Below are 576,716 nucleotides of genomic sequence, written 5' to 3'. Positions count from 1 at the left end.
TACATTGCATCTAACATGAAGACTAAGCATCGGACACAAGAATTCTTCTGCTGTGACGCTCTACATCTTGTAACAGTGAAAAAACATTTTTGTTCGGCTCATTAACACCATCTACCTTTTTTGCCCCCACCTCCTGCCCTTAGTACTAGTTTTATCATTCACTACATGCCCTTTTCACCCACTGTTCTGAGCACAAAAGAATCAAATAGCACACAAGCCTGCAGCCGAAATAGCAGTGCAGTCTTCCAAAAGGTGAATGTGGAATTACAATCCGCGTTCCCAATTCCTGAACTTGAAAGCAAACACTAATTGCCTTGTGGACAATGCAGCAGGGTTAACGCATTGTATAGGTCCCGGTCTTGAACCTTTCAGGGCAGAATAAGACCCCCAAATAGGCAAACCTTCCTCAGCAAAGGATGGAGACAGCAAACGAGCCCCAGAGGCTGTGAAGAAGGACATGCTTGCTTTACCTACCGGCATTGTCCATGTCTCAGGCGGGACGAGCTCTGGAGCCTGGCAGCTAGGAAGCCCGGCTCCGCTCCTGGCTAACGAAGCACCCTGCCCTTCTGCTGCTGATCAGTCCTTGCTGGCACACAGACCACACTTCATGCACTGTCTGCTGGAGACACCGCCAGGAAATTTATATCTCCAAGGATGACAAACAGCCATTAGCTCCATTACGGGCTGATTAAGAGCGACCCAGCCTATCAAGTAGGGACTTGAATCCACTGGGGTTTTCACCTCTGTTCCAAGCAAGGGAGGGAAAAAAAAAAAAATCACTGCAATGTGGAGTGTATTGCACATTTCTGAAAAGCAGTGTACATGCTACGCAGAGCACAGTGCTTTTCCAAAAGATGCTAAAGCAAACGTGAATAGGAAGGGGCACAGATAATTAAAAGGTAAAAAGAAATCTTTAAAAAAAATGCAATAAATTATCCTTCGTGGGGGACTACTCTAAACATGGTCCAGCCTTTATCACTGACATCACTGGATGACTGGGCAACTTTTCCATTTAGAATTTTAAAGTTTATTTTCGGTTATTGTTGCTGTTGGGGGTGGGCAAGGAACAGCAGATCCAGCATTCTAAAATAAAGGCTATCTGTAATACTTCTGCTCTGCATACGTGCTAATAAGGTAAGTATTTTCATTTCATCTTGGTTATGTTTTCGTGTTCCTATTTCCGGTCAGAATTTCTGCCCACCTGTGTTAACAGAGAAATTCAAAGGGATCTCCCTAAATGTCACTAACAACAGAAGAAATAATTGTCAAAAGATGCCAGGGGAATCCTACAGTCTGTTACAATCTGTAGCCATCAAAGTAATAGAAATTTGATGATCAAGAAAAATGCAGTTACTAACACAAGAAAGTCCATCTCATTCCTTTTCTTTAATTTGGCTACATAAAGATGACCCTCAAAGCCACCAGGCACGGCACTGCTTCCTCCAGGGTCAAGGCCTAAAACGGACGGAGTGTTGAAGCAATCACGGCCATGCCCTGCGGCTGTTATATTAGAATCTGGGGAGAGCACAATTCTGTTTACTGTATTTTCTCAGCTATAGGAAAAAACTAGAATGGCCTCATTTAACCTATGAAACAATGACTCCATAGTATAGTAAGGCTCTACAGGTTTTTTATTTTCACAAGTCTTCAAAAAGCAGTTGGAGTGTTATCAAACCCCCGGTATTGTTAAATTTTAAAAAGCAATTCATTTATTTAGTATTTCTTGATGCCACTAGAATTCCTAGCAACAAACAAGCTGCAAATTATTTACAATCTGGGCTTCTATTTCCACAGTTTCTAAGTATTTTTGTTTTTAATGTCACCAAACTTACTTATAGATTTGAGGTTTCTGTACTGTTTAGGCGATATACTTCATTTGTGATAGAACATATATTTGCCTCAAAGAAAAGCTGCATTTCTCAGTGATTTTGCCCTGAGATTTTTATCCCCTTTATTTTAATTCTGTCACACTAATTGGAGGATATATCACTAGATTAATTTCAGAAAACCATTCTTCATATGTTTTTGAAAATTGCTTTGATCCCAGAAGACTCAAATCACTGTGGCTTCCATAACTCATCTACCTGCCCTGATTAAGACTGTCAACTATCCAGAATGAGTGTTGTCTGTAGAAAATCTAGGGCAAACTAACCATTAAAAAAAGAAGAAGAGTTAGGGAAATACAAAAGCTAAATGAGAGAGAAGGTATATTACGAAGTTTGAGATTTTGGTAAGGAATAGCTCAGAAGTGTCATCTATTCGTCATGTATGCTAACTGATAGGAATATATTCATATTAACTCTCAGGCTTCCCTGGTGGCCCAGTGGTAAAGAAGCTGCCTGCAATGCAAAAGATGTGGGTTCAATCCCTTGATCGGGAATATCCCCTGGGGCAGGAAATGGCAACCCACTCCTGTATTCTTGCCTGGGCATTCTTGCATGGACAGAGAAACCTGGAGGGCTGCAGTCCATGGGGTCACAAAGGAGTGGGAGACAACTTAGGAACCAAACAACAACAATGTATAAACATATAAGTATGTACAACCTAATCACTTTGCTATATACCCAACACTAGCACAACACGATAACTCAACTGTACTTCATCGAAAAATAAATTTTTTTTAAAGTTTGTTTTGTTGGTTATTTGAAAAACACTTTTTCTTGTAAACACTGATTAGGTTCCAAGAACAGACTATTAAACTCTGTTTAGCTTATAATGTGGTTTACATAAGATCCCACAATCTCTTATACACAATGATAAAGTCCAGAAAGCTCTGAAAATCTTAATTTTTTTTAAAGTTTGGCTCCAAAATGCATTTGGGGTCACAACTGACTGGTCTATTTAAAAACTTCACAAACCCCACTTAGAGTGAATAACATATTTTGCTTCAGAAAATTTAATGTTACAGGTATGGCAATCTGTCCAGACTCTGCTGGGGATGATATATAATATATAACATACGTTATATTCATTCTCCTACCTTTTTAAAATGTAAAAATTTTGAATTCAGAAACACACCTGATTCCAAGGGTTTCAGATGAGGAACTATGGTCCTTCACTACATTTTTGCAATTTAAAATAGTAGAAAATAACCTTTTCTACTATTTTACTCCAGGATCATCTTCCTTATTTAGGAGCTCACAATCTCCCTCCCTCACCTGCTAAGTGCTTGATCCTCTCTAACTACTGATGTCATAAGAGATAAACAAGGGACAAGCAACATAGAAAGATGTCAAGAAATAATGAAACTAACATTGCGTGACTATTAAGAATCAGGCCAATAGGGAAGTCTGGGGGAATACATGTGTACATATGGCTGAGTCTCTTTGCTATCCACCTGAAACTATCATGATATTGTTAACCAGCTATACGCCAATATAAAATAAAAAATTAAAACCGAAAACAAACAAAACAAAAAAACCAATCAGGCCATTTAAAAACTGCACCAATTGCTAACGACTCATCAGCTTCAGGTATCCCTGCTCTTGCCATCAGTACACAACTTCCCTGACCCAGAATCAGAAGATGCCAGCATAACAATGGAAAAGCACGGTGAATGGAACGTTTTCCTCAAGCTCCAGAGAGAACCCAGTCACTCCACTCATTTAATTCAGACCCACAAATAATATGCTCTAGTTGGGAAACGCCCGAATACAAAGCAGGCCCTTTCTAATGGTCCTGAAGATACTGTATGGCATAGTAGCAGCATCAAAAGGAGTAACGCTATACATCAGGTTTTAAGATAGATTTAGTTCCTGTTTTTATTAACTGTCCCATTGTCTCTATTCCTCAGCTTTCTTAGCATCAGACTCATTTGTTTGAGGCCAATGGTAATCTGGAGTACCTGCATCCAAAAAAAAAAAAACCAACAACAAACCCCACCGTCCTTGCTCTCCCACTTGCAGAAAGAAGGTTATAGCCTACCCGCAGGGTTTTCTAAGAACTGTTTGCCTGAGATGGGTTGGGAGGTGTTTGTGACCCAGGCCTGGACAGCCGAGGTAGCAGGAGCAAGGCCACCAATGGTGTCCAGCACCTTCAAATGTATTGCCAAGCACCTGGTGATCACCTGGCTAGTATCACATCTTTGGCAAGAAAACAGAACAAGCTTCCCTGGTGGCTCAGTGGTAAAGAATCCACCTGCCGATGCTGGAGACATGAGTTCAGTCCCTGGCCTGGGAAGATCCCACAAGCCATGGAACAATGAAGTCCATGTGCCACCGCTCTGAGCTGGTGCAGAGTCAGAGCTCCATAGCAGGAAAAGCCGCCACAAAGAGAAGCCTGCATACCACAACTAGAGAAAAGCCTGTCCAGCAACAGAGGCCCAGCACAGCCAAAAATAAATAAATACAATTGTTTTAAAACCAGACAAAACTCTATTAGCATCTCTCTGTTTCCATTTCAAAGCTGTCTTGGCTTGCCAGAGAAGTTCTCTTTATTTGAAATTATTTCTTCACCTGTCACCCAGTTTTATTGAGATATCATTGATAAAGCACTTAGTTTACGATGTACAGCATAATGCTACACTGTGCTTATTCGCTCAGTCATGTCCAACTCTTTGCAACACCCCATGAACTGTAGCCCACCAGGCTCCTCTGTCCATGTGGATTCTCCAGGCAAGAATACTGGAGTGCGTTGCCTTGCCCTCCTCCAGGGGATCTTCCTAACTCAGAGATCGGACCCAGGTCTCCCGCATTGCAGGCAGGTTCTTTACCATCTGAGCCCCCAGGGAAGCCCACAGAATAATGACCTACACATATTGCAAAAGGATTATCACAATAAGTTTAACACCCATAATCTCATATAGATACAAAAGAAAAAAAATGGTTTTTTTCCTGTGATAAGAACTTGTGATCCACTCTCTTACAACTTTCAAATACACCACACAGCCAGGTTAATTATAGTCAAAGATTGTACTTTACCTCCCAGGACTTACTTATCTTATAACTGAAAGTTTGTACCTTTCATATTGTTTCATATTATTTCTCAACTTTCCCAGCAGGTGCTTTCATGTGTTGGGGACATAGGGAAGAAATGGTGTCAACCACACTCTACTTCTTCTGACTGGAATGTGAGCCCAGGTGTACCAAGAGCTGTTCAAATAAAGACAGTGCAGAACTAGAAGCAGAAAGTCTTTTCCAGGAGGTGTAATAACTCCAGAACTATAGGCTTCAAATATGCTTTGGCTTTCAGGACTAATTGGGATCCTTCTCTAAAATGTTAAACTTTGTTCCTTAGAACAGAAGAATTAGAGAAGAAATTTCCCAGGTCGTAATGCTGCTTGGCTCAGCAGATCTCTGGGACACCGTGGTCAGTCTGTCATCTCTTGATTCATCCAAAGAAAGAAGTACTGAAATATCAACTACCAATTAGGAAACAGTCAAGCTTGCTTCCAGTCCCTACTGGAAATCTGTTCTGAAAAGATTCTTGCCACTGCTCTGACAAGAACAGCTGTGGGACACAGATAGTTTTGATGAATAAAGTGCTTGGAATTATAACTCTCCTAAGTACTAAACCCAATCCCTGAACTATTAAAAAAAAAAAAGTTCATAGGATGAAGTTCTGTAACAGATATTATTTCCAGGAAGATTTGGGCAGAAAAACACTAGACATTTATCTAATGTTACATTATCTGGATTTTAGGACAATATTTACTTGACACACGTATGTTTTTTATTATTCCTAACCATCCTCCTTTAGAGATTTCTCCTCTATTGTAAGGTGAGGGTGTGGGGAGGGGTCTTCTGAATGACTTGTTACCTTTCGCTTTTCCTTCATTATACACGATCCTTAGATTATGACTTCCATTCACACAAACTTTAATAACATCTAAATGCAGAGGACAGGGAACTTTTCAACAAACTTAGAACTTCAGCTGGCATCTAGACCTTGATGAGCAATAGCTGTTGTTATTCAGTTGCTAAGTCATGTCTGACTCTGCAACCCCATGGACTGCAGCACGCCAGTCTTCCTATCCTTCACTGCCCCCTGGAGTTTGCTCAAACTCATGTCCATTGAGTCGGTGATGCCATTCAGTCATCTCATTCTCTGTTGCCCCCTTCTCCTGCTGCCATCAATCTTTCCCAGCATTGAGTCTTTTCCAACGAGTCAGCTCTTCACATCAGGTAGCCAAAGGATTGGAGCTTCGGCTTCAGCATTAGTCCATCCAATGAATATTCAAGGCTGATGAGCTATAACCACCAGATAGTCTTCTGACAGGTTTGGACTTTTAGTCCAGAACACCAAAGACATAGTAATGTGACAAACATTAAATAGGTAAGTCACAGCTGGGCTGGAGAAGCTACATAACCACTTCCATGAATTAGAAAGGAGTGGAAAGCTCAAAGCACTGACTGAGCTTCCGCTGAGCCGTGCTGTGCTCAAGAGGCAAAAGCAGGGGCCGGAGGCCAGGCGCTTGGCTCCTTTGTGGTGATGGATCAAAAAGAGCTCCACTTAAGAAAGGAGGGGTCAGAGTCAGGCTCTGCTTGAAAGGGGCTCCTTGACTCAAGAAAGAAAGTTTAAAAATGGCTGTTGACTTATTTCCAGAAGCCAAGACTTTATAAAGCTTGGGTGGGTGGAGAGAGGATAAACCCTCACAAGCAAGAACAAAATAAGCTTCATGCTGTCTCCCACAATATGAGATCTGCAATATCCCCTCTAAATAGAGCAGGAGCCCCCAGTCATTAGGAAGTGCTGACTCTAGACTGGAGGACCAGAGGAACAAGGTGGAGGCAACTTCACATCATAACACTATTAGAGAGGGAAAGAGTTGAAACCAAAACCAATGAGGCAAATAATTTTTAAAAAAGACCTTCCACTCGAATGCACAAGCTGAATTCCAAATATTTGGAATTCCAAAAATCCAAAATTTGACAAAGCAAGTAAATAAAATAACCAATAAAATATGATTTCAATATTAATAATATCAATGCCATGGAAGTCTCATAAAGATTTTTTTAATGACCCTGTTTATCAAAGTGACAGTGAAGGGATGACCTCTATCAAAAACAAATAGGAAAAGAAAACAGGTGGCTATGGGACAATAATAGATGGATATGGAAAATAACTTACAGGAAATCTTGGAAATGAAAGAGAGTCATGACACTCAGACCAACAGAGACTTCTTATCATCAATGGCAGATGCCAGAAGACAAGAGGCTGAAAGAAAATAAATGTCAACGTTGAATTGTACACCCAGCTTTACTACTGCTCATGACTAAAACATTGATACATTCCTAGATACAGACACAGAAACTAAAAATTACTAAAAGGATGCAATTTAGTGAGATGAAAAGTCAACCCAGAGAGAAGGAACAGGATAAAAAAAATAACGAGTAATAAACCAATAACATGTATTTCCATTTTTAATAACTATTGATTATGAAACAGTAATTTTATAATTCACAAAACATCTGCAAAACAGAAGTCAAACAGGATGAACGTAACAAAATAAGGGGAGATGTTCCATGAGACCTTAAAGTGTGAAAAGAAAAGAGAAACAGTGAATAACTTTAGATTTAAATTTTAAATTGGTAGATAAATTTGTAGTTATATATGTTTTGTAAAAATTAGGAAAAACCACTAAAAGAACAGAAATAGTTTGGTTACTTAGCTCAAATCTCTAAAATCAACTGAATTGCACACTGGGGAGGTACAAAGTGGTCCCACTGTTTTGAAGGAAGAAAATACTAAAATGTCTATTAACATTGTTTTTTGTATAAAAGATAAACTATAAAGCTATAATGATATTTAATATACAGATTTTCTTGGCACTTTCACTTTTCTGTATGTCAGACTTGAAACATACTATAAGTAGTTCTATATAAAGTTGATGCAAATTTAGGAAATCAAATCCATAATTTGGTTTTAAAAGCCTTCAAATGAAGAATTTTAGTGGATTTTTAACTCATTTGCTAACATATAATTGTGCAACACATACTGATTAGCTTTCAAGAATAACCAATGACAACAGGGGAGAAAGTCATTTACTAGCTGAATTTCAACCAAGATCTCCGCATGAAAAGTTGATGGGACTGAATCATGATTTAACAAGCTCAGTCAATGATGCACGTTTTCAACTCAGATATCTTTTCAACTCTGATTGCTGTTAAAGCCAGGAATCACAACAAACTCATTGAGAATCAAATAATGGACTTGCTAATTTCTTGAAGTATTAAACCAAGATTTTTAAAAAAATGATCCACACTCAATCATTGCCTTCATTGAAAATAAATAATTTTGTCCATAAGACTTTTGCTTTATTAATAAATTTTTATTATTTCTGAAATATCGGTGATTTCACCTTGATTCTGGCCTTTAAAATGCTGTGTTTTTATGCTACATAAGATACATGATATATCAGGATTAGTATAGAAGGCAAAAAAAAAGGTGTGTGTTAGTCACTCGGTCTTGTTCAGCTCTTTGCGACCTCATGGACTGTAGCCCATCTACGGAGTTCACCAGGCAAGAATACTGGGGAGTGGGCTGCCATTTCCTCCTCCAGGGAATTTTCCTGACCCAGGCAGTGATCGAATCTGGGTCGTCTGCACTTCAGGCATATTCTTTACCATCTGAGCCACCGGGCAACGAACGTAACTTCTCAATTACCAAGCACACATACATTGAGAAAACATGCTAATTTTGTTCTGACTTAGATTACTATCGCACCCTGCTTGTCAGGCATCTGCAGCACGGACTCCGCCCATGCAAATTCTGTGTGCTATTCCTAATTCTTCTCTTTGTTCGTTTTTTGACTTCATTGTTGTTTGTTGTTGTTGTGTTTGATATCCTGCTGCTGTTACCATGCAAGAAATCTATATATCCTTTTCTCTCTGCTGGTCACTGATCTCCCAGATGTCTTTACTTTCCTTTCACTCACTGGATCACTTTTCTTTCTTCATTCAAGGAATTATATCCTTCTCACCTTGTCTATATAAAACTTTCCCCAACAACCTAGGAGCACATGAAACTTGTGGCACTCTACTTTTGCAGATTACCATACAAAATATAATACTATTTGGCTTGCTTAGACTAATATTTTACTTAATTCATTTTTAATTCATTGTAAGTAAAGATACTGGATATAGTTCCACGTGCTATGCAATAGGTCCTTGTTGGTTACCTATTTTATATATAGTGGTATATATCAGTTAATCTCATACTCCTAATTTATCCCTCCCTTTCCCATTTCACGTTTGGTAACCATAAGTGTGTTGTCTATGAAAAATTTCTTTTAAGGCTGCCGGTTTATGTCTCAATTTGACTAATAAAATGTTTAAAGCTAATCTTTCATGCCTCACAAAAAAAAGAAATCTCTTAGTCTTCAATAATACTCAACAGTGTTGATATGAAAATAAGCATGGTAGAATTTCTGCCTGAAAAGAGACATATGAGCCCTCCTTCTAAATTCCAGGAGAGAGCTGCATTTAAAAATTATTTCTGAAGGGAGACTATCTTATAAATCTATTAAGTTATAGCAGAATGATATATGCTTACCATTATCCAGATCGATGTATTTATCACTTTAAGGATTTTTAAAAATAGTTTTCAGGAACTTTCCACCTACTTTATTATGGCCAATTCTCAAAAAAAATCACTGAATCGGCTGCAAAACAACCAGGTCATTGGAATGTAGAGGAAGGCAACTGTCTGATCGGTACTGAGCAGTTGGCAAAAGGCAGCTCCTGACTCCATCCATCAGCCAAAAGTGTGGCTTAAAGGGCAGTTACCAATGCTTGTGGATGAGTTGACTGTTACAAAAACAAGCAAACAAGAGGAAGAACTGACTCAGAATCTGCTCCAGCAGTATACAGCCTCAAGTTCTGCCCACAATTCACCACTTAGCTGAAAGCATGATGAGTGCCCCCTTCAACTAGAGAGCAAGTTCCCTTCAACTAACAGATGGCTGGCAGGTGCTGGCAGGTGGCTGACTGGAGGCAGCCTGCCACCCAAACTGACAGAGATGATTGTCTTTGTCAGGCTTGCAGAAAGGGTCAGACTACTGTTTTCCTGGATGAGCAACCAAGGGCTATCAAGTCTAATCAAATCTGGCCCGCTAACATGATGCTTTGGCCAGATCAAACCCCAGAATCTAAGATAAGTCACATGGTCTCAGTTTGCCAAAGTCCCCACCACTCCCTATTGTCTTACACTGACCTGCACACACCTTTGTGACCTGCCTCTTGAAAGCATCTGTGTCTAAGCCAGCAGAATGGATTCATGACCTCTCAAATCCTTTCCTGAACCATAGTTTTGTAAAGAAAAGGTGGGATATTTCAGCTACTTGTACAGCTTGGAGACGTGGATATGTTTTAGGCTGGATATAAATGAGCTATTCCTACAGGCTGGCACAAGAAACATCACTTTGCAACCAAAAAGTGTTCCTTCATGGGATACCTCTCTGGGATTCATGCAACAAAGTGCTTTGGGCTCTACATGACTTAAATTAAATGGCTAACATTTCTTGAGTGATAAGGTGCTTCTTAACTTGCATAATTCCTTATTAAACATGTTCTGATTACATCTACTGCAAGACACAGTCCACGAAAGGATGGATCTGGTCATTCTTCCTCATAGCTCTGAAAAAACAGTACTAATGCGCAATTATCTTTAGAATGAATACGTGACTAGATAAGTGATGGGTAGAAATAAATACTGTGGTCCAGGCACATTCATTTCACTAACAGGCGAATCCCACCATGCCTCAAAAGCACTGGTCACTTTTTTTCACTCAGTCATCAAATTCTGCCTGATCTCTTTAAAGAGCCCAACAAAAATGAGGTCACCTCCTTCAAAAGTACACTTTGGCATCTATTAGTAAAGAGTTGGTAAGTACTGATACATACTTAGTCTTCAGATCAATTGGGGCAATGATTCTTTTTCTCTATGCTCCTTCTATCTTCTCATCCAGGCCCTCATTAAGGAGAGCAGCAGATGACCTGAGTTTTTCATATCAACCCAGGACACCTAGAGCAAAGTGCTGAATATACAAGGCGGTAACAATAAATGCCTGGCTGATTGATCTGGGGACTAAGTTCTCTGACTCTCCCCACTAACATGATTCTTCTAAGGGAGTGAGGGATAAGATCCCATCTAAGTTTAATTACTAGGGACTAGTCTCATGTGCTTACTACTTAACCCACTAAACTTGACGCAGAGAATAGTGAGAAACACCAGCCATCTAAACAGTTCTAGAAGGACTCATTAGGACCCCAGGAAACATCTAGCTGCAATCTTTGAGGTCTGGAAGGCCGAGTGATTCCTTCAAGTTACTTAGCAAAGTTTCTGGGAGCCATCAGATTAAAAAAAAGCAAGACAAGGAAAGGCACTGGATAACAATCAGGGTTTAACCAGGTTCTGAAAGAGCAGCAGGGAAATGGGCCAAGACGAGGAGCCCATGCGGTTGTTCTTAGAAAAGAAATTAGCCATCCTATGACTGCCTGCTCTACCTGATTCATGGTGCTGTTTCCAACTTGCTCTCTCCATTGTCTTTTTGTCTGTATTAGCTTCCTGTTGCCACTGTAATAAATCACCACAAATTTAGTGGCTTATAACAACCTAAATTTATACATACATTTCCAGGGGTCAGAAGGGTGAAACGAGGTTTTATGTGGCTGAAATTAAAGTGATGACTTGACTGGCCTTCTGGAGGCTCCAGGGGAGAAAGCACTCCTTGCCTCTTCCTTGGCTTGTGGCTGTTATCACTCTAATCTTTATTTCTGCTGTCCCGTTGCCTTCTCCACGCCTGATCTTTTTGCCTCCCTATTATGAGGATCCTTGTGATTACACTGAGCTCAACTGAATAAACCAGGATAATTTCCTCAACTCAAGATCCTTAACTTAATCATGACTGCAAAGTCCCCATTGCGACTCAGGAGACCTGGGTTCAAAGTAAATTAGTTAAGTTTGATGATGAGTAGACTCTCTTACTACTTCTGCTTTATTGAATATGCCAAAACCTTTGACTGTGTGGATCACAACAAACTGTGGGAAATTCTGAAAGAGATGGGAATACCAGATCACCTTACCTGCCTCCTGAGAAACCTGTATGCAGGTCAAGAACCAACAGTTAGAACCAGACATGGAACAACAGACTGGTTCCAAATCAGGAAAGGGGTACATCAAGGCTGTATATTGTCACCCTGCTTATTTAACTTATATGCAGAGTACGTCATGCAAAATGCAGTGCTGGATGAAGCACAAGCTGGAATCAAGATTGCTGGGAGAAATATTAATAACCTCAGATATGCAGATGACACCACCCTTATGGCAGAAAGCAAAGAAGAGCTAAAGAGCCTCTTAATGAAAGTGAAAGAGGAGAGTGAAAAAGTTGGTTTAAAACTCAACATGCAAAAAACAAAGATCATGGTATCCGATCCCATCACTTCATGGCAAATAGATGGGGAAACAATGGAAACAGTGAGAGACTTTATTTCTCTGGGCTCCAAAATCACTGAAGATGGTGGCTGCAGCCACAAAATTAAAAGACCCTTGCTCCCTGGAAGAAAAGCTATGACCAACCTAGACAGCATTTTAAAAAGCAGAGACATTACTTTGTCAACAAAAGTTCATCTAGTCAAAGCTGTAGTTTTTCCAGTAGTCATGTATGGATGTGAGAGTTGGACTATAAAGAAAGCTGAACACCAAAGAATTGATGCTTTTAAACTGTGGTGTTGGAGAAGTCTCTTGAGAGTCCCTTGGACTGCAAGGAGATCAAACCAGTCAACCCTAAAGGAAATCAGTCCTGAATGTTCATTGGAAGGTCTGATGCTGAAGTTGAAACTCCAATACACCACCATCAAGTTCTTGATGTGAAGAACTGACTCATTGGAAAAGACTGACGCTGGGAAAGATTGAAGATAGGAGGAAAAGGGGACAACAGAGGATGAGATGGTTGGATGGCATCACCGACTCAATGGACATGAATTTGAGCAAGTTCTGGGAGTTGGTGATGGACAGGGAAGCCTAGCGTGCTGCAGTCCATGGCGTTGCAAAGAGCGGGACATGACTGAGTGACTGAACTGACTGAGACTCTCTTAACTTTATAGAATCTCTGCAAACTGGATAATTCTCAAACACACTCTTAAATTCTTTAAAGTAGTATTTTGAGCACCCCCAGGAGCCATCACTTGTATCATAAATAGTTGGAACATGGGAAACTTCCAAGGAATTTGAAAGGAACAAACTTCTAAGTGAGACTACCTACAACCCACCTATTCAGAAACAGGGTGGCGGGGGAGGGGGGGTGGGAGATACAGAATTAATGTTAAAATAGTAACATCAGCCTGCAATGATTCACCAGTGTGTTTATCTTTGGAGGGCTAAATTAAGTAGAACATTCTGGCGACATTCTTTTTCTTTATTCTAACAGCATTCTTTCTCCCTTTTAAAAACAAGAACAACAAAACAAGCCCTGATCCTCTTCATGAAAGCCTTATGCAGGACTCTGTTCCCTTGAACTCTGGATAAAGTTTGAAACTTGTAATTTAAAATGTGAATGCCAAAATAACATACATGTGGAACTTCACAGTTAGCATTGCTTGTCAAGGTCCCCTGCGATGTCTGCTTTGGGCACACCTTACAGCTTGCTCTGTGAAACTGTGAACTAAAAATATGTTGGCTCATCAGTCATTTGAGTCTGGAAACATTTAAATAATTAAGCTCAAAAGCCAGTCAGTACCACAGAATGCTATGACCCCAGAGATGTCCTGGGCCCTGAGGGTTCCACATCAAAAGATTAAAAAAATATCCCCCAGCCCCAAGTAAACGTGGCATAAAACCCCTCTATCTAGTAAATGTAGCACAAAACCATTTTCGTTTCAAGCCAAACAAAGTTAGAATATCAGAAGCCCATCACCGACTCTCCTTTTTTTTTTCCGCCTAATTAGTCTTTCCTGTGTCACTTGACATCCTTACCCTTGTTCATGTATATTTCAGTGTCCATCATCTGATTGGACTTCTTACTGAGCGACATCATTCTTTGTCCGTCTATATTTTGCATCAAATGCGTCACACCTTATACAGGCTTCTAAATGTGTTCTTACTATAGGATTCTAAAATTGGCTTGCTTCTGAAAACCTGAATTGAAAATGTAACAGAAAAAAAAGACCAGTTTTAGGAAGCTGTATGTTATTCTTAAAATCATTATGTAATAGTCTTCCTTTCAGAACTTCTTCCCCTCAATCCCTAAATGATGTCTTTGCAAAGAAAGTCCGCTAAAACCAGCGGACTGGAAGAAGAGAGCCCCAAGTCAAATGTCCCTCCAGACAGAGTTCTCGCTACTGACGGCCTGGGGGATGGGAGACCCAGGGACCCGTGTTCTACTGTAGCGGGCCCAGCACAGGGTCCCTGCACCGGAGCAGGGGCCAAGCCTTACCTGCCCAGGAGTGCAGGCTGTCGGCACTAGATGGGTTGGCAGCTGGCTCCGGAGAAAGCCTGCATGCTGGTCTGCTGGATCTGCCAAGGCCAGTGCCGAGGCGGAAGCCCAGGCCTGCTCCCCCGCCATCATCATCAAGTCAAGGGCTTTTCCTACTTTCCTTCCCCCGAGACAGCACCCAGATCCACTTAGAAGAAAATTCGGGGGGTTCCCCCTGATATTCATGGTGGCCCTGTTCACAATAGCCAGGACATGGAAGCAATCTAGAAGTCCATCAACAGAGGAATGGATAAAGAAGATGTGAGATATATATATATATATATATATATATATATATATATATATATATATATAGTAGAATATTACTCAGCCATAAAAAGGAGCGAAATAATGCCATTTGCAGCAACATGGATGGACGTAGAGACTGTCATACAGAGTGAAAGAGGTCAGATAGAGAAATATTATATAATATTGATTATATGTGGAATCCAGGAAAATGGTACAGATGAACTTATTTGCAAAGCAGAAATAGTCACAGATGTAGAAAACAAACTTAACAGCTATCAAGTGGGGACGGAGAAGAGGGCTGAATTGGGAGATTGGGATCGACATATAAACGTTACTGTATATAAAATAGATAACTAATGAGACGCTACTGTATAGCACAGGGAACCCTACTCAGCGAGACCTAAGTGGGAAGGAAATCTAAAACAGTAGATACATGCATATGCATAACTGATTCACTTTGCTGCACAAGCATGCATGTTAACTCGCATAAGTCGTGTCCGACTCTGTGTGACCCCAGAGACGGCAGCCCACCAGGCTCCGCCATCCCTGGGATTCTTCAGGCAAGAACACTGGCGTGGGTTGCCATTTCCTTCTCCAATGCGTGAAAGTGAAAAGTGAAAGGGAAGTCGCTCAGTCGTGTCCGACTCTTAGCGACCCCATGGACTGCAGCCTACCAGGCTTCTCCATCCATGGGATTTTCCAGGCAAGAGTACTGGAGTGGGGTGCCATTGCCTTCTCCGTAAAGCATTTACACTCCAATCTAAAAATAGAAGAGAATTAGGGGTGTTCCCTAATGCCAATCCCTGTGTGTTGTTTCTGTATCCCAGTGAATATTTTCATCAGTTCTAAACACAAGCATTTGTGTTTGAATGGGATTTTCAGGAGGCACTGCCCTAGAAAGAGGGCAGCATTTCCCTGCCTTGTGACAGAGGGGTAAGTGGAGAGCCAAGGGGATCTGGGGCAGGGCTCCTCATGCCTGGGTCTGAGCGCGGCACTGGGGTTGCATCTGCCCTCCTCCTGGCCTCCCCTGGGAAAGCCTTCACCCCATCTGGCCCTCACTGGTCCTGCACCAGAGGCCCTCGGAGGTCACCGCTGAGTCCTTCCTGAACATACAGCCGTCTTGAGTCTGTGTCTTCTCTGTGGCCCGTACATGCTGCTCTGGGTGCCTGGAAAGTTTCTGCTTTCCTCACATGATTCTGGGCCAGGGAGAGGCTGCCCCGGGCCCTGCTGGCCTCACCCGCTCATTCTCTGCTCTCGTGGGGCAGGAAGCTTGGTGACACACTCCAGCAAGTGGCCCAGGACACCAAGCAGATGTTTTGTTTTCTTTATCAGCAGGCTTTATGCAAGGTCCCTCCAGAGTGTTCCAAATGTGTCTCCATCTGTCGGCCTCAGTGATTATCCTCAAGGAATTCTTTCCAGGCTTTTATCTGATGCCAGGCCCAGGCTTTGGAAACTCAGAAGTCAAGAATTGACCTCACTGGCCTCTGCCTTCGGCTGTCACCCTTTCCTAAGGAAGTGATGGCAGAATGCCCCAGCTGCCTGCACCAAAGGCGATGTTGCAAGGCACAAAGAGTTACAGGAAAAAAGAAAAAAAAAATCTGCTACTATTTCAAAATACTATCTCCAAAACACACACAAAATTAATATAAGAAATGCTGTCCTTGGTCTACAAATATGATGACATTGGCCAATCAGCCATAGGATATGGATGAGTTTTTCTGGGAGCAGGTATGGATTTGTTCCACTTTGTCCATGGCCTCAGCTCACCCACCTGGTGACCAGCACATGCCCTGGCAAGATGCCCCCCTGGGTCCTGGGGACAGGATGAGGCCAATGGAACAAATGTATCCACCCACACCAAGACATCATAACAGACTGTTCTCATGACCAGTCTCTCCCACAGTAACCTCAGCAAATAAGACACAAGGCTTTTTCTCTCTTAGATCTTCAGAAATAGCCTATAAGACAGCTTGTTCCTATAACTGACAAAATAAGCAAACACACAAATAAGTACATAAACAGAAAGTCGTTGAGCTCCCAGAGTGCATGCACACCTAAAAGGCTTACTGAATGGTCTTTGCTTGGGGGTATTTCCTTCCTTTCTGTCTTCAACAGCACCCACTTGTGATCATAGATGCCTACTGACTGTGCACTCCGGAATACTGTAATTAGCTAACACCGATTTTCTATTAAGGCACATAAATAACATGAGGGAGGCGAAATGCTAGGCCCCGCTTGAATAGTGTCTTAAAATAACAGAAGGAAGCAACCACACGCTGATAGATGCTGGCTCCCAAAGTACATTTAAAGTCAGAGACTGGCATTTGCTGCCGAACAGTTCAACCAGCTCATCAGGACTCGCGTGAAAACAACGATCCTATGAATGTGAATCCTTCACCCTCAAAGTCGTGAGTTCCTGAGAGGCATCAGCAGCACGTGAAAAGTTTTTATGACTATAAGATCAAATACAGGAAAGATGCCGCAGTAAAAATCAGGTTTGTAAAAGGCCTGTAGATTTCAATGAACATCAGCCCACCCCAAATTCCAATTCTTATGTAAATCTTATTTACTTTCAAGTAAGTACATTTTCTTTAATCACTTAAATACCGGTAACTAATTTTAAACACTGTCACCTTGAGTTTTAATTGTTGAGCACAGAGTTTTAGTAACTATAATATTCTGAAATAACCTGGGCATGGTTATTATATTTTTAAATAGATCGTTGGATTAGGTTACAAACACTTTGCTTAGGAATTTCCCATCTACTTTGATGAGTGAGAGTCATTTGGATTTTCCCTTCTGGCTTCAGAATGAGCTGAGCTGTGTTTCACTGTTTTCTGTAATATGAAATAGCTTGTGTGAGATTAGTATTAAGAGTTGAATTGTGTTCCCCAAATGCATATATTGAAGTTCTAACCCCTAGTACCTCAGAATATAACTGATTTGGCGATAGGACCTCTAAAGAGGTGATTAGGTTAAAATGAGGCCTTGAGGTCTTAATCCAATCTGACTAAAGTCCTTATAAGAAGAGGGGATTTGGACATAAAGAGACACCAGGAATGTTCACACATAGAGAGAAAAGGTCTTGTAAGGACACAGCAAGAAGGTAGCCATCTGCAAGCCGAGGTTGAGAGGCCTTAGTATTAGTCACTCAGTCGTGTCCGACTTTTTGCAACCCCATGGACTGTAGCCCGCCAGGCTCCTCTGTCCATGGGATTCTCTAGGCAAAAATACTGGAGTGGGTTGCCATTTCCTCCTCCAGGGGACCTTCCCAACTGTACATAAAGGAGACTTCATTAATGTGCCTTAGAGGATACCCCAGGTTAACCTGTTATAGAAAACTGCCTTTTGAGTCTTTGAATTCTATACCAATTCTACACCTCTGGTTGGCCGATTGCTTGTTTCTTTATTTAGGTTTTGAGGTGAATGACCTGGAGCTATTTGTTTCCATCAACCTGACTGCAAATCTAAAGGCACAGTTGAAATGTCTATTTTTCTTGCTATTCTCAGAAGAGACTGCTGCACATTTATTTACTCTATGATTCTCATTCTTTTCAGCCTTAGAAGACATCAATTCTGCTCACACCTTTATCTTGGTCTTTTAGCTTCCAGACTTGTGAGAAGATAAATTTCTGTTTAAGACACCAGGTCTACGGTGTTTTGTTACAGCAGCCTTAGCAGACATACAATTAGAACGACTTGTTCCTTGAAAGTTGAGTTGAAGTCACTAGGTAAAAGCTTTTGGGTCCAGGGAGACATTTTGATCACTGATTTGAATTAGTTAATAGTTTCAGGACTTTTCAATTTTGTAGTTTTTCTTGAGCCAGTTTTGGCAAGTTAAATTTTTTAGGAACATGTATGTTTCACCTGTTTTCAAGGATGTGTGTTCATTTGCTTAGTCATGTCTAACTCTTTGGGATTTCCAGGTGGCGCTAGTGGCAAAGAAACTGCCTGCCAATGCTGGAGATGTAAGAGACATGGGTTTGATCCCTGGGTCGGTCAGGAAGATCCCCTGAAGGAGAAAATGGCAGCCCACTCCAGTATTCTTGCCTGGAAAAATTCCATAGACAGAGCAGCCTGGTGGGCCATGGTCCATAGAGCTGCAAAGAGTGGGACATGACTGAAGCAACTTGGCTCTACGACCCCATGGACTGTAGTCTGCCAGGCTCCCCTGTCCATGGAATTTTCCAGGCAAGAATACTGGAGTGGGTTGCCATTTTCTACTCCAAGGGATCTTCGTGACCCAGGGATTGAACCCATTTCTCTTGTATCTCCTGCATTGGCAGGCAGATTCTTTACCACTCTACCACCTGGAAAGCCCATTTTCAAGGTTATAGAAATCAAACTGTTTATTCCACCCTCTTGCTACTTTTTAATCTGTGCAACCTCCATAGATACACCCCTTTTCATTTTTATGACTGTTTATTGGGTATTTCTTCTCTCCCTCATGGACATTCCCAGGTATGTCATTTCTATTAGTCTCTTCATAGAGTGAACCTTTGGTTTTATTGATCCTTGTATATTTGTTTCTGTTTCATGAATTCTCATATTTATCTTTATTATTTCCTTCCTTCTGCTTTCTTTGGGTTGATTCTGAGCAAGTCTTACTCTGAGAACTGACATTTGGGATATGTAGTATAAGTCAGTGGTTTTCAAACTCTGCTGTGCAAGACCCTGGGATATTCTTGGGAGGTGGGTGTCTCAGAGGCTACCATCCAGGGTCCCTCTCTCCTATCCACTTCAGTTGCCACCAAGAAAGCTCAGCTGTTTTCATCAAAGTAACCCTGGGAACTCCCTGGAGGTCAAGTGGGTGGACTCCACACCCACAGCAGAAAGTACAGGTTTGACTCCTGGTCAGGAAGCTAAGATCCCTCAAGCTACATGGTAAGGCCCCCCCCCCAAAAAATCAGCTTTTCTCTACTCTTATCACTCTTACATGTAGAATTTCCATAAAATTGGGGGGGGGGGGAACGGTTGCATCTTCTAAAAAAGAAGATCGTTTTTAAAAGTTTGAAGGCTTCAGAAGAATTGAGACAAGGAAGTGTATTTCTAGTACTTATAGATACACATATTCCTATTGACAATGTAGTGAGTTAATATTAAAGTACCAATTTATAACTAGGGAAATCGCCCCACGTTTGTCAATGCCAGAACCCTTCTAAATTGAGATCCTGTAATTCTATCTGTACTTGCAAGATCAATGACCTTAAGTATAAAAGGCTTTGGAAGATCCTTCACAGGCCAGCAGTGTTTAGAATTTGTGCTGAGTATTAGCTAATCTTTTACTCTAAATATCCCTTGAGGTAAAGTTCTATGAGATGGATGAAAGAACAGTATTTCTCAATTTGAAAAGAGACAATTTTCTTGCTTTCAAATATTTCATTAGTTTGCTGAATATGTCTATGAAAAACTCTCCCAGCTTTTTCCTCGACTCCAGACTTAATCTTTTAATCTTGCATAAGTTGTTAACAAGCTTTTGGTAAATTATCCTATTGTAGATCAGTGCCATAAACAATGAGAGATGAGTTAATAACATCAGATTGTATTTCTTAGTGTAAAAATTTGGATAACATTAAGTCATTTAATATATGCCTTTGATTCCACAAGCAGAAATAATTTATGGGCTTATCTATATGATTTGGCATAAATAGTCTATAAATGTTTCTCTTATGTTTGTATCTCATCTTATTGTCAAAAATTAACGTGATGGGTTCTTAGAAAAACAAGTTAAAAATTAAAATACTGTAGAACAGTACTGAGTCTTAGCTACAGCTCTTTTTTTACACTTGCAGATAAGTAATTTGATTTAAAATTAATAATAATTATCATGTCTTTCCACCATGGCAAATAGATGATTACCTGCCTTCATGCAATTGATATGAATTTCACAAACCAGGAACAGTAATTAGCTGAACCTGCTAGCTAATTACCATCAGGAGAAAAAAAGACTCAACAATAACAAAAATCTCAACTGCTGGTTTAGACAATCTTTAATATTGTAGTAATGGTGCTAAACACCATTAAATATGGGCATTCTTTCAGAGCTTGGGAGGAAGATATGTTTCAGCTAAAGACTTCCCTGGTGGCTCAGATGGTAAAGAAGCTGCCTGCAATGCAGGAGACCTGGGTTCGATCCCTAGGTTGGGAAGATCCCCTGGAGGAAGGCATGACAACCCACTCCAGTATTCTTGCCTGGGAAATCCCATGGACAGAGGATCCTGGCAGAGTACAGTCCATGGGGGTCGCAAACAGTCGGACACAACTGAGCAACTAAACCACCACCACCACCATGTTTCAGCTAAAGAAGTACAATGGGCCCATGGCAGGTCTCACAATTAGACAAACCACGGTTCCTCTGAGCTCTTTTATGCCCTTAAAATTACCCAAAATAAGAACTTCTTTTCCATTCTGTATAATGCAGAAGGCCCAGTTCTCATCCAAGCATATGATAAATGGGTTTCCAAGGTTTATGTTCTGTTTTAACAACAACAACAACAAATAATCTGTCCTTTCCATGAAGTGCTAGCAGTCCCAGCTTAATGCCCTGCTGTTGGGCTCATCAAATATTCTGTACATTGGTTCCCTGGCCATAGCTACCTTGCATCAGATTACATAAGAAGCCTCATTCTTCCGAATTACTTTGGGGGCAGAGTCACTCACATGGCTCATTCACTCACAATCATTTGTTGAGCACCTATGAGGTGTTAAGCCCGGTGACAATCAGGAAAGACTGTCCTCACGAAGCTTGCTTTCTAGTCCTGGCTGGTCTTCAGAGTCCAGCATCCCCAAGACGATGCCTTCAGCCTCTGCACTGCCCCTGAGCTGCAGGGCGCCCCTGGAGTATCCTGCTTGGTACGGGCTCTAAGGACTCTGATTCTGAATCCAATCCCTGCTCCCTAAGCCGGAGGTCAGCAGTGAACCTAGTTCCCTCTTCCCCATGCATTGTCTTTGTCCTATCTGGTATCTCAGTTTCTACTTTAAACAGAGGTTTTTGCCTGGGCTAAATCATTCTCACCCTGACTTGAAAGTCAGCTTCTGATCCCTTCCTACTGGCTGGAATCCAGCTCCAGCAGACAGACCAGCTTCCTGACAAGGACCGCTTAGCAGCGCTTCCAAAGTCCCCCCCGCCCCCAACCCCTGTCCATTTCCCGTCACAAGGCTTTGCCTGTATCTGAGTGCAGATGAAGTTCTACCCAGCTGAGCCCCAGTCTCAGTCCCTGCAGCCCATTAAGATTCTTCCACTGGTTTCCCTCTGTGCCCGGGTCAAACACGGGAGTCTGGTTCTGCCCATCCACCCTGCCTTAATTGCTGATTAGACACTCACATGTTTCCCCTACTAGAGTTATGACAGCCAAGCCTAGAGAGCTGAGCTTCCTTCATGTGGACCAGACAAATCAGGCTTTTGATGTTTGGAGGAGAAAGCCAACGTCTTCCTTTCCACAGCTCCCAGTTGTACATTCTTCTCTCCCTTGGGGCTGGGGTCCTAGTCTTTATCACCTGTCCATTACTCTGGTCCCAAAGAAAGAAACCCCTCCCCCCAGCTCAGCCGCTCCCTCTCACCCTGGACTCACCTCTCCCAGGGAGCCGTGGTGGATATGATCATCTAGAGTCTGACAATCTCTGGGCCAGCAGTGCACATTTGCTCATTTCTTATGTTGAGAGGTAAAGATTGGCCAAGGTTTGTTGAATAATTGTATCAAACCCTATACATCGTTTGAACCTCTTAGGCCTTCCAGGATGGACAAAACGCTGCCTTAGTGTCTCCGGGGAATATCATCAAGTAAAGCCAGCAGGTTCTGGTGCCATAACTAGAGGTCACATGATGCTTCACTTGTGTCAGAATGAAATGCTTATTCCATTCTTTACCCTTCTCCCTCCAAAACTCAGGACTTGATCTTTCCTTTAAGTCGTAGCTAGGACCAACTTGTGTTGTACAAGATGGGGATCCGGATGCCAAGTCCAGCACCCTGAGATTCAACATTAAGTCACTTTTCCATTCATCTCTCTTCATATCTTGAATTTTCTGGTCCCAGCTATCATCACTTAACTGCTGTGATCCCAAAAGCTGATCCATCTGAACCCAAGTTCTAATAGTTGGCCCTGAGGCCAAACCCCTTTCTTAATTATGTCCTTATTACTGTAATTTCCAGAGCTGATAATTCCATTTTGCTAATTCTCCACCCAATGGTTTTGAATCTGAATCCAGAAGCGTGTGTACTTAGCACATGTTAAATGCAAAATAATCATCAATTGGTCAGTTGATTTAAAAAAACCTGGGCTACTATAATAGATGGTAGGCATCAAACCCAGCGAAAGAGTAGCCAGAATTCACTCAAATAAGGACTTCTGGGATTCACTCAAGTGAGAAATAAAGGGCAAGGAATGTGTCTTTTTAAAAATTTATTTTATTGAAGTATAGTTGGTTTACAATGTTGCATTAATTTCTACTGTACAGTGAAGTGATTCAGCACTTATATATTATTTTTCATATTCTTCTCCATCATGGTTTATCACAGGATTTTTTTTTTTACTTTTTATTTTATGTCTGAGTATAGTTGATTTAAAATGTTGGGTTAGTTTCAGGTGTACAACAAAGTGATTCAGCTATACATATACATGTATCTATTCTTTTTCAGGGTTTTCCCAATTAGATTGTTACAGAATATTGAGAAGAGTTCCCTGTGCTATTCAGTAGGTCCTTACTGGTTATCCATTTTAATATAGCAGTGTGTACATGTTATTACCAAACCCCTTAACTACTGAGTGAAGCTATATGCGGAATTCAAAAAAAAAAGATACAAATGAACTTATTTACAAAACAGAAAGAGACTCACAAACTTAGAGAACCTATGGTTACCAGGATGGAAGGGAATGGGGGAGGGACGGTTAGGGATTGTGTGCTACTGATTCACTGCGGCCTCTCTACCTTGGCACCGTGCCTGGCACCCAGGATACTCTTTACAATGTGAGAAAGGAATGGATTTACAGATGGCAGACACTGTCAGACGACTCCCTGAAGCTGCCTGTCTGTCTCCCTGCTGGCCCATTAGCTCTCCTCCTCCAGGATTTCCCACTGCCACGCGATGCCAAACTGCTCTGACCCACAGCCACCTCCTCTGACCTTCCGTCCTTCCGAGGATGTTAACTGTGAGCCAGAACCACTGTCTGCGGTTGGGGTCATAACCTCTGGAAGCTGTGTGCTGTCAGCCCCCTGAACTGACCGAAGCGTCATTGTAATGTGCATGCCTCCCACCTCACCTCCAGCCCCTCATTCCCACCCCGTTGCCGCAGCACAGACACCTGGGCTGAGTCAAACTGTGCAGACCCGGTTGGCACCAGGAGCAATCCAACAGTCTCCCCCAGAGGGTCTTCTCTAGCCTCCATGGCTTCTATTTCTTCAATTGATCCTCATGGAACACAATTTCAGAAGATTTCAGGATTCTAATTTGCATCTTCTAAATGAATTTTCTTCTACATGACATTCCTATGGTGTCATATGCCAGACTGAACACTACAGATACGATTTTTTTGTAACAACCATCGATCTCCATCCACAAACACTGACTGAGAGCCAGCTAGGTTCCAGGTGCTTGTGATAGGCCAGCAGATAATAAACTTCTTAAAAAAAAAAAAAAGAAAAGAAAAAAAAAATAAACTTCTTGCTAGCAAGGGCAGGGTTTACTACTTTCCTCTCTGCATGCGTGCTAAGTCTCTTCAGTCACGTCTGACTCTTTGCCACGCTATGGACTGCAGCCCGCCAGGCTCCTCTGTCCATGGGATTCTCCAGGCAAGAATACTGGAGTGGGTTGCACGCCCACGTCTCTTATGTCTCCTGCATTGGCAGGCAGGTTCTTCACCACGAGTGCCACCTGGGAAGCCCACTTTACTTTCTATCTCACAGCTACTACAGTGCTGGCCACAATCACTGTTACACGGAAAGGAAGACAGAAGACAACAGTCTGTTTCCCAAACAAAGTAGGAGCTGCAAGTAGGTGTGATGGCGCTGCCTCCATATCACTGTTGCAAAGCTGGCACTGAGGGGAATGGGACATCAGGTTACGGAATAATAAGAGCCGGAGCCCCATCAAGCTGTTTGAGGAAGCCTGCTTCCCTGGTGGCTCAGAGGTTAAAGCGTCTGCCTGCAATGCAGGAGACGCAGGTTCGATCCCTGGGTCGGGAAGATCCCCTGGAGAAGGAAATGGCAACCCACTCCAGTATTCTTGCCTGGGAAATCCCATGGATGGAGGAGCCTGGTGGCCTACAGTCCACGGGGTCACAAAGAGTCGGACACGACTGAGCCATTTCACTTTCCTATCCCTCCTATAAATTCTTACATAAGCTGGGTCTAGGGAAATTTCTGCAACTCAAAAAAAATCAAGCCTTCTCAGCGAAATTCCTTTTTCAAATAAACAAGTTGAGGATGATAATAACAAGTTGAGGATGAATGATAGACTTCAACTCTCATCCTGAACCAACCCTAGAGCATTCATAGGCTCCAGAAAGCCCAGCTCTGCCAACAGTTGTTCCCTTAGGATGGTCCTGGCTGTCAGAAGCCACTGACAGACCTACAGGCTGGATGCTGCTATGGAACATTGAATCTACAAAATGATCCATGATCGAAATCAAAACTTGCATGAGAAAAACATCCAAAAAGATCCATAACCATGTCTGATTATAGCTGATGGTACAGAGTGGCTCTCAGAAAGAAAAGACAACCCACCCTTCTCCAAGGAGCCCATTAATACCAAAGCATGGGGCTGTTTTGCTTGGAATGAGGTGCTTAGATTTTCATGACTGCTATCTTTTTTCTGTGCAGGAGAAACTGCTTACAAAATATCCTCAACCCCTCATCCCAGGTTCTGAGTAAACTATCAAAAATAGTAGCTAACATTAGGATAGTTCCTAAGTGCCCGGTAGTGAGCTAAACTTATAACCCTCACAACAACTCTACAATGAAGGTACTATTATTAGACCCATTCTACAGATGAGAAAATTGAGTCAGAAAGATGTACCAGCTTACCTAGGATTCCATAACTAGTATGGAGTACAGTACAGTCAGTATTTGAATAGAGGCAACTGGATGACAAAGCTCACACTTAACTATGATGCTCACTGTGCTCCACTAAGCTCCATAGTAAAAATGTCTTTTATATCCTGCCAGTCTCTTTGGCTTCATTTGATCCACACTATAATCTCCTTGAGGTCAGGAATCATGTCTTTTAAAAATCTGTATCCACAACCTTTAGCAGTGTTTGAAATGTATTAAGTTTCCAATTCAATCATCACTTGAACCAGCAATCCTAGTCCTGGACATGTATCTGGAGAAAATCATAATCTGAAAAGATATATGTACCCCAACGTTCACTACAGCACTACTTACAACAGCCAGGACACGGAGGCAACCCAAGTTGCCAAGAGGAATGGATATAGATGTCATTTGATGGAATATTACTCAGCCACAACAAAAAGGGAGATAATGCCATTTGCAGCACCATGGATGGACCTGGAGACTGTCATTCTGAGCGAAGACATACAAAGACAAACATCACATGATATTGCTTATATGTGGAATCTTAAAAAAAATGGTGCATACGAACTTACAAAACAGAAATAGAGTCATGGATATATAAAACAAACTTATGGTTACCACGGAAAGGGGGATGAATAAATTGGGAGATTGGAATTGACATATACACACCACTATATATAACATAGATAACGAACAAGAACGTACTTCTAACAGCTACTCCATACTCTGTAATGATCTATATGGGGAAAGAATCTAAAAAAGAGTGGGTTATCTACATACGTGTACGCGATCCACTTTGCTTCACAGCACAAAACATTGTAAATCAACTCTACTCCAATAAAAATTAATTAAAAAATAAAACTCTGCCATATGACCCAGCAATCCCACTCCTGGGCATACACACCGAGGAAACTAGGTCTGAAAGAGACACGTGCACCCCAGTGTTTATTGCAGCACTGTTTATAATAGCCAGGCATGGAAGCAACCTAGATGCCCATCAGCAGATGAATGGATAAGGAAGCTGTGGTACATATACACAATGGAATATTACTCAGCCATTAAAAAGAATTCATTTGAATCAGTTCTAATGAGATGGATGAAACTGGAGCCCATTATACAGGGTGAAGTAAGCCAGAAAGATAAAGACCAATACAGTATACTAACGCATATATATGGAATTTAAAAAGATGGTAACGATAACCCTACACGCAAAACAGAAAAAGAGACACAGATGTACAGAACAGACTTTTGGACTCTGTGGGAGAAGGTGAGGGTGGGATGTTTCGAGAGAACAGCATTGAAACAAGTATACTATCAAGGGTGAAACAGATCACCAGCCCAGGTTGGATGCATGAGACAAGTGCTCAGGGCTGGTGCCCTGGGAAGACCCAGAGGGATGAGATGGAGAGGGAGGTGGGAGGGGGGATCAGGATGGGGAACACATGTAAATCCATGGCTGATTCATGTCAATGTATGGCAAAAACCACTACAATATTGTAAAGTAATTAGCCTCCAACTAATAAAAATAAATGAAAAAAAAATTTTTAAATCAACATTTGTTGAGTGAATGAGTCAAATTGTGTCACCACACAGATTTGAACCCACTGCTTTCTACCTTAGGCAGGACTCACTGCCTTCCAGTCAGGAGGTGCCTCACAGCTGTGTTATCGCCAGTTCCACAGTACTTGTATTCTATAGACCTCTTTTCATAAGTTCTTGCAAAATTCCCTCCTTCTGTGATTAAGCAAAGTGCAAACATATCATTTCATCACTTGGCAACTTTAGGATAAATCTCTGAGAGTGTAAACCAATGTTCTACCAATCTTAAAAGTGAGAAAGGATTGTGTTTTCTTTATAGATCGTTCTGTGCAGATGTAATCTGAAGATAGCTGCTAGCATGCATTTCTGTAATCCACCTTTATATGATATGACAAGTGCTTTCATTAGCTCAATCACTGTTTAGTAAAAAAAATATATATATATATATATTCAATCTTCTCGACTCCTAGAGACAGAAGGATTGCAAAGGAATGTTCTCCATTGCTACTGTAAGTCATGGTTAAATCATTGGTAACTAAGTGGCCCATATTTTGGCTCTTATGGAGTAAATAGATGATATAAAATTACATTCAAAGACAGGAACAGAAATTTACTAACTCCTAAGTTCTCTGAGTTTCATACTCAAAATAGAAAGATTCAGTACAGTGTTTCTAATTTAAGTGTGTGAATTCTGACTGCATGTTTTAAGTGCATCAGGGTTAGAAATTACAGTCTATGTATGTGAATAAACTATTATTTTTATACTTAAATTCTTTGTAGACTTTTCTCTTTTAATGCAGCCGAACCTTCAACAAATTTTGGCAAGGCTAATCATTTTCCTATGCCGTTTCTGCCACTGCTAAATACATCAAATACCTATGTAAACAGTGCAAAATATTTTTATTTAGCTAAATAATTTAGAGAGCTGAACCCTGCCATATTTGGCAGGCATTTTTTGATTTTGCTTTTATTCCTAAATGTTATACTGTAAGCACATACTCATGTCACTAAAACTGTTGATGAATATGAATAATACCCTATAATTTCTATCATTTACTTACTTGTTATCCTATTCTTGAATATGAAGGATATCCAAGTTTTTTTTTTTTTTTACTATTATAAGTAACACTATGATGAATATCATCATACATCCGTATCTGATCCTTCTTTGGTAAAAACTTGCAAGTAATCAAGTTGTTAAATAGAAGATAATGAATGTTCTTGAGGTTTTTCAGTAAACAGCCAAATTGTGTTCCAGTTACCTGCCATGGCATCAAATTACCTGCTTTCTCTGCCCCTGCTGGTATCTACTGTCTGTATCTGATAATTAGAAATCTAATTTTATGTCATATTATGTTCTTTCTGTTTCCCTCTCTTTGTGGCTTATTTCTTGGTGCGTCGTTACTGTGGTTTGTGAGTGCATGGTCGGCGAAGAATCATGGGGATGGCATAAGCTTGGGCTGAGGTTCCACTTCCAGAAAGAGTTTGCTCTGGATTGTGCCAGTACCCCAGTGGAGTTCCAATCTGGAACAAATTTAAGTTATTTGTTTGGCTAAATAAGTGGCATAAATTCTAGGCCCAACTTACATGAGGATGGGACTATGGTTATAGTTAAACTATGGTTATACTATAGTTATGGTTATACTATAATTATACTATGGTTATAAAATTTTATAGATGGCCTTTTTCTATCCACAGTCTAAGAGGAAACAGGTAAATTTCCTTGTGGGCTCAGTCACTCAGACATGTCCAGCACTTTGTAGCCCCATGGACTGCAGCCCACCAGGCTCCTCTGTCCAGGAGATTTTCCAGGCAAGAGTACTGCAGTGGGTTGCCATTTCCTCCTCTAGGGGATTTCCTGACCCAGGGATCAAAGTCGTGTCTCCTGCATTGGCAGATGGATTCTTTACCACTGAGCCACCTGGGAAGCCACTGTTAAGTTTCTTTATCTACTTTTAAATATATATATATATATACTTTTAAAAAATTTATTTTGGCCACACTGTATGGGCATGCGGGATCTTCCCCAAACAGGGATTGAACCCCTGCCTCCTGCAGTGGAAGTTCAGAGTCTTAATCACCAGGAAGCTCTCCTTATTCCTTTTAATGACAGTTTTTTCCCTCTAACTTTCCCTCCTACTAAGGGTAAAACTCTTTGTTTAGGATCTATGTGACACACCTAGGCATTAAAACCCAAGGCTCAGGTGCCAGTTCCTAGGAGACTGCCTTGCCACCCCCGTGTCTAATTGCCTAGGTAAACTGCATTCATTTAAAGGGGTCTCGGTGGTCCAACAGACGAGGGGAGAAAGGCTTGTTACATTCATCTTCACACCCCACCCTTACTTTCCAGGTCAATGAGAAACATCAACTCAGTCAGTAGCAGGACACCAGATGACCTCACCCCTGTCCACCTGGAGACCAGAGAGATTCCCCCAAAGCCTTCAGATGCTGACAAAAGCCCTGAGGTCAGCAGTGGCTTGAGTGCCTCTTTATCATGGTGTTGTCCAACTCCCTCTGGCTTTGGCTCCATGGCTTTGAAATGTCACCTTGACATTTAGAGGGATGTATCTCATTCTGGGCTTCCCTGGTGGCTCAGACAGTAAAGAATCCGCCTGCAATACAGGAGACCTGAGTTTGATCTCTGGGTCAGGAAGATCCCCTGGAGAAGGGAACGGCAACCCACTCCAGTATTCTTGCCTGGGAAATCCCATGGACAGAGGTGCCTGGTGGGTTACAGTCCATGGGGTCTCGAGAGTTGGACATGACTTAGTGACTAAAATCAACCAACCAACCATCTCATTCTGACTCCCTGATTTGTAGGTGTTCTGCAATGGACGGGTATTCAGGGTTATCTCTGCCATGTTGCCAGAAGTGGCCCCATCCATCACCTCTAGACCTCCTCTCATCACCCTCCTCCCACGCTCCAGAGTTGCTGGCATCCTGCTCACGGTTCTGTCTCTACTCCAAGCCGTCTCATCATCCTGGGCCCTGTCAGCATGGCTGTGGGTGATCCATCCAACATCTCAGCCTCTCAATTCCTTGAATTTCTCACTTTTAATGATCTTTATTTTCACCTTCCTTCAGTCACCTACTATGGGCCTTTTCCACCCCACCAGTGACACCACCTTTACAAATGTGAATTCCATCATGTTCCTCTTGACCCACGATCTCTTATATTTCCAATTCTCTCATCCAGTTACTTCCTTGACATCTCCTCCAGTCTTCCCTCTCCTTCCAGTCCAGCTTACATCCCAGAGTCCATACTTTACACTCTCCACCCACTTTGCCCAAACACGTTTCAGTGGCACCTGCCTGAACAACAACAAACTCAGCGGGATGCAACAGGCTGCCTTTTTCACACTTTCCCCTTTATTATTGGAAAACCCACATAAACTATGTAGATGGTGCCTCTTATATTCCAGTTCTGTATCTGTATCTAAACTGCTCAGCAAGGCTTTTAGGTCTCCATAGTTCATTCTGCCTGCCATCATACACAAACCATCATTGCAAAACTTCACCAGGAAACCGTGACTCCCTCCACAGCCCTTGACAAAAGAACTGTCCTGCTTCATAGGAGAAACGGATGCCATCAGAGAACTCCTCAGCCTCCCTGCCACCAAATTTCTACCTTACCCCACCGTGGCAGGCAGGCAGCCTTGAAATGGTCCCACTTCCCAGGATTCACATCCTGTACAATCACCTTCCTTTGAGTGAGGGCTGGGCCAAATGACTCCATTGTAAGGAACAGAGTTCAGCAGAAGTGACTGGATACATCACTTCTGAGGGTGATAACAAGGAGTGACCATCACCTTGCTGGCCCTCTTGCTTTCTCTTGGGCTCACTCGGCCATGTTTCAAGCTGCCCTGGGCAGAGGCCGATGGGGCAGGAAATGGAGGGGCAGAGTGCCAGACAACGACCAGCCAGGAACTGGGATCCTCAGTCCAAGGGCTCACCAAAGACAAAACCCTGCCAACAGCCTCGAGAGCGAGCTTGAAAGCGGATCCTTCGTGAGTTGAGGGTGGAGATGCTACAGTCCTGGTACCTACCTGGATTGCAATTTCAGAGACTCTCTGAGTCAGAGGACTCAGCTAAGATGCCTGGATTCCTGACCACAGACATAATCACCACATTGTTTGAGGGAGCTACATCTTGGTGTAATTTGTTGTCACACAGCAACAGACAAGGAATACACACACCCACTCTGCCTTCCTGCCCTTGCGGCAGTGGGAAAGGAGCATCTCCCAGCCTGGGAACATTCCACCACCTGTGGGAGAGGCCCTTTTCCTCTCCCAGGTCCCAGTCTGTCCCCCACAAACCAGCTCCTCCTCCAAGATCACGCCTGACTTGTGGGCTCCTCCCGCCGTCTCATCACATGTGTCCGCACGCCTCCTTTAAGAGTAGAAACCAAGCGAAGACAGGAGGGTTCACTGATGCACACTCAGTTCCCACCATCATGCTTTGAAGAGGAAGGCTCTTCATAATAATCTGGTGAATGAAAGTACCAGGAATGGATATTCACAGAGTTTTTGGAGATAGTCTGTTTCTTTTTTTTTTTTAGTCCTCAATCTTTATTTTTTTTCCCAATTATTTTTATTAGTTGGAGGCTAATTACTTTACAACATTGTAGTGGTTTTTGCCATACATTGACATGAATTTACACGTGTTCCCCATCCTGAACCCCCCTCCCACCTCCCTCCCCCTCCCATCCCTCTGGGTCATCCCAGTGCACCAGCCCTGAGCACTTGTCTCATGCATCCAACCTGGACTGACGATCTGTTTCACACTTGATAATATACATGTTTCGATGCTGTTCTCTCAGATCATCCCACCCTCGCCTCCTCTGATAGTCTGTTTCTTTGGTGTGGGTTGGCACTGCCGTATCACTTGTTTTAAAGCTTAAAGATGAAAATCTAGTTTGAAACTATACCCACGACGGTCATCTGCTGAAATGGGTGCTCTGGCTGCGCTGTTGGTTTTGGAGTTTTGTTTTGGTTGTGCCATGAGTCAGGCAGCATCTCGGTTCCCCACCAGGGATGGAACCCTGAGCCCCCTGCAGTGGAAGCGTGGAATCTTAACCACCGGACCACCAGGGAATTCCCACACATCTATGTTTTCAATGAAAAGAATTCTCTCAGCTTTATCATTAAATGAAGAGGCCCATATCAGCCTCTTAAGCACAGTTCCTAAGTCCACACGACTACTTCTCAGAGAGTTATAAGAATTTGCTTTAAAAACACTTTAGGAGACAAGAGGGCTGCAGCACGCAGTTCCCTGGGGGGCGCCCTGCAGAATCAGGGCCCAGGGGCTCCCACAGACACTCTGTCAGCCTCAGAGCAAAGACAAGAGAGGAACATGTCTTAGTATTGGAATATTGTTTTTTTTCTTTCTGGCCGTGCCACATGGCATGAGAGATCTTAGTGCCCCGACCAGGGATGGAACCCACGCTCCCTGGAGTCTTAACCACGGGACTGCTGGGGAGGGAATTCCCTGAGTTGTTGTTGATGTTGCTTTCTACTAAAGACAGCCTCCCGCCAAAAGGAAATATTTTCCTTCCTTCAACCAGGTCATCTGTTAGCCAATAACGCCCCCTCATGCAAAACTTTTAAAGCGGGTCTCTTTTCTTCTTGGCAGCTTCCCAGGTGGCACAGTGGTAGAGAACTCGCCTGGCAGTGCAGGAGATCCAAGAGACTCAGGTTCGATCCCTGGGTCAGGAAGATCCCCTAGAGAAGGAAATGAGAACCCTCTCCAGTATTCTGACCTGGAAAGTTCCATGGACAGAGGAGCCTGGCAGGCTATAGTCCATGGAGTCACAAAGAGTCGGACATGACTGAGATCCTATGCACACACAACTGTGAGAATGCGAAAAAAACTTTCCTTCTTGGCAGCTTCCGAGCGTGGCAAGCAGTGTACAGGCTGGATTTCAGGCCACGCTCTCCCCAAGGGCCAATGCTCCTCTGCAGTGAACCACCTACACATCCTTACATTGCTACCCTGCTCAACCCTTCATCCAGGGAAAAGCCGACTTGTTCTCTTGAGTCCTGGGCTCCCTTGCTTCCCCTAAGAAAGTCAAGGGCCAATAAGAGTTGAATTACATTAGATGATCCAAGAAGTGGGGGGATAGAGAATGCTGCTTCGCATTGAAGAGGGGAAGGGGTAAAGCTGGCTAGGATTTCCCTCCCCTGGGGAAGGCAAGTCTGGGGATGCATCTCCAGCAGCCACAGGGCCCCCCCATCCCACATGCAATGGTCGGTGAAGAAGCAACAGTGATTGTGAGCAGAAAGAGCAGAGAATAAGGCTTCTCCCTCGGCTGACCCACAGGAGTGGGAGTTGGGGCTAGGCAAGCAGTTGACCAGGGCAATCTCCCCGGTGTTGGCAAACCAATGAGGGATGGGGTGTCTTGGACCAGACTTAAATTAATGTAAAAAGATAAATAATCAGACTTTACCTGTACAGTATAACATTATATCTGTACCCAGATTCCCCACTAACCTCCCATGTATCCCTTATTGCTATCTGTACTCCTTAAGCCTTTGCTGAGGTTCTATTTCTGGCTCAGATGGTAAAGAATTCGCCTGCAATGTGGGAGACCCAGGTTTGATCCCTGGGTCAGGAAGATACCCTGGAGAAGGGAATGGCTACCCACTCTGGTGTTCTTGTCTGTAGAATCCCCATGGACAGAAGCACCTGGCGGGCTACAGTCCATGGAGTCACAAAGAGTCAGACACGACTGAGACTTTCATTCATTCACTCACTCATTCATTTCATATTTAAGCTACTTAAATAGGTATTTCAGGGCTTTCCCTGCATCTCTCTTCTCTCACTTCCCCTCCACCTATTATATGATTACCAGATTCATCTCTTTACATGAATATTTTCATGAAGACTTTCAGGATATCACTGTGGTACCCAAACATTTTCAACTGCTCCCCACTTATTAGAGGCTGTAACTCCAAGTTATTGCCTGGGTTCAAAGCCTTGCCCAGTAGGATTTCAATGTATACATTCTGTTTCATCTCCCATTTTCCTAACCTGTGATTCCAGCCAAACTGAAAATTCACCTGGAGCTCTCTCCTCTTAATGCTTCTGCCCATCCCATTTCTTCTGGTTGGGATTTTTGACACTTTTTTTTTTTAAACAAAATCTTATATAACCTTTAACATATTAATGGTTAAATATTAACATGAAAATTTTCCCTTCTCCCAAATCCTTTCCTAACTCCTTCATCTCCTAAAGTCTCTTCCCATCTTTTATATTATTTGTGATCACAATTAAATTTTCCTACATTATGCAATAATTTATCTTAAAATTCTGAGGCCCTTGACTATGAGTTCATAGGGGCAGGAATGAGAGCAATTGTTTACCATTTTACATCTTAGATCCCCTGGAGTAAGAAATGGCAACCCACTCCAATATTCCTGCCTGGAAAACACGATGGACAGAGAAGCCTGACAGGCTACAGTCCATGGGATTGCAAAGAATCAGACATGACTGAGCATGCATGCACTCTTTATGCTGCCTAGTATACAGTTTTGCACATAAGCAAAGTAAAATGATTCATGGATTGAATCTTCCTTTTACCAGAAGATCCACTATTAACAAAATTCTTTATGGACTTAAAGTATGACTTTGAAAATAAAAATTTGTTTTTGTTACATGCCACTCAACTTCTCACAAAAAAGTTCACCTAAATCGCAAACTCTGAAAAGTGTATCTTAACAAAATTAAAGGATATAAACACATAATCTGATATCAAAGCTTTTTGTTTTGTGTGTTTCTATATGTGTGCATGTGTGTTACTGAGTTTGAAGTATAGTTTCTCTACAACATAAGCTGTGGTGGAAAATCTGGCCCTCTGTGAAGAATGTTAGGCTGCTAACTTTAAAAAGAATTAATATTACCTGTTTCAACTTATGTTTTAAAACCAAAAGGCTGAATAGTAGAAATAAACTTCTCACTGGCAGTGCTTTAGGTAGCAACGAATACTCTTCTGAAAGTTCATAGACGTAAAGTCTGTTAAACATTTTTGCTTTCAAAACAGCTCCTTTTTGAATGAACGCAACTCGGCAAGCGTTCGTTTACAGGAATAGAAAATTACCCTGTGGCTTGTAAAATATGTAATCCAGGAAACGCGGGAGAAGGGGCACCCTTCGAGAGCCAGATCAGGAGATTCCAGTGTCATTCACACAGCAGCCTTCCTCACTAGTCACACCCTGGCTGTAATTAAGAGAATCAGGCTCGGGTGCAAATCCTATCACACAAAGAGCAATCTACTGGGAAGACACCAAGTTTGGAGACGCTCCAAATGTCTGGCCAATGTAAAGAAAAGCCCTATGGATGGACAGGTCTTATCATCTACGTCAACTGTGTTGGACACTGTTAGAAAAGAGATCCAATTCTGCCAAGGGCATTGGCTTCGTCGGACATATCTCATTCCAGAAACATGATTATGCCCTATTAACTGAAAACAGGGACCCTTTAAAAGTTCCTACAAACTTTTTAAACAATTGTTCACAGCCTGGACACAGACTCCTTTTTCTAAATTGAAAACAAATGTCCACTTAGAAAGACTCAATGTACTTAAAAATCAATTGTATTCTGAAAACAATTTACCCCAAGAGGGACTGGCTTTTTATTTTAACAAAACAGTCCAATAATGGTTTTAATGGTTGGAAGATAAATAAACATTAAGTCGTTAAAAACAAAAAGTCACTCATCTAAAATTGGTTCTCAAGGATGATAGTATTTTGCAAGAGGAGAAAATTCAAAGAACAGCATTTACAGGTACATCTGTCTTTTCAATAGAAGCTATTAAGTGCAAATAACAAGTCTCCTTTGTGGCTAACATTTGCTGATCTGTATAACCACTGTGCCATCTAGTGGCTAAACTTCAAACAGCAACTAAGGAGAGATTTTTCTGCAAGCCCATCTATCTGAATGCCATCTTTTAAGATGGTGTTTTGAAAGTAGTTTGTTACTAAGAATATAAAGGACAGATTGTTTATATATGAACTATTCTGCACCATAAAATGTCCACGTGTCTTAGGAAATTACGATTGGGTTCCTATAAAATGTCACATGAAATATGAAAAGACAATTTTCTAAAAAATCACAGGTAAAGATAGGAGTAAGTTAACCAACTTATATTTTAAGACTTTTTGTAAATGACAAAGCTAAGACATCTTATTGAACTGTGGCTAGGAATTATGACATTCATAGACTCTATAATTAAAATGGGGGAAATACTGGAAGATATAAAGTCAAACATAAAAATAAGAAAATATATGCAAGAAAATAATTTATTGGTTGGAAATGTTTTCAGAGTTGTCAACGATTATTTATATATTCACCTAATTATAGCTCTAAACTATGTTACAAAAGGATATTTTGTTGGAATTAACTAGCCAAGTAAATATTGAGAAATCGAATCTGACCTTTATATCTAGTGATTCTGTAGAGATAAAAGAAAAATCTGGCCAAATTTCACAGGTCCCTATTAAAAGCATTATTTTTTGCATTTGGGAAAGGAGTTTGCCTTTTTGTTAACAGCATTCTATTACTGAAAAACAAATGGCAGAAGGCCAGCTGCTAGATTTAGAACTGAAATGAAATATCTGTAGGAGACAGTGCCTCATCATTCGTAGCTCTTCTCAATATTGCTATTGAAGAGGTCCCGGTTTGTTTGAAAAATATTTACATCAAATTTCCAATGCAACCAACTCTATGAACTGTTACTTTTTTAAATGTCATTAAAAGAACATAACAATAATTTGAAATTTTAAACATGTCCTCAAGAACCATTTTATTATGAACACTTATAAAATGATTCAACCAAAAGAAAATGCATATGATCATAAAAAGGAATTTCAAGTAAACTCATGTCTTTCCTAAGGTGAAAAAATATATCTATAATTTTTAAAAACGAAATTTTATAGGAGTTTGTATGTTGAGAGATATAAAAGCCACTTATGGAGCTGAAAGAAGACACAGGCAGATCTCACTGTGTAGCAATTTATTGTGCTTCATAGACACTGTGTTGTTTTTTTCTTTGTTTTGTTTTATAAAATTGAATTGTTGCAACTCTGAGTCCAGCAAGTGTATCGATGCCATTTTTCCAAAAGAATTTGCTCACTTCATGTCTCTAGGTCACATTTTGGTAATTCTTGCAAGATTTCAAGTGTTTCACTATTCCTACATTTGTAATGATGATCTATGATCAGTGATCTTTCATATCACTACAACACTCATTGAAGGCTCAGATGATGGTTAGCATTTTATAAGCAATAAAGTGTTTTAAAATTAAGGCATGTAAACTGGTTTGTGTATATATATAATAATACTATTGAACACTTAATAGTGTGATGCATGCGTGCTCAGAAGCTCACTTGTATCTGACTCTTTGCGACTCCATGGACTGTAGGCCACCAGGCTCCCTTGTCCATGGAATTTTCCCGGCAAAAATACTGGAGAGGGTTGCCATTTCCTCCGCGAGGGGCAATTCCTGACCCAGGAATCTCACACTTAATACACTGTATTGTAAACATAAAGTGAAAGTGTTGGCTGCTTAGTCGAGCCTGACTCTTTGTGACCCCATGGACTGTAGCCCGCCAGGCTCCGCGGTCCATGGCATTTCTCCAGGCAAGAATACTGGAGTAGGTAACCATTCCCTTCTCCAAGGGATCTTCCCAACCCAGGGATTTATTTTTATTTTTGGCTGTGCTGGGTCTTCGTTGTTCTGCGAGCTTTTCTCTAGCTGTGGCGAGCAGGGGCTACTCTTTGTTGCAGCGTGCAGGCTTCTCATTGCTGGGGCTTCTCGTGTTGCAGGACTCAGCTCTAGGGAGCATGAGCTCAATAGTTAATGGCGCATGAGCTTTAGTTGCTCCACAGCATGTAGGATCTTTTCAGATTAGGAATTGTACCTGTGTCTCCGGCACTGGCAGGCAGATTCTTTATCACTGAGCCACCAGAGAAGTCCTGTAAACACAGCTTTTATATGCAATGGGAAACTGAAAAACTCCTGTGACTCACTTTATCACAATATAAGTTTATTGTGGTGGGTTCTGAGGCTGAACCCACAAGATCTCCTGAACTTTAAACATGAACATTGAAAGTCAGGTGGAGGGCGGACCCTGAGGTGACCCATGGTGATTTCCCATCTCCTGATGTCCACGCCTTTGCGTCACCCCCCAGTGCTTGGGCGAGAATCAGACCTGTGATTTGTTAGCCAGTAGAATGTGGCAAAGTGGGTGGGGTGTTATATGTGGTTATATGGTGTTATATAAGACTGCTTCAGCAGACCCGAGCAAGAGAGCCTCCTCTCTGGGTTAAGGAAGTGAGCAGCCAGGTTGAGGAAACCCACTGAGCAGCCTTTGATCAACAGTCAGCAAAAACCTGGGGTCCTCAGTCATACAACCCCAGGAAAGGAATTCTGTCAACAAGGTGGATGAGCTTAGAAGGAGACTCTGCCCCAGTCAAGCCTCCAGGTAAGAACACAGCCCACTGACACCCTGATTGCAGTCTGGCAAGACCTTAAACAGAGAACCCAGTTGAGCTGCCTCATGATTCTGGTTCAGAGAAGTTGTGACTTGTTTTAGCTGCAAATTTTGTGATAATTTGTGATGCAGTGATATATAAGTGGCATGGTAAACAAAATTCACAATTCTACAAACACATATGGAGAACTAGATCCAGATCTGAGCCTGGCATAGAATAGACCTTGACGGCATAGCTAAACAGAGGTGCTATGCCTATATAAAGATCAGAAAGGAAGGCAAGAGTTTAATGCCTAGTTCCGAGAATATCATAATCTATTTGAAGGAAAATGGACATGTGAATAACTCTGATGAATAACTAAAATAAACTGTAACACAGGTACAAGCAACATGACAGGATGCACCGAAAAGGGTCTATATCAAAAGAAATCTGTGCAAGTTACAGAAAACTCAAATTAAAAAAAAAAAAAGCAAAGCAAGAAAAAAAAAAAAAAAACTGGGAAGGAATTCACAAAACTGAAGTCTGGAGGTAGGGCTAGCCTCAAGCATAATTGCATCCACCCTCAGAAATTTTCTAGGCTCTTCCCTTCTAAGTGTATCACTTTTACACTTGGGCAGGCTGCCCTCATGTTGACAAATAACAACCACAGGGGTCACACGGTACCATGAAATACAGAAGTTTCTCTTTCATAAGCCCTAGTGAAAGTCTCCATGCATCTCATTGGCCGGATTGAATCATAAACACATGCACCCTTCAGCCAAGCTCCAGGCCATAGCCAATCAGAGTTCAGCCCTGGAGCAAACAATGAGTCATTCCCTTTAAACCACATAGATGATAATGCTGCGTAGAGATGCTTCCTCCACAGGAAAATCTGAAGGTGGGAGTCAAAGGAAATCAGTGTCAAGGCAGTCACCAATCAACAGGGATCACAGGACCCCACTAATTCTGATTGGGAGATCATGGATGTAACATATAATGAAATACAACTGTATACGGCATGAAGGGTATAGAACACTGCATATACTAGGTTCCTAACAGTTCAATAAGTGTAAAATTATTTCAAATTAAAATGTGAAAAACATTTTATTTTGTACTCTGGATTAGACAGATAAGACCAACCATCCATAGTTTAAAAACAAATAGGGTTTGTATAATGTGACAATAAAAAATAGACTCATAGGAGTAAGATTTGTGAATTTTGAAAGGAACCGCTTTTAGAAATCAATTTCTATAAGAAACATACTCTTTTCAGAAGAAAAAAAAAATAAGGTAAGGTTTACATTTGATGGAGGCATTTAGACCTTCTAGTTTCGGCCAAGAAACTTTCCAGTCCACTTCAGTGTTGAGCTGTATATATTGATTGAATTGACTAGAAAATTGGCGCAAGGGTCAGAGAAACAGAGATGCTATACAAGGAATTCAGCAAAGGGTGGAGGTGTCAGGATAAAATATGAGGTGAGAGGAATTTATGCCAGTGAAGAGCTAAATTGCAGAAGAGGAATGCCAGAGAAAATTTATATGACAGAGAAAAGAATTTTTTAGCAAGAACAACGTTTAAAAGCAAGGAAAAATCTAAAAGATATTGACTCTGTGGTTAGGTGCAAAAACGAAATGGAGAAATAAGAAAGCATAGTAGATCTTTTGGTGAAAACCTTTAATTGTGTGGCTTCCATTCTTTTCAACCATATAGAACAACACAGAATATGCTTTTCTGTAATCAGACATGTTGGCAGGTTAGTTAGTGTTTCATGAATAATTGAGTACTAAATATGGTAAGAAAATATCCAATATCTCCTACATAAACATTTCACAAGGTAAATACCATTTTTCAAAGAATATGAATAGAATGTTATAAACATAACATTAAAATAATACTGAAAAAATAAGGCCCCTGGTAGAAGTGGCTGATTTCAGGATGGGGACAGAGAACACAAGATGAAATTGGAACATTATATGGTGCCAGAAAATAAGGAGGTGCTTTATAAACAAATGATGGGGACAGGTCAAAAGGACGTAGGAGCCAACTGGAATAAGCTCTCAATAGCCAAATATGCTACAATTTGGGCAACAAAATAACAATAGCAATGGACTATAATACAGAATAAAATAAATATTCATGAGTCTGTGCTTAAGTCACTTCAGCTGTGTCCGACTTTTTGTGACCCTATGAACTGTAGCCCGCGAGGCTCCTCTATCCATGGGATTTTCCAGGCAAGAATACTGGAGTGGGTAGCCATCCCCTCCTCCAGGGGATCTTCTTGACCCAGGGATCGAAAGTCAAGTCTCCTGTGTCTCCTGCATTGCAGGCAGATTCTTTACCGCTGTACCATCGGGGAAGTCCATCTGATGCTAATCACTGGGTGTCAGAAATGAAAGTCTCTCTGTCCGGTGGGAATCTTCTTTAACAGACGTGCCATCAAGTAATTTATCTATACAGTTTCCAACCCTTCAGTCATTTGAATACCACCTCTCTGATTTTTGCCATATCTGCATGCCGATTATACTTTTATCTACTGGATTTTCCTTTTTAAATCTCTCCATGTTCTCCAAGGTTATTTTAAAAGAAATATTTATATAACTACTATGAATGGAAAATGGGAATCACTTGCTATAAATAGAAGCAAATTATAAATGTAAATAAATATCTAAAATACTTAAAAGTCTATCTATATCCCACATAAAATTATCTCACATACCACTAGTGGTATGCATGCCACAGTTTGGAAAATACTTTGGTACAATCTAAAAAATGTAGATACATCAAAAGTTTAAGGATTTACTATCCACGCAGAGGAAAGACTTAACAATCAAAGAATTGGTTAAGGCCATTTTAGAGACAGAATGTGCAGCAGTCAGGAGAGACTAGATTGTGCCACAATAACAAAAAGTCCCCAGGTCTCCTTGGCTCGATGCCGCCTAAATTTATATCTCAATCACAGAGTCCACTGTGGGGGCCTGATAACTCTCTAAGGAAAGTGTCCTCACGTGGTAACTCAAGGTCAAAGCCGCTGGAGGCATTACCATCATGTAGCTGCAATTTCCTGAACTTGTGATTCTCTCAGTTTATGAGGTGAGGTAGGGAAGCCCGGAGAATTATGTACATCTGAGCACCTCACTGCCTCAGCCCATAAGCGACACATTTTTCAGGATTAATCACAGTCCTGCCCAGATGCCAGAGAGGATGGAAAGTGCACTCCTTTCTCATGGATGGGAGTGAGCACCACGAGTCTCTACCAAATATGGGTTGGGGAGATTAAGCAACTGGTCCAGAAGAAAACAATCTCCAGGGAGAAATATATCTGGGAATAGGAAGAGAGAGACCAGCCAAGGGAATAGAACCAAACGGATAAGAGGTATTGTCAGATCATATGTGCGGCTCTGATGAATAAAGCCTAAAATGTGCCTGGGGATCTACTGTTCTGTAGAAATAAGAGATGGTATTATTCACCTCTTCAATGATAAGAGAAATAGAAATAATCACCATACTTACAGGTACAATTTTCCTCTGCTTATGCATTTTAATATAAAATATATGTATTTTATTTTTTAAAGACAATTTTTTATTAAATGATAGTTGCTGCATATATAACATTATATAAGTTACAGGTGTACAATAGTGATTCACAATTTTTAAAAGTTATACTTCATTATAATCATTATAAAATGCTGGCTGTATTCCCTGAGTTGTACAATTCATCTTTGTAGCTTACTTTATACCTAGTAGTTTGTACTTCTCACCCCTCAACCCCTGCACCCCTTCCCTCTCCACACTGGTAACCACTAATTTACTCTCTATATCTGTGAGTCTACTTTTTTGTTGTTATATTCACTAGTTTGCCATTTATTTTTTAGATTCCACATGTAAGTGAGATCATCCAGTATTTGTCTTTCTCTGACTCATTTCACTTAGCATAATGTCCTCCAAGGTCACCCAGGTTGCTGCTAAATCCTCTGCTTATACCTCAATTCAGGTCAACACAGATCTGTTGGGCTCTTACAATGTGTAAGAAAAATTTCCACACTCTAAGCACATTCATTCTAAAATATAAAAATAATTTTATTTTTTTTTTGTCCATGGGAAGTCCATGGGAAGACTCCATATGTCTTCATCAGAAACATGTGAGAGTCTCAGCTCCATTTATAAAGAAACCAGAGGAACAGTGTTTCCAGGATGTACCACATTTTGGATTTAACGCTTCTCCTATGCTTTAGGAATTTCCCGCTGCTTCTACATGGGAGGGAGGGAATGAGCACTACCAGGAACATCTTCCAGATGCAGCCGCGGGAGCCCAGACAGAACAAGGACCTTCTCTCTCCTCAACTGTCAGGCACTGGCTTCAAGGAGTGAGTCTCTTTGAGGATTAGGAAGAATGAGAACTTCTACATCATTTACTGAACCTACATAACCCAGACGCAGACACTAGCACACTATTTCTGAACATCAATTTAGAGTGTACAAAGGCCCTAGAAGGGGCTTCCCTGGTGGCTCAGATGGTAAAGATTCTGCCTGCAATGCAGGAGACACAGGTTCGATCCCTGGGTGGGGAAGATCCCCTGGAGACGGGAATGGCTACCCACTCCAGTATTCTTATCTGGAGAACCCCACGGACAGAGGAGTCTGGCAGGCTACATGTAGCCCATGGGGGTGCAAAGAGTCAGACATGACTGAACAACTAACACTTAAGCCCTATAACATCATTCTTTCATTTCACCTCTGTAACAGTCCTGTGAAATAAGAACTACTGTCTCCGTGTAATGGAGGATAAAACCCAGAGACGTTTGGGGCTAGGCCTCCGGTCGCATTTCTAGTTCGGGGCGAAGCCAGGCCTGCCATAGAGCCCTCTTTACTCCAGGTGTTCCTCCGGCAGATTTATCTCTCTGCCAAAAAAGAATTTCTTGGCTATTATGAATGTTTAAAAAAACTAAAGGAAAATATGTCATAACAGTAAAGAAGTGTTTATGATGTCAGGGTGAAGGACAGAGTAGGCCTGTCTATGTGATTCCAGTTCTGTGAAAAGATGCACAGCAACTATGCCAAAATCCTCTCCAGGGCACTGCGGGCACAGTGGGACATGCTGAACCCATTCGAAAGGGCAGGTAGACACTTGGGGCTTCTTGGTTCATATTTTCAAGGGCCCCTTCCTTTCTCTCCATCCCTCTCCCCTAGAACAAACCTTAAACCTCAACGGCTCAGAGAGATCCACCGTCAGGTCAAAAACACACAAACCACAAGGTCACAAACCACAGGAGGGAAGTTCAGTCCTCAGCTTGAGTCTGTCTGTGCTCAGAGGCCCAGGTGGACCCACTCAGGCGAGGACTCTCCCTGGAGCAAAGTGGCATTTGGAACCCTGGCACAGAAGCCTCTATGGAGAGACTGATGCAGAGGAAAGGTCTCTGTTCTCATCTCCAGGTGGGAGCTCATGGGAGGGGAAGGGAAGCATCACAGCTGGGTTGCCTATCTAGATCTTTGGGGCTTTTCAAAAGCCAGATTCACCCAAACCACATCTGCCGCTTTCAAAATGACTCCAGAATACTTTCTGCACAAAAGCCACTTTGGTGCTTGGAGGCAGTGAATTTAAAGAAGTGAAAGTGTTACAGTGACAAGAAAGAGCCAACTGACCTGGCAGAGACAGAGTCACGTCCACGGTGTGCAGACTAGAGGAACATCAAACCAAGTGTGTGTCTACGAACAGCTTTACAATTAACCTCAGGGTGTATCTCGCAAGGAAATTCTGAACCAGATGGAATGGATCAACCTCATCTGGATCCTGATTCAAACCCTCATTTATGAGACAACTGGGGAAATCTGAACACTGACTGAACAGTTAGTGATATTAATGGTAAAAATTTTTAGGGCCATAATGGTATTGTGGCCCTGTTTTTTTTTAAGAGTCCTTATTCTTTAGAGTTACCAGATATGACACATGGCACTATTTACAGGGAAAATGAAATGATGTCTGGAATTTACTTTAATATAGTCCTGAGGTGGGGGCGGAGTAGGAGTTAGGCACATAGAAGTAAGTTGGCTAAGAGTTCGCAATTGGGAATTCCCCTGTTGGGAATTCCCTGGCAGTTCAGTGGTTAGGATTTCACACTCTCACTGCTAAGGGCCCAGGTTCAATCCCTTGTTGGGGAACTAAGATTCCAAAGCCTAAGATCATGTAAAGCTGAGTGGCATGGCCAAAAAAAAGAAAAAAAAGGAAAAAAAAAGTGTAATTGTTGAAGCACAGGTGATGGGTACATGAGGAATCTACTTTGGGCTACGTTTAAATTTTTCTAAAAGATAATCTCAAAAATAAAAGTCTACAGGGTTTTCAGGGTAGCTATAGCTTCTGTTTCACTAGCCTCTCTTCCTCTTTTCTAGAAACAGCCCCTCCGCCTTTGCTGTGAGAAACTGCCCCTCTTCTGGGTCTCTGGTTCCCTGGGGGACCAACAGCTACCAGCTACCTAGACACCAAAGGCCCCATCCAACTTGGCCCTATCAGAGCCCTGGGGGGCCTCCTGTGTGGATCCCATGAGACAGAAGTTCTGTCTTTTCTCTGGGTTTTCTCACTAAGATCATTTAAATCTGGAGTTCCTGGCAACCACACGTAATCCTGAGGTGGCAGAGAACGAATTTGTCTGAGACACCCAGGGCCAAGAGAGTGGGGCTGAGGCAGGTTGGAGGGGGGAGGAGGGGAAAGAGAGAATAAGAGATATGCAGACAGCTTTTCAATCCAAGGATCCAGTGTCCATTTCCACCTGATGTCCACTTAGGGCATTCCAATGTCCTAAGGCGTGGCTGAGCGCCAAAGAATTGATGCTTTCAAACTGTGGTGCTGGAGAAGACTCTTGAGAGTCCCTGGGTCTGCAAGCAGATCAAATCAGTCAATCCTAAAGGAAATCAACCCTGAATATTCATTGGAAGGACTAATGCTGAAGCTGAAACTCCAATACTTTGGCCACCTGATGTGAACAGCCAACTCAGTGGGGAAAGACCCTGATGCTGGGAAAGACTGAAAGCAAAAGGAGAAGGGGGTGGCAGGGGATGAGAGGATGGTTAGATAGCATCACCGACTCAGTGGACATAAGTTTGAACAAACTCTGGGAGACAGTGAGCGACTGGGAAGCCTGTGTGCTGCAGTCCGTGGGGTCACAAAGAGCTGGACATGACTTAGTGACTGAACCAAAAAGTTGCGGGAGTCACTGAATTCTCCCATAAGGGCTTTAAATGCCAGAGGTTTACTCTAGCCTGGGTCTCTTACCAGAACTCCAGACTCAAATAACCTTGCAGATGTAACTAACTTCAGGATCTTGAGAAGGGAAGATTATCCTGAATAACCTGGGGGAGTCCAGTATAATCATAAATCTCCTTATAAGAAGGAAGGCATGAGGATCCGAGAAAGGACAACGAAACAAAGGTTGAAGTGGTGCACTCAGCAGATGGAGGAAGGGGCCACAAGTCAAGGAATGCAGGCAGCCTCTGGAGTTGCCAGGAAGCAAAGTCTCCCCTAGACTCTCCACAAGGAACAGATCTTAATTTTAGGACTTCTGATCTTCAAAACTATGCAATAATAAATACGTGTTGTTTTGCTACTGAGTCGCTCAATCATGTCTGACTCTCTGCCACCCTAAGGACTGTAGCCCATTAGGCTCCTCTGTCCGTGGGATTTTTCAGGCAAGAATACTGGAGTGGGTTGCCATTTCCTTCTCCAGGGGATCGTCCTGCCCCAGGGATTGAGCCCACATCTCCTGTGTCTCCTGCATTGCAAGCAGATTCTTTACCCACTGAGCCATCGGGGAAGCCACACATGTGTTGTTTTAGCCTACTAAATTTGTGGTAATTCATGACAGCAAGAATAGGAAATGAATATACCAATATCTGCTCACTATCTCCCCCTGGAAGTCTAATAGGCATGTCAAGCTTGATGTATCCTAACTGAACACTGATCTTCACCCCAAGCCTGCTACCATGGTAGCTTCCATGCTTTCCACCTAAACCAACTCCATCCTTCCATTCACTGCTTAGGACAAACACCTTGAGCCAGCCTAGACCCTCCCGCCCGCCATATCCTCTCCATGGGAAGTCACATTAACTCACTGCTCCAAGGCTTTGTCCACACATCTCTGTCTCCATAATGCTCGCCCTGACCACCCTACTGCAGCCACCTGCTCCCGCGTCCACCACCCTTGGGCATTCTCAAGTTTCCTGCTCTACTTTTCCCCTTTTCTAACACATTATAAAATGTACTTACCTATAAAGTTTATTCCTTATTTTCTGCATTTTCCTGCTACAACATAAGCTTCATGGGGGCTGAGAACTTGATCTTGATTTGATCCCATGATATATTCCAAGTACCTAGAATAATGCTTGGCATCTAGTAGGTGCTTACTAAATATGAGCAGAATGAGAGAATGAATACATGAAAGCTGATTTTTGTTCTATTCCAGCCACTTGCCGTCAGAAAACTTATATGCCTCTATTGACTTGAGTTACCATTCTCACTAGAAGACTTTGCTAATGGTGACGGGTGTTTTATACCACCCACCTTTGGAGGAAGGGTGAGCATCTCTGCTTGTCATCACTGTTCATGCATCTGGACAAAAATACCAATCGATACATTTCCCATTATACTTCCCACATATAAGGACTTGCATTTTGCTGGGGTTGCAGTTGTTATTTTTAGAGCCTGTTACTGTTTGTGACTTTGCCATTTAGGTTCTGCCAAAGCCTCTGCTTCTGCTTAGCAACCTTTCCGAGAACTGCCATTTGATCATATACCAGGCACCTTCTTGGGGCATCTCGCCCCTATGTGATCCAAAACACCACCACAGTTCTCATCATCAGCTCTGATGTGCCTCCTTGCGTCCAGCACAATTCACCTCTTGTTCTCTAACTCTGTCATGAAGGGGAATTCTACACTCCCCGCTCTAATGAGATCCCATAAATGTGTGTGAGTTAAAAATACAAAATCCAAGCAAAAGATTTATCTGGCGTAACAGAGGGTTCTAATCCCAGGAAAATAAAAATATAGCCACTAATCATGTTATAACTGCTTATTTAGTTTTCACTCTTGAAGATTATTTGGATATATATAATATTAAAACATAGATTTAAAAACTAAAGTTAACCAAGGAAATTAATTTTCTAAGGCATTTCAATGCCCCAGGTTTGAGTGATCTCAACTTACTTGCAATAGCAGCTCAGAGAAGTAGTTCAATTTAATGTTGGGAAAATGTACTTGCTGCCGATATGAAGAAGAATAAGAGAATACGATGTGGACTTTGATGGAATCCTACTAACTTCCCTAAAAATAGTGTCAAGAGAAAGAACACAGGTTTTCTTTTCTTGATAAAAAGTCTGTAGTGAGTCATATCACATTTAACTGGTCTACATAAATTTGAACTATTTTGCATTTGTGTCTTTGGAGAATTTTACCGCAAATTCTCCCATTTATTTCTTCCCTATTCATTACCTTTGCTTTAATTGTGGTAAAATATACATAACATAAAATTTACCACGTTCATATATATAATTCAGTGGCTTTAAGTACATTGTTGCTATTGCTTAGTTACTAAATCATGTCTGACTCTTTTCAGACTCCAGGGGCTGCAGCCCTCCAGGATCCTCTGCCTCTGTGCATGGGATTTCCCAAACAAGAATAGGAGAGCGGATTGACATTTCCTTCTCCAGGGGATCTTCCCAATCCAGAGGTTGAATCCATGTCTCCTGCATTGGCAGATGGGTTCTTTACCACTGAGCTACCAGAGAAGCTCGCCATTAAGTATATCCCCCACTATTTCCAGAACTTTTCATCATCTCAAACAGAAACTCCATATCTGTTTTCTCCAACCCCAACAACATAAAATCTACTTTCTGTCACTGAACGTGCCTGTTCTAGACATCTCATGTAAATGGAATCACATATTTATTCTTCTGTGTCTGGTTTATTTCACTTACTATAATGATTTTTTTTATACTGCTTATAATCTGCTTATTTTATTTTAAAATATTTTAGAACATTTTCATATTTAAATGACCTTATATAATTTGATGTTTTTATCATATTTTGTTTTTAAATTTTGATTTGAGACTGTTTCTAGGTTCATTCATGTTGTAGTTATGTATCAGAATTTTATTACTTTCCATGGATGAATAATATTCCATTACATGTATCTACATTTTGTGTATCCAGGTACTCACTGCCTTTTAAAAAAGATTGTGGGTGATCTGTTTTTAACATTTTGAATGCTTTTAATTTTTTTCTTTCAAAACCAGATACTGTGACATGAAGATGGGATAAGCAAATTTCAAGAGAGGACCATTATCCTTGAAAACTCAATCACACTGAAGAGACAGCTGAATAAACAGATTAACGCTGCATAGTGCAGAAGCATCGTGATGAGGCTATGAGACCACAGGTGGGGGAGGAAGCAACTCTGGTCAGAGATGCTAAGTAAGTGTCCAGTGAGGCAACAGAGTCTGACCAGGGTTTTGAACGATGCGTGGAAGCTCTCCCTCAGAAGAAGAGGAAACAGGAGGCCCTCAAAGCCCAGAGAACCACACACGTCAACACGGGGTGAAAAGAGAGGGCACGTTTGGAGAACAGGACATAACAGAGACCTGGCTCCATACGTCAGAGAAACAGCAAAGGAAGAGAAAACTGCTTCCGAACCTCAAGCAGTGGTGGTCCTGAGGGGCCAGTCCTGGGAACACCAGGAGCAACGTGTCTCCTCAAACGTCATGAGCCAGGGGAGTCCAGCCCATCTTAGCCTCACAGTTCCTTTCTCCAGAAAGCTGAGACCTAAACCTTGGGGCCTGATGCGTGCCCGCCACAAAATGACTTCCTGAAAGTTCTTCTCCCTCAGCCTCCCTCATTGAGTTATTCATTCAACTCATACGGTGAAAGGGGAGGACAGCGCAGCGCGGAGAAGCATGGGGCTGGGTGTAAGTGTCTGGCTGGGGAGGCTGGGGTGGAACCAGCCCCAGGCCCTCAGGTGAAATGCGGCCAGGCCCTCCTGGGAAGGCACGCTGAGAACACAACCCTACATTCTTACCACCCGCCCCACCGAACTGACAAAACACAGCCTTGTTTCAGGTGCATGATTCTGTCTTTGCCTGGAACCTCCACAAAAACCATGAGTGGGTTGAGAGCAACTCCTCCCTCTGTTTACGTGAGTAGTCTATAAATGTCACTTTCTCAGAATTACAGAATGAATCTCAGAAGAGTTATGAAACTCCTTTTAAACAGTATCCAGTCATAAAAAAAGACATGCTACAAACTAATAAGGTTTCATCTTCAAATTAGATAAAAATATTTTACATTCATTTTTACTTCCATATGTAATCAAAGCAAGAGTTTGTAAATAACAGAAGGACAACTTCTGGTGAGTCATTTTCCTTAAGGATACCTCCTTCCTTCCTATCTGGTCTGTGTCTGATTTGAGGTCGCCCAGGCCTTGTCAGCGGAGAAGGCAATGGCACCCCACTCCAGTACTCTTGCCTGGAAAACCCCATGGACAGAGGAGCTGGTAGGCTGTGGTCCATGGGGTCACTAAGAGTCAGACACGACTGAGTGACATCACTTTCACTTTTCACTTTCATGCATTGGAGAAGGAAATGGCAGCCCACTCCAGTGTTCTTGCCTGGAGAATCCCAGGGAAGGAGGAGCCTGGTGGGCTGCCATCCATGGGGTCGCACAGAGTTGGACACGACTGAAGCGACTTAGCAGCAGCAGCAGGCAATGTCAGTGAGGCCCCCTTGTGGAGAAGTGGGCATGAAGGAGCAGGGGTTACAGCTCTGTAGCATTCCTGGACATCCGAGAACACGTCGCAGTGCTGGAGAGCCTGAGGGTCTTCACACCCACTGAGCTCAGAGGAATTTGCAAGCACTGTGTGGATGCCCTGGCTGAACAGCCCTGAAACAGGCCCCCATGACTGATGAGCCACAGTGTCCCTAAGCGCTAAGACTGCTATCACATAGATGGGGAAACTTGCTGGAGGATGGAAACCTCCTGAGAGGCACACGCACCATGCCAAGGTCAGAAGGAGGTTAGTCCTGCTGCAGCTCCCGCCTCCCTCCAGCCCTGGCCTGTGTCTGGGGTGTGCTGGGCTTGGGCCAGGCCGGCTGCCAGCTGAGCCCAACTGGTCCAAGACTGAGAAACCCATGCCGGCGGCCAGGTTCAGGAATCTGGCCAGATCATCACTTAAAACTCCCCAGAGTTCTGACTGTCCGAAGCTTGGAATTCCTATCAAATCTTGACATCCCTCTCCTCCCCACTCATCTCACACACACACACACACACACACACACATGCACACACACACACGCACACACCCCTGTGCTCACTCGTGTCCCCTACCTCGCATTTTATATTTCTCATGGTCCTTCGCCTCCATCTCATCTGTGTACCCACACTGCTCCCCTTGCCTGGAACAACCTCTTCTCCCTCACCTGGTAAGCACCCACTTAATCCTTTAGGACTTAGTTCAGGACCCATCACCTCCTCCGGGGAGGGGGGGTGTCTCTCCAGACAACCCCAGTCCCCATCGGCCTCCCCATGGCAGCCCATACTGCAGCACGGGGCGAGGTAATGGAAGTGGACTCATCAGAGGCCTGTTTATGCCACAGAAATAAGCTCCGAGACACACAGACTCAGGACATCCTATTCATACTTGTGACTCTAGCACCTTCCCCACAGTAGAGGGTCAGTCAGAGCTGATCAAATAAATAAATGGATAACTGGCAGAATCAAAGACAGAGCTCAAGACAGGTGGCCTAAATTAATCAGATTAATCATTTTTAATTGGCTACTAGTCACATGATTTAGCCCAATTTAAGATGCAAAAATTTGCACTTCAGTTTCCTTTTTCTTTTTTTGTTTTAAGATATGGGATCTTAATTCCCCCACCAGGGATTGAACTGGTGTCCCCTGCAGTGGAAACACTGGAAGTGCAAAGCCTTAACTACTGGACCACCAGGGAAGTCCCTTGCTTCACTTTCTAATCAGCTAATTGACTGATTAGATCAATCAGAACTGCAGGGCTCTTTTAATAGATAAAAATTCTGCAACATACTTTCCTCCCAAATCTCCCTCCATAAGTAGAATTATTTAAGGGGTTAATTTTAATTTTTAAAACCCAATGAATTCTATTTTAATAAATAATATGATATAATATTTACTAAAAATATTTTTAAAATCAAACATTTTCTTTACATAATTCCTATACACATAAGAACTCTATGTTTGTAATATTTTCATAACAATTCTCATAATCCCTGTTGTATTTTTTCTAAGTACTGGAAAGTAACTGGTAACATTTGTTATATAGCAAACAGGGGGGGGAGGAGGAGTTATCTTACATACTCATGAATGAATTATATTCAATTCCTTCCTCCATTGTCTCTTTCTACTTCAGACCCAGGAAGAGTGAGGGGTGGGGGTGGGCGAGAGAGATGTCAGGATAGAGTTACCACCGATATACATAGTATTGCAAACTAATAAATTACCCATGAATCTTCCCCCTTCTCCCTTTCTTCTGACATTTCCTATGTAGGATCAGTGATGATTTTCAAACGGGCTGGTCTCGCATTAGATCCAGGGGATGCGGACTCTGAATTCATAAGGGTCCAAGAGATGTGGGTGGAGCTGACCCAGTAGATCAGACACAAATAAAAAGCAGATGCCTGCAAGGAGGATGTTTCAGCAGCCAAGACCCAAAGCGACCCCAAAGGAACAGAGTACAAGGACGCTTGCTCTCTCAGCTACATATTACAGTGGGGAGGGTCTTCACACCATTTCAGGAAACCTTCACAGACCATTAAAGTTTAGGTCATTCCTTTTTTGGGGGGGCCCAGCAACCCTCCAGTCCACCCCAAATGTGAGAGAAAGCCAAAGATGGGCTGAGAGGGGCTGCAGGATACTATCATCTGCCAAGCAACCCTTTCTTTCATTGGCCTTTGTTTCAGATCTCCCCGCCCCCAAATGAGGGGAGAGACACCTAACCCACACCCAGGCATTCTGGTTGCTCAGTCATCGGAGAGATGTTTACACACCCTTCAGCCACCTAGTCACCACTACTGGGTCTACAGTTTGCAATGAGGTCCTGGAATTTTCTTCAAAGGGCTAAAAAAAAAAAAACAAAAAAAAAAACCCTGTCCACTCAAAGACCAGCTAGGAAACAAATAGCCTACCCTAGATTTTGTAAGAAGATTTCTACTTCTGTGCAATATAAAAGTAGCCTCAATCTACCTTGGAAATACACAATTCGCCTACACATCCTCTTAAACCTTCCTCTGCCCAGAATATTACTAAGAAAAAGATGAGAAGAATAAGTAAAACAGTGAGCTTCCTGGTCTCTCCACCACGTGGCCCCCAAAGTGAAAACGAACATGAAAACATTTAACGTGGTCCTTAAAATAGATCTGACAGTCAAGACTTCTGTTTTTAAAACCTTACCATTATTACACGTGAACCTGGAAACTGAACATTTCTAATACTGATAGAACATCATTTATACCATATAAGGAAGAAGGAGGTGAACAGGAGATTTGAACATGTTGGAGAAAAACACGGTGGATAGCTTTTATTCTCCCTATAATATTGTTATATGTAAATAGAGTCTTTCACATTTTGATTGTACAATGTTTCTCTTCATTCCCTTTCAGTCTGTGGGCACAAATAAAGACTTTGGACATGAGGTCACAAAGAAGATGCCCCTGGGGCAGGAGAGTAGATGGACCTACAGGAGGTTTGGAGGGAGACAATTCCCACTCAGGGTGGGGGGTCTCCTGAAGCTGGAGAGGCTGGACTGGACATGAAGGACCTTCTCCATCCTTTAAGTGTATTTCTAGGAAGGAATGAGAAAAATTAAAGCAGTACCCAGGAAGGGTGCCTCTGGTAGCAATCTACAGACTATGCTCATGGATGGAAGATGGTTTCAGCTCGTTCCATGGATCCTTGGCCTGAACCTTACCTGTTTAAGAACATGGTTGCCTTATATTTCTACTTACAAGGTATCCCCTTTCTGATTCCTTCAGAGTCCAGGCAAAAGAAATGACACGTTTCCAAGGCCAACACAGGGGAGGGGAGGGGAGGAAGGGCAAGGCATTGGTGCCTGCAGCCCTGAGACAAGAGTATCAGGTGGAAGAGGTGGCCAAGATAAAGCAACTAGAATTTCTGAAGGTGATAGGGACAGAGTAAAGGAACAAAGCAGGTGATTGAATAATTAGTCCCACAAGGAGATTGTAAGTAAAGAAAAATGTATGGGAGACCCCTGTAAGTTACAAATCAATCAAGAAAGCAGGTTTGCTTAACCACTAAGCCAAGCAGGCTTTCTCAGCAACAAAACCATGCAACAGAAGCCTGAGACATGCCTCCAAATAATAAAATAATGGTAGCAGGAGACCTATTTCCTGTTCTGTGAGTCCAGTAAGTTAATGATTCCTAGGACACGCTCCTCTGCACACACTAAAAACAAAAATATAAGGAAAAGTTGACATTATACTAAAACCTGAAATGATTTATCATTTTTAGCATATGTTACCACTTTTTCGCTCATTTTTATCGTGCCATGACAGTCCTGACTTGACCATATAGGGACAAGAAAACTCCCTGGCCTGACATGCAGAAGGAACTGACGATGCAAGCATGATGTCTACACAAGGAGGAGGAAGAAGGTGGTCTTCTCCCCCACCCCACTTTCCCTTTGATTATAAAACTGTAGCTCACCACGTGCTCGGAACATGGCATTCTCTTGCCCAGCTGCTTGTAAGTCTCACAAGCATCCTAGTCTAATAAATTGCTTCTAATCTATCACTTTGGAGTAGGAAGTGGCAACCCACTCCAGTATTCTTGTCTGGAGAATCCCATGGATGGGGGAGCCTGGCGGGCTGCAGTCCATGGGGTCACAGGGAGTCGGACACGACTGAGTGACTCACAGACACACACACATACACACACACAGGCAGTTGTATGGAGAAGGAAATGGCAACCCACCCCAGTACTCTTGCCTGGAGAATCCCATGGACTATGGAGCCTGACGGGCTACAGTCTATGGGGTCGCAAAGAGTCAGACACGACTGAGCAACTCACACACACACACACACACACACAATCTATCACTTTGCATCTTTCTGAATTCTTTCTACACTGAGACATGAAGAACTGGAGTTCCTCAAAGCATCCTCCCCAGATGCATTTTTTCCAGTTTCAGAGGAGCTGGAGCAGGCCCTGATAGCCAGGCCAGTTACTGAACATCCAGACCCTGTGCAGTCAGCAGGAACTATCTCACTATCAGGTTGTATCTCCCACTGCCCACCTGCCTCTGACACTTCCATACCCTTCTCTTTCCTCCTCCTCCAATCGCCAACCAAGATGCCCACTCCCACAGACGTGGGAGTGTAAATTATCTGATTACCTGGTGTGATGGCAGCAGTCTAGACTTGGAATCAGAAGACCTGGGTTTGAAGCCACTTGGCATTCACTGGCTGTATGACCCAAGGCTATCTCGCACTTCTCTCATCTGTCAAATGGGTTAAATGAGAGTCAAAGAGAGACTGAAATTATGAGAATCAAATATGTTAACAGTGAACTTCTCTATAATACTGCAGTTATGATGATGATCAAAGTAATTTACACACTGACCAATGTGAATGACCATTAGATGGCCCTGCTCCTTCAGTTCAGGCAGATGTGTCCAACTCTTTGCAGCTCCATGGACTGCAGCACGCCAGGCCCCCCTGTCCATCACCAACTCCCAGAGTTTACTCAAACTCATGTCCATTGAGTCGGTGATGCCATCCAACCAGCTCATCCTTTGTCATTGGCTTCTCCTCCCACCTTCAGTCTTTCCCAGCATCAGGGGCTTTTTCAATGAGTTAGTTCTTTGCATCAGGTGGCCAAAGTACTGGAGTTTCAGCTTCAGCATCAGTGCTTCTAATGAATATTTAGGACTGATTTCCTTTAGGATGGACTGGTTGGATCTCCTTGCAGTCCAAGGGACTCTCAAGAGTCTTCTCCAACACCACAGTTCAAAAGCATCATTTCTTCAGCACTCAGCTTTCCTTATAGTCCAACTCTCACATACATACATGACTACTAGAAAAACCAGCAGCACTGTTTATAATAGCCAGGACATGGAAGCAACCTAGATGCCCATCAGCAGATGAATGGATAAGGAAGCTGTGGTACATATACACCATGGAATATTACTCAGCCATTAAAAAGAATTCATTTGAACCAGTCCTAATGAGATGGATGAAGCTGGAGCCCATTATACAGAGTGAAGTAAGCCAGAAAGATAAAGAACATTACAGCATACTAACACATATATATGGAATTTAGAAAGGTGATAACGATAACCCTATATGCAAAACAGAAAAAGAGACACAGAAATACAGAACAGACTTTTGAACTTTGTGGGAGAATGTGAGGGTGGGATATTTCAAAAGAACAGCATGTATACTATCTATGGTGAAACAGATCACCAGCCCAGGTGGGATGCATGAGACAAGTGCTCCGGCCTGGTGCACTGGGAAGACCCAGAGGAATCGGGTGGAGAGGGAGGTGGGAGGGGGGATCGGGATTGGGAATACATGTAAATCCATGGCTGATTCATATCAATGTATGACAAAACCCACTGGAAAAAAAAAATTATAAAAATAAAAAATAAAAAAAAAAAAAAGAAAAACCAGAGCTTTGACTAGATGGACCTTTGTTGGCAAAGTAATGTCATGTTTATCTTTAAAATGGAAAGTTTGTCAAATCAAATGAATCTCTTATTGGTGCACTCCGCTCAACCAATTCTTCTGGCCCCTTTAAGGGAGTCTGGGGCGAGTCAGCCCTTTCATTCCCACCTTTTTTTAATTTCAAAGACAAACATGGCTTCCAGGATGGAGGAAGACAAGCAAGCATCATTTCCATTAGTTCTTGGCCCACTTTTTTACCTGGCACCTGGGTGCGTTGAAGCTGCCCAGACCAAAAGTCCATACTTAACATTTTGAAATAAATAACTCTAAGGACTAAAGTCTGGGATGACCTGGGATTGGCAGATTGAGTACCTGGTGTCATAAAATTCTGTGTTGAACAATCACAAATCAAAGCTGGGGAATTGGTAATTATCTACAGAGAACAGAAACCTGCCTGAAGTCCTTGAAATCTGTTTCTTCGTTCATTTGTTTCTTACACATCTTGACTTTTCACTGTCACTTCTACTACTAACTTCCATGTAACACTACAAATGGGTCTTCCCAGGTGTCTCAGGGGTAAGGAATTCACCCGCCAAGGAGACACAGGAGATATGCGTTTGATCCCTGGGTCAGGAAGATCCCCTGGAGGAAGAAATGGCAACCCACTTCAGTATTCTTGCCTGGGAAATCCCATGGACAGGAGCCTGGTTGGCTGCAGTCTGTGGGGTTGAAAAGGGTCAGACATGAATAAGCACGCATGTGTGCAACACTACAAACAGGTTAATTAGTAAAATATGTGGTTCCCTTCCTTCCTCCTCCTCTCCTTCCTTTTTTACCCTTTTTCCATGTTTTAGTAATTGTGAAATATCAGCTAAAACATCAGTTTAAAAAAACAATTAAAAAAACCCTCACTAAATGTCAAGTTTTCTAAATTCTTTTGTGCCTGTGATTATATTATGTGACAAGAAACCATCTCGAGGTGATAATTAGATTTTATCTGTGAGTAATGGTGGCAAAATGGGAGTAAGTGGGAGTGTCAACATGTGACAAAAAAAAAAGACAATCCACATGATTAGCTTGGAAAAAAATTACTCAGACAGGTGGCTGGGGTTACTATCTAATCGAGGAAAATTCTGACCCTTCGATGAAGTGGTCAGACATTTTATTTGTCCCTCTATGGCCAGAAATTTAGGAATGTAGATTATAGCAACAGAAAAAGCAGAAAGTAAACTGATAAATGAAATGTACAGTATTTCTGTTGGTGATCATCATGGTAGAGAACAAGACAGACCAGAAAGATACCTCCCACTTCTTTTTTCCCACAAGTTTTCACAGATGGTTATATTAGCTGTTTCCAAACTTACACAGGATCTGGGGCTGGAGGCAATGAAATTTAGCAGCAGTGCTGGTGTTAAAAGTGATAAGGCTTTGGCTCCAAGTAACACCTCTCAATCTGTCCAACAACGACAATAGAAAACTTGCTTCAGGCAGGGTGGTGTCCCACATTTTTATTTGCCCCCAGACAATGTCCTGAATTTCACAGCTGTTCACGGTAACCTGACCTGATTGTACATACCTTCTCTCTGTTTTCCCTCTGGTTAAATGAAGTTATGCAAAGGTGCAGACAAAAGCAAAGCAGGAAGCCTCCCACACTAGAAGTGGAAGATAAGAATCACAGAAGCCGGAATGGCTTTTACTGAAGGGCATTTCAAAGCCAGTGGAGGCATATATGGCATATTTGTAAATCTTCCCAATGTGTGTATAAACATGTACCTTCACACATCAAGACTAGATCTGTTCCTGACCCAGAGATCTGTTCCTGATCCAAACTAAATCTGTTCCTGACATCTGAGAACAAAGTGAAAGCAACCAAATCATAGAAAATACGTATGTCCAATGTATGCAACAGATGAAGGAGTATTACCTGTAATTAGCAAGAGCTAAGAGCTGAGACATAACGTACTAGAAAAACAGGAGGAGGAAACATATAGGAAGATCACAAAGGGGAAAAAAGTACAAATGGCTAGTGATATAAAATATCTGCTAAGTACAGCAGTGATCAGAGTCAGAGGAAAAAAATACAAATGGCTGAAGATATAAAACACCTGCTAAGTATAGCAGTGATCATAGAAATGTAAAACTAAAGACCATCTATCCATCTTTCTGAACCAGGAAGAAGTAGAAAATATGAACAGGCCAATCACAAGCACTGAAATTGAAACTGTGATTTTAAAACTCCCAATAAACAAAAGTCCAGCACCTGATAGCTTCACAGTCTAATTCTATCAGACATTTAGAGAAGAGCTAACACCTATCCTTTCGAAATTGTTCCTAAAAACTGCAGAGGATGGAAAATTTCCAAACTCATTCTATGAGGCCACCATCACCCTGATACTAAAACCAGACAAAGATACCACAAAAAAAGGAAACTACAGACAATCTATCAGTCTTAACACTAGCAAAAGCTAAAAAATGTTGATCGTTTTCAATCCTGGGGAGGGTGTGGGGAAATGGGTGCTCCCACATTCTCCTGGGTGTGTACATTTGTACAAACTTCAGAAGAAAATATAGTAGCAGCTATTAGATTTTAAAGACTGATCACTGTTGATTTGGGCATATTCTCATGGAAATACACCCACATGTTCAGAAAGACATACATGTCCAAGGTTCACTGAACATTGTTTGTAAAATCAAAAACACAGCAGAAAATGCAATGTTTATCAACAGGGAAGTTCTTATCCAAAATATGATAGCGCTAGACTGAAATTTTCTACAAACTTTAAAATGAGAGAAAATCGTATACATTGACACAAAAGAATGTTCAAGAAACTTTTGACTACAAGATACAGTTTGCATAGATTATGCATACATAATCCCAAATTTGTGAAGAAGAAAAAAAATGATTTCTATATATTTGCGTGTATTTCTACAGTAGTAGTCTAAAAGGATACCAGCTAAAAACAGATGAAGTTGAGGGTATGTGAGAGAAAACTACACTTCTTTCATTCATATCTGCATCAAGAATGTATTATGTATTTTAATGATGGAAAACATATAAACTGATTTTACTGAGGCTGGAAAAGTGGAAAACTGTTATTTTGGTACTTCTTCAATCTCAATGTGAATTGCTGGGGTTAGATGAGGACATTCTAAAGGTCATTGATTAGTTCAGCTGCTTTCACATAATGTTAACTTTAGAAGGACTTCCCCAGTGGTTCAGTGGCTAAGACTCCAAGCTCCCAATACAGGGGGCCTGAGTTCAATCCCCAGTCAGGGAACTAGATCCTATGTCCCACATGCCACAAGTTCGTGCTGGAACTAAAGGATCCTGAGTGCCACAACCAATACCCAGTGCAGCCAAATAAATAAACAAATATCCTTTAAAAACACTGACTTTAGAGGGCCCACTAATTTGCTAATTATTCTGTCAACTTAAAAATATTCACAACCTAAAAACTGAGTTATGTTTTATTCGGCAGGAATTTTTAGGACTTCAAGCCTGGGAGGCAGCATTTCAAGTGACCCTGTTCTGAGGAGGTTGTGGGTGGGAAGCGGGGCAGAGGAAGGGGAAGCCGGGTTACACAGATATCTTGCAACAAAGGGCAGATATTCTGAACTCAAAAGATTATTGTCGATTAAAGGAAAACCATGTATCCCAAGTTAAGGCATTTAGTGCTTTTCTACATATGGGCTTCCCTCATAGCTCAGTCAGGAACAAAACCTCCTTCAATGCAGGAGACCCGGGTTTGATTATTGGGTTGTGAAGATCCCCTGGAGAAGGAAATGGCAACCCACTCCAGTATTCTTGCCCGGGAAATCCCATGGACAGAAGGAGCCTGGCAGGCTACAGTCCATGGAGTCAGAGTCGGACACAACTTAGCAACTAAATCATGTATGGGAAGATGCAACAGTCTGGGCTCACTGAAATCGTTCCTTTGATATGTACCCCAGCTCTCTGGGGCCGGTATCCTGATGTCCTCATGTCATTAGTTTCCTCAGGGCTCACCTAGGGAGTGGCCACAGTCTGATGGCTGCTAGATGGCAGATATTTGCTTTCAGAGTTCCCTCCGGGTTTACCAACTCACCATCCAGTGCTGACTGCAATCACTGATGACTGTGGCATTCTTTGTTTACTAATATGGCAGGAAATATTCCATTTATCACCACCCATTAACTAAGGGAGTGGAAAGGAAGAGGCAGACACCCCAGCCCTGTCAGACCTGTGGCCTCACTCTTCATCGGATATTGGTACAAAGCGGCTGTCTCCCCAAGTCCGCTTTCCACATTTACTTCATCAGAGAATATGGAACCCCTCTGCCCAAGTCACCCACTAACTTACCATCTCACTCAGAGAAAAACTGACATCAGTGAAACATTCTATAGAGGCCCATGGCCTGCTATTGCTCTTCCCAACTCACTCTATCCTTCAGGTCTCTTTTCTGTTCCACAGACGCAGAAAATATCCTTACCTCTGAGCCTTCACCCTGTCCATTCCCTCTGCCCCTCAGGTATCTCGCCATCACTTCTCAGAGCTTTCCCCGATGGTGCCTTCTCAGTGAGGCTCATCTTGACTATCATATCTAAGGTTGCAATCTCCACACCTCTATCCTAGTATTCCCTGTCTGTCCCTCTTGCACTTTATTATCACCACCTTTTTTATTTTCCCAAGAGAGTAGATTTTAAAAAAATCTCTTTGGCTACACTGGCCAAATAGTTGCAGCATGTGGGCTTAATTCAAAACACGCAGCAGGCAGGTTCTAGTTCCCTGACCAGGGATCAAACCTACGCTCCCTACATTGAGAGCTTGGAGTCTTAACCACTGGACCACCAGGGAATCCCTATTATCACCTCTATTATTTTTAAATTTATTTCATTTACTGTCTTTCTCTAGTGACAAAGATTTGCTCCATGATCAAACTTTAGCCAGGCCCCTCTGAGCCCTCTTCCTGACTTGGTCTCAACCTTAGCCTACAGATATTTGAAAAAACGCTCACCTAGTTTCTAACAGCTCAAGGATGTCCCTGCTTCCCTAGGATGACCCTAGTCCCCCTTAAAGTGCCTGCCTAAGAAAACTCAAGGCTGCCAAAGAATTTACTATTTGTTCCAACCAATCTGAACATACGGCCCCCTGACATCCAGCCTCTGGTTGGGGGAAGATTCTGAGCAGTAATATTCTAGGTAGTTGGGAAAAGAGTCCAGGATGGTCAGAACTCAACTTCACTTTGTACAGAGGTGACTGGGTATTTTAAAGCAGGGTTCCCTAACCTCCCAGATCTAATGCCTGATGATTTGAGGTGGAGCTGATGTAATAAAAATAGAGATAAAGTGGAACTTCCATAGTGGTAAGTAAGCAATAAGCACCAGCAAACAAGGCTAAATGGGTTTCACGTGCACCAACCCCCCTTTTTCATACTTTTTGTGATTTTTTAAAATTTCCCAACTCTACTAAGCCCCTGCCTACCTCCCGCCTTGCTCCCTCCTCTTCCTTTAAAACTGCAGTCCCTAACCATCTTGGTACCAGAGACTGATTTCATGGAAAACAGATTTTCTATGGACTGAGGTGGGGGTGATGGTTTGGGGATGATTCAAGTGCATTACATTTATTGTTACTTTATTTCTATTATTATTACATCAGCTCCACCTCAGATCATCAGGCCTTAGATCTGGGAGGCTGGGGACCCCTACTTTAAAACACCCAGCCACCTCTGTACAAAGTAAAGTTGAGTTCGGTCCATCCTGAACTCTTTTCCCCACTGCCTAGAATGTCACTGCTCAGAATCTGTATTGGAGAAGGAAATGGAAACCCACTCCAGTGTTCTTGCCTGGAGAATCCCAGGGATGGGGGAGCCTGGTGGGCTGCCATCTACGGGGTCGCACAGAGTCAGACATGACTGAAGCGACTTAGCAGCAGCAGCAGAATCTGTCCTTTCAACTTTAACTAGCACCAGGCTTTGTTTATCTTTAACATTCCCTGCTGCAATATAGCTCCAAGGGCTGGATTTTGTTTTCTGACTGGCACATGGTAAAGACTCAGTAAATACCTGCTGAACATCATTGACGGATCAATAAATGTGCATGGGCTTGAGTCCTGAGGGCACATTTCCAGGTTGGGATAAGCATGTTTAAGCATTTAGATTAAATACAGTGCTCACTTCACTCCTTAAATACCTGGCAAGTGACAGGTGCCTGACTCTCACAGATCATTCCAGTCTTCCTATGCTCCCTACACTTGTCTTGATTTATTGTATTTAATCCTGATAAAGCACCATCTTCTACATGCTTTATATCCTCCATAAATGAACACAACTGAGCACTGAATACCATGCTAATGAGTGATTACTGAAAGGGACCATGTGAAAAGTATTGCTTCATAGGAAGACTTTTACTTTGGGTGGTTATTTCCTCCACGCCCCACCCTTTATTTCCATCTGTGGCCCTGGTTTTGAAACTACCCTTCAACCTAATTCCTCCTGTGCCTCTCTGGGTTTCCATTCCCCCAACTTCAGTGAAAGATGCTTTCACTGTGAATTCCAGTAATTTCCTTCCAATCCAATGAGGTCTTTAAAGTGTTGATTCTTTAGGTTCTCATAGGTCATCTGAATACTCCTAACCTCCCTCACCATACCTTTCTCCCTTATCCTACTCACTGGCTTCTCACCATTTCTAGGTGCCTACAAGTTGTCCCAACTATAATCTATCACTTCCAAAACGTGCTTTATAAGCAATAACTGTAAGTGAGACAGTATGGAGATTACAAGAGTCTAGAACGCAAATGCTGCACTCAAAGAGAAGGGAGACAGTCTATAACTCATGAGAAGTTCGAGTTTATTGCATGCTACTGCTAAGTGCATACTTGTTGCTTTAATTATTTGCTGGGACTTACCTGGTGGTCCAGTGGCTAAGCCTTCGTGCTCCCAATGTAGATGGCCCGGGTTTGATCCCTGATCGGGGAAGCTGATCCTACATGCCGCAACTAAGAATTCTCATGACGCAACTAGAGATCCCATGTACTACAATGAAGGTCGAAGATCTTGTGTGCCACAATTAAGACCCAGCACAGCCAAATAAATAAATAAATGTATCTTGTTAAATATTTGTTGAAAGAAGTGGTTACATAGGAAAATTCAGGCATTATCCAAGGCAATAATAAACTGTCACATGATGGACACCATAAATCAGAGTTCTCTATTATAGCTGTAGCTTCTCCCCACTGTTGCACTTCTTATTTCTAAAGGGTATTTTCTGCGGGATTGTAATATCAACCACTGTTGACAAGCCCAATGTATCTTCTTATCACATCCTCGAATCTGCCTGTTATCCAGCATCCTCATGATTCTCAGAGGCACCACCAACATTCTGATTCTCAGGTGCATCTTAGTACCTGCAGTCTCCTTAGAAGGAGGTTCATTCCCAGCCCATCAGGGCAGAAGTTCCTGAGGCCTCCCTTTCTTCTCAGGTCCATGAGAAGCCTGGTCTAGGAGTCAATAACCTCAGCTCCAGTCCCCTTCAGCCCCTCCCTCTTCTCTAGAAAAGGCATCACAGAGACTGAGAAATGAGGAATGAAAAATACTCCACAGAAGTAAAGCTTTTCAAAAGTATGACCTAAGTGGATGCAGGGATGGGGGTGGGGGGACGGGAGGGCCAATAGGGAGGGGATATGTGTATATATAGAGCTAATTCACTTTGTTTACAGCATTGTATGTAATATACCTCAATTTAAAAAAGAAAGAAAAAAGTATAAAAGAAAAGAAAATATAAAAGCTGAATAGCTTTTACTCTTGTCTTTTCATGTTTGCGGTAATGCCATCTCAAAAACTGGATTTGGGTCTTGAGTATCCAGTGAATAAAGTGTTCTAATGTTAAGTTAAAAAAAAATTCTGGATTAAAGTTTAAAATTCTAGGTCAAAGGGTACACATTTCTAATAATCATTTCACAACACAAACCTCAAACATTATGTTGTACACCTAAAACTAATACAGTGTTATATGAAAATTACATCTCAAAACAGATTCTATCTCCATCTCTTCATCCTACTATCTGAAAACCTGCTAGACACTAGACACAAAAAGCCTTTACAGATAAAATTCCAGGAGCCAATTCACATGGGCAGTCTTCAAGCAAAATATCCTGCATGGGTGGAAGTTCTAAAGGCTCCCTCTCACTAAATCTTTCAGCGTTTCCACCGACTATAAATAATGTATAGTCAGGCTTACCAAACAGGAAAGCCAGACCAGACTTTCAAGCAGCACAGAAGTTTCCATGGATAGAACTGTAAGCTACATTAGTGCTAGAAGGAATCCATCCTTAAAATAGTTGACAAGCTGAATGAAAGCTATCCACAGAGGCTTGCTCCTCAAAGTGAGGTTCATGGACCACCAGCGTCAGCCAAACTTAGAAGTTTATTTTAAAAAACGCAGAAGGTTCATCTCCACCCCGACTGAATTTCAACGAGATCCTCGGTGATTCATAAGGGCAGTAACGTTTGAGAAATTGAATACTGTAACCTTGTCACCTAAGTCAAATGTGGACGCCGGTGATAGCTCTGATGCACTGTAACATCACCCCTTCTAGAAGAAAATGCTTCCCGGCGGGGCTGACTGGGACTCTAACTTGTCATCGTTTGGGGCCTGTCTTTGTTACCTATTGCCTATGGACAGGGCAGCAAGGTGAGGACGGCTGAAAAACCACAGCCTGGGATTAAGAGCTTCCTTGCTGATGCCCAGGGACCAGCTGAAACATATCAAGACACCTCCACCCGCGTCCTCACTAAGAGTTCAATGCAGGTGAGCGCCTGCAAACGTGATCAAGGCACGACCTGGAGCAAAAAGAGTAGCAGGTGAAGGATGTGCGCGTGCGCAGAAGAGAAGGCAGGCGCGGCAGCCACGCCCACAGCGGGAAGCGGGATGGGGGGACTTTCACACACGGGCTGTGATGGACAAGGTAGGTTTTTCAGCTTCGGAAAGTTCAACACACGTTCCTTCTCCTTCTGCAGCTGTCTGGCAGCTGCTGGTGCCTCCAGTGTATTCCCATCTTGCCATCGCCTGAGGCCACCGACATTTTCCAGATCCCAGCCCTCTGGGAATTTGTCAGCTGCCTAAAGAACATCATCCCAGTGAAAAATTACCCACTTTGAGGATCTTAGTTCACTAACCAGGGATTGAATCAGCATCCCCTGCATGGGAAGCATGGATTACCTCTTTACCTCTAGTGCCACCTGGGAAGCCGATATTCCATGATAGGTTATTACAAAATGTTGAGTATATTTTCTTGTACTACACAGTGAATCCTTGTTGCTTATCTATTTTATATATAGTACTTACATCTGTTAATCCCTTATTCCTAATCTGGAAGATTCCAAGTGGTCTCCATCCACCGCACTCTTTCTTCTTTCTGATCTTAACTGGCATTAGCTTTTCTCTGTCGCTTCTCAGAAGCCCAGGAGTTCCTCACCTTGATAGTCTTCTGATACACTGAGGCAACTGTTGGTGGGTTTCCACATTCTAAGCATCTCTAATCTAAGAACCACCCTCTCTATACCTATAAGAGTGCATCCCACATGATGGATACAGCTAGTGATGCAAATGACTACCTGGCCCAGGCTGGGCATTTGAAATTGGGGTCCAGGGACATCAAGGAGTCTCTGCTCTACCTGAAGACAAGTGAACGTAGACACTCTGAGGAGACCTGTGCTCCTAACAGCAGAGGAATCTGGTATGAGAGGATGCATGGATGGATGGAGGCATGAATGGACAGAAAGATTATAGATAGACTGATTGATAGATATGGCCCTAGAAAGAAAAAGTGATGGAAAGATAGAGAAACAGTGCCCTTCTTGGCCACAGGCAACTTATCAGCTGCTGGTTCTAGGTCTTCACAACACACAGCTCTGTTTATTGGTTTTGAACAGCTCCGGCATCCTTATACAAACAGAAACTCTCTTCCTTCAAACAAGGGAGTCTCTATTACTGGCTATGGAAAATTGTTCATTTTGAGCAAATCCTTGCTGTCACTTAATAACCCTCTCATTCATGTCTTACTGAATCTCTCCCACAAATGTCACATTGTCTTCTTTACTTCCTCAGCCTCAGAGTCACTACATCAATGGTCCAAACTGACCTACTTGGTCAGCACATATGACCTCGCAGGAAGTATTACTATAAAGTCATACAAATGACTTAGATATCCATATGATTGTTATTCCCACCAAAATAATCATACTGGGAAACTATAAATGTATTCCCACAATGTGGTCAATACCCCAGCCATTTCTGGAATGTCTCTTCAAATCTTCCTTACTGACAGTAAATCTATGTCTCATGATTTTTAGAAACAGCTACAATTGTGCTATAATCGGGGCAAGTGGATAAAATGAAGGATCGAACATTTTAATCACAAAGTTTGTTTTCCCCAATAGAATCCTAATTGAAATAAGCATATCTTCCATAATCGGAATAAGCAGATGACAATTCTAAAAGACAATACACATGTGAAGACACACATGCTATGTGCTATTACATTTATTAAATATAAATCACATTCTTTGTCATCATCACATCTTTCTGTACCCTTCATCCAGAGGAGAGAAATCTAAGATTTATAAAGCCCAGTAGGTTGGAGAAGAGGGGTTTAATGAATGTTTGTTACTGATGTTTAGGTTTCTTAATTATTATCTAATTTAAATGAGACCTGTAAAAAAAATAGATGCCATTCAGGTAGGTAAAAATATACATGAAGGCAAATGATTACAGACCAACCCTAACTGCCTGAATCATGGCCATAAATTATATGTCACATACTTAAAATATGTGAGCTGCCAATCAAAACTGAAGCATCGTACCAATGATATTCCTGCCCTGGTCATAGCCCTGAGCTCTGGAGATAGATAATGCATTTTTCTTCAAGTCACAAGTTTCTTCCTGTTGTGAGGGATAAGCCATAGCTACTTTTTCTCAAGCTTTCACAGAGGCATCGAGAAACTGCTAAGTAAGGGATATAAATGTCAAGTTTTAGCCAATAGGTCACACAGTGAGCTAGATCTCAGAAACCCTTCTAAGGGCAAGCCATGCAACCCACTTCTCTGTGCAAATTTCAGCTAGTGTGATCAAAGATAATGAGTCACCGGTAGAGGATTTCAAAAACACTAAAACTGCTTCAGGGTTTTCTTCTTGAGCTTTGCTGTAACTGAAACTACACTTGTACTTTGAGACAAGACAGGGGTATGGGGCATGAATTCAACACATGACTCCAAGATTGAGTAGTTTTAGGCTAAAAGATCGCGCCTCGGTAATGAAAACTGAAGCGCGCTTGTCTGAAAATACTGGATCCAAGAATCCCATTAGAGTGAATTCAAATGTGTTGTTTATACTAGAAACATGAAGTGTTGGGTAGACCTTAAAATAGACAACTGCTTGAGGCTTGAAAATGATCTTTTGATAGAAATAGATGGGTATTCTGATGATCTTGCTCAGAATAGTATTTTATAGAGTAAATCGTGACTGGATTTCTTCCCTGGTGGTAGAGGGTACATATGAGTCATTTTCTTTGAGGGGCGATGGCTGTGCCGCTAGGTCTGATGCGGTAAGGACAAGCGTGTGAGCTTTGAAGTCATCAAAATGTATCAGTTCTACCTGCCGGACTTGGGTGGATTGCTCCATTTTTCTGAAACCAGTTTCGTTATTTAAAACGTGGCGCTGAGGGACTTCCCCGGTGGTCCAGCGGTTAGGACTCCTCGCTGCACTGCATGGGGCACAGGTTCAATCCCTGGTTGGGGAGCTAGGATCCTGCATATCATGTGGGGCAGCAAAAAAAAAAAAAAAATGGAGCTGATACATAGCGATGTCACAGGGTGGCTATAAAGACGAAACGTGATAGCGTGTGTAAATAATGCAGGACTGGTTTTGCCTGAGCGTTCACTTCCTTCTCAGCCCTCCTGCCCACACTTTTGCATGCAACCCCCTGCAGGGAGGCTGCAGAATCTGGCTTACTTGGGCTCCATCAGCACCAGCCCACGGCGGGACTGACATTCACCATCTCCCTCTCACAAGCTACTTCTATGAAGATGTTGTGAAGCGAGGTTTGCACAATACTCCCAAGGAAATGCTCCATGTCTCACTAACTGCTCTTCGAAAACACTCTGGTTGCAGAAAGCAACACAATACTGTAAAGCAATTATCCTCCAATTAAAAATAAATAAAAAGAACACTCCAGTTAGAGTTTTTGTGTGCGTGTTCTAAACCTTAGAGAATCATTACTTCTATCCAACTTTCCATTCATTTTTTTTAAAATCAGTTTGCCTAGTTTTTTGATTTACAACTTCATGTTAAAAGGACTGACTTTTACGGACTTCTCTGGCAGTGCAGTGGTTAAGACTCTGCACTTCCAATGCAAGGGGTTCAGGTTCGATCCCTGCTTGGGGAACTAAGATCCCACATGATGCGTGACTTTTAGGGACTACATGCATTAAGTCTATAAATATTTAGTAAGCACCTACTGTATACCAGGCCCCATACCTGGCACTGACAATGAAAAAAATCAATAAAACATAGTTTGTTTTCAGCGCTGTTACAGCACGAGGAAGGATGCGCCGTTAACGCACCACAGTAAGTCCTGTGATGGACGCGGGCCCGAGGTGCCACCATTACACGGCACTTAAAGTTCAAAAGCACCTTCACAGTGTCAGCCTCCCATGAACCCTATGAGCTGGGTGTCACCATTACTAATCGTTTCCAGGTCAGATATAAGGAAGCCCAGGGGAAGCAGGGGAAGTAAGCTGACCAAGATCACACAGATAATAACCGTGATTCTGGGTCTCAAATCTCAGCTAGCTGTGTTTTCCCCACCACTGTCCCTCAGAGTCCATGTCAGCATATACTCCAAACACGCCCCCTACTGAGCCCGCAAATGCCTTACAAATGTCACCAGAACTGTGTTCCCCAGGAAGCATTCAGACACAGGAAGCTCTTGTGCTCTAGACTTGGCCCAGACCCTAATCTCCCTTCTCTCCCCCAGGACCCTACTGAGAGCCGAAGGAACTGCTGTTTTCTGATGATGCCGGCTTCTCTCAGGCGTTGGGGCTTTTTCTCTACTCTTTCCTCTCCCCAAATACTCCTCCTCTAGTCCACCCAGCTCCACCTTCCTGTTCCTTCTCTTGCCTGGAGACAGTACAAGTTTCACCTCCTTCAGGAAGCCCTTCCTGATTACCCTCCTTCAAGCCATTTCAAATAGCTGAGTCTTCTACGTTCTCCCCAAGGCCCACAAGAGGCACAAGTCATAGCTCAGACTATTTGGCACTGTAGTCAGCAGTTCATTTGACTGTCTTCCCCTTCACTTTTCCTCAGGGATGTCTTTGCAGCCTCTGTGTTTAGCCCACTAGCTGTTTGTTGACTAAATGAATGAAGGAAAAAAAATCAAGCTATGCCCCCTCACCTAGCGTCCTCCCTGCAGTGGCTGGGCTCAAAACAAATCCACAGCTTTGCCAGCAGTCTCAGAGCTACCACTGAACTACTGATGCCCACCAGAGCTTCCCCAGGTTAGGGATAATTCACTCTGTGTGCCTCCTCTGAAAACAAGAACAACAGACATGAAATCACCAGTCATGCTTTGAGCACAGACATGGCTGGTAACAATGCCTTAGACCACTGGACCTGCTGCTGTCTCTAGCTGGCCACAACCTTTCTGCTTTCGATTTTATTCCTCAAATTGCAGAGCCCATATCTGCTCACCTGTGTGAACCCAGAGCCTAGAACAGTGATGGCACACAGCAGCCTTTGCCTCAGGAAATATTTGAATGAATGAATGAATGAAATATTGAATGAAGCAAGGAAACTGCCCTGGCTTGGTTCTTCCTAAGCGACCTTGATGGCACTATGTCATCACTTCACCCTTCAGGCCACCACTGGCTCGAGGTTGCGTGGATGTTGGATCAAGACAGACAATGGCTCCATGAGCTCTGTGTGACCTATGACCTATGACTTCAGACAGTGGATCTTTTCTAGAGAATCTGAACTAAAAAATATGAAGAAAATTTTCCAGGTAAACATACAGATGAGAGCTAAGAGGAAGCAAAGTTTAAGTTGCGGGAGGGGAGGTAGAAGCCACGACATGAGGTTTGTGGAACTGGACGGATGAGGAAGCACCCGTGAGGAGAACCTGTTCAGATTAGGAAGCAGAGAGGCTGAGAGAAGCTGAGTGTCAGGGAGACCCTGCCATCCTGAGGAGGCGCTAGAAGAGAAAGAGGAACTGGTCACAGGGCCGTTCCTGACAGCTCTTCTCTGGTCTCAGCTTCAGGTCTAGTGCAACCAGACTTAACAGGCATGTTCTTACCTAACAGGTGAGAATGAGTTTTAGTGTTTCAGCCACTGCTACAGGCTAACAGGTGATGCTGAGTTCTAAAATGTGCTAGCCTTGGGTACAGGCCCATCTCAGCTTAGAGGGTGTCTTTGTGAGCACTGGATAAAGGCGCCCATTTGGGGATAACCAGTAGTCAGCTCCTGGTGAGATGAGAAGCCTGTCGTCCTTGCACAAAGAAAAAGGTTCCCTTCCTGGGGGCAGTGGGGGCACGCAGGTCTGCCCCGGGACCACACAGCTTGGCGAGGCCAGGCCACAGGCTGGGTCTTGTCTGCCCCGCCCTTCCCGGAAGGATGACTTTACTCTCCAGGGAGAAGGCAAGGACAGAAATTGTACCCAGAGCCAAATGGTCTCTGTTTGGTAAAAGAAACCACTTTGAGTTATGTGAATGGCAAGTGAGCCGGCATCCACTGTCCACTGTGATGGGGCCGAAGAGTCCCCTTGGGATACCGCCCCCTCCCCCCGCCCCTCGAGCATGGCATTATGCTTTGGAAAACAATGGCTGAGCATGCAAACACCAACTGGAAGAGTTAGAACCTCAGAGGGCAGTGGGAGGCACTCTGGGGGCACCGGCCAGGTGTGAATAACAAGGACTTCTCCCCCAGTGGGACAGCTGACCATCGACTGCAGAACCCATCTTGGATAGCAGCAGCCCATGGCAGTGGCCGTAGGTACGGGTGCAGGGAACATCCAGGTTGGCTAGATTTCTCGCTCCACTCCTCACTGAACATGCCAGGGATAAAAGACTTAAGAGAAAAGACACTGGATCTGCCATCTTCCCAGGCGGTGCTAGTGGTAAAGAAGTCACCTGCCAATGCAGGAGACGTGAGAGACGCGGCTTCGATCCCTGGGTCGGGAAGATCCCCTGGAGGAGTGCATGGCAACCCACTCCAGTACTCTTGCCTGGAAAATTCCATGGACAGAGGTGTCTGGGGAGCTACGGCCCATTAGGGTCACAAAGAGTCGGACACAATTGAAACGACTTAGCACACATGCACATACACCTGTATACACCAGGACGTAGGGATGCCAGAGGAATGAATCAGGTACTGCAAGAGATGAGACTGTGTCTGGACACCAAGCTGATAAAGTGGTCCATCTGCTCATCTCTCCCTTTTTGAAGTGGCTCAAATGTTCTTTGTTCTGTGTAGCCCTACATGCAAGACTAAAAGTCATCACTTGCAGACCAAACACCAAGACCAAGTACCAAATACCTCTTGGTACTCCTACAGCCTGATGGGCACAGTGCCTGGCACACAGTAGGTCCACAGTCAGCACTGGCTAAGAGCTTACAATAGGAATAAGCCCTGGGCTGTGTTCTAAGGTTCTTTACTTACTAATTATTGGGCTTATCAGAAAAGAACATCAGAACCCACTGAATATATTAAAAGTTTCCAATGCAGAAGAAGATTGACCTAAAAATTAAAAGAACATCTGTCCATATACCATGAAACCCTTGTTTGGGCATTTTTAAAAATGGATAAAACACCACTTTATTTACAAATTATAATTTACAATTATACTAGATTTTTAAAATGCAAAACTTTTGTTGAATTCCAGAACTGTGAGTTCAAAACCATAAAGCAAAAACAATCTGTTTTCTTAACCTCAATAAAAGGACTGATGTATCAATTCCAGTGTTACTTCAGTTATATTCTTTAAGTGTACTTATTTGAAAATATATGGCTTTCTTCACACATTTTGTGTGGATTTTAAAATTGAAAACTAGAGTTTTTGCTGACAAAGCACATGCATCTTTATCATGTGAAAAATCAACTGTTCCAATCACAAGTTAAGTAAAAGCCACTGAAGCTTGGACAGAAATCCAGTAATAAAGCACAAACAAACAAAGTGGATTCTCTTGTGATATCTCCACGGAGTCAACAGAGGGAAAGCGCAGAGCTGGTCTTTTTAAAATGTTGTTTGTATTGGACTGTCTCTTATCGGCATGGTAGGAAAATTTTCGAGTTTCAAGTTTTTATTGTTGTTTCGTGGAGAGAAAAGCAGGAGAAAGCAGGGCTGGGAGGTGGGGTGACAGACAGGGTAGGCAGGATGGCTGGTAATGACAGAGTGAGGTTCTTCTCTGACAGCCCTTGAAGGACACTTTGCAGTCTTCCCCTCCCTGCCCTCCTCGGCCCCTCCCAGCCACACACCGCTGCAAAGTCCCCACCCGCTCAACACTCTACCAAGGACTCACCCCGGCAGTTCCCTCGTTATGAGAAATGAACCCTTAGGAATAACTTACTGACAATTAGCAGGAGGAGAAAGGGACAACAGAGGATGAGATGGCTGGATGGCATCACCAACACGATGGACATGAGTTTGAGTAGGCTCCGGGAGTTGGTGATGGACAGGGAGGCCTGGCGTGCTGCAGTCCATGGGGTCACAAAGAGTCAGACAAGACTGAGCGACTGAACTGAACTGAGCTGAGATCAAGACAGGGACTTCCCTGGTGGTCCAGGGGTTAAATGCAGGGGTCACAGGTTTGATCCCTGGTTGCAGAACTGAGATCCCATATGCCACACGGTGTGGCCAAAAAAAAAAGAAAGGTAGTAAGAAAAGCCCCCTGGAAGGGGGCAGCAGCAAAGGAGAATACTGGTAAGATATTAAACCAAATTCTTCCACCTTACGCTCGCCCTGGCCAAGCCCTTGTCACAGTATCACATGGCAGCAAGCCATACTGATATACAGGCCATAGGTTCTTCTCAGACCCTGCCACACACTAGAATCGCCTGATGCCAATTAAATCAGAATCCCCAGAGCTGGGACACAGCCATAAATTGTTCTGTTGTGATTTTGCTCGTGGTTCTGCTTTCTTAACTTTCCAAGGGACTCCTAGGTGTAACCAACTTTGTGGCAGAGAGAAATGCTTCTCAAATATTAGGTCTCCTCTAACAACCTGGGGACCTTATGAAATGCAGATTGAGGTTAAGGATATCTGGGGTGGGGTCCAAGATCCTGAGATGAGGCCCATGCTGCTGGTCTGGGGCTGGCTCCTTTCAGGCCACATGTGATCTCACATGGGACACTGACCACTTGTGCGCCTACGACTTCTGGGGGAGGGCCTCGAATTTGGGCTGCCCTCCCTCGGGTCAAGGGGTGTTATCACAAGGGGTTGTAACCTTCCTATTGCGCCTCTAAGACAAGTCAGTTATCAGCTCTGTCATCTAACTGATTCTCCATCCATCTAGCCTGGCTGTATGTGTCAGTGAGGGACCAACTCATTCATTTTGTCTCTGACTCTTAAGAAATGCAGGGAACTCCTCATTGTGTTTAGCCTATTCTTAAAGAAATTCAAGGCTCAGTGCTGAAGATGAAATTCACACAGAAGCTCACTCTTTCACACCATGGGTCAGCTTCCTGGGGACCTGGGGATGAAGCAGCTGAAATCTGTCACTTCCTAATATCCTTTAAAAGCATATAGAATGTGTAGAGCTCTTGGAGACAAGATAATTTTATAACTTGAAGTCCACAGTTCACACGATGGGCACTTTGCACGCTCATATTTAAAAGGTTCTTGTTTTGTTGTTTTTAGTTGCTAAGTCATGTCCAACTCTTTTGGGATCCCATGGACTGTAGCCTGCTAGGCTCCTCTGTTCATGGGATTTTCCAGGCAAGAAAACTGGAGTGAGTTGCCATTTCCTTCTCCAGGGGATCTTCCTGACCCAGGAATTGAACCTGAGTCTCCTGCATTGCAGGCGGATTCGTTACCACTGAGCCACCTGGCAAGCCCCAAAAGGTTTTTACTGCCTCTTTGCTGCATAGGCCTTGATTTCCATCTATGAAAATGAAAAATGGTGATACACACGATGCTTATTTTATCTGCAGTCACCAACTGGACGCATTTTCAGTTTCCTCTTTACAGTCATCTGAACAGTTAATCTTTGTTCAAAAGAAAAAATCAATCAAGATTATCCAGGAGTCAAGTTCAGTCTGGCCAAGACATAAAAACCAGGAGGAAAAACACATTCAGCTCAATACTTTCCACAACATGAATTTGGCAGAAGACCCTTTACAACACATCCCATAACCTACATCCCACCAGTTGAATTTAAGAATTCTGACTGGCTTTATCCAAGGTGATCTGCAAAGTCAGATCAACAACACTTTTCATGTTTTCTACCTATACACATGGTAGGGCAAAAACGATAATACAAGAATAAAAAGGAGCGGTGGAATGGAAAACAGAGGTAGGTGGCCCATGGCATGGAGTCAGGAACATGAAAATGTGCCTTTGCTGAAGGGGAAACTAGGTTTCAGCTAGGAGTCAGGTTGCCTTAGCCCTTCAAGGCCTACCTACCCATCCCGGCCAACCCCCACCCCCTCCGCCCCCACTCAAGCACCGAGCCTGTGGGGGAACCTTGGGGAAGGTAGTGTATAAGATCTGTCTGTCGCTGCACCATTGGTAGTTTTAGCATCAGTCCTCCCAAGATTGCAAACCAGAAAACAATCTGTAGAAACTTAACAAGTCTGGTGGACTTTCAGAAACCGTTCTGCAGTTCTTAGGATAATGCTTTGTTGCAAAGCATTTTAAAAATTATTAATTATTTAATCCCCCTAACCTCCGCATGTGGCAGTTCCACACTCTGATGCCCACTTTAAATACCGAGATATGAGAGATGAGGTTAAGTCATCTGCCCCACGTTACACACAGCTCGGCCCTCAGCCGGGTTCTGCCCGGCCGGTGCCCGGAGATGCCCCCCAAGCCGGCGGGCCGGGCTTACCGCAGAGATGCCCACTCCAGGCTTGGTCAAACGGTGAAGGATCAATGACCCAACAGCACGACCAAACTCTGACCACACCTGCGGGGGCGTTTATACCCCGGGTCCTCTGACCAGCAACTCCCCAAAGAAGGCTTTATTTCAGAAGCATGAGCAGTTGGAAGGGTTTTCAAGACTTGCATGTTAACCGTAACATGTTAGCCGTCCCCCACCCCCCAAGTGAGAGGACCGCACCCTTCCGAGGGACCAAAGTCGCCCTGAAGACCGAGAGAAGGTTCCTCTTCCTGATGGACAAGCCTAAGAACCAGAGTCGCCGGTGCTCCCGGGCGCCGCACCGCAGCCGAGCCCGCGGGAGGGAGCGCTCCGCATCGCGGCGGGTGCACCTCGCCCCGGAGAAACACGCGACCACCCCGCGCACCGGCCGAAGCCGGGTTGGAGCATCTCTCTCCGAGGGTACCGGAGAGGGGCAGCGACAGAAGGTGGGGAGGGGGTTGGGGACGGGACCGCTGGGAGGGTGAGGGGTTCAGCTTCGCCCAGCCCCGACCCCCCAGTCCCCTCCTCCCCTCCAGCCGCCAGTGCCCGCGGACGCCCCGGGCTGGCCGTGTCCCCATCGCAGCCACCTGCCCGCGCCGGCCCTCCGCCGGCCCCCGGCGCCCGAGCGGCCCTCACCTGATCCGGAGATGTGGACGCGGAGCGGGCGGCCCCGACTCGAGCACGACGACAGGTCGCTCTGCGAGCGGCCGCGCGGGCTCGGGTCCCCCGGCAGCCTGCGCAGGGCGGGCGCCGGCGGCCCGGCGGGCGTCTCGGGCTCGGGCACCTCGGCCGCCGCCTGCCCGGCCGACTCTCCCGGGGGCTCCGCGGGGCTCCTGCCCGCCTCGGCCATCGGCTCCCGGCGGCCCGGAGCGCGGGGTGGGGCCGGCGCCGCGGACCGCGCTGCCCGGCGTGCGGCGACCCCGAGGCAGCGACAAGGGCGGGGAAGGCTGGACGCCGGGCGCGGAGAAGCTGGTGGGGAGGGCGGGAGGAGGAAGAGGACAGAAAAGTTTGCACAGGAAGGAGCCGCCTACAGCCGGCTCTCGCTCCCGCGGGCGAAAGCCGCAGGGCTCGGAGCTGGGCCGCTCTCAGTGCCCGCGAACCTGCCCGCTGCTCCACCCCCTGGGCCGGGGCACGGCCCTTTGCAGATTGGCGGCAGGAGGGTCCCCTCCGGTCATACCCAGCTCGCAGGCCTGAGATGAGTGGAGCCAGGGCGTCAGGAGCTGGGGATGCAAGGTCAAGGTTAACAAGACTATTTTCATGGGGAGGGACCGGGGCGGTGGGCCGGGGTTGCAAGGAATGCCAAGCACACACACTTGAGCGCCCTGTGATGGAATCGAAAGGCTCATACCCAGTTGAAGGATGCCAAACTGCCAAACTGCAGCACCAAAAGGCACTGGACTTGTTGGTGGGCTCGTGACCCATCCTGGAGACCCTTAAGTCAAGGCCACAGACCTCCCCTCTCACCCCTTGCCCTCGAAGCCCTCTCTGCCTCCCACCTTTGCCCACATTCCTGGGTTTCTGTCTCCTGGGTAGACCCGTAGGTCATGTTTGAAAGGCCAGGCTTCCAAACAACCGAGTGAATGAATGAATGCCTACTGGAAGTCTGCCTCAAAGCTTTGCAGTGGAAAGACGGGTCTCCCAGCTGCTGTCGACTGGAAATCAGAGTTACCTCCGTGCCTTGTAGGATTGTGCGAGACGGGCAATGGAGATCTTGCTGATTCAGCTGGTGACTTCACAACCTAAGCTTTATCAGTTTTATGATTATGCTCCCACGTTGTGACTTGCCCAGAGCCAGACCCAGCTGTCGCCATTCTTGAAAGCTCATGGCAAGGGGCGAAGTTCCCTGGGTTCACTTATGGGCCAGAGTGAGGCAGCAGGCAGAGAAGGAGACGGGGGAGGGGAGGAAGAGTTAACACAGTTAACATTTATTGGCACCCACACCCATATGCCAAGTGCCTTGTCAGACACTTTGCACATATGATACCTTTTAGTTAAAAAAAAACAACTCAGGCACAGGTGGTGAGAGAAAGGGGGGGTCCAAAGTGAGGGGTGCAAGCTAGAGAGGTACATTAATACCCACAAAGGGCTTTGTAGTGACTCGGTCATAATAATAACAGCAGCTTGCCCTTAATAATTTGAAAGGGTTTTCACCTATAATTCTCAGAGCAACTCGGGGAAGGGCATGATTATCCCAGTGTTGCTGTGAGAACTCTCCAAAAACAGGTCCATTTCCACAAAGTCAGCCATGCTTGTCTGTCCTGCTCTAAATATCTCCTATTTCCCCACCTCCTTAAATTTACACAGCTTCAAGTGTTATTGCCTCGATGGATACCTTGTGTAGTTTAGAACAGAAAAAAAGATGCCTGTGCTTTAGTGCACCAACATGCGGTGTTTCAGCAGATAGGTCTTTTGGTGGGATTGAAAGGGCCGTGGGAAGGATTTGCCACTTTCCCCTGTAAATGACATTAGATTACGAAGCTATTCCTTATCATCGTTTGCTGTCCTACATATGGTCTTACCAGTGATGCTGTCTGTATCCCGCTGGTCCACTTTCTCTGGTTAGCTCCCCTTGCCAGCTGCTTTTCTTCTGGGGCACATCAGCCTCTTTCCTTGTACTTGGGTCTCACCCCACTGGATTCTCCCCTTCGCTCACAGTATGGGCGCCCTCACCGTCCTTCCAGGCCTCCTGCTTCTCCCTTTCAGGTTTATCCTGTGTGTCATCCCTTTTGATGCTAAATAAATGAATTACTGAATATCCCAGAGGGCTTCCCTAGTGGCACATTAGCACTTCCCTAGTGGCACAAAGAATCTGCCTGCCAATGCAGGAGATGCGTGTTTGATCCCTGGATTGGGAAGATCCCCTGGAGAAGAAAATGACAACTCACTTCAGCATTCTTGCCTGGGAAATCCCATGGACAGGAGCCTGGAGGGCTACAGTCCATGGGGTCGCAAGAGAGTCAGACGCAACTTAGCGACCAAACAGCAACAACAGAATATTCCAGAACACATGAAGTCTTCCCTTGTTCATTAGTCAGCAGTTAATCATTTCAACTTTCACTTAGTCAGTATGTGTTGAAGTGTTTCTCGAGGGCCAGACACTGGGCCAGGCACCACTATGCTTCTAGAAATAGTAGCATCTACTTGCTAGTCCCTGTTCTTCCAGTCCCCCTTCCCCATCCTCATTCCATCACCATCTACAGTGTGACTTCTGCCCACGCTGTTTGCATGAGCTTCTTTGGGCACCATAGCTTTTGAGCACTTAGTTACTGAATGGACTGGGGACCTCTCAGGTCTGACCCCTGCTGCAACTCTTGACACTCTGGACCACTTGTTCCTGATTCTGTGTCCCTAGGTTCTGGGACACTTATCTCGCCTTTCTGTCTCCCTGCTGCCCTCCTCTCAGGATCTCTTTTTTCTGTCTGTTCTTACCCAGTGCTCCCCAGGGGTCCAGCATCAGCTCTTTTCTTTTCACACCTGACATATTTTTTCCTGGGAAACCTTACCTTTAGCTTTAACTGCCAAGAGACACCTTGCAAGTCTCTTCCTCAGTCTAGACTGGTTTCCTGATCTCTAGATCCCAGTACCCAAGAGGGCTTGTCTTCTTGGAGTTTCCTTGACACTGAGCAATCTTTGTGCCCAGAGCTGAATTCTCCCTCCTCCATGAATGTGTCTGCTCTGTCCCTTCTCCATCTAAAGTAAATCTCTCTAGGGTTTCCAGCCTGCTTTCACTGCCATGTCTTCAGCTTGAAACTTCATCTTCTCCTTCCCTTTAATGGAAGAGACTCTGCCTCTAGGCTCACTTTCTTCCACTCTGCTCTCTTTCTCATTTCTAGAATGATCTTTCCAACATGCTCACAAGACTTTGCTGCTGCCCCATTTACATCCCTTCAACGCAAGTATCCATGCCACGTGTTCAAGCGTCTGCTCCTCCAAGTGGTGTATCAGGGCTTCTACATTCTGCCATTGCGCCTCGCATCCTGCTCTCTAGTGTCCAGACCTAATGAAGCTCCCTGTTCCTCTTCTAACAGTAACTCTGCACCCCCGTTTCCTCTGCCTGTAGCATCATCCCCCACCTGCCCTAACTTTGTCCCACTCACGTACCATCACTCATCTTTGGAGCCTCAGGTCAAGTGTCTCTCCATCCACGAAGCTTTCCTGATACCGCCCTGAACTCAGAGCCAGGCAAGGGCCCTTCCTGAACAGTGCCGTAATGTTCCATGTGTATCTCTGTTAACTTCCTTTTCACACAGGACTGTAGTTGTTGGGGTGCTAACCTATCTCCCCAACTCTCTGTGAGCTGCCTCAGGGCAGGAAGTACTTTAGACTGGGTTTTGTTCTCCTGGCACCCGCTGTGTGTCGGATGAATGAATCAGCTAATTGAGTCTATTTGAGGAAACAAACATTAACAAGTAATTCCCTGGCAATTCATGGAAGATGCTATGGAGACCCACAAGAGTAGGTACCTAGCCTGTCTGAGGGGGAGGATCAGGGAAGGCTTCCTGAAGGAAGAGGCGCCTGAGATGCCCAGGCACCCAGGATGTGGGCAGGCCTTCGAAAGACACAGAAGCTTGAGACACTGGGGCTCCTCAGGATGCTGTAATGCTCCTCAGGAGAACAGGAAGGGGAAGTAGCTAATTTCTGAGCCTGAAAAGTAGACAAGAAGAGGATTAGGACTCACTTTTCAAATGCCATTATGTCTGTGCAATCCTAAAATAATGAGACCTCATATTTATTAAGGGCGTTGTTTATTTCCAGTTTTGTTGATCTTATCTCACTCCTCGTATAAGATTTCAATTTCCTTAGCAATGTCCCTTGGCACCTAGGACAATATTCTGACCAGAACTTAATGTAAGCTATTTGACAGACTGATAAAAAGAGGGGAAGAACATTCCATTTTTCAAAGCAAAAAGTTGCTTGGTGTTATTACTTTATTTGTTCTCCTCTTTTCATTAAATATCATTTCTGAAGGCTGAAAATAAAAATTGAAGATGAAAAAGGAATTACTTTTAATTACATATTGTAACAGCGGTTTAACACACCAAAATATTTGTTTTACCCTTATTAAAATTATGATTTATGTAAGATTATAAATGAAATGTATAATGAATGAAATGTATTATAAATGAAAGACATAAACGAAAATGTATCAACTAGTTTGGTCTGCCTATCTCTGCTTAATACACCCTGCTGTCAGCAAGAGCACACGGATTATTATTATAATTGTTATTTTGTTGTCTTCTCTTCCCCCAACATATATACAAAGCTCCACTGATTGGACAGACTTAATATATTAAACACAGACACAAATACAGTATATATGTTTCCTTAGGAAATACCATTCCAAAATACATGGCATTAGAAATAGTGTCTTTCATGGACATTATTGCTTTCTTATTACAGGTAGATAAAATCTCCATGAGTGGAAAAAAAGGTAACCAGGGTAATATCAGAAAAGAAGTGGCAAAGATCAGAATGGATGATACAAAGTCAAAATGAAATAACAGAAAGGCAAGGAATCCAGATAATAAAGACTTGGTGACAAAGGAAATGAGGGGAAAAGACCATAATATAATGAGATTAGGTCTGCATTGTCTTGTGAAAGTCGCTCAGTCGTGTCCATCTCTTTGCAACCCCATGGACTGGAGCCTTCCAGGCTCTTCTATCCGTGGGATTCTCCAGGCAAGAATACTGAAGTGGGTTGCCATGCCCTTCTCCAGAGGATCTTCCCAACCTAGGGATTGAACTCAGGTCTCCCGCATTGCAAGCAGATTCTTTACTGTCTGAGCCACCAGCTCTGCATTAAGATCACATTAAAATAAAAAAAAAAAAATCAAGAAATAGGAAATCAGTTTTGATGACCTCTAAGGTTTCTTCTGGTATAGGGTTTGATGGTTCTACAAAAATTTTTTATTTAGATTTATTTTATTTCATTATTTTCTTAATGTAGGTGTCTTATTTATTTATTTTGGCCATGCTTCGAGGCATGTGGAATATTAGTTCCTGACTAGGCATCCTGCCCCATGCAGGGAAAGTGGGGAATCTTAACCACTGGCCTGCCAGGGACATCCCTGGATTCATTGTAAAATTGAAGGTGGAGATGAAATTGTTTTATGAGAGAGGCCAAAGTTGGTCCATAGCTTTGAATCCCAATTACCGTTTCTCCTTAGGATACTAGGTTGCTTGCTTTAAGGACTGGAAAATGTATATGAAGTGCTGAGTGCAATGACTGGAACTCAGTGAACTAAGACATTGGGATACGCATTATATCTCTTTATTTTCATAAGTCATATCCGGCTCAGCTCCATCCACAAAGGTTACCTGAAAGACATTTTCCAAAATTCCTTCCTACTCCTTGGATCAAGCAAGAACTTTAGTGCTTTTGGATTTACGAAGATAGGGGTGGGGGCTATCCCGATTCTTAGTCCAGTGGCTGCCAAGGTCAACCATGGCTTCTTTGACCTAGACTCCAAGGTTTCAGCGTGTTGTGTCCAGGACACCTAGTATCTACAGAAGCCACCCCTTCCGTGTCCTGACTCCTTAGAGACTGTCAGAGACAGTCACTCAGATGTCAAATGTCTCAACCCCGTTTTCAGTGGGAGTGGAAGGGTCCAGCGCACCTGAGGATTAGGTCCTTGTCAATTCAACTGTCAACTCAAACCAGTTGTTGGTGGGAATGCAAGAGGGCTCAGCCACTTTGTAAACTAGTTCGGCAGTTTTCATAAAGTGAAATATACATTTACTCTGTGCCTCAGCTCATTCATAGGCATTTGTCCAAGGAAATGAAAACTCATGTTCGTGCAAAAACCTGAGAGCAAGTGTTTCCAGTAGCTTTTCTCACAATCTCCAAAACCTGAAAACAACCCAAAGAAATACATCCACCCAATGGATTAGTACTCAGCAATATAAATGCATGAACTACTGGTACATGCAACATGGAAGAACCTCAGAGTCGTTCTGCTAAGTAAAATAAGCCAGGCTTACAGGGCCCTGCTTATTATTGTCCCACTTCAGTGACATTCTGGAAAAGGCAAAACTATGGGGACCGAAAACAGCAATAGTTGCCAGTTGCTGGGAGCAGAGAGAAGGGAAGACATTTTTTGTCTGAGGGAACTGTTCTATGTCTTGATTGTAATGGTGAGTAAATAGCTGTCTTTGTCGGAAAGTCATAGAATTATATGCTAAGAAGACGGAAATTTATTGTGTATAAATTATTCCTCAAGAAAGAAAAAAAGGGAAAAACCCACCAAGTTTCCTTTCCTTTTGGGACAATTCAGCCTAACTCTCTTGAATGGTCAAGGCTTCCAGCAGAGACTGGGTTGTTCTGTGCTTAGAAATGTCTCTGGTCTGGAAGCCTTGTCATCACATACAAAAAAGTTTTTTAAAATATTAAAATGTTATCCTATGGCTCCCAGGAAGCAAAGGTCTACCCTTCTGGAAGGGAGACATAATTCTTTTTTGTACCTTCTTGCATGGAGATGCACCATGCATCTCCAACTGCATGGTGGTGGGAGTGAGAGGTAGAAAAACCAAAACAATTCAAACAAACAAGGGTAACAACAAAAACCAGAGGTCGGTATGGGGTTGTCTTTGGGACTCCATGATGTTTGGTTTGTTTGCTTTTAAGCTTGGACTTCCAGAAGGGGGAGGAATAGATAAAAATTACCTTTATCTTGGATGTGATTGCCCTGCAGAGAAACAAGACAATGTAACTTTTCAACCGGTTTTCTGTTACATTCAATCTCTGAAGAGCAAGGCCTCCCAGGTTTGTTCTGAAGGCTGAGTCTGTTGGAATGAGGGGTCAGGCTTCTGGGAGCTCACCCAGGACCAGGGAGTGCAGCAGGGGAGGCTGCAAAAGGAGACTGACAAACAACGTCCTTTCTCACAGATGTAATACTTTGAAGGAGATTAATCAGGGGATCTGGTAGGAAGCAGCTGGAAGAAGGGCTCCTTTATCTAAGATAGTCAAGGAAGGCCTTTCTGAAGATGTGACCTTTGTACAGACTGAATGATGAGGCATCCAAGGGACCAAGAAGGGCACACGCATGCTTGCATGCTCAGTCGTGTTTGACTCTTTGCGACCCTGGAAACTGTAGCCAGGTTCCTCCTCTGTCCATGGGATTCTCCAGGCAAGAATACTGGAGTGGGTTGCCATTTCGTACTTCAGGGGATCTTCTCCCCCCAGGGATCGAACCCATCTCTTCTGCGTCTCCTGCATTGACGGGTGGATTCTTTACCACTGTGCACCCAGGGACCCCACCAAGAGCACAAAGGATGTCATTACAGCTGAGTGAGCGAGTGAGTGAGTGAAGTCGCTCAGTTGTGTCCGACTCTTTGCAACCCCATGGACTTTAGCCTGCCAGGTTCCTCTGTCCATAGGATTTTCCAGGCAAGAATACTGGAGTGGGTTGCCATTTCCTTCTCCAGGAGATCTTCCTGACCCCGGGGTTGAACCCAGGTCTCCTGCATTGTGGGCAGTTTCTTTACTATCTGAGCCAACAGGAAAGTCCATTACAGGCTGAGGGACCAGCAAATGTAAAAACTCTTCTGGAAGAATGAGCCACAGGAATGTGGCCAGGAATGCAGGGATGAAATGAGCAAGTTGTCCAGGATGCGGGCGGGGGATGGAGGGTGGGGTAAAGGTGACCTAGAGAGGGAAGAGGGGTTCAGACCCTCCACTAATTCAAGTGGAATGAAGTTAATGATAAGTTTTTCAGCAGAGGAATGACATTCTCTGAATTACATTAAAAAGAAATTCTGGATTTTTTTTTAATGGAAGTATTAATGAGTTGAGGGCTTCCCAGGTGGCCCTAGTGGTAAAGCACCCACCTGCCAATGCAGGAGACATAAAAGATGTGGGTTCAATCCCTGGGTCGGGAAGATCCCCTGGAGGAGGGCATGGCAACCCACTCCAGTATTCTTGCCTGGAGAATCCCATGGACAGAGGGGCCTGATGGGTTATAGTCCATAGGGTCGAAAAGAGTCAGACACGACTGTAGCTACTTAGCATGCACACGCTGATGAGTTGAGGATTGAGGGGGAGGGGCGGTGGTGAGGGAAAAGTAGTGATCCAGGGCTCACTGCAAGATTTTGGGCTTGAAAATAAGTAGTAAAATTAGCTGTTTTTTTAAGGAAGAGAAATGAGGAGGCCTTGTTTTATTCAATATTTTTAAAATGAGATAAAGCTATAATAATTAAAATAATTTGGTGCTCAGTTATCAAGAGTTGTTAAGACTTATTGAACATGCAGAATGCACCAGGCATCCCTCTGAGTGCTTTGGATGTATAACATACTTAATTCTCACAAAAAAACCTACAAGACAGGGACCTACTAGCACTATTTTAAGGATGAAAAAGGCACAGAAAGGGTAAGTAAAATGTCCCAAATCCAAAGCTGACAGGTAGTCTGGCTTCCAAACCCATGCTCCAACCACACATTCCAAACCCTGGCCAGGCCAATGGAACAGAATGTGGAATCCTAAAAAGTCTCAAATGCGCCTACACCTTAGTCTATCATACACGTCCCATTACAAATCAATGGGAATTACCCCAGGAGCAGTGTTTGAAATTTTTTCCTAAGTATATGGAAACTACTACTTAAATTTTCCTGTGGCGCATTCACTAATACACTAAATAAAGACAGGTTAAAGAGTTAAATGTTCAAACACACGCATGCACACAAAGCATAAAAAGTTAGAAGAGACTCTGAGACAGAAAAGCACTGTTTAGAAATGAAAGTAATGGAAGAAATCATAAGGAAAAAATCAATAAGTTTGACTTCATAAAAATTAAAAACTATAATGCAAAACAATTAAGAAAGTAAAAAGTAAATTGCCTTCCAGAAGTACTGCATCCAATTTACGTTATGGTTCACAAGATATTGCGTGAGAGGACCCATCATACTTTGCCAGCATTGGCCATAAAATTTTAAAAAAAATTTCTTTTGTCTAAATTGACAAGAAAGAAAATGGTAAGCACCTGTTGTTACAATTAGCATTTTAAAAGTCTGGTGTCTTCAATCACCTGTTTGATATCTTTATTGCACTTCTTGTTTGTGAAATGGTTGTGCATGCACTTTCTCTGTTTATCTGCAGGAATTTTAGCCTTATTGATTTGTATGAGCACTTTATCGACTTTTTTTTTCATATTTGTAGAAAATGCATCTACCCACTTCATTGTTTATCTTTCAGTTTCTATTTTATATTTTTTGTGTGAGGTTGCTTTTGTTAATGGAATAATCTTTTCCTTTTTTTTAAGACAGTTTTTATGTGTACAGGAAAGCTATTGATTTTTATATCTTTGTAACCTAGCACCTTATTGAACTCTTTTTAGCTTTAGGAGACTTTAGCTGATTCTCTCTTGGGTTTTGGGGGTCTATAATGATAACATCTGGGCTTCCCAAGTGGCGCTAGTGGTAAAGAACCTGCCTGCCAATTCAGGAGACATAAGAGACTCGGGTTTGATCCCTGAATCAGGAAGATGCCCTGGAGGAAGAAATGGCTACCCACTCTAATATTCTCACCTGGAGAATCCCATGGACACAGGAGCCCAGCAGACTACAGTGCATAGGGTAACAAAGAGTCAGACACAACTGAAGTGACTTAGCATACACACAATGATATCTACAAAAAGAAGGGAGGGATGGATTGAGGAAAGGAAGAAAGAGGAGGGTATGGGGATGTTTTGTCCTCCTTGCTAGTAATAAAACTCTTATTTAGGCTTGATACGTTATTTTTTAGCCAGAATTTCCAGTAAATTTGGTAATAACAAATATCAGGTTGTTTTTTTTTTCCTTAATCCAATGAGAATGTCTCTGGAATTTCACTCTTAAGTGTGAAGTTGGCTTTTCATTTGATACATAGTATTAATAATTAGTATATGAATATATAATCACCCTTCTAAGTTTTTTTCAATGATATCCTTTATTTAATTTATTCAGTATTTATTTCATTAACAATGTGTACCAAGCAGTAAGCATTCTTGGTTTCTTATTTAACTCAGAACAAGATACAAATTAAATACTATTTACCAGCCTGGATGGGAGGGAATCCCAAGGGAGAAGGGGTACATGAGCCTTCTAAGTTTTTTTAAAGCATTCATTGTGGCAGGATATTATTCCTATCTACCAAAGCAAAATTTTTAACTTCATGCAGAAAGCACACTAATTTCAGGGCAAAAAAGTAAAAAGTCTTCCTCAACTTTAGTCTCTGTGTTGTGGACAATTTTTTTTGAGTCCCTTGATTTTTCTTTGGGCAGTATTCCTTCTCCCTTAAAATATCAACTTCACTTAAGTTTAATTTACATACAATACAATGTGTCTATTTCAATGTATAATTTGATGAATTCTGACAGGGGGACACCCAGTGCAATGGCCACAGTCAAGATACTGACAATTTCTATCACGGCCAGAAGGTTCCTCCTGCTTCTCTGCAGTCCATTTCTCCCTTTGTCCACAGCCCTGGGCCACCACTGATCTCCTTTTTTGTCATTATGAATTAGTTGGCATTTTCTAGAATTACCCCCACGTCTAGAAAGGTACATATGGCCCCTTGAATGGTAAAGAAGCTTGGCTGTATTGAAGGTAGCCTCCTCTATGGAGCCGTGGGATCTCCTAGAAGCACTGAAGATAATCCTCCTTCAGAAAATAATGAGTAGCTCTGAGTCGATGGTCAGAGATGGTTAATTAGACCCTTTGTGTCTTGAGGGTTTACAAGGAAAAGTGTTCCTATTCCACAGAACAGATGTTCCTAATCCGTAAGTGCCCGGCCTCCAGAACTAGCCATGACCCAGTACATCCAGAATTCTGGAGCAGGCTATGTGTTTGAACCGAAGGGACTGAACTCAGAGAGGAGGGCCTCTAGGCGCTGAGAGCTGACAGTGCTAACTACAGAGACCTAGCATTTTGAAAATCCAGACACAGACCCCTAGGCCCTCTGGGTGATAGCTACACATGCAAGTCAAAAGAAGGGATCATGTGTGAAAGAGACACGTGCACCCCAATGTTCATCGCAGCACTGTTTATAATAGCCAGGACATAGAAGCAACCTAGATGCCCATCGGCAGATGAATGGATAAGGAAGCTGTGGTACATATACACCACGGAATATTACTCAACCGTTAAAAAGAATTCATTTGAACCAGTTCTAATGAGATGGATGAAACTGGAGCCCATTATACAGAGTGAAGTAAGCCAGAAAGATAAAGAACATTACAGCATACTAACACACATATATGGAATTTAGAAAGATGGTAATGATAACCCTATATGCAAAACAGAAAAAGAGACACAGAATTACAGAACAGACTTTTGAACTCTGTGGGAGAAGGTGAGGGTGGGATGTTTCAAAAGAACAGCATCTATACTATCTATGGTGAAACAGATCACCAGCCCAGGTGGGATGCATGAGACAAGTGCTCGGGCCTGGTGCACTGGGAAGACCCAGAGGAATCGGGTGGAGAGGGAGGTGGGAGGGGGGATCGGGATGGGGAATACGTGTAAATCTATGGCTGATTCATATCAATGTATGACAAAACCCACTGAAAAAATAAATAAATAAATAAAGGAAAAAAAAAAAGAAAGGATCATGGAGAGCTACCACTTTGAAAGCCCACGAACAAGGACCCTGAGAATTTAGAGCGGTCCCACGGGCTTTGCTGATGGGTCAGTGAGTTAATAATCTACCTGCAATGCAGAAGAGACCGGAGATGTGGGTTTGATCCCTGGGTTGGGAAAATCCCCTAGAGGAGGGCATGGCAGCCCACTCCAGTATTCTTGCCTGGGAAATCCCATGGACAGAGGAGCCTGGTGGGCTACAGTCTGTGGGGTTGCAAAGAGTTGGACACAACTGAGAGGCTAAGCATACATGTGTGATTAATTTCCAATTGCTGCTGGAACAAATTAGCACAAATTTAGTGGCTGAAAACAGCACAAGTCTATTATCTTATAGTTCTGGAGGTCAGAGTCCAAAACAGGTGTCGGTGAGCTAAAATCAAGGGGTTAGCAGAGCTGTGTTCCTCCTGGAAGCTCTAGGGAAGGATTCATGTCCTTTCATATTTCAGTTTCTAGAGGCTGTGAGCCTTCTCTGACCTTTGACTCTTGTTCATCTTCAAAGGTAGCGATGACCAGTCATATGATGCCATCCCTCTGGCTCTGACTCTTCTGCATCCCTCTTCCCCATTTAAGGACTTTGTGATTACACTGGGCTCATCCAGATAATCCTAACCAATTTCCTTCTTTCTTTTGTTTTTGGCCCTGCCTTGAGACAAGGCATGGCCATAAGTTTTCCACCAAGAAGATAAGTAGCTATTGAGGCAGAATTGATACAAACAAGCAAAATACTGTGAATGAAATATCAAAATTTTAAATAAAGACAGGACCCAACCCTATACTCAAGGAAGAAGAAAGAGTAAATGAAAAAAATTCTGTTGTTCTGAAGATGAATCCATACATATAAGAACAAGTTTCAACATTTTACACAAAAGTAAGGCAACCCTGGGAGTTCCTCATTTATTATGTTGCTCAGTAGCTGATATAAAAGGATTTAGCTATGGATCTTGCCTTCAAAAACAAGCAAGAAAATTTCATAGTAGTTTTTGGAACACTGTACTGAATGTTCCATTTTCATAATTCCATTTTCCTTGCTAATGAATAGCTACATGGTTTAAATTGTAAATTTCCTGTGGAAAAAAATGAGAAAATACATAAAATATAGAGAATAAATCTCATATGGATATTCGAGGGAGACTTGTACTTTTTGGAGTGAACATTTGAGCAGTTCTGTGATCAGATAATGTGGGCTTAACTGATCTTTACAGAATGACTGATGTTCTCAAGGTATCAATACTGAAGGATGACAAGACTGTGCTGTGAAGAGAGCTGGGATGTGGCCCCATCTAGAGGCTTCCAGAGATCGCAGTCACGTGTGTGACACCTGCCACCATCTTTATTCCTTGATAAGAGATTCTACAGGTAACAGTATGAGGAAGGGGTCTCTGCTTGCTGCGTCTGTCGGGCACCTCATCTCTTCCGATGACCTCACCACTGCATACACTGGCTTCTCTATTTTGACCAGGGTGTCATGCTAGAATCTTCCATAGCAATACAGGTTTCACCTATGCAACCTCACATGCAGCTCTGGTCAGCTTTGTGACCCCATGGATGGTGGCCCGCCAGGCTCCTCTCTCCATGGGATTCCCCAGGCAAGAATACTGGAGTGGGTTGCCATGCCCTCCTCCAGGGGATCTTTCCGACTCCAGTGATCAAACCCAAGACTCTTATGTCTCCTGTGTTTGCAGGCAGGTTCTTTACCACTAGCGCCACGTGGGAAGCCCCATCTTATCAGAAGATCAGAACAGTTCTTTCTTAGACTCTGCAGGACTGACTCTTGGTCTCCTGAGTGTCTTCAGTTACTCAAGTGAATAGTCCTCAGGGCTTTAAAATGGGTAAGATCCTCTGCCTGTCTCTGTGAAAATTACTGGAGGCCTCTAGAGTCTTCCTTACCCGTCTCCAGTTCAGTTCAGTTCAGTCACTCAGTCGTGTCTGACTCTTTGTGACCCCATGAACCGCGGCACGCCAGGCCTCCCTGTCCATCACCAACTCCTGGAGTTTACTCGTCTTACCCTTAGGTTACTACTTAGAATACCTCCACCCCAGTACTTTCCCTCCACCACTCACATGCTCCACACACTTCTCCTAACAGCACCTCTGTGCTTCTATCGTGGCTCACCTCTGTGGTTTCCTTCTCTCTTCACACCGGACCCTGCTTCTGGAGGGCAAGGGAGTTTTCTGAAGCTTCTTCAGGGCTGGCTTTGCATGCTGGGCCCCTGACGTAAAGGTGCCTAACAGCAACACCCGTGCTGTTGGCCTCTGTCTGAAACACATGTGCTCCCGCTGCGTGTCTACCTAATTAACTTACTCATGTTTGAGAGACCTCAGTTCTTAATTTTAATTCCCCAGGGAAGCCAGACTAGATTGGGGTTCCATGCCATATGCTGGCATAGTATTCTTTACTTCATGCTATGTACCACAATTTGCAATATTATATCTGGGTCATTTGTTCAATGTGCCTATTTCCCACTAGAGACAAAGTCATATGAGGGAAAGAACTGTCCGTTTCCTTGTGGCATCTGCTGGGCCCTGCTCAGTGCCTGCCACAGAATTGGGGCTAATGAAATATACATTCACCTAGTGAAATAAAGGTGTCATGACTAAATGAATGAAAGACTGAATAGAGTAATTCATTAATATAATAACCAGAGTCCAAGTAGCTCTCCTCAGTTTAGCATGATGGTCAAAAACACAGGCCCTAATCAATTTAGGCAAGTTCTTTAGCCTCTCTGTGCCTCTTGTCCTCATTTGCATAATGGGTATAATAAAAATACCTTATGAGGATTTAGGACTTCCCCCGTGGCTCAGCAGTAAAGAATCTGCCTGCTATGCAGGAGCCGCAGAAGACAAGGGTTCAACCCCTAGGTCGGGAAAATCCCCTAGAGGAGGGCATGGTAATCCAGTCTAGTATTCTTGCCTGGACTATTCCATGGACAGAGGAGCCTGATGGGTTACAGTCCATAGGGTTGCAAAGAGTCAGACACGACTGAAGCAACTCAGCATGCGTGCACCCATGAGGATTTAATGAAACTATATATATGTATATATAGATGGGTCGATCAACTGATAAATAGATAGAGATATAGGTAGATAGAGAAATATCTGTGTATGTATCTTTAAATACTTAGAAGAATGCCCAGCATATAGTTCTCACTAAACAGCATTTTCCAACACCTTAAAACCCCCCTCCCTGTGATCATGGAATTCTCACAGTCACCACATTCAGCCATTGCTATTCTAGAACACTTACCCTGCCTCACATTAGTATTGATGTTTTATCTAATCTCTTTGTATATTTTTAGTGCTCATTACTCTGTGTCTCTATGTTCTCCAGGCTGACTTGTCTATCAGAGCAGTAGGCACAGTGCCCAGGACCATCATACTCATAGAGACCCACAAAAATGTTTTAGCTTCTTCTAAAATCTGAAGGAAAAAAAAAAGAGATTTTAGACTAAAGAAAAATGTTTTAACATATAATATTAACATGTTTGCCTTTATCCCAGCACAGTCATAACACATATGCTTTATTTATCTATTTTATGGAGGAGGAAGGGGCCCATGAAGGCAACAGTGCCCAGGGCCCAGGAAAGTCAGAGTTCAGCATGACACCATGCACCAGAACCTTCGCTCTTCAGTGAAAAGAAATTAGAATAAAAATGCTTGTGTGACACTGCTGTATGTAAAATAGATAACTAGTGAGGACCTACTGTACCGCATAGGGAACCCTGCTCAGGGCTCCGTGGTGACCCAAGTGGGAAGGAAATCCAAGGAAGAGGGGATATATGTGCACGTAGAGCCGGTTCACTTTTTGGTGCAGCAGAAACTAACACGACATTGTAAAGCAACTATACAGCCGTTCTTAAAAATGCCTGACAGCTTTCGTGGGCCATCTGAATCGTTCCTGGAAGGGCAGGCGGCTCCTGGAGAAAGCACAGCCTGGCAGGAGGTGATCCTGCTATTCTGGGTCTACCCTCCGAAAGCAAACACGCTCAGCGCTCAGCGAGAGCCCAGCTGCAGAGGAGACTCCCCTCGCCGCTCTCCTCTCTCTTCCTCAGCCCTCCCACGCCGCCCCATCCACAGGTTTCCTGCCCCCACTCACCTCTTTTCCCATCACCCCCTCATTCACTCTCCTCTAACCTGCCTAGCAGGCTTGCTCTAACATACTCTCAGCCTCCTCTTGGCTTTCAGCATTCTTCACCTCTCAGATGCGCCCCTGCGCTCCTCACATTGCTTTGTGTCTTGAGCACTGCCTCTAGGCCCCTCTTCCCCATCCCCCTCGTCCTTCTTGCCACTGGTTGTTCTTACATGTTGTCGGCTTTTCTTCACTTTGTTGTTCCTTTTGACTCTAATTTCAGGCACTCTTCATTTCCTCTGCTACCTTTTAAATTTACTATTTTTAAAGACCTCCATGCTAAGTTTTTCTTTTTTAATGCCTCCTTTCTCCCTTTTGCCCACTCCTTTTTCAGTTTTCTGTTATTTTCTTGCCTTTTTTTTTTCTGCTTCCTCTTCCTCTGAAGATGTGGTCCATTCCCTCCCACCTCACCAGGGGTGTGGAAACTCCACCCTCTGCTCTGACCCACGGAAGACCACAGGAATGGAGACCTGATGTATGGTAGAGACTTCTTCCTGAACTGGTCCTCCATGCACAGATGCTAGTCAGATCATTCATTTTTTCAATGAAGACAAGCGGACTGCATATTCTGATGCTTGACCACATTTCATAAAATTACAGGGGCCACCCAAAGCCATCCAGAGGAAATGTGGCTTCTTTGTTTTGTTAATAGTCAACCTGTTTGCCTTGCAGACCAGCCTATCCCTACCCCCATGCCCCCATTACACACAGTAGTTGGTTTATGAGCAAAATTACTTGTTCATTCTGGATTACAGGGAGACAAATCCTGTAAATTAGCCTACTTAGGAAATATTTAGACTTCCTTTTGGGTGAAAAGGGCTTCCGTGGTGGCTCAGACGGTAAAGAATCTGCCTGTAATGCAGGAGACCCGGGTTCAGCTGCCAGGACTAAGCGCCATTTCAGAGAAGACCAGAGCAAGGCAGCCTTTTCAGATCCAGTCGCCTCTCATCCTGTCTGTTCACCCAGAAGCCAGGTCCAAAATACAGGTTCCCAGGGGCTTCCAGCCATGTCCACAGTGAATGGCTGTGCATCCCACTGTCCCACTGAGGAATGTTACCCCAACACTTTCGAACCGTGGTGCTGGAGAAGACTCTTGAGAGTCCCTTGGACTGCACGGAGATCCAACCAGTCCATCCTAAAGGAAATCAGTCCTGAATATTCATTGGAAGGATTCATGCTGAAGCTGAAACTCCAATACTTTGGCCACCTGGTGCAAAGAGCTGACTCATTGGGTCGCAGTGGACATGACTTAGTGACTGAATAACAACGACAAACCCCAACACTAAGCTCAGTATCTCAGATGCTTCTCCACCCCTTGCTCCTCCCTCAGCTGGCAGGCTTAGGCGCTCTCCGGGCACTAGGAAGAACTTGGAGCCCCTCCTCTTCTGGTCCCCAAGTGCCAATATTTGTCCTGTTGATGTTCCTACATGAAGCCTGAAGCTGCCATAATTCATGATCTGGTCTCTGTCGGGACTGCCTCAGCTCTCAGTGATATGCTGGAGTCCTCTAAGATACGGCTGTGAACCCCAAATCCTTGGCACAGAGGCCCCAGAGGATGACAGGAGTCAGATTTCCTGTTAGGTTCTCTGCTACTTCTGGGTCCTGTTTACATCAGGACTGGAGTATCAGGGTCCCCCAGGAAATCTGAAAACAGCACCTCCCTCCATCTAACAAGGCTCCATCTAGTTCAACCTGCCTGTCAGGCTAGAGGCTTCCTCTCAAGTCCTAAGTGGGAATTAGGACAGAAATGTCCCTCTTAGTCACCCCTTATTTATCTGACCCATATAATGATACTAGGCTACCCTTCAGTTCAGTTCAGTTGCTCAGTCGTGTCCGACTCTTTGGTTAGATGAGGCTTAATGTGTGCTTTGCGTGGCTTAATTCTCAGAACAACCCTATGAGGAAGAAGTACTATTATCGTTCACATCTAGCAGGTGTGGAAACTGAGGCACAGAAAGGCTGGATGACCCCGCAGGACCACAGAGCCCTGGAGAAGGGAGCCTGCACGAGCCTCCTGTGGCTGACTGTGGAATCCATGCTCTCAGACTCTGTGCTATGCTGGTCCTCGCCCGGCTCTGAGACCCCTGGCCTCTTCCCTTCATTCCTCCTTCTACTCCCTGCCCTCAGGCCAGGAAAAGTCCGGATTTTATTTCCCCAGGTCACAGCTGCCTCTACCACGAGGCCGGTTCATTTACCATATAAAGAATGGCGTGGGTTTTCAGTTTGTTTTGAACGCTTTACTTCTGCGTTTCCAAGAGAGAGGCTCCATGCAGATGTCAGCGTGGGGCAAATGTTTCACTTCTTCCATTGTCCACTTCAGAGGAATTCTGGGAACTGCCAAGACTGGTTTCTGGCAGCCACCCAACTCCCATATGGAGATCCAGAATGGATCCTCGAGAGCCTCACTCAGGCATCAGCTCCAGCCTCGGCAGTCCCTGAGGCTGTCAACAGCATGACTGCTTCCTCTGGCAGCAAGAGACGCTGGCCACGGCTGGCTGAGCTGCCTCTCCCCACTGGGAGATCAGGAGCGGTGACCATGGTAAGCACCCCGAATACCAGCAGCTCCCCAACACGTGGCTGCGGGCGCTGGTGGCCCCACCTGTTGCTACAAGGGACAGATACTTGACCCTTCTACTGTCTCCACCTGCTGCCTCCAGGTGACCTTAGACAAATGGGATGGGACTGGGGCCCCTTAACTGTGTTGCCCATTCAGGCCCAAGACTTTCCAAGATGAGCCAAACACACTTAAGACATCTGTTGTTTCTCAGATACATGGATTCTCTATCAAAACCTTTAAATACAAAGCTTAAACCCTAGGTGGTGGTGTTCTATTGCTCAATTAGCCGTAGCTTTAAGTGCTAAGGCTGTAGCTTTGTAAAGCATTATCTTATAAAATGTGACATACAATCTTGCCAATAGTGACCATGTTCTAAAATGTTTCATCCTCTCAGTCATTTAAAAAGTATATTTTGAGTAGCATCTCTTCATTTCCCAATAAATCTATTTCCTATTCATTCCAAATCCTTCATCAACGGTTCCCATCTGGCATTCTAGGATTCTTATGTTTCCTTAGGATGCTAGGGAAAGTTTCATCTATTTTCAGTATTTCCTACAGAAATTGTACTTTTATGATAAGGTTGTATTTATTAACTTAAAAAAAAATGTTCTTTGCTTTCTAGTGAAATGATAAATGACCCAGTGGCATTTATGCAGATCAGAAGGTCCGATTTGCAGTCTTTAACTGAAATATGTGCTGTGTGCTAATAAGTTGCTTCAATTATATCCGACTCTTTGTGACCCTATGGACCATAACCCACCAGGTTCCTCTGTTCATGGGATTCTCCAGGCAAGAATAGTGGAGTGAGTTGCCATTTCCTTCTCCAGGGGATCTTCCCGACCCAGGGATCAAACCTGCGTCTCTTCGTCTCCTTCATTGTCAAGCGAGTTCTTTACCACTAGTGCCAAAATACATGGAAATGTAAATAATGTATTACATGAGAAAATACATTTGTCTGGAAGATGGAAACTTTCGAAAGGTGAGGTTCACACGGGCAAAGGATGAATGATGAGAAGACTGGGCCACATGTCTCGTCACCATGGTTATGTCTACTGTCCCTCTAAGAGTTCACAATCTCCTTGTCACTGTGAAAAATACCTTTTACATTTATTATGCAAGTGTCTGTTTCAAGGGATGTCAAAGCACAGTGACTAAAGGTCCATTTTTTTGTTGTTCAAATGTGCCCTGGAGCTTCAAGGGGCCACTGAGGTACTACATCATTCTAGGATCAAAGACTAGAAAATAAAAATGATCACCCCACTTTTTCACTAGCTGGGGCTACTGCACTTGGTAATGATGTCCAGTGGATTCTCAGATTATCTTTTCCAGGATAAGAACACTGAAAAGTGTGGGAGGCCTTCGGTCAGACCGTGGTGCTGGGAAACCATCAACACTGCCTCAAGAGGGTAAATGCCTTTATACCTGAGGTGACAGGTGGCTGCTGCTGCTCCCATATCTTTGCAGAGAAAGGAGAATGGAGGCAACAGCTGCTTCGTGTCATTTTCTTCTTTGTTCTTTCATAATACTTGTTAAAAGGAAACAAGCAGCCCCAAATGGAGTCACCTGTGCTAAACCCAACCAAGACTTAATGTCAGCTAATAGCAGTTTCAGCCTCTCTCAGGAGTAGAATTTTAAATAACTCAGTCTGAAATTTCCTGGTCTGCACGAGGTAATCTGCTCCAGACCCCCTGCATTCCCATAAGGCAGGGTTCCCCAACCCCCAGACCATGGTCTGTTTTTGGTCCATGGCCTGTCAGGAACCAGGCTGTATAGCAGGAGGTGAGCAGTGGGCTAGCTAGTGAAGCTTCATCTGTATTTACAGCCACTCCTCATCACTTGCATTCCTGCCTGAGCTCTGCCTCCTGTCAGATCAGCATTGGCATTGATAAATTAAATGTAATGTGCTTGAATTGGGCTTCCCAGGTGGTGCTAGTGGTAAAGAACCCGTCTGCCAATGCAGAGGATGTAAAAGATGTGGGTTTAATCCCTTGGTTGGGAAGTCTCCAAATCACGTCTGACTCTTAGAGACCCCATGGACTGCAGCACAAGAGGCTTCCCTGTCCCTCACCAATTCCCGGAGTTTGCCCAAGTTCATATCCATTGAATCAGTGATGCCATCCAACTATTTCTAGATAGTTAGATATTCTCAGGAACTGATTTTATGATCCCAATCCTTGCATCTCTTCATAGCTAGAAAATCATTAAATCCCTCCATGGTGACATCAGCTCCTCCTGACGAGCAGAAAACCTTTTGTAAAGTAAGGGCTTGATTACACTGAACTCCCCCTTCACCAAAATCTTATATATTGACCCACTGCCTCTTCTCCCACTTCCACCAGGGGTTCCCTGGTGGCTCAGACGGTAAAACATCTGCCTGCAATGTGGGAGACGTGGGTTCGATCCCTGGGTTGGGAGGATCCCCTGGAGAAGGAAATGGCAACTCACTCCAGTCCTCCTGCGTGGAAAATCCCATGGATGCAGGAGCCTGGTAGGCTACAGTTCATGTGGTCACAAAGAGTCAGACACAACTGAGTGACTTCACTTTCACTTTCACTGCCTCTTTGGAGCAGTCTTTCAGAGCTATTTGAGGTGTGTCTCCAGGGCTGCAGTCATTTCTCTCCCAAATAAAGCTTAACTCTACACATGGACATCACCAGATACTCTATATTGATATCAGATTGATTATATTCTTTGTAGCCAAAGATGGAGAAGCTCTACACAGTCAGCAAAAACAAGACCAGGAGCTGATTTTGGCTCAGATCATGAACACCTTATTGCAAAATTCAGACTTAAATTTAACAACATAGGGAAAGCCTCTGACTATGCTAAATCCTTTGAGGGTGTGAATCACAACAAACTGTGGAAAATTCTTAAAATTCTTAAAGGGATACCATACCACCTTACCTGACTTCTGCAAAACCTGTATGCAGGTCAAGAAGCAACAGTTAGAACAGGACATGGAAACAATGGACTGGTTCAAAATTGGGAAAGGAGCATGTTCCCTGATAGCTCAGTTGGTAAAGAATCTGCCTGCAATGCGGGAGACCTGGGTTCGATCCCTGGGTTGGGACGATCCCCTGGAGAAGGAAAAGATTACCCACTCCAGTGTTCTGACTTGGAGAATTCCATGGACTGTATAGTCCGTGGGGTTGCAAGAAGTCGGACACTACTGAGCAACTTTCACTTTCATGTCAAGGCTGTATACTGTCACCCTGATTATTTAACTTATATGCAGAGTACATCATGAGAAATGCCGGGCTGGATGAACCAAAGCAGCAATTAAGACTGCTGGGAGAAATATCAATAATCTCAGATATGTAGATGACACCACCCTTATGGCAGAAAGCAAAGAGGAACTAAAGAGCCTCCTGATGAAAGTGAAAGAGGAGAGTGAAAAAACTGGCTTAAACCTCAACATTGAAAAAACAAAGATCATGACATCCAGTCCCACCACTTCATGCAAATAGCTGGGGAAACAATGGAAATAGGGACAGACATTATTTTCTTGGGCTCTAAAATCACTGTGGACAGTGACTACAGCCATGAAATTAAAAGACGCTTGCTCTTTGGAAGAAAAGTAATGACAAACCTAGACAGCGTATTAAAAAGAAGAGACATTACTTTGCCAATAAAGTTCCATCTAGTCAAAGCTATGGTTTTCCCAGTAGTCATGTACAGATTTGAGAGTTGGAGAATAAAAAAGGCTGAGCGTCGAAGAATTGATGCTTTTGAACTGTGGTGTTGGAGAAGACTCTTGAGAGTCCCTTGGACTGCATGGAGATCCAACCAGTCCATCCTAAAGGAGATCAGCCCTGAATGTTCATTGGAAGGACTGATGTTGAAGCTGAAACTCCAATACTTTGGCCACCTGATGCGAAGAGCTGACTCATTTGAAAAGACCCTGATGCTGGGAAAGATTGAAGGCAGGAGGAGAAGGGGATGACAGAGGATGAGATGGTTGGATGGCATCACCGACTCAATGAAGATGAGTTTGAGTAAACTCTGGGAGCTGGTGATGGACAGGGAGGCCTGGTGTGCTGTGGTCCATGGGGTCAGGAAGAGTGGGCCACAGCTGAGCAACTGAACTGAACTGAACACTGAACAATAACAAAACTTAACTCGCAACTCTCGACTTGTGTATCTTTTTTAGTTGACAGAGCTTTGGCTGGGATTGAAGCCCATCTGAATTGCGGTTTCAACCTTGGTTAATCATTCCAAGTTTCTGACTTCAGATTTCTTAAGCATTCATTTCACTGGTTTCACCTGTCTTAGGTCAGTGTTTTCAATTGCAGTGGTTCTCCAAGTTTGGTGTTCAGACCAGCAAAACCAGCATCACATAGAACTTGGTTAGAAATGCAAATTCTGGAGCTCCAACCTGAATTGAGAACTTGTGGAATTTCACCTGATACAGACTCCAAGGTTGACAACCACAGTTCCAAACACACTCTGGACCTTGGCGGGTGGGAGCTGGGTGTACAAAGCAGAGGCTGAGAAAGATCTGGGTTTTTCGGTGCCACCCGCTGGATGGTCCGCCGGCGGTGTCCGCATTGGGCTCCAGGTCCACGATTCCACCCAGGCTGCTCAGTCTGGTGCTGTCTGTGGGCGGTTTCTGGAAGCGTCCTGCTGCTTAATGGGAGAGGCGCTCCCACGGGTCCCCGTTTCTTCTCCCTCTAGAGGATAATCTAGGAGGCCGAGAGGAGCAGGCTCAGGGCAGGCTCTGGGGTAATCCTGGCCTCCTTAGTTATGCAAGAGAGCGCTGCAGGCCTCCTGGGGCAATTCTGCTCCTGGGCCCGAACCGCGGCCACTCCCATCCCAGCGGGGAGGGTGCTTTTTTCCGAAGGCAGCTTGGTCAGGTGACCGTGGCGGCTCTTATTTAGCCGGGGACGCGGAAGGACGAGCGCTCGGAGGCCGCGGGAGAACGCTCAGGACCGGGGACTGCGAGGCCATGCGACCCCCGAAGCTGCCCGGGCCGGCGCTCGCGCCGCTGCTCCTGCTGCTTCTGCGGCCGCCGCCGGGTTCCGCGGGCGGCCCCGCGCCCTTCGACCCGACCTGGGAGTCCCTGGACGCCCGCCAGCTGCCCGCCTGGTTCGACAAGGCCAAGTTCGGCGTCTTTATCCACTGGGGCGTGTTCTCCGTGCCCAGTTTCGGGAGCGAATGGTTCTGGTGAGCACGCCTCCCCAAGTCTCCTCTGATCCCACCCTTGCACCCCCTGGCCTGCAGCCGGGACCCAGACCTCCAGCCTTTGCCGGTTTCTTTCGTCTCTTAGTCAGTTTCACCTCCTGCAGTTTGAGCCGCGCTTTGCATTTCCGGGTGTTACGTTCATGGTTTTACTGGGTAGGTGGTTGGTGCTGGGTGAACGCTGAATTTTTCTTCCGTAGGACTGCAAGAGTCAGACACTTGATGTGGCTCTGGCTTCTCAGCTTCTTGGTAGTTGTACGTATCAGTTGTTCTTATCACTCTGTAGCCACCGACGGAATAAAATAGCAGAAAAGTAATGGGCTTGTGTGGGGGTCTAGGAGGAAGCTCTGGGCCTAAACTGTCCTTGTCCTTTGAACTTCAGACTTGCTCCATGGCTGTTCTGCTGCTGCTTGTCAATTGTCAAGTTGTTCTGCCACGAAGCAGGGTTTAAACATAAATTCATGGGTATGTGAGACTTCTGTTCATTTGGGCATTCACTGGCTCTTTAACCTTAAAATGTTACCACATGTAGCCCAAGGAAAAATTTTAAAAAAAGATTCTAGAATATTAACCCTAAGAAACTCCAATTATTAACAGATCGCTATGTGAAAAGTTATGAACAAAGCTAGTGGAGGTGGCGGAATTCCAGCTGAGCTAGTCCTAAAAGATGGTGCTGTTAAAGTGCTGCACTCAGTAAATCAGCAAATTTGAAAAACTCAGCAGTGGCCACAGAACTGGAAAGTGTCAGTTTTCATTCCAATCCCAAAGAAGGGCAATGCCAAAGAATGTTCAAACTACCGCACAATTGTGCTCATTTCACATGCTAGCAAGATTATGCTCAAAATCCTTCTAGCTAGATTTCAGCAGTATATGAACCGAGAACTTGCAAATGTATGGGTTGGATTTAGAAAAGGCAGAGGAACCAGAGATCAAATTGCCAACATCCATTGGATTTCAGAGAAAGCAAGGAAATTCCAGAAAAACATCTACTTCTGCTGCATTGACTACGCTAAAGCCTTTGATTGGGTGCATCACAGCAAACTGTGGAAAATTTTTAAAGAGATGGGAATACCAGACCACCTTACCTGCTTCCTGAGAAATCTGTATGCAGGTCAAGAAGGAACAGTTAGAACCAGACATGGAACAATGGACTGGTTTAAAATTGGGAAAGGAATATGACAAGGTTGTATGTTGTCACCCTGCTTTTTAACTTATATGCAGAGTACATCATGAGAAATGCTGGACTGGATGAATCACAAGCTGGAATTAAGATTTCTGGGAGAAATATCAACCTCAGATACGCAGATGATACCACTCTAATGGCCGAAAGTGAAGAGGAACTAAAGTGCCTCTTGATGAGGGTGAAAGAGGAGAGTGAAAAAGGTGTTGAAATTCAACATTAAAAAAACTGAGATCATAGCATCTGGTCCCTTTATGGCAAAGAGATGGGAGGAAATGGAAACAGTGACAGATTTTATTTTCTTGGGCTCCAAAATCACTGTGGACAGTGACTGCTGCCTTGAAATTAAAAGATGCTTGCTCCTTGGAAGGAAAGCTATGATAAACCTAGACAGCATATTAAAAAGCAAGAGATATCAGTTCATCAACAAAGGTCCGTCTAGTCAAAACTATGGTTTTCCCAGTAGTCATGTATGGATGTGAGAGTTGGACCATAAAGAAGGCTGAGTGCTGAAGAATTGATGCTTTTGAATTGTGGTGTTGGAGAAGATTCTTGAGAGTCCCTTGGATGCAAGAGATCAAACCAGTCAATCCTAAAGGAAATCAGTTGCAAATATTCATTGGAAGGACTGTGGCTGAAGCTCCAATACTTTGGCCACCTGATGTGAAGAGCTGACTCATTGGAAAAGACCCTGATGCTGGGAAAGAGTGAAGGCAAAAGGAGAAGGGGGCAGCAAAGGATGAGATTGTTAGATACCATCACTGACTCAATGGACATGGATTTGAACAAACTCGAGATAGTGGAGGTCAGAGGAGCCTGGCATGCCGCAGTCCATGGGGTTGGAAAGAGCTGGACACAACTTAGCGACTGAGCAAAATGTGAAAAGTGGGCTTGCCTGGTGGCTCAGTGGTAAAGAATCCCCCTGCCAATGCAGGAGACACTGGCTTGATCCCTGGGTCAGAAAGACCCCCTGGAGAAGGAAATGGCAACCCACTCCAGTATTCTTGCCTGGAAAATCCCATGGACAGAGGAGCTTGGCGGGCTACAGTCCATGGGGTCTCAGAAAGATTTGGACATGATTTAGCAACTGAACAACAGCAACAACCTGTGAAAAGTGGTGCACAAAAAATTGCTCTTTAGATTTTACCTTGAGAGCCATACCTTTACAGCTTTAAGTGTCTCCCATCTTTCTTGATTAAATACTTCAGGTATGTTAAGTTCTTCAAGATAGAAATGTTACTACATATATATGTATGCATAATACACATACACATAAATAATATATTCCTAAGTAAGATAAGAAAATAAACAATGAATACTTAAACCTACATTATACTATATACATAATGTACAACTAATTTAACTCATACAATATATATTCCATATGACAACTATAAAAAACACCCAGTGTGAGAGTTGTGAATTAAGTTTTATTTGGAGCAAAATGAGGACTGTAACCCAGGAGACTGCCTGTTAGAAAGCTCTGTGGAACTGCTCTGAAGAGGTAAGGGTGGAGGTCAGTATGTTGTTGAGTTGCTAAGTTGTGTCCTACTCTTTGCAACCCCTTGGACTGTAGCCTACATTTGTGACCCCAAATCCTCTGTCCATGGGATTTCCCAGGCAAGAATACTACAATGGGTTGCCATTTCCTTCTCTAGGGGATCTTCCCGACGCAGGGATCAAACCCACATCTCCTGCATTGCAGGAAGATTCCTTACTGCTGAGCTACCAGGGACGCCGGAGGTCAGTATATATGTCGTTTTTTGGTGAAAGGGGATATATGCAATCAGGACACATTTTGACAGAAGGTTACTGCTTGTTACCAGGAACGGACGTCTCCCTTAATGATTTTAGTACTTTTCTAGCTATGAGAAACATGCAAGAAATTGGGCTCATAAAATCTTCTCCTGAAAATATCTGACTATCTGAAAGGCTGTTCTGGCAGTTTTTCCTAATCTCCACCCTTTCCTTTCAGGGTGTGTTGAAAGTCAGCAACTACAGTGGCTAACGACTTCATTCTTATAGAACCAGATGGCAAGTGACAATTTTTAGTTGGCTGATACATTGAAGAGTATAAATTATATATTGTATTAGACTGTAAACATTGTACCACTTTCTTTAAAGACATTGACTTTCTGCAACCAGTAACTTTTCTTATTCAGTTAGGCCAATTGGTGTAAAAGAACTGCATAAGCTATGAAGTACTATTCATATACTCTTGAAATCAGCTTGTAAAATATGGGACTCTTTCTTTCCATAACCTGTATTACCAAATATATTTGCTTCAGGATATTGTACATCTTTCTTTGCAAGTTTTGTGCTGTGAGGCATTTTGAATTTACTTTTGAAATGTTTCAATTAGCAAGGTGTTGCGGTCCTTTAATGGACCGGAACCTGGTGGTCTGGAGTCGACAATAAGAAAGTGAAAGAAGGAAAGAGGCTAATATTCCCTGGGTTACGCAGAGAACCAATAAAGCCCTAGGACAGGGCTCACATAGGCACAGGGTGTCCTCTCGAAGAGGTCTTGAAAGCCTGGGCAGGAAAGTGAGCGTGGCAGGCTTCCACACTCCAGAGAATCAGCCAGAAAGAGAGAGAGAGAGAGAGAGAGAGAGAGAGAAGGACACGGGGACCCAAGTCTCTAGTGGGAAAAGAGTGCTTTATTGAAGTCTGTGTGAGTATATATACTGTTTTACAAGGTAGCTTCTTCAGGTAAAGATCAAAAGACCAGACTTTACAAGTTACCAAGGAAACAAGGATTAATGGAGGTCATAAAACCAGAAGACAATCCATATCAAAGAAAGAGGGTCGTAAATAATCACTTTTACCATATGGAAAAGCTAATGAAGGAAATCCTATGCTTGCATTCCATCTCATGACCTCAGTCCTGGGAGCAGCGTGCTGCTCTGCTCCTTCCTGTTAGCAGGAGCTGATAATAGCAGGGGGCTCATGAGCGCCAGGAAGCAGCACACAGCAGTCCTACTGTTAAACATTCCCTGACAGCAAGGTACATAAATTAGCAGATTTCTTCTTTTTATATTGTGTGTGTTCAGTTGCTCAGTCATGTCCGACTCTTTGTGACCCCATGGACTGTAACCCACCAGGCTCCTCTGTTTTCATGGGATTCTCCAGGCAAGAATACTGGAGTGGGTTGCCATGCCCTCCTCTAGGGGATCTTCCCAACCCAGGGATTGAACCCGCGTCTCTTATGCCTCCTGCATTGGCAAGCAGGTTGTGTTCACCACTAGCACCTTTGTTCAACTGGGAAGATTAGGTAAATATACATTTGATGCTAGGAGAGGATTTCATGTTTGTTAGTTGAAACTAGTGCTCTGCACAAAACAACTAGTTTTGAGTCATCTTATTCTTTGTAATGGTTAACTTCTTATTTTCTACAAATGAACACAAAGTTGTTTGTTTTGGCCTGGAACAATAAAGATAATTCTCATACAAAACAGAGTATATTTTTGATAGTCTGGAAGTGCAATAACCCTGTAGAAGATTCTTAATTATCTATAGTTTCCCTTTTTACCTCCTCTAAATCTCTGATCTCACTTGATTTGACCTGGGGCAGGCAACAGCAGAGATGAGTATATTTGACTATCCTTAATGGCAGCTCAAAAACAAATATAAATGGTGGGCTGTTTACTGTAAGTGCTTCTTCTCATCTCTGTTACTATGAAATTTGAGAAGTGACTCTAGACTGTAACAGAGAATGCAGGTTCAAATTAGATGTGCCAGGAAAAAAATAGAAATCTCTTATCTTTTAACTTTCTGACTCTTCCAGTTTCTCTTTTCCAGTTCCATTTAAAAGATAAAAATGCCTCATGGATCCATTAGGATACTTTCACTTCAAGGTATAGAAAACTCAAATAAAAGGTATAATAATAGGAGCGTATTACTATACATAATAAGAAATTTAGAAGTACTTGGCTCAGTGATGAAATCAAAGTCCTGGGCTCTTTGTCATCCTCAGCCTGTTGACTTGTCCTATCACTGTCACATGATGGTGGCCAGGCATCACATCACACAGCCTCGTCCAAAGGCAGATTGTATCTCTTTCTACTAGAGAGGAGACCATTCCCAGAATCTCCCAAGTTGGCTTCCCCTCCAGTTCCATTGACTAGCACGGGTCAGGTGTCCATGTGGTAGCTGTGATAGAGGCTGGGAAAGTATGTATCTGACTCTTGGGCAGGTAAAGAATTGTGCCTGTGACACAGTATGTCCTTCAGCAAAGCCTTCCCAGCAGAAAGAACCTCCTGGTCATCTTTGAGCATCTAGTGCTGATTATGAGTTTGTTCATCCAGTAAAAGCACTCTTATGAAAAGAGTAGTGAAAGGAAGAATAGATGGGTCCGAGGGGGCACTTGCATCTGTTTCTTGACCATGGGCTTACTGCCATGTTTATGTAAAATGTTTATCTAAAAATTATGCTTTGAGGATTTCCCTGATGGTCCAATGGTGAAGACTCCGCACTCCTGGTGCAGGGGGCCTGGGTTCCATCGCTGGTCAGGGAACTAGATCCCATATGCTGCAACTAAGAGTTTGCATGCCACAACTAAAGATCCTGCATGCTGTGACTAACACCCAGGGCAGCCAAATAAATAAATAAGTAGTTTTCTTTTTTTAAGTTATGTTTTCAATGTTGTTTTCCTTCTGAAGCGCTGCTTAGACAGTTGAGGGCCCACTGCTCAGAATAAATGCATATAACCAATAATCCTTGAAGAGTGAGTCAGTATATTAGAACAACAGCATTTTCTTAATTTTACTGCCATTTCCTCCCCCACTTGTTCCCTGCTAGTGAATATAATACATTTGTGTTATAGTTTATGCACTTTGTTTTCTTTTGAAGACTTCATCATTTATGTTACAAAGGACTAATTATGTATACTCCATGTTGCAATCTAAAAGTGAAGAATTAACAGCAAATGGGTGACTGGTTTGTCTAGAATGTTCTGGTTGATAAGCTGAGTAGAGTCACAGAGGGATAGATGGAAGACCATGGAAGTTCATGTAAGCTTTCCTTAAGTGAAGTCAGACTAAATGGGGAAGTTAGGAAGGGAATCTTAGTGACATCTGAATAAGGGAGAATTTTAGTAAAGGGAGTTATAGTTGACCCTTGAATAGCACAAGTTTGGTCTACTTTTATGTGTATTTTTATCAATAAATACATAACTGGCCCTCTATATTCAAGGGATTTGCATCTCTGGATTTAACCAACCTCAGACAGAAATTTTCATCTATGTTTGCTTGAATCTGCAGATGCCAAAATTGTCGATATGGAGGGCAGACTGTAGTATGCCATTTTATGTAAGGGACTTGAGTACTCACAGATTTTGGTATCTGCTGAGAAACGTGGGACTCATTCTCTATGAATACCGAGGGATACCTATATTTCAAGTGTTTATGTGTATGCCACTTTAATGCTGTTTCCTTCATCCCCTTAGGTGGTACTGGCAAAAGGAAAAGATACCAGCTTATGTGGACTTTATGAAAAATAATTACCCTCCTGATTTCACATATGAAGATTTTGGACCACTATTTACAGCAAAATTTTTTGATGCGAACCAGTGGGCAGATATTTTACAGGCTTCTGGTGCCAAATACGTTGTCTTAACTTCCAAACATCATGAAGGTAAGTAAGAATAACATCTGCAAACACTGACAGTGGTTATAAATGTGAAGTAGTTCTTTTGGAAGAAGAAACTAAAGCAAGGTCATCCACATGAAAACAGAGTTTTTTCTCTTAGGAGCAATCCGAAGTGGCTACTGACATTTGCTTGTAATTTAAGAGATCACATATTTCACCCAATTAAGAAGCATTAAGAAAAAGAAAGGAGCATTAAGGATGCAGAAAGATCATACCCTCAACGTTTAGAAAAAAATGGAAACTGACTGCATTTTGTTATATGCATAGTTAACAATTTCCAAGTAACGCAAGATTTGAGTAAAGCCCTTTGAAGGGGGATGTGGTTTGCAGGTCAAAGTTTACAACTGAACTGTATTCTTTCCGTTTTCTTCTCACCTCTGTAATGCATTCTTGGAAGGTACCCTGGGGATTATTTGCTATTGTCTTACATTATGACCAGCATACAGGGTGGTGCTTTTGGCCAACTGTTGTATGACCCAGTTGAGGAAAGTTTGCTACTGATGAAAATGACGCGGGCCACCTGAAAGGAACAGGATTGCAAGGCTGTAATGGTGCCCAGAAATATTAGAGACGGTGGAAGAATGTCTAACAAAAAACAGGGTGGTTGAATTAGCGTTCTCCAGAGAAATAGAGCTAACAGGAAGTGTAATACGTATAGATTTATCATATGTAAATGGCTCATATGAAACTGGCTCATGCAACTATGGAGGCTGAGAAGTCCAGACCCAAGACAGCCAGTTATATAGTTCCAGTCTGAGCCCAAAGGCATCAGGAACAGGAGAGCAGATAATATAAGTACCTGTCCAAATCTGAGTTAAAAGGCAGGAGAAGACTAATGTCTCAGCTCAAAGACATACAGAGAAAACATTTTTCCTTTTTTTTTTTTTAAATTAAAAAACAAAAAACACCACTCCTTAAACTTTCCTGCTTTTGTTTTTCTTTTTGGCTTCAATGCACGGCATACAGGATCTTAGTTCCCTGACCAGGGATTGAACCCCTGCCCCCTGCAGTGGAAGTGAGGAGTCTTAACCAGTGATCACCAGGAAAGTCTGAAGAATTCTTTCTTAATCAGCCTTTTATTCTATTTAGGCCTTCAATGGATTGGATGAGGCCCAACTCTTTGGGTGGGCAGTCTGCTTTCCTCAGTCTACCTATTCACATGTTAATTTCCTTTACAAACACCTTCAGGAACATATCCTGAATGATGTTTAAGCAAATATCTGGGCACCCTGTGGCCCAGGCAAGTTGACACATATGTGTCAAAAAAAATGAACCATTAAAGTGATCTTACATTAATAGAATAGAATCTACCCATTACCATTCCCATACCTACAAGATCAAGGAAACATCAGCACATTATTATTATTCCAACAGCATGTTAATAATTAGATAGTCTGGACCTCTGTGATGGTCCAGTGGTTAAGAATCTGTCTGCCAGTGCAGGGGATGAAGGTTCAATCCTTGGTCCGGGAAGGTCCCACATGCCTCGGGGCAACTAAGCCAGAGTTTAGAGCCCTCAAGATGGAACTCCTGAAGCCCATGTGCCTTAGAGCCCAAGCTCCAAAACAAGAGAAGTCACCTCAGTGAGAAGCCTGTGCACCACGATTAGAGAGCAGCCCCCACCAGCCGCAACTAGAGAAAGGCCCGTACATAGCAACAAAGACCCAGTGCAATCAAAGATAAATAAATAATTAGATGATTTATTTGCATTGGAATAAAAAATTTTGTCTCATTCTTTTCTGCAGCGGTGGGTGGGGGATTACAAGGGAAGAATGAAAACCCAAAATAAGGAATCATCTTAGGATATTTTTCCTTTTGGTCACAGTCCAGTGGCTTAATGATTTTTTTCCTGCAGATGTTTCTCAGGCTGAGATGGATACTTAGGACATGTTGATTTCCTGATGCCTAGAACTTCTCCAGGCTATATGGCACAGAGTGTTACTTAGCTTATTTAAAAACACAGCAAAACAACGCTTAATCACGCTGTGAGGACAAATGATGTAGCCCACATTTATATACTTTCTAGGACCATATTGTTGCAAGTTTTCATGTCTATGGGAGAGACCCTGCTGAGTCCAGTTAGGCTGGAAGACCACTGTGTGAGCTTCTGGTGGTGCTACTGAACCGAAGACCCAAAGTGGTTTTAGCACTGCCAGACATTAGGGCCTGCCAAGTTGAGACATATGGAATAAGACTTTAAATATCACTGACCGTGCTTTGAAGCTTACCTCAAACATCTTTAGAACCAGTGTGAGCTCTTTTAAAAGTTTCTTCAAAATGAATCCAAAGAGTGTGTCCATAATTAGACTTGTCCTAATTTATAATAGTAAAGTATTAACCAAACACCTTAGGTATGTCGGTTCACAAACATTGCTTTAGATTTTAGTAGGACAGTAACAATGTATTTATGTTCCTAGGTCCTGACTATAAAGATTTTGAGGCTTTTATATTATTCCTTAAGTAGTTTAGTTTACATAGTGCTTCTATGGTTTTTATGTAGAAAAGCCAGCAATCTAAACACAAATTCCTTTTAAAATATGAATTATTTCAAAGTGCTTATGTAATGGCATTCTTCTTATCCATTTAGTTGGTAGATAATTCACTTTTAGGTAATTTAAAGCACAATATCCAAGCTTATGATTTTAGAGTAGGATGAGATTACAGATGGGTACATTTCAAGTATAGAACTACTGGGGAAGAGTCTCTTACCCCCACCTGGGTTAAATGAATAATGAGGGTAAAGGAGATTTAGTACTGAACATGAACCATCAGTGTTCTATGAATCATACTATAATAAAATAATTCTAAAACCAGGGAATATAATCTTTGATTTAGAAGACAGGAATCATGCAGGAGTGCATCTGTGGTTCTTCCCTATAAGTAGTCACAGTCATTGTTTAGAATGGTAGATGTGGAAGATGTTCCCATCTCAGCCATGATCTGCTAATGTTGATTGTGATTTTGTACTAGACCTTGTGCTAGCCATTGACTGAGGATATAGCAGGGAACACTGCAGACATGACACTGTCCCTCAAGGAGCTTATCATCTGAGAGGGAGAATACCGGAGATAGATCAGACTATACGGACCTTATTTTCTTGGGCTCCAGAATCACTGGCACCCCACTCCAAAAGCTGTGGTTTTTCCAGTAGTTGTGTATGGATGTGAGACTTGGACCATAAAGAAGACTGAGCACCGAAGAATTGATGCTTTCAAATTGTTCTGCTGGAGAAGACTCTTGAGAGTCCCTAGAACTACACAGAGATCAAATAGTCCATCCTAAAGGAAATCAGTCCTGAATATTCATTGGAAGGACTGATGCTGAAGCTGCAGTATTCTGACCACCTGATGTGAAGAGCTGACTCATTGGAAAAGACTGCGATGCTGGAAAAGATTGAAAGCAAAAGGAGAAGGGGATGACAGAGGATGAGATGGCTAGATAACATCACTGATTTAATGGACACGAATTTGAGCAAACTTCGGGAGATAATGGAGCTTCTTGTCCGGTAGTCCATGGGGGTCACAAAGAGTTGGACATGACTTAGCCACTTGAACAACAACAACAGTGGGGTACCCCGAGAAGTACTTTAAAAAATCTTGCTTCTACTTTGTTTAAATTCTCATTTGTTAGGGACCTCTCTGGTGGCTAACACTCAGTGCTCCCAATGCAGGGGGACCAGGTTTGATCCCTGGTCAGGGAACTAGAGCCCACATGCCATAATAAGAGTTTGCATGCCGCAACTAAGGATTCCTGCATGCCACGACTAAGGCCCTGTGCAGCCAAATAAATAAATAAAAATATTTTAAAAATTCTCGTTTGTTTCTTGCATGAAAGCAAAATATATACTAAGGAAAAAAATGGTCATAAAACAGAAGTTTGTAGAAACAGTGATTTATATGTCACGCGTACTGCCTTTATAACTTGGTGTTGGTATAGGTGCACATTGACTAGAACAGAGTTGATATGCTTACAGAGGCTTTTGATATAATGTTTCAGGCTTCACCTTGTGGGGCTCAGAGTACTCATGGAACTGGAACGCAGTAGACGAGGGGCCGAAGAGGGACATCGTCAAGGAACTTGCGGTCGCTGTTAGGAACAGGACTGACCTGCGCTTCGGGCTTTACTACTCCCTTTTTGAGTGGTTTCATCCGCTCTTCCTTGAGGATGAATCCAGCTCGTTCCAGAAACGACAATATCCAGTGTCTAAGATGCTGCCCGAGCTCTACGAGTTAGTGAACAAGTATCAGCCAGAGGTGCTGTGGGCAGATGGCGATGGAGGGGCCCCAGATACCTACTGGAAAAGCTTAGACTTCCTAGCCTGGTTGTACAATGAGAGGTGTGTGTGCTACTAGACTGCTGTCGTGACATTCCTAGTACCTGTATAACATTAGTTCTTGCTTCTTGAAATGTTCCCCTTCAGGCTTGTTTGTGACATGGGGAGAAAATCATTATAAATAATGCATATTAGATCTATCAGTATTTACTCAAAATATCAAGAGTTACAAGAACACTGGAAAATTCTTAACAAGAATTAGTTAGCAAGAATACTGGAGTGGGTTGCCATTTCTTTCTCCAGGGCATCTTCCGGATCCAGGAATCGAATCCGTGTCGCCTGCATTGGGAAGTGGATTCTTTACAATTGAGCCACCTGGGAAGCCCTAAGAGTTACAGATCAGGAGTCAAATATAGCTCAACAGTCTGATTTTGAATTGAGACTAAACAAAAATTACAGCATTAAGAACTCTGAAGCCTAATTTTGTAGGTCCCCATTTTCCTCACCTCTCTGGGGCATTGCTGTTTATCCATCACTGTTTGTCATGATGCACTTTTCAGTTCCTCTAATTGCTTCTTCACATCCTCTTACCTTTGATAATCTTTGCTGAGTGGACATCACCCTTGTCTGTCTCCTCTTTTCCTTCATCGTCAGCATTTCACCTCTTCCTGTTCTTTCCTTTTGTTTTCTAGCACGTTCCAGGCTGCCCCATTAGAACAGGGAGTTCTGACTAAGCCCCTCTATAAGGCTCACACTATATGGACCAAATTGCTATCTGTATCTCGACAGTACTTGGTGTTGTGCTGTGAAGTTAGGGAGAGTCCTGCTTGTGTTTTCTGGGCCCACAGAGGATGCACAGACAAATACTCTGGGGAGCTCTTGGTACATAACCGCAGTTTCTCTAGGTACTCCTTTCCACAAGGAAATCCTGGGAGTCCTCCACTTCAGTTTGTGAACCAAAACGATCCCCTCTAAATGGAGCAGTGCAGGAGGTACCACCTGCTATGATGAATAATGTGGGAATATTTTATGCCACAGTGAATTCCATCCATAACCGTCAACTTTGCTGAGATCTTTCAATATTAGGCACAACTATAAGAGAAGGAGACTAGGGGAGAACTTTTAAATAATAGTAAAACTCTTTTCAGTGCTGTGTGTGCTGGGCACACATAGGTGTTTTACATAGATTGTGTCAGTCGCTTAGTCGTGTCGGACTCCTTGTGACCCCTTGGACTGTAGCCCGCCAGGCTCCTCTGTCCATGGGATTCTCCAGGCAAGAATACTGGAGTGGGTAGCCATGCCCTCTTCCAGGGGATCTTCCCGACCCAGGGATCGAACCTGTGTCTCCTGCGGTGGCAGGAGGATTCCTTACTCTCTGAACCACCAGGGAAGCCCAAGTTCTGTTCTATATATAACAGATGAAGAAATTGATTATTCAGAGGAATTAGGTAATTTGCTCTAGGACAAGGAGCTTAGCAAGTAACAGGCCAGGACTACAACCTCCTCAGGTCTAGTTTACTTCAAAATCATGGGGTTTGTATTATATTCGACTATGGTTATTTTCTAAGCGTGGATTTCAGTCAGACCTCTTTTCAGTGACATTGCTTTTGTGTAAATTTTTTTAAACTTTTTGTTTAAAAAAAAAAATCCTCCTTTTCATTTCAGCCCGGTTCGGGACACAGTGGTCACCAATGACCGTTGGGGAGCTGGTAGCATTTGTAAGCACGGTGGCTACTATACATGTAGTGATCGTTATAACCCAGGACATCTTTTGCCACATAAATGGGAAAACTGCATGACAATAGACAAGTTTTCCTGGGGCTACAGGAGGAATGCTGGAATCTCTGACTATCTCACAATTGAAGAATTGGTGAAGGTACAGTAAAATGTCTGGTGACCATTATGGTAATATTCATAATCGTGTACACGTGTGAGAATTATGTTTTCTGAACTGTATAGCTCATCGGCCTGTAAACACAGGGCATGACTCCTTTTTTTTCTATGTGTGTTCTCTTAGATAGTGATTATTGATGGAATTGTTTTCTTCCTCTAAGAACTATATTTATTCTTAATTTTTAAGCAACTTGTCCAAACAGTTTCATGTGGAGGAAACCTGTTGATGAATATTGGGCCCACACGAGATGGCACCATTTCTGCAATTTTTGAGGAGCGATTGAGGCAAATGGGAATCTGGCTAAAAGTCAATGGAGAAGCCATCTATGAAACCTACGCTTGGAGATCCCAGAATGACACTGTGACCCCAGATGTATGGTAAGTACTATTTGATAGAAGAAGGCATTTAACATTTCTCAGAAATAAAGAGAACAGTATAATAAAGAGGAAAATGGATGAATGCCCACCTATACAAAATATTTTATTTACTTAAAATCAGCATATTTTAAACACTTATTATTTATCAAGTTGAGCTTAAATAATCTCTAGATTCCTCCTAACAGTGGAGAAATTTTAGGGAGAAATAAAATTTCTTACAAAAATTGTAGGTCATTCAGAAAAAAAAAAAAAAAGTACTGGGTGGTTAATCCAAAAGAGACTTTTGGTTTAGTCAGGTAAATTCTAACTTGGCAGGTGCTATATCTCATCAAGTTAGCAGGAGGTGCCAGAGGGCAGGAAAAATATATTCTAATAAATCTAAACCTGGACTCTCTTTAAAATTAGTTATCTCAACTGGCTAACTTTTAACTAGTATCTCCTATAAAAACATACGGTGGTTTCTGATGTAGGATCTTAACATACGCAAATAAGAGCAGTCCTCCCTGGTGTCTCAGACTAAAGAATTCCCCTGCAGTGCGGGAGACCTGAGTTTGATCCCTGGGTTGGGAAGATCCCCTGGAGGAGGGCTTGGCCACCCACTCCAGTGGAGAATCCCCATGGACAGAGGAGCCGGGGGGCTGCAGTCCATGGGGTCACAAAGAGCCAGATGGGACTGAATGACTAAGCACAGCACAGTATTAGTGACGCTCTAAAAGTTCACCTTGTGTTACCACCAAAGCGGGTATAGCCAGATCATGCATACACCCAAAGATTAGACTAAACAATCTTCTTTGAACTTATGACTTAAATTGTCAGTTCACTGAAGAAAATAAAGTAAGGCAGCCTACACAGAAGCAGCTAACTGTAGAATTTTAGAATACTGGATCTGGGAGAAGCCATAATGAGAACTCAAAACCAATCTTTCATTTTACAGAGGCTAGTTTTAAATTTGGTTTTAGAATTTGCTTCTGTGTTTATATTTGACTATGAGTATGTCTGGTCTGGGACTTGCCAATTATTAAGCATTATTCTATTAAGTTTTCTTTCAATAAGTAAAGATAAAAGTCAAACTCCTTAACAATACCTGGGCCGTTGCCTGGCTCCACTGCACTGAGCCCAGGTCACCACTCTCCCTGGCTCATCAGAGGAGCTCTCTCCCCCAGGTTCGTGTGTGTTTCCCCTCCTTGCTGCATCTTTAGATGGCTATCTAGGCTCCCAGAGCCATCTTTGAAATCCTTTGAGAGTTGAAGCCCTGGCTCACTGTTGCTGTCCCCGGAACTTAGTTAATGTTAGTCGCTCAGTTGTGTCTGACTTTTTGCAACCCCATGGACTTAGCCCACCAGGCTCCTCTGTCCATGGTATCCTCCAGACAAGAATACTGGAATGGGTTGCCAGAACTACTCTTCGTATAGTTCTGATTGTCTATATTCACAGCTCTTCTAATTTGCTGGCCCCTCAGTTCTTGGGCTTCCCGAGTGAAGGCTAGTGGTAAAGAACCCACCTGCCATGCAGGAGACTTAAGAGATGCAGGTTCGATCCCTGGGTTGGGAAGATCCCCTGGGGGAAGGCATGGCAACCCACTGCATCCCATGGACAGAGGGACCTGGCAAGCTACAGTCCATAGGGTTGCACAGAGTTGGACACGACTGAAGCGACTTAGCAGGCATGCAGTTCTTGTACTTCCTTCTTTCTAAGGATCCTGTCCCCTTCTTTTGGTCGTACCTTAGACCTTGCATTTCCAACATTTGTACTCCTTTCATGATCTCAGTCTGAATCATCCCACTATCTAACTCCCTCCTCTTGTATTTCAGTTCACTTCAGCTTCCAAACGGCTCTTTAGAGAGAGTGGAGGTTGAACAAATCATTCATGGCCAGTGATTTAACCAATAGTGACTAATGAGGCCACCATAAAAAACCGAAAGAATGGGGTTCAGAGAGCTTCTGGATTGGTGGTGGTGCCGAGAGAGCGGGGCACCTCGGGAGGGTGTGGAAGCCCCTGGCCCCTCCCCACACACCTTGTCCTATGCATCTTTTCCATCTGGCTGTTCCTGAGATACATCCTTTTATAATAGACCTGTAATCCAGGAAGTAGAAGGAGGGGGTTGTAGGAACCTCCAATCTCTAGCCTGTGGGTCAGAAGCCCACATGACGATCCGGACACATGACTGGTAACTAAATTTGGGGAGGGGGCAGTCTGGTAGGAATAAACCCTGACCCTTTGGAATCTGATGCTGCCTCTGGGTGGATGGTGTCAGAATGGGGTTGAACTGTAGGACGCCCAGCTGGTGCCTGAGAACTGCCTGGTGCTGTGGGAACTTCTCCCCCACACCACACACTACACTGGGATTGGGGTCAGAATCCTTTTGGGTGCTTTTTACTGCTACCATGGGGCTATTTTTCCTTCCCTCTATTCAAGAAAACATTGGTAAACATTTACTAAATGGAGGTATCTCTGGAAGATAATTCTGAACCTGACCCATAAATAATGAGAAATATTGCTATGCATTTTTTTTTTAACCAGGTACACATCCAAACCTAAAGATAAGTTGGTCTATGCCTTATTTCTCAAATGGCCCATATCAGGACAGCTCCTTCTTGGCCAGCCCAAAGCTACTCTGGGGGCAACAGAGGTAAGAGGGAATTTTGTCTTTTATTGTTCCTTTAAATTGCTGACTAGAACACCCTGAGGAAGACATTAACTTTTAACTTCAAGGTGAGCCTTATACGTATTCCATTTACATCTCACGACAGTAATTTTCAAACGAGTTTTATCAATGGCAATGTTTGGCAAAAACTGTTGAAAATTTTGTTTCATTCCCCAGAAACCAAGCCTATAAAACAGTTACATCATCTCCATGCTTATCAATTAAAATATCTTCTCCATAGTCATGCTGTGTTGTTCAGGTTCACTGCTTGCATCCAAAAATGACTCTTTTCATGAAACTGGAGTTCAGATTCCTCCCCTGACATCTCACCCCAGAACACATCTGAATAAATGTAAGATGTCATGGCCCTACTATTTTAAGTTCTTAAAAAATTTGGAGAAGGTTAAAGGTTAACCTTCCCTGCTGGCTCAGCAGTAAAGAATCTGCCTGCCATGCAAGAGATGCGGGTTCAACTGAGGGTTTGACTCCTGGGTTGGGAATATCCTTTGGAGAAGGAAATGGCAACACACTCCAGTATTTTTGCCTAGGACATTCCATGACAGAGGAGCCTGGTGGGCTACAATCCATGAGGCTGCAAAGAGTCAGACAGGACTGAGCGACCAAACAACAATAACAAAAGGTTAATCTAACAGTTGTGGCCATCAGCTCTAGCAATGAGTTCATTTTAATATATTTTGTAACTTATTTTTAAGAAAATAAAAATTTTCTGGGAGATGAATTGTCCAAATTCTTCTCCTTAAACCATTTTTCCATGTTTCATTTCTAACACTTGTGGCTAATCTGGCAGAAAAGGAGATAAAGAGTTCAAATCTGATGTTTGTTTATTTTTTTTCAAATCTTATGTTTAACTGCAGCTTAGAGGCCTGGGCATAACATTATCCTTTTATTTTATCTACATTCTCTTTGCTGTTGTTTAGTCGCTTGGTCATGTCCGTCTCTTTTGCAACCCCACAGACTGTAGCCCACTAGGCTCCTCTGTCCATGGGATTTTCCAGGCAAAATACTGGAGTGGGTTGCCATTTCCTTCTCCAGGGGATCTTTCCAGCCCAGAGATCAAACCAGCTTCTCCTGCATTGCAGGCACCTTCTTTACTGCTGAGCCACCAGGGAAGCTTTGGCCGCCATTAATACTGTTATTTGAAAGTCCATGGGTTTTGTTTTTGTATTATTCTACATAAGCAAAGTTTTCTGGTTCAGAACAACCACAAATATATAGATAACTACTTATTGAAATTCATTTTGTGTAAGACTAAAGATATAGAACAGTTACAGTAATAATTGATCGCATGTACATACTGTTGATTAGTGGGGGTTATTGGACCATCTGGGGAGGAAGGGTGGCTGGATAAGGAAGGTGAGCCTTTCCCCGAACATCCTGTGCCAGAGCCAGGCAGGCCTTAGTTGTGCAGATTGGTTCAAGAGTAATTTTCTCTACTCTGACACTATTCAGTCTATACGATTCTTCCTCAAATCCTGCACACTTTCGAGAGTATTAAAGGAGCAAGAGATCCAAACATACGTTTGGATCATAAATTAAAGCAGCTTGTGATCCACTAAATTAAAGTAAAAACAGTGACTCTCCTGTCTACATTGCTCTTTAAGAAATATCAACTGCTTCCTCCCAATACAATGAGGAAGTCAGAGACACATATGGAGACTTTTATATGTATGTTTTAAATTTCAGGTTAAACTCCTGGGACATGGACAGCCCCTTCACTGGACAGCTTTGAAGCAAAATGGCATTAAGGTAGACCTGCCTCAGCTAACCATCCATCAGATGCCCTGCCAGTGGGGCTGGGCTCTAGCACTAACTAATGTGACCTGATCTGCAGTAGAGTGCTTCCTGACGCAGTTACAGCTAAGACTAGAATGTATATCAGGTTTCTGTAACTACAGCACATGGACAAAACAAATGTAAAATTGGCCAAGAATTTCCTAAATTACCCACGTAACTGTTTTAACTCTCCAATGCACTTTGCTATTTCTCTTCACACTGAATTTATTTCCATGTGTGAATCAGAGGTGGGGATCTTTGTTGTAGTGAGAAATTGGTGGTGGTAAGGACCGAATCATGTCTAATGCCAAATTCACAATTTGAAACTCTAAGCCTCAATGGGGCTTCCCTGGTAAAGAATCCACCTGCAATGCATGGGACATGAGTTTGATCCCCGGGTTGGGAAGATCCCCTGGAGAAGGATTGGATTTGGAGATTTTAAAGAAGTAACTAAGGTTAAATGAAGTCATCAGGGTGGGACCTTAATCCAATATGACTGGAGTCCTTATAAGAAGAGGAAGGGCCCCCTCGCCTGGGTCTGGGGCCCCGCGAGACGGCGGACGGGTGGGGGCGCCGAGAGCGGGGGCGGGGCGCAGTGGTCGAGTGACGGCCGGCCTCACCTATTCGGGCTCGGGCGGCGGGAGGAGCGGCAGCGGTCAGGCTACTCAGCTTCGCGAAGGCTCTCGGCGCGCCGCGGCCCTCAGGCACCCGGCTCTCGCCCGCCCCGCCGCCACGATGCCCAAGAGGAAGGTCAGCTCCGCCGAGGGGGCGGCGAAGGAGGAGCCCAAGAGGAGATCGGCGAGGTTGTCAGCAAAACCGGCTCCTGCAAAAGTGGAAACGAAGCCAAAAAAGGCGGCGGGAAAGGATAAATCTTCAGACAAAAAAGTGCAAACAAAAGGGAAAAGAGGAGCAAAGGGAAAACAGGCGGAAGTGGCCAACCAAGAGACTAAAGAAGACTTGCCTGCAGAAAATGGAGAGACTAAAAACGAGGAGAGCCCAGCCTCTGATGAAGCAGAAGAGAAAGAAGCCAAGTCTGATTAATAACCACACACTCAGTCCTGTCAGTGGTCCCTGTTTCCCTTCTTGTACAATCCAGAGGAATATTTTTATCAACTATTTTGTAAATGCAAGTTTTTTAGTAGCTCTAGAAACATTTTTAAAAAGGAGGGAATCCCACCTCATCCCATTTTTTAAGTGTAAATGCTTTTTTTTAAGAGGTGAAATCATTTGCTGGTTGTTTATTTTTTGGTACAACCAGAAAATAGTGGGATATTGGATATGGGAGGCTTTGATTGTCTTGGGTGTCAGCTTAACATTCCATAGATGGGGGGTAGCTTTTATATCCTATAATACAAAAGCATACTAAATGGCAGTTTGGAGTCAGTTGTGCATTTAATGTCTTGAACACTTTAAATTACTTCTCTTCCCATTTTGTTTTGGTAGAATTATTTCCTACAGCAAACCACTTTTTGATCTTGGCTCTCCTGGTCAGAATTTTGTGCACTATACTATAACATCTTTGGTCGTGGTAGTCCAGTTTTCCTAGTAACTTGGTTAATGTGCTGTGAACGATTGACAGTTTGGGTATGTAGTGTATATGATATTAAATTGTGAATCAGTGGGACTTATGATGTAACAACATATCAATATTTGAAGATATTGGTACTTGATATCCTGTTAAGGAAAGTTGCTCCAAATTTTAAGCTGGAAAGTCACTGGAATAACTGTTAAGAATCACAACTACATGATATTTTAGATTTCTGGTACGTATGTGAAGAATTGTGTACAAATTGAAATGTCTGTGTAGTGATCCTCAAAACAACCAATAAAATCTCAGTTATAAAAGAAAAAAAAAAAAAAAAAAAGAAGAGGAAGAACATGGATGGAAGCACATGGAGGAAAGACCATTTAAGGACACCGTGAGAAGGTGGCCAACTGCAAGCCAAGGAGGCCTCAAGAGAAACCAAACCTGCTGAAGCCTTGGGCTTTCAGCCTCCAGAACTGTGAGAAAATAAATGACTGTGGTTTAAGCATCCTATCTGTGGTATTTGTGACAACTCTCGCAGACTAATAAGGGCCTCCCAGGGGGCTCAGTGGTGAAGAATCCACCTGCCAGTGTGGGAGATGCTGGTTCAATACCCAGGTTGAGAAGATCCCCTGGGGAAGGGAATGGCTACCCCCTCCAGTATTCTTGCCTGGAAAATTTCATGGACAGAGGAGCCTGGCGGGCTATGGTCCATGGGGTTGCAAAGAGTCAGACACAACTTAGTGACTAAACAACAGCAACAAAGACGAATAGCGGGTGACAGGTATATAATAAATTGGACTTCATGTTTATGCTTACAGTAACTGTCTTTTTATAAAAAATTTTTGTTTTTTTCCTTCATGGTAATAAAACTGATATATTTACTATAGATATTTAAACATATCCAGAAATGCCTAAAGACAAAATCACTAAGGTCACCATTACTAATATTTTAGTATTTATTCTTCCAGGGTATTTTTGGGCGGAGGCAGGTGAGGGTGTAGGATTGGAGGTGTGGGCTTATTTTTGTAGGTGGGCTAATTTGAGGTCCAATTTAAATGAATAATTTTTTTTTCCTGTTTTTATTTGCCTTTAAGCAAATTTAAGTTGAAAACCTATCTGAAAATTATTGTCTATTCAGATCTTCCCTAAGAATGACGCAAAAATACTGATATTGATGTAAATTTAAAGACACACTGATTAAAGAACTCACTTCTCTTAACAGAAGATGTTCCACAAGTTTAGATCTTTAGTTGAAGTGCTACAGGCTCCATTTTGTTACGTTAATCAAATGCAGATATCTCATTGTTCCCTGTAGACACTTCCAAGTACAGAGGGAAGTAAAACACTATTCACATTTATTTTCGAAAATCATCTTGAAGTTGAAAATATTTTTAAAAAATTATTCATTGCTGAAGTTTCTACAACTACCAAAATTTTAAAACCATTCTAAAGTATTGACATGAATAAGTACGTTTAAGAGTTCTAAATCCCAATTACCACTTTATTAGAGGTCCAATAAGGAAAGATTTACATGATCCCCGACACTAGACTAAGAAAAAACAAAAAAATGTAAAAAACTCTGAGTTAGAAGAATCTTAACATAAAAGTGAGGTCATCTGAAGCAAATAGTTTTGAGACTAAAATCTTTCAGTCATTTACATTCCTACCTTGTCCATAATGACCTTTACCAATAAAGAATTTAGAGAGGAAATGGAGCTATTTAAGTAAATTATAATTAGATATCGGGTTTAGTTAATGGGTAGCTATGAGGAAGCTAAATGATAAAATACAGATCAGCATTCAGAGGTGCTGATAAAATGCTTTGCTAATAACCATATATGCAACAGAATGAGACATCAAATTTAAGTTTAACGTATATCTTGCGTATATGTGAAATATACTTTAAGTGGGACTTGTAACAAGGATTTTAAAATAGTCCATCAAATTCTTAGAATTATCATTGGTATGAAGGGCAAGAATTATACTAAGGCTAATTAAAAATCAGATCTCTCATTACTTATTTTAAGCCAATTGTTCTGTTAGGTAGTTAGAATAGGAAACAGGAGTCCAGAATGGTGGTGGCTGAAAGACAGGAAAGAGAAAAGCCTGCGAAAATAGAACAAAGCAAAGTCCGAGGACCAGAGTGAGGACCTCAGGTAGAACAAGCAGCACTCCTGGCTAGCCCGCTTTACATAGGGCAGGCCCGGGGGAGGAAAAACACATATAAAAAGAGGAGCCAAAGGGCTGGGGGTTCCTCTTTCTGCCCCCCACGCGCTGGGGTGCTCTTCTCTTCGCGTCTTTGGGTCAACATACCCTCACGCCTCGAAGATGGATTTTCCTGCAATTATCTAAATAAAATAGAGCTGTAACACAGAGCTGTAACAATGATTTGCCTAAGAGCTATAACACCGTCCGTTCGAGACCTGAGAGCTATAACACGGTCTGCCCAAGACCCGAGAGCTGTGACACGCCGAGGGCTTTAATGTCCGTCACTCCAAATCTTTGTTGTGACGTGACAGAACCAAGGAGCATGCACTCTCCTGACAGTTCTTATCCCCCACAACTGATTCTTTCACCAGAGTCATTATACAGGCACAAAATTAACGTGTTTTAAATTTCAGTAACATTGGATTTTTCTTTAATAATGAGAGAAATATTGAAGGCGAGCAAAACTAGATTGTTAGACTGGATATCACTTTAATAAGATTTTATCTCATTTTCTTATGAGTGCCATATTGAAACAACACAGTTACTTTAAAAGTTCAGACTAATCAAATAAATATGAATTAGGGCCACAGAAAACAAGACAGATATTTTGCTTGCTGTTCATTTTTTATTTTGTAGGTAAAAGACCAGGTTAGATAAAAACCTTCCTGTTTAACTTGCAAACAAATAATTGTTCATATTGAATTTTTAGATATACACAGTAACAAACATATTTATACAAGTTTGAAGGAGAAAGTATAATTGTTTTAAGTAATCTCCATTTAACCAACTCACTAGAGTAACAGATGCTCTCCATTTTCTTGGAAAAGAATACTAATTGACGCCTGGGCAAGATGCAGGCTTTCAGTTAGCAGGCTTATGTCTGGCACATGCTTCACCCCTGTTTCCACTTGCTGCAATCAATTTGAAAGTGAAAAGTGAAAGTCGCTTGGTTGTGTCTGACTCTTTGCGATCCCGTTAACTGTAACCCACCAGGCTCCTCTATCCATGGAATTCTCCAGGTAAGAATACTGGACTGAGTTGCCAATTCCTTCTCCAGGGGATCTCCCCGACCCAGGGGTTGAACCTGGGTCTCCTGCATTGAAGGCAGATTCTTTACCATTTGAGCACCAGTAAAGCCCATGTGACAGGATATGTTTACCACCAGTTAGCTGAGGTTGTTACTGCAGTGGGTTGAATAGTACTCCCCAATAAATCATACCTACTCAAAAGCTCTCAAAAACTACTCAAAAGGCTTCTCCGATAGCTCAGTTGGTAAAGAATCCGCCTGCAATGCAGGAGACCCTGGTTCGATTCCTGGGTTGGGAAGATCTGGTGGAAAAGGAAAATGCTACCCACTCCAGTTTTCTTGGGCTTCCCTTGTGGCTCATCTGGTAAAGAATCTGCCTGCAATGTGGGAGACCTGGGTTCAGTCCCTGGGTTGGGAAGATCCCCTGGAGAAGTGAAAGGCTACCCACTCCTGTATTCTGGCCTGGAGAATTCCATGGACTGTATAGTCCATGGGGTCACAAAGAGTTGGATACGACTGAGCGACCTTCACTTTCACTCAAAAGCTCAGAATGTGATCTTACTTAGAATCAGTGTCTTTGCACATGCAATTAAGAATTAAGGTAAGTTCTGAGGTAAGATCATAGTGGATGTGGGGTCGCAAACATGTAGATGACCACATGAAGACAGGCAGAGACTGGAGTTATGCTGCTTTCAAGGAATATGTGGGGCCACCAGAAGCAGAAAGAGTCAAGGAAGCTTGGAAGGATTCTTCCTTGGAGTCTGCAGAGGATACATGGCCCTGCTGACACCTTAATTTTGGGTTTCCAAGCACCAGAATGATGAGAGAATAAGTTTCTGTAGTTTAAAGCCACACAGTTGGTGGTAATTTATTACAGAAATTCTAGGAAACTAACACAATTACCAAACTGATTATGTTTGATAATTTATGATAAATTTATGTTTTTATCATGTTACATAAGCAGATGAAATGAGTGTGAAGAGTTGTAGTTTCTGTGAAAACCAAGTTGAATACTTTGGAAAAGCTAGATGAAAATCTGTTGCTTTCTCCATGCTCAATTTGAATGTATTGGTTAATTATTGGTAAAACAGTTCTAAAAGACTGAACAGAAATGTACTAACAATCCACAAGTATTCTGTACCCATATACAACTATATAATGTAACACATATGATTTGTATAAGACAGTCAGAGAACGCTTATAAGCATACCTACATTGTAAATAACTGGCAAATAAAGATGACTGGTACTTTAAGTTAAAATATCTAAGAATATATGTGTTATTTTAAAAATGATATACTGTTTTAAAAGACTTTTTGCATTAACCAAACAACTAAGGGGTCCAGATAAAAGGGCTCCGACTGTTCAATTAGAACACAAATTTGTAATATCTAAGGCCACTTAGCTTCAAATACATGTGATTTTTTTACCTTGTCATCTCTACGACTGCCACAACTCTACAGATGCAGATGATTCCAGGTGATAACTTTCTGATGATCAGCAGTCTATCCTTACAAAGTCACTTCTGTTCAGTCTCAAAATTTCCTTGTATGAAATCCTAGGTTAATTTTGCTGGAAGAGATGCATGCTCTATTACACACACATTCACTCATTTTCCAAAATACAGTTTTCCACCATCCTATTAGAAATTACATCATTATATTCTGACAAATTTTGAAAAGAAGTATGTGTTCTCCTCTCTACTTTCACTTCACTTCAGTTCAGTTCAGTCGCTCAGTCATGTCCAACTCTTTGCAACCCCATGAACCACAGCACTCCAGGCCTCCCTGTCCATCACCAACTCCAGGAGTCCACCCAAACCCATGTCCATTGAGACAGTGATGCCATCCAACCATCTCATCCTCTGTCATCCCCTTCTCCTCCTGCCCCCAATCTTGCCCAGCATCAGGGTCTTTTCAAATGAGTCAGCTCTCCGCATAGGTGGCCAAAGTACTGGAGTTTCAGCTTCAGCATCAGTCCTTCCTTCCAGTGAACGCCCAGGACTGATCGGATCTCTTTGCAGTCCAAGGGACTCTCGAGAGTCTTCTCCAACACCACAGTTCAAAGCATCAATTCTTTGGTGCTCAGCTTTCTTCACAGTCCAACTCTCACATCCATACATGACTACTGGAAAAACCATAGCCTTGACTAGACAGGCCTTTGTTGGCAAAGTAATGGCTTTGCTTTTTAATATGCTCTCTAGATTGGTCATAATTTTCCTTCCAAGGAGCAAACGTCTTTTAATTTCATGGCTGCAATCACCATTTGCAGTGATTTTGGAGCCCAGAAAAATAAAGTCAGCCACTGTTTCCCCATTTATTTGCCATGGAGTGATGGGACCAGATGCCATGATCTTAGTTTTCTGAATGTTGAGCTTTAAGTCAACTTTTTCAGTCTCCTCTTTCAGTTTCATCAAGGGGCTCTTTAGTTCTTCTTCATCTGCATATCTGAGGTTATTGATATTTCTCCTGGCAATCTTCATTCCAGCTTCTGCTTCCTCCAGCCCAGCATTTCTCATGATGTACTCTGCATATAAGTTAAATAAGTAGGGTGACAATATACAGCCTTGACGTACTCCTTTTCCTATTTGGAACCAGTCTGTTGTTCCATGTCCAATTCTAACTGTTGCTTCCTGACCTGTATACAGGTTTCTCAAGAGGATGGTCAGGTGGTCTGATATTCCTATCTCTTTCAGAATTTTCCACAGTTTATTGTGATCCACACAGTCCAAGGCTTTGGCATAGTCAATAAAGCAGAAATCGATGTTTTTCTGGAACTCTCTTGCTTTTTTGGTGATCTAGCGGATGTTGACAATTTGATCTCTGGTTCCTCTGCCTTTCCTAAAACCAGCTTGAACATCTGGAATTTCACAGTTCACATTATTTCTGAAGCTGGGCTTGGAGAATTTTGAGCATTACTTTACTAGCGTGTGAGATGAATGCAATTGTGTGGTAGCTTAAGCATTCTTTGGCATTACCTTTCTTTGGGATTGGGATGAAAACTGACCTTTTCCAGTCCTGTGGCCACTGCAGAGTTTTCCAAATGTGCTGGCATACAGAGTGCAGCACTTTCACAGCATCAACTTTCAGGATTTGAAATTACATCATTATATTCTGACAAATTTTGAAAAGAAGTATGTGTTCTCCTCTCTACTTTGACATCTGCTTTTGTCTGTTTTTTTTTTTTTTTAATATATTCTAGGCATAGATTCCCTAGCAGTTGGCCTCAGCCCTAACCTGGCCTTAGAAGAGACATTACAATTCATTTTCTACCTTCTCCTATTTAGCTATATGTTATATATTGAGGGAACATAAAAGAACATAAATGATGCTACTGAAAATATATTTAATATAATGATGATACAATTAATTTCTTTCTGTCCTAGTTACCCATATAAAAAACTACATACATACTAGAACAATGAATTATTTCTTTTTAGAAGGAAATGATATTTTTCTAAAGCAGTAAGTTAATGCATCAATTGCTTGTTAAAAAAATGAAACTTGAAAACCAGTGTAATCTCCAAAAATAACAACAAAAATGCTATGGGACAAATAACTTAATAGCTGTAAAGTATTAACTCGATAAAACCATATTTTACTAAAATATTTTATTGTAATAAGATTCACTGTGCTCAAAATCAATACAAAGTAAGTTATAGTTATTTACATACAAATAAATGAACCTATGTACAGTAGTTAATAATAGCTGAGTAAACAGCATCAACACAACGTTGGTCTCTAAATCAGTATGTAGTTTCCTAATGATTGTTAACAACAGTAAAGAAAAAAATTGCTGATCATAGTTGTTCCTTCTTCTTTTTGGCCGTGTTATGGCATGCAGGATTGTAGATTCCCTGACCAGGGAACAGGGATTGAACCCATGCCCCCTGCAGGGGAGCATGGAGCCTTAACCACTAGACCACCAGGGAAGTCCTAATCCTAGTTGTTAAATTAACTGATTTCTATTGAAAAAGAAAGTTCTCAACCAGGTATATTTAAGACAAAGTCTTTATCCCTTTGAAGATTAACTGGAGAAAAGTCCGATTCTCTCCTGTATACTGCAGTCCAGTGAACTTTTAAGTCTGGTGAACTTTAAATAGCATTTTTTCCAAACTTTATATCTACTTCCCAAACAGATTTTACCTCAGTATTAATGTCAAAGAATAAAGTATTTACATTATTTGACTTGGAACTAATATCCATGATGTAACAAATTATTAACAATTCTGATATTTGCACTGTATACACTCAGATATGCCCACAAAAACCAATCTGTTGATGGCTTTAAAAAAATATATTAAGATGCCAAATAAATCTATTTTATTATGAAGACTTTGATTAAGAATATATTTTTATTAGACATTATGGTAACAAATCATTACCCTATATATAGTTGATTTATTCAGTGCATTTTTTTAAAAAAGTAACTGAATCCCATTGTAGCTGTTCTTGAAGGAAAAAACCAATCATTTCTCCAGTTGTTGAGGAGTACTAAAAGCCTCGTACACATTAGCAGCAAAGTCTTTCACTTGCTCCATCATTAACAGATCCTAGCAAAGACGAGAATAAAACATTAGTTTGTAAAAAGAACAGATAATCTGAATTCATTTCTGCAATCAAGCAACAAATTTAGCTCAAAGTTTTGTGGCATTAAGGCCAAAAAGAAAACCATTTAATGAAAGAAGTTTCTTTTATAATAAATTCCTGGAGATATTTATTAAGTTTTTGTATAAGAGACAGTGGGTATGATAAGTATTCAAGCGTGGCTTGTCAAGATGAACCGCTTACTGACGAAGGCAGAGACTTTTATGAAAATGGACAAAGATAAAGTTAAGGTATAAATGCCAGAACTCACAACTTTCCCCCCCCACACTAAGAAGATCCAAAATAGTCTTCAAATGGATCTGCGTGTGAGTATCAAATGCTGGATGAGAATCTGTTGAATAAATGATTACAACAATATATACACACATACATAACCAACCACACAAATATACCTGAGAACAGGGGTTCTTAACGGATTTGCTAATGTAGATAAAGAAACAATTACATCTTTTTTTCATTAGCCTTTAACTGAAATCTAGCTTTTCTTTCAGTTGTGTATGTAAGCAACAGACAGCAGAACCTGTGAGCTGGCCTTTAGCAGAATTCAGACATTTTTATGTCATAGATAGGTAAGTTGCAGAAGTTCCATGAACTGTCATTTTAAGAAGTATTTTGAAACTGTATGCAGTTGGTTTTCATTAAAACCTACATATTTTACAGTATACACTTACAGGCGTTATTCTGAGGTGTCCACAGGCTTCCCCAGAGAGTGAGGACCCATGGCAACAGAAACCATTATGTGGTTCACGCTGCCCGGTGAGCGGCAGAGAAACAGGAAGTGAACCTATCCTTGATGTTCTTTCTTAAGCATCTGAAAATCCAGGTGAGCTTAGCAAGTTTTCATCTCACAAATTCATAGCTACATTCTCTGAATACTGCATGGTACTCTAACCCACAGAAATCATAATTAAAAAATTTGGTGGAAGGCTTGTCAATTAATGGTCTAGTATATAAACAATCTACATGCAATGATACCAAGAAAATGTATTAATACTAAGCACTAGTATTAATGATGTTTGTACCTTTTATTTTCATCCTCAATTATAGACTTTAATATAGTATGTAAATTATTTAAGCACCAAAGCTGGTGTTGTATTAAGTGTGTGTTAGTCACTCAGTCACGTCCAACTCTGCGATCCCATGGACTGTGGCCCACCAGGCTTCTCTGTCTGTGGAATTCTCCAGGCAAGAATACTGGAGTGGGTAGCCATTCCCTTCTCCAGGTGATCTTCCCGACCCAGGGACTGAACTTGGGTCTCTTGCACTGCAGGCAGATTCTTTACCATCTGAGGCACCAGGAAAGCCCTGGTGTATATATTATGCTACTCATCAAGATGAACAGCTTACTGATGAAGCCAGAGATTTTTATGAAAATGGAGAAAGGTAAAGTTAAGGTTTAAATGCCAGAAGTTACAACTATTTTTTTTCTTACACTAATATGCACGTGAAAATTAAAAGAAAAAATATTTAAAACTTAAGTGTTCAAAAAATTTTGAGCTAAAATTAAACTTAAAATTAAATTAAGTCACATGTGAAGGATAAGCCAATGACTCTATACAAGAGAAAGGAAGAATTACAACCCATAGCCTCATGGCTCTTCACGTTCCCAAGCAGAAAACCATAGAGATACTCTAATTTGAGATAAATATTACTGAGAAGATACTATCTTTACACTTAGGCCTAGAGTCTCTCTCTTCTCACTGCACATTATGGCAGTAGTTTGGAACTGAGGTGTATTGCGAGTAATTTATTGCAATTACTGTTATACAGTTTACAAGTTTGCAAATAACTTGGAAAAAAAGTTTGGATTCAAAGCTGTTCTTTTAGTAAAATCAGTCTTATTCAATGTATTCTATTATAAAATGCTTTCCTAAGAAAGGAGATGGAGTTATAGGGAGACCAGTGAAAAATTTAAATAACCTACTGAGTATGCAGCTTTTAATGAACAGATTATTGGTGCACTATTAACAGTTATACTTATTAACTATTTAAATGCTTTACTTTCCTACAAAAATGTTTCATTTTTCCTCAAAATCTGAGGGACTGGTTCACTGATTTGCCTCAAGGCACAGCTTAATGCAAAACATTAACACTGTAAATTCAACTGACCACTAGAATATATCTGGACTAAAATGCAGTCTGTCTAACATGTGTTGTACTGTAACATGGAGAAAGGTATTCCCAACCTCATAAAAGTGTCATGATATTATACTCTCATGGGGCACTTGACTGTATTCTACATGTGGCTTCAAGTTTTTGGTTTCTTTGAACAAATATCATAGAAGAGAAATGTAATTTTATGTTAGACAAACAGGACCACAACCAAAAGTACAGTCTGTTTTTAATAACCCAAGCTCTCCTCTTACCTGAACAAAATGACTAGGCGTTTCACTGCAAACTGAGTGGATCTGTCCATTTATTATGGGAATTATCTTAGCTAAAGGCAGGCTGACACTGGAAAGACTGAAAAATCATCACAGTAATAATTACTTTCTGAAATTATCTTATAGGAATTTAATGTTTAATTATAAAAGAAATAGTCATTGAAAAATACTTAAAAAGAAAATAAAGACCAAACATAATTTTACCATCTAGAAATAACAATTATAATTGACATCATAGTTAATTTCTTCCAGTAATTTTTTTATACATATCTATACTTTTTGGGTGTTTTTAACACCCAGCTATAACCTCCCAAGCAACACTGTTTTGAATTTTTATTCACATGCTATAATCATTCTTTCCATCTCATTAAAAGTTCTTCCAAAGTATTTGTCTGTTTTTTAATTACTATATAGTAATCCATCCTCTAGCTGTGAGAACTTATATCATCAGCTCCCTATGGTTGGGCATTGAGTTTTTGCCTAATTTTCCTTAATATAAATAACTCTGTATTTACAGTGAATTAATGAGTCGAAGGGTATGAATGCTTTTAAGCTTTAAAATGTATATTGCCAAATTCCCTCTGCTTCTCTAACAGTATGAGAGGATACCTGCTCTATCATGACTCCTTTCTACATCAAGCATTTCTTTACTCTTCATGTGTCTGATAGCTAAAGATGACTATCTCACAGTTTTTGGTATGTATTTCTCTTAATTACTAGCAATGTCAAATAGTTAAGTATAATAAACACTTGAGTCCTACAGGAGTGATCATGAGTACCACAGGAATTAAGAAAAGATTAAAATGGCTGATACAACTGCAACATAATTTTTCTAATTCTCTAGTGTACAAGATCAAGCATTTATTTTATATAAAAATTCTTATCACCATTCAGTAAATAACTAATACTTTTGCTAGATAGAGATTATAGTGAAATTTTGTTGACTGGAGCACCTTAACTTAGAGAACTTACTGAGGCTGAATTTTTTTTGAGAATTTAAAGAATTGCTACAAAAGATTTTAGGATGACATTTAAACTGCTTCTGAAAATAAACTTTATGACCCTAAGCATTCCAAATCCTCAATGTTAACTGTAAATTATTCCTTTTTGTATAATAAAGAGTGGTCCCAGAGAACTGGGCAAATAACCTCTTGCTCTATGTATCTGAGAATTAAAACAGGCATTGCACATACATACTGCATATCAGTTACTGTTATCCCTAATTTTAACAGATAAGTTTATAGTCGGTTAACATTGATTTAGTACCTATTATTTTCTGAATTTAATACAAAAAAACTGTAAAAGAGTGTAAATCCTAATAGATTCAAGGTGCTCATGCTGAGATAATAAGAATAAAATAAAGCCATACGCTATCTTTTGGCAGAGTGAATCCATGACTTAGTAATTATGATTAAAATCACTATCATCTGTACTATCTAAACATTCCTAATCCTACAAAATGGGCTACAGAACTAGGAGATTATTCATCAAATGGGAATCTAGAACAAGAATGTCTGGTTGAATTATGAAGGCCAATTATAGCTTATAGTACTGGAATAATGTAAGAGAAAACGTTAAAACTTAAATAACGTTTTCACGAAGTTTTGTATTCTACAGTGTTAAATTAAAAAAGCCTCAATAAGTGAAACTGGCCTATGGAAAAGTAGTTTCACAAGGTAAGTACTTGTGTACAGCGGCAAAATTTTAGGAGAAATAAACATTTTAATACTGAATACTGAAAGAGCTCCTCCTAATGAAGGAGTCATTGGTTTAACAGAGTTTAATTTGTTGAAAAAATTAACATTCACATTTGTTGTCTGAGATTTTTTTTTTTCTGTTACCTGGAACAAAAAATAAACATATCCAAAAGCACTGTTTTATCAGAAGTCCTTAGACTGGTGACATTCTTACATGTCTTCTCACCTGTTCATGGAGCTACCATGCTGCAGGTCTTGTTCAGTAGGTCGAAAGAACTCCGCCATGTTGTCTAGCAGTCTACTGAACCCTCGGTTCAGACAGGTATTCAAAACTGTACTAAAATCTGGACTACATAAAACAAGATGATAAATTACCTTTTAGATTTTCAATGGAAAAGGACAAAACTTTAATAACCATGTGGCCACCTTTGACAGCCGTACCACCATTTCTAGTCACAATTTTATAAACTAAAACATTATAAAAATATATCAAGGAGTCCATCTTAAAAGTTAAGCATAAAAAGAGGGCTAATTATGTAACACAACAGTGAGGATATTTGCCCATTTTGCTAGATTTTCTTACATTATTGGCACTTCATAAACGTACTTTTATAAACATCAGTAATCATTACTTCTCTTGAGGAAACTCTTAAAAAGGAATCTTCTTCTAATCACTTTTATACTCTATCATATCATCCTAGTGAGAGAGAATATTTTGTTAATGTGTACAGATGAGGAACTGGACACTTGATGCACGAAGAAATTTGTCCTAAGATATGTAACTAGTAAATATAGAAGCCAGAATTTGAACCCAGGGCTTTCTGACCTTAAAGGTCAAGCTCTTTTTGCTATATTATTACCTCACAGAAACTCTTTGATACGAAGAGTAATTTATATGCTATCAGAGTTAGAAACTGCCTAGTTGAACAGCTTAGTTCTGTCTCTGACGTGTAGAAATCTCAACTCAATGCATGGCAGTGTGGCTGGGGGGGGCTAGGGCTATAAATTTGGGAATTATTAACATACAAACAGTAAAGTAATGGGAGTAAATAAAATTGCTTGGGGCAGTTGAGGATGAAAAAAGAGCAAATACCTGAGAAACATTAGTATTTAAAGGAAAGACAGGAGTAGAGGAACCTAAGAAGGAATGATCTGAGAACTGGGGAGAAAATTGGGAGTCTGTCAAGGCAGCCATAAGAGAAAGAATTTCAAGAAAGCCTTGATTAATAGCGTTATCAGAGAAAGGTCAAGAAAGATGAACGCTACAGGTTGACTGGATTTGACAAAAGGACACTGATGACTTTCTTCTAGGGTTTCATGAAGTGATCTGAATAAGAAAAGAAGTGGAGATCGATATTGTAGAAAGTCAAAGGACTAGAACTTGATGAATTCAGATAATAGCTGAATTAACCTAAAAATTTGCTGGTTTTCTTCAAGATCATGAAAAAAATATTAACAGAGGATATGACCTGCCCAGAAAACAAAACTAGAGAAAACGATCTTAAATTATCTTTAATTAAAAAAAAATACTGATACTTTAATCACTTAAGATAAAAGAAGATGAACACTAAGATTTCACAATGATAAAACTGCCTCAAAGAGTGTAAGTGGCTCAACCAAGGCTGACCAGCTGATAAACAGCAGGGCCAACCCTGAATCTAGGTCCTCTTATCTTCTAATGGGAGAAGGCAATGGCACCCCACTCCAGTACTCTTGTCTGGAAAATCCCAAGGATGGAGGACCCTGGTGGGCTGCAGTCCATGGGGTCACTAAGGGTCGGACACGACTGAGCGACTTCACTTTCACTTTTCACTTTCATGCATTGGAGAAGGAAATGGCAACCCACTCCAGTGTTCTTGCCTGGAGAATCCCAGGGACGGGGGAGCCTGGTGGGCTGCCGTCTATGGTATCGCACAGAGTCAGACACGACTGAAGCGACTTAGCAGCAGCAGCAGCAGCAGCATCTTCTAAGACATAATCTGGGGCTTTTCCCATTTGTAACATTCTGGCTGTCTTCTGGGTAAGTTTTAAAAGTTGATACTCTATTGAAGGCAGATGTGAGTTTTTATGGAAGATTTAGTAACATTAGAGGTGAACCTGAAAGGGTTAGGGGAAGTAGTTCTCATAACTGAGTATGTGTGTGTGCATACACATTAGCACATGTGCACATGTGTGTATACCTGAAGACTAGCTCTGGCTGGCAAAAGCACCTCTTCCCAAGTCAGCACTGAGTGACATCAGGTTGGGAGTCAGAGAGTCAGCGCTGCTGTGGCTGCAATTTTAGTTTTCGGTTTTTTTTCTTTACAGGGCTGGTTGTTAAACATATACCAGAATACACTGGGCATATAAGAATCACCGTTTAAAGCTTTCCTCAAAATATAAATGCTAACTATCTTCCAGTCCCTTAACTAGTATATCAGAATCTCTAGGCTAGGAAAACAGGTAGGGGCAATCCTGAGTATCTTGGAAAAAAAATCTCTGCTTACCTCCCTACCCTAATAAGACAAGCACGAGTGTAGGCAGGAAATCCTACTAAAAGCAGGGGAATATATTTAAAATTTAATTTTAACAAAATACTATGTTCACTATTTGGTCAAGAAGAACTATAAAATGGTCATGAATACATTTAAAACGGAAGCACATGTTCCTGTTACATGCAGTGTACATACCTTTCCAACATGTCTCTAGTTTCATTGAGTAATTTAATAGTGGTAACATCTCTAGGAGAAAGTCCGCAGGCCTGTGAAATTAAAATGCCACACTTCAGGGTTTCAAATATTAGCACAGGGTTATGATGAAACAAACTCAAGAGTTCAGGAAATCTCAAAGTCTATGGTCTATCAACAATAAAAAAATGTTCAACTCAAAAAAACTATACAGGTTGATGTGCACAGCGAGTAGCATTTAAAACATGAGTCACAACAGGATCTTTATAAGATCTTTATTTACCTGAAGGACATATTAACAAAGAAAAATTAGTCTTCCAGGTTGCAGAGGCCAGAGATATTTTTTTCTATTATTGTTAAGGCATTTTATTAGGATATGTATGTGTCTTTTCTCATCACTCTAGTTTAGTCTAAGGTTCCAGAGGCTTAAATTCAATCCAGGTAAGATTTGGTCCATCATCCCTCTCATTACCTGTTCTGTTGAATTATTTTCAAGTCCACTGTTGAATTTTAAAATTTGGAAATTGCTTTATCATTCCAGAAAGCTTTAAAAATACTATCACTGCATCTCCTTGAGATTCTAATTTTTAAGTAAGTTTTCTCCTGTTTCTCTTGGTAATTCTGACAGGTCTGTTCTGTTCATTCAGTTCAGCTTCCATCCTGCAGGGGTCCATGGGGTTCTCTTAAATGGGTTACAATCTATCTCTGGAGCCTCCGGGGGAGCGGGAGGCAGGCAATGAAACACATGGTCATCTTTGTTCTAACAGGGCCTTTAGGCTGAGGTGTGGCACAAGGGCCTCTTTGGTCCAAGACTTCTCCAGTTGTGAAGTGAGAAAGATCCTTCTCTCAACTGCAAACAATGGATGCAATCTGCTTACATGTTAATAAACAGCAATTATTTTAAGAGGCCCATAACCTGTAATCCTTGGTATTTTTATTATTCTTAATCAGTGAGTAACATAGATCACAACTGTCTGGGACACACCAGGGTATAGCAACACCACGGTTGATAACTGTTAGAATTGGCCTTTGTTTCTCAACTGGATGACTACAACCTCCTTGAGTGCACTCTGATACTGTCATCACTGATTTATCTTCAAAAGCAAACATGATCGTGGTACTGACCTGATCAAAATTCACCTTTGTCTAGAACTGGAAGTTTAGACTCTTTATCTAGGCATACAAAGCTCTTTATGATACTGTCCCCAACTACCAGCTTTATCTTCTGTTACTTGATCTCATACAAATATGCTTTAGCCACTGGAACTGAATTTGTCTTCCGAATTCCCCAGGTTTACTGAGCATGCTTATTCATTTTATATCCCAATCATACATTATAGTGTCTGTCTTATAACTAATATTCAATAAAATCTTGCTGAATATCTAAAATGCTTTCTAACTAGAAATCAATCACATTTATAGTTTGTTTTCTAAATTAATGAGGTTTTATTTAAGTTACTGAAATATATGTCTTTCAATCACTTACCTTTCAAGAGACTCAGAAATCTAAATTTTAAGACATAATGAAAAAAACATTAAAAACAAAGAGCAACTGGTTTGGTTAAATAGCTTTGAATTAAGCACCTGAACTGCTAACGGAGTTTCTTCATCTGGCATCATATAATGGCATAATAAAGATTTGGATCCATCGTTATTAATCCAAGAAGAAGATTTATGCTGCTCAACGAGATCTCTGATTTCTTTTAGTTTTTGCTCCAAGTCCAAAAGGGACAAAGAATGTTTAAGAGAAACACTAGAAACAGAGAAAAGAAAACTGGGATAAAGTGAAACTATACAACACGTCCTATTAATACTCTTTTCCTAACAGGTTACTACTGGAGATCCTGTTTCATCCAGTCAAACCTGAAACTACTGACTATGAAATCATTAGAGGAGATTAAGAAATCAGCCACTGGTTTGTGGCCAAGAAAAATTTTGTTGCAGATTTCACAAGAAAATTCCCACTGTAATTAAAGATACTGCCTGTATGAACAGGAGTTAAAAGCCTCAGAGGCAGATTTTTAAAAGCAGGTCTTCTGTCTCATGACCCAATTATTTTTGGTTTGTTTTGAAATCAATCAATAAACAATGAAACATTAAAGCTTTCCCTTTAGTATCAAAAGGTTGATACTGATGAAGAAAACGGATTCCACAATGTAATACCCCAGGGCTGGGTCTGTATTAGGTTAAAAGAGTTGTGCAGACCACCATTTGTCAAGTCACTAGCTTCATCAGAACTATGCTAATTTTTCTTTTATTCATCAGAATCAGGAAGTTAAGAAAAGGCAAAGCAAAATGCCTTACCTTCCTAAAATCTTTTGCACAGCCTGTTTAATGACAGTGATCAATTCTGTCAGGCCTATAAAAACAAAAATAAATGTAAAAGCCTTATTTACATTTTCAATTCCTCAATAATACAAATGAATGAATTAGAATTAGTTTACAGGTCATAAATAAGAATCTTACCATCTCCAAGGAGGTGCTGAATACTTGATAAATATTGCTGTTGGACATCTGGGGGGGCAAGAACTGTCTGTACAAAATAGATAGAAGGTACTCAATATTATTAATAAATAATAATGTTTTCATTATAACTTAAGCTGAGATTCTAGGACCTAGAACAATAGGAAACACTACTCTTCAACATAACAAAAAGTCTAGTTTCAAAATATGAAGAAAAATAATGGTTAAAGTTTACAATCACATGAAATATAAAGATATTTATTCTATATAAATTATCATGATAAATAATATTTGGTTACATTTTGAATCTCTTGAAAGATAAGGCAGTATCAATTTAAGTCTATTAAACTTACGGTGCCATTTTTGCCAACTGCTGCATTATCCAAATAAATATATCCACCGATTATGTTTAACTGGACTCGCAAAAGAACCACCAGCATGCAAGTACTGTATACAGCTACGATACTTCTTGTGAAACCTTTGCAGAGAAAAGAAAACCTCTTGGTACTAATTATTAAAACACAAACAAATGTGTAAAATCACAAACCATCCCTATGTTATTTTTTCATAAGACAACTTAAAATATACATTTATAATTATTTCAAGTACAAAAATGTATCAATTCAAAATATTTCATAGTTTATCTGCTTACAAAATATTTATTGTCAATTAGGAATGATCTCTTAATTGAAACAATAACCAATACAGATAATAATAAATATATTCAGTGAAGAGTTAAAGGACTGGGAAGCATTCAGTTGTAGCCTCAGAACTCTGAGCTGTCCAGGGAGCTCGTTCAGAATCAGAGAAGAGGGCTGAGCATGAAGAGCTCCAGCCGTCATTGGCAGGTAAAAGAAGATAAAGGATAAGCTCATACAGGGATGGAGGAAGGTAGGCTTCACAGGTGCTTAGGACAGTGTTCAAAACAGAGGTAAGAGAAAGGTGTTGACTCTTGCTGAGAGGTCCAATAGGAGGAAAATGTCCAGTGGATTTAGCAACACTACTGATCTTGCGATACCCGCCTGGAGATACAGGAGTGGAAAGCAGGCTCCAGGTGTGGCAGAGAGTGAGGGGGAGTGCAGGAGAAAAGAGGATGTAGAAACCTTTAGTGTTGCACAAGGGGGATGAGAGAGGGCAATAGCTGGAAGGAGATACAGGGCCCTACACACGTTTATTTCATTTTCAAACAGGTGAAGCTTGAGCATGATTTGTGCTTCCCTGGTGGCTCAGTGGTGAAGAATCCACCTGCTAAGCAGCAGACATGGGTTCAATCCCTGGGTCGGGAAGATCCCCTGGAGAAGGAAATGGCAACCCACTCCAGCATTCTTGCCTGGGAAATTCCATGGACAGAGGAGCCTGGGAAGGTATAGTCCATGGGGTCACAAAGAGTCAGACATGACCAAACAACAACAAGCATGATTCAGTGGATAAGGATTAGCTGAATGGATAGGAAAACACAAGAAAGAGTATGAAGTTTTGAGACATGGAGATATATATATCTATCTGTCCTAGGGAAGCTTTTTGTTTGAAATTTTTATCACTAATCACAGTTTGCATACAATATCAAAGTAAAATTACTATTTAGGTTGGAGTAAAAACTTCCTTTATTGTAGCTATCAGTACCTAATATACACATATGTAGTCTAGGATAGGTTTGCGTATTATTATAACAATAATACCACCACCACCACCACTAACATTACTCAGTAGCTTCTATAACCAGACATCAATCTACTTGCTTCATGAGAATTATTTAATCCTGATGACAACTCCATGTGGTAGGTAAAGAAGAGTCACCCACATAACAGAATACAACAATTTCCCATTAAAAATATTTTAAGGCTATGACTTGAAATATGTAGGCTTACTTATTATCTTCAGATCCTCCCATATTTCTAGCTTGTTTGAAGGCCTAAAGAAAAATATCAGAAAATATGAAAATAATAATCTAGATAATTTAATAGAAAACTTTGAACTTTGCAGTTCAATATTTAATTATATTTTATCACAAGATAACTATAACTGTAGAGACAAAGCCCATAAGCTATACTAAAAACTGACTATAATTTCAGTAACTGATGACAACACCCATTTTCATGAGTCAGAGACACGACTTAGCAACTAAACGACCACCATCACCATTACCTGTGAATGTCCTTCCAGTCTTTCTCCTCCTTCTGAGCATATGCATATGTGTACTATAAAATCATATAGGAAAAGCAGGAATAATATTTATCTTTCCCATATTTACTATTTTACAAATAATGAAGTAGGTCTATAATCCTTCAATGGTAAGTATTTTTTTTTTAATATTATTACAAACACAGGCATTTAAATGTGTATTTGATGTGTTTCTACCCACTGTAGTTGTTACCCTTATTAATGTTCAAACTGCCCGTCTTTGACTATTGTGGGGCTATCCAGGTTACTCCCTAAGTTCTTCTGACATGAACCCTTTAGGCTTTGATAGCTTCTTTGCTTTCGGACACAAAAGGTGTCTGGGTTCATTCTGTTCAATTTTTGCTGCAAGCCTGAAATCATCCATTTCTCTGAGAGTCCTGGTTTCCAGTAGCACAAAATGCTAGTCTGAAACTGCAAACTTTGATTAAGGACTTTGATTAAGGATTCACTACCTATGGGGCAGGTCATTATTTCTAAGCCTTTTCAGAAGACTCAGCTAGTATACTATATGTGTGTATTTATATGCACATATATTAAAGGATAAAGCACATCATGAATTCATATTTATACTTCAAATTCAAAATTAGGATCACTTTTTTTTTTTAATAATCTCATTAATCTTATATCTGTATTTCTTTCTGCCTGCACTAGAAATCAGTGAAACCAATATAATTACAATTTGCCTCATCCCTCACTCTATGGACAACAGTCTCAGAATAGCAATACTGAAAAGAGTTTAAGGTTTTTGTTTTTTCAATTTTGTATGCTCTAAGAGTATATATCCCACTAAAAATACACAATCAAATTTCCATTTTAAAGTCACTTGGCATAGTTTCTGTTGGGCTTCCCTGATGACTCAGTGGGTGAAGAATCTGCCTGTAATACAGGAGACACAGGAGACATGGGTTTGACCCCTGGGTCGGGAGGGTCCCCTGGTGAAGGAAATGGCGACCCGCTCCAGTATTCTTGCCTGGAAAACCCCATGGTCAGAGGAGCCTGGCAGGATCACAAAGAGTTGGACCTGACTAAGCACGCAGGTACAGCACAACTTCTGTTTTTGTGATTACGACACCAGCTAGATACACATTTAGGTTATTTCATTTATTTTACTATCACTTTAGACATTGCTTTTCAAACACTAAACATAGTTTATGTTTAGACAACTGGTGAAAAGTGAAAGTGAAGTCGCTCAGTCGTGTCCAACTCTTTGTGACCCCATGGGCTGTAACCTGCTAGGCTCCTCCAACCATGGGATTTTCCAGGTAAGAATACTGGAGTGGGTTGCCATTTCCTTCTCCAGAGGATCTTCCCCACCCAGGGATCGAACCCTGGTCCCCCGCACCGCAGGCAGACTCTTTACTGTCTGAGCCACCATGGCATACTATATACACCTTTCCTTTAACTTTTTAAAACTTACAACAGTATATCCTGGAGATTATTCCATAATAGTATATAGATAACAGCCATCATTTTTTTTTTTAAAACCACAGCATAGGACTCCACTGTACTATGTGGATGGAGTTCACTGCTGTTCAAATCACCTTCGTGGTAGAACCAGTATTTTGTTCTCATATTTCCAATCTGTCACAGATGAACACTTTTGTAAAATACAATACAAATAAATTGCAAGAAAAATGAAATTTAAAAAATGACAAAAATACAATCCCATATTCTTTATTATTATTATCAGACATAAATTTACATTTCAATAAGAAGTTGAACTACCATTACAACTGTGGGGTATTACTAGTTTCTTATCTTTCTTTGCCACTGGAGGGACTGCAGAGCTTCAGGTAACCTTTTACTAGACAGCACAAGTTTGACAGCTACATGGAGAAAATCCTACCGGGGCCCTACTGCAGCCTTAGCTACCGTTCAAGGCTTGTTGTGGAATACCATGTTTTAGTCCTAAATTAAACTGGGAATCAACCATAATTCAAGGATTAGGTATTTTAATGCAGTTAAATCACATCTCTTGAATGTTGCCTAAGATAAATCTCAAAGTGATTCTTACCGAAATTCTAAATGAAATAAGGAAATAGCAGTTCCAAAATTTTAATACAGGAAGTACTCAATAGCAGCTGGCTATGGAAAGGCAAATTAAGGTTTTCTGTCTTGAAACTGTACTTAGCTGGCATGATTTTGGTGGGACAGGACAGAATTATAGCCGCACAGGACATTTCTTCATTTAGACATTCACTGCTAAGAGACTTAAAAGTAGATTTAGGTGAAAGTGAAATTGGTAGTCACTCAGTCGTGTCCGACTCTGTGCGACCACATGGACTGTAGCCCACCAGGCTCCTCTGTCCATGGGATTCTCTAGGCAAGGATACTGGAGTGGGTTGCCATGCCCTCCTCCAGGGGATCTTCCTGACCCAGGGATTGCACTCAGGTCTCCCACACTGAGGGCAGATTCTTTACCATTTGAGCTACCCAGGAAGATTTAATTGAGATGAGACCTAAAGTACAGCATGGTAAATACAGTTAACAATGCTTTTGTATACTTGGAATTTCCTGAGAAGAGTTCTTAGGTGTTCTCACCACATGTTAAAAAAATGGTAACTACGTGAAGTGACGGATATATCAACTAGCTTGATGGTGGTGATCATTTTTAATGTATGCGTTTACAAAAAATGAAAAAAAAATTCACCTTATCTTTTTAAAAGATTTTAATTCTGAACCTATGTAAAGGGTACTTTCTATGCCAAGATTCCTATCAAATAATTTGTCTAATGGCAATCAACTCCAAGTTAATATGACCAGGCTCTTTAATGTTACCAAAATATATTACCAAATTAAGAAACTAATCCTTTCTAATTGTTCTGCCTCTCTTGTGATGAAGGATGTTTAAGATTCTTTGCCACTGAAACTTCATTGCCACCAAATGAATATAATAATTTCAAATCAAAAGAAAGGTTAAGAAAAAATAACATGAAAATATTTAAAGAGGAAATAGGCAATGATGAGAACTGTTGTCCATCTTATCCTTCCAAGAATTCTCCTCTCTGTGTGTAAAGAAAAGAGGGCTCATGCCTTTTCTTTAAAGCTGCCCAGGTTTACCCATCAAAATTAATCGCTTTGTTCTCTAGCCTCTCACATTTTCTTCCCACATTTTGCTTTTACGTTTTAACACAGATTAACCACAATAATAGAGTTTTGCCAAGAAAACGCACTGGTCATAGCAAACACCTTCTTCCAACAACAGCACAAGAGAAGACTCTACACATGGACATCACCAGGTGGTTAACAATGAAATCAGACTGATTATATTCTTTGCAGCCAAAGATGGAGAAGCTCTATACAGTCAGCAAAAACAAGACCGGGAGCTGACTGTGGCTCAGATCATGAACTCCTTATTGCCAAATTCAGACTTAAATTGGAGAAAGTAGGGAAAACCACTAGACCATTCAGGTATGACCTAAATCAAATCCCTTATGACTATACAGTGGAAGTGAGAAATAGATTTAAGGGACTAGATCTGATAGACAGAGAGCGTGATAAACTATGGACAGAGGTTCATAACATTGTACAGGAGACAGGGATCAAGACCATCCCCAAGGAAAAGGAATGCAAAAAGGCAAAATGGTTATCTGAGGAGGCCTTACAAATAGCTGTGAAAAGAAGAGAAGTGAAAAGCAAAGGAGAAAAGGAAAGATATACCCATTTGAATGCAGAGTTCCAAAGAATAGCAAGGAGAGATAAGAAAGCCTTCCTCAGAGATCAATGCAAAGAAATAGAGGAAAACAAAAGAATGTGAAAGACTAGAGATCTCTTCAAGAAAATTAGAGATATCAAGGGAACATTTCACGCAAAGATGGGCTCAATAAAGGACAGAAATGGTATGGACCTAACAGAAGCAGAAGATATTAAGAAGAGGTGGCAAGAAAACACAGAAGAAATGTACAAAAAAGATCTTCATGACCCAGATAATCACGACGGTGTGATCACTCACCTAGAGCCAGACATCCTGGAATGTGAAGTCAAGTGGGCCTTAGAAAGCATCACTACGAACAAAGCTAGTGGAGGTGATGGAATTCCAGTTGAGCTGTTTCAAATCCTGGAAGATGATGCTGTGAAAGTGCTGCACTCAATATGCTAGCAAATTTGGAAAACTCAGCAGTGGCCACAGGACTGGAAAAGGTCCGTTTTCATTCCAATCCCAAAGAAAGGCAATGCCAAAGAATGCTCAAACTACCGCACAATTGCACTCATCTCACACACTAGTAAAGTAATGCTCAAAATTCTCCAAGCTGGGCTTCAGCAATACGTGAACCGTGAAATTCCAGGTGTTCAAGCTGGTTTTAGGAAAGGCAGAGGGACCAGAGATCAAATTGCCAAAATCCGCTGGATCATCGAAAAAGCAAGAGAGTTCCAAAAAAACATCGATTTCTGCTTTATTAACTACGCCAAAGCCTTTGACTGTGTGGATCACAATAAACTGTGGAAAATTCTGAAAGAGATGGAAGTACCAGACCACCTGACCTGCCTGTTGAGAAACCTATATGCAGGTCAGGAAGCAACAGCTAGAAGTGGACATGGAACAACAGACTGGTTCCAAATAGGAAAAGGAGTACGTCAAGGCTGTATATTGTAACCCTGCTTATTTAACTTATATGCAGAGTACATCATGAGAAATGCTGGGCTGGAAGAAACACAAGCTGGAATCAAGATTGCCAGGAGAAATGTCAATAACCTCAGATATGCAGATGACACCACCCTTATGGCAGAAAGTGAAGAGGAACTAAAAAGCCTCTTGATGCAAGTGAAAGAGGAGAGTGAAAAAGTTGACTTAAAGCTCAACATTCAGAAAACTAAGATCATGGCATCTGGTCCCATCACTTTATGGGAAATAGACGGGGAAACAGTGGAAACAGCGTCAGACTTTATTTTTCTGGGCTCCAAAATCACTGCAGATGGTGACTGCAGCCATGAAACTAAAAGATGCTCACTCCTTGGAAGGAAAGTTATGACCAACCTAGATAGCATATTAAAAAGCAGAGACATTACTCTGCCAACAAAGGTCCGTCTGGTCAAGGCTATGGTTTTTCCAGTGACCATGTATGGATGTGAGAGTTGGACTGAGAAGAAAGCTGAGTGCCGAAAAAGTGATGCTTTTGAACTGTGGTGTTGGAGAAGACTCTTGAGAGTCCCTTGGACTGCAAGGAGATCCAACCAGTCCATCCTAAAGGAGATCAGTCCTGGGTGTTCATTGGAAGGACTGGTGCTGAAGCTGAAACTCCAGTACTTTGGCCACCTCATGCGAAGAGTTGACTCATTGGAAAAGACCCTGATGCTGGGAGGGATTGGGGGCAGGAGGAGAAGGGGACGACAGAGGATGAGATGGCTGGCTGGCATCACTGACTCAATGGGCATGAGTTTGAGTAAACTCCGGGAGTTGGTGATGGACAGGGAGGCCTGGCGTGCTGCGATTCATGGGGTCGCAAAGAGTCGGACATGACTGAGCGACTGAACTGAACTGAACTGAACCACAATAAGTCTTGAATTAAGACAATTTATTTTATCTACTTCCACCTTTGGATGACAAGGTCTTAAAGGGACAGAGACCTTCTCTTAATTACCTTGAATCCTGTGTTTAATCACCAAGAAAGAATGCCACTGTGTTTGTTACTACACTTACTGGGTTTGTTGCTACTGATATGCTGCTTTTAATAAAGTGTATTCACTTATTTCATTTGTCTTGTCTTCCCAATAAGACTAAAATTTAAGGCAATTAAAGCCTATTTTTGTATCTCTTCCTTATGTGCATACAGGTAATTAAGTATTTATTTTACTGGGAGCAATCTGCTTGTATGCTTCTTCTTTATATGATTATGTGAACTAATTTATAAATTAAACCCTACATCCATAAGTAGTAAAGTGTGTCAATCTCTAAGAATCACGAAGTTAGGGAAAAAATTCTGATTGTTAGCATTATACTTTAATCAGATGAAACAATCTGATCAATTGGTTGAAGGATAGAAGATCCAGGTTCTACCTTTTCTAAAATAGTTAACTCTAGGAACTGTTGGCATGATGCTGATGAGCAGAGTTGTAACTCTGCATGGACTATGGATAGTTAATAATATGTACTTAGTTGCACTATTGCAAAATGGGTGTATTATCCAGGTACTCACACTTTTTTGAGGGGATATATTTTCTTTTATTGTTACTTGATTTTTAAACTTTGTTTAAAAAAAATAAAATAAAATAAACTTTTTTTAACCCTTTAAAAACTGCTTATGGCATAATTTGCCTTAAATCCATTCTAAGCTGTGTATGTTTTCCAATTAAAAAATTACAATTTACACTCTCCAAAAACACTATACAAATCTATTGTATACAAATCCATTTGTGTACCCGAGTACACAAATCCATTGTTATTTTGGAAAGTATGACTTGATTATAGAAAATGTTTTCAAAGGACCTTTCCAGCTTGCTGTATCATCTGCCTGAACACTAAATTCCTATTTGCAAAGTGCAGATGATAGATACTATCTGCCTCACAAGGATATTGCAGAAATTAACTGGGAGTAATGTATCCAGCACCGGGCCCGGCACAGAGAGACACCCCAGAAAGAGCACTTTCTATCCCCTGCCTACTGAAGGATGGTTACAAGGCAGGTGAATATTTTTTGCTAAGGCCCCAATGATTAAAATACCTTCAGTGAAACCTTTCTCCACTCCTCGCCCCTACCCTCTTCTTGTCCATTAAAAGAAGAAGCATTTCCTTCTGGAAATCTTTTTAAATTAACACAGCATCACACTAAATTACAGTATTCCAATACACACTACGGGCTTCCCAGGTGGCTCAGTGGTAATGTCTGCCAATGCAGGAGACGTGGCTGTGACCCCTGGATCGGGAAGATTCATGGAGAAGGAAATGGCAACCTGCTCCAGGATTCTTGCCCGGGAAGTCCCATAGACCGGAGCCTGGTGGACTGCCGTCATGTGGTTGCAAAAGAGCCAGATACAAGTTAGCAACTAAACAAAAATAATACACATTATGCTCCATATATAAGGGCCTCTGTGTGAAAGTGTACACAGTACACTGTCACGGTATGATAAATCATTATCATATGTTCATGTTTTATTTGTACTTCATCTTACTAATCATATAAGATGTAAGCTCATATGCCTAATTTATTTAAAATGCATGTTCACATGCTGTATCTATTACACCATAAACTCTTTAAGAGACACAATATTTAATGTAATTGGCAGCTTCACAATATCTGGTTCAGCAACACATTCAATAAGTACTCAAAATTATATTTCTGAATAAGTATCAAAGTGACAGAAGACCTCTTCACGTGAAAACTAGATACATACAAATATCGTCACCCTGGATACTTTGCACATCAAGGCAGAGCATAAACAAATAGACAAAATATGAATTCAATGATATTGTTAGTAAATATTTTTTCTAAATGTGCCTATTTATCCTAAGCTTTAATTAGACAGAAAAATAAGGAAATTAAAGACTTTTGAAAAGTATTTCAGGTACAGTCTATAAACTCTCAGCATGCTGCATAAATGAGAATTGCTGTAACTTGCGTTTACCTGGTTTTCAGCAGAGCTGTAAGGCTCTCAGAGTTGAGCTGCTGCATCAAGGCCTCTCTCAGTGTTGGGAGCATGGACAGCACTGTAATACAAACAGAAAATGAGAAAGTTCATGAGTGACAGGACTGCCTTCCCCGAGAAATGCACATTGTTTTGGGCTCCATGACAGAGCTAGCAAATAATGAGTGTCAGGAGGGAAGGTGAAGTCTGGAGCTTTCAAATAAATTTTTAATAATAAAAACTAGTTACACACTAATAAATCACCTACCTGCTCACATGAAGCAAAATTATACATATACCTATTATGATCACAAGTACATACAGAAAAAAAAATGGAAAGAATTAATTCCCAAATCTTAACAGTGTTGGTCTTTGACCTATGGACTATGGATAATTCTTTATTTTTGCAGATCTTTTAAAAAAAATGTTTATTTCTGGTTTAATAAAATGATATTTTATCTTTAGCTAATCCTTTTGCTTCACATTTTATTTATAATTTTAGAAAACATTTAGTTATTAAAGTTACTACACAGCAATGGGCTTCCCTGGTGGCTCAGTTGGTAAAGAATCTGCCTGCAGTGCAGGAGAGAGCTTGCAATGCAGGATACCTGAGTTCGATCCCTGGGTCAGGAAGATCCCCTGGAGAAGGCAATGGCAACCCACTCCAGCATTCTTGCCTGGAAAATCCCATGGACAGAGGAGACTGGCGGGCTACAGTCCATGGGGTCACAAGAGTTGGACATGACTTAGCGACTAAACCACCAACCACCACCACAAAGCACAGGCATTTGTTATAACCTAGACAAAAGTGCATCAGGCTATCAACAGAAACTAAGAACTGCTGAGCTGTAGTTTTGGTTGACAATGGCTACTGCCTATAACTCTGAATACCAACATGAAGATAAAATAAGATGTAATACTCAATGAAAAGAGACTGCATGTAATTTGTGAAAGTTACTTTATGGCTCTATGCATGGTATAAGAAATGTTGTAGAAGTGTAAACACATACATTTAAAGTGAATGTCTAACACTAAAGAAGCAATGATAACAATATGAAAAAATATCAGAGATTACAAGTGCCGTATTCTAAAAGGGAAAACTGTAGGGTATGATTTTTACTTCTTGACTAGGCAGGACATTAACTATAAAATCCATGTTAATTTTTTTTTTCTATAGAAGTTCAGCTTCTGACCTACTCTAATCCTTTACCTCAGCACTGCACTGTGTTGCTTCAGCATATGTCCTCAAGGCACATGATTAAATCACCTAAGTTGCTGAGACCACTAGCGATAGCAGGAGCTCAGAGTCAATGTAAAATGTGGATTCTTAGTGTCCATGGTATATATATATCTAGCCTAAACATGATATTTTATCCTACCAACAAAGAGCAGTGCTAGAGTCTTACATTTAGGAAATGTGGTTAGTAAGGAACTTTAAAGATTATGTGGTATGATGACATGATTTAAGAGAAATCTCTTTAGTAATTCTCTTATCTCAGGAGAGATAAGAGCTCCTGACTTTCCACTTGAGCATATTCAACTGAAGACAAGGCTATTCTTCTCTTTCAGCCATCTGTACTAACACTGAACAAATATGTTTCTGTATTGAGTTGAATACAGCTTTCATGTCTTGTTCTAGGCATCTGCCTCCATGATAAACACCCCTAGTGCAACCACAAGTCACAGGACAAGCCTTCACCCACCTTGAATCTGTGTGACCTTGAGCAAATCATTTAACCCCATGCCTCAGTTTCCTCATCTGTAAACTGAGGGAGACCGTGGATCTACCTTACAGGACTGTATAAGGGTTAAGGACAAAAGGCATTTAGAACACTGCTTCTTTACACGTGGAAGTGCTCAGTAACTGTTAGCCCTTTTTAATATTAAACTTATTTGGCTTCTTCTGACACATTCCAGTTTGTATCTTCTTAACATGTGAGAGGCAGAAATGGACTTGTGCTCTGACTACCACAGAGCATGTTGTAACTACCTTTTAGTTGAACCACAGACTTTACTACTGCAGTCTAAGATTAAATTAATATTTCCAGAAGTCATATCCTACTCTGTTCATAATAAGCGTATGCTCACCTAGAATTCCCAGTCTCTTCTCATACATCCTGCTTCTAAGCAAGTTTGGATAATCCTGACTCAGTACAATTCACTTTTAATGCAGAACAATTCTTTTATCCCAGTCTATCACTTAAATGGGACTAGACTATTCTGTATTCCAAAACTTCATTTGTAGTGTCAGTTACACATCCAAGCATTGTGTCATGTGTAAATTTAATGGGCACTCTTTCCAAATCTTTAATAAAGATCATGAACATGATAAAGTCAATGGGCAGGGCACAGAGGCATTCCACTAGATGCTATCTTTCAAACTAGGACCAACTTCTTATGTTAAAAAACTAATTATATTTACCTAAAAGCACTAACTTTTTCTAGTATGGTCATTACCTCTTACTCAAAAGAATAGAAATTTAATTATACGATTTGTAATCCCATTATCAATATATACCAGAAAGCTAATTTGGAAATTTTTTCAGTGAAGCTCTATTTTGGCTTTTAGCACCATATTTTAGCTTTAGCTGCCTTGTATCAGCTATTTATTCATCTGAGGGGTGTGATGGTCACGGAAATGTGCTATCCACACACTTTCTGCTGGGAGGAGCCATAAGTGACTGACAGCTCTAGCTGCCACGTCTCGGGGTCTCCACTGCTCCCAGGGGACAGTTGCTTAGTGAGGACACAAAAGCAGGCCCACTTCTGAGGGACTCCTCTACCAGAGCTCTTAGGATCCAGGACTCCTGATTGGCCTGCCAAGATTTCCGAGAACCGGGCTGTAGTCAGAGTCTCTCTCACCCGACCCTCCTTCCTTTGCCCCTTCTAGTCACAGCGTCACAGCTGCACTGCGGGCTGAAGGCGCTCCTGGGGAGCTCTGCTCCCTGCCTTATTCTGCGGGGTGTCCTCCCGGTCAGTCTTCTGTACAGCTAACTGCATCTGAGCTGTGCTTCTCAGAGCACTTAAACTGACACAAGGGTCCGTGTCAAACTGAGGTGAATTTTCAGACCCCAGAAGTTAGCTTTTTCCAGTTTTTAAAAATTGGAGTAATAACTAGAAATGAACTATTCTTAAATTAGTCATTACCAGGGGAGAGAGGGAAGAGCAGGAGGGATATTATAACAGTGGAGGGGGGTGGAAAGGGGAGGGTTATTATGGGATTATATGAAATTACGTGTGTGACCCAGGAAACCAGGTCTGAAAGAGACGCGTGTACCCCAATGTTCATCGCAGCACTGTTTATAATAGCCAGGACATGGAAGCAACCTAGATGCCCATCAGCAGACGAATGGATAAGGAAGCTGTGGTACATATACACCACGGAATATTACTCAGCCATTAAAAAGAATACATTTGAATCAGTTCTAATGAGATGTATGAAACTGGAGCCCATTATACAGAGTGAAGTAAGCCAGAAAGATAAACACCAATACAGTATACTAACACATATATATGGAATTTAGAAAGATGGTAACGATAACCCTATATGCAAGACAGAAAAAGAGACACAGATGTACAGAACAGACTTTTGGACTCTATGGGAGAAGGTGAGGGTGGGATGATCTGAGAGAATAGCATTGAAACATGTATATTATCAAGTGTGAAACAGATCACCAGCCCAGGTTGGATGCATAAGACAAGTGCTCAGGGCTGGTGCACTGGGAAGACCCAGAGGGATGGGAGGGGGAGGGAGGTGGGAGGGGGGATCGGGATGGGGAACACATGTAAATCCATGGCTGATTCATGTCAATGTATGGCAAAAACCACTACAATATTGTAAAGTAATTAGCCTCCAACTAATAAAAATAAACGGAAAAAAAAAGAAATTATGTGTGTGAAACTTCTGAAAATTGTAAAACACTACAGAATTTAAAGAATCTCTCAGGGACATCCCTGGTGGTCCAGTGGTTAAGACTTCGCCTTCCATTGCAGGGGGTATGGGTTTGATCCCTGGTCAGGGAGCTAGGATCCCACATGCCACGGGGCAACTAAGCCCGCAGGCCATAACAAAGACCCAGTACAGCCGAAAATAAAATAAAAATTTAAAAAAAAAAATAAAGAATCTCTCATTCAAGAGATGAGATGCTTTTTCCTTAAAAAAAGGAAAGGAAAAACGGACCATTCTTATTCTCTAAAAATTCATTAAAATGCCCTTGGGAGCACCACTATGTTGAAAGCTAAATACTGATTCAAAGAAACATGTAATTTTAAAAAAGTTGTTCGTTACTGAGCATTTATTACATATCAAGCACTTTATATAAATTATCTCATCCTTCCTTATAAAATATTTATGAAGTGGGTTTTATGACGATCATTTTATAGAGAAAGAACTACAGTTAGATTTGCCTAAAGACACACAGACATCACAAGCAAACCCAGGGATGGAACCAGAACTGCCTCCACCTCGAACCTGTGCTCTCACTTACTTCTTATCTGAGTTGCCATTTTATATAGCATTTATGATTAATTTCTTCTCTACAGACTGAAGCATTATTATTTCAAACATTAAAAACCATTCTATGGCCACAACTAAATGTGTCTCTTAACCTTCTTCATTCCAATCTCTTTATCTGTCAAGTGAGACTAAACTAAAAATAAAGTTCTTCCAACCTTGAAAAAAAAAATTCTACTTTTAAATTTTACTTTTGTTAGAACAAAAAGAACCTACCTTTATAAATTTTTTCTTAATTAGTTGTTCTTGAAAGAAAAGGAAGAAAAGGATTAAACTTCAAACAGCAGAAAAAGAAAATCAAGTTTGACAAGAATTTGAGGACTAATTCTTCAAGGAGTTAAGAAAAATTTATCACAACACCTTGCCTTCCTCAAATAGGGGCAGCTGATTTTGTTACAGCATCCTTCCAGAAGGTTTCTAGCTCTGGAGATTAAATTATTACCACTGATCCACACTGGTTGAATGTATACTACTGTGCTAGACGGACAGTTCTGCAGATGCCTCTGTAAGTGTAAGAAACTTAGGACTCTTTACCATGGCCCACATGGCCAGAGGGCATCAGGGCACTCCTGCAACCTTATCTCCTATCACACTTCTTCCATTGCTCATGCTCCTCCAGCCACATAGCCTTTCTGCTGTTTCTCAAATATGGGAACAGCCAGGCGTGTTTCCCCCTCAGGCATTCTGCAGGGCTCTCTCCATTGTCCCACTGAATTTCTCCTCAGAGGCAGAGGCCTGATTCTATTGGTTGCCTGACCTTAAACAGCATCCCCACCTCTCACAGCCTCATTCTCCTTATCAACAGTTATCACTGCTTAAAGCTATTTACCTGGTGTTTATCTTTATTTTCTCCCACTAGCACATAAACTCTGAATGTCAGGTCTTTTTTTTTTCTTCAACTGCTTACCTTATGCTTCTCCAGTCCTGAGTATTTGCTGGATGAATAAAGAAAATGAATAAACTAGCAGTTATGTTGCCTTATTAATTTACATTGATTTTAAAATCCACATTAAATGATGTGTTTCAGTTAAATCATGTAATCACTTGCTAGATTTGTCATTTTTGCCTCTTCCTCTAACTTTGCTCCTGGAGATATGTATATTAATATAAATCATCAAGCAACTTCATACGTGTATAAATATTTCTCTGTCTCACCTGTCATGTTGCAAGTCCTCTGGTTACTTTCAAAGTGATACTGTCGTCGCGCTTGGGCAATGTATTCTGCAGCCTCCCTTTCTTGTATTTCTCTGATTTTCTTCTGTCCATATTTCCCCAGGATATATACTCCTAAAATTATTTTCAAAAACAAGTTAGTATACTAATCCAGTTTATTAGAGTATTAAAAATTCCAAACAGTATTTTTAACCCAAGTTTTCCAAATACAGGGCTTATATTAGTGAAAAGCTAAAAACCACAACTTTTAAAAACCTAAATTAAAGAATTATATAAGAATTGCAACCTAAAGAAAAGGAGATTGGCATTTTAAAAGTCAATGGCAGATGGGTACATAAGGATGAAGTCTGAATAAACAGAAAGGAATTAAGCCTACAAAGTCAGGCGATCCCTTTAACAGTGAACTGGAGATATTCTAAGTGTCCCACAAAAGGGAACTGTTTAAATACATTATGGCCTAGCCATACAATGAAATCGTATAGCTATTAAAAACCACATTGCTAAATAGTTCATGACTCAAGGAAATATCCATGTTATATTGTTAGATAATAAAATAAGATCCTGAAAGTTTTGCTTTTTAATGTAAGTAGACATATATGTAACAGATAGATTTTAATTTCTAACATATATTAAACAATGATCACTGCTGATGAGTGGGATAGTGGGTGATTTTTTTCCTTCTGCTTGCTTCTCTATGGTTTCCATATTTTCTTCAATCAAAATACAGTATTTTTAAAAATATAATAAAAAATGTAAAAGGAAGACTAAAAGAAAGGTAGGTAGTCAGGCAGACATGGAAAACTAAACTTATGTAGAAAAGGGAGGGGGAAGAGGGTACAGAAATTCCTAACTTATAATAGTATAAAAATATAGGTGGGGTCATGTGCCTGTAATTTAACACATTTTAGTATAGACAGTGAGACATAAATGGGCACATTTTAGTCATACCCTGTGGGCAATCAATTGTCCTGGCTGGTAAAGTGAACACTGGCATGGTTAGTTAGCATTTGGTCAAAAGCCACATTTCAAGGTGTAAGTACTTTAACTTTTATCAAGCAGAATAAATATCAGAAATGGCTTTTTACAGATTAAATGTTTAAGATACTGGGTTAGCTAAAACATTTTAGTAATATTCATTTGAACAAGAACACGCTAACCTAGCAAGTCCTTCACCTTTTAGGGATAGTTCAAAGGATTCTTAGACAAGAGAGTTAACCAAAAGGCCAACAGAATCCTACATCGAGAATATTGTTGCATTTGCTTCCAGTAAATCTTTTACCTGTGGTTCTGCTGCTGCACCAAGAAAGGACACTGGAATTTCAATGAACTTACAGAACAAGTAATGATACTGTTTTAATCTATGCTTGCTAACAGATGTTTTAACATGTGCCAAGTTTGTTTCATAATAACTTGGCAACAAGGTTGCAGGAAGTAACTAATCCTCACCTACCTCCAATTGTCTGTAGCCTTCACTAGGACAAGAAGAACATGAGGATTGTATGTGAGCTCAATAAATGGATTTGATCTGTTTGTCATCAGTGGGGAAGAGATAGTCCTCTAGGAACATCAAAGTGAATACATATCCTGAATTCTTTTCACTAACGTAAGCAATACAGATGAACTGATATGTTATATGTCTTAGAAGTCATAGGTCAGTGAAAGAGTATGTGCTACAAATAATTAGAAACAAAGTGTGATTGCTTTTGTTTGTATGCAAATAAATGTATTATACTCATCTGTAAAGAATAAATAAAAATTCACATAAATGGCTCCAGAGCTACCCTTCTCATAATCCAGCCTCAATAAACTGAGGACAGTGCCCTAGTACTAACAGAATGAAAAAACTGATTTATGTTTCACAAAGTAACTCTTTGACAGGCAACTCTTACATAACAACTTCTCAGTGAATTGCTTTTATTTGCCTGATGGCTAAAAATTTTGTGCAAAATGATTATTATTCCTCAAACAATAATAGTGTAAAATGAAATGTTGCAATGACACAACTTGAATAGTTAAGAATTTTCTGGAGTAACAATAAATTTGATTGGTCTATGTGCTTTCCTGAGGAGAAGGTCCACTGCTTTCATTAAAATTTCAAGAGTGTCTGTTAAAAGTCCTTTAGGTACTACAGTTGACCTTTCAACATCTCCAGCATTAGGAGTGCAGAACACTCCCTCCAGAAGTAGAAAATCTGCATGCAACTTTACAGTGGGCCCACTGCAGTTCTGCGCCCTTGGATTCAACCAGCTGAGGATCTGCAGTGCTGCACTTCAGCCCAGATCAGCTGCTCACTCGTGTCCGACTCTTTGCGACCCCGTGAACCGCAGCACGGCAGGCCTCCCTGTCCGTGACCAACTCCCGGAGTCCACCCAAAACCATGTCCATGGCGTCAGTGATGCCATCCAACCATCTCATCCTCTGTCGTCCCCTTCTCCTCCTGCCCTCAATCCCTCCCAGCATCAGGGTCTTTTCCAATGAGTCAGTTCTTCACATCAGGTGGCCAAAGTATTGGAGTTTCAGCGTCAGCATCAGTCCTTCCAATGAACACCCAGGACTGATCTCCTTTAGGATGGACTGGTTGGATCTCCTTGCAGTCCAAGGGACTCTCAAGAGTCTTCTCCAACACCACAGTTCAAAAGCATCAATTCTTCTGCACTCAGCTTTCTTTATAGTCCAACTCTCATATCCATATGTGACCACTGAAAAAACCACAGCCTTGACTAGATGGACCTTTGTTGACAAAGTAATGTCTCTGCTTTTTAATATGCTGTCTAGGTTGGTCATAATCTTTCTTCCAAGGAGTAAGCGTCTTTTAATTTCATGGCTGCAGTCACCATCTGCAGTGATTTTGGAGCCCAGAAAAATAAAGTCAGCCACCGTTTCCACTGTTTCCCCATCTATTTGCCATGAAGGGATGGGACCTGGATGTTAGTATTTACTGAAAAAAGTCTGCATGTAAGTGTCCTGCCTGCGTGCATGCATGTTCACTCACTTCATCTGTTTGACACTTTGCGACCCCACGGACCGTAGCCCACCAGGCTCCTCTGTCCATGGTATTTTTCCAGCAAGAATACCACAGTGGGTTGCCATTTCCTTCTCCAGGGGACCTTCCCGACCCAAGGACTGAACCTGCGTCTCCTGCATTGCAGGAGGATTCTTTCCTGCTGAGTCACCAGGGAAGCTCCCTATAAAAAGTCTAGCACAGTTCAAACCTGTATTGTTCAAGTTCAGCTAACTGTACTGTCTATTTGGTAACTGTAGTATATGATTACTAAAGATAAAAGAATGAGTTATTATGGATTGAAGAGTGTCCTACCCCAAATTAACACGTTGAAGCCCCAGTATTTCAGGAAATGACACTATTTGGAGATAGGGTCTTTGTAGCGATAATCAAGTGAGAAGGTCATTAGATGGGCCTGATCCAGCATGACTGGTGTTCTTATAAAAGGGGGAAGTCTGGACAGACGTGTGTAGAGGGGCAATGGCATGAAGGCACAGCAGGGAGAGAGTTATCTATGAGCCAAGGAGACGGGCCTGAGACAGAGCCTTCTCTCACAGCCCTTAGATGGACTAAACTCTGGCCTCCAGAGCTGTGAGGCAGTAAGTTTCTCTTGCTTAAGCCACTCAGTATGTGGTACACTCTGTTATGGCAGCCCTGGCAAACTAGCACACGGTGTTAGGGTAAAATTCCATAATCCATTCTTTTCCTTGAATTAGCATTAAAGTAAGTTTCTACACAAGGACTAGTTTATCCAGCTTCTCATTCTCAAAATCCATAAATTCTGGGGTTTTTTGGTCAGATTTGTCTCCCTAGGGAAATAAGAATGAAGGCAGAGAATTCATTGCCTAAAATATGCAGCTCAGGATCTATATACCTGACTTGCTGCTCGAATTCTGGTCTGAAAGAGAACAGACACTGATAGCTGAGGCATCAACTAGGTAGGAAACTTTTAAGCATGTGCCATCTTTCTGGGTTTAAATTTCTTCATAAAAATGAAAGGTTGGGATTATAGGAGCTTTAAAATTTCTTCTTTAGTTATGACTTAGTTATAAATAATGAGAAGTCATTAAATATCTCAAAAAATAAATGTAAAATGTTTGGAGGTTTCCTTTCAGAACATGGATGGCAAAGCAAAATGTCTTCTAGTCTTTCTATATCATGAAGTGAAGTGAAAGTCTCTCAGTTGTGTCTGACTCTTTGTGATCCTGTGGACTATACAGTCCATGGAATTCTCCAGACAAGAATACTGGAGTGGGTAGCCTTTCCCTTCTCCAGGGGATCTTCCTAACCCAGGGATTGAACCCAGGTCTCCCGCATTGCAGGCAGATTCTTTACCAGCTGAGTCACAAGGGAAGCCCTTCTATATCATAAACTTGGTTTTCTAAAATCATTGCTTAGTGTCTTCATGGATGAAAATTCTGCAATATAACTATTTTATTAGGTTAATAATTTCTGTAAGAGTTTGCAAATAATCTTTTAACTTTACTCCCATCCAAAAGACCACCAAATCCTGCTATTGATTCTTCTCAGAAATAGTTTCTAAATTTTGCCACTTTAGTCCACCCTTGTACCATTATTTTCATTCAGACCCAATCATTAATGCTCTTGAACTGGTTTAACAGTTTCCTAATTCTACTCTTTTGTTTCTGGTCTCTCACCTTTTCAACCCAGGTTTTATAGGCAAAGTGATTTGCTAAAAGTTAAATCTGACTATTCAATTCCCATGTTTAGAATTCTTCAACACCCTGCCATCATTTCTTAATGTGGTTCCCTGTTCCACTTACATCAGAATTACTTATAAGGAAGTTCCTTGAAAACATCCCCAAATGTTTTGTCTTATATAACAACACCCCAATATATAACATTGGTACACAATTGATGCTCAATACATATTTGCTGCTGAACATCCCCTTTCCCGTGTTCCCTTCTCCTTTGTAGCTGTGACTCCAGCTGATTCTTCAGTGGGGCTTGCTGAACATGACTCTCTCTCTATGCTCCCAGACACTCCTCTACCATGGAACTCTGATACTATGACTGCACTACTTTTGTTTATTTCCACTTCTGCTTTCTGGACGCACCATGAGTTCCTCAAAGTCAAAAATTGAGTCTTATTTCTCTGTCACCTGAGTTGAAAACAGGGAGACTAGTCACTCTCATTCAAATGTTTGTTGAATGAATGGATGAATAAATGAAAAACTAAAGAGACCAAGAGATTACAGGGATTAAGATATAAATTACAAATCAACGCTTTGATATTTTTATAAATCAGCAAGTGAATACATATGAATTTGGTTGTTCTCTGCAACACTTTCGCTAGCCTTAAAGAGAAAAAAGAGAAAGTGTTATTCGCTCAGGCGTGTCTGACTCTTTGGGTTCCCATGGACTGTAGCCCACCAAGCTCCTCTATCTATGGGATTTCCAGGCAAGAATACTGGGGTGGGTTGCCATTTCCTTCTCCAGGGCATCTTCCCAATCCAGAAATCAAATCTGTGTCTCCTGCACTGCAGGTGAATTCTTTATTGTCTGAGTCCCCTAGCACAGAGGTTTTCAAAGTGTGGCTTGGGCACTGCTGCAGATGTACAATAACCTTTTAGGGCATCTGTGAGTAAAAATTATTTCTGTAATAACACAAATGCTCTTTGCCTTTTTCACTCTCCTTCTCATATGAGTGAGTGTACAGTGGTGTTTTCTGAAGACTACAGGACAAGTGCGTATTGCAGCTGACTAAATGTGGACAGAGCTATAAACCAGACAGTAAAGAGAACTGTAAAAATGCAAAACAATGCAACTTTTCTCACTTGTTTTCTGAAAATAATATTTATGTTAATATGTGACAGATTTACTATTGTCATTTTAAAATAATTACTATTTCAAAAATACTCTGGTTTTAAATTTTTAATATGGAAACAATTATTATTAGACATACATTTTATACAGCTCTTTAGAGTCCTTAATTTTTAAAAGTGTAAAGGAGACCTCAGGCCAAAAAGTTTGAGAAGCACTGCTCTAGTCTTAAAACTGATCAAATTGTACGACTTTCTCTAAAGCAGTTAGTCATCCAAATTCCTACTTAAGAAGGCCCATAACTCAGTTTTTATTGAGTTTGTTTTCTCCCACCATTGGATGGACAAGCTTCTTGTGCAGGAATGTTGATATCTTACCTAATTTGCAAGTCTATCAAAATGTGCCACTTCTTCCATGAAGCCTTTTCCTAATTTTTTTTCCCCAACTGCACATGCTATTTGCCAGTTTGATATAATTTTTTCAGCTCTTACTGTTTTGCATACTTGTTGCTATGGCTTGAATGTTTCTATCTCCTCTACATTCATCTGTGGAAATTCTAAGGCCCTATTCCCTAGTGTTGAGAGGATGGAGTCTTTGGGAAGTGCTTAGGGCTTGGGTGTGTAGCCCTCAAGAATGAGATTAATGTTCTTATTAAAGGGACTTCACTGAGATCCCTAGGCCCTTCTGCCATGTGAGGATCTAACTCAGGAGCAGGCCCTCACCAAGCCACGTTTGCTCCCTGGTCTTAGACTTCCAGGCTCCAGAACTGTCAGAAATAAATTTCTGTTATTTATAAGCCAACCAGGCTGTGATATCTTGTTATACCAGCTGGGACAAACTAAATCATTTGTTTTCATTCCTCTCAGACCATAAAGTTCATGAAGACAGAATGACACAGTGTAGAAAGAGAATGTGCTCTGGATCTAACACATTGGGGTTTGAGTTCTAGCTTCCCTGTTACTAACTCTGGGATCCTTGGCAAGTTTCTTAAATTCTTAGCAGTCTGGTTCCCATGTTTTTGAATGCAGATAACAATAGCTATCCTGCCATCATCCCCACTCAACAGAACTTCATATAGGGCCCTCTGGGCACCCCCAAAATGGTAGCTATTACTATTAAAAAATCTCTGTGAATCTTGTCTTTCCAATCATATTACTTTCAACACTATGGTAGTGGTTTAGTCAGCAAGTCATGTCCAACTCTTGCAACCCCATGGACTGCAGTCCGCCAGGTTCCTCAGCCCATGGGATTCTCCAGGGAAGAACACTGGAGTGGGTTGCCATTTCCTTCTCCAGGGTATCTTTCTAACCCAGGGATCAAACCCGGAGGTAGATCTTTACCGACTGAGCTACCAGGGAAGCCCTTCAACACTAAAGGCAAGGGATAAATGTTTCTTAAATTAGATTAATTGATATGTACCATGTTATAAAACCAGCCCTTGAAGCAGAAAAACTATGAGGCTCAAAGAAATGCCAGTCACGGTCATCTACTCTTTTTTCCTTTTAAACTGACATCCCTTTTTGCTATAAAATACTAGGATTACTTTCTTTTCCTGTTCCTCTGAACTTTCCCCCCCGCCCCCCACCCTCACTCGCCTTTCTCTTTCCTCTTAATCTGTACCTGTAAAGCTCTTGACAGATTAAAAAAAAAAAAAAGTATCTTAAATGCACTCTTTTGCTTCCCTTCTGATTATTTCTAATACACCATTAGGTTGTTCCACAAATCTGAAGGAGTATGCTATTTTTTCTTAGGTTCTAAAGATACCTTCAGTCATGGCAAAAATATTCTATTTCTACTTCTTCCATCACACACAAATCATTAGCTTCTACAAATAAGTGGACTCAGTAGTTTTAGCACAGTTTAAATATACATTAGATATCAGTGGATAAAAACACTGAAAAATACATTTTTATCTGTAAAGAATTTTTCAAATGCCATAAAATTTATACTTGATCATTATTGATTTGTGATAGACCTCAGGCAAAAGGAAAACACTCTCCTTGCCTCATTAACAAGAAGCCTGTTTCAAATTTTCAAGAATCAATAGAGCTGAATCACTGATGCTACTAGTACTGTCAATTTCAAATTGTTTGGGAGCCATAAAATAGAATCAATAGTAAGAGAAAAACAGCCGAATTCTTTGGGAAACTTTTGCTTTTGCTTCTTACTACTTCTGTAACCAAAGTATGTAGTTAGTGACAATATTTCTCAAAACACCCAAATGCTAAAAATCCCTTCTTAACATTCCTGCATTTCTTTCTCCTGTATCACCCAAGACATTTTGTTCTTTCCTTTAGATCTCCACTCATTAGGACATGACTGTCTTGTGAGGAAAAGGCTCTCAAGATTGTTATCTGATCTGTTTCTAAATCTCCTCTCAGCCTGGGTAACTTAATTATGTGAATTAGGTGGGAATTCATCCCAGTCTTGAAGATCCTGCTTGCCCAGCATCCTGCAACTACTTTCTTACTACCTAGTTTACTACATAGTTTGTGTTCTAAAAGAGCAGGAACAGAGCTAAAATATTGATCTGTGTTTCTTTGTCTAGCATATACCTTCTAGCACAGTCCTTCAATACAACTGTGCTGTTTTAAAATAAATTCGAATTCACTTTAAACAAGACTCGAAGTGCAAGCTTTAGTTTACTCTCCTCGAATGTTGTGAAACTTCTGCGAAGGATGAACGCCAAATCAAGCACTGGGAGTGGCAAATCTCACGGGAAAACAAGAGAAGACAATAAGAAAAAAAAATGTGTAAGAGAACGGTGTCTTGAAACAGAAGAGGAAAAAAAAGAAAGAGAGAAAAGAACCCAAGGAGCAAACAACCCCCCACCCCCCACCAAACACTGAGGTGGGTTATCCCAAAGGCAGTGAGTAAAAGGCGAAAAACACAGAGTAAGGGGCAGTGCCAGGGCAAAGGGCACACATTTCACAACTGCAGAGATGTAAAGAGCCTTGGAGAAGGAAATGGCAACCCACTCCAGTACTCTTGCCTGCAAAACCCCATGGATGGAGGAGCCTGGTAGGGAACAGTCCATGGGGTCGCAAAGGATCGGACACGACTGAGCGACTTCACTTTCTTTCTTTAAAGAGCCTTGGAAGTTTGTCACCCCATACCCCGTCTCATGGTTGATCGAATCCTGGGCTGTGGTTTCTCCGCCTCTATTTTAGAAGACAGACATCCCTCTCCCACCCCCTTCTTCCAATGCGCCTTGCCAAGAACGCTGTCACCCACCTCCGAGGACCGTGCCCAGGAAGATGCATTTCTTTTTGTGACGTTTCAGAAAATTCCACGTAGATCTAAGCATTTTCAGGCCCCCGGGGTGCGGGCTGTCTAGAGGGAAGGGATGATGGTCCACCAGGAAAACCCTTTTTTTGTCGCCTGGCACGGACGACCGGGCTGGACGGCCGAGTCCTGCTCGGTGCTCTCCAGAAATCACAAAGGCGACTTTCCGCAGACACTGTTACCGGAGCGGGAAGGGGGCGTGGACTAGAGCAGAGCAGTTGCCCTTTTCTGTTGCTGCCGCAGCTCACTGGTCCGGGGCGCCCAGGTCCGTCCAGAATTCACTCCCGAGTGCCTCACCATTCGATTCCCCCGGAAACGACAGCCCGCATCCGCCGCGTTCCGTGGCCTGTGCTCCTATTTCCCCGCGGCCTCTGTAGCTGAGCGAGGCGGACCGGGTGCAGTATGGAGGTGAAGGCGGGGTCCACGGCGGCTACCGATGGCGCGTACTCGGTGTCTGCGGAGGAGACCGAAAAGTGGATGGAGCAGGCGATGCAAATGGTGAGGGGGCCGGGGCGTGGACGCATGGGGTCGGAACTTTCCCCGGCTTATCCTGACCGAACATTTGAGTAAACGTCCCCGGGGTGCTTTCTGGGTCTCAGTAATCTCGATGGTGCTCACAATCTCTGGGTAAACAGCTGGTTTTTACTGTCCTGAAATGTTCTTTAGTCCATTCTCACAGTGGCTGTGAGGGAAGGAAGAGAGGAAATACAGAAATTGTTTCTTTTTCACTGGTTTGAAGTAAGCGTCAACATCCCTATTCGGGGCTGCTGGCACGTGCGTGCTGCGTCCCTTTCTTTCCTGCGGACACTGGCAGATCCGCGAATTTCCATTATTTTGTCTGTATGACCCCTTGAACCTATCTAGGAGAAGGAAGGAGGCTGAGGATGTTTCTGGTAGAGAGCAGGATAAAAACAGCCCCCTGAGCAGATTCCACCATTCATTCATTCATTCGTCCATCCGTACGCTTGACCTTTGCCCTTTAACTTTCTTCGCTCACTCCCTTCAGGACTCTGATTAAAGAGGGCTCTGATAAGCTTTGTGTACAACCCAAACTTTACCCGTACTTATGTGTGCCAGCGAACTCTTTAATAGGGATAAAAGTGTATTTGGCGTATATGTATAGGTATATAAATCATACACGCACATTTATGCATATTTTAAAAAACTTGTTTCTCATACTTTTTTGAAAGTGGTGGTGGTGGTTTAGTCGCTAAGTCGGGTCCGACTCTAGCGATCCCTTAAACTGTAAGTGACTCACAGTTTAAAAAAAAAAAAAATTTATTTTGTGTTACATTCCAGTAAACGCCCAGTATACACATAGGTATAATTGAGACAAAAGTTTTACAAAATGATGCTTAACCTTCCTAAGCACAGTTTTCCTGGTATTTCTCTTTCATTCCATTTTGGAAAAACAAATGCTGGTCATCATACCTGATTTGATTTCATGATGCAGTCTTTCAGCCCACTTCAAAATTTATTCTCCCTATTAAACTTATAGGACACATAACTTTTTGTTTGATACTTTAATGTTGAAATATGCTTTAAATAATTAATTCCTGAACTCGTTTTATGTTACTAAATTCTTCCAGCTGGAAAAAAGGAGTTTTCTTGTGATACCAAAATTTCTCTCCTTCCCCCAAATCATTTCAATAATATATGCTGGGTGGCATAAGTCGTGAGGATGATAGTAAATGCACGTGAAGGTTGAAATGTCTCAAATTAAGCTACATTTACATCTTTCTATGGATAAGAGACCTGGAGGTCAGGGGATGTGGGAATGCTGAAAAGTTTTGGTCTCTTCCATTTATTTTCATTTGCTCCAGGAACTCTCCTCAGAATATTTATGGGGAGCTTGCATAGATGGAATTTTGAGAGATCCTACCATAGAGGACTCAATAGTGGTTTTAGAAATAGCTAAGTTTATTCAGCCATTGAACTTTTCCCCTTTGTGTATCAGACATGTCTTTTCTTTCTCTCCTTTCGTATCCTCTACACTATTCTCTAGACTTCTGGACTGAACATTTGAGTCTTTTTACTACCTTTTTAAAAAAATTAAACTTTTAATTTTGTATTGGAATATAACCGATTAAGAATGTCATTATTTAAAAAAAAAAGAATGTCCTGGTAGTTTAGGTGGACAGCAAAGAAACTTAGCCAAAAAAATATATGTATCCTTTCTCCCCCAAACTCCCTCTTATCCAGGCTTCCACATAACATTGAACAGAGTTCGCTGTGCTATACAATAGATCCTTGTTGGTTAACCATTTTAAATGTAGCAGTGTGTACCTATTTGATATGACCTTGGGCAAGTCACTTTATCCCCCTAGAGTATTGCCTCTTACTCTATTAAATGGGATGGTTGAACTCCTAGTAGTCTCTAGGATCTCTCTGGCCTTGACATTTTTGTCTCTTAAAGTATAGTGAAGTCACTCAGTCGTGTCCAACTCTTTGCCATCCCATGGACTGTAGCCTACTAGGCTCCTCCATCCATAGGATTTTCCAGGCAAGAGTCCTGGAGTGGGTTGCCATTTCCTTGTCCAGGGGATCATCCCTACTCAGGGATTGAACCCAGGTCTTCTGCATTGCAGGCAGACGCTTTACCATCTGAGCCACAATTGGACTATAAACTCCTAAGGGTGTGATTACCTAGTTTATCTACACAGGGTCAAGGAGGTCCTTAGTTTGCACTTTTTTCTTTTTGGCCAGTAGTATATGTTTCTTTCCACTCCAGAATTCTTGCCTGGAGAATCCCACGGACAGAGGAGCCTGGCGGGCTACAGTCCACAGGGTCGCAGAGTTGGATACGACTGAGCGACTCACACACACACACACACACATGTTTCTTCCAGGTCTTAAACAAAGGGAAAAGAATGCTTGTGATAAATCTTGGACTTTGTCCAACCATCCCCCCCCCGCCCCCCACCTCCACTAAAGGAACTTCAAATCTTAAACTACTTTGAAGGCTTGCTGAAGTAATAGAAAGTGTCCTGTGTACTTCTGAGAAGAGTTTACGATCAGACCAGAAGCATAGCTAGTACCAGATTTTAGAGGTAGCTAATGTGTTCTGAGGAATTTGAAAGTGAGGTGTCCGGTATACATATAATAATAGGGAGGATACTAGCATTCTTTTTTTTTTTTTAGTGTTTTTTTTTTTATTTTTTTTTTTCCAGTGGGTTTTGTCATACATTGATATGAATTAGCCATGGATTTACATGTATTCCCAATCCCGATCCCCCCTCCCACCTCCCTCTCCACCCGATTCCTCTGGGTCTTCCCAGTGCACCAGGCCGGAGCACTTGTCTCATGCATCCCACCTGGGCTGGTGATCTGTTTCACCATAGATAGTATAGATGCTGTTCTTTTGAAATATCCCACCCTCACATTCTCCCACAAAGTTCAAAAGTCTGTTCTGTATTTCTGTGTCTCTTTTTCTGTTTTGCATATAGGGTTATCGTTATCACCTTTCTAAATTCCATATATATGTGTTAGTATGCTGTAATGTTCTTTATCTTTCTGGCTTACTTCACTCTGTATAATGGGCTCCAGCTTCATCCATCTCATTAGGACTGGTTCAAATGAATTCTTTTTTAATGGCTGAGTAATATTCCATGGTGTATATGTACCACAGCTTCCTTATCCATTTGTCTGCTGATGGGCATCTAGGTTGCTTCCATGTCCTGGCTATTATAAACAGTGCTGCGATGAACATTGGGGTGCATGTGTCTCTTTCAGATCTGGTTTCCTCAGTGTGTATGCCCAGAAGTGGGATTGCTGGGTCATATGGCAGTTCTATTTCCAGTTTTTTAAGAAATCTCCACACTGTTTTCCATAGCGGCTGTACTAGTTTGCATTCCCACCAACAGTGTAAGAGGGTTCCCTTTTCTCCACACCCTCTCCAGCATTTATTGCTTGTAGACTTTTGGATAGCAGCCATCCTGACTGGCGTGTAATGGTACCTCATTGTGGTTTTGATTTGCATTTCTCTAATAATGAGTGATGTTGAGCATCTTTTCATGTGTTTGTTAGCCATCTGTATGTCTTCTTTGGGATAATAGCAAATGAAGAAACGGACAAAGGATTAATCTCAAAAATATACAAGCAACTCCTGCAGCTCAATTCCAGAAAAATAAATGACCCAATCAAAAAATGGGCCAAAGAACTAAACAGACATTTCTCCAAAGAAGACATACAGATGGATACTGGCATTCTTGCAGCACCCGGACAGAGTAGACTTATTTATGTGACCGATTCAAGGGGCTAAATGTTTGTTGGGCGAAGGCCTGGAGGAATTGGAATGGAGATGGATTCTTTAAAGTATATGATGAAAGGCAGAAAACATAAAAGAAGAATGAATCGGTTTTAGTTATATAAATGTTGAAGATTTCTACATAGTAAAAAAGTAAGATACAAAGTAACAAAGCAAAGGACAGAGGGAAAATATTTGCAACATAAATAAAAGGACAGGTTTGATATAACCTTGATATATAAAGAAGCTTGGCAAAGAGATATACACCCTAATGTTGAAAAAGTCAAAGGATATGAATAAAGATGCTATTTTTAAAAGAAACACAGATAATGAACAAGTTAACATATGTGTGGTTTCACTAGTAATAGATTACATTCAAATTAAAAAAGAGATATAATTTTTCAGTATTCTTGCCTGGAGCATCACGTGGACAGAGGATCCTGGCAAGCTATGGTCCATAGGGTTACACAGTCAGGCCTGACTGAAGCGACTTAGCATAATTTTTCAGCTGTTAAATTAGTAAAGGTCAAAAACTTGTAATGCTTGTTGTAGATAAGGATGTGTGTGTGAGGAGTTGGTTAGTTGGTTGCTGAAATTGGGGCATCTTTTCTAGAAGGCAACTTTGTTATATACGTATAAAAAAGCCTTAAAACTGAGCTTTTCCTTTGACCCACTAATATCTTTATGTTATTTTTTTTCCCAAATGAAAATATTTTAATGTTTTCTTTTTCTGATTATATAGATAATTCATGGTCATAAGAAATTTATTTTTGTAAATTTATTGACATATGTACTTTTATATAAATGTAATTACATATTCTCTTCATGATTTTAAGTATCCTTTTTTCCTAGGTATAATTATTTCTTATTTTGGTTTATTTTCCTCTCACCCCCATCCCATAGTTCTTTTATTGCTCTGGAATGAATTACCAAACATGGGACATAGGATGTATGTATTTTAAAGCCATTTATCTAGATGTTTTTAGATTGCCTTCTAGAACTATACTGCCTCGTGTAGTAGCCACTAGCATTTGTGGCTAGTTATTTCATGAATAAGATGAAATTAAATATTCAGTTCCTCAGTTATGTTAGCCGCTTTTCAAGTGCTCAGTAGCCACACATGGCGAGTGGCAACCATATTGGACAGCACAGATCAAAGGATGTTTCCATTACCATCGACAGTTCTGTTGGATAGCACTGGTCTGAAATGGTCCCAGATCCATCCCCAGTGTATGAGAATGTTCTGTCCTACCCCTGTTCCCACCATCCCTGGAATTATCATGACTGAACATTTGGCAGTGTTTTAGGTGAGAAGTAATATCAGTGTTACATTTCTTGTTGTTCTTTGGTGAAGTTATCAAACTTTTTAAAAAGTTCTCTATATTTTATTATTGTTTTATAAAATTGCTCTTTTTCATGACAGTTTTCTTTTGGAGAGATAGCATATAATAAAGGTCATTGTTTTAATCATCACAGCATATAATTCTAAGGGTGTAGGCTTAGAATCAAATAAAAAAATAACAGCATCGCACTCTTACATCCCAGACACATTGCCATGGGCTGTGTTTCATACTGGCCATAAGTATAAGGTCCACAGTCATCCTGCTCTATGGTGGTTATTATTCAGTCACCACTAGGTCATGTCCAATTCTTTGTGACCCCATGGACTGCAGCATGCCAGGCTCCTCTGCCCTCCACTATCTCTTGGAGTTTGCTCGAATTCATGTCCATTGAGTCAGTGATGCTATCTAACCATCTCATCCTCTATCATCCCCTTCTCCTGCCCTCAATCTTTTCCAGCATCAGGGTCTTTTCCAGTGAGTCGACTCTGCATCAGATGGCCAAAGGATTGGAGCTTCAGCTTCACAACAGTCCTTTCAATGAATATTGAGAGTTGATTTCCTTTAGAAATGAGTGGTTTGATCTCCTTGCTGAACAAGGGACTGCTGAACAAGAGTTTTTTCTACCACCACCATTTGAAAGCATATCAGGTGTGTATCATTACTGTCCTCATTTTCAGATGTGGACATTGAGGTTTAGAGTTAGGTAAGCGTCCCGCAGTTAGGGAGCTGGTAAGGACAGAGATGTGATTTGAGCCCAAACACCTGGCATCACCCCCAGTTCATCCTGATCTGTGTCTGGTTGCCCACTGCTCCCCATTGTACTCTGTCGGACCCCTCTGCCTATTCACTTCATTCCCCCTGACGACCATGCATTGGGAATCCTAATTAGACATTTGGACCTTTTTTCCTCTGTGAACTGCCTAGATATATTCTCTTTTGCCCAATTTTATTATTAGTTTTACTTTTAAAAAACCACATTGTAGGGACTTCCCTGGTGGTTCAGTGGCTAGGACATCTGGCTCCCAGTGCCGGGGGGCTGGATTTGATCCCTGGTCAGGGAACTAGTAAGTAGGTCAAGAAGCAACAGTTAGAACTGGACATGGAACAACTGAGTGGTTCAAAATTGGGAAAGGAGGTATGACAAGGCTGTATATTATCACTCTGCTTATTTAACTTATGCAGAGTTAGTGACATGGCTCAGTCATGTCCGACTCTTTGCGACCCCATGGACTGTAGCCTACCATACTCCTCCGTCCATAGGATTTTCCAGGCAAGAATACTGGAGTGGGTTGCCATTTCCTTCTTCAGGAGATCTTCCCAACCCAGGAATTGAACCCAGGTCTGGGCAGACGCTTTACTGTCTGAGCCACCATGGAAGTCCTATATGCAGAGTACACCATGTAAAATGCTGGACTGGATGAAGCGCAAGCTGAAATCAAGATTGCCCGGAGAAATTTCAACGACCTCAGATGTGCAGATGATACCAGCCTAATGGTAGAAAGTGAAGAGGAATTAAAGAACCTCATGATGAGGGTGAAAGTTGAGAGTGAAAAAGCTAGCTTAAAACTCAACATTCAAAAAACTGAGACCGTGTCATCCAGTCCCATCACTTCATGATAAATAGAAGGGGAAAAAGTGAAAGCACTGACCGATTTTATATTCCTGGGCTCCAAAATCACTGTGGACAGTGACTGCAACTATGAAATTAAAAGACCCTTACTCCTTGGAAGAAAAGCTATGACAAACCTAGACAGTGTATTCAAAAGCAGAGACATCACTTTGACGACAACCGTCCCTATAGTCAAAGCTATGGTTTTTCCAGTAGTCCTATATGGATGTGAGAGTTGGATCATAAAGAAGTCTGAGCACCGAGGAGTTGATGCTTTCAAACTGTGGTGCTGGAGGAGACTCTTGAGAGTCGCTTGGACAGCAAGGAGATCCAGCCAGTCAATCCTAGAGGAAATCAACTCCGAATATTCATTGGAAGGACTGATGCTGAAGCTGAAGCTCCAATACTTTGGCCACCTGATGCAAAGGGCCGACTCATTGGAAAAGACCCTAATGCTGGGAAAAATTGAAGGCAAAAGGAGAAGGGATCGGTAGAGCATGAGATGGTTAGATGGCATCACCGACTCAGTGGACATGAATTTGAGCAAACTCCAGGAGGTAGTGGAGGACAGGGGAGCCTGGCGTGCTGCAGTCCACGGGGTTGGGAAGAGTCAGACACGACTTAGCAACTCAACAGCAGCAACAACATGGAAGTAGATCCCACGTGCTATAGCTAAACATCCTGTGTGCTGCAGATAAGACCTGGCACAGCCAAATAAATACATATTAAAAAAAAAATTCTGGTGTGCCTTAAAAAAAAAAAGAATGGTTGAGAACGCTTCATTCTAAAAAAAAAAAAAAATTACTTTGTAGGAACCCCTTGTATTTTATAGCTATTTCTAGGAATCAGTGGAGATATACAGGGAAGTTCTCCATTTGTTTAGAATAGTGAGGAATTTGAAAAATAGCCACATGTGCTAGTCAAACAATAGGGGACCAATTAAGAGAATCATAAATATTCATGCAGAGAAGCACCATGTAGCCTTAAAAGAATCATGTGCTGCGAAAATATTACTCAACATAGGGAAATGTTTATAATATGTTTCTAGATGAAAAAAGGCAGACTGCTAACGGTATATATAGTGTAAATCTATTTGGCTTTTCAGAAAGCTACAAATATGTATATACAGGCATAGGAAAAAACCGGAAAAATTTCCGTTACAGAATAATACCAGTGGTCATATTTTGTAGTGTTGGGATTATGAGTGGTTTTTATTTTTTGATGTGTGAATTTTTTTTACCCCCAAGTTTTCTGCCTTGAACATACTTACTTTACACTTATGAAAAAAAGAAAGATTGAGTATATAAATATATCATCAGAGAGTCAGAGGGAGAAAATTTGCAAGGTTTCTGGAATAAATCATGTATTATAGTTGCTTTTTCCAGGCACCTAGTATTAGTATAAGATTATTGCATGTCTGAGGAAAATTCATAAAGAAATCTAGTACAGAAACATCCATTGTATCAAATGTAGTGTGATTAAATGTGTCTTTGTGTTAGGCCTTGTGCTATGTACTTGGCCTGCAAAGGTGAGCAGAACAGGTTTGCTAGTGCCTGGATCTAGTGCCTCCCCCCGGGAGCATGCTGTTTAATTGATGAAATTAAGCCACGCACAAATGAAAAAGTTAATAGTAACAAGTCCAGGGTCCAAAATAAGAGGCAGACATAAAATGCTATCAGATAATAGGTGACAAAGTCCTGAGCGAGTTAGTTGAGTGAAATTACAGGATGCTTTGTTAACCTGAAAAAGGGAAATAGGATATAGGTGAGTGGAAAAGAAGAGACAGGTTCTCAAGGGGAGGAATCATCAAGATGAACCCAAGGAATCATCCTTGGGTTGGAGGAATCACCAACCCAAGACTTGGTCTTGGGTTAGGAGGGGATCCACTTATCTGTCTGGAACAGGACTTCCTAACCAGGGGTCAGGTTTTAGGAGGAATCTATAAACCCTGATGCTGTGTGTAAAAATGTCACATGCTTGTGCCTTTTTCATGGGAGTGTCCATAACTTTCACTGGATTCTCAGAGGGGCTCCAAGAAGTTTAAGGACAAAGGACCTGGAAAGATAATGAAAGGTTCGGCTGACTCAGTTGGCTGGCAGAGAGCATGGGTGATGGCTGGGAAGCTCTTGGTGCCAGGTGAAGTTTAGTGTGTTACAGGAGAACAGAGCTTCTCAGAGTCATGAGCAGTAACAGCTCTAGTGTACTTTGACCTTTTGAACATTATCATTTTCTACCTAAGAGTTGTCCTGGCTGAATTGTCTTTTCCTCCAATTTTCTTTTTTCTTTTGTAGGAGATATACTTGGGTACTCTTCAAGAGTCTATGCCCTCTGACCCCCTCTCCCCTCCTGTTACCACCGCATCACTAGAAAGTAGTTTGTAGGAAGGATGGCTTTAGAGAAACTGCAGAGTCTCTTCCGTCCTAGAGTTGTCTTTATCTGTAGCAGGTGGACCCTGCCTAGAGTGCAGGAGATGACATATGAAGAGCAAAAGAAATGACATCAAAGACACTTGGAGTAGGGACCAGTGTTTGAGCCAGTGAGAAGAGAGATTTCATTCTTCAGTTTTGAACCTTGGTAACTTATTAATTTATGAAAGACAAAATCACCATTTTAAATAGTAACTGAGCCTCTCAAAAAAGATGAGGTGGTTGAAAACCTACATAGGTACAATTCAGAGCCGTTTTGCCTAATCTTTTGTGCATTTATAATGAAACGATCAGACTTGGCAGAAGAGGTGGTGGGAATGTTGGAACATACAAGATGGGAGGGATTAAAAAGTCTTTTCAGTGTAATTAAATCTATTTTGAACTTGGCAGCAAAGCAAATATATGTATTTGATATATGCGTATATACACGTGGCTCGGTTCCGTGGGGTTTTGAGGTTGCTCTCACCACCTCCTCGCTCACTCACCATTCCACCTGCTCACCCCTCACCTTCAGCTTAGGCCGTTCCTCATCAACAGCATTATTTGCCCTCTTCAAGTCCTTCTGTCACTCATGCTTTCTCTCTAATTGGGACAGCAGTGGAAGGCATTTTCACTAAAACGAAATAGGAAGATAGTATAGAGTGGGAAATAGAGTTAAAAGCAGATCATTTTCTTGGAGGAAATGAGAAAATCCGAAGGAAAGAATGAAAGGCCCAAGTCTCACCCCCTCTCTGGGGGCCTGAGTGTGGCCCTGGCTGTTTTCCAGGTGAATAAGTCAGGATGTGGCAGGAACGCCACCGGGCAGCTTGGGTTTGCCTCTGCCTGCCACCTCCTCCCCCCTTCCCTTGGCTCTTGGATCCTCTCCTGCACGTTTGAAATGAACAAGTAGCCTCACGTAGAGCTCTTCTGCAGATAGGTTTACAGATAATCCTTGTCACGTGGCCCCCGTGTTTGTTTACTTTGTTTTTCTTTGAACTTTCTATGTCTCACTCTCCTGCTAAACGTCCCCTTTCCTTTAGTCCCTTGAACTAGTGCTGCTAAGAACCCAAGCACCAGTAGAGTAGCTGGTCAGTGGTGACTGGAGTAGACATTAGAGGCAAAGCTGCGGCTAAGAACCCAGGAACCAGGCAGGTGCTCCAGAGAGATTTGTTGAACAAGTGAGTGGATGGATCCAGATGGCCTGGGCTCTAGGCCCAGCCTCGCACAGGGACTGATCCCATAACCTTCCCATGGCTCAGTCTCCTCATCTGTAAAATGGGGAAATCATGAAACAGTCGCACAGGGTTGTAAAGTACATGAATGAATAAGGTGCCTGAACTAGTCCTGCATCAGGGGGAGCTTTTCAACCAGCTCTCAGCTCTTTATTATTTGCAAGCTCAGAATCAGAACACTTGACATACAGACACAATAGTCTGTTGTAATAGAAACTAGAAATGTCACTTACACATAAGCCCCTCTTCAGGCCACTGGTTTTCATTTTCTCCACCCCACCCAAACTGACCCTTCCTTCTTGGCCCAGTATTTTCCTTGGATCTCCTATAACCCCAGACACTCTGGTTTTCCTCCTGCCTCAGTAGGCATCTCTCCTTAATTGCCCTTGTAAGAGCCTTCTGGTTTATTCCACCTTTTCTTTTTTTTTAATGTTTCATTTTGAAATAATTACAAATTCACAGGAAGTTGCAACACAGTATACAGAGAAGGCCCCAATTCCCTTCCCCTAGTTTCCTCTAGTGGTAACATATTGCATAACTGGAGTGAAATATCACAGCCAGGAATATAACATTAACCCAGTCTGCAGCGCTTGTTCACATTTCGTCAGCTTTATGTATGTACACCTGTGTGTGCATCTGTGGATGCATAGTTGAGTGCAGTTTTGTTACCTGTTTTGTTTGATCACCACTAGAACTTCTCCATCACCACAAGGCTCCCTTATGCTACCCCTTTATGGTCACCATCCTTTCCACACCCTAAACCCCAGCAATCACTAATCTATTCCCCATACCTATACTTTGGTCATTTGGGAATAAGGTATAATTGAATATGTCGCCTTTTGGGATTTTTTTTCCCCCACTCAACATAATTTCCTTGAGTCAATTAATAGCTGATTTCTTTTCATTGCTGTGTAGTTTTCCATGGGTGAATGTAATGCACTTTGTTTAACCACACCACCCTTGAAGGGCATTTGGGTCATTTCCAGTTTTGGGCTAAGAGTAAAATTTCATTGAACATTCATGTATGTATATGAAATTGTGTTATTGTATGAACATAAGATTTCATTTCCCTGGGTAAACAAATGCCCAGAGTACAATCATTGGGTCATATGTTAAGTGCATGTTTATCTCTTTAAGGAACTGCCAAACCATCTCCCAGGGTGGCTCTAACAATTTTACATTCCTGCCAGCAATATATGAGATCCTGTTTCTCTGCTTCACTGGCATCTGTTGTTAATACTTTTTCTTTTAGCCATTCTGGTAAGTGTGTAGTGATATCTCATTGTGGTTTTAATTTGCATTCCCTAATGGTTAATGATGTATCCATCTTTTCATATACTTATTTGCCATCTGTATGCCATCTTTGATAAAATGCTTTTTAATATCTTTTACCCATTTTCTAACAATTTTTTTAAACTGTTGAATTTTGAGCATTTTTTTTCATAATCCAGATCTAGACTGTTATTGAATATGTTGTTATTCAGTCACTAAATTGTGTCCGACTCTTTGTGACCCAGCCATGAAATTAAAAGACGCTTGCTCCTTGGAAGAAAAGCTATGACCAGCCTAGAGAGCATATTAAAAAGTAGAGACATTACTTTGCCAACAAAAGTCTGTCTAGTTAAAGCTATAGTTTTTCCAGTACTCACGTATGGATGTGAGAGCTGGACTATAAAGAAAGCTGAGTGCTGAAGAATTGATGCTTTTGAACTGTGGTGTTGGAGAAGATTCTTGAGAGTCCTTTGGACTGCAAGGAGATCCAACCATTCAGTCCTAAAGAAAATCAGTCCTGAATATTCATTGGAAGGACTGATGGTGAAGCTGAAACTCCAATACTTTGGCCACCTGATGCGAAGAACTGACTCATTTGAAAAGACACTGATGCTGGGAAAGACTGAAGGCAGGAGGATAAGGGGATGACAGAGGATGAGATGGTTGGATGGCATCACTGACTCAGTGGACATGAGTTTGAGTAAACTCCTGGAGTTGGTGATGGACAGGGAAGCCTGGCGTGCTGCAGTCAATGGGGTCGCAAAGAGTCAGACATGACTGAGCGACTGAACTGAACTTTGTGACTCTGTGGGCTGCCGCACACCAGCCTCCTCTGTCCTTCACTATCTCCTGAAGTTTGCTCAAATTCATATTACTTGAGTCAATGATACTATCTAACCAGCTCATCCTCTGTCACTCCCCTTTCCCTTTTGCCTTCAGTCTTTCCCAGCATGCGGGTCTTTTCCGACGAGTGGGCTCTTTGCTTCAGGGGCCAAAGTGTTGGAGCTTCAGCTTCAGCATCAGTCCTTCCAGTGAATATTAGGGTTGATTTCCTTTAGGGTTGACTGGTTTGTTCTTGCTGTCCAAGGGACTCTCAAGAGTCCCCTTAAATATGTGGTTTATAAATACTTTCTTCCTGTTTTAGCTTATCTTTTCTTCCTCTTAACAGGATGTATTAGTTTTCTCTGGCTTCGGTAACAAATGCCCGCACACTTGGTGGCTTAGAGCAGCATGGGTTTATTCTCTTATGGTTCTAGAGGCCAGAAGCCCACTCTGTTTCACTGCCCCCCAAACCAATGTGTCAGCAGGGCTGTGCGCCCTCTGGAGGCCCTAAAAGAGAATATATTTCCTTGCTTTTTCCAGCTTCTAATGTGACAGTCCTTGCTTGGTTCATGGCTCCTTCCCCCATCTTCAAAGCCAATATTGTAGCATCTTCAAATCTCTCTGCTTCCATTGTCCCATTGCTTTCTACTTTATGTGTCAAATCTCTCTCCACGTCTCTCATAAGGACAGTTATGATTGCACTTGGGGCCACCTAATAATCCAGGATAACTTTCCTATCTCAAGACCCTCGAGAGATATTTGATGGATGAGCACATGATTTGTCTCTCTTGTGCACCCCAGCTTATGTGTCATCCTGAACTTATTTTAACTTTCATTCTCTGTGTGACGATTGCCTTAACTGTGCTGGTTCTTGCTGTCTCCTCCCTCCCCACATGTCAGTCCTCCTCCCAGCTTTTCTTCCTGTAGTAACCTATGGTGCATTCGTATATTTATTTGTATATATGCACCAAACCTTGGAACTCTGCAGTCTTTCAAACTTTGCGCAAACTGGGTATGCTTTAACTGTTTTTACAGAACTGGGACAGAACTAGCCCGTGGGTAGTACATGACCCAGTTCTGAAGAACGTGTTCTTCCGGCTTCAGATACCGTCTCCTTCCATCTCTCCTGGCCCCAGCTTTATCCCACTACTCCGGATGCAAGAGAAGTATCACATGGTCCCACAACGTGCCTCTCCTTTCACCACTGTTGGCCAAGTGAAAAGTGTCAGTTGAGCATGTTTGAAGCAGCTAAGGAACCCACGCTAGCCCCATGATAGGGTTATTGCTGGGAGCAGGAGGCTAGTGCAGGAGACAGAACACACTGTTTTCAGCAAAGCCTTCAGCTTGGCACTTTATATGCCCTGTGGTAAATGCCTCTGCTTCAATAGGAATGTAGGCTTCTAAGGTGTCTTCCAGGCTGCCCAAACAGGAAATGCTATGCCTTTCTAGAAACAGCTATACTTGGGCTCTTTAAACCATAGTGAGCTGGAAATGACTGCACACTAGTCCACGTTTCAGTTTCTCTCTCACCTGTGGTGTCAGGGCATCCCGAAAGTAACCTGTCTGTTTTTGCTCTCTGCCTGAAGAAGTATTCCTTAGCGGTCCTGGGCCCCAGAACTGCTGGAGCTCCTTCAGCCACCAGTGGTGGTTTAATCGCTAAGTCATGTCTGACTCTTTGTGACTCCATGGACTGTAGCCCACTAGGCTCCTCTGTCCATGGGATTCTCCAGGCAGGAATACCAGAGTGGGTTGCCATTTTCATCTCCAGGGGATCTTCCCGACCCAGGAATCAAACCCGCATCTCCTGCATTGCAGGCAGATTCTTTTACTGCTGAGCCGGCAGGGAAGCCCATTCCGTCAACCACAGGGCTGGAAGAAAAATGGACAGCTGGTGATGGAGGGGTGAATCTGCAACTATAATGATTGGTTTACCATCCCTGGGATGGTGGCGGAACTGTGCCTAAACTTACTTTTCTCATTAGTATTTTTCAGTTGAGCTATATTTCACATGGGTTTCCCTGGTGGCTCAGCAGTAAAGAATCCACTTGCAGTGCGGGAGCCGCGGGTTTGATCCCTGGGTCAGGAAGATCCCCTGGAGGACAGCATGGCAACCCACTCCAGTGTTCTTGCCTGGAGAATTCCATGAACAGAGGAGCCTGGCGGGCTACAGTCCATGGGGTCACACAGAGTCAAACATGACTGAAGTGACTTAGCATGCATGCACGCATATTTCACATACAGTGAGACGCACAGGTCTTAAATGTATTGTTCATTCAGTTCTGAATGATGCAGACATCTATGTAAGCCACACCCTTATCACGATAAAGTTTTCACCTCCCCAGATTTCCCTGTGTCCCTTTCCAATCAAGCTACACATCCCTGTTCATGATGGAACCACTGTTGCAATTACTTTCATCATAGTTTAGTCTGTTCTAGTCCTTCACCTGAAGGGAATCATACACTGTGTGTGCTTTTGTGTTTGATTTCTTTTACCTTAGCATGTCTGAGATTCATCCACATTGTTGTCTGTATCAGTAGTTTGTTTCTTTTTCGTTGCTGAGTAGTATTCCATGGTTTGTTTACAGTTCTTTTGTTGATGGACACCTCTGCTATTTCCTATGTTTGGATATTATGAATCAAGCTGTTATGAACATTCTTTTACAAGGTTTGTTTGTCTCTTTGCTGGACACATATTCTCTTAAGTAAGTACTTAGGAGTGGAATAAGCTAGATGTTCATAGGCTCTATGTAGGTTTACTTCTTGGGGTTTCCTAGGTGGTAAACAACCTGCCTGCTAGTGCAGGAGATATAAGAGATGCATGTTTGGTCCCTGGGTCGGAAAGATCCCATGGAGAAGGAAATAGCAACCCACTCCACTATTCTTGCCCGGAGAATCCCGTGGACTGAGGAGCCTGGAAGGCCATGGTCCATAGGGTCGCAAAGGGTCAGACACGACTGAAGCACACATGTGTGTTTACTTCTTAAAGAAACTTCTAAAATGTTTTCCAAAATGGTTGTGCCAGTTTTGTATAGAGTGCTCCAAAGCCATTATTATCTCACTTAGAACAGAGACTGTGGGCACAGGGAGATATGCGGTCTGGTCACCCTGATGCTGTTGGAACTCCAGAGGATGTTTTCTGTGATTTTTAAAGCATCAAAAAGATTAAGCAAGTGGAATTTCAACAAAGAAAGAATTTTGATAAAAGACTTATAAATGTTACTTCTTCTTCCTGTTTACAAATACATATGTGCTGAGCTGTGCTGATTCACTTCAGTCATGTCCGACTCTTTGTGACCCTATAGCCCATTAGGCTCCTCTGTCCATGGGATCCTCCAGGCAAGAATACTGGAGTGAATTGCCATGCCCTCCTCCAGGGGATCTTTCCAGCCGAGGGATTGAACCCGCATCTCCTGCATTGGTTGGCAGGCAGCTTCTTTACCACTGTGTCACCTGAGAAGCCTGTACTCTTCAGAAAAAAGTGCATAGTTCAGGTCAGTTCAATAGCTCAGTCGTGTCTGACTCTTTGCGACCCCATGGACTGCAGCACGCCGGGCTTCCCTGTCCATCACCAACTCCCAGAGCTTGCTCAAACTCATGTCCATTGAGTCGGTGATGCCATCCAACCATCTCATCCTCTGTTGTCCCCTTCTCCTCCTGCCTTCAGTCTTTCCCAGCATCAGGGTCTTTTCCAATGAGCCAGCTCTTCACATCAGGTGGCCAAAGTATTGGAGTTTCAGCTTCAGCATCAGTCCTTCCAATGAATATCCAGAACTGATTTCCTTTAGGATTGACTGGTTTGATCTCCTTGCTGTTCAAGGGACTCTCAAGAGTCTTCTCCAACACCCCTGGCAATATAAGAACAAGGGTCAAAAGTAGTCTTTGATCAGTTCTGCTTCCAATAAAAGAAAAATCCAGGGAGCTCAGGACCTATGATGGGGGTTTGTTCTTGAGTCTCTCTCAGTACAGACACAACAGAGAAGAAAGGCACTGAATACTGAAGTATGTTTTAGAAAAGGGAAAACTGAGCTGCGTTTCCTTGCTCTGATGTTTGTTCATGTGTGTACTCCTCAGGCTGCCTGTTTCTCTCGTCTTTTCGAGTATTGAACATCACCTGTCAGATTTTCCACTTTGTCTTTCAGGCCAAAGATGCCCTAGACAATACTGAAGTTCCTGTTGGCTGCCTTATGGTCTACAACAATGAAGTTGTGGGGAAGGGGAGAAATGAAGTTAATCAAACCAAAAATGTATGTGAGTTGAATAGTATAATTGCAAACATATGACAGTGATGGTAGACGTGGAATGGATTTCTCATGGTTAGTGGCAAGATGAATCTGTGTAGAGTTTGGTGACCATCAGTGGAAGGACAGTTTCCTGAAATCTTTTAAAATGCCTTTTTTTCTGATTATAAAAAGTGATCCATACTGATTTTCAAATTTTTGGATAATTCAGAAAAATTTAATGAAGCAGTAAATTCTTTGGGTCTGATTTTCCATTTCATAGAGCTTTACTTTAACATGAGTAAAACCCAAGAGGGGTTTTATTGCATCAGAGTGTCCATACAGAAGAAATGAGTCCATCTCCATTTTAAGAAAATGTAATATCTGGAAATTCTACTTTATAAGACATATCAATTTAGCTCATATTGTATCCTTCAGTGAGGCTTCCCTGGTAGCTTAGTTGGTAAAGAATCTGCCTGCAATGCAGGAGACCCCGGTTTGATTCCTGGGTTGGGGTGATCTGCTGGAGAAGGGATAGGCTACCCACTCCAGTATTCTTGGGTGTGTAGTACCTTTAATTATTGTGTTCCTCCTAGTCAATTAAAAAGTCACCCTCAATTGATAGCTGTGGAGATATAAAAGGATTGTATAAAGAAAGCTATTCCTATATCAGGTAATTTGGTGGAGTACAGTCTCCACCACCTGCTGTCTCTGAACCTACAGGTACACGTTAAAAGCTTTCGTGACTTTATTGTGGCTAGGTTGAGAAGTTATGAATTAAGAAAACACTTGTTGAATGTGGTATCACCACAGCGTGTTACAGTGAGTAGAAATGAAATCTTAAGTTTTAGGATTATAAGAAGTGCCCGGGGGACTCAAGGATAGCTTATAATCTTAACACCTCTCACGTTGACTTTGATCTTACTTGGGAGCCAGAGAACAAGCTGGGGGTGCTATGAGGACTCTCAAGTTCATTCATCACACCTATCAACAAGAAAACTCAGATTGGGTGAAACACAAGCAAAATAGGAACCCAAATTCACAAAACAATTGTTAGGTGGACATCAAGATGCCCGTAAGATATGTAATAAGCCATGTGTGTGTATGTGTGTTAGTCACTCAGTCGTTTCCAACTCTTTACAACTGCATGGAATGTAGCCCGCCAGGCTCCTCTATCCATGGAATTCTCCAGGCAAGAATACTGGAGTGAATTGCCATTTACTTCTCCAGGGGATCTTCCTGACCCATGGGTCAAACCTGGGTCTCCTGCATTGCCGGCAGATTCTTTACCATCTGAGCCACCTGGAAAGCCCAATAAGCCATAGTACACCAATTAGTGAATCTACAGATACTTATTCGGGAGTAGAATTTTGTGCTTTAAATAATTATCATATCTCCCTGTTTTTTCAGTACAGTGTCTTTAACATGAGAAAGTCGGATGTCCTAGCAACATCTGTCTAAACCCCCAGTGACCTGAGTTTCTTCCACACCTTGAAATTAACCTGGATTTATTTTTTGTATTCTGTGCTCTTTAGAAGGTTACCCTACAATCAGAGTATAGAAAGACTCTTGACCCCAAAAGAGAAGACCTAAGTCCTGCTTTTGGCTCTGCTATCATTAACCTGCCGTCACCACCGCCATCACCTCACCCAGCTGTGTGTCTTTAGTAGCCTCCTAACATACCTTACTTAGCTTCTGGTTCTTCAGCAGTAAAAGAGTTGATTGAGATGATTTAGGTCAGTGATTATTTCTTGAGAACTATGAGGACAGTTGATTCAGTAATTCTGAACCTGATTTCTAAAAAGCACCCGAGTTGGAGGAACTTTGCTTTATTTTTAAGCTCCCCAGTTCGTTCTCGTATGCAGTCAGGTGGGGGAACCTCTTTGGCAAAGAACCTTCCAGCTCTGAGTTTATCATTCTGGGCCAGCAGGGCTCCCATCTGCCTCTGGCTTCCATGGCCCCTTGGCCACTGTGCCAGCACTTCCCACAGGTAAATGAACACCTTTCTGTTTGCCCCACTGAATTTTATGCTTCTGGAGGACAGAGACTTTTTTCCCCACAGAGTTTAGTTCAGTGGCTTGTACATAGTCGCCACTAAGTGTAAGTTTATTGATAAACATGATTATCATGAATACTATAAATAGTTGCCACATAGCAGAGTACATTTATAGTGTTATGTGTGACTGTGCTGCATATAATTCATATCACTTTATGAGATGTAGATATCGGAATTACATTTGGGGAAACTAAGGCTTGGAAAAGCTATGTAACTTGCCCAAAGCTATACAATTAGTAATGTCACAGTCGGGATTCAGACTGAAGTATGGTTGATTTCAAATTTTATGCATTTCTCCAATACTCTACTGCTCCCATAAGGTATCTGAAACTGATACCAAACCTCTGCTTCTCTCTAGAGTCTGCCAGTATATAAGATCTTATCCCAGAGAAAATGTTAAGTGATGATATCCCAGTGATGACATTCTAAATATAGATTTGTTTAGAGTAAGGTTAGTGACAGTCTTGAAAACATATTTGAACCTAAAGCATGTGCTTATGAAATTTCAGATTCCTTGGAAATATTCAGGAACCACAGACATCTTTTTTTATTTGAGACTTATCTCTCTGGTATTTTAATTGAAAGAGTGTCCCCTAAAGTACTTAGCTACTTAACTAAAAATAGAGCACTAATTCCTGTGACATCTCAGATTAGGTATCTTTTATCGGCAAGGCTATGGTACTTGAAGTAGGAAATACACTGTCAGCTGCTAAGGGTGTCCTGAAACCTTTATTTGCTGAAATGTTTGCAGAAACCATAGGCTGGTCTCTCATATTTACTTTGGAATATTTGTCAAATACTGTTACATGTAGTCAACGAGGTCAGTGCAGGCAGCTCTCTTTCCAGGCGACTCGACACGCCGAAATGGTGGCCATTGATCAGGCCCTAGACTGGTGCCGTCGACGCAGCAAGAGTCCTTCCGAAGTGTTTGAACACACGGTGCTGTACGTCACCGTGGAGCCGTGTATCATGTGCGCGGCTGCTCTCCGCCTGATGAGTATCCTTTGACTTCGTACTCGTCTCGGGGGTGGGAGGGAGGCCCCTCCCACCAGGGGGCGTAGCTTATATGTATACATCTGAGGGGCCGGAGGGAGGCTCCTCCCACAAGGGGCGGAGCTTATATGCATACATGTGGCTGATTCACGGTGTTGTACGGCAGAAACCACCACAGCCTTATAAAGCAATTATACTTCAATTAAAAAAAAAAGTCAAAGGCATCAGTGTAAGACAAAAAAAGTCCAGACAATGTCAAAAAACAAAAAAGATTCTACTATGTGAACACAGAATTAGGAAACAACTTTTGGAATTTGTACTGTACACAATACAGTGTTCCTTGGCCAAAACATTTTTTAAGAAAGGTTTTTGAATAATGAAGTTTTTTTTTTTTTTAATATCAATAAACTATAACAAGTGAGAGCAAGAAACGCTTCAAGCTAACTTAAACTGTCAGGTAAAGACAGAACATAAATCAGACTATTTAACAGTGTACATAAGAAAAGACCTGAAGAACACGCACCTATTTTGCCTTTGGTGAACAGATTACAGGTGACTTAAAAATTTCTCTTTCTCTGTTTATAAGTTTTTATTGTTTATTTTTGCCATGAATACCTATTACGTAGAAGGCTTGAAAAATTGTAAGTCAGAAGTAAATACAAAGTGAAAGTACTTATGATACTATGTTGCTGTTCAGTGGTTCAGTCTTGTCTGACTCTTTGAGGCCCCATGGACTGCAGCACGCCAGGCTTCCCTGTCCTTCACTGTCTCCAGGAGTTTGCTCAGACTCTTGTCTGTTGAGTCATTGGTGCCATCCAACCATCTCACCCTCTGTGGTCCCCTTCTCCTCCTGCCCTCAATCTTTCCCAGCATCAAGGTCTTTTCTAGTGAGTTGGCTATTCACATCAGGTGGCCAAAGTACTGGAGTTTCAGCTTCACCATCAATTCTTCCAATGAATATTCAGGGTTGGTTTCCTTTAGGATTGACAGATTTGATCGCCTTGCAGTCCAAGGGACTCTCAAAAGGCTCCTCCAGCACCACGTTTTGAAAGCATCAATTCTTTGGTGCTCAACCTTCCTTATGGTCCAACTCTCACCTCCATACATGACTATTGGAAAAAACCATAGCTTTGAGTATATGGACCTTTGACAGCAAAGTGATGTCTCTGCTTTTTCATATGTTGTCTAGGTTCGTCATAGCTTTTCTTCCAAGTAGCAAGTGTCCTTTAATTTCATGACTGCAGTCACCATCCATAGTGATTTTGGACCCCAAGAACTGTAAACTGTAAATAAATGGGAAGTTGATACAGTTATAGCTCTTTGAATTGTGTCTTTCACAGAGTAAGTGACACAAATACTGAATACAGCAAGTTAGCCTCTAAAGATATTTTTAAAACTTGTTTGATAATTCAGCAATTAGTTGTTGACTCACGCTAGCATATTCTTATGTATTTATTTTGGTTGTTGCTGTTCAGTCGCTCAGTTGTGTCCAACTCTTTACGACCCCATGGACTGCAGCACGCCAGGCTTCCCTGTCCTTCACCATCTCCTGGAGCTTGCTCAAACTCATGTCCGTTATTTTGGTATATGGGTGTAAATCATTTAATCACTAAAAATAATAGAAAGGGCTTTGAGTGTGATAAGACATAGAGTTTCCACTTTGTAAACTCTCTGTCCATCGTGCCGTCCAGAGTGGCTCCGTTTTAGTCTGGTTTATTCTGGGCCACAGTTATATTTGCTTGAGGAAAGAACAGAGGAAAAATCTGTTATTTTGAAGAGGTGAAAATCTCTGGATTAAATTCCTGCCTCCCTTCTGGCTCCAATTCTCTAGTGATTCCAAAATACCTCCTTTAGGAGAGGCCAGAGAGAGCACCAAGCTGCGAGCATTTAGCAAATACACATTCAGTCTCCACTCCATTTGCAGTTGTGAGATGTTAATTTTTAAATCCTTTAAACCTCTTTCTTTTGTGTAACTAGATTGTGAAGTGAAGTGAAAGTTGCTCAGTTGTGTCCAACTCTGTGACCCCATGGACTATCCAGTCCATGGAATTCTCCAGGACAGAATTCTGGAGTGGGTAGTCTTTCCCTTCTCCAGGGGATCTTCCCAACCCAGGGATTGAACCCAGGTCTCCCACATTGCAGGTGGATTCTTTACCAGATGAGCCACAGGGGAAGTCCAGAATACTGGAGTGGGTAGCCTATCCATTCTCCAGCAGATCTTCCCAACCCAGGAGTCAAAGCAGGGTCTCCTGCATTGCAGGCAGATTCTTTACCAACTGAGCTATCGGGGAAGCCTAAAACTAAGTTATATTCTAGAAGGAACTTCCTGAATTAAAGGGTGCTTAGACCTAGAGAAAAACCTCTGGTCTGGCATTGGTGAAATTTGAACCCATGACTCTGAAGAGACTGGAGCCTAAATCCAGCACCTTAGACTGCTCGGCCACGCTACTTGATTGCAAAACTGAATTTTTAAGACTAAGCCCAAGTTTAATTATTTTTAAGGGTAGCGTGGGTTTCCTCTCTAGGATAGCTGTTATAACCCACCCTGGTTTCGCCACAATACGCACTTGAACTGCCTGTTCTCTGTAGAACCTTAATTCTTTCTCAGGAATCCCGCTGGTTGTCTATGGCTGCCAGAATGAAAGATTTGGTGGTTGTGGCTCTGTTCTGGATATTGCCTCTGCTGATCTACCGAGTACTGGGAAACCATTTCAGGTAACATGAACTGTTATACTTTCTCTTTCTTTCTAATTACTCGTATCTCACCTACGGGCTTGTGGGTAATTAGCGTGTTGTCATTATACGAAGGACCCATGACTAAACCAGGTGTGTGCTGGGAGCCTCTGGTCAAGGTCATGGATGCCTCAGTGTAAGATGCAGGTAATCATTTCCAGGTGGGTACTTAGATGTGTTAATGAACAGAATCCCTCCAGAAGGAGAGTTCCAGCCTTCCAAGCTCTCCTCTGACAGTCTTCACCAGCATCATCAGCTGTGTGTGAGGACCCTACCACTATGGGCCTCTCCCCTCCACAGGTGTGCCTGGCTCCATGCTGTACCAAATTTGCATTATACTTCGGCTGTGCTGCTGACTATAGCAGCCATTTACAGTGAATGCACAATATTTTTCACAAAGTCAGTTGTTTTGCTTGATTGCCCTGTACTAATTTTGGCATCTAACAATCAATACCTGATTTCATTTTTTTTCCCCCCTGCCTTTTTGATGTTGAAATTTCCCCCAGGCCCAAGAATCCACTTAGAAATTCTACTTTCTCTTTAACTTTGACGCTTCTCCCAGAGTTTTCATGTTTAAGGCTATGAGCAGAAGGAATTTGAAATGAGTTTGGTCTCTAGACAAATACCAGTTCTCATAAATTGGTTTGATTTTTTTTCTATCTAAGATATAAGGTTAATCCTAAAAGTATTATGCTTTAAAAAGAAAAGGACTTAACAAATGCTGGACATGGTGGGTAGTTAACAAAGACCTTAGATATTCTTGGGAGAATATTAAGTACCTATGAAGGGCTAAATTTGGTTGAATCCCAATGAGAACAAGTTTTGGAAAACATTCTATTTTGAGTTTTCCCAGCTGAACATTGGCTTTCTCAACAAGCCCTGCACTTTTGAGAACAGATGACTTTAACATCACATCAGAAAAGAAATCGTCACAGGATGGAGAGTAAGCAGTACAGTTAGCTTGATCATTAAAACAGTCTGCAAAGTGATTTGCCTTCTTCCAGTTGCTTCTATCAGTAACTCAGATTTTGCTTACATAACTCTTTGCAAGTGAATTGCTGACTCTGTACTTCGTTTATGAGAAAGATCTGAAGAATTCCTCAAAACTTCTGCGCTGAACAAAGATGAGCCGTTAGATATCAGACATGGGTGGAACATTTCTGTCCAATGTGCCAGTGATGTTGCCAGTGACATTACCAGTGACTGCATCACGTTGTGCACCTTTGAAGGGTCCGCATCAAGTCCAGACTCCTTCAAAGGCCTGTGTATTTTGACTTCATTTTATTGCTTTAATTTCTTCCCTTGTACTCCCTTAATAATCACCCCACCGCTATCAGCTGGTTGTCTTACGACCTAAGCTTATTCCTGCTCTTTTCCTGAGATGATCTGCTCAGTCTCTCTAAATATTCTCTAACATTAAGTTTCATCCTCCTACTGTTATCCCAATTTCTTATTCTTTCACATGTTGATCTTTTCTCTGAAAGAATCAAAGGTAGAAGAAACTGAACACTTAAAAAAAATCCTCTGTAGTAAGGTTCGACTAGTTTTTTCTGTAAAAAGCCTGAGAGGAAATATTTTAGCTTTTGTGAGCCACTAATATCCTTGTCACATTTTTGTTTTAAACCCTTTAAAATATGAAAACCATTCTTAGCTGACCATTTCTAGCTGTGGACTGCCAACCCTAACCCTATAGAATCAAACACTAAATGGGCCCCCTGGTAAAGAACAGCAGATAAAAATAGTGCCCAGTGAGCCCTCACAATATGCCCGGTGTTTTAATTAACAGGGGTTATGTTATCTAATCTCATTTTGTTGTTGTCATTGTTCATTTGCAAAGTCATGTCCAGCTCTTTGTGATCCCATGGACTGCAGCATGCCAGACTTCCCTGTCCTTCACTATCTCCCAGAGCTTGTTCAAACTCATGTCCACTGAATCAGTGATGCCATCCAAGCATCTCATCCTCTGTTGCCCCTTTCTCCTGCCTTTGGTCTTTCCCAGCATCAGGGTCTTTTCCAGTGAGTCATCAGGTAGTGAAAATATTGGAGCTTCAGCTTCAGCATCTGTTCTTCCAATGAATATATTCAGGGTTGGTTTCCTTTAGGGTTGACTGGTTTGATCTCCTTGCTGTCCAAGGGACTCTCAAGAGTCTTCTCCAGCACCACAGTTCCATAAGATCAGTTCTTCAGTGCTCAGCCTTCTTTATGGTCCAACTCTCACATCTGTACATGACTACTGGAAAAACCATACCTTTGACTATCTAATCTCATTTAATTTTCACAAAATCCTTTTGGGTTAATTGCTATATTTACCTGTATTTTACATATGAGGGAACTGAGGCATAGAAAGTTGAAGTATCTTACCCAAGATCCCATAACTAGTAGGTGTACTGGGATCACACAGTTAGTTGATTGAAAAATAATAATGAGTTGGTTAGAGTGATGTTTAATTGAGGTCTTTTTTTTGGAAATATACTTCCTTACTGATTTTCCTAATATCCAGGAGGTGCATTAACGTTATCTGAACTATGTTTACATAATGATGTATGTGTTGCCGTTTTTATGGAATACAGCACACATTTTCCTTGGCCTTTGTTCATTCTTAGCTTTCTTATTTCATCAGTGCACCCCTGGATATCGGGCTGAGGAGGCGGTGGAGATGTTAAAGACCTTCTACAAACAAGAAAATCCAAATGGTCAGTTTTCCCCTGCTGTGTGCACATACTTAATCGGTATGAAGCATGTCTGCGTGGGCCTACCTCTTCATTTTCTCTTTCTTTTCTATTCTTTTCACAGCACCAAAATCAAAGGTTCGAAAAAAGGAATGTCACAAATCCTGAACTTGTTCTAATGAAAGACTCATGCCCCTGGGACGACATTCTTGGACAGAAAGCTGTTGACATCATTGAAGCATATGTTTATATATTGTCCATAATTCACGGGAAAATGTTTTCTCATCATTTGCTCTGTTAAGGGAACAAATGAGCACTTTTTAAAAGTCTGACAGTTGCAAACAACTCCCAGATTTTCTACAAGCTGAAAGACCATTTTTAAGAAGGGGAAAAGTTAAAGATTGAGGTTTTAGAAATTAGTAAGCAGTGCCTGTTCTTCATGCCTGGTCCAGGAATGCACTGACTTTCAGAGGATGTGTATCCAGACTCAGTTACTTGCTATGTCTGCCTGGAGAGCATCACCCTACACACACCTGCTCCAGGCCTTTCAGACTTGGGCCCTTTGTTCTTGGCAGCCTCCATGTTCTCCCAGGTTGTGTGTGTGTGGGGGAGGGAGACTTCCTTGGAAGTTGTATTAATATATGAATCATATACATATTGGACCATGATTTTGTGGTCCTTAGAAGAGATTTTTGCTTTTATAAAGCATTTAGAGAAAATGCATACTTTTAAAACACATGTTCGTCATTTAACAGCATACTGCTATCATAAAACCTTATTCATGCCTTCTGTGAGGATGAATAGTCTTAAAAATAAAAGAAATGCCTAAGTGGATGACTCTTTCTTTGTTATTGAGCAACTCTACTGTGCCAGGCTCTGTTTGTTCACTGAAGTGAAAGTTACTTGGTCGTGTTCGACTTTGCAACCCCATGGACTGTAGCCCTCCAGGCTTCTCTTTCCATGGAATTCTCCAGGCAAGAATACTGGAGTGGGTTGCCATTAGCAAAATGAAGTATCCTGCCCTCATGGGGCTCCTAGTCTAACAGGAGGAGACAGACAATGATCATAATAGATTATACAGTATGTTCAGTTCAGTTCAGTCGCTCAGTCGTGTCTGACTCTTTGCGACCCCATGAATTGCAGCACGCCAGGCCTCCCTGTCCAGCACCAACTCCCTGAGTTTACTCAAACTCATGTCCATCGAGTCGGTGATGCCATCCAGCCATCTCATCCTCTGTTGTCCCCTTCTCCTCATGCCCCCAATCCCTCCCAGCATCAGGGTCTTTTCCAGTGAGTCAGATCTTTGCATGAGGTGGCCAAAGTACTGGAGTTTCAGCTTCAGCATCAGTCCTTCCTTCCAGTGAACGCCCAGGACTGATCTCCTTTAGGATGGACTGGTTGGATCTCCTTGCAGTCCAAGGGACTCTCAAGAGTCTTCTCCAACACCACAGTTTAAAAGCATCAATTTTTCGGCGCTCAGCTTTCTTTATAGTCCAACTCTCATATCCATACATGACCACTGGAAAAAGCATAGCCTTGACCAGACGGACCTTTGTTGGCAAAGTAATGTCTCTGCTTTTTAATATGCTATCTAGACTGGTCATAACTTTCCTTCCAAGGAGTAAGTGTCTTTTAGTTTCATGGCTGCAATCACCATCTGCAGTGATTTTGGAGCCCCCCAAAATAAAGTCTGACACTGTTTCCACTGTTTCCCCATCTATTTCCCATGAAGTGATGGGACCAGATGCCATGATCTTAGTTTTCTGAATGTTGAGCTTTAAGCCAACTTTTTCACTCTCCTCCTTCACTTTCATCAAGAGGCTTTTTAGTTCCTCTTCACTTTCTGCCATAAGAGTGGTGTCATCTGCATATCTGAGGTTGTTGATATTTCTCCTGGCAATTTTGATTCCAGCTTGTGCTTCTTCCAGCCCAGCGTTTCTCATGATGTACTCTGCATATAAGTTAAATAAGCAGGGTGACAATATACAGCCTTGATGTACTCCTTTTCCTATTTGGAACTAGTCTGTTGTTCCATGTCCAGTTCTAACTGTTGCTTCCTGACCTGCATACAGGTTTCTCACGAGGCAGGAGGGTGATAAGAATTATGGCAAAAAGAAAAAGAACAAGGCAGAGGGGGTGGGCATGCCACTCAGTAGGAGGAATGGTTGCAGAATTAAATAGAATGATTCATTATATCTGAAATCAAGCACAGCTATTTCTCTATGAAAATCCAGATTTAGAATTTAAAATCTAGAATGTAAAAGTGACTTCCCTGGCAATCCAGTGGTTAAGATTCTGAGTTTCCACTGCAGGTAGCAAGGGTCCATCCCTGGTTGGGAAACTAAGATCCCACATGCCATGCAGCATGGCCAAAAAAAAAAAAAATCTAAAATGTCGAAGTGTGAGCACAGCCCTAGAAAGGGTATCCACAGCAGGAAGTTCGGATACTCACCTTCCTGACTGTAGCAGGGGTTGCCACTATGAACCTCAGCTTTGCAGAGCCTCTTGGGGATGCTCTGCGTCTGCCCAGAAGGGGGCCTCGCTGTTCCATTAGAAACCCAGCTCCGAGCCTTGGAGGGCAGCTCCTTCTCGGTTGCATTTCTTCAGTGGATTCATTTCCTTGATGCAAAGCATCTGTATTTGTTGGTTCTGCCATTTGAGTGATGCCTCTGACTTGTTTGTTTTGAATTACATTACAGGCTGGAATGTAATTGTGGTGAAAGGATTTTTATATTGCCGAGAGTAGCAGCTAATCACAGTTACATGCTACAGAGGGTTTGTAATGGCATGGTTTTGTACGTGTGTGTTTTTAACTGCATTTGAGAAGTTTTATGGAGAAGAATATGCATGACTTTTAAAATCTGTAATAATTTTGCATGTACCTTCCATTCAATTTCAGCTACTTTAAAAATGATCTTCTCATTAAATTTTAGTGCTTTGACTAGTTTATACATTTTTGTCGTTGGTCATGATTCATTTCTGCTTCTTAGGCTTTTCTGCAAGTGGATTTCATTGTACTTGTTGTCTTCGTGTCATTTTCTTGGGGATTATTTGCAGACAAAAAACCTGAGAGCTTTTTTTCTGGGAGTAGCACCCCGTAAGTTCAGCCACACTTATGTCTTATGTCAAATAAGTTCATGGTGTTAGTCCCTCAATCGTGGCTGACTCTTTGTGACCCCATGGACTGTAGCCCACTAGGCTCCTCTGTCTGTGGAATTCTCCAGGCAAGGTTGCCATTTCCTTCTCCAGGGCATCTTCCCTACCCAGAGAGTGAACCTGGGTCTCCAGCGTTGCAGGCAGACTCTTTACCGACTGAGCCACCAGGGAAGCTTGAAACCTCTTAAGTTATTGGTAAACATTATTAGATAAAATTACTGACTGAAATTTGGGGGAAAATGAATAGTGAGAGTATCTGGGATACAAAGCCAAAGCCGAAAATAGTATCTGGATATTTTAACCCAGAGATAGTCACTACTAAAAGGATCAAGAAAATAATAAAACTATAAATAGGGAAGGATACAAAAGCCTTACCAATATACGTACGTTCTTTGCTGTTTTGAAGAATGTATACATATTCCAAATTCCTAAGCATTGCTGAAAATTTTAATTTTGGTTATTATCTTTTTGATTCTTTCTCCACCAGCTGAGTTATAGAGTAGTCTCTTCTAAATGTTTGGTCTTAGGCATTGCTTTGGCGAACAATCAGTTTGAATAACCTACTGAAGATTGGACGTGGGCACCTCCAGCTACCCCAGCACCACTGTGGGCTCACAGACATGAAGGTTGTGGGATTTTGGTCCTGCTTCCTCAGTCGCCACACATTCTCTAGCTACATAGACATGGCTTAAAGTATTATTCCATTTCAAAAGATTGAATCCAACTGATTGATACTGATGGAGCATGTCTAAGGGGCCAGCGGAGAGGTTTGCTTTGTGTATGAGATAATTCTGCAAGTTGTGGGATGCAGAAAGGTTTTAGAATCACAGCCTTGTTTAGAGAAATTAGTGGGAAATGTTTGCATCTGAGTTGCTAGAGTATCCAATGGTTACTGCTCCGTACACTGGACTCTGTTCACTGGGTGGTGTGTAATGCTTTGGCAGGCTTCAATCACTGATAAAAGATCATGTTAAAATATCTTTGTGCTTTCTTGTGACTTGGCACAAGCCTCCCTTCCTGTGTTGTATTTGGAACATCATGGAGAGAAAACAGATAGCCAAGAACTCCAGTGTAGGCTAGAACCGTTAATTTTTCTTTAAATGCTATTTGGAAATAATTTCAAACTTAGAGGAAAGTTGTAAAAATAGCTATATGTCCCTTATTCTTTAAACCTATTAACATTTTGTACTTTTAGCTTTATCATTTGATTTCTATTTTTCTCTTTCTAAATATATATATATACAATATATAAAACATATATATATAAAACAATATATATATATTTTTTGAACCATTTAGTAGAAAGTTACATATATCATATTGATAGACTCCTCTATTGCTTAGTGCTTATTTGCTCTGCTCGGTCATGTCTGACTCTTAGTGACCCCATGGACTGTAGCCTGTCAGGCTTCTGTGTCCATGAAATTTTCCAGGCAAGAATATTGGAGTGGGTTGCCATCTCCTCCTCCAGGGGATCTTCCCCATCCAGGGACTGCACCCGCGCCTCTCACGTCTCCTGCATTGGCAGGTGGATTCTTTACCATTGGTACCACCTGGGAAGCTATATAAGAACTTCTTTTATATATACACTCATATAGTTCTTATATAATCATGGTATAGTCATTGACTTCTGTAAGTTTAACATTGATATAATATTTTTATCTAATATACTATTTGTATTCCAGATTTGGCAGTTGACACCTTAACATTCTTTAGAGACTCTTCCCCACTCCCCTGCAATATCAGATCCATTCTAAGGTCAGATGTTGCATTTGATTGTCAAGTATCTTTAGCTTCTTTTATTCTAGAACATTCCCACAGCCTTCATCTCTCGTGACATTAAAAAAAATAATACAGCCCTTCTGCCCCCTACTTCCTTTTTAGTTTTTAATATTGGTGTTTCCTCATGATTAGATACAGGTTATGCGTTCTAGGTGATAAGATGTTCTTCTCAGAGTGTCACATCTGGAGGTCCCCAAAGGCCATCTGTCCCTCACTGGTGATGTTAATTTTAGCCACTGGGTGAAAGTGTTATCTGATTTCTTTGCTATATAATTACTCCTCCCCCCAACACACTCCCTTGCAAGGAATATGCAGTCTGGGGAGAGGAACTATTACATTTTTTAAAAGAAAATGTATTTGACATTGATGGAAAGAAAATTAATAATATATATTTCAAAGCAACTGTTAAAATTATTTGATTGTGTTCTTCCTCTTTTAGTATGTCTGCCAAAATTTATAAAATTCTTCACAAAATTCTTTTCCTAATAATATATAAATAGGGATGTCTTAAAAATCAAAAGGCAACCTCAGAAATAAGTTCTTTCCTAATCTTTTCCTCAGCAGAACAAATAGTTCTGTCAATTTAATTCTATATCTGATAAGACCAGACTCTTGGAAAAATAGGTCTAAGATGTTACTGGCTTCACAGATGGCCTACAATGGTCCAAGAGGATCTAGGTAGGTAGCTGTTTGGTCATAAAATGTGAGTTCTCTTGGGTTTCCATAGAGATATCTAGACTTAAAATGTTTTAAGCATTGCTACTTTCAAAATGACTATCAGTAAAAATAGCAAAAGCCAAGGCTCTTTTTGAAAAAAAAAAAAAAAATTAAACATTTTTTAAAGTAGTGAGTTTCCTGTTTAAAAATCCGTGTTGAAGCCAAAGCTTGTCCTTCCCAGTCGTTCTGCCTCAACTGGTCTTGAACAGCCCTGGGGAGACGAGGCATCGGGAATTGCTCTCCCTGCCTTTTGGCAAGGAAATGAGACTACACTGACCTCATCTATGAAGAAAACTGCCAACTATTTTCTTCCTCCGAAAATCGTTAATTGTGTGGTGAGGAAAGGGGTGGTGGGTGACGTTGTTATTTTTGTGGTAAGACTGGCGTATGTTCCGGTGAAAGTTTGACATCTTTAGGATCTTTGTTTTTTCAAGTCGAGTTAATAAAAGCAGGCTCATGGGATTATTTCTCACCTTATTTTTAAGTGATCTTTGGGCTCCATACCACGTATCCATGGCTACTACTGAGACCTCGTGATGTGGTTGAGGAAGCATGAACTTGGGAGTCTGGAGCAGGAGCCGGAAAACTCAGCCTGCTGTCTGTTTGGGTACCACTCACAAGTCAGAAACGGTTTTAAGTTTTTAAATGGTTGAAATAAAATCAAAAGGAGATTTTAGTGACCCATCAACATATGAAATTCAAATGTCAGTGACCGTGAATTCGGTTTTGTTGGGACAGAGTCACACCCATTTGTTTCTGTATTGTCTGGGGCTGCCTCTGTGCGATAGTGGCAGAGCCGACGAGCTGTGATGGAGACCTGTGGCTCCCACGTCTAAAATATTGTTTCTGGCCCTTTAAGAAAATGTATCCTACCCCCCCTGGTCTAGAGAATATAAAATGTTGAGATTGGATTTCTAAGGTGCTTATTCAAGTTCTGTGACTTTGGAACTGAATCACATGGTTCCTTGCACAGCTGTGGTGAATTGCTTCAGTACTGTGATTCATTCTTTAAGTCGGTTTATAAATATGAAAGAGAGATCCAAGACACTAAAGTATAAAATATTTATCTGGGCTTAGAATATTTTGTTTCCTTACATACACTTTAAGAGAGTGTCAAGGAGAAAAGATACTTTATCGTTTTATTTGGGTTTAGAATAAAAAATACATTTTATTCATCATTGTCTTATTAAAAATGTTAGCAAATATTTGTCACGTTTAAGAACTGTGACTATAATTTCAGAAATCTCTTGGACCCTTTTAAAAAGCAAGATTTAAACAAAACCTATCTCCATACCATTCCCATCACTGCGCTTTCCCTAATTTTCTTGGGGAACAAGCTTGATAGCCCTTTGCTGCTAGAATCTCATATATAGTTTGAGGAAAAGACAAAGTACAAATATTTATTAGGTATTGTGTGTGCATGTTTTGTTTTTACCTGGCTTTGAGTTCAGGACAAAGTCTTATGCATAATAGATGTGTGTATGTGCTCAGTTGCTCAGTTGCTCATTTGTCTCAGACACTTTGTGACCCCATGGACTAAAGCCCACCAGGATCCTCTGTCCATGGGATTCTCCCAGCAAGAATACTGGAGTGGGTTGCCATTTCCTCCTCTAGCGGATCTTCCTGACCCAGGGATTGACCCCGCGTCTCCTGTTTTGCAGGCAAATCCTTTAACACTGCGCCCCCTGAGACTCCCAATAGACAGAGACGATGTCAATTCTAAATTGCACAGTGAAGAAGTATTTGAGGCAGACTTCATGGAGAAGGAGGGACTGTACCCTGAAAGGCAAGTAGGATTTGAGAACGCAGGGGAGAGGGCGAAGGGCAGCATGTGCAGTATCAGAGTAAGGAAGAGACGGTGGTGTGACGACCCAGGCGAGGGCTGTTTGGACCAAGTTACAAAGGCCCCTACTTGTGAGAAGGAGTTGTTTTTCATTCTGTCTCTGATGCGAGTGATTCCGTGCTCCTTCCTGAGTACGTGTGGTTGGGGGAGGTTCTGACCCTCCTGTCCCTGAGGTAAAGCCACTGGACTCTCACATCACGAGGCAAGATCTGAACTGTGGGGATGCAATGTGTCAGAAACAGCTGCTGACGTTTACCTCAAGTATGTGCCAGGCTCTTTTCACATGTTACCTCAGTAAACCTCACATCAACCCTAAGCATTGGTACGGTGATCATCTGCATTTACACCCAGAAACCCGAGGCTCCGGGAGGCTCAGTAACCTGTCCAGACACAGAGCTCTGAGTATTTGTATTGGTCAGAATAGGCTAGTTTATGCCACGGGAACAGCCCTCACATTTCAGTGGCTTAAAGCAAATATTTAACTCTCTCCTGCTTTTCTTCAGGTCAGGCCAAGGCCTTGGGCCACCATCTAGGACATGGTCAGTCGTGGTGGCAGGGAGATGAGAGGCTGGCAAGCAGTGAAGCAGGGCTTCCCCCTTGACTGTGCGTGCGCACGGCCTGGGGAGCTCGTTAAGGGCTCACGGTGAATCTGCACTCCTTCCGGGTGATCCTCTGCTGCTGGACCGTGGGCCACTCTTGAGTGAGGAGGGCTTACTGGCTTTTGCCCAGAAGAGTCTCATCTCTTCTCACATAGGAGTTAAAGTCACACAGACACGCCCAACTTCAGGGTGGCAGTAAATGTAATCCATCTATCTCAGGAGGAGGAGAATGGTAATATTTGTGAACAGCCCTCATGAAGAATGGGAAGACGTGAAGCTAGGATTTGAATTCCTGCAGGCTGTCTCCAGAGTGCATGCTTTTTCTTTTCTTTTTTAAAAAAGGCTTCTGTTTTCATGTTTACTTTCCCTGATTTTATCTTACATTTTTTAACCATTTAAAAAAATTGAAGAGTAGTAAATTTACAAGGTTGTGTTAGTTTCAGGTGTATAGCAAAGCAATTCAGATGTATCTATATCTTTATTCTTTCCAGATTCTTTATCATTATAGGTTATTACCAGGTATTGAATATAGTTCCCTTTACTGTACAGGAGGTCCTCGTTGTTTACCTATTTTATATACAGTAGTACGTGCTCTTGGTCATCACTCCGTATAATCACAGGTGTCGATCCATTCGCTATGGAGAAAGCGCAGAACGGTGGCGGGCGGCCAGGTGGGGCAGCCCTCAAGACCGATCAGTTGCCGTCTACTTGTGTGACAAGTGTCGGGTGTCCCAGGCAGCCTCGTGTCAAAGGCAGCGGTTCTCAAGGTGGTGTCGCAACTCTGTGAAATGTTTCAATCCATTTTTCTTTTCCTTAATAGTGTGCTGACATCTCTGAATTATTTTTGTTCAAAGCATACCTTAGAATGGATGCAAGCCTTTCTTGATGACACTGTCTCTCATCTAATATTCTGCTGTGCTTTCTTGTTTTGGAGAAGGGGTGGGGTTAAAGCCAGCATTCAGGGAATTGTACACGAGCCTGGGAATGCCCACGGGGGTGTGTTCACACACCATTCATCATGTGTGTTTGTGCAAAGTGCTCTGGAGTTGCCGGTCTGGAGGAGTCCTGGGCTTGGGGTCAGCACAACAAACTCAGTTCCCATCTGATTGTGGCTGAAAAGCAGCCTGTCTGAGCCTGCAACCTACCCCCATGCCTAAAAACTTCTGAGATGGTCCTTAAAAATTGGAAATTGTGGGAGTGAGTGGTGGATACCAGCCCACGTTACAGTCTTTATTATTTTTCTTGGTAATCTTCCCATCATTTTTTTAAAAAATTATTTATTTTTAATTGGAGTATAATTGCTTTACAATGGTGTGTTGGTTTCTGCCATACATCAACATGAATCAGCCATAGGGATACATATGTCCCCTCCCTCTTGAACCTCCTCCCTCTCACCTCCCACCCTCTAGGCTGTACCAGAGCACCAGTTTGAGCTGCCTGCATCACACAGCAAATTCCCACTGACTGTCTGCTTTATGTATGGTGATATATATGTTTCAGTGCTTTTCTCTCAGTGTCCCACTCGCTCCATCCCCTACTGTGTCCACAAGTCTGTCTCTATTGCTGCCTTGCAAATAGGTTAATCAGTACCATTTTTCTGGACTCCACATACATGCATTAATACATATTTGTTTTTCTAACTTACTTCACTTCACTCTGTGTAATAGGCTCTAGGCTCATCCACCTCATTATAACTCTCTTTGAATGGGGCAAACAGACCTGGGTTCCTTACGGCACAGAACTGAGTGGACATCACCCCTCCTTTGACCTTCCAGAAAGATCACAGAAAGCCCAGCTCTCATTCCCACTGCAGCCCAGTTTGCAATCATCTCCCAGGCTGAAGCAGAGATGAACTCTTCAGAAACATTGGTTTCTGCAAGGCCCTGACCACCTTATGGAAAACCTGACCTGCAAATGACACTTGTTTCTTCCATCCTCTAATATTGCGTGTGCTGCCCTTCACCCGCTTCCCTGCTGTCCCAGATCCTACTTGCCTTTCAGAGTACAGCCAGTGTCCCTCCTTTTCCATGAAGTCTGCCTCAAATAAAATTTGAACCACCCCCCCCAACAAAGGAGATAGAGGTACATATCAGTTTTATATAATAATTAGAGATGAGATTTCAGAATTAACCCATTACGCTAGTTGATTTCAATCAGCCATCTGAGAAAATGGGCCTTGACAGTCTTTCTTTTGGAAAATCAAAATTGCCATGTTGAAAAATGCTTTCACCTCTGCCCACTTTATCTGTCGTTAATCATGGGAAGAGCTGAAGGAAGCAGATTGCTTCTCCAGAGGCACCTTTTTCATGTAATGCATGTAGTTCAATTAAAATATGCAGATGAATGCAAAGTTAATAATTAAGGGAATGGAAGAAACAAAGTCTTGCTATTTTTATTAATTACTTAGGCTGAAACCTACAGTATGACTTTTTAAAATTAATGGAACAGAATTCTACTGCTCGATCATTCTAATCCTAGTCCTAAAATGTACTATCAATCATCTTTCTCAGCTGTTAGTACCCTTTGGCAAAAGGCGTATCCCTCCATCAGCTGGAGCTTTCCAGATGGCTCAAGGGTAAAGAATTCACCTGCTGATGAAGGAGATGCAGGAGATAAGGTTTGATCCCTGGATCAAGAAGACCCCCTGGAGGAGGAAATGGCAGCCTACTCTAGTATCCTTGCCAAGAAAATCCCATGGACAGAGGAGCCTGGCAGGCTACAGTCCATAGGGGCGCAAAGAGTTGGACAGGCCTGAGTGGCAGAGTGCACACACACTCCTTCAGTGAGGCTGACTTCCCAGGGAAGTCCTTTCAACTTTCAATCTAGTCTCAGCTGACATTGCTAGAAAGCCATTTCTTTCAATGACATTTCGATATTGGAGGCCTCAGTAAGTTAAGGATGTCAGCTTGATTTTTATATTGGCAATGTCCACCATTCTGATTCAACGGCTAAACCATTTCAGGAAAGATGGAACTTCTTCCTGACCTGAGAGGAATTCCATTTTCTTGGTGATGAGCTCTGTGGCCAGAATGGCCCAGGGAACCTTGCAGGCCTGCCACCTTCGCGGTGGGATTTCCTCCTCAGTTGAGCCTGAGACTCCACACAGAGGCTTTTTTTTTTTTTCCCCCAACCCTAAGCACATTTTATCAACTTCATAATCCTCAAGCATGACTGTACTCTTCCCTTCAAGGTCTTGCAGGCTCCGTGAACGCTTTTCCAACGACTCCAGCCCACAATCACCGTTTTGTTCAAACTCCTATTTAGTGTCACATAGTTTAATAGTCAATTGACCTCTAATTACAGTAATTAGATTGTAAGCTCCTCAAAAGCAAGGATTTAGCCCGATGCTAGGCCCAGAGGCGGTTTTGGTCAGTGCTGACTGACTGATGGATTTGCAGTTCTGGATGGTTTCCAGCCAGCAGGAAAAACGGGTGAATTAGCACAGCCGAGAGCACCCTGTCGGCTGGCTGAGCGCACCCTCCATCTTTTTGTGCTTTGCCAGAGGCCACTGGTCACTGCCAGGCAGCCCAGAGAGCATCACCTAGAGCCCTGGTGATTTCTTCCAGATCCTTTCTTCTCATTTAGAAACCTACATTTTGAGCTGGGGCTTGCCATTTCCCATTCCCTGTTCTGAGAAATCAGGAAGAAGCAGCGGGAGAGAGGGGCAGAGAGGTAAACATTTTAGATCTGTTTTGCTAGAACCTTACTTTCCTGTGCAGGCATCACAAATAAAATGAGGACACGTTGCACATTTCAGAGTGAGGAAAATGCTGTGCAGAGATTGATTTATACAATTTTTTTTTTTTGCAAGATTAGTCCAGAAGTTGGATTAATATTTTAATCATATTCTCTTGAGAGGAAAAGGCAGCTGGTGAAATTGTTGGAGGTGACATGCCAATCTACATAGAAACCAAGTGTGGTTTGGAGACCACCATGGAAATAATAACTTCAGTCATTAAGTGGAGAATGAAAGGAAGAAAGAAACCAGATAAGTTTTCCAGGATCAAGAAGTTATTTTTATTATAAACTAACCTTAAGGAGACCATAGGCTTTATTATTATTTTAACATTTAAATTCAAATACTGATGGCTTTATCTTTTCACTGCTGATTACTCTTTGGCAGAGTAAGCCATGAGGGCTATAGAAAATCTTTCATCTTTTTCTTTTTAAGTTGCCATTTTCATTGTGTATATAAGCTCAGTTGTGCAGGCAAAGCCTGGCAGGGAGCACAGAGTGTCACAATTTGTGTCTTGATATAGAATTTCTCTCCTCCTGTGAACTTGGCTTCCCAAGGCCTGAATTCTAACAGTTGGTACAACTGCACTGGCATCCTGAAATCTGAAGGAAGAGGCCTTTCTCTCTGTCTTTTTGTTTGTCTGTTTGTTTTCTCACAGGCTTGGGTAACACAAAATTTTTACAATTGTCTGTAGCTGGCATTAGAACTAAGTGTCTGGAATGTAACGTGTTGGGCTCTGGGAAATGCAGTCTTTTGCTTGGGAACTGCTCTCAGTTGGAAATTGATGTTTAGATTAATACTGGGAATTTGTTTGTTCTTTTGAAATTTGTGAAATTAAGGCTGGTACTGTGGTACTGTGATGTTCGGGTGTGTTTTGTTGACCCTTAGATATTTCAGAAAAGAAGAAAATGAGAGCCTTAGGGTTGAAATGATCAAACTTTGAAGGTGTTAAGGCTCTCCTCCAATTACCCTGGCAGATGGCCCAGGGGGCAGCTGCTAACAAAGGATCGCAGATTCCACCCAAAGGCCTGAATACCATCTCTGCTGCCTGGAACTGAGTCAGTAAAAGGAAATAGGGTTGGGCAGAATTTTGGACTGAGATTTCTCTGTAGCAGCAACAGATTGAACTGATAATAGGAGAAAGTTTGTATTGTTAACTTTTACAAGGTGGCAGTCAATTTCGGGAATTTTACAGTGCTGGCGTATTGTTTGGGCCATATTTTCATCTGGTGCTTATTGTCCACCCTGCTTGGTTAGATAGCATAGCTGAGCAGGACCCAAGAGGAGAGAGAATTGAGGCTAACTGTGGCATTGGGGCTAATGCAGTTAATGCCCTGATTGTTTCAGCAGCTTTTGGGGCCACAATAGAGAGGCATTCATAAAATCCCCGAAGAAATAACGTGGCCTACTCTTTGACTCCTGGAGGACACAGAGGAAGAGAATTTAGGAGCCGACATGGAGGAAGTAGCTCCATGAAGGAGAAGGTAAGCCTTTTTTCGGTTTCCGTCATGATCTCTACTTTCCTGTGGAGGTCAGTAACTCTCAGAGTAGACTGTGGCTCCCACGGTTAATTTCACTGGATTAGTAAAAGAAATAGCAAAAAAAAAAAAAAAGGGAAGAATGTTGATGTCTAAAAGAAGGCGAGTCACTTGTCTATTCATGTTACTGATTGGTTAGGTGAAGGGCATTTGATTTGTCTTTGCGCTAATGGACATAGTTATAGGGCAAAGTTAGAAGTCACTTTGGACTTTTTCTCAAAACTCTGAAGGGAGCTAGGTGAGATGGAATGGGACCCGCTGAGAAGCATCAGTGGCTTCAGCCACACTCATGGAAGAGGAGAAGATACAAGTTCTGGAGGTGTGCTCAGTTGTGTTAGACTCTTTGTGACCCAAGGACTGTAGCCCGCCCTCTGTCCCCAGAATTCTTCAGGCAAGAATACTAGAGTGGGTGCTGTGTCCTACTCCAGGGGATCTTCCTGACCCAGGGAGATTGAACCCAAGTTGCTTGCATCTCCTGCATTGGCAGGCATATTCTTTGTCACGAGCGCCACCTGAGAAGCCAATGTTTACACAGAGTTCAATACTATTATTTTGTATCCAGGCCTATTAGGCTCACCTGACTCAGATAGTAGTATTCTCTGCGATCCAGCCTAGTTAGAAATGGAGCTGACAGAACACAGACTCATCTGTTAGAATAACTAGTAATTGCTGATGTTTATTGTCTTTATCATGTGCCGGGCACGGCTGTGAGAGGCTTTGCAGCTATTTTGTGATTCTTGCAGCAACCTTGAAGGTTATTGTTCTTTTTCCCACTTAAGGAGTGAGTGAATTTAATGTGCTCAAGATCACAGAGCTAGCAAGGGGCAGAACCAGAATTTAAACTCGAGAGCTCCATTTCCTCACCATCACATTGAACTATTTCAAGATTACCCGAATAGGAAAAGAACCAAAAGGATGAGGATTGTTCATCCTTGCCCAGCCCTCTGCTGGAACAAAAATCTCATAACTCGAGTTTATTCATGAGCCTAGACTTTGGCTTCTGTCAGTAGGTTGTGAATATGAATGTCTTTCCCTACTCTGTGTGTGGGGTTTTTTTTTTGTTTGTTTTGTTTTATGTTTTTTAAAAATTTAACAAAGTAAATCTTGTAGAAGGAAAAGAACTGTTTTACTTATAAGAACAGATTTCAGGATACTTACAAGCTTAAAAAATAAAACTGCCTGGTTCTTTGGAAGAAACAACTGGAAGTAAAAACTGGAAGTAAAATTGCATGATTTTATAAAAAAACTTTTCAATGAGACAGGTTGTGTTCAGGGGGGCTTCCCTGGTAGCTCAGCTGGTAAAGAATCCGCCTGCAATGCAGGAAACCCCGGTTCCATTCCTGGGTCAGGAAGGTCCCCTGGAGAAGGGATAGGCTACCCACTACAGTATTCTTGGACTTCCCTGGTAAAGCTAGTAAAGAATCCGCCTTCAATGTGGGAGACCTGGGTTTAATCCCTGGGTTGGGAAGATCCCCTGCAGAAGGAAATGGCTACCCACTCCAGTATTCTGGCCTGGAGGATACTTACAAGCTTAAAAAATAAAATTGCCTCGCTCTTTGGAAACTGGAAATAAAATTGCATGATTTTATAAAAAAAACTTTTCAACGCAATAGGTTGTGTTCAGGATCCACAGATGAACTGCCCATACCTTTGCATATTCTGTAACTGTTTCTCCAAAGTAACAATACACATTATTATTTTTATTGTTAGAATCATCATTAGGTTCTGTACTAAGTGATTTACATGTATGTTCTCACATTGACATGTATGTGATAGGTACCACCATTATGTGTCAGTTGTCTATTGTCACAGCAATGTTATGTAACAAAACCCCACAAAACCTCAGTGGCATATGTAAATAGTTATTTATTGCTTATACTTGCAGGGTGGCAGGGTGACTGGTTAAATCGATCTGCCAACCTTGACTGGACTGGCTCATGACCTGTACCATTTGATTCAGTGAAGACAGATCTAGCCTGACGTTGGCTGGGATAAGTGGGGGCAATTCAGTTCCTCCATTCGCATCCCTTCTTCAGAAGTCTTGGACTGGGCGTGTACTGTTGTTAACTGCAGAGTGCCAGCTCTGAAAAGGCCTAATTGCATAAGTCCCTTTCAATCTTCTTGCAACATGTCTGTTAATATCTCATTGGTCAAAACAAGTCACATAGCGTAAGGATGTGGAATAATGCCCTCCATCCCTTTAAAGAGCATTGGAAAACAGCATGGCAAAGTGTACAGACACAGGAAATGCTGAACAACTGGGCCCATTTTTGCAGTCTATTACATATTCTCTTTTTACAAATGGAGAACCTGACAGATAGTAAGTGTCTTGCTTAGGGTCACATAGACATATTAAGTGACAGAGCTTGAATTTAAACCTAGGTTTGTCTTTTCACAAAGCTGGAGCTCTTAATGATGTCAGTTCAGTTCAGTCACTTAGTCGTGTCCAGCTCTCTGACCCCATGGACAGCAGCATGCCAGGCTTCCCTGTCCATCACTAACTCCCAGAGCTTGCTCAAACTCATGTCCATCAAGTTGGTGATGCCATCCAATCATTTCATCTGTTGTACCCTTCTCCTCCTGCCTTCAATCTTTCCCAGCATCAGGGTCTTTTCCAATTAGTCAGTTCTTCTCATCAGGGGGCCAAAGTATTGGAGTTTCAGCTTTAGCATCAGTCCTTCCAATGAACATTCGGGACTGATTTCTTTTAGGATGGACTGGTTTGATCTCCTTACAGTCCAAGAGACTCTCAAGAGTCTTCTCCAACACCACAGTTCAAAATGATGTATTATACTATACTTAATGATGTATTATACTATAAATGCAAGATTTAGAATCTATCCCTGCCTCCAACTCCTTTACAGATCTTTTAACTCCATTATTACACATCTTAATCAATGAAGACAAAATGCAGCTGTTGATAATATATCATGAGAATGCTGTGAGGAGTAATAAATGTTAGCAGATTCAATGAAAAAGTACTGGGTATTATGATCAAAGAAATATGCAGACTTTTAAATCACTGCCTGACCTCATTTTACATTTTGTAGTCTTTCAGATCTCTCTCACCAGCCACAGTTGAGAAACACAGTGAGTATAAACTTTCTTAATATTCTCACTCCGACCTCTGTCAAATCATCCTACCAATGCCTCATTCTGCCTATATTAGCAGTAATTATACATGGAAATTATACCCTATACAAATTTATTTTTCAAAGTAATTTGATCATAATACCTTTAAGATGGTCCAGAAAGTTGTATGTTTTAACAGTTGATGAATGTGGACTGTTAACTGATAGAAAATTTAGTTTTTCCATCAACTGCCCTTTTAACAGACATCTCCTAGCCTAGTTTTGCTTTGTAACTTGCGGCTACTGCTGTTATTCTTTTTATTAAGTCAATTTTACGGCAAATGTTTTGAAGAAAGTTGAAAATTTTTATCTACTCCTGTTGACCCTAAAAGCAAACCAGCAGAAGGGCACATTCAGGTGCACTGCTTGCTAACAATGCATTCCTGAAAGAGAAATTTCATGGCATGCCCTTTGTCTCTTGGTCTTCTGGTCCTATCCTGGACCACTGACAATATAACAGAGACAACTTTCGGCTGCTCAGAAAAGAATTTTTTTTTTTTTTTTTTTAACAAAGTTCTGAGGACCACTGAGGATCTGTCAGGGTCTTTGTGAGTGCCCTGTGGATCAGAAAAATTTTGAGGATCACCATGGAAATAAAGAATTAGGAGGAGAGACTAGAAAGAAAAGGGAAGTTTTGAAGAGAGGTGATCCCCTCTAAAGATGAGGGGATGCTGGTTCTGGAGTGAGGGGAATAAGCAAAGCTGATGGGTTGCAATCAATATACAGATGATTGGGGGAGACTGAGAAGTTCAATTCAGATTCTTTGTGAACATAAAGACTTGAGGAACTTGTGTATGGGCTGTATCTCCTCCTTTTAGAACTTACAATATATATGACACTCCCCTGCTCTCCCACAAGACCATAGACTTAGTGAAGGCAGGAACTGTATATGTCCTGAGTGGTGTAATCACGGGATAGCCCAATGCATCGCAATGAGCTTACACTCCACAAATATTTGTTAGTCAGATGTCCCAGAGTCAGCTAGTACTTCTGTTGTTTTCCTCTAGCAAAACATCAAAAACTGCCTTTATCTTGTGTAACAGAAGAATAACCCATGAGTTGGATGTAATATGGGAATTAAAGAAAACATAATACCAGTCTTTGTGTCCTGAAGGAAATGTCTCTCACTGTGGAAGAGAGAGAAGGAAGGAACATATTGTAAATCCAGAGACCTGTGTTCTCCTGGTAGCTCTGGTCTTGATCTTGGTCACATGACACATCGGCAGCTTTACCATTTATAAAATAGAAATAACAAATGATGTGTTATGCTTGGAAACATTTCAGAACTGAAAGTACCAAATCGATACGAGGTACTATCATTGGGTAACACACAGTTTAAACTGGAAAGAAGAACTCCAGATGCAGAAGCCGTGTCTTTTGTCTTTTTCATCTTGCACACAACTGCAGGGCCTAATGTGGTTCATGGTCGATAATTGGCACTTGGGCTGTGTTTATGGAATTAACGAATGATCCTAAACTGCAACAAAGAATCATAAAGATGATTTCAGATAGTTATTTCTTTGTTCATAGATAGAGATTTTTCACATATGAGTAGTATCATGCAGTTGAATTATTAAAAACTTATGTAAGACATATAGAGTTGTAAGGTGGAGTTTCTGCCCTCAGGAAACTTCCTATCTCATTGGTACACAAGATTTAATTAGTTACTCTTTACTCAAATTAAACAGTAATAAAAGACAATGGGAGGGACTTCTGGTGGTCCAGTGGTTAAGAATCTGCCTTGCGGTACAGGGGACGGGGATTCCATTCCTGGTTGGGGAACTGCGATCTCACATCCTGTAGAGCAACTACAGCTCAGGTTCTGGAGCCCGCCTGCCGCAACTAGAGTCCACGTGCTACAGTGAAAACTCTCGCATGATGCAGTGAAGATCACAAGTGCTGCAACTAAGACCCATCACAGCCAAATAAATAAGTATTTTTTTAAAAAGGCAGTGGGAGAATCCTAGTTAAGTGTGTTTGGATGTAGGGAGCAACATTTACTCTGGTCAAGTGAAGAGAAAAAAAGAGCCTGGCTCACAGAAATGAAGAAAATGTGTAAGAACCACATTCAGGAAGACCACATCCTGTACCTCCCAGGATCTAAGGGGTGGGGTTAGGACACAGGTTCAGCAGGATCCTGCAGTCAGGATGGTTTACTTCTATCCACTTTCTCCTTTGGTCACTCCATTCAGGATTCCTATTCCTGGGAGAGAGAATCCAGTTGGCATGATTAGGGAAAGACGCTCACTCCCTGGCCAAGAAAGAGCTGCTGGGCAAGACTGCATGAAGTATGCACTGGGTAGTCCCCCAAACCATCATCTGGGGGCACCTCCGAGATGGAGTGGATCCTGATGGCAGTATTGCAAGAGTTCAGAGAAGGGGGATTCTGGCGAGACTTCGCAGATGAAGAGGGGTTCAAGTGGGACTTTTAAGGATAGGTAGGAATGACAGAAATGAAGAGGAGGGAAGGTTTCAGGTGGGGCTGCCATAGGGCAAAGGTTTAGAGTTAGGACTGAGCCTGTGTGTTCACCAAAGTCAGACATGGCAAGGACAGAGAAGACACATGTTACTAAAAAGTTCTTGGCTTTGTCTCAGTAGAAAAGTGAGGATAGATGCCAGGTGTAAAGTATAAATCAATGATTTGTGCAGGGAAACATAAGTGTAGCCCTTCTGGGAAAGCATAAGGGAAGACTTTTTTTCTTTTAAGTTCTCTTGAGGTCCATTTTTAAAGTCTTTATTGAATTTGTTACAATATTGCTTCTGTTTTATGTTTTGATTATTTTGGCCCCCGAGGTATGTGGGATCTTAACTCCCCAACCAGGGATCAAACCCTCGACCCCTCCATTGGAAGGTGATGTCTTAACCAATGGACTGCCAGGGAAGTCCCAAAGACTATGGATTTTTGACAGAAAATCAGAAAAATAAATGATACGTTGGAAAGAGCTTTTGGGTATGAGATTAAGAATCCAAATCAAGGGGCGAGTCCTGGAGAAGGAAATTTACTGAGCAGAGGCTGGAGGATAGGAAAGGGCTGGATAAGAATGGAAGTAACAGCACAACGATTTAGATGACACTTGCTCTAAACAGACCAGATCTTAGCACCGTAAGGTAGACGTCACTGCTGAGTGAAGGGAGCAGTGTTGGATGAGGAGTCAAAGACAAAGATGCTTTGGAATATCCAATATGGTCAGAGTTCTCAGGAATCAACAAGAAGTCAGGGAAAGATTACAGACAGTTAAGCCTCAGTTAGGGTTTTTAAAGTGTCTCCACCTGCCAAAGCAGGAGACCCAGGTTCGATCCCTGGGTCAGGAAGATCCGCTGGAGTAGGAAATGGAATATTCCATGGACAGGGGAGCCTGGTGGGCTACAGTCCATGGGGTGGCAAAGTCAGACATGACTGAACACACACACACACACACACAAGCCTTAGTTAAGGTTAGCATGAATCTGAGTTGTGTTTCCAAATGACTGGATGGAAATTCTTTGGGGTTAATATTCAAAAGTCAGGGTTTCCAAAACTTTGGGGTTGATTTTAAAGATAAGAAACTTCATTCAGGAATGTTACCTTTGTTCTTAACCTTAAAGGGTTGTTGGAAATATTTGTAAGATAGCAGATTGACATATTTTGTTTGTGGTGGTTTCCCTTGTTTATATAGGGAATAGTTGCCACAGAAGTCTCTTGGTCTTCTATCCTTTTCATAAAATAAATGTATCACTAGCAACACCAGACATTTTCATGTTTGACTTAGCACTGAAACAGCACCAAATAGAATCTGTTTAGCCATTTTCAACCTTCTTCTGTGCTTGCCCACTATTTATGCTGGAGTTATCTCAAAAAAAAATGGATTAAAGGAGACAGCATGAACCTACAAGCAATCTTGAACCTCAAATATTTTATCTATGTCATCACATTTAAGTAGTTCAGAATCTGCTTAGAAAAGACAAACCGGGGGTCTGGCTTCTCTTCACCTCTTTGAAAGAGCCAACATTTAGGACTTATTAGTGAGCTAGGTTCTCCCCATGCCCAAGTCACCCTGTGGTGGCCTTTTCCCCGTCTGCTTAAGGCAATGTGCCAATAATTGCTTTGTGTCATACATTTAGTTTTACAGAATTAAAAGTAAACTAAAAGCTATTTGCTCCAAAAGAGGCCTAAGAATCATGTTTTGATAAAAAAAAAAAAAAACCACCACTTTTTATTTATCTATTTTGTCAGTTAAAAAATGTATCTGTGTGTGCTAAGTCACTTCATTGTGTCCGACTCTTTGCCGCCCTACTCTTTGTGACCCTAAGGACTGGAGCCCATCAGGCTCCTTTTTCCATGGGATTCTCCAGACAAGAATACTGGAGTGGGTTGCCATGCCCTCCTCCAAGGAATCTTCCCAACCCAAGAATTGAACCTGTGTCTCCTCCATTGGCAGATGGATTCTTTACCACTAGTGCCACCTGGGAAGCCCCCCCAAAATGTATCTACTTGGTCTTAAAGGGGCCCTTTTAGTATACTCAGTGTAATTCTTCACAAGGAATAACCTACTCATTAATATGGTTAACGCTGGGACTTCTCTGGTGGTCCAGTGGTTGAGAATCAGGGGACACAGGTTCAACCCCTCATTGGGAAACTAAAGTCCCACATGCCGAGGGCCTGCTGAGCCTGCCCCCCCTACAATGAAAGATCTTGCATGGCACAGCGAAGACCTGATGCAGCCAAGTAAATAAATAACTAAAAATATATGGCTAATCCTAACAACCATAGTCGCAACTACTGGGACTCCTATTGATTGAGTTTGTACTAAAATTGTTTACAAATACAGTCTATTGAATATCAATAATCATAATGTAGATTGGTATACAGATAATTGCAGCTATGAAATCAGAAGAGATTGTTTCCTAGCAGGAAAGCTATGACAAACCTAGTGTGTTGAAAAACAGAGACATTACTCTGCCGACAAAGGTCCATATAGTCAAGGCTATGGTCTTCCCAGTGGTCACGTACAGTTGTGAGAGATGGACCATAAAGAAGGTCCATCTTTGGCACCTTTGATGCCAAACAATTGATCCCTTTGAACTGTGGTGCTGGAGAAGACTCCTGAAAGTCCTTTGGACAGCAAGGAGATCAAACCAGTCAATCTTAAGGGAAATCAACCCTGAATACTCATTGGAAGGACTGATGCTGAAGCTGAAGCTCCAATATTTTGGTAATCTGATGCGAACAACTGATTCTTTGGAAAAGTCCCTGATGCTGGGAAAGATTGAGGGCAGAAGGAGAAGAGGGCATTAGAGGATGAGATGGCTGGATGTCATTACCAATGCAATCGACATGAACTTGGGCAAACTTCGGGACATGGTGAGAGACAGGGAAGTCTAGCGTAATGCAGTCCATAGCGTCACAAAGAGTCTGACATGACTTAGTGACTGTACAACAACAACAACACAGATCATCATATGAAGTTGGTATTTTTATGATGACTCATTAATGTAAATGTCTAATGAGGAAACTGAGGCTTAGGAAGATCAGGTAACTAGGCTAGCATCACACAGTAACTAACAAGGCCAGACTTGAGCACACATCTGGATGGTTCCGAAGCCTACCCTTTCACTATGCATCATAGTTTCTTTACTTAACAAATGTCCCCCTGCGTGACATTATGCTTGGTTCTTGACCAGAAACCTGTGCCCTTACTTGTTTGGCTTTAATATATTTTTAATTAAAAAACTTCAAACTTTTCCTTTTAAGTTAATTTTAGACTTATAAAAAGTTGTACAAATGGTATAAAAATTCCTGCATATCCAGATTCCTCAAAAGTTAATCTTGCCTAATACAGTACAATGATCAAAATCAGGAAATTAACATTGATACCATTCTGTTATATAATCTACAGACCTTATTCAAATTTCACCAGCTTTCCCACAACTGTCTAGGATCTAAACCAGGATGACATGTTGTATTTAGTTGTCACATTTCCTTGGTTTCCTTCAAGGCCAACCCTGCACTCACACGACCCTGGGAGTGAGTGTCTATGGATTTTGTACTCTAGTTGCATTGCTCGCTTCATCCCAATCCCTTGAATCTAGAATAGTTCTTCATCTTTCTTTGTTTTTCATACCCTTAACCCTTTAAAAAGTCACTGGACAGTTATTTCTGTTTCAACGTTCTTTGGCATTGCCTTTCTTTGGGATTGGAATGCAGACTGACCTTTTCCAAGCCTGTGACCACTGCTGAGATCAAATTGCCAACATCTGTTGGATCATCAAAAAAGCAAGAGAGTTCCAGAAAAACATCTACTTCTGCTTTATTGACTACACCAAAGCCTTTGACTGTGTGGATCACAACAAACTGTGGAAAATTCTTTAAGAGGTGGGAATACCAGACCACCTTATCTGCCTCCTGAGAAATATGTACGCAGGTCAAGAAGCAACTGGATATGGAAAAACAGACTGGTTCCAAATTGGGAAAGGAGTACATTAAGGCTGTATATTGTCACCCTGCTTATTTAACTTATATGCAGAGTATATCATGAGAAATGCTGGGCTGGATGAAGCACAAGCTGGAATCAAGATTGCCGGGAGAAATATCAATAACCTCAGATATGCAGATAACACCACCCTTATGGCAGGAAGAGAAGAGGAACTAAAGAGCATCTTGAAAGTGAAAGAGGAGAGTGAAAAATGTGGCTTAAAACTCAACATGCGAAAAACAAAGATCATGGCCTCTGGTCTCATCACTTCATGGTAAATAGATGGGGAAACAATGAGAGACTTTATTTTTTTTGGCTCCACTGCAGGTGGTGACTGCAGCCATGAAATTAAAAGACACTTGCTCCTTGGAAGAAAAACTATGACCAACTTAGACAGCATATTAAAAAGCAGAGACATTACTTTGCTAACAAAGTCCTGTCTAGTCAAAGCTATGGTTTTTCCAGTGGTCATGAATGGATGTGAGTGTTGGATCATAAAGAAAGCTGAGTGCCGAAGAATTGATGCTTTTGAACTGTGGTGTTGGAGAAGACTCTTGAGAGTCCCTTGGACTGCAAGGAGACCCAACCAGTCCATCCTGAGGGAGATCAGTCCTGGGTGTTCATTGGAAGGACTGATGCTGAAGCTGAAACTCCAATCCTTTGGCCACCTGATGCGAAGAACTGACTCATTGGAAAAGACCCTGATGCTGGGAGGGATTGGAGGCAGGAGGAGAAGGGAACAACAGAGGATGAGATAGTTCGATGGCATCACTGACTCAATGGACATGAGTTTGAGCAAGCTCTGGGAGTTGGTGATGGACAGGGAAGCCTGGCCTGCTGCAGTCCATGGAGCTGTAAAGAGTTGGACATGACTGAGCTACTGAACTGAACTGAACTGAACTATTTCTGTAGGTTCCTTAGTTTGGGTTTGTCTGCTGTTTCTTCATGAATAAATTGGTATTGTGCACTAACTGCTATAGAAGTTATGTTTTATCCCTCTTGATGCATCCTACCAAGAGTCATGTTATGTTAATTTGTCACATTGCTTGTGATACTAACTTTGATCATTTGGTTAAGGTAGTATCTGCTAGATTTCTCCACTGTAAACTTACTGTTTTTCCTTTGCTATCAGTAAGTATTTTGCAGGGGAGCTACTTTAAGACTATATAAATGTCCTGTTTCTCACAGTACTTTTGCCACTAATTTTTATCTTTTATTGATCATTGTCTAAGTCAAAGATTATGATGGTGTTTGAAAGTGGTGACATCCTGTTTCCATCACTCTTCTTGTTGTTCAGTCAATAAGTTTTGTCCGACTCACTGCGACCTCATGGACTGCAGCACACCAGGCTTCCCTGTCCTTCACTATCTCCCGGAGTTTGCTCAAACTCATGTCCATTAAGTCGGTGGTGATATCCAACAGTCTCACCCTCTGCTGCCCGCTTCTTCTCTTGCCTTCAGTCTTACCCAGCATCAGGATCTTTTCCAGTGTTAGCTCTTCACATCAGGTGGCCAAAGTATTGGAGCTTCAGCTTTGGTATCAGTCCTTCCAATGAATCTTCAGGATTGGTTTCCTTTAGGATTGAGTGGTTTCATTGCCTTCCATAATTATGTCTACATTTTAAACTGGAATTTTATTGTAAGGAAGAGCTTTCTCTGTTTTCTTTTTTTTCAATTATTTACTTATATTAGTATGGATTGATGGATTCTTATTATGTTCTGTGGTTTATAGTCTATTACTTTCATCATTTATTTTGTTTGTTCAAATTTGGCCCCCAAGTCCCCTTCATTTTGGCTTCTATATCCTTTTGATGTGTTCCCATCATTTGTTTGAAGTACTTAACTTCTGGACCCCAGGTTGTTTGTTCCAGGCCCCTCTTGTGCTTTTGCTGCCCAGCCATATGGCCTGAGCCATTATTCTAAGGAGGCCTGGTTCCTTCAGTTGGAGATTGGTATTCAGAAACCAAGATCTGGGCAGTATGTGTACCTACTGCTGCTGGAGTATCATTGCTTCTAGTTGCCCTCAGTGGAGAGAGCTAGAAATATATGAGCATACACACACATCTGTATCTATTTGTATATTTGTCTTTCTACATATATATATAATAAAATATATATATATATAATAATATCATCACTTCATAGTGATACCTCCAATTACATTTGATCCCCACAAAGTTTATCCTAAACACTCTATTTATAACCCCTGTCTCTTATTTGCTCTATATTAGAATTCACAGAAAGTAATTTCCCACACCCCGTGAGTACATCTGTGCATGTACTCACAGGGGTGAGTTTTAGTTTTTTATCTTTAGTTGTAGTGAGCATAGTAAAAGCACTTTTTCAAAGTAATGATGTTGGTTGTTTTTTCTCCTTCACTTTTTGTGTGGCTATGTTTTTCATTTGTTATTACTCAGTTAGGTTTATTTCTTGGTTTGTTTTCTCTACCAGTTATCAATTTATTGCTCTTCAGCTTCAAAGTCTCCCTTCATTACTTACTCGACTGTGATGGAGATGGATCCATTAAGCATTTCTGCTTTGCGGTGAGTGCCGTGTTCTGAGTTGCCAGTCAAGGGCACCGGGGGGACACTGTAGAGAAAGGGGCTTCTCCTCCTGGCTTCAGGGTGCTGCTCCTTTGTCACCTTCCCACTCCCATCACACGGCCGCGAGGGGCGGGTGGGAGACTCCAGCGCTGCCCGTCCAGACCGCATGGTCCCCGTGAGCTCATCGCCCTGGCACTGGTCCAGTGCCCACCTCACTGTAGCCCTTCCAGCATGGACATCACACTGGGCCTCCTGCTGCTCTGCTGGTGAGAAGGCTTCCGATGACCCAACTCCTTCTGTGTGCCTGTCTGCTAGTCTTGGCCACTTGGACTCCAGAAGACAGCTTTTGGTTTGCTGGCTCTGGCTGCATTTTCCTTCTGCCAGTTTGGCTTGCCTGCACCCCAGAGGGTTATTTCCTGTTTGCCTGGTGACTGTGGAGCAGCTCTGGTCCAAGCAATTCACTAATTTTTAGCATTCACTGACTGTCTCCATCTATCACACCCGCTCTGATAGGTTCTGAATCTCTTCTTTGGGAAGGAGCCCCTTCCAAGTGTATTCATTCCTTATACTCTCTCTCAGAGTATTTTTGTTGTTGTTAGAGTACTGTTTACACTTTTATGGGGTTACCCTGTGGCTCAGACAGTAAAGAATCTGCCTGCAATGTGGAAGACCTGAGTTTGATCCCTGAGTTGGGAAGCTCCCCTGAAGTAGGAAATAGCAACCCACTCCAGTATTCCTGTGGAAAATTCCATGGACAGAGGAGCCTGACAGGCTATAGTCCATGGGATTTCAAAGAGTCAGACATGACTGGGCGTGCACGCAAGCATACTCTCCCAGCTCACAGAAATCATTATCCCTCTTTTACAGTTGCGTAGTTCTCCATTGTCGGTACTACAGTTTGTTCAGCCGCTCTTTTCTGCATGGTTATTTCAATATGGCTGTTTAACATGCTTATTTTTTTAAGAGCATGGTTGTTTTCAAATAATATTATAATAAATCATCTGCATAAATATATTTTTTTGTATTTTTGAAGATGTATCTTCAGAATCGGTTCCTAGAAGTGGGATTGCTCGGTTGAGAAGTACCTGAGTCTTTTAGCTAGTCAAGGCCAAGATCCCCTCTTACAGGTCTGTGCCACTTTGTGTTCCCACCAACAGTGACTGAGAGCGCCTGTTTTCCTCTTACCTTGCCAACAGGATGTGTTGTGATGCTTTCACATTTTTGCTTATCTGATAACTGAGAGATGGTAGAGTTTTAACTTGCATTTCTTTAATGATAAGTTGTTTGAATATCTTTTCATGTGTTTAAATGACATATGTTTTAAAATAAATTTTATGTTCCTACCTTCTTTCTGTTTTTCCTATTGACTTTAGTCATTTCTGCCTCTTAAAGAATTCTTTAAATATTGAGTGTGTTAGCCCCTTGTCTCTGGTACACGTTACAAATATTTTCCCCAGCATGTCAACAGCCTTTTGACTTTGCATGAGGTACTTTTGCCATACAAGTCGATCTATTATTTTCTTTCCTGGATAATGAGTCATGGTTAGAAAGACTTTCTCTGTACCAAAGTTACAGAAGAATGTACCCATGTTTTTTCTTATTCTTGTATAGTTTCAATGTCTATATTCAGATTCATGATTCATTTAGAGTTTATTCTTGTGTTTAGTGTAGATACAGATGATCTTTTTCCAGTTTCCCCTACCCAATTTCCCCTACCATTGCCCCAGCAATTTGAGATGGCCTTTGTCACACACCAAATTTCCATATGTACTTAAGTCTCTTCAGGGACTTTTTATTCTATTCTACTGATCTGTTTACCTAATCATATGCCAGTACCCAACTGTTTCAGAGATAAAGGCTTCATAGCAGATTTAGAGTTCAGTAAAGCCAATTTCCTTTACTGCTGGTTTTTAAAAATTGATCTCCTGACTCTTCTTGTGAATTGATTTTTCCATACTAACATTAATATCAACTTGTCCTTGACATTAATATGATTCAATTATGTGATGCTAAACAGAGGAAGCAGTTCAGGAACTCAGAGGTACATCTGCAACAGCAGTGAATAATTCAGCCAGTGGGAATCAATGACAGAGAGTTTGGCCCTGGAAGAAGATTGAGGACTATCAGTAGCCTAGATGGAGTGAGAAAAGTCATAAAGGGAGGAGTCAGACCCCAGGTAAGATCCATATCCTGGAAGTCATGGTTGGCTAGAGCATCCAATCAGAAGTTCAGAAGCAGTGGCCAAGCCCAGAAGAAGTTGGGGAATTACAGCCTTACCCAACTGTGGTAAAGAGCCAGCAGACTCAATGTGGGGGCCTCGAATTCTGAGTTCACGGGTGAAGTGAATTTAAATGACCCATTGGGTAGGAAAATTCTCAATTCTCTATTCAAATGGCCAACAATGTGGCTTTAGAGTTTTGTTTAAACGTATTTATGCCTGACATATTTCTGGAGTAAGCTTTATTTCATTTTGTTCCTGGGAAATCTAAGTTCCTTCTTGCAGAGCTCGATAATTTGAAACTGAAAGTTTTTAAATGCGTCTTAAACAGCCACTTTCCCTCCCCTACCCACACATTTACCAAAATAAACAAGGCCACTGTCTGATTTGCATAGCAGTGAGAGCTGATGCAAATTCTCACATTTGGGGCTATTTCAGTTTCTGGAGATGGAAAGGGTTCCTTTCCTTAAATAATCTTGAGCATGGTATCCTTTCTAAAGCATGGTTACTGTAAAGCGAAAGCATTTGAGGAAATAAAGTGTTCATGGTAAAAGAAAAACTTTGGATGGTGTCAGGTTTGATTTTTGCAGTAAGAACACACCACATGGCCGAGTGGAGAGTTAGAATTTGGAGACTGCAGTTAGGCTGTGTCTGTGTCTTCCCTCTCACCTGCTCCTTGCCACAGCGGGCTACCCCAGTCCTGTCCCACACACACACACGTCACTTCTTCCCTCCCAGAAAAAATCAGGAACTGAAGCCCTTTTGCAGCCTCTTCTATGTCTTCTTTAAAGCATACAAATGCTACTTGCTGTGTTTCCCTTTTTCCTAAAGTAAATTCAAGAATTGTGTATTTTTAGCTTAATGCTTGTCAAGAGTCCAGCAGGTTGTAGGCTCATAAACAGGTGAACAGCAAGCCCTGATTTATCCCCCCTGGTGATGAGACTGTGCAGTGAGCTCAGCTTGTCACATCCTCACCCCTTTTTCACACGGCACCGTTTCATCCTGCCCTACTGCCTGGGGCAGCCCACTGTCCCCGGTTCTGTGTTCCCGTTTGTGAGTATCATTTTCACACGGGTGGATAATGGCAAATTAACTGTTAAAGTGAATTGGAGGAAAAGGGGAGGGAATTAATATCTATAGAGCCTCTATTTTGGCCAAGGCAAAGTGCTCCAAGTAGCTTGTTTCATCTAATTATTACAGTTCCCTGTGAAGTGGGCATTTCTAGCCTCATTTTTCACTGTCATTCATGAGCCAGATTTTGTCTCACCTCTGCCTGACCCAGAGCCCATGCTGAGTTACAGTGCCTCCTTTTTTTTTCCAAACTTATATATTTATAATTTATGTGGCTCTGCCCGGTCTTGGTATCAGCATGTGGGCTCTCTTAGTTGTGGCATACAGGATCTAGTTCCCTGACCAGGGATTGAACCTAGATCCCCTGCATTGGAAGCACAGTCTTAGACACTGGACCACCGTTTATGATGCTTTCTGATATACTCAGTGCCTGGGACAGTGTCTGCTGCATTGCAGATACTCTAGAATCTTGAGCTTATTTGTAGCTTAATCGTGGACTTTCAAAGGTTCAAAGCCTGACCCCCTCCCCCCAGTCATTACTTTCAAAGTCATAGGTGCTAGGGAGGCTGCTTTGGAAAATGAAGGTCTTTCCAGTATTATTCTTTCATCTCAGCCACGCTGCTTAGCACACACTGCCTTGTTTGACTCTGAATACAGTTTCTCTAACTCCGATTCTGTTTTTTCTTTGTTGTGCCTTTGGCTGACCCCAAATTTAGAAAACCTCATAACATAATTTGGCCCTCTGGATTTTCTGAAAAGTTAAATCTGTACCTAATGACTGATCTTACTCTATTCTGCTAAACTGCCAGCAGGGTCTGACCTCAAAAGTGCTGAGTCTGCTTCTTCCCAACGGAGAATGTCATTTACATGTCTTTTCAAGATTCTTCCCAGCACAGGAAGATACTTCTACTTGCAGCCAAATACATATAACCAGTAAACAAATGTAAACATGCTTGACTCCACTAACCATTGGGGAAATGCTAATTAAGAGAAGGCATTTTTTTTTTTTTCCAGCCAGCAGATTATCATGAATTTAAAAGATTGAAAATATCCAAAGTCAGCATAGATGTGGGAAAACTTTCATATATTTTGATGGGAGTGAATATTGAATGGGGCTTCCCAGGTGGCTCAGTGGTAAAGAATCCGCCTGCCAACGCGGGAAGCATGGGAGACCTGGGTTTGATCCCTGGGTTGGGAAGGTCCCCTGGAATAGGAAATGGCAACCCACTCCAGTATTCTTGCCTGGATAATCCTGTGGACAGAGAAGCCTGGCGGGCTACAATCCATGGGGTCGCAAAGAATCAGACACGACTGAAGTGACTGAGCTTGCATGCATGCATGATTATTAGATATCTTTTGATGTCCAATCAACAGTGTTGATTAGATTTTAAAATGTGCATATTTGCCACTCAGTGTATTTGATTATTTTCTGTTATTTGCCAATTGTTTTTTGAAAATTTTTCTCTCTCTTTTTTTTTCCTGTGTTAGTCAGGGTTTTCCAGGGAAATAGGTAGGTAGGTAAGTAGGTAGGTAGGTAGATAGAAGGAAAAAAGAACCGGTGAGTTACAGCTATAAATAAGGGAGAAGGTTTATTATAGAAATTTGCTCACACGATTTTGGAGGCCAAGAAATCCCACTATTTGCCATCTGCAAGCTGGAGGACCAGCCCTGCCAGTGTAGTTCACATTATGCCTGAAGGCCTGAGAAGCAGGGGTGACAATGATGTAGAATCCATTCCAGGTCTGAAGACCAGAAAACTGGGTACCCTGAGGGCAGGAGAAGACGACTGTCCCATCTCAAGCAAGAAGGGCAAATTGCTTTTTTCTCTGTCTTTTTGTTCTGCAAAAAGAACAAAAATCTGTTGAAGGCCTTCAACAGATTGAGTGAAGCCCATCCACACTGATGAAGGCAATCTTCTTTACCCAGTCTACAGTCTCAAATACCAATTTCTTCCAGAAACACTCTCACAAAACACTCAGAAAGAATGTTTTACTGGCTATCCGTGCATCCCTTAGCTCGATCATATTGACACTAAAATTAACACATACAGTTTCTTCTTCCTTCCTTCCTTTCTTTTTTTAAAGAAATCTTGCCGAATGATATTTGCTTCCTTAGAAGAGTTTTCTTGTGATGTGTGTCCTTCACTTGATTTCCCCTATGTTCCTTTTATCCTTGCTTGTTCGGAGAGAGGAAAGCAGCTGTAACTGGGCTGCTTTTTCCTTAAAGGACTTGGCTGAGAGTCACCCTCATTCTTAGAGGTCAGAAGTAAACGTGAGCTGTATCTTCAAGGAAAGGAATGAGCAGATATAGGGAGATACCTCAAGCACGGGCCAACTCCTAACCATTCTAGGGGGCGGACCTGGGTTCTACTGGGATTTTCTCCTCATCATCTGTAGTCTGTCTAGCTTCCAGATTTCTTTTCTCTAACTGAAGACCCACGACTGTCACCAGCCCACATGGGGCCCAGTGTGAATTACAAGGAGGCATCATTCTTAGGTCGATGCCTGCCAGCCAATGCTTGGTGAATAGACGCTGTCTTTGGGTGATTTGGGGAAAGGATTTAGCTCTGCTTGCAGGATAGAGCAGGTAAGCAATTGCAGTCCCCTCCCCTCATCCTCTGGACCAGGCATCCTTTTTCAGGGCCCTGTCTGCACAACCTTACCTGAGGCCTTGTGAAGGATGCTGGCTTTGTCTTTCAGATCAAAAGAACATATAGGAAAGTACAAGAACCCAAGATAACTGGGAAAGATTTTGCTGGCACAAAAGACAAAGGGAAAAAAAGTGTTTTGAACAGTACCATATAAGTTTAGCAATCTAAATACCTCAGATGTGACATTTGTATGTCACAAGTATGACACGTACTTCAGATCTGACATTTAGGAAACAGGCATTTTACCTGAGCTCTAGAGACACAGACCCCAGCCTCCTTCCCACCTCAGTTCAGGCTTTAGAGTTTGGGGCAGTATGTTTGGCAGTTTTGTTTGGGGCAAGGTCATTTCTTTGTTTCCACAAAGGCAGAGTTTTCTTCTGTGAGTTTTAAGAAAAGAGAGTAAAATAAAATCCCTGCTTCTTCTACCATGTCAACCAAAAGTTTAATTTCAGAAGTTTCACAGTATAACTTATTTGAAATTGTCTTTCATTTTATACTTCTTTTCAGCACTCATTCATAATTTGCTTGTGTTAGTCATGTATACGCTTTGCAGAGAGAATAAGTACTTAGATGGCTAAACTTATACAGTACTGTTCAAAAACTCTTTTTTTCCCTCTACTTTTGTGCCGGCAAAATCTTTCCCAGCCATCCTGGGTTCTTGCACTCTCCTGGGTTCTTTTGCAGTTTTCCGAAGAACACAGCTGTCTGGGAAGGCACACCAAAGGGGTCAGCACTTAGATCATGGAATAATTCACCCATATCCAATGATCAGCACCAAACCGCGCATTAACTGGTTTCAGAATTCCAGTTCACTATGATGGTCATTTTAGCTAAACTCTCAGCTGCTGGCAGGATTGGTGGAATGGTCTGAGTGAGGCTGTGGCTGTAAGTCCACATCAGGCACAGGGAGGAAGGGGAAAAAACAGCTATTTGATTTAGAAAAGCTAGTCTTGGTGAGGATTTTTTTTTTTTTTTCTTGTTTAAAATTTTTATTTTCCTGGGTTATTCAGTCCAACTGGAAAAAGACCAGTTTACAGTTGTCCAGATGGGGAAAAAGTTGGGTGTGGAAATCCAAATTACTTGGGGCCATAGTTTTTCCTAACTGATTCTGATATCTTAGGGACTGCCACCTTGGGCCACTGTTTTTTTTTTTTTTTTTTTTTTTGTGGGCAGCCACTTATGAGGAGAGCTCTTGGGCATCTCTTTTTCTCTCCTAAACGCTGTATTTTTAGCTTTAGAATAATTACTGGGGTGTACACGATCCTCCTGTGAGTCTACGCCAGTAGGCAGCACCGCGGCTCCTTCTCTTATCCATGGAAGTGTCTCCTACATACTTCCATGCTGTGACCCAGACTCCAGGGTTTGAACAGAATCCCTGTTTGTAAATAGCTTCAAGAGAACAATTCAGTGTCCCCAAGGTTATATTGAGCCATTTCCCCCGTGCCCCCTCCCATTTTGTAACTTTGGTAAGAGGTAGGTTCAGTTCAGTTCAGTTCAATCGCTGAGTCGTGTCCGACTCTTTGCGACCCTATGAATTGCAGCACGCCAGGCCTCCCTGTCCATCACCAGCTCCCGGAGTTTACTCAAACTCATGCCCATCAAGTCGGTGATGCCACGCAGCCATCTCATCCTCTGTCCTCCCCTTCTCCTCCTGCCCCCAATCCCTCCCAGCATCAGGGTCTTTTCCAATGAGTCAACTCTTCGCATGAGGTGGCCAAAGTATTGGAGTTTCAGCTTCAGCATCAGTCCTTCCAATGAACACCCAGGACTGATCTCCTTTAGGATGGACTGGTTGGATGTCCTTGCAGGTTAGGGGTAGGGTAATATTTTCCTTGGAAGAGAGTCTTTTCTTATGAAGATTCTTTGTTTTAAAAATAGTATTCTTTAAAAAAAAAAAAAAATAGTATTCTTTGGTTTCCAGTTTGCTTTTTATGAGGAGAAACCATAAAAACATATCCATTTAATTTTCTTTTTTGGGGGGCTGCACTGGGTCTTCATTGCTGGGTGTGGTCTTTCTCTAGTTGCCGAGAGCAGGGGCTACTCTCTAGTTGCGATGCATGGGCTTCTCACTGTGGCGGTTTCTCTTGTTGTGAAGCACAGGGTCTAGACACATGGGCTCACCAGTTGTGGCTCAAGGACTTAGTTGCTCTGTGGCATGAGGCATCTTCCCAAATCAGAGATCAAACCCGGGTCCCCTGCATTGGCAGGTGAATTCTTTACCGCTAGACCACCTGGGAAGTTCAACATACTCACTTCTAAGGAAGCATGGCATAAAAGAAATGCATACTTTAACAAAACAGCTGTGACAATGCCTTCTTAGAATCTGCATTGTTCAGCACATTATTTAAAAAAAACAAAAAATCCAGATAGCAGACAAACTACCCTTCAAGGGGGGATGTTGAGAGCAGTGTGTTCAGAAGGTGTCTGGTTTAGGTAGTTAATGTAGAAAAACCAACCTCCCAGTCAGGATTAGTTAATTATTGTGGATAAACCCAGCACTGAGATGGACATCACCTCAAAATGATGTCCTCCCAGGTTGTCTGTAATTTGCACTGAGGTGTAATTGAAGCTATTTTCCAAGATGATCAACGTCTCCTTAGTGTAAAAATCAGGAATACCAGGTGAACTCCTTGGCTGGCTGGGGCTGGATGTTCAGGGCAGGCTGAAGAGAAGAGAATCGAGCTTTGGGGGCATCTGGACTCCTGGGGATCATACACAGCGGAAGAGTTTTGTGTCTTTATATCTTTCAAACAATGCAATCTTAACAGTTACTGCATGTTACATCGTAGTCTCTATAGTCTTGCTAAAATTATCGCATTCTTCCTTTTCTTTTTCAAAGCATGATGAATAAGACTTTTTTTTTTTAAGCTGTTGGCAGAATTGGTTCCAGGGCCCATAGGGGCTTGTGAGATCATCCTTTTGAATACTGTGTCTGCTTTTGGTGGGTGTTGGTGCTGTTTACTGTTTTACGGTCTGGGACACCTTCTCAGCGCCATCAGGGTCTGGCCTGCCACTGCTGACCCATAGGAGCATCTCTTTTCTTTCCTTCCTTGCTGCTCCCAGGCTTCTGGGCACTGACAAACCCCTCAAACAAGCTTGTCAAAATTGTTAAACCGGACTCTGAGACACCAGCCAAAGCCTGAGAGGACTCAGCCAGCACTACCCTTAGTGTGGACAGAAGAGAGCTGTTTTTGCCTAAAGGTGCCTTTCTTGATTACTTCTAATGTCTGGCTGTTTTGTGTGGATCAGGGTTTGGGGTGGTGGTATAATTCAAGATAGGTTAGGAATCTCTGTGATTCGAAGGAAAAGGGTGAATAAAAGTAGGGTAAAGGTCATATTGTATTTGGAGATTTTGTTCTGCCCTCAGCACGTTAAGATAGAATCCCCTACAACTGCTTTGACACCCTGTGGCTGAGCCCTAGATGGGTTGTCAGCGAGCCTAGACGATTGAAGAGATTGTAAAACAGAAAAGTGGCTCTGGGTGAATTTTGCAGAAGGAAATGTGACTTCCTGACCTGGTTCTGTTGCTGCTTTGGAAAATTAACTGGCTCTATTTAGGGCTTCCCTGGTGGCGCAGACCCTAACATGCATTGGAAGGACTGATGCTGAAGCTCCAATGCTTTGGCTACCAGATGTGAAGAGCCGACTCACTGGAAGAGACCTTGAAGCTGGGAAGGATTGAAGGCGGAAGGAGAAGGGGATGACAGGATGAGATGGTTGGATGGCATCACCGATTCAACGGACACGAGTTTGAGCAAACTCCAGGAGATGGTGAAGGACAGGGAACCTGGCATGCTGCAGTTCATGGAATCACGAAAAGTCAGACAAGACTCAGTGTCTGAACAACAAATAGATCTTTTTCCTTAATTGTAAGTTGAAAGATTTAAAACTGAAAATAAGAGTCTTCTAGCTTAACATTCTGAGTTACATGTGTATTTCTATTTAAAGTCCTTTAAAATACAGGACCCATGGCAGATGGCCAAATAGTAAGTATCAATCTAGTGCCATTCTGAGATTAGCTATCAGGACAAGAGCAACAGAACACATTACCTGGGTCTCTCTTATCAACCTTGACTTGACAGAACAAGGCAGGCAAGATTGGAGACAGCAACCACTTTTCTGCACGATAACCTTTTAACCAGCATCCATCAGACAATGGAGAACAGGGTGGCTTTTCTGCTGGGGCCCCGGAGGCATCCAATTGATAAATAAGAATAATTCTGACAAACTCTTGGTTGGTGTTTGTTGAGCTGTCTGAATTTTAAAATCCTCTTCCTTTCTCTAAAAATGTTAAATCTTATTCTGTATATTCCAAGATGATCTTCTTGAATGTTTTTCTACCCCTTTAAAACTTGCTATGTAAAAAAAAAAAAAAAACAAAAAAAAACTTGCTATGTATATGCTGATGGGTGAAGAGATATCTCATTTTGAAAGTCTCAAGCAACTTTTGATTTTAACATAACTGCAAAATTCATACATTTTATAAGGAAGGAAAGAGGGGTGGGGAGGCATGTTTTCCTCTCAACGTGTTGTCAGAAATGAGTGAGCTGCAATCTGGAGACAAAATCTTGGCTATGAACTGATGACAAGACACCCATGACTGTAATCTGTCCCAGTGATGAGAACAGACAGATTGGTTCTTCCTGAGGGTCCTGGGGGCTTCCTGAGAATGGCAGCGGGTCTGGAATAAGAGCTGAGATTTCCCCCTCTTGTTTTCAGATTGTATTTGCAGCATGCTCACAAGACATGGAATCTGGGAAGAGCCGCTGTGAATACTGGACCCAGCCTGTAGAATTCACTGTCTTTTAAATGTGGATATCACTGGGCTTCCCTGGTGGCTCAGCTGGTAAAGAACCTGCCTGCCAGCGCAGGAGGCAGAAGAGATTTGGGTTCGATTCCTGGGTGGGAAAGATCCCCTGGAGGAGGAAATGGCAATCTGCTCCAATTTTCTTGCCTGGAGAATTCCATGGACAGAGGAGCCTGGTGGGCTACCATCCACAGGCTTGGGTCGAAAAGAGTCTGACATGACTGAGCACACATGCACATGTACACACACACACACATGCTTAGGAAATGGAGTATTCATATGTTATTCAGAAGCCCATGGTCCAGTATGAATAGCTGTGAAAAGGTACCTGTGTAAGGTATTAGAGTCTCTTATAAGGTCCAAAAGATCTTGTGTGGATCTGTCGACTTTATAGACCCCATGGACACCTCTGATCTCTGGTAAGTCATCCATTCACCCACATCCTCAGTGCTCTGAGAGGTTCTGGGGTTGCCTCAGTCCAGTTCAGTGGCTCAGTTGTGTCCGACTCTTTGCAACCCCATGGACTGCATAATGCCAGGCCTCCCTGTCCATCACCAGCTCCTGAAGCCTGCTCAAACTCATGTCCATCGAGTCAGTGATGCCATCCAACCCATCGCATCCTCTGTTGTCCCCTTCTCCTCCTACCTTCAATCTTTCCCAACATCAGGGACTTTTCCAGTGAGTCAGCTCTTCGCATCAGGTGGCCAAAGTATTGGAGTTTCAGCTTCAGCATCAGTCCTTCCAATGAATATTCAGGACTGGTTTCCTTTAGGATTGACTGGTATGATCTCCTTGCCATCCAAGGAACTCTCAAGAGTCTTTTCCAACACCACAGTTCAAAGGCATCAATTCTTTGGTGCTCAGCTTTCTTTCTTTACCTAATTGCCTGCTAGGGTCTAATTCACATACTGCATTTACATGTTGAATTATAAGCCTACTGTACCTAAATTCCTGCCTCATTTCCCTACTTGCTATAACAGGAAAGTCAAATTCTTGCTTGAGTTCCAAGGCCCTTCTGATGTGGCCCACACCCGCTACCTCTGCTCCTGTCACTGTCCTGCCCAGTCCCTCTCCTTCTCAGCTGCCCTGGCCTTCTTCCTGTTCTGAGAGCCCCAGTCTCATTTCCTCAGGGCCGTCACGCTTGCTGCTCTCTCTGCCTGGAATGCACGTCTCACTCTACAAGGCTGGCTCCTGCTTCTTGACATTTATTTAGCTCCCTGACCAAATGCTCAACCTCCTGCATCAAAGGCTCCTCCCTCTCCATCACTTCATCACGTGAGGGTTTTGTTTTTCTTGTCACTCTGAGAATTGATCTGTTTATCCACTTGCTATCTGCCTGTCTCCCAGGCGAGAGGGTGAGCTCCATGGTAGCAGAGACATTGCCAGTGTGGTTTGAGGCCCCCGGGCAGCCCCGAGAAGCAGGCTTGGCCCAGAGGGGAGGCTGGCTCCGTACGTGGGCACTCCACTGGGGGCAGAGTGCCTGCTGTGTCGCTTCAGTCATGTCCACTCTTTCAGACCCCATGAACTGTAGCCCACCGGGCTCCTCTGTCCATGGGATTCTCCAGGCAAGAATACTGGAGTGGGTAGCTGTTCCCGTTTCCAGGGGATCTTCCTGATCCAGGTGTCGAACCCATGGCTCTTAAATCTCCTGAACTGGCAGGTAGGTTCTTTACCACTGAGCCCCCGGGGCTAAGCCCTGCAGAGTGAGGCTCAATGTTCTGAGAGTCAGAACAACAACAACAAACTAAACTAAGAAAATATAAGTTCTTCACAACAGTTGTCCTGACTACGTCATAAATCTGCATTTCCTGTTGGATTGACATCGCTTGCCTTTTTGGACAAATGAAGAAGTACAGTTCTATTATCCCAGAGACTTTTCTGCATCCACCCCTGGCTCCGTGGAACTCACTTGCGCTGCCGGCCATGCTCCCCTGTCTCCTCGAAGGCTGGATTCGCAGCTCCTACCCTAAGGACACCCCTCTCTCCCTCCGCCTGCCGTCTCCCTCCCCGGCACACCTCAGGCGCGCTTACGTTCACAGGTGTTCTGTGTAAATTCACATTCACGATATTCTTTTCTAGAAACAGTACTTTATCCTTTGATGTAGAGGTAACAGGGAGAGAACAGGCAAGGATCCTCTGTAATTCTAATTTCAGTTACTTGAAAGTAAAAATTTTTTATTTTTTTTTCCCCCCTTTTCAAAATTTTTTCCTATGCTATCAACTCATACCAGAAGCGGCCTGGGTCTTCTGGGTTATCATTACCATCTTTCTAAATTCCATATATATGTGTTAGTATGCTGTAATGTTCTGGGTCTTCTGTTAAATGGACCTGCTGTCCTCTTCAGAAAGGGAGTTCGTTGCCTGAGAGAAACAACAAAGGCGTGGTTGTCTACTGACTAAAATTTACAACACCCAACCTGAGTGTATCCAGTCAGAACGGTCTCCTCCTGTCCGCTGATGACCACGTGTCCATGGTCCCTGACAGCAGGACGGGATGAAGAGCACTCGGTCCTGTGAATCATGGATGGCAGGATTTTGGAGTGTCTGCTCCCCGCCCGGGACAGACTCTGTGAAGCCATCCAGAGCTGTCGGAAAGCCAAGAAGTAACGAGGTTACTCATCTCGTCCTCTCTCCTGCCTCGGGGCAGCAACAAAGTGAAGCCACCCTAGTCAAACAGAGGGCTTTCACAGGATTTGCGTACATATTTCTCTTCAGTGTTTCCAAAGACAAAGCCTCAGTGTGGGGTGTGAAGTGACAACGCAGGAAGTCGGTGGTGGGACCAGAGCAACAGATGGCTCAGTTCTCTCTCCCGGACTCAGAGACCGGCCGGCCTTCCCGCAGTTTCCATGGAGCCGAAACGTTGGTGTGGGTTTTGTCACCTCCAGGAGGAGCTGCTCATGAGGGGACGGCCCTGTCCTTCACGGGTGCCCGGGGGTAAATCCAGTGACTTCACAGCGCAGGGCTGTCCCCCCTCCGCCAGTCTTGACCTGATTTTCTGAACCTTCAAGTTTCATAACTCAACCTGACTCGGAGTGAGGTGTTATTTAATGATGTGATAAAAGAAAGATATATATTTTACCATGTAGTTATATTGTGAACGACAAAAAAAAAAAAAAAAAAGCAGGAAAAGAGAAAGGGCCACAGAAATCCTATACATCATTTTCATTTCTCACCACCCCTTTTCCTAAGATTAATTAATTAATGAATATGGGGCTGGGCTGGGTCTTTGCTCCTACACGGGTCTTTCTCTAGTTGCTGTGTGGGGGCTTCTCACTGTGTTGGCTTCTCCTGTTGTGGAGCCTGGGCTCTAGGGCACGGGGCTCAGTAGGTGCAGTTCCTGGGTTCTAGGGCACAAGCTCAATAGTGATGGAGCACGGGCTCATTTACTCCGAGGCATATGGATCCTCCCGGATCAGGGATCGAACCCATGTCTCTTGCACTGGCAGGCAGATTCTTCACCACCAAGCCACCAAGGGATCCTACCACCCCTGTTTCTGATACCCAAGCCTTTGTTTCTTCTACCATTTTCTTCTCACTGAGTCCTTACAGCTCAAGTAGAAAACATGGATAAGAACCCACGGGCAAAATTAAGGAAGAGCATTTCCTGGGCGGTAGGGAGCAAGAACGGCTCAGACCTCCTGTGTTGGTCCCATGGGGGCCTCGTGGCTTCGGTCTGGTGGGAATACACCCAGTGCTGGTCTGTAGCTCACATCCGGGAGGATTCACATCCCGAGTCCTCTCCCGGGATTGGTGGGTCTGTGCGCACATTGAGTATGTGTGCATGTGTGCTCATTCAAGGAGCAGCCTGGTGGGATGGGGAAGGTGTGAAAAAGCCTCGAAACTTCAGCCCCCAAAGAGGAGTTTTAAGAGAGTCCCTGCTAAAGAAATCTAGTACAAAGCTAGAGACAAAGGCATCCTTTATCAGAACATATTACCAAGAAACATGTCAAATGCTTATACTTTTCATTCGAACTTAAAGTTAAGTCACACTTAACAGGCCCTTCTAGACTGTTAACAAAAGATCCCAGCCAGGACAATGGGAGGGGAGTTTGGGGGAGAATAGCTACGTGTATATGTATGGCTGAGTCCTTTCGCTATTCACCTAAAACTATCACAACACAGTTAATCGGCTATACCCCGATACAAAATAAAAAGTTTTTTTTTTTTTTGGAAAAAGATCCCAGCCAGGACAGAATTATCTTGAGCTCCACAAAATTCTTCCATGTGCTGCCTGTCACTGGCTTTAACAAGCCTGGTTCTGCTGATGGTACCATGTCCTGCCTGTCTTTCTGAACTTGTTACAGCCCACGTTTATATTGTCTCTCCATCCCTGTCCCCAAGCAGTTATTGAATCTGAACAGTCCCTCCTGTCTCTTTCTTACAGACAGAAAAGAAGGAGGTATCACCAGTATCCCTTGATGGAGTGTCACAGAATCGTGCCTGGGACATCTTATTAGCTGCACTCCATGACAGGGACAAAGTGGTCCCTGCCTTGCTAAATGACAGGTCAGGATGGGGCACAAGAATGGCTTTCTCTCACCCTCCAGCTGGTCTGTACTTTAGTGCATTCTCATTCAGATTACTCAGAATTATTAACATTTTATAGCAGACTAGAGAAGTGATGCCAGGTCATTTTCTGAAGTCTGAGTCTTCCTGCATTTTTCTCAGCTCAGGTTTTGAGCTGGTAGCATAAATCCCTCTCAGTTTTTCCCATTTGAGAAGAGGGGTGAATGAACTGGACCTTCAATGTGCTTTCAAGAAGACATGATTTTTAAAAATATTTTAAAACATTTTTTTTAAATTTGGAGGATAATTGCTTTGCAATATTGTGCTGGCTTCTGCCATACAGCAGTGTGAATCAGCCACAAGTACAGATATATCCCTTCCCTCTTGAGCCTCCCTGCCTACTCGTCACCTCATCCCACCCCTCTCTGTTGTCGCAGAGTACTATGTTGAGTTCCCTGTGTGATGCAGCAACTTCCCCCTAGTTATCTACTTTACAAATGGTAACATGTTTCAATACTACTGTCAGTTTGCCCCACCCTCTCTTTCCCCCAAGGGGTCCAAAGTCTGTTTTCTATGCCTGAGTCTCTATTGCTGCTCTGCAAATAGGTATTCATCAGTATTTCTTTCTGGAGTCCATATACATGTGTTAATATATGATATTTATTTTTCTTTTTCTGACTTACTTCACTCAGTATAACAGGCTCTGCAGAACAGATTCATCCACCTCACTACAACTGATTTCAAGTACATCCCTTTTTATGGTCAATATTCCATTATATATACATACCACAGTTTCTCTACCTATTCATCTGTTGATGGATATACAGGTTGCTTCCATGTCCTAGCTACTGTAAATTGTGCTGCTATGAACATTGGGGTGCATGTCTCTTTTTCAATTATGGTTTTCTCAGGGGATATGCCCAGGAGTGGGATTGCTGGGTCATAAGGTAGCTTCATTCCTAGCTTTTAAAAGGATTCTCCATACTGTCTTCCATGATGGCTATATTGACTTACATTCCCACCAACAGTGCAAGAGGGTTCCCTTTTCCCCACACCCTCTCCAGCATTTGTTTATAGATTTTTTTGATGAAAGCCATTCTGACCGGTGTGAGGTGATACCTCACTATAGTTTTCATTTTCATTTCTCTAATAATGAGCTATGTTAAGCATCTTTTCATGTGTTTGTTGGCCATCTGTATAGAAGACATGTTTTTTAAAGTCACTTTGAACAGTTTAGAAATGCCCATGATTGTTTCCTTCTATCTCTTGGTTGGTTAGTAGAGAAAAGGATTTCTCCAACCGAGAACTTCTAGAACAGTCATGAGCTCTCTGACTGGAGGATGTCTCTCAGTTGTTATTTTTTAAATAAATATTTTAAAATATTTATTTTTATTTATTTGACTGTGTCAGATCTCAGTTGCAGCACATGGGATCTTTACTGTCACATGTGGGATCTGGTTTACCGAACAAGGGTAGAACCTGGGCCCCTTGCTTTGGGAGAATGGAGTCTTAACTACCCGACCACCAGGGAAGTCCCTCAAGGCTAGCTTTAACAGGCAACTCAGGTCTGGGTTGGGATGGATGGCTAAGCCCCACCTTAATTTGCACATGGAACATCATCAAGTCAACAGACATGAATTTGAGCAAACTCTGGAAGATAGTGGAGAACAGAGGGGCCTGGTGTGCTGCTTTCCATGCGGCCGCCAAGAGGCAGACACAACTTAGTGACTGAACCACAGCAACCATTGTAACATGGAGTTCAGATTACAGCTCCATCACATAGATGTGACCTTGGTCAGTATCTTAACACCATTACAGAGCACAGTGATAAATAACATCGTTACATTATCAGTGGGGCTAACAAAAGTAGCTACTTCATAGGATTATTGTAAGGGTTAAATGAGCCCAACCATTTAGTTATTATTCTGGTGAATAGCAATTGTAGGGTAGAGAGAACAGATTTATTAATCACTGAGAAATTGGGAGCATGAACAGTTTAATGAAATTCAAAAGCTATTGGAAGAAGGCAATTACTTGGTGGAATTAGCATCACATTTGATTTTACAAAATCCCTTTGTGGTTCTTGTAAATGGAGGCAAGTCTCACTATCCTGCCACCTCTGTCACCCCTTGGCTAGACCAAAGGAACATCTCCAAGGACTATAATTTTGTTATTTTAAAATTAAAATGGGGGTCACTTTCACCATATTTAGAACCAACTTAACCCATCTTTGATCTCTTGGATTAAACGTTCATGCATACTAAGTCACTTCAGTTGTTTTCATCTCTTTGCAATATCATGGACTATAGCCCACCAGTCCAATCGGGACTGAATTGCTGAAGTGAATTGCTATGCCCTCCACCAGAAGATCTTCCTGGCCCTGAGACTGAACTTGCATTTCTTACATCTCTTGAATTGGTAGGCAAGTTTTTTACCACTAGCACCCCCTGGGAAGCCCTGGATAACACTTAACTATTTTCAAAAGCTTAGGGGAAGTTCTTACCCAAAAGGCCTGGCGAATTCTAGAATTACAGAGATTTCTTCCCAAAGTACATCCAAAGAACCCATCATACAGACTGTCAGTTACAAGATGAATAAAATCTGAAGGTCTAATGTGTAACATGATGACTATAATTGATAACACTGTTATATAATTGAAATTTGCCAAAAGAATAGAATCAAGATATTCTCACACACACACAAAAGATAAATATGTGAGGTGATGAATGTGGTAATTAACTTCATAGGGGGAATCTTCTCCCAATGAATGTATGTGTGTGTGGGTTGCTCAGTCCTGTCTGATTCTTTGCAACCCCATGGACTGTAGCCTGCCAGGCTCCTCTGTCCATAGAATTCTCCAGGCAAGAATACTGGAGTGGGTTGCCATTCCCTTCTCCAGGGGATCTTCCCAACCCAGAGATAGAACCTGGGTCTCTCACATTGTAGACATATTCTTTACTGTCTGATCCACCAGAGAGTAGACCCTCACAATAGATATGTATGTAAAATCATCAAGTTGTACACTTTAGATTATTCTATAGTTTTATTTGTCAATTATGCTTCCCTGATAGCTCAGTTGGTAAAGAATCCACCTTCAAAGCAGGAGACTCCGGTTCAATTCCTGAGTTGGGAAGATCCGCTGGAGAAGGGATAGGCTACCCACTCCAGTATTCTGGCCTAGAGAATTCCATGGGGTCACAAGGAGTCGGACACAACTGAGCAACTTTCACTTTCATACCTCAATAAACCTGGGTAGGTAGATAGGTAACAAATGGTTCCACCTTACCTCAATAAGACAAAGATTTTTTCTGGCCAAGAGGAGGGAACTACTCTTTTAGCCTCTCTTCCCAACTCTCAGTTCAGTTCAGTTCAGTTGCTTAGTCCTGTCCGACTCTTTGTGACCACATGGACTGCAGCACACCAGGTTTCCCTGTCCATCACCAGCTCCCAGAGTTTACTCAAACTCATGTCCATTGAGTCGGTGATACCATCCAACTATCTCATCCTCTGTCATCCCCTTCTCCTGTCCTCAATCTTTCCCAGCATCAGGGTCTTTTCAAATGAGTCAGTTCTTCATATCAGGTGGCCAAAGTATTAGAGTTTCAGCTTCAACATCAGTCTTTCCAATGAATATTCAAGACTGATTTCCTTTAGGATGGACTGGTTGAATCTCCTTGCAGTCCAAGGGACTCTCAAGAGTCTTCTCCAACACCACAGTTCAAAAGCATCAATTCTTTGGCACTCAGCTTTCTTTAAAGTCCAACTCTCACATCCATACATGACTACTGGAAAAACCATAGCTTTGACTTGATGGACCTTTGTTGGCAAAGTAATGTCTCTGCTTTTCATTATGCTGTCTAGGTTGGTCATAACTTTCCTTAAAAGCGTCTTTTAATTTCATGGCTGCAGTCACCATCTGCAGAGATTTTGGAGCCCCCAAAAATAAAGTCTGTCACTATTTCTACTGTTTCCCCATCTATTTGCCATAAAGTGATGGGACCAGATGCCATGATCTTAGTTTTCTGAATGTTGAGCTTCAAGCCAACCTTTTCACTCTCCTCTTTCACTTTCATCAAGAGGCTCTTTAGTTCTTCTTTACTTTCTGCCATAAGGGTGGTGTCATCTGCATATATGAGGTTATTGATATTTCTCCCGGCAATCTTGATTCCAGCTTGTGCTTCTTCCAGCCCAGCGTTTCTCATGATGTACTCTGCACAAAAGTTAAATAAGCAGGGTGACAATATACAGCCTTGATGTACTCCTTTTCCTATTTAGAACAAGTCTGTTGTTCCATGTCCAGTTCTAACTATTGCTTCCTGACCTTCATACAGATTTCTAAAGAGGCAGGCCAGGTGGTCTGGTATTCGCATCTCTTTAAGAATTTTCCACAGTTTGTGGTGGTGCACACAGCTAAAGGCTTTGGCATAGTCAATAAAGCAGAAATAGATGTTTTTCTCAAACTCTCTTGCTTTTTCAATAATCCAACAGATGTTGGCAATTTGATCTCTGCCTTTTCTAAAGTCAGCTTGAACATCATTCATGGTTCACATACTGTTGAAGCCTGGTGTGGAGAATTTTGGGCATTACTTTACTAGCGTGTGAGATAAATGCAATTGTGCAGTAGTTTGAGCATTCTTTGGCATTGCCTTTCTTTGGGATTGGAATGAAAACTGACCTTTTCCATTCCTGTGGCCAATGCTGAGTTTTCCAAATTTGCTGGTATATTGAGTGCAGCACTTTCACAGCATCATCTTTTAGGATTTGAAAGAGCTCAGCTGGAATTCCATCACCTGCACTAGCTTTGTTTGTAGGCTGCTTCCTAAGGCCCACTTGACTTTGCATTCCAGGATGTCTGGCTCTAGGAGAGTGATCACACCATCATGATTATCTGGGTAGTGAAGATCTTTTTTATATAGTTCCGTGTATTCTTGCCACCTCTTCTTCATATCTTCTGCTTCTGTTAGATCCATGCCATTTCTGTCCTTTATTGAGCCCATTTTTGCATGAAATGTTCCTTTGGTATCTCTAATTTTCTTGAAGAGATCTCTAGTCTTTCCCATTCTATTGTTTTCCTCTATTTCTTTGCATTGATCACTGAGGAAAGCTTTCTTATCTCTCCTTGCTATTTTTTGGAACTCTGCATTCAAATGGGCATATCTTTCCTTTTCTCCTTTGCTTTTCACTTCTCTTCTTTCCACAGCTATTTGTAAGGCCTCCTCAGACAGCCATTTTGCTTTTTTGCATTTCTTTTTCTTGGAGATGGTATTGATCCCTATCTCCTATACAACATCAGGAACCTCCCTCCATAGTTTTTCAGGCACTCTGTATATCAGCTCTAATCCCTTGAATCTATTTCTCACTTCCACAGTATAATCATAAGAGATTTGATTTAGGTCATACCTGAGTGGTCTAGTGGTTTTCCCTATGTTCTTCAATTTAAGTCTGAATTTGGCAATAGGGAATTCATGATCTGAGCCACAGTCAGCTCCCAGTCTTGTTTTTGCTGACTGTATAGAGCTTCTCCATCTTTGGCTGCAAAGAATATAATCAGTCTGATTTCAGTATTGACCATCTGGTGATGTCCATGTTTAGAGTCTTCTCTTGTGTTGTTGGAAGAGGGTGTTTGCTATGACCAGTGTTCTCTTGACAAAACTCTATTAGCTTTTGCCCTGCTTCATTCTGTACTCCAAGGCCAAATTTGCCTGTTACTCCAGGTATCTCTTGACTTCCTACTTTTGCATTCCAGTCCCCTATAATGAAAAGGACATCTTTTTGGGGTGTTACTTCTAGACGGTCTTGTAGGTCTTCTTAGAACCGTTCAACTTCAGCTTCTTCAGCATTAGTGGTCGGGGCATAGACTTGAAGTACCATGATATTGAATGGTTTGCCTTGGAAATGAACAGAGATCATTCTATCATTTTTGAGATTGCATCCAAGTACTGCATTTCAGACTCTTTTGTTGACTGTGATGGCTACTCCATTTCATCTAAGGAATTCTTGCCCACAGTAGTACATATAATGGTCATCTGAGTTAAATTCACCCATTCCAGTCCATTTTAGTTCGCTGATTCCTGAAATGTCGATGTTCACTCTTGCCATCTCCTATTTGACCACTTCCAATTTGCCTTCTCTTCTCCAGTGGACCACATTTTGTCAGAACTCAATGCAACCCCAAATCAAGATTATTTAAATTCTCAAATTTACTTAACAGAATAGTCTTCCAAAGTTATAACCAGTCATGCTTCTGGGTTGAAATACAGCCATCACTTTTTGTTTGCCCATTATTGAGCTTCTTTCTCCTCAATCCCTTCAAAAGATGAGAATGAAGTGGGGAACAATGTACCTGCCTGTGAGTTCCCCCATGTCCAAGTTCAGTAGAGGGATGGAAATCTGAGACTTGTCCTGGGGGGCAAAGATGTGAATGTCTCACCTTGTAGGAAGGTGGTCTGCAGCCCAGAGGAGACAGAGGGTGGTATACTGGCGTTTTCCTGGCCCTGGGATGGGGGCCAGTGCTTCTTGCTTGCATCATCATGCAGGCTCCAGGAGTGGGCCTGGCCCTGGTATGCTTGCCCTTGCTGTAACTGCCCTTCCTGCACCGCCTTCTCCTCCAGCATCCCCCTAACCTGGGCTGCCTTCTCTTTCTCCAGTGTGCCCCCTTCTGCCCAGCGGCGACCTTTCTCTCTGCCCTCAATGCAGAAGGGGTAGCACCAGCCTGGTGGTGGGGGTGAACTCAGGACAGGCTTCTCCCCATAATTCTGAATTTCCCAGGTTTTGTCGGTGTAAGCCAGACTCTTAATGCTATTTTAATGCAGTTGTTTTGTGTGTGAATAATATGCTCTTTTTGCCAAACCTCAAGCCTTGGAACTAAGAGCTCATAAAAATGCCTAGAGTCCAAAGCTAATAGCTGTTAGTCAGCTGTTATGGGGTAAGGCAGAAAAAGTTTCAGATGAGTGTTATCCTCACCAGTGCAGTGAGTGATACAAAACTATTGTCGGGGCGGGGGCGGGGGGCAGCCAGGGTGAGGCTCCAGATGTCGGGGGTGTTAGAAGTGATGTGTCCCACTGGGATGTCCCTGTTCTTCCCCTCTGCAGCCCTCGTAAGAGCTTCTGCCATTGTGATCCTCAACTCAGTGAATAGCCTCACCTCCCACCCAAGCTGAAAGTTCTGGAAATCACCTTACACCTGTCCCCAACCTCTGTTACATACCGTGCACATCTGATCATCACCAACATTCACTCACCAGGTACTTATTGGGGGTCTGCTGCATACCTGGTGCTCTGCCAGGTGGGATGAAGAATTGATATCTTGCTTGTAGAGGAGAGGGTGGGTGGGTGCTTAGCCTCTCAGTCATGTCCAACTCTTTGCAATCCCATGGACTGTAGCCCACCAGGCTCCTCTGTCCATGGCATTCTCCAGGCAAGAATACTGGAGTGGGTTGCCATGCTCTCCTCCAGGGGAATCTCCCTGACCCAGTGATTGAACCCAGGTCTCCTGTATTGCAGGCACATTCTTTATCATCTGAGCCACCAGAGGAGAGTGTAGGGTCATGTTTAAGAATGTGAACTCTATTGGGAGATATGGGAGACATATATACACTATTGATACTATGTACAAATGGATAACTGATGAGAACCTACTGTATAGCAGAGAACTCTACTCAAAGCTCTGCGGTGACCTAGTGAGTGAGTGATTGTTTCTTAGTGGTGTCTGAGTCTTAGCGACCCCATGGACTGTAGCCTGCCAGGCTCCTCTGTCCATAGAATTCTCCAGGCAAGAATACTGGAGTGGGTTGCCATTTCCTTCTCCGGGGTGGTGACCTAATTGGAAAGGAAATCCAAAAAAGAGAGGCTATATGTATATGTAGAGCTGATTCACTTCCCTGCGCAGCAGAAACTAACAAAGCGTTGCAAAACAACTATACTTCAATACAATTTTTTTTTTAAAAGAGTATAGACTCTGAAGCCAGAGGTCATGGGCTGGCTCTGCCACCATTAGCTCTGTGACCTTGGGCAAGGTCCTTCTGTTTCCCTGTGTAAAATGGGGACCATAATAGCATCTTCATGGTTATTTTTTGACACCTAAATGAATGATAATTTCTAATGCATGCAGTGCCTGGTACATGGTCAAGACCACATAAGCGTTTGCAAAATAAAATAACGGGGGAGAGATTGCTATCAAGCCTTCACACAAACAAGTGAAGTGGCAGGTAGGGGAGGGTGGTGGTTCTGTGAGATTCGAAGAGCCCAGGCTGGGATGCGAAGGATGGGTGAGCATCAAAATCCCGTGGGCTCCATCTCCTGCCACTATCCTCGTTCGAGCTACAGTCACCTGTCTCCTGGACCGCAGAAACGTCCCTGTTAAATGGCTTTCTTTCCTGCTCCTCTCCTCCCCAGACCATGGCTAGTGGGTTTTTAAAAAAATCTTAAGTCTGATAGTCTGGTTTCCTAAATGGCTTCAGAGACTCCCAACCCCTCTCAGGTCTATATCCAAGTATCCTCTGTGGGCCTACAAAGCTCCACATCATTTCCCTTCCAGCATCATCTCGGTCCCCTTTTCCTCATCCCTTTAGCCCCTAAGATGCACCCTCACATGCTATACTTCAATCCTGCCGAGTTTCTTTTAGATCTCTCTGCCGGCCACAGTCCTTCTCCCCTTTGGGCTTTGGCTCTTTTAAAAAAAAATTTTTTTTTATTTATTCATTTGGCTGTACTGGGTCTTCAGTTGCAGCATGTGAGATCTAGTTCCTTGACCAGGGATTGAATCCCTGCATTGGGAGCACGGAGTCTTAGCCACTGGACCACCAGGGGAGTTTCCCTGGGCCTTGGCTCTTTAAGCACCGCCCCCTGGCACACCTCTCTGCTCAGCCCCGCCTTCCCCTGGAAACTGCGATCATCCTCCAGACTCAGCCTCAGCTTCCCCTCCGGGAGCAGGCTTCCCCAGTCTTCAGAGCCAGCCGGGGGCTCCTCCTGTGATTTCCCATGGCCTCTCCTAGGGCCCTGTTGCAATGCTGATCACTTTGTCTACTGTGTAACTTTTTCCCTTTAATCTCTGTTTTCCCACCAAGCTCTGGGAGGGTAGAAATTGCCCTTCTTGTTCAAATGTGTCCCCTGAATTCACAGTGCAGGGACATGGTAGGCTCATGATACAGGTTATGAGTTGAATTGTGTCCTCCCCCAAATTCACATTTAAAAAAAAATTTTTTTTTTTTGATGTGGACCATTTTTAAAGTCTTTATTGAATTTGTTACAGTATTATCTTTTGGGTTTTTGGCTGTGAGGCATGTAGGATCTTAGCTCCCTGACCAGAGATCAAACCCACACCCTTTGCGTTAGAAGGTGAAGTCTTAACCACTGGGCCACCAGGGAAATCCCCCCAATTCAACACCAGGTGCTGGTGTTCTAACCTCCAGCCCCTCAGAATGTGACCTTACTTGGAAATAGTGTTGCAGATATAACTAACTAAAACGAGGTCATACTGGTGAAGGGTGGGACTTCCCAAGAACATGCTTACCAATGCAGGAAGCGCAAGAGACTTGGGTTTGATCCCTGGGTCCCAGAGGAGGAAATGGTGGCCCACTCTAGTATTCTTGCCTAAAAAAATCCCATGGACAGAGGAGCCTTGGGGGTTACAGTCCACATGGTTGTAAGAGTCAGACACAACTGATAGACTGAACATGTCGGTGAAGAGTGAGCCCCTGACCCCATCTGGCTGGTGTCCTTAAAAACAAAACCACATGAAGAGAAGGACACGTATGTAGAGGGAAAATAATGTGAAGATAGATAATCCAGGGAGAGGACATTCACCTGCAAGCCAAGAAAAGCGGCCTGGAGCTGATCCCTCCCTCACAGCCATGAGACGAAACCGCTCCTGCAGAAACCTCGGTCTCGGGCTCTTAGCCTCTGGAACTGAGAGACAAGAAACTGAGTGTGGAAAACACTCAGTGTGTGGCATTTTCATGGCAGCCCTAGAAAACGAAGACAACGTGTTTCTTCACAGACTGGATTCCCAACACTTGTCAGCATGCTCCTATAAGTAAAGCCTTCGCGTGTGCACAAATATCTCCTAAACAGCTCCGTGTTCCGCAAATAGACGGGTCCACGAGAATGGCAGGCCCAGGTGGCTGTTAGTCATCACAGCAAACAGCCAATTTTAGCGTCCAACGACCCCCTCTCCCTGGGTATTCCAAGATTTTCACTCTGCTGGGCAGGGGAGGCGCCCCCTCTCGGCAAGTCCCCCACAGCAGGGGACATGGGTGCTGACGGGCAGGCAGGTGCTTGTTTTGCTCACCCGCCAGCAGCAGCTGAGAAAGAAGCAGGCTGAGCAAAGCGCAGGGGAGCCGAGAAATGAGAGTAGGCTTGTGGAGCCAGAGCTGGCTCATTCTGGGCTCCAGAACCACACCACCGCCAGGGCAGTGCTGTGTGTAGGCCAGAATGTCAGGGAGGAATTTCCCCCCTTTATAAAGTTCTCCTTCTCCAATTTGATTGCAGCCTCTAATAAGCAATTCTTTCAAATTTCTTCTGACTTAAGAAGTTCAGAGTACGTGGAACTAAAGAAACACCAGGATCCTAATTATGGTTATTATAGGGAGTTGTTGTATGCCCATCACCACAGCATCTGGCTGTAATCACATGCTTAATGGAATGCAAGATGATCCGCTGCTCATAATGGGCACTTTCGGAGCCAGGCAGCCACTCGCGCCCACCCTCCCACTTGGAGGCCCCACAGAACAGATGTTTGTGGAAAGAGAGGAGGCTTGTGCTTGTCTGGAGGGACAGTGAACTCGGGGCCGGGCTCAGGGAGAGACATTCCATAACCAGGTCTTGGTTCCGATCAGCCATCAGAGCAATAAGCGGGTTCTCCCCTAACTCTGGGTAGTGGGGAGCTGTTGGGGTCCTGATGCTCAGCTTCGATCGAATCTCAGAGATGGTGGAGGGCTAAGACTATGGGAGGTAGACTCATAGTTGCTCCTGGCAACCCCAAGTTCCTGTCCCCATTCTTTAGCAACCAGGATGCCCCAACACACTGAAAAGGCAGAATAACAATCTCTCGAGGCAAATAATTCCTGAGGCATAATCATCTTAGTCGGCCCTGGCTGCCATAATAAAATACCATCGAGTGGGTGGCTTAGATAACAGCATTTGTTTCTCAGGATTCTGGAGATTGGGAAGTCCAAGGTTGAGGTGCTGGCGGATACATGAGGCTTTGTTTCTGGCTTGTAATTGGCCATCTTTGCCTTTTCTCTGGGGCTTTGTTAGTGGTGAAGAACCCGCCTACCAATGCGGGAGACATAAGAGATGCTGCATCGATCCCTGGGTCAGGAAGATCCCCTGGAGAAGGGCATGGTAACCCACTCCAGTATCACTGCCTGGAAAGTCGCATGGACAGAAGAGCCTGGCAGCCTACAGTCCATACGGTCGCAAAGAGGAAAATGCAACTGAAGTGATGTAGCATGCACCTGCCTTCTCCTTATACCCTCTCATGGCAGAGAGAGAGGCTCTGGTGAGTCCTCTTATAAGAATACCCATCCCATCATAGGGGCTCCACCCTCATGAACTCATTTAAACCTCATCACCTTCCCAATACCCCACTTCCTAATGCCATCGCCTTAGGAGTTAGGGCTTCAACATATGAATTTTGGGAGGACAGTCATGTTTTGTCTGTGACAATAGTTAAACTTGCTCTCTCTCTTTCATTTGTATGTGTGTTTGCCTCTCCTTTCTTTCTTCACACCTCAGTTTTGAGAGCCAAGAAACTCAGAGGCATATGTCTCTGAGTCAGCCTCAACCCTACATCTTGGCCTCTGACGCCTTTTGGCCTCACCCGGCCCCAGCCTACCAGTTCCCCATCCTGGTTGTACCAGGTTTGACTACAGTGTAGTCTCAACTCTTGTCTTCAGGAGGCCTACAGATTGTAGCCTGCCAGGCTCCTCTGTCCATGGGATTCTCCAGTCAAGAATACTAGAGTAGGTTACCATGCCCTCCTCCAGGGGATCTTTCCAACCCAGGCATCAAACCTGCATATCTGATGTCTCCCGCATTGGCAGGCGGGTTCTTTACTACTAGCGCCACCTGGAAAGTCCAGGAGTCCCTTTAGATGGGTGCTATTAGAAATCCCAAGGCCACTTGATTGTACTGTGCCACACATTCTGGGTCTATTTCATTAACTTCTGCAAACATAAAATTCTATGGTCATTTAGCCTCTCCAATATCTACATGCATCCTACCCCTGTAAGCATATGTCTCTGCAATAGATGAGTTCAGTTGGTGATATCACCTCCTACCCTACTGACTACCCTTCTCCTTCACCCAGCATCCTACCTATCAAATCCTATAGGTTTACTTTCAAAATACTGCATGTGTCAGAATAGGAGGCACCATCGTTTCAAATAGAGCCCCCTGGCTTTTTCAGTTGGAAGATAATCTTATCTCAATCATTTTTTTTGAGGGGGAAAATGGAATCAATAGTCAAATGTCTATATTTGAATTATTAATTTAACTACATATACATATTTAAAATAGTACTCAAGATATTAGATATTAATTTAGAAATTAACATCCTTACTCATATTTCCTGAAGGAGTTTTATTCAAGCTTCTCATGTGCAATTTTGACATCAGGGTTTCTTTCATGACTGGAACCACCTGTAGAAATAATATAGTTTTCTAGAGCAAATCATGGTCAATTCTGTGGTGTCTGAGATACAGCACTTTCAGAATCCAAATGTCTCTGGAAACATTTCCTAAAGTCTCAAGAACCCATCAAACAGCAGGGTTTTTTTCCAACTGTGCATTGTAATCTACAGTATGTAATCACTTAATATATTCATTTAGAAGTAATCTTTCAAACCCTTGTTTATAACACCATGTAACACGTGATTGTGAGGTCATAATCCCAGGAAAAATTACTATTACTGCAGTTTAATTAATTGCCTTCACTTTTTTCTGACTGAATAAGTCAGGAGACCTCTCTAACACCCTGGACCAGCACTGATTCAAACCATTTCCCAGGCCAGTGTGGCTTCTCCAAACATGGGGCTACCATATGTCCAGTTTGGCTGGGAACAGGCCTGTTATCCCTGTGTAACTTTCAATGGGGCCATCTCAGAAGTGTCCCAGTTTGATCATTAATCATATCATCAAGTACTGGTTTGTTGTTCCAACTAAAGTAATTGAAAGAACTCCCTAATAAGGATTTATGAAAATTCAAACATAAAGTTCATTTATCTTTTTTTTTTTTCCATAGGATTATGTGGGAATGGGAAGCATTTTGTCTAGTGTTCAGGCATAAGTGATGTTTCTCATTAACTCTCACTGTAGCTTCCCTGGTAGTTTTTCCACTTTCAGTGAGTCCCCCACAGTCCAGCTTCTACACTGTGTAATGTCTGCCCAGCTTATGACTCCTCACCAACTACGGGATTAGAGTCAAGCTTCTCATGTGGCTTACGACATCCTCTTTCTCTAGATTCCCTTTTGCTTCCTAGATCTCATTTCCTACTTTTCCCTGTGGGATAGACTGAATCATAGCCTCCCAAGTATGTTCACATCCTAATCTGGAAACTGTCAGCAGTACCTTACAAAGAGGGACTTTGCAGCTGTGATTACATTGCATCTTGAAATGGGGAGGTTGTCCTAAAATTATCTGGGTGGACCTAATCTACTTACAATGCTCCTCACACGGGGAGGTGAGAAGGTCAATGAGGAAGCCGTGATTGGGAGAGAAGAATCACAGGAAAAGGTAACATGATGACAAAAGCAGAGACTGGAATCATTCACTCTGAGGTGGATGAAGGTGGAGCCACAAGCCAAGGAATGCAGACCAACAGCAGAAGATGAAAAAGACAAAGAAGCAGGTTTTCTCCTAGAGCTTCCGGGAGGAATCAGCCCTGCCAACATCTAGACATTAGCCCTGTGATACTGAGTGTGGACTTCTGACCTCCAAAGTTGTAAAGAGAACACGTCTATGTGGTTTTAAGCCCCTGTGTTTGCGGCGATGTGTCACAGCAGCCACAGGAAAGACTCCATCCTACGATGTTCTAGCAACTCCAGTCTGATGCTCACCACCCACATCCTGCTCTTTATAGCCTCTGCTATTCTGCTGCCATCCCTCCTTCCTGGAATACCCTCCCCTGTGTTTCTTTCTCACTCCAGCCCCCATTTTCTTGGTCAAATACTATTTCCCATATGATTCAGTGTGGGCATTCTATCACTGACTTGCATCCACCTAGGTGGGGGTCACTACTCTTCCTCTGGCTCCCATGATTCATTCACATTCCCCTAGCATTTATATTCCCATAGATCCTTAAAATTGCATATCTGATTGTCATCTCCAGCACTTCCAAGAAGAGGACATTGGAAGGGAGTGTATCTTATTTGTTTTTCTATCTCCATGCTTAGTAGGTACTCAATAATTGTTTGGTGAATAATTGGGAAAAAAAGAATTTTATGAATGTAATAACAAGTATTTCTTATAAGAAATATTGGATTATCCTTTGCTAGTTTATAAGTAATGTGAGGAAGAGTCACCTATGTTCAATATTCCATTAGGTATCATCTTAGAAGAAACTGTGATTGCTCCCAATTGGGGAGATCCAAGGATTCAAAATGGAAGAGTTCTAGGTCTCTTTAATCCCTCACAGAGATGGCTTTCTGGAATCCTGACTCAAGGTTAGATGTTTAGGGTATCAGAGAAAGTTTCTCCTCAGATGAACCCCTTATCAGGGTTCAGGGGTCCAGGCTCTAAGCTTCACTGGGTAACGAGTGCTTCAGTTCAAGGGGCTGTGTGCTGAAATAATCTCCTCCCACACTTTAGCCCAAAGAGACTGTGCTTCTCCTCAGACAAATCTTTCTTTGCTAAAAAAATTTTTGATTGGAGTATGATTGCTTTACAATGATGTGTTAGTCTCTGCTGTAGACAAAGTGAGCAAGCTATAAGCATACACCTCCTCCCTCGGGGACTTCCCTCCCGTCCCCTCCACCCCCGTCCCACCCTTGTAGGTCATCACCGGGCACCAAGCTGAGCTCCTGGTGCTGTATAGCAGGTTCCCGCTAGCTGTCTATTTTACACATGGGTGTGTATATCTATCAATCCTAACCTCCCAGTTCATGCCCCCTCTCCTTCCCCTGCTGTGTCCACAGGCCCGTTCTCTATGCCTGCGTCTCTATTCCTGCTCTGCAGATAGGGTCATCAGTATCATCTGTCTAGATTCCACACATATGCATTAATATAAAATATTTGTTTTTCTCTTTCTGACTTACTGCACTCTGTATGGCAGATTCAAGGCTCATCCACATCACTACAAATGACTCAATTTCATGCCTTTTTATGGCTAAGTTACATTCTACTGTATGTATGTCCCACATCTTATTGATTCATTCACCCAGACAGGTCTTTCTGTCTCTACAGGTTTGCCCATCCTTTTTCCTCCTCTTATTAATAGAATGCTCTTCTCTCTCACATTCCATGTTTCCATATTTCAGCCTACTCATCCATTGAAATTTAGCTTCTAAAATGATTTCCACTCCTACTTGGCCATTTCACAGTTCAGATGAGAGAACATGAATAATTCAGCCCAATCCATCACCACCAAAAAAAGTTGAAGATCAAGTTTCTCCAAGATAGAGTCAACAGCATCTTTCTCTACCAAGGAGAACACATTTTCAGAGGAAAGCAAGCATATCTTTTGAATGGTGGTGAGATCTGCCATCTAGGCCTCTGAGCATCATCATGTGTAGATTTTGTGGCCCATTATGGTAATTTCCTCTCCTCTTTACCTTCCTTGTAACTGAGTGATTATACTGCAGATCCCTGGGTACTATAATTTGCATTGCAATATGAGGCTTCATTTGATGCTTGCAAATTATGGGCCTAGGACTGAAGCTCTGATGTGGGAGTCGCTTCCACATAAGTCAGAAGAAGTTATGTATACATGAGTGCAGCTCTGGGAATAAAGAACCTTTTTTCATAATCACAATTTCATATTTAAAAATAAAATCTCAGTTACAGAAAAATAATAGGAACAGGCCCACCATAAAAGGAAAAGGAGAACTGAAAAGAAGTGCGCTCATAAAAATTTCATAAAATACAACCACACACATACTACACACTTGGGAGAAATGCCATAAAATTTCTCCACACGAAGAGGCAATGTTCCCTCGATCTCCTTTCCTGTTCAACAAGGATTTTGTTCTGAATTCTGAAGTCCCTGCAGGTGAGTGTTCACAGGCATCACAGCATTTCAGAGGAAAAAAGTTATAATCACTGGGTTGGGAAGATGGGAAAAGTGAAACGAGCTCTATCCAGGGAAATCACAGCGTACTGGTATCAGAGGACAAGAATTTTCATATAGATGTGTTCTTCCTAATTCAGCTTTCTCAATAAAACATAGTTCCTGTTTTCATTGAATTCAGGAGAAAGACAGCATGGGGCATTGAGGAAGAGCAGTGTCCCTCATGGTAAGAAGACCTAAGTTCTAGTCTCATTTCATCTCCTAACCCTTTGCAAGACCTTAGTTTCTTCTTCACTTCATCATGGTGACTGAATAAGGATATCTTCAAGGTTCCTTCGACTGTAATATTTTAGTTCTTCTCTTTGAATATTCTATTTCTGTCACTTAGTGCTCACTGGTGTGTGAGGGTCACAGTTTATAGCCACCAAGGCAAAATCTTTATCTGGAGAATATTTTTCTAGCATTAATCTACATGAAGGACTTAGTGAGACAGCAGATCCAGAGTCTGTTAATTGACCCTTGTTGGTTTTGTTGGTCTGAGCAAAATGCATTCTCTTCTGCCCCGAAAATCTTCCATGGAGAGTTAATTTCTCTGTAGAAGATGTGTGTGTGTGTGTCTGGGAGAGAGATAGAGACAGAGAGAAACAGAGCAAAGAGAGATAGAGTTATGTTCTGGGAAGCACAGTGTTAAAAAAAAAAAAAACATGCACACCAGTGTTCACTGCAGCCCTATTTACAATAGCCAAGACATGGGAAAAAACTAAATGGTCATCAACAGATGAATGGATAAAGAAGATAAGATATATATATATATATATATATATATATATATATATATAATGGAATCTAACCCAGCCATTAAAAATAGTGAAATAACGCTATTTGAAGCAACACAGATGGACCTGGAGATTATCATACTAAGGGAAGTAAATCAGACAGAGAAAGAGAAATACCATATGATGTCGCTTATATGCAAAATCTTAAAAAAATAATGCAAATGAACTTATTTACAAAACAGACTCAGACTTTTAGAGAATGAACTAACAATTCTTTTCCAAAACAGAACTTTCCAAGTCAATATTTACTTATTTAACAACACTTTCAGTCTCTCCTCTCCTTAAAGGAGTAACAAGCCAAAGTAAATTTTGCTTTATTGCCATTTGCTTTCTGTATCATGAACACTCTGGAACTCAACGAGGTATCTTGAGTTTTACTTTGGTCAATGTTTTCATTATTTATAATAAGAGTTCAAAGACTTCCTGAATGACATTTCACAATAGCGTTACTCCTGAATTTACCTGCTTCCCTGAGGGTCGGAATTGCCATCAATGCTTCAAAAAGTCAATCTCAGCTAAGGACATCTCTCTATCCACCAGCAGACATCCATTCATCAGCAGAAGATGCAAATATTTTATAGAACATGAGCTTTATTTTTTATTATGTAGGACCAAATAGAAAATTTTATTATTAACATTTAAGCTATTTTTTTCCAGCCCAAGATAATGAACTTTATGGGAAGAAAAAAAAGCATGTGGGCTCTAAAATGTTTTAATAGGAAATTATTTGTTTACTGAGTGCCTACTGTGTCCCAGAGTGTTAGTATTGTTGGTGCAAAGACAATTAGCTATATTCTATGCCCTTAAGGAGTGCAGAGTCTAGTGGAATAGACAAGGCTAACTGTGTTAGGGCTAAAGGAATAATTTCCTTCTGAGTATAGTGGACTTTTTTGGACCTCCTTGGAGGAAGGAAGGCCCTCCTTGCTTGTTCTGGTCGGATGGGCACTGTGGGAGGGACCAGACATCCATCCTTGAGGGAGATGGACCAGACATTGAGACTCAGGAGACGTATTTCCTTACCCACCCTACCTCCCTCTTTCCCTTCCTTCTCTCCTTCCTTTCTCACAAAATTTCTCCTCTGCCCACTGCCAAGACTTTCTCCCCATCCGCCCACAACTGTCTACTCTTTATTTCCTTTCACAAGGGAGGAAAGACTTTTTGTTGGATATTTCGCCCCAAAGGGAAAGAAAAAGATACCCAAGTCTCTCTGCTTCTTTAAGGCATTTGGTCTCAAAAGCATTTTTACAACAGCCCTTCCAAGGGCCACTCCTCTGTCTGCTGAAGTTAGGTGATGCTCTGGAGTCAAGATCCCTTTCTTTGCTACAAAAGGGAAGGGGATTGATTGGGCTGAAGGCAGCCCTTCATGCACTTGGAAGGCTGCCATTACGTTTGTTGAGTTTATTGCAAGCCTGCTTCAGGGTGCTGTTGGCTCATTAAACTCAGTTTCTTAATGTACAAGAAACTTGATAAGACCTGAAAAGACCATCTGGACTATACTAGGGGCAATGCTAGCTCTTTATACCTCCAAATTACCTACACTTTAAAATAAAATGTTCAGTTTCACTCTGACAAATTAAATCTTATCTCCACCAGGAAACAGGCAGAAGGATTTCTTAGTAGTTTCCTGATCTCCTTTTGTATTGTTTGACTTGAAACATGATAGTATAGATTTTTACATCATATTTTTATACAAAGTAAATTAAATTATGGGCTTCCCTGGTGTCTCACATGGTAAAGAATCTGCCTGCAATGAGAGAGACCGAGGTTCGATCCCTGGGTCGGGAAGATCCCCTGAAGAAGGGATTGACCAGCCACATGCCAGGAGAATGGCTATTTTTGCCTGGAGAATTCCATGGACAGAGGAGCCTGGCGAGCTACAGTCTATGGGGTTGCAAAGAGTCGGACATAACTGTTAATAAAATCAACCATATACTGATTATCTGGTTTGAGCCATTAGTACATTCTTAACACACTATTGTCATTTTAAACACATCATTTTCATTTCAAACTACAATCATGCAAGACAGCTAGTATTGTTCAGTTCAGTTCAGTTCAGTCACTCAGTCGTGTCCGACTCTTTGCGACCCCATGAATCACAGCACGCCAGGCCTCCCTGTCCAGCACCAACTCCTGGAGTTTACTCAAACCCATGTCCATTGAGTCAGTGATGCCATCCAACTATCTCATCCTCTGTCATCCCCTTCTCCTCCAGCCTTCAATCCCTCCCAGCATCAGGGTCTTTTCAAATGAGTCAACTCTTCTCATGAGGTGGCCAAAATACTGGAGTTTCAGCTTCTGCATCAGTCCTTCCAATGAACACCCAGGACTGATCTGCTTTAGGATGGACTGGTTGGATCTCCTTGCAGTCCAAGGGACTCTCAAGAGTCTTCTCCAACACCACAGTTCAAAAGCATCACTTTTTCGGCACTCAGCTTTCTTCACAGTCCAACTCTCACATCCATACATGACCACTGGAAAAAGCATAGCCTTGACCAGATGGACCTTTGTTGGCAAAGTAATGTCTCTGCTTTTTAACATGCTATCTAGGTTGGTCATAACTTTCCTTCCAAGGAGTAAGTGTCTTTTAATTTCATGGCTGCAGTCACCATCTGCAGTGATTTTGGAGCCCCCAAAAATAAAGTCTGACACTGTTTCCACTGTCTCCCCATCTATTTCCCATGAAGTTTTGGGACCAGATGCCATGATCTTAGTTTTCTTACTATTTATCAAATGAAAACAAAACAAAACAAAACAAAACCGAGCATCAGAAAGGTTAAGTATCTTTTCCAAAGTCACTCAGCTAGTAAATGACAAAGCCAAGATTTAAGCATGGATGTGTATAGTCACACTACAAAATGTATATATTTACATGTCAGTAAATTATATGCTAAATTACCCTCAAGCTTATTTTTTTCAAGAATAGTTGTAATTCAGATACAAGCTTTTCCTTTTCCACCTTAAAAGCTGGTTTTGGGAAAGGTGATGACAGTTGATAATAGATGTCAACAATTTTTAGAACTGAGAAAGGAGGTTAGTTTTATTGGTCATAAAATGTGAATCCTTGATTTTTAATTAATAATAATGTAATAAAACTAGACTAGGATTATAGGAGATAGGCAATATTTGGAGAATTAGAAGTTGTAAGTGTAAGAGGCCTAATTCCTCATTGCCCCTAGTAGGAAATCAATAGAAACAAAAATGGGGATATCAAGAGAAAAAAGTTTAAACCTGTGTTAGAAACATGGAGATAAATATCAGAAGACACAGGCAAAAGAGTTGAAAGTAGTCCCTCATGTAGCAGGAGCTGAGAATGTGGAGGACTGGAGCCTTATAGTATACTTGACTTTTAAAATTAAAGTCAAGTCTTATCCTGTTGCAAAATAAAATTAAACAAATGCATTCACACTGTAGCCCTGGAGGAAGGTATGGCAACCCACTCCTGTGTTCCTGCCTGGAGAATCTCACGGACAGAGGAGCTTGGCAGGCTACAGTCCATGGGGTCACAAAGAGTGGGACAGAACTGAAGCCACTTAGCATGCATGCATGCACATTGTAGTTGACTTAGAAAATATACATTAATATAAGAAGAACAAAGATTGTCTCTGAATAATTTCACCACCCAAAGTTAGCCATTAACAGCATGTTGTCCTTCAGCAAAATTTTTTTTGTTATAAACTAAATATATTTAAGTATGTTCACACACATATTAAGGAGAATTGTGTTTTTTAATTGTTTTTTGGTTGCACTTGGTCTTCGTGGCTGCAAGTGTGCAGTCTCTGGTTGTGGTGAGTGAGGGCTACTCTTTGTTGCCTAATAAGGTGATAAGGCTTCTTATTACCGTGACCTCTTTTGTTGCAGTGCACTGGTTCTAGACACACAGACCTCAGTAGTTGTGGCCGGCAGGCTCCATGGTTGTGGCTCCTGGGCTTTTGAGTGCAGGCTCAGAAGTGGTGGCACATAAGCTTAGTTGCTTTGTAGCATGTAGAATCTTCCTGGACCAGGGATCAAACTCATGACCCCTGTACTGGCAGGTGGATTCTTATGCACTGCACCACCAGGGAAATCCAAGAATTGTGCTTTTTAAAGTACTTAATATGAGAGGTAGTCTCATTTAATTAAAATTTTTTTGAATTTTTTACATAATATTCAATTATTTGAACTTTATGTAATTAGCCATTTTCTTGCTGTTGAACATTTGGCTTTTAAAATATATTATTTCATTTAGTCATTACTATAGCATTTTGAGTTACTTCTTATTATGTATGCTAAGTGGCTTCAGTCACCCTGACTCTGCGACCCTATGGACTGCCACCTGCCAGCCTCCTCTGTCCAGGGGATTCTCCAGGCAAGAATACTGGAGTGCGTTGCTGTGCCCTCCTCCAGGGGATCTTCCCGCCCCAGGGATGGAACCCCCATCTCTTATGTGAGGCAGGTTCTTCGCCACTAGTGCCACCTGGGAAGCCCTCTTCTTATTATAATCCTTTTAATTTATAAAAAAAAAAACAACCTTGAAAAGGTTACATAATGTTAGATAGACATCTTAACCCTCAGTACCTCAGAATGTGACTGTATTTGGAGATATGGCCTTTAATGAGGTAATCAAATTAAGATGAAGTCACTAGGGTAGGCTCTAGTCCAATATGACTAGTGTCTTTATAAAAGGAAATTAGGACACGAACAGGTGCAGAGGGAAGATGCAGGGAGACACAGGGAGAAGAAGAATCATCATGTGAATACCTCACTCAGAAGAAACCAACTCTGATGACACTTTTTGGGAAATTGATTTTTATTGGGGTTTAGTTGCTTTACAATGCAGTTTTAGTTTCTGCCCTGAGGCAAAGTCAATTAGCTTTATGCACACATATATCCTCTCTTTTTTGGATTTTCTTTCCAGTTAGGTCACACAGAGTATTGAGTAGAGTTCCTGTGCTATCCAGTAGGTTCTCATTAGTTACCTATTTTATACATGGTAGTGTATATAGAGGGCTTTCCCTGGTAGCTCAGCTGGTAAAAAAATCAGCCTGCAATGCAGGAGACCCCAGTTCAATTCCTGGGTCAGGGAGATCCCCTGGAGAAGGGATAGGCTACCCACTCCAGTATTCTTGGGTTTCGCTGGTGGCTCAGACAGTAAAGAATCCACCTGCCACGAGGGAGACCTGGGTTTGATCCCTGGGTTGGGAAGATCCCCTGGAGGAGGGCATGGCAACCCACTCCAGTATTCTTGCCTGGAGAATCCGCATGGACAGAAGAGCCTGGTGGGCTGCGGTCCCTGGGGTCACAAAGAGTCGGACACGACTGAGCCAGCGAGCACAGCACAGCGGCAGTCTATCTATGTCAATCCCGACCTCCCAGTTCACCCCACCCCCTTTCCCCACTTGGTGTCCATGGTTTGTTCTCTACATCGGTGTCTCTATTTCCTCTTTGCAAATAAGTTCATCTGTACCGTTTTTCTAGGTTGCACCTATAAGTGTTAAAATACGATATTTGTTTTTCTCTTTCTGACTTACTTTACCCTGTATGATAATCTCTAGGTCCATCCACATCTCTGCAAATGCCACAATTTTGCTCCTTTTTAAGCTGAGTAATATTCCATTGTGTATATGTACCATATCTGATGACACTTTCATCTTGGACTTCTAGCCTTTCAGAGCTGTAAGAAAATGCACAGACCTGGTTGGTTTGGCCGCCCAGTCTGTGGTGCTTCATTTTGGCAGCCCTAACAAACACAGATACCTGGGGTACCTATGGTGCCTATGGCCATGTCATCAGAGAAGGCTAAATCTGGGTTCAAAATACAGGTGTTTTGAATCCAAATTTCAGATCACAAGCTTTCTCTTTCATACTCTGCGCGCGCGCGCACACACACACACACACACACACACACACACACACACACGCACAACTCGTGAACACACGTGCATTTGGCTTCCCTGAAAGGCAGGATGTATCTCTTTGCACACAAGTTGACGCTGCCATCTCCTCCCTTTGCTATTATTTCCATTCTTCTCTTTGTCTCTTCTTATAACATGTCTATTTCATTCTTCTACCTCTTTCCCCTTCTGCTACTCTTTCCATGGAAGTGCATGGGCCATTTTTCTCGCCATAAACATCTGTTTTGGAATAGTTACAGATCTATTTTTTATATCCTGACTTGTAGGTCTGCAATCATCTTACATTCTGTTTCCTTAAATTATTCTTCAAGGCACATCTGGTTGAGAACATGATGTCACCAAAGGCTCTCAGGTGTGGATTGGGATTGATAGAGAAACAAACTCCATGGCATGATGTAATTTGTAACATGAATTGAGATTTGATGTGATCAAAGAAAAAGAATATAGTCATTGGCTTGGGATATTTTTGATTTGCAACTGCCAGGGTTTTTCATAGTTTATCCTTGTCATACTCTCAGGAAATTATTCCCCCCTCCCCCGCCTCTAAAATCTCACCTTCTCCAGGATCCTAAGATCAATGAAAATAAGCAACACTTTTTGTTTGGAGCTATTCTTGTCTTTATTTGAGCAGGTGCTAAATAATTATAAACACGCTTAACATTTAAAGGGTGTGCTTCCTTTTAAGTCCTTAAAGCACATGTTCACATTCATGTTTCCAATCTAGAAAGAAATTTCAAAGAGAAGAAACAAAGAGAACAATAAGATTTGAAACTCTCGAATCTTGACTAGTTCTGGTAAATAGAAATGGGACAAGTAGTTCTACTGTCCAAATCAGTATTTCATTTTTGAGAGAATGGAAGTCATTCTGGCTTAGAACCCCTTCAGAAATGATGAGGGCTTTGAGCTCTTCTTTTTTTCACTGTGCAGATATGAGTTATGTGTATTTTCTGAGGAGTCACAATTGGTAAATGTGTTGACATCCAGAGATTAGTTGTGTCATGCCTCTATTTTCCAAGGCTCACAGATTTAAAATATCTTGACAGTGACAATGAGAGTTGATGATGTAGGTTGCCAGACACTGACTTTTTTGGGAGTTATTGTTTTTATGTCCTAGAATCTACTTTCTTGAGAGTCTTCAAAAATTTGATAACATCTCATATTTCTCCTCTTCTGCCTAAAGGCAGAGAAATGAATTAAGGTGGCCTCTCAAGTCTCCTTTGAGCCCTAACCAGTCGGCATTTGCCACCTGTCCTGCAGGCTGCCAGATGGTGTTAACCATTAACCACAGGAAGCTCTATGGCCCCATGAAAATAGTAACTAATGAGAGGCATACTTAAAGTTGTTACGGGATCTGTTCACCTTTTTTTCCTCAGATGCCTTAAATGTGTTAGAATCAAGTTGAAGGATGTCTATAATATACAGAGAATGGATCTAGCAAAGCTCTAATTAAAGAGGATGTCATTGTTTCTTCATCTCTTCAGTTGTACAATTTCTAGCGAGGGTAAGTCTGTGAAAACTCATTGATGTGGTCTAGAGAGCTATAATTGCAAGAACTTAAACTTCTTTAATGTCGAATTTGAGTGAAAAGCCATCACCAATTTAGAAGAGTGCAATTCTCCTTTTATCTGTGTAGACGAAATGTAACCCAGTAGAATTTCCCTTGGAACACATGTGGATGCCCAGGAAAACATGAAACATCCAAAATGTGCATGGATATATAAAATAATGAGCAAGTTTTGACGTATTTCAATTAAATTTTTTCACTCCATGTGTGTGAAAGTAAGATCTGACATAGAAAATATCCCTGGATTGTATTTTCTTTTTTCTGGACTGTTTTTTTTTTTTTTTCTGTTAAAGCTCTATCTTTTAAAAAATATGCAACTGTATAAAGACACAGAGAACTGAAATTTGCATTGCAGTAAAATCTGAGCAATTGTATGATTAAACAGTTTCCTCCTTCCCTAAAGACATGTGGATAATAAAAATAGCCCCTGGAATCATCTAATGGAATTTTTTTCCATTCAAGCATTCAGTTGTGGATGAGTTTGCCTTGTTAAAATATTAGTTATGTTATCCTAATTTTACTGTCACTTTTAACTTCTGAGTATTATATAAAGAATTAAAAGTGTATGGAAGTACTATTAATGAAGTTTGAGGCAAACATCTCTCTTCTAACATTTTTTTTTTTCTTCAATAAAACACTAAGTTGTGTTTCCCAGGTGGTGCTAGTGGTGAAGAACCCACCTGCCAATTTTCAGGAGATGTAAGAGACTCAGGTTCAATCCCTGGGTTGGGAAAATCCCCTGGAGGAGGAAATGGTAACCCACTCCAGTATTCTTGCATTGAGAATCTCATAGGCGGAGGAGCCTGGTGGGCTATGGTCCACAGGGTCGCAAAGAGTGGGATGTGACTGAAGTGACTTACACACACACAAAGTTGTAATAGTTTAATATTTATTCTCTTATTGCTCTGTTTGCTTTTATTTTTATCCACATGACTTCAAGTCCATGCTGTGTGGGTAAAAGGTAATTCAACATCCTAGGACATTCTCTGTTTTTTATTTCATATCAGAATGCCAAGGGGGGATATGACGATGTTTAAAGTCCTCTGAAAGTGAAGGTGAAGTCGTGTCTGACTCTTTGTGACCCCATGGACTGTAGCCTACCAGGCTCCTCCATCCATGGGATTTTCCAGGCAAGAATACTGGAGTGGGTTGCCATTTCCTTCTCCCGGAGATCTTCCAGGCCCAGGGATTGAACCTGTGTCTCTCCTGCATTGTAGGCAGACGCTTTACCACCTGAGCCACCAGGGAAGTCATTTTAGAGCCCTCTAGTGCTTATCAACTGGCCAAAATTAATTTTATTCTGAATGTTGCTGGTTTGGATATATTGAGTTTTCAGTGGGCAAAAAAGTGTTGGTAATACTGAAGGTTTTACATTTTTCCATCTCGTCTGATCCAGTTTAGGAAACGGAAGCCTCATAAGTGGAGATGCAGAAGCCTTCAGTTGCTTCTATGTTACTGACACTTTGAGGTAAAACAGCATATATTCTGCCTTTGGTTATGTCCTTTTAAACCCTTGTGTTTCATGTCTGTCAAGCCTTGTCCTCTCCATTGCACTGGAGCATTTGAGGTCAGAGCTCTGCCTCCTATTTCTTTTGTGTTCTCTCTGAGTCCGTAAAGTGAAAGTAAAGTCACTCAGTCATGTCTGACTCCTTGCAATCCCATAGACTGTAGCCTACAGCCTTCTCCATCCATGGGATTTTCCAGGCAAGAGTACCGGAGTGGGTTGCCATTTCCTTCTCCAGGGGATCTTCCAGACCCAGGGATTGAACCCAGGTCTCCCGCATTGTGGGCAGACGCTTTACCCTCTGAGTCCCTAATTAGTGTCCAAAAATACTTAAGTGGAATGAACTGTTAATGTTTGATGGTAATTACCATTGCCAAACAGTTTGGTATTATAGTTTATGCCATTTCTTTCTTTTTTTTTTTTCTTAATTCTTAGAATTAGGATCTACATAAGGTTTATTGCAACTCGTTGATATTTACCTTTTTAAAAATAATTATCTATTTGGCTGCCTTAGGTCTTAGCTGCAGCATGTGGGATCCAGCTCCGTGACCAAGGATTGAACCCGGGTTCCCTGGCACTGGGAGCACAGTCTCAGCCACTGCACCACCAGAGAAGTTCTGTCACTAAGTCATCTCAACCATCTGTATTTCTCCAAAGCAGTTTCTAAAGCCCCAGTGAATTATTCCATGTGGTAAGGCAATTCATTCAGTTGTCCTCAACCACTCACGTTTAGTTTTCTTAATTCAAGTAGAACCTACATTGGTCGTATTTTCTCCTTGCTCACAATTCTTCCCAAACATCTGTCTGTATCTTTGTATACTTCTGTATCTTCCCAAACTTCTCTATCTCAATCTTCTCTGTCTTCCCAAACACCTGAATCTTTGACCTTCAGAAGGTGTTGCCTTCATTCCTCCAAAACAGTACTGTGTGGGTACTGTCTGGCTCATTTGTCTGGGGCTCTTGACCACGGTGAAGCCATTTGTATTTGTTTTGATTGCCCAGCTGCCCAGATATCCATGATTATTACATCTATTCCCACGTGAGTATGGCTTGCTGGGGTGGTGGGAATTGGGAGACCATACAAGTCCTTATGTGTATTCAGTTAAGTCAGAGAAATCACTCCTGAACTTAGCCTAACCAAAAAGGAGAAATTATTGACAAGACTCAAGGTGGTTCTCAGAGGAAGAGCTGTGTAAACCAGGAGTCAGGTTAGCTCCTTGAACATGAGTGCTAAGTAACATCAGGTACCCTTTCTTTCCTACATTCCCCCCCTTTTCCCTTCTACATCAGTTTAAGTCTTTCCTCCAACATATAGGCTTTCGAGATGTAGTAAAAACACGTGTTAAAAATATGACTGTTCCAGGTTCATATCCTTCCAGTTGTATAAAATAAAAGCCAAGATCTGTTTTTTTTTTTTTTTTTTTCCTCTTTAAAGTCAAAACCCAGAGAGGGGAACTCTAATGACTGAACCTGACCTAGTTGTTCATCTCTGTTCTAATTAGTAGAGTCAGAGGGATGGGTTCTCTCCTAGGCCCTGCCTGGGTCATGTGTTTGTGGTGGGGGAGATTAGTGAGGGAGTGGGAGTTGGTGACGTAGAGGGAGATAAAATTAGAGAGAAGAAGTATAAAATGAAATTAGAGGCTGAAATGAGCTCTTTGAATACTGCGCTAGCCTTCGGTGCCTGCGGGTACACATGGGGGCTGGTTTGCCGGAGCTGTGGCCCAGGGGTTGCAGAACAGCCACCCGCTTCCCCTACCCCTTCACTCACCACTACTTTATTCAAAAGGAAATTCGGGTTAAACAAAATCATCTTCTACACATGTCCATGTGAAATTTCTCTTATCACCCGGTGTTTCTGTTCTGTTAAACTTGTCATCTTTAAAAGATGCCTACAGTTGTTACACGTATTTAAAAATATCTGCTTCTTAACTCTCTGCAGCATAGCTTCTCCCTTCATCACACCTCTGAAACCATCTTGCCAGTCTTTACGATGGCCTCCTAATTATGACTTAGTATGGTTCCTTCTCTAGCTGATCTTCCTTTCATCATCCTTTCTAAGATTTCACATACTGACTCTTTCCACATTTTTGAAACTCACTCTTCCTCTGGATTCTGATTAATCACTTTTTTTTTGTGGTCCTCTCTCTCTGTGCCTTTGCTGACTCCTTCCTTTTTCCTCTGTTTCCTACAAATATGGACATTGCCAAAGGTCTTCTTGACCTTTCTCCTCTGACATTCTTTAGACTCTATTTGAATAAACTCACCTTCACTCTTTTTAAAAAAATTATTTATTTATTTATTTATTTTTTAAAAATTATTTATTTTTAATTGGAGGATACTTGCTGTACACTATCGTGTTGGTTTCTGCTGTACGTCAACGTGAATTAGCCATAGGTATATGTATGTCCCCTCCCTCACACCTCTCGGTCATCTTTACTCTTAAATCACAGTGGTTTCCAAGTATTCACCTCTAGCATATTTCTTGCTTCTGCTCTTCAGACCCATTGTCTTCAACAACCATTACACAGCTCCAATTTTATAGTCTCAAAATGCCTGAAACGCAACATAAGCCAAGCCAAGTGCTTTCTCTTGGTCCCCATTTCTTCCTTCTTTACTCTCTGGCTCAGTGATAGCATCATCAGAGATCAGCTGGAGCAAATCTGCTGTTGTGGCCCGTTGTCTGCTCTGCCCTCCTTCCATAGAAATACAATCTATATTTCTAGCTGACTAGTGGCCACTCAGAATAAAGGCTACTTTCCCAATCTCTCTGTAGCTAAGTTTTGGCCAAAGGAAAATGCACACTGGTGTGCCATGGGGCAGCTTTTGAAAATATCACTAGCATCCTTCCTTTGCCTTTATTTTCTTTATTCCTTCCTCCATCCTGCTGCTGGGAATGTGAGTGTGATGACTGGAGCTTGAGCTGCCATCCTGGACCACAAGGCTGAGGTCACGCCCCGGAAATACTGCATTTTGTGCCGGAAGGAACCTGAGTCTCTGAGGGCTTCAGGGAGCACAGCTGTTCTAATCCTACTTTGCAAACTTCTGGACTTATGCACAAGAAATAAAGCATCAATTTTCTCTAGACTTTGCTATTTTTGTCTTTATTACTCACAGCCAAACCTAGTCCTAACTGATATATCAGCCAAACCAAAACCCTAGAGTAACGTTAGACTATCCCCTTTTCTCCAAGACCCACATCCAATCAGTCATCAAGTCCTATTGAATCTACCACTCTGGGATCTTTCTTCTTTTAAGCCTTTATTTTTCCAATCCTGTCCTTCATCCTTATCCAATATATGCTCCACATTGCCCTTGGAATGATCTTAGCATTAATCTTTCCTGATTAATTTCCTGCAATTATTGCAGTTATCCCACTGTATACGATTCTCAGTATGCAAAATTCTTCATGATCTGTATGTCTCACAATTCATTTCCCACTGCCCCACCATATTTATCACCTCCAAACTACTTACAGGGCTGGACTATTCCACCCCATTTCATACCTCTGTGATTTTACATGTGCTTGTTCTATCATTGGGTATGTCTAGATCTTTTTCTTCTCAACATTCATCTAGAACTTTTATTAAAATTAAAAAAAAAAACACACCACCATTCCTAATTTTCAAAGAGAAGAGGCCTGAGTGCTTCTCTCTGTGTCAGGGCTGAGGCTTTCACGTACATCTGTATGCAGTATTTACTCTCTTCTGTAATTACTTGTTTATGTGTCTCTTTTAGTCTATGTGCTTTTTGATGATAGGAACTATATGTTTTATCTTTTTATCATCAGTACTTAACCCAGTGTCTGGCACATGGTAAGTGCCCAGTGATTAAACTGTCTTTGCTTCCACCTTCACACCCCATCTTTATTAGTTTCTGACTGCCACTCTAACAAATTAGCACAAGTTTAGTGGCTTCGCACAATACAAATTTAATGATCTCATGTTTCTGGAGATGAGAAGTCTAAAATGTGTTGGAAGGCTCCTTGCCCTCTCCAGCTTCTGAGCTGCCGAAATTTCTTGACTCATGAGCCCCTTCCATTTTCAAAGCCAGCAATGACGGTTGCATCTTTGACGTTGCCTCAGTCTTGACTCTGACTATCCTGCCTCCCTCTTCCACTTAAAAGAACAGCCCTGTGGTTACACGGGGGCACACCCAGATAATCCAGGATAATCTCCCTATTTCTCCCCAGCTGACTAGCAGCCTTAGTTCCATTTGCAACCTGAATTCTCTATTGCCATGTAATATAGCATATTCGAAGTTTCCAAGGATAAGGACATGGACATTACTGGACTTCCCACACCATGTCAAGTCTAGTCTTATGACAGCAACCTCAGAGTGGTCAATTAAAAACACATGTTAGATAACATCACAGCTCTGCCTGCAATCAGCCAAAAACTTCTGATCTCATCTGGGTTCCAGGTCTCTGTGATAATACCTCTTGTGTCTTACATCATCTGGCCTTCTTCTTTCTCCCCGATCTCTGGCTTGCTCTGCGCCAGCCAAACCCAGACACACCAAAGAAAAGCTTACCCTGGAGCCTTTTCCTCAGATATCCACATGGCTAATACCCCAACTAAGTGCAGAAATCTGATCAGATCTGTTCAGTGAATTTCTTGACAAAATTATATATGATGGCAACTCCCCCTGCTCTGACAATCCCATCACCTGTTCTATTTGATTTTTCCTACAGTCCTTATCTTTACCTACTGTATATTTACTGCTGTTCTTTTTAATTTTCTGTCTTACCCATGTCAGCTAGGGTGAGAGTAGGATTTGTTGTTGTTGCTCAATGTTACATCTCCAGTTCCTAGAAAAGTACCTGGCACAGAGAGAACTATCATTAATATTTTGTGAATGAAATCAATGGGCGCATGCATGAAGCACTCTTACTCTATCCAGGGCTGGAGGGGGTTTATGAGGTGAAGGAAAACGGAAGATCAATGTTAAGTAGGATGCCTGGATTTATCACACATCAATTTATTTATTTATTTGTGTGCCGTGTGACTTGCAGGATCTTAGTTCCCTAACCAAGAATTGAACCCTGGCACTGCAGTAAAAGCTCCAAGTCTAAACCAATGGACTGCCAGGAAATTCCCACAAATTTATTTTATAATGAAAGGAATTCTCTTATTTTTATCTTTAAACAAAGACACCCATATCAACCTCTAAGGACAGTCCCTAAATCAACATGGCTAATTTTTGGGGGAGTAGTAAGAATTTGCTCCAAAAATACTTCAGAAGACGAGAGTGTTCTGCAGCACGCAGTATCCTCACGGATGCTCTGCAGAGTTGGGGCCTCAGGGGCCCCACAGACACACTCTGGGAGCCTCAGAGCAAAGACAAGAGAGAACCGTGTCTTAATACTGATAGGTAGGTGTTGTTTCTTTTTTTTTTTTTTGCCCCACTAGATGGCATGCAGGACCTTGGTTCCCCAACTATGGCTCGAACCCAGGCCCCCTGCACTGGCAGCTCAGTCTTAACACTGGACTGCCAGGGAAATCCCAAATTGATACATTTTAAATGCTCCCCCAATAACTTTTTTTGAACCATTTTCCTTCTTTTTCCTTGAAATCTTGAAAATGGCTTACCTCCCTGGATTAGCACAATAATGTTCCTGACAGAAATCCTATGGAATGCAAGCATTTAAGCGGTAAAATCTATACAATGAAAAAAACACAAGAAAGTTTATTGAGAAAATCTTAATCTCAAGTGAAATTCCCAGGGACAATAGGATTTTCCAAGTGGAAGCCTGAGTGAGTGAGTGTTAGTAGCTCAGTCAGGTCTGACTCTTTGCAGCCCCATGAACTGTAACCCACCAGGCTCCTCTATCCATGGGATTTCCCCGGTAAGAATACTGGACTGGCTTGCCATTCTGTTTTCCAGGGGATCTTCCTGACACAAGGATCGAACCCAGGTCTTCTACATTGAAGGTAGATTCTTTACCATCTGAGCCGTCATTTTTTTAAAGTAGTCTAAATTTCATACACGACATGTCTCGAGTTGGTTGACAGCTCTTTCTGGAGGCACAGCGAAGACCCCGGTGCAAGGACTTCCTCTGACTTTTCTGGGCCCCAAGTCATTTCTATATCTGAATCTATTCTTATTTCCATCCCTTCTAGAACTTTTACCTCAGCTGTAAGAATCTTTATATAATGTTGAAATTGGAAAGGAAAAAACCCCCAAACACCAAAAAGACGAAAAAGGTGTAAAGTTTTGTTTTTCTGCATTTTTATCCTTGAAGCAGAAAAAGAAACAGCTGATGCAATCTAGTGTCCTTTCATGTTTATGCAGCATCTGTTTTTCAGGTGTGCTAATTTTATGTATAATTTTCAGAGGGTGGATGTGCACACTTTCTTATTATGGTCATGGTTTCAAGGTAGATGCAAATGTCAAAACATCAAAATGTACACTTTAGGCATATGCAATTTATTTATTTTTACCAATTATACCTCAATAATGGTATTTAAAAATGTTTTTAAATGCACACACAGTCATGCATGCATGCACATACAGTTCTACTTCTAAAGCTACACTTCCAAGAAACTCCTGTGACTATTTCAGTTAAGGAAATTGGAAAAATTTGCAATGCAGGAGACCAGGGTTCGATTCTTGGGTCAGGATGATCCCCTGGAGAAGGAAATGGCAACCCACTCCAGTATTCTTGCCTGGAGAATTCCATGGACAGAAGCGCCTGATGGGCTACAATCCATGGGGTTGCAAAGAGCCAGACATGACTGAGCAACTAATACACAAATTGGAAAAAAATTAGAAATTCAATTCCTTAGTTGTGCTAGCCATATTTCAAGTGCTCAAAAGCCACATATAGCGAGTAGCTCCCACACAAGACAGTGTCAATGTAAAATACTGCCATCATGGCAGAAAGTTCTACTGGACAGCATTATTTTAAAGCATTTTCCCAGTCACCCCTCATTCTCATGCCCATGCCCCACATTACCAGAGCAGAGGTCTTCTGCTTCTCAGTCTCCACATTGAAACAAGGGCCATCTTTCAGAAATGCAAGTCTGCTTGCTACTCTCCTGCTCAAACTTTCTAGACAAAGGGAGTGAGTGAATCAATGTTTTTTGAGGCCTGGCACATAAAAAGGGAGAAGGAGAGGGCAGGAAATGAAGACGGAGGGTCTTTCCGGGGCTGGATCTGCTAGCACCTTGATCTTAGACTACCCAGCTTCCAGAATTATGAGAAATAAATGTTTGCAGATTAAGCCATCCTATCTCTGGTATTTGCTAAAGCAGCCTGAATAAGGTAATTGTGGAGAGGTACATGGGGTTGACTAAGACAGTTTATCTATGTACAATGCACTTGCAAGCATGCACACATATGCACACACACACAACTATTGATCCCAAATCTTGAGACACTCCTCTTCCACCATTCATCTTCCTATTTGACTCCCAGAGCACTGGCAGTTAGGCCTTCAGGCAGGAGTTTGAAAGACTCTTCTCAGGGCATCTAATCAGTCAGTGAAGAAAGATCTACAGATGGTGAAACTGGATAGCATCAGGCTATCCAGATAAAACCTCTAATGGGAAGTGTTGGCTTGATAACCCCTCCCACCTTCTTAGAGACCCAAATTGATTTTTTAGCATCTCTCTTTTAAACATGAATGAACAACCCCAAACTCTCTTGCTTCTGGGGAAAGCTCTAAAGTGGCAGAGAGACACCCAAATAAAAAAAATCAGCAACATGAATCCTCAACATGAGGATTCATGTGGAGGTTTGATAGAAAACAACAAAATTCTGTAAAGCAATTATCCTTCAATTAAAAAATAAATTAAAAAAATCAACAAATACAGTGTGTAGTCAACAAAAGCTAGGTAGAAAAGGGATAATATATTTAAAACATTAAGAGGCTCAAGAAATGAGAGGAGATTGCATCTAGAAAATAAAAAATAGGATGCTATAAAATAGAAACATACAGCGAGCATAAAAGAGCTTTTGGAAATTAAAAACATGTTCACGTTTGAAAAGGCTAGAAGACAAAATGAGGAAATTCCCAAGAAAGCAGAACAAATAAAAATGCAAAGAGATAAATGATTAGAGAAAAGATTGATGAATTGTAGGACCAGTCCAGGCTGTCTAACATCTGAATAACAGGATTTCCAGACACAAAGAACAGAGAAAAATGAAGGGAATAAATTACTGATAAATAATTCACAATATTTTCTAGGCCTGAAAAACATTAATCTTTTGATTAAAAGCAACTATCCGTGAGAGTTGTCTAAGATAAGGGGGCTGAAGAGCATCGTCATGGCCCTCTTCATAGTGATCTTACTCAGAGCTTCTTCCAAGTTTCCCTTTGATAGGATTCCCAAAGCCATTAGGGCAGAAGGCTAAGATTCAGGCCAAGTTCAATTGTAGTCACAGACGTTGTCCTGCAAAACCATCTGTAGTTTTCCACTATCTCAGAACTTTAAGGTTAGTAAAGACAGGATGGGAATGGATGTACATAGGCAGTTTTGATTTCTTAAAGTTAAGCAAATGTTGTGTCCTTTATAGCATCTCTAATATCTCAGGGTTTACAAATTTCTCTTGTCTCTTATAATGGCCATTGTCTATAACATCAATCTTTTCCTCAATTATATTTTTACTTATTTTTTCCTTTGTATTTTTGTTTCTTTGATTAGATTGTGAGTTCCTGAAGGGCAGCAAATACCTGCCACTTCTAATGAGTTCTTTAGTTTCTACATTGCATTGGAAGAGCAGGACTGTCTTCCCTTCTTGAGTCCTTATTATAAGCTAGGTTGAGCCCATTAAAACTGTCTGACTGCTCATGTATAGCAGCTCAGTGAGGAAGGGTAGATTATTATCTCCACTCTCCAGATGAGAACACTGAGGCTTAGAGAGCTGAATAAAGAGGCCCCCCAGGGGCTTCCCTGGAGGCTCAGATGGGAAGGAATCTGCCTGCAATGCTGGAGACCCAGGTTCGATCCCTGGGGGAAGATCCCCTGGAGGAGGAAATGGCAACCCACTCCAGTGTTCTTGCCTGGAGAATCCCATGGACAGAGGAGCCTGGTGGGCTACAGTCCATGAGTCGCAAAGAGTCGGACACTGAGCAACTAACATTTTCACTTGTCAGTGGGGCAATGGCCCAGCTGGGAACTAAAGCCACGCCTGTCCGATTCTGCAGCTGGAGAGCCCAGGCTTTGCGCGACTGGAGCTCACCATTTATTTCCTTTTTGTTTCAAACAGAGTAGTTTCCTTTCAGCCTCAGGAAGGTAAACTCGGGAATTTGTCACAAAAGACCATGAATGCTTTTCTGCCCTTTCTTGTCTGTTACAAGTGTTCCTTTTCACTCACTGAAGGGGCTGTGGAGGGGGCAGTAACAGAATGAGGGGCCGCTGAAGGATCTTGGGGAGATCCAGAGTTTGGGGTCTGTGGTAACAATCAATATGCTAATCGCCTGAAAATCCCCAAACAATTTAACAGGAGTACTTCCAGTGTCCTGGGACCCACACTTTCCACTTCTATTCCTACATGGTGGGGGACACAAAGGCACTCTGTTTAGGTTAGCAGGGGGCCTGGCAGAGTTCCAGCCCAGTTCTCCCCACGTCCACACCCTTGTCTCAGGCCCCCCTGCCTGTCATTTCTCTGGATAAAAGGGACCAAGCCCTCCAGCGGTGGGGAATGCCCACCACTCCCAGCGGAGGTTATGAAATCTGCTGCCCCAAGCAAGGAGACAGAATGAAAGTTGTTGGAGAGAGGGGCAGGAATGAAGAGAAGGGACTGAAGGCTGATAAATGGGCAGAAATAATGAGATAAGAAACTGCCTGGCTAGCAAATGGTCAGAAATCTGGGAGAAGGAGGAGGAGGGGTCCCTGTGCAGAATGGGGGCGGTCAGGGGGAGGAAAGGGAGAGGGAATCCATCACAACCATTTCCAAATTATTCTTCCTGTGTCATCATTTTAAATGTCTATATAGTTGATGCCTACCAAAGAGTATGTATGTATCCAAGGTTATTTTAAAGCCATTAGAATGTTTAAATAAAGAGTGAGAAAGCACACAGTAAGTAAAACAGTTTCCCTTTCTGGAAGGCAATGCAAGAAAGGGAGATAATGTCTTTATCGCCACTTACTAGAGTGGAGCATTTAAAAACTGCCCCTTGACTGCTAGAAATAATATACTGCAGGTGAAAAAAAATTATTTTTAGGGAAGTGAACCGCTTTGCCCTGTTTCAGAGCTGTCATTCATATCCCCAACACAGCTGGACTGGAAGAGGATTTACACTGAAACTCTCCTGCAGGGAAACAGTCTTTTCTCTTAGTCGTAGTCTTAACTGATGTTAAAATAAGAGAGCACTCTATGCCCTAAGTAACTCTTCTGAAAGTTAGATGATGTAGCAAGAGGTTAACTCTGGGATATTATTTGCAAAAATCCAGTAACCCCAAAGCTTCAAAGGGCATCTGTCAAGAGTGATCTGCCTGAAAAAGAGCCTGACTAGGATTTGGTCCCACCAGTGGAACCTCATGGATGACAACTCAAGAGTTTTCTGCTTCTGTTTATTGGATTTCTTCTCCTGATTAAGGGACTCCTTGCTCCAGCCCAGATAATGAGGATGGAAGTACGCAGGAAACAGAATAAGAATGTCAAGATCTGGGACTTGCCTGGTGGCTCAGTGGAAAAGAATCCTCCCGCCAGTGCAGGAGACACGGGTTCAATCCCTGATCAGGGAAGATCCCACGTGCCACAGAGCAGCTAAGCCCATGGGTCACAGCTACTGAACCTGTGTTCTACAGCCTGGGAGCCACAACTCCCAAGCCCACGTCCTACAACTACTGAAGCCTGTGCGCCCTAATGCCCATGCTCCAAAACAAGAGAAGGCCACCTCAATGAGAAACCTGTGGACTGCAACTAGAGAATAGCTCCCACTTATCAAAACTGGAGAAAAGCCTATGTAGCAACAAAGACCCAGGACATGCATGTATGCTCAGTTGCCTTAGGGTGGGTCCTCGAGAATGTTCCTGGTCTTCTCTGAGCCTCAGTTCTGGAAGGAGGCGTAGTAAGTACATGGTCATAACTCAGTCTATCTCCAGGACCAGGGCTTTTTCTATTTCAGGAAGTTCTGTCACCCAGACCCTGTGCCTGACACAGAATACTTTCATGAATGGACATTTACTTTTGCTCAAATTCTTTTTCTGCCTCTATTGAGATTATCATGCCATTTTCTCTTCTATTCAGCTAATACACTGAATTGATGGCTTTTCATAATGCTAAACAAACCTTGTATTATTGAGATAAACTCCAGTTAATTGTGATGGATTATCTTTTTTACAATTGCTGGATTCAATTTGCTAATGTTCTGTTAAGAATTCTGAGATCTTTAAGATCTTGAGGGATATCATCTGTAGGCTTCTTTTCTGTATGATGCACTTGGTTTGGTATTCGCTAGACTGTGTGAGGCTCCAGGCAATTTTTTTTTGCCAGGTCTTTGTCTATATAATTTGATTAAAAATGTATTACAAAATCCACGAGTCTATGTGATGCATAGGTAGAAAAGAGATGTTCATGTATTTGTTTATTGTCTTATGGGTGCACAGAAAGTGTCCTTTCTATTATCCAGCTCTTTGAATTTAAGTCCAGGAACCGTTTCTTCCAGTAATTTATTATCAGACGAGATCGGGTGCATTCAGGGTGGTATGGCCGTAGACTGGTTCTTTATTATCAAATGCATCATTTCTGGTTTATGTCTTGCCTCACTACCAGAAATGAAATAGCAATGCTAGTATTACTCATAAAGCTGGAACCTGTTCGCACTGTTTGCAGAATTACCCCTGCAATTCTATACTACTACCTTTTATTTAATGCTGATCACACCATTAACTCACAATGTCACATGACCCATCTACCACCCATGAATACCGGCTTCCAGTGAGACACGATAACAGTTGTTACTATACTTTGTGGATGATGACCACAAACGCAAGTCTCACCCCAAGTATGCAGGGAAATGTGAATGATCTTTCTTTTCTCGGTCGTGCTCTATGTAGGGTTCGGAATTTCAGAGCCTAGATGTAGACGTCTTTAGACTGTAATCAGTGCATTTTTAGAATGTAATCTTTCCCAGTGTTGACCACACTGCTGTTTTCCAGACATTGCCACTAGCCGGGAAGAGACGTGGGGGCCTGCGGGCAAAGCAAGAAAGGCCATCCCTTGTTGTACAAGGAATGTTCCCTGATTATCTGGCAGGACTAAACCCAGGGGCAGCAGGGCCACACCAGTCAGAGGTGAGAGGGAGAAATCAATCAGAAAGGCAATGGGTGTGCTGAGCGATGATTTTCAAGCCCCCAGAGGAGACAGGGGACAGGCACAACCACTTCCAGAGGACTGCCTGTCACATGAAGCCTGCAGAAAGGAGTGGGTGACCAACCCCGAGGCTCGAGAGGGGAGTGCGAGGGGTAGAGCATTCTGACACCACAGGGAGAGGACACCTGCTTCCTTCAGGGGCTGGACTCGTGAACGACTCAGTTGTCAGAATGTAGGTGGGTGAAAGTCGAGGCATTGGTCCAAATATGCGGCACAAACCCAAGGGTTGGCAGTGAACTCTTAGTAGCCCAGAGACCTAAACTTGCTATGTGTCTGACATGTGTGCATGCTAAGTCACTTTAGTCGTGACCGACTCTTTGTGACCGTATGGACTGTGGCCCACCAGGCTCCTCTGTCCATGGGCTTCTCCAGGCAAGAATGCTGGAGAGGGTTGCCCTCCTCTAAGGGGATCTTCCCGACCCAGGGATCCAATGGGAGTCTCTTGGTTCTTTATCACTAGCGCCACCTGGGAAGCCCGATGTGTCTGACATAAGTCACTCAAAATCAGCATATCAAGGAGTTTCCTGGCGGTCCAGTGGGTAAGACTCCATGCTTCTAATGCACGGGGCATGGGTTCAATCCCTGATTGGGGGAACAAGATGTCACAAGCACAGCCAGAAAAAAATTAGCATATCAGGTCCATTCTGGAGGCCCAATATTTCACGACCCCTCAAAAGCAATATTGTATTAGACAAGAAGAGCAATCTGCTTGCCAGTCCTCCTTCCTGGAATTGGAACCTTGCCACGGGCTCTTGGAACCTTGCCACGGGCTCTTGGGTTGACCCTATAGGTATGAATCCCATATGCAAATTTGGCATGTGATTGAGCCCAGGTGAATGGTAGAGAGTCAGGTAAGAAAAAACATTGGACCAGGACTTACGAGGGTCCAGGCTCAAGACACTCTGCCTAGGTGGCACTGCTGGCCTCAACTGATCCCAGACACCAGGGGACTTAGAAAATCTTGAGGAGTGTCCTCCCCTCCCAAAGTGTGGGGCTTCCTGAAGCTTCAGAGCCTAGAGCAAAGACCTGCTTGCTGGCATCTAAGGGCAGTACTGGATGTCAGGGTGATGCTTGCCTACAAGAACGAGATGGTTCCTCCTTCCTCTGTGATCTATAAGTGTTTATACAGGATTGCTATTCTTCTTTAAATGTTTCCTCCCAGTTTTATTGATATATATGTAATTTTTATATAACATTGTATTAGTTCAAGGTGTATAGTATAATGATGTATGTATATACTGCAGAATAATTAGCATAATAAGTTAATATCCATCATCTCACAGAGTTACAATTTATTTTCTTGTGATAACAATTTTTAAGATTTACTTTCTCTCAAGCACACAATAGAGCATTGTTAACTACAGTTACAATGTGGTACATTACATTGCCCAGTCTGATTTATCTGATAATTGGAAGTTGGCAACTTTTGACCACTTTCACTCATTTCCTCCATCTTCCACTCCCCACTTCTGGCAATCCCCATTCTGTGAGATCTTGATAGCGGAGATTGTATTATTTCTTAAATGTTTCACATTATTTTCTAGTAAAGAATTAAAGCCTCCTGGGCCTGGAATTATCTTGGTGAGAATTGAATCAGGAATTAAATTTATTCAATTTTTATAGGATATTCAGGTTTTCCATTTCTTCTTGAGTCCATTTGGTAATTTTTGCTTTTCAAGAAATTTGTCTATTTTACCTCAATTTAAATTATTGGCATAAATTTGCTCATAATATTCTCTAATTACCTTTTTAATGTCTGTATGTTTCCAGTGTAGTGCAAGATTTCCCCCTTTTCACTCCTAATACTGGTAAATGTTTGTCTTATTTTATTGATCAGTTTATCTAGAAGGTTATCAATTTTACTGATATTTTCAAAGAATCATTTTCTAGTTTCTTTGAATTTCTCTATGCTTGTTCATTTCCTGTTTTGTTCATTTTTTTTCTTCATAGTTCCTTCTGTCTTAGACTTTAGGCTTGTTTTGATTTCTTCTTTTACCTCTTAAGGCAGAATATTAGAGCATTGACTTTAGAACTTTTTTTCCTAAAATAATTATCTGTAGATATGCATTTTCTTCTAAGCACTATTTTACCTGTAGCACACCTGGGAAGCTTCTATATCCTTACTGATACCTTATTTAACTGTCCTATCAATTACTGAGAGTATTGACATATCCAACTATAATTATGAATTTGCTGATTTATTTTTCAAAACTATGAGGCTTTACCTTACATTTTAAAACAATTGTTAGTTGCACACACATTTAGGATTGTTATGTCTTTTTGACGAATTAGCTCTTTTATCATTACATGTTCTGCTTTATTCTTGTTAGTGTTCTTTGTTATGAAGTTTATTTTGTTAGTTATTAATTAAGCTACTTCAGCTTTCTTAGGACTAGTGGTTATTAATTAAGCTACTTCAGCTTTCTTAGGACTAGTGGTGCATGGTGTATCTTTTTAATCCTTTTATTTTTAACCTGTAACTTTATTTTAAAAATTAATTTCTTGTAGGCAGAATATAGTTTGGTCTTACCATGTCTCTCAGTCAGAAGATTCCTATCTCTTATAGAAATACTTAGATTCATGAAATTATTGAAAGGTTGGGTTTAAACCTATAATCTTATTATTTATTTTCTATTTGTCCCATCTGTTTTATGCTTCTCCCATTTTCTTGTTTTCCATTAGGTTATTTTTATTAACTTTACTGAGAAATGATTTATGTATGATAAACTACATTCTCTGAAAATGTGAATTTGAGCTTTAATACTTGCATACACATAATGATTCATCCCTACAATCAAGATAAAGAACAGTTTGATAACTGGGCTTTTTAGTATTCCATTTTATCCTTAGGGGCTTCCCTGGTGGCTCAGATGGTAAAGAATCTGCCTGCAATGCAGGAGACCCGGGTTCAATTACCAGGGGGGAAGATCCCCTGGAGAAGGGAATGGCAACCCACTCTAGTATTCTTGCCTGGAGAATTCCATGGACAGAGGAGCCTGGCTGGCTTTAGTCCATGAGGTCGCAAAGAGTCAGACACAGTTGAACAACTAACATTTATCCCCACAATTGGTTTATTAGCCATATCTCCCTTTTTTTTTTTAGCAGTTACCTTCAAATTGCATTTTTAATTGAGAGAGTTTGTCTTCAAAAACACTATACTGATTTCTGAATAATGGAAGCATCTTACAAAGCTTCCTTGTCCCATCCCTTGTGCTACAAGTTTTCATACATTTTACTACTACATGTGCTTTAAACACCACAACGTACTGATTAAGAATGGACTATCTTTTAAAGAGATAATAATATGAGAAAATGATATTTAACCACAAATTTGTGGCATTTAACCGCAAATTTGCCATTTTTAATGTTTTTCATCCAGTGTGGACACCCAAATTCTCATCTGGTATCACTTGCCTTCTGCCTACACTGCCAGTGTAGTGTTGATGACAGATTTTTTTCAATTTTTGTCTCAAAAATTTTTTTATTTTGCCATAACTTTGGAAATGTATCTGTCTGGATATGTAACTCTAGGCTGACAATTATTTTCTCTCAGCACTTTAATGATGTCCTTCCATTTCTTTGCACTTGCATAATTTGTGAGAAGAAATCTGTGATTCTTAGATGTAATCTTTCTATGTAATTTGACTTTTTTCTATGGATGGTTTTAAGATTTTCTGTTTATGATATGCTTTCAGTAACATGATTATTATTTCTCTTGATGTGATTTTTTTTTTTAATCCAGCAAGGGATTTGTTGAGCTCAGATTTGTGACTTTATAGTTTTCAACAAAACTGGAAAATTTTCTGTTATTATTTACTCAAGTATTATTTTCTGCTTCCTCCCCATCTCTTCTTTTCTTCTTTTTTAAAATAAGATTTCAATTATATATTGTTCCACAAGTCACTGAGACTGTGTTCACCAGCCTCCCCCCCTGCCTTCCTGTTCTCTGCGCTTCAGGATGTAGCATTTCTACTGCGATGCCTTCACATTCACAGATCCTTTTCCTCATACATTCTCTAATCTTCTGTTAATCCCATTCAGTATATTTTTCATACATAAAAGCTTTGCTTTTTTTTTTTTTGCATCTTCCCTTTGTCTCCCAGTTATGTCAAATTTCTATGTGACTTCTTGATAGATAGAGTATATTTATAATTATGATAAATTTTGTTTGGATTTTTGTTTGTTTCACTCTTGGTTAAAGAGTATTGTGCTTTTTCTCTCAGGCAGTAAAGTTTCTGAGTTTAATAATTTTGAAGTTACTTTTAACACTTTTAAAGAGTGGGACTTGAATAAAATTTATTCAAGGTCTGTGACTCAACCTGGCCCCTCAAGCCCCTTCTGTTCAATGAGGTCTATTTGCTCTGGCTAGTGTGAGTATGAATTAGTCCTGGCCTTACACGAGCTCTTGGATTTATTCAGGTTATGTGTGTGTGTGCTCAGTCGCTTCAGTCAAGTCCAACTCTTTGTGACTCTACGGACTATAGCTGCCAGGATCCTCTGTCCATGGGATTCTCCGGGCAAGAATACTAGAGTGGGTTGCCATGGCCTCCTTCAGAGAATCTTCCTGACCCAGGGATTGAACTCACGTCTCTTGCATCTCCTGCATTGGCAGGTGGGTTCTTTACCACTAGCAGCACCTGGGAAGCCCCTATTCAGCTTACAGATCCTCATTAATTGTTCTTTTTCTCAAACTGTAGAACTTCATTGTGTTCATGTGAAGATTGATGCTCAGTCAAAGACCAGAGGAAACTCTACGCAGATTCCTTGAGCCCCTTCTTTTCAGAGCTCTCTTACGTTCAATACTCTTTCCACAAATTCGAGCCACCTCAGTCTCCTTGAACCCTGGACTCTGAGCTTAGTGAGACAGTTGGACTTTGGTTGAGATTCCCCCTCCCAGTGCTATAATCTGGGAATTGCCTCCAGGCAGAAAGCCAAGGCTGTCATAGGGCACATATAGTTAATTTCCCTTTCTTTAGGGATCATAGCCTTCAGCAGCTCTGTTCACCAATGTCCGAAAATCAGTACTTTTATTATATTTTAACAATCTTTTCTGGTTTATAGTTGTGGGGGAGATAATTCCAGATGCTATCACTTCCTCATGGCAGGAAGTGCAAATTCCCCAGACACAGCACATTTTCTTTCAACTTTGCCTTAATTTCCTACTTTAAGTGCAGAATATATGCTGCAGATTGCCAGTTTCTCTCACAAGTGCAAACTCTGTTTTTGGACTTCCTCCCTTTATCCCTACCATGCTCAATTCTCAGAAACTTTTATCCTGGACTGTCAACTAGATTCTCAAAATCAATATAGGACCTCCTAAATTATAATTTAACTACTGCCAAGATTAGAGTCTCAAGTTGAGTGAGTTTAAATGGAAAACTCACTTACAGCCACAATGTTATAGGGGATCTGTCTGTGGAAAACCATTTTGTAATATAAAAATTCCAAAATGACGGTGACCATAATACAAAATTTATATATATAAAGAGAGTGGTAAAATGGTGATGAAGGACATTTGTGCTTCCCTGGAAATGCCAACCAGAATCCATGGTTCAGGATAAAACCTGCCAAATGTCTCACCTTTTGAGAACTGCCTTCTTGATGCCAGTCCCACATTTCGAGCTTTGCTGACAGAAGGCCTCCAACAGAATCAAGTTTCTTAGACTCCACTTCTTTGGTCTTTATAGAATAAAGGACACAGGGTGGTCAGGGGTATTAGGTCATCTGAAGGAAGGTTCCTGAAGTATCAACAATGTCTTTTCCTTCTTTCCCTTACTGGAGAAGCTGGGAGACAGGAAGCAGGGAAATTTCTATTTATTCCTCCCTCTTCTGATGAAATCTGTGTTTCCCAAGTTCCCTTCACCCTCAGCATGAGCTGTGGGGTTGGAGGTAGGGTGGAGTGTCAGAGCATTTGGTGCTTCTGGAGCAGGACAACCTGGGCTCCCCACCTTGGCTTGGCCGGTATTGAGGAATGCCTGCCATGGGAGGCAGCTGGGGCGGGACAGAAGCAGAACTTCTGGGTGGGTTGCTTGTCGCCTTGGGACTAGGGGAGCAGAGGACAGAGAACTGGGCGAGGGTGGGCCCTTGCAGAGCCCCCTAAAGGGCTAAGAGTTTCATCCCCACTCAAAGCCGGAGCCAACTCTTAAGCCCCTTGGTGTTAGACTAAGAGGCTCAGCAGAGACTTGCCAGCTCTGCTGTCATTTGCTACGTAAGCAGAGCCCCTTTCACTCTCCCCCAGCCACAGGGAAAGGCAGGGAGAGAAGTTTTGACTGGATTTCAAAAAGCACAGGATTAAATGTTAAACCTCAATAGGACGAAGAAATAAGGTGTCTGGTTCAGGCAGGATAGAGGGTTGAGGGCCCAGGACATTTAGTGCTGCTTGAAAATGAATGAATTTCCTTCTTGCAAATGTCTATGTTGAGACAATTCTATCAAACTTATTAATATGCTTGTGCATGTATATAAAACCAGAGATAGCATTTTAAAAGCTTTTACATTGGGTTTGATTGCACATGCTTACAAAATTCCCTTGAAAGAATATTACTGCATGGATTGATTTGACTGAGGCTTTAAAAAAGGTGTATTTTCTTTTCTTTCTTTTTTTCTATTGGCCACGCCATGCAGCCTGTGGGATCTTAATGTCCCAACCAGGGATAGAACCCGCACCCCCTGCATTGGAAGCATGGAGTCTTAACCACTGGACCACCAGGGAAGTCCTTCAAAATGTACATTTTCAGTGAAGCTTGGACATAAGATGGCTACCTCTCTTCCTGGCAAAACTCCCTGTTGCAAACATAGACATGTGTTACTACTCCAAAATCCTTTGAATTGTACTGGAAATCAGGGTCATCTGTCTCAAAAAATTTGCATTGTTTAGTTGATGGGGAGGCAAAGTGTCCAAATGTCTTTGGATGTTTCCATGGGGACGTCTTCAATGTTCCTCAGCATTTCCATTTCAATAAATCAGAGTCTGCATGACTCTGATGGGCTTGTCAGCACTGGGAAATTGGCTTGGCTTAGTGAAGGACAACAGTGTTGGCCATTCAATGATTAGAAAGTCACAAATATGAGTTCTAGCTATTACCATGTGGCTATGACTCTGTGTGTGTGTTTAGCATTGCAGGACTGGCCCACAAAAACATACGAAAGTGCTTAATGATAACATATGATTCTTATAGCTGTTATAAAAAATTATCACAACTTAGTGGCTTAAATTTACTACCTCACAGTTCTGGAGGTCAGAAGTCCAAAAGTAAAGGTGCTAATAAGGTGGTAGGGAGCGTCTGGGGAAGAGTTTGTTTCCTTGCCTTTAAAGCTCCAGAGGCGACCTGTAATCCCCGGCTTGTGGCCCCTTCCTCTCATTACCCCAACTTCTGACACCATCCATGGTCAGATGTCTTGCAGTCACTGTGAGCCTCCTTCTCTCTTACAAGGACTTTTGTAATTACACAAGATACACTGGATAATGGGCTTCCCAGGTGGTGCGAGTGGTAAAGAACCCACCTGCCTATGCAGGAATGCAGAAGACCTGGGTTTGATCCCTGGGTTGGGAAGATCCCCTGGAGGAGGGCATGGCAATCCACTCCAGCATTCTTGCCTGGAGAATTCCATGGACAGAGGAGCCCTGAGGGCTACAGTCTATAGGGTCGCAAAGGGTTGGACACCACTGAAGCGACTTCGATTGCACACACACTAGATAACCCAGGGTATCCCCCGCATCTCAAAATCCTTACCTTGATTTTATGTCAAAGTCCCTTTTGCCGTGAAAGGTAAGATATTGAAAGACTCTGGTGATTAGAGGATGTAGATATCTTTGGAGAATGTTATTACCATGTCATATTAACTAAAAAAGCAAAAAAATCATATGATCTCATGCACCGGAAAAATGTTAAATTCAAAGTTAATTTATGATCATGACTTCCTATCTATTGCCCTCATTTCCCTGCCTTCCAACCTTATTGAGACTGCCAATTTCTGGGCCACTTTCTGTGTCCCAAAGTTGGTTCTTGCTCTTTCTTTCCTCCTCAGTTCCTTCTAGACTCCATGGGTCATCCTTCCAACCATCCTTGCCAATGTTCTTAGCTCTTACCTGCTTGTTTTTTTTGTGATACCTCCAATGGCAACCCAGTCCAGTATTCTTGCCTGGAGAACCCCATGGACAGAGGAGCCTAGTAGGCTACAGTCCATGGGGTTGCAAAGAGTCGGACACGACTGAGCGATTTCACTTCACTTTCCTCTTCTAAACCAAACTTTTAACTTCTTTATGATGCCTGGCCTGTTGAGGTCTCTTGGAGGAAATTCCCAAACTGTCCTTGTTATCACTAAGGTAAATTCATGATCTTCGGGGGCCCTCAGCGTGGGCTCAAAAGCTTTCTATGTTTTCATAGTCTAGGCCACTCTTTTAGGGTATGTTACAAACTCCAACCCCATTCTCTGTTCTCTTCCTCTCTTCAGACAATTCTTCGAGGAAAAAAATTGCAGCCATTAAAGCCACTAAAAAGAAGTCCGTGCATTTTGCCCTTGTCCTACAAACTCACTTCCAAGGCCTTTTGTCTCTTATTTTCTCCTAAGGCAATCCTGAATATTCACAAACCAGGAATATCCACAATTGATCTGTATCCCCCTTGTAGACTGTGTTCTATTCAAAATGGCATTCTGGGGAACTCCCTAGTGGTCCAGTAGTTAGGGCTCCATACTTTCACTGCAGAAGGTACAGGTTCAGTCCCTAGTCATAAGGGCCCCCAGGGTGGCCCCCCAGGCTTCAGGGTGTAGCAAAAACAAACAAACAAACAAAAAACGGGGGAGGGGGTCATTCTGTAATTGCTAGCTCTACTTCTTTACCATCCACTAACGTCAATGATTCCTCAAATCTCTGGAATCTAGATTCTGTCCCTACAATTTCACTAAACGAGCACCTGACTTACAAACAGAAAAATCCAAAGTCAAGTTCATCACCAAACCCATTCCAGCCTAGCTCACCTCCATGCTTCTTATTTAAGGAAATGGTGCTCTTATCATCCTGATCTCATCTTGGTATTCTCTCAATTGCCCCACAGTATATCAGCTATGAGACCTGAAGATTCAATTTCTTAATGTATATGTTATATTCAATTTCCTCATATATATGTAATAATCAATTTCCTAAATACATAAATACATTATTATACATATAATATACATATAATATATACATACTTTCCCCCATCTCTATTATAGGATCAACTGTTCATATATATTTTCTTATATTTTTATACTTTTTACACTTCATTACTTTATCTGAAATTGTATGTGTTTATGTTTTGTGTGTGTTTTTTAAGAGAGAAATCTAGCTTTTTCTTCCTTTTTTTTTTTACCAAATAGTTATTCATTTGTTGCAGCACCTTTCAACCATTTACTATGCCCTTCCTGCTTTGAAATGCTACCTTTATTATTTATTAAATGTGTATATATATATACTAGGACCTGTTTCGGGGTTTGCTTTCTGTTTTATTTTTCTCTCTATTCTTGAGCCATACCATGCTGTTTTACTTACTGCATTTTTATAATATGTTTTAATAGCACACATATGCTTTAACTATCCTCTTAAAGGTTTTTCAGTGTTTAGCAGTATTCTTCTGCTAAATGAAAAAAAAAAAAACAACTTTGTCAAATTTAGAACGGAGTTACATTGAACTTGAGCTTCCCGGTGACTCAGTGAACTTATGAATTATTCAGACAAAAAATAATCTTTTTTAAGAATGCAGTCTTCTTTTCCAGAATTTAGTGTATCTTTCCATTTTTACTTGTGTTTTTAAAAAGCCCCTCAGGAGAAAAATATACATTATTTTGTCATGAAAAATTATTACTTTACTATAGTAATTATTAGATTTAGGCTGCTAGTATTTTATCTATGATAAGCCAAATTTTGCACTCTTTTGGTTTATTTTGAGGGGTATATTAAGTCTGAAAAATAATTTGAGAAGCTTTTCATTGTGGTGCATCTTTGGCACAATTTCTTGTTAAGTGTTTACCTATTGATTTGCATTAATTAATTATTATTTCTTGTTTCAGAAGTGGAGCTAAAAGCACATCACTCCTCCCTGCTCCCTCAAGAACATGGATGGCAGATTTGTCTTTAAAAGGCATGCAGGGAAGAAGGTGAAGGATGAAAATCCTTTTGAGCACTGGTGGGGTTAATTAAGCCATGGATCCAAGCCAAAGAGAGAAATCACAGGTAATAATTTTTTTCTTCCACTTGGTGATTAGTAGAGCAACTAGTCGAGTCATCCTGATGGATTCTGCTCCAGGGCAAGCCTGAGGTTTCTGTGGAGGGTCAGTGGGTGCACTGGCAGCAACTGGGCTGGGTGGGAGGGTTTTAGCGAATCCCCTGTCTTGGTACAGACAGCCCTGGGCATCCTGCCAGAAGTGTGGCCAGAGTTCACGGCCTGGGGTTCCCAAAGCAAAAATGATCCACCATGGGAAAACCAAACTTCACCGCAAATCTGATCACAGAATCACATTTCAAACCTGAAAGCGGTGTGTGAATTTAGCGTGCTGCAGAGAAATGAGTTGTATCAGCTTTAGGTCTAAAGCCCCGCAGGTGTCAATTTCTTTAGGTGTGGTTTTGGTGGCAATAGTAGGAAAGTGCTATTTGTTAGAGAAGAGGCATAGTAACAGGGTCCCAGAGGAATTGCCCCAGAAAGCCCTGAGAAGTTTTCCGTTCCTTGAGGTTTCTTCATTCTAAGAGTCAACTGGAGAAATAATTTCTTCTGGTGGTTTTGCTCCTTTCCTGCCTCTTGTTGAACGATATTTAATTTTCCTTTCTGTTAATAATATCAATTCTATAGTTATATAAGCCGTTTTTTAAAAACAAAACTTTTTCACTTTAGGTCAAAATATAACTTTTTTGATGCTGGATGTAGCTCACACAAACATCTCAGAAAAATAACAGTAACACTGTCATGGATATCTTTATCTGGTTTCTGACCTTAAAAGGGAATTTGAGATGACTATTGCTTCTCATAATATGAAATATTTTTATATTACTAATGGTATTATCAGAAAAGGTAAAATTTCTCAACTGCCTCAGAGCAACTATAGAGAGAATCATATGAGTTTTTCCTTTGTGTACTATTGAGACAATTTTTTTTTAAACAAAAATCATAGTATTAAGCCATCCTTGAATTTTTAGAATAAACCTCAGTATTGAAAAATGATTTCTATAAGTGTTGGGTTTATGTTGCTGATATTTTTGTTAAAGCAAGGAAAAAAAATTTCCTTTTGCTATGTTGGCTTTGAGGCTTTTATTAATTTTGAAAAATAATTTGGGAAGTGTTTCATCATTTTGTAACCTTGGAACAATTTAATAAACATGAGAATTGTTACTTGAAAGTTCTTAAGAACTTGCTCATAAAATACTCTGGACCTAATTCCTTTTTTGGAGATAGTTAACTGAACATTAAAAAGAGATCCTTCATGAATTTCAATCCATTACAGCTTTCTAATTCTTATTGAATCCATTTTCCTTGAAAACTGTACATTTCATGGGTTCTAAGAATTTGTTGCCATAGAACTTTAAAACATATTTTTATAATTAAAAATTTGTTCACATCTGTGCTTGTTTTGCCAAGTATTTTGTGTTTCTTTCTTTTCAGTTAGCGTATAAGTAGTTTGCATATTTTAATCGTATTTGTATAGATGAGATACTGCATTTATTAATATATTTATCAGTTCCACTTTGTTTCCTGCTGCCTTACTTAATTTTTGCTTTTATTTTTATTCATTCCTTGCTTATGTTTCTCTAAGATTTAATGTGTTTTCTGCTACCTATTTGGCGTATTATTTAAAAATCATTATGGTCAAAGATTTCTTAAGTTAGCTTTCTTTTTCATGAGTTAGCTTTTTTCTTTTTTGGGTTTATCAGAAAGATCCACATTTTTAAAACAAACGAACAAAAATTATAGGAACTTGAGCTTTCCCGATGGCTCAGTGGATAAAGAATCCAAGTCTCCTGCAATGCAGGAGACACAAGAAATGCAGGTTTGTTCCTGGGTTGGGAAGATGCCCTGAAGAAGGAAAGGGTAAGCCACTCCAGTATTCTTGCCTGGAAAATCCCATGGACAGAGGAGCCTGGTGGGTTAGAGTCCAAAGGGTCACAAAGGGTCAGACACGACTGATGACTCAGCACAGCAGATGCTCAGTAAACCCATTTTTCGTGAAGTATTAATAATAGAAACAAAATAGGAAAAGAAACACCAGTGTTGCTAGGGGTTTTGAGATGCACTGTGTAGACACTGGGCTAAGGGTTACTTGCTGTTTATTCAAGTTATAGCTTGCATCTAGGAAATGTTCACAAGGTTAAATCATGAGATCCAAGTACACTCAGGGTTTTGACTAAATCAATGCAATTATTACTAACATTGCCTGTTTAAGGCAATCGTGACATTATTGCAATAGGGAACATCCGCCCCATTTCCTCCAGGCTTATGCTTACGTTACTCAGTATAGGAAAAAAATAAATACACAAATGTTTTGCTTCACATCAGCCCCTTTGATTTTCACATATTTTTCAACAAGAAACACAATAGGATTCTTTTCTTCCTTGATTAAATGGAATTACAATTGCAAAAATTAAAATCCAATGACCAATTTTAGTTGTAAAAACTAGAAGAGTCAGAAAAAAAAAGATGCTTATCATCAATAATGATTTTGGAAAGAATTCTTTAAAACACAATTGAGGGGAAGTTATTTTGGAAATATCCATATTCTATTCTTACACATATGTCTCCATGAAAGGTGTTCCCTTCCTTTGGGGCAGGGAGGCAGAGGCTGGTTCCACCATTTTCTCTGAAGCTTCCTCTCCTCCATCAGCGATGCCCAGGGGGTAGTGAGTCTTCAGTCGTAGCTCCATTCTGCTCTTCTGTTTAGACTTAGATCTCATTGCAGTTTAGGTTTCTCCTTCTCCTCTTCCATGCCTGGAAATACAGGCAAAGTACTTTATGTGGACATCAGATTCAGCAGGAGTAGGTTTAAAAGAACTCTCATCTCACCACGCTTCTTCCCACCCACCCTTCATGTCCATCCCTTTTCTCCTAGCCAAGAAGGAAAGTCGCTCACAACTTTCTCCAGAAATTTCCTCAGTGACCTCCCTCTCCTTCCTTCTCCCCAAATTGGGACATAACATCTTTGTGGCACACCCAGCTCTGACGGCCTCTGGGAGTGAGGAACACAAGTTCTTGACTCGTTGAGTTTGCACAGAAATCCCAATCGGACTGCCTTGTAACCAGCTTCTAGTAACAGGAGGTGTGGCGCTGATGAGTTTCAGAGACCTCATTTATTTTTATTTTATTTTTATTTTACTCATGACTCTTACCAAAGCAAGGACTCTGGATTTTCAAAAGTCAAATAATTTTTTTTGTTTGTTTTGTTTTATTTTTATAAGCTCTCATAGAGAGCTTATTAGCCACAAGAACGATTTATTTCCAGACCCACATGTCCTTAAACTCGAGTTCTCCCTTTATTCAACCCAAGCCTGGTAGAACTATGTTTTTCTTCCTGAGAGACTCATACGTACCGGACTGGTCAGACCTCGCCAGTGGTCTGTAATGAATAGTTAGTGATATTTTATTTTCCTGGAGATGAACATGTTTAGGTCATTCTCATAAATTAAAGTTAAATCTGGCAAATGCTCCCCACGTTTTTTCTCTTGCTTCTACTTAAACACTTTTCTCCTAACATCAAATTCTCGGAGCCTTTTTACTGGAACAAAAGAACCCCATCTATTGCAGGTTCTGTTGGTATTCTTTTTTTTTTAAAAAAAATCGATTTATTTGGCTGCACTGGGTCTTAGTTGTGGCACGTAGGATCTTTTAGGTATGGCCTGTGGGATCCAGTTCCCTGACCAGGGATAGAACCCAGGACCCCCCGCGTTGGGAGCATGGAGTCTTACCCGCTGAACCACCAGGCAAGTTCCTGGTATTCTTTTAAGAGTTGCCAAGTTCTCTGAGGGCAGAGCCCATTGTTTTGTTCCTGATTATATCCTGAGCACCTAACACAGTGTCTGTCTCATGGTAGGAGCTTAAGTAGCCTTTATGAGGTAAGTTAGTACACAATGACTATAGAGACGGTCGAACTAGGGGAAAAGCAGTAGGAGGGAACCTGGCGGGTGATCACGATGGGGCTTGGACAGGAGAGACACCCCACCCCTTCTCCCAGCCCCCAGCTGCTCGCGCCACCTGCTTGGGGTCAGGGCGGTAGCGGTGGAATGCGGGTAACATGCTCAGAACAGGTGTCCCGAGACAGTCTTTAAGGTTTGGTTTTCATGACTAAGGAACTGGCAGAGATCTGTAGCACTGTTTCCAAAGTACTTCTCAGAAATCATATTAAGGAAAACTTCAAGCTGAAGAGTAAGGACGTGTGAAGGGAGGAGGAGTCGGGCTGAGGGAGGGAAGGCAGGAGATGGCTTGGTTGTTGTTGGGTAACCAAGGCAGAGGCAGGAAAACACAGCACAGATTCTGTTCAAAGAGCGCACATGATTTGGGTCCCGACTCTGTCCCATGCTCCCGCTCCTGTGGAGAAGCTAATCACTGCTTGCTTTTCTTTTCAAAGTCTCTTTCCTCCTAAGTGTTCTCCTGCAGATGGGTTGAGTTGGCAGCAACAGTGGAATCTTCAAAAGCGGGGGTGGAGAACAGGGGCTGTTCATTGACCCAGACGGGGAAAATGGCTCCCCACCTACTTTAGTTTGGCAGCTTTGAGGTGAAGGGAAAAAATTAGACAGCTGTAAATAATATTTGGAAGAAGCAGAGGTATAATTTCCACACAACCAGCAGAAAGAAACCTGTCACGAAGCTGAGGCAGGATGTTCTGTCAGAAACGGAGCGGAAGAGCTGATTGACCTTGAGAGAGTCAGTCACATGTGGTTCCCCCAGGCTGGGAGAGGGGCCCGGAGGGCAGCGGGACCGACCTGGAGGTCTGTGTGGGCCTGTGGGGACATGAGTAGGGTGGAAAACCGGTGGGGGGCGAGGCGGACAAGGTGGCGGTTTCTGTCCCATGGGCCTGGCTCTGACCTCCTCTCCTTTCTCCTCCTTCACCCCAAACTTTCACTTTTGGACATTTTCATTTCTGGCCGTAAAAATTTGACTTTAATAAGACTGGTCACTCCAGTCAGATGCACTGAAATTAAAAGAAAGTTTTAGCTTAAGCACAGAATATTTCAGCTGTCGCAGGCTGTAGTGTGTCCCCCCTCAGATTCCTATGTGGAAGTCCTAAAGCCCAGGACCTCAGAATGTGAGAGAAGGCCAAGCTTGTGTCTGGACAACCATCTGCTAAAGAGATGAGGCATGTGAGTCATGGATCCAATTTACCATTTCAGCAGAAGCCAGGAAAGACCTGTGGGGGACCCTTCTGTCTGATGATTTGGACCCTCATGAAATTACATGGGAGAATTTTGTGTCAGCCGAAACACAGCGAGTCTGGACTGAAAGGGACAGAGACAAGATGAAATGAAGGATGAATGACTCTGAAGGTGGTTCAGGGGTTCACTCCTCCTTGGCCCAAGAGGGCTGCCTGAGAGGGTAGGGCCACACTCCCCTTCTGATGAGTCCTGAGGATACAGCTTTCAGCCAAAGATTATTCTCAGGCCTTAAACTCGAATGGAATTTGTCCTGCTACTTTCAAACCTGGTTGAGAACTGCGACCCCCTTTTTCCTTATGATCTTCTTTTTGGAAAGGGGATACATGTTTGATGCCTGTTCCACCACTATATTTTGAAAGTAGATAAATTTCTGTCTGGATTCACAGGTTCACAGCTGGATAGCAATTTTGCTTCAGGATGAACCATAACCCAGGTCTTACCCATACCTGACATAGATGATATTTAAGATGAGATTTTGGACTTTTAAGAGTTGATGCTGGAAATACTTTGGAGGCTACTAGGAATGCATTTTGCATGAATAAAGGACATGAATTTTGGGGGGCCAGAAAGTAGAATGTTATGGGCTGAATTGTGTCTCCCCAAACTTAAACCTTCATATCTCAGGATGTGATTCTATCTGTCGATAGAGATTTTTCTAACATAAAATGAAGTTGTCAGGGTGGCCCTAATCAAACATGGCCAATGTTTTTGTAAAAAGGGAAAATCTGGAGACAGCGCATATAAGGGAAAATGCCGTGTGAACATGAAGACAGCCATCTGCAAGTCAAGGAGAGGGGCCTGGGACAGATCCCTCCCTCAGACGCCTTAGAAGCAACCAACCCTGCCAATACCTTGATTCTGGACTTCTGGCTTCCAGAACTGTGGGATATTACATTTCTACTGTTTAAGCTGACCAGTCAGTGGTCCTTTGTTGCAGCTGCCCTAGCAAACCAATATAACATCCACGAAGCCACTTTGAGTTATTAATATTTTCTTTTGAAAAGAGCAAAATGTTTCATTGTTAATTTAGCCTGTTTTAAGGGATTTTTTTTCACAGTTCATATCAGTTTTGATCTATTTGTTATTCTGTAAGCTAGGTCCATGATTCTGAGTGAAGTTTCTGAGCTCTCCTGTGTCTGGGTCTCCAGTGGTGACATTCTGATGGTTCTCTAGACAGGAGCACTTGGATTGAATGATGTTGACTCTGCTACCATCTATTGTGGTGGGTCACTTATTTCTGGGCTCAGCTGCCTCTTAGTTAAAAATAAGATTGGTTTAGATGATTTCTAATCTGATTTTAATTCTAAGACTCTGTAATAATGCAATTTTTATTTTGAAGTTGAAGCCAACATAACCAAGTGGAGGAAGCTGACCCATTAAAAATCCCTAATGATGGATCCAAGGAAGGGGGTTCAAATTTGGCATTCTTGCTCCTTGGGGGATTTTGTCTGGGGTGGAGTAAATGCAATCAGGATTGCAACACTGTACTTGATTGTACTCAATTCCTTCTAACACACGCACACAGACACACACATGCGTGACTGCTTTTAATCAGCAATTTCAAATTCAACTACCTACAGAACCAGGCAGCTACCGTGAAGGAGCAAAACGGCCAGGTGAGAACTAAGGAAAACTTAACAGCCATCGGAAAGGGGGCAACTGATACCCAATTCTAATCCATTGCTGCCAGCAGAGAACAGTGGCCTTGGAGTTGCCAGATCTTAAAATACTTGATTAGCTGAGAAATCTGGACTTTATGTGAAATCTCCCAACTTTTAAATACTGCTTCAAAAACAAAAATTCTGTGTAGGCCTAACAAAACTTTTTGGCAGGTAAAATTTGGAGGAGGCCATCAGTTTGCAATTGCTTGCATAAACAAAAAAAGATGCCCACTTGACTCAAAACATCTGCCTTTGGGGAATTAACTGGATGGTTCCACGTAGGTAAAATTAATCTCTACATCTGAAATGAGTTACAAAATGTTAGTTGACCTTAACTTGTATCGCTTAAGAGAACAGCACAAATTAAACTGGACAGATCATTAAAAAACAACAACAACAAAAAAAACCCCTTAGCTTCACTATTTATTTTTCATGTCTAACTCAAAGCTGCTAAAGTGCAATATTCTATTAATCTAGGCTGGCTTCTTTCTCTCCTGGTTTTCAGACCATCCTCTTTTAGAAGTAGTAGAACAATGACCAAATGAAGATGGGACTCGAGCTAACAGAGGAGAAGCTGGAACAGAAAGAAGTACTTTCTGAATAACACAGATTGGACACGTTAGCTTAAATTTAAATGTAGCCTTTCTCTCAAGAAGCTGAGAAAAGTTTATATTTTATTCTCAAAATATTTTTGTAAGTTAACTAAATACTTTTATAAGTTATCTAATAGAGAAAGATTACAATTCCCATTGAACAGAGAAGAAAATTATTAAAAGATTAATTTCTGGTCCACCAAGCTGTAGCCTGAACTGAATCCAAATATTTGGCACTTTTCCTAATAGAACACTGCCTAAAATCAAGCCAGCTGCTGAGAAAGGAAACCCTCAAATTCCTCTGGGCCATTTAACACTGGCCAACACCTCGACACATGCAATCTTAGAAGATCCACACACAAAAGAAATCCAATTCAATGACATGCAATGAATGGGTTTTATTTGTCTAATTAGATCAACCTCCTGGCATAGTATTTGGCACAAAGCAGGAGGCCCGATGTTTGTGGAACAGGGATCATTTACAGGTGACATCTACAATGTTGTGACTGTGTCGGAGGAGCTGCCCAGAGCTCTCTAAGGTCCTCAAACCATCTTCCCTTTGGATGTATTTTCATGCAGGACTCAAATCACTACATCCTGTGCTGTGACTTTTTCCACCTTCCCATTTTTATGTTATCTGACATAGACTTAGGACCAGTTTTGCACAGCTGGGGTAAGGTTACGTGTCTTGCCAAGATGGAGGCTCTGCCATAAACAGAAACAAAAGAGAAATCAAGTCATAGGTTAAGAAGGTTTCTGCAGCCATGAAGTATTACCCTTTACTGCCCATTCTTCTTTGCCACCTTCAAGTCTTGAATATGACAGTCACTGGTGAATCATTCTTGCCAGAGGCATTCCGGTGCTGCCCAGAGTTTTAGCAGAACGGTGGCAAGACCTCTCGGCAGCCACTGCACCCACGCAGACAATGACGCAAAAAGTGGAGATCTGGGTGATTTCTAATGAGACTGTTTGGTTACATTTAATAATTTATCTATTTCATCGGGGTAGTGGGGAGTCCTTTTAGCTAAGGTAGTATTTTGTTAATCAGAATGAATTTCCTAATTTTCTTTTTCGGCAAACACTACATTTCTCCCTATAAAATTTTATAGACGTGCTTCTTTTCTTTTAGATCTGGATGTTTTACTAGCGAAAATGACACAGTGAGTAATAAACCTTTCAGGTAACTGCCAGCAGCTCTTAAATTAATATTGAAGTTATAAAAATGAAACTCTTCATAAGGGATCCTGTGCTACAGTGGAATTTTCCATCTGTCTCGGCAGCAGTTCTTTTGTTTTATGCCCCCCTGAATAATACTTACTTCTCTGTGTATCCCAGATATAGCTGTTCAGAACTTCTCCCAGCAGGTACAAGAAGTTCATTAAGATGGTTGTAGACCCAAAGAAGAGGATTCTGGCTCCTGGGCCAATGTGTTCCAGGAAAGGGTACACCCACATCCCGGTTACATGATGCACCCAACATACCCTGTAGTGGAGTCGGAAAGAAGACAGAGACAGAAGTTACTCTGATGTCAGATTTCAGAGCTGCCGCTATGACAAACACAGACCCCCAACTCCAAACAGTGGTTGGCAATATCAGTTGCACCTGACTCTCAGCAGCTACCAGAAACTTTGTTGTTGTTATTTGTTTTCTTTTACTTTTTATTCTAAAATACTGGGTTGGCCAAAAAGTTCACTCTGATTTTTCTATAAGATGTAATGGAAAAAACTGAATGAACGTTTTGGCCAACCCAAGAATTTTAGACTCATGGGAAGAGTTGTAAATATGGTACCCAGAGTTCCAGTATGCCCTTCCCTCAGCTTCCCTGCATCTTAGCATCTTATCTAACCATAGGCTTCCCTGGTGGTTCATAGTAAAGAACCCACCTGCCAATGCAGGAGACACTGTGTTGCTAAGATCCCCTGGAGAAGGAAATGGCAACCCACTCCAGTATTCTTGTCTGGGAAATCTCATGGACAGAGGAGCCTGGTGGGGTACAGTCCATCGGGTCGCAGAAGAGTCAGACATGACTTAGTGACTAAACAACAGGTAACTATGGTACAGTTGCTAAAATGAAGTACTTAACCTGTAGACTTCACTTGAAACTCCCCAGTCTTCCCACCAATGTCCCTTATTGGTCCAGGATCCCACGTTGTTTTTAGCAGTCGTCTCTTTAGTTGCCTCCAATCTTGCACTTTCCCATTCTCTCCTTGCCTCTCCTGACACTTGAAGGGTCTGGTCAAGTGTCTGAAACTGTTATTTTTTCTAAACACAGTTACATAATCGCCTTAATCTCTTCTTTATGCCATGAAACAATACAGCATTAGGCAACCACACTATGGTAACACCCAGGCGAGAATGTTCCAGGAACTCTGCCATGCTGCCTTCCAACTAGGTACCAACAGGCATCCCGTGTGCTGACGGGCCATCCAGTAACCTCGCTGACATCTGGCTTCCCAGCACCTGACCTCTGGAGCACTTTTTGTTTATCTCTTTTTTCACCCTGTTTTACATAATCCTTGCTTGTAATTATTCTATTTGTGCTCTGGAGATATTTTAGGCTCACTGGGAATATATCATTAATCTCCCTTGTTTTTAAAAGTTTAGTAAGAATATCTGCTTCGTTGGTTTAGTCCTGACACAACTGCTGAGAGCTATTTTCCAAAACAGTCTTGGGTTCATTACTTTATCAACCGTTGTTAATTCTGAAGACTAAATAGGATACAGATTACTTTATTGCATGGGTAATAAAAATTACTTGAAACATTTATGTGTTTGGGGGTCATCTTCCATATCATCCATGGCTTCACTCCTCTTTGAGCAGTTGATCGATGTGTATATTGCCTATCTATAAACCTCATCTGAGACAAGAAACTTGCCTTTACCTTAGAGCTTGCAATCTCAATGAGGGTGATATTACTCCCACCTCAAGGAAGTAAAAATTGGTTCTAGGAAGGTAGCAAAGAAATATTACTCTTTAATGCACAAAATAGAGATACATACATATATATATATATATATACACTGAACATCAACAGATATAGTTTATCTGTGGTATTAAAGTTTCATAGGCTCAGAAATTCCACTCTGAGGTATATATCTAAAGGAACTGAAGCAGGATACAAAAAGATATTTGGACACCAATGTTTACAGCAGCATTATTCAAAATAGTCAAAAGGTGGAAACATCCCAAGTGTCCATCAGCAGATTAATGGGTGAATAAAACGTACACACACACAATGGAATATTACTCAGCTACAAAGGGGGATAAAATTTTGATGCATGCTACAACATGGATGAACCTTGAAAACAGAATGCTAAGTGAAATAAGCCAGATACAGAAGGGCACATATTGTATGATTTCATGTATATAAGATACTAGAATAAGCAAATTTGTAGAGACGGAATGTATGATAGAGGTTACCAGGGACTGGGGGGGTGTGGGATGGGGAGGATCATATATGGTACAGAGTTTAAGCTGGGAATAATGAAAATATTTTGGGTGTGGCTAGTGGTGATGATTATGTAACATCATGAATGAATTCAATGACACCCAACTGTACACCTACAGATGGTTAGAATGATAAATATTACGTTGTGCATGCTTGCTCAGCCATGTCTGACTCTGTGACCCCATGGACTGCTGCTCAAGCTCCTCTGTCCATGGAATTCTCTAGGCAAGCACACTGGAGTGGATTGCCATTCCCTTCTGCAGGGGGTCTTCCCAACCCAGGGATTGAAACCATGTCTCCTGCACTGCAGGCAGATTCTTCACTGTCTGGGCCACCAGTGAAGCCCTTCATCCTCATCTACCGACGTAAAAATCAGAGTTTTTGGAGTAAAATGAGGATATGTCAGAACTGACAATGGAAATGTAAAGTTCTCCAGTTAGGGAAGTGGAGAGCTATTCTGAGAATGGTGCTCTGATATGTAAGCCACTTTACTTTATTTAACCATCCCATGAGGTAGAATCATCCCCTTTTTACAAAGAAACAGAGACTGGATTAAACAACTTGTCTTTAAAAATGGCAAAGCCAGGAAAGGAATGTACATCTGATTTCTTTTCTCCTGTGTGGACTTGCTTCCCTGTATGAGATATTCAAAACTGTCTCCAAAGGAAGAGAAGGTTTTCTTTTTTTTTTCCCTGGGCATTCAACTTTATTTATTTATTTATTTTTTTAATTTTTTTATTAGTTGGAGGCTAATTGCTTCACAACATTTCAGTGGGTTTTGTCATACATTGATATGAATCAGCCATAGATTTACACTTATTCCCCATCCCGATCCCCCCTCCCGGTTTTCTTTTTTTTTAAACTGGTTTTGACTTAGTAGGTCATCATACTATCTCAGATATAAACGTCCTGTTGTGTGGGGCTTCACCTGAGTTGGTGTGAATGATGCAGACACTTGTCTTAACAGGTTGTGTGCTTTCACCATTTGTTCCCTTGATATAATCAGGGCTCATTTTTTCTGCACAAAAACGACTCACGACCTTGCTCATCCATTGGTGGAGAGTTCTCAGTTCTTGGTTGACTTTCCCTTTCTATCTCACTTTAAGGCCTTCCTGAACTAGTGCTCAAACAGCTTCTGCTTAAAGTAATGATGCCAATTTGAATTTTAATCTAAACAAATTGATGACAACAGTTTGTGTGTGTGTGTGTGAGCGAGTGTGTGCCTGTGCATACATATATATGCATATGCTGTAGTATCACAAGACTTCTGGGATTGACTATTAAATGTCCTTCCAATTTCATTCACTTGAATGTGCAATTAAGAATGACAATTTATTAATGCCTCCTATTTGAGCTGTGTTGCACACCAGGAATACAGAGGCAAAACGAGGCAAAGGTGAGTCTTGTCCCCATGCAATGCAGTCTAACGAGGAATAGAGATACTCATGGAAAAATGACAAGTGTAGTCAGAATTAGGGTAAGTGGAGGTGTGTCACGGGTGCCCATTCTCTGCTGTTTTGGGAACCTTACAGTTACCATCAGGCTTTTTTTCTCTTATGTATTCACCTTTCTTTCAAACTAATTTTTTCATAGCTGATGAATACGCTCAAATGCTTCCCATTCAAACACAGTCAAAAAGTTTCCATCAGCTTCATAAATACTGCTCTGTATCTTTCCTTCTCATCAAAGACAATCTGCTCCGCTGAGTTTACATTCACTGACTCCAGCTCCGTACATTGCGCTCTTCTTCCACCAGCAGTCTGGCTTCTTTCCTTGATACTCCACTAAAACACACTGGCTCTTTGACCTCAATGTCTCCTGTTTGCTCTCTCTGTTTCTGACTGCTCTTTTTGGTTTTCTTTCTAAGTTCACCCTTTACTCCAGCCATTCAATGTTGAATTTCCTTAGGGATTGATTTTTAAACCTTCCTCTCATATCATGTCTTCTTGGCTGATGAGTTTTTTCATGTTCAATGCTGCATGTCTACTACCTACACAGACACTCCACAAATCTATGGAGTCTAGAACAGGTTTCTCCTCTGTTCTGGAACAGTTTATCAAACAGTCCTCAAAACATCTCATTTTACATATCTTAAAGCTACCTCGAAGTCGATTTAGCTACACCCAGAGTCATGCTTTTTCTCCCAGCAAACCTGGTCCTTCTCTGGTATTCCCTTCTGCGAATGGCACTCTCCCTCATTCAGTTTTGTAACTCAAGCCTGGGGGTCATCTGTGCTGTGTCCATCTCTTTCACCACATGTAGTCAGTCCATTACCTTGTCCTGTCAAGGTTATCTCACACATCTCTCTACTATTATCTCCATGATCAGCATCTGAATTTGTGTTATGCTCATCTCTGCCTGGAGTGGTGTAATGGTTTCTAATTTGTTTCCACATCTACTTCTGCCTCCTTCCAATTTATCCTCACAATTGCCATAGTGAGTGTTTCAAACCAGAAATCTGAACACATTGCATTCCTGCTTCAAACACATCAGTGGCCTTCCAATGTGTTATTTTAAAAAGACTTTGGTTTTTAACGAAGTCTAGAGTGCCCTTCATAGAGTTGGCTTCTACCTGTCTCATACCCCCACCGCCTACCCTGCTTCTCTTACGCTGGCTTTCATTTGGTTCCTTGGTTTTACCACATTCCCTCATGCCACGTGGATTTACACGTGCTTCTGTTTCTGTCTACTGTGTTAGTTATCTGCCCTTTAGACTCATTGTTATATTTCTCCTCTATATCTTATCTCAACTATTATAACTAACTAGCCATGATGCAGGAAAGTTTTCCTTGATCTACTAGAATAGGTCAGATTTTATTCATTCTTAGAGAACCACGAATCTCTTTTATTTTTAAGCTTTTCTTTTATTAGTATTTAAATATGAATATCTTTATTTGTATAACATTTCTTCCCCTCTAGCACATCTGAGTTCTGTGAGGTGAGGGACTGTTTCTATTGCTTCATATCATCGCATCCTCAGCACTTACCATAATGCCTGACACATGGTTGGAGAAGGAATAACTGAATAATGTAGCACTGAAGCTGTGATGGGAAGGATGAGTAAGAGTTAGCTGAACAAAGATGGGAGACAAGAACTTTCTAGCCAAATGGAACAGTATGTTCAAAGTCATGAAAACAACAGAGAATTCCCAGATGTTCAAGAAGAAACCATTCTTATTGAAATCAAAGGAGGGGGCATGAGGGGCAGGCAGTTGCCAAACTGTGGGTGGTTTTTTAAGCCAAGGTAAGAATTGTAGACTCTGTCCTAGTGTGGACAACAGGAAGTCTTTGAAAGGTATTAAATAAATGTGAAACAAATCAGATTAACCTGGAAACCAATTGTATCAGAAATGGTGGTAGCCAGAACTGGAGTGGTCGCATTGGGAATGAAAATTAGTTAGTAGATTTAAGAGCTATTTAGACCAGTATCCATCGAAAATGGTAGGTCATAAGCAATTGCATGCTGTATATGGTCAGGAGAGCAGATACTTAAGGATGTTTGCAAGTTTGTCAGTTGGTGGCTTAAATTCAACCATGGTGGGAGTAGTTATATTGAAAACTGCCAAGTGCTACACATAAGGGTCCCCTTTGCTTGCCTCCAGAAGAGCTGGTTGTTAAACACTTGCCCGTAACCCACTAGTTACCAGCATTTTAAAAAGCAACAACAGAAGAAAACATAACAGAAAACATTATAAAGTTGGGCATATAATGACAATGAAAATTGTTTTGTGAAACTTCTGTTCCACTTGTGTGTGTATGTGTGTGTGTGTCTATGGTGAGTGTGTGATTCTGCGTGCTGGTTGGGTCATGATACAGAAGATGTTTCATTTATTTACAGTAAGATTAGTTTGAAAGGCACTGATGTAGGAAATAGAATTAAGAGAACTTGGTGATGGATTGGATTTAGACAATGAGGGAACTGAGATGAGTTAAGGATTAATCATAGATTCCTGGCTTGATTAACTGGGTGGAGAGTACTGCCATTCCCGGAGATAGGGAACGCTGTCAGGGAGCTGGTTTGAGGGGATAGTGAGTTCAGTTTGGATACGCTGAGTCTGAGGCGTCTGTAAGACATCCAAGTGGAGATATCCTGAAGGCAGTTACAGGGGTTTGGACTGCAGAGAAAGGACTGATGTGGCAATACAGATATTGGGTTCATTGGCAAAAAGATGGTGGTTGAGGCCATCAGAACAGATTAAGGCAAAATACACAGATGATGGAAGTAAGTCCATACGAGAGTTCTCAAAAGGATCAGGATTTAAGGGGTAGTTTGAGGAGGATGCAGCTTTTTAAAAAGGATACCAAAAACAGGTAAGCTAGAGACATGGAAGAAAGACAGGAGTGTAGTGTCTTGAAGTCAATGGACAAGTGGTTCTAGAGTTTTTATTGTTTAGTTGCTAAGTTGTGTCCAATTCTTTGTGACCCCATGGACTGCAGCATGCCAGGCTTCCCTGTCCTTCAGTATCTCCCAGAGCTTTCTCAAACTCATGTCCATTGAGTAGGTGATGCCATCCAACTATCTTAGTCTCTGTCGCCCCCTTCTCCTCCTGCCCTCAACCTTGCTCAGCAATAGGATCTTTCTAATTGGTTTTTCTCTTTCCATCAGGTGGCCAAAGTATTGGAACTTCAGCTTCAGCATCAGTCTTTCCAATGAATATTCAGGGTTGATTTCCTTTAAGATTGACTGGGTTGATCTCCTTGCTGTCCAAGGGACTCTCAAGAGTCTTTTCCAATGCCACAGTTTGAAAGCATCAATGTTTCAGCACTCAGCCTTCTTTGGAGAAGGAAATGGCAACCCACTCCAGTATTCTTGCCTGAAAAACCTTGAGAGGGTCAAGAAGCAGAGAAGCAGAGATCCCCACCTGAGCAGTTTAGCTCCTAGCCTGTATGCCAGCACTCTTTGAGTGTTCTGAAGGCTAGGATGCAATGGATGGGAACAGCTGGTAATGTGCTCAGAACCAAAAAAATGACCCCACTTAGAAATTTCTGCATAAATCTTTTTTCTTTTTTTCCCCCCATTGACTATAAAAGCAACTCAAGTTCAGTGTAGAAAATATGTGAGACACAGACATTTTACAAGAAGTAAGATAAATCAGTTTTGGTGAAGCTTTATCCCCTGGAGATGGAAATGCAACCCATTCCAGTATTCTTGCCTGGGAAATCCCATGGACAGAGGAGCCTGGCAGGCTACAGTCCATGGCGTCACAAAGAGCTGGACATGACTTAAGAGACTGAACAACAACAACAATAACAAGACTGAGTCTCTTAAAAAACTCAGAAATTGAATTTTACAACTTCTCCCAAGGAGAGAAAAGCCACTGTAGGGATAAAGTGATAAACACTTCCTTCAGAGAAGGTTTTGACTTACCCCTTAAGAAAGAGTCACATCACACGTGTAGTTAGCCTACTGGAATTTATGGCTGCTCTGCAGGCAATGAGCATGCGCCCCAAGGTGGGGTGAGACAAAGGATGTGCATCAGCTTTTTGCCTAGTGGGTTTCTGTGCCTCTCATGTGGTACCTCCAACCTCATGCTTCTGAAGGACTTTTCAAGGGCAGTTTTGACCTTTGGCTCAAATGCTGACTTTAGAGCTAGCCCTCTCTTTAGACCTAACTTTCTCATATAGGGTCATTCTAAAGGCCCTTTGGATATCTCCTGAGTATTGGCTGCATGGAGACTGGTTCCTGCTACATTTCTGAGAATCTAGATTTCTGAAGGGTTCTGGAGTTTGTGTACTCATTTATCCAACAATTCTTGAGTCTCTACTGTGTGCCAGGTGGGGTGAGCAGTCATGAGGGTGCAAAGGTGTGCCCTTGAGGAGATCAGGGCGGAATGGGTGCCGAATTTCCCACTGAAAAGGCTGTACGTTCCAGGGGACATGACAAAGGTCATATGTTTAGGCGAGAACAGGGCTCGGAAAATGGGGCTCAAAAAACTCTCCTTGGTGATGTGTGTGGTAGTGCTAGAGAATTCATGTATCAATTCACAGGCAAATGCCAAATGAAGGCATCTCATTCCAGCAGCATGGAAACATCCTCTCACTCAGTTAACAGAATTTTAGACGCTAGAGATATAATTAGATAATTCTTCATTTACTGTGGGTTTAAAAGAGCATTCTTAAGACAGTCTTTTAAGGTAAAATAAAAATTTAAGACTCATCAAAGTCTTTTCAATTTTCTCATCAGGGCTAGCCTAAATTTATAGGATGTATCTACATGGGGCTTCCCTGGCGGCTCAGTGGTAAAGAATCTGCCTGACAATGCAGAAGATGTGGGTTCGATCCCTGGGCGGGGAAGATCCCCTGGAAAAGGGAATGGCAACCCACTCCAGTATTCTTGCCTGGAGAATCCCAAGGATAAAGGAGCCTGATGGGCTATAGTCCATGGGCAAGACAGTCAGACACAACTGAGTGACTGAGCAACAACAACAGTCTCGACATGGGGCAAATTCATGGGTGCAGTCAGATGGGGACCTGTGCTCAGAAGGGCCTCACGGTGGGCTTAAGGCTCTGCTGTCACCATCTTGAAATTCATAATAATTTTTGAACAAGGAGCTCCACGTTTTTATTTTGACCTGGGCCCCACAAATTATATAGCAGGTCCTGTCTATGCAGGTGCGTCATCGAGGTGCATGCGTGCTAAGTTGCCTTAGTTGTGTCCAACTCTTCGCCACCCTATGGACGGTAGCCTGCCAGACTCCGCTGTCCATGGGATTCTCCAGTCAAGAATACTGGAGTGGGTTGTCATGCCCTCCTCCAGGACACCTTCCTGACCCAGGGATTAACTCCGCATCTCGTGTCTCCTGCACTGGAAGGCTGGTTCTTTACCACTAGCACCACCTGGGAAGCCCTGCGTCATCTATTCTGCAGATCAACATCCAGTTCATCCAGATGGTAGTTAGGTCACCTTGGATATTATTGACAGTATTGCTTCCTTTAGCGATGTAGTCATCAGGTAACATAAAGTTCTCAGAACAGTCAACTTAGGTTAGACAAAAAAATAAGCAAACAAAACAAACAAGAAAGCTTTCCACTGTTTCTCTTTAGGCAGAGCTGTATAATATTTTCCTGTACTTCTCATACACAAAGATGTTTTCAAGGTTACTTAGTCCCTCCACCCATCTCTAGGGAAAGAGGCAAACTGTGCATGCCTCCCAAAATGAATTCCTGTAATGAGGTAATGAGAGGGTGTGCTTTCTTCCTGATTCTAAATGACAAATATCAGTGTAGTTTATCCACAAAAGCAGGCCAATAATCGACTTCAGAATATTCCTCCCACACACAGGTCCTGGCACACGTGTAAACTGGTTTCAAATAACTGGCTTCCTCTGGGTCCCACACTCGACAGCCTACCTGGTCTTATGGTGATGTTTCCCTGAAGAGAATTCAATGTGACTTTCTCTTAATGAAATTCATGAGTGGTTTTGCTTAAGTTTAATCATTTGGACCTTCTCAAAGCTTCAAGGTGCCAAACATCAAGTTGACATGTTTCTGAACACTGTAGGGAATGTGTGTTTTTTTCTGGAGGGAGGCGGGGAGTGTGGTCAGCAAGGGATTGTTGTGGCCCAAGCAATCATCAGAATTGGCTGCGGGAGTGAGAAACTTGTGCATTTAAACTGCTGCCTCTGGAAAAGGAGGAGGAAGAACATCCTAAATCCCATAACCAAAAAGCACAGGTTTCCAGGTTTTGCAGACGTGATCTCTAGTGTCTCTGTAGCACATTTCATGCATCTCCCTTTACTAGATTCTTGTTTTTAGGATTACAGACAATGTTCGGGTTATCCCTGCCATGATTACGTCTTCTTTAATCCCATGACCTCCTTGGACCGCCAGTCTCTCTAATTGCCAACTTTCTTTAATAAACAGTAACACTTCCAGACATTTCTTTTTCCCTAAAGAATATCTTTTTACATTTCTTCTAGGTCAGGTTTGCAGACAATGAATTCCCTTAGTTTTTTTTTTTTTTTGGTCTGAGAAAATTTTTATTCTCCCTTTATGTTTGAAGGATAATTTTGCTGGATAAAGAATTCTAGGTTGATGGTTTTTCCTTTCAACAGTTTGTAAACTAAATTAACTCTAAATGAAGCAATAGAAACTATAGATAGGACTTCCCTGGTGGTCCAGTGGTTAAGAATCCACCTGCCAATGCAGGGGACACGGGTTCGATCCTTGGTCTGGGAAGATGCCACGTGCCTTGGAGCAACTAAATCTGTGCACCACAACTACGGAACCTGCGCACTGGAGTCCCAGAGCCACAACTACTGAGCCCATGTGACTAGAACCAGCGAGCTGCGAGCTGCAGCAAGAGAGGCCACTGCCTGGAGAAGCCCAAGCACCACAACAAGAGTCGCCCCTGCTCGTTGCAGCCAGAGAAAGTCTATGCGCAGCAATGAAGACCCAGTACAGTCAAAAATAAAGAAATACATTTGAAAAAGAAACTATAGAAAATGAACACTGACCTCAAAATTTCTTCCATTACAAGACCTTAACTGCCTGCCCCAGCTGCTTCTCCTTCTGGTATTCAGTGAGTTCCCCAGTTTCCAGTCCTGCTGACTCTGACTCTCTCCCTTGAACTCACTCTGGTCTGACCATTGGGAAAGCCCACCTCTCTTCTATCATCCATCCAACTTGTCAAAAGGTCAAAGGATGCCTCCCAACAACTTCAAGCTGGAAACCTTCAGTCCTTGATTGAGCTTAAATTTCTTCTATCTTGATCCTGGGTCCTTTCCATTTCTGTCTTACCAGCTACACTCTTATTTCCTAGTAATTCCTGCTCTCCATCTATCTCATGGAAGTTTTCTTTTTAAAGTATTTTAAAATATATTTAATATCCAACATAATTTTAATGCCTCCATGTATGTTACACTTAACATGAGCCATTTATGATGAAGACGAGAACTACAAGGGAAAGTCTTACAATGCACTGTGGAGATTTCATGGATTAAAGCAGATAAAATTGAAGCACTGAAGTCTTACCAGTTCATAAACATTTTTGGATCTCCTAGCCTCTGGGAAGGAGAAAAGTGAATTAAATTAAAAGTTACAGTTTTTACTCTCTCCTGAGTAAGTGGCAGAAATGATGTTTGAGGAGGACTGAATAGAAAAATAATGGTAAGGCATAGTAAATTCTGCTGGATGACTGAGGACCAGTTGACTTCTCTGGGGGTCTCTGTTAGAACAAGCCAGACTGCATCACAGAGCGCTCTTGCTGCTGTGAGCTCCAATAACTGATTCACAACCAATGGGAATGACACTTCCCAGGAACATCTATTTTTCAACAACAGAGACAATGGGAAAATCCAGGTGTTGAGTCCCTACGAAGATGAATACCTACACAAACGCAGCAAAAATCTGAAAGGATTTTCTTTCCTCAATGTTATGCTTTATATGTTAAAAGTTAATTTTTTCATGTTTATTCCAATTTCCAACACAACATTTTCATGGTGGAGGATTCAACTTAATAGTGAGGATATCAGTACAGATATATGTCAGTGAAGTATACTTTTTAATGAAAAATTTGGGGGAATTAAAAGATAATTGCTTTTAAAAAAACATTTATTTTTTTCTTTCCTAGTTTCACATTGCACTCTTTTTAGGCACAATCACAAACTTGTCTTTTTAAGATTCAGTGATGACTATCCTAGTCATCACTTAAGCTCTATTTGTCTCTAGAGCAATGATATGTGGCCACTGAAGGTCATTAATAGGACAAAGTCCCACTTCTTGGACAGCTGCTTAAAAGAAACCCTGAGTGGACGGCAAGTCCTCCTTGGGTATCACACCCAAAGCCCAGCTTCCTGCTCTGCCAGCATTATCAATATTCTATTTCTTTTCATTAAGCAGTGACACGGTGAGTATCTGGTTACTGTCTATATTACAAATGGGAATAACAAAAGAAGGACTGCTACCATGGAAACCCACCTGATGGCCTTTGTGGTGAGCTCCTTGCTACTTGAATACAAGCAAACGCCACACAATAAAGGGCTGATCAACATTAGGCATACAGCTTCTATGCAAGAGCACTGATTATTAACTTTAATGAATGCCTTGAACATTGCAATCCAAGGCAGCATTATTCTTGTCCAACCTCATTATTAGAAAAGCACAGGGGAACTTGCATCAAGATATACTTTGGATTGCAAAGCAAGAGTCAATTTAAGGCCATCTCCTACTATTTGTCTCTTGGAAAAACAAGCTACATAGTTTAAAGATGCACGCACTCAGGAATAAACTATTAAAAGCAAACTAAGAAGGGGGATTGTTGCCAGCTATATCTCAATAGATCAATCTCACTTAATTTCTATGTGTCAGATATTGCTTCTTTTACGCAGTGCCTTCCTCAAAGGAAATTAATTCAAAGGCTCTGAGCATACAGTGTTTTAAATGTAGCTATAATTTATATGGGTAGATAAATTTTTTCAAAAGTTCAGGATTTCTTTCTAGTTCATATTTACTATTTTTGGCTGTCCTGGGTCTTTTTTTTTTTTGCTTCATGAAGGCTTTCTTTAGTTGCAGCAAGTGGGGGCTACTCTCTAGTTGTGATGTATGGAAGTCTCATTGTTGTGGCTTCTCTTGTTGTGGAGCACAGGTTTTAGGTGAGAAGGTTTTAGCAACTACAGCATGCAGGCCCAAGAGCTTGGGCTCAGTAGTTGTCACACATGCCCGGCCACCCTGAGGCCTGTGGAATTCTCCCAGAACAGGGATTGAACCCGTGTGACCCACACTGGCAGATGGACGTCCAACCACTGGACAACCAGGGAAGTCCTTGGGTAGATATTTTAAAGATGGGTTTCTTTGGCTAACTTCAGGGAACCCCTATTAACTCAATATGTTAGTAAAATGTTTTATTTTCCATTACTAAAAAAAAATTAATATCTTGGGGGGAGTATACGTAGTGAAGGGCTTTCCAGGTGGCACAGTGCTAAAGAATCTGCCTGCCAATGCAGAAGATGCAAGAGACACAGGTTTGATCCCTGGGTTGGGAAGATCTCCTGGAGTAGGAGATGGCAACCCACTTCAGTATTCTTGCCTGGAGAATTCCATGGACAAAGAAGCCTGGTGGGCTACAGCCCAGGGGTCACAAAGAGTTGGACATGACTAGGCGACCGTGTGTGAGCATAATAGTGAAAGTTTAACTGAGTTAACCAGAAGAATACAAAATTTGAGTTAACAGAATTGATGGCAGTTGTGGGGGAGCATATCACTAGCAGTTTTCTTTTTCTAGTTTTTATTTGGCCGCACTGCATAGCTTGCCCGATCTTAGGTCCTCTACCAGGGACTTTCCTGGCCCCAGCACTGAAAGCATTGAGTCCTAACCACTAGATCGCCAGGGAATTCCCAGTTTTCTTTCTTTTCGAAAAAGCACTTTCACTCTCTCCAATGTCAATTAAGAGTATAGTACTCTAATGCCAGATTACATTTGAAACCCCAGCTAGTTTCCTATTCTTTTTACCTGTTTCCACCAGAGAGAATAGCTTCTTGCCACTTTTGATTTATATTCTAGAAACCTTCATTCAAGAATGGAATACCAAAGGTGGACAGAAAGAAAATGGGAGAATCGAGGGGCTAATATTGCTAGAGAATTTATTTTCAGCTTTGATGGAAGGCTCGTTCAGAGACACAAAGAAATATTCATCACTCTAGTTCTCACTTATTAAGAGTGCGAAAATTTATCTCTGAGGAATTGCAACCACCAATGTGTTGGAAAGACAGGCACATTACTATCCTGCTCAGATTCTCAGCCTCTTTGACCCTCATGAATTGATGGTTTTGCACATATGCATCACTCATTCATTCATTTATTCCTTCAAAATGTGTTGAGCCCTGATTAGACACATGTATTGTCTCAGGCACTGGGGGATCACACAGAGAATGTCCTAGTAATTACTGCCCATCAGCCTGGCAGGGATGGAGGGAAGGGACTGCAGGGCAGCACAATATGTGCTTCAATGGGTGACTGGGGGATGCTATGGGAGAACTGGAAAGGGCTGGAAAGTGGCACCATCAGCAACCTAGAGGGTCAGGGATGGCTTCCTGGAGGAAGTGACGTCTGATCTGAGACTCAAAGATATAGTTCTGTATCAGTCTTGTATCTTATGAATTTTATAACATTGTAAAAAGATAGAATGGATGAGCGAATGAAGCCTGGAAGAAAATGGTCCCCAGGGAGAGAATGCTGTGAATGCCAGAGGTGAGAGAGACCAAGGGAGGTTCATGGAGCTACAAAAGGTTAGTAGAGCTGGTGTGTGCAGTTCCAGAGAAGAGGCAGAACTCATGTTCAAAGGGTTTTGTAGGCCATAAGATTACATGCCCACACAGAATTATTTTTGGTCTCAATTCAAATGGGCCTTCTCTGTGGCCTGATATCTTTCAGCTCCTTTGTCACCTCTTTTCCCTTTAACTATGTGGATACATTATACCTTTAAACTTCCATCTTCAGCCCAAAAAGTGGAAACAATCCAAAGACGTCCATCAATTGATGCGCGGATAAATGATGCGTGGATAAATGAACTACGGTATACCCAGGCAATGACATGTTATTTGACAATAGAAATGGTTGACGTATCAATTCATATTACACTATGGATGAACCTTGAAATCATGATGATAAGTGAAAGAAGCCAGAATAAAAAGCCATACATTGTATGATTCCATTTACATGAAATATCCAGAATAGGCAATGCATATAGATGGAAAGTGGATGAGCCACTTCCAGGGGCTGGGGGAAGACTGACCGCTTAAAGGTGCAGGGATTCTTCTGGGGGTGATAAAAAATGTTCTGGAATTAGACAGGATAATGCTTGAGCAACTTTGTGTATATGTTAAAAACCACTGAATTCTACACTTTAAAAGGGTGAATGCTATGATATACAAGTTATATCTCTCTAAAAAAAACCAAGGTAGAGGTATAGATGAAACAAGTTTGGCAATATATTGATAACTGTTGGTGCTAAGTGAGGGATGAGGGGGTGTATTTGCTGTTGTTTAGTCGCTAAGTTGTGTCTTACTCTTTTTTTTGACCCCACGGACTGTAGCCCGCCCCACACCCCGTCCCCTCAGGCTCCTCTGTCCATGGGATTTCCCAGGCAAGAATACTTGAATGCGTTGCCATTTCCTTCTCCAGGGGAATCATCCTGACCCAGGGATTGAACCCAATTTCCTGCAGTGCAGGCGGATTCTTTACCGCTGCGCCATGAAGGAAGCCCCCACATGTCACATTATTCTTTCTTAAAAAAACCCAAAAACAAAAAACCCTTTCCACATCACCCATCTTCCTCCTTGCAGTCAGGCAATTTTCTGTCACAAAGAAGATAGAAACCAAGGGCTAACTTAGCTTGTGGTCACCAAACCTTAACATTTGCTCACAGCCGTTCCTCATTCATTCATTTCTGAGTCTGACAAATGCTTTGCACAAACATCCTGCTAGGAGGTGGGGATACAACAATTAACAGAAGAGGAGTAGCTTTCACCCTCTGGATATCCCCGTTAGGAAGGAAAGCCAGACATGTAAGGAGGTATACCAAATAAGCAAGAAGCAGGAAGAAGAACCAGGGCAGACCTAAACTAGATGGGAATCAGGGAAGATTTATTGGATGAAGTAATGTTTAACACAAAAAATTGAGGGCAGAAGTTCAGTAGGTACCTATGTTTGGTTTAAGCTTTAGTATATTTGGTTGGAGATATTGTGCAACCAAGGGAGGCAAGAGGTAATGTGTCTATGGAAGGGAGTTGGCCTGATCTGATGGTTCTTCAGCCAACTGACAATTTCTCTTGAGCTGTTCATCCCTCTGGGGCCTGATGAGATCTAAACAGAGCCTTAACAATGATTTCTGGATTTCTCTAGAGGCTGGCAAGAATTTATGAATGAACTGTGACTTCTTTCTCGCAGTCTCCCATTACAGCTAAGAACCAGAGCTAATTCCAGCCTTCAGACTCCATTTTCTTTCGTATCCAATGTTTTTCCAGCAGAATATCACGGGGCTAAATTACTCACTCTAGTCACAAAACGATTTGTATTTGTACCTGCAAATTTATGCGTTGTTTTAATTTACGTAAGATTTCTGTACGTAATTCTCAGCTTTTAAGGATGACTTAGACATCCTGTTTTTCTACTCTCAGGTGAGAATATCATGGCCCAAGGATACGTCATGGTTGAAGGAAAAATAAAAGTGCTACCAAAAGAGAAAAAAAAAAATCCCCCCCCAAATTGGAAACAAAAACAAACTACTGAAGAGTTTTAAACAGGAGGATTGGCAGGATCAGATTTGCATTTTAAAATAATCTCTGGCCAGGAAGCAGAAAGTGGACAAGGAGGCAGCTGAAGAAAGCTTGTTCAGAGGGCTTGAGAGTTAGGGAGCGAGGGGCTGAACGGGGCTGCCAAGGAGGCTGAGAAGGAGAAGCCAAAGAGAGCCTGGCATCTTAGGAAACTGACTGATCGATCGATCAGACAACCAACCAAACAGACAAAAATCCAACTCAGAGAAGAATGCTGTGGAGAGGCAAAATAAAAGCAGTTTTGGTAGGGAGAGGAGAGGTAGTGATTGGAGCTGGGAAAATGTCAATGGTTCCAGGTACACTGACCTATCACTGCTTGACTGTGATTTGCTCTTTCTTGCCTCTAGAGTGTCTCCTTGCTCTTCAGGGGACCCCCTTACTTGGGACCTTCTTATGGCTAATTTTTATTCATCCTTCTCAAGGGCCAGCTTACCTGTCACTTCCTCGGGGAAGCCTTCCATGAACCTGTAAGTTTGGGGTAGGGTATGTTCCTGTGGGGGCTTCCCAGGTGGTCCAAGTGGTAAAGAACACTCCCGCCAATGCAGGAGACACAAGAAACCTGGTTTTGATCCCTGGGTCAGGAAGATCCCCTGGAGGAGGAAAGGGCAACCCACTGCAGTATTCTTGCCTGAAGAATCCCATGGACAGATGAGCCTGGTCTCTGGTGGGCTACGGTCCATAGGATCACACAGAGTCAGACACGACTGAAGTGCCTTAGCATACATGAATGCAGGCGTGTTCCTCTGGACTCTGAGAGCTGCTGTATTTCTTCTATTAGGGCCCTTTTAAACTGTAGGGCAACTGCTTTTTTTTAAGATTTTTTTTTTTAACCTGAACCATTTCTTAGAAATCTTTATTGAATTTGTTACAATATTGCTTCTGTTGTTTATGTTCTGGTTTTCTGGCTGAGAGGTATGTGGGATTTTTAACTCCCCAACTAGGGAGTGAACCTGAACTCCCTGCATTGGAAGGCAAAGTCTGAACCACTGGACCACCAGGGAAGTCCCAGGTAATTGCTTTTTAATTTTCCTCTATCCTCTAACAAACCATATGCTCCTGAGAGCAGAGCTGAGATTTATACACTGCTCACCTCCTACGCTTAACATGGTGCCTGACACATGGGAGGGACTCAAGAAATACTTGTCTGCGAGAGCTAAGGAGCTTCCTCCCGAATCAACACGGACCTGATGCTTTCAGAACAGAGGAGAAGTAAAGTATGATAATAATAACCAAGATAGTTCCTTCTCTTACTTTGAAAATTATTAAGGAAATAGGTCTACCTTAATGTATAAAGACAGAGTTCTAAACTTTTTTCAGCAAAAAAAAGTTTTTCGGCTCTTTTTAGCAAATTTGGAAAACACAGCAGTGGCCACGGGACTAGAAAAGGACAGTTTTCACTGTCCCAAAGAAGGGCAATGCCAAAGAATGTTCAAACCATCACACAAATGCACTCATTTCACACGCTAGCAAGGTGATGCTCAGTCCTTCAAGCTAGGCTTCAATAGTATGTGAACCAAGAACTTCCAGACATACAAGCTGGATTCAGGAAAGGCAGAGGAACCACAGATCAAATTGTCAACATCCGTTGGATCAAAGAAAAGCAAGGGAATTCTAGAAAAACATCTACTTCTGCTTCATTGACTATGTTAAAGCCTTTGACTGTGTGGTTCATAACAAACTGCTAAAGAAAACTCTTATAGAGATGGAAATACCAGACCACCTTACCCGCCTCCTGATAACTCTGTATGCAGGTAAGGAAGCAAAAGTTAGAACTGGACATGGAACAACAAACTGGCTCCAAATTGGGAAAGGAGTACATCAAGGCTGTATACTGTCACCCTGCTTATTTAACTTATATGCAGAATATATCATGTGAAATGCTGGGCTGGATGAAGCTCAAGTTGGAATTAAGGTTGCCAGGAGAAATATCAATAACCTCAGATACATAGATGACACCACCCTTATGGCAGAAAGCAAAGAAGAACTAAAGAGATTCTTGATGAAGGTAAAAGAGGACAGTGAAAAAGCTGACTTAAAACTCAACATTCAAAAAATGAATATCATGGCATCCAGTCTCATCACTCCATGACAAATAGATGGGGAAAATATGGAAACAGTGACGGGCTTTATTTTCTTGCGCTCCAAAACATTGCGGATGGTGACTGCAGTCATGAAATTAAAAGACGCTTGCTCCTTGGAAGAAAAGCTATGACCAACCTAGAGTCATTACTTTGCCAACAAAGATCCACAGAGTCAAAGCTATGATTTTTCCAGTATGGATATGAGAGTTGGACCATAAAGAAAGCTGAGCACCAAAGAATTGATGCTTTTGAACTGTGGTGTTGGAGAACACTCTTGAGAGTCCATTGGACTGCAAGGTGATCAAATCAATCAATCCTAAAGAAAATCAGTCCTGAATATTCACTGGAAGGACTGATACTAAAGTTGAAGCTCCAATCCTTTGAAAATCTGATGCGAACAGCCTACTCCCTTGAAAAGACCCTGATGCTGGGAAAGACTGAGGGCAAGAGAAGGGACAGAGGCTGAGATGGTTGGATGGCATCATCGACTCAATGGAGTTTGAGCAAAGTCTGGGAGATAGTGAAGGACAGGGAAGCCTGGCGAGCTGCAGTCCAAGGGGTCACAAAGAGTCGGACACGACTGAGCAACTGAACAACAACAATTTTAGACCAAGTTTTTCTTGATATTTTCATTCTATCTCAAACAAAAGGTCTTTGGGGTTGTAAACTTCTTTGGACTCTTGGGGTATAAGCTCAACTCTGGTGCACATATCTCTTTATCTAATTCATTTATTTTTCAGTTGGTTTTACTTTGTGTTTCCTGGGAGCCCAGTACTGCTGGGTGCTGTGGGAGACCCAGTGTCTGTTTGTTGAGAGCTCGGGAAACTGTCTGCTGAAGACGGGACTGGGCAGGACTGGAATCACCGTAAAGAGATTCACATAATCCCACCCTCGCAGAATATATTCTGAGCCTTCAAAATATTCTCACATTCTCAAAGACATCGAGAAGGCCCTCCTCAGGAAAAGGAGAGGCTATACTTTGGCTTAAAAATGGATCTTTCCTCTTCCTGAAAGTTTTGTATTGCCTGAACTGGGTCATTTCCCTTATAGGATGTCACTCTGGCAAGAAGCACAGTCTGTGAGCTTCTTCCTACAAGTCTATCAGCTTCAGGTTGCAATTTTTTGGTTTATTCATTTTTGCCACACCTCACAGTTTGGGGGTTCCCTGACCAGGGACTGAACCTCCCCTACCTGCAGAGGAAGCACCAGAGTCCTAACCACTGAACCACCAAGGATGTCCTTACAGGTGGCAATTTAAATGAGCCAGGCAGGTGGGAGAAGAGGCAATAAAGCTGAAACTCAACATCAGAGGAAAAGATGGAAAGAGTATTGTAAACACTTTATATGGTTTTTATTGATCTAAGTGTATGATATTGAGCTTACCCTACACTTAGCTCAATAATACTTAGAGTGTAGCTCAGTTGGTAAAGAATCCAGCTGCAATGCAGGAGACTGGAGACTGCCTGCAATGCAGGAGATCTAGGTTCGATCCCTGGGTTGGGAAGATCCCCTGGAGAAGGAAATAGCAACCAACTTCAATATTCTTGCCTGGAAAATTCCATGGACGGAGGAGTCTAGTGGGCTACAGTCCATGGAGTTGCAAAAGTTGGACATGAATTAGCAAATATAATTTAAAATATTTTCTTACTTTATCTGCTTGTATTTAAAACTCACACACTATCCCAATTTTTCTTATTAAGCAATCGATCTTAAGAATGGCTTCTCTGACACTTTGATTGGCATAATATCTAAAGAGAACGGGTCTGCATAAACCCTTAGAAAACTGTAGATGAGGAAGCACTTTATATTTTCTTTAAGACCATTTCAACTGCTTCTTTCTCTTGCTCTTGATAGTGAGAGGAGATCTGGGTAACAGACTTTGAAAAAAAATTAACCAAACAACCACATATCTACAACTGTTTTCCCCTTCCTGGGTGGAAATGAACAGGTGTCTACAGTAGAGTACCACAGAGGGGCTGACCCAAGCCTTGGCAATCAGAGAAGGCCTCCCTGAAAAAGAGTTTCACACTGCTGCAAAATTTCCAGGGCCCATAACTGATTTCCCAACCTTGGGGTCTGGCGGAGTGTCAGAGAATCCCCAGGGAATCTGACTTTGAAGGCCAGTGGGACTTGATTACAGAACTTGCACAGAACTGGGGAAACAGACTCTTGGAGGGCACAAACAAAACTTTGCGTGCACCTGGACCCAGGAGAAAGGAGCAGTGACCTCACAAGAGACTGAGCCAGACGTGCCTGTGAGTGACCAGGAGTCCCCAGCAAAGGCAGGGGTTGACAGTGGTCTACCATGGGGCCAGGGACACTGAATACAACAGCCCTGGGACAAGTCCTTTTGAAGAAGGTGGCCATTACCGCCATTACTCCAGGCCACATGACAGGGAGTGAACACAGCCCCACCCATCAACAGAAAATTGGATTAAAGATTCACTGAGCACGGCTCTACCTATCGGAGGAACACCCAGATTCCCCCATAGCCAGTCCCTCCCATCAGGAAGCTGCCACAAGCCTCTTATCCTTATCCATCAGAGGGCAGACAGAATGGAAACCACAATTACAGAAAACTAACCAAACTGATCAACTGGATCACAGCCTTGTCTTACTCAGTGCAACTATGAGCCATGCCGAGTAGGGCCATCCAAGACAGACAGGTCATGGTGGACAGTTCTGACAACACATGGTCCACTGGAGAAGGGAATGGCAAACCACATCAGTACTCTTGCCTTGAGAATCCCATGAACAGTATGAAAAGCAAAAAGATAGGACACTGAAAGATGAACTCTCCAGGTCGGTAGGTGCCCAATATGCTACTGGAGAAGTGTGTGGAGAAACAGTGCCAGGAAGAATGAAGAGGCTGAGCCAAAGCGAAAACAAAGTCCAGTTGTGGATGTGACTGGTGATGGAAGTAAGTCTGATGCTGTAAAGAACAATATTTGATAGAAACCTGGAATGTTAGGTCCATGAATCAAGGTAAATTAGAAGTGGTCAAACAGGAGACGGCAAGAGTGAACATTGACATTTTAGGAATCAGGGAACTAAAATGGACCGGAATGGGCGAATTTAATTTAGATAACCATTATATCTACTACTGTGGGCAAGAATCCCTTAGAAGAAATGAAGTAGCCCTCACAGTCAATAAAAGAGTCAGAAATGCAGTACTTGAGTGCACTCTCAAAAACGACAGAATGATCTCTGTTCATTTCCAAGGCAAACTATTCAATATCACAGTAATCCAAGTCTATGCTCCCTCCACTATAGCTGAAGAAGCTGAAGTTGAATGGCTCTATGAAGATCTATAGACCTTCTAGAACTAACACACCAAAATAATATCCTTTTCATCATAGGGGACTGGAATGCAAAAGTAGGAAGTCAAGAGATACCTGGAGTAACAAGTAAGTTTGGCCTTGGAGTACAAAATGAAGCAGGGAAAAGACTAACAGAACTTTGCCAAGAGAACACACTGGTCATAGCAAACACCCTCTTCCAACAACACAAGAGAAAACTCTAAACATGGACATCACCAGATAGTCAACACCGAAATCAGATTGATTATATTCTTTGCAGCCTAAGATGGAGAAGCTCTATACAGTCAAAAAAAACAAGACCAGGAGCTGACTGTGGCTCAGATCATGAACTCCTTATTGCCAAATTCAGACTTAAATTGAAGAACGTAGGGAAAACCACTAGACCACTCAAGTATGACTGAAATACAATCCCTTAAGATTCTGCAGTGGAAGTGACAAATAGATTAAAGGGATCAGATCTGATACACAGACTGCCTGAAGAACTATGTATGGCAGTTTGTAACATTGTATAGAAGGTGGTGGTCAAAACCATCCCCAAGAAAAAGAAATGCAAAAGGCAAAGTGGTTGTCTGAGGAGGCCTTACAAATAGCTGAGAAAACAAGAGAAGTGAAAGGCAAAGGAGAAAAGGAAAGATAAATCCAACTGAATGCAGAGTACCAAAGAACAGCAAGGAGAGATAAGAAAGCCTTCCTCAGTGATCAATGCAAAGAAATAGAGGAAAACAACAGAATGGGAAAGACTAGAGATCTCTTCAAGAAAATTAGGATACCAAGGGAATATTTCATGCAAAGATGGGCACAATAAAGGATGAAAATGGTATGGAACTAACAGAAGCAGAAGATATTAAGAAGAGGTGGTAAGAATACACAGAAGAGCTATAAGAACTAAATAAAAAAGATCTTCATGACCCAGATAACCCACCCAGATAGTGTGATCACTCACCTAGAGCCAGACATCCTGAAGTGCAAAGTCAAATGGGCCTTAGGAAGCATCACTACGAGCAAAGCTAGAGGAGGTGATGGAATTCCAGCTGAGCTCTTTCAAATCCAAAAAGATGATGCTGTGGAAGTGCTGCACTCAATATGCCAGCACATTTGGAAAACTCAGCAGTGGCCACAGGACTGGAAAAGGCCAATTTTCATTCTAATCCCAAAGAAAGGCAATGGCAAAGAATGTTCAAACTACTGCACAATTGCACTCATCTCACATGCCAGCAAAGTAATGCTCAAAATTCTCCAAGCTAGGCTTCAATAGTACATGAACTGAGAACTTCCAGATGTTCACGCTGCATTAAGAAAAGCCAGAGGAACCAGAGATCAAATTGCCAACATCTTTTGGATCATAGAAAAAGCAAGAGAATTCCAGAAAAACATCTGCTTCATTGACTACGTTAAAGCCTTTGACTGTGTGGATCACAACAAACTGGAAAATTCTGAAAGAGGTGGGAATACCAGACCACCTTACCTGCCTCCTGAGAAATCTGTATGCAGGTCAAGAAGGAATAGTTAGAACTGGACATGGAACAATGGAGTGATTCCAAATTGGGAAAGGAAAACATCAAGGCTGTATATATCACCTTGCTTATTTAATGTATATGCAGAGTAATGCATGCAAAATGCTGGGCTGGATGAAGCACAAGGTGGAATCAAGATTGCAGGGAGAAATATCAATAACCTCATATATGCAGATGACACCACCCTTATGGCAGAAAGTGAAGAGGAACTAAAGAGCCTCTTGATGAAGGTAAAAGAGGAGAGTGAAAAAGTTGGCTTAAAGCTCAACATTCAAAGAACTAAGATCATGGCATTCAGTCCCATCACTTCATGGCAAATAGATGGGGAAACAATGGGAATAGTGAGAGACTTTATTTTCTTGGGCTCCAAAATCACTGTGATGGTGACCCCAGCCATGAAATTAAAAGACACTTGCTCCTTGGAAGAAAAATATGACAAACCTAGATAGCATATTAAAAAGCAGAGACATTACTTTGTCAACAAAGGTCTGTCTAGTCAAGGCTATGGTTTTTCCAGTAGTCATGTATGGATGTGAGAGTTAGACTATAAAGAAGTCTGAGTGTTGAAGAATTGATGCTTTTGAACTGTGGTGCTGGAGAGGACTCTTGAGAGTCCCTTGGACAGCAAGGAGATCAAACCAGTCCATCCTAAAGGAGATCAGTCCTGAATATTCATTGGAAGAACTGAGGCTGACGCTGAAACTCCAATACTTTGGCCACCTGATGTGAAGAACTGACTCATTGGAAAAGACCCTGATGCTGGGCAAGATTGAGGGCAGGAGGAGAATGGGATGACAGAGGATGAGATGGTTGGATGGCATCACTGACTCGATGGACATGGGTTTGAGCAAGCTCTGGAAGTTGGTGATGGACAGGGGGTCTGGCATGCTCCAGTCCATGCGGTTGCAAAGTGTTGGACGTGACTGAGCGACTCACCTGAGCTGAACTGAGACAGAGAGATCCATGACAGATAAGTAAGATCTGGAACTAATATTTATGGGAGACATAACTGAGGGGAGGGTGGGGTTGGATGGGGGTATGGAGAGATGAAAGCTTTGGAGCTGATAGGAGCATACTGCCCTCGACAATTGGTGTGAAGATCACCATGGCTGGAGCTAAGCAAAGTGAAAGAGAAGGAGGATGAAGATACAGAGGTCGGTGGAATCAAACAATGCAGGTCCCCTAGGCCATGTAAAGGAATTTTGGAATTTATCCCTAGACACAGTGGGAAGTCATCCACATTCTCTGAGCAATTGAGTGGCATGATCATATGTGTTTTAACAAAAGAATTGAGGGATCCTATATACAGATGAGTAGAGGTGAGGAAATGCCAGCTCTTTGCAGTAGCTCAGGAGATAATTGCAGCTTGGACCATGATGTTGGCAATGGAGAGGGATCAAAGTGTAAGGATTCTAAAAGGACTTTGGAGGCACAGAAGACAAAAACTGGTGGATGATTCTTTGTAGTGGGTCCAAGAGAGATGGGCAGAGGAGGTTTCATAGTTTTGGGGCATGAAAAACTGAGGGGGTGGCAACGCTCAGGGGATAGAGACTTGGGGGTGTGATTGGGAAAGCACATGAATTAGGTGTGCAGCTGCTAAAGGGGAGAGGCTTGTGAGCAAACATCAAGAAAGAGCTCTGAGCTGGAGATCTGAGACAGTGGCTGCAAAAATGGTGTGTGAGGTAGGTTGTTTCAGTCGTGTCGGGCTTCCCTGGAAGCTGAGACTGTGAAGATCTGCCTGTAGTGCAGGAGACCCGGGTTCAATCTGGGGTCAGGAAGATCCCCTGAGAAAGGAATGGCAACCCAGTCCATTATTCTTGTCTGGAGAATCCCATGCACAGAGGTCCTGGCGAACTATGGTCCATGGGGTCGCAAAGAGCCGGACATGACCAAGTGACTAGCACTAACTATGTACACTAAAGATGGGTTTACTTACTGATAAGAGGTGGTTTTAAAAAAAGAGAGGGAGACCAGGACTTCTCTAGGGGTCCAGTGGTTAAGAATTTGCCTTGCAATGCAGGGGACACAGGTTCAATTCCTGGTTGGAGAGCTAGATCCCACATGCCTCAGAGCAAGTAAGCCTGCATGTTGCAACTACAGAGCCAGGGCACCCTGGAGCCTGCACGCTGCAACTAGAGAGTCCTTGTGCCTCAACGAAAGATCCTGTGTCCCACAACGAAGACCCGAGGCAGCCAAATAAATAAAAAAATATTTTAAAAAAGGAGGACCTACATTACAAGAGTAGATCTCAAGTTAGGTATTGCCATGAAAAAAAAAAATTTAAATAATAAATAAAAAGAGAAGAATACTTGAGTTTCAAAGGACTCCAGCACTGGGTAGAGTGGGAAGAGCCAGTCAGTGATGCTGAGAGAGCAGGGAGGAAATTAGGGTGGTTGTTACATCATCTAAGTCAGGGAGGAGAGTGATTCAGGAAGTGGGGGGATATTTTAGTATCAGAACTGCTGACATGTCAGTTGAGAAGAGGTCTATAAAGCATCCAGTGGATTTATCAAAATAGAAGTTCTTGGTGACATTAGCAAAGGTTTAACCAAAGTAATGAAGCTTAAGCCACACTGGAGTGGCTTATAATCCCAGTCACATAGTACACTCTGTGTTAGATACTGGCCTATAGGTGTCACACGTACTAAAAATTAATCTTCCTTTAGTTATCACAGCAACCTAAGGAGGTAGGTACTCTTCTTATACCATTCTACAGATGAGGACATGAAGACACAGGGACGCCATGTGATTTGCCCAAGGTCATATGACAGAAGTGGAATCTAGGCTCAGGCAGCCTGCCTCAAAAAATCCATTCTCCAGCGGCTTCCCTGTCCTGTCTCCTAAGTGTGTAAATGGGCCTAGAGACAGTGTAGACAATTCTTTGATGGGATAGCATGACCGACTCAATGGACATGAACTGGGGCAAACTCCAGGAGATGGTGAGGGCCGGGGGGCCGGGCATGCTGCAGTCCATGGGGTCGCCAAGAACTGGGCACAGCTTGGTAACTAAACAACAACAACAGACAACTCTTTGGGGAAACTGGGCTGCAAGTAGGGAGGTAGTACAGTTCAGTCCAGTCCAGTTCAGTTCAGTCACTCAGTCGTGTCCGACTCTTTGTGACCCCATGGACTGCAACACACCAGGCTTCCCTGTCCATCACCAACTCCCGGAGTTTACCCAAACTCATGTCCATTGAGTCGATGATGCCATCCAACCATCTAATCCTCTGTCATCCCCTTCTCCTCCTGCCTTCAATCTTTCCCAGCATCAGGGTCTTTTCAAATAAGTCAGTTCTTCGCATCAGGTGGCCAAAGTATTGGAGTTTCAGCGTCAACATCAGTCCTTCCAATGATAGTGCGGTGAAAGTGAAAGTGAAGTCGCTCAGTGGTGTACGGCTCTTTGCGACCCCATGGACTGTAGCCCACCAGGCTCCTCCGTCCATGGGATTCTCCAGGCAAGAATACTGGAGTGGGCTGCCATTTCCTTCTCCAGGGGATCTTCCCAACCCAGGGATCAAACCCGGATTTCCCCCACTGCAGGCAGACACTTTAACCTCTGAGCCACCGATAGTGCGGTAGCTAGGTATAAAAGGGGTTGGGCCAAGAATAATAATTATTTCTTTTTTAGGGTGGAGACAAGGACAGGAATCTGTTCAAGCACTGATGGGAAGGCTCTGGTAGTGAGGCTGGAGTTATAGGAGAAAGAAGTGATGGAGGAAGGGTAGAGAGCTGGGAGGGGAGGCAGCCAGAGTACAGAGGGAGGAGCTACCGGTTAGAAGCTGTGGAAACGCTTCCCCCACGGGCACAGGAGACACAGGAAAGGGAGGGTACAGAAAGGATGTTTGCAGGAAGAACTCAAGAGTTCCTGTTCAAAGTTTTTTACTTTCCGTGTGAAATTAAAGACCGGGCCATCTGCCTAGAGAGGAAAGGGCAGAGTGAGAGGGAGGTGGAGGGGGATGGGCAGAGCAGGCTGGAGAAATACAAAGGAAACTTGCCAACAGCATCAAAGGCATGAGCAGCGTCCAAATGGTGATTCTGGAAGACGGCAGGGAAAAGAAGTCGTGTTGGTTTGGATGGAGGGTAGGGATGTTGAGGAGTGTGGGAAGGGTCATGACCACATATAAAATGGTCTTGATGAGGCGCCTGCTTAATACATATGGAGAATTCTGGCTCTTCATGTGTATGTCTGAGAACCAGCTGTTGGGGGTAAGAAAAGATGAAACTCAGAATAACAAACACTAAACACTGGGAACTGAGATGGATAATACACAGAAGCCTGTTCTGTCCAGGTGCTGATCTAAAACTCTGATGCTACCAGGACCCACATGGACATTGGAGGAGCCCTGTGCAAGCCACACTCTCACATAGCAAATCCTCAACGGTCTACAAAGACTTCTCCTTAGAGGATAAGAAAACAGTAACTACCACTACACGAGGTGTTCATAAAAAACAAATAGATGAGGATAATGGGAAAGCAATGACGCTTTCAATTCTCAGGGGAAAAGCAGAGCTTGGGAAATAACTTAGTATATGAAACATAAGAAATTTTCAGAACACTCTTTGGCCTTCTTAATAGAAGGAGACATAAAACCCATGAGGTGGGCCCAAAATTCTTAACAAGAGCAGAGAATAAAATGAAAATAAGGATGGTGGGGAAAAGAGGAAGAGAGAGAAATGAGAACTTTCCACTGAGACTCAGACACTCAGGACTTTAGTCAACTGGGAGGAAGGAAAGATACTATCATTTCTTGAATGACCAGTGTGCTCATTCATTTCTAACGAGAGAGAACATGCAGGCAATGTCTCCTATTTTAAATGTGATAAAAATGAAGCTATGAGATGGTAAGTAATTTGCTCAAAGCTCCTAAGAAGAGGGGATCTGAACAAGGACTGTCTGATTTCAAGGATGCGGACCTCCACCTCGCAGAGTAGCATGACAGGTTAATGAGGGAAAATACATGCAGAAAGGGGCTGAGGGGCTCCCTAAGGACTGAGTGTCCTCGGTGTAAACACAGAACAACAACAATGGGGGCCAGACGGACTGCCAGTCGCGTGGCAGGCACTTCGTACCCAGTGGCCTTAATGACTAGACACGGCTGCTTCTGATGCACTGCTGCAGAACGGAAGGAAAACTGAAAATCCACTTAGTTCGTTCACCCATAGAGTCACTCTTCACACAGTAACGGAGAGTGGAGAGTAAGGTTCAAGCAGAGACTCTGCAGCCACACCCCAGTGCCTGTACTGGACAGTTGACCCCTCAACAACATGGGTTTGAACTTCGATGGTTCCTTTGTTTATTTAGACACGGATTTTTTTTTTTTTTTTTTTTTTCTGGCTGTGCTGGGTATCTGCTGCGGTTCTTGGGCGTCCCCAGTTGCCGGGTGCAGACTTTGTTGCCTCGGGGCACGTGGCATCTTAGTGCCCCAGCTGGGAACATGCACCCCCTATACTGGAAGGCAGATTCTTAGCCACTGGACAATCAGAAAAACCCCCAGGTTTTCTTTTCACTGCTCACAACGGTACCTGAGATTGGTATATGATCTGAAATTGGGTGAATCTACAGATGTGGAATCTCAGGTACAAAGGAATTGCAGGTAGAGGAGAACCACGTATATGGAGCTGACTGTACAATTACTCTCAGATCTACCATTGCAGAGAGGGTTGGCACCCCTCATCCACCCTGTTCAAGGGTCAACAGCAGGTCTGGCAACAACAAAAAACAGTCTCTTTTCCTTGGGTAAGCCATATCGTCTCTCTCAAGGGTTTCCTAATCTGTAAAACGAGCCAGATAGTGCTTATCTCAAAGGGTTATTTGGGGAAATAATATGATAATACTTTAAATTGCTTGGCACAGCAATCAAAATAATGGCATTCATTACATTTCCTGATAATTACAGCTGCATTAGAAACCAAAGGGACTTTTGGTGCTGTGTCCTGCATAAGGGGAAAGGCATGATCTTATTTATTAGGGGGAATTCTCAGTGAGGTGCAGAGAAATGCATGGAGGAGTGATGGTGGAGGTGAGGTGTGAAGAGAGGGAGTTAAGAGGCCACCATCAATGGTCAGGGGATGTCTCTGTCCCAGACTCCTGGGTAAGTGGAAAGACAGGTGGAGATGGGCATGGGAAGGGTCTGGGATGACTTCAGATGCTAAGCCTGGGTTAGACTGAGATGGGGGCTGGGAAATGGAGTCACTGAGTGTGGCTCACTCCATGAGGGAAAGCTCCAATACCCTCTCACTTTCTCAACTCTCAGGATCCAAATCTAGAATTCATCTGCAGATTCAGATGGGGAGGGAGGCTTGTGAGAACGAGCAGCAAGCTAGAATCAGAGCTGAGCAGACAGGGAGGCTGGCCAGGAGCCTCGGACGTATAGCTTCAGCTCAACCACACAAAGGACTGTCAGGGAGATCTGCTTTATAAGCAGCGCATGACAAGAAGAATGGTTTCTTATATTTTGGCACGAGGCTCTGGAATGTCCAGTTCTAACCCTGGTATGCTTCAAAAGATTTCATATCCTGAGCCTTTTGCTGCTGTGTCACTGGTATGTCGTATCTGAGATAGTCTGGGAAGGAGCAAAAGCCAGTACCTTCTGCGACAACAATTAAAATTCTTGGATTTATATAATGTGATATGATGTGAGGGGCATTGTTGAGCTCTTGGCACAGCTATGAATGCCTAAGGCAGAACACCAGAGGAAAAAGTCGACTCTGAGAGCGTTCTCAGAACATATCTGGAAGAGTCTGCTGGTTAATGCAGATACGTGTCCAAACAAGCACTGGTTTGCTCAGGAAAGATGCATAGCTGGCAAGTCTCCCTTGGCATGCAGAGCGTGAGTAATGCTTCATTTTAATGAGGGATCTTGGGGGTCTATAATAAAGACTATGTGGTATTTCCCACGTGTCTCTTTGGAACGTGGACTGATTGTACCCGCGGTGGAAGAAAAACCATCAGAAAGTATGCAGTTCCTAAAACCTCTGGGGTGCTACAAGATTCACATAATTTAATGGCATCTAAATGAATTCACAGAAATACACTCAGCATTCCCCAGAGTAAAAATCTTCTCTTACCATAGGTAAGTAAATATGAGCACAAAGTAATGAGACTGTTGGTGGGGGATGGGAGATGGGAAGGGTATTTGATTTTTAAACTAAAGCTATAGGCAGTTCCAGATGAACTGTAAACACTGTAACATCTCTGGAATAACTCTTAGCTTTCCTATCATGACTCTTCTGAAAGATAAGATGACCTGGATGGGTGGGATCGGGGCGGGTGGGAGGGAGGTCAAAGCAGGAGGGGAATGTATGTATTACATACAGCTGATTCACTTCATTATACAGCAGAGACTAATACAACATTGTAAAGTAATTATACTCCAATTAAAAAAAAGTCATCTGAACATCAAGTTCCTATGTATAAAGCACATAATCTTCATTTTTAAGACATTATTTCAGAGTCACACTTTAACCTGCGAGTCCGGATCATTTGAACTTTTTCTTTCAGAGAAAGCCAATACTTAATGTTTTGGTTGGAAACAAAACCAACCAACAAAGTGACTAGGAAAACAAACGCTCCCCAGTCCTGAACAGTGAGTGGTCAATGAAGGGGTCCATGGAGCATGACCACATGTTTGTTCTAGGGTCTACTGTCTGGACGTCCCCTTAGATCCAGTCATAGGGTGCGCATGACTTCCCAACAGCAAAGCCCCTTTTGGTTCAGATTTGGAGCCTTATTCAGGCAAAGTATGTGAAGTACTGTACTGACCTTTATTTAATATTTCTGGACTGGCTGGAGCAAAATGCTTCACTAGGACTGGACCTCCCAAAGTGCTCCAGGATTCTGGTGGGATTAAGTACAGTTCTGGGGTGTTTGAAAGGACATGACTCAGTCCCAAAAGTTTACAGGAGGGGATAGTGACCCAGAACTCAGGACAACAGAGTCCCAAGAGACGGAAGTGCTAGGGGCAGAGACCTCTTTGGCATAGGCTAATATATTAACGAGGACTTGGAATTATACAGAGAAATAAGAAATTCTCTATGTTAAATAATTTTGAAATGTTAACACATGGTTAGAACTGAAATTAAAGTGAAATAAACTCATCAGGCAAAAAGTCTTATATCAGATAAATGTTGCCACCTCCCACGTGGGATTTATTCACGCCCAGTAGACCAAGTGGAGATTTCCTGTCATTTATTTACCCCAGTTTTTCAAAGCAAAGCTATTAAATGCATGCTCAAGGTGACAGTCAGGCTTTAAACTGAATCAGGAAAATGTACATTTTCACTTGTTTCACTTAGAGGGTGGAAGTCACTCCTGGAAGAGGTCATTCCTTCTGTCCTCATTTGCATTTGCTGCAACTCCGTCACTCCCAACAAAAGCATCAACAACAACAACAACAACAAATCAAGTAAAAAAAGCAATAAAACTGATGTCCAAGAAAAACATTTAGTTTGAAAAAGAGTTGAAAAATGCAGCCTTGGAAGAAGCGCTGCTTACATGGGATTGTTCAACAAATTCCTGTTGTGTGAGGTTTGGCATATACTTTCTAAAAATATAAGCATCTGGGGAAATGAGACAAAGCCCAGGTCCTGGACCAAATGAGGCACACAGTGTGAATCTGTTAGTGATTATATCCATAATGAAATATGTGCCCAAATTTAGCAGCACAAAATCTAATACAATACGAAAGCCCAGCAGGCACCATCCTTACCATAATATATAGCCAACAGAGAAGGTACATATGGCGGCCAGTCCGCTGCTCCTGCTGGGATACGCATGGTGTGATGTCCTCATCTCGATTAATATAAAGGGCAACACCGTTGTGTGCTGAAAAAGAACAGAGAGCAGGTGACACAGGTTCTTATCATCACCCCTCAGCAGCTGTTTTGCCATCACTAGGAGAAAGGGTAGTGTCATTTCCAAGCAAAAGTGCCTCAGCAGAGACCAGTATATGGTCTAAGTGGTAGAATGGACATGAACACATGTAGTCCATCAATTGCTCCCCTGTTTTTTCTTCTGTATCATAGTTTTTAAAACTGTATTTTCTTTATTCTCATTACAGAAAATTATAGAAAGATGTAAAGGGAACAAATTAGAATATAATAAAGGAATAAAAACAACCACTGTTAATATTTTACTATACATCCTCCTGCCTCTCAACTTTTTGTTCATATTATTTATACACAGTTAAGCTCATATTGTGCCGGCCATTTTATTTGGAATGACAGCATGAGAATTTTTGATTTTCAATTTTAGAAATTCTTTTAGAATATAAACCCTGACCAGAGCTGCTGAAAACTCCGTTTTACGGATGTATCAACATTTATCTATCTATCCATCTATTTATTTTTGACCTTATAACATGGCTTGCAGGATCTTAGCTTTCTGACAAGGGATGGAACCCAGGCCCCAGGAGTGAAAGCGGTGAGTCCTAACCATTGGATCACCAGGGAATTCCCTATACCAACACTTATTTAACTGATTTTTATTCTTGGTCATTAAGGAGTATAAGGTTTTTCAATTTTTACTTGAATAATTTCAATTTAAATAATTTTAAAGATATTCATTTAAAATTAATATCTTCTGTAGAAATCCTTGTTAAATTACTTTTTAACTGATGTATTGATGATTTACAATATGTTATATTGGTGTCAGGTGTACAACACAGTGATTTAAATTATTTTCTTACAGTCAAAGGTTATGATTTTAAGGCTGTTGATACATAATGCCAAATTATGTGTGAACCAGCAGCAGGTTAGAAAAGGAGGCCAAATTAGCTTGCAGAAAGGATGCTCTGGCTTGTACCAGCAGTGCATGGATTTAGATACGACGTTGGACTAGACACTCCAAAGAAGTTGCGTGGAATATTTCCACTTGTTTTTTGAAGCCAGCAGCCACTCTTGATTCTCAGTACAGTGGGCCAGGATAGGGATAAAACTTATCCCCTCCGTGTGGTAAGAAGAAAGGAAGGTCAAGTACTCCTGACATTGAAATTTGGTGGAAAGATACAAGGGAAAAAGAGCTTCTTAGGTAAAACTGACTCAGGATATAAATTTACCTTCCATCACTGGAGAGTTTTCCAAGAGTAAGAAGATGGTGGAACCGAGAACTGAACCACCAGCAACTGTGAATTCTATTAAGGATACTCCTTAATGGTCATGAGAGAGTACTTGTTCTGCTCTTGCTGTATAGTTTGCATGTTCCAGGAAAAGGCAGGAAACTGTATGTTATGATTTTCAAACTCTAATAAGTACTGTCACAAAATGGAATCAGGTGACAGGTAGACGGGCAGGAAAAAGACACGGTAGGGATAGTGAAGGGAACATCTTTGGAGTAACTTACTGTTTATATTCATAGAAAAAACAGGATATTGTAAGAAATGATAAGACACTGGCAATTCTTTGCTTTAAACTTTCTCTTCTACATAATTATTTCGACTGCCAATACATGGCAATTAGACTATGGTATGTCTATAATGTCAGGGGGGTGACTCCATAGTTGGGTAGCTTTATATTTCCTTATCCTTTGCTTCTCTGTTATTGTTTTAAATAATTAGTATGATTAGCTCTAAAGGGAACCACACAAAATGTACACATGTGTTAATACAGAGATGGTATGTATTTTAAAGACCTATTTCATCGTTGTTGTTTTTTTTCCCTACTATAATTTAGTCACCTCAGATAATGTTGGCCTGGAATTTCACCAACAATTTGAGACGCCAAAAATAGTTCTGCAATAGTGACTTCATGTAAAAAGTCATATATATAGTTAGCAATAAGGCTAAGACTTCTCAGATCCCACATAGAAGAAAAATCCCTGCAAATCAAATATTTGTGCATCAAATATTTGTGATGCACAAGTATCTGTGAATCAAATATTCAGTGCAAATCACCACTGAAGATAGTGGTGACTCTAATAGCCTGTGTTGGTTATAAAATGATATTATTTTTGACTTTTTAATATTAAGATATATCTAAGCTCTACTTCTTACTCCATTGTACCACACCGAGTAAAAATTCACTCATTTTTCTATAAATTTGTATAAGTTCCAACAATTAATCTGAATATCTTTACCCAGTTAACATTATTTTACCAACCCTATTTGCTGATCATCAGATGTCAAACCTGGAAAGGTTAGGATGTCCTTTGGTGATGCCAGGCAATAAAAAAAAAATCTCTTTGAAAAACGAAAATCTCTCCAGGTCACTTCATTTCTGGCATCATCACCACTAAAAAGGAGCTATCTGTTCCATCAGCGAGGACAAAAGATCTTTCTGTGGTTAGCTGGGCCCATGCCAGCTTTGACCAGGGGCAAATTCTATATGAGAGTAGGAACAGCTTATTATGTAGAATTTTCAGGCACTAAAGAATGTATGTCCTCTTTTCTAAAATTTTATAATGCAAATTATGTTTACTGATAAACATTACATATTAACAAAAGTAAAAATAGTGCAAAATATTTACAGCAAATATAAATGTTTCTCTGCATGTAGCTAAAGTCTTATGACTAAAAAAAAGATTTAAAAAAATCTATGAAAGGCCTTGTTGAATCTCTAAGTTACCTTTGGCAGCTAATTGTGACTCAAAATCTGTAGCAGCAAGAGGGGCAATGACTTCAGAACTAGGGGTACAAGAAATTCAGTTCTAATCCACTCCCAGGCAATACTGTTTCAATGACTTAAGAACCGGGAAAGAAATATTCAGCTCCATTTAAGACCAAAGCTGCGCAAGAGTGGTAAGCTTACATTTTGTTCACTGTGGTATTTGGAGCACTTAAAAAAGAGCCTAGCGCACAGGAGGGGCTCAATAAATATTTGTGGAGATCATTTAATCTTTGAAACAACATCCTAAGTGGGAGTTACTAACTTTTTTCTGTAGATGGGATTAACAAAGACTCGGAAAAAGTAACTGTCTTGTTAAAAATTATTTATTTATTTGTTGCTTTTGGTTGTGCTGGGTCTTCCTTGCTGTGTGCAGGCTTTATTGAGTTGCAGCGAGCAGGAGCTACGCTCTAGTTATGGTGCGTGGGCTTCTTAACTGCAGTAGCTTCTCCTGTCGCAGAGTACCGACTCTAGAGTGTGTGGGCTTCAGTAGTGGTGGGCCACCAGTTCACTGGCCATCCCCAATCCCCCACCTCCCGGCATATGGAATCTTCCTGAACCAGGATCAAACCTGTGTCCCCTGCATTGGCAGGTGAATTCTTAAGTGCTAGACCACCAGAGGAATCCAAAGGCAATAACTGTCGGGCCCTACTAAGTAAGTCTACCGAGTGTTCAAGACTAGTTCTGTCTCCAAATTTCATGCTGTTTCATATATTAGAATTATGTCTTTAAAAGATATCAGAGATAAATCATGTTTGACTCAATAAGCTTCTGGCAGTACATGATTTAAGTTTACTTATGTTGTCTCTCAACAAACCAGAACTATTTTTTTGGTTAAGCTTCAAAATAAACAAAAAGATTTTCACTGTGAAAAAACACATTTTACTAAATGAGTTCTTTCCTGTGACATTTAGGCACCAGAACAGTATCATGGAGGAAGGACACAAATACAAAGTGCCTACAAAAGTCAAAAGTCCTAATTCAGAGCTGTCGCAGGCTATGTGAGTTTTTAAATAACTTTTTTAGTCAATTCACTGTTTTTTTCTTAAATAAATACATTTAAAGGAAAACTTATGAGGCTTATAAACTCTCCTAAATGGAATATGTTAATAGAAGATAACCACAAAAACAAATACAATGGAAACTAATTGATCTTGATAAATATTCAACAGATGGTTTGCTAGTTTGATTCGGAAGCCTGCTCTATGTGTGTTAAGTAGGGGTGTTAGAATTAGAGGGGCCTTAAAGACACGCACATAGAGCTAGACACAACTGAGTGACTTAGTATGCATGTACAAAGACAGGCTAGAATGAAATAGAGACCCTTCTAAATGAAATCAGAAGGATTGAAAGATAATTGAGAGAGAACTACCTTTCCACCAGGTAATTCTATACTATTTAATGCCAGGGCCCTGTGCCCCTAAGTTATCTCAAATACCATCTGAGCCACACACCTATGCTCTGGAACAGATTATCTATAAATTGTACCTGTACCTTCTAAGTGCTGAATTATTTGATTTATGAACAGGTGTGCTTTTGCCAGAAAGAATGGAGAGACAGATGAGTAGGAAGTTTAGGTATGGATGGAGGAACTTAATGGTATTTAACAAATTTAAAAAATGGATTTATACTACACAAGAAGGGTCTGGACTTGCTATGGGAAAAATACATTCATTATTTGTGATGGCATTTGGTAATCTATAAACTAAAGGGAAGTTTTATAATAAACTTTCTTGCAGAATAAATAGAAGGATTAAAATATATGCTGTGTGATGGTACAAAAGTAGAGCATATGAATTAGGAGACTGCTCAAGATTAAAGTTCTAGCATCTGTGGTTATAGTCAGGATGTGTAATACATAAAATATTAAATGAAATTTGAAGACTTTCACCTTCCATTTCTTTGGTCTTTCTCTTGCTTTCCAAAATATATACATATTTAAAGTGAACAATTAAAAATATTTATTTATTTGGCTGCTCTGGGTCTTAGCTGCAGCATACGGGATCCAGTTCCCTGATCAGGGTTCCAATCCAGTGCCCCCCTGCATGGGGACCACAGAGTCTTAGCCCACTAGACTACCAAGGAAGTCTCCAAAATATTTTTTTAAATAGAAAGGTACTGCTTCCATACCATATAACATGGATTAAAAATCATTTCAATGGACACTGGGAGTACATTTATCTTTTCAAATAACTAGGACATAGAAACAACTTAAATGTCCATTGATGGAGGAATGGATAAAGAAAATGTGGTACGTATATATTATATATACTATGGAATATTGTGCTATGCTTTGCTTAGTCACTCAGTCGTGTCCAACTCTTTCTGACCCCATGGACTTAGCCTGCCAGGCTCCTCTGTCCCTGGGGATTCTCCAGGCAAGACTACTGGAGTGGGGAGCCATTCCCTTCTCCAGGGGATCTTCCAACCCAGGGATTGAACCCAGTTCTCCTGCACTGCAGGTGGATTCCTTACCAGCTAAGCCACCAGGGAAGCCCAAGAATACTGGAGTGGATAACCTATCCCTTCTTCAGGGGAACTTCCTGACCCAGAAATTGAACTGGGGTGTTCTGCATTGCAGGCGGATTCTTTACCAGCTGAGCTACCAGGAAAGTCCATCGCTTAAATATTAGGTCTTAAAAAAAAATGGTACAAATGAACCTATTTACAAAACAGAAATAGAATCACAGATATAGAAAAAAAAAAACAAACTTATGGTTACCAAAGGGGAAGGGTGAACAGGGATAAACTGGGAGATTGGGATTGACATATACACACTGCTGTGTATAAGACAATTGAGCGACGTGTATAAAACAAATAACTAATAAGACCCTACTGTGTGGCACAGGGAACTCTACACAATACTCTGTAATGACCTACATGGGAACAGAATCTAAAAAACCGTGGATATATGTATATGTATTGACATAACTGACTCACTTTGTTGTATACTGGCACAGGTCTGGAAAAGGTCTGTTTTCATTCCAACCCCAAAGAAAGGCAGTGCCAAAGAATGCTCAAACTACCACACAGCTGCACTCATCTCACAAGCTAGCAAAGTAATGCTCAAAATTCTCCAAGCCAGGGTTCAACAGTACGTGAACCGTGAACTTCCAGATGTTCAAGCTGGATTGAGAAAAGGCAGAGGAACCAGAGATCAAATTGCCAACATTTGCTGGATCATCGAAAAAGCAAGAGAGTTCCAGGAAAACATCTAATTCTGCTTTATTGACTATGCCAAAGCCTTTGACTGTGCGGATCACAATAAACTGTGGAAAATTCTGAAAGAGATGGGAATACCAGACCACCTTACCTGCCTCTTGAGAAATCTGAATGCAGGTCAAGAAGGAACAGTTAGAACTGGACATGGAAAAAACAGACTGGTTCCAAATCGGGAAAGGAGTATATCACCTTGCTTATTTAACTTATATGCAGAGTACATCATGGGAAATGCTGGGCTGCATGAAGCACAAGTTGGAATCAAGATTGATGGGAGATATATCAATAACCTCAGATAGGCAGATGACACTACCCTTATGGCAGAAAGCAAAGAAGAACTAAACAGCCTCTTGATGAAAGTGAAAGAGGAGAGTGAAAAAGTTGGCTTGAAGCTCAACATTCAGAAAACTAAGATCATGGCATCTGGTCCCATCACTTCATGGCAACAGATGAGGAAACAATGAAAACAGTGAGAGACTTTCTTATTTGGGACTTCAAAATCACTGCAGTTGGTGACTGCAGCCATGAAATTAAAAGATACTTGCTTCTTGGAAGAAAAGCTATGACCAACCTAGACAGCATATTAAAAAGCAGAGACATTACTTTGTCAACAAAGGTCCGTCTAGTTAAGGCTATGGTTTGTCCAGTAGTCATATATGGATGTGAGAATTGGACTACAAAGAAAGCTGAGCACCCAAGAATTGATGCTTTTGAACTGTGGTGTTGGTGAAGACTCTTGAGAGTCCCTTGGACTGCAAGGAGATCCAACCAGTACATCCGAAAGGAAGTCAGTCCTGAATATTCATTGGAAGGACTGATGCTGAAGCTGAAACTCCAATCCTTTGGCCACCTGATGGGAAGAACTGACTCACTGGAAAAGACCGTGATGCTGGAAAAGATTGATGGCAGGAGGGAAAGGGGATGACAGAGGATGAGATGGTTGGATGGCATCACTGACTCTATGGACATGAGTTTGAGTAAGCTCCGGGAGTTGGTGATGGACAAGGAAGCCTGGTGTGCTGCAGTCCATGGGGTTGCAAAGAGTTGGACATGACTGAATGACTGAACTGATGATGATGCAGAAACCAACACAACATTGTAAATCAACTACATGTCAATATAAGTTTTAAAAAAGACAAAAAAAATAAAAAGGTTTTCTTTCTTGGAAGCCAAAACAGCTTTTGAACACGAGGTGTGCCAGACTATCCCCTGCCTACCTGGATAATGAGAGAGCTGGCCATCCTCTGTCCACTGATTTGCATCAGTAGGGCACAGGCAGACCTCTGGGGATGTTCTCAAGGTAATGGATACATTAAATTGCCATCTGAGCTAGCTAAAAATGAGACTGCTGGGCATAGCTCCTGGGGATGTGTGGCTTGCTGGATTCCAGTGGAGTAGTGCTCACGGTGGTCCCTCCTTAAGTAGACCACATTTCTTGCCTTCATCACTGTCAGGATAGGTTTTCTTATATTCTATGATAAATTTTGATCATAAAAAAATTTGAAGGATGGTGCGTGCACATGCGAGTGTATGTGTATGTGTGTGGGTGTATTTGGAGCACCTGCATTCTCGTGGGTACTTGGCTGCAGGCAGGGTGAGAGATGTGACCAGACTTGCCTGGGACCATGGGGTGAGGGACAGTCCTTATGATATCCTAGCAATTGGTTGCTTTGGCTATTCAGTCACTCTCTCATGTCTGACTCTGTGACTCCATGGACTGTACCCTGCCCGGCTCTTCTGTCTATGGAATATTCCAAGGCAAGAATACTGGAGTGGGTTGCTATTTCCTACTCCAGGGGATCTTCCCCATCCAGTAATTGAACCTGCATCTCTTGTGTCTCCTGTATTGGCAGACGGATTGTTTACCACTGAACCATCAGGGAAGTCCTCATAAATTATAAATAAAAACAATATAGAAAACAGCTCTAGGATACAGAAAGGCATACACTCCATATTTTAACATGAATATTTTGTTCCTTTGCTCTGCCATCCCTGAACCAGAGCTGGGATTAAAAGTAGAAATTTCTGTGCTGTCATAAAGCAACAAGGAATTTCCAAGTTTGAAGTTAAAGCCCATTGTGTTAGTAAAACATGATCTAAAACGATAGGAAGGGTGATATGAGAAAGACTGGCCAAAAAAAAAAAAAAAAAATCAGAAAACACTGACAGATTCTAACCTTTGCAAAGCTTCTGGGCTCTCCAAATAAGGCAAACGTTTGATGAATGCAGAGAAAAGCAGCGCTGGGTGGGGCATGCGCAGAACTGGGGTGGGGCTGCCCCTGGAGCAACCATAAATTCAGAGTCAGTGGATGTCACACCGGGCCGCTTGGAAACAAAGCTGAGGCAGGCTCTAAAAAACCTGAATTTTAAACTCTGAAAACCCAACCAAATGCTTTCTCCTGCCACCAAAACCTGTCATTATTAACTTTATTAATTGGTCAGCTCAAAATGTGCCACCTTCCCTCACTCTCTTCACAATGGGGATATTTTGGTGTTTTTTTTTAATCCTCAGTAGTTTCCAGTCTCTAGGAGTCAAATGGAACTTCCTTGTGCCAGGGGCCTCCCTCTCCTGAGAGCTGAGGTGCTGGCTTTAATGTGGTCACGCCAGTACAATATGACACAGAATCTCCCCAGAAACACCAGAGCCTTTGAAATTGTGCCTTTTCTGTGTGGAGCTAGATACCTGTCACCACTGGCTCTCAAACTGTCCGAGATACGCTTACACAGGCTTCTCAGAATGAGGTTAGACATGTGACCCAGGGTCAGAAACGTAGATTCAGATGGAACCAATATTTAAGTGTCAGTATGTTCCAGGCACTTCTAAAATGCTTTATGGACTCAATACTAAATTTGGGACTCATCCAGTTCTAACATTAGCCCCAGCAGCTCTTAGGATATGGTTTTAATAATTAGGGCAAATAAACAAAACAGAGTCATGCACTGAACCAAGACATGCGTATCTTTGCAATTAAGAGCAAATGATGCATCACAGAAACAATTAACACGGGGACAGTGGTACCATTTTACCAGGCCATGATTTCTGCATTTAAAAAGCACTTTTAATATGACTCGAGGGAAGTTAGTATCTCCTGCTGAGTCTTGCTAGTGAAGGTATCCACAAGGAGCCGAGGCTCTGTGGCATTATTGGGAAGCTCCAGAGTGGTGCCTTCTGTTCAGCCCAGCAGCCTGTGGGCCACTAAAAGGAATTTTGTGAATGTGGTTCCAGAAATAACCCACGTTGTATCTTAAAAGGTAAGAGTGACTTGAAAGTGACCCCAGAGTCACTCGTTCCATGAACATTTCACAATTAGTACCTGTGGTTCGGACAGAAGAGCACAGTGAGGATGACTGGTCTGAGACGATCAAGTGATTACAACATCATGCACTACACGCAGATGTGCACACTCAGGACGGTGCAATGATTGGGGTGACCTGGTCTGCTGGGGTGGGTCGAGGGAAAGCTTCACACACCAGGAGACATTTCAATTGGGTGACACTCCAATACTTTGGCCACCTCATGCGAAGAGTTGACTCATTGGAAAAGACCCTGATGCTGGGAGGGATTGGGGGCAGGAGGAGAAGGGGACAACAGAGGATGAGATGGCTGGATGGCATCACTGACTCGATGGACATGAGTTTGAGTAAACTCCGGGAGTTGGTGATGGACAGGGAGGCCTGGCGTGCTGCGATTCATGGGGTTGCAAAGAGTCCCACGGACACGACTGAGCAACTGAACTGAACTGAGGGCTTCACAAGTAGAAGAAAGGGCACAGGTAGAAGTTCATTTACTAACCCAAGAAGAAGAAATGATGTAAAGGCACTGTACAGACCACTAAGGAACCATCACCGTGTCACAGGACACAAAAGAGCATGAAGAATGACGTCTGGACAGCTGAGGTGGGCAGAAGCCAAATCATGCAGTATTTTTATATGGACTCTGTTTTGTAAGAAGCAGAGGAAGCTCTGCTTAAACTCCTCAATACAGTTGAAAGTACACAGACGTAGGAGAAGCATATTTGGGTATTGATAGTAGAGAGGGCAATATACTTTGGCCACCTGATCCAAAAAGCTGACTCATTGGAAAAGACCCTGATGCTGGGAAAGATTTGAAGGCAAAAGAAGAAGGGGGTGGCAGTGAATGAGATGGTCAGATGGCATCACCAACTCAATGGACATGCATTTGAGCAAACTCTGGGAGATATTGAAGGACAGGGGAGCCTGGCAGGGTCTCAAAGAGTTGGACATGACTCAGCGACTGAACAGTAATAAAGTAGAAAGGGTGAGCTGGAGGCAGGATGGAGGACAGACTGGACAGAGGAGAGATTTGTCTACAGACACAGTCCTTTCTCCTGCCTTCCCTTTGTCCTGCCCGCTCTTTCCTCAAGGCAGGAACCTGACTCTCTCCATGACTTTCTTCTAGGTCTTCCTCAGCCTCCTCTCTCCTCTACCTCTCTAGAGCCTCCTCACCTACAATTTCCCCCTCTTTACTTCTCTTTTCTCTTTTACTTTAATAATTACTGTACTACTGGAAAACAGTACAGGGGAAAGACTAAAAAAGAAATCTGGTCTTAATTTTATTATTATTTTATTGGAGTGAAATTGTTTTATAAAGTTGTGTTAGTTTCTAACGTGCGTTGAAAAATTCTGGCAAACATATATGATAGGTTAAACAAGCCAATGACTTCATTCATCTGTCTTACGTTGCTTCCCCATCATTCATTATGTGCAGAAACACTGCATATACAGTAATAAGAATGTTTACCATTTCCTAAGCTTCTAATATAAACTCAATTTTATACACTAAACATTTCCAGTCAGCATTATATTTAATTCTTAGAGCAACTCTAATGAAACAGATATTTTCATGTCCATTTTATAAATGAAGAAGTGGAGGAACAGAGGGATGAACTTGTCAGAGGTTACGCAGAAGTAGGCAATGGTGTAGCCAGCCTTAGACCTCGGATCTGTGAGTGTGAAAGTCTCTCAGTCATGTCTGACTCTTCGTGACCTCTTGGACTGTAGCCTGCCAGGCTCCTCTGTCCATGGAATTCTCCAGGCAAGAATACTGGCATGGGTAGCCGTTCCCTTCTCCAGGGTATCTTCCCAACTCAGGGATTGAACCCACGTCTCTTGCATTGCAGGTGGATTCTTTACCAGCTGAGATACCAGGGAAGGTAGTAGACCTCAGATCTACTAGACTCCAAACCTGTGTTTTCTTCCTGAGTGACAAACACTGCTCCCCAAACTAGCCTGTTTGTTCATTCACTCAATAAAAGCTTATTGTACTCCCCCCACGTGCAACTCACGATTTCATGTATTTAAATATATTCCAGGATAGAGCAGACAAAGATCATTGCCCCAGTGGATGGCTGTTCTCGGGAATGCATTTCAATTTTGTTGTTGTTCAGTTGCTAAGCTGTGTCTGATTTTTGTGATCTCATGGACCGTATCACACCAGGCATTTCAATTAGGCAAATACAAATGTGGAGTCTCTCAGCTCAGAAAAGACCAAAGTCATTAGGACTGCATAAGTATTATATGAGATTCTGTAGTAAAAGTGACTTATACAGTACATGCAAAAATAACTGAGAGGGATTTGGGGAGATATCTCACTTAAGACAAATTGCTAAATGATATTGTCTAATACCTACTGCATGCCAGTCCTCTACCTGGATTCAGTACAGTTGCTCAGTCGTGTCCAACTCTTTGCAACCCCATGGACTGCAGCACATTAGGCTTCCCTGTCCATCACCAACTCCCAGAGTTTGCTCAAACTCATGTCCGAAGTCATTTATATCTTACAGTGATCCTCTCGGGCATATGTTTACATCAATTCTGTTTTACAAAAATCAAGGCACAGGGAAGTTGATGAAGTTGCTCTGGGTTTACCAACTGGAAGGTGGTGGGTTTGGGCTTAGACTTGGGCAGTTTGGCTTTCAGACTTATTCTTGAACTGTGATGCTCTACTGCCTGTGAAGCCCTTGGGAAAACCTGAGAATTGAGGATGGTCAGTGGAAAAATGGAGACAAGGAAGTGATGCTCTTGGTCTCATGACTGTGCCTGGGAGGAGAAGCCTGGCCCTTCCCTCACCCACCCATTCACCTCAAGGGGCTTCAAGGGCTAAAGGATGAGGGGCCTCTACACCAAGGTTAAAAGGGAGACTATCATAACAGACTTCCCATTCATGTTTGGGGGTAAATCTCAAGGGTACCAAGAGCCTCAGGTAGGCAGAGAGACAGGAATAAGAATAACTGCAGTCCACTGACATAGGCAGGCACTGAGATGCTACCGGTGGCTGTTTTTGGTCTTTTCTTTGGCCTCAGTTCAGTTCAGTTCAGTTGCTCAGTTGTGTCCGACTCTTTGTGACCCCATGAACCGCAGCATGCCAGGCCTCCCTGTCCATCACCAACTCCTGGAGCTTACCCAAACTCATGCCCATCGAGTCGGTGATGCCAACCAACCATCTCATCCTCTGTCATCCCCTTCTCTTCCTGCCCTCAATCTTTCCCAGCATCAGGGTCTTTTCAAATGAGTCAGCTCTTTGCATCAGGTAGCCAAGGTAGTGGAGTTTCAGCTTCAATATCAGTCTTTCCAATGAACACCCAGGACTGATCTCCTTTAGGATGGACTGGTTGGATAAATGTATTTGGAAAGCATTTTAGTGGCTGGGTTGAAGAGGAATGGAAGGAAGAGTAATGGGAGACATATTAGAGGTAGAAGGAAAGGGAAAGGAGATTTAATCAGGTGTTCCCGTCATCAGGAAAATTTCCAGCACTCTTAAAGCTCATGACACATTGTCAAGTTCAGGGAGCAGGTAGAGAAAAATGAAACTCATTGTGAGGAGCACTCTGAAATTAAAAAGAAGGGGCAAAATAGGAAAGTAGGACTTTAATGTCATTCACATGCTTCTCTAAAATTATTTTGAGCTCCAGAGAAATATGCATCCAAGTCCATCAGCATCCTCTACTATTAGGGTTTTATTCTACTATTAGGGTTTGATTCCCTTCTCTGAAACCTTCACACTCTCTTCAGAACAAAGTCCAAGTTTCTTACCACTGCCTTCAGAGACACATCCCATCTACTGGACTCAGCGGCCTTTTCTAGACTAGTCTCACACATTTTGTACTGGCAACTTTACTGTCCCACCAAAAGACCTTCCATGGCCAGGCCTTTGCTCATGTTCTCTTCTCTGATTATAATCCTCTGATATTTGGGAGCTTCTCCTTAGTCCACACTGAAGGCATGGTCATTTTCTGCTTATCAGAGAATCAGCCCTCACAGATCTCTGCTGCTTCACAGTTAGGTCGGGCAGTGGCACTAGTTCTGGTCAATAGGCTATTATTAACGAGAGTGATGTGGACACTTCTAGGTTGATGCTGGTGTGAAGATTCTGAGTATCAATAGGCCACAGGATGCTACAGTCAACACGAAGGAAAGGGAGCACCGTGAGGCATGGGGAGCTTCTTTAGGGAGAAGGGACAAGCTTTACTGACCACTGTAGACTTAGCCCCCTCCTCCGTACAGGCAATTTAACAGTGTCTCAACAAACCTTTGTTCGAGGACCATGAAAATATGACTTTCCCCTAGGAATGCCCTGTTTTCCATTAGTTTTAATATTAAAAAGACCTGGCAATTTAAGATGAATAAAAAATAAATTCCTAGATGCCGTACATAAGTGAATTAAAAATACCTTCATCTTGAAGGGACAAAAAATAAAGTTTTCTATTACAGAGAAGAATGGGACTACTTTGCCCCAAATCATATTCATCTGGGACTAAATCGCCCAACTAAAGCTAAAGCTGAATAGTCACAAAATACAGAGAGGCATTAATTTTTTGAAGTGAGAAAATAGTAACACATTTCCATCAACTTTGGTAATTTCCCCGCTTTCCTCCATTGCAATGCATAAGCAGATTTCAACCATCCCAAAGAAGCTTCTTCACCAAGTCTTCATATACAATGATTTCAAATGGTTTTCATTTAGCCTTGTTTATGATAAAATAAATGTTATTCTGATTGATTGGCAAATGTCTACCAGCAGCAATAGGAGCAATTATGTTTGACATGAAGACGTTATAAAATCTATAACCCAAACCTTTAAAGCCTGATTTGAAATGTCAAATTTGACTTATGAGAACCAGTTATAATCCAGCTTCACGCAAAAAGCATTAAGTTAATGCTGGAGCAAAGTACTGTGGCCAAGTGTGCGCTGGCATAATTAATCAGGGATGTTTCAGAAGAGAATCATCTCCAAGAGGTTATTGATTTACTGTCATGACACGTTTTTCTTACGGCTGCGCTGGTGCTCTGGAGCCGGGATGCACTGGCATGCATTTTTCAGTGACTAAGCCTTGATCTGTCCTCCTGGAATCCTGCCATCCTCACTGACATCTGCAAACACTCACATTTGACAGCCTCATGCCTGAGCCTGGTGGCTTCCAAGTTGATTAGGATTAGTTCAGAGGGGTTTTGGACTAGACTGAGTGTAATCGAAAGCAGAGAGCCGTGATTCTCCAGAGGGTGACGTGCACCCTGCCAATGGCATCATGTTAATAGAGACTCTGCATATGCATGCACACACACACGCAAACACACACATATGCACACACCATAAGGCATATGCAAACCCATCCATGAATACACACATGCATATACCCACACATACCTGCACGCACGCACATACACACACACCCCCATATGAATACACGTGCAAATGCACAGACACAACAACATACTTAAGGAATGGGGAAGATTTCAGTTTTAATCTTTAAATTTATCTCTATTTAAAATATATATATATTTATTTATTTGGTTGCACCAGGCCTCAGTTGCAGCATGTGGGATCTAGTTTCCTGACCAAGGATCAAACCTGAGCCCCCTGCATTGGGAGCATGGAGTCTTAGCCACTGGACCACCAGGGAAGTCTGGAAATTTGTTTCTATGACCTATTAAACTAAATTCAAGCTTTTGCAGAAGCACTATTTAACAAGTAGCTGTGACTTAGCTCTTTTTCACAATCATTCCATGACATAAGGTAATACTGTCAGAGGAGACTTTACAGCATCAAGTATTTAAACATTCTCCCAAAGATTACAAGGGAAAGTCAAGGGAGAAAGAGGCAATTTAGCTCAGAGCACAAAACGTTTTCTCTGTAGCCTCCTAATTTGACTTTGCAACAGAAAAGGACACACTTTCTACTCAAAGCAATGCTGGTTGTTACAGACTTGTGGGTGGTCAGACAGTAGGTACTAGCAGGGAGGGAGGCCTCTAGGAAATGGATAACATCTCTGTTACCCTGGGCGCACAGTACATCAAGTTCACTGCTCCTTCTAGGCCTTTGTTCAAGCAGTCATGCCCGGCACATTCTCGTCTTGCTCAGGCTGTACTGATGATTAAGTAGCCAGCACGGAATCCAGACTCGAGTGGATGCACAGGCCCTGCTTGCTGTGGAGAGATGGAGAGAAGGCAGGACCAGGAAGCCAATCACCAGTACAGGGCTACATAACTTTGAGCCGACTGGGGTCCCTCTGGACCCCAGGCTCTTCATCTGTAAGAGCCTGCGGCAGTTGAGAGCAGGGATCCTGCGCAGGTCAGGTTCCCTGTGGAGCAGACTCTTGAGATGGGAACTGGTGTGCAGAGGTTTATTTGGGAGTTTCCGAGGGTCAGTGCCTATAGGCGGAAAAGAAGGGCAATAGGCAGAGGGTGAAGTATGCTCGTGACGCTCAATGAGGGTCTTGACTGACTCCACCAGGAGATCTGAAGCTGGGTTGGCCTTCAGTGCTGTCCCAAACTGGGGTAAACAGGCCAGGTCTTTACCCCAAGCATGGACTAGTGATGGGATGTGGCTGTCTGGGGAAGGGGGCCTGACCATTAGCAAGACGGCTCAGTTCAGGTGGGAGTGGCTCCCTGAGAGAACCTCCAGTGAGGGGCTGAAGGGACAGGACCTCCAGCTGCTGGGGAAGTAAGTCCTTTGGTTCCCCCAAAGCGACACACCCAGGACATCACAGCACCAGGAGAGCACACCCATAGTCATCACGCAGCCAGGTCCAATCTCTGCGTGTGATACTCATCAAGGGAACACAGCAATATATCAATACACTGATGGGTGGTTTTCTGTGCTCTGCTGGGTCTGGCTCTTTGTGACCCCATGGGCTGCAGTCTGCCAGGTTTCTCTGTCCATGGGATTTTCCAAGCAAGAATACTGGAGTGGGTTGCCACTTCTTTCTCCAAGGAAGAGTCCCGTCCCAGGGATCGAACCCACGTCTCTTGCATTTCCTGCATTGACAGGTGGATTCTTCACTACTGCACCACCTGTTTGACGGCTCACAATTCACTCCAAGACTATGACTCCCCTGACATCATATGACTGACTGATTTAGGAGACAAGAAACTGGTCCGTCTACAGTAAATTCCTCACTATTGCCTAGCTTGGGATCTATAAAGGCAGCTACCATAATTTTACACATGGTCATGCATGAGTAACAAGCCTCCTTGACATATATCTGGGTTTCTTATTAACCGAGGCATGGCTGGCACTTAATGCTCTTTAAAACTTGCCATCCATCTGTAGCTATACAACAACTTATTCCGCTGAGTAAGGCTGAATCAGGCACATGCTAGACCATGTAGCTTTGGTCCCTGTGAATCTGAGGCTCCAGGAACAATGCCAGTCATACAGATGTTGTAAAGCTCTAATTCCCCTGTGAGACAGTGTGTTTGGGAAGGGCTGCTGGAGGAAGAAGAATCTTCATGCTCCGTATCTAGATCACACAAAAGATCTTCAGTTTTATTTTTCCTTGTGGCCTTAGGTCCTGTTAGTTGCACCCACCGACCAATATTTTAAATGATTTTATCTGCCAAGATACATATATTCAAGTCCTAATCCTCTCCCATTTTTATATAATTAATCAAAGATGTATTTTTTGGCCAGCTTCAGATCAGTATGAGATCAATGGTATTGCCTACTCAGTGCTCACAGTTCAGCCAAATCAAAGAAACCTGAAGTGTTCATTAGCCTCTCCAGACTAATTAAGGGGAGAGGAACATTTTTGCAAGCTTACACACAGCTTGCGGACTCTTCCCCACGCCTACTTTTGTGGACCCTGTTAAGAGTCAGGTCCCCATTCTGCAAATATCTTAGGTAAATAGAAAAATCCCCAGTGTCTGCAGTGGTGAGTGGAATTTACAACTCTTCACCCAGAGCCTTCCTCATTAGTGGGGAGTGGACTTTTAAGAGCTATTCATCACTTTTTGTCCACAGGTCAATTCCTTGTTCCAGCCAACGTATCTTCCTGACCCAATATTCCTCTCACTTTGATAGCCATAAATCTCAGCTTTATGGGAGCTACTAAAGAAGGAAGCTGGATGAGGTCAGAGCTCACTCGGAGCCTTGAGAATCTTTTCAGTCTCAAGAACTGAAGAGGATGAAGGGAGAACGGATGAGAGAAAGACTGTTCAAAAGGTATCAAATGAGGACCGTTATGCGTTGTGTGAACTGGATATGACAGCCAGTTCCCAGAATACTGGGGCTAGGAATAAAGCGGAGTGAGGAATATAAAAAGCTGTGTGCTGAACTGTATGAGGAGAAGCAGCTTCTGGGTTATGAAAGTGGAGCGGACTGAAAGTATAAATCGATTCAGTACATGCTCTGGTAAATTTATGAGTATGATCAATGAAAAATGGATTACTAGGAAAGGCTAGGGTGCGTTAAGAATATCAAGTGTCTTTACAGTTGAAGACAAATAAGTCCTTCTCCAATATGGCCTCAGGGGACCCTGTCCTCTGGCCTTAACTGACCTGGGGTCTGACCCTTGATGCGGATTGCTTCCATCCAGGGAAACAAGATGGCCCCCAGTGTTTGAGCAAAGATGTTGGAATCCATTAGAATCTTGAGCAAGAAATGTTTTACAAACGTAGGTGAGGGACAGGGAAGGGAAGGGTCGGGGCTACGTTTATGAGTCATGTGCATATTCTTTTCCTTTTAATTTTTATTTATTTTATTTTTGGCTGCGTTGGGTCTTTGTTGCTGCACAGGGGCTTTCTTTAGTTGAGGTGAGCAGGGGCCACTCTCCAGCTGTGGTGTGTGGGCTTCTCACTGTGGGGGCTTCTTTTGCTGGGGAGCATGGGCTCCAGGATGTGGGCTCAGAAGCTGTGGTACATGGGCTTAGCTGCTCTGCTGCTTGTGGGATCTTCCCAACCCAGGGATCGAACCTGTGTCCCTGAACTGGCAGGTGGATTCTTAAACACTGGACCGCCAGGGCAGTCCATGCCCGTGGTCTGTGAGATCAACTCCTTTGGTTCTAATTGCGCTGGCTCTTGATCATATTATTGTCTTTGATCAGTTCTTGTGATCATCTCTGGTGATTTCCCTTTTAACGCCTGCCATGAATGGGCCAGGGCTTCCCTGACAGCTCAGTTGGTAAAGAATCCACCTGCCATGCAAGTGAACCCAGTTCCATTCTGGGGTCAGGAAGATCTGCTGTAGAAGGGATAGGCTAGTCACTCCAGTATTCTTGGGCTTCCCTTGTGATTCAGCTGGGAAAGAATCCACCTGCAATGTGGGAGACCTGGGCTTGATCCCTGGGTTGGGAAGATACCCTGGAGACAGGAAAGGCTACCCACTCCAGTATTCTGGCCTGGAGAATTCCATGGACTGTATAGCTCATGGGGTTGCAAAGAGTCGGACACGACTGAGTGACTTAGGATAGGATGAATGGACCATGTCTTATCTTTAATTCCCTTGAATTTCTCAACCATGGAGCATTACAGATAAACAGGATTCTGAATCAGAGCAATGAAATGTCACTGGATGATATCTGGATGCCCCTGGTGCAGCTTTAAGGGCTAGAAATGAAGCCAACGAAGTACAGACCGTAAGAAGCTCTGACTTAACAGAAGCCTTGTGGGGACAGCCGGAAAGGAACATGCACACAGGGTTTTCGCATAGTAGGTGCCGAAGCCATTTTTGTGGAATGAGGGAATGGGTAAAGGATTCTGCAGAAATCCTGTGGATGCTGAAGGCATGACCTGGTTACTTTCTGTCATTGAAAGTTTACAGGGAGGATGCAGGGGTCTTTCCGTAAGGGTCTCTCTCATAAAAGCGGTCTCCTCTGAGGTATCCTGTGTCCAGCACTTGCCAAACTTAAATTGCATCCATGTTAAAGAGGAAAAAAGGCTTTAGCACATTCCTTTGGGGGAATGGAAACAATTTATTTTGTTTGTTTCTAATGGAGAGGGTTTGCTCCAGAATCTTACTGTGAGGTCTGAGAATCTGGGTTGAGGACCGCCAGGCAGCCAGAGGCGGGGGGTAGAGAGAGAGAAAGAGTCCCCCAGACCTTATCAGGTGATTGAAACAGCTGGGCTAGCCAATTATAAAGGCAACCCATAAAATAGAGCTCCTGGATCTAGGTTAGGAATACACCTTTAGCTAAGTATTAGATAAACTGGTGTTCTTTCACAATTCTTTATTTTAGTTTTCCTTAAAAATACTTGTTGTGTTTTAAAATTAAAACCTTCCTCTGTTGCTTAGCACAAGCAACTACAGTATCTTTTTGGGGGAGGGGGTGGTGGTGAGGATGGTTTCTGTTTGCTTTCCCCCCTTGATATTCAGAAAATGAAATTGTCAGGCTTCCAGTTCACCCTCCTCGGGAGCAAGAAAGTGGACGGCATGAAAGTGACCTGGATGATAACAAGTCAGGAGCTTTTGGAGAGATTCTCAGATTTCCCAACATCAACTGGATGATGAGAAACATAAACACAATTTCTCATCTGCTGGTGTTCCCTGAAAGCTTATTTTATAATAGAATTTATTTCCAAAGGGTGGACTTAGTCTCCTAACAAGAGTAGAGCATTGTCATTGCCAAGCTGCAAGTGTCAGAACACAGCCTCAAGGTTAACATGGGTGGCATAAATAACAAGGACAACACATCCTCCTCAGAGTTCCCAAGCCTGTAATAAGACCGCTGGCGTGTTCAGTGATATATGGGCTCTTTTTATTTTCAGCAGAGAGCAGTACGCTTTGGGTCTTCGAGATGCTGTTTGATTGCTTTGCAGAAACCAATCAATAACACACAGGTAAAGTTTTCTGCAAGGCACATAAATCCTAGCATGGGGAGACCAGCTGTTGTGAGGGTCTGGATTGGTGCCAGTTTCCAACTGGGGAGTCTCAAGGAAATGATCCTGAATCTGGGGCTTTGTTTGGATTTCAATGGAACATAATCGGGCGACATCTGGTCCCCCACCTTGTGCTGGCTTGGCCACACTCCCTCCACTGTGGCTCTGGGCACCTCCTGCAGGGCTTCCTGTGAGTGCCAAGCACCAGTGCCCTGCCCGTCACCAGCTGCCAATCAGTTTTTCACAGCGGGGGAGAGAAAAAGAACCTGGGGCCTCGAAAACGCCTGCTGAGAACGACTCATAAAAATGATCTTAAAATGCAATTTGGGTCCCACTGCCCCACAAGTTACTGGACATGAGACAAAAGAGAATTACAGAATTAACTTTGGGGTTGGAAAAGCGAGCAGAAGGGACTGAGGATAAGCATAAGAAATTAGCATGTGGCTACAAGGTGATGGAAAGAGAAAGAAGGGGTGAAAGACCTAATGCATAAGGGTTAATAATAAGCAAATTCATGGAAATGCATGTACCCTTACTAATAAGCAGTTTCATTCAAAAGAAAACCATTTTCACATATTAAATTAGCAAATCTTTCTTTTAAAATAAGAATACCTAATGTTGCAAGAAGGAGGTGAATAACACACACTCATGAACTCTGGACAAAGAACACATTGCAAATACTGTTTTGAAAGCAAACTGACCTTGTTATCAAGGGCTCCAAAACCTTTCCCAAAGACCGTAATTGAGCTTCTAAGATCTATGCCAAAGAAATAATAATTACCCTGAATAAAACAAATAAACACACCCTTCCGTGGCTTAGTAAAAAAAGATATTTTCCCAAACACTACTTACAATAGTAAAATAATTAAAATATATTTTAATGATCTAAAATGAGGGAACGGTTTTTAAACTAAGCTATAGCCACTCAATGGAATATTATGTAGCCATTAAAACACATTAAGAAAAACACTTAAGGTATCATATTTAGACATCAAAGAAAATCAAAGACTACCTATACTATCAAACATAGTTTTAGAAAATCTTGTTTGTAAAACAGTCTAAAAAGAACACATTGCAATGTTAATGGGGACTTCCTTTGAAGAACCAAGAGTCATCTTCTTTCTTGTTTCTACATTTTTCCATTTTTTCAAATGTTCTAATTTTTCAAATGTTCTTTCAAATGTTCTTTCTTGTTTCTACATTTTTCTATTTTTTCAAATGTTCTTTAATTTATATATTTTACTTTACTATTAAAGATAACTTCATTTAAATGTTGAAAAGGATACATTAAAGAGAATGTGACATATGTACAGGAAAATATTAGAATATAGCATTAAAAAAAAGAATTACAAGGAAACAAGGCATGGTTTATAGTATAAGCTGCGAAGATGAACAGGAGAAAGGACAAATGGGCAAGTTCCAGATACCAGATATAAAACACAGTGAGGAGGAAGGAGAAACTTAAGTGAGTGATAAGAAAGGAAGAAAACCTGGCAAAAGACCAGGTCACAGAAAAGGCGAAGGAAAAGGTATCAGATGAAAGCTGTAGAGGTGAATGGTAGAACCCTTTTGCTTGACTAGAGGACCATTTAAAAATGCTTGCTCACCATAAGTAACACTGACTTTACAAACAGAAAAGTCAAAGATGGTTGGGCCAAGTGAAGGAGAGGTACTAAGCTGATTTTCCTTGTACACAGTCATGGCCAAGAGTCATGGTGTCTTAGGTTTTCAAGTTTTCAAGTAAGTCTGCTGGGGTCGAAGTATCCTAACAAATATTCCTGGGGATTAATATCCCCCTGTTTATCTCTGGTGTTAATTTTATGTATAATATTTCAGGATGGCTAAGCAGATTTGTTTGAGGAGGAATGTAAAGGGGACAATAGTAGAAAGGATTGCAGTAACAATGCACATTGGAAACTTCTGAAAAACAGACCACGATGTTTAGGCAGAAAAGTGTAAATTGCATGACTCTCATTTGTGGTCCCCCTAATGATTTTCTGTCCCTGGACTGGCCCCCTGGGACATTGGACAGGACAGCATAATTCTACGATCTTCCACTTGCTAGACTGTAAACCTTAAAAAAAAATTAGTCCTCAGTTTTTAGTTTGTTTGATGTATATTGGCTGCCTCTATCTTTTTCTAATTCTGCATAAAATCCCTTCCTTCATTCTAGAAATCCTTAAGAATCCTATTTCTTAAAACCCACATATGATCAAGTAGTACATTAATGTGATTCTTGGCAACAGTTTCCTCCATTTGAAAGCCATGGATTCCCAGAATTTCCTTATTTTCTCTACCCCTGCTCCCCTTTTTATGTTGTAGCTTGGAAATATGGTGAGATAAGACAGCACAGTTCTTGTTTTCCAGTGCTACCATAAACTTTAGGCAGGGCTGTTGAGTATGTTAGACTTTCTGCCACAGTGAGTAATTCTTCCAACCTGTTACTGGTGGATGGAGCCTTCCATTTCCTAGAGAAAAAAGTGCCTTGCCAATGATGTCACCCTGTTTTAACAACATAAAGTATTTAATATTTCCTATGCTACTTGGATTATATAAACCCATTTCCCTTCCCCTGGTACAGTTTAAATTTGCAAGTAGATTTAACATAGAGATGTTTTTGCTAAGCCATAGTATAAAAACACTTCCTTCTGCAAATTCTTAGACTGCCTTTGGTTATTTATTTCACTGACAAATCCATGGCTGAGCACAGCAACTGCTGAAAGCCTTTTAGCAGCAGCATCTAGAACCTGTCATCCAATTCTCTTTTCAACAGCAGGGTGAATTAGGTACTCTTACTCTCTCTCATAACTCACATGTTTTCTGAAAGATAATCATTGAGAGCAATTTACCATAAACTAACCATTTGCTTTTCCCAGAGCCCAAGGATTACCAGACAACTTAAATTTGCGCACTAACATCAAGGAGAGAAAATAACTTCAAGAAGTTCCTCAAATTATTGTGAGATTACAGACTTAGAGAGTGAATTTATGGTTCCTGGGGGCAAGGATGGGGGCAGGTGATAGTAAGGGAGTTTGGGATGGACACATACACACTGCTATATTTAAAACGGATAACCAACAAGGATCTACTGTATAGCACATGGAACTCTGCTCAATGTTATTTGGCAGCCTGGGTGCGAGGGGAGTTTGAGGGGAAAAAGGATACATGTATATGTACGGCTGCTCACTGGAAACTATCACATCGTTAATCGGCTATACCCCAATACAAAATAAAAAGTAAAAAAAAAAATCATTGTGAGGTTAGAGCTGTTTGCTTAGCTCATTGCTCTCTTGGAGATCTTCTGAATTAGATTTCTTTTCTTTTCAGAAGGTTATGATGATTCTAAGTTAATGGAGTTTTCTTTAACTTCCCATTTTTGTGAACTCAACCCACTGTGGGATTAGTTTGGTGGTGATTCTATTTCTCCAGCTGTGTTGAAAAACCTGAGACTCAAGCATTAAAAAAATTTTTTTATATGAAGCAAAGTTAAGGGTTACAATTTGCCTATGTTATTTCATTAGCTTTATTCCCTGCCTCCCACCCCCATTAATTCCGACATTTAACCAAAACTGCTTTTCAGGGGGAAACTTGTCTGCTTAGGTCAAGGCCGCCAGGAGTCACAGTAGACACCCTAGAATCCAGCCTTGCATGAGCTGCAAGATGCCAACTTGAAGAGTAACCCATGCTTTCCTTCATCTTTCTCTGTTTCTCTGCACATGATCCTCCCGGTCTGGATATAGTTAAGATTCTCAGGTCATCTCCAGGGGACTCTCATTTTTAATTTTTCTTCCCTGCCCCTTCAACTAAAGAGAAGTTAAAGAGAAAGGCATGCTTTTTGTTTGTGTGTTAACTTTAATGAGCAAAAGGAAGAATGAGGCCAATGGTGGACTTCCTTATGCAAAGTATACCAGTTAGTGAATTAGACGCTTTTGCAAGTGTGGGATGAAAAGTGTAGTGGTTAAGGGAAGTGCTCTCAAGTGAGACCAGGGTGAAATTCTAGCTTTTCACTCACTAGCTTTGTGACCTTGGGGCAGACAGTTAACTTATTTAAACCTCAGTTCACACATCTCTAAAATGGGGTTAAAGAGAATAACTAAATGGTGTTGTGCAGGAGTAAATCTGACAATGTATATATAAGGTACTGTACCTGGCATATTATAAGCACTCAATTAATGTTTGTGTTCAGTTCAGTCGCTCAGTCGTGTCCGACTCTTTGCGACCCCATGAACCACAGCATGCCAGGCCTCCCTGTCCATCATCAACTCCCGGAATTTACCCAAACTCACGTCCACTGAGTCAGTGATGCCATCCAACCATCTCATCCTCTGTCATCCCCTTCTCCTCCTGACCTCAATCGTTCCCAGCATCACAGTCTTTTCAAATGAGTCAGCTCTTTACATCAGGTGGCCAAAGTATTGGAGTTTCAGCTTCAACATCAGTCCTTCCAATGAACACCCAGGACTGATCTCCTTTAGGATGGACTGGTTGGATCTCCTTGCAGTCCAAGGGACTCTCAAGAGTCTTCTCCAACACCACAGCTCAAAAGCATCAATTCTTCTGCATTCAGCTTTCTTCGTGTTATTGTTATTTAATTGTTCTTGCTATAGTCCTTCCTTGACTATATTCTCCCTTGTGATCACAGTATCCCAAAGGTTTCAGAGTGAACTTGGAATAAAGTTAACTTGCCCATCCAGATAATCTGTGGCCCTGGATGAATGAATGAACAAATGAATGGTTAAGTTTACTGGTCCCCAAAGATAAGCAGAGGACAGAAGTAAATTCCAACTATTTAATAAACACTGAGTACAATTAAGTATATTGAACTGAAGTATCAGGTGGGGAGAGCTGTCTTTAAGAAGTAGAAGACTCTGTCTCCATTTATTCCCTTCTTCAATATAATTTTGGCCCATATTTATTCTACAGAAATTGTTCAGTTGGCCTCCAGGGCACTATATCCAAACTTTACAGAAGTGAAACTTGCTGAAAAGCAGCCAATCCAAAATTAAATTCATCACCAGTCATTTTGCCATGTCATTGCTCTTCTAGAGTTCCCTGTCCATTATACAAACAACAGTGCAAAAAAGACACTGTGTTCGTTCCCAACTTTGGCCATGAGCATGTTAGACAAGAGGAATCTTTACGATGTTCAGGTTCACATGGGTTTAGAGCTTGGAAAAGAATCCTTATTAGCTAGGTGGCAGGTGAAGTTACTGTGTAGACAAGCTCACTTAAGAGAAAGGTATGTATTAAGACCAGAAGAGGGCCTGAGAACAAGTCTGGAAGAACTCCATGCTTAAAGCTGGATGGCACAAGATGAGTCTGCAATGCCTAGTAGAGGAAGGAGCCAGAGAGAGAAAAGGAAAGCCAGAAAAGGTATCATGGAAGCCAAGGGAAGGAAAATAAGAGGATGGAACAGTCAGTTCCATTCAATTCCTCTGAGAAGGCAAAATAGGACCAAAAATGTCCACCAATGTCCTGGAAAATGGATCAGCAGAGACATTAGTAAAGCCGGTGTCAGCAGTTGGTGGGGACAGAAGACAAAAGTGCAGTAGATCCTGAAAACTCATATCATCCAATCTAAGCTCTTGGTTCTAGAATTTAAGATCCTTTCCTTCATTGCTCCTCAAATTGTTTTCTTTTCAACTAAACTTTATATTGATTTATTTTTTAAAGTAAGAAACTCACTTTATTTTAAAAAATTTTTAATTTGAGGATAATTGCTTTACAACATTCTGTTGGTTTTCGCCCTACAACAACACAAATCAGCCATAATTATATATATATATTATACATAACCTCCCTCTTGAGTCTCCCTCCCATCCCCCCATTCTACTCCTTTAGGTCATTACAGGGCGCTAGACTGGGCTCCCTAAGAAAACTATTAACTGGAAAAGACACTTGTAACCCAATGTTCACTTTATTTTTTTTAAAAAATTTATTTATTTTTCTGACTGAGCTGTGGGGCAAGCAGGATCTTATTTCCCCGACCAGGGATCAAACCTGTGCCCCCTGCAGTGGAAGCACAGAGTCTTAACCACTGGACCACTAGGGAAGTTCCAAGTTATTTTCAATTTAACCTTTCATTTATAATTTCCAAAGTGTTTCTTTGCCTCAGCTATGCCATTCCCTCTGCAGGTTTCCTTTTTCATTCTGTTTACACGTCCATCTTTGATTCTCTCTGCCAATTACGTCTATGAAATACCTTCATTAGCTAAGAGAGGCTGCAGGGTAAGAAGCATTTGAGAGAAGCAAAAGTCTTTAAACAAAAGTTTAATGAGTTTTGCAAAAGGGTGTGTGTGAAAATGGAATGTTTGATGTTAACAATGTCAAAGAAGAAAACTTTGATGGGGTGACAGGTAATTCAGCATTGCTGAGTCAGCACGAACATTAAGGCTATTGATGACTTGAGTTATAATTTGCCGGTGGTTGTTCATGATTCATGAAGAGGCTGCATGAACACAAACTCATCTGAATTTATTCAGTGTGTTCAATACGCTCCCATTTTGTGACAGATTAAACAAAGGGGAAGACTTTTGTCCTTATTTTCCTGGTGAGGAAACTGAGGGATTCTCTAGTAATTATATAGAAATGGTTCAGTCTAGTGGGAAACATCTGCCCTTTGACCTTGGAGAAACATAGATTCAAATATTGTTGATATCAGGGATTAAGCTGGAGGACCTTGGACATCTACCTGGCTTTTCTGATTTGTTGAATGGGAACAGCACAACACTGTCATGAAGATTAGATTATAATAAACCCATAGCTGGCCATAAACAGGCATTCAACAGTTACTCGTTTTCTTTTCCTTCCCTCCTTAATTTTCAATAGAAAAACCACCACCAGTAGCACACGGTTATGCTTAATCTTGAGGGCTGGCAGAAAGTGATGATAGGTAAGAGGAACTCAGCCTCTCACCAAAATGTATGCTTTCGGAACTAAGTCTCCATCTTTCAGAAACATCACTGGACACAAGTGAAAATTAGAAGTCATGAAGAGGTCATCCTGGCCTATTGGACTGTCTGAGTTTGTGGAGTCAAGGCAGAGGGTGCAGATGTGAGGAGAAGGCCTGAGGCGTATTTCTGTGTCCTCCTGGCCCCTAGCACAGTTCAGAACCTACCAGATACACTAAAAAACAGAGGGTGGTGTGTTCGCTAGTTAAACCAGCAGATTAAAAAAACATCCTGGCTGAAAAAAGATCTCAATTTAGTTTTGACACAAACTCTGCATGACTTAGGGGCAAATTACATAAAACACTGCAAACTTTTATTTCTTTGCTGAGCCATTTAGAGCCAAAATGTTGTGAGAACCAAAACAAAACAAAAAACCCAACCCGAAAGAAACCAAAGCAAACCAAACTAAACCAAATACAAACAAACAAACAAAAACCAAAAAAGCAAGCATAAAACTTTCTGTCAAAATATAAATGCGTAACTATAACATTTCAATACACACACACATGCACGGATTCAGTATGCATTTCCACCAAAAACTCCAAAGATTCACAAGTGTTGCATCTGTACTAATTTCAGAAGTTAATTTGCTTTTTAAGAAACATTTCCTTAAATCTTTGTGAAGGTCAGTGAATGAAGCTTATTAAAAATATTTCTAATTTAAAAATTGGAAATATTCAAACTCTAATAGTAAACAGCCCATTTCAAAGTTCATTTTATTTTAGCAATTCAGGTGTTACTGACTCCAGGAAAGGATGGATGGGACCCCAGGAGCTTGGAGCGCTCCCTAAAAGCCATCAGGCATGGATCAAGGCAGTGAGTTACCAGATGTCTTTGATACTGACACAGTGACTTCAGCAAAAATGACCTGGGGGCTGTGAAAAGATTCTTTCCAAAATAGCCATTCACCAGAAAGTCATAGGACATCTTATATATTTAGTTTTTATGACTCCAGATGCATGCTTTAGAAGCAAATGAGACCAAAGGTTGAAGATGTTTCCAAAGCCAGTTATATGATGTAGGATTTCCAATCTCCTCCCACCATCACTGTCCTAAATGAGGAAAGGGAAGTGGGCATCATCTTAATTTTCCCATCCACACTGATGTTTTTACAAGAGGTTGCTGTCATAGGAAGATAACTATGTCCCAGCTGATTAAAAAAAAAAAAAAAAAGACAACTGGGAACATAATTTTCTTTGTTTCTTATGATATTTTAATATATAGAGAGAATTAAGAAAAGAAAGAAATAATCTGCTCTGGACAGTTGATGAACTGGGAATTCCAAATAGAGCAGACCTGGGATTAGGGAAATATCATATTGATAATACATTTCTTATTTCAGCAGGCCCCCCCTCCCTTTTTATTTTCTCTCTCAGCTATAAGCTCCATTTTTGTCCATTTGGCATCCATGGAAGATTTTGTCTGGATTTAAAGTAAATCCACAAGTAAAAAAAAATTTGAATACCACTGGGCAAGAAAAATGTCTAAACCTATTAAAATTAAACTAACTGATGGCAAATGAAAATCCAAAGTTCAAGTTTAAAAAGTCGGTGGCACGTATATTCAATAAAAATAGCCCCAGACATCAACATATGATGGGACCCACATAAAGGTGAAGGCCTATGGGAGAGGGAGAGAAGGCACTGGCTAGGGATAACTATTGGAGTATCAGTCATACCCATTTTCTATTTAAAAAATTCTAATTTCGTAGGTTTTTATCATAGGGCCTATATCCCTACTACTGGTTTTCATGGCTTTCCTCTGCACATTACACAGGCATAAACAACACTGGGGCTTCTCAGGTGCTGCTAGTGGTAAAGAACCCACTTGCCAACGCAGGTAGATGTAAGAGACGCAGGTTTGATCCCTGGGTCAGAAAGATCCCCTGGAGGAGAGCATGGCAACCCACTCCAGTACTCTTGCCTGGAGAATCCCACAGACAGAGGAGCCTGGTGGGCTACAGTCCATGGGGTCGCAAAGAATCAGACATGACTGAAGCAACTTAGCACACACAAACAATACTGCCTACAACTGGGAAGTTCAGCTCTATTTATTTTTGCAGTACTATTCCTACGTCCTAAATTCATAATTGCTTTTTAATTGCTATTTTCTTTAACTTTCTCAGTTGTTTATTTGATTTATAAAACTACATATTTTTCTTAAGCACCTAAGCCATCATTTACAAAAAAAGACACTCTAAGCTGGTCGGTACTGAAAAAATGCAACATCATCATTTTAGTCATCTCAGCAGAATAAGAAAACATGTTCTCCCTAACCTTTCAACAGAGTTAACGATTCATAGCCAAATAAGAGTATCTCAAAATCTAGGAAGAATGAAACAACAGGGCTAACAGAATCACAGAATCTTTGTGAAGGATTAGCATATATCATCCCAACTAGAAAAATAATTAGGGAAGTTGATGAAAAGCCGTGTGTCCTATTAGCATTCTTTGAAATTCCCAAGAAAAGCGTGAACTTTCTCCCCAGAAAAAAGCCACAAACACACACACACAGTTTTCACAAGCTATTTATGACTTCCAATCCACCTATGGACATTACTGGTAACCACATGCTATGGACTGAATTAAGTTCTCCCAAAATTCCCATGTTGAAACCCCAACCCCCACTGTGACTACTTGAAGACAGGATCTTTAAAAGAAGTAACTGAGGTTAAATGAGATCATAAGGGTGGAGCCCTAAACCAATAGGACTAGTGTCCTTGTAAGCAGAAGAGACACCAGGGGTGTGATCACAAAAGAGAAAAAGCTACGTGAGGTCACAGTGAGAAGGCAGCCATGAAGAGGCCTCAGGAGAAACCAACCCTGTCAACACCTTGATTGGACTTCCAGCCTCTAGGACTGTGAGTAATAAGTTTCTGGTGTTTTAAACTATCCAGTCCATGGTATTTTGTTATGGCAGCCCTAGCACATTAATAAACCCCATGACCAGATATGAAGGAAAATGTGGTTTGATCAGTGTTCTAACTACAGGCCACTGCGGTTTAATGCTGGGACTGTTCTGTATCAGGCAGCAATTTAAGGAGGTATTCTACGTCACAGTGGCTGATGCTCCTACTGATAGTTCACCTAAGATCACATAATCAGAGACTTCTAGAATGGGAAGGACCTACTTTTTAAGTGTCTTACAAGCTATCACAACTCTAGTAGCACCTTCCTGAGAAAACAAAACAGAAACTACTTCATCAGGGTTAAAATTGTACATATGCAAGTCAGCGACTTAAATTGGACAAAATAAAAAAAAGCACAAGCAGAATCAACCCATAACTAGTCCATGAACTCCTGAGTCAATATCTCAGAAAAAGAATAATTCTCAAGAATTTTCAGCTTCAGTGTGTGTTTCCAGATGGAACAAGATGTCCAGGTCATTGTCTCCTGACAGGGTCTAACTGGTAAATGTGTCTCGGGAAGATTCTCATTGAGATAAGTGAAGGTGCTTTAAATTTGGATTTTCCTATGTATGACATCTCTGGAAAGTCCACCTGGGCCAAAATCCCCACCAAAGGATGGGCCACTTTAAACGCCCATCCCCTGCTTCATGCAAACTACAGAAGCTGCAGGACAGCAGAGAATAAGGCATGTTAAATACTTCCTCCTCCAAGTAATACTGCAGAGTGGCTTTCCTTCCACTTCCCCATTTTCTCCTGCTGCTTATTATTATTTTTGTTTATTGCCACTTACACCAACTCACTCACATAAGGCAGGAACCCACTATTTTCAAAGGGCATTTTCTCCCTGCATGGAAGGGAAGAAGCCTTTGAAGAGGAAACAGGGTCAGTGGGAGCTGAGTTCAAAGCACCCCCAATGGCTAAGAAGCAAGAGAAGACTTCAATCAGGGAGAAGGCCAGTCTTTGATGAAGTTGAAAATTCAAAAGAAATTCTTCTGCTGATCTAATGGGGAGAGTCTTCCAACTTGAGCTGCAGGCCGAGGAGGTGGCATCGTTACTAACCCATGAGATTCAGTGTAAACAAACCATGACCAGGAACTTCAGCCTAGGGGCTTCAGTATTGCTTCGGTGGAAGTTTTTGTTTAGTCTAAAGAATATAAAAATGATTTGAAATGCTTTCTTGAATGATACTTTTTGAAAGTCTTTGAAAATGATTTGCTCTCCCTGTTGGAAATGTTCAGATTTTCCATACAAATATTGAGGATGTCAGAGAATGAGTACACTGTAAATGATATATTTATGGTGTACACACATTTACACTGTAAATGTGTCATTGATTATCAGCTTATGGATAAATATTTTGCTTGGGGATCATCTGTTCATATACATAGTGTGAAATACTTGATGAGTTCCTGATGGCAGACGTATAGAACTTCTAACCTCCCTACACGGCTATGCTAAAGATCTGCTAATTGGAGAATTTGTCCCAACACCCCAACCCGACATTTGGAAAGCATATTCTCATGGAATAACAATGGCACAAATAAAATGTAGGTTATTGTAGTTTGGTTAGTGTGCTACTTGGCCCACTCTGAGTAAAATGGCCCTTACCTGGAGGTAAGCCCAGGAATCTAACTCCCTTGTTTCTGTAAGGAAATCCTACTGAATTCTTAGTTCCAGCCAAAAGAAACCAATTTTTGGAACATGACCTTTTCAGAATACTTAAGGAATGTCTATGGTACTTATCAGAAGTGGCAGACAGATTCAAAGATGTCTTTTCATGTCTACGCCCTTGTTGGAAGGTAGGCACTGATTTGCCTTAACCTACAGTATCTGGTACAGGTGATGATTGATCACTTCTATGATTTGTTTACATAAGACTGTGAGTTCTGTTTTGCTAGCAGGCTACTTCTCTTGCTGGCTTTGATGAGCCACAGAGCTATGCTGGGGAGGCCCACATGACAAGACCTAAGGGAGCATCCTCGGGCCAACAGCCAGCTAGAAACTGAGGCTCTGAGTCTAGCAGCCCGTGAATAACTGAATCCTGCCAAGAGCCATGCTCTTTGTAAGAGCTTGTTCCCCACTAAGTCCCCACTAAGCCCCCAGCCCTGGCTGATGATCTGCATCTTGTGAGAAGCCTTTCAGCAAAACACCCAGCTAAACCATGTGTGGACTGCTGACCTTCAAAAACTGTGAGATGATAACCGAGTGCCCTTTTAGGTTGCTAAGTTTGTAGTACTTTGCTATTGAGCAATAGAAAAAAAAACTAAGAAACCAAGTGTAGATTCATCTAACTATTCTGACCTTCCCATCCAAGTTCAGACTAGCCCACCACCATTTCAACTGGACCTTCAATGTTGTTTTAAAATAATTTTATTTACCTTCTTAACTTCCTAGCATATTAAGGGTTTTATTACAAAATTTCTCTATGTTTGTTGAAACTCCCAAATTTCTGTTTATTCAATTATCCAACATTTCTTGGGTTCCCGTCCTGTAAGTTGTCCCTAAAAGATGCAGTAAGAGAAAGATGAAGTGAATGGTCTGGCAGAAGAGATGGTATTCTCATAAAAAATATGGTTTCCAAACAGAAATAAGTGATATAGAAAAGGGATAAATAAGGTGGCATGAAAGTTCCAAAGAGGAGAAAGTTCTGTCAGGGGGAGGGGGTGGGGAAACAGAGTTTGATTAACCTTGAGAGATGGACAGCAGAAATGGAAAGAAGATACATAGGCATGACTCAGATATACTGGCTGTTTGATTCTAGATAACAGTGCAAATACCACAGTAAACTGAGTCACGTGCAGTTTTTGGTTTCCCAGTGCAAATTAAAGCTATGTTTACACTGTACTGTAGCCTATTAAGGGTGCAACAGCATTATGTCTAAAAATGTACACACCTTAATTAAAAAATACTTCACTGCTAAAAATGCTATCACCTCAGCCTTCAATGAGTCATAAAAGTAACATCAAAGATCACTGATGGCAGATTACCAAAAAAATACAATAATAATGAAAAAGTCTGAAATATTGTGCAAGTTACAAACACAGTAATAAAGAAAAAGCCTGAAATATGACACAGAGACATGAAGTGAGCAAGTGTTGTTAGGAAAATGGAGCCAACAGACTTGTTCAATTTTTCACAAACCTTCAATTTGCAAAAAAAAAAAAAAAAAAAAAAAGCATAGTATCTGCACAGGGCAATAAAGCAAAATGCAATAAAACAAGGTCTGTTTGTAATGAGGTTTATTTCAGAAACAATAGTTTGCTTGATTTAAAGGAAACAAAAAGAAGGGCAAGATGTCTTTCTTATCCAGAGTGTCTATGTGGTGCTGAAAGGAAGAACAGTGGAAAGAACTGCAAAAGGCCAGGGGCCAGATTGGGATGAAACAAATGGCTAGAAAAGTCCCATCTTTAAATTGCAGGGCCATCTGAGGTCAGAGGAGTCATCTGGATGCACAGAACCAGTAAAAACTGGATTAGAAGGAAGCCAGAGAACGCGTTCGTTTATTCAACAAATATCGCACCTCGAATGTGCACCCTAGTCCTACTCTCACAAAACTTGCAGACCAGCTGCCTCAGCAGACCTAGCTGAGGACCTATCCTGAACCTACCTCAGGTCACAATCCACTCTAGTTTGCGAACCAATAACATAAGACAGGTCAGCTCTCAAGAAATTCTGGAGGCTTCCATGGAACATTTAAGACAGTATATGTATTAGATTCCTAGGGCTTCTACAAAGAGTACCATAAACTGGATAATTTAAAACAACCGAAGTTTATTTCCTCATAGTCCTAGAGGCTAGAAATCTGAAATGAAAGTGTCCGCAGGGATGCAGTGCTACTAAAGGCTCTGGGGGGATCTTCCCTTGCTTCTTCCACATCTTAAAGTTGCTGGTATTCCTTGGCTTGTGGCCACATCACTCCAATCTCCACCTCCAAGGGCCTGCGGCCACCTCCTCTTCTGTGTTCGGTCTAACTTCCCACTGCCTTTCTCACACAAGGACTCTCATGATCCAGCATAAGCTTCTCCCTTCAGATCCTTACCTAATCACATCACTTTGCCATAAAAGTTAACAATCATTCTTTTGCCATAATAGGTGGTATTCACAGGTTCTGGAGATTAAGATGTAGACATGTTATTATTATTATTATTTGGTCAAAAATGTTTGCATTTCAACCTAAACTACTCATGGAACTCTTCTGAGATGTACAACTTCCCTAATGTTTGCTGTTCTAGTTAGCCCACACTCAAATCAGAGTAATTAGCAGGAAAGCACTGAAAACAAACAAACCACGTGGTTCTTTCAGGGACACAGAGGAAGGGAGGAAGACTATAAAGAGCTGCTTCCTATTGGAGAGCTAGCCTGGATGGGAAAGAAGACACAGAGAATCACATTCATGCAGAAGAGCAACTGAACCCCCGGGCTTGAGCTCAGGGCACACACAGAGCTGGGCCCAAAAGAGGACTGGCCGGGGGCTCAACCAGAGGGATGCTGATGTGACGTGCCTTGTCCTGGATGTCACAGGGCTTTCGGAGAAGCCCCACCATGCCTGCCATGCTCACAGTTTCCTTTTCCTAAGGGATTTATTATGCAGAGCTTGCCACGCTGTATATCCCATGACTCTCCCTTCCTGGTCAAAAGCAGCTAGATGAAGAACCAGTGGTTGATCCCAAGCCAGCCTTCTGCAGAGAGTCCATTGACCCTTATGGTGACTCGCTTGCTGTGATGTATACCCAATGGAGGTGCATCACATGGGATCATGACTGCTGACCCATTTGTCTTTTAGAGGCTTTAAATGGGAGACACTGAGAGCATCAAGAAACAGTAGGATGGGCTGAAGCCAGAGACACAGGAGGAAGGCAAGAAGCAGAAGCCATAAGAGAGTAGAAGCTCTGTGTAAACAGAAGTGATGGAATGGGAAGGTCACTGGTAGGAGCAGCAGAAACCACAGCTGGTCAGGGAATAGGAAGTCCAACCCGGCAGAGACAGGAGCAGAGATGGAAGAGCTGAGTATTGAACTTGGGAAGCTATCAGAGTTGCTGTCGAGTTTCTAGAACCACCTGCAGATGAAGGAGCTACTGTCCAATCCTGGCCTTAACAGTGACCCATATTTGCTTCTCTGGGAGGCTGCCCACCTGGTTTTATGTCTTCCCTCACTTCTCCATGTAGCCTCCTACTACATCTCTGTGAACTTCAGCAAAAGAACTTGAAACCCAGCCTGCATGTCCCACTGGCGTCAACAAATACTTAATAACTAATTATTTCGTCAGGGTGATACTGACAGTGCACTGAGGAAATAGCTTCAAACCAACCCTTGTCCCCAAGAAGAGACGTGAGTCAAAGGACATTTTCATGCCTAGCAGTGGCTTTAGGCTTTCATTCAGTTGTAGGCATTAACATCCAGTGTGAAAACACTTATAAAAATGGCAATGTATTTGTAAATGACAATTAAATTACTTTGTGGTACACTTGCCCTAATTTTAAAAATATGCATTACTATATAATTAAGGGCTTAACTTTCAATTAACACTAACAGCCCCTCTTACAAACCAAAATTAAATTAAGTGGGGATTGGTCATTTCCCTTCCCTGTAAAGAATGAACCTGCTTTAAATGCTGAAAATGAATATTAGATGATAGATTGCCCTGTTTCATATATTTTGCAAATTTAAGTTTTTCAATGGTGGCATCCTTTTAGCTCTATTACGCTCTTGACATTTGTTGAGCTGAAGAATCTCTGTGGAACTCTAAATTTTTTTAAATTAATTTATTTAGTTTTGGCTGTGCGGGGTCTTCACTGCTTTCATTGCTGTGTGGGCTCTTCTTTAGTTGTGGCGAGCAGGGGCTACTCTCTAGTTGCGGTGCGAGGGCTTCTCCCTGCAGGGGCTTCTCTTGTTGCATGGGCTCAGTAGTTGTGGCTCCTGGGCTCTAGGGCACAGGGATCAAACCCATGTCCCCTCCATGGGCAGGTGGGTTCTTTACTACTGGGCCACCAGGGAAGTCCTGGAACTTTAAATACATATTGTTGTTGATGTCTTACCCTGGGAGATTCTGATTAATGAGGAATCCAACTAACTGATGGGAATTGTAGGAAGTGGGGGTGGGTTACACGTACTTTTTGCCTTGATTCAAGTTCAATCGACTGAACCCACGTAGCTTGACCCCTAGCCTGGTGACGAGCGGGCCATATACATCAGCAAGGTTGACATCACTGGGTGGGAGAGGCCCGCCCCTTTGGTTTTCATCAGGGATCCCTTTGTTTGCGGTGGTTACTCAGAAAAGCCTTCTCTGAGGGTGATGGGAGTATGGCTGTCCTCCCACTGCTCCCCTCAAAACCCTTCAGGCCTGACAAGCAACTGAGATAGGGTTTGAGAGGAATATGCTTTAGCCTGGGATGTGTAACTACATCCTAAATTCCAGAGTGCTGGAGACATCAAACCGTGACTTGAAGAATACGTGAGGAAGCATGCTCTTACATGTGCCACTGTGATGCACTATATGCAAACAGGTGGCCCTAGCCCAACTTTCATGAAGACACTCATAGCATATGACTAAAACACCTTCCCTTGGCTTTTCTTACATGTGTATATGGGTCAGTTGGTAAAGAATCTCCTGCCATGCAGGAGACCCAGGTTTGATCCCTGGGTAGGGAAGATCCCCTGAAGAAGGAAGTGGCTACCCATTCCAATACTCTTGCCTCGGAAATCCTATGGACAGAGGAGCCTGGTGAGCTACTGTCCATGGGGTCACAAAGAATTAGACACGACTAAGTGACTAAACCACCACCACTGGCAGCATATTTTTTCCCCTGTAGAAATAACACAATTATTAGCTCCATAGATTATATTATTTTTAGGGCTCATAAAAACTCCATTGACTCTTAATAGTTATAAGAGAGTCCCAGGAAACCATGAAGGTGCACTGTCCTCTGAGCCAAGCACTGGTGTTCATCACAGCTTTATGTGCCAGAGAAAGAACCCAGAGAAGGGTGCTAGCAACTTCACCTGCTTTCAGGGGTATAAGAAGCCAAAGAAGAGTCTTTTAGACGGTGGTCAGTGGGGTTCTCATGTTTTTGCAAGGAAAAGTCAGAGGGACATAGACCAAGAACTTTTGAATCAGACCCACCTAAGTTCAAATTTAAATCCTACCATCTATTAGCAGTCTGATCTCAGTAGTCAATGAACACAGCAGCAGGCAGTGATGGGTAATGTTTACAGATTCCAGGGAGAGACTGCCTAGATTTGAATCCTGGCTCAAGTTTCTTAACCTCCCTCCACTTCAGTTTCTTCATCTATGAGATGGAAATACTCACAACGAAGAATAAATCTACCCAAAGAGAGGTCTGGTCTTTGCTCTCAGCTACTAAGAGGTGCTCTCTAGACCCCTGGGGTATCCTACCTCTCGGGGAGTGTCTTTGCCTGGGAGCTTTGGCCACCAGCCAATCTAAGAATGTGATTTTATGATGATGGCTTTGGCTCAGTTCAGTTCAGTTCAGTCGCTCAGTCGTGTCCGACTCTTTGCGACCCCATGAATCGCAGCATGCCAGGCCTCCCTGTTCATCACCAACTCCCGGAGTTTACTCAAACTCATGCCCATCGAGTCGGTGATGCCATCCAGCCATCTCATCCTCTGTCGTCCCCTTCTTCTCCTTCCCCCAAGCCCTCCCAGAATCAGGGTCTTTTCCAATGAATCAACTCTTCACATGAGGTGGCCAAAGTACTGGAGTTTCAGCTTCAGCATCAGTCCTTCCAATGAACACCCAGGACTGATCTCCTTTAGGCTTTGGCTCACATGGTAGCAATTCTGTCCCGGGGAAGGACTGGAGACTGAAGGTCAGCCGTGCAGGCAGCGTGTGATTTAAGCCCCAGTAAAACTCTGGACACCGAAGGCTCCGGGGAGCTTCCCTGGTTGGCTGTCCATTGTGCACAGGGTCACACACCCTCACCAGGAGGAATGAATGCTGTTCAACTGGAAACCACTTGTGGATCTGTCCTGGTCTCTGTTCCCGTGGTCTACCTATTCCCATGGCTGATTTTTATCCCTATCTTATTCCTGTGATAATCATAAGGATGAGCACAGCATCATTCAGTGAGTTCTGTGAGTCCTTCTAGTGGATTTTTGAATGTGAGAATGATTTTGAGGACCCCTGAACTTGCAACTTATGCCAGGAGTGAGGCTAGTCTGGTGTAATCTTGTAGTTGGCTAACTCTCACATGGGCTGACACTTCTGCATTCCCTCCTTTGCATGAGTTTTGACATGCAAAACACGTAGGACAATACATGAAAGTGTAAGTAAGTGAAAGTATTAGTCACTAAGTTGTGTTCGACTCTTGCAACCCTATGGACTGTAGCCTGCCAAGCTCCTCTGTCCATGGGAATTCTCCAGGCAAGAATACTGGAGTGGGTTGCCATTTCCTCCTCCAGGGGATCTTCCAGACCCAGGGATTTAACCCACGTCTCCTGTATCTCCTGCACTGGCAGGCAGAATCTTTACCACTGATAAGTTGCTCTGTAAATGCTAGCTATTATTTTATAAACTTTACACACATTTACAAATCATTTTTAAAATGAACACATGCTATAAGCCTGTTTCTGTGTTGAATGGCTCAAATGGATCATCTCATTTATTACCCAACTAACTCTATGAGGAAACTGAATGACACTTACCTAAGTTAATTCAGTGAGCAGAAGCCAGGACTTAAACCCAGACCTTTGTGCCTTGAGCACAGACCCAGATTTCATGAAAGTCTACCCTACTGGCTGATAGGCTAAACTGCCCCATAAGATACCTCTGTTGAGGGTATTCACGGACTGCATTGCTAGGATTACAGATGATGTTTGCAAGTCCCCAAGCAGACTGATCGAGTGGGACCCATAGCCATCAAGTTCCCACAGTTTGTCCTTCCTGCATAGAAACACACAAATAGTTCTGCAGGAAAAATCTGGAAGAAGAGCCACACTTTTGAAATTGTTTCATTGGCCAACAGCAGAGAATAGCACCCTCATCCCAAACTTGTTATTTCTTTTCCAAGCAATTATCACTTTGTTACAGTGTATCAAATTCCATTATAGTATCAATAAAATGAAAGAAGCAATAAATTTAGTGTAGAAGCCTCGGGGGAAAATCTAATCACTATGAAATTCTACACACTTAAAATCTCTGGAAGCCGTGTTCTCTTTCCCACTCCTTTTTTTTTTTAAAACTACTTTTGTATAACTAGATGCCATTTCAGTACACTTTGCTGCTGCATATATCCAAATGTTGTCTAGAAAAAGAACTGACAACAAACACTGCAGCTTCTCTCCTTTCATGGGTCATACAGATGATACATTCACTATTTCACCTCTTCTTGGCAACTAGAACCCTGCCTCTTTCGCCTTTCCAGTCTTGTCCATTTCAACTTCCTTTTTCTTCAGTTTCTTAAAAATTTGACTTTGTTTTTCTTGCTTTCCAAGGTACACTCTGTGCTTATGAAAATGTACTATTAATAGCAATGTTTCAAATTGGGATAATTCCTCAAATTGCATGTTGCCAGGTTGCTGTGGGACCCAGTTTTTTTTATTAGGTTCACTTGGTTCATCTTTTGGGTGCCTACTCACCTTGAAAAGTTTTAAAGTGCTCTTAAAAACCCAGGGTAATCCTCCTACGATTTAACTGGTATGGGGTGGGAAAGGACCAATATACCTAACTGTCCCCAAGTTCTCACTGAAGATAATTATTCAATCCTCTGTTTCATTCTGTTTATATAGCTATTTGGTAAAAAAAAAATTCAGACCTAGGATAATGGCAATACTTATACTAAAATAAGCTTAATACCTTTCCATCCACCTTAAATGCCATTCAAGGCTGTGTGATAAATGCCATTGTGAGCTTCGAATGATATAACGTGTATCAGAGAAAAGTCCTTTGCCAACTGTCCTTTATAAATGTAGGAGATTATTATAACATTAACTTGGGTAATGAGGCCCGGCTATTCAATATTTTGACAAATAAACTGAAAGCTTTGTTCATTAACTGGATTTTGAGAGGTGTGAACCTCAACTAAATTGATAATGCTTGCTGATCCTTAATGCTGCTAATTTAGTCATAACAATGTTACAGACTGTGTCTTCTTTCAAGGTTGAACTATTTGGCAGATTAATGGCTGAGCATATTTCCTCTATAGTATTTATTTAAATATAATTACTTCTCGGAGAATGAACCTAAGTTTAAGAAAAGGCTTTAGTGGGAACACATGCTATGAGCTTGTGAACCCAAAGCAAATTTATGTATTTGTCAAAAAAAAAGAATTAATCTGATCATGTAAAATATCATAAAAGTACTTGAGGAGATGTCCAGGACACCCAAGCTGTTCACATTTCCCAGCCTGCACAGGAAGTACATTTTCACAATTAAACCGACTCTCCAAGTCAGGACCCCTTGGTGCACAGCGTTTGGTTTGCGGACTTCAGACTGAACTGTTGAGGGTGAAAGCCTTCCTTCCCTTGTGTCTTCTGCCCCTAGAGCATGGTGCTTTCTTAGCAGTAATGTTGTGAGTACATACTCACGTGACATGAGCCTGCAAATGCAAGCTACTCAGTCTGCTGTGAATTCATGGAGCCCTTGTAATAATTCTATGGTCCCCAAGGGGGCCACATGCTGCAAACTGGGAAATTTTCTGCAAGAAAAGTCCTCGACATCTTACTTGGCAATTGGGGAGGAATGGCTCCTGACCTGTGGCTGCCCCCACCCCCAGAGCCTTGCCATTCCCCCCACTCGGACCCGAGTGTCACAGATGAAGCTATTCAGAGACCCCCCCATGCCTATCCCATCTCCTGGGAACTGAACTCTCCTCCTTTCTGTCTGACTCATGTTCCTTTCCTCAGGGAAACACCCCGTTAGTTATAGACAGTTACTCTTCCTTCTGTGTTGCCACAACATTGAAATATAATTCTATCATTTCATCTCAAAACACTATAGGTCCCTGCTGCCAGACCTGTTTCCCGTAACAGCCCGTGAGCTGTCTGAGGTCAGGTGCCATGTTTTATTCATGTCTGCATCACCACTGTGTGTATGCTCAGTTGCTCAGTCTTGTCCAACTCTTTGTGACCTTATGGACTGTAGCCTGCCAGGCTTCTCTGTCCATGGGATTTTCCTGATGAGAGTACTGGAGTGGGTTGCCATCTCTCCAGGAGATCTTCCCGACCTAGGGACAGAACCCATGCGCCTTGCGTCTCTTGCGTTGCAGGCAGAGTCTTTACTGCTGAGCTACTGGGGAAGCTGACCGAGAAAGTAAACAGCCTTCAAGTGCCAGCTGTCACGGCACGAGAGGATCTGCCTGGAGCACTGGGGTGTGGAGGATTGTGATGCCAAATCCTGGCTCGGCAGGAGGAGTGCTATGATTGATTAGCTATGTCTGCGCTGAGAGCAGGAGGGGAGAGCTAAGAGCTTTCCCATAGAGGCGCGACCGCGATAATGTCTGTGGCACGCATGGAGACTGCTTTCCGGTTCAAACTCAGTAGATATCTAGTCACAGATAAACCTGGCAAGAACAGATGACAACTACTTGTTTATCCCTCTCTTAACCTCAACTCTCTGCAGGAAATCTCCATTTATTGACTCTTCCCCGCCCCCACACCTTCCACCAGCAATTTCTCTTCCTACTTCACCTTCAGTGATAGTATGGCACTGAAAGTGAAAGTCGCTCAGTCGTGTCCAACTCTTTGCGACCCCATAGACTATGCAGTCCATGGAATTCTCCAGGCCAGAACACTGGAGTGGGTAGCCTTTCCCTTCTCCAGGGGATTTTCCCAACCCAGGGATCGAACCCGGGTCTCCCACATTGCAGGCGGATTCTTACCAGCTGAGCCACAAGGGAAGCCCAAGAATACTAGAGTGGGTAGCCTATCCCTTCTGCAGTGGATCTTCCCAACCCAGGAATCGATCCAGGGTGTCCTGCATTGCAGGCGGATTCTTTACCAACTAAGCTAATACTTCTGAACCATAGCCAGGTGGAAATAAGAAAATTACTTCCCTTCTTCAACAAGCTATAGGAAGTCTCCGTCCTTCACTGTCCTGCATCAATACTTTAATAATACCTATGTCATCAAGTAAAATGTACAGGTTGATCTGGGGTGACTTAACATCAGACACCTTGAAAGATGAGACTTCACCTGGTCAAAAGATTCCTGGCATTTTGGAATCTAGGATACTTTATCTGGTTATTTATAACCAGTAGGTTATAAATAGGTAGGTCATTCAAAGAGAGAGAAGACTAAGGCACCAAGCAAGTATATAATTATTGGGATGTACCCTGTCAATTCCAAAAGTGCATGAGCTTTCTTTCTTTCTTTTTGAAATGCCTATCAGTGCTGTTTGCACAATTTCACTTGGCATTCCGAGAACATCACTCCTGATGACCCATTCTGGAATGATTTGGCTTTTATTACCTTCTTGAATTGCTTTAGATAAACCATGAGTGTCCAAGCTAGAATTCCAGTTCTGCAGTCAGTAAGGCTTTAGCATCTACGTATGTGACTGTGAATGTTCCCACACAATCAACTGATTGTTTATCACAAAGACTGAGAAGAAGCTGGAATGAAGATTTCTGTAAACGGAAGGGAATAAATTTATACAAGCCCCACGGGGTAATGAAAACACCAACTAGTCTGGTCTCAGGGACCAACTCTATCTGCCAACAAACTCTATGTAGATCTAGGATGGAAATAACCTTGGCAGAACCCCAGACCTCCAGTGGGTCACCCATCCAGGGCATCAGATTGGAGTCAGGCTCAGTAACGCTTCACCTTCCACAGACCACACACAACCCTGTGGAGGGATGGGAGACAGATTCCCCTCGGAGTTTCCATGAGGTTGTTGGGGGCACAAATTTGCAGCCATCGTGTGGGATATTCCTCTTGCTAGGGGCCTAAGATGTTCCACTTCTAGGAAACAGAAGTGTTCTGTCTCCAGTTAATGGGGGGCTATGCTTATCTTTCACGGATTTTTCCAACTGAAAACAAGCAAGCAACTGGTTTAGATTTATCTTCTGAGACGTGGACACACAATGACTGCGCAGACAGTGCTGGGAGTCCTCTGCTCCATCCGTCCATGGCATGGGGGGGGTGGGTCACGAAATCTGGCGGTGTGGCTGAGCAACAGCGACCTATGATTTGGAGTCAATATAAAACCAGATAGAAATTCTGACCCTACCAGTCAGTAGCTGTGAGAATAACAGCACGTGATTGTATCTCTTTTTCCCTTTATCAACTTTTGCATCTGAAAAATGGGCATAATGCTGTTTTTCTCATAGGACTGCAAAATTAAACAAAGTTACCTATGTAACTTGCTACATAGTGGAGATTCAAAATAGCTAATGCATATGTGGAATCTAGAAAATATATGATCTTATTTGCAAAGCAGAAAACAGAGACACAGACATAGAGAACAAATATATGGATAACAGAGGGGAAAGGGGGAGTGGGAGGAATTGGGTTATTGGAATTGGAATATCAGTGACACATATACACTATTGATACTATGTATAATATAGATAATAATGAGAATATAATGTAGAGCACAGAAAACCCTACTTAATGCACCGTGGTGACATAAGCAGGAAGGAAGTCCAAAAGGAAGGGATATATGTATCTGTACAGCTGATTCATTTTGTTGTATAGTTGAGACTAACACAGCACTGCAAAGCAACTATACTCCAATAATAATAATAATAATTTAAAAACAAAAAGAAAAACCAAAACAGCATAGCCATTGTCTTATTACCGTTATTGCTACAGATGTATCACCATGTCTTTGATGTGAGCTTGGTTATGATATACATGTGATTTTGGTGCTACTTTCTCATGTTACATCCCAACCCTGCCACTCAGACAAAAGTTTGTTTTCCCTTACAGTGACTAGAATCCCTTTTTGTTATTTCTGAGACATGGCTGCTTTCTCATGCCAGAAGCCTTGTTTCTCCTGGATGGGGCTCACTTCTTCTCACGCTGCTATTACACCTACTTGTTCTAAACTCTCCCCTCTACTTTCCTTCTTGGGCTTCCCTGGTGCCTCAGTGATAAAGAACCTGTCTGCCAAGGCAGGAAACTCAGGCTTGAGCCCTGGGTTGGGAAGATGCCCTGGAGAAGGAAATGGCAACTCACTTTAGTACTCTTGCCTGGGAAATACCATGGATAGAGGAACCTGGCGGGCTATAGTCCCTGCGGTCACAAAGAGTCGGACATGACTAGTGACTAATGACACTTTCCTTTTTACCCTTGATGAGGAGATTCACTGATGTGAATAAAAACCTGACTGTGTGACTTTGAGATATTGCTTAAATGATCTGTGCTTTAATTCTCTCATTTATAAGATAGGGAGGAGAGCAGAACCTACCTCGTAAGATTGTTTTGAGGAATTTGTTTGCAAATTCCTTAGAATAGGGCCTGAAACACAGTAAGCGCACTGAAAATATTTGTTACACAAAAACACAAGGAAACGAAATAGAAAGTGGAAATCCTGATAGGAGGTGTAACTGCAGGGCTGCATGGGAATAAGCTCTCTCTACCTGGCTCCTCTCTTTCTGTTTGTCTTTTAACACCCCCATCCCAGAAGTGGGAAGATGGGGACAGCCAAATTTGAGTTTGGACTTGAAGCAAGTTTGACTTGAGTCAGGGGGTACAGGCTGCGAGGTAAACGGTGCCACATAGCCCTCATCTGGCTCAGTCTCACTCGTGAGGACTGGGCTTCATGGGGGATTTGCATTAATTCACAGTTGAGACAGTCAAGAATCTGCCTGCAGTGCAGGAGACCCAGGTTTGATCCCTGGATCGGAAGGACCCCCTGGAGAAGGGAATGGCAATCCACTCCAGTATCCTTGCCTGGAGAATCTCACAGACAGAGGAGCCTGGTGGGCGATAGTCCATGAGGTCACAAAAGAGTTGGACATGACTGAGCAACTAAGCAGGAAGGAAAAATAAAGGACCTAAAGCAGGGTTTCTGAGGACGCCTGTCTCTTTCAGCAGCTCTCTTGAACCTGCTCAACATGACTTTACCTTGTGCCTAGCACAGGCAACTGCAGAGTTTGTGGGGTTCTTGTCTTTGCTTTCTTTCAGATCATTTTTCTCATGGCCTGTGAGGATGGACAGAAGTTCTCCGGGTGGCCTTGCCAACATCAGGTCAATCAATGTATGTATAGGGAAATCTAGAGATCTAAGGGATGTTGCCATGAAGAGCAAACAGAACATAAAACATTTCCACCCAAAGAATGACTAGATCCTCACGGAAGTTCTTTCAATCAGACACTCAGAATGTGGTCTCTGGACCAATGTGGCTGTTGGTATGGATCCACAGAGATGTAAGCACCAACAAAAACAAGCGCCACGCTAGGGAGAAAGGCATGTTCTCCTATGGTTTCCTTTCTGCTCGAGACACAATTATAAGAAAATAATTCTAGAAACAACAGGAACTATCCTGTAACTACAAGGCACCAACTTTAAAGGCCAACATAGCAAGGGCGGCAGTTCAGAAACTTAGAAGGAAACGAGGTCCTTGATGACATCATTGAGCAACTGAAATAACCTCAGAAACACTCCTTCTTTGACCTCTTTATGTGAAAAAATAAATTCCTAATTTTTCAAGTCATTGGTCATGTTTTCCGTTACTTGAGGTGAAAAGTTTTCTGATTAATTTAGTTCTTGACATTTTTTTCCTGCTTTTCTCACGAATCTAGACTTACCCCTTTTTTCTTTCCTCACAATTCTAAACCCTAGCTTTCCTGCTAGGGAAAAGGAGTTCAGTCAGAGGAGAGATTCTTTTTCCAGAGCTAAAGGTAACCTTACCTTGTCTCTCGTTATAGATGAAGGAATCAAGGGAGGGAGAAGTTCAAAGGTTTTGCCAGAACATATAGCGACTGGGTGTCGATACCTAGTTCTTCTGATTCCTAATCCTGGAGTTGTAACTCCCTGAGAATTCTGATATATGGGAAATAACTCTGAGTGAAATACATTGAGGGATCATATAATTTTTTATTTTATAGGCCCAGTCACTAGCACAGCGACTAAACACCAGTTCTTACAAAGGTTTTTTAAATAAATAAACGGCAGCCCCAACTATATCGTAAGCTCCATGAGATGACTTCTCCATAATTGGCTCCTCAGGAACCAGGATGGTGCATGGCACACAGCAGATGCTCAATAAAATATTTGAGGAGATGAATGAAATTGCTAATAAATGTGATGCCGTCTTTAAGGAGTGAGGCAGGACTTCCCTGGTGGTTCAGTAGTAAAGAATCCGCCTGCCAAACAGGGGACATGAGTTTGATCCCTGGTCTGGGAAGATCCCACATGCCCTGGAGCGACTAAGCCCATGCACCACAACGACTCAGCCTGGGAACTGCAATTGCGGAGCCCACGTGCCGCAACTACTGAAGCTGTATGCTCTAGAGCCTGTACTCCGCAACAAGAGAAACCACTGCAATGAGAAGGTCATGCACGGCAATGAAGCCCCAGCACAGCCAGAAATAAATAACGTAAAATAAAAACAGAGTGAGGGGGTAACTGGTCAAAGGCACTGAAATTCAAAGCATTAGATACTTAATACCAGGAACGGGGCAGTACACACAGAAAGTTAAACTCTTGCACTCAGGAGCTAGTGGGCGGGGTTTAGATTTCAGCATGGTCATTAACTAGCAGAAGAACAGTCATGGACAAGTTACTTCACCTGTCTGAGCCCCAATTTCCTTACAGGCAGACGCAGAAATAGGAACAGTACCTCTTTCATGTTATTTATTTATTTTTTCCTGAGGATAAAATGGAATCATGTAGACTTGAAAGATGTAGCACGGTGCCTGGTATGTAGAAAAACATTATACATTCACTATTATTATTGTCTATGCTTTTGGTGCAAATAACATTTCTTAAAGAGGTTTGAGAAAGGAATACAGTTTAGTACAGACAAAACAGCACCATCCCTTGACTTGATGCAAATAGGTTATAATGACGGGGTGCTATTTTGGTGTAGGTAGCTCATTTTATTTACAGTTTGAAGAGGGAGAAAGCTAAGCAGATGGCCTGGTGACACAAAGGGCTGCAGCCGACTGTTGCTGGAGCTTGTAGAAATGGAACCCCATGGCTGCCAGCTTGGACGAACTTCAAACAAGTCCCACAAAAAGCGTAACTCACCCACGAGGGGGTAGGAACTTGGTGTGAGGCTCTCGAAAGTGCAAAGAACACGATCATTACGCTCGTGGCAGCTTGACTCAGCGCTGGGGTCTGGCCCGAGACCGGATGGGAAGCTGGTGTCAGAAAACCACAGTCAGACAGCCAGTGCACCCCGTGGAGGGACTCCAGGGATGGAAGTCTTTGAAAACCCCTGACTCCAGAATAACGACAAATTACCAACAGATGGCGTGAGTCACGGAAGCGGAGTCCTAGTGGAGCATCTGCAAGCTCACGGCCAAGGTCCTGCCCTCCTGGGCTGAACGGGCAGACGCGGGTCCCGGCCCAGATGGCCACGAAGGTCACCGGGAGGGACACCAGCCGTCGGGAGGGAGCTGGTTCAGCCTGCAAGGCCCACAGAAGCTTACCAGGGTCAAACACACCCAAATATCCTGGCCAGGTAAACCTGACAGTTTGGGGGGGACTTACTGGTTCAAGAAAAGAAAAATGTATCAGGGGAGGAAGGAAGGAAGATGGAGAGTCTGGGGAGGCATTTAGCAGGAAAAAAAAGCTCCTGGTCATCATTCTGGGAGCTTATGGGAGACACTTTGTTTCTCATACACAGGTTTAGCTTCCAATCAGAATCGTCCTATGGATATGTCTATTTCCTGCTTATTTTCCCTGCCATTATTTTATAAAATAAAACCAAGTGCAAAACCCTATGCAAAAGTATCCAAGTAAATCAGGAGTATTTTTCTCTTTCCAACAACATAGAAACACATAACGTGTGCCCAGACACAGACATGCAATGATGAAAAGAAAATACGAAATTCTATTTTAAAAAACTCTTGCATGGACTAAAGTCCTCATGGAATTCCATCTGAAGACAAAGCCCGTCTTCTGGGGTTCCACCTTGTACATGTTCTACTCCTTTACCTTGTCTGTGACCATTCCCTAACCCACTTCTGCTACTTGAATTTCAGCTCCTCTAAAGTCAGCATCAAACACCACCTACCTAACGTTTAGTGGGTCCTCAATTAGTGACTGATGAGTGAATGGACAAATGCATGCACACAGCGCAATGGAGTAATCATTAACTTATTTCCCCAGGAACGGCAGTGCTGTTTTTAAAATTTTTAACTGGAGGATAAATGCTTTACAATGTTGTGACAGTTTCTGCCATACATCAACATGAATCAGCCAGAGGTTTATAAGTTATGTAAGTTATATATCCCACCCCGCTAGGTGGTCATAGAGCACCGGCTTTGGGCTCCCAGCATCATATAGCAAATTCCCACTAGCTATCCATACATATACATATGTTAATGTATACGTTTCAATGCTACACTTTCAAATCACCCCACCCTCTCCTTTCCCCACTGTGTTCAAAAGTCTGTGTCTCCTTTGCTGCCCTGCAAATAGAATCATCAGTGTCATCTTTCTAGACTCCATATATTACGCATTAATAATTACAGAAGTCTTTCTCTTTCTGACTCACTTCACTGTATAACAGGCTCCAGGTTCATCCAACTCATTGGAACTGATGCAAATACATTCCTTTTTATAGCTGAGTAATATTCCATTGTGTATATGTACCACAGCTTCTTTATCCATAAATCTGCCGATGGACATCTAGGTTGCTTCCATGTCCTAGCTATTGTAAATAGTGCTGCAGTGAACATTGGGGCACATGTGTCTTTTTCAATGATGGTTTCCTTGGGGTATAAGGGTAGTGCTTTTGAGCTCAGCATGGAATAATCCTTTTCCCATGTTCTCAGCCAATCTGATGGCAACTAATTTCATTTTTATCCCTCAACTATTAAAAGTTTTTGCTGTATGTATCACAGAATACTCACTCCCCGGAGTGAAAGGCCACTTTCCAAATTCACAGTTCAAGTTTTTCTGTTCCACCCTGTTATCACTGGTGTTGGTTTAGGCTCTTGAGTCTAGTTTGGTCTATTCTTCCTTGATTAAAGGATCTTGGTTGGGATTTATCTGAGGAATCCTCACTCACCCCAATCAAAAAAGAACATGTGAAAACCTACCTTAAGAGAAAGGAGGATCCTGAGAGGTGACACTAGTTGGATTAATCCTTTTTTTGCCTTCCTGTTATATTTCGCTAGCAATTAACATTCCCCCTCCCCCACCATATAATGGAGAAGGAAATGGTAAACCACTCCAGTATCCTTGTGTGGAAAACCCCATGGAATGAGGAGCCTGGTGGACTGCAGTCCATGGGATCACAAAGAGTCAGGCATGACTGAACAATTATCAGCCCACCAGTTCAGTTCAGTTCAGTCACTCAGCCGTGTCTGACTCTTTGCGACCCCATGGACTGCAGAACGCCAGGCCTCCCTGTCTATTACCAGCTCCCAGAGTTTGCTCAAACTCATGTCCATTGAGTCGATGATGCCATCCAACCATCTCATCCTCTGTCGTCCCCTCCTCCTCCTGCCTTCAATTGTTCCCAGCATCAGGGTCTTTTCAAATGAGTCAGTTCTTCGCATCAGGTGGCCAAAGTATTGCGGTTTCAGCTTCAGCATCAGTCCTTCCAATGAATATTCAGGACTGATTTCCTTTAGGATTGACTGGTTGGATCACTTTGCAATCCAACGGACTCTCAAGAGTCTTCTCTAACAACACAGTTCAACACAGTTCAATTCTTCAGCGCTCAGCTTTCTTTATAGTCCAATTGTCATAGCCATACATGACTACTGGAAAAACCACAGCTTTGACTAGATGGACATTTGTTGGCATAGTAATGTCTCTGCTTTTTAATATGCTCTCTAGGGTGGTCATAGCTTTTCTTCCAAGGAGCAACAGTCTTTTCATTTCATGGCTGCAGTCACCATCTGCAGTGATTTTGGAGCCCCAAAAAATAAAGTCTGTCACTGTTTCCACTGTTTCCCCATCTATTTGCCAAGAAGTGATGGGACCAGATGCTATGATCTTTGTCTTATGAATGTTGAACTTTAAGCCAACTTTTTCACTCTCCTCTTTCACTTTCATCAAGAGGCTCTTTAGTTCTTCGCTTTCTGCTATAAGGGTGGTGTCATCTGCATATCTGAGGTTATTTCTCCTGGAAACCTTGATTCCAGCTTGTGCTTCATCCAGCATTTTGCATGATGTACTCTGCATGTAAGCTAAATAAGCAGGGTGACAATATACAGCCCTGATGTACTCCTTTTCCAATTTGGAAACAGTCTATTTTTCCATGTCCAGTTCTAACTTTTGCTTCCTGACCTGCATACAGATTTCTCAGGAGGCAGCAGACGACATGATCCTCTATATAGAAAACCCTAAAGACTCTACCAGAAAACTACTACAGCTAATCAATGAATACAGTAATGTTGCAGGATATAAAATTAACACACAGAAATCCCTTGCATTCCTATACGCTAACAATAAGAAAACAGAAAGAGAAATTAAGGAAACAATACAATTCACCATTGCAACAAAAAGAATAAAATACTTAGGAGTATATCTACCTAAAGAAATGAAAGACCTATATATAGAAAACTATAAAACACTGATGAAAGAAATCAAAGAGGACACAAATAGATGGAGAAATATACTGTGTTCATGGATTGGAAGACTCAATGTTGTGAAAATGGCTATACTACCCAAAGCAATCTACAGATTTCTCAGGAGGCAGATCATTTGGTCTGGTATTCCCATCTCTTGAAAAATTTTCCACAGTTTGTTGTGATTCACACAGTCAAAGGCTTGGGCATAGTCAATAAAGCAGAAGTAGATGTTTTTTTCTGGAACTCTCTTGCTTTTTCAATGATCTATCACCCCCCCCCCCCACCCCATATAAAGACAAAACCTCCAGGTCAGCACTCAATCAATATTTTCTTCTCTTTTGAGACAAAGTTCCTGAAAGGTCTCAGAGGCTCCAGAGGAAGTAGGAAAATCTCAAGGATTTTCTCTTTTTTGGGGAGAAATTCCCTTAAGAATACCCACCTGATGATCACTAATCACTCTAATCACCTTTGTAAGAAGACAGTAGCTGACAAAACAACAGGAGTAGAGCGCATGCAGTTTTCTAAAACAGAACTACTCTTTCTTCTTTTTATGAGTGAGCAGAATGTGTGAAGAGATCATAAAAAGAAATCTTTTACCTTTAAAAAGGCGTATTTCCTAGTGTTTTATTTAAGGTAGGAAAGAAAAACTGTCACCTTCACAGCCCAGGTTTTCCTCTCCTCCCTGTTACCCACGTCCACTAAGGCCCTGGCCACACCAGTCCCACAGGACTGGGCAGAGGTGTGTTCTAGGAGGGCTTTGCTGTTGTCAGAACATCATCCCTGTTGCTTGAGCACCATGGACAGACGCCAGGCAGGCACTGGAGCTGGCCTCCAAGCGCATCCAACTCAAAATGCGGATCGTTAGAAAAAGCCTTTTCCAATGATTTACTGACTTAACAAACCATGGATATGATAAGCAACAGCAGTTACTCACAACTGGTCTGGCAAGGCTGAAGAGGTTCCCCAAGTACCTAAACAGGGTTCACTCCCCTCTTCTTCTGTATTATCTCCTCAATTTACTTATCACTCCTCAATTTCTGGGGCTCTCATTTGAGCAAAATTAATCAACCACAGTCATGTAATCCAAGGCCTTGGATTTGAAATTTAAGAAGCTGTACGTGTTAAAATTTAGGTTTAAAATACAAGATTTGAGAAACAGCTGCAGTGTCCTGCAGAGTCATTGCTATGGTCCAAACCCCAAGGTGTTATACTGAATGGAGTCAGGCAGACAGAGAAAGACAAATACCATGTGGAATCTAGAAATGGGTACAAATGAACTTACCTACAAATCAAGAACAGAGTGACATTTGTGGAAAACAGATTTATGATTACGAGGGGTGGACTGCTGTGCATGCTAAGTCACTACAGTCGTGTCCGACTCCTTTTAACCTCATAGACTGTAGCCCACTAGGCTCCTCTGTCCATGGAATTCTCCAGGCAAGAGTACTTTAGTGGGTTGCCATTTCCTTCCCCAGGGAATCCTCCCCACCCAGGGACTGAACCTGGGTCTCTGGCATTGCAGGCAGACTCTTTACCGACTGAGCCACCAGGGGAGCTGTGGACATGAGGGATCCTTTAAAGGATTTAAAACCTGGAAGTGACACAATCAAGTTGACATTTTAGACTTCCAGAAGCTGATCTTCTAGCCTGAGGGGGAAAGGAAGGACGGGTAGTGGGATGGGGACTCTAGCGAACAGTAAGTTAAGAGAAGTTATGTGAGTTTGGAACCACATTTTTAATTACCTTTAAATAAAATAGACACTAAGTTCATGAAATGTCACGTAGAATCTGATGTAATATCATTTTCTACCTCTGAATGAGGCCCTGTAAATGGGGGCAGGCTGCATATGAATTAGTACCACAATAAGCCAGCAAAGTTCTTCCATGACTATAGTCAAAAGTCATTTTCTTCTGGGAATGCCAATCCCAGAAGCATCCAAATAATGAAACTGTTATAAAAAGATTAAGAAAAAATTAATCAGTGGCATTGGCTTGATCATCTTCTGTGGAGGGTGGTTTGCAGAGATGGTGCTATCTGCGGAAACAAGAATGAAAAGTTGGCAAGGCCATGGTGGCCCAGGCCCTGTGAGCAACCCAATCATTGGCACCATAGCAGTCTCTCTGTGAGACAGGGGTGGTGGGACCGGTGGTCATCTATGTGTTCTGGTGGATTTTAAGGTGCTAACTTGCAAAAGTGAAAGGTATATTACATCACACAATATCTTTTTTCCAACTGCCAACAAGCACCACCTATGTATTTGGGGTAGAACTGCAGAGATGGTGGAAGAGAACTGACACCAGGTTGTGGGAATGCTTTGGTGGGATTCCCAACCTGGAAACATGACTTGTGGAATGTCTCTTTCGCAGAAAGAGAAAACAAGAGGTGAGGCAAGTGGAACTCAGTTACAGCACAAGCAGGTGCCAGTTTGCCGGAGTTAGAACCGGAGTCTCTTCAGACTTGCTCTGTTCTGGAGGCAAAGGTCTTCAAATGTGAGTAGTTAAGTACTAATAGTTTTTAAAGCACTTTGTTCAAATTGCAGGAAATAGAGCTGCTGTCTTCACAGCACCTTCTTGCCAAGTCTGAGGGCACTCCTGGAGTCGGGCCTTCACTCCGCTGGAGGTGCTGGGCCCATGGAGGGCCATGTCCAGCTTCCTCTGGCTGAGATCACAGTTCCTCCCCCCTGGTTCCAACCTGGTGTTGGTGTGATCCAACCGCCAGAAATATCTCAGCCTGGTATCCTTTAAAGTAGTGGCCCATGGGGCCACAAAAGCAACTTTTGACTTTCTCCCAGGAATAAGAATTGAACTCTTAAGTTGAGAATGAGTTGGTGTTTTTATACTTGACATGAACACATTTTAAAAAGCTGGCTCCACACCTATACAAAGAGGCAGATGAAAAGTTACCTTTGTTTTTTTTTCCCTGCTCCCCAGACCACACCCATCAATTTGGCGACAATCTTTTCTTTATTGGTTTTGAGTTTCCAACAGTTCCCTGAATCCAGAGCCCTCTGAGTCTCTCATCTGTGTAAGGAAACGAGGTTCAGATCCCCGTGATGGCTGCCCAGATTCTTTAGGGTTCCTTAGCTCTTCTTGCCTTCGTGGTGGCCAATGACTGTTCAATGTTTCCGCCTTCCCACATAATCTGCTGGTTTGGGTGCCAGCAAGACTCCACCCACACCGTGCACTAGAGGGCAGTCATGGTGCCTGCCACACGCACAGTCCCTGCCCAGGGCCACCATCTTATCCATCCTTGGTTGGAGGGACAGACCCTTGTAGCCACATTTTGCACCACTTAACACCACCCATACCTTGGCCTCAACTGATTGGTTCAAGGATGACCACTTCATTCTAGAACAGTCTGCTCTGTAAATAGGCCTAGTGCAAAAAGTCTTGATACAGCCTATTAGATTTTCTCTTGGGGACCTACAGTGGTTATATTAGGTGATGGGGAAAATTAAACGACGGGACCTAAGGATGGGGGGAGGTCTTAGTGGGAGGGGCCACGCCCACACCCACTTTATTTGGAGTATTTCCACTCTCATCAGCTTTAAACGTAAGATGCTACTTGCAGACAAGAAAGGTTTTTACTGCTTAAAAGTGTTAGCAAAATCATAAAGAAGAGAAAAAAATAGAACCAAAGAAGCTTAAGGAAGTTTAGAAAAGAGTTATCTAACAGGTGAAAGAGGAGGTGGTAGGTCCTGGGAGAAAGACAGAGTCCCACTAATGTAGACCACCGACTCAAGACCCACGCACTTCTGTTTTTCTGGGACCCCCAGCTCTTCCTGGATGCCCTGGGGCCCATGCATGTGTATATTTACAGTAAACAGCCATGCCCCCCTCCACCACTCCCCCACTATCCAATCCCTTCAGGCAGCTGAGTGCTTGGTTCTGCATCTGAAGGGCTGTTAAAAGAACCCCTAAAAACCCAAGAGGGTGGTCCACAATGAAAAAGATTTTAACTCAAATAGATCACAGCTCTTGGCCTATACTTAAAGGACTTGATCTCCGCATCATTTTTCAGGTATTTTAGGCCCTAAAGTTGGCCTATTTTTTGTTTTTGTTTTGCTTTTTGTTTGTTTTATTTTACTCCTATAATCTCTTAGGTCAAAAAATTTAGAAGTCTCCAGATCCCAGACTGGAGGACGCTGATCAGATACCTCTCAGTGTTGCTTTTTAAAGTTCTCCTCCTGATGCCAGGATGGAATAGGACGGAGGTGAAGGAAGGGCCTGGGGCAGAGGTACAGATACTGCCGTGACAGCTCCTTTCCACTAGTCAGCAAGCTCCATGCGGCAGAGCAGAGCCTGGTTTCCCTCTGTACGCCAAAACCTAGCTCAGCGCCTGGCATATGGCAAGTACTGAATATATATTTACTGACAGGCTGGCTGACTAATACACATTTACTGACAGGCTGATTGACTGACTGACTCCAGGTAAGAGTCCTGCTTTCTGGGACAACCCTCATCCCTCTGAGAAGTAAGTCTATATTATCTTTCTTCAAGAGTCTTAATTCAGTGGCAGAAATTCAGAGAGTTAATTATTTTTCCATGGGGCACTAGGTTATCTTTGGAAATAGGATGCTTGGTGGCCTGTCCTGATATCCCAGAGTCTCCTCAGAGGGAATGTGAATTAACCACCCCTCTGTAATTCCATTAACTTTTTAATGGTTACCTAAGTTAAGTAGTTTCCACATAATTTTCATAAAATTATGCAAATTCTGAGGCCTAAGCATTTCAAATTCAATGAAAGTTAACTGCCTGTATTTTCATTTCTGAAAACTCACACTGAGATAAAAGTCTTGGGTAAAAATATTCACAGCAGTTGGCAGAATTATGTGAGCAATTATTTAATGCAAAGAAAACGATCTCGAATTTAAAAGTTAATGGAGAATGGAATCGAGAACTGTCATTTTAAGGTAAGCTTGTACAGGTGTGACTTTTTTCACTACACCAGAACACTTTTGTAAGTCAAACAAGTGGATAAACATCAGAATAGAAGTCAAAAACTTATGACTGAGCTCCTGTTACCACCATTCCAAGGGGTCTATTTTCAGACAAGCTACTTTTTCTTAAAGAGAATGTGAACAGAAATTAAAAAAAAAAATTTTGGGGTGGATAAAACCAATTCTTTCCATTCTTTTAACTACAGATACATGCTTTTATTGACTATAAAATAGTTATACAAACAAATATGCCAAAAGAGATAGTAAAGCCACCTCACCTCAGAGTAGATAAACATTTGCTTCCCAAATTGGGACAGAACAAGGAAAAAGCAAGACAAAACTGTCCCACATATTTTGGAGTCTGGAGAGAGGCAGTCAAGAAGATTGATTTTAAGCATTTTACAATGTCCAAGTTGTAAGCAGATACCTGACTTTTACAATATGTATGTGTAAAATTTCCTTCTTTGGCCAAAAGTTTAAAAAAAGTCAAATCATCTCTTTCTGGGCCAATCAGACTAAACGAATCAGTGCGAAGAGTCAGGGGAAAGTTATGTGCAGTTTTAGAGTCATTACTGTTACAGACTTAATGGTTTTAATCTCCCAGTTCTTAAAAAAATAGCAAAGTCAATGGGAATCTCTGCCATATCATTTAAGGAACTTTTGACTCACTGAGGAGGCAGTGGCATTATTTAGTTATTGGCAGGGCAAAAGTGACTTTCATTCAGTCACTTATTCATTCAAGTGCATTTACTGAGTTCCTCTTCTGTGCAGATCATCTAAGGGAAAGAAGTCTGAACCAGATATAGCTGCTGCCTCCTCTCCCCGCCCCCTATGTGGGATGCCTAAGGCAGAAACCTTCAATAGAGACAGAAAGCATCTGAGGCTCTAAAATAGAAGGAGCCTGGAAGCAGAGGCATGAGGGAAGACTGGGCAGTTGGAAGATGGTTGGGTTTGCCAAGAACCTGGTATAAATAAAGGATGGTGCTTGGGATTAAGTCTGAACAAACAGACTGGACCCCAAACAGGAAGGCTCTTCAATGCCATGCTGGGGAGTTCTACCTCCATTAGGTGGGCTATGGGGAAGTTGTTACAGGGTCTTGAGGCAGAGAATGGTGTAAGAGAGGCAGTTCGAGAAGATTCACCTGGCAAAAACAGTACATAGAACACAGCAGAGGGGAGAAACGCCAATCAAGACAGCATTACTACTCTCAGAGACAGGGACCGAGGACAGCTGAGGATACAAGTGAAGGCAGATCCAGAAAACACAGAAGGAAAACGATGGGACGACGGGGAGGGCAAGGGAGTTAGTATTTATAGGGGACACACCACGTGCTACTCTAACACCTAATAACAACACATGACACAGATGAACACGTGTCCTGTTCTTCTTGGCACAGTCTGAGTTTATGCCTTTCTTTCTTTCTCTCTTCATTCTTTCCTACCCTTCCTCCCTCCTTCTTTCTTTCTTCCCTTCCTACCCTTCCTCCCTCTTTTTTTCTCTCTCATGGAATAATTATTAACAATGGCTTCTTTCATTGTCAATATGTTCTGGTTTGGATGATATATTACACAACCACGTTTCATATACTTTCCCTTCTTGATTCCTCAAAAGAATTCTCCGGTTTACACATGAAGAAGCTGAAGATTTGAGGAGCTGCCCAAAGGCATGGAGGCAAAAAGTGGTAGAGCCTGGATTTGACCTCAGATCTACACAGCCCCCAAACCCTTGAACTTTCTCCAGTGTCACAAGTTTCCTGCCCCCGACTTGTGACAGGCGGCAGAGGGCAGGGCGGGGGGAGGTTGATTAAAACAAACAGGGACATCAGAAAGAGTCAAAGTCAGGTAAAAGATGACGTGTTCTGGTTTGGCTGTGTGGTCCGTTAGGTCTTTAAGGTGCTGGAAGGATATGGAAGCAGTTGGAGGTATTGGCTGAAATCTGGGAACAAAATCACACTCCAGTTACAGATCTGTGAGCTTTCCAAATCAACAGATGCAGGGCCCTGGGATTGCATGACGTCGCCAAGCAGGAGACTGTGGAGGACAAAGGTCACAGCTCAGATGCCTGCAGGGGCCAGGCAGGTAACACGTGTGAGTGAGGCGGCAGTGGCAGAAGGAGGCATTTGTGAGGATTATCTTAATTTCTTCCAGAAAGTATTTGCAATTTTATAGAAATAATACGATCCTTAAAACAGTAGTCCATTTCTTCATTGAAGTTGGCAACTAGAGCAATTTCTAGTACTTTCATTAAAATCACAATTTATTTATAAAAAAAACCAGTAATTTTGTTAACCATAAGACAGAACAGAAAACTATCAATTGTAGTCATTCAATTTTTGTCCACAGTTTTATGCTAGGAGAGGCCTTAAATGAGAAGGTTTTGTTTTAAGTGCAGTTAGTTCTTTATCAGAATCACGAGCTACATGCAAGTATGTTAATTTTTTACCATTTTTACCATCCTAAGTAATATAGAAACCTGTGAGTGGGGGTTGGCAAGAGGGAAGAGGAAGATGGGGAGAGAAGAGGGGTGGGGGTAAAGAGTAGAGTGCATTTCAAAAAGCGATATGCCAAGGTTTTCAATTTACGTACCAGTTCATTTATATTAGAAAAAGAATGATTAATAAGAAGTTACCAGTCTTGTTATTGCTTCATATCCTTAATTCAAAGCTAACAAGCCCTGTAGCCTTCATGGGCCTCACCCGTGGTTCTCAAACTCTTCCTAGCATGAGATTTCCCTGGACTTGTTTACTGAGAGGACTCATTACAACATAGACTGCTGGGCCACCTCTGAGGATTTCCTGATTCAGTAGCTCTGGGATGGGTCATGAGAGTTTGCATCATGACCAGCTGCAAGGGGATGGTGATGCTGCCGGTCCGAGGACCACACTTTGAGAACCTCCGGTCTGCATACCAGTGAATGTGCTAGACAGAGACTGGCTGGCTTCTGCCCTTTTCAGAATTACCGTGGAGCACAAACATGCACTCAGGCTGTGTTTCTCATGGCACTCTGGAAAATGATTCAACGACATGGCTTCAAACAGAGGTCCAACTTTTTGCCTCATTGTCTGTGTTCTGAATCCAACCTAGTTTAATATTTTGGAAAATGTTACCCTTTTCTGTACTGAGCAAAGTAAATATTTTGTCAGTTGTTAAGGATGAGCTGTAGAGTAAGACCTAAAGATGTATCCAAATTCAGCAGGAAGGCTTGGAGCTGGTTCGGAACTTTCTCCAGATTGTGATTTGTAATGTATTTCAGAAGCCAGCAGAAATACCAACCACTCGATCTATTAAGAAAAGGCTGAATGAACCTTTTCACAGCACATTTTTTTTTTTCTTCCACAGCAACTCTCATTATGCTTGGCAAAGAAAGGAGAAGGAAAGACAAATGCTTTTCTGCCCATAGGATTTCATCTGAGTATTGTTCTCATATAAAGAACTTTGTAGCAGAGTTTTAGAATTAGAAGAAATTTTTAACAATCGCTTTGCGAAGGTTGAAATAACTAAAGCCCAGGAAACGTAAATGCCATTTGCCCAAGGATCAGACAGCGGTAGAACTGGAGCTGGAATTAAACTCAAAGGCTCTTGATTCCTGGGCCAGCACTTTTCTTATGACAACATGCCACCTCCATGCAGAAGAGTTGTTAAGAAACTGATTTCAAAAACACAATACTACCAATAATGTGTTTTGCACTGCACTTTCCCTGACAACTCCTAAACCAAGTGGTTACTGATGGCTTCACTTATGGTGAGAGGGCTCGGGGGCAGACAGAGGACACCTTGGAGGGTGCTCTTCTCACCTTCCTGAATAAGAATTTCCAGAAGCATCTACCATTACAGTGCTTCCTTGGTAGCTCAGCTGGTAAAGAATCTGCCTGCAATGCAGGAGACCCTGGTTCAATCCCTAGGTCGGGAAGATCCCCTGGAGAAGGGATAGGCTACCCACTCATTTTCTTGGGCTTCCTTGGTGGCTCAGAAGATAAAGAACCTGCCTGCAATGAGGGAGACCTGGGTTTGATTCCTGGTTTGGGAAGATTCCCTGGAAAAGGGAATAGCTACCCACTCCAGTATTCTTGCCTGGAGAATTCCAAGGACAGAGGAGTCTGGCAGGCTACAGTTCATGGGTTTGCAAAGAGTCGGACATGACTGAGTGACTTTCACTTTCATGGCCTAAGAGGGTAGAAATATAGCCATTAACATGGTGACATTCACATTTTGACAAAGAAATATGTTGGGGGAGGATTACAGAGGGCAAGGGATCTTAGAGATCATCAGGGTCACACATCTCATGTGTAGATGTGAAATCAAAACTCTCAGGACTTGAGGAACTTGCCTGGGTGCTCAGTCTATTAAGCGGCACAGCTACGACTTCCCTGGAGGTCCACTGGTTAAGAGTCCACCTTGCAATGCAGGAGATGCAGGTTCGATCCCTGGTGGGGCAACTAAGATCCCACAGGCTTCCAAGCCACTAAGCCCTCGCGCCACAACTAGAGAATCCATGTGCTGCAATGTCAGACTCCACGGGCTGCAATCAAGACTGGATGTGGCCAAAAAAAAAAAAAAAAAGGTACAGCTAATGCCTGACCCCAGATCCCATGCCCTGCATCATGTTGCTATTTCTACTATCAACCTGTCTACTGTGGTATGATGTTTTGATTTAAGTCAGAAAAATATATTCTTCACTGTGAGCCTAGATTCCAAAATACTAAATCTACTCAGGACTAACAAAGGAATATGGTAATTATAATAGCTAACATTTCTACAATGTTATTAGCTATGCCAGGCACTGTTTTGAGAACTTTACATGGATTATTGCATCTAATCAGTCTTGTCATTGAGGAAGTTAGAATACCATAGGGTAAGGAATGGAAATGAAGGATGAAATGAAGTAATGAATGTGAAGCAGTTAGCACAGGACCTATGCTGTTTTCCCAGGACACGTGACTGTCTATTAAACGCAATAATCCGAGGTAGGGATTTAGAACAGCTCTTGGCTCACAGAGCACACTAATACTAGCTGCTATTATCACATTTTCTCCTATTTCTTCATATGGAACAGACCAAAGAAATTGGATCTAGATGAAAGTTATGAGCCACGCAAGACTCAAGCACAGGTAATATCCCTGCGAACCAGTTGCCACCAGTGAAGACCACAGAGACCACAGTATAGCTTGGACCAAAATGCTCCTGAAGGCCAAATACTGAAGCCAGAGACCACAAAAGAACAGAATTAAACAGGTTTGCATTGGGCACTGGTTTCAAAGAGTTCAGAGGGTTTACCGCCCATCTCCTCATCAATCTTAACCGCACTCAAGTTGGAAGGGAAAGTGAACATAGGATGAAAACCTCTTTCATAGGAAGGCAGTTGCAAAGACAAAACGAATCACTCAAAGCTGGTGGGAAGGACCCAGTTTCCTTAATAAGAATGTACTGATCTACCGGTGAAGGATAAGAATATCACCATTCATTACGATGAAACAACACTACTCATTAAAGCACTCATGGCAGGTAAGCTGCCTTGTTAATTGCCCACTTGAGAGTGTCTGACATACCAGGTGCTTGTACACTGGCGAGAAACGGAGGGAAATCCAGACGGAGTCCAACTACTGCTACCTACTTCTCTCCACCCTGGCAACCAGAAAGGATATGCATCTGGCTTTGTTACAGAGGGATAAATGAGGATCAGTGAATGGAAGCTGCATGTAGGCAGATTTTGGCTCAAGATAAAAGAGAGAACTTTAAAAAAACAATCCCGAAAAGCATCCAACAGTGATCATGCTGCCTGCCGAGGAGGTGTGTGCTCTGTGGGTGACTAAGGGGAGGGAGGCCCAGGAGACACTCACAGGGTGTACTGCTATTGGGACCACAATTTCTTTTGTCCTCGTGATCATTATCTTGTCAGCATGTAGATAAGGGCACTGATTAGAGCCGAAAACGTTTCCACCAAGAGAGGCCAAAAAACAGGTGAGTTGTTCTCAGGCCAAATTTGAGTCTGAACCCAGGTTCTGTTTTTTACTATTAATAAATAGTTATGTGGGTTAATATTAAGTGGTTAATTAACCACTTCTGGTTAATTAATTTTGAACAACAATATAGGATCTATATTCAGTGCTTTGCAGTTCACAGAGGTTTCCTCAGAACCAAAAAAGGTGTCCTTTAGGTTGGGGAGTGAAATTTGAGGGAATAAGATTAAAGTAGCAGCTTCTGAAAAGATTTTTAAAAGGCTGAATTCCTCTTTCTACCTGAGAAAAAACCAGAACCGCCATTGGTAAAAGAGTAAACAGAATCAGGGGTCAGAAAGCACTAGTGGTTTAGGAAAACAAGGAAAGACGTGATTTGCAAAATACTGAGAATGAATAAGGGATCCTTCAGAACATCTATTTTTTAGAAATCACTCCCTGGTATAAAGGGAACAGTTTATGCCCTGTTTAGACTCAAGTTTTGGTACGCAGGGGGACTACCTGGCTACTTTAAAACACTGGAGGCAGGTTTAGCAGAAGGCAGAAATTTGCAAAGATTTGCAAAGACATGCGTCAGACACCTCCTTCAAGGGCAGGAAGTTGCGCGGGAGAGATGAACCGTGCATGCGGTGAAGTGACTGAGTCACTTCAGTCATGTCCGAGTCTGTGAGCCTATGGACTGTAGCCTGCCAGGCTCCTCTGTCCATGGAATTCTCCAGGCAAGAATACTGGAGTGGATTGCCATGCCCTCCTCCAGGGGATCTTCCTGACCCATCCCCATAAGAGATCAAACCCACATCTCTTATGTCTCTTGAATAAGCAAGCAGGTTCTTTACTGTTAGTACCATCTGGGAAGTCCGGAGATGGGTCAAATAAAGCCACATTTCCTAGCTGGAAGAGGACAGTAACATTGGGAAAACATATATTTTATTCTACTTTTGACCATGGAAAGCAATACTGGGATGTAAGAAAACGTAATTTAAGGTGTGTCCTGGATTGGCTGACAGCAGTCATGGATACAATAGAGGATGAGATGGTTGGATGGCATCACCGACTCAATGGACATGAGTTTGAGTAAACCCTGGGAATTGGTGATGGACAGGGAGGCCTGGCATGCTGTGGTCCATGGAGTCGCAAAGAATCAGACACGACTGAGTGACCGAACTGAACTGAACTGAGTCAGTTAGTGCTGACAGCGAAGGCAAGATGATAAGAAAAGGCTCACAGGCTGCAAATTTTAGAGCTCAAGGTATTCTCAGAAGAAGGCAAATAGGTTCAAAGGAGAGTAAGGATGTTCCAAAGAAAAAATTCCACAACTGCATGGAAAGAAAAACATAAAAAGTGAGAAAAGTGAGAACAATACTAAACAGTAAATATGTTACCATCTTCACTCTATATAGAGTTCCTTCAAGTAGCTAAAGTCAGTGAATTCACGAACAAGAAAATGCAATTAGTGAAGACACATGTGAGAAAACGTTCACACTAAAATCACTGTACTTTTGCTGAATGAGTGCTGACAAGGGCGTAGTGAAACTGTGATCTCACACATCACAGGGGGCACTGTAAATCAACACAGCACTTCTAGAAGAAAAGCACTTTGGCAATGTACTGAGCCATAAACATGGTCATACCATGTGGCTAGTAATCCCGCCCTGGAAATCTCTCTTACATTAAAAAAAAATGTGAAAAGCTGTATCTGTAAAGGTGTTTGTTGGAATGGTTTAAAAACATTACAAACTTAGAATGGGCAATGGGTTTTAATTCAACAAATGATAACTAAATACTTCTAAGTAGCTGGGTATAATAAAGTGGAATTTCTTCCCTCTAGAGCCTATGATACAGAGTGAAGCAGGTCAGAAAGAGAAATATAAATATCGTATACTGATCCATACATATGGAATCTAGAACGATGGCACTGAAGAATTTATTTGCAGGGCAGCAATGGAGAAACTGACATAGAGAACAGACTTATGGACACGGAAGGAGAGGAGGAGGGAGAAAGGGAGATATATGGAGAGAGTAACATGGAAACTTACATTACATATGTAAGATAGACAGCCAGTGGGAATTTGCTGTATGTCTCAGGGAACTCAGACAGGGGCTCTGTGACAATCTAGAGGGGTGGGATGGAGAGGGAGATGGGAGAGAGGTTCCGGAGGGCTGGGTCTTGGGTGTACCTATGGCTGATTCTTATTGATGTATGAGAGAAAACCACAAAATTCTGTAAAGGAAATGTCCTTCAATTAAAAAAGTAAAATGGAAACAAATAAAGAAAAAATATTCACAATCACAACTTAATGCCTGTACTCTTTTCAGTATTCTGAAACCACTGGGAAGAAGGCCATGGAAATACATTTTAAGTGATTAAAATGTGTGTGATATATTAAAGTTGAGAAGTTGTGCACCAGCATTATATTTACCACAATGTTTAGGAGGAAAAAAAGCAAATGAAAAAGCCAAGAAGGAAATAAATTAAAATGGTAACAATGATGGAATAATGGGTTTTCTTTTTCTTGACTCTAATGTGGCTATAAAGGACAATTATAAACGAGAAGAGAAACAGAAAAATAAGGTGGTGAGTGACTAAAGATGAAGATTAATGAAAAAAAAGTACTAAGTACAGTCAAGAATTTTTATTTATTTAAAAACTGCTTTTAGTTGTACATCTTTATCAGTTATTAGCACTAATGATTTGTTAGTTCAATAAACTGTTTTATTTTAGTAGAAAAATTATGAGGATTCTAAATCAGGGATTTACGGAATCTTACTCTTCAGAATCTCACATAAATAAAAAGTTACTATGAGGCACAAGCTTACAAAATTCTGCTACCTAAAAAAACGAGAGGCTAAAATTCACTCCAAAGTGAAGAACAGATAAGATTCTGGTGTCCTAACCAAGGTGGGAGAGGTGGATTTCTCCTGGCAAAAGCTCCTGCAGGCAATGTGGCAGACCAAGGAGGAGAAGCCATGTCTAAGGGTGATGGAGGCCCATGGGGGCAGGGGTCTCCCAAGCATTCTCAGTCCCCAAATAACTGCTCTAGTTCCTTGGGCTCTGTTCTTTCCAGGACTTGAACACACTGAATTCAACTAACACTGTGATTCAAGCCCCACGGCATCAGAACTTGTGGGAATTTAAAAAAAAAAAAAAAAAAAGCTCTGATCTGAGGCTCCAGAAAAATCTTTTTCCATGGCTACTGAAAGTTCTTGGATTTTTTCTTGAACTTGATTCAAGTCAATTTGGATTTGCACCCAGCATTCTACTTCTCACCTCATGGCCCCTGAACCCGTCGGATCCATTCTGCTCTCCTATGACAATAATAATCCAAAAGCTTGCCTTCTCTCCATCACCTGATGCCAGCTGCTCAGGTGAGCGTAGGTGCATTTAATTCATGCCCTGGCCACTGGGTGCCATGAGCTATTGGAATCACATTCCTGTTATCACCTAGGACTTCTCTGCATTTTACCTAATCTAGGTTAGATAAGCAGTTCCCAATTCTTCCTGTTTCCTGAATGCTTCCTGAACCCCACTCCCAGGATCCATTTCCATATCAACCATAGTTCTGGATTGCAGGCAATTGAAATTGACTCTGACCATCATTAACCGAACAACAACAAAAAGCAATTTTTGGAAGATAATCAGGGGCTCACAGGACTAAATGGAATCTGAAGAATTAGGCTCGTAAAGTGCCAAGAACAAGAGGTCTAGATATGCATGTGGTCACAGGAACGAAGTAAGATCTCACTGACAAGCTGGTTCAAGTTCTATGTTAGAAAGAAATTATGAAAAATTACTGAAAAGTGTAAAAAGATCTTAGTTAAACATGTGTGAAGTGAAGTGAAAGTAGCTTAATTGTGTCCGACTCCTTGTGACTCCTTGGACTATACAGTCCATGGAATTCTCCAGGCCAGAATACTGGAGTGGGTAGCCATTTCCTTCTCCAGGGGATCTTCCCAACCCAGGGATCAAATCCAGGTCTCCCGCATTGCAGGCAGATTCTTTACCAGCTGAGCCACAAGGGAAGCCCAAGAATACTGGAGTCGGTGGCCAATCTCTTCTCCAGCAGATCTTCCCGACCCAGGAATTGAACTGGGGTCTCCTGCATTGCAGGTGGATTCTTTACCAAATGAGCTATCAGGGAAGGCCATAAATATGTGTAGTATGGTATAATGAAAAAGTCCACTGTTGACGAGTAATTGTGATGTTACCACTAATTAGCTGTGTAACACTGCATGAGTTACTTTACATTTCTAGGCCTAATATCATCCTCTGCAAAATAAAGAACCAGGTTAGAGGTGGTTTAAACTATGGCTTCCTTCTAGTTTTCATGATCCTTGAATATATTTCAAGAGAAAGAACTTGTCTGAGCCCCTCCTCTCCTGCTCCCATGCACCTGAGGAGAACCAGTATCAGGGAGGAAGCAGAGACCACTGCTACTAAAACACCAAACAGCCACAGAATCCTTCTCAACACTGCAGACGTCTACTACCCACAGGGTGGAGTCTGCATGGAAGGGAAAATCAATCTGCCATTCCTGGTCTGTAGTATATTATTCTGCTTTCACAGGGTGAGCTAACCCAGAAAAACCAAGATATCCTAAGAACATCAGACAAAGTCTTTGCTCAAAAGAATCTTCAAGACCAGCTCTTGTCCTGCTGCTAAACATCAGTTCGGCTTGTATGATCTCCCTGGTAACCGAGTACAATATGGTATCATCCTGTCAGCCTGAAAGTTTTGTTGTGTACTTCAAACGTTCTTTAGGAGCACTCAGCATGACATTCCTCATTCAATTCCCACAGGACTTGTCTTGTCCTCCGTTCTCCCTGTCCACACACCTGATGACTGTCCATTTTTATTCTGCTGGAATCCTCTAAATGGAACATAATGAAATTGAGGGAAACCCAGAAAAGCCCTGAGTCCAATTCAGTTGGTCTTTTTAAAAAAAAATTTTTTTTGACTGCACCGCCTGGCATGTGAGATCTTAGTTCCCTGACCAGAGATTGAACCCGCGCCCCACCCCCCCACCCCATACTAGAAGTGAGGAGTCTTAACCACTGGACTGCCAGGGAAGTCCCCAGCTGGTCTTAATAATCAAAAGAGTATGGAAACAGCAATGTCAGAACTTTGTATAATTCAATCAGGGGAAGGGAATGGAGAAAGTCTTCTGAAAGAAAACATTAGGGGAAAAAAAAATGAAACAAGGGTCATGGCAATTTCTTCCCTCCAAATCAAATGTTTCATCTCACCCAACAGGATGTATTAGTTAAGGTTAGATTTGGCTACACATATCATAAAGACTCAACATCTCAGTGCCTCAGAGCAGGGATTAGCAAGCTCCAATCTATCTAATTGTGTAAACTAGAATTTATTTGAAGACAGCCACTCATCTGTTGGTGTGTTGTCTAAGGCTGCCCTGGCACTCCAGCGGCAAAAGTCAAGCAGCTGTGACAGAGGTTACATGGGCCACAAAACCTAAAACACTTACTATCTGTCCCTTCACAGAAAATGTGTGCCGCCCACTGCTTGCCAGCGTCAATTTAGTTCTCTCTCATGAAAAGAAGCCCACAGGCCAGGACAGTAGATTAACAGTGTCTTCAGAGAACAAGCCCACTCATGCGAAGAGATGACTCATTGGAAAAGACCCTGATGCTACGGAAGATTGATGGCAAAAGGGGAAGAAGGCGGCAGAGGATGAGATGGCTGGATGGCATCATCGACTCAATGGACATGAGTTTGAATAAACTCCAGGAGACGGTGAAGGATAGGGAAGCCTGGCTGCAGTCCATGGGGTTTCAAAGAGTTGGACACGACTTAGCCGCTGAACAACAGAGAATGGAGTCTTTCTACCTTTCTACTCTGACATCCTAACTTACATTGTCAAGTGCACCTCATGACCCAAATGGCTTCTGAGACTCTCATGACCATTTCTAAAGTTCAGGCCAGAAGAAAAAGGACAAGCAGAAGGTCAAGGGAGACCCCCTTCCCCCGGTGAGTCACCCCTTATTAAGAATCCTTCCTGGAAGTTCCATGAAACACTTCTGCTTTCATCTTATTTGTCAGAACCTCACCATGTGTCTTATCTAGCTGTAAAGAGGACTGGGAAATAAAGGTTTTGTGCTTTTTAAAAATTTCTGGTGGCCCTGTGTGCAGCTAAAAATAAGAGTATTATTTTGGAAAAAAGTGAGAGTGGATGCTTGGACCAACAATGTCCCAAGCATGTTGTGAGGCAATGGCCAAGTGTGATGGTCCCTGGTCCCTGCCTTTGAAAAGTCTGAGTCAGCAAGGGAGACAGATAAGCTCATGGACAGTAGTACTTAAGGGAGAGAAACTTACTAGGGAGGTAGATAATGGCATATCATGAAAAGCACAAGGGAAGGTGTTAAGACTTGAGCTGGATGTTGAGGAACTCACTGGAAGGAATTTGCCAGTGAAGAAGCAGGGTCAAGGGCATTCCCACATGAGGGAGCAGCATGTGTAAAGACATGGAGGAGAGAGAATGAGCATGGTGAGCCTGGCTGAGCAAGGGTGTGCCAGGGGCCAAAGAGGTCAGCTGGGGAGATGGGCACACCTCACCCCCAGAGCAGAAGGGACCTGGGCTCCAAGGTGCTGGGTTTCCTCTGGACAGTGATGAGGAGACACCTTAGGTGTATCATTTAGGAGAGTGATATGATCCTTCTGTGTTTCATAAGATCATTTTGGTCATAGTGAGGATAGATCGGGGTGGGGTGAGGAGGTAGGAAGAGGCAGAGGGCTTCCATTTACATATTTTGTAATTATGCTAGAGTATAATCTTGAATTGATGCATGAGAAGATCCATTCACCCAAAAGCTAATTAATAGATATAGTGGCTAAAAATAAGCCTGTATTTCATTGAGTCCTCGCAGTCCTCCTGTAAAGCCCCACCTTACACAGGAGGTACCTGAGGGTCAGAAAGGTTAACTGGCTTATCTGAAATCTTGGCAGATAGTAAGCAGCAGAGTGGGCCCGGCAGTGAGGACCCAAGTTTAGCACTCTTTTTACTGCATGTTGAGAGCAACAAGCATTCCAGACTCAACCTGTCACCCCTAAATCCAGGCCAGGCAGAGCTATTTGCATATCTTGGCAGTAACATATCTTAGTGGCATTAAATGTATGAAGACATGGAGGCATTTCCCTTCAGTTACTTTATGAGGCAAGATATCAAGAGGATTTTATTAAGTTTTGGCAAATTCTCTTAATAGGAAAAATCAACTGTATATTTTATTATTCTTTGTTCAGTGCTGTGGCAATTATTCAAACACTCATGAAAGAGCTATGTTGCTCTACAGTTCCAACTTTCTATTTGATTATACCCCATCTTTCCTCATTTATGTGGGGAGCTGTAAGCATTCTTAAAAAAGACTTGTTTAAAGTCTTGAATCAACAAAATTAAACAATTATTTTTGTTTTTTAAATCTGTCTTCTCAGAAGGAATTTTCCAGATACTCTTCTCATACCACACTCTGTCAAGACACTAAAAATCTGCATTGGGACAAGTTTCCTTGTTTTTTTCTCCACTAGACAACAAGAGCCTTGAGGTCAGCAACAGGGTATTTATTTATTTGTATGTCTCCAGGCAAGGTAATTGGCACTTGATAGCTCACAATAACTGTTTGTAGATTAATAAAGTGGAGCAATAATGTAATTAAACACATACAATTATATTTAAACTGTATTCTACTACAGTAGAATACTGAGGACCTTAAAAAGATCTATCTTCACTATAATTTTACTGCAAGAAATCAAAAGCTCTAGGCAACACTTCAGGGGTATGGAATTCAGAGGGGATATTTAGGGGGTCTATTTTGCTATTTGTTAAGACTTAGGATCACAGTGCCTTTTAACAAATTGACCTGGAGATGGCTGCTTCCGGGTTCCCTCCCCCAGACCCTCTATCACACCATCCACACGAAGCCTTGGCTTTACAGATTAAGGCTGCTTTTTTGGTTTAAAAGCAAAGTCTTTCTGCTTTCTCGAGTTGCTGTCTTAGGAGACCAGATGTTATGATGGGCATATATGCCTTTAAAATTCACTTTGATTTCTATTCTCTGTCTGCTCTCCATGTTGGTACTCTACAGTAGGGAGCCTCTGCAGTTTTGGTCCAAATGGGAGCTAAATGCAAGGAACCTCTTGTCCTAGATGTGTGAGCTCTTCTTCACTCACACAGAGTACCTTCTTTCCACAAGAGCCATAGGGTCCCACGCTTTCATTTCACAATTGAGTTTTGCAGACTGAATAGGTGTAATGGCAAAGTAATGAGGCATTTTCATCAACAGATCACAATTCATCTTCTGGTCAGCCCTTTGCTCGGCACACGCCTGGAAGCCTTCTTTCAGAACTGTGTCAGACCCCGTTCATCTCCGTACCCTCAACCAGCCTCTAACTTTAGAATGGTTCCTTCCATCCTGACCTTTCTCTCTTTCCTTCCATTTGCTTTCTTAACCTCATGCTAAGTCGCTTAAGCTGTGCCTGACTCTTTGTGACCCTGTGGACTGCAGGCCTCCAGGCTCCTCTATCCATGGGATTCTCCATGGCAAGAGTGGGTTGCCATGCCCTCTTCCAGGTGATCTTACCAACCCAGAGATCAAACCTGTGACTCTTACGTCTCCTGCATTGGCAGATGGCTTCTCTACCACCAGTGCCAACTGGGAAGCCCCAAAGTGCCTCACTGTATAATTTTATCTTTAAAACAGAATTCATAAAGTCTCAGATTTGTTTTTCCCCACCTGGAAGGCAAGAATCACCCTCCAGAGAATGCCAGGAAATACAAAGAACTTCAAAGAGACTAGAATTACATTCACACTTTCTGTGAAAGTAGCCATGATGAGCACTCATTTTTTTTTTTCATATATGCCAAATTAGGTTACTTCTTGAGGCATGTTGCCCAGTAAAAGCCAATGAAACTGGTATCCAACTGCAAGCTATTTTTCCTTTCCTTTTCTCAAAAATTGTTAACCTTAGTTTTCCTATTTTCTTCTGCTCTTGAGCCCCCAAGCCTGCACACCTTCAGAACTCAGGGAGGCAGAGGGGAGAGTCTGTGGGGCAGAGTGAGGAGGAAACCCCAAATCAAGCCTTGAGTGGAGCACTGGGGAGCTGAGGGCAGGCTGACCGCCCTCGGTGATGAGGGCCTTCCCATCCTCAGGCAGCAGGTGTGGAGGCTGGGGGATGGCCGGATATAAGAAATGTAACTGCTGAGCTTCTCAGACTGTCCAGGGTTGCTGAGAAGTGACGGTGGTGAGGGGAATGGCCAAAACACTCAGCCAGATAGCTGGTCTTCAAGGACTGGTGGGATCTGAATTACCAGTGCTTCTCAGAAGTGAAGTGAAAGTCGCTCAGTCGTGTCCAACTCTTTGCCACCCCATGGACTATACAGTCCATGGAATTCTCCTGGCCAGAATAGTGGAGTGGGGAGCCTTTCCCTTCTCCAGGGTATCTTCTCAACCCAGGTCTCCCGCATTGCAGGCAGATTCTTTACCAGCTGAGCCACAAGGGAAGTCCAAGAATACTACTGATGCTTCTCACCCAGGGCTCTTTTGCTCTCCAGGGGACATTCAGTGATGTCTGGAGATGTTTTTGGTTATCACACTTGGGGGTGGGAGGGGTCATTGCTAAGCATCTGACACAGCACCCCCTCCCCCACAACCAAGAACTATCTGCCTCAAATATTCAATACTGCTGAGGCTGAGAAACCCTGACCTAGACAAAAGACATTCAGAGGACGTGTCATACTGTAAGAAGGGGGGAAAAAAAGGTAGAGAATTAACTTACTGTTGGAATTTAAAAAAAAATCACTCAGTGTATAAAGTTTACGTAAATTTATATAACATGAATGTAAATTGCTAAGAATGTATTTGACTTGCACATTCCTTGATAATCTATTTTCCTTCAAAAAAAAAAAAAAACCCCACAGAGTATCTGCGAAGTGCGATAAAATGAGGCAAACTTGTAAAAAAGAAATCATTCAGATCACATCTCATCAACCTCCACCTCACCTAACATTTGCAGACGAGGCACTTACAGAGATATTTTTCATTACAAATATTCATTTGCTCTTGGTACAGAGTGTTACTGGCAACCTGCAGTGGACGGCCCCTGGTGCTCCCGGAACTGGGTCTGTCTGCCCTGGTGTTCACGCCTCGGCTTGCTGTGTGGTGGTCTCCTTCACTGGGGATATGCCTCTCCTCCTACAGGGTAAGTCACGTGAGGCCAGGGGCTGATATTCGCCTGTCTATCCCAGGACCCAGCCCAGTGTCTGGTGGGGAGGGTGGGCTGAGGGGCAGCCAAGGAGTGGTCTGGACTCTCAGCTAAGAAAGTGGACTGCCTGGGCTGAAACCCATGCTCCACCACTAACTCACTGTCTGCTTCCGACCCACTTTTGCAAAGACCTTGTCTATAGAAACAGGGCTTCCCAGGTGGGTCAGCTGGTGAAGAATTCGCCTGCAATGCGGGAGATCTGGGTTTGATCCCTGGGTTGGGAAGACCCCCTGGAGAAGGAAATGGCTACCCACTTCAGTATTCTGGCCTGGAGCATTCCATGGACTATAAAGTCCATGGGGTCACAAAGAGTTGGACACGACTGAGTGACTTTCATAGAAAGAGGGATACATGGTACCCACCTCATAGGCAGAATTAAATAATTTAATATTTATGTTAAGTATTAAATCATTTAATATTGAAATTTGATGTTTAAGTGCAGAGTGATTAATATTTATTGATGGGTGAAGCAACAAAAACAAAGATAGGGTTAAAAATCTGCCTGCAGGGTGGGTGGGGGAAGGAGTAAATTAGGAGTTTGGGGTTAAAATATACACATTACTATATATAAAAAAGATAACCAACAAGTACCTACTCTATAGAATAGGGAACTATACTCAATATCTTATAATAACTTATAATGGAAGAGGATGTAAAAAAGAATATATATATAAATATATCTGTATTTATTTATATATATATATACACATGTGTATGGCTCAGATGGTAAAGAATCTGCCTGCAATGCAGGAGACCTGGGTTCAATTCTCGGGTCAGTAAGATTCCCTGGAGAAGGGAACAGTTACCCTCTCCAGTATTCTTGCCTGGACAATTCCATGGACAGAGGAGGCTGGCGGGCTACAGCGCATGGGGTCACAAGAGAGTCGGACACGAATGAGCGACTAATACTTTCACTTTTCATTGTTCAACTGAATCACTGTGCTGTAGACCTAAAACCAACACACTATTATAAATCAACTACATTTCAATAAAAATTAAAAAAAAAGATGTGCCTACAAACCACTAATGAAGAAGATGAAGAAAAGCACATAAAACACCATGGCTTTTACTTTCGGGAGCTTTTAAATGTGAGGTTTTTCTTTTTTGTGATGCAACAAACATGGAACACACTTTGTTAATATTTACAGGCAAAGGCAGTGAAAGCCTCAGCAGGATATACATTTTTGACATATTGATTTTATTTCACAATGAATGTTCTATCCAGTTTCTCTGCCACATCTAGTTGTTTTTTTTTTCCACTGTATTTATTGCCATAGGGTAATTTCATTTTCTATTGTCTCCTGATAAAAACTGATTTATAGCACTTTGGTAAGTCAGTCTCAGAAAGGGTTTTAACAGTTTTCTGCGGTTGAACACTACCAGTCTTCTTCCTGTATAAATGCTGCTTCTTTCGACAGTCTTACATTCTTCTGTAACATGGGACTCTCTCCAAACACAAAGGATTTAAATCTTAATTGTTTTGAAATTGATATTTTCTGCTCTCCACATCTACTCTTCCTCTGGGTGTCTGATCCCTCACTACTCTTCAGTTTTCCTTGGTTATTTCTTATGTGTGTATCTTGCAGAAGCTCCAGAGAGAGGCATGGTTTCTAAGCATCTTTTACATATGCAATCATTCACCAGACACTCAGGAAGCATTTATGGAGCGCCAGTGTATTCCAAGTCCTGCGCTCAGCCTCCTGAGTGCAGCTGGGCCAGATAGGCCAGAACACATAGGCCAGACCCTGTCCTCCTAGAGGGTACATTCTTGAGCATGAAAGGAGACCAAGAGAAAACAAAGAAGCAAATGCAAGAGGTAATTTATGACACAATATAAAGGAAATCAACAGCATAATTGCACTAGTTCTCTATGCCTCCTATAGCAAATTACCATAAACTTGGTGGCTTAAAACAACACAAATTTATTATCTTATAGTTCAGGAGGTCAGAAGTCTGACATGAGTCTCGATGGGCTAAAATCTAGATGTCGTCAGACTGCTGTTCTTCTGAAGGCTCTAGGGGAGAATCTATTTGCTTGCCTTTTCCAGAATCTAGAAGAGGCCCACATTCCTTGGCAGGTGACCCCTTGCTCCATCTTCAGAGTCAGCAGTGGCCAGTTAAGCCTTTCTGAAATCATCTCTCTCTCTGACATTCACTTTTCTGTTTCCCTCTTCCACATTTAAAGGACATTTGCATCTACCTGGATAAACCAAGATAATTTCTTTATCTTAAAAGTCCACCGATTAGCCATCTGCACTCTATTTACTCTCTTTAACTCTCCACTCTAACATATTCATAGGTTTCTGGGACTAGGATATAGCCTTGTTTTGCGGGGGGCGGGGGGGGCACTAGTCTGCTTAGCATAACCGTATAAGGAGGGACTATAATTTCCATATCCTCTTTTATATCTACATAGAATAGCCGTTTAACAAATTCAACACTTAGTAAATGAATCATAACTATACGTGTTTATTTTTTGTTAAATGAACACAAGACCTGTGTATTCTGTGCTGCAGGACTGAGACATGAGCTGTGTTTTCGGTTCTACTGAATTGAGGTATTGCAGAGGTGAAGGGTGGGTGGTTTCAGTCAACCTTCCGGGTTACCCCAAAGTTATCTCAATGCAGAGAGAGGCTTAGGGGCCCCTGCTACATCAGACATTGGAGGAGAAGCTCCCTCTGCACTTTTCTCGCTCTCCTTTGGGGCTTGCCCCTCCTGTATCACTAGTGCAGGACCCCAGGTGGTGATCTTCCTCTCCTCTCAGGGGCCTTCCTTTCTGCAGTTTCCTGAGAGCTCCACCACTTTTATTTCTGTTGGCTGTGGCAATTTTCCTGAAATATAAAATGCATGTTTTTTGTTTTTTTTTTTAAAGGATCCTAGGATTCAGTTCCAGGTAAGGAAACTGAATTTTAGAATAGCTGGGGAAAAATCTAAAATGATTTAGAGGGATGTCCCTGGGGAAGCCTGGTGTGCTGCAGTCCATAGGGTTGCAAAGAGTAGGACATGACTTAGCGACTGAACAACCACCCTGGTCATCCAGTGGTTAATACTTCGCCTTCCCATGTAGAGGGTGTGGGTTCAATTCCTGGTTAGGGAGCTAGGAACTGGCCACCCACCCTGTGGCCAAAAATGGAAAACAGAAGCAATACTGCAACAAATTCAATAAAGACATTAAAAATGGCTCACATTAAAAAAATCTTAAAAAAAAACAATATGATTTAGAAAGACTTTTGCTTGGTGGCTGTGAGATGAGACAGTTTTAAGGGTTTGCTTTCAGGCAGAATGGATATGGTGAGTTTAATTTTTAATTTCTGCAGAGTTACTGATTTTATGATGCCACTATTTTGCTGGATGAAGCCAAGGCATGCAATTCTTCCTCCTCACTAAATTATAGCCTTCATTCCTCAAAATGTCTCATAAGAATTAAGCCTTGACAACCTAACAAGACCGTGCATCAGTGACCCTTCCTGCCCCCTGATTATATAACATAGTTGGCTGAACATGTGTCACTTTGATTCTTTTCTTTGTATCCATCTATTTTACTCTGGATTCATGTCTGTATTCTCCATGCAACTGTAAGGTCTCAGCAGGAAGGGAGGAAGTGGTGCATTGCTCTTATTTTGCTTGTCCTTCTACACAACGGCTGCAGAGTTCTGTGGCCAAAAGTTGCTATGGATCATTTTAGTAAAGAGCACTGCTTGAAAATGCTGCAGAAAAATACTAATTTTATTTCCCAGCTAGGTTTTTACCTGTAGAACTGAACACATCCACATCTATCAGAAAGATTCTGGAATTCATTCTTCAGAGAAAATCTGTAACGCCAAGCCACATTTGGACACTTTGAGGCCAACCCAACTCCCGTAAAGATAAAAACTCAGCAGTGACTTTCTTAGCATCATTTCTCTAAATGTTCTCATGTCATTTCATGCCGAGTGAGACAGAATTAGAAATGACCATTCATACAGACATTTTTATTTCTCTATAGAACAGTCACTGAAATCCCTGACCTAGAAGATAGTAAAGCAAATGTGGAGTCTCCTAAATTAAAGATATGGTTCTACCAACTGAAAGCCTGACAGCAAAACACCTTTTAGGCAAAATAAATATCATAAGGTTTATGCTGAGCAAAATGAGCTGTGGAAATCAGAATTTTTTTCTTTGTTTCCTATTTTTTATTTTCCTTAAATCTATTCTAATGCTTAAATATCAATGCAAACTCATTTATTTTATATTCTACTCCCACTGAGAATAGAGAGCAGGGAAGAATCGCCCTTGCCATTCAGAATGGCAATCGACCTTTCATTCTGTTACAGAAACCCAGAGAACTAGTTACATCTCAATTGCATGGACAAGAGAATTTAGCCAATTATACTGTGTTTATAACATAAATTGGAAAGTGTGTGTGTGTGTGTGTGTGTGTGTGTGTGTGTGTGCTGTAATGGTTTTAGGAAATCTAAACTGAAACTTTGCTACATGGAGCTATAGTGTTCACTTAGACAACTGCTTTTTTGTAAACATAGTTTCTTGCAAAATCTTAGCTCGCTGCTATGGAAGCAATGACATTAACAGAAATAACAGTGGTGCCACAAATCTTCGGGGATTTTTTTTAATGGAAAGGAAAATTCTAAAACTAAAAATACACTTTTTATTTGCAACTATGGGAATACAAACACCAGAAAAACACAAGAGGACTTTATAATTGGGACATGGGAGGCACTCAATCTGGTGGTTTTAGGGAAAGGACAGTCATGGGATGGAATCTATGTCTTAGGTCGTTACAATTTGGGCAATAGAGAAAAAAAAAATCTGCATTAACAAAAGAGATGACATCTAGAAGGGAGTGACAGTTTCTCCACTCTCCTCTTGCACCACTTTACAGAGTAGGGGAAGCCTGCCACAACGTCTTCTGGGTTTATATTACTTACGACATCCTGAGCCCTGTCCCTTGGAATGTAGTTTTTAAACCCAGATAATCACTCACCAGAGGGGTTCCCTAGTGGCTCAGACGGTGAAGAATCTGCCTGCAGTGCGGGAGATTTGGATTCGGTCCCTGGGTTGGGAAGATCCCCTGGAGGAGAGCATGGCAACCCACTCCAGTATTCTTGCCTGGAGAATCCCCATGGACAGAGGAGCCTGGAGGATTACAGTCCACGGGATTGCAAAGAGTTGGACACGACTGAGCAACGAAGCAGAAGCACAATCACTCACCACAGAGATACCGTCCCCTAGTTTAATTTTTAATTCTCCATCTAAATTGTTATCTTACAGAATCAACTGCATAAAAAAGTCCAGGTCTAAAAGTATACAAATATAAGAGAAATACTCTCTTCTTTATTTCAGCTATGACCACCAACGGCAGTTGGACTTGTAGGCGTGTTAAGACCAGTGATCTACCTCATTTCAATTGGCTTCTATTAGCACTATTAGCAAACAGCAGGATGGTTTCTGCATGCTTGAACTTAATGATCTTATGATCATATCTGCAAATTATTCGTATCAAAGTGCTGATTCATAAAACTTGCTTACATAAAAACTGTCTTTCCTTAAAAAAAAAAAACAAAAAACTGTCTTTCCGTTAGGGAGCAAACATACTTTTCCTCATTGGTTTGTTTTCACATTGTTTGCTTTTGTGTGGATCTTAAAAAATTTTAGGGGGTTAAAATGAGGGATAATACCTTCTGTGTTTTACATATGCTGTAAGGCTAGAATAGGTTAACACTAAAAAAGCAAACCTTGCTGTGTTTCTCTTAACAAATTAAATTTGGAAATGATGTGTGTGTGTGTGTGTGTGTGTGCCCATGCATATGTGCGTGTGCTCACTCGTGGCTGACTCTTTGCGACCCCATGGACCCTAGCCCACCAGGCTCCTCTGTCCATGGGATTCTCCAGGCGAGAATACTGGAGTGGGTTGCCATCTCTTCCTCCAGGGGAAACAACAAAACCCCGGGGTCAAACAAAAGAGCAGAGTTGGATTTATGCCCTCTGTTACAGGCAGGATGCAGCAGCATCTTTATTTATAAAGTGGAAGATATTGTATCTAGAATATTTTTATTCAGTTAAATTTTACTTCAGTTAATTGATTTAGAAAAATACTATTCCAGATTTTTGTGATAAGAAAATATGATAAAGACTGAAAACTACCTTGAGAAAGAAAAAGATAGTTGTTACTTATAATGGGTACAGAATGACTCCATGCCAGAGTTACATCAGCTCTGCAGTGAAGAAAGCTGCCTGCTAGCTACTTACAATGAACAGTGAATAATTCCATTCTAATTTTTGCATTTTGAGCTCTGTTGAAAATGTGGCTATGTCAAGTCCTCACTGAAGTTTTGGATCCAACAATAAGGATTATACAAACACTTGAGCAAGTGGAAACATAAAAATAAAGAGAAGTTGTGGAACAATGTAGTCAGATATTTGGGTCATTTAAAAACACATGCAATAAATGAATAGATATAGATAATGTCTAATGATTTAGAGGAATGAAATTATATAACAATTACACTGTATTTCCATTGGCAAGTCCACCAAAAGTTGATTCTTCAAGCACTTTTGCTATCCATAAATTCTCAAGGTTGATTTTTTCTTTTGCCCTGCAATCTGTATTTTATTAAAAACTTTAGTTTGGGGAATTCTTTACTGCTGGCTAAAAGAACTCATGCATGCCTTAGGGTGTTGTAACAGCACATTAATGCAATATTACATTAATCAATGGCACCAGAGACATATACTATTTTAAAAAGAAAGCAACAGCAAAATCCACATGTGTGTTGTCTGGGCAAGTGAGATACTGACTTGGCAAAATATTACATTCCAAATTCAGCTATCCTGAAACAAATCCAGTTTGTGGACTTGAACATCAACAACAGCAAACACTGACTGAGCAAAGGTAATGTATTTATGCATCCATCATTTATCACCGGAATATATAATGTGAAAAGAATGAGACACGATGCCAAAGAGAAATACTCCTTTAAAATTAATTAGCAAGCTTCTTAAAAAACTTATTAAAAGGTTACATACAAGCAGACCTGCATCAAACAACCCAATCCAACTGCTGTGTGCATACAATAGGAGCCAAGCCACGACCACTCCCGCTTTGAATACCTGCCAGAATGTCACCCTCATGTGGCTCTGCTTTTTGTCCAGAAGGGGCTTGGGAGAGATTATCTGAATAATTTGTAGAGAGCAGATTCCATGTTTTGTTACACGAGCCTGGGTTCATGGCTAGTCTGCTCAATCCCTTAATAGTGGACTGGGAATGAAGCCACAGATGGGCTCGCTTTCCAGGGAGACCGATCTACCTGTTTCACAGCCCTGGACCACAACAGACTTTGGTGTGTTGGATGAAGATCAATGAAAACATGAGCCCCAAATCCTGCAGTTGGTGGCTTCAGATAGAAGCGTCTGTGATACATGCTTGGTAAAACCAGTGAAGATATATTACGAGAATGAGGAAACAACCCAGAGGTAATATATAGAGAGGGTGGGTGGAAGGTGTAATCTCCATTATGTGAAACTCCTCTTCAACTAGATGGCCTTGGCTTACTTGAATTCCCTGAGAAAAACTCCTTCTATCATCTTGTTTCCATCTCAGAGTTTCTATCTCCATGCCCTGGAATGCTTTTTTTTTTTTTAATTTAAAAATTTTTTTCTTAAACTAATTTTTATTGGACTACAGTTGCTTTGCAATGTTGCTAGTTTCTACTGTACAGCAAAATGAATCAGCCATATGCTCCCTGGAACCCTTATTTCTGGTCCTTGTCACCAAGGCAGACATGTCCCCCTGCTATTCCAAGGAGAACCCTTTCACTTTTGCTGTCAGCTTGAACTCCCCACATGGTTCAGAATACTGAGTCATTTTCTCTATGAGAGATGAAAGAAGGCTATAAATTTTTTACTATTCCTCTCATTGAGATGTGGCAGGAAGATCCTTTCCCCTTGAGTATGACCTGGCCTTAGGAACGTGACCGAACAATAGGATACGGCAGAAGGTGATGCTTTAGGCTCCTGGGGCTAGGCTGTAAGAGACCTTGTAGTTTTACCTGGACCTCTGAGAACACTTCTCTGGGACAATGGAACGGCCATGTAAGAAGCTGGACTACCCAGAGACTACGAGGTCATATGCAAATGCCTTTGTCAACAGTCCCAGCAGAACACAGCCTTCCAGCCATCCCTGCCAGGACACAGGGCCCGGCCAACTGAATACCACTGAGTGACCTCTGTGCATTCCATGTAGACCAGAAAAACCACCCAGCTGAGCGCTGCCTCAATCCCAGAGCTACAAAATCCCAAGATAGAGCACGGTGGTTGTTTAAAGCCACCAAGTTTAGAGGTACTATGCAGCTGCAGATACTAGAACAGAACACTTTAACTTGGAAATTTTTCATGTTTACCAGTTCATTACCTTCTCCAAGAAACCTGCTCAGTTCTTCCCAGTGTTAAAATCTTCCCTCAATCCTACCAGATCATACAATAAAGCACTGCTTCCCTAAATGGGAACCAGCTCCAAAAGACCAGTCTACTGTTTCCTTGTCCTCTTCCCACTGCAATCTGGTGATCACAATCTCCATTCTAAAATGGCAAGATTCCAAAGTTGGAAGGGACCTTCAAGACTGCATCAACTGGCCATATGTTCTCTACTGAATTCCCTTCCATAAGCTCCCGTCCTAGCAGTAGGCCTCTTGATGATGCGCTAACATCTCAAGGGATGTGGTGCCTGGTGACACTCAAGGATTCTCCTTCTGTCCTTGGGTAGCTGAGATTACAAGGAAGTTCCCAGATTCTGCACAGAATTCTGTCTCTTTAAAGGTTTTCACTCAATTTCTAGCTCTCTTGCTCCTCATTATATACAAAAAGCCTCATATCTCTAGTCCGGAGGCACTGGGCAAGCACCAAGGTGAACACATGGATTAGGTAGCAGAGATGGAGAGGACAGTGTATCTTACACCTCTTCCATCTTAGCATTTATGAAAACGTGTATACATCTTAAAACTGATGTCTAACATCACAGGGTGAGTGTCACAATCACCCTTCAGGTTTCTATTATGTAACTTAATGTAGGCCTTGAGTCATTATTCCACTGAGTTATGGTAAACCTGGAGACAGTACAGAATGATATTGCATAGATATTGGCAGAATCCTGACCGCAGTTCTTTCTTATCTATGTGACCTTGAGTAATTCAGCTGCTAAAACCACGGCCACTTCTAGGGATACTCAGTCATGTTCACTTATGTCAATCAGATTCAGAACTTACAGTCAAATTAGGGTTCTGCCCTTCCTTCTCTTTTCCCCTGGGCTAGCATCTACATTCTAAGAAGGCTCATAAATGCCATGGCATCAAGGAAGAGACATCCAATCCATTAGTTTCCCCCCACCCATCCCTAATCCTGCTAATCTTTCCCCCCACCTCCCCCCACCAACCCCCCACCCAATCCCACCAACTCTGCTAATCTTTTCCTGGGACTTCAACCCACAATGCTTCTGCTGATGATGTTGCTTCTGTTTCCACAGACCCTGAAATGTGGAATCTGCATCAAATATGCTCATTGGTGTTCCTTCCATAAGACACCAAGGCCTTTTGGATCCCCTCCCAGGGAAACCTCCAGGGACACAGGAAATTTTAAGATACTTTCCATGTTGCATGGAATCTCAACCAGCTGCATCTTCCCCTCCACCACTGTACTGCTGCAAGAGATGCTAATAGGTGTGACTCCCCCTGGAGAGTACATCATGAGAAATGCTGGACTGGATGAAGCATACAGTGGAATCAAGATTGCGAGGAGAAATATCAATAACCTCAGATATACAGATGATACCACCCTTAGGGCAGACAGCAAAGAAGAACTAAAGAGCCTCTTGATGACAGTGAAAGAGGAGAGTGAAAAAGTTGGCTTAAAACTCAGCATTCAGAAAATGAAGATCATGGCATCTGGTCCCATCACTTTCTGGCAAATAGATGGGGAAACAGTGGAAACAGTGAGAGACTTTACTTTTTGGGGCTCCAAAATCACTACAGGTGGTGACTTGAGCCATGAAATTAAAAGACACTTGCTCCTTGGTGTCTTTTAATATGCTCCTAGACAGCATATTAAAAAGCAGACATTACTTTGCCAACAAAGGTTCATCTAGTCAAAGCTATGGTTTTATAGTAGTCATGTATGGTTGTAAGAGTTGGACTCTAAAGAAAGCTGAGTGCCAAAGAATTGATGCTTTTGAACTGTGGTATTGGAGGAGACTCTTGAGAGCCCCTTGGACTGCAAGGAGATCCAACCAGTCTATCCTAAAGGAAATCAGTCCTAAATATTCATTGGAAGGACTGATGCTAAAGCTGAAACTCCAATACTTTGGCCACCTGATGCAAAGAACTGAGTCATTGGAAAAGAGCCTGATGCTGGGAAAGATGGAAGGCTGAAGGAGAAGGGGATGACAGAGGATGAGATGGTTGGATGGCATCACCGACTTGATGGACATGAGTTTGAGTAAACTCCGGAGTCGGTGATGGACAGGGAGGCCTGGCGTGCTGCAGTCCATGGGGTCAGAAAGGGTCAGACACGACTGAGCAACTGAACTGAACTGAACCCCCTGGAAGGATGGCTGGGATCTCAGCCGGCGCTCTTGTACTGTGGGATTCCCCCAAGTGCTCCTAGGACTCCATTATCTCCCATCTCCAGAGCCACTGGAGTGTGGATCACCTTCTAAGGGTCCTTCAGCATCTCAACTGCAGATTCCTCTCCTGCTAACAACTAAAATGTTATCTCCACTGGGGCACGAAGGTTCTCAGACACCATTCTTTATTCTCTGCAAGCTACCAAATTGTCAGACTTTGGCTCTTGACATGCAAAGCAAACCTTGAAGATATTTTGTTTTGAAGTTTACCTTAAAAAAATTCCATCTTGTAATTAAACAAAACTATCCGTTATGAATATCAAAACTATCCTTTATGAATCAAAAGGCCCAATCTGTCCCCAAGATTTGTCTCTTTGTTTTCTGCAATTAGTTTGTGTATGAGGTAAAATGGAATTACCAAGAAGAAAAAAAAAATTGGTTAGGCTTTTAAAAGATAGTCCTACTACAATAACACTTGATTTGGTAGTGCTTACTTTATTCCTGAAAACTGATATTAAATTAAGATGACAGTATAGCTTACATCAATGGCCATGATATGAATGAGGGGGACATGTAATTCAGAGGTAGTTTAGTCTCTTTGCAGTTTGGTATAACAGAGTGGTTAAGAGGATGCAAGCTTCCGTGATGCCCTAGAAGGGTGGAATCGGCGGGGTGGGAAGGAGGTCCAAGAAGGAGGGGATATATGTATACATATAGATGATTCAATTCATTGTACAGCAGAAGCTAACACAGCATTGTAAAACAATTACACTCCAATTAAAAAAAAAGGGGGGGGGGTGCAGTTGGAGTCGAATATCCTGAATGTAAGTCCTGGAGTCACATTAGCTGGGGGTCCTTAAGTGATGTATTAAGTTCCTATGCCTCAATTTTCTCATATATTAAACAGTTATAACAATGACAACTAGCTTCTAGGCTGCTGTGAAGATGAGATGAGTTCATACATGTAAAGCACTGGCACAGTGTCTGGCACAAAAGAAATACTCAAGGAGTCTTATTTATTGTTACAGGTTGGATGTGGAGGGAGGTGTATGAAAGAGGTCAGGACAACTCTACTAACCAGATTCACAACTAATTTTCTAGTCCTGGAGCTGGAATTAGAAGGTTCTCTTTCCTGCACATGACTGTGCTTTTCCACAGAGAACCTGGAATCATAAAGCAAAGATAAAATACAAGCTGCGTTTAAGTCCATCTTCTCAAGCCTTAGGTGGGAAAGAGAGAAAAGTGTCCCCAGTTCTTCACCATAGAGGATTAGAGTTACTGTTTTTTACCACTTGGGGCAGAATAAAGGGTGGTGAAGAGGTCCACAGCCTGCCGATTTCTACTCTGGTTGACAGAAAGGCATCTCTTGGATGCTTGTTGGGTCCTAGCTACTTATGGAACCCCCTGGGACCAGTCCTGACTAACCAAGCGAGGTCAGCTCAGTGAGCTTGGCTGCCCAGTATAAGTAGCCCAAGAAATCCTTTAAAATATGTAACTTAAAGTCAGCCACAAGCTTAAAGTTAAACCTAGCACTGGTGCCTGAATCAAACTGCTGTGTTACAATGAAGCTATGTGAGAAAGCTTTATTTTTTTATAGTTTACACACTTTCACTATTTTAGGGAACAGTCTGGGGATCAAAGGGCATTTCATAAAGAGATCGTGTTTGCTTGGGCTTCCTGGTGGAATTGTCCTGTGGATCTTATGCAGAAAACAATTCACTTTACCTGCTCGGACAGCAAAGTAGATGGTGGTGATTCTGAGATGTACAACAGGTCTGGGAGGGAGGGAGGGGTCCACATTTCAGTCTCAATCTGTTGTGTATAAAACATCTATGAGAAATCCGAGTGGAGATATGAGGTAGGTGTAGGACTCAGATGAGATACCTATGTGAGAGCCTTGCCGATTTTTGGTAAGTAAAACGATGGAACAGGAAGAAACCTCTTTAGGAGAGACTGTAGGAAGAAAAGAGACTTCAGCATTGGTCCCAAGGCACCAAAATACATAAATGTTCTGGAGAGGAGGTGCAGAAAATGAGAAGCGGCAGCCAAGAGAAAACCAGGGGCCAAGAAGAGAGAGGAAGAGGGAGTGGCTAGTTCAGCCCAAAACTGCTCAGAGAGTCAAGGAAAGTGAGGAGGAAAAGATGTCGGTGGACCTGGTGAATCCAGAGGTGACCGCAAACCCTCCATGTGGAACTGAAAACGGATTCAGCAGAGTGGGGCAGCAGGCTTCTGGGTTAAAGGGTGCATGGAAGTCAGGGATGCAGACATCCTGCGGGGACAACTCTTTGGAGAAGCTTAGATTAAAGGAAAGCAGAGAGATTAAGTAGAGATAAGTGGGCTTTGGGAGGGTGAGAAAGTGCTGAGAACTCAGCGGGTGGGAGGGTGCCAGGGGAAGAGGGATAGAGAGGAAGGACACAGATCGTGTTACACCAGAGGCTCATTTTGATTTCATATCAACTGAAATCATCATGTAGTTTTCACAGTGATGTTGCTGACACAATCACCATCCTTTACTCTAATGAACTAGTCTTTGAAAAAAACATCTTTTTTGCCTGCTCTCTTCAGCAGTAAAGTCATTATCTATCCACAGTTTCAACTATCCATTTATTCAGCTGACTACCCCACAAAACCCTCTGTGTACCCCAACGCTGTATTTGAAGATAGACACCCAGCATCTCATCAGGGTCTTGAAGACACCATGCAAGCATGCTCACATCACTTCAGTCGTGTCCAACTCTTTGTGACCCCGTGAACTGTAGCCTGCCAGACGCCTCCATCCATGAGATTCTCCAGGCAAGAACACTGGACTGGGTTTCCATGCCCTTCTCCAGGGGATCTTCCCAACCCAGGGATCGAACCCACATTTCTTGTGTCTCCTGCCTTTGCAGGCAGGTTCTTTACCACTAAAACCACCTGGGAAGGTCCTCAAAGATAACATGGCTCTATAAAGAACATAAATTTTCTCAGCCAGGTCCTCTTTACTACCTGATTTCCTTTAATGGGATAGCCAGATATTCAACATTCAAAACTTATATTTCTGTCTTTCCTGTCACCAGGGAACCATCTCACCGTCTCTGGCTTGGAGCCTTTCTCTTGGTGGTCCCCTGCCCAGACCATTCTACCCACCACTCCCATCTGCCAAAAGTTTACTCTTGTCTTTAAAGCTTATGATAGCTGATTCAGGAAACTTTAGCCAATCCATCCAAGTTGGTGTGACCACCTAACTTTCAAACCTCTTTGAATACTTCTCTTAAATTAGATTTATCTGAGAGACTGTCTTATCTGCTCAATTAGACTTTAAACTCATGGGCTTTACCTTATTCATTATTGTGTTCCTTGTGTTACTAGATGCAGCAGGCACTCACCAGAGTTTTGTTTAATTGGCTCAAATTATTAATGAATTCTTTCGATGAAGTGAATTTTTCCAGTTGCATGCATGCAAAATAAATAATAATTCACTGAAAACTTAAGAGTGTACTTAACTGAAGTACAGAAATGAGCTCATATATGAATATCCGGGCATGGCCAAAAACTGCTTTTCTTTCCTGGAACAAGTATTTATTTAACTTTTTATTGTGGTATGGAATATTTCAAATATACATAAAAGTAGAAAGAATAGCATAATGAACCCCCATGAACCCATCATCCAGCTTCAACAACTCATAACATTTTCCCAATCTAATTTCATCTATTCATCAAACTTACTACCATTTTTTTTTTCCTGGAGTATTTTAAAGCAAACTCCAGACATCATACCATTTCACTTATATATTATTCCACTTATATATCTCTAGCAGATGAGGTTTTGCTTTATAATTCAACCACATGTCAGACCTAATGAAATTCTAATTACCTCACATGATTTAACAGCTAGTCTTTGTTCATATGTCCTCCATTTGTTGCAATCATTTGATTCAAAGAATGCTTGATTTAATAGTTATAGCCTATTTTAAACAACTTAGTGCAAGACATTAACTCTCGATTCTTTTAGCATATGCGCTGGAAGAGGTTAAGGAGGGAGGAGATATTTAATTTCTGAATTATACTTCGTTTGCTTGATTCACTTCCTTCCCTTTTCCAGCCACTGCTGTTTTGGATCCTTCTCATTAGCACGTGTGTCGAAGACTGGGAAAGGAAAGGAGGTGGGGCAAAAGCTGTGACTTGTCCCCTCAAGCTCCTGTCCCTTTTTTCTGTAAGAAAAGAAGCCCTGGCACAAGGCTAAGCCCTTAGGGATGGCATTTCCTAGACTCTCTTGCAGTCTGATCACCATGAGACCAGGCGACTTTTTGAGCAAAAGTGATGTGTGCCATTTCTGGGTCAAACCTTTAACTGGAAACTTGTGTGCGCTCTCCTCTCTTATACCCACTTCTTAAGGGCTTAGATTCAGATGCTGTGTGGTAAACCATGTGCCACCAAGTCAATGAAGAAAAACCCTAGACGATCCCAAGGCAAGCAGGTGAGAGAGCCTGGGGCCCGAGTTGACCTCATGAGGGAGAGCTGGCCTGCCAACTTCCAGACCATCAGCTTTATACTATGGTTATTTTGGTATCTGTTACAATAGCAGTTCTGATATCTTAATTAGGATAGAAGGTAAAATTCAACAATGTCAGTATTATAATTTTCTAAAAATCTAATGAGAGTTTCTACTGCCAACATCACAGATAATCCAGTATTCTTTGCATACGTTTTCAATTATTACTAGCTGTCTGTCTTGGAGTATGATGATCGACTGACACTAGTTAACTGAATATACACCATGGAAGTCCAGTGTGGCTGGATTTTGGTTCCAGAGAAACTTTTATTTGAATCCTCCCTGGCTTCTCCCTACCTATAAAGACATTGTTAAAACTACATGACACTTTTTTAAATGAGAATAACAGAGTTCCCTAGAAGATGAATTATGGCGAATAATTAATGTATATTAAAGGAATGAATGTAGTACTTGGCACACAGAAGTTTCCAGAAAAGGTTAATTCGATTTCTTTTTATTCTCTGTGCTCATAAGTCAGAAGGATCTAATGATGTTTTGCAATTCTCTACAGCTGCAGCCATTCAGGTCGCCAGCACTTGTTCAAAACAGCAAAGTTATCACTGGACACTAATTAGAAACCCTACAACAGTGGAAGAAGTTGTAGGAAAAACTTGTCGATGAAAAATCAAGGATTCTATGAATGCTGAGAAGAAATGTTGATTAGCAGCATGTTAGAGTAACACGAGCTGATCTAGGACACAAACCTCACATCTCAGAGGGTCTGTCTCCTTTCCAACGGATGTTTCTGGTTGGCAGGGAGGCTCTGCTCCATCTAGTTATTCAATGGTCCAGACTGGCAGAGTCATCAACCAGCCTGATAACAACTGATGGAGAATAAGGGGGAGGTACTTATGGACCACATCTGGAAGCTGATATATATGATTTGAAGTTGATATATGATTTCTACTGCCCCAAGAGTCTTATGGTCAGATCTAACTGCAGGGGGTGCAGGGAAATGTAGTTGGCTGAGCACCCAGGAAGAAGAGAAATGAATGTGGGGATCAGCCAGCAGCATCTACCATCAGCAGCAGTTAGCCTGAAAGATGATTTACTGAGCTATTATATTTAGCTTCAACTTAAGTAGTGGGAGAATATCCTTGGAAAATCTTACTCAACACCTCTATTAACAGCGTCTCACAAAAACCCTTCTATGATGTAAGAAACTAATTTAGGAAAGATAGTATTTTAAAAAAATTTATCAGAAAAAAAATTTCCTGAAACCTCCAAGGGACTTCAGTAAGTAATAAATATTACTTTAAAAAGTTTTAATGTCAGAAACACTAAATTATTTTAGTTAGAAAAAGACTCAAGCCCTGGATCATTCTTCTTGAGGAAAAAATAAGCACTTTTGTTTAGGGAAGCATTTAAACTTTCAAAGGATTCTCAGAGTCATTAACTTCAAGTTGTCTTTTCCTAAACAATGATGTCCTAGTTACTGAGTCAACAGCACACAAGTGGCCCAGAAACCACACACACATTCATCAGAGCCACTGTCAGAATCTCTGAGATATGTGGTGAAACTTGCTAAGAGGCTGCAAACTATTGTGTTTCACGATAATGATCTTTCCAGAAATAAAGGGGATTACACATTAATAAAGCAATGAAACTATGCAGGTAACCATGACAATGGCTGCAAATTCAATAATATTTTATACTCCTGGAAAGTTTTTTTTTCTTTTATTGCCAGAAAGATTAGAGAAATTATGAGAAAGAACTGAAAAGCATTTATGTCTCATCTGAACTATCATACCTCCAAGGATGTCATGGGTATGCTCAGCTCATTCTAACGTCAACTTCACAGCAACCTGAAATGCCCCTCCCGGTTCATGACTGCATATTTATCTTGAGAAACAGACAAAGCAAGGAGTCTAAAGTTCAATGTCTTCAAATGACACTGGTCAGCAAACTGTGTCTCCAATTCAGGTCCAATTTTATCTGTTTTTTAAAATAAATTTCTCATTTTGAATTCTCAGTGAAACAAATGGCTTATCTCTAGTCTTCTGTCCATGGAAATTTCTGAAGGTTCTTAAATATCTGAGTCAAATTTCAGAATATTTTAAAGAAAGACATATAATCTAAATCATTCATCCTTCCAATTAATCAAATTAAGTTTTTGTTTTTCTGGTTTCTGATGTGTTGACAACTGAAACATCACAAATGGGAAGGATTAAAGTTTCTCTTCCCCACCTCTCAAGAAGTGCACAAAACTAGAAAATTCTTTTCATCAAAGGTTCCCATATTCTCCTATGATTCATTCTTATTATATGTATACATTTTGTACACCTTATTATGTATATACTAGGTGGTGCTAGTGGTCAAGACCCTGCTTGCCAATGCAGGAGATGTAAGAGACGTGGGTTTGATCCCTGGGTCGGGAAGATCCCCTAGAGGAGGAAATGGCTTCCCGCTCCAGTATTCTTCCTTGGAGAATCCCATGGACAGAGGAACCTGGAAAGGCATCCACAGGGTCACCAAGAGTCGGACATAACTGAAGCGACTTAGCATGCATGTATAGATTAACATTGAGATCAACATAGAAGAAACGCTCTGGATGACAATACATTAAGTGGTAGACAAAGACACCAAAAGCCATCATCCTCTAGCTGGGAAAACTGACCCTGCAGTGGGGTCAGAAATAGCACCTCTTTCACCTGGAGGACGTGGACGCTCACAAGAAGGTGAGGCCAGGAATGGAAAAACTATCTACCCAAATGCTGATCTGCCCTTATTTCTGGCTCCAGAGGAAGACAAAGTGATCCAGCTTCCCTCACCTAAAGAAATGCTACATGGATAAAAAATGTTTATTGCCTTTTGCATTTCAGGCAGGCTCCTCTTATCTCCATCCTTTGTCCCCTCGTGATCGTTTTGCCACTGTCAGCACCCGTGCGGTTGCTGTCCTTGTCTGATGAGACCTCCATGTGGCCCAGGATGCTGCCCACCTATCGTCTCCAGAAGTGCCCAGCAACATCCTGGAAGTGCTTGCCTCTCTTGGTTCTTCATCTCCACCTTCTCCCAGAACTCTCCCTCCACCTCTGTGATGGTGCCTTCTCAGCTTTTCCCCATTGTGGTGTGGGCATTGGTCAAAGCTCCACTCTCTCTTCTCACCTCCTAAATGCAGGCTGTCCCGATCAATTCTTCTCCCTCAACCCCAAAGAAGGAAGTAACTCCCTGACTCCACTTTCCCTCTGAAATCCTTCAGCCACTCCCAAAGCCATTAGGATCAAGTTCAGCCTCCTAGGCCAGGACAGCTGGTGTTTCTGGCTTGGCCCTGGGGGAGCTCCTTGCACCTTTTCTGCAGTCAGATTACTCTGCGTGTATCAACATAAGGTGGCATTTCCTGCCTCTGCTGTTCCTCTCGATCAGACACCCTTCCTTTCTTTTCTCATCTTTCCAATGTGTAAACCAAATCATTTTCCTCATGTAGAACTTTGCCCTGCTTCTTGTTTCCTAAGAGATAAAACCAAAACTAGTGTTTGCCCACATCCGAGTCCCTGCTTATTTCTCTAACCAAAGCTCCAGTTATGCCCATATTTTTGACATCACTTTCAGACACATCCAATTACTTCGAGTTCCTGAAGCTCAGAATGAAAGGAAATTTTCCCCAAATCATGGCTTCTACTTTCAATGTCAGCTCCTGAAAAGTGGTCCCTGGATCTCTTTCATTCTCCATCCTTTCTTGGAACTTTAGTTTTTTTCCCATGACTGGCTGCATTCTTTCTCAAGAGGAACAAAATCAGTGCTCAGGACAGTCCCAGGCAACAGAGTGTTGAGCAAATACTCATGAATGGGTTCACCTCTGACTTCTCCTCATTCCCTGAGGAAGCCCCAATAATCCTGCCTCTCCCTCTTTCCAGTGTTTCTTTGTCCTTCTGCTATGAAGCTCCACAGAGGTCCCTGAGGACCTGAGCTGCTGCTCCGGGGGCAAGAATGACTGCAAGAGTCTTGGGGTCACTACCCAGGAGATAAAGAGATCAAGCACCTTTCAGTTTCTCCAGGGATGCTGAGGTTACAGCAGACTGGGGGCCCATAGAAAAGCAAGGACCTGCCCAGAAGGATACAGAAGACCTTAAGGTTTCTGTCCCTACATTAAACTATATAACTTGAAGCTATCCAAATAAATAAGTGGATAAAAGAAATTTCTAAGATCAGCATCCCACCAAGCTATGATCTCTTGAGAAGAGAATGTCTCATATATAAAAACAGCCTTCTGCATGTGACTTCTTCCTCTCCCAGGGTTAACAGAGCATGGGATGTGTGGTAAGAATAATTCTCTTCTAAATCACATTTCTTCCCGGCCTTCTACATTTGCCTAATCATGCGAGCATGCTAAGTCACCTCTGTCATGTCTGACTCTTTGCGACCCTATGAACAGTAGCCCGCCAGGCTCCTCTGTCCATGGGATTCTCCAGGCAAGAATACTGGAGTGGGTTGCCATGCCCTCCTCCAGGGGATCTTCCCAACCCAGGGATCAAACCTGTATCTCTTCAGTCTACCTGCAAGAGCAGGTGGGATCTTTAATATTAGCGCTGCCTGGGAAACCCCTGACTGATCATATCTGAAGCAATTTATTGATATTTAGCTTATATAATCCTTTCTTCTTCCCCACTCTTTTCTCCCATCTCTTGCTGAATTGTCAGGAGAAAGGTTATTTCCCTATTACCCATTTAAATTCTATAGTCCTCAGTTTCTCCTTCTATAAAATGGGAATAATGATTAAGTTGGGAGGATTGAGTAGACCATATCTATAAAGTGCTCAGCACAGTAGGAGTGGGATGAACACTGGCTGTGATCATTGTCCTTTATATTCCATTTATGAGTGACAAACACAAGACAATGAAGAGACAAGTCTCTATTAAGAAAAGTTAACATATATGGCCATAGCCATCAACTTCTTCAACCTCTTTAAAATAGCCAGAGCTGTCCTTAGGAATTGCTATGATCAGTTAACAATGAATCAACACTTATTTCTCACTCCTAAGTGCAAGGCCCTATTCCAAGTCACGTAGAGGATACCAAAAAAGAAAAAAGAAAAAAGAGCACTGAGGAATTACAGAAGTCATAACTATTTCTTTTCATTTTGTGTTTCTCAAAAGGACAAGGCAGCTTGCAATGAAACACTCAGGGTGGTGGAAATCCACACCCGATAAAGAATGAGACAAAAATACAGTGGGAAAAGCGAGAAAACTATCCTGGAAGCCACAGGTGAGCTGGCTAGGGCATGAGGACACAAAGTGTGGCATCAGAGAAGTGGGAATGGCTCACATTAATGAAAAGCACCAGGACAGACAGCACTGTTTCCATTATTAAATTCTAGGATGGAGATTATTGCAGGGATACCTATATAAAAAATACTGAGTTGAATAATAGGAAATATCTCCAGAGTCATTTTGCAGAACAGGCAGCTGAGACTGATATAAAGCGCCTGCAGTCAGACAGACTTGGTTTGCATCCAGGCTCAGCTGCAGTGCGCCCTACCCTCCTTGACACATTAGCTTCTCTGAATCTCAGAGACGGTGATAATGATCCCTGCCCTTCAGGGTCACTCTAGATGAGACAGCGCCAGTAAGTGGCTGGTCCATGGCAAGTATGTGACAAAGATTTATGTTTCCCACCCCCTCTACAGGTATACCCAATATGAGTCATCATTCCTTATAAATATGTATAGACTCCAAAGCTCATATATAAATCTTCATAAAAACAGGTGAATCAAAAGTCATCTATTTGAAAAATTATCTGTCTCTCCTAATAGATTACAAGCTCCACAAGAAAAGAGGTACTTGCTGTTTCTTCTTCTGGCACAAGTGGTAAGTATTTAAGCACATACAAGTATGCAGTCCACTAGTATTTGCTGCTTCCCTGATAGCTTAACTTCCCTGGTGGCTTAGACGGTAAAGTGTCTGCCTGCAATGCAGGATACCTGGGTTCAATCCCTGGGTCAGGAAGATCCCCTGGAGAAGGAAATGGCAACCCACTCCAGTACTCTTGCCTGGAAAATTCCACGGGCTGAGGAGCTTGGTATGCTACAGTCCATGGGGTCGCAAAGAGTCAGACAGGACTGAGTGACTTCACTTTTCACTTTCTGATAGCTTAGCTGGTAAAGAATTCACCTGCAATGCAGGAGATCCTAGTTAGATTCCTGGGTCAGGAATATCCCCTGGCGAAGAGATAGGTTACCCACTCCCAACTATTCTTGGGCTTCCTTTATGGCTCAGCTGGTAAAGAATCCGCCTGCAATGTGGGAGACCTGGGTTCGATCCCTAGGTTGGGAAGATCCCCTGGAGAAAGGAAAGACTACCCACTCCAGTATTCTGGCCTGGAGAATTCCATGGACTGTATGGTGCATGGGATCACAAAGTCGGATACGACTGAGTGACTTTCACTTTCAATATTTGCTACAGGAAGGGAAGAAGGTGTTTTTAGTGAGAATTTACTAATAAGGTCTAATGTGTTGGGTTTTGGTGGCGTGTGCATGGCTGCAGAGACCCTCAAGAGAGAATGATTTCTGCTCCTTTGACTGTCATTCTCAAATATCCATGTTAAATGTTCTGAACATGCTCTTGCTCCTCCAGCTAAACCTGTTTTCCCTATAGCATCAATCAACATTCAAGTGAAAAGCAAAGGCAATTGATTTCATTGCTTTTAAGTTCTTTAGCTGTACACGTTTCCAACAGTATAGCTGACTATTTATTACTGGGAATGCACAATCAATCAGTTTTCAAACAGAACGAGGAGAGTTTATGAGCTAGCTACAAAAATGAATTACCACTTATAGAACAAAATCTTCATGTGAAAATATGTTCCCAGTTCCAAATGACTAGCTCATGAATAAACTTCTGAAACCCAAACCCAATTGTACTTCAGGTGGTCTGATAGATACTGTGAAAGTTTCACCTGTATAATGCCATGAAATTAAAAAAACGTAATCTAAAATATTTTGTACCTTTCCTTCTTTTTCTCCTTCCTCCCTCCATCCCTTCCTTACTTTTTCCATGTTTCCCAAACACAACTCTAAAAAAAATTCCCATATTCCAAGCAGAATTGGCAGAAGCTCCAAAAAAAGTGTTAAGACAGTGTGACTCACCTCATTGTAATTCTCCTTGTAGGATTTATGGGAAAGGAGTGAAATCCAAGAGAATAAAATAAAACTTAAAAAAAAATCCCACTGACAAGTAAAAATCCATTTTGTAGGAAATAGAGTTATATAAAAGATTTATATTTTGTTTCATAAAATTCAAAGGAAACTAATATCCCCCGTTAACTGCCATCTCTAATTAGTTACAGACCATTTAACTCCATAAATATTTTCAAGGATTAATGATAATTGACATGTATTATGCTTTTAATCTTTTAAGTAACGTTAATATCGGTTCATTTTTCTTAGAATCTTGGGGTGGTGCCAACCGAGGCGCCTTGTGACCAATCCATAATGGTTAAGTTGATCCAGTTATGCACGTTTACCTAGGTTTGTCTCTTTGCTATGCCCTCTACTCAGCTCAGCTCCAGTCATCATCACGGTGACGTCTGTCTTCATGTTCTTCCATCAACCACTTTCATCAAGTCCCCAAAAAGCCTAGAGACCCATGGATTCAAGGGCTCTCAAACTTGGCTGTGCCTTGAAACCATCTGCTGCTGCTGCTGCTGCTGCTAAGTCGCTTCAGTCGTGTCCGACTCTGTGTGACCCCACAGACGGCAGCCCACCAGGCTCCCCCGTCCCTGGGATTTTCCAGGCAAGAACACTGGAGTGGGTTGCCATTCCCTTCTCCGCAAAACCATGTGAGGGTGCATCAAAAGAAAAAAAAAAAAATTCAGATGGTGCACATGCCCCACTGCAGACTGAATCAATCAGCATTGACTGGTTGCTCTCTGAGCCTGAGATCTGAGCCAACCTGGTTGACCAACTTTAATGCAATTTTGATGACATGGAAAGAAGGAAGCATTACTCAGACCTTTACACATGGAGTTGTTTCTAAGGGGAAAGAGGAATTTTCAGTGGGGATCTGTAATGGTTAATTTCATGGGTCAACCTGACTGGATCACAGGGTGTTCAGGTATTTAGTTAAACATTTTTCTGTGTCTGGAGGATGTTTCTCGATGAAATTAACACCAGAAGGCTGAGTAAAGCAGATTACCCTCCCCAGTGGGGGTGGGCCTCATCCAAATCCACTGAAGGCCCAAATGGCCTGGCAGGCTGCAGTCCACGGGGTCTCAAAGAGGTAGATGTGACTGAGCATGCACACATGCACAGAATAAAAGGCTGAATAGGGGAGAATTGGTGCTCTCTGCCTATCTGTCTTCTGGCTGGGACCTTGGTCTTCTGCCTTTGGACTCAGACTTGGACTAGAACCTACACCATCTGCTTTTCGGGTTCTCAAGCCTCTGGATTTGGACTGAAATGATTAAGAAATGACTAGCTCTCCTGGGTTTCCAGCTTGTTGACCTCAGATCTTGGGACTCCTCACCCTCCAAAGTTGCGCGAGCCAATTCCTTATTACATTGTTGTTGTTATTTTAGTTGCCAAGTTGTATCCGACTCTTTTGCGACGCCATGGACTGTAGCCCACCAGGCTCACCTGCCCATAGGATTTCCCAGGCAAGAGTACTGGAATGGGTTGCCATTTCCTTCTCCAGGGGCTCTTCCCAACCCAGGGATTGAACCTCCGTCTCCTGCTGCATTGCAGGTGAATTCTTCACCACTGAGCTACAGAGAAATCCTCTTTATTACATACACACATCCTATTGATTCTGTGTCTCTGAAGAACCCTGACCAACACAGGATCATAGTTCTTTCAACTGTGTATCCTAGTATAAATATACATGAAGGTACACCAAAAATATTTGAGAGAGATTTTGCAATGAGCACTAAGTGCTCGTTTTTTTTCTTTGTGCAATGAACACAGAGGACAAAGCGCCATCATGTTAGAATAAAGGTTATGAAAATCCCTACCTTTGGAGCAAAGGCCCCTGTTCAACTGAAGGGAGCTATGAGAGAATGCAGAATAAATCAATAAATTTTTCATAAGAAAATGCATTATATTCTATTCACATACACATAAATAATCTCATTTGATGCTAAAAAATAGGATGGTGAGATTGTGAATATAGCTTAAAGGTGAAGGTATTATCTGACTATATTGAATAATGATAAGCTCCTACTTCCTCAGATCTAAAATGTTTACTGAAAAGATAAATGAAAAATATCATCAGGGGGAGAACAGCAGAGCTGCGTGCTGAATTCAGCAAGACAACAAGGACACAAGATTTCTTAGGGGTCAAAAGCTCTTTGGCCTTGACCTTCTCTTTTTAATTCTGGCTCTCTGTCCCTATGGTCTGCGATCTATGATGCGGAATGCCAGAAGTCACAGTGTTCCTTACATTTGATGTTCCCTGCTGCACTTCCCTTTCCTTTTATCATTCCTCCACATTAAAAATCAGTCATGTTAATATGAGACAGCACAGGGGTGAGGGCTATTTGGAAAATGATATTCTTTATTTAAAAACTTTTAAAAGTGAAAAAAAAAGTGTAGTAGTTGCAATTTAAAGCAAACTGTTCTAAACACAGACAGATAAAGAAAACAGGATAAGATAATGGAATCTTTCTAAGTTTCCTATGCCAGAACTTTTCAAGCAAACTTTCCAAATACAGGCAACTGGGGAGAAAAAAAAATTCACAAGCAAATAATTTAGCATATGACACTAAGCAAAATCTAATGAAAAATCACCAAACATTGATTTCAATATAAACTGAAATGCAAAAACTGTTTTGCAAATATATTTCTGGTTTTAACATTAGCTGCTGTATAAGATATGTTGTAACTGTTATATTCTATAATTTCCTTTTAGCTCAGTTGCATGGCTTACTTATGTAACTCAACAAAATGATGAGTCTGGAAGGTTTGAGCTTATAAGGAAAAAATGCCTTCATTTTAGTGATTCCAGTTTACACTTGCAGAAATATCAAATTACTTATTGAAAAATCCCAGATGAAGTAAGAAGGAATGTTCTGGGAAGTTGCTGTTGACAGTATGTTGCCCTGATCTTATAGATGTATGTTTCCCAGGATTACTTAGGATTAGCAGCATTTTAAAAATGAGACTGGCCAGAGGTTTTTTACCATCTCCTCCGAGCATTCTAAAGGAGTTGAATTGATAGTCTTTTCTTCTTTTTTCTTTTTTTTTTTAATAGAAGTGTAGAATCTGATTTTGCATGAAAGTCTGAGAGCTGACTTCAGAGAAGTCATGAAGAATTAAGAGAATTAATTAACAATGCATTAAGAGAAATGACTTGTTCCCCAATGCCCTTCCAACAGCCCATCTTGACTGCCCTGCCTTTCGACCGTCACAACTGTCCCCCGCTGAAGTGAGGTCACAAGAGGAGAAGCTGAAGGGGACCTTTCCAAGTTGTACCCACACAGCTGCTTGATCACTGACTTCCAAATAAGGCGAAAGCACAGCTTCATTTTCCAGATCTGAAATGTCAGCCAACTGCACCAGCATGAGAAGCGCCATCTAGAGACACTGGGCACTAAGATAAACAGATCATTCAGTAAAACAGAAACCATATAGTAACAACTGATGTCAGCATCAGGGACATTTTCAAACAACTACAACAGATGACTATACGGATGTGCACTGAGATCAGAGAAATGTTCCCTGTCTGGAGTCTAAATGCAATGAAATGAAATCCTATCGACTGCGCAGTTTTCAAGCACACAGTTACTTCTTCCTACTGTCTTTTCTCTATCCACCACCTGCATTTTCACCCTTGTTTGTAGGTTATCCTCCATTTTAAGCTCCCATCTCCCTACTTACAATTGGACCTTTTGAGCATCTCCTTTCCTTCAGCAAGTGTTTGAAAGAAAAAAAAAAACACCTAAGAAAAACAACAGTGGGAAGCTGATTCTCAGCATTACCTAATTTTTCCAACCTGTTACAAACTGCAACTAATAAAATCAAGAGGGAGTATTATTCCTTAAACACTCAGGATAAACCAATACCAAGTGAAAGGGCCAGGTTTTGACAATGCAGTGAAGACCCTTCTGGAAATGGCTGGTGAAATGGCACTCCTTGAAGGCCCATATTTCACTAACTTGGCAAAACTTCGTTTCAAGGTCATTTCCAAATGTTTGTCTTGTGCAGAGCAGCATGCGTGGAGCTACACTCGCGTGGCACCAGGTCAATCCATTAGTCATTGCTGGAGTGAGCCTTCTGTGGAGAGGCAGCCTGCTTCCCAGTCAGACGGGCTTCGGAAGTGCATGCCAAGAAAACTTTAAGATTTGAAATGTTACAGAAAAGAAGGTCGCAGCATCTTTTAATTGCCTACTATCTGTGCAGACGGTGGCTTTTCATATTTTTATGCAAAGATTACACATTACCCAGTGTGAAAACCGGGTTAAAAAATGTGGTAAGTGAGTCTGTGCATATGTCTTCAATTGAGTACAGTGCTGAGTGCCAAACTTTGACCAAGCTGATCAGACTGGAGGTCTGTGTGAGAGCCTGAAGTGGTGGAATCTAGTTGCTATAGCTGCAAATTAAACAAATAAATGAGACACCGTGGAATGCAGCAAAATAGCTGTGGTCTGATGAGTTCATATTTGCCATATGTGTGAATATTAGCAGTCACATTCTGAGTTTCAGCAAAGTTCTTTTCAAGAAGTGCAACAGAGGGCACATGCTTTAAAATAAAGAAAGAAGACCTGAAGCCTATGTCCAAAGATAAATATTTTATATTTTGTAGGAGCTATTAAGACATATCATTAACTTTTTAGGTTAGGAGTATATACAAATTCTGTGTTGCTATAAATACAAGATTTCCACCCAGGCACTTTCCCTGGAAGCTTTAGATAAAGCTTGACACTAACTTGTTACTTAGCATTTGATAATGAATTAAGATCATTAGCTAAAGAATATTTTCATTTTAATATTTTATCTTATCCCATCCTATTTTTATTTTTTAATTGGAGCATAATTGCTTTACAATGGGACATTAGCTTCTGCTGTAAAGGTGAAGCAGCTACACGTATACATATGTCCCCTCCCTTTTGAGCCTTCCTCCCATTTCACCGGACTTCCCTTGTGGCTCATCCATCAAGAATCTGCCTGCAGTGCAGGAGACCCAGGTTCCAGCCCTGTGTCAGGAAGATACCCTGGAGGAGGGAATGGCTACTCACTCTACACTCCCCCCATCCTTCCCCTCAAGGTCATCACAGAGCACCAAGCTGAGTTCCCTGTGTCATGCAGAACTTCCTGCCAGCCATCTATTTCACATGTGGTAATGTATCTCTCTCAATCTGTCCCACCCTCTCCTTCCCCCACTACGTCCACAAGTCTGCTCCCTACTTCTGCATCTCTTTTCCGGCCCTGAAAATAGGTTCATCAGTACCATTTTTTCTAGATTCCATATATATGCATTAATAAAGAATAGCTTTCCAACTTATTTCACTCTGTATGATATGCTCTAGGTTCATTCACATCACTACAAATGACCAAATTTTGTTCCTCTTCATGGCTGAGTAATATTCCATCACGTATGTGTACCACATCTCCTTTATCCTCCATTCTGTTTTAGAGGACTTGCATTTGTTTGGCCTGCTGTGTGGTAGGCACTGGGGCTCTTTACCTCCATGGGTACCATCTTATGAATTCCCACAATAAGTTAAACATTCCCTACTAGTGGAACTCAGCAGAGAAATACAGAAAGACTGCTGAGCAGAGAATTCTATTCTGACTAGCCTCTTACATTATGTACAGTACACTGCAGTGACACTTCTGCAGAGTCAAAGCTATGGTTTTTCCAGGAGTTGTGTATGGATGTGAGAGTCAGACCATAGAGAAGGCTGAGTGCTGAACTGATGCCTTCGAACTGTGGTGTTGGAGAAGACTCTTGAGAGTCCCTTTTACTGCAAGAAGATCAAACCAGTCCATCCTAAAGGAAATCAACTCTGAATATTCACTGGAAGGACTGATGCTGAGGCTGAAGCTCCAATCCTTTGGCCACCTGATGCGAAGAGCCAACTCATTGGAAAAGACCCTGACTTTGGGAAAGACTGAGGGCAGGAGGAGAAGGGGATGACAGAGGATGAGATGGTTGGATGGCATCACCAACTCAATACTGACATTTCAACGGACATTTTGAGTTGGTGATGCCATCCAGCCATCTCACATCAGGTGGCAAAAGCTTCAGCATCAGTCCTTCCAATGAATATTCAGAGTTGATAAAAAGAGAGTTGATAAAAGGAATTGATAGAAGCATTGGTAAAAGGAATGTTGATAAAAGGAATTGATAAAAGGAGTGCTGATAAAAGGGATTGATAAAAAGATTGATAAAAGGCATGTTTATCAATCTTTTCACCCCGCATATACAGATAGTGCCAATGTGAACAGCAGCACTTGGACATACAAGATAATTAGATCTATTACCAGGTCACATGAATTAATGTATTTGATAAGGATGAAAAAGTTTGCATTAAAAGGAAACGTTTCCACCAACCAGGGCTAATCTTTACACTTGGGTTAAAACATATCTTAATTGGATCATTGATTACAAGCTTCTTCTCTGAATATGGATATGGCAGAACAATGGGGGAAAAAAACACTCTTGCTCAGATAAAAAGGAAAATAATTTAAAATGCTAGATGTGTTTACCAGTGTCTTGATGTTTGTGAGCTATAATGACAATGCATGTTGAAAGGCATCTCTTTAACTTGATGTTGACGCTCCATGGGGAGAGGCTCTGGGGCCAGGAAGTGCCATGGGGTCAGGCAGCTCAGCATTCTACCCTCAGCCAGTCCACTCACCAGCAGGGTGAGCTTGGACAAGTGGACATCAATTTCAGTAACAGTTACTGCAGCCTGCTCTTTCGTTCTGCCACAGGTATGGCAGTTTCATTTAAATACCTGTCTTGACCTTGGGAATCAACCATTCTCTCCAAGCACAGTTACAATGTGGTTACAATTTACTGCTCTGAAAAATCAATCGCTTTGTTACTGACTGTACTCAGAGTGTTGTCTCCAAGGCAGCTTCAATACAATGGCACAAACTTAGGCACTGCAACTCAGAACGAAGATTCCATCATTTTATTAACTCCCACTACGTCCATTCAATGATCCTCAAGTTCTTAGCCCTGTAGCCTCCCCTATCCTATAGTCACACTGCATTTAACAATAATAACTTTAAATCTTAGCTTAATCACATAGAAGTCAGGTAAGAATGATGTGGAAGTTTTAGTGTAGAGTATACAGTGAAACTGGGCTTCTCTGGTAGCTCAGCGGAAAAGAAGCCACCTGCCAATGCAGGTTTGATCCCTGGGTCGGGAAGATCCCCTGGAGGAGGAAATGGCAACCTACTCCAGTACCTGCCTGGGAAATCCCATGGACAGAGGAGCCTGGCGGGTTACAATCCATGGGGCTGCAAAATGGTGGGACACAACTTAGGGACTAAACAACAACAGCAGCAGTGAAACTGCCGAAAAAGTTAATGGAAGCATGGGCAACACTACTAAACAAGGACTCACACGCAAGCACTTACCAACTTGTATAAAACTGTCAAAACAAATGTGGACAAGCGGCAGCCTGGTCAGGGAAGACAGCATGATAAAGGGCTTGTGTACCTCAATAAACATTAGTTACTGAGTGTGCCCTTCACCTCAGCGCCTATGCTAGATTTTGGAGGAAAGGATGAAATAAAAAAGCTGCTGTCCTTTTTGGCCTCATAGCTCATTGGAGGAGTAAACAAGTAAGTGAACAGTAATCACACAATGTGATGAGAGAAACCACAGGTGTAGGGACAAGTGTTACAAGTACAGTCAGAAGACCCACACAGATGCCAAGCAGCCTCTGGACCACTTCACTCATAGGTGATGTCTGAGAAGGAAATGTATAAAGGGGCTGCAGAAGCTCAGTTCTTCTAGAAAATTAACAATATGGAGAGAGGTGTGGGGAGGAGACAGTGGGGAGGCAGAGAGATGAATTGAGCTCGATGCCTCAGTTCAGCTGATTAGATGATGATGCCTTGAACTAAAGGAAGGATGGTGGAGGCGAGGAGGCTAGAGCAGACTCAGCAGCTGCTTTGGAGGTACGGATGACCCGGCTTGCCAACCTCGTGTGGTGGCTGTGGTAGAAAGAGGAATTTTAGATGCATTTTGCCATTGTTGAGAAGGCAATGCAAGATGCATTACAAGATTTAAAGGAAGGGTTACATGAGGTTGTTTCAACATATTTATTGGTTTAACATAATATATTAATACGTTTTTCTCAAGGTCCTCATGTCAAATGCAGAGTGTCATTCCCAGTGAGAAGTTGGACCAGGAAGTACAGACTTGGGAACAATCCATGTAGGGCACAGACTGAAGTCATGAGGGACAGTGAGATCCTCATGAAAGAGAACATGAGGAGAACAGACAGGACTGGTGTTTCAATCTTCAATAATGGATGAAGGGACTGGGCAGACTGGTACTTGAAAAGAACTGAGTACCTTATGAGAGTTTTTCCTAAGCTGAAGACCCCAGGATCTTGGTCCATTGTTGAAGTTTCATCACCAGAGATGCTCAAGCAGAGGCTGAATCTGCCAGGTTATTGTTCAAGTGATTTAAATATCACATGCAGTATGGACCAGATGATCTTTACAGTCACTTTCCCAAGTCTAAGATTCTGGAATTCTGTGCCTCTGTGATAGAAAATGCAGCTTTTTTCCACTTCACTTTCTTTGGCAGCCATCACTGATGCTTGCTGAGGTTGGAGCTTCAATTAAAAGGGAACTGGAAAGGATATAGGGATGGACTTCTGCCAAGGAGTTAGGTCTGTGGCTAATGAATGATCTGTCTGTGGTAGTGAAGAAGGAAGCCAGTTCCTAGGACAATACCTTTCTGCCTGTCTCCACCCCTCCCCCAACAATGAAGCGCTAAGGGCAAATGAATGGGAAACACATGAATGAAGTTTACTTTGAAATATCTATGGATTCAGGGATTAGGGGTAAAAACACTTGAGTAAACCACACGTTGGGTTTTGCTGACCCCAAAATATCTGAATATAATTTATAGACCTTTTGATGAACTCGCACTACTGCTGGGCCTGCTCATCTATTAAAAGTAGCAAGGAAAAGAGTAGGGTATAAGCCAAGTAATATTAGCCTTGCATTCTACCCTTGCATGGAAAATCAGTTCTACAAAGGAATTTGTGATGGCAGGAAGTTGCTTTAAAAAGCATTATCTGACTATTACCCTAGAGAAAAAATAACCAGCACCCAGATAAAAAAGTCAATATATGGAAGAGCTTTTCAATACATTTGATCCAAGCTATTATTTACCTGGCTTATAGCTCTTAAATATTCCAAAGACCCATGATATGTTCTTCAGACATCAATTCTCCTTTTTCAGGCAGGAGGAACAATATATGTACAACCAACAAAACCCTTGGGGGGAGAGCAGGCCATGCACATAAGATCTGGCTGCAGTGAAAATGAATTTGAAAAGTGAAGTGAAATATAAGTTAGGAATAAAGTAAATGGTTTGGAATCACACGCTGTCAACAATTAAGGAAGGGAAAAGAAAAAGAGTGGGATAAAAGAGAACAAGAGAAAGCATGGACATAGAATATTGATAAAGTTGATTCATTTATGCAACAAATCAGGCACTGTTCTAGGGGCCTGGGATAAACCAGTCCCTGAAACAAAGATCCCTGCCTTTATGGAAATTACATTCTAGCAGAGGGAGACAGACAATAAGCCATAAATACAACAAATAACAAAACCATATAATATGTCAAAAACATTTAATGCCATGAAGGGAATAAACAGCAAGGTTAGGAGGTTCCGGGGGGTTGGGGGCAATTGCAATGCCTAATAGGCTGCTCAGAGTAAGCCTTACTGAGAAAGTGAGACTGGGCAAAGATTTGAGGGAGGCAAAGAAGTGAGTCAAGCAGATCTCCAAGGGAGAGCATTCTAAGACAAGAAGGGTGTCTGGTGTGTTCAAGGAATAGAACAGAGGCCAGCTCAAACTACCAACATCTGTTGATTCATCAGATGATTGTTGAGTACCTATATTATGCCATGGTGTTGGAGAAGACTCTTGAGAGTCCCTTGGACTGCAAGGAGATCCAACCAGTCCATCTTAAAGGAGATCAGTCCTGGGTGTTCATTGGAAGGACTGATGCTGAAGCTGAAACTCCAGTACTTTGGCCACCTCATGCAAAGAGTTGACTCATTGAAAAGAGCCCTGATGCTGGGACGGATTGGGGGCAGGAGAAGAAGGGGACGACAGAGGATGAGATGATTGGATGGCATCACCGACTCGATGGACATGGGTTTGAGAAAACTCCGGGAGTTGGTGATGGACAGGGAGGCCTGGCGTGCTGCGATTCATGGGGTCGCAAAGAGTCGGACATGACTGAGCGACTGAAGTGAACTGAACTGATACTACGCCAAGGGCTATGCCAAGTACTGCAGAGAGAACAATTAATCCTGAAATTCAGAAGCTATGAAGGAGACATGGTATAAAAAACCATGTTTTGGCCTTGCCACCGTGCCTTCTTTACCTGAGGGTATTTTTAACCCCCCTTCCTGTCTTCCTCTTTCTCATCTCCTTTCTCCATGGCCCCCTTTTCTGCAGCCATTTCTCAGTCACGATGCCCCCTCCTTTCTTTTCTCTTCTCCCTATTCTGCCCCTTCCTCATCCTAGCCTCTGTCTCCTCCTTTCCACTTCTTTCTTGCTTCTTTCAGGATTTTTTTTTTCTTTATCTTTGATTTTCTGTAGTTTAACAATGATACTCCTAGGCATAGTTTTCTTGGCATTTATCCTGCTTAGTGTTCTCTGGGCTTCCTGGATTTGTGGTTTAAGGTCTGAATTTAATTTGAGGGAACTTCTCCATCATATTTCTTCTGTTTCTTTCTCTTTCTTCTCCTTTTGGTAATCCCACCATGCATCTGTTATACCGTTAGTCATTATCCCACAGTCCCTGGACATCTGTTTTTCAGTCTTTGTTCTCTTGACTTTTTGGTTTCTGGGGATTCTATTGCTACGTCTTCTAGGTCACAGGTTCTTTCCTCAGCTGTGTCTAGTCTACTAATAAGCCCATCAAAAGCATTCTTCATTTCTGTTACAGTGTTTTTATTGCTAGCACTTCTTCTTGGCTCTTTCTGAGGATTTTCATCTCTTGGTTTACACTGCCCATCTGTTCTTGCATGATGCCTACTTTATCCATTAGAATCCTTAGCATATTAATCATAGCTGCTTATTTATTTATTTTAAAATATTCATTCAGCTGTGCTAGGCTTTAGCTGTGGCACCTGGGATCTCCAAGCTTCACTGAAGCATATGGGATCTTTAGTTGGGCATGCAAACTCTTAGGTGTGGCATATGGAATCTTCAAGCTTCATTGCAGCATATGGGATCTTCAGCTAGGCATGTGAACCCATAGTTACGGCATGTGGGATGTAGTTCCCTGACCAGAGATTGAACCTGGGCCCCCTGCCTTGAGAGTGTGGAGTCCACTGGATCACTGGGGAAGTCCCATCATAGTTGTTCTAAATTCCCAGCCTGATAATCTCAATTTCCTTGCCATGTCTGGCTCTGACCCTTGCTTTGTCTCTTCTAATTGTGCTTGTTGTCTTTTGGTATGCCTTGCAATCTTTTTTTTTTTTTCTTGATAGGTGAACATGATGTACTGAATAAAAGGAACTGCTTTATAAAAGGCCTTTAGTAATATGGTGGTGAGGTGTCAGGGGAGGAGAAATGTTCTATAGCCCTATGATTAGGACTATAGAACACTTCAATCTGTCAGAGAGACTGTGCTTCTGGATCATGAACTTCCCAAGCGTTTCTCAGGCTTCTCCCCTCCTTCCCAAAGGCAGGACAGGAAGGCTGCAGCCAGCTGGAGTTGGTTATGGCCCTCCTCCCAGGTCAGTTAGGTTCTGACGATACCCCAGCAGGTTAGTCTCTGGCTAACTAGTTTCCCTGGAGGTCAGGCCTTGTCAAGAGCTGAGTGTTCCGGTGTAACTCACAATAGTTCCTTTTCTTTTCCCTCTGCTGGAAGCATGAAGGGATGATTCTCTGAAATTTACCGTGGGAATCTGGTTGAGCTCCTGCCGGTAAATCTCACAATATTGTGGGAACCTCTCTGTGCCCAGGCCACCCTGGATTTTTCCACTCTGAGGTTATCCTCACTGAGCCCCCAGCAATCCACCAGCTAGAGCTCAGGTTTTCCTCCCATGGTACCGGTCCCCATGGTGGTCTCCGCTCAGGAACTCTGCTCCAGTTTATCTGTTATTCTCCGCATCCAATGGTGGTCTCTCTAACCTCGGGGCAGCAGCTGGCTCTATGCTCTCCACTCTCACATGGATCCAAGAGGAGCTGATGATTTCTCAATCTGTTCAGCTTTTTACTTGTTATGATGGAGTTGCAAATCCCAAGTTCCTCATGCATGGAACCAGAAAAACCTCTGTCTCTCTAACTCACAAACTTGTTTAATGGTCTCAAATATCATTTAAAAGAAGACATTATTCTCAATTTACAATATTTCTGATTGAAATGATATATAATAAAAATAATGACAAAAGCTAAAATTAAATATCTTAAAATCCATTACTGATTGAAAGAGATGGAATAATCAAATCTTCAAGCCAAAGTTTAGACTGACAACATCTGACACCCCCAAGTCCAATGGCCTGGCAGAACTAATGATCACAAATGAAATTCACAGTGGAAAAAGCTTAAGTCAGTAAAATTGGTTATGAAAAAAGCTTACACACAAAAACAGAATTTAGTAATTCTGTGCCTCTCCTTGCTCTTTGGGGTCTTCATTGTTTTCTTTGGGAGGCCCACTGGGAGCTGTAGAAAGAGGTTCCCAAGAAATTTCTAACCTCTGCTTCAGGTCCCACTGTTATTTTTGAAAATTTCCAGATATCTTCTAGTTACTTTAGAGCATATTGGGAAAATTGAGAAAGGTCAGTTTTTTCATATGAAAAAGAAGGTATTCTTTCAATCAACAACTTATTTTATGAACTATACAATGTCAGGGTGGCAGACTCTATGGGCAATGAAATGCATAATCTTTGTATCCTAGAAATGGAGAATTTCCATAAGCTTTATTATTTACCAAAAGAAGAACATCAAATCTGAGTTTCTACAAAACCAATGATCATCCAAGCAGTATTTAATGCTTTCTCTTCTGGGAAAGACAGATGTACAAGAACTTTAGTAATTACTAAATGTCAAAATAATATTGAACAGAATAAACATTTGCCTAAATTAAGGTTCTCTTGAGGATCAGTTACATATAACAAGGACGACTGACAAATCAAGCATGATTCTGTCTCCTGATAAATTATATAGGGAATGAATAACTCCTGCTGTGATGATAAGAGCTTCGAGGTCATGTCTGCTTAAAGATCTGCGGGATAACAATAATATCCCAAACTTTTGCAGTGCTTGACATTCTCAAAGCACTTTATAAACATTAATTAGGTCTTCCATAAGCTAGGAGACTGTCTTATTGTTGCTTTTTCCTATTATAGCATCACTGAGAGTCTACAATCTTTCTAGAGTTTATATATTTATTTATTGCTTTTAATGTATATTTGCTCCATTGACAATGCTTTAAAATTATACTCAGCAAGAGAGAAAGGTTCACGGTTCTACTTTTGCAACCAAGAAATAAGCCAGAATAACAACAGTGCTTCTCCTAGTGTGAGTGAACACAACCTATTGGGGATGCTCTGTTGGTCTGAGAAATGGTTTTCTTACTTATTAATAAATACCTCCATCCACTTCAAACATGGCTCTCCCATTCTTTAAAATTACATGTGTTTTTCTCATCCAGTAACTACACAGTGCCTACCAGGGTGCTTTGCATGTGGAAAGTTTTCAAATAAATGCTAGCTAGATGGAATTAAACCAAAGACCAGCCTCCATATGTGGCAGCCATGAAGAGCCTACCACAACTGTCTGTGACCACTCTCATTATATTTTGGAAACTCTGATTCATTTGCTGATATCACTTCTGTTTTCTCTTTGTCTGATTATCAGTGGACTGAGAATAAAAGGTGATAGAAAGAAATAAATGTAAACTTGACATTCTTCTAAGTTTCAAAAGCAAATAGACAAACATCTTTTTTATTATTGACACTAAGTGAAGGTCTAATAGGCACTGTGTGCTGTTTGAATTGCTGGGAATTCAAAGGTAAATAGGGTTGCAAGGACAGAAACATTTTTTGATTTTGGATATTGAGATGACTCTATTTAAAAGTGCCATACTTTATATGTTTGTATTTTCAGTTGTAATAAATTAAAATTCTTTGTGTGGTGTGCATGTGTGTGTGCATATACTACTATTTAAATGGGCCTGGAGATAACCTAGTGTTTGCACAGCAAGGGTATATTACCCTTCCAGTCAGCCATTTCCTCTTCTCTTCTGCAAATAAATTCTAGGATTGCCGAGAGCAAACAGAAAGACAATGGAAAGAAAGAGAGAGGATATTTTCCTTTAGTTCTAATCATGTCTAACTTCTGGCAACTTCAGTGAAAATCAAAATTGAAACCCCTGTGAATTTCAGACCCTGTGAGTATTCTCTTATGCCTATTTGAATGCTGCAAATTCAAGACTGACTTGATTCTCCTGAAATGATGCCATGATAGACTTATACACTGCATCTCAGTTCTGTAGTACAGCACTCTGGATCCCTAGAAATGACATTGAGATCCTTCAAACAATGAGTGTGATTCTGTCTGTAAGAACACAGTACATTTTCTCTTGGAATTCTTACAGTTATAACAACCCAAGCAGGCAATAATAGCAAACAGGCCTAGAGGGCTGTGAGCCATTTGCAGAAATATGTGAAAGTTACAAATTAAACTTAGAAAGTATTAAACAAAATACATTCTATCCTCCAACATGATTAGGTATATTTTTTGTAAAACAAAATTGAAAAATATGGTTTCGTACTAAAATTTAATAATTATAAATATAAATATTCAATATAGTGCAAATATCCCAAATTTTGTTTTCTTGCTTTTATTTCAGCAAATTTCTGCATGTGTGCTAAGTCACTTCTGTCATGTCCAGCCCTCTGTGACCCCATGGACTGTAGCCCGCCATCTTCTGTCCATAGGATTCTCCAGGCAAGAACACTGGAGGGGGTTGCCATGCCCTTCTTTTTATAATGGAAATTCTCACAAAAGTTGAGCTCTACTGATAGTATTAACAAAACCATCAATTAAAAATAGAATATAACTGTAACTAAAGTGTATACAATTTGAATGTTTTCATCAAAATATGAGCACTAAATAAATGTAAAAATTGTAATGAATTATTTTCATATTTTTATAATTAGATATTCAAAAGTAGTTATTAAAATTAAAGGCAAATACAAACTATAATTAATTAAATATAATTTAAACAAAGCCGAAAATGCTGACTTAATTTTTTGATGTTTCATAAACTGTATTATACATGAATTAAATTATTCATGATTCCAGTATTTAATGTTCATATTTTAACTTCCAAGCCAAAGAATCAGCATCATGTTTTATGTATGTTGTATTTAAAGTTTCATCTATACATATTCAGAGCAATATAAATTGTTTAATATTACAAAATACTCCTTGGCCACCAAATATAACTTCTTTGTTAGCAATTCTCGAACCACGAATTGGAACAAGAAAAAAAACAAGAAATGGTCATGGCTTTTCTGAGACAAAATTCATTGAGAAGAAATCTACTGAGCTCATATTATCTGAAAGGACTTGACATGGTCATTAATTTATCTTTTCCCTTTCCTAAATATTTGTGTCAGTCAAATCGTCCTTGTATTTCTAAGTAGTGTTTCCTCCAAGAGTCAGAATTTTAACCTGTTAAGGTAAGTCAAGGGAAAATTAGGAGCATCCAGCTGAAGTTCTAATAACTGCATACATATTTAACAAACTCGAAACATTAAGTAGCACCAGGATCTGCAGATTGTGATTTATTCTCTGGCTAGAAGGTAACACTGTATAGTTTAGGGATATAGACAACAGGCCAAACTGCCCAGGACTCTATTATACTTCTAAAGCCCTTCTGGTGTTGGGAACTTTCTAAGCTTCAGTTTCTTCATCTATAAAAGGGATAATTTCTTATTCATAGAACCACTGTAAAAATTAAATTATATAGCCTGGCACACAGTAGTTTCTCAAAAAATAGAAACTATTAGTATTTACTGGCAAAGAATTGTGGGGACTGGCTGTACTGAATTAATCATCAATCTAATGAATATGTACTGGTCCTCCTATACGCCAAGTTGCTGGGCAAAGACTCAGGATTCGAAGGCTACCGTTTTGCAGTAACTATAACATTTTTGTGGGGGATACAGATATGTACTATGGAGATATAAAAGTGCCGGGCAAGCCCAGCTAATAGCAGAATGAACTTGGCTTGTGAGAGGAGGTGAAGGCTCCATAAAGAAAACAGTATGCATGCTGGCAACGTGAGCAGGAGATTCCCAGCGAAGGATGGGAAGGGCACTGCAGCAGAGGATGGCAACGACTTGGGAGTTTTGAGAGTATTTCCACATTAAAAAAAAGCAACACATTAGAGAGAGGCAGAGTAACCATGTCAGGCTCCGGAGACGGTTACACTCAATAGACAAGAAAGCCCCAACTGATTGATTTGTTTGTAACTAGACCTGAGGTGCCATGTTAATCCTTCTACCATGTGGCTCGAATTGGACTCAAGGAAAATTCCAGTTCTCTGAGATGTGCTACTTTTGAGGAGTTGGCTTACAAAAGGTTTGATCAACGCTCGCTCCTCAGTACAATAATGTTTGTTACTACACACCACTTTTCTCAAAATATACCAAAACTGGGGGGAGAAGGGAAACACTTATTTTGAACCTCAGACACATGACTTCCAGTTCTTCATTCCCCTATAATTTCTGCCATGGGTTTCCCTTTTCACTAGGAGCACGCTGGGACGTATTCTAAAAATTGATGCAACCAAGAAATGTGAGCTTAAGTTAATAAATGAAACAGCACTCAATTCCAGAGATGGATAGGGAAGACAACACAAAATTTCTCTGCAGAAAATATATCCTCAAATTTTATCAAGTGATGTGCAAACCGCTTCAAGTATTTGATTTGAAACTCGTGAAGGTAAAGTCTAACGCATTCAAAACAATTAGACTGTGAAGAAGGAAAAGACATCACAGCCATAGGCAAAAACCTGGGATGAATGGACCCCGACAAGACACCTCCAATGTCTGTAGCAGCCCTCCCCGGGAAAGTAACAGCCTGCCACTCCTCCAGGGGAAAATTCTCCAAGTACATTAGCAACTTGCAACACAATCTCACTGATGTGATGTGGAGGAGGCATGGGCTTCCCTGGTAGCTCAGTTGCTAAAGAATTGCCTGCAGTGTGGGAGACCCTGGTTCGATTCCTGGGTTGGGAAGATCCGCTGGAGAAGGGATAGGCTACCCACTCCAGTATTCTTGGGTTTCCCTTGTGGCTCTGCTGGTAAAGAATTCGCCTGCAATGCAGGCAACCTGGGTTCAAGCCCTGGGTTGAGAAGATCCCCTGGAGAAGGGAAAGGCTACCCACTCCAGTATTCTGGCGTGGACAATTCCATGGACTATGGGGTATCCATAGTGGTGCAAGTGGGAATCAATCCTCCATCTCCAATAGAGGACAAGCCTTTGAATGGTACGGAAATTAAATCCATCCTGGAATAAGCCAACTGTATTATAATTAACACAACTGATACCTCTCATAAACTATGGATTCAGTTTCTACAGTTTTAATAGTGACTCAATGTCATGAGAAGACATTTTTTAAATTTACATTCAGTTTTCTTCTCTAACTACAGTCTCATTATAATTTCCATTTCACAGCTACTTAGCTAGATTTTATGGACAGCGTGAATTAGAAAACAGCTCTTTAGTAGATTTTTTTTTTTTTAATAAAAAGAAATCATTTGTTTTTGTTCACTTACCATTCCGTGATTCAGCCACCCTGGGATAAAATTATCAAGCAATTTCGGGTAAATCATCTCTCTGTCATAGGCGTAAATGATCCAGAACACCGCTACAACAAACTGGAAGGGAAAAGAAATCCTTTTATTTCAAAGGCACCAACTGTCCACAGCATACACTTGGTTGGTTTTCTACTGTTCAAAGAACCCAACAAAACTTTAATTTACAATGAAAGATAAATCACTAAGCCAGCTAATAACTGGAAAGATCGTCCTAACTCCATCCCATTAGTGGTAACTGTTGGGGTTCTTCCTCTGTCCTTCATCTCCCAACTGTGTTCTCAGGCACAGGACTCTGTTTGCGAGCGAGACAGAGAGATGGTCTGTCTGTCATCTGGAACAGCTCCCTTCCAGGGCTAATTGTGTTGGTTTGATTCCCCTCAAGAGGGTTTAAAAGTTCATTGGTGGTTTTTTGGATCCCATTCCCCACTGTACAGAGTTAGAACACATTCAAGAAGCTGTAGTGTATTTTCCTTGAACCCATCATGTGGTTTAAATTAATCTTCACATTCTCAAGTTTCTGTTTCACCACTAACAGCATTGAAATCACTGCTATAAAATGTCCTAAAGTCACATTTCCAGCAAATGTATTAATTTATATAGCTTAAAGCAGGGGCTTTAGTGGCACTGAGAAGCCCAGTATATGGAGAGAAAAGGAAGATTCCTAATTCTCTTGGAATAGCTCATAAATTCATCTGGATTCCAGGGGTTTATTTTGACCCATCAGCAACCTGATCATCAAAAGTGTACTCAATTGATTATTTTACCTTTCCTCAAACTAATGGTGCGAGAAGAAGCTCAGATAAAATAAAGAAACAAATGGCCCGAGGTCTTAACTTTCACCATAGAATTTTTTTTAAAGTGAATGGTTTTGTAAATAGTCTATAAATGTAGCATAGAAAAGAGAATGAACCATCTCAGAGGGAGGTCTCAAAGTCTCTTCAGAGTTATGTCTCAAAATAATAAATACTACAGAATGATAAAATGCAGCATGAATATTAAGTAGGAACAATTTTTTCTCATTTCTCCATAAGACATCTATGCCCTGATATTTTATTAATAATATGTACTTTATTGCCACTTTTTATAAAACTCCCGGTGTTTATAGCTCACGGTTATAAACCAGAAGGGTTCCAAAGTTTATTTCCAAGTATGTCAGTTATCACATGGATAATCTTAGCTTGAAAAAGTTCACCCTTAAAATCTAGGATGTTATGAACATTTACTCTTTCATAAAACACCCTGAATGATAATTACAATAGTAATTGTAGGTGACACATGTAGTTTAATACCAGATTAGGGTCCCTAGTTATTTATCTTGCTTTTGGGGTAACTGTGTTCATTCAGTAGATAAATGCACAAAAGGAAAAAAGAAAAAAAAAACACCACATGCATTATTAGCTTAATGCTAATTATCATCAGGATCTTTCCAAGTACAACAAACAATTTTTGAATTATCCACAATTTGGGTTTGTTCACTCCACCACTAACTTCATGTGTACTGAATATCAGGGTCCCCGGTCCTCAGATCTGGGTGGGCACCATGCTTTATAGCTTTGTTGCTCAAAGCGTGGTCCCTGGATCAGCAGCACCCACGCCGCCTGAGAGCTTTTTAGCAGAATGCCAGGTCCCAGCCTGATAGGTTCTGATCCTGGATTTTGATAAGATCCTGAGGTCACTCCTGTGCACATAAAAGTTTGAGATGCCCTACTTTGCAAGGCTCTGCTCCAGCCACCTGGAACCTTCTTCTCTCCCCATGGAGTGAGGCAATCCCAGGTCCACATGGCTGGTCTACCCAGAGCCCGCATGCCCCTCCTTTGCTAAACCACATCCTGGGAAGCCACGATCCTGGAACTTCCTGCCTGAATAGGAACGAGTATGCCTCAGGGCCTGTGTGGGTCTCCTTCTTGAGTCTGACCCTGGAGGGAATACTGCGCAATAAACGTGTATACTCTTGACCAGAGAGATGGTTAAGAGGTATTTGTTTCTGTAGGGTGAGAACCAAAGTTTGACAATTGGCCTGGCGATCAATCAGTTCAGTTCAGTTCAGTTCATTCCCTCAGTCGTGTCCGACTCTTTGCGACCCCATGAATCGCAGCACGCCAGGCCTCCCTGTCCATCACCAACTCCTGGAGTTTACTCAAACTCATGCCCATCGAATCGGTGATGCCATCCAGCCATCTCATCCTTTGGCGTCCCCTTCTCCTCCTGCCCCCAATCCCTCCCAGCACCAGGGTCTTTTCCAATGAATCAACTCTTCGCATGAGGTGGCCACAGTATTGGAGTTTCAGCTTCAGCATCAGTCCTTCCAATGAACACCCAGGACTTATCTCCTTCAGGATGGACTGGCTGGATCTCCTTGCAGTCCAAGGGACTATCAACAGTCTTCTCCAACACCACAGTTCAAAAGCATCAACTTTTCGGCGCTCAGCTTTCTTCACAGTCCAACTCTCACATCCATACATGGTCACTGGAAAAACCATAGTCTTGACCAGACGGACCTTTGTTGGCAAAGTAATGTCTCTGCTTTTTTAAAACGCTATCTAGGTTGGTTATAACGTTCCTTCCAAGGAGTAAGCGTCTTTTAATGTCATGGCTGCAGTCACATCCGCAGTGATTTTGGAGCCCCCAAAAATAAAGTCTGACACTGTTTCCACTGTCTCCCCATCTATTTCCCATGAGGTGATGGGACCAGATGCCATGATCTTAGTTTTCTGAATGTTGAGCTTTAAGCCAACTTTTTCACTCTCCTCTTTCACTTTCATCAAGAGGCTTTTTAGTTCCTCTTCACTTTCTGCCATAAGGTTGGTGTCATCTGCATATCTGAGGTTATTGACATTTCTCCCAGCAATCTTGATTCCAGCTTGTGCTTCCTCCAGCCCAGCATTTCTCATGATGTACTCTGCATATAAATTAAATAAGCAGGGTGACAATATACAGCCTTGACGGACTCCTTTTCCTATTTGGAACCAGTCTGTTGTTCCATGTCCAGTTCTAACTGTTGCTTCCTGACCTGCATACAGGTTTCTCAAGAGGCAGGTCAGGTGGTCTGGTATTTCCATCTCTTTCAGAATTTTCCACAGTTTATTGTGATCCACACAGTTGAAGGCTTTGGCATAGTCAATAAAGCAGAAATAGATGTTTTTCTGGAACTCTCTTGCTTTTTCGATGATCCAGCAGATGTTGGCAATTTGATCTCTGGTCCCTCTGCCTTTTCTAAAACCAGCTTGAACATCTGGAAGTTCTCGGTTCATGTATTGCTGAAGCCTGGCTTGGAGAATTTTTAGCATTACTTTACTAGCGTGTGAGATGAGTGCAATTGTGTGGTAGTTAGAGCATTCTTTGGGGATTACCTTTCTTAGGGATTGGAATGAAGACGGACCTTTTCCGGTGCTGTGGCCACTGCTGAGTTTTCCAAATTTGCTGGCATATTGAGTGCAGCACTTTCACAGCATCATCTTTCAGGATTTGAAATAGCTCAACTGGAATTCCATCACATCCACTAGCTTTGTTCATAGTGATGCTTTCTAAGACTCCCTTGACTTCACATTCCAGGATGTCTGGCTCTAGGTTAGTGATCACACCACTGTGATTATCTGGGTCATGAAGATCTTTTTTGTACAGTTCTTCTGTGTATTCTTGCTACCTCTTCTTAATATCTTCTGCTTCTGTTAGGTCCATACCATTTCTGTCCTTTATTGAGCCCATTTTTGCATGAAATGTTCCCTTGGTATCTCTAATCTTCTTGAAGAGATCTCTAGTCTTTCCCATTCTGTTGTTTTCCTCTATTTCTTTGCATTGATCGCTGAGGAAGGCTTTCTTATCTCTCCTGGCTAGTCTTTGGAACTCTGCATTCAAATGGGAATATCTTTCCTTTTCTCCTTTGCTTTTCACTTCTCTTCTTTTCACAGCTATTTGTAAGGCCTCCTCAGACAACCATTTTGCCTTTTTGCATTTCATTTCCATGGGGATGGTCTTGATCCCTGTCTTCTGTACAATGTCATGAACCTCCGCCCATAGTTTATCACGCTCTCTGTCTATCAGATCTAGTCCCTTAAATCTATTTCTCACTTCCACTGTATAGTCATAAGGGATTTGATTTAGGTCATATCTGAATGGTCTAGTGGTTATCCCTACTCTCTTCAGTTTAAGTCTGAATTTGGCAATAAGGAGTTCATGATCTGAGCCACAGTCAGCTCCCAGTCTTATTTTTGCTGACTGTATAGAGCTTCTCCATCTGTGGCTGCAAAGAATATAATCAATCTGATTTCAGTGTTGGCCATCTGGTGATGTCCATGTGTAGAGTCTTCTCTTGTGTTGTTGGAAGAGGGTGTTTGCTAAGACCAGTGCATTCTCTTGGCAAAACTCTATTAGCCTTTGCTCTGCTTCATTCCGTACTCCAAGGCCAAATTTGCCTGTTACTCCAGGTGTTTCTTGACTTCCTACTTTTGCATTTCAGTCCCCTATAATGAAAAGGACATCTTTTTTGGGTGTTAGTTCTAAAAGGTCTGTAGGTCTTCATAGAACCGTTCAACTTCGGCTTCTTCAGCGTTACTGGTTGGGGCATAGGCTTGGATTACCGTGATATTGAATGGTTTGCTTTGGAAACGAACAGAGATCATTCTGTCGTTTTTGAGATTGCATTCAAGTACTGCATTTCGGACTCTTTGTTGACTATGATGGCTACTTCATTTCTTCTAAGGGATTCCTGCCCACAGTAGTAGATATAATGGTCATCTGAGTTAAATTCAACCCATTCCAGTCCATTTTAGTTCGCTGATTTCTAGAATGTCGACATTCACTCTTGCCATCCCCTGTTTGACCACTTCCAATTTGCCTTGATTCATGGACCTAACATTCCAGGTTCCTATATTGCTCTTTATAGCATCGGATCTTGCTTCTATCACCACAGAGGTGCAAAACTATTAGAATCCTGGATGGAGTCATAGGTGGAAACTTCTTTACTTTTGCCACATATGGTAATTTAATTAAGACAGTGACATCCCATCACAGTCACAAGGCCCCTCCCACACGAAAGGAGAGGGGACCATACGGGCCTGTGTAGAAGGGAGCACAATTTTGGGACCATGTTAGACTCCTTAGATTTCCATTTGCTTTTTACTCTTCTTTTCCAAAATTGTTTTGGCTATTTTAAGTCCTTTGCTTTTTCACTTAATTTTTCAGAACCTCAGCTTGTGAATTCATACAAAAACACTGTCCTCAAATTCTGACTAGAACTGTACTGAATAAATATATTCAACATGAAGAGAAATGATGACATCTTAACAGTAATGAGTCTTCTAACCTATGAGCACAATTATGTCTCCACTTATTAAGATTTTTAATTTCTCACTGCTTGTAGTTCTGGGTGTACAGCTCTTGCACATATTTTGTTAAATCTATCACGAAGCATTTCGTGTTTTTTTCTGCTATTGTAGATAGCTTTAAACTTCTTTTTTACATTCTTTGTTGGTGGCATATTAAGACCATAGATGATTTTTGTATACTGACATAGTATCCTGTGTCTATTCAAAATTCACTTAGTAATTTGAGTAACTATGTTATAAATTATTTTCAGTTTTTATATGAACATGATCTGCAAATGACAGATTTTTCTTCTTTCTTTGTAATTTGTATGCCATTTTACTTCTTTTTCTTTTCTTATTGTACAATGTTGACTAGAAGTGATGAAGACTGAGCATCTTCGCCTTCTTCTCTACTTAGGGAAAGTGTTCAGTTTTTCAACATTTCAGTTTGATATTAACTGCAGGTATTTCTTAAGTGTCTTTTATCAAGTTGAGGAAAATCTCTTCTATTCCTAATTTATGCATGTAATGAATGAGTGATGAATTTTTTCAGATAACTTTGCTGCATATTTTCAGGTGACCATATGTTTTTTTCTCTTTTATTCTGTTAATATGATGAATGATAGCAATTGATTCTTAATGTTAAATCAATCTTTAATTCCTGGTCATTATGTATGATCATTTTTATATATTACTGGATTTGACTTGCTGCTATTTTGTCTATCTTTATTTTTTCCATCTTTATTCATAAAGTATATCGACCTCTAGTTTTTAAAAAATTTCTCATAATGTCATTTTTTAATTTTGGTTACAGGATAATCCTGGCCCCAAAAAATAAAGTGGAAAAGTGTTCCCTCCTTTATTTTGTGAAGGACTTTGTGCAAGAGTGGTATTATTTCTTCCTTACCTATTTGCTATACTTTCCCAGTGGCATCATCTGGGCTTGTAAGTTTTCTTGTGAGAAGATTTAATTGTGAATTAAATTTCTTTAACAGATACTGATTTTTCTGGTTTTCTAATTTTGTCTTTAGTTATAGTCATTTGTGCCTTTTGTAGAATTTCTCTGTTTCATCTAAAATCTGAACTTAAGAAGTTGCTCTTAATATTCTACCATGGAAATTAGCAAATGCTACAAATGAGATAGTTTATCTTTAGAGAGCCAGTTGAGAATGTTGGCCAGCACACTACTGTGGAGAGCTACTTTCCGTCACCAGGAACGATCGTCTGTGGTGTCCCTGCCACATATAAAGCACTGCGGGGTCAGTATTTAATCGGGCAATTTGGCCAGTCCTCTGACCCCCACCATACATTGAGGGAATTATATGGGTTATTAAAAACAAAGTGACTTTTAAGAAAGGGTTAGTCCCCCTCCTCAGTGTAACACTAGAAGGTCAAGAGGTACAGCTAACTGAGTAATCAGCCTTCTAAATAATTCTTGAGATTAAAAACAGAGCACAGATGGTAGCTTCCTGGCTTCCTGCACTGACATCCTCTTGATGGTATGGTCATCAGCAAACCCAAAATAAGTTTGAACTCTACTAGCAGGGCATGGATATGAACAAAAATAGGTTCTCTTGGACAGGCTAAGTGATTCTGAAATGTCCTACGGCTGTGAAGCTTCTTCTCCAGCCAGGACCGGTGGCCAGCTCTTCCTCAGCACACACCTGCTGGCGCTCTGCTGCCAGGACCAGAATACTGTATGTGAACCAACAGTGGGAGAAGCACAGTCACTCTCCAGTCCTTCAAGCCTCCCAGACAGAACACTTGTGTTACAGTGGTTCAGAGACCTCATTTGAACCCCTCAGAAGGATTAGAAACCAACACAAAAGAAAACTGGATTCACGCTCTGTCTCCTTTTGGAAGGAATCTCTCAGATGGAGTCCAATAGAAGCTGAAGCGAATCAGTTTTAGTTAACTTCTATGAAGAAGTTTTATTGATCAGTGACCAACGAAAGCTGATTAGAGTTTAGTAACACCAATTAGAACCAAAGGAAGCTGCCGGGGCATTTGCCCTGAGGAGGAGAAAAAGTCACTGATCTGCTCAATGCAGTTCAGGCGCTCAGTCGTGTCCGACTCTTTGCGACCCTGTGAACTGCAGCACGCCAGGCCTCCCTGTCTATCACCAACTCCTGGAGTTCACCCAAACCCATGTCCATTGAGTCGGTGATGCCATCCAACCATCTCATCCTCCGTCGTTCCCTTCTCCTCCTGCCCTCAATCTTTCCCAGCATCAGGGTCTTTATAGATGAGTCAGCTCTTCGCATCAGGTGGCCAAAGTATTGGACTTTCAGCTTCAGCATCAGTCCTTCCAATGAATATTCAGGACTGATTTCCTTTAGGATGGACTGGTTGGATCTCCTTGCAGTCCAAGGGACTCTCAAGAGTCTTCTCCAACATCACAGTTCAAAAGCATCAATTCTTCAGTGCTCAGCTTTCTTTATAGTCCAACTCTCACATCCATACATGACCGCTGATCTACAGATTGGCTCAAAAAGGCCTTTTAGCATGATCTCAGTTATCCACCATTAAAGAAGGGAAGGAGGAACTAAATGAATGCATCTTTAAGTCTTCAGCTTCAATATGACATGAGCCTATGAAATTGCTTTCCCCCTTAAAACTAATCTATTAGTACTAAGACTTGACCCATTACTGATTGGAAAACATTTAGATTCTCTTTTGGGCTCAACTGCTCTGCTTCTGGGACTTCCCAGGTGGTAAAGAATCTGCCTGCCAAGCAGGAGATGAGGGTTTGATCTCTGGGTTGGGAAGATCCCCTGGAGAAGGAAATGGCAACCCACTCCAGTGTTCTTGCCTGGGAAATCCCATGGAGAGAGGAGCCTGGCAGGTTACGGTCCATGGGGTCACAAGAATTGGACATGATTGAGTGAATGAGCAGCAGCAGCAGCAGTTCTCCTTCTAGATTTCCTTTTCATGATTTTCTTTCCCATTGATTCTTTCCACGGTCATGCTGTTGCTGAGCAGTAATATCCAGACATGTTTCCAGTTGTGATTTCTCTTTCCAGAGACACATAGCCTGGGAGTAAATTGTGTGTTCTGGATGATAGCTGGCTTGATTCCCTGATGGCCTCCAAGCAGACAGTGAATGCCTCATTTTGACATGGATCTTATCTTCCTACTTCACACATCTAGGAGGTCCTAGGTGCTCTCTTTTTGCCTGACTTCCCTCAGCCATACCTTTAACTTCAGCAATGCACAGTGAAGTATAAAGCACTCTGAAATGTTGTAGCATCTTTTGTTTCAGCCTACAGTGTGTTACTAGTACTCATTCCAAGAAGTGTGATAAAGAATTCCTCTACTGTAATGATGAGATTGTGAGTTACCTTACATATATATTTTTATGTTATATATTCTGCTCCAATTACTTTAAAACCAGAATGTCCATTTAGAGTTTGTAAAGCACATGTTGACGTTATACCTTTTTCATGGCTTCCATCTTTTTGACAGGATTTATCATTTCTCCATATTTATCCACACTTAGGCCTTAACTAAAGGGCTTCCCAGGTGGTGCTAGTGGTAAAGAACCCATCTGCCAAGGCAGGAGACACCAGAGATGTGGTTGGATCCCTGGGTTGGGAAGATCCCCTGGAGGAGGACATGGCAACCCACTCCAGTATGCTTCCTAGAGAATCCCATGGACAGAGGAGGCCAGCAGGCTGCAAAGAGGTTGGGCATGACTGAAGTGACTTAGCACAAGACAGCACACAGGCCTTAACTATCTTTTCTGACTGAGTAATTAATGTGAGAATAAAAAACCCCAACTCCTACAAAATCTATGAGTTGATGCCTGCCTTGATCGCCAACCTTCATTTATACCATGTTCTTTCTTGCTCCCTAAGCCAACTGGCAATTTGATTGTTCCTAAAATTCATTATGAGTTTCCCTGCCTCAGAGCTGTAGCATTTTCCACGCTATACCAGGAATGTTCTTTCCCTGTTTTCATGCGGCTGGATTCTCTGTTCCATCAGCTTGAGGTAAGCCAGCACCTCTGCATGGAAGCCTCATCACTGTTGCATTATTTTCTGTCAGAGACCCTGATAGAAAATAAGCTCCTTTTGCTGTGGTTCAATTGTTCATTGTCTGGATCTTTTATGAGAAAGTGAAGTCTTAGGAAATAGGAACTTTTTTGTCATGTTCACTGCTACTTCCCCCTGCCTGGTACCTAACATGTTAGTGGTAAAAAAAAAAAAAAAAAAGAAAGAAATTGTTGAATAAATGAATACAAGTGGGTTGCTGCTTGTATGTATCAGACCACATCTTCCAGGGAAGCAAATACCCTTTTACTCCTTCAATATTCTTACTGACCTAAAATTTCTCTTCTATGTTATCCACAATTTTTGCCCTCCTGTCTGTAAGGAGATAAGCCTTTCTTTCCAAGGTTTTTCTTCTAGCCCATCTCTTCTCAGATCTTCTATCTGTTAGCTCCTCTTTACCTGTTTAAGTCTTCTTTTATCTTGAAATAATCTTTCCCTGAACTTCAAGATCAAGATGGAAGACTAAAGGCTCTCTTTCTTGAAATCAACCAAGAATAAGGGGAATGAGAAACAAAGAGACCAACTGGAGAAAGAAACAGCCCGAATCCAAACATCACTCTACTCAACCGGCTGCCAAGCATTAGGGAACTTGAACTGGGCCAGGAAGAGACTCTGATGTAAGAAACAAGATCGGAGGGCTCTGTGGTCCAGTGAGCAGAACAGAGCGATCCTACAGGTGGCCCAGTGAAAGAGACACACAATGACCTCTGCTGGGAACCCGAGGTCTGAGGTGCAGGGGAGCCCTGGGGAAACATTCAGGGGTCAGAGGTGATGATGTTCGGTGTGCAAGTGGGCCAGTATGCTCTCTCTGCAAGAAGCAGGATGTGGTCATCCGGAGGTAAACAAGACAGGACCTGTGATACCCAGCCTGAAGGCAGTGTTCCTGCTTACCTGATGAAGACCAAGCTTCCTATCACCATGCAGCAGGACTGTGAGCAATAAGAATCAAGGAGACAGAAATGACTCCAGCCCAGAAAGCAGCCATTCTCCAGGGGAGAGCAGAGGTGGGAAACAGAAATTCAAGCTGCCCTGTACAAGTTCCTCAGCCTGTCTCCAGTTCTAGCTTTTCATAAAAAGCTAGACAGGAAAGACAAGCAGATTTAAGGATGAGTAATTATTTAAAAAAAAAAAAAAACAGCATGAAACATATCCATAGATACCACAAAAAAAAAAAAAAAAAAAAAAGGAGAGAAATAGAGTTGAATATGACCAAAATGGGGGAGGGGACAACAGAACACTGCAAACCAGAAAATGTATTAATTAATTTATGATCAAATAATTCTTTTAAAAAAAGCAGTCAAAGACAAAAAATTGGGACTTAAAGAAGAGATGGTAGAGCAAGAGGATAAAAGTGAATGGATAGAATTATTGAAAGAAATAAAATAAAAATTAAAACCACATAAAACTGAAAGTCGCATTATAAGCAGTAAAAGGAAAAACTGCCTTTGGTGTAGACAGTGGGGGTTTAGCTCTCCTCCGTCTAGTGGACTAGATACGCTGAGAAACCTTCCTGCTGCGAAACGCTAGGTCCTAAATAAATTATGACAAATATACTTTCAAATATACTGCTGAGCAGACAAGAAAGGAAGGGAAATCACTAGGAGCCGAAAAACCCATGCAGCCAAAAAAGAACGGGAAAAACCTGAACCGCAGCAAACACAGAAGCTGAGCCTGCCCCGGAGGCAAACGGCAACACTAAAATCTGAGTGTCAGAGAACTGTGGCCACAGAGATGGATGACAACGGCCTTAGGCCCATGCAAGTCTGTGGAGTGGGTCCTGAACCCGAAAAGGCCTGGCCCACAAGAGGGCCCATACCTTCCATGAAAGGATAGGCTACAGAACGTGCCCTTCATCAGGGTTACATAAATTACTTTCTGTTTCTAACTGCTAAGGTTGTTTTCATCATAAAAGCTTCATTTCATTGAATTTTATTCTGCACTGAGATCTTCCATTTGCCTCCTTTATCTTTATAATCATGGAAGCTACAGGTGGTAATTAAGCAAGTTCTGCAAAGTCAGAAAACAAATGTTACACTTATGTCAGTTAACTGTAGTGGATACTGTAGTACTGCTCCCAGATGCCCTCTTCAGGGCCTGTGCATCCACCCTGCGGATGTTGGGAATATCAGTTACTGGCTACTGCCAGCTGCATCCCTCATTAGAACTGTCCTCAGCTGCAGGGAAAGGTCTTGTCTAAAGCCGTGCCCCTTTCCCAGGGGCAGTCTAAACCCAAGGACACAGAGACCCAGCCGCTTCACCTCAATTTAAGGCAACTCTGAAGGGTCATCCCTGCTCTAGAGCTCCCAGGATGTCTGTTACAAGCTGTTCACAGGGAGGCCCATCTAAGACCATGCTATTCATGCATAAGTGCAACAGCCAGACATTTTAAAATATGAAAATACCTGTTGTAAATCAATCAGCATACAGAAATGTACAAAAATATGTTGCAATCTCACCCTGTACTTTAGTTATTGCCAAAAGGACGGTGATATCCTTCAGGACTTTTTTACAAGCATGTTAAATGCATTCCATACATTATTTTACAAAATCAGGTCATACTATATCTAGTCTTATGCAATTTAATTTAAAAATATTTTAAAGAGATATCCCATTTTTCTGAAGCACTTCATAGTACCCCACTGGATGCTATGCACCATCATTTATGCAAGTACTAACTAATAAATGGGGCTTCCCTCATAGCTCAGTTGGTACAGAATCAGCCTGCAATGCAGGAGACCCCGGTTCAATTCCTGGATTAGGAAGATCCACTGGAGAAGGATAGGCTACCCACTCCAGTATTCTCGGGCTTCCCTTGTGGCTCAGCTGGTAAAGAATCTGCCTGCAATGCAGGAGACCTGGGTTTGATCCCTGGGTTGGGAAGATCCCCTGGAGAAGGGAAAGGCTACCCACTCCAGTATTCTGGCCTAGAGAATTTACAGTCCATGGGGTTGCAAAGAGTTGGACATGACTGAGCAACTTTCAATTTCAACTAATAAATGTGTACATTCATTCTAATTATCACAATTTTGAATAATGTTGCAATGGACATGTTATGTGTATGGTTCTCACACCTACCTAAGAACCTCAGGGGAATAAATGACTAGATGTGAAGCTCTTGCATCCCGCTCACCACTGTCTGTCGAGCTGACTTTCACAGAGGCTCCTGCGTCATTCTCCACTCTCAGCACCCTCGGTCTTTATTCCAGATCCAGGCTACCATGTTCCTCTCCTGGACTATTGTGGTTGCCTCTTATCTTGACCCACTGGCTTCAGTGTCCTCTTAATTCTATTTCTGCTTTATCGTGATCTCAGAATGTTTAAGTTATGAAAACAATTAAGAATTTCCCAGTTTAAAACTTCCAATGGGTCCCCCTTGTTTACAGAAAAAAATAAAAACTCCCTCTGTGATCAGGCCACAAATTCTCCATGCAGTCTCTTTCCAGCTTCTTCCAGAAACCCAGTTACCACGCTACATGTTGTTTTCCAAACTCACCACACACCTCCAAGGACCCATTCCTTTGTGCTTTTTATAACCATAGCTTAAAATTCATTATAATTTTTTTTTCAAAATTCAAGGTCACCAAAAAAAAAAAAAAAATTCAAGGTCAATTAGTGTTACTCTGATTGTGCAGCTGTTTCCTGCACAGAGTAGGAACTCAATGAACATTTGGGGAGTAAATACTTTTGGTTAATTACTCTGGAAAAAGGAAGAGAAGAAAGGATCAGAGATGGAGAAAAATTGCCAAAAATCATGGATCTAACACAACATACATGTGATACTACAGGACAGTAGCATGAAACAAGTTGGAAGAATCATTCTTCCCTTCAAAGTTAATAAGTGCATTCATGGAACTTCAAGCATCTCAACAAGGCTGATGTGACCAGGTACACCTTCCTTCTGGCAAATTCACATCCAAAGGTAGAGAAGCAGTACTGATTTAGAATATTTGCTGGTCCTAACTGATACTTGGGTCTTGTCTTGCCCCCATGGAGCCATGCTACCTTCCATACTCAAAGTTTAGATGACAGGCTCTCTTATTCTTATGTCATCTTTGAGATGCATGCTTTTCCCTACAACACCAGCTTGTGGGGCTGGGGCCCTGTGACCTAGAGTCTCCAGACTCCCTGTCCAGGGTCATGCCCTGTATACCCCCTGTGCCTACAGGCTGCAATGGCACCAACCACATGGTTCCCTTGATTCTGGCTCTTCCCAGAGACTCAGGCATCTCTGCCTGGCCCGTTTGAAACATGGAAATGATCCGTTTTTTAATTAAAGTTTGCTTTTCTTTCCCACCAACAGAATCCAAATTGCCTGGGGTGGGCCCCTATTGGTGGCAGTCTTCTTTTGTGAAGAGTGATGTTTGAAGGCTTATTATTGCATTGGGTTGAGAGCATCCTAGAGGTGGTGGGCCTGGCAGGAAGGTGGTGTGCACAGTGAGAGGGCAGAGTAGAGAAAACAGGCGGCTCTGCAGGCAGAAACTCTGTGCATCCCACTTTCTGGTCATCTGCCAAACTTAGAGAAACAGGGACAAAACACAAATCACCTTATCATTGTGAAATCGAATCAGAAATTAAAAATCTTCCCATAAATAGCAGGAAACAGATGCAGATGGATCACTAATGGTCTGTCTCTAGGCTCACTCTCTTTTGATATCTGGTTACCTTATGCCTTACCCAGGTGAGGTGACTCCAGAAGGTGGGTCACTTTAGCATTCTAATAACTAATCCTCTTTTACGGGTTCAAAGTTGTAAATTGATCCATTTTAAACTGAATTCCACATCTAAATAAACTGAGTAAGGGTTCTCTTACTCTCTGTCAAGTGATGGTAAATAGAATAATTAAACAATCCAGGAACCTCACGCAAGACTACCTTACTATGTTAGAAAACCACTGCCAATCAATTAGCATTGATATGAGTTTCTTTCTTGAAAAACAATTTGGACTTTTTGTCATAAAATCCAACTCTATTGCCATCTCTCTCTTTTTAATAAAAGGGGACTATCGTCTAGTTATTTAATATGATTATATTAAAATGAGTATTCACAGGATAGCTATAAGCACATAAGAGAAACATCCAGCTAACTGCAACTTGAATTTAAAGTTCCACCTGAGGATAAAGAAAAACCTAAAGTAATCTAATTGAATGAAAGTTAATTATGTAAGTAATTAGTGCATCCTTTTGTAGAAGCATCCTAAGTTAGGTGGCTATGCGTCAATGATTCCTATGTTCAGTGCCTCAGGTATAGTATCAGAATGGCCCTACCAGAACACTACTGTAACAGTGGAAGATAAAGCCTGAACAGATTAAAGCTGCCCAAGAAGAATTTGTTAACAGCAGCAAACTGGTCATCATAGTTGGTTAGGCTTATGGGTATTAAAGAATAAGAACTGTCTTCACAGGGCACCCAAAGCCAGTGCTCTTGGACAACCCACATAGGGTGGAAAGGGAGGTGAGAGGCAGGTTAAGGATGAAGGGGGGGGGGACACATATATACCTGTGGCCAATTCATGCTGATGTATGGCAAAAACCATCACAAAACTGTAATTTTCCTCCAATTAAAATAAATTAATTAATAAAAAAAACCTAAGTTAAAAAAAAACGACTTGTCTTCACCTCTGTATAGAGGAGGGGGTCCTCTGGCCAACCAGGGCAGCATTCCAGTCTACTTAGCAAGTCAATCCTTGGGATACAAAAGGATGGCTCAGATCATAGTAATTTGACTACCCACCACTATCATCATCCATTTGTCCCCTGTGCCTTGATTTTGAGTTCACCCGGGATTCTTCTGGCTATTCTTTGTTGTCTTCAAAGTTGTTCTGCCCCTAGGAAAAGCTTACAGAGACTCCAGTTGGCCTGGCAACCTTTTTGTAAGTATAAATGACTTAATTATCTTTCTGAGCTACACTTCAGTCTATATTCATTTAGTTAGCCTGAGTTCATTTACTGAGAGAAGAATTCCTATAAAACAGACTCACAAAATTGAGTGTCTGGGTCTTTGGTCCCTGGCTATCATGGTATTTGAGTACTATCCCAGCTGGGACACCCACAAATGGCCACTCACTGCCTTTGAATTGCTATAGAGATAAGAGAGGGAGGAAGCTAAGGTTTTCTGTGTTTTGCTTATTTTAGATTTACGCACGAACAATGAAAACATGCAGCAAGCTCTATCCACAGTTTGCAATGGGAAAAGACCCTTTGCAGAGGTTGGTGTGTGTTTTTTAGTATCATAACAACATGCCAATGTTCCTTCTTTTTCCTGCTATGAACAATTTACCCATTAAATTCAGAGCATGACGATCCTAATGAGAATACATCTGCAAATGAGAACACATGTGCAGTTTTCCTATTACAAGAGCAACAAATGCTTGTTGTGGCAAGTTGTGTGGATTTTCATTTTTGCCTTTAAATCATTCTGTGATAATCTATGCTGTATAAACAAAGAGGAAGGAGTCAAAAAGCAAATCATCTTTGGAACCCAAATGGCTCAAAGATGCTTGCATGCAGCCAGAGCGTCAGCAATCCGTCTGCCTGATAGCACTTCACGAGTCTTTTTCTTGGCATTTGGTCCACCTGAACTCCCTGTCATTTGCTAAGGCCCCCCCTTCTAGAACAGCTGACCAATTATGGATTTTTTTTTTTTTGGTTCAAGAACCCTTCTCGTCAATTAAGAACCAGGAGGTTCTACTAAACTAATTACTTTGAGGATCAGCATCTCAGGAAGGTGCCAAGACTGGGGAGAAACATCTGTTTTGATGCTGATCTGCTCACAGAGCAAAGAGACCCAAAGAAAATCTACTTCGTATGCATGATCCCCCAGCCTCAGACCTTTCTTTCTTTCTCCTTCTTACCGCCATTTTTGCCTGAGACTCTTCAAGCACACAGCACCAAACATTTCTGACCAGATCCAACACGACAGGCATTATTCTCTAGACAGGACTGCGCAAAACCAGAAGGGGCTCTGAAGGCCAGCATGGCAGCAGCTTCCCCTCGGCGGTGCTCCAGTCCTCTTGCCGGCATCACAGTCTGTAGGGATGTGGGCATGGTGACTGTCTATCGCCTCTTGTTTTTATGAGATCCCCTAATAGAGTAACGGCTTCCCAGGTGGCTCAGTGGTAAAGATGCCGCCTAACAATGCAAGAGACACAAGAGACGCAGGTTCAGTTCTTTGGTGGGGAAGATCCCCCGGAGTAGGAAATGGCAACCCACTCCAGTGTTCTTGCCTGGAGAATCCCACAGACAGAGAAGCCTGGCTACAGTCCAGGGGGTTGCAAAGAGTTGAACATGACTGAGCCCAAAATGCATTTATGCACTAATAGAGTAAGTGAAATCGTGTGAGAGCATCTAACATAGTATCTGGTGTATAGCACTCAATAAATGTTAACTGAATTTGCCAGAAGATCTAGTTTCTCCCCATTTTGCTAGTTTGCCTCTTTTTTTTTCAAGACAAAGTACATAAGTAAGTTGCTCTGTGTACCCTGAAGCGTAACACAGAAGACGCTTATCCAAATAGGCAAGAAGATTCACAGGCGGCCTTTGCTGAAGGCTGCGGAGGCCCAGAAGGCTGGGACACTTTGATGAAGTGATTCGGCTCAGACCATCTCAAATCCTTGTCAAAAACAGGAGGGGGGATACATCATAAATTTTAAAAAGGAAAGCAGAGTTAACCGAAAGCTCTTGATGAAGCAGAACAAGATGGCTCTTAGGAATCCTTAGTAAAATATTTCACTGAGTAGGCACCATTATGTATTGGATCATTTCTTCTCAAAAATATTCTTTTGCAATTGTGTACCTCTGAACTACGCCTTCTTAGAAACCCAGAGATGGTTTACAGATGATGCTAGATACACTTAATAGTCATTTTTTTTTAATTGTAGCTAATTCTACTGACAAAACCTTATTTTCACATATTAAAAACAAACATATTGGGTAAAATACATGGTGGCTTAAATCTGGGTCCAATTGTTGAGACAAGAAGATAAGGCAGGAAAATGTTCTTTCCTTGCCAAAATTTGTACTTTATAAAGTAGCCTGTAAAACCGTAGGAAACCATTGGCTTGATGGTGCCAACGAAATAATATATCACAGGGAAACAATAATAAGCACAAATGAACAGGCTTTTGTTAAACAGCCTCAAGGAAAAAGATAAACAGTGACTTCTGAGCCACGTAATGCCTAAGTCCCTTTCTCATTTTTTGATGTATTATCCTAAATGAGATACTGTGACCAGCTTGGAGTTCACGTATATAGCGGAAAGTGTCTATCAGGTGAATGATAAAAAGCAAGATTGGGTCTGGATTGTCAAAAAACTTAGAGTACTTGCGAAAAGCTTCATGATCGGAGTGCTTGTGTTCAAGCCCAGATCGCACCATTTCCTAGCCATGGACCTCAGGCAAGGGACCTAGGAAATGGGAACCCTGTCGGTCAAGCTGTACTCTTCTGTGGAGTAGGAATGACAGACATTCCTACCTTGGGGAGCTCTGAGGATTAACAGACTATAGCCCTTAGTCTGGTCCACAGCAGGACGTAGGAGAAGCAAGTTCTCATTCAGACTTTTCAGGCTCTTGAGTTGCTATGGGTTTTGTCACTATGGGAAGAAAGATGGCGAGAAGTTTCAGAAGGTAAGCTATAAATGGACCTGCTGGTCCCCAGCAATTGGAGAGCTGGAAACAAAAAGAAAGGTAACAGCGAATGCCTCTGAGTGTGTGGCAACTTCTTTAGAACTCTAAGGTAATTTGGGAGGGAAAGGGGTACAGGTAGATTTTTTTTTTTTTTTTACTTAATGAAAATGATTTTTTGTGCTTCCCAGGTGGAGCTAGTGGTAAAGAACCTGTCTGCCATGCAGGAGACATAAGAGATATGGGCTTGATTCCTGGGTTAGGAAGATACCATGGAGGAGGAAATGGCATCTCACTCCAATATTCTTGCCTGGAAAATCCCATGGACAGAGGAGCCTGGTGGGTTACAGTCCACGGGGCCACAAGAGTCAGACTTGACTGAGTGACTGAGCGTGGCAGCACAGCACAGAAGATGATTTTACTGTAATGATTACACGTTTATTTCAATGTGCAGCAGAGAAATATACCCAGCATGTCAATTCCCATCACAGATTTTATGGTTAGGACAAGGCTAACCCTGAGTATTTAAAGCATTTTTTAATGCAAGTTGATTAAAAGTAAACAATGCAGGTTCCAGCTGAGAAGCTGGTTCATAAGTGATGGAGGTAGGGGAATGCCAGATTAGGGGCTGTCACCAGCCTGACAGTGCTTTGGGCTTTTGTTGGGGGGCTTGGGACCCTCGGAGGATTCAGGGCAGGTAGACGTGCGGGGACTAGAGAGCAAGAGTGTCAGGAGCAGCATGGGAACCTGAAGGATGCTCTCTGCCCCTTGGACCGCTCTTCCTTCTCTGCCGTCTGATTCCCCCCACCCAGCCTGGGCTGCAGCTGTGATTTAGGAAGTATCACGGCCCAGGATGTGACTGTGGGGAGTGGCGGACGAGTCAGACAAAAATGTTTCCGTATCAATGATTCTAGGGGCGGTCTTCTTTTGTTGACTCCATGCTAATTTTGACAGCAATCTCCTGGGTGTGAGCACTCGTGTTATTTTCTGGGCATGGGAGCACTGAGGCTGTTTCTGTTAAGTTATTTGTGTTTGTAGGAAGGCAGTCATTCTAATTCTGTAGTTGATTGTGATGGAGAAGGCAATGGCACCCCATCCAGTACTCTAGCCGGGAAAATCCCATGGATGGAGGAGCCTGGTGGGCTGTGGTCCATGGGGTCGCTAAGAGTCGGAGACAACTAAGCGACTTCAATTTCACTTTTCACTTTCATGCTTTGGAGAAGGAAATGGCAACCCACTCCAGTGTTCTTGCCTGGAGAATCCCAGGGACGGGGGAGCCTGGTGGGCTGCCGTCTATGGGGTCGCACAGAGTCAGACACGACTGAAGCGACTTAGCAGCAGCAGCAGTTGATTGTGAAGGTGAAGAAAGGGAAGGGGCCCTTCTTACGATTAAGAGGTGAGGTGATAAAAATGGGCACAGAAAACTCTTCTCCACATGTGCCTTCCAACCTGGGCACACCACTAATTTATGCTTAGGATTCTTTCCTGTTTCGCGTCCCTCCCCAGCCTTCCCTTGGTAAATACCGGACACAGTGGTAGGAACCCAGAGAAGCAGAAGAGCAGATGGGATGGCGGGGCCTTTTCTGGTTCCCTCTGGGTCACAGCTCCCTTCATTTTCCTCATGTTGCACCAAACTTTTGGGGCCACCACAGCCCAAACTCCTGGTACATGTTGGTCCTTATGGGAAAATGAAGCACAGACCTAAGAACAGGGGAAAGGGCCATTCCGAAGAGGGAAACTTCTTGGAAAAGTTTCTTCATAAGTGCTTAGCAGACAGAGGGCAGGGCCACCTGTGAACTGTGGCTACACACAATCTCTCCCCTCACCATCTCTCATCTTCCCACCTGTGTCTCCAGGACATATCCCCCCAAAGCCGGAATCATGCCTCCACTTTTGTTCCCAGGAAAGTTTGAAAAAGGCAGGATGAATGAAGTCCTATCTGGGACTGGCTCTTTGTGGCAAAATAAGCAAATCATTAGCATGGTAATTGCATGAGGAAAAGTTAATACGTTTTGTGTAGGTGGAACGTCTACTAGCTCCTTCCTTGGGGGGAAATGTTCCTTTTCATATTGGCTGATTTAACCCAGCACATTTTGATCCAGCTAAAACAGGTAAGAGTTACCTCAAAACGCCCACAGGGGCTGTGTAGTAATTTCAGGAACACCCACACAGCAAATTGTTGTTTCTTTTTCTACAAACAAGGAGATGGTTCCGAGGCAGAGGATGACGGGAAGAGTAAGAGAGAAACTGAACTAGATGGATACGGAGGGAGGGAGGGAAATATGCAGAGAAGAAAGACAAAAAATGAAAGTGTTTCTTTTTTCTTTCCTTTAAAAAAAAATCAACAAATAATACTGCATCTTGTTCTTGGTCTCCCAAACAAGGGCATACAAAAGATCTTGATTTGGGGGGGAGGGGGCCATATTTTTGAGAACAGGAATCATATACAATATTAGTGTTACTGAATTAACATCAATTATGTTAATTATTGGGCTTCCCTAGGGGCTCAGATGGTAAAGAATCTGCCTACAATGCAAGAGACCTGGGTTCAATCCCTGGGTCGGGAAGATCCCCTGGAGAAGGGAATGTCAACTCACTCCAGTATTCTTGTCTGGAGAATTACATGGACAGAGGAGCCTCCAGGCTACAGTCCATGGGGTCGCAAAGCGTCGGACACAACTGAGCGACTAACACAATGTTAATTATGAATAGTATAATTAACAATTCTACTTTTTCTCGATCATGTATTTCAAATCTATATCTTGCTTATAGATATAAATATAGGAAAAAGATATCTTCATTTTCTGAGATATATCTGTGGCTCTTTTGCCCAGAGAGAGTGGGAACTCTGTGAGATGGTCTAGAGAACATGATAATTCTCTATAATTTCTAGGGGACTATCATTTCTTTTTAATTTATTTTTAATTGGAGGATAATTGCTTTACAATGCTGTGTTGGTTTCTGCCATACAACAAGGTGAATCGGCCACAATCATACACATGTCCCATCCCTCCTGATCCTCTCTCCCAACCTCCACTCCATCCTATCCTTCTAGGCTGTCACAGAGTACCAAGCTGGGCTCCCTGTATTACAGAGCAACTTCCCATTAGCTATTATTAGAGGCAGATTTTACTCACTGAACCTGGTGTCTACATTATCTGAGTTGCTGGACTAAAGCAGCGCTACCTGTGACAAATTTCCTATGGACTTTCAGAAAATGAACATAAGCCATTTAGTCAATCATGTAACATATGTGATCTTCTTTGAGAAGCATTTCAAATGTCAGATTTAGATAGCTGTTCATGATAATACTGCTGAGACGACTCCCAAAAAAATGGTACTGGCAGAGACTGAATGGAAAAAAATCTGCCTTTCTTGGCTCAGAGAATATCCATGATTAGTTGCATTGGTTTTACAGTATCTTTTTATATCAACACAGATAAACAATAAATTACCTGAGATTCTATTAGTTTTTACTTATTTTACATGTAGTTATTAGTCTCCACAACGTTATTTCTATTTCTTGAAACTAGCAATTTTGTTTGGGCAGCAGTGTGCCTAACCCATAAGGCACATTAAGATGAATCATAAATGATTTAAGCCCCATGGTGACCTCATTCCCTGCTTCTCCTCCTTGCTCTCCCAGCATTCCATGCAGCGGGCTCTAGCCACGTGAGAGTCCTCACCAATGAGACCTATGGGGACGCTGGCTGATGGAGCTTCTAAGAAAGGTCTGTTTGCATGACGAAAAGACAAACCTTTTGAGGAGAGCTCCCTTAAGACAGTCTTCCTCTCCCTGCCTTGAACATGGCTGCAAAGGATATGGTATGTGGTGGTTTATCAGCCCTCTAGGGATTGAAAGTAGCAAGTTCAAAGAAAGCACTCCAGAGACAGAAAAGTAGAAAAGAGAAAACACATACGCATCAAATGATAATACTGAGCCATACTACCCTAAAACTTCCTGCTTCCAGACTTCTTTTACGAGACACTGAATATATTTATTGTTTAAACCACAGTTGGTTGGATATTCACTCAAAAAACACTGAATTATTTAGACATTGCTTCTGACGCTTGGGTTACGGCAGTAAACCAAACACACAAGCTCCCCAACCTCACAGAGCGCGTACCAAGTCAGAGAAGACAAACCGCAGAAATCAAAGAATAAGCATACAATGTGCCCGGTAGCAGTGATCATGATGGAGAATACAAAGCAAGTTAAGGGGACAGAGAACGACAAGGGCTAATTTATAAAGTTTATTCACGGAAGCTTTTCAGAGGTGAAATAATTCGAGCAGTCTTGAATGATGTGACAAAGTAAGCCCGGTGAGTATGTGGCGATACTCTGTTTCTTAAAGCTGAAAGCATCACTAACTTACACATCCAGGAAGTTTTTTGTCATTATTCAAAACAGAGCTCTGATATCATCATTTCTGGGAGGTCTTTTAGGACTTTCTACTCACTAAAATAAATTCCTTCTTCTTGCAGGCTACTTCTATACCTATGTGTATTGTTATACTCTTCATGTCTTCTTGTAATTCACTTCTTGAGATAACTTATATAAAGTTGCCTTCTCTAGACCGTGAGACCCTGAAGGGCAAGATCAGTCACACTGTCTTGGCTCCTAGAAATACCTGGGAAGCTCCATATACCCATAAATAACTACTGATTTGAATATAACTTCTGTTCTTTGAATGCTCTGCCTATAAATGAGTGAGTTATAATAAAATGTTGTTAAAAGTGCAGTTATAGTTTGTGTTGAAGGAATTTGTTTTGCAAGCTGACTTTGGTGAGTTAGCATGATTGTATACAGATTAAATAGTTCAAATACACAGAAAATCTTTGGTTTTCATTTAGGAGAGAAGAATATATAAGATGGTTAAGCAGCAACTCAGTTCCCTATCAGGTAATCTGACTGGTCATATTATGTCCTTGGCCTTTTGAAAAGACTATCAAAAAGGTGATCATAAACAATGAACCTAGGTTATGTAATGATCATCTTCTGAGCATTTCTCTTGGAATGGGAGGAAAATGCTCCTTTTGCTTACTGATCTTGAATGAATCTTCATCTCTAAACCTTCCCCCTTGCACAACTCAATGCACACTCATTTCAGCACAGGGGTAAAGCCTAAGACTGACTCAATGTCAAAGAACTAGGTTTAACCATAAAATATGACCTAGCAGATATTATATTCTTAACTTCAAAGATGGCGAGATAGGGCATTGGAAGAAACTTAAAACATCAACGAAGGCTTAAAGAAAAAATAGAAAAGAGTTTGGTTTTAGGTACTCGTGTGAAAATTTAATAAAGAGAGGATCAGGAGATAGAGTATTTAATTCCAAGTTTTCCCTTAATATCAAAATAGAAGAAAAGACATTTGCTTTTATTTACAATCTCAAATGGAACCAAATTTCCTTCCTTTGTGTTATGTGAACAGACATTAATATTAATAACTAATATTCATCAATAAATTTGCTTTCCATTTAAGCCAATCTCCTACCTCTGAAAATCAGAAATGAATATTTTTTTAAATTGTAGAAGTATGACAATCTAAATTCATATCCATCAAAATTTTTTTCTGAAGGATGGCTTAGTTAGCTAGTGTATCAATAAATGAAGACTTTGAAGAGTCTCCTTTTGCACATAATTGCTAGATACTTTTTCTTTGAGTATGCATCTAAAATTCCAATTTCCATTCTCCATGTTTCCCAAAGAAGCAAGTACCACATAGTTCCCATCATAAGCAAAAGTGAGTTTTACAGGGATCTAGACTAGGTTTCTCCATGTCAAATCTTCACAAAATCTTTATAAGAACATGATTATCACACCAGAAAAGGGTTACTTAACAGCTCTGAAACTAAACTCAGATGAAAACCTCAAATTCCAGAAAAGCTCATCCTGGCACATGCTGGCTTGCTCACAATATCTTGGATCCCACCCCAGGTTAGACCAGATTCAAATTTACAGGACTTTCTCAGACGGTTCCCTAATTTTTGAGACTGGTACATCCTCATCATTACCCACCTGCCAAAGTTAGTTAAGCAGCAGCCCCACATCAGGTCTAGAGCTACCTAAGTGAGCCTGGGTCAAAGATGTACCAAGAAGGTGGTGAGAGCAGATTATGTGCATCCTGCCAGCTGAGCAGCTGTGGGTGAATGGGATGCACAGACTTGAACTGATGGAAAATATGACTGTTCTTCATCATTAAATGAGCTGCTTGGGCCTACAGATGGCTACACATTCAGGACTTTTGAAAGAGGCAATTTCATACTCATCAAACTCATTTTTTACTACTCTTATTTTCTTTTTCTTTTTGGTTGAAAGCCTTTAGCCTGTTCTCTTAACTAGAAGAGTATCTGCCAGCATGAAAGTCAACGGAACTCACGGGAGACAAAAGACATTCTTGGTTTGATTGCTCCTAATAAACATCAGTGCTTCCAGACCACATAATGTCATAGAATTATTTGTAATGCTTCTTTAAAAGGGTGACAGGGTTCAGAAATGAACTGCACATGGTAAGATGAGACTCCCAGGGGTTGTCCCTGCAAAAATGAGCTGCAAGGCTTTGGGAGTGGTGGTGGTTTCCGGCCATTAGCATCACTAATCAAGGCCAGCTTTGCATTTATGGGAATCTACACAAATCAGGATGATACATGCTATGTTCACTCAAGCAACCCTGCCTGGTTTCTTCAAGTTTATGCTGAAACAAAGCTTCACCTCAATTATCTTGGGTTGGAATGCTTCATTATTTTTATATATCCTTGAGAGAGACAGACTGCATGAAGTAGAGGCATCAGGTCCATGGGTCACAGAAACATACTTAGCGCTTCATGCCCACATAAAGCAATTACTGTCGGCTCTCAGTTAACCTCGTTATTAGAGGAAGCATTAGTGGAGAAAACACAAGTCCTAGATAACCTACCCAGGTCTTTCTTGCTGCCACAGTTGCAGCTGAGGTGAGAGAGACAGAAGTGATGGAAATGTCCAGAAAAGCTCAGGCGGCAGAGGTGTCTCTGGGAAGCGCTGAGTAGAGGTAATACATTCAGCTGCCCTTCTGCCCTCTTTCCAGGCCCACTGCCTTTTTGCCTTGTGTGCTAAAAGTCCCTTCAATTTCATGCCCAACTCTTTGGAACCCTATGGACTGCAGGCTGCCAGGATCCTATCCTCTGTCCATGGGATTCTCCAGTCAAGAATACCAGAGTGGCTTGCCATGCCCTTCTCCACGGGATCTTCTCAACCCAGGAATCGAACACACGTCTCTTATGTCTTCTGCATTGTCAAGTGGGTTCTTTACCACTACCACCACCAGGGAAGCCCTTTTGCCCTGCACCAAGAAGCAAAAGTGACATTGCTTTCCCCTTCAAACTTAGGGTTGACAAAAGTGTGGAGCTGAGAAAGCCCAGAGAAGGCAGCAGAGAAGGTCCTCTCTGAGGCTGGCAGTCAGAGCCTGGAGGTCCCTGGGGACTGACCACAGACTTCTAAGTGGAGTCTCTGCATCTTCCTTCTTCAGAGGCTCAAGCCACATCCCAGGCTTTCTGGGCACAGGGAAAGTGCTGGGATTTGCCCTTTAGTATTTTACTGTGCCAACCAACATGATACAAGGTGTTCAATTACAAATGTTATAACCAATCATTTGCGTACATAGGCATTCTTACACTACAGATTCCTACAAGTCCTGGGCATCACTGCTATTTCCATCTGTCTGATATAATGAATCCTTTGGGCTGGCTACCTCCCTCTCGGGCCAGGAGCCACAGGAAGAGTAAAGATGACACCTCTTCTAGTGATTCCCAGAGACACTGCTTCAGGAAGGGCTCATATGCTAACAAGGAAGAAAGTCTTAAGTGATAAAACTAATCTGGAGTGCTCGCTTCGGCAGCACATATACTAAAATTGGAACGATACAGAGAAGATTAGCATGGCCCCTGCGCAAGGATGACACGCAAATTCGTGAAGCGTTCCATATTTTTAGCCAGGACATGGAAGCAACCTAGATGCCCATCAGCAGATGAATGGATAAGGAAGCTGTGGTACATATACACCATGGAATATTACTCAGCCGTCAAAAAGAATTCATTTGAACCAGTCCTAATGAGATGGATGAAACTGGAGCCCCTTATACAGAGTGAAGTAAGCCAGAAAGATAAAGAACATTACAGCATACTAACACATATATATGGAATTTAGAAAGAAGGTAACGATAACCCTATATGCAAAACAGAAAAAGAGACACAGAAATACAGAACAGACTTTTGAACTCTGTGGGAGAAGGTGAGGGTGGGATGTTTCAAAAGAACAGCATGTATACTATCTATGGTGAAACAGATCACTAGCCCAGGTGGGATGCATGAGACAAGTGCTCGGGCCTGGTACACTGGGAAGACCCAGAGGAATCGGGTGGAGAGGGAGGTGGGAGGGGGGATCGGGATGGGGAATAAGTGTAAATCTATGGCTGATTCATATCAATGTATGACAAAACCCACTGAAATGTGGTGAAGTAATTAGCCTCCAACTAATGAAAAAATTAAAAAAAAAAAAAAAAAAACTAATCTGGAATTCCAGATCCTAATGAGCAGCTGGGGGAGACATAGAAGGGCAGGGGAACCTCTGAAGTCAAAGCAGAGACTAGGGCTCATCTGAAAGGAAAGCTGGGAAGTAGAGAGAAAGACAAGGGAGATATCATGAAACTGTATGTTTACATGAAAACAAAATTGGATAAAGATGATTGTTATTGTTTCGTCGCTCAGTTGTGTCCGATCCTTTGCAACCCCATGAAATGCAGCACGCCAGGCTTCCCTGTCCTTCACTGTCTCCTGGAGTTTGCTCAAACTCATGTCCATTGAGTTTAAAATTATATAAAAATGGTTACAAAGAGTCAAATTCATATCCTCTTTAAATATCACTTTATAATAAAATTAGTGCAATCTAGGAAGAAGGCATTTATCAACCAATTTTTTTTTTTTTTTTGGCCTCAGAATGAATTCCTATGTGTTAGAGTGAGAAATCAGGTAAACAGACACAAAAAATCAAATGACAGAGTAAGAAACAATGGAAAATGCACGGTGATTACAGACCAGGATTCTTCCTTATATTAAAAAGAGAGACAGAAAGAGAAAAAGAGAGGGGCAGGAGGAGAGGGAGGCTCCATAAAGCTCAGGAAAAGTAGAATGCTAGTGACTATAAAAAGGAAAGTGGCTCATTTTAACAGGGAAAATTATGACCCAAATATTGACTATAAAATATCAGTGGACAAGAAAAAAATAAGAGAGAAATCAGTGAAACGGCACATTTCTGATTCATTACTTATTCTTTATATTCCTCTGTGAAGTTCATTGGTTAGGAAAGGTGCATACCTTATGTAATGAAAATATGATATTATGATTTTTTGGCTCAAAAAGGAGCATAATAAAGGCATTATGATGTCTCCTCTCTCTTTTAAAACACAGAGAAAACAACAAACATAGTGAAACATGGGGGAAAATATTGGATGTACTCAAATCAAACAAACAAGCAAACAAAAAGACTGCCATTCTTTTTACAAATCACAAAGCATGCATGGACTAAACTCAGGAAGGATACTGAAAGTGGACAAATATCTCAAGTCTCGAGCAGGATAAAATGTTTTAGGCTAAAGTGATGTCATAAATGTCTAGAGGGCATATGCAATGAACCTTTGATTAGTGTAGCAAAACATACAACTTAAGCTCAGAGACACAACCTGACACCACCTAACAGAAGCGGGCAGAGCAAAGAGGAAAGGATAAAATTGTATTTCTATTTGACCTTGTATTGTGTTACAACTGTATTCCTTCTAACCAAGGAGGATCTCCAGAATCACTGACATGCCTATAGAAATTCCAAGGGAGTAAACTGGAAAAGGGAATGCCTACCCACTACAGTATTCTTGCCTGGAGAACTTGGTGGAGAGGTCCATGGGGTTGCAAAGAGTCAGACATGATTGAGTGACTGACACTTTCACTTCAAGCAGGTAAAAAGTAACAGAAAACACACAAACTTGGGTTTTCTAGATAATTCTTTCAAGTAGAAAGTGTAGGTCTTTACAGTTGATGGCAATGGAAATTTTCTCTTAGATAAGTATTCTCATAGAAGGTGTTTAAATTTTATAAGGCAAGTCTAAAGAAGGAAATATTAAATAATATATAAGGTATTTAACCCTGTCATGTTAAGCAACCGAGTTTGAGGTGCCTTTAACCTGAGCATCCATCTAGATTTTCAGAGGGTCAGGATGAATAAGGAGACATATGACCAAATCATACTACTTTCCTGGTCCTGTTGTTAAGAGCGAAGGGTTACTTCACTCCAAGAACACACAGCTCAGCATGTACAAAAAGCAATTCAGTGATAGTCTTGTTGCACACTAACTGGTCTTAGAACAAATGCGTAAACGCTTCAGCCAGGTATAAATGTGGCAAATATGAGTAAGAGCCATTGGAAGGATTTAAAAAGCAACTTTCTGACTTTGCCTACAAAGGCCCTTGGACTTGGTACACGGGTTTCTGTTTCTCCACCTGATTTCTATCAGGTGGCCGATGAAAGTTCTGTATTTGAATGAAACAAAACGCTCTTACTTGTTATCACAATTTACAAGTGTTCTTTCTTCTCCTGGCTCTTCACAGGTTAAAATCTATAGAATCTCATGGTGCCCTGGCCCTCTAAGTAGAGATGATGGGTGATTAACAGATCAGTGAAGGAAGTTAAGCTCGGGAGGGAATCTAACTGAAAACAATGGAAATCAATGAAGCCAGAGTAGACCCAAACATTAAGCGGCATTTACTTAAGTGATATTAGCTAATGGCTCCACTGAGTAAGTGGAGAATTGTGAGCTATTACTGACTTCCTCTCTCAAGTTCAAAAATACAAGAATGATCACAGACCCATACATTTTAAGTCTGGGCTGCTTAAGAAACCATTACAGGTTGAATTGTGTCCCCCTAAACTTCCTGTGCTGAAGTCCTAACTCTCAGTATCTTGGAACGTGATCGTATTCAGAGGCAACGTCTTTAACGAGGCAAGTGAGATTAAATGATGTCATTGAGGGCCCCTGATTCAGTATGACTGTGTCCTTCTAAGAAGGGGAGATTGGGACAGTGACACACAGAGGAAAAATCATGTGAAGATAGAGGCACAGGAGGCCATTTGCAAGCCAAGGAGAGAGACCTCTGAAGAAATCAACCCTGAGGACACCTGGATATCAGACTTGCAGCCTCTAGAAATGGGAAAAACTAAATTTCTATTGTTTAAGCCACTCAGTCTGTGGTGCTCTGCTATGGCAGCCCCAGTGCAGAAGCCTATAATGAGTCCTGTTTTCCCTCTGAGAAGTCTAACATAAGACCCATTTCTTTTGTGGTTAAATGTGATTTACATCATACTCACAACCCCAACAGGAAAGGCCAATACAGCCAGCATCCAGTCCCGGAGAGAGATGAGCTTCTTGAGCTGTCTTTCCTGTTCTTGGTTCCCACTTCCTCTAGTCAGAAGACTGGAAAGATCAGTCAGCACACAGATGCCAAAAAAGACAGCTTGGATAACCTGGAGGGAGACAATGATTGGTAGTAAGTCAATAAGACAGAAAGAGACCCAACCTTGAGAACAGCAAACCAGCTATATCTTTGCAACGTGACATAGGGTAAGAGAGGATGAGAAGCACATTTAAAGACCTGGCACTGAAAAAAGAGAAAGACTCAGATATTTACAGCTTGCTATCATAGGTGAGAAAATCCATCTTAAAACACTACTTCCATTTTTGCTAAGGACAAATGCAAAACATGCACGGGCAGAAACTGGTATCAGTTCTCAAAATGACATATCCCTTATTTTAAAACATCACATCTGTGGTTTAGTAATATTGACTAGTGCAATTTAACAAACATCTAAAAAGTGCAAAGAAAAAGATAAAGAAAAAGATCAATAATAAGTGAGACAATTAAGTCTGAATGTGAAGAAACCTTCCTACGATTTAATCTCTTAGGGTCAAAATTTTTTCTACCAAAGGAAGTGGTAGAAAGCTTCTAGTCCTTGAGTCACAGAGAAATCAACTGAATGCAATCATCAAGACTGAAGCAGAGCAATTTTCTGTTGTCAAACTTGAACTAAATGACCTCCATCTGAGTCTTCAATCTTTATGAAATAAGATCTTTCTGAAGTAAGGTAAACTTAGATACTCACACATTTTTCCCCAAAATGTACAACAACTTGTACATTCCAAAATCAATTACAAATTGAATTACTTACATAGCTATGTTTACTTGGACCATCACAGAGAACACTGAAATGCTAGAGCCCAGATATTCATGAAATTCCTGAGGGTAAAAGTGTTGGTGATCCAGAGCTATGAGTGAAGGCAAGCAGAATACTGTAACATAACTTGGCAGATGGTAATTCTAGTTATGCAAAGGGCAGAAAATATATTCCCTGGGCTCAAAGTCATACCCATTTAGCACCAAGAACAGATTCAGGGGAATTTTTCTAGTTCCATTTACAAGAAATAATTTACTGATGATGTATTTGTACAAGATACAATTTTGCTCGCTATGGTTAGAAAAACATATCAAAATAATTTTCTCAGTGAATTATCATCTTGGCAGTGGAATGAATCTGTGAAAGTTCTGTTCCTCATTGAGGCACAGGACAAAGTGGGCACAAGGACCCTCAAAATTACCTGGTTCTATCTCTTGGAAAAGCACAGACACACTCAATTTTGTTAACCATTCTGGTTAAATGTTTATCTAAGTCACGTGAAAAATTCCCAATAATGAAGATTCCATCACCAGGTAATACACTAGGCTCTTTTGAAATTAGCAAACCCTACTGTTATTAGTCATTCTTAGCCAGAATTGTGTTCTATTCTTCTTCATAACATAGCCTACTTTTGCCTTCAATGACTTAAGATTTCTTGCTTTTCTACAACCAGAAAAACCAGAGTGGGAGAAGCTAAGACGGACACATTGAGCATGGCACAGTTAAAAGTGTTGGCAAGAATCATGCTATGATGACCGGAAATAATTTAAATGACTCAGGGAATAATTTGCCACTTGGGAAAATTTTCCATTGCACATCTTAATGACTTTAGATGTTAGACCTTTCTGTCAACCCTAATGGGCTTTGAGAAATTGGGGGATAATACTGGGGAATAATAATCTCTATTACAATCTGGTGGTGAACATATTAAAAGGTGTCCTCCCTTATCAATAATCAGGGAAGTGCAAATTTAGATCACAATGAGATAGCATTTTTCTCATCCATGTAACTATTGACTACTGTAATTTAATTCTGACAGTCCCAAGGGTTATAAGGATGGAGAATAACCAGAATTCTTATGGTAGGAATGAAAATTGGGAAATCCACTTTGAAGAAAAACTGGCAGTGGCTAGTGATCTAAAAATTCATTTACTTTTTCATCTAGTGACTTCACTATGAAGTCACATCTACAAGAAAGTTAATTTCAGCATTCACTGCTTCAATAAATGAACACAATCTAAAATCTCTTAATAGCTGACTAGATAAATCATGCTACAGTCATACAACGGAATTCTAACCACACATCAATTTTTCACTCTCACAACAAAATACTAAACAACAACAAAGGAAACAAAAAATGCTGCATATTGACACCATTAAAAAAATTTCAAAAAATGCAAAGATAAATTCAAAGATGCATGCATATGAGGTAAAATGTGAAGAAACACATGTGATTAATAAACACTAAAATTAAGTACCTCTACAAGGAGGATGAGACTGAAAGAAGGACACAAGGGCCTCAACTCTGTCAGCATTTTATTTCTTAAGTTGATTATTGGGTATACGGAGGTTTATTATAGTCTTCTCTATATACTTCATTATTATGAAACATTTCCAAAAAACTTTAAGAAGAGTTGTTTTCTTACTTTTGGAATATAGTTAACTAGTTTCTTTCAATTCCCTTCCTTCCAAATCAGTTTCCTCTAGTTTTAAAGATCAGCTAATAGTAGCAGAATTTAGTGAGCTCCAACTCAAGTGAATTAGATGAATTTTAAAATTCCATGGTCAAGTAACAGGTACCATGTTTGTCTCCTACCATAAACTAGACATTTGTACTAAATATAGAAATCAATTTTTCATATATTGGGCTTTTCCCCTCTGTAATCAGCCAGAGATACCTGGTTTTTTTTTTTTTTTTCCATTTATTTTTATTAGTTGGAGGCTAATTACCTTACAATATTATAGTGGTTTTTGCCATACATTGACATGAATCAGCCATGGATTTACATGTGTTCCCCATCCCAATCCCCGCTCCCGCCTCCCTCTCCATCCCATCCCTCTGGGTCTTCCCAGTGCACCAGCCCTGAGCACTTGTCTCATGCATCCAACCTGGGCTGGTGATCTGTTTCACCCTTGATAGTATATTTGTTTCAATTCTATTCTCTCAGAACATCCCACCCTCGCCTTCTCCCACAGAGTCTAAAAGTCTGTTCTTTTTAAAGGGCTCACATGATGAGATCAGGCCCACTGTGAATAATTCTCCTTGGCCATATAAAGTAATATAATTAAAGGAGTGATCATACTCACAGGACCTTCCAAAACCCCGTGGGAGGAGATTATGCAGATGTGAATATCACTGAGGGTCATTTAAGAATTCTACCCCCCCATAAACACATTCTCAAGAGCCCAATTAGGATATATAGGTTTTCAAGTTCTGACCAATCAAACAGAGAGGCCTTATAGACTACAACAGGTCTTCAGTAGAGACCCAAGACACTTAATACTTAAACAGCAGTGCTAAGATGGCCCTGGAATAAAAGTGACTCTAGATCTAACCCAACAATACTTAAAAACAAGCCTCAAAGAAAAACAATCAGGCTGATATATGAATAACTTAAACACTTGCAAATATAAAATTCTATACTCCTTAAAGGAGGAGAACAAAATCCAAACATTTAACAATATCCAGCATCCAATCAAAAATTACTAGACATGCCAAGAAACAGAAAGTCCTTTAACCAGGAGAAAATGAATTAAATAAAAATAGGTACAGAAATGACAGAAATATTGGAATTAGAATACAAGAACATTAAACAACTAAATTAAATAAAGTCAAGAAGTTAAATGAAAACCATGAGAGAAAAAAATGTAAAGAATCAAACTGAACATTAAAAGTGAAGAAGATATTACCTGAAATTAAAAAGTCACTGCATGGGAATAATAGAAGATTAGCCGCTACAGAAGAGAAGATTTAAAATTGAATACACAGCAAAAATAAACTATCCAAAATGAATCAAAAGAAAGAAAAAAAACTTTAAAAATTAACAGAACCTCACTGAACTGTGAGAAAATATCAAGCAATCTAATATACATGTATTGGAGCCCTGAAGAAGCAAAAGGTCATGTAAAAAGAATCTGTGAAGAAATAATGGCTGATGTTTTTCCAAATTTATTGAAAACTAAACCCACACGTACAAGAACCTACAATGGAGCCCATACAAAGAAAACTACATAAGCATAGTGCAGTAAAATTCTGAAAATCTGTGAAAAAGAGGCAATCTTAACAGTCACTACAGAAAATGGCATCGTATACAGAAAAATAAAGATTAAAAATATCTCAGACTTCTAAAACAAAAAAAGCCAGAAAACAGTAAAATTATAGCTTTAAAGTTCTTAAGGGGGAAAAACCATCAAAGGTGAAAGATTTTTTCAGACAAATAGACAAATGGTGACAACAGACTTTCACTAAAAGAAATGTAAAAGGAATTGAGACTATGATACCAAATATAACTTCTAATTTAAACTAAGCAATGACAATTGCTAAAATAGTAAATATGTGGATAAACATAAAAGATTTATCTTCTGATTTGTTTTTTTTTAAAGACAAATGACTACTTAAGGCAAAAATATAACAATATATTGTGAGGTTTTAAACATATTTGGAAATAAAATTATGACAATCAAAGCACAAAAGATAAGAAGGGAGGAACAGAAGGCATGCTGCTGTTGAATTCTTAGTTACATGTAAAGTGGTATAATATTATTTGACAGAAGACAGTTACAAGTTAAAGATGCATATTATAAACCCTAGAGCAACCACTCAAAGAACGAAATGGAGATCTTTAGCTAGTATATTGGATTTCTGTGCTGAAAGACAAATAACCACAGACTTTAGTAGCTTAACACACAAATTATTAGTTTACGGTTCTTTAGGTCACAAGTCCAGGTGCATTTGTCTGGCTTCTATGCTCCGGGTACCACAATAGCAAACGTACAGTGCTGACCAAGTTGAGCTCTTATTTGGAGGTTCAAGAAAAGGATCTACTTTCAAGCCTTGAGTCTTAGCTCTTTTACACTATAAAGCCGAAGTTCACATTCTCTTGTTAGCTGCCAGCCAGAGTCACTCTCAGCTCCTTCTGTCTGCTCTCCGATCCATGTACAATGGCTCCCTCCATACTCAAATCCAGAATATCAATTACTCTTTATGCTTTAGATCTTTCTAAATCTCTCTTCTGTTTTCCTCTTCTGGCCTGAAAAAGCTTTCTAATTTTACGGGCTCATGTGATAATAAGGTCAGGCCCACATGGATAATATTCTTTCTTAAGGTCAACTGTTTGTATATCATAGTGTAATCAGAGGAGTTGTAGCTCATTCATTCACAGGTTCCCAGGATTAGAGTGGGACATCTTTGGGGGCCAATTTAGAAATTCTATCTACTATAAATAATAAACAAATACTAGAAATAAAATGGAATATTAACAATATTAAAGTAATCCAAAAGAAGTCAGAAACTGGGGAAAAGAAACAAAGAACAGATGACACAGAGAAAAAAACGTAAGATAGCAGACTTTAATCCAACAATGCCTATAATTACATTAAATACAAATGGTTTAAAGTTTCCAATTAAAAGGCAGAGATTGACAGATTGCAATTAAAAAACAAACAGCACTTCAAGTATAAAGATGTGGATTTGTTAAAAGTAAATGCCGCTATGAACACTAATCATAAGAAAAATGGAGCAGCTATATTAATATAAAAATAAGGTTTCAAGATAAGTGATATTACCAAAAATAAATCATGATAAAGGGATCAATTCACTAAGAAGGCATAATGATCTTAAATGTGTACTACCATAGTTGAGCTTCAAAATGGAGGGAGCAAAAATTGATTTAACAAAGGCTTAAATCGCTCAATAAGCTTTTTTAAAATAAATAAATGATTCACTTGTTCTTGGATAACAGATGCTTTTATGAAGATTTAAAGTGCAAATGAAAGGAGAGAAATAGAATCTCATATTCCAGAAGAGAAAAACAAAAGTTCTGCAAATATAAATGTAATAGTCTAAACATGTTGCCAAATTTAGAAGATTAATGGTATTATGAACCCTCATACACCTCTACAGCTGATTCCTCTTCTTAACCACTGGTGTTGTGTAACATAGCAGCCCTCTCATCATTACCTGGTGGCTGCCCCGTCACTGTCTGTAGGTCTCTCCAGTGGCTCTCCCCTGCTTATGACCACAATACGGCTGCCATGCCTTAACTGCTGTGGAAGACTTCCCCAACGAATGTGGAAATCAAAGAGAGGAGATACCACAAAACAATTTTCTCCCAATTTCCAAACAAGGGGAGACACAGAGGGATGTTGGGTATTGCTATCTTTTTTTTAACTTACACTGGTTAATACTCAAAAGATAATACCTAAAAATTATGGAACAGTCCATCATTTCCTGCAGAGAAGCAAGGACTGACTTTTGGTTATCTGTTCATTTAAGAAGCAGTTAGTCAATACTGTTAAACCATTTATATTTCTGCCACTGTTAAAATCTGACTTGCGCTGACAGCTAACAAATCACATTAGAGACATTTCACTCTGCTGCCTATATGTATCATGCTGTCCACTGCAACTTAAAATTCATGAAGTTAAGAATGTAAAAGTCACATGAAGATGCACAAGTGAATCTTAAGTAGGATTCCCTTGAAGCATTATTCAGCTCCAGCCATTCTGCAGAGCTGGCATTTTCAAACCATCAGCTCAGCATGACATACATATACACCATCTGGCTTTGAGTTCTTAGCAGGCTGCTTGATCTTATTATTTTGTATCATGTGTAGAAATGAAGTGGTCAAATGTACCATATCTCTCCAAGAAATATAAATAGAAATCTATCAGAATGGGAAAAAAACATCCCAAGATATTTTGCAGTCATTCCAGCATTTATTCCTCTAGAATGTTCTCTACTGTTTAATTCGTTCTGCATCTTCTGTCCAACCCCTCAACTCTCCCTGGCAGGAAATCACAGCTTATTTACTGAGTTATTTCATGTTTAAGATTCACTTCCACAAGTGTGGAAATGTACCCAAATTCCACTCATGTCTTCATCTTTCTTGACATGAGTATCTTTATTAAATTAACATTATTTTCCTTTTTTTCTGGAATGTACTAAACTATTACAATTCTGTTTGTACTAGAGAGCAAATTCATTAGACTTCTAACATTTATTCCCAAACATATAGGACACAGTTTATTGAGGATGGATTTTATTTCATTTCACTAGATCAACTTCAATTATCCCCAGTTACATGTAATTGCGCCAAAGCTATAGTCTCTATATCAGGTTATGTTATTACTTCAGTTGCTAATTTTTACATTTCTGAATAATTGGCCAAGTTCAGGCAAGAACCAAGGATGCACCAAAATAGGAAAAGTATAAGTAAGAAATGGAATCATTATTTGTATGAACTTTAAGACCAGTAAAGGTGTCTTGACCTTTGGGAATAAGATTCCTTGTTAATCAACATACTGCATTTTGCTCATATTTTGCTTTCATAAGATTAATGCAAAGAGTACCATAATGCTTGTTTTGAATATTTTGCTTAAAGTTAATTTTTAGACACAGCAGACAGAGGAAACAAGAAGATGGAACTCTGAGGGGTGGCAATGAAATTGGAGTGATGTGGATCATGGAATGAAGGAAAACTGTGGAGAGAACAGATGGAGAGAAGGCAGTGAGATTTATAGGTGTCATAAGGGAAGGCCTGGAGGAGTCCTCTATATGAGGACAAGAGCATTAATTAAAGGGGAGATGATAAAGAAGAAATGAAAAATCTATCTAAGCTCTTCAGTAATCAGAGGATAACATTATGTACATTCTAGTAATCCAGGAAAGAATGGAATAGATAGACAGATGGAACATGCCTATATAACATACATGGCATGTGTTGTTTGTGTAATTTCTCCTATGCAGAAGGGTGAATAACACATTTGGAGAAGTGGTATGAGCTGAAGGCCTTTCAGTTTCTTATACATCATGTGGTACTGTATAGTGAATAGTGAAAGTCACTCAGTCATGTCTGACTCTTTGTGACACCATGGACTATACCGTCCATGGAATGCTCTACGCCAGAATACTGGAGTGGGTAGCCTTTCCCTTCTCCAGGGGATCTTCCCAACCCAGGAATCAAACCCAGGTCTCCTGCACTGCAAGCAGATTCTTTACCAGCTGAGCCACAAGGGAAACCCAAGAATACTGGAATGGGTAGCCTCTCCTTTCTCCAGGGGATCTTCCTGATCCAGAATCGAACCAGGGTCTCCTGCATTGCAGGTGGATTCTTTACCAACTGAGCTATCAGGGAAGCCATGGCACTGTATAGCATAAACAGTTATTTTGTTTTTGGTTCATAAAACTTTCAGTGTAGTTCTCGCTCAAAACCAATCCATGGCAATAAATGTTTTCAATGAAGAGTGAATCTGAAGGAGTGAAATACCACGTTGAAAGAATATAAGAGCTACAAAATAGCAGTACCATAAAACACAATCTTCTAAGGGACTCCCCCTTCATTCCACAAATGTCTCACTTTTTAATAGTGCATAACTCCTTCTTATTATCAAGATCAAGAGTGAATACCAACAGTAGTTTGGCACCAAGGGACAGTGACTCACTATGAAATCAGATGAGTGAATTCTGCAAGGATTTCTTCACATGTGCCTCCAGTGGAGACATCTGAACATCTCTGGCAATTCTACAGAATGGAACCCATTGGTTACATGGAAGCCATCATTAGTTACAAGTTTGAATGCTACTCTGTAGAGAAACCAATGCATTAAAAAGCACCACAAGCTCTCTCTGCCTCCTCCATCCTCTGAGACTATCCATCAGACATAATGCCTGGTGAATTTTCTGCTGCTACCCTTGGAGAGAGTTAGCCTGAACAAGCCCAGATATTCCTCTTACTCTAATGACTGTAACTCTTATTTTTCTAAATCCGTCATTTAAGAGATGTGCTTCAAGCTCAAGTATTTTCAAGGAATCTTCACCACAAACATTTTTGAGGAGATGGACTCACGGCATCATCAAGCCCGTGGTTTTCAGAATGTGATTTAGAGTCCTTGCCCATGTACACAGACATTTACCTCATACTGCTCTATCTCATTACTGAAAATCGATGAAATCAGCCATAAGTCACCACTGGCAAGCAATCTATTCAGACAGAAAGAAAAATAAGCTTTTCCATCAGAAATAATGCACTTAGATAAGCTTCTTTGGAAAGGAAATCTTGTCCACAAAATTTGTTTACAAACATCACAGAATTGTTTTCAATAAGTAGCAAGGAGAGCAGTCATCTAAAGAAAGCATTGCATGCACTTCACACAGTAATGGGTGCAATCATTCCATGTTCTAGCAATATCCTGATAAGAGCACTGCAGAGTTCCTTCTGGGGCTTCCATTCTAATCTGCAAATAATGACAGAAAATTCCCCTTGGGTATTTTCTGTGCTCCACTGACATTAGAAGCTACCCCAAACTTTTTACAGGTTTAAAGATTTTTTTCAACTATTAATATTAGCATGAATCCTTTTTAATACTGGATTAAACACACTATTGACTCATTTAACAAATATTTATTGATTAACTACTACAAAACACTTAGTAAACTACTAATGCAGCAACACAGACTATTAAATGACCGTATGCTGTGAGGCAAATGTGAATGTACCTAGAAGTGTCTAACCTCTAACTTAGTGGCATCTGCATTTACTAAATGCACAGTAACAGTGCTGAACAGTTATTTAAAGAAAAAAGATGTATCTTTAATAACACAAATTTCTTTCAAAGTGCATTAATTTTCTAACACTGTAAAATTGGCTTTATCCAAATAAATGTTTACTTGTGCAGCAAAAATTATTTAAGTGCCAAACATCAGTTCAGTTCAGTCACTCAGTCGTGTCTGACTTTCTGCGACCCCATGAATCGCAGCACGCCAGGCCTCCCTGTCCATCACCAACTCCCGGAGTTTACTCAAACTCATGCCGATCGAGTCGGTGATGCCATCCAGCCATCTCATCCTCCGTTGTCCCCTTCTCCTCCTGCCCCCAATCCCTCCCAGCATCAGGGTCTTTTCAAATCAGTCAGCTCTTCGCATCAGGTGGCCAAAGTATTGGAGTTTCAGCTTCAACATCAGTCCTTCCAATGAACACCCAGGACTGATCTCCTTTAGGATGGACTGGTTGGATCTCCTTGCAGTCCAAGGGACTCTCAAGAGTCTTCTCCAAACCACAGTTCAAAAGCATCAATTCTTCGGCGCTCAGCTTTCTTTATAGTCCAACTCTCACACCCATACATGACCACTGGAAAAACCATAGCCTTGACTAGACGGACCTTTGTTGACAAATAATGTCTCTGCTTTTCAATATGCTGTCTAGGTTGGTCATAACCTTCCTTCCAAGGAGCAAACATCTTCTAATTTCATGGCTGCAATCACCATCTGCAGTGATTTTGGAGCCCAGAAAAATAAAGTCAGCCACTGTTTCCACTGTTTCCCCATCTATTTGCCATGAAGTGATGGGACCGGATGACATGATCTTAGTTTTCTTAATGTTGAGCTTTAAGCCAACTTTTTCACTGTCCTCTTTCACGTTCATCAAGAGGCTCTTTAGTTCTTCTGTGTGGATAGCAATAAACTCTGGAAATTCTGAAAGAGATGGGAATACCAGACCACCTGAGCTGCCTCTTGAAAAACCTGTATGCAGGTCAGGAAGCAACAGTTAGAATTGGACATGAAACAACAGACTGGTTCCAACTAGGAAAAGGAGTACGTCAAGGCTGTATGTTGTCAGCCTGCTTATTTAACTTATATGCAGAGTACATCATGAGAAATGCTGGGCTGGAGGAAGCACAAGCTGGAATCAAGATTGCTGGGAGAAATATCAATAACCTCAGATATGCAGATGACACCACCCTTATGGCATAAAGTGAAGAAGAACTAAAGAGCCTTGTGATGAAAGTGAAAGAGGTGAGTGAAAAAGTTTACCTCTTTGTTAAGAGTATTATAAAACCCCTGGGTTCGTGTAGCTTGAGACGGTATGATCCCAGAAAAAAATGAAAGGTCCCTGAGACATTTTAAAATTTCGTTAATAATACAGAACAATCTGACAATACCAAGTGAGGAAGATGGTGTGGAACAATGCTAAAGGGAGTATACTTTGGTTCAATCACTTTGGAAATAATGGCATTATCCAGTAAAGCTGAGGATGCATACACATTTTAGTGGTCTTATGCCTGTCTCCTGGTACCTAGAGTATGTAACATGAAATGAGATTGTTGTTTTAGGTATATGCTTCTGTCCTTTAGATAAGTATGAAATTTTTAAAAAGTCAAAAATGGTACTGTAATTTATTACATTAAGAAACTAAGAAGTACCTTGCAGTTCTCAATTACTCAGGTAACAAATTAAATACAACCATTACTTTCTTCACAAAGTTATCACCTTAAGTTTCTATTAGGAAACAAGATATTCTTATGCTTAAAAACAGAGTTGACCCTTGAACAGCACAGGTTTGAACTGCATGGTTCCACGTATACATGGATTTTTTTCAGTAGTAAATACCATGCTACTACATGATCTGTGGTTGGGTGTGCCCACAGATGAGGAACCTCAGATGCGAAGGGCCGGCTATAAAATTATACACAGGTTTTTCTACTGCATGAGGGTCTCTAACTCCCACCTATTCAAGAGCCAACAGTAACTTAACGGACACAATTTTGAGTCATAACTAAATTGGAACATGATTTTCTTGTACTTAGAAACTGGTGATAGAGCAGCTTCTCAGCAGGTATCTGTTTTACACATGGCAGCGTACACGCATTGATGCCACTTTCCCCATTCGTCCCACTTGCCCCATTTGTCCCACTTGCGCCATTTGTCCCACTTTCCCCATCGTCCCACTTTCTCCTTCCCCCATTGTGTCCACAAGCTCATACTCTGTATCTGCATCTCCATTCCTTCCTTGCAAATAGGCTCATCAATTCCATTTTTCTAGATTCCATATATATGCGTTAATATACGATATTTTTCTCTTTCTGACTTACTTCACTCTGTATAACAGCCTCTAGATTCAACCACATCATCATAACTGATTCAAATGCTATATACCACAGGGAGCAAAGCCTGGTGCTCTGTGATGACCTAGAGGGGTGGGATGGGGGCAGGGGAGGGACTCAAGAGAGAACTGACGTATGTGTAATTACGGCTGAACTGCATTGTTTTACAGCAGAAACCAACACAACATTGTAAAGCAACTGTCCTCCAATTAAAGAATAAATAATAAAAAATAACTAAATAAACCGGGACTTTAGATCATGCATTAAAAAAAGAAAAAAAAATGGTGACATTACACATTGGATGTGTAAGTTTATGCTAGGTTTTAATTTCATTGATTTTTTTTTAAGCAGGGTATGTTTAATACAAAGATTGATTAGGTTATCATAGGAGAGTAAGTATTACATGTACAGAGGACACTAGATGGTGCCCTGGGGCTCACGGAGAGCAGCCAAGGAAAGGAGAACTTGGAAGAAGTCCCCTACCCAAGGATGGGCCTCAGACCTCACTGAAGACAGTGTGCTGGCGGTCAGGGAGATGATGGAGGTACAGGTGAGCCTCTGCCAATGGGCAGGTGCACAGACGAGGTGAGTGACCATTGTGGGCAGGAGACCCGGAGCAGGTGGTGGGTGCCCAGGTCGGGGGGAGGGGCTGCAGGGCCTGCACATCCCCTGCCTGTAGCTGGGGCCGAGCAATACTAAATGTTCTTCTACCCACACGGCTGACCACCGGGACAGCAGCTGGAACCGGTAAGTGCCACCCCATCCTTCTGCAATGTCCCTTCCGTGTCCTTACTGAGTAAGCTCAACATCATCTCAGTGTAAAGGAGACATGCTTATTTTATGTCTTTTTTTTTTTAGGAGTAGGAGGATTTTATTTTTTTATTTTTTATTTCCATTTATTTTTATTAGTTGGAGGCTAATTACTTTACAATCTTGTAGTGGTTTTTGCCACACACTGACATGAATCAGCCATGGATTTACATGTGTTCCCCTTCCCGATCCCCCCTCCTGTCTCCCTCCCCATCCCATCCCTCTGGGTCTTCCCAGTGCACCAGCCCTGAGCACTTGTCTCGTGCATCCAACCTGGGCTGGTGATCTGTTTCACCCTTGATAGTATACTTGTTTCAATGCTATTCTCTCAGAACATCCCACCCTCACCTTCTCCCACAGAGTCCAAAAGTCTGTTCTGTACTTCTGTGTCTCTTTTTCTGTTTTGCATACAGGGTTATCATTACCATCTTTTTAAATTCCATATATATGCATTAGTATACTGTATTGGTCTTTATCTTTCTGGCTTACTTCACTCTGTATAATGGGCTCCAGTTTCATCCATCTCATTAGAACTGATTCAAATTAATTCTTTTTAATGGCTGAGTAATATTTCATGGTGTATATGCACCACAGCTTCCTTATCCGTTCGTCTGCTGATTGGCATCTAGGTTGCTTCCATGTCCTGGCTATTATAAACAGTGCTGCAATGAACACTGGGGTACATGTGTCTCTTTCAGATCTGGTTTCCTCGGTGTGTATGCCTAGGAGTGGGATTGCTGGGTCATATGGCAGTTCTAGTTCCATTTTTTTACGGAATCTCCATACTGTTCTCCATAGTGGCTGTACTAGTTTGCATTCCCACCAACAGTGTAAGAGGGTTCCCTTTTAGGAGGTATGCTTAAAAGGTTATGGAAGAGCAGGTGTTACAGGGTGAAATTCGGAGCTGAGAGACAACAGCTATCTCATTTAGCTCACCATGACTTGACTGATATTTTAAGAGCACTGCTGACAATACCGTAATTATTCTAATGAAATACTGAGAATGAGGGAAGGACATTTGCTTTTAGTTATTCAGACAGTCTGACCTGTCTCTTGACTTTGGGTCATTTAATTATTTTATGCCACCTTCTGCAGATGGTATATCAGGAAAAGATGATGGAGATATTATCATAACATTTTAAATATGATGCAACATTCAAAGTGGTCGAATTTGCTGCTACTTTGTGGTTGCTATTGTTTAGTCACTCAGTTGTGTCTGATTCTTTGCAACCCCACGGACTGTAGCCAACCAGGCTCCTCTGTCCATGGGATTTCCCAGGCAAGAAAACTGGAGTGGGTTGTCAATTTCCTTCTCCAGGGTATCTTCCTGACCCAGGAATCAAATCCTCATCTCCTGCATTGGCAGGCAGATTCTTTACCACTGAGGCACCAGGGAAGCCCAATTTATGGCACTTGTGTTAGATAGATAAGGCTGCAGTGAAAGACCTAAACTAAAATTTGCATGCATATTGAAAATTAACCAATCTTTATCATACCTTTCCTGATCGTATCTGAACTGTTTAAAATAACAGAAAGTACAAACCAATCCAAATGTGCACAAACCAGACTCAACCATGGATAAACAGAGGTATAAAAGAATAACATGCAGCAGGGAAAATAACGTACCTAGAGTTACAGAGATTAACACAGATGATCACACAAGTATAACACCGAAAAATAAAAGCAAGTCTTAGAAGACCAAAAAAGTATCACACCATTTAAATAAAGTTCTAAAAGAAAGGAAAAAAGAACCCACAACATCAGTCCAGGGACACACATGTGGTTAAACCATAAGGAAAAGCAAGACAATAATAATAAAATGCTACCTAGAGCCAAGTTTGAGTCTCCTTCTCCCTACCCCAGTATGCATTTTAGGTTATCTTTTGTTTTTCCCCCTGGATTCAAATGTAATAAAATCATCATTAGTGCTGCTATTTTATAAATGCCTAACTCTCTTGCAGGCACATGGGGGCAGAGTATGGTTTTTGTTCGATACTGTATCTCTAGAGATTGGCACAACATCTGGGGTGTAGTATTAACACACATCTACATTACAGAATTAATGACATCTAATTACAGAATTAATCACAGCGGCAAAGACAGCTGAGTAGAGAAGGAGGGCTGGCAGGAGGATGGCCAGGAGATGCAGAGGGCCCTGTTAAGAAGGTGACCGCGCAGCTATATTTCAACTGATCTGCACTGTTTATAGCGCGGCTTTCCCCACTCTCCAACAGTAGGGCATTCCTATGAAACCCTTCACAAGCTGAAAAGGGTAAAGCAGAGAAGCAATGGCCTTAGGACACATCACGCTAACAGATGCACAAAATAAACTGACATAAAGTGTTAAGCCACCATAGTTTTAAGCTGAGTGTGGTTCCCAAGGAAGGCGCTTGGTGACATCCCTGTCACTGCTCTGAAGCACATACGTTTCACTATAAAGCAGAAGCTGAACTCTATCTCTTCCTTTCATCTTTTTTTTTTCCATGTAAAAGTGAAAATCCTCTAGGGATTTCTTTCAGTTAGCAAAAAGATACTAATGTAGGTCTTTTATAATAAAAGCCAAGTGGGACACAGCAAGCTCTGGAAAATCGGGGGGCGAGGGAGGGGTACCTGCATTTGTTCCCAGTCGTGCCCGGCGCCCTAGTGAAGGGCGTGCAGATAGATCTCGTGGGCACGAGGGTCAGCAGGGAAAACCCACAAGGTGCTTGCTAGGACAGTGACGGTGTCCGGAGGTGAGTAACTAAAAAGCTAGATCACGGGGTTTAGAGTGGCTAGAGAAAAACACGGAGCGAGGAGAGTGACAGAGCATGAGGGTTTTTTGGGGGGCGGGGTGGTCACAGATCTAGTGGGAGCAAATAAACTGAATGGTGGGAGCCTGCGGTCCATGAATGACCTAGAGGTCAAGCTGTTCTCAGTGACCGTGAGATCCAATGGCAAGCAGCTCCTGCGAGGTGGTGATAAACGTCAGCAGAGCTGAAGAGAAAAAAATACCATGAGGAGTGAATTTCATGTACTAATGTGATTGTAAACTTTTGGGGCAAAAAAGAAAAAAAAAAGAAATTGGAACCAAAAATACAAAGAAGCATAGGTTCTAAAAAACTATCACAGATACTTTAGAAGCCTGTCAATTAAGTATATCAATATAAAATATATGTTTATAAACAATGAGTAGTAACTGAGTGCCTTACATCAGTAGAAATACAAAGAATGGCATTTTTCCTTTCACTTATGTTAAAGTAATTCGTCTTCTTTTGACCCCGCCACATTTCTGTTCTCATAGACACACAAAGTGTGTTTAAAAGCCAATAAACAACTCACACACACACACACACACACACACACACACACCCCCAATGGTGTACATGGACAGAACAATTAAAAAATGATAAATATATTCCACAAAGGGATAAATCTCACCACTTTTATTATGGGTAGAATAAGGAAGGAAAACCAAAAATCCTGTGGAGTTCCAGCAGATAATCATTTAAAATATTCATTTCTTCTTCAAAATACTATTCATCCAGGAACTTCTAAGAGACTCTAATTCAATACTATCCATTAAGAAATCAAAACACATTTAAAAGTATAAACTCAAGAAGAAATAACCTAAGAGTTCTAGAACCTCAGAAAATAAAAAAATACATATTTTATGTTGCTTCATAAGGTACATTAACTTTGAAAGCTAGCAATAATTTTCTCACCAGGATAACAAATAAATGAAAATAATCTGTTGTTGGTTAGAAATCAGAAAGTGAACTAACTTTTATATTAGGAAGCATACTAAAATTTATATCAAATTTTAAAGACAGCTAGGAAAGTCAACATTATGAAAAACTGTCTTGTCCAGGGTATAATAGACCAAATTTAGTAAAAAAAAAATTTTTTTTTAAACTATAAATTTCTAAGTGATTCCAAATAAGATTTTTCTGAGGAGTAGCTTTCAAAAATCAGAACCACTAAAAATAACTCCATTTGAAATAAATACCACGGGTTTTAGAAAAATAAAATGTTTACTTATGTTTCTAAGAGTTAAAACGTGAACAGTACAGCGTCAGCCACTTGCCAGTGAGAAAGCCCAAACTGTGGACCACACCGGAGTTGATCCTAAGAAAGTGGTTTTAATAGCTTCTCCAAGTAACTAGTTGTTAAGTTGCTAAGTCGTGTCCGGCTCTTTTGCGACCCCATGGACTGGAGCCCACCAGGCTTCTCTGTCCATGGGATTTCCCAGGCAAGAATACTGGAGTGGGTTGCCATTAGTGATATTTTAATGGCAATTCTGGTAGGTGAAGAAGGAAGAAAATAGGGGGTGGGGGAAGAAGGGAGGAAAATAAAGAATGTTAAATGATCTTTGGAAGAAAAGATTCATGGAATGTTGTCTCTGTCTGTTGGGCTCTGTAATAGAAGCACCATACACTGGGTGGCTTATAAAGTGAAATTCATTTCTTACAGTTCTACAGGCTGGGAAGTCCACGATCAAGGTGCTGGTGGATCTGGTGTCTGGTGAAGCCCTGCCTTCTGGTTCACAGACGGCGGTCTTCTTGCTGTGCTGTTAGAAGGCAGAAGGGTCAAGAGACTTCTGTGGGGTCTCTTTTGTAAGGGTATGATCTCATTCACTAGGGTTCCACTATCATGACCTAATCACCTCCCAAGGATTCCACCTCTTAATACCATCATCACCTTGAGGATTTTAACATATGGATTTGGCTGGAGCGGGGCATGGAACACAAAAATTTACTCCATAGAAAACGTAAAGTTGTAATAAGCGCACACATTCTGAAGGAAAAGTTTATATGCACACTTCATCCTTAATATTACATGGATGTCAAACTTAAGAGTCAATAACTCTCTTGATCAGGATGCAGTAGCTGAAGGTTAATGTTTCAAACTAGTAAATGCTAGAAGAAATGACGCAGTTGAGAATATGGGGTGGGCAAAGAAGGCCTAATCTAGCCATCTCTTCCATCCTAATTGACATCAGATGCTACAATTGAACTGGTATCTAGAGATGTTCACCAGATTATCTCAAATTTGTAGACTGACCATGAGGAAGCTTATACACACACACACACACACACACACACACACATAATATTTGCCTCAGCTATTGTTTCAAAAATCCATTACTGAGTACAGGACAAATGTTTTGGTCAATACACTTTTGTGACATCAAAATATCCTGCATCAAAAATCTCCCCAAATGCTGGATCTGAAAACTCTTCCTTCTTAGCGGCCTTCTCTTCCTTCCTTATGCTGTGATGGTGCGAATCGCACGCATCAGTGCACTGAGTAGGGTTTACGGAAAGGGATGAAGGTTTCTGCCCAAGACCCTTTATCCAGGTAGATGTCCCAGATCCCAAACACTGGAGGAAGAAGGGATAAGCCACTCAGATAACTAAGTTCGACGTGTTCCTGAGCTACTGCAAACACTTAATTGCTTATCTCTTTATCTTAAGTGAAGGCTCCACAGTTCTGGAAGCCCTACCTTCCATTGGGAGTATAAGAGGTATAGGGCTTTAGCATCATTCTCTTCCATCCACAGCATGTGTATCTATTATGATATTGACCAGCTGCCTGTGTGTTTTAGGTCCAGTGGCTGTTACCCATGCACAGAAGTGGGCTTTACTCCACTTAAGTGCTGTCCTAGACACAGATACCTCTTAAGAGTGTAGCATATTATGAAAGTTATTCCCTACTTTTGAATTGCTTAGTTTTCAAAATTCTTTGATTTAAACATATATGTGGCAAAGTTTATGATGTGTTTGATATTTAAACTGAGCACATATGGGAAAATATCTTAATGTCTTCTGATAGCCAGAATGCTTCCAGACATGAAGCATTAGAGATGTGCTAGTAACTGATAAAGACAAAGTGCTATGAAAATTCTTTCTTGGGAACACTCTCTAGAAGTTTCCTATAGAAGCACCTTTGGCAATGTTTTTACTTAGGTCTCTCAATTCCCTCTTTGTTGTAAACTCGTAACAGAATATTATGATTCAGTTACTTATTAATGTAAAGCAACATAAATGATAGATCTTAGGCTATGTCATTAAATTCGTTTCTTTGTTTAATTCATTTTTATTTTTTATTTTATTGTAGTAAGAACACTTAACATGAACTCTACCCTCATCAAAGTTTAAGGGTACCATACAATATTATTAACTACAGGCACAATGGTATAAAACAGGTCTCTAGAATTTATTCACTTTACGTAACTGAAACTTCATAACTGCTGATCAGCAACTCCTCATTCCCCTCTGCCCACCCACTAGCAACCACCATTCTATTCTGTTATCTGAGTCTGATTACTTTAGAAAGCTTGTATAAGTGGAATCATGCAATATTTGCCCTTCTGTAACTGGCTTTATTTCACTTAGCATAATGTGTTAAACTACTAAATTCTTTAAATTGAATAAATCTAGTCAGATGTGAAAATGCTCTCTACAGATACATGATGATAGAAGGCTGTTTACACAACCATTTTCTGGAAGGTGTCATTAACGTAGAAAAATTGGTCCTTATTTTAAGTCCATCAACAGGTCTGTCTTACCTTAATTTTGAAAGCACATTGTAAATAATGTATATCTCTATTTTAGTAATACTGTAATTGTGGACCCAAATCCTTTGGTGTTTTTCCAAATCACTGTGTTTTTAGGTAGTAAACTTAGAGGCTAAGGGGACTATGTCTACTTGCACATTATCACAAAATATTCTGCACAGGGTTGCACGTAATCAGCTCCAGTGATGCCCAAATCATCTTCGTGCCTGAATCAATCCCCGATGAGAAAATTCTTTAAATCTTTCAGGCCATGGGGACAACATTTAGTAAAAAAAATGTTTTTGGTAGTCACCACAGTGTATGGGGTATAAAGGCTATACATGAAATATACCCCAATCAAATTATGCATCAAAATCATGATATATTGCATTTTTCCAAAAGTATGTTATAGCAATGATCATCCAGTCTAGGACTTCTCTGGTGACTCAGCAGTAAAAATAGTCCACCTGCCAATACAGGAGACGTGGGTTCGATCCCTGGGTTGAGAAGATCCCCTGGAGAAGGAAATGGCAACCCACTCCAGTACTCTTGCCGGGGAAATTCCATGACAGAGGAGCCTGGCGGGCTACAGTCTATGGAGTCACAAAGGAGTTCGACACAACTTAACAGCTAAACAACATATGGCAGTCTACGACATGTAATGTGCGTTTATGTAGTTGTTCTGCAAGTTGGCTTTCCCCTCTTCCCATTGAATATTCCTTCTCTGTCTCTTTGCTGGTTCCTTCCTGCCCTCTCAGCCTCTAAACTCTGCATACTCCAGGGCTCAGACATTGGAGTGCGTCTGTTTTCCAGCTGCATTCACCACCTTGAAGATCTGATCCAGTCTCCTGACTTTGGGTACTATCTCTGTGATAAGAGCTCATGTTTACATGGACATCTCTAACCCAGACCTTTCCCTTGAATTCCAGCTATCTATTCAACATCCTCATTTGAACATTTCAGATAGGAATCTCCAACTTCACAGGTCCAGCACAGACCTTCTTGCACTCCCTGCCAAATCTGCTCCTCTCAGTCATCCTCATCTCCATGGATGGAAATTCTGACTTTATAGTCATGCGTCCCCCAGGTCCGCTTGTGCCATTCATGAGCAGATCCTGATGGCTCTATGTCTAAAAATCATGTCCAGAATCTGACACTTTGTACCACTTCTACTGCTCCCTCCGTGGTCCGAGTCACCACCAACTTTCCCCTGGGTTGCTGGCAAGCCTCCTGCCTGACCAGCTGGCTTTTCTGCTTGACTCCACTCTGTTTTCTATGCAGCAGCCAGAGTGAGGCTATGAAAAGTCAGATCACGTCACTCTGCTCAGCGCCCTTCAAAAGCTTCCTATCTCATGCGCAATAACAGCCAAAGAGCTCTGAGCACCACATGCCAAGAGGCTCTTTGCTGTTTCCTGCCACTGTCCCCCTAGCTCACCCTGCCCCAGCCCCACTGGTCTTCCGTTTGGGGTCTCTAAATTTGCTCTTTTCTTAAACCACTTTTCCACTGTCTTCATGCAAACCTTAGCTTGTAGGGGAGGCTCCTCCCCACTGATACTCCCTAGCTCCTATACTGCCTTTTTTTCCTTCCCAAGCAACATGTTAAAATATACTTATTCATTTTTAATTGGAGGATAATTGATTTACAATTTTGTGTTTGTTTCTGTCATGCATCAACACGAATCGCCCATAGGTATACATATGTCCGCTCCTTCTTGAACCTCCCCCCACCTCCCATCCCACCTCACCCCTCTAGGCGTCACAGAACACTGGGTTGAGCTCCCTGCGGCATACAGCAAATTCCCACTGGCGACCTATTTTACATATGGGAATGTGTATGTTTCCATGCTACTCTCTCAATTCCGCCCACTCTCTCCTTCCCTCTGTGTCCACAAATCTATTCTCTATTTCTGCATCTCCATTACTGCCCTTCAAATAGGTTCATGGAGAGCAGATTTTAGTGGGAGAAAGGAGAGGATTAAAAAAAAAATGTTGCTCCTTCACAAGCAACATTTTTTATATCCTACCCTTTCTCCCACTAGAATCTGATCTCTATGAGGCTGGTATTTGCTGTATAAGTTATTCACTGGTGATTCCCTGGTGCTCAACAAATACTTGCCAAATGAATGAATGAATGATCAAATTTTACCTCTTTTTGTCTTCTCACTTAGAAGACAGGAGCCTGCCCTGCTCAAAATTATTCAACAAGTATGTTTTGAAGGCTGACTGTCAACCCAGGTCTTTTGATGAAAAGGCCATCCTCTTTCTACCAAGATTTGCTAACTAACTTGTAATATGACTTTCCTGGTGGCTCAGATAGTAAAGAGTCTGCCCGCAGTGCAGGAGACCTGGGTTCAGTCCCTGGGTTGGAAAGATCCCCTTGAGAAGGGGATAGCTACCCACTCCAGTGTTCTTGCCTGGAGAATTTCATGGACAGCGGAGCCTGGCAAGCTACAGTTTATGGGGCTGCAAAGAGTCAGACACGTGTCAGTGACTAACTCTTTACCACAGTCTTATCATCTCAGGGATAAGGAGTACCACCTCAGGCTTGGTTTTCTTACTGCTTAATCCCAAATATCTACCAGTTCATGTCCCAGTGGAAGAGCATTAAAAAATGTTCACTAAAAAGTACAGAGAAGAATTTACCCAAAAAGGATGGTAACCACTTCCTGTCTAGATTGTGAAGCCATCACGGACAAAGATTATATTTTATTCATTCCCCAATCACCAGGGCTTGGTTCAGAGTTTAGAACGAGGCTGGAGCTAAACCTATGTTCAGTCAAGGAAGAGAACCATATTAAGCTAACCCTAACCAGGACCACTGAAGTGGTCGACAGTGAACATGCTGATGCTGAAGCTGACAGGGGTCATGGAATTCTGCCCGCTGCTCATTCGTGGAGTACCCAGAGCGCCTGATGGGAACTCTACTGCTCTGTGAATGAGGCAATAAATGAGGAAGGCTGAAGGCATGTTCTTCAGCAGAAATTATATTCTTGGTCAATAACACTGTGGTCAACCACAGGTGCTTACTTTGTGCCAAGACCTTTGCCTGGTGCTTAACAATCTTATTTAACCACCACAAGAGCCCTTTAAGATAGGATTGCATCACCATTTTACAAACTATAACTAAATAAATATGGGAGGTAGAGTGACTTCCTCAAGCTTGTATACATTCCCGTATTATTCAGTCCCGAGATTAGACCTCTTGACTTCTATACAATGCTTTTATTTATACACAAAAAAAGCTTTTATCTATACAAAAGCTTCTTTTAAAATATGAAAGATAATAGACACTATATTTTCCTTGCCTTCCATGGTATAAATGAATGCAAATATTCTGATTCTGAAACTCACAGCCTTTTATTACATTTCCCTGCATTCTTTTTCATTTACTTAATTCTTATTTCAACACTGTAATAGAAATGGGGAGTTCCAAACAGATACAATCTTTCAGGGATATAATTTGAACAGATGAATCAAAAGTTTTTCAAATTCTTTTAGAAATGCATCTTACTGGCTCACAGAAACTTACAGACAAGAACGTTTATTTCACTGCAGTCCATATATTAACAATCTGGAAATGGTTAACCTGACCCAAATGACATATTTAAACCTTGAAGGAATGGGGGGATGTTTCTATATCCTTGAAATGTCATGTCTTTGAACAACAGTGAACAACTTGAGAAAATACTCATATAATCAAGTGTGAAAAACAAGTAACAGAAAGTAACCAGAGATGACGATAGTTAGTAATACTGTATGGCTTATCTGAAAGTTGCTAAGAGAAGGATCTCAAAAAAATTCTCATCGCACACACACAAAGTAACCACAACCCCAAGAGCAACACTGATATAAATGAACACTGACTGTGTGCCAGGCCCTGAGCCGAGCTCCCTCCTGACGCATCTCATCTAATCCCTTCGAAAACCCCAGAAGCCAGACTCCAACAAACTTGATTTTACAGATTAAAGAATACTGGCCCAGAAAACCTACATAGAGAGCATGATCTCAGTTTATGTAAAACATACAAAGAAATAATGACCTAAAAATATAGTTTTTAGCCAGGATACTTGAAGCAGTTGATGGACATTTGATGTCCATTGATGGACACTACAAGGGTATACAAGTACACTGGGATACTATGTTCTAGTGATTGATAACCAGTAAGTTGACATCAGTTGAAAATTATATCACAGTGTAACCAGCATTTTCAAGTGGAAAAATACACACTTACAACCTGAACATTTTATTCAAATTATAACTCACTATGTCTAATCAATAATAAAATAAAAACAGTGCTGGCTTCCTATTTGCTTGTATTCTCTTTCCCTCCCTGCCACCACTTCCAATTTTGTGCATTTTCTTTCCCACATATTTTAAAGTGGAGTCAGAAAAGTTTTTTCCATTCATATTTCTGAGAACTTGCTGAAAACTTTTCAAGAAAACAGCAAGCTAAAGTGTAAACAAGCATTAATATGTCAAAGTTTCTTGAAGTATTTCCCCTTAGGAATTACCTACCATTGTTTTATACTACTTTTGCTGTTTTCCAGGAGAAAAAAACAAGCATTAAATTTACTACCCCTAGAAGAGTTTTGAAAATGATATGTTTTGATCGTTTAGTTTGAAAATAAACTTTCTATGAACTTTCCTGCTACTCAGGGCCATGAAGTGGGTGAAGCAGTTACCTGTGTGTTTGGGTTAGTTGTTAAGCTGAGATTTTGTTTGTATCTAGATTAGGTTAGGAAAATGTTTACAGTGGGGTCTCTGTCCTAAGAGAACTTACAGAATCAACAAGTCCTAAGTACATATAGTGTGAAGGACACACATATTGAATTCTTCAAAAAAGAAAAAAAGGCATTTAAAATTGTGGCTACTGTATAGCCTGGACTACTACTTTCTGGAAGGAAACTGTAGATTTGTTAATATGTGGAAACATATAGGGGAGAACCTGATTCTCCCACTTACCTCTTTCTAAAAGCTTGATATTTATTTATGTGCTCACTGTTTCAAACCACTGTCATTTCATCACAAGCAGAAAACTAGCTCACATCTATGTCTTGTAAATGCTTTTCCATCAGCCTGGTATGCTTTTTAATTCCAGTCCACCAAGTCAACTATTATGCATCTTTCAAGACCCAGCTCCTCTCTCTCCTTGACAAAGTTCAGCTGGAGGAAAGATATACACATTGATACTGAGATTTTATATTGTTTATTGGTCTACCCTTGCATTTATGTCACTGGATTTAAGTGTCTGTTTCTACCTGGCTGCCCAAAAAGACTGTGAGCTTAAGACTGGGAGCATAATGTTCTATCCATCTTTAGATCTTAGGTTCAGTTCACCTGCTTGAGTATTCAGTTGCCCTTAGGAAAGTACTTTTTACACTCACAACTTGTTTTCTCTTCTGTAAAATGGTCATAAGAATATATACCACACAGATTTCTGTGAAGACTCAGTGAGATCTTGCACATGGAAGTGACTGCAACCTAGGCTGTGATGACTGCTGACTTGAATCTGAACCACTCCATCAGTTCAGTTCAGTTCAGTCACTCAGTCATGTCTGACTCTTTGTGACCCCATGGACTGAAGCACACCAGGCCTCCCTGTCCATCACCAACTCCAGGAGCTTACTCAAACTCACGTCCATTGAGTTGGTGATGTCATCCAACCATCTCATCCTCTATTGTCCCCTTCTCCTCCTGCCTTCAATCTTTCCCACCATTCCATGCATTGCTGCAACACATGTCAAAAGAGTAAGTCAGCAGGCAGCAAAATGCCCAAGACCTAGATCCTCAATACATGATTACCAAATGAATAAATATAATGAACAGAAACCAAAGGATGTAGACCAGTGGTTCTTTTGAGTTACAAGAACTTCAAGGATATGATGAAAGCTATGGCCTTTCTCCCCCTATGCACACATGCTCAGTTTTATGTGTAATTTCAGGGCCTCTCCAAACCTCCTGAAGTTTAGTCAGGGCCCCTCAAGTCTATAGGCATCAGTACAAGGCACTATTGTAGACAATCCTGTATACAGGCTAGATTACCCTGGTCCAGATGAATTCAGCTTCCTTCTCTGATGGCTAGTGTGAGTTCACCCTGAACTACACGAGGCTCTGGTCATTACCCTCGGGTCTGGAAGAACACCTATGGAACACTCAGCCATGAAGTGTCCTCTCCTGGGATGTGGATGCAGGGAAACTAAAATGTAAAGATCCTGCTTTGCTGGATTGTTTTCTGGGATTTAACAGTATATCCGAAAAAAGAACCAGATGGAACCTTTCAAGGCTTTAGGTTTTTCTCATTCACTGTCAAGGCAAACATTTACAAAGTCAGGGTGGACTTCTGCCTTAAGCAGGGTTAGGATTTTGGTCAGAGAGTTCCTGAGCACACAAAATAAGATGCTGATTCTTTCAAGTCTCCACTAATCTTAATGCATATACCTCTCCAATCAAAATACAGCTGAATGCATAGATCTCTGCATACAAACCTCATAATGTCTATTTACATATTTCACTATCAACTGCAAATATTTTAACTCCCATACAGTCCTCTTCACCTGGAGACCCGAGGGAATACTCTAGGCGAGCAACTGGTAACACAGGCAGCAGGAATTTTCATGGAGATGATCTTTACTCGGAGGACTATTTCTGCACATGTGATTTCTCTAGAGATCCCTTGTGTACACTTTAAAAGAACTCTCTTGGACCCAGAATCAGGTGCTGCTTCTTGTTTTAAAAACACCTGTAACATGGTACACATCAAATCACACCGTAACTATCTGCTGATGTTTCTATTTCTCCTTCTCTACTGTGGGAGCCCCATGGGCAGAGATAATGTCCTACTCATCTGGGCACCCCCAGGGCCTAACACAGTGCTCATTTGTAAAAGCAGCCATGGAGGAGGAACAACATGAAGGCATGTTCCTTGCCTTCAAGAAGTTCACAGTGGGGTGACCCAAATAGATCATCACGATGTAATCTTAACAGAGTCCAGACTGGCAGGGAACAATGAGATAAGGTCTCCCTAGAGTGTGTCCTATCTTGAGTTCTGGAGAATGAGTAGGAGGCGGTCCCCAGGAGGAGGGCGATGCATGAGGACAGGGCAGAAGCAGCAGTGAGTCACAGAAGGAACTGCAAGCAATTCTGGAGAATGAACATCAAGAGATAAGATAAGAGAAGCAGAAAGGAGCTCCAGTATGACCAGGTTTAGAACACCATACCCAGAGGAATTGGGTGGAGAGGGAGGTGGGAGGGGGGATCGGGATGGGGAATACGTGTAACTCTATGGCTGATTCATATCAATGTATGACAAAACCCACTGAAATGTTGTGAAGTAATTAGCCTCCAACTAATAAAAAAAAAAAAAAAAAAAAATACCATGATGAGGAGTTCGGCCTTTATGTCAAAGGAGAAACAGCGCCACTGTACAATTTTCAATAGGTGAGCAAGAGAGCAGATAACAGACTAAAGAGTCAGAATACTGAAGGCAGAGGAGCCCGTAAGGAGACTGTTTAGGAAGGCCACATGTGAGCGAAATGTACAGAAGAGTAGTTGTTAATAACATTGAAGGGGCTTCCCAGGTGGCACTGAGCTTAGTCGCTTCAGTCGTGTCCAACTCTTCATGACCCCATGCGCTATACAGTCCATGGAATTCTCCAGGCCAGAATACGGGAGTGCGTAGCCTTTCCCTTCTCCAGGGGATCTTCCCAACCCAGGGATCAAACCCAGGTCTCCTGTATTGCTGGTGGATTCTTTACCAGCTGAGCCACAAGGGAAGCCCAAGAACGAGAGTGGGTAGCCTATCCCTTCTCCAGGGGATCTCCCCGACCCAGGAATCCAACTGGGTTCTCTTGCATTGCAGGAGGATTCTTTTCCAACTGAGCTATCAGGGAAGCTGGCCGTGTGCAAAACTGGCATTTATGGGACAAAGAGAGCCTGGAAAATGGCCCGAGGAAGAGTGTCAGAGAGGGAGGAGAAAGACCAGGCAAGGATGATGAGCATCAAGGAAGTCGTGACAGAATAGTTCCACAGAGAAGGAGTATTTCAATAACCTCAAATGTTTAAAAGAAGCTGGAGGAGCACAAATGTTTTCACTGAATCTGACAATGAGGAGGTTTTGTGTCTTGATGAAAACAGTAATTTCAACAAACTTCAGGAATCGGGAACCAGTGTGAGAAGTGAGCTGGAGTTGAGACACTGAAGTCAGTGAATAAGAAATATTCTTTCCCCAACAGTGTCTGGGAAAGGGAAGAAAAACAGATGAATAATTAGAGGGACTCTAAGAGACTTCAACTCTGAAACAGTATACTTTCACTGACTCATGGATGATTTATGAAATTTTGAAGTATTTTTTTATTTAATGGGAAATCTACTTGACGTTAAATCCAATGAATTTATCCCTTACTCAGTCACCTGAATAATATTTTGATCATTAATGGTAAAATGTTTAATCTCTGGCAATTGGTGAAGGGAAGTCAAAGATTTAGGAAGGAAGGTCCAGGATGTAATTTATTTGTTTAGAATGGGCCTTTGTTTAATGTCAATGAATGTGGTTCAGATACTTAAAATACACATTGGTTTGTTCATTCAACTATGCAATTACCCAAGGCAGTAAGTCAGTATGCTTTTCAATTCTCTGTCATTCTTCCCACACCCATCTGCTGCTTTTAAGATTTCCAGAGACTCCATCTGGACAAGACATACTGCATCTCACCTACCTCAAACCACCACCCAAAAAAACCCCACACCTCCTCTTCAAGGCACAAGGGCACTTCCTCTCTTCAGCTTCAAAATAGTTTCTACATAACATTTTGCTTAAGGTTGTGAGTCTAAAGGAAGATTTTGCTTTTATACAAATTAAAGGCAGCTCCCAAACTACAAAGAAGGCACATTACCGGAAAAAAGCTAAAGAAAGATGTGTAAGACCACCACATAGAAAACCACAAAGCTTAACAGAGATAAGGTTAAAAGGAGCCCTTAAGAAATGGAGGCATATACTATGCTCCCAGAAGGTACAATATTGCAAAATGTGAATTCTCCCTAAACTGATAGCACTCAATGTTATTTCAATTAACAACCTATTTTTTTGTGTATAAAAACTGGCAAGCTGATTCTAAAATTAAACGGAAATGAAAAAGGCCAAGAGGAATAAAAACAACCTTTAAGGATAAAGTTGGAGGACTTATAGTATCAGATATCAAGATTTAATTTATAGCTACTGTAATTGTAAGTGTGTGGCAAGGACAGATAAATAGACCAATAAGACAGGAGAGAATCCAGACACAGACCAATACATAAACAGTCATCTAATATAGAAAGCTGCCACTGCCATTGTTTGGGTGAAAGAACAGACATCCATGTGAGAAACAAGACTCCTACCTCACACCACACACAAAACTCACTACCAGATGGATCATAACTGTGAGCTGTCAAATGACAAAACTGGAATATAGCATAGGGGAATATCTTCATGATCTTGGATTACATAGCTATTTCTTAAAAGGGCAAAAGTAATCATGTACAGTAGTGGAACAGATTAATAAAACAGCTTTGCTGAAAATAAAAATTTTTTTTTAATTGAAGGCTAATTACTTTACAATACTGTAGTGGTTTTTGCCACATATTGACATGAATCAGCCATGGGTGTACATGTTTCAGTTGCTCAAAAGATGCAATGCAGAGTGACGAAAAGCTATATTTTAAAATATATATTTGTAATACATATACTTCTGAAGTAGTATCAGTTCAGATTAGTCAGTCGCTTAGTTGTGTCCAACTCTTTGTGACCCCATGGGTGGCAGTACGTATGCCAGGCTACTCTCCATCCCCAACTTACTCAAACTCATGTCCATCGTGTCGGTGATGCCATCCAACCATCTCGTCCTCTGTCGTCCCCTTCTCCTCCCACCTTCAATGTTTCCCAACATGAGGCTCTTTTCCAGTGAGTCAGTTCTTCGTATCAGGTGGCCAAAGGATTGGAGTTTCAGCTTCCGCATCAGTCCTTCCAATGAATATTCAGGACGGGTTTCCCTGAGGATGGATTGGTTGGATCCCCTCGCTTTCCAAGGGACTCTCAAGAGTCTTCTCAAACACCACAGTTCAAAAGCATCAATTTTTTGGTGCTCATCTTTCTTCACAGTCCAACTCTCACATCCATACATGACCACTGGAAAAACCATAGCTTTGACTAGATGGACTTTTGTTGGCAAAGTAAAGTCTCTGCTTTTTAATATGCTGTCTAGTGTGGTCATAACTTTTCTTCCAAGGAGCAAGCGTCTTTTCATTTCATGGCTGCAGTCACCATCTGCAGTGATTTTGGGGCTGCCAAAAAGAAAGTCTCTCACTGTTTCCATTGTTTCCCCACTGATGTGCCATGAAGTGATGGGACTGGATGCCATGATCTTCGTTTTCTGAATGTTGAGTTTTAAGCCAAACTTTTTCACTCTCTTCTTTCACTTTCATCAAGAGGCTCTTTAGTTCTTCTTTGCCTTTTGCCATAAGGGTGGTGTCATCTGCATATCTGAGGTTATTGATACTTCTCCAGGCAATCTTGATTCCAGCTTGTGCTTCATCCAGCCCAGCATTTCGCATGATGTACTCTGCATATAAGTTAAATAAGTAGGGTGACAATATACAGCCTTGATGTACTCCTTTTTCTGATTTGGAACCAGTCTGTTGTTCCATGTCCAGTTCTAACTGTTGCTTCTTGACCTGTATACAGATTTCTCAGGAGGCAGGTCAGGTGGTCTGGTATGCCCATCTCTTTCAGAATTTTCCACAGTTTGTTGTGATTCACACAGTCAAAGGCTTTGGCATAGTCAGTAAAGCAGTAGATGCTTTTCTGGAACTCTCTTGCTTTTTCAATGATCCAACAGATGTTGGCAATTTGATCTCTGGTTCCTCTGCTTTTTCTAAATCCAGCTTGAACATCTGGAAGCTCACGGTTCACGTACTGTTGAACCCTGGCTTGGAGAATTTTGAGCATTACTTTGCTAACATGTGAGATGACTGCAATTGTGTGGTAGTTCGAACATTCTTTGGCACTGCCTTTCTTTGGCATTGGAATGAAAACTGACCTTTTCCAGTCCTGTGGCCGCTGCTGAGTTTTCCAAATTTGCTGGCATATTGAGTTCAGCACTTTCACAGCATCATCTTTTAGGATTTGAAATACTTGAACTGGAATTCCATTACCTCCACTAGCTTTGTTCATACTGATCATTCCTAAGGCCCATGAAACTTCACATTCCAGGATGTCTGGCTCTAAGTGAATGATCATACCATTGTGGTTATCTAGATCATGAAGATCTTTTTTGTATAGTTCTGTGCATTCTTGCCACCTCTTCTTAATATCTTCACCTTCTGTTAGGTCCATACCATTTCTGTCCTTTATTGTGCCCATCTTTGCATGAAATGTTCCCTTGGTATCTCTAATTTTCTTGAAGAGATCTCTTGTCTTTCCCATTCTATTGTTTTCCTCTATTTCTTTGCACTGATCACTGAGGGAGGCTTTCTTATCTTTCCTTGCTATTCTTTGAAACTATGCATTCAGATGGGTATATCTTTCCTTTTCTCCTCTGCCTTTCACTTCTCTTCTTTTCTCAGCTATTTGTAAGGCCTCCTCAGACAATCATTTTGCCTTTCTTTTTCTTGGGAATGGTCTTGATCACTGCCTCCTGTAAAATGTCACAAACCTCCATCCATTGTTCTTCAGGCACTCTATCAGATCTAATCCCTTGAATCTATTTCTCACTTCCACTGTATTATCGTAAGGGATTTGATTTAGGTCATACCTACGGGGTCTAGTGGTTTTCCCTACTTTCTTAAAGTTCAGTCTGAATTTGTCAATAAGGAGTTCATGATCGGAGCTACAGTCAGCTCCCAGTCTTGTTTTTGCTGACTTTATAGAGCTTCCCCATCTTTCGCTGCAAAGAATATAATCAATCTGATTTTGATACTGACCATCTGATGATGCCCATGTGTAGTTGTCTCTTGTGTTGTTGGAAGAGGGTGTTTGCTATGACCAGTGCACTCTCTTGGCAAAACTCTGTTAGCCTTTGACCTGCTTCGTTTTGTACTCCAAGGCCAAATTTGCCTGTTACTCCAGGTATCTCTTGACTTCCTACTTTTGTATTCCAGTCCCCCATATGCAAAGGACATCTTTTTTGGGTGTTAGTTCTAGAAGGTCTTGTAGGTCTTCATAGAACCATTCAACTTCAGCTTCTTCAGCATTACTGGTCAGGCCATAGACTTGGATTACCGTGATACTGAATGATTTGCCTTGGAAACGAACAGAGATCATTCTGTCATTTTTGAGATTGCATCCAAGTACTGCATTTAGGACTCTTTTGTTGACTATGACGGCTACTCCATTTCTTCTAAGGAATTCTTGCCCACAGTAGTAGATATGATGGTCATCTGAGTTAGATTCACCCACTCTAGTCCATTTCAGTTCACTGATTCCTAAAACGTTAATGTTCACTCTTTCCATCTCCCTTTTGACCATTTCCTGTTTGCCTTGATTCATGGACCTAACATTCAAAGTTCCTATGCAATATTGTTCCTTACAGCATCAGACTTTACTTCCATCACCAGTCACATCCACAGCTGGGTGTTGTTTTTGCTTTGACTCCATCTCTTCATTCTTTCTGGAGTTATTTCTCCACTGATCTCCAGTAGCATATTGGGCACCTACCAACCTGGGGAGTTCAACTTTCAGTATCCTATCATTTTGCCTTTTCATGCTGTTCTTGAGGTTCTCAAGGCAAGAATAGTGAAGTGGTTTGCCATTCCCTTCTCCAGTGGACCGTGTTTTGTCAGAACTCTCCACCATGACCAGTCTGTCTTGGGTGGCCCTACATGGCATGGCTCACAGTTTCAGTGAGTTAGACAATGAAATGGATATATACATATATTTTTTAAGCTTCCTACAAATCAGAAGAGAGAGACTACCCAAATTTTTTTAATGGCAAAGGACTTTAACAGACATTCCTAAAAAAGGCTAGTGAAATCGTCAATAAGCAAATAAAAAAACTTAACATTATTATTGATTTGAGAAAATACATTAAAACATGAAGTATTAATCATAATCCCTAGAATAGCTAAATTAAAATAATAAAATAAAATTTTAAAAATTGACTCTATAACGTGTTGGTAAAAAGTGAAAGTGAAAACTCGCTCAGTTGTTTCCAACTCTTTGCGACTCCATGGGCTATATAAACAGTCCATGGAATTCTCCAGGCCAGAATACTGGAGTGGGTAGCCTTTCCCTTCTCCAGGGGATCTTCCCAACCCAAGGATGAAACCCAGGTCTCCTGCATTGTGAGCGGATTCTTTACCAGCTGAGCCACAAGGGAAGCCCAAGAACATTGGAATGGGTAGCCTATCCCTTCTCCAGGAGATCTTCCCGACCCAGGAACTGAACCAGGGTTTCCTGCATTGCAGGCAGATTCTTTACCAACTGAGCTATCAGGGATGCCCTAAGTGTGGGTGAAGACACAGAATAACTGGAACTTTTAAACACTGCTGGCAGGAATATAAACTTTTAAAGCCACTCTGGAAAACTGTTAGGCAGTATCTACTAAGCTGAACATGGGTGCATTAACAGTTGATGCTAACCGAGCAATTCTACTCCTGGGCAAACACACTCACGCAGCAAACACACGCACCAGCCTGTGCACTGATGCAGTATTCCTAACAGCTTAAGACGGAAACTAACCCCAAACTAACCCCTGTTGCATCAGCAACAGAATGGAAAGTAAATTTTAAAATACCTAAAACAGAATCCTACACAGTAATGAAGAAGAAGAAATCACTGCTACATGTAAGCACATGGATGAATCATGTAGATTACAATACTGAGCAAGAAAAGCTAGACAAAAACCCCAGCACAAACGCATGATTCCATTTCCATAGAAGCCAAGAAGAGGCAGCACTCGTCCAGTCCATAGTGACAGAGGCCATGATAGTGGTCACCTCTGAGGAGGTGATGACATGGAGGGGACACAGGCAACTTTGGACTGCTATTTGAGATCCTGATCTGGGCACTGTTACACAGACATGTTCCCTTTGCAAAAGTTCTCTGAGGTACTCACACAAGATCTGTGCATTTCTCAGTATACCTGTTGTGTTTATAAAACAAATAAACGAGTGAGTTAGCGAGTGTGTGAGTTAATGAGTGAGTGAGTGAATAAATATATAAATAAATGGGATATATTAAGGAGGTGTGGTCAAATGTATGGAATCATAGCATTCCACGCTAATACATCTATGTGTGTTAGTCGCTCAGTCGTGTCTGACTTTTTGTGACTGCACGGACTGTAGCCCGCCAGGCTTCTCTGTCTGTGGAATTCTCCAGGCAAGAATATTGGAGTGGATTGTCATTCTCTTCTCCAGAGAATACATCTATAGCCCAGGGGTTTAAAAGGCATCTAATGGTAAATACCTTAGAAAGTTAAATATCTATGAGTGTACCACATGGTGAGTCCCAGATGGCACTAGAGGTTTAAAAAAAAACAAAAACTCATCTGCTAATGCAGGAAACATAAGAGATGCAGGTTTGATCCGGGGGTCAGGAAATCTGCTGGAGGAGGACATGACAACCCACTCCAGTATTCTTGCCTGGCAGATCCCATGGACAGAGGAGCCCGGTGGGCTACAGTCCATAGGGTGCGAGGAGTCGGACACGACTGAGTGACTTAGCACACTTAGCACACACATACATACCACATACATGTGTCTGTCTGAAACTGGCAAAGGCAAGTGTTAATATCCTCACATACAGTTAAAAGTGTAATTTTATACCCTAGAGCCAGGCTCTGGGTCCCATCCAGCTGAAGTTGTTAAGTGAGAATTCTCTGAGCTGCCCTTCTAGTTGGTATTTCTAGAAACAGAGGTTAGATCAGTGAAAAGGGAAAGCAAGGAGTTCTATTTCACTTGTTGTGCTGTCAAATAGACACCACAAATGCCCATCACAGTCAGAAGATGTTTTTCCTTCCAAGTTATTTTGCTTGATCTTAGGTTTCTCAAGATACTGTCTTAAATTGAGTAAATTTTTCTTAAATGCTGCATAGTAAGTAGGAAATCTTGCAGAAAATTTTTATCTTAACCACTTTTGGTAGAGTAAATCTGAAATATTTTTAAACTAGATCTGAGTCTAGAGCCCTAATTCACATTACAATAATCTTACCCAGTAAACACTGTAGACAAAAACCTCCATGGAGCCACCTGTGACCACATGGGATATGATCTCCCCTGTACTCTGAATAAGTTTTCTACTTAACTGTAAATTGAGAGACACAATTCAGCATGAAAGTTTTTCTGCAGCCATTCTGACAAGTCCAAACATTTAGCAAAATATATTTCTCTAGCTAAAACAACAATAACTCATGCAGACGAATTTTCAGAGGGAAGTTTTCTGTAAAAACCATGTTGTCCATCATCTATATAACCGGACCATGAATCTAATGAAAGTATTTGTTCTCTGTTTCCCTCCTTTAGAAGAAATACCACTAAACAAACACAAAGAACCACAGAAACCAAAACACACAAAAGATGTTAAGTTAGAAACATTTCCAGGTTATCATGATGTAAGGATATTTTCGTGAGTCCCAAGTTTTCAGAAAAGATTTGTAACTCAGGAGTTCTGAGAACCAATATCACAGAAAGTATATGCCTCTGAATCAGAATTCTCCTCCCCTTCCCTGTGTCCTTCTGAGTCATCTCGTTCCCTCGGAGTCTTCAGTAAACCTCCTTCGCTTCCCTGAAACAAAGGTTCAGTGCTAAGTAGATGGACGCTGAGGTGTCTGTGCATGCCCAGCTGGCATAGGGTCATTGCTTGCACTTGGAAGCAGGCAAGGTTTCCAGTTTATTCTTCAGGACCTGCATTTTCACTTCTAGTTTGAAAATATCTCAGTTCACTCACACATCACTAGAAATCCGTATAGCCAGTTCCCACAATCTAGATGATAGATGTCTAGTCTATGGCAAAGTTTTAGATAAGCTATCACTTTTGCTCCATCTAGATAAATTGTCCATGCAGGTTATTTACTGATGACACATCTCTACAAAGTGTAGGCATCTTTATGCTGAAATGAATCTTTGACTTTATTTGTACATCAATAAAAAAAACAACAACTGTTTTTTCCCCTTCAAAAAAATCTTGACTGAATGTTTGACACAACCTATACAAATTTTATCATAAAGGAAGGCTTTCCTGTTGTTCAGTCACCAAGTTGTGTCTGACTCTTCAAGACCCCATGGACTGTAGCATGCCAGGACCCCCTGTCCCCCACCATCTCCCAGAGTTTGCTCAAGCCACTGAGCTACCAGGGAAGCTACAGAAACCATAAAAATTGTTATATTTAACTTTTAAAATAGAAAAGTGCCTGAATTAAGTGCAGGAGTAGGATCTGAGGAGAAGCAGCAGCAATGAAAAGAAGCCACTCTAAACCTAAGCCAATGTCAAAAATCACTAAACAGGAATAAGTTCGAGAATTAGGTGAACAGAATAATTCCTTTCCTAATTGAGAGTTATCCAAATGCTTATCAGTAGGAACCAGTATATTTATTTATATGTTCAATAAATACTTTGGGCTTCTCTGGTGGCTCCAGTGAAATCCTGGGTTTGATTCCTGGGTGGGGAAGATCCCCTGGAGAAGGAAATTGCAACCCACTGCAGTATTCTTGTCTGAGAAATCCTATGGACAGAGGAGCCTGATGGGCTGCAGTCCATGAGACTGCAGAGAGTCAGACACAGTAACTAAACTGCCATCACTACCGAGAGTGCTGCTAGACACCATGTTATGGGATGAGGTTTTGGAAATGGCCAGGTTGTAGTCCCTGACCTCAATGAACGCAAGGTGAATTGGAAAAGACAGACAAGAAACAATAAAACATCTATTCATCTTCTAGTACTGAAAACGGAATGGCTTAAGCAGTAAAAATATCTTGTCTCACAGTCCTGAAGGCTAGAAGTCCGAGCTTAAGGTGTCAGCAGACTGGTTCCTCCCGAGGCCTGTGAGAGGAAAACCATACCATGCTTCTCCCCAACTCATGGTGGTGTCCTGGCCATCTCTGGCCTTCTTTGGCTGTATAGGCATCACCCCAGTCTCTGCCCTCATCTCCGGAGTGCGCTCCCCATGAGTGTGTTCAGGCAAAATTCTCCCTGTTTACAAGGATGCCGATCATGTGGGATGAGAGGCCCACCCTATTCTGTCAGGATCTCAATGAATTATATCGTGTTTTTCAGTCACTCAGTCGTGTCCAACTCTTTGCTACCCCATGGACTGCAGCACTCCAGGCTCCTCGGTCCTTCACCATCTCATGAATTTTGCTCAAATTCATGTCCATTGAGTCAGTGATGCCATCCAACCACCTTATTCTCTGTCATCCCCTTCTCCTCCTGCCCTCAATCTTTCCCAGCATCACAGTCTTTTCCGATGAGTGGAATCAGGTGGCCGAAGTACTGAAGCTTCAGCTTCGGCAACAGATTTCCAATGAATATTCAGAGCTGATTTCCTTTAGGGCTGACTGGTTTGATCTCCTTGCTGTCTGGTTTCATTCTTAGGTACTGGATGTTAGGACTTCAACATAAGAATTTGTGGGGCATGCTAAGTCGCTTCAGTCATGTCCAACTCTGTGTGACCCTATGAACTATAGCCCACCAGGCTCCTCAGTCCAAGGGATTCTCCAAGCAAGGAGAATTTAGGGGCAGGTGGGCACAATTCAGTCCATCCTTGTACAGAAAGAAAAGGCATTCAGTTTCACTGTACTGCCCTATCAGACAAGGGGATCCTTGTAGAAAGGCTACCATTTCCTCAATGGCCTCCATTCCTACCACCTTTCCCCAAAAGTCAATCTCCTGTTCCCACCATCTGCCCTGCTTGGAGGCTGGCTGCCTGTAGAGCTAAATTCTCAGGAATGACGACTACTGCGGCTGAGTGTGCCCAAGAACCGGGAAGCTGTGTGAAGGTCCTCATGTTCTATTGCACTTCCAAAGCAAAGCCCTGCATCTGAACCCAGGCTACTGAAGTTTCAAACAAATCAGAGAACTCAATAACACATTCCTCTACAGTAAATGATCCATTTCACTTGCGATGCCAATTCAAGGGTAGAATTGTGCACATGTTTTTCCTCTGGAGCTGTGGAAAGGATATTGACATGGTTTGACACGTTTTTCTCAGTAAAACTTAGGCTTCATGGTGTTTGTGGTCAACGTGAGGAAGCATTCCAGTTATCAACTCCTAGGCAAGTATTTTAGAATTAAGGAGGTAAGCGGTATTAAAATTATGATACTCAACAGGTAGCTGTTCTTTCTGGTTTTTTTCTCTGAAGGTCTATGCTCCGATCGCTCACCAGTCATAGCTTTATCACTACCTTCACCTTGAACATGACTCACATGCCATGCCTCTTCTGAATAGCATGGAGGGCTCTGTCTTTCCCCCTCAAATGCTGCTCAGTACCTCTCACTTGTCATGTTATCTTGAATCTTCTCTTTGGGCAACCAAATTCCTTAAATTACCTGGCCTGACCACACCCTCAGTATTCTGCTATAGTCCTGTTGATCTCTGCCATGGACTCTTACTTTAAATTTTATAAAAAATAAAGATATAGAATGGAATATTACTCAGCCATAAAAAGGAATGGAACTGGGTCATTGGTAGTGATGTGGATGAACCTAGAGTCAAGTAAGAGTGAAGTAAGTCAGAAAGAGAAAAACAAATATCATATATTAATGTATATATATGTAGAATCTAGAAAAATGGTACTGATGAACCTATTTGCAGGGCATGAATAAGACAGAAGAGATGCAGATGTAGAGAACAAACTTGTAGACACAAGTGGGGACAGGAGAGGAATGAACTGAGAGAGTTGCACTAACAATACACTGCTGTGTGTAAAATCGATAGCTAACAGAAACCTGCATATTGTCAGCCTGCTTATTTAACTTATATGCAGAGTACCTCATGAGAAACGCTGGGCTGGATGAAGCACAAGCTGGAATCAAGATTGCCAGGAGAAATACCAATAACCTCAGATATGAAGAGGACACCACCCTTATAGCAGAAAGCGAAGAAGAACTAAAGAGCCTCTTGATGAAAGTGAAGGAGGAGAGTGAAAAAGTTGGCTTAAAGCTCAACATTCAGAAAACTAAGATCATGGCATCCAGTTCCATCACTTCATGACAAATGAATGGTGAAACAGTGGAAACAGTGACAGACTTTATTTTGGGGGGCTCCAAAATCACTGCAGATGGTGACTGCAGCCATGAAATGAAAAGACGCTTGTTCCTGGGAAGAAAAGTTATGACCAACCTAGACAGCATATTAAAAAGCAGAGACTTGACTTTGTGAACAAAAGTCCATCTACTCAAGGCTATGGTTTTTCCAGTGGTCATGTATGGATGTGAGAGTTGGACCATAAAGAAAGCTGAGTGCCAAAAAATTGATGCTTTTGAACTGTGGTGTTGGAAAAGACTCCTGAGAGTCCCTTGGACAGCAAGGAGATCCAACCAGTCCATCCTAAAGGAAACCAGTCCTGAATATTCATTGGAAGGACTGATGCTGAAGCTGAAACTACAATTCTTTGGCCACCTGATGCAAAGAACTGACTCATTTGAAAAAGACCCTGATGCCAGGAAAGACTGAAGGTGGGATAAGAAGGGACTACAGAGGATGAGATGGCTGGACGACATCAACCATGCCATCATGACATGAGTTTGAGCAAACTCTGCGAGTTGGTGATGGACAGGGAGGCCTGGCGTGCTGCAGTCCATGGGGTCACAATGAGTTGGACACGACTGAGCGACTGAACAGAACTAAACTGAACTGAACAGAAACCTCCTATATAACACAGGGAGCTCAGCTTGGTGCCCTGTGATGACATAGAGGGACGGAAGCGTGGGGGATGTCGCGGGAGGGGACACATGTTTACTATGTATACTTACAGCTGATTCATGCTGTTGTACAGCGGAAACTAACAGAACATTGTAAAGCAAATATAACTTTAAAAAGTTTTAAAAATATAGAAATGTGGCCACGAGTTGAGAGGTACTGTAAGAATCCTATCTTAGCTGAGCTAAACTGCTAATATGCCATTTTTCTGCCCAGGATAAACATCCCTAGTTCCGGAGCTTACTTTCAGCTTACAAGCTGGAGCTGTGGGACACACTCGGGAGCTTCTATGGCTTCTCTGGTTTTCTCTCTGATGCCGCACAGAAAAACATAAACAGAAGGGCTCAAACCTCGGAAGGGCTAAGAGGTCTATGGTGAACCAAACGTCTCACACTCAGAGGCCTTTACAAGTATAGGGCACCCAGCTGAGACAAAGGACCACTATGCTGCTGCAGAGATGACACCTTCGGGATGGGAACAGAGGCCTCCATGGAGAAGAGCCCCTCACTAAGATGAGGTCAGAGCGAAACTCCGCCCTCAACATTAAGAGACACCAGAGTCCAACATTTATTACTGAGAAGGGAATAGAGGAATACAAGGCCAAGGGCTGTAAGTGCCATAAGTGTTCAGTGTTAGAACTTTTTATCTTGGAATCCTGTTTGTTTCCATGGAATGATTAGTTGCAAAACCCTTAAAAAACAATTCTAAGGAGGCACTAGAAAGGCAGCAAAGAGGATTCTCAGAAATCACCATAGACCAACCCTTAACTCCACGTTTGCTTATCTCGTGGCTTCTCAGGAACACCTCTGGGGTTGATTAAAGTAACAGTTGATTCACTTCACTGTACAGCAGAAATTAACACAACACTGTAAAGCAAATATTCCCCAATTTAAAAAAATGCATTCCAATATACATTAGGTACAGACGAAGACTGTTGGATTCCACTTATATAAGAGTTAAACTCAGCATCAGAATGTACACTGATGGATGCCAGGGGCTGTGGAGGTGGGTGGTGGGGGTGGGGAGGGGAGATGGGGAGTTAGTGTTTAATGGGAACAGTTTCAGTTTAGGAAGGTGAAAACGTCGGAAGATGGATGATGGTGAGAGTTGCATGACAATGTGAGTATACTCCGTGGCACCCAACTATACAGGAAAATATGGTTAAAATAGTACCTGTTATTTTTATCACAATTAAAAAAAAAAAAACCCATCTGTTTCCATCTTACCCACAAGTGTCATCACCAGCAGCAGCAGTAGCAACAATAACAATCAGAAATACTGTCAATTCCTTCCTCGGAGGGCAGAAAGGGCTGGCAAAATCTTTTGATGGGGCAAGTACTTTTCATTCAGTTTTTCCTAAGAATCCTGGCTCGTGACCAAACCCCCTTCCATGGCCCTAGTAAATCTCCTTTAGTGAATAATTTTGGGTTTGAACTTATCAGGAAAAAAAGCAGGTTCAGCAACTTGTTTTTGAAGGCTTCTATATTTATCATATATCCCCTGTCTCCCATAGAGACCTCAATGCGCTAAAACAGTGAACTTCTAAATACAGTCATAGACTTGACCAGGCAAAGGAAGAATCAGTATATACTTTCTACCAAGCACTGGGGTTCCGTATGTAGATGGACTTAACTTGACTAATCAGGGTCACCTTAGAAGCCAACCATGATGGTAAGGAGTAGAGTTTTCACTCATTCATAAGATCCTATACATCTCTCCCTCACGATTCTTCTACAGTGTTTTACAAGGGTTTGGGTCTGATGCTCCCATTACACAGCAACATTTTTGAAGGCAAAGGGTGGGTGTTATTTATCATTGTATTACCACAACTTATCAGAGCAACACATAGTAGGTGTTCAGGAAGTGTCTGCAGGGTCAGTCAGTCCACTAATAAAAATGGCCAGTTTTCACTGCCTTTGTGTTGATTTTAAATGTACACTCCAGCAGCACCCTCCAAAAGTACAGATTCACTGCTAATGGTCCAAGTCCTATTTGAATACTAGATACTTGTGCCTAAAATGTACACAAATCTTCAGGACCTTGGTCAGGACTTTGGGACATTATAAAAGATAAAATGGTGATCAGATGTATGGAATTTGGGGTTTGTTTCTTTATTTAGTTTGGATTTGGCTTTGATGAAAATATCAATGATGACTTCAGCATGCCTACACCTGTCTCTGCTTCTAAGAAACTTTCGGATTCTACTAAGTCAGTTATCTGTTAACTAGAACAGGAAGTTAAGATGTATGACGTGGTGAAAGACATTAAATATCTTAATATCAAGCAATAATATTATTTTGCCTAGGATGCTTTTACATGCAGGAATCCGACTGTTAACATGAATGCAATGATGAGCAACTAATGTAATTACCCATTGGGTATGTTCTGTGTATGAGCTTTAAAAAATATCCAGAGAGACTTGAAATAATGACATTTTCATTTAACATGTCCTGGTTGTTTTAAGTCATCCTTCTGACTGTACATATTTCAGTTCAGTTTAGTTGCTGACTTGTGTCTGACTCTTTGCACCCCATGGACTGCAGCACGCCAGGCTTCCCTGTCCATCACCAGCTCCCGGAGATTGCTCAAACTCGTGTCCATTGAGTCGGTGACGCCAACCAACCATCTCATCCTCTGTCATCCCCTTCTCTTCCTGCCTACAATCTTTCCCAGCATTAGGGTCTTTTCCAATGAGTTGGTTCTTCACATCAGGTGGCCAAAGGATTGGAGCTTCAGCATTAGTCCTTCCAATGAAAATCCTGGGTTGACTTCCTTTAGGACTGACTGGCTTGATCTCCTTTCTGTCCAAGGGTTTGCTCAGACACTAATTAGGAAGTCACAGTAGATGATTTCTATGGTGATCTTGTCTGACAATCCACTCTGGATTCGTTCTTCCTGATTTTCGGGGCCCCAGCCTTCAAGTGACTTCCAACAGATACCAGCCCCTACAGACCTCTCCTATTCCAGGCTCCATTCATGTCCTTAAACAAGATCTTCCTCTCCCCAACCCTTCCTACTTGCTCCTCTTTCCTCTAACCAACAATTCCCTAGAAATTAGACTAAGAGACTGGAATGCAAACAATGTGATCACCTAATTAGAGTAATTCACACGATGTTGTCCATAATTGATCTGTACCACCCTTTGGGCCACTTGTACTTTAACTAATAAAATGTGCTCCCTGGGATTTTTGAGCACTGCGTTCAGCAGTTTCCCAGCTGCCTCCATTTGCGCTATCTCACTATCATACTTTCTCATCTTATTCCACTGAAATAAAACTTGCAGAATGAAAGCCATCAACTCAGCATCTCATTTTTATAAACTTTAACTATGTCTCCTACTTAAAGCAGTCTGACAACAGTACATGTAAAAAGAGTTCTAAGAAAAACAAAACCTTCTCAGATATGCATACAAAAGTGATACAAAAATAAAATTCAAGCTTTTAAACCAGTAAGCTTAAATTAATTATTTAAGGTATTAAATTTCACTATGACCATACTATTCTACTCCCCATTGTTGTTGTTGTTTAGTCTCTAAGTTGTGTCTGACACTTTTGCAATCCTGAGGACTGTAGCCCACCAGGCTCCTCTGTCCATGGGATTTCCCAAGCAAGAATACTAGAGCAGGTTGCCACTTCCTTCTCCAGGGGATCTTCCCGACCCAGGGATCAAACTCACATCTCCTGCCTCTCCTGCACTGGCACGTGGATTCTTTACCACTGGGCCATCTGAGGAGCCCTATTCTCCATTAGCATCTTATAAAATCTTAGTATAGTGGTATGTATATATCACTTGCCTCTTAAAACAAAGGTTTAAAAGATCAGAATATTAAGGGAGCCATTTTAAAATTAGGAAGCTTTAACTAACACATTTTTATAATACTGGCTCCTGCTATTTCCAAAGTAAATGAAAGCTTTTTTTATTTTGAAAATTAAAGTTACACCCAACTTCAAGTTTCTTCTTTTTTTGCTTTCTTTATAAAAATAATTGATAACATTTTCTATCCTAATCACATTGAGACAAACACTGAATTCAAAAGAGTATTTTTAATGAAAACAAAACTCCAAGGATCCCTGAGACCAAGGTAAACAATCTGGCTCAATGAGCAGTACACGTTGTTTCCTAAGCAAAAAGGGAAGACATCTTTACAGAAATCTTATGGTTCAGAGGCTCCACTTGGCAGTTGATGTTGGAAGAACAGAAAGGCCTCACATGAGCAGTGGTAAAAGCCAAGCTAGTGTAGTCAATGAGTGGGTGACATCAGGCCTCATGGGTTATATTCAGGCGTGCTCAAAATTTCAACATTGCTGATCGAAACTATAGGAAAGATAAATCCATTTTAAAATCAGTCTGACACCACTGGCAAACAAAGAAAATTGTACTTGAATGGAATTCAACTTTGGCTGAATTTTCTTAAAAAGCTGGCCACAGGGCTGCCCTTGACATGCATGTTTCAGTTTGGCACTGGGCCTCCCAAACAACAAAGCAGGTGAAATTCCTCAAATATACGCATCTAATAAATCATTCTGTCAGTTAGACAGTAACATTTACATATCACCCTTCCAATTCCTAACTGGCTAATCAGTTGCAAGGCCAAATTACACAGTACTGAGGCAATAAGAAACACAGGCGTGTAAACAACATCACAATGGCTCATTGTCCTGTCGAGTTTACCCTACTTAAACATGCCATTTCTATTTAGATGAAGAGAGCCTCCATAATGACACCATTTTTATAAAGGTCTTAATCAAGCAAAACTAACCAACACAATATATTGTTTAGGAGTACATACTATCTTTTAAAAAGAGGGAATTATAAACACAAAATTAGGGATAGCAGCTACCCCTCGGCAGGAGGCAGAAATATGGGATGGGAAAGGAACATGACATAGGAAGCAACAATAGCAAAATCAATTTTACAACAGTACTTAATAACTTTTGCACAAACCTATTATACCATTTTATGTTTGCCATTTTTTTCCATGACTGACTTTTGAAAAGTCTCTATCTTTCCTGGAATGTGGAGTCCTCTATGTAAGACAGCAGAGGATGATAGCATCACCGACTCAATGGACATGAATTTAAGCAAACTCCAGGAGATAGTGGAGGACAGGGAGACCCAGCATGCTGCAGTCCATGGGGTCCCAAAGAGTCAGACACAACTTAGCGACTGAACAACAACATGGAAGACAGCATTGCAAGCCCAGACGATGCAGAGTACTTGTATTTACTGTTAGCTAGAAAGTCCTTTGAAAGCTCCTTGATCTTTCCAATATTTCCAGCTGAAAAGCAAAATTTTCTGCAATTGTAGCAGCATATAAGGACTTCCCTGGTGGCTCAGTAGTGGAAACAGCGTGCCAATGCAGGAGACATGAGTTCAACCCCGAGCTTGGGAAGATCCCCTACGAAGGAAATGGCAACCCACTCCAGAGTGCCAGGGAAATCCCATGGACAGAAGAGCCTGGTGGGCTACAGTCCATGGGGTCACAGAGAGTAGGACAGGACTTAGGGACTAAACAGCAACAACAAAACAGCATATGAGAAGAGCTAATGACGCATGTTTAGTTCTTTGATATTTACCACTTCTTTTTAAATTAGGACTTTAATTTTTGTAATTTTTATTTTATATTGGAGTATGAAGTGAAGTGAAAGTTGCTCAGTCATGTCTGAGTCTTTGTGACCATGGACTACACAGTCCATGGAATTCTCCAGGCCAGAATACTGGAGTGGGCAGCCTTTCCCTTCTCCAGGGGATCTTTCCAACCCAGGAATTGAATCCAGGTCTCCCACACCGCAGGCAGATTATTAACCAGCTGAGACACCAGGGAAGCCCACACTGGAGTACAGTTGATTGACAATGTTGTGTTAGTTTCAGATGTATAGCAAAGTGATTCAGTTATACATACACATGTATCTACTCTGTTTAAATTCTTTTCCCATTTAGGTTATTACACAATATTGAGCAGAGTTCCCTGTGCCATACAGTAGGTCCCTGTTGGTTATCTAGTTTAAATATAAAGGTGTGTACATGTCAATCGTAAACTCCTAATCTATCCCTGCCCTCACTCATGCCCCCCAGTAATCATAAGTTCATTCTCTAAGTCTGTGACTCTATTTCTGTCTTGTAAATAAGTTCATTCTTATCATTTTTCTTAGATTCCACATATAAGTGATATATGATATTTGTTTCTCTCTGACTTACTTCACGTAGTATGATAACCATATGATAATCACCAGGATCATCAATGTTGCTGCAAACAGCATTATTTCATTCTTTTAAATGGCTGAGTAATAGTCCATTACACATATGTATCACATCTTCCTTACCACATTCATCAGTCAATGGATATTTAGGTTGCTTCCATGTCTTGGCTATTATAAACAGTGCTGCAATGAAGGCGGTTCATGGATCCTTTCAAATCATGTTTTTCTCAGAATATATTATGCCCAGGAGTAGGATTATTGGATCATATGGCAGCTCTATTTTTAGTTTTTTAAGGAACCTCCACACTGTTCTTCACAGTGGCTACACCAATTTATATTCCCACCAACAGTGTAGGAGGGTTCCTTTTTTTCCACACCCTCTGCAGCATTAATTATCTGTAGATTTTTTGGTGATGGCCATTCTGATTGGTGTGAGGTCATACCTCATAGTTTTGATCTGCATTTCTCTAATAATTAGTGATGTTGAGGATCTTTTCGTGTGCCTCTTGGCCATCTAATATCTTCTGAAAATTGAACTCCCCAGAGTGGTAGGTGCCCAATATGCTACTGGAGATCAGTGGAGAAATAACTCCAGAAAGAATGAAGAGATGGAGTCAAAGCAAAAACAACAACCAGTTGTGGATGTGACTGGTGATGGAAGTAAAGTCCAATGCTGTAAAGAGCAATACTGCATAGGAACCTGGAATGTTAGGTCCACGAATCAAGGCAAACTGGAAGTGGTCAAACAGGAAATAGCAAGAGTGAACATTGACATTTTAGGAATCAGTGAACTAAAATGGACTAGAGTGGGTGAATCTAACTCAGATGATCATTATACGTACAACTGTGGGCAAGCATTCCTTAGAAGAAATGGAGTAGCCATCATAGTCAACAAAAGAGTCCTAAATGCAGTACTTGGATGCAATCTCAAAAACGACAGAATGATCTCTGTTCGTTTCCAAGGCAAACCATTCAATATCACGGTAATCCAAGCCTATGCCCCAGCCAGTAACACTGAAGAAGCTGAAGTTGAACAGTTCTATGAAGACCTACAAGACCTTTTAGAACTAACACCCAAAAAAGATGTCCTTTTCATTATGGGGGGACTGGAATGCAAAAGTAGGAAGTCAAGAGATACCTGGAGTAATAGGCAAACTTGGCCTTGGAGTACGGAATGAAGCAGAGCAAAGGCTAATAGAGTTTTGCCAAGAGAATGCACTGGTCATAGCAAACACCCTCTTTCGACAACACAAGAGAAGACTCTACACATGGATATCACCAGATGGCCAACACCGAAATCGGACTGATTATATTCGTTGCCACCAAAGATGGAGAAGCTCTATACAGTCAGCAAAAACAAGACCAGAAACTGTGGCTCAGATCATGAACTCCTTATTGCCAAATTCAGACTTAAGCTGAAGAAAGCAGGGAAAACCACTAGACCATTCAGGTAGGACCTAAATCAAACCCTTATGACTATACAGTGGAAGTGAGAAATAGATTTAAGGGACTAGATCTGATAGACAGAGAGTCTGATGAACTATGGACAGAGGTTCGTGACATTGTACAGGAGACAGGGATCAAGACCATCCCCATGGAAATGAAATGCAAAAAGGCAAAATGGTTGTCTGAGGAGGCCTTACAAATAGCTGTGAAAAGAAGAGAAGTGAAAGGCAGAGGAGAAAAGGAAAGATATTCCATTTGAATGCAAAGTTCCAAAGAACAGCCAGGAGAGATAAGAAAGCCTTCCTCAGCGATCAATGCAAAGAAATAGAGGAAAACAAAAGAATGGGAAAGACTAGAGATCTCATCAAGAAAATTAGAGATATCAAAGGAACATTTCAGGCAAAGATGGGTTCGATAAAGGACAGAAATGATATGGACCTAACAGAAGCAGAAGATATTAAGAAGAGGTAGCAAGAATACACAGAAGAACTGTACAAAAAAATCTTCATGAGCCATATAATCACAATGGTGTGATCACTCACCTAGAGCCAGACATCCTGGAATGGGAAGTCAAGTGGGCCTTAGAAAGAATCACTACGAACAAAGCTAGTGGATGTGATGGTATTCCAGTTTAGCTATTTCAAATCCTGAAAGATGATGCTGTGAAAGTGCTGCACTCAATATGCCAGCAAATTTGGAAAACTCAGCAGTGGCCACAGCACCGGAAAAGGTCAGTTTTCATTCCAATCCCTAAGAAAGGCAATCCCAAAGAATGCTCAAACTACTGCACAATTGCACTCATCTCACACGCTAGTAAAGTAATGCTAAAAATTCTCCACGCCAGGCTTCAGTAATACATGAACCGAGAACTTCCAGATGTTCAAGCTGGTTTTAGAAAAGGCAGAGGGACCAGAGATCAATTTGCCAAAATCTGCTGGATCACCGAAAAAGCAAGAGTTCCAGAAAAACATCTATTTCTGCTTTATTGACTACGCCAAAGCCTTCAACTGTGTGGATCACAATAAACTGTGGAAAATTCTGAAAGAGATGGGCATACTAGACCACCTGACCTGCCTCTTGAGAAACCTGTATGCAAGTCAGGAAGCAACAGTTAGAACTGGACATGGAACAACAGACTGGTTCCAAATAGGAAAAGGAGTCCGTCAAGGCTGTATACTGTCACCCTGCTAATTTAACTTATATGCAGAGTACATCATGAGAAATGCTGGGCTGGAAGAAGCACAAGCTGGAATCAAGATTGCTGGGAGAAATATCAATAACCTCAGATATGCAGATGACACCACCCTTATGGCAGAGAATGAAGAGGAACTGAAAAACCTCTTGATGAATATGAAAGAGGAGAGGGAAAAAGTTGGCTTAAAGCTCAACATTCAGAAAACTAAGATCATGGCATCTGGTCCCATCACCTCATGGCAAATAGATGGGGAAACGGTGGAAACAGTGTCAGACTTTATTTCTTTGGGCTCCAAAATCACTGCAGATGGTGACTGCAGCCATGAAATTAAAAGATGCTTACTCCTTGGAAGGAAAGTTATGACCAACCTAGACAGCATATTAAAAAGCAGAGACATTACTTTGCCAACAAAGGTCCGTCTGGTCAAGGCTATGGTTTTTCCAGTGGTCATGTATGGATGTGAGAGTTGGACTGTGAAGAAAGCTGAGCGCCAAAAAGTTGATGCTTTTGAACGGTGGTGTTGGAGAAGACTCTTGAGAGTCCCTTGGACTACAAGGAGATCCAACCAGTCCATCCTAGAGGAGATCAGTCCTGGGTGTTCATTGGATGGACTGATGCTGAAGCTGAAACTCCAATACTTTGGCCACCTCATGCAAAGAGTTGACTCACTGGAAAAGACCCTGATGCTGGGAGGGATTGGGGGCAGGAGGAGAAGGGGACGACAGAGGATGAGATGGCTGGATGGCATCACCGACACGATGGACATGGGTTTGGATAGACTCCGGGAGCTGGTGATGGACAGGGAGGCCTGGTGTGCTGCGGTTCATGGGGTGGCAAAGAGTCGGACACGACTGAGCGACTGAACTGAACTGAATGTAAATGGCATTTTTAAATTTCAAATTCCATTTGTTTATTGCTAGTATACAGGAAAGTGAGTATATCTTGCAATCTTGCTATAATCACTTATTAGTTTCAGGATTTTTTTTGGTCTGTTTTTTCAGATTTTCTACAGAATATTTACCTCTTTTTAGTCAAAAACAACCATGGCCATCTTTGGTCAAATAAAAAAAATGATTTATGGTTATTTCTCTAAACACTAGGTAAAAACTGATTTTTTTCAGCTTTATTGAGGTACAATTGACAAAACTGTATATATTTCAGATTTATCACTTATATTTGATATATGTATATACTGTGAAATGACTACCACAAACAAGCTAATTAACATATCCATCACTTCACAGAGTTATCATTTTCTTTCCCTTCCTCCTTTACTCCCTTCCTTTCTCTTTCTTTCAAGATGCTCAAGATCTACCTTCTTAGAAAATTTTAGGTGTACAATATAATACTGCTCCAGAACTTATTAATCTTGCATAACTGAAACTTTTCATCCTTTAATAATCTCCCTATTTTCCCCTTCACCCAGTTTCTGGCGAGCACCCCTCTAGTCTCCGCTTCTTTAAGTTTGGCTATTTTGGATTTCCCATATTAGTGTGATCATTAAGTATTTGTCTTTCTGTGTCTGGTTTATTTCACTTAGCATAATTTTCTCTAGGTTCATTCCAGTTGCTGCTAATGGTAGGATTTTCTTCTTTTTTAAGGATGAATAATGTTCTCTATCTATCTCATTTCCTTAATTTGGTCATCAAATGACAGATATTTAGGTTGTTTTCATATCTTGCCAGCTATGAATAAAGCTGCAGTGAACATGGGAATGCAGGCATCTCTTTAAGATAGTGAATTCATTTCCTTTGGACATATATCCAGGAGTGTAATTGCTGGGTCATATGGGTAACTCAAACAGTAAAGAATATGCCTGCAGTGCAGGAGACGTGGGTTCAATCCATGCGTCAGCAAGATCCCCTGGGGAAGCACATGGCAACCCACTCCAGTATTCTAGCCTGGAGAACCCCATGGACAGAGGAGCCTGGCAATCTACAGTCTGTAGGGTCACAAAGAGTCGGACACAAGTGAAATAACAGCATGCACAAATGGCAGTTCTATTTTTAATTTTTTAGAAACCTCCATAATGCCTTCTATTATGGCTACTTGAATTGACATTCTCACCAACAGTGTCCAAGCACTCCTTTTCCTCCACATCCTTGCCAATTCTCGTCATTGCTTGTCTTTTTAACAATATCCATCCTAATAGGTGTGAGGTAATATTTCACTGTGCTTTTGATTTGCATTTCCCTTATGATTAGTGATGTTCTCAACCTGATGAGAAGTGAGTTATTTGAAAAGACCCTGATGCTGGGAAAGACTGAAGGCGGGAGGAGAAGGGGGATGACAGAGAATGAGGTGGTTGGATGGCATCACCGACTCAATGGACATGGGTTTGGGTGAACTCCACGAGTTGGTTATGGACAGGGAGGCCTGGAGTGCTGCAGTTCATGGGGTCGAAATGAGTGAGACATGACTGAGTGACTGAACTGAACTGAACTGAACTGAAACTTTTCATATAACTGGGCTATTTATATGTCTTTTTTTAAGAAATGTCTATTCAGGTCTTTTACCCATGTTTTTAAAAAATTTTATACAATACTTAAAGGTTACTTTCCATTTACAGTTACCTTAATTTTTATAATATTTGCTACTTCCCTAAGAACTAGGTTAAAAACTGATTCTTTTTTAAAAATCAAAAACCCTTTGCTAAAAAATCTCCAAGACCTAAAACTGGTTAAAGATTTTTTGGCATTATGTGTGTGCTTTGGCCAGTATGAAGATTATTCCCTGATTTACAGCAATTTCTCCAACCAAGGTATATTAGTTAGCAATTTTCATCATATTATTAGTATAGTAGCTGCTCTGTTCAGTTCAGTTCAGTTCAGTTGCTCAGTCGTGTCTGACTCTCTGCGACCCCATGAACCGCAGCACACCAGGCCTCCCTGTCCATCACCAACTCCCAGATTTCACCCAAACCCATGTCCATTGAGTCGGTGATGCCATCCAACCATCTCACCCTCTGTCATCCCCTTCTCCTCCTGCCCTCAAGCGTTCCCAGCATCAGGGTCTTTTCCAGTGAGTCAGCTCTTCGCATCAGGTGGCCAAAGTATTAGAGTTTCAGCTTCAACATCAATCCTTCCAATAAACACCCAGGACTGATCTCCTTTAGGATGGACTGGTTGGATCTCCTTGCAGTCCAGGGGACTCTCAAGAGTCTTCTCCAACACCACAGTTCAAAAGCATCAATTCTTCGGCGCTCAGCTTTCTTTATAGTCCAACTCTCACATCCAAACATAACCACTGGAAAAACCATAGCCTTAACCAGACGGACCTTTGTTGGCAAAGTAATGTCTGCTTTTTAATATGCTGTCTAGGTTGGTCATTACTTTCCTTCCAAGGAGTAAGTGTCTTTTTTAATTTCATGGCTGCAATCACCATCTGCAGTAGGTTGAAAATTTCAAGAGCTAGATACTGATGTTCAATTGTTTACATATTTAAGCCCATTATAAATAAGATGCCCATTTGGGGAAAACACACAGAAGACGCAAATAAAAATTCACTTAATTCACAAGAACAATTTAACCTGGATTTTTACAACACTGCAGTCCTGGGTGATGGTAATAATTATTGAAATAGAGAACAATGAGGTAAACACAGGTTTGGAAGGTGAAACCAGTAATTGTTTTTGAACATAGTTTGAAATGTATATTAATCCTCTAAGCAGAGACACAAAGCAGGCAGTTGGATATAAGAATAAGGGGCTCAGAAGAGACTGGGGCTCAAAATATAAATCTGGAGGATCATCAATAGAATGTATTTAACATCACAATATTAGATGGGGCTCAAAATATAAATCTGGAGGATCATCAATAGAATGTATTTAACATCACGATGAGTTCCCCCAGGGAATGAATATGGACTAGACAGGAAAGAGAATCTAGGGCTGATTTTTGTAGCATCTGAAATTGAAAGTTTAAGAAGAGAAAGAGAATTAAGAAAGGAAGACTGAGAAGGAACAGTCAGAAATGAAGGTGGAAGGTCAGGAGAATGTACTTCCCCAGCAGCCAAGTGTTAAGAAATTGTCTCCAGGAAGAGAAAGTGACTGGCTGGAACAAATGTTCTTGAGAGTTTAAGTTAACTGAAGGCTCAGAATTATTATTGCTACTGTATTTGTCAATGAGGTGGTCACTGATGACCTTACTCAGAATGAAGTTAGTATAAGAGACAATGGCTAACCCTGTATGCAAGACACAGATGTATAGAACAGTCTTTTGGATTCTGTGGGAGAGGGCGAGGGTGGGATGATTTGAGAGAATAGCATTGAAACATGTATATTATCAAGTGTGAAACGAATCGCCAGTCCAGGTTCGATGCATGAGACAAGAGTGCTCGGGGCTGGTGCACTGGGATGACCCAGAGGGATGGGATGGGGAGGGAGGCGGGAGGGGGATTCAGGATGGGGAACACATGTACACCCATGGCAGATTCATGTCAATGTGTGGCAAAACCAATACCATATTGTAAAGTAATTAGCTTCCAATTAAAATAAATAATTTTTTAAAAAAAGAGCGACAATGGCAAAGAGGAAGAGGAAACTGGAAGCACAGACAGTTCTTTCAAAGAGTTTTGCTGGAAATGAAACAAGAGACAGGGTAGCATAAAAGATGACGGACCGAGATAAATTTTATTTGTTTTGTTTATGATAAGAGATAGCAAATGTTTGTAGATTGATGGAAATGAAGAAGCTGAAATGGAAAATTGAATAAAACAGGAAGGAGAGGAAATAATCTCAGTAATGGAATGCTCAAGTAGGCAAGAAGTTTTGGAGTCCAGGACACACATGGAAGAGTTGTTCTTAGAAGTCCAGGCAGTTCCTCCATCCTAACAGGAGGAAACACGCAGTACCGGTTCAGATGAAGGTGGATTGGCAGATCTGATGGTGGGAGAATGAAGAGGTTTCTTCTGGTTGCTTTGGCTTCCTAACTGAAACAAACAGTAAGTTCACCATGCTCTTTGGCCAGTATGAAGACTGTTCTCTGAGTGAGAGGATCAGAGAAAGGGTGCCCAGGACTTGAGGACAAAAGAACACAGGGGAAAGAGGTGCTGTGAGAATAGAGAATCAAATAATCGGGGAAATGCATTGTCGGGCAGTACTGAGAGCCCACAGGATATCTGTGGTCACACATATGAAGGAAGACCAAAGAGCATGCTTCCGTGAGTTACTTTAATCGTGCTCAACTGCTTAGGGGCAAGAATGAGTACGTAGGTGGTTGAGTTTAATCAGAATTACAGATTTTCTAGGCGAACAAGACTGAAGGCAGAAAAGGATATAGTAGCTAATGGTTTACAAGGGTGTGATTACAATGTTGGACCACAGAATCTATGCTAAAAAATGAGGAAAGGAGGGGGGCATAAGGACTGGAAAAGATGCTACAGCAGAATGTCTCCGAGAAATGATCCCACTGCAAAGTAACAGGGCAATCCCAAGTTCAGCACAAAGCAAGGGATGTTACCTCCGACAGGCATTCCCCTAGAAAAAAAGTCTCACTTTTCCTTTATAATTTAGATCTTCGGGAACAGTGCTGCTACCCTTTCTATTTATGCCTGAGGTCACTGATGGCAATTTTTAAAATATCAAATGAGGTCACATCATAAATGGCTCCCTGTGGCACACAGAAATTGGCTCAGATGTGTTTATTACAGTCAAGAGTTTAACTTCTTTAATGTATGAAGAAATTTTAAATATTAGAAGGAAAAATTTATTTAAAATGAGAATTCTAGGTTGCCCTTCAGTAAAAATGTAAAGTAGGAATGAAGCAATTGTAACTGTCTTATGGTATCTATGATATAGGGCTTTCCAGGTGACGTAGTGGTAAAGAATCTGCCTGACCATGCAGGAGACGTGAGTTCAACTCCTGGATTGATAAAATTCCCTGGAGAAGGAAATAGCAACCCATGCCACTATCCTTGCCTAACAAAATCCTATGGACAGAGGCGGCTGGCAGGCTGCAGTCCATGAGGTTGCAAAGTCAGAAATGACTGAGCATACATGTAATATACCCCTATTAATTTCTAACTTATATTTGATAGAGACAATGTGTAGATTGAAGGATATTCCTTTTTTAAAGTTACTTTTTGAAGACAGGGAAGTCATTAAGAAAACTTCCAATCAATTATTATTATATAGTATTTGTTAACCATTATATAGTATTTATAGCACTATGGTAGTATACACATAGGTGAAATCTTAGTCCAAGGAAATGTATATAGTGAGGTTTCAAGATTAAGTTTCACTTACAGTGACAATACAAGGATCTTCTTTTTTTGTTTGTTTTTTTAATTCATTTGAAATCAGAATTTAAGAGTAAAGAGAGGGGCAATCTGGACAACAGAGGTCTCTCATTTTAGACTGACTGCCTGAAATGCGGGAGACCCGGGTTTGATCCTTGGGTCGGGAAGATCCCCTGGAGAAGGAAATGGCAACCCACTCCAGTATTCTTGCCTGGAGAATCCCATGGATGGAGGAGCCTGGTGGGCTACATTAGTCCATGGGGTCGCAAAAAGAGTCAGACACTACTGAGCAACTTCACTTCAAATAAGACTATACTTATTTGCCTTTGAAACTGACCAATGATGAAAGCATTCTAAAGGTCTGGAAAAGGTGATTTAGCCAGTTTAGGTATATCAATTTACATTTATTTGCATAAACTGCAATGGAAGCAGCAAAACCAACACGGCTCAGTTTAGCACTTTCAGGAGCTAATTACAATTTGGATATACTCATTAAAGTAGTCTCTCTGCTTGGAAGTATTTGTCCAGATTAGTTCTTGTCACTCCAATCAAGAAAACAGCATTAGAGGGACTTTCTTGGTGGCAAAGACTTCGCCTTCCAGTGCCTGGGGTGCAAGTCTGAACCCTGGTCAGGGAGCTAAGATCCCACATGCCTCATGGTCAAAAAACCAAAACACAAAACAGAAGCAGTGTTGTAAAATAATCCAGTAAAGATTTTTAAATGGTCCACATAAAAAAAAAATCTTGAAAAATACTTCAAAAAACAGCATTATAAAAAATATGTAACTCAGACTTCACTAACTTCAGCTAGATTACTGGCCAACAGTTTCTCTTAGTGACATTTTAGCTTTTAACTATTCCACTACTCCTTGCTACCTTAGAAAACCTAACAAATTTTTTACTTTATAATTCATCATTTTCAAGGACAAATTTTATACTGTGCCTACTTCATTCCTGAATTTTACATTTTCAATCCCTCCCTCAGCTTGTTCAGTGAAAAGGCAGCAATAAATAGAATTTAAAAAACAAGAGGTAAATAGGGGTGGGATTTTATGAAATCTGACATAACTGATAATAAATATCAACTGCCCGAACTTGAAAAGGTAACTTGGTTGAACATGAAATTTTATATCACATCATTTTGTCCTCAAAATTCTGTAGGTGTTTCTCTGTTACTTTCTTTAATCTGCAGTCTAAATGACAGATGCTAAATTTAAATGATTCAGAGTATCATAATATTTGCTCCATAGCAGGTAACTTGTTAAAAGTACTCTTTATATTTTGTTTTTCACACATGGAGACTTACATGATAGTTAAAAACTATCTTGAATCACAAACTTTGCCAGGATGAGTTCAGGTGTGTGTCGTTTCTTATTTATTTTGCTTGAGAGATATGAACGTTTCAATCCATATGCTCAGACCTTTTTTCCCTCAGCTCTGGGAATTTTTTTTCTATTTTGCTTTATTATTTCTGTCCTAATTGCTGTGGTTTATTTTTCAGAAATAATAATTGTTATTGAATTTCCATTCTTTGTACCTTATAGCTTCATTTTCGTTATTTTAGTTCCTTTTCCTTTTTCTTTTGAATTCTGGGAGAATTTCTTTAGCTTGTTCTCCACCACACTGATCTGATTTTCTAGAGTATCAATTTTAGTTATTACTGCCCCCACTGTAAATCTAATTTTGCCACTGCATTTTTAGAGTCTTGCAATTAATGTTCAGTCACCACCTTCCTTTTCATTTCTCCATTCTCAACTTTGGATCTTATACTCTGTTTCTTCGATGCTATTCATTCCAATGAGTCTGAGGATTTTGAACAGTTTTCTATTAACCACATTTTTTGGTTTCCTAGTGTAAATAATCTTTATTAGCGTGCTCTTCTTGTGAATTTTTAGGATGATATTCTGTTTCCTGAGGGCTTCCCTGATGGCTCAGTTAGTAAAGAATCTGCTTGCAATGCAGGAGATCCCAGTTTGATTCCTGGGCCGGGAAGATCTGCTGGAGAAGGGATAGGATACCCACTCTGGTATTCCTGGGCTTCCCTTGTGGCTCAGGTGGTAAAGAACCCACCCGCAATGTGGGAGACCTGGGTTCAATGCCTGGGTTGGGAAGATCCCCTGGAGAAGGGAAAGGCTACCCACTCCAGTATTCTGGCCTGGGGAATTCCAGGGACTGTGGTCCGTGGGGTTGCAAAGTCCCTGACACGACTGAGCAACTTTCACTTTCACTTCTGTTTCCAGTGTTATGCAGTAATTTTCAAGGGTGTATATAAGTAGGTTTTGTTTCTCTATTTACTCAGTTTGGAACAACAACAAAAAGATTTATCTAAGACTAATATTTTTCCAACAGATAATACATGTAGATTGATCTGCGGGTCATTCTTTTACTTCAGTGCTCCTCTAGCCCCAGAATTATGGTCAAATAATAATGTATAATTATTATTGTATTGATCCAACCAGTCGATCCTAAAGGAAATCAGTCCTGAATATTCATTGGAAGGACTGATGCTGAAGCTGAAACTCCAATACTTTGGCCACCTGATGCGAAGAACAACTGACTCATTGGAAGAGACCCTGATGCTGGGAAAGACTGAAGGCAGGAAGAGAAGAGGATGACAGAGGATGAGATGGTTGGATGGCATCACCAACTCGATAGACATGAGTTTGAGTAAGCTCTGGGAGTTGGTGATGGACAGGGAAGCCTGGAGTGCTGCAGTCCATGGGGTCACAAAGAGTCGGACATGACTGAGCGACTGAACTGAACTGAATAATGTATATGTATAATTTTAGCTCAATTCAGTAGTATTTTAAAAGCCTTCCAAGTAGTGAGCATTTGCCCGTTGAGAAGGCATTTTGCCACACTTCATGGGTTGATTCTCTATCACTCTGAAGTAATGGAGTTCATGAAAAAGAAACTGTAAATCCAAGAGTACACTACTGCTTATTAGTTGAAACCTACACCACTTGGTTTGTGTATACGATATTTCTCAGAATGCAATGCACTTCTGTTAGTCCTTTTCCTACTTCCTTCTTGCCTACTTGTTTTCTGGGTTTTACAGACACCAGTTAGGCATCACTTTGGCCGCCTTTCAGATCCACGTCACTGGAATGAAGAAGAAGTCCTTCCAAGGTGATCTCAAAACATTACAAACTGTATGCTTCCATTTCTATTACATTTTTGAAAGGGTAAAAATACAGTGATGGAGAATGGAACAACGGTTAGGAATTGGGGGAGGGTGGACTTCAAATAAATAGCATGATGGAGTTTATGGGACAATGGAAGTGTTCTATATCTTGATCACAGTGGCAGTTACACAAATCTATGCATGTGTTAAAACAGAACTATATACACAAAAAATCAAATTTAACGTATGTTAATCAAAAATAAAGTAGAAAAAAATGAATAAAAAAAGAGAAGTCTTTCCAGACAACTTTATCCCTGAATCGGAAACAGGAAAACAGCTTCAGTACTATCATCTCAGGTTTTACACCAACAGATATGGAGGGCTGTTGACTACATATTGGGAGATAATTTCACTAGCTTTCACGGGACTTACCCATTCAGACTGTGAAACCAGGCTGACTGTTAATTCTAAATTTTTTATATGATTATACAATATATATACATCATCCTCAATTTTCTGATGATCCTTAATTTTATATTATTATATAATACATAATCCTCCATTTTCTGATGAAGAAATGAGGTCACCAAACATGGCTTCTCCAAGGAAAGACTCAGAGGCAGGACTAGGCTGCTGACCCAAGAGATTTGACTCTGGAGCCTGTGCACTTAATCACTAAATTATCTATTCTTTCCAAATGCTAAATTAAACAATTAGTGACAGATTTTATTTTCTTGGGCTCCAAAATCAGTGTGGAATTTTGGACTGCAGTAATGAAATTAAAAGACACTTGCTCATTGGAAGAGAAGCTATGAAAAACCTAGACGGCATATTAAAAACCAGCGACATCACTTTGCTGACAAAGGTCCATACAGTCAAAGCTACGGTTTTCCCAGTAGTCATGTACAGATGTGAGAGTTGGACCATAAAGAAGGCTGAGCACTGAAAAATGGATGCCTTTGAACTGTGGTGCTGGAGAAGACTCTTAAGAGTCCCTTTGGACTGCAAAGAGATCAAACCAATCAAGCCTAAAGGAAATCAACTCTGAATATTCATTGGAAGGACTGTTGCTGAAGCTGAGGCTCCAATACTTTGACCACCTGATGCAAAGAGCTGACTCACTGGAAAAGATCCTGATGCTGGGAAAGATTGAAGGCACAAAAGAAAAGGGAGCGGCAGAGGATTAGGTGGTTAGGTAGCATCACTGACTCAACTGACATGAATTTGAGCAAACTCTGGGAGATGGTGAAGGACAGGGGAGCCTGGTGTGCTGCAGCCCTTGGGGTCCCAAGGAGTCAGACACCACTTAGTGACTGAACAACAAGAAGATAACATTTATTAACTAACTGGTATGTGCCAGGCATTGGGTTGTGCAATTAACAAACATTAATACATTTAATACTCACAACTCTATGTGATGGACACTATTATCATTCCCATTTAATAAAGTAAAAGCAATAGCAATAACAACATTAGGCCTTAGAGATGGGAATAAATTGACCCAGAGTCAGATAACTGGCAGATGAAGAGGTCGGGATTCAAATTCAATCTGACTTCTATAAACAAGCACTCACCTCTTACGCTATAACACCTCTATTTAATAGGTATAATATGTTGCATATACTCCAGTAAATGTACAGTGTATTTTGCTAAAAATTTCATATGTCAAGAATGATCATTTTCTATATTCAACTATAAATTAGTACCTTCTGAGACAAAAATTTTCCTTCATTAAATACAAGAGGTTACAAATTAACCAGACATCTGAATGCACTTGTGGTAGGGGGTTTAAATTCCATAATTTTTCCTACATGCACCCTGGTAGATAGCATCAAGAGGCTTTCTCACCCTTTGACCTCCTGTAATGTTTAACTGACAAGGAGTACTGGCAGAAAATCAGACAGAGATAGAAAAAGAACCTTGAGATGTTTGTTCTGTTTTGCAGGCTGGATGAGGAACAAAGGTCACCGCTCAGGCCTTGCAGTGGTAACCTACCCTTATTACTAGGCCACAAGTTCTGTGCTGTTTTGTGTGACTTCGCTACACCCTGTCCATCCTTGTAAATCATTCCTCCCCTAAATTCATTTAAATTACTCAGTTTAAGTGTCCCATCTCTCTTCTCTGTAGTGCCTAGGCTGATACAGAAGTTATCTATTCTGGCATAGAACAATGCTTTAATATTCTAGAAGAGGATACTTTCCCATTCTATATGAATTCTTAATGTTCATGTAGGGATTCCCTGTGGCTCAGATGGCAAAGAATCTCCTACAATGCAGGAGACCCAAGTTTGATCCCTGGGTCAGGAAGAATCCCTGGAGAAGAGAATGGCAACCCACTCTAGTATTTTTGCCTGGAGAATTCCATGGACAGAGGAGCCTGGTGAGCTACACAGTCCCTGGGGTTGCAGAGTCAGAGAGGAATGTTTACATGTCTTTTTAGAAATAGTAACATTGTGTAAGTATAATTACAAAGAAAAAGATGGGTAATGCTACAGCAAACACACTTTCCTCCGACTCCTAATGTTGACTTTTCAATCTGAATCTAATAAATCATTCATGACTCAGCTAAAGTACAATTTCAATGCAAGATGAATGGAATGCACAAGCAAACCCATGATTACAGTGTATAGAAAGCTATATTATTCACTTCAGCCATGTCAATTCCATCCTAATTATGACAGAATCTTTAGGCACTTAAAGATTTATATTTGCCTTAAGCATTTATAAGCCCATATTAAATGTGTCTAATACCACTGGGTTTTATAAACAGTCAAAGACAACTATTCACTTATATTTATGAGATAATGGTCAGGAAGCAACAGTTAGAACTGGACATGGAACTACAGACTGGTTCCAAATAGGAAAAGGAGTACGTCAAGGCTGTATATTGTCACCCTGCTTATTTAACTTATATGCAGAGTACATCATGAGAAATGCTGGGCTGGAAGAAGCACAAGCTGGAATCAAGATTGCCAGGAGAAATATCAATAACCTCAGATATGCAGATGACACCACCCTTATGGCAGAAAGTGAAGAAGAACTAAAGGGCCTCTTGATGAAAGTAAAAGAGGAGAGTGAAAAAGTTGGCTTAAAGCTCAACATTCAGAAAACTAAGATCATGGCATCTGGTCCCATCACCTCATGGCAAATAGATGGGGAAACAGTGGAAACAGTGGCTCACTTTATTTTTCTGGGCTCCAAAATCACTGCAGATGGTGACTGCAGCAATGAAATTAAAAGATACTTACTCCTAAGGTAAGTTATGACCAACCTAGACAGCTTATTAAAAAGCAGAGACATTACTTTGCCAACAAAGGTCCGTCTGGTCAAGGCTACGGTTTTTCCAGTGGTCATGTATGGATGTGAGAGTTGGACTATAAAGAAAGCTGAGCGCAGAAGAATCTATGCTTTTGAACTATGGTGTTGGAGAAGACTCTTGAGAGTCCCTTGGACTGCAAGGAGATCCAACCAGTCCATCCTAAAGGAGATCAGTCCTGGGTGTTCATTGGAAGGACTAATGTTGAAGCTGAAACTCCAATACTTTGGCCACCTGATGCGAAGAGCTGACTCATCTGAAAAGACCCTGATGCTGGGAAGGATTGGGGGCAGGAGGAGAAGGGGATGACAGAGGATGAGATGGTTGGATGGCATCACTGACTCAATGGACATGGGTTTGGGTGAACTCCGGGAGTTGGTGATGGACAGGGAGGCCTGGCGTGCTGCGGTTCATGGGGTTGCAGAAAGTCAGACACGACTGAGTGACTGAACTGAACTAATGAAATATTTGCAGAGCATCTCCTGGACAGGAAACTGTGAGACTGAAGTATCGAGTGATCACTGACATATTTCTATTCATAAAAAATGTGTGAGCATTAATAGAGAAATAAATAAATATTGGACAGACTATAACTTGATTGACCTAAAGTTAAGATACTCTTTTAAGGACTTTGCAAATCAACTCTGCCTCTAAGAATTTATCCTAAGAAAATAATCACAGATGTGTGTTAAGATTTATCTATCCATATATCCACTAAGACAATCAGTAATATAAACTCCCATAGGAAGGAATATGCAATCATTAAAAATGATGTTATGGAAGAATATATGATGATATAGAATTATGTCAAAATATTCTAGGTGGGAAACAGGTAATAAAATGATATATAAGCTGTTTCTGGTGTCAGCCAAGATGAAGAAAGCTGATTGCAGCCCATCATTCCCACTGAGTACAACTAAAACTTCTAACAAAATACAAAAACCAACTACTTGAAGACTTTGAAAAGTACACATACCAGGTGTATCAAGAATTAGAGGGCAAACTTAAATAAAGACCCATAATGTGTGACATTCATGGAGTTTTACTGTCCTTTCTCCCCTAGAATTAACTTGAGGGTAAGTCGAATCCTGGAATTATGCAGCAAGCACAGACAGCCAGAACTCCATGAGAATCGCCTTTTTCCCAGCCAGAGGTCTGGGGAAATGACTCTTGTGTGCTGGAGACTCTGAATATTTTTTTTCCACCTTTTATTTCACTCTCAGCTTTGCCCTGAAGCAGATAGAGAGCTTCACTGGCAACAGCACCGGTACCTGAAACCCCAAGAAAAGCCCATCTTTCCAGCCAGGGGAACTGGGAAAAGACCTTCTTACAAAGGGTTCTCCTGCTGCTTGTCTATAAGAAAGCTCCAATTGTGTAGGCTGCACAATGGCATGGGAGGCTAAAATTCTAAGAGGACTCCATCCTTCTGACCACAGGAACCAAGAAAAAGAGCACGTGAGAGTTGTAGAGCGTGGAAGAACTCATGGAGAGAAGACAGATGAAAAGAAGCAATTCCTAAGTCTGTGTTATGAACTAACATAAGGCCTGGACCTGACCAGAACAAACCTAAAGAGGCTCAGCAGAGGTGTCAAGACATAAACTACCATAGAGACCATTACACTAGATCTAGACTAACTCCTGAGCAGTATAAGCTCCAGTAAGATCCAAAGATCCTGGCACGGTATTTGAAATTTCAGCTGACATCAGAACCACTATGAGACAGAATATGAAGTTTGAACCTAAACTGATTGATTGCCTCCTAAACAATCAAACAGAAAACCATTTTCCAAAGGACATTAATCTGATCAATATTCAAGGCAAAAGACAATTAACAAATACTTATTCCAGGTTGGCAGAGATGTTGGAATTATCACGCAAGGACTTTAGAGCAGCTCTTCAACAGTCGTCAATAAGGTAAAGGTGAACATTGTTTAAAAGAATAAAAGATAGAGATGCTTAATTGAGAAGTAGAAGTTATGAAGAAAAGAAGAAATTTTAGAGCTGAAAAAGACAAAAGCTGAAATTTAAAAACTCACTGGATGTTTTTAGTAGCAGAATGTAGACAACAAAGGAAACAGTCACTGAATTTGGAGATAAATCAATAGAAAACACAGAACCTAAAGAACAGAGAGGAAAAAAAGATGGGGCGGCGGCGGGGGGGGGACCCAAGTCCTCAGAAACCTGTGGGACAATAATCAAAATGTAGATCTTCATATCAATGGAGTCTGAGAAGAAGAAATAAAAGAGACAGATGGATGCAGAAAGAATATTTGAAGAAATAATGATTGAAAACTTTTCAAACTGGGTTAAAGATTGCTGATTCAAGAGGTATAGTTAAGTTTAGTTCAGTCGCTCAGTTGTGTCCTACTCTCTGCGACCCCATGAACCGCAGCACACCAGGCCTCCCTGTCCATCACCAACTCCCGGAGTCCACCCAAATCCATGTCCATCGAGTTGGTGATGCCATCCAACCATCTCATCCTCTGTCATCCCCTTCTCCTCCTGCCCTCAAGCGTTCCCAGCATCAGGGTCTTTTGAAATGAGTCAGCTCTTCACATCAGGTGGCCAAAGTATTGGCGTTTCAGCTTCAACATCAGTCCTTCCAATAAACACCCAGGACTGATCTCCTTTAGGATGGACTGGTTGGATCTCCTTGCAGTCCAAGGGACTCTCAAGAGTCTTTTCCAACACCACAGTTCAAAAGCATCAATTCTTCAGTGCTCAGCTTTCTTTATAGTCTAACTCTCACATCCATACACGCACTTTAGCCACTCAGTCATGTCCGACTCTTTGCGACCCCATGGACTAAACCCTCCAGGCTTCTCGGTCCATGGAATTCTCCAGGCAAGAATACTGGAGTGGGTTGCCATTTCCTAATCCAGGGGATCTTCCCAACCCAGGGATCGAACCCGGGTCTCCCACATTGCAGGCAGATTCTTTACCATCTGAGCTACCAGGGAAGCCCATACATGACTACTCGAAAAACCACAACCTTTACTATACGGACCTTCATTGACAAAGTAATGTCTCTGCTTTTCAATATGCTGTCTAGGTTGGTCATAACTTTCCTTCCAAGGAGTAAGCGTCTTTTAATTTCATGGCTGCAGTCACCATCTGCAGTGATTTTGGAGCCCAGAAAAATAAAGTCAGCCACTGTTTCCACTGTTTCCCCATCTATTTCCCATGAAGTGATGGGACCAGATGCCATGATCTTAGTTTTCTGAATGTTGAGCTTTAAGCCAACTTTTTCACTCTCCCCTTTCACTTTCATCAAGAGGCTCTTCAGCAAATCCCTAATAGGGTAAACTCATAAAAACATGGCCAGACACATTATAATTAAACTGCTGAAAATTAAAGATAAAGGGAAAAAACTTCAAGCAAGCCAGAGGAAAATAACACATTACATTCAAGGGAGCAATGGTTTGGGTGACTGCAGACTTCACATCAGAAATCACAGAAGCCAGAAGACCGTGGCACAACATCTTTCAAGTGATAAAAGAACAATTAAACAGAATTTTATATCCAGTGAGAATATCTTTTGGGACTGAAAACAAAACTAGGAGGAACTCTCTGATTAAGGAAAACTAAAATATATAATTTGTTCCCAGTAGAACCAATATTAAGGAGATACTAAAAAAAAATTCTCAGGCTTACAGGAAATGACATCAGAAGGAAATATGGACACAAGGGCTGAAAGAAGAACAATAGAAATGGTAAATATCTGGGTCAATAAACAATTTTACCTAACCAAGTTATTTAAAACGTTTGACTTGACAGCAAAACTTATAACACTCTCTGTGGATTTCTCAAGTTATATGGGTGTACTTAATATGACAACCAAGTGGGGAGAGTGAAGCGGTAAGGTTTGAATGTTTTAATTGAAATGGTAAACAGTTCACTCTAGAGTATGTAAAGTAAGTTGTGTGTTCAGTAATCCAAAGAACAGCAACTATAATAATACAAAGAGATGATCCAAATAGCCAATAGTGAAGTTAAAATGAATACTAAAAAATAAACCAGTAGAAGGCAGGAAATGGGGAATGAGGGGAAAAAAGGGTAAGAAAAAGAAAATAATAAATGACAGATCTAAATCTAACCATTTCAATAATTAAATGTACGTGGTATCTACTAAAGTATAGAGATTAAAAAATAAGACTCAATGTGTTGTCAACAAAACAATCCACTTTAAATATATCACTATAGATAAAAAAGTAAAAGGATGAAAAAAAATACAATCCAACATTTATCAAAAGAAAATCAGGAAAGTTATGTTAGTATCAGGCAAAGCAAACTTTGGAACAAGGAAAATTATCAAGGAAAAAGAAGAATATTTATAATCATGAAATAAATAATTCATCAAAATATACAGCATTGCTAAATGTGTATGTACTTAACAAAATATATGCCCCAAAATATGTGAAGTAAAACCGATAAAACTGAACAAGAAGTAGACAAACCCAAAACTACACTCAGAGACTTCAGGGCTCCTCTCTCAGGTAAAAAGAGAGTGAAAGTGAAGTCGCTCGTCGTGTCCGACTCTCTGCGACCCTGTGGACTGTAGCCCACCAGGCTCCTCCATCCACGGGATTCTCCAGGCAAGAATACTGGAGTGGGTTGCCATTTCCTCCTCCAGGGGATCTTTCCGACCCAGGGATCGAACTCAGGTCTCCTGCATTGCAGGCAGATGGTTTAACCTCTGAGCCACACAGAAAATCAGAAAGATATAGGGGACCTGATCAACATTATTCACTAACTTAATGTAATTGACATTCAAGTGTACATAGAATATTTAACATGACAGTCCATATTCTAGGCCATAAAAACAAACTTAACAAATTTAAAAGAAGTGAAATCATGCAGAAAATGATTTCTGATCAGAATGAAATTAAACTAGAAAAATGACAGAAACATATCTGAGATATAGCCAAAAATGTATAAATTAAACAGCATGTGTTTAAATAACCCATTGTAAAATAGAAAGACTCTGGTGAGGGCAAGGGGTATACAGGAAACCTCCCTACATTCCCTCAATTTTGCTGTGAACCTAAAACTGCTCTAAAAAAAGAAGTCTTAATAATTTTTTTAATTTCAAAGGAAATATTAAAATATTTTTAAATGAATGACAATGAAAATAAAGTGTATTAAAATTTGTAAGATGAAACTAAAGCAGTATTAAATATTACAAAAGAAAAAGAACTCAATTTAATAAATAATCTGTTTCCACATTAGAAAACTAATAAAAGAAAAACCAATTAAACCCAAAACAAACAGAAGGGAGAAAGTAATAAAGTTTAAAAGCAGAAATCAGTGAAACTGAAAAAAAGAAAAACAATAGAACAAAGCCAATAAAACCAAAATTTGATCTTGGAAAAAATACACAAAACTGAGAAGTCCTTAGCCATACTAATGAAGAAAAAAGATACAGATTCCCAATAACAGGAATGAACTTTGATTATCACTACAGACCCTAAAGACAATGAAAGAAAAGGAGAGAATGTTGATATTAGATGAAATGGATCAATTCCCTGAAAGATATAAACTATCACATCTCAAAACAAAAGAAATAACCTGGATAGTCCTATGTCTTGAAATAAACCAAATTGAATTTTCAACAGAGAAAACTTCAGGCTCAGTGATTTTCTCTTGTAAATTCTATCACAAATTTCAGGAGGAAGTAATACCAAATTTACTCAGTCTTCTTCCAGAACATCAAGGAGGAATAAGGCTAAACCATTACAGTACTATCAAAGTCAGGCCAAAAAAAAAAAAACCAAAAACCCCAAAACTACAGACAAATATTCCTCATTAACAGAGAGGTAAAATCAACAAAATGCAAGCAAATCAAATTCAGCAATATATAAAAAGGACAATATACCACAATCAAGTGCATTCACCCTGGGAAAGCAATATCAACTTAATATCCAAAAATCAATCAATGTTAAGAGGAAAAAAGTCATATTAACATATCAATAGATGCAGTTAAAGTCACATGCCAAATTCAACATCCATTTATGATATTTTTTTAAAAAGCTTCTCAGTAAACAAGAAATAGGAATTGTGCTCAGAGTGATAAAGGGGTATGCAAAAAATCTATAGCTAATATTATACTTAAGTGCAAAAAAATGTCCCCCTAAAAGTGAAATGACAAGACTATCCACTCTCAATGCATATGATGAATATCATATTAGAAGTCTTAAACCAGGCAATAAAACATGAAAAAGAAATAAAAGGCATGATGATTAGAAAGGAAGAAAACTGTCCCTATTAGCGGATGATATGATTGTCTACATTAAAAAAAAAAAACTCCCAAGAAATTCACACAAAGCTCATAGAATGAATAAGTAAGTTAGCAAAGTCACAGGATATAAGGTCAGTATGTAAAAATCAATTATATCTCTATATACTAACGATAAACAACCAGAAAGTAAAATTTAACAAAAGAATACTATTTGTTTCACTAAAGAGGATATACACATGGCAAGTAAGACAGGAAAAGATGTTCAAGATTATTAGCCACTTGAGAAATGCAAATTACAACCACAATGAGGGCACTACACATCAGTTAAAATGGCCAAAATTTCAAAATATTGACACCACCATATAACTGGCAAGATGCGGGGAAACTATCACTCGCACATTGCTGGTGGAAATGTAAAATGGTATAGCTATTCGGTGGTCCTGGATAGTTTCTTTTAAAACTAAAATTGCAGCCATGATAAAACCCAGAAATTGCCCTCTTGGACATGTATGACAGAGAAATAAAAACTTATGTTCACACAAAAACCTGTACATGAGTGTTCATAGCAGCTTTATTCGTAATAGCTCGAAAGTAGAAACAAGCCAGATTACTTTCAATGGATGAATGATTAAAGAAAGTGTGGTGCACCCATACCATGACAAACTCATGGTAAGGTGAAAATATTGCCTTAGCTGAAAAAGCATTTAATATGCACAACCTATCAAACATCATAGCTGAGCCTAGCCTGCCTTAAACGTGCCCACGATACTTACACTAGCCTACAGTTGGGAAAAATAAGCTAACCCAAAGCTTATTTTATAATAAAGTGTTGAACGTCTCATGTAATTTATTGGATAATCTTCTGAAAGTGAAAAATGGAATGGCTGTGTGGATACAGAATGGTTTTAAGTGTATCAGTTGTTTGCCTTCCTGACCCCATGGCTGACCGGGAGCTGAGGCTTGCTAGCTACCCTGCCCAGCATCACAAGAGCACATCGTACTACGTATCACTAACCCAGGAAGATATCAAAACTGACAACTATTACAATTTCTACTGAATGTGTAACATCTCATTTAATCTTGCACGCATCCTTTGAGAAAGGCACAATCCCATGTTTATAAACAAAGCAAGGGTCGGCATAGTAAAGCATCTTGCCCTGGCTTCTGCTGTCAATGCAGACAGGATGTGAATGCTGGCTTCCTGACTCTGCTCCTAGATGTTAACTACCTGCGTCCTGTCCCAACCAACGCAGGGCTCTGAGCCCCTCAGGCTTGCTTGTATTTCCAAGTGGCCTCACATCCAGAATGGCGGGGTTCACATCCAGAATGGCGGGGTTCACATACAGAATGGTGGGGTTCACGCTGGTGATATCCACCTCTGTATGAGTGTTCCTTTCCTTTCTTCCCTTTTGCTTAAGCAAACGAAGCTGCTAGAGGAGAGTCTGAGCCCTTGATCACCCATAACTGCTCACTTGTAAGTAAAATGAGGGCTTCCTTTGCGGCTCAGCTGGTAAAGAACCTGCCAACAATGCGGGAGACCTGGGTTCAATCCCTGGGTTGGGAAGATCCCCTGGAGAAGGGAACAGCTACCCATTCCAGTATTCTGGCCTGGAGAATTCCCTGGACTGTATAGTCCATGGGGTCACAAAGAGTCGGAAACGACTGAGCAACTTTCACTTTCACTGAATGTGCAATGCTTTCATACCATCAAAAAACCATAAAGTTGAACCAATGTAAATCGGGGACTGTCTCTACTAACAAAATGTAAAGATAGCCCCAGAGAGCAAGAAAATGTTCGCAAATTACATATTTGACAAAGAACTTCTATTTAGCATACACAAAAACTCTCTAAGCTTAACAATAATAAAACAATCTTTTCTTAAAATGGGCAAAAGATTTGAACAAGTACTTGGAAAGAAGATATATATATGATAAGGATGTACAGAAAAGAGGCTTAACATCATTAGTCATGTGGTGGTGGTAGTGGAGTTGCTCAGTTGTGTCCGACTCTTTGCGACCCCATAGACTGTAGCCTACCAGGCTCCGTCGTCCATGGGATTTTCCAGGCAAGAGTACTGGAGTGGGCTGCCATTTCCTTCACCACGGGATGTTCCCGACCCAGGGATCGAACCCAGGTCTCCCGCATTGTAGACAGATGCTTTACTGTCTGAGCCACCAGGGAAGTCCCCAGGAAGATGCAAATTAAAGCCACAATGAGATAACACTGCACACCAATTAGAACAGCTAAAGTAGAAGACATCTGACAAGGCCATACACAGACGAGGACACAGAGCAACGGGAACTCTCATAAACTGCTGAAGGCAGTGCAACAGGACGCAACCACTCTGGAAAACGTTTGGCAGTTTCTCATCAAGCTAAACATATCATTGCTATATAACCAAGTGACTCCACTCCCAGAAAAAATGAAAACTCATGTTCATACAAAACTTGCGCAAATATTTATAGCAGCTTTTCTTACAATCACTCCAAACTAGGAAAAAAAAACTCAAATGCACTTCAGTTTATCAGTGAATCAACAAAGCAATATATCAATGCCATGAAATACTACTCAGCATTAAAATGGAACAAACTATGGATACACACAGCAATGTGAATGAATCTGAAATGCATTATGCTAAATGAAAAGAGCCAGATTCAAAGGCTATATACCATATGCTTTATATATGTTTATATATATATGTGTGTGTATTCCTAGAAAAAGCAAAACTATAAGGATAGAAAAAAAAAAAACCCTGTGGTTGTTAAGATTCAGGAGGAGGGTTTGACTATAAGGGGGTATCACAGGAAAATATTTTAATATTTTTAAGTGATTGTGGTGGTGGCTACATGATTCCCAGGTGGCTCAATGGTCCACCTGCCAAGGCAGGAGCCACAGGAGACATGGGTTCAACCTCTGGGTTGGGAAGATTCCCTGGAAGAGGAAATGGCAACCCACTCCAGTATTCTTGGTGGGATAATCCCACAGACAGAGGAGACTGGTGGGCTACAATCTATGGGGTCGCAAAGAGTTGAACACGCCTAAGCAAGCACGCAGGCTATGGAATTCTATGCAACAGAATTGTACAAATTTTCTGGAATTCTTTGTGTTGATTTGAAATTAAATTGTTAAGTTATAACACATCCTGACAGGTCTAAATATAAAGTCAACACGAAGGGGCTAAACTATTATCTCAATGACTTTTTAGAATTTCATGCTTCTAAAGCATTGTCTTGAACACATGCCATTTGCTCAAGATTCAAAATGACAGCATTCTTGCCACCTGGTGAATTCCAGCAATTTCTCTGGTGATTCTGCATCAGCCTATTTGACCCAGCCTACCAAAGCAACATCCCATATCTTGCTGGCCTCCACGATGGATCTGCATCAGGGGTCTTCTCATGTGCATCAGGAGAGCCCTGCACTCACTCTCCTCTGGCAGGACTACCAGGCAGAGGAGACAGGGGCCCTTTAACTGTCTAGCCACAGACTGCTAGACACAAAGCTATGTTGTTATGGAATCCTAAGCAGTAAGATTTTTCCAAGTGTGCTTGGATCACGGGAACATCTGATTCAATATGGAAAACTGTACTATTGTTCACACTTCCACAGAAACATGTGACATTTCAGGGGAACACAGAGAAACAAATGAAAGCCTCAAGAGCAGCTACCAATTTTGCTAAATGTTATACCAGACACGGGGAATGGCAGAGATGGGAAAAGAAGTGACCTCAGCATGGTCAGATGACTCTGTAATTTCAATAACATTTGCAACTAAGAAAGGGAATGAGTGATTATATCATCAACTATTTCCCCAACTCTGACAAATCCAGGCCCCTATTTTATGTTTGATCCAAAAGAAACACTTTCAAAGAGAGGGAAGAGAACTCTGTGCAAAGTATCCTACTCAAAATTCTTCCCCCAGGTTAGGAAAAAGCATTATTTAATCCTTGACGTTTATATGCATTTAGGGTCAAGTCTGATTGCACTGAAAAAAAAAAAAATTGCAGTTTCACCCTCTTCATATAATATCGAACAAAACAAACCTGCCTAATTTTGTTCAGACTACTCAATGAACTACTGGCCTTCACATGGCACTCTGTGGTTTTGACTGGCAAAGCTAAATATCATAGTTACATAATGGTATATAGACTCTCCTCTCAAGATATTTTATTTCCTATTTGAAATTAAGCCATGGACTACAGTCAAGAATATTTCCTTACAAGTATATAAGAAAATGTAAGACAAACTCAAATGCATCCTTTAGTATACTTATGCTGTTTATTCTCCCTTTTAAATATTTTTAAAGGTCAAAAATTCTTAGCATGTCTAAAAGAAAAAAATGTATCCTCCAGGTATACTTGACCATTTCCTGTTCTTTGAACACCCCAAGCTTTTCCACATCTGAGCTCTTATTTATCCTGCTCACTCTGTGGTTTTCTTAAATTCTTTTGCAAAACAGATTTAGATAACAAAAATAAGTACCCAGATTGTATTACCTCAAACCTCTGCAAAAATGCCTTCACCCAGTCAAAACAGAAGACCATGCCTTTGGTTTTCATAAAATTATAATATTAAAAAAAATAAACTATAAGAATATTTCCATAGATAATCTGCTAGAAAATAATCAAAGGCATTATCTGCTATGCTACCCAAGGTTATTTATATGACTAGCTGAGTGATAAAGAACCTTGCAAAGTCAGTTGTCTGGAAAGAATTGTATTTTTCCTGATAAACTGTTATGCTTCCTTTATTCCAACAATAGAGACAATGCAATCAAACATGTATTCTTTTTCACTTGGTTTCCCTGAAGATTAGCCAAATTTGTTTCTCAGTTGCAACAAATAACCTATCCTTGATGCCAAATACATATTTTTCTCTTTCTCTTAAAGTTGGCATTTTTTTTTTTACAACAGCGTTTTAACCATGTCACAATAAAAGTGACATAATTAAATATATTTTGAAGTATGCGTAAATGTTTTAAATACAGTAGGCAGAATCAATATATGAAGGCTGTTTTCTACAAGCTATTCCATAGTAAATGCAAAACAGAAACAGTGTGGCCTAGAGCAGTATTTTTCAAACTGGAATGTGCAAAAGAATCACAGAATGATCTTATTAACAGGTAAATGCTTATTCAGAAAGACTGGGGTGGAGCCGGAGGTTCCAAATTTTTAGGAGGCTCCCAGATAAGATCACTTCTGGTCCTCAGACCACACTTTGAGGAGGTAGGGCCTCACCAACATTCATGCCTGTGCATGAATGGAAAGTCAGTACAGGAGAAATAATGAGTATAATGGAGCCCTAAGACATGACGGGGCTTCCCAGGTGGTTCAGTGAGAAAGAATCCACCTGCCACTGCAACAGACGCAGCAGGTATGGGTTTGATCCCTAGGTCAGGTAGATCCCCTGGAGTAGGAAATGGCAAACCCACTCCAGTATTCTTAGTCCACCGGGTCACAAAGAGTTGGACACAACTAAGCAAGCACACACGCAAGACATGATAACCCTCCAAACGGTGAGAATCACGAACTAGAGCAAATGGGGTCAGATCATCACATTTCTGTTTCAATTTTTAAAAATCAAAGCGTCTTAAATCCAAAGTCTATCATAATTTTTCTTATAACAAATGCCCAGTTCATGTTTTTCAAAGAAGTTGATTCTCATTCATGGTTTAGACATTCTATCATATAGAGCTCAATAAAATTCTGATTGATATATTTCCAAAAATCCACAGTATTTTGAATGGTTATAGGAGGACACACAAGGAAAGAATACTTACTGAACACGTGGAAAGATTCCATCTATTCAGATGTTTACTAACCACTCCCCCCACCCCCGCTCCCATTGTATTCCAGTACTACTCTGAGCCTCACCATCTGGTTTCTCTTTTCTTTTATTTATGTTGGTTTGATTCTGATTCTTCATTTCTATCATGTGGAGGGTCAATTATTATATAACATGGGAAATTTCTTGATTAGTGAATAAGTGAATGAATCTACATCATTTGAAGAAAATTCATCAGCTGTAATACTAGTTAAGAAAATATCTGAAGAGTAGTCAGTTCAATATTTTTTTCTTTCCAGTTTATTTCCAGTTAAGAGTATTCCTCCTTGCATGGCATGTTGCACAATGATAATTTCTAAAATACTTCACAGTAAAGAAAAGGCCTAGCTTTTCCGAAGCTATTCTACTTTTACAGATTCTCATATTGCCCGTTGTCACATATATGTCTCCCCAGTGCAGTTTCACGAATGCAGAAGGGAAAAACCTGTATTTTGGTTAAAACTAAAATTAACCAATTGTCTAATATACATAAAGAACTATTTAAGTCACCGCATAAGTACAATAACATTTAAGGCTTTTTTTAGGTCACAGACTTTAGAGCCAAGTGTACGAGCTTTCTATTGCTGCTGCAACAAATTACCGTTAAGTTTAGTGGTTTAAATGCAGATTTATTCTTTTATGGTTCTGGAGGTCAGAAGTCCAAAATGGGTTTCACAGGACTAAAATCAGGGTGTCAGCAGAGCTGTGTTCCTTCTGGTGTCTCTGGGACAGAGGTTATTTCCTTGCCCTTTACAGCCTGTAGACACCTCCCACATTCCTTGGCTCTTAGCCCCTTCCTCTATCTTCAAAGCCAGCAGTGTTGTATCTCTCTGTGACTTTCTTCCACTGTCACATCTTCCTCCAACTCATTCATCTCTTCTGCCTCCCTTCACTCTTAAGAAACCTTGCAGTAACGTAGATAAACTGAGCAAATCTCCCTTTGAAGGTCAGTTGATTAGGAATCTTAATTCTTTTGCCATGTAACTCACATATTTACAGGAAGGATTAGGATGCAGACTCTTTTTTTGGGGGGGTGGTCTATTATTCTGCCTGTCATGCCAAGTGTTCCATTTCCATTTACTAACTTGAATTTTCCTGAAGCATGTTTAGTTCTCTCACTGTTCTTTGATTCTAGGAAACGAAGCTCTCAGGGAGTAGCGATAACAGGGTAAGATTACTGATAGCAATAACATGCATTTCAGTTTTTAACCATGAGCTCTGACTCTATTGGGATGACTCCCATACTCAAAGAAAGATACAGATATGACTGGAATGGCCACTGCTACATAACCATATTCTCCCAGATCCATGTTGCCTGAAATTTCTGAGCTACTGATGCCACACATCATGGAATCAGAGTGTGACCACCAGGATAAATGTCTTGATTCTCTGTGATCTAAGTTGGCTACAAAAAGGACCTTTTCCTTGAAGTTTTAAGAAGCTAAATCTTCTTCCAAAACTGCTTTAATGAGTTTAGAATCATTAAAAATGTCCAAAGCACTGAAGTAATAATGTTTATTATTTTCTTAAACACACACAAAAAATGGGAAATTAAAAAAGTAAGTTATAGTAGCCTAACCTTTTCATGCCATTACTAGGGATTGACAGGCTGGTTGTTTAAACAGCTGTACAATGCTTAAGCGCCAAAGACTCTAAATCTCTAATAACAAAAAGAGTAACACTTTGCATGAGTGTTTCTTTGAATATATTCTAGATTATACTTTCTCACAGGAACCCTCGACTAAGGATTTATTATATTTCAATCCAAAGCCACAGAGATAGAGCTCGAAGGATTGGCTGAAGGCCCTATGCAAACTGAATCTAAACGTGAAACAAAGTAAAAGTTTCAATTTTGAATTCATGGCCTGAATTCTCATAGACAAAAACATGTTTGTGGTGATTATCATTATTTAAAACAGGCAGGTCCAATCACCAAATGCTAAAATACAAACTGTATGACAGTTTAAGCAGAGTCAGATGGGCTCTACTAAAGTTCCATGTCACACAAAGGTTGTGAGAGATATATTGTTTCTTGTGAGTCTTCTGTAACACACAGTGTGAGAAGCTGTCATCTCTTGCGCGGGTTAATGACACCCTCAATATCTACCCCTCTCACCTGCTGATCTTCTCTCCTGTGCCCTCAAAATTACATCTAACACTTCTGAGAACTGTTCACAGCTCCTATGGTTCTGGTGGGGTTTTCATCAGTGTATCAACTCAATGCAGTTCCTTGGGCCAGCTCTAAGCGAGATCGAGAAGAACAAGATAAGGTAGTGATCCGACAGATTTTCTTCATACAGCCAGCAAAAAAGAATTCTGAAAATCTCTGCACGTATTTTTAAATAACATCTAAATGTTTTTAACCTAAGTTTGCACAGTTGAAAAGGGACATGATTTCTTTTTTTTCTTTTTTTTTGCGGGGACATGATTTCTAATGCTCTGGTCCATATTTATTAGAACCTCAGGACTGCACGTTTCACTGAGTCTATGGAAAATTAGAAAAGGCAGGGCCCGTGGATGAGCTAATCAACCCAAGACCGCTTTCTGTCGAGACAAGTCTGACTTCGTTTTTCAAGCAAATACGAAGATAGTTCTAGTGACGCCAGTCTATCTTCTGAAAGCTAAAAGGAACAGATAAATATAGCACAGAACCTTGTCACGTGCTTGGGCCTTGGATGAATGGGGCAGAAGAAAGGAGAACTAGCAGGCAATAGCCATGTTCAGAGGCAGACCAGTTTCAAGAAAGAGCTGGAAGTTGAGGAACTGAAAACTGAAACCCCTGATACACTGCGTCCTGAGCAGTCCTGGTGCCCAGTTTGGAGAGTGCTGAGAAAAAAATGACTTACTCTCAGAACGTATCTAACAAGACACAGATTTAAAATGGTATTTCTACACAAAACTCCCGCCGACTGCATTTCTCTGAAGGATCCTCAGCTTTTGGAAGTATCTCAAAACAGGTATCAAGTTCTCTTCATCAAAATGAAGGGTCAACAACAAGAGATTACAATCTCGTTTGTGCAGCTAACCTGTGTAGCGGTAGTTCTGGCGACAGATTACTGGCTTCTACATTTTCTCTAGTCCTTAGAACTTCTCGCTTTTGTTTTCTCTGTTCGTACTTGACCGTCTTTTAGTGTGTGTTTGAGCTCGTCTTAGTCACCTATCACCTTGAAGTTCCTAGGTTCCACCCCATGTCCTTATTGAGTCTTATGCTCAGGTTGATGCTCTGGCTCTTTTAGTGCCAGAAGTGGTAAGCTGTCGGGAAAAAAAAAAAAAAGGGAACGAACGACAACTTCCAAGGCCATGATGTTATGCCAACAGAGGAGCTGCTTATGCAAACGACTGTGTACTTTTACACGGTAAGATAGGCAGAAGTGTAGCGTCACACCAAGAATACGTTTGGAAAATCTTTCCCTTCTAATGTTTCTGAGGACAAAGTTTGGAAGAAAATTAGTGACAAGGGGCAAAAAGACAGATACAAGGAAGACAACTTTATTAGGCGATTTCTCTTCTTTCTGAGGAGCTTTCTCTTCTTTGTGAGGAGGACTCTGGTCCTTTCAGAGGAAGCTCCAAGTCATTCGAAGATATCCAGGGTCTTCCAGCTGCTGCAAACTGATCCCACGGTGGGTGCTCTGCAGAGCATCCTGGGGGTCGAAGGGGTCTCAGGCCGCTCCTCATCAAGGTCGTCCGATCCATTTGCTAAGAGGAGACGCTTCCCAAGGCACCTCTTAGAAGCAGGTGTGTGTTCCCCTCCAAAGAGCCCACCACCTGGCTGCGACCCATCTGCGCTCCTGCCCCAGCTAACAGGTAACGCTGGGTGCTTCCGAAGGTGCTGCTGCGGGGGGCAGCGGGGCCTTTGAGACGCAGTCACTGGGGAAGAAGCGAGGACGCGGCTGGATGCCGGCGGCACGCGCGCAGATGCCGGCGCACCCACAAACACACGCCGGTTCCGGGTGCGGGGAGGACGGGGCAGGGGCGGGGGGCGGCCTTACCAGATCAATGAACGTCAGGAATTTCCAGCTCCCTCCGTAGGTCTGATGCGAGGGCATTTCGATGGCCTTGTAGTTGCAGAGGATAGAGCAGTAGGACAGCAGGATGGCCACCCGCAGCACCTGGCAGGGGACGAGCGCCATGTTCGCCAAAGGCCTGGGCGGCGGGGAGGGCGGCGCCGGGCGCGGGCGGGCGCCGTGGGAACCCCGGGCGGGGCGGGCCGGGAGGAGGCGGCGCGCGCCCCGCGGGACCGGCGCGAGCGCGCGGGCCACCGTGCGGGCGGGGCGGCGTGTGCGGGCTCCGGCGGCGGCCGGGCGGGCGGCGTGGCGTCAGCTCTTTCGTCATCTCCGTCATTCTGGGGCTGCCTTCGCCAGCCCCGGAGAGCCGGCCGGGGGCACCCCCTCGGAGTCCCGGGAACGGGTGGGCGGCCTCCGAGGGCGGCCGGGGCTCGGGGAGCGCGCACGCGGCCCTGGGAACCGCGGCCCGCGGCGTCTGCCGGGCTGCCCGGGCGCGGGGCCGGGCACCGGGGCCTGGAAACCGGCTTTGGAGGGAGGGGACCCCAGTGTGGACCAAAGGTCCGGCTCGGGGACTTGCTGGCTGAGTGGCACCGTCGGAGGCGTGCACGTGGGGTGTAAACCCTCGCGCACCGCGCATCCCACCCGCCCCCTGTGACTTGCTTGCGTTTGGACCCAGATGGAATTTTAGTGTTAGACTACCGTTAATCGTGAAATTCCCTTGTTAACTCTATTCCAGTGGGCAGACTGCCCTGCACTTTTCCACTGAAGGTTTATATTAATAAATAGCCTGTCAATATATAACAAGACAGACTGGACAAAACGTTTATAAATAAAATGTTATAAAGCAAGCATTGTCAGACAACAGTTTATGCATTAAGGGCAAATCATACTGAGTCTGGATGTAAAATTCCTGTATGTAATTTAATACTAATCTCATGAGAATTAAACTGGTTTTGCCCTTTTCCTTATTTATTTTCTCTTATGCTACAATGCCAGGTCTTAATAGAAGGAAAATAAATATAAACTGGATTTCCTCCGCCTTCCAGTAAATGCTGTCACACTGAAGTTGCTTCAGTCCGTGGGCAGCGTCACATTTCAGCTAACCAGATGCAGCGGCAGATTATGAAAAGACAACATAGGTATTTCCTGTTGGTACATTTAAAACAGGTGTCCTCTGCAAATAGTCTCTGAGTCAGAGAATGTGGAGTCTGGGCAGGGTGAGCAGAGTGCTGGAGGTGAAGTAGCAACTCATGAATGTCTTCCTGAATTTTTCCAACCGAGCTCTTAACCAAAATAGAGAAACCCAGTATATATTTTTAATTGGCCTTATAATTACGTTAATAGAAATTATAGTGTCCCCCAAATCAAGATAATTCCAAGAAGATTCTACTAGCATAAAACTATTCATTATTGACAAAGCCTGATTAGATCTTCATGTAGAAGTTGGGTGCATTTTTTAAAAATTGTGTGTCCATGCGCCATGGTCATAAAATTGCAAAATTAAAAAGCAGATCTACTGAAAATCTAAGTAAGTCCCTAATAAAGATTTTTAATCACTATAAATACACTGTAATGACTGCATATTTAGTTGAGAAAGCCACTTATCAGGGATTATTTGTAGCTCAAAACAAAAGAAATCACCCTTTGGCAAAATAATGTGTATATTTGTTCACATACATGTGTTTATTATGGACTGAGTTTTCAAGGAGAGCTCTTTTGCTCTAGAGGGCAATTGGGAAGATTAAGAAGCAGGTAAAAATCACTCCTTTTCCCAATAATTGATGCTTATTACAGATTTTTTTTTAAATTGCTTTAGATATGAAATATAGTGCCAGTGCCTTTCATTAGCCAGACACTTTTTTTGCTATTAACCAGGAAGGGTTGTTACTTACAGGCCAAAAGAGCAGCAGGAACTAGCCGCTGTGCTGATGTAGCTGATGGAAACAGTTATTTTCAGGTTTAAAAATGGACTCTATTTGCTATAGAGAGCTCTATTAAGTTATGAGATTTCTGAACATCCAAGGGAGTCACTGAAAAGCTTCAGAAAGCGTCGTGTTGAGATTAGACGCAAGTCACTGGCTAAATCTCACGCAGATCTGAAGCACCCCCTCACTGCTGGAGATCTGTCGGTAAATTTGCCAAAGCTGCTCATCTTGCCAGGAATGCTCTCGATGTGAATGTATCCAGACCAGCACATCTGGCAGCACATCCACCTTCCCAGTCCCTCTTCATCATGTAAGATGTCATTTTCCTGCTCTCAACAATTCATGCAGATGGCCCAGTGGCGATTCACATTCTACCTGTGCTCCTTATTTCCTTCTCAAAAACTGCCCCCTCTGCAATGTCCCCACTGTCTGGAAGCATCACCAGTGTACCGTGTTAGAAGAACCAGATGGCCTGGGGGTGCCAGTCTCTTTGCTGTTATTTAGTTGCTACATCGTATCCAGCTCTTTTGTGACCCTATGGCCTGTAGCCAGGCTCCTCTGTCCATGGAATTCTCCAGGCAAGAATACTAGACTGGATTGTCAATTCCTTCTCCAGGGGAACCTTCCCAACTCAGAGATGGAACCCACATCTCCTTCATTGCAGGCAGATTCTTTACCACTGATTCACCAGGGAAGCCCACAGTCTCTTAATGATGCCAAAATATCCCAGGAAGTGTGGCACAGTGAAGGTGATCCACTTTCCAGAATTGTTGTCGCAGAGGAAACTGTGTGTTGTTAGAAGAAACATTCTTATAAACTGCTTTGATGGATGGGTGAATGAATGGTAAGAGAACCTTCTAAACACATTTTAGAATGACAGCAAATCATTGCTAAATTTCCTCTCCCCAGTGGGTGTCAGGGTAATTGCAGAGCTTTTGTTTTGCCGAGTGGACCATATACAGGAGTTTGGAACTCGAAGTCTCTTGCTCTGGGCAGCAGAGAAGAGGCCGACCTCCATCACCAAGGGGTCTTTTTTCCCCCCACAGTCTTCAGCCTCTAGTCTAAATAAATGTTCAACAGATATTTTAAAAATATTTCAGAGGTTTTAAACCCAAATCATTCAGAGACCAGGCATATATATAAGTAAAGCTAGGTGTAAGATAATAGGGTAAAGTTGGATCTATGAAAAATGAGTAAAATGGCGTACATGGGTGCATTTTACTTCAAATTTTTGAAAGTTAAGTCAGCCAAAGCCACACCACCATCACCACACTGGTATAGTGACCGTTTTCTAGGGTCACTCAGCTGGAGTCAGCTAGAAGCCTGCAGTTTGGGACTTTGAAAGAAGGCCATGTTCACATCTTACCCAGGATATCCAAAGAACTCTCTCAAGCCTGCTTTAGAATCATACCCCATCTGCCTCCTCCTCTGTAAGGGTTGAGATTGCTTTGGCAACCCTATTCCTTGAAGTAGGATGAAGGAAAACATGAAGTCAGGTCAAAAGGACATATGTATGCTGTCGGTTAAAGAATGTTTACAGAAGAAGCTCCCACATCACACTTCACCTTCATATCACTGGCCAGTGTGCTTCCATGTGGCCAAAGCTCGGAAAAGCAGCCTCCAACATGGGTGTTTTTAAAAATATTTTTAAAAAAATTTTATACTGACTTTTTAAAATTTACAAACGAAAGAAAACTGTTAAAAAAGAAAAGACAGTGAGTTGAAGCCTTGTTTTTGTCCAGCTGGGCTTGCCTTGCCCTGGAGCCCTGCCCGTCACTCAGCCCTTTGCTGCTTTCCTGCCCCTGAGTGGCCCCCGCTTATCCTCCATGGCAGCTGTCAGCCTCCCCTTGTCAGTCAGGTGAGATTAGAACTGCTGATCTGGCCTCAAGGTCAAGAATGGCTGCACCAGCTTGCTTGGGTTGGACGCCTGATGAAACGAGATATACAACTCTCCACCCAGAAAAGCAGCCTCCATCTGGGTCAGGCCCCACATCAGGGTTCCATTTGTAAGGAAGGGGTGGGGGAATGTTACAGGTTGAAATATGTCCTCCAAGAAAATATGTGAAAGCTCTAATCTCCTGGACCTTGGAAAGTGGCCTTCTTTGGGAATAGAGTCATTGCAGATGTCATTAGTTAAGGTGACATCATCCTAGTGGATCCTTAATCCAACATGGTGTCCTTATAAGGAGACAGAGACACACGGAGAATGTCACTGGAAGATGGAGACAGAGATTGGAGTCGTGACAAACCAGGGAATACCAGGGACTGCAGATTGGCGCCAGAAAGTGGGAGAGGCTCAGAACCAGTTGTGCCCACAGATCTCAGAAGGAGCCAGCCCTGCTGACACCTCCATTTCTAGCCTCCAGACTCTGAGACAGTAAATTTGTTAACTGTTTTAAGCCATCCAGTTTGTGGTACTTTGTCAATGACACCTCCAGAACACTAATATAAGGAGAAAACAGACATGTTGGGGGACCACTAATGGTTCCTTCCCCACCCAGCATCCAACCAGTAGTCAAATTACAGGAATCCATTATCTGCCACATTTCTCAATTCTGAGCCTTTGTTTTTATTTCTACTGCTGTTGCCTTAGCGCGTAAGCTCTGTGATTGTTCTTCCTACCACCATCTTTGCACCTTCAGTACCCCTTATCACAGCCACTAGAATTATCTTCTTGGAATGATAGCTTCAATTATTTCATTCCTTGCCTCAGAAATAGTCAGTGGCTCCCCTTGGCCTATAAGCAACCGACCCCCTTGACTTGGTGTTCTGTGTCTTCCATTTATCTGACCTTAACCCAGTGTTTCAACTTCCATTACTGCACCTTTTATTTATTTATTTTTTTACTGCACCTTTTAGAACAATTATGTATTTCGTTATCATAGGAATACCCGCCAAAACTCAACATTCGCTCTTCCTTGCCCCTTAAGCACTAATGATTCACGTCATTTTCTCCATCTCTCAAATTCCTACTCATCTCTCAAGGCCCAGCTCTGGCAAAAATTCTCTAATAATGCCTATATTTGCAAACATTTTGCCAACTAGGGAGCACTTTCACATTAAACTAAAGGGCATCTTTTCCTGATGGGGCAGCCTATGAGCCTCCAAAACAAGCACCATTACCCTCATAAGGATATTGCCTTGAGATGCCCTTCATGTGGAAGTAACCAACCTGAAGGGGACCTAGTTGCCAGAGAACACTCCCTGTCTTTTGTAAGATGGAAAACATGTTTCCCAGTAGTTTGAAATTATGTGAAGCAGCTAATTAAACTATAAACTTGGGTCCCAGACTCTTTGTTCATAGAAGGTAAGACATTGGTCAAGCTGGTAGCGTCTGCAGGAAGGCAATATCACAGAAATGTGGAATTCAGGGATGGTGGGATGGATCATTCTTCTTACCATATTAAGGAACTTTTCCCCAGAGTTAAGGGCGGTTAAATGTTTGCAGTCCATTTACTAGACCTCTGTGTTAGTGATCCTCAGAGCTAGTTAAAAGTTCATTTTAGAGCCTAGTGTAATAAACATCCAACACTAAAGAGGAGATAGACAAAATTAAACAATTTTGTTTTCATTTTGTTTTCAGGAAACATATGATTTACCATGAGAGATGGCAGTGTCAAGCCTGCCAAGCGTCAAAAGCCAGTTTAAATTATCTGTGAAACTGGCCAATTGAGAGCAGAGAGAAGCCTGGCTTCCCTTGTCCCAAGGGAAGACTGGTAGCCAGGCAGACACGCTGGAACCCAGGCTAGTTTGGACACCTCATCTTCCATACCAGGAGCTGAGCATCCACTTGCCTTCCTCTCAAAACTTCGTGTGTCTGGACTTCCCCGGCTTAACCAGGGGTGTGGTTAAGACTTCACCAGTGGGTGTGGGTTCTATCCCTGGTTGGAGAGCTATGATTCCACATGCCCTGGGGCCAAAAAGCCAAAACATAAAACAGAAGCAATATTGTAATAAATTCAAGAAAATACTTTTAAAAATGGTCCACATTAAAAAAAAAAACTTTAATAAAAAAATTTCATTTGTCAAAAAAAGCTGGTGAATTACTCACTTCACTGACAGCTGAACTCTGAACACAGAAGAACACACCCAAAAGGGTGTTTGGAAATTCACCTGGGAATGCAGTGATGTATTTGGACCAAGCCATGATTCTATGGAAAGTCGGAATCTGCTGAAAGGACTTTTGAGAAATAATGTAATGGTACAGCCCCTACCACTGCCATCCCTATTTTTCCTGTTTCACTGTGTATAGGATGATTAAAGCTTCAGTAACCACTTTGTAAGCTCAAAGAAAAGAAGCAGAGAAGCTCAGAACTCTTTGCCCTGACATCTTTAACCTACTTAACCTATGCCAAGTGTGGCCTCCTTCCAGACTTCTTGTGATGGGAGAAAAATAACTCCCTGTATTTGTTTAAAGCAATGTAGAAAAGTGTTCTGTTAGAGGCAGCTAAACGATGATACCAGGAGATACTCGTGATTTCCTGGCAGGCTTCAAAAAGTGCTGAGTCATCAGATAGTAGGCTAGCACTAAAGAGACCGGGGTTCAAATGCATCTATTTTTTATTTAGTAAACACTCACATAAACTTACTGCGGGCCAGGCTCTGCTCTAAGAACTTTGTAAACATTAACTCTTCTTATCCTCACTGAGAAGGGTTACTATTATTGTCTGCATTTTACATAAAAGGAAATGGAGACATAGAGAAAATTAGGTAAACTGCCCAAAGTCACGCAACCAGAGACTGGCAGAGCTGGGGAATAAAAATAGGAGTTTGGGGTTTTTAATCTCAACACCACACCGATGCTGCCAGTCGGCGCATCTCAGACCCCGGGTGTAATTCCTTTTCTGATACCAACGAGCCATGTGATTTGGGTTGTATTTTCTCGTGTTCCCACCACCCCTCACAGGCAGCTGCCTGCTCCACCCACACTAACATCTGATGGAGACATATCATATGAGGCAGAAACAACATCTGTATCTCAGCATCTTTGTGAACCTTATTGTCTGATTCATGATGATGAGAAATTTTTAGGTAAGAATTTCCTGAGCCACAAATCATTTTATAATAATTTTCATAGGTTGCATTAGTGACCGTCTTTTTTTTTTTTTTTTTTAGTGACTGTCTTTTAGTTATCATTTCATGGCACCTGAGTCATTTGAAGTTACCCTTTAAAAACTTGAGCTATTTTATTTAAATGAATGCATTTCTCCATTATCCCTTTCCTATAAACTACATTTCATCACCAGATTCATCCAATAATTATATTATTTCTTTTATTTTTCAGAATTGCATAATGATATTCCTTTACCTTTTGCTTGAACTGATGGATTATCTTTTTCAACATACTGTTTTATTCCACCTTAGTATGTATTGGAAAATATACTCTGTGGAAAATAGTATAAAGATTCCTCAAAAAAAAATTATGATATGATCCAGCAACTACACATCTGAGTATTTATCTGAAGAAAACAGAAACATTAATTGCAAAAGTATGCACCTCTGTTTTCACTACAGCATTATTTACAATAGGCAAGATATGGAAGCAACCTAAGTATCCATCAACAGATGAATGGATAAAGAGGATGGAATACTACTCAGCAGTAGAAAAGAATAAAGAATAAGACTTTTCCTTTTTTTTTTTTATTAGTTGGAGGCTAATTACTTCACAACATTTCAGTGGGTTTTGTCATACATTGACATGAATCAGCCATGGAGTTACACGTATTCCCCATCCCGATCCCCCCTCCCACCTCCCTCTCCACCTGATTCCTCTGGGTCTTCCCAGTGCACCAGGCCCGAGCACTTGTCTCATGCATCCCACCTGGGCTGGTGATCTGTTTCACCATAGATAGTATACATGCTGTTCTTTTGAAACATCCCACCCTCACCTTCTCCCACAGAGTTCAAAAGTCTGTTCTGTACTTCTGTGTCTCTTTTTCTGTTTTGCATATAGGGTTATCATTACCATCTTTCTAAATTCCATATATATGTGTTAGTATGCTGTAATGTTCTTTATCTTTCTGGCTTACTTCACTCTGTATAATGGGCTCCAGTTTCATCCATCTCATTAGAACTGATTCAAATGAATTCTTTTTAATGGCTGAGTAATATTCCATGGTGTATATGTACCACAGCTTCCTTATCCATTCATCTGCTGATGGGCATCTAGGTTGCTTCCATGTCCTGGCTATTATAAACAGACTTTTCCATTTGTGACAACATGGATGAACCTGGAGATTATCATAGTAAACCAAGTAAATCAGACAAAGACAAACATCATATGATACTATATATAGAATCTAAAGAAAAAACAAATCAAGTGAACAAGTATAACAAAGCAGAAATAGTCATAGATACAGCAAACAAAGAGATGATTGCTAGACAGGAGAGAGGTCAGGAAGAGGAAGGAAATAGGTGAGAGAGATTAAGTACAAACTTCTGTTTATCAAATAAATTGGTCAGAGATATGAAATGTACACTGGGAAATATAGTCAATAATTATGTAATATCTTTGTATGATGTCATAATTATACATCATAACTAGACATTATGGTGATCAGTTTGAAACATGTAGAAATGTTGAATCACTGTGTTGTGAGATAGGAACCAACATAGGGTTGTAGGTCAATTATTCTTCAAAAACGAACTCATTTATAGCAAAAGAGGTCAGATTTATGGTTAGCCGAGGTGGGGGTTTGGGGGAGGGAAATTGAATGAAGATGGTCAAAAAGTAAAGATCTCCAGTAATAAGAGTGATAATCACTGATGATATAATATGCAACATGATAAATATAATTAATACTGCTGTATGTTATACACGAAAGTTGTGAAAAGAGTAAACTCTAAGAGTTCTCATTAGAAGAAAAAATTTTTTCCGCAATTCTTTATTTTTGTATCTTTATGAGATGATGGATGTTCACTGAACTTATTGTGATAATCACTTTGTGATGTATGTAAATCAAATAATGGTACTGTACATCCTAAACTTACACAGTGCTACATGTCAATTATATTTCAATAAAACTGAAAGAAAAAAAATATATAGTGGCAGACAGACATCTTTATATTGACAGTCAGAATGATGGTATCTTCTATTCGGAGGAAAAGGTAGAGATCAACTAGTCTAAGCCCCTTATTTCATAGATGAGGGAACTGAAGCTGAGGAGGGTTAAATGACTTTTTTAGTGTAATTTTTTTTCTTTTTCTTTTGTTTAACTGAATAGATTTCATTTCTTAGAGAAGTTTCAGGTTTACAGAAAAATGGAGCAGGAAACAGAGAATTCTGATATACTCCCTCTCTTCTACCACACAATTCTCCTATTACTAATATCTTGCATTAGCTAAGTATATTTGTTACAATGGATCATTATTCCTAATAAAAGCCCATAGCTAAATTAGGAATCACTTTTTTTTTTAATTTTATTTTTTTTTATTAGTTGGAGGCTAATTACTTCACAACATTTCAGTGGGTTTTGTCATACATTGATATGAATCAGCCATAGATTTACACGTATTCCCCATCCCGATCCCCCCTCCCACCTCCCTCTCCACCCGATTCCTCTGGGTCTTCCCAGTGCACCAGGCCCGAGCACTTGTCTCATGCATCCCACCTGGGCTGGTGATCTGTTTCACCATAGATAGTATACATGCTGTTCTTTTGAAACATCCCACCCTCACCTTCTCCCACAGAGTTCAAAAGTCTGTTCTGTACTTCTGTGTCTCTTTTTCTGTTTTGCATATAGGGTTATCATTACCATCTTTCTAAATTCCATATATATGTGTTAGTATGCTGTATTGGTCTTTATCTTTCTGGCTTACTTCACTCTGTATAATGGGCTCCAGTTTCATCCATCTCATTAGGACTGATTCAATGAATTCTTTTTAATGGCTGAGTAATATTCCATGGTGTATATGTACCACAGCTTCCTTATCCATTTGTCTGCTGATGGGCATCTAGGTTGCTTCTATGTCCTGGCTATTATAAACAGTGCTGCGATGAACACTGGGGTGCACGTGTCTCTTTCAGATCTGGTTTCCTCAGTGTGTATGCCCAGAAGTGGGATTGCTAGGTCATATGGCAGCTCTATTTCCAGTTTTTTAAGAAATCTCCACACTGTTCTCCATAGTGGCTGTACTAGTTTGCATTCCCACCAACAGTGTAAGAGGGTTCCCTTTTCTCCACACCCTCTCCAGCATTTATTGCTTGTAGACTTTTGGATAGCAGCCATCCTGACTGCCGTGTAATGGTACCTCATTGTGGTTTTGATTTGCATTTCTCTAATAATGAGTGATGTTGAGCATCTTTTCATGTGTTTGTTAGCCATCTGTATGTCTTCTTTGGAGAAATGTCTGTTTAGTTCTTTGGCCCATTTTTTGATTGGGTCATTTATTTTTCTGGAATTGAGCTGCAGGAGTTGCTTGTATATTTTTGAGATTAATCCTTTGTCTGTTTCTTCATTTGCTATTATTTTCTCCCAATCTGAGTGCTGTCTTTTCACCTTACTTATAGTTTCCTTTCACTTTTTGTGTTGTCTAGTTTTATGGGTTTGACAAATGTATGATGTTGTACGTATATACAGTGTTGAAAATATGTAAATGTAATGTTAGTAGATGCTAAAAGGACAAGTCCAAAAATCTCAACATTCTTTCTTTTTTTAATATTTAATTATTTGGCTTATAATTTATTTATTTGGCTAATATTTATTTATTGTATGCCAGGTCTTAGTTGCATCAAGTGGGATCTAGTTCCCTGACCAGGGATTGAATCGAGTCCCCCTTGCGTTGGGAGCATGGACCAGGGAAGACCCTCGACATTATTTCTGATTAAAATTCTTAGTGAGCTATGAAAGAAACAAGGTTTCTTAACCCAATAAGGAGTATTTTTCAGAAATCCAGAACAAATATAATACTTAGTAATTAAATATCAAAAATAATTACATTGAAATAATAAATTAATCTTTCTGATAACACCACCATTGGCCAACAATATTTTGGGACTTTTAACCAATGAAAGAATATAAGAAAAAGAAATGAGGTAAGCATATTGGGTGAAAGTGTACCATCACTTAACAAAAATTATATAACCTCCTTGGAGCAAAACCAAGAAAATTATTTGATGCATTAGTAGCAACAGAAAGTAAAGACAGGAAAACAGTCAATTCAAGAGAATATACGAAAAATTAATAATAAGTTAGAAAATGAACAGAGAAAGAAGACTCCTTAATAACACTAATAAACATACTTGGAAATAACTTCAACAAGAAAGACACAAGGCTTTAATGAAATACAAAAAGCAGACTAAAATAAAGAATAAATGTAACCATATTGGGGAAAGAGTAAAAGGTGATAAATTTTAATAAAGTTACTGCAACTGCAATTGAAAACTAAATGTGGCATTTTCAGAACCTTGAAAAATTATTTTTAAATTTCATTTGGAAAAGAATAAGTAAATTAAAAGAGCCAAGAAAAATATGCAAAGGATTAATGAAGTCTAGACCTGTAGTTTATTAGAACATATTACAAAAGTAGTAAATGTCCGAGGAGAAAATAATTTTTATGTGAGGAACACCTTGATAGAAACATCATGATGGAAACCATAAAGAAAAAGATGAACAGAAAGGACTATATAAACAAAGATAAAAGACAAATGACAAAGGAGAGAAATATAGCAGTCACAAATCCATGAGATAAAGGAAAACACCACTATGGAAAATATTAAAAAAATATGAACATAAAATACACGAACTCAGATGGGGCTTCCCTGGTAGCTCAGTGGTAAAGAATCTGCCTGCTAGTGCAGGGGACGTGGGTTCAATCCCTGGTCTGGGAAGATCCCACATACAGCAGAGTAACTAAGCCCATGCACAACTGTTGGGTCTGTGCTCTAGAGCCCAGGAACTGCAACCACGGAACCCACATGCCGCAGCTACTGAACTCTGCATGCCCGAGAGCTCATGCCCTGCAGCAAGAAAAGCCACCACAGTGAGAAGCCCATGCACCCGCAACTAGAGAGGAGCCTCCTCTTGCTACAACTAGAGAATGCCCCAGTGCAGCAAGGAAGACCCAGCACAGACAAAAATAAAATTATTTTTTAAAAAAAGAACTCACATGATGATTGAACATTTTTTAAAAGCTACCCATGCTCATTTCTAAAAGTAAATTTCAATTAGGCTGGCAAAGAATAAAAAAAGATGAAAAACTTACAGTATTAGGTATGACCATAAGAAAATAAAAGTTTTCATACATTCTTTATTTGTTGTTCAGTTGATCAGTCATGTCCAACCCTTTGCGACCCCATAGACTGAAGCATGCCAGGTTTCCCTGTCCTTCACCATCTGCTGGAGCTTGCTCAAACTCATGTGCATTGAGTTGGTGATAACATCCAACCATCTTGTCTTTTGTTGTCCCCTTCTCCTCCTGCCTTCAATCTTTCCCAACATCAGGATCTTTTCTAATGAGTCGGCTCTTTGCATCACGTGGCCAAAGTATTGGAGCTTCAGCATCAGTCCTTCCAATGAATATTCAGGATTGATTTCCTTTAGGATTGACTGGTTTGATCTCCTTGCAATCCAAGGGACTCCCAAGAGTCTTCTCCAGCACCACAGTTCAAAAGGATCAATTCTTTGGCACTCAGCCTTCTTTATGGTCCAACTCTCACATCCATACATGACTACTGGAAAAACGATAGCTTTGACTATATGGACATTTGTTGGCAAAGTAATGTCTCTGCTTTTTAATATGCAATCTAAGTTTTCCATAGCTTTTCTTCCAAGGAGCAAGTGTCTTTTAATTTCATGCCTGCAGTCACCATCTGCTGTGTAGAAAAGTATAAATTGAAATTATAAATTTCAATTTATAATTGAAGTATAAATGGAAAGCTATAATATTTCACCTTAGTAATTTCTTTTCTAGGAATTTATCCTGCATAAATACTGTCCAAAGTAATCACAGGTATATGAATAATGCTGTTACCTTCAGCAAAAATATAATCTAAATGTACATGATTGAGGGAGTGGTTAAATAAGTGATGAGATAACTTCATATAACAGAATACTATGCAGCAAATGAAAAGAATGGGATGGTTCAGTGTGTATTGTATAGAAAGATGCCCAATGTGTATTGATAAGTTAAAAAGTAAGTGCAAGTCACACAGAATATGATGTATTTTGGGGTAGCATAAACAGTTAAAAAACTGGAAGGATATATACCACGTGCCATTAGTAGTTTTTTCTAAGGAGTAGGGTACAGATTTTCACTATTTTATTCATTTTAAATTATTTTTTAAAATGATACCTATATTATTTGAGGCTTCCCTCGTGGCTCAAACATAAAGAATCTGCCTGCAATGCATGAGATGCGGATTCAATCCCTTGATCGGGAAGATCCCCTGGGGAAAGGAATGGCAACCCCCTCCAGGATTCTTGCCTTGAAATCCCATGGACAGAGGAGCCTGGTGGGCTACAGTCTATGGGGTGGCAAAGAGTCGGACACAGCTGAGTGACTAAGCACTCACTCACTCGTGTTATTTGTAGTTAGAAAATATAAAAGAGAACATGAAAATTAAGGGATCTATGGTACAAATGGGAACGCAAAGCTAAATTTGTGCTTTAGCTGTAAATACCTGGAGGGAAGAAATTTTGGAGGAAAATTGCTTATACTAGTCCTAAACCTCTGGAATCAGATAGGTTTTGCAAAAGTGTTTGCCTTGCTTTTTTCACTGATTTCTCTGGGTATGATCTGCTGCGCTGATTGACGGAGAGTCCGAAGGGATTTGCCTGTGAGCAGGACACCAGGGTGTGGCGCCAGAGAGTCACCTAGCCCTAAACCAAACTCAAGCACCAGAGCAGGGTAGGGTCTTCCATCAACAAAACCAGAAACCCACGCCTGCTGAACCACTAATCTGACCTATCCAGCCATTCTTTTAAACGTCTCTAAATACTCTTCCATTGTTCCAATCACCATCACTGAAAGCCAAGTAGGATGATAGCAATCGCTCTCAGGTAAAACCATCCGAGGCAACTGCTCTTTGGGCAGAAGTGCCCGGAGGACATGAAAACATATCTTTCATGAAGCAGGACATTGACTTGTAGGAAATAAAGAGAATATTAGAAATTAACTTGGGTAGCTCTTCTGGAACACAGACCATTTGTTACAGAAGCAGAAATTCCCTCTGACAAGCTTACAGCAAATAGACCATAGCTACAAAATAGAGAACAGCCCAGAAATACTGAGTATGCCTTTCTGAACAAGTAACTATGTATCTTTACAGCATCACCTTCAAGGCTAATAATTTTCATCTACTTTACATCTAGATAACTCTTTGGCAAGACAACGTAAAAAACAATACCACTCTTTATACTATTAAAATTTCAGCCCATATTTGTACTTGTAAGAAAGGTTTAGATAAGAGGGAAATCCACATGGTTGTAAGTTAATTTTATAAATTATTAACTAGCTGATAGTTTCATCTAAGTAAGAGAATCATGAATTTTTCTTAGCATTTCCTTTTAGAGAGATAATAAAGTTAGGCTGTAAAAGGACTCACAGCATCCTGCTGGAACAATAGATGACAAAGTCCAGGCAAATAGTTAGTGGCCCAAGCTCATCCTCTTACAGGGAGGGAAATTTCAAGAGTACTCTGCAAACAAAGTAATTTTTATAGAGTGAAGGCAATACTGTGCAATAACATGTGCATTTGATTGGAAGGTAGATTGCTGGAATTAGGCCCAGTTCTGCTACTTATTGGGTTTCCCTAGTGGTTCAGGTGATAAAGAATCTGCTGCTTGCAATGCAGAAGACCCAGGTTCAATCTCTGGGCCGAGAAGATCCCCTGGAGAAAGGAATGGCTATCCACTTCAGTATTCTTGCCTAGAGAATCCTATGGACAGAAGAGCCTGGTGAGCTACAGTCCATGAGGCTGCAAAGAGTTGGACACAACTGAACTGCTGGTACAGACTGCTACTTATTAATCTGTGGAATTACATAGCTCAGCTTAGCCAACCTCTCCAAACCCTAAACCTCAAGTTTTTAATCAAAAGATGGGATTGAACTAGATGTTTATAGTTATCAAATATAATTGCAGATTTTAACAAAATACTTTAGGGTATATATATCCAGGTTACTAATTCACAGGGAGTTGCTAAATAATGTTAGAAAATAGAGAGATCCAAAGACTTGTCTAAATAAGGATTTCAAGCCTATTAAAATGAAAAATAAAGAAACTAGGCATGAGAGAAAGAAGGAACACAAGGAGGGAGAAGGGGAAAGAAAAAGGAAAGTGAGAGATGAAGGAAAGAAGGAAAGAGGTGAAGAAGTAAATTTAGAAAGATTTCAAGTTTTAATATAAAAATTCATCTTTGTTGACAGATGTTGATTCTGTTTTTCAATGATACTGTTCTTAAAATGTGTTTCTTCCAAATGTGTTTTTTTCAAATGAATTATTACACTTGAAGTCACAGTATGTTTGTTCTTAAAATGATACACAAAGTAGTATGTAGGCAAATAGACTAGCTTTTGTATATGAAAAACACAAAATATGTACATGCATATCATATTACTGGGAAGATATTTTGAGTTGTAAAATAACAAAAACATCCCAATTAAATTAATTAGAAATGCTGTTTTCTCACTGAACAGGAAAAATGTTTACAAGAAAAAGAGAAAAAAGAAGAGGAAGATGATGAGAAGCCTGATTTTTTTTTAAATGAAACTTTTATTTTTATTTTTCAATTGTTTCAGATTTAAAGAAAAGTTTCAAAGATAGTACAAAGTTTGCTAGATACCCTGGACCCAGGTTCTCTTATGGTTGACCTCCACACCTTTGTAACAAATGCATACTATTGATACATTATAATTAACTTAAGTCCATAAGTTATTCAGATTGTTGTTATTCAGTTGCCAAGTCATGTCCAGCTCTTTTTGACCCCATGGTCTGCAGCACACCAGGCTTCCCTGTCCTTCACCATTTCCTAGAGTTTACTCAAACTCATGTCCATTGAGTTGGTGATGCCATCCAACCATCTCATCTTCTGTTGTCCCCTTCTCCTCCTGCCTTCAATCTTTCCCAGCATCAGAGTCTTTTCCACTGAGTCGGGTCTTTGCATCAGGTGGCCAAAAGATTGGAGCTTCAGCTTCGGTATCAGTCCTTCCAATGAATATTCAGATTGCCTTCATTTTTACCCAAAGATCTTTTTTGGTCCCAAGATCCCATTCAGGTTGCCACGTTATGTTTAGTCACTTCTGCAAATATGAGCTTCCTGTGTTTCCTGGTTCCCCACAGTCAGCCTCTTGCCTTCCCATTTTGTAGAGCAACTCCAGCCCTACGTCAGGTGGCAATTAATCTGCTCTGGTCCGTCAGAAAGACGCCTTCTCCTAAAATCCCATCATCATCAAATTAACCCCATACAAACAGCTCCTGATGAGGTACCAGATCAGTCCTAAAGCTCTCCATGGTGCTCTGTTCCAGCATCTGATTTGCTGAGACCAAGACCCTTTGGCATTTATTCAGTCTGGTATAAAGTGTCTCTAGCTGAATTTTGACTTCTGCATACATAGTCATAATCTCCCTTGGGTGCCATGTTCTTCAAAGGTGGTCTTGTACCCCTACCCACTCTGGCTAGGTGCCTCTGAGTCTACACAACTGTAGCCCAACGGCTTCTGCTTTAATTCAGTTCAAGACCTTTGTTAAATGATCTATCTGGATACTTCCAGAAAATAAGTAACTTGTTTCATTCCAGGCAGATGCTCTACCATATCTTGGCCTCTTGTTCCTGAAGCCCAGTACACCCACGACACCTGAATCCTGCAAGTGGGACCCCCTACTTTCATTGAGACACGGGTATTGTGTCATGGATCTCCACTCTCAGCCCTAGCCTGTAACACATAAGCCAAGGACTCTCTAAATGAAACTAATGATTGTGAGGGGGCCCCCATGGCTCCTGATACTGAGAATGTACTCAATTCTCTCTGAGTAAGCACCCATGAGCTTAAACCCAAGGATATAAGTCTTAGATGCTGCTCTGCTTTCCCAGTGGAAAGAATGGGCCCCTCTGTCATGTCAGGCTCCTCACTGCCTGCCTTGTCCCACTGTAAGCCATTTCCCAAACTGTCCAAATGAAATTTTCTTTTGACTGAACAACTCAGCAAAAAGGGGAAACTCAGTTTTTTTGTGCTAAATTGTGTTAACACAGTTCAGTTCAGTTCAGTCACTCAGTTGTGTCTGATTCTTTGCGACCCCATGAACCTCAGCACGCCAGGCCTCCCTGTCCATCACCAACTCCCAGAGTTTACTCAAACCCATGTCCATTGAGTTGGTGGTGCCATCCAACCATCTCATCCTCTGTCATCCCCTTCTCCTCCTGCCCTCAATCTTTCCCAGCATCAGGGTCTTTTCAGATCAGTCAGCTCTTCACATCTGGTGGCCAAAGTATTGGAGTTTCAGCTTCAACATCAGTCCTTGCAATGAACACCCAGGACTGATCTCCCTTAGGATGGACTGGTTGGACCTCCTTGCAGTCCAAGGGACTCTCAAGAGTCTTCTCCAACACCACAGTTCAAAAGGATCAATTCTTCGGCACTCAGCTTTCTTCATAGTCCAACTCTCACATCCATACATGACCACTGGAAAAACCATAGCCTTGACCAGACGGACCTTTGTTGACAAAGTAATGTCTCTTACTTTGTACAAAGTAAAAAGTAAAGCTTTTTAATATGCTGTCTAGGTTAGTCATAACTTTCCTTCCAAGGAGTAAGCGTCTTCTAATTTCATGGCTGCAATCACCATCTGCAGTGATTTTGGAGCCCAAAAAATAAAGTCAGCCACTGTTTCCACTGTTTCTCCATCTATTTGCCATGAAGTGATGGGACCGGATGGCATGATCTTAGTTTTCTGAATGCTGAGCTTTAAGCCAACTTTTTCACCCTCCTCTTTCACTTTCATCAAGAGGCTCTTTAGTTCTTCTTCACTTTCTGCCCTAAGTGTGGTGTCATCTGCATATCTGAGGTTATTGATATTTCTCTTGGCAATCTTGATTCCAGCTTGTGCTTCATCCAGCCCAGCATTTCTCATAATGTACTCTGCATATAAGTTAAATAAGCAGGGTGACAATATACAGCCTTGACGTACTCCTTTTCCTATTTGGAAGAAATTATGTATTAAATTCAACACTGCATTTTGTGATTTTTACTAATCAAAATTATTATAATAGCTATTGTCTTTAACAGTGATCTTTCCTTATTTAAGGCCACACAAGTCATGATTGGTAGATTTGATCAAAGTAAACTATTTGCTTTAGTTCTTTTTTTTAGACATGAAATTGATGTAAGAAAAATTTGAAAATCAAATAAAAATACCTGGAAACACCAAAACCACGGGTTATGTAAATTAAGAATTCTACTTATATGAGTGATCCTTTTCCTAGCAAGTATGTTTATCTGAAAAATCTGAACAAGTATTTTTTTCATCTAATTTACAAAACCAGATTCAGCAGGTAACAAAAACCTTAATTCCTTGAACAGTTTCACAGAATAGGCTGTGTCAGTAAGCACAATCTAGAAGGTATTTTTCCTTATATTCCATTCATTTTACTTTATAATTAATGTCTAGTATTATGCAACAAAGTTATTCTCTATTTGTAATTATTGACACCTTTGTATTTGAGTGTTTCTGCAGTCTAGACAGGATACACTTATCTGTATGATAAATAATAGATAAATGATTAGTGTGCCATTTGCTGTTAATGTGATTGATGGATTCCCCATTACACTACTTCTCTGTTCTTATTTTAGCTCTGATGCCAGTGGCCTCTGTCACTGTACAATGCCTATAATGCCTGCATAAAAATGAATGGCTCTACTCATGTTTCTTAAATCTGTTCTTTTTGTTTTGTCATTCCACAAACATGGTGTTAAAAATGGAATGGTACAAAATGGGACTTCGAATCAGGGTGTATTTTGCTCAGCTGCCACTTTGCTATATAAAATTTCTTTTTTCAGAGGCAGAATCTTGGGGCTCTTTAGTGGGAGGTGTGAAGAAAGGACAGAAGTGCCTTTTCATGGCTGGGTTTACTGAGCTGATGAAGAATGGCAGAGCGGACAGTCCCCTTCCTCCTGTGAGAGTTCACAAGCCTCGTAAACTTCAGATGGACCTCAGTAAGGCTGAAAAGGCCTCTGCTGCCAGCGAACAAATGTCCGTGTATCACCCTTGCGTGCGTGCTCAGTCGTGTCTGATTCTTTCTGACCCCATGGACTGTAGCCCACCAGGTTCCTCAGTTCACGGGATTCCCAGGCAAGAATATTGGAGTGGGTTGCCATTTCCTATTCCAATGGATCTTCCTGACACAGATATCAAGCTCTGTTTCCTGCATTGAAAGGCAGATATTTTACCACTGAGCCTCCTGGGAAGCCCTGTACCATCCCTATTCATGTTAAAATTAGAAGAAACCTAATGCATGTTTGGAAAAATCCTTTATTTCTATCAAAAATGGGACACAGAGAATTAGCTTAAATTGAACACATATATATAATGAGAAGAAAATTAAAACTGAAGAAAATATATTCATTGATTATAAGATGAAAGTCCTAAACAAACCCAGTGTCCAGAGCCAGGTTTCCAATTCTCCAAAAGAAGAAACCAGACTTTTTGGAGAATAGGTTGAGTCCACGACCGAGGCAGGCAACATACAAGATAAGCCTGAAGCATTTTGTGGTGTCACAAAGTAAGGAAGTGTTCAACGACAACAGCAAAACCAAAGATGGAATTAAGCCAGAGGAAATGGGAGCCAACAGAAAGAGCTGCCAGTGGCCAAAACTGGAACCATTTGAACAAGAAAAGACATAATGAAGTATTGCATTACAACCCAAAGTGTTTAACAAACATCCATGAGTTTCTCACTGGCACAAATGAATGAATGAACGAATAACTAAGCCATGTGGAAGGACCCAAAACAGTTTATGTAGATTGTTGTTCAGTCACTCAATCGTGTCCAACTCTTTGCAAGCCCATGGACTGCAGCACACCAGGCTTCCCTGTCCTTCACTGTCTCCTGGAGCTTGCTCAAACTCATGTCCATTGAGTTGGTGATGCCATTTAACCATCTCATCCTCTGTCACCCCCTTCTCTTGCCCTCGATTTTTCCCAGCATCAGGGTCTTTTCCAATGCGTTAGCTCTTTGCATCAGGTGGCCAAAGTATTGGACCTTCAGCATCAGTCCTTCCAATGAATATTCAGGGTTGATTTCCTTTAGGATTGACTTGTTTGGTCTTGTAATCCAAGGGACGCTCAGGAGTCTTCCCTAGCACCACAATTTGATCTTGAGCATAACCTTACTAGCATGTGAAATGAATGCATTACGGTGGTTTGAACATTCTTTGTCACTGCCTTTCTTTGCGATTGGAATGAAAACTGACCTTTTCCAGTCCTGTGGCCACTGCTGCATTTTCCAAATATGCTGATATATTGAGTGCAGCATTTTAACAGCATCATCTTTTAGGATTTTAAATAGCCCAGCTGGAATTCCATCACCTCCACTAGCTTTGTTTGCAGTAATGCTTCCTAAGGCCCATTTGACTTCACACTCCAGGATGTCTGGCTCTAGGGGGGTGACCACACCATCGTGGTTATCCTGGTCATTAAGACCTTTTTGTATAGTTTTTCTGTGTATTCTTGCCACCTCTTTTTTTCTGCTTCTGTTAGGTCTTTACCGTTTCTGCCCTTTATCATGCCCTTCCTTGTATGAAATGTTCCCTTGATATTTCCATTTTTCTTGAAGAGACCTCTATTCTTTCCCATTCTATCATTTTCCTCTGCTTCTTTGCATTGTTCATTTAAGAAAGCCTTATCTCTCCTTGGTGTTCTCTCTAACTCTGCATTCAGTTGGGTATATCTTTCCCTTTTTCCTTTGCCTTTCTCTGTTCTTCTTTCCTCAGTTATTTGCAAAGTCCTCTCAGATAACCACTTGGCCTTCTTGCATTTCTTTTTCTTTGGGATGGCTTTGGTCACTGCCTCCTGTACAATGTTGTGAACCTCTGTCCATACTTCTTCAGGCACTCTATCAGATCTATTCCCTTAAATCTATTTGTCACCTCCACTGTATAATCAGATGATATTTGATTTAGGTCATACTTGAATGGACAACAGAGGATGAGATGGTTGGATGGCATCATGGATGGACATGAGTTTGAGCAAGCTCCAAGAGTTTTTGATGGACAGGGAAGCCTGGCATGCTGTAGTCTAAGCGGTCACAGAGAGTCGGATATGACTGAATGACTAAACTGAACTGAATTGGTTGGCCTAGTGGTTTTCTCTACTTCCTTCAATTTAAGCCTGCATTTTGCAATAAGGAGCTGATGATCAGAGCCACAGTCAGCTTCAGGTCTTGTTTTGGCTGACAGTGAAGAGCTTCTCCATCTTTGGCCGCAAAGAATATAATCAATCTAATTTTGGTATTGACCACTTGGTGATGTCCGCATGTAGAGTTTTCTCTTGTGTTGTTGGAAAAGGGTGTTTGCTATGACCAATATGTTCTCTTGACAAAACTGTTAGACTTTGCCCTACTTCATTTTGTACTCCAAGGCCAAACTTGCCTGTTACTCCAAGTGTCTCTTGATTTCCTACTTTTGCATTCTAATCCCCTGAGATGAAACGGACATCTCTTTTGGTGTTAGTTCTAGAAGATCTTGTTGGTCTTCAAGAACCATGCAACTTTAGCTTCTTCAGCATCAGTGGTTGGGTCATAGACTTGAATTACTGTGATATTGAATGGTTTGCCTTGGAAACAAACCAAGATCATGCTTTATTTTTGAGACAGCACCAAGTTCAGTTCAGTTCAGTTCAGTTGCTCAGTCGTGTCCGACTCTTTGCGACCCCATGGACTGCAGCATTCCAGGTCTCCCTGTCCATCACCAACCCCCAGAGTTTACTCAAACTCATGTCCATTGAGTCCGTGATGCCACCCAACCATCTCATCCTCTGTCATCCCCTTCTCCTCCCGCCTTCAATCTTTCCCAGCATCAGGGTCTTTTCAAATGAGTCAGCTCTTCGCATCAGATGGCCAAAGTATAGGAGTGTCAGCTTCAACATCAGTCCTTCCAATTGACACTCAGGACTGATCTCCTTTAGGATGGACTGGTTGGATCTCCTTGCAGTCCAAGGGACTCTCAAGAGTCTTCCCCAACACCAGAGTTCAAAAGCATCAATTCTTCAGCACTCAGCTTTCTTTACAGTGCAACTCTCACATCCATACATGACTACTGGAAAAACCATAGCCTTGACTAGACAGACCTTTGTTGATAAGGAAACGCCTCTGCTTTTTGATATGCTGTCTAGGCTGGTCATAACTTTTCTCCCAAGAAGTAAGCATCTTTTAATTTCATGGCTGCAGTCACCATCCACAGTGATTTTGGAGCCCCCCAAAATAAAAGTCTGCCACTGTTTCCACTGTTTCTCCATCTATTTGCCATGAAGTGATGGGACCAGATGCCATGATCTTAGTTTTCTTAATGTTGAGCTTTAAGCCAACTTTTTCACTCTCCTCTTTCACTTTCATCAAGAGGCTCTTTAGTTCTTCACTTTCTGCATCTGCATATGTCATCTGCATATCTGAGGTTATTGATATTTCTCTTGGCAATCTTGATTCCAACTTGTGCTTCTTCCAGCCCAGTGTTTCTCATGATGTACTCTGCATACAAGTTAAATAAGCAGGGTGACAATATACAGCCTTGATGTACTCCTTTTCCTATTTGGAACCAGTCTGTTGTTCCATGTCCAGTTCTAACTGTTGCTTCCTGACCTGCATACAGATTTCACAAGAGGCAGGTCAGGTGGTCTGGTATTCCCATCTCTTTCAGAATTTTCCACAGTTTATTGTGATCCATACAGTCAAAGGCTTTGGCATAGTCAATAAAGCAGAAATAGATGTTTTTCTGGAATTCTCTTGCTTTTTTGATGATCCAGTGGATGTTGGCAATTTGATCTCTGGTTCCTCTGCCTTTTCTAAATCCAGCTTGAACATCTTGGAAGTTCATGGTTCACGTATTGCTGAAGCCTGGCTTGGAGAATTTTGAGCATTACATTACTAGCATGTGAGATGAGTGCAATTGTGCGGTAGTTTGAGTATTCTTTGGCATTGCCTTTCTTAGGGATTGGAATGAGAACTGACCTTTCCCAGTCCTGTGGCCACTGCTGAGTTTTCCAAATTTGCTGGCATATTGAGCGCATACTGGACACCTGCCAAGCTAGGGCTTGTTTTCTGGTATCATATCTTTTTGACTTTTCATACTGCTCGTGGTGTTCTTGCAGCAAGAATACTGGAGTGGCTTGCCATTCCCTCCTCAAGTGGGCAACATTTTGTCAGAACTCTTCACTATGACCTGTCTTGGGTGGCCCTGCATGGCATGGCTCATAGCTTCATTGAGTTTTGCAAGCTCCTTTGCCATGACAAGGCTGTGATTCATGAAGGCGAGTTTATATAGACACTGCCCCCTCAAGGAAGTGAGAATAACATTCACCCCTTAAAAGTATGGGCTACTCATAGTGACACCCTTCCAAAGAGTCGAATGGGAAGTGCGAAAAAGAGTGACCCCAGAGTGGAGAAGGCTGAAGAACACTACCTTGGACAAGTGATCAAACTTAACGTTATTAGTTATAACATCTATTGATAGCATCTTTCTTTGAATATGAGGTGATGAAAATAATATTCCACCTCTGTGTTCTTCCTCCTGCAAATTCTTAACCCTTGTCTAATCATAGGGAAAAAAGTCATACAAGTACAAACTGCGGGATATTTTACAAAGTACTTGACCAGTATTCCTCAGAACCATTAAGACCATGAAAAACAAGGCAAGTCTGAGAAAGTGCCACAGTCTTTCATAAAAGGATCCTTAGGAGACATGTTAATACATGATATTCTAGATAGGATCCTGGAACAGAAAAAAGACAATAGGTAAAAATCTAAGAATATATGAATAATGTATGGACTTTAGTAAATAATAATGTCTTGATATTGACTCATTAGTTGTGACAGATGTTCTCTACTAGTGTCAAGTGTTGACAATTGGAGAAACTGGGTGCAAGGTTTATGGGGAGCCTTCTTAGATCTTTGCAATTTTCCTATAAATCTAAAACTATTCTAGATTAAAAAGTTCATTTAAAAATAAAATATTTAAAATGTTTTAACTTAAAAAAGTATTAGACTGCAACATCAAAGTAGATAGAAGTCTTCATTCATTGAATAATAATCCAAGATTAAGACTAAAAAGTACACCTAAAGCTGTTCAAAAAAAATTAATTGAGATAGCAAAAAGGGAAAATTGGGGAAGATAAGAATAAAATCATCATACTAGGCAGCCATTTGGTGTCGATTTTTTAAAGTAACAGTGGCATAGGAAAATGTATATGAAATAATTTTAAATGAAAAGACAATGTTAAATTATATATAAAATATGAGCAACACATATAACAAAAATACTAAGTTAGATAAATAGAATACAGTTGGGCAAAAAAATTGTAATGATAAAGGAGATACATTTAAACCTATTTTTCCAATTAATTTAAAATTATTTTAATTTATTTTTAATTGGAAGATAATGGCTTGACAGCAATATGTTAGTATTCACTGTTCAACAAGGTGCGTCAGCCATATGTGTATATATATCCCCTCTCTCTTGAGCCTCCCTCCCACCCTCCTCCATCCCACCCTTCCAGGTCATTTCAGAACACCAGACTGGGTTCCCTGTGCTATACAGTTCCCACTAGCTATCTATTTTATGCATCGTAGTGCAAATATATCAGTGCTACTCTCTGAAACTATTTTTAAAAATAAAAAAGACAAAAAATACGGGGCAACTGATATTCTCCAGCATTGCTGGTGGGAATGTATTTCGGTCTAAGCCTTCGGTGGGGTGGTGGCGCAGTGGGTTTTAGCATTGTTTTTTAAAAACTTCAAATAGGCATACCCTAAGTTACAAACCCTGAGCCTGACTCCAAATATTCAAGGTCCCTGTTCCTGCCTTTCCCTATTACAGAATCAGGAATTGGGAAAGCAAAAATAATCACCTATCCTGGTAGCAAGGGATGTGCTATGATGGAGTACAGGTAGATGTCCCCGAGTAGGTCCTTTCCAAACAAATGATGAAGGTCCACATGGAGAAATTCTGTGCTGTTCCTTCTTTGAATCAGCATTACTAACACATCCCTGTAAGTGCAACAGCTGTCTTGCAATACAGGAATGCAAGCCAAATGCCAAATATGGCAAAGCTGAAAATCTGAAAAAGACAAGTTTTCTGATGATATCCCTGAGCATCTGTATTAGGGTGACCTTGACTCCTGGTTTTTTGTGGCCTGAGACAACTGGAACTTCCTACTTTTGAAAACCACTGTGGTCAGACTTTTCAGTTGCCTGTCACCAGATGCAACTGTAATAGTTATAACAAAGAGATAGGGAAACAGACAGTGCTTGAAGGGTATAACTTGAAGCTGACTTTTTACAGGCAATGTAGAGATGTGTGACAAAATCTTTTAAACTTTATTATGTATTTTACCTATTTGTATTTATTCTATAGCAAAAATATGAGTATGCATAAAGATTCAAATATATGAACATTATCTGACCACTGTCAATAGTATAAAAAAAAGGCTCTATGTCCCAACAATGTGTTATTTACCTAAGTATTATAAAATATTTACATAAATTATGGTATAATTATCCAAAAGAACACTTCACAGTTATTAAAACTCAAGTTGTATAAGTTCACAGGTAAAGTTTCATAATAAATGTAAGAAGGAGTTTTTGTCAAAGAAGTAGGCGCCAACTGATTTTTAAATAAAATAATGATTATTATTTAATTAATATTGTGTTGTGTGTTAGTCACTCAGTCGTGTCTGACTCTGCAACTCCATAGACTGTAGCCCACCAGGCTCCTCTGTCCATGGGGGTTCTCCAGGCAAGAGTACTAGAGTGGATTGCCATTCCCTTCTCCAAAATAAAATAATAATTATTCTTTAATTAATATTAATAGTGTATAATAATAGATGGAGTAGATGGGGCTTCCCTGGGGGTGCAGTGGTAAAGAATCTGATTGTAATGCAGGAGACACAAGAGACATGGGTTCAATCCCTTGGTTGGGAAGATCCCCTGGAGAAGGAAATGACAACCCACTCTAGTATCCTTGCCTGGAAAACCCATGGACAGAGGATCCTGGCAGGCTACAGTTCATGGGGTCGCAAAAGAGTTGGTCACAAAAGAGCTTGTAAACAACAACAACAAATAACAATAGATACTAATGTAAATTCTAGAATATGTTGATATGTACCACATGTGTATTATTATTATATATAATCTATGTAATTGTAAACATAAATGTAATTTTATAATATAAAATATGTAAAAGTATAATTATATTTACATGAACAGAAAAGTTTTGGGTGGATATCATATTGCAATACTTAAATGCATCAAATCACTATGCTCTACTCTTTAAAATTACACATTGGCGTATGTCAGTTATACTTCAATTAAAAAAAGAAAGAAAGAAATTGGGGGATTTATTAACTGAAATAATAATGGTTGTCTTTAACAGTGATTTTTATTTTTATTACGTTACACTTCACATTTTTTACATTACATTTTTCCTACATTTTCAACGTTTACATTGTTCCTATATTACTTTTTAAATCAGAAAAAATGCATATGATTTTTTAAAAATTAAATCATGCTTAAAAATAGGCTGTGATACAAATGTAAATTCAATAAAGTCATTTTCAAATGGTTAATTTAGCCTTACTCCTCATTAAATGCATTCCTCCATGAGAAGAATTACTGTGCCTTGAGCTTTATAGTCTAGAAAGCTGCAATTTGGTGTAACTATGAAGCTGAATCTTGCATGTGTTAATACACCTTTCTTTGTGTTCCATGAAGTAGAGAGACAGTAGAGTTTTAAACATAGCCCTTGGAAAATCTGGAAATTTGAGTTCTAAATTTGGATTATTTACGTCTTCAATTGTGTTTCCACTAAGTCTCTCCACTCTGGGAATTATACCTTCCTACATGTGAAAGGACACCTTCTGTTATTAAATCAGGAAACATTCTGGGAAAATGACATGTTTAGAGGCACTCTACTCCTGGCAAACGGTGAGCTGAAGTGCTTCCCTTTCGGTTTAACACACATGACCTCATTCATGTCCACAACCTCCTAGAAGGCCGAGAAGCCATAGATGTTACCGTTACCAAGGATCATCAGATGAAGTAGCAAACAGGCACAGTGAGGGGAGGATAAGTTGATTTGCAGACCACATGGGAGGAGAAGCTTTCAGAGCCAAGGATGAATCCGGGGTTACAGTATCAGGTAAAAATGCGCTTCTTTAACATTCCAGAGAGGGAGGTCCTCTAGAGCTGCCTGACTTCTTCAGGCTATTCAAGGCCAACTTCTGGGGTGGAATGAGGGACAGCAGCTCACGTAACTACCCTATGAAGTAGAAAATGGCATGCTACATGGAGGGAAACCCAGGAAAAGACCCACATTAGCACACTCTAATAGCACACACTCAGTAGCCCACTCTAATTAGCACACTCATTGACATACACTCGGTCCCCTTATAGGTTTCTTAGGCTTTCCCACGTAAAAACAGTTGCTATCAATACAATTCAGGGGCCTAGTGAGTTCTTTATACTTGACATGGCTAAGTTAACTCCAGTCTGACTGGCAAGGGGATAGAGCAGATTCCTTCTATCTCTACTTAAAAAAAAAAGTATTTCAAGAAAAACATTTGATTAGAGGAAAAATATGGAAATGTAGAAAGGGATACCATGTACAAAAGATGTCAGGACTGTTTCCTCTCTATTTATGCCAACCGGGGTGGTAAACTGTGGCAGCATACACTTTCTGAGAGTTTCACCCCCCCCTTTTTTTTTTTTTGGTTTTGTCCCTTTTTATAAAAGCCTGGAATTTTCCCTTTGTAGGTTCAAGATGTGGGCTACTCTTCAAGTATTGGGATAATAGTTACATGCTAATCATATCAATTTTTCACTCGTGTTGAAAAGATATGAAATGAAGGTTGAAGACTTATTAAAAATTCAGAAGAGTCATTTTGAAAACTGAATTTACCAAGTGAAATGGCTCAGTTGATAGTCATTTCTTTAAAATTGTGTTTGAATTTTGCCTTTTCACAGAAATCCCAATGGAAAATGTCTTTTAGTGCCTCAATCCCATTTCTCAGTGCAGAAGAGCCTGAAGTTACTATTTTGCATTCCCGCATAGACTGCTTATTGAACTTCACTCAGAGCTCAGCCAAACTGTCTTCTTGCGAGTTATTCCCTAACTAGTAAGTTATTTGGGACATCAAGTGGCTCATGCATTGACACTTTAAGCTTAGTTCTTCTTTGCTGTGCTCTGGACCCAGAATTTTATGATGACTCAAATATTAGCTCCACAGTCCTGGTTATGACCCATGTTTGTGGTGTTCTGTGCGGCATCAGAAAGATCTTGAATGGCCATTTCACACTTTCCCCGTGCCATTATCACCTTCTGACTCCAGTATCAGTTTGATAGTATGTAAAATCCCAAGGTATGTTTCACTGGCAAAACTGACAGCCAAAACAATTTTGAATTTAAAGCCAATCACTTGATGAAAATGCAAGCTTCTGCATGTCTTTTTTCATCTTTCTATTACCAGCCACTACTCATACTGTTTCCCAGACTCATATTTTAAGACTGATTAAAGAGGTGGGATATCAGCTTTCATTTTTATTACTAAGAAGGCAGAGCTCCACAGTGAAATGTCTGACTCCAGGACTAAGACCAGAAAAAGAGCAAGATAAATATTTTGTGGTACCAGATAATAAAGGAGGTGCTTAAAAGTAATAAGAATGGGCTTCCCAGGTGGCTCAGTGGTAAAGAATCTGCCTGCTGAGCAGGAGACACGAGTTCGATCCCTGGGTCAGAAAGATTCCCTGGAGAAGGAAATTACAACCCATTCCAATATTCTTGCCTGGAAAATCCTATGAACAGAGGAGTCTGGCAGACTACGGTCCATGGAGTCACAAAAGAGTCGGACAGCACTTAGCGACTAAACAACAACAAAAGTGATGGGAAGGTGTCAAAAATACACAGGAGTCAATTTGAGTGGAATTCCAATTGCCACGTCTGGACAATGTGAGCAAAAAGCAGATGAATTAATAATGATAATAATGAATTAAAATCCAGAGGCTCGAACAACAAGCCATGAGTGCATACTGATGTAAATAGATAATTGAAACAAATACGTGGAAAGTGGAAAGCTCTTCCTCATGATAGAGTTCTACCTAACAAATAGAGAAGGAGGGGTGAAAATAGAAAATCATCACTTGGCAACAAACACAGTAGCAATTGTTTCAGGCAAGAATCACCAACAGATGGCAAAAGTACTGGATGAAAAATACCATGAGGAATGGGATACTTATGGTCTTGAAGCATCCCTCTATAAGTTACCTATTGATTAAAACAGGGAAAGTAGTAACTACAGTAAAGAAACCTAGAAGATATCACCTTAAGCAACTGAAATTAACATTGCCAGTAACGAGATGATGGTCAAAGCAGGCACAATCTCATTTTTGTGGAATTTTTACCCAAAATGAGTAACCAGAGTTTAATCAGGAGAAAATATCAGATAACCTTAAATTTAGGAACATTGCTCAAAATACCTGGCCAACCCTCTTCAAAAGTGTCAAGAATGTGAAAGATAAAGAAAGATTGAGGGACAGTTCCAGATTATAGGAAACTAAACATATGTGGGAACTAAATGTAACGTGTGATCATGAATTGGATGCTGGATGAGAAAAACGACAATCAATGGATAATTCATAAAAATGTGAATAAGAGCCAGTGATTGTGCAGAACAAGATTAGTCTCTTTATTTTGATTATTTGGTTTATGCAAGATGTTAACTTTTGGGGAATTTGGGTGAAGTGGTATGGGGAATGCTGTCATATATAAATCTGAAATTATATGAAAATCAAATAAACATTTTTCAAAACACATAAAAATGGATTGAAGTACATTCTTACAAACAGTTCGAAGTACTTTTGGAGTAACAATCCTCTGAGGCATTACCCACATTTTAAAGAAAAAGTTAAGGAAGTTGAAGTCATTTGCTGTAAGATCACAGGATTAGTGAATGTGGACTTTAAGACCTGACATACAAGCCTTAAAAGATAAGTGGCATGTTCAATTTCATCATATAATTATGCCAGTGTTATTTTGCTTTAAAAATCATCTTTATTGAGAAATAGTTTATTGAGAAATAGTATGCACCTAATTTAAGGGTGGGATTCCCAGGTGGTGCAATAGTAAAGAACCCACCTGCTAATGCAGGAGACGTAAGAGAAGTAGATTCCTGTGTCAGGAAGATCTCTTGGAGGAGGATATGACGACTCCTTCCAGTATTCTTCCCTGGAAAACCCCATGGACAGAGAAGCCTGGCAGGCTACAGTCCACGGGATCACAAAGAATTCGACACAACTGAGTGACTGAGCCCACTGCACACACTTTAAAGGTATAGTTTGGTGAGATTTGAAAGATATAGGTAGCCATGCAACCACCACCACAATCAAGATATAGAACTTTCTGTCAGCCTCCCAAATTCCCTTATGTCATTTGCTACCATTCTCCCCATCCCAAAGAGTCATACCTCTTATCTGTCCATTTAAACTGAATTTGTCATTTTAGGATCTCATATAAATAGAATCATTTGGTGTAAATTCTTTTGTGTCTGACTTCTTTTGCTTCGGATCATGTTTTGAAACTCATTCTTTTTGTTGACGATGTCAGTAATTTGTTATTTTTTAATTGTAGTCCTTTATGCACAGTTCAGTTCAGCCGCTCAGTCATGTCCAACTCTTTGCGACCCCATGAATCGCAGCACGCCAGGCCTCCCTGTCCATCACCAACCCCCAGAGTTTACTCAAACTCATGCCCATCGAGTCGGTGATGCCATCCAGCCATCTCATCCTCTGTTGCCCCCTTCTCCTCCTGCCCCCAATCCCTCCCAGCATTAGGGTCTTTTCCAATGAGTCAACTCTTTGCATGAGGTGGCCAAAGTGTTGGAGTTTCAGCTTCAGTATCAGTCCTTCCAATGAACACCCAGGACTGATCTCCTTTAGGATGGACTGCTTGGATCTCCTTGCAGTCCAAGGGACTCTCAAGAGTCTTCTCCAACACCACAGTTCAAAAGCATCAATTTTTTGGTGCTCAGTTTTCTTCACAATCCAACTCTCACATCCATACATAGCTACTGGAAAAACCATAGCCTTGACCAGATGGACCTTTGTTGGCAAAGTAATGTCTCTGCTTTTTAATATGCTATCTAGGTTGGTCATAACTTTCCTTCCAAGGAGTAAGCGTCTTTTAATTTCATGGCTGCAGTCACCATCTGCAGTGATTTTGGAATCCCCAAAAATAAAGTCTGACACTGCTTCCACTGTTTCCCCATCTATTTCCCATGAAGTGATGGGACCGAATGCCATGATCGTAGTTTTCTGAATGTTAAGCTTTAAGCCAACTTTTTCACTCTCCTTTTCCACTTTCATGTGTGTGGATCACAATAAACTGTGGAAAATTCTGAAAGAGATGGGAATACCAGACCACCTGACCTGCCTCTTGAGAAACCTGTATGCAGGTCAGGAAGCAACAGTTAGAACTGGACGTGGAACAACAGACTGGTTCCAAATAGGAAAAGGAGTCCATCAAGGCTGTATATTGTCACCCTGCTTATTTAACTTATATGCAGAGTACATCATGAGAAACGCTGGGCTGGAAGAAGTGCAAGCTGGAATCAAGATTTCCGGGAGAAATATCAATAACCTCAGATATACAGATGACACCACCCTTATGGCAGAAAGTGAAGAGGAACTAAAAAAAAAAAGCCTTTATGCACATCTGTATATAAATAACGTGTTTACCCATTCACCACTTATTGATGAACATTTGAGTTGTTTACAACTCTGGCTATTATAAATAAAATTGCTGTGACATTAATATACAAGTCTTTTTTGGACATGTGTTTTCATTTCTTTGTGTAAATATCTAGAAATGGGACTGCTTGGTTGTATGGTAAGCTATGTTAACTTTACAAGAAAGTGTCAAGTGTTTTTCCACAAAGGTGTACAAGTTTGCATTCTATCCGCAATGAATGGAAGTTCCAGTTACTAGTCCACACCCTCACCAACATGGAATATAATCTATCTGGATGTATATATACTGTGTTTTTAAATTTAAAAATTTTAATGTTTATTAATTTTTTTAAATCACAAAATAGTGTTCTAATCATAGAACATTTATAAAAAGTTGAAATACATAAATAACAAAAACAGCCAAAACCCCTTGATCCCAACCTGTTGGATACAAGCACTTTTATAATCTGGGGATTTTCAGTTTTTTATTTTTCTATATATACTATAGTATATATATAATAAAACAGGATCATATTGTGTAAAAGTCTTTATATCCATTATATTTCCACCAACTATATTTTCTTAGCTCTTATTTCTCTAGTAGTTTGGAAGGTACAATTACAGTTTTACTATTAGTGATTATCTTTTTGTTGTTAAGTGCAGTTTGAAATATTTCTTATCAAGCCTGAGAATGTAATGGTATCTAATTATTATCATCTGTATAAAATGAGAAATCTTTCAGGCTTTTGCTGTCCTTGCTGTCTCTCTCCCACTTCACAATTTTGATTGATGTAATCTGGAATTTAGATCTAAATTATTATTATCTTACATTGTTAACTTTTCTCTGAAGACATTTTTGAAATTTTCATCAAATTTACAACATTTTAGTTCATTATTTCCTCAAATAATCTTACCTTTTCCCCAATACTCAAATAATGTTAAACCAACTGGTATTGTTCCACAGGTCACTGATGCTTGATCCACAATTTTTAAGAAGTTGTTTTTATCAGAGATCACAGACATGCAGACATCTAGAAACATTTGTTTCATTTGCTTGACAAACATTTGTTTGTCCAGTGTTCTACCAGTTTATGGTGGGAAAGTGAATCTGGGTTCTGTTACTCCATTAAGACAGAATACAGAGGTCTTATATTTTTCTTTTGATTAGCTGTTACATCTCACAAAGTCACCGTTTTCTAAACCCAGTTTCCCCCAGATTGATCTGTGTTTCAAAGGCTGCAAAGGGCTTACTGCTTCACTTTTATGATTCAGTTCTTTAGAGTAGGACATAAAACAAGCACTGAGACCACATCAAGCTCATGAAATAATGAATAAAACATTTAAATGCTTTCAAGGTCAAGGTGATGTTAGATAAGGATAAAGATGGGCTGCACCTTGATAGCCCAACAGCAGGATCTTTTCCTACAAGGGAATGCTTTCCTTTCATCAAGAAAATTTTATGAGTGCTCATTAGGCACTTGGTGGGGGAGAGTAAACTAAACAAGAAATGGCTCTGAATCACTTTTAACTGCCAAGTGTTTTAGTATCAATAAAGTCATACCTAAAGATAATAATAGCCAAATTAAATAAATAATATCCTAACATTCCATGCCAGAAAAAAATAGCTCATATATAATGTAGAGACCATTATGACTTTGTGTGTTTATTTCAGTGTATGATTGATGACCTTCTATAATTCCCCCAGTTCCTCAAGATGATTGGAATGTAGACTCTTTAGTATCTGTCTGAGTTCTATTTTTCTAGACTCCTCTTATTTTCCAGCTTTATTGAGATATTATTGACATATAACATTTATGTTTAAGATGCAAAATGTGATGATTTGATACATATGTATATTATGAAACAAGTATCACAATAAAGTTAGTTAACACCTGTATCCTCACATATCATTATCATTTTTTGGTGGTTATAATATTTAAGATTCACTCTCTTGACAGTATGGTATCAATAATGATAGTCACTACACTGTGTATTAGATCTGTGGAACTTATTCATCTTATAGCTGGGAGCTTGTACCCTTTGACCACATGTGTTGACACGGAAAGGAAAGATATCTGTTCTATCAATACATCTTTTACACCAAACCAGTCATGTATTTCTTAGAATGTAAAAAGGAACATCTGTAATTGTTATATTACTATGTATCAATAGTTACCTTGATGAGCACATTGACAAGCTTTAAATTCTTTAGAAATTTAGCAAAAACAAATTTAAAGTATCTTAATATAGCTTTCTACCATATTCAGATTTCTCCTCTGTCTCAACCCCAAATACCTCTTCATATTTGGGGAGTGGGGTACATTTTATTCATTTTTTAATTGGCGAAAAACCGCTTTACGATTCTGTGTTGGTTTCCCTTCCCTCCTGAGTAGAAATCCTTCCTCCCATCCCATTTGTCTACATCAGCACAGAGCACCAGGCTTGGCTCCCTGTGTTTTATAGCAGCTTCCCACTGTTTCACACATGCTTGTGTGCTAGGTCACTTCAGTTGTGTCCAACTCTGTGCGACCCTATGGACTATAGTCTGCCAGGCTCCTCTGTTCATGGGATTCTCCAGGCAAGAATACTGGAGTGCGTTGCCATGCCCTCCTCCAGGGGAGCTTCCCCACCCAGGGATCAAACCTGTGTTTCTTATATCTTTTGCATTGGCATGCGGTTTCTTTACCACTGGCGGCACCTGGGAAGTCCACACATGATACTGCCTATATGTCAATTCAACTTTCCCAATTCGTCCCACCCTCACCGTCCCCCACTGTGTCTACAAGTTCTCTGCTAGGTTCATTGGCGCCATTTTTATAGATTCCATATATATGCATTAATATACAGTGACCCCAAATACTTTTTCATATTAAGTCTAAATAGAAATACAGGTTTTCTAGAATATTAATTTATAAATATGATAGAAAAAAAATAAAACACACATCCCAATGATTTCAATATTGTGGCTAACATGTTGAGTTTTTAAAATATTTTTTAATGCTTCTAAACGAGAAGAAACTCCATTATGGACACTCAGTTACATACATATGTAAATATACATGACAAATATCCACCTTTAATTATATAAACAAAGCACAGCATCACACAATTTTGCATTAAAAGCACTAGGGAAATTTGCTGTTCTCTGATCAAACTTTACATAGTTATCACACATTGTGACTTTATATCTTGTCTGAATTAGGTACAGTTTTCACCTAGAATGAAGAAGTGGATATTTTTGAGCTGAATGATTACCATTCATTGACTATGACAGGAGTTGGTGAGTTTCTTGGCCATAGAATAGCAGAGACAGCAGGTGTGAGTAAAGAAAAGAGCTTGAGTGAGGAAAGGAGTCTGTTAGTAATCTGAAACTTCTCACATGACATCGGGAACTTTATAGGATTAGACAGCAAACTAGAATGGACTCTTCGGTCAGCACGTCCAGCTACAGCTGCTCACAGTCAAAATGCAATTCAGCAGTCAGGGCCGAAACTGGGGAAATGCGGGAAGTAACATCCAAATGCCAAGATCGTATTTAAGAATAAAATCTTTATTGAAAGTACTTATGATAGTGATTGATACAGAGTAGAAATTTAATATATGTTGGCTCAAGTTTTGGAAAATAGGAACTATCTCATAGGAGTTACATGGCCTTTGGCCAGCTTGTATTTTCTTGAGCAAGTCACTTAAACCCTTTGATCTTTAATTTTTTATGTAAAATTTACACAGTGAGAGCCCTTTAATGCTTAGATATCTACAATACAAAGCACTACACTTTCTAAACACTACAGATGAGCAATGAAGTACAATTCTCAAGAGTGATTGAAAGATATCTAGATAGGCTGTTTGTGTTTTCCATTGAGAATTCAAGTTGATCGTCATAAAGCACTGTGTTGCAGGGGTTTCAAGATGAATAGGACACAATCTCTCCTCTTACAGAGAAACTTCTTGAGAATAAGATCAAATTTATTAAGAACTTCTGTTATTCCAGGCCCTGGACAACATTATTTTATTTCATTATATTCTTACAGCAACCCAATGCTTAAGTTACTAGCATCACAACAGTGAAGAATCCATTCAGAAAAGTTGAAGATGACTATGGTCATCCCTTATGTATAATACAGACCACAAGCACTTCACCAAGGCAGCAGTGTCTTTTTCTCAGGCACTGGTTTAAGTCAGAAAGTGATCATTACTAAACTGCTCCTCTAGAAAAATGCTCAAGAGTCCATGAAAAAGAAAGGAAGACTTCTTTCATTTTAAAGTAGCACTAGATTTGGAGTTGTAACATGAGCAGTGATGTCAAAAAAGTTCCATGTCCAAATAGCTTGATCAGAGTGACTGTAACAATATGTTGTATATCTGCATTACAAGCCCAGGAAGAAAACCAGATCCACTCGATGGGGACAGATAGTCTCTAGGGGAACCAGGTTGAGTGTTTCATAGACAAAAATTGGGGACATGATGCAAAATCCTAGCTCTAGTGATTGGTCCCCCATTTCTGAGGCTAGCAGGGAAATGGTTCTAAACCACACTTAGAACCGCTTAGTCAGGGAGCTCTTGCTGTTTGACATTTTATGGTGAGTCAGAACTGTACCTCCTTGCTTTTGAAAGTGTTTTTGCCTCTGCTTAGAATGCACCTCCTCTTTGGTTGTTATTGTTAATCCTACCCACCTGATATAACCATGGGGTTTTTTCCTATGTACTTCCTCACCCCGGTCTTTCTCATCCCAACCTCCAGACTGTTTCTTTATTATTATTATTTGACTCTGCTGGGTTTCTGTTGCTGTGTGGGTTTTCCTCTAGTTGCCGCGAGTGGGGACTACTCTCTAGTTGTGGTGTGCAGGCTTCTCATTGTGGTGGCCTCTCATTGCAGAGCACAGGCTCTAGGGCCTGTGGGCTTCAGTCGTTGCAGCTCCAGGGCTCTAGAGCAAAGGCTCAATAATTGTGGCCCACGGTCTTAGCTGCTCTGTGGCATGTGGGATCTTCCCAGATCAGGGATCGAACCCATGTCTCCTGCACTGGCAGGCGGATTCTTTACCACTGAAACACCAGGAGCGCCCTTTCCAGACAGCTTAAATGTTTTTTAATGATTTTAGATTTTCAGAAAAATTGCAAAGACATTACAGAGGAGGCCTATAGGCTGTTCACTCAGCTGTTAACTCTTAAATAACAATAGCATTATTTGTCCAAACTGGTAAAATAACAAGGGTACAATACTATCAGCTAAATCACAGACTTTATTCAAATTTCACTGGCTTTTCCACTAACGTGAATTTCTATTCCAGGATTCAACCCAGGATACTACACTGCACTTAGTTACTACATCTTTAAAATCTTATACTATTGTCTCTGACTCATTTATCACTCTTTACCTTACATTTCAGTGATTTGTAGATATTTATCTATCTACTAGAGTGGAACCACCTTGAAGGCAGGATTCATGGCAAGTCTGATTCATTTTGTTACCCTGAAGTGACTTGCACTAATCATATGCTTAGTAAATATCTATTAATTATATATAAAATGTGTAATTGAGGATATATCATTTCTTCACATTCCTGGATTTTCTTCACCCTTGTTGCCCCTTCATGTGCCAGTTGTCTCTCCACTTACCCACTTCTAAATGATTCCCTGCCCAGATCTCAGACTTTGGGCCACTTCCCTGTTTTTTGTCTACACTTAGATGACAGGTAGGTTATCCCATCCAGTCTTGAGGTATTAAATGCTCCCAATATGCTAAGGGTTCCAAAATTGTACCTCTAGCCCAGACTACTCTCCTGGTATCTAGACCTCTATACTAAACTGCCTTGCTGACCTCTACCTTTGCATGTCTGATGGGAATCATGAAATTAACACATCTAACATGTAGTTGCCAACCTTCTCCCCATCTCACACCTACTACTCCAATGCTCATGTTATCTCAGTAAACATAGCTCTGTTTACTCAAATCAAATACTTGAGAATCTCTCTTTTCCTTTCTTTTACAGCCCACACCGAGCCTTTCAGAAAGCACGTCGGGTTTAATGCTTTTAATGATTTTCCCAAAAGTCACAGAGTGGCAGGAGTTGTTGTTCAGTTGCTAAGTCATTTCCAGCTCTTTGCAATCCCATGGACTGCAACACACCAGGCTTCCCTGTCCTTCACTGTTTCCTGGAGTTCACTCAAATTCATGTCCACTAAGTGGGTGATGTCATCCAACCATCTCATCCTCTGTCATCCCCTTCTCCTCTTGCCGTCAATCTTTCCCAGCATCAGGGTCTTTTCTAATGAGCTGGCTCTTCACATCAGGTGGTGTTGAAGCTTCAGCTTCAGTGTCAGTCCTTCCCATGAATATTCAGGGTTGATTTCCTTTAGAAATGACTGGTTTGATCTCCTTGCTATCCAAGGGACTCTCAAGAGTCTTCTCCAGCACCACAGTTCAAAAGCATCAACTCTTTGCCACTCAACCTTCTTTATGGTCCTATTGTCATATCCATATATGACTACTGGGAAAACCATAGCTTTGTCTTTATGGACCTTTGTTGGCAAAGTGATGTCTCTGCTTTTTAATACACTGTCTAGGTTTGTCATAGCTTTTCTTCCAAGGAGCAAGCATCTTTTGATTTCATGGCTGCAGTCTCTGTCTGCAGTGATTTTGGAGCCCAAGAATGGGATCAGATGCCATGATCTTGTTTTTTGGATGTTGAGTTTTAAGCCAGCTTTTCAAGAGGCTCTTTAGTTCCTCTTCACTTTCTGCCATTAAGGTGGTGTCATCTGCATATCTAAGTGGCAGGAGAATTGGACTTAAATCCAGACTTTTCCGTTTATTCCACAGCTGCCTTGAGCATGAGAAGCCACAGCAAGAAATGAAGTGTACATCTGGGTCAAAGTAGGGCCATTGGGAAGGGAGAATACTAGAGTTGGCCACAGGACACATGTCAAGTGGAAGCACCATGGTAGGAGGACATGAACACCAGATGGTAGTGTACACATGGAGGAGGCTTTGTTATGTCCTGGAAAAGTGTTTGTGTTTTATTCTCAGGGCAATGTGAGCCATGATCTAATGCTAAATGTATAAGGAATGTATGTTACTTTATTGACATTTTGCAACTTGAGCAGAACGTCTGGTTGAAATGGGGAATAGAGGACTGAACTAGATCTTACTGCTAACTAGGATACCTAACCGTAAAAAGTCATGAGAGAGAGAACTAATGATAGTTCAGAGAGAACTGATGATAGTTCAATCTCCCTTTATCCAGCAGAGAAGTTAATTTCAGCAGAATCTTATTTTAATTTTCAAATCATAACAAAGAACCAGACTTAAAGTTCCATTCTTTAGTGGTGATATTTACCACTGGTAATGTGGCTAACATTTACTTTGTAAATACTGGCAAATAAATACTTTATACATACTTTTTAAATGGATACATGAAAGTAGTTAGCTAACCTTACAAGAAGAAATCACACTTTATTCTACTAAGATGGTTGGAACCTACCATGAAAGTCAAGACAAAGTAACTTAGACGTCTGCTCTGAACTGGTGACCACATGCAGTATACTTAAACTGCTAGCCTCTCTGTCTTTATCTTTTTCTCTCTCTCCCTCTCTCCCCTGGTCTCCTTCTCTATTAGTCCTTCAGTGAAACTGAGTCTTATAAAGCTGAAATACCAACCTGCGCTTGTCACAGATTTGAATTCTGGAAACAAGAAACCTAGAAGGCAACACTCCATAGCAGACTTATTTCACTGCTGCTTTAAGAACGCTGCTTCAAATTACTCACATTTCAATATCTTCGTTTTCTCTTCAGTTTGCAATTACCATTAGGATTCTATCAACAACAAAATTTTAGCCAATTATGCTACTGAGTGATGCACTTTAAAAAAGCAGTTACAGATGGCAATCTACTTGGCAAATCTCTTTAGTAGAAATAAAATAATTCGTTAAGTTGATTTGCTGGTCAGACAAAAAATTAAGGCAAAGGAGTTAGGGGTTTGTTTCTTATTTAGCACGGGTCAGTTGTGCACAAGAAAACTGTCAGCAAACACTGCAGTACTTTCCGTTTTGTGAAGGGTGCCAAGTAGAATCAACTTATTTTCAGAATAACTTCGAAAACATTCTTCTGGTTTTCAGCAAATATGATTTTGCTGAAAAGATTTTGGCTTTTAATTGGGGTCTTTCATCAAATGTCTTTGCTTTTTTCCTGTTTCATTTTAGGGATTATGGTCTTTTTATAAAAATGTGATAAAAATCTCAGCTTCTACCAGAGATCAGCATATACACAGCCACTTGATTCTATAAAGGATCTGAGTCAGCAGGAAGAACAGAAATACGACACAGTTGTCATCTGGAAGGCCCATTGAAAACAACATCATCCACATCTCTACCAGTTTTCTTCTAGGAGCTCATTGTTACTTTCGATCCAAAATTGTTCTTCAAAAGATTCATAAAGGGAAAGTGAACAACACAAGCTGAATGAAGGAGGAGCATGTAGTAGGCTTGGAACATCCGGATTGTGTAGGACCATATTTAAACAGTACCTTGTTGGAAGCCGTGTTTGTGTGCACACGTGTGCCTGTGGGTGTGCAAATACTCCAATTTTGTGTGTTTATTAATTCACAGTCATAAAGTAGAGTGGACCTCAAGGGGAACACCAGTCATCATTTACCCAAATAGAGCTGAAAAGAACTATCCTTGAGATAACATAATTTGGTATGGTTATAACAAATCAGTTACTGACAGATTGGGACATTTAAAATTGTAATACTAATTTTCTGTAACTAAACAAAATTTTAAAATTACTTATGGATCAGGCAACACATTGAATTTAAGAATTTCAGCAATCCCCGGTAATTTAATCAACACTCCTTGATCAATGAGCGCCATATTCTCTGGGCTGAGACATTGATGTGAAAATGAATGCTTCCCATCCCTTGTTCTAAGTCACGTGAGGGTTCCATTTCAGGTGGAGGTGTTCAGTAATAGTGTGAGAAGATTTTAAATGAACACCAAAAGCATTATTTGTTTTTAAAAAGTCAAACTGAAGTTTGTGGAGGAAAAATCAGTCCGCATTTAATGGATGGAACAGAGAGTGGAAACATCTGACAGAACAGTAGGAAACTTTGTACTGTTTTGAATGCCTCACTACTCCTCACACCATCTGTCATGCATTTGTCATGAAATAAACAATTTTCAGAAATGTTTTGTCCAGGAAAGAGACATTTGACATTTTATGGATTTATTTATTCCACGTGGACTTAATGTAGGGGCGTGTAGGAAGATCACTTGTGAAGGACGTACTGTTTTGCTAATGGCTACTAGTTCTTTTAGTTACGGAGAGTGTGAGATGTGGATACATATTAGAATAGATAGATCAAATAGGAAATGTTGGGGGTGGCCTGAAAAGAGAGGCAGCGCTGCCAAGAGCAAACGCTGAATTTCCTGCTGTTTTTATTTCCCCAAATCAGAGTTTCTGAGAAAGGTCTGGCTGGAAGAAAGAACTGGGGGGAAGGGAGAGGAAAGATGACTCTTCTCCAGGAGTTGAGGAGGGGGGCGGGTCTCTCCTTTACAAAATTCTTGAACTGTCGCCACAATCTGGCCATCTTTTTCTGCCAGAGGAAAAATGACAGTCTCTTCACTATTTACAATTTTCATACTATGTCTCAGTTGATTACAAAGTCTCTTCCCACCTCTCCATATGTGAAAATTACATTTTATTAAATGGCTCCTGTTTCCTTAATAGTTCAATGACTGTGACCCTTGGCTCGACTTTGACTTATTAGAATATTTTTAACACCATCTCCTTAGGATTTTTTCTACTTAAGAATTTTCAGCTTCAACTTTTCTCCTTTTGTTTCTCCGATTCTACAAATGCCATTTTTTCTGTTTCGAGGAGACACGTGTTGTGATAGGAGACTCTGAACACAGTCTCAGCTTCAGTGGAGCTGTATGTTCTTGGACAAGTTATTTAACCTCCTGCTTTTTGGATCCTAAAAGGGCCATGGTGACTCCTCAGGACTGTGGTGAAGGTTGCATAAAATAATGTATTTAGAGCATCTGGTTCATATCAGGAAATAAATGCTTATTCCCTCCCGACACGTATTCCTTCTGTCTCTTTCACCATTATTCCCACTACTGTATCCGTCTTTCATCCACCAGGTTCTCCCACTCCTCTGTGTTCATGGCACCACTTTTGGCTTTCTCAGGGATG

At 41.5% G+C, this 576,716-nt stretch overlaps 6 protein-coding genes, 2 long non-coding RNA genes and 1 other non-coding gene across 17 annotated transcripts in view; 6 read left to right on the top strand and 3 right to left on the bottom strand.

Moving 5' to 3' along the window:
• The window catches only part of PHACTR2 (phosphatase and actin regulator 2), a 291,523-nt gene extending 215,079 nt beyond the window's left edge, over nt 1-76,444 (bottom strand). Inside the window, exon 1 of one of the 4 annotated variants that reach the window (XM_043887982.1) lies at nt 76,123-76,444. In XM_043887982.1, coding sequence (XP_043743917.1) covers nt 76,123-76,336 — 214 coding nt within the window. In that variant the 5' untranslated portion in view covers nt 76,337-76,444. Of the gene's footprint in view, nt 1-474; nt 610-76,122 lie in introns of those variants that run through there. The other 3 variants (XM_043887979.1, XM_043887981.1, XM_043887983.1) reach the window with 3 other exon arrangements.
• A 23,062-nt stretch (nt 76,445-99,506) lies between these two features.
• FUCA2 (alpha-L-fucosidase 2) lies at nt 99,507-117,935 on the top strand. The gene is made up of 7 exons (XM_043888260.1): nt 99,507-99,942; nt 106,581-106,768; nt 110,780-111,119; nt 112,722-112,932; nt 113,137-113,327; nt 115,849-115,957; nt 117,677-117,935. Exons 1-7 carry the CDS (start codon nt 99,725-99,727, stop codon nt 117,815-117,817), a joined length of 1,398 nt encoding a protein of 465 aa, XP_043744195.1. The 5' UTR covers nt 99,507-99,724; the 3' UTR covers nt 117,818-117,935.
• A 436-nt stretch (nt 117,936-118,371) lies between these two features.
• LOC122684243 (non-histone chromosomal protein HMG-14) lies at nt 118,372-119,577 on the top strand. The gene has a single exon (XM_043888261.1). It carries the CDS (start codon nt 118,502-118,504, stop codon nt 118,805-118,807), a length of 306 nt encoding a protein of 101 aa, XP_043744196.1. The 5' UTR covers nt 118,372-118,501; the 3' UTR covers nt 118,808-119,577.
• Nucleotides 119,578-126,121: 6,544 nt separating this feature from the next.
• Nucleotides 126,122-161,112, bottom strand: PEX3 (peroxisomal biogenesis factor 3). The gene is made up of 12 exons (XM_043888443.1): nt 160,792-161,112; nt 151,755-151,886; nt 146,087-146,168; nt 138,214-138,257; nt 136,699-136,823; nt 136,349-136,415; nt 136,187-136,241; nt 135,467-135,635; nt 133,886-133,956; nt 131,443-131,565; nt 129,502-129,598; nt 126,122-127,080 (listed from the first exon to the last, which is right to left on the bottom strand). The coding sequence occupies exons 1-12, from the start codon at nt 160,862-160,864 to the stop codon at nt 126,997-126,999; spliced, it is 1,122 nt and encodes a 373-aa protein (XP_043744378.1). The 5' UTR covers nt 160,865-161,112; the 3' UTR covers nt 126,122-126,996.
• Nucleotides 161,107-193,859, top strand: ADAT2 (adenosine deaminase tRNA specific 2). 3 transcript variants are annotated; one of them, XM_043888448.1, is made up of 7 exons: nt 161,206-161,340; nt 166,889-167,079; nt 177,911-178,015; nt 180,891-181,041; nt 183,646-183,752; nt 186,391-186,499; nt 192,580-193,859. In XM_043888448.1, the coding sequence occupies exons 2-7, from the start codon at nt 166,999-167,001 to the stop codon at nt 192,648-192,650; spliced, it is 624 nt and encodes a 207-aa protein (XP_043744383.1). In that variant the 5' UTR covers nt 161,206-161,340; nt 166,889-166,998; the 3' UTR covers nt 192,651-193,859. The 3 variants fall into 3 exon arrangements, with proteins under 3 accessions (XP_043744382.1, XP_043744384.1, XP_043744383.1); XM_043888447.1 differs by lacking the exon at nt 166,889-167,079 and having other exon boundaries at nt 161,107-161,340; nt 192,580-193,858; XM_043888449.1 differs by lacking the exons at nt 166,889-167,079; nt 192,580-193,859 and adding an exon at nt 186,564-187,273 and having other exon boundaries at nt 161,116-161,340; nt 186,391-186,463.
• A 1,164-nt stretch (nt 193,860-195,023) lies between these two features.
• LOC122684380 lies at nt 195,024-214,760 on the top strand. 2 transcript variants are annotated; one of them, XR_006338014.1, is made up of 4 exons: nt 195,024-199,756; nt 202,861-202,900; nt 211,844-211,935; nt 212,969-214,760. It is a non-coding gene; the product is annotated as an uncharacterized LOC122684380 (long non-coding RNA). The 2 variants fall into 2 exon arrangements; XR_006338013.1 differs by having other exon boundaries at nt 211,844-214,760.
• A 38,240-nt stretch (nt 214,761-253,000) lies between these two features.
• LOC122684381 lies at nt 253,001-275,700 on the top strand. The gene is made up of 3 exons (XR_006338015.1): nt 253,001-253,170; nt 253,721-253,897; nt 275,578-275,700. It is a non-coding gene; the product is annotated as an uncharacterized LOC122684381 (long non-coding RNA).
• Nucleotides 275,701-277,805: 2,105 nt separating this feature from the next.
• On the bottom strand, nt 277,806-534,939 carry AIG1 (androgen induced 1). Of its 3 annotated transcripts, none has more exons than XM_043888444.1 (6): nt 534,670-534,910; nt 457,907-458,062; nt 428,501-428,602; nt 316,516-316,631; nt 284,491-284,654; nt 277,806-278,480 (listed from the first exon to the last, which is right to left on the bottom strand). In XM_043888444.1, the coding sequence occupies exons 1-6, from the start codon at nt 534,808-534,810 to the stop codon at nt 278,443-278,445; spliced, it is 717 nt and encodes a 238-aa protein (XP_043744379.1). In that variant the 5' UTR covers nt 534,811-534,910; the 3' UTR covers nt 277,806-278,442. The 3 variants fall into 3 exon arrangements, with proteins under 3 accessions (XP_043744379.1, XP_043744380.1, XP_043744381.1); XM_043888445.1 differs by lacking the exon at nt 277,806-278,480 and adding an exon at nt 283,546-283,877 and having other exon boundaries at nt 534,670-534,917; XM_043888446.1 differs by lacking the exons at nt 277,806-278,480; nt 284,491-284,654; nt 316,516-316,631; nt 428,501-428,602; nt 457,907-458,062 and adding an exon at nt 534,154-534,547 and having other exon boundaries at nt 534,670-534,939.
• On the top strand, nt 454,376-454,482 carry LOC122684536. The gene has a single exon (XR_006338079.1). It is a non-coding gene; the product is annotated as a U6 spliceosomal RNA (small nuclear RNA).
• Nucleotides 534,940-576,716: the final 41,777 nt, after the last annotated feature.

The sequence above is a fragment of the Cervus elaphus genome, chromosome 26 (assembly GCF_910594005.1).
Source record: "Cervus elaphus chromosome 26, mCerEla1.1, whole genome shotgun sequence".
Classification (NCBI taxonomy): Eukaryota; Metazoa; Chordata; class Mammalia; order Artiodactyla; family Cervidae; genus Cervus; species Cervus elaphus.
Note: the sequence above shows the minus strand (reverse complement) of the source record. Positions and strands in the feature narration are given on the sequence as shown.

Excerpts from the sequence above, each read along its gene's own strand:
- FUCA2 (XM_043888260.1), top strand. The coding sequence starts at position 99,725 with ATGCGACCCCCGAAGCTGCCCGGGCCGGCGCTCGCGCCGCTGCTCCTG. Across the intron at positions 111,120-112,721 it reads GCCTGGTTGTACAATGAGAG|CCCGGTTCGGGACACAGTGG; the intron begins GTGTGTGTGCTA and ends TTTTCATTTCAG. Across the intron at positions 113,328-115,848 it reads ACTGTGACCCCAGATGTATG|GTACACATCCAAACCTAAAG; the intron begins GTAAGTACTATT and ends TTTTTTAACCAG.
- LOC122684243 (XM_043888261.1), top strand. The coding sequence starts at position 118,502 with ATGCCCAAGAGGAAGGTCAGCTCCGCCGAGGGGGCGGCGAAGGAGGAG.
- PEX3 (XM_043888443.1), bottom strand. The coding sequence starts at position 160,864 with ATGCTTAGATCTACGTGGAATTTTCTGAAACGTCACAAAAAGAAATGC. Across the intron at positions 136,242-136,348 it reads TCAGCACCTCCTTGGAGATG|GCCTGACAGAATTGATCACT; the intron begins GTAAGATTCTTA and ends TTGTTTTTATAG. Across the intron at positions 129,599-131,442 it reads CATGGTAGCTCCATGAACAG|TCTTTCCAGTGTCAGCCTGC; the intron begins GTGAGAAGACAT and ends ATGATTTTTCAG.
- ADAT2 (XM_043888447.1), top strand. The coding sequence starts at position 161,245 with ATGGAGGTGAAGGCGGGGTCCACGGCGGCTACCGATGGCGCGTACTCG. Across the intron at positions 161,341-177,910 it reads TGGAGCAGGCGATGCAAATG|GCCAAAGATGCCCTAGACAA; the intron begins GTGAGGGGGCCG and ends TTTGTCTTTCAG. Across the intron at positions 183,753-186,390 it reads GTACTGGGAAACCATTTCAG|TGCACCCCTGGATATCGGGC; the intron begins GTAACATGAACT and ends TTATTTCATCAG.
- AIG1 (XM_043888444.1), bottom strand. The coding sequence starts at position 534,810 with ATGGCGCTCGTCCCCTGCCAGGTGCTGCGGGTGGCCATCCTGCTGTCC. Across the intron at positions 428,603-457,906 it reads TGGCCTTTCCTGTTGGGGTT|TTTGTTGTAGCGGTGTTCTG; the intron begins GTGAGTATGATG and ends TTTCCCTTCCAG. Across the intron at positions 278,481-284,490 it reads TATCTGGGATACACAGAGAA|GCATGGAAGAGGAGAAGGAG; the intron begins GTAAGTATTATT and ends CTGTATTTCCAG.